Here is a 532016-nt window from a genome sequence, read left to right on the forward strand (position 1 = left end):
ATCCCTCGTAGCTGTATGAAATTCATGCATACATACGTCTGTCATTCAAATATCAGCCTTGCTACAATATCCGACTGTATACCACATACATTCATGTAGTATCGTTATTTTGTTCGGACACATGAAAATGGTGAGACACATGAAAGTGGTGAGAGCTAAAACTGGCATTATACATTTGATCATTTGTGGCTACGCTCATTTTTCCGTGACACATGTATCGAACATAGCACGAATGCAAGAATCAGACAACCTTCTGTCACATCCTTCATAAGGTCTATACGCATGCAGCTCTTAAGATAAATTGCCAGAGTATATTCTGATATCGATCGCAATTCTACACTTAACGTTGCAATTATAGGAAAAGTGTAGGTGGAAGTACCCAATGAATCTGAATGGTGGGGCAAGATTACAAACCTATTGACATCTACTGCTGACATGTGGTACCTGCAGCAATGCTGTCTGAAGCGACATCCTCCTAATGATGATGACGATGATGATGATGATGATAATTTTCAAACTCGTACATGGACCATATCGGCTGTATTGTTTTTGACGTTGGGTTCTTTACTGACAATAATTGCTAATTTATCGCACTCTACAACATCCAAAATAGATTTTGTCACACTAACATGTACTTATTCACCTTGATTGTGTATGGTACCATATGTGTTGGTTGAGTTGTTTGATTCATCAACAGTAATATTTACATCCGATATAATTCAGTTCTATAGCTCTTCAACTACAATATGGCTTATTAAATCTCGTTTTTGTACGGTAGTATCTTATGTGACTATTTTAATATAGTCATATTACTCGAAGGATACTTGTTTTGAAAGAAAACTACATTGAACTAGTATTGACATTATTTGTATCCAGTTGGTGCCAATTTAATGAGATCACGAAGAGGAGAAACAGAGAAATGCAGAATCTTATACGGAATGAATTAAATCTATTACGTCGTTTATTAGTACATTGTTTATGGTGTTTAAGCCTCTTGACCCAATGTGGGTATGTGAGAAAGCTTGCCAGTAGCTTCACGTGGTTCTCTGGTTCTTTCCGGGGTTTTCCCAGCTTCTTCCTCCGCCATTAATTCTAGCCGCCTTGCATAGTTTATCGTGTGCTGAACAATGGGGTTAAACACCACAACAACTAAAAGCCTCTTGCCTTTGTATCCGTCTGTGTTAAGTGCCAATACATAGACCAAATAAAAAGGAAATTTCTCTTTTCTATAACTTCATTGTTTTCAAAGTTAGTATAAATTCATTGAGCAATGTATAATACCAACCAGTCAACCGTCAATAAAAGAATGTCATAAATTAAGTTTAAAAATCAAGTCCGGTGACAACAACGCATACTTAACAGCTGAATACTTTAATGTTTCAGCGTCTTTCAAGGATTCAGAAGAAGAAACATTCTAGAATTGGGGCCTAAATTGAGCAAATTAATTAAACTGAACAGTACATTAACAATAAAATGTACATAAACCAAAGTGAATAAGGTCATATAATGTGCCAGAAGTTTATAATACTCGATACCATGGCCCACAAACGCTCCTTAAATCTGATATTATGTTACTAGACCAAACAATCAACCACGATCCCGTCGTAAGGATAGAAATGGAGACGCCTGTCTTGAACGGAGCGAATCGTTATGCACAGACACTCTTATATATGAGCTCACCATCGGTAATGTCCAGGACTCTAGGTTACGAACCATGTCAGACATACGATTCCCAAGCAAACAAGTGGTGGAAACAAGATCGCAGATACAAAAAAGCATACAGTCGTTACATACCTTGAAAGCGGCAGAAGGAGCGTCCGATATCTTCAACGAGGAATATTTAGCTGAGAAAGAACATGATGTTTCTATGAGCACAACTGCAGAGAAATCCTATCCGGCACCGTGAAGAATTGTAAGGGCAGGGATCCTCTAGATTTCTACCTGGAAAATTATTAATGTACAAGGAATAAACAAATTCAGATGCTACAAAGTTAGTACATCTAGTTGTTCCACATAAATTCAGGTCTTACCTGCTCAGTGTAGACATCGAGATTGAGACAGATATCTAAAGTCGTTTCTGGTCTCGAATCACGAGCTTCCTCAACAAAGTTTGGGTTCTCACCGCCTGAATTTTTATATGGAAGGACGGTTAGAGGTCAGAGGCTTATTCTGGGCGAACTATCCTCGAACGTGGTCGCGAACAAGGAGGTTGAAACAATTTACCAACACGTAGTTTACTTGCTAGAAAGATTAGGGAACACTTGTCGGATGACTCGCGAAGACTGGTTGCAATTACGTGAAGTATTGCAACCGAGGAACGCGGAATATCAACTTTGAAGGTAATCGAGTGTTGGTGCTTCACCCAATCAGTAAACACATCCTAATGGTCCAATGGAAAGTGTCATACGAAGTCAAAGAGGTGATGGACGAAATGGACTTATTGATTGACATGAAAGGTAGTTCAAAGATATTTCATGCCAATATGCTGAACCTTTACCATGAGAGATCTGACCAAACACTGAAAATGGGTCTTGAATGTAACATGTATTTCCGTCGTAGAAGATCATTCAAGCGACGAGTCGGATTTTCATTACAGTACTTAAATACCCCTCGAATACACCATCGGGATAGAAAAAGAGAGAACAGACGAGACCAGCATATACTCGGGATTAGCTTAAGGTCAACTTATACTAATCTTGGCGATTGTGTCGAAATATCCCGATGTGTTTACAAACTGGCGAGGATAAATTGGTTTTTTACAACACGAGATAAACTTAAGTACCTCAGAGCCGATCATAATTAAATCAATGTAATACCCTTTAATCCGACGATCGAGTAAGAAGTGGGAAAACCGTTTGATCTAGAGGTGATCTATAATTTCAGTTCCGCATATTCAGAAAGGATGATAGAATAAATCGTTTTGTTTTGGATTTTGCAACTCAACAAAACCATTGTGTTCAATGCGAAACCGATTCCAGAAACGTAGGCTAGTTTTCAAAATCAGCGGTGAAAAATACATTTTAAATTTAGCTCTTGAAAAAGGATACTGCCACCTGCTCATCGCCGATAATGTCAGCGCGTATATAGCATCCGCGAATCGCACAGGTCTTTACCAATATAAGGTCATAATTTTCGGTTTAGTCAACATTGACACACGACCTAGCCGCGGAGTGATCGGAAGATTGTCATCGTGTGCTAATGTACGGTTCTGAATGCTAAATGATAACATCAAGAACAGCACAAAAGCTTGGTATCACCTACAACAAGATTCTTAGCATCTTCTAGTCAAAAATGATATACAATGAATATCACCATCTAGGGATTGAATAAACGTATCTTCTCTAGATTGTGAAGAGAAGAAGATTGCGGTGCCTTGTGCATATTTGCTGAATGTCTCTGGATGAACCATCCAGTATAGCGCTCCGACGAAGATCGGTTTGGAGACGAAACAGAGGTCGAATCAAAGACATTTGGAACAGGAAAACAGAAAAAGAACATCATGATACGTAGGTTGCATTTCGCCGGCATTACCAATCTATGGTCGAAGCCTGACTGAACACCTAAAAACGGATGAGAGATGATGAGTAAGTATCTTTTCAAACCCTAGTCAGCGTTTAAAAACCGGTGTTATTAATTGCACGTCAAAGACACACGCAAGGATATATATGGACGAGATCTAGCATGTAATTGCTCGCACGTTGCATCTGCATTAAAACTATTTCGCATGAAGCGACAAGTTATTATTTATTGGTGTCAGATCCTAGCCTAGTACCGAATATATCTGTAAATGTGATCACTGGGCACCCATGTCGAATATGAATGCCACTAATTCCTTCAACGGAAGCTGCTAATATAAAAGCTTGAGATCTGCATCTATACCTAATATCTACGAAATCATTAAACACAACTGCCCACAAACTTTGTACTACGGCAAACGTGAAAGCCTGACAGGAATTCAGAAATGGTGGGCTAACTAGGTTCTGTTGAAATTTACAGCGGCGGAGAAAACATACAACCAGATGGAAGTCTGATCTGTTGGATTCGCAATAAAGTTAGACAAGGAATCTAGAAATACTTCTGGATGCTAAACATGCACAAGGTCACCTCTTCTCACCATCTTGACGACGACGTTAAAAACTAACTGCGCCAACCAATAGCATACTTGTTGTTAACCAAAGAATCTTGAGTTGCTGCAACCAGATAAGAATTTAAACGTTGGGAAACAGTTGGAATTTGTAGCAAGCGAATTGACGAATACATGCGGCGAGTGCAGCATAGCACAGTTAACTATGCGTTTTGTTCAGTACGGGAGACTGGCGATATCCTTAATTTGGAAATAGTGTATTATTATTAAGTTCTACAAAGGTAAGTACAGAAAGTGATACTGCTTTAATTACCACGGCATCACTCCACTGCTGGAATTTTATATATCACTGGTTGTATGAAAAATCAGGTTGATGTAATCAACAATAGTAGATCAGAAACTAAAGAAATTGAAAACCCTGCATATAAAGATAATCCTGTTTATTTCCAACAAATACAAGTTAATGATCCTAGTAGTTTTGCAAATAAAGACATCAGACCTTTTGAGCGAAGGTTCAAGTATTTACGAGAAATTTTCAATTTGCAAAAAGAGGAAATAAAAATTATCTTTGAGATAAATGACGTACAGTACAATTTCGAAGCAGACAATGTAAGATTACTACACAATGCACTCTGTTATGAAAAACGAAGAGTTGAAAATTTAAATAAGATGAGAAATTATATATTTTTGCACAGAACGTTATAGCAAGTACATCTGGTTATAATTTATTAATGGACATCAACTGCACAAAACTAGACATCCAGTAATCCTTTCTGTTGACGCGATGTATCAAGATTTCACTGTCGAGGATACACATCTCTAATTTTATCTTTCTGACGTAGAAACACGACATAATTATGTCTTGTTTCTTACTCCGTCAATTCATACTATTTATACTACATATCATACTCATCGTACTACAGTGGAATCATTGCTTGACATAACCAAAGACTGATTGCAAAGCATCGCAAATTATTTCCTAGAGTCACCTAAATATGTAGGATCAGCGTTACCATATATTATTGTTGGCGTAATAACATAGTTATTTAGAATTGCAGAACAGATTATTTACTTCCTTTATGAGCATGTTATCTTCCTAGTTTAACATTAGTATATTCGTTTATCACATTGATGATTATAATGTGTCAATGATACATCGACCATAATCAACGTTTGTAATCTATTTCAATCTATTTCAAAAAATAAACCATATCATCTTCGGAACCATTAGGATCATGTAAATTAATAACTTATTGTATGGTAGATATTTTGTTTTAATTCTGATACTAAATAAGTATTGCGTCCTTGTAACGTCTGAGTATCTGCTAGCATTTGCAAACATGACGCGATAAATACGGTCTTTATGAACTTCCGTCTCTTAAGTACTGTTGACCTCCACAATCATCTTTTCTTATGCCTACGGTATCTTGTTGTACTGTACCAGATTATTACAGATCTTTACTGTACCAATCATTTACCTCGGTGTTGACAGTAGAGTTTAGTGCCAGTGTAATCATGTCAACAACATTTTGATAATTGTTCTTCTAATTATCAGATGATATCAGCCACTTGTATACCCTTGATACAAAGAAACAAAAGATGCCGTCACCACCAGCAACATATTCCAATTTCAGCTTTAAATCTTCTATAATTAATACCTCTATCAACTTTTCAATAGTGTATAATATTACCAATAAAGACTGACAAAATGTCCTCTTTGGAATTTTGAACCTAACTATTTCCACACCGGTAAGTCGATTGCTTTCTTGTGTACGAAATGTATATCGACCGTGTACATTTTGTTTGACAAAATTGCATTATATCAAGTGACAATGTTTTGTAGTACTCAACTAAACCTATCCTATCTTTATAATTATCTCCGTAAACATCTAACGCAACTAGCGATGTAGGCATGATTTTCTGACCCATCTTCAACCAAGTATTTTAGTTGCCTTCGAGTAATCTCCTGACATGCCTTGGTAAAATTCTAAATTGGTTGAATATCAAATCAAATTATTTCATATCTGCTGTTGTTTTATTTGGATGTAGCCCTAAATGGTGAAGCTAATGTTACAAGCAATGGTATCACTACGAATCGAACACTGTATGGACCTGGCTTGATGCCGATTGCAATCAGCTATATCCATCGTCATCTAAAAGGATCTAAAAGTAAAAATTCTACAACTAATGTGACTCTACTCAACTAATGACGACACATCACGGTGCTTGCATTTAACATCTGCTGTACTACAAACATATAACAAGGATTTGTTAAGGCCATCATCCCATTACGCATCATTTAAGGTACCGTTTACACAAAGAAACGTATAAGCTTGCTAAAGGCTTGATAACGTTGGCACTCACATTTAAGAATCACAAAAATCGCAGGAAATGTCTACCTTTTCTTGTAAATTTCAATGAAAAATTGTAATAATAGATTCTTTCCCATAACTTAATTTCAGATTAAGAGCTTGAGATTAGGAACATTACATGTTCAATTTGATTTGCATTATGCATCCAGTACTGTGTTGATGTATCGATTAACTACATATACACCCACCTAACTACTAAAGCTGGCTATACATAAATAAAAGGGAATCAAAAATAGAATATTACAAAAAAATTAAGGTTCTTAAGATCTTCTTCCGAATCCATTATTATTGTCCATAGTAGAAGCTAAGGTTTTCTCGGTGAAAGTCAAAGACATGGAACAATCTTGGAATGACAGCCAGTAGCTCAAGTAATCAAACTTTCCTCGATTATCAACTAGATATGAGATCTCGCATAAAACATATCCACCATGCAGATCAAGAGTAATATACGCATGATTAAAGGAAGGATCTATCAGTGGCCATTAACGATACAAATTCTAGTGGAACCAACGAAAAGAAGGTCATGTAACAATAGCAGCATTACTTTATCTCACTTTGTCTGCCTGTCTCTCTGTCTCTCTCTCTTCATAATGCCACTTACCCATTGCCATTACACATTCCCATTAATGTCTGCTCCACTGAAGATTTTATCCGAAAAAATAACAGTTATCAGAAGGAACGGATAATGTGAAACTGATTGTTATTACCGTTTGCACTATATGCTTGCAGATGCTTTATTAGTCGCCAGAAACGAAAGTATAAAAAATTTCTAATATAATGTCTCCCTTAAGTTTCACATACCTGGTTCATTTGTCGATTCAAGAAATTAGCATATTGCGTACAGTTTCTACATACTATTTTGCAGTTGATATAATGCACAACATAGGACACAGTGTGTAAGTCACATACAATATATTGATTAATTTTAGAATGTCTAAAGTTCTCAAGACTTTTACATTTAGTCAGTTATTTTGCGGAGGACACAACCTAAAACCATTAGATCTACTGCTAAAACAACCGAGTGTTTCATCGGTTCTTATTGAGAATTTAAACTTATATCGACGTCCAGTTGCGACGTATAGATATATTGCAAATTAGTAAAATTGTATTTCGCACTGTTTGATGCAGAAAGTGAGTGTTCATTGAGAAAAGCAATGAACCGAACTGTTGCTTTGTTATCTCTGCTAGGATATACCGTCCTAATGCCTAAAGTTTCATTTTTGTTTTGAAATTTCTTTATCGCATTCTTGCCAAAAACTTTGAGCACCTGTTGTGAAAGTCTTGTTAACTGTTGGAAATTAGACCGAACAGCAGCGTTCAATGTGAGTTACTAAATGATCTTATATGTATGCTATGGATGAAATACAAATTCTATAGAAAATTAAACGTATCAGTTTATGAGGTTTAGTTTCTTTGCGAAATACACTTGTATCAATGATCCTGCCAGTTTACAAAGTGTTTATGTTTAGATATCGATACTTTCTAATCTCAATTTAGAATTAAATTTATCAAACGACTGCTGGTTATTCATTTATGTTCGAAACACGTTGTCGTCGTCCTTTTAACTGGTCCAAATCTTGAATTATCGTAAATAAAACTACCAGAGAAAAATGTTATAACTTGGGCCTCAGCAAAACTTTTGCATCTATTAATCATTGATACAAATGTTTATTAAAATAATTTTCTTCATTGAAATTAAAGTGCTTTTACAGCACAGAATAATGCAGTATTGCATTCCCTCCAGGATACAAACATTATTCACGAGGAGGATTCTTCCGTTTCTGATATTCAGCTATGAACTATAACAAATTATATATACCCATTCAACGTTTCTAAGATCTCCAGTGTCGGTAAAAATGTTAGACCTCTTGAAAGTAAAATGTGCACTACGGAAGTCAAAGCGTTACACTTGTAAATATTTACCACTCAAGATTCAAAAAGGGATTATAAATCTATACACATGTTTCTCAGCGCTGAGTTTAATCAGGCGAGGACTCATCTCTCAAAGGGAAAGTCTGCACACCATCCTACACATATCATATTTCGCGTTGTCAAGAACTAACGCGTTAATATTTTTGTACTCCTCTGACTGATTTGACAGATCTGGCACTTGCTATTTATTAGTGAAAGAATATCCCAAGGTGTTTCTGAATATGTGGTACATGTCAGGAGAAAATTATACACACCTATCTCCACATTTTTGGTACTGCCTCAAAATTATCATTCCGTTGTATTTTCGTGTCTTATCTCAATGTTGTGTTTTCCCTGCTCGAGCTATGGTGAGTGAGTGTAGTCTAGTGAAAGCTCGTCAGTTGACTGAAACTGGTACTCGGGAGAATACACAATGATTTGACAGATGCAGAGAGTTAGAATATCATTCGGTCCTAGGGGAAGTAACAACTACAGACAGGCCAACTTTAGTACATGGGCTCCGTCCACTTCACCTTCGAGTTTAGGTGTAAGAGATAGATGCCTTAGTTACAGGTTGTGACATGGCAGTTGTGAGTTAGGCCCGTTAGAGTAAATTGTGTACACTTATTTGTAATAATAGTTGGTAATTGGGATATCGTGCCTGTGTATGTGTGTGTACGTGGTAGAAATTTGTGAGGAACATGGATTGATGTTTAGATCGTCTTTGGATCAATGTCTGCCAGTAGAATTGAGTAGGAGATAATATTGCATTAATTGAACACTGACACTCAATTCTCCACAATTTAGTTAATTATAAAAAAATGTCACGTGACACTTCAGGCATGTATTTTTGAACCGAAATTGACCAATATTTTCCGCCTTTTCAACGCAGCAAGTTCGGTGTCACTGTGTCTGTGTGCTCACCAGGCAGAACGTAATCACAGAGGTGACGATCTCCAAATAAAATATAAAGTGGACAGCAATACGACTTAGTCAAGTCAGTTTGATATAGGGTTCCGGACATTTCGTAATATATCATCTTCTTCATGGTCTATGAGGATTCAGACCTACTATGGTTATGTGAATGTTCATGACTCGGGTCAAAAGAGAAACAATGAGAGAGAGAAAAAAAGAGTATATACGTAAGTTAGTAAGTTGGTAGGGAGAAAGAATAAGACATTAACGGTATAAATACAGATTATACTGGACATGTTGTTATAAAATCATTTGTCGTTGAACAAATATGAAAGGAAATACTTATTTTCAGTTACTTACATGTGAAAGCTAAACTGTGCCATATCTACAATTATTTATCCAAACTCTGTGAAATGCGTAACTTTGTAATTCATTTGCTTCCTTGCAGATGTCCCAGATTTCTCCGAAGAAGAGCTGGGTTGGGTGTTATCGCTTGTCAGTGACCTAAAGGTATGATATGTTATTTTGTAAGTGTGTATAATGATCTTAGTAAGAACGGTTTTTACATTACCACATCCGAACCCTTAAGATATATGGAATAAAGCGGAGAAAGAGTAAATAAACCAAGAAGAAGACCGAAGCAATTTTTCGATGTTGAATTTTACTTTTTAATTCTAATTTCTGACAATACAGCATAACATGACGGTAGAGAGATAAACGCGATTCCTTTGATAATTGCATTAATGAAAGCAAGCCTAAAGTGGTAGTCAATCCTTATATATTCCTTAATATAAATTGTTTATTAGTACAAAGTTGGCCTAGTAGAAGTGGATTAGTCTTAAACATTATTTATTTCAGGAAAATGATACTATACCGTATACAATGAACTTATCTAAATAGTATTGACAATCTAGTCAAAAACATAAAATATCATGTCCTTTTATCCATTGTAAGTTTAGTTACATTATTCTAATGAAAGTTGTGGGAAAATAGTATTTGCTTCAGTAGTCTGATGAAATTGTTTTAAGCCAGGTCTGGGAACAACGAATATCATCACCTCAACGTCCTGAAGCAATACCAGGTGGACCTCGTTCGCCTTTTGGACCTACAGGACCTGGAGGACCCCTTGAACCAGTGAGACCATTATCACCTTTCTGACCCTTTGCACCAAGAGAACCAGGTTGACCCTTCTCACCACTAGCACCTTGTAAACCTCGAGCACCTTTTGGACCAGGAGGGCCCGGCGGCCCTGCGCGACCTGGAATATAATAAGAAAGTCACATCCTATCAAACACGTGAAAGAGTCATTATGCCATCAGAGCAGCATTTATCCCGTGTTTGGTTTACATATACAAATCGTGCCAGTTACGGCACCTATTGCGTAACATTCTTGCTCCATTGCCCTAATTCGCACGACCATGAGCTCATCTTGAACAAAATAATAGAACAAGGCCGAATATAAATACTTAAGGTAGAAAAGAACTCGTTACCGTTCCAAATGCAGTTGATATATCTCAAATTATACATGTATGCCTATATAATAACAGACAGAAAGATACCTAACCTTTCTATGCCAAGTGTACGCGATACCAACAGTACGTGGCAGATCTTTCATTGGAACATATTAAAACTCTTGCCTGTTTGATGCTATAGGTGTAATTCTACAAACGCATATCACACACACACACACACACACACACACACACATACACACACTTCCATGTGTTTTATATACCCTTTTTGGTCGTTATCGTCGATGGTCAAAGTAATTTTTTTTTTGTTCTATTATGGGTTATGTTGACGTATTATCGCTGAAGAAATGGAGATAACATTATTGTGCCAGTGTGACAGTATATAGTTAGGTATCTTCATTGATTGGTCCATGAGTTAAAGCTATCTCTTTAGACCAAAGATTGTCAATAAGACACGAGATATGAATTTCATAACTTTTGATTAGGACTAGGTGTCATTCAATATCTAAATTAGGACTGGACAAGCAGTAGAAATATCAGTTATTCGGTAGACATATACAGACCTTTCTTATTTCATATTGATCATAGGCTTCTCACCAAAGCTACCTATTTTATCTGAGCGAAATGAACAACTAATTTATCCAGTTATTGATTTGCATTTGTTTGCCTTTCCTTGTCTTTGTCTTGTATTTTTCTTCTTACAAAGCTCTCACCGTTGTAAGCAAAAGCTTGGCCGAGAAAACAATCGGTACTGCATTTTACAGTCATATGCAAGCTGTGCATTAGTATGGAGATTATTGTTTTGTCATGTTGACTTTAAAAAAAGATCAGTGATTATCTTAAGTCATTAACCTCTAGGATACATAAAGATGAACAGGATGGAGTAATCCTGAGTGAAATGTACATTTCGGACATATCACCTATATATCTCACAACAACAACAACACGAAAAACAATAATAATAATAATAATAATAATAATAATAATAATAACATTAATAATAATACTTGCAATAATAATAACGACAATGCTATTCGTTGAAAGGTATTTGTTAAACAACATTTGAAAAGATGAACATGTGCACAAACTACACCTGCGGAAATTATTCCAGTTTTGTCATACCTTGTGGGTGTCCACAATAATTAACAGAAATTTGCAAATCCGTCTAACCGATGCCCAGGACAAGCTCAAATTCGGTTCCGTCGAGAGATACAACATAAATGAAATATTACTTTACTTGTGAGAGGTAATGTACGTATTTAGGCTAGTATTAAGTTTCTAATCTTTGATGATCTGCAAGCTTTATGACCTGTTATCTCGACAGTATATATCTATATCTATATCTATCTATCTATCTATCTATCTATCTATCTATCTATACACACACATATATATATATATATATATATATATATATATATATATATATATATATATATATATATATATATATATATATATATATATATATATATATATATATATAAAGCGTCCGCCCGCCTAGCATGCTCTCGCACAGAAAACTAGAAAATGAGAATATTCACTGTTTAAAGCTAGATATTGGACAAGTAAGAAATAAACATTTATATTTTTATTTATCAGTTACAGTGTAATCATATTACTTTACGCATGTCTCGTTTTCTATTGCGTTTAGGTGTAAAATGCAAAAAGTATAAATCTTGATATTTCTTTGATACGTAAGCGTTTGGATATAAATTGTACTCGTCTCTAACGATCAAATACCAAAGAGTGATCATGTTAGGAAAATATAGCATTGCTTGGCAAATAATTAAAATGAAGAAAATCATGTGTTGTCAAATTAGTCTTAAAAAAGCTGGATTCTCAAAGGAGCAGGATAAATTGTCCGAGGCCAGGGCATCTCATCTCATGAATCAATGCCACGTGAATGTCTCTATAGCTGACTTCAACTTATAAATATAGAGATGGATTTATATAAAAACAGACGGACAGGAAGGAAAAAGAGCATAATGCAAAACTTACAACTTGTTGCCATAATTAAACCAAGGACTGACACAAGAACAAGAAGAATGGCAAGTTTCTTCATTTTACTGATGTCTCTGTCTGAAAATAAAATTAAATCTTATTTTTGTAAATTATTTATAAACTATTAAGGAGTTTTAATGTTCATTAGCTATTTAAAGTGTCTAGTTCATTCTCATTAATCAAGACTAAGTGAGTTTGATGCTACATTTCCTCTAGAAACATAGACTCATTCAATGATACGAACATTTACAATTGATGATTGTTTGCTTCATTTCAGTTAATTTATTTATTTAATCTGGGAAATATACCATCATACTGCAATGTCCACTAACGCATCTTATGCTTAAGTAAGAAAGGTGAACATACTTACAGTGTGTTTTTAAGATATTAGAAAGTACTGGTCCAAAGACGGAAAATGGGAGCACCCTTTCAAATATTCATCAAATTGTTGTGACGGTGTGACGGTTTGCAATCTTCCACGATGAAGCCAATTTGTATTATTAGCTCTGCCTCGCAAATCTATTCGCTAGTTTGTTTGTTCGTTGTTGGCAAGGAAATCACCATATTGCTGACATAATGATTCAAAGAGAGAGAGAGAGAGAGAGAAAGAGAGAGATGGAGCGGGTGAGTGGAACGCAGGGTATGTGTCGATGCAGATCGCATGGTTTGAGATCGAAACATTAAGAGGGGTGGAGAAAGCGCGTGGGGTAGGTTGGTTGATATTTAATTTGTTATTGTCCTACATTGAATTTGATTTGCTGAAATTAATAATGATTTAGATCGAAAATAATCCAATCGAGTAGTTTTATTTTGAGGATAGGTAGTATTTGATATCAAACCACATAATGTAAGACATGCATTAAAATAGTGCAACGGCATTGTCAATGTTGAAGATACAAATACATATGAAAATATTTACATGCATAAAGTGTTAGAATCAGTCTTAGGATTGTGCCCTACGTAGACTTACCTTGTATTTACTTCAACCGCCAATAGTTAGGTTCGTAGGATCAGTTTAGGTAAACTGTTTGGGCAGTGGGGTTTTATATACTATGCCAATGTAACCAGCTGTGCTCCGTCAGTGAACTTTTGATACAGATGATGAAACAAATATGTCAATAAAATTGATTGTTTTAGTACACTGTCCGATCAAATATAGATGTATGACGCGAGCAACGTCTGATAAAGTAGATTGACCACGATATATGGCTGGCCATGAAATTAATATGTTGCGAATGTAGAATTATTAAACACAAATATGGGACACTGAAAAATATTTTGACCGCAAATGTTTTAACTTTCTTAAACCGATTTGGAAAAGTATACTAAATATCACAGGATTTGGTTGAAGCACAATCTTTCCCGATTTCTGAAGAAACCTTATTCAATAACACGTAGTTAATGGACATGTTGATATGTATTTCTTAACAGATCCCTGATTCCCGGTAAAGATAGAAATTGAAAAGTATAAGAGATTGGTATAATCCCTCTTCTTCTCAGGTTGAAACAGCTAGCTGTTAGTACAATTAAGTAGCTTCCAGCTGAAATCGTCTTTGATGATTGCGACAATAAGATCATCTATTCTAATCATAATAATAATAATAATAATATAGTACTTACAATAATAGACACTAAAATTAATAACACAAATGAAAACAAATAAATATCCCTCAACAACAGAGACGATGAAAATATTTATTTATCAGAAGAAGCGGCATTATAGCTACAACAAGAAAATAGACAGGAGAAAAAGAGAAGTTAACGCTGAGGAAGGAACTACCGATAGTAGAGGAGATAATGAAAATGATAAAGACAAAGACGAGGAGGGTTGGTGGAGAAAGAGAGGTGCAGTTGGATATATGCACTTCAGTCTTTTATGCTTATAACAGATTAATTGAAACAAAACTCAAAAGGCAGTTTTGTACATTTGTGTTGTTGACGTAAGGACAATGAATTCCTATCATTAAGGATGAAACGTAGGCAAAGGTTTGGAAAACCTATGAGTTTTCAGCTCAAATATGACGAAAACATTGTTAGATAAAAGAGTTCGGACTTGATGTAATTAACTTAGGATTTCTAAACTTAAATCAATCTGTGTTCTGTATATACAGGCTAATCTAATTTGGTGAAATATCTTCATTATGGATTTATAAGCTTCTGGAATAAATTAGATATAATATAAACCCATAAAACATTTTTATGTATTATTGTTCCAGTGACTTAGTCATGCTATAACGGACACAAAGTTTTTCAAAATTATCAGCCAATGAAAGGGCTTTCGTTTATACTGTGGGATCAAGCGGTGTCGGACATGATATTCGGATGTGAATATTGCATGTATAAAGTTGGGTTAGTGATGCATAAATGTTTCATACTATAAACCATCACTTACTTGTAAGGTCAAGTGAATGGTATTCTTACAATTAAATTCTCTCTTAATTGCGATTTACAACAATTATATTTGCCATTTAATTTTGCATTGTCTGGGTTCTTACCCATATGAAAGTAAAAAGATTGTGCAGTGTCCACCTGCACTAATTTAATGTCCATATAGTCAATGCATTGGATCAACCAACCTCAAACGTACGGTTTTTAAACAGAAATAAATACTGGACTTCTTTCAAGTACATGAGATATCTTTGATAATGGCACCGACATGTAAAATCTACTTTCAGTCAATAAATAAACATAGATTTCTTACATATCTTGATGTGAAGACATGACGGCAGAGTGCAAAATTAACAAATATGTACCTCTTATTACTTCAGACGTGTGCATTAATTTTATGAATTGTTATATTAGGAAGGTGAATGTGCTATTACATTTGTTCATAAAACCTGTCCTTTGCGCCTATGTCGTTTAGGGGGCCTCGTAAAGAGAGGTCACTCTCTGGCATAATGCGACATGCGTTACAATCGCATACTAGGAACAAACAAGATTATAAAGCTGCTTGGTTAGGATGAAACGGAATGAAAATGTATTGTCTGAGACTACTTTTTCCTTTCTTATCTTTTGTTTCACATATTTCTCATTGAATTTTCCATGGATTTGAATTAAGCTGTAACTAAAAATCAGCTGCATAAAACATTCGTTTGCCTTTTCAATGAAACTGTAGTTTCAATTGTACAAATATAGTCGACCACAACATAAAAAATTCAAGGCTGTCCTTTAATTCTTACAAACAAGCTACAATTAGCATTATTGGCAGGTCACATTCTTCGGCTTCCAAATAATAATGCTCCTAATACGAACACTGATGGTAATGGAACTATTTCTTTCACTGGCAACGAGAAACCAATATATTACTATCTTTACTACTACGACCTAAGTAAGACATTTGTGCTTATAAAACTAAACTCATGTAAAATCGTCACCAAATTTATATGTATCCTATAGCATTGATAAATCGATTGATTATCTTTAAATTTGTATGAACTCTCCCTGTGTCGCTTTAAATTCTGGTCTTCTTTTACACAGTTGTGCCTACGTTTTCAATGTTTTGTATTGTATCATTTATGTTGATGATTGTCGTCACATTTTCAGTACTGTTAAAGCTCACTTGTAATTATTTACTCTTTAACGTGTGCCTAGCAACAGTGATTACAACGTAAAATGTTTTGATGTTTTACAGACAGGAGATGCAATGCAAATGATTCTTTATCTGAGATCACTTTGCTGTAAACAAAAATGTAATACTAATTAAATTGTATGCTTACTCCCTATTTTGTATCATCGGCTGTAGAATATGTGTTCGGTACAATTCGACATGTTCAGATGCCGGATCAGCAATGAGTAGTCAGTATTTCGGCTGCTATTTTCCTAATGCAATAACTGATTACTGCGAGTCATATCGAGTCCATATCACTACCAAAATAGTACTATGTCGTGAGGTAGCGGTTACTAGAAAACCACTAAATGAAAATAAGAATCTATTTCATAGTTATAATAGTAATGGCAGTCAATGAATTTTCCTTAATCTTGTATTATCAGCAAGAAATATCATACGATAGCTTTAGTAAAACAATATGTGTCTATTAAATTCAATCAGATTAAATTCACTGGAAATGGTTCCAGTGTAATGAAAAAGTAATATTATAGAATAAATGATTGAGGCAATTTACTGGAATTTTCAACATACGTATAATGTTGGTCATCCTTTTTCTTCTAGATCTATCATCTTAGGGATATGAAGGCCAGCATACAGTAGACTCTGTATATATGATATACAACTATATATTCCTCTTCTGTCATATTTCGATTTTTTTAAAAATTTATGACAAAACTACACAAAGTAAGGTAAAAAGACTTGAACTGGAGCGGTACTGAAATCACTATTAAATTATTTAGATCAGGGATGGAATCAAGTTCTATAACGATGAATCCTGTACGTCATAGACTATGCAACTGGTCATAACCAAGATGACAACATGTATGGCTTCATTCAGTGGAAGTGAACACTGATTGTGCATGATCGAACGAACCAAATAGTATATCCACCGATCGCGTACAACTCCTGCCCACTTCCGATAATCATTGCTGTGAACGCACATCCTACACCGATAAGAGTTTTGTCGGTTGGTGGCAACACTGATTTTATTCATAACGATGAAAATAAACTTTCCAATGGAATTAAAGTTGGAAATGTAGCAAAATTCCGCTTCAAAGGATCGATAACCTCTCTTTGCACATCATAAGTCAATAAGGAAGATAGTTTTAAATGTTTTTGTTTTCTTGCTGTGCAGGACTTCCAAGGTATGCCTATTGTTAGAATTTTTTTATCACATACATATTATCTTTTGCACAATCAAACTATACTTATATTTCCAAATGTTTACCACCAAAAGATGACCTTGTTAGGTTTGTTCCTGTAATTTGTATGCCATCACGAATTGCGACGTCTGAGTAACAGCTATCCTTTGTAAACAGGACGCGGAGAATAATGTCTTCCTGATATTTCTTCTCTTACGTAATGATTACCTCCACAATCGTTTATTCTTACGTCTTCTGTATCATGTTGTACTGTACCAGAGTGTTACCGATCTTTACTGTACCGATTATTTTTACATCGATATTTTCGGTCGAGTTCAGCGCCAGTTTAAACTTGACAAAGACGTTTTGATAATTGTTCTAAGTATCTGACGATGTGATGTGATTTGATTTGATTTTTAACGTAGCTTTAACACTATCCATTTCTATACACATGTCACAAAGTAACACATGATGCAGTTACAACCTCCAACATATTCCAATTTCATCTTTGAGTCTTCTAGAATTAATACCTATTGTAAGCTTTCAACAGTATATAATATTACCAATACAGACTGACCAAATGTCTTATTTCGAGTTTTGAACATTACTATTTCCACACCGTTTATTCGATTGTATAACGACAGAGCACATTTTGTCTAACAAAGGTTCATTTTATCAGGTGATAATGTAGCGTAGTAGTCAATTAAATTTATCTTATCTTAATACAATACCTCCATACGCTGCTAACACAACTAGCGATGCTGGCTTGTATGTAATGCTCGGTGTGCATTTCTATGCTCGTCTGACTCATCGACAACACATCATTTTTGTTACCTTCGGGTTATCTCCTTACATGCTTTGGTGGAATTCTAAAATTGTTGCATGTCAAATCAAATTATTTCATGTCAATTCTACTGTTGTTTGATTTGAATGTAGCGATAAATGGTAAAGCTAATGTTACAAGCAAGGCTATCTCTACGAATCGAACACTGTATGAGTCTAGCTTGATACCGATTGCATTCACCTATATCCATCGTTAACTGAAAGGATCTAAACACGAATATACTACCACACTTCAACTCGCGTTCCACATTTGCAGTGCTTAAAAGCATATAGCAAAGATTTGTTTCGGCCAACATTCCAATACTCATCATTTCACGCATATACACATAAACGATGTACTATAATTATTTACACCTATCTAAGGACTGCAAATAAAGGGTTATCATTGTTAAGTCAATGACTTTGAAGTATAACCTATGTCTTGTATTCTGTAACCGTTTACACAATGAAACTCATAATGAAGCTAAAGACTTGATAAAGTTGGCACTCACATTTTAGAATCACAAAAATCTCAGGAAATGTCTACCTTTTCTTGCTAAATTTACATAGAAAATTGTAATGACATATTCTCACCCATAACTTAATTTGGGATTGATATTAGCAACATTCCATGTTCAATTTGCATTGGTTAGTCTTAAATTTGCATTATGCATCCGGTACTGTTCCGATATGTCTATGAACTACATATACACCAACCAACTAATATAGCAAGATGTAAAGACATGAAAGAGAAACAAAAATAAAATAATTTTCTGTGTTGTCAAAGTTTAGGTAAAATAACAAGTTTACAATAATTTAAATGTTCTTAAATTCTTCTTCCGAATCTATTAGTATCGTACAGACCTAGAAGCTAGAGTTTACTCGGTGAGAGGCAAAGACTTGGAACAATCTTGGAAAGAAATCCACTATGCACGAGCTTGCTCTAAATGTTTGCTCACGCCATAAACGTCAGTATAACAATTTGTTTTATAATTTCTCCTTTAATTTTCACATGCCTGATGTGTCTCTGCAGGAAAATATCATACTTGACACAGTTTCAGTTACATACTGTTTTTGTAGTTCATATAATTAATAGAGGACACAGTTTGTAAGTCACATACATATATTGATTAATTTTAGAATGTCTAACTTTCTCAAGACGTTTACTTTGTGTTTGTTAATTTGCGGAGGACACAAGCTCAAGCTATTAGATGTACGTTAAAAGACTCAAGAGTTTCATCTGCTCTTATTGCAATTTTAAACTGTTTTCAAAGTGTAGGTGCGACGTTTAGCTTTATTGCAAATGAGTAAAATTGTATTTGGCATGTTTTGATGCAGAATGTGAGTGTCCAGTGAGACAAGCAATGAACCGAACCATTGTTTTGTTATCTCTGTTAACATATACTGCCCTAATGCCTAAGTTTTCCTTTTCTCAAATTTCTTTCTCGCATTTTTGCGAAAAACTATAAACACATGCTGTGAATGTCTTGTTGACTTTTGGAAATTAGACCCAACGGCCGTATTGAATGTGAATTACTAATGTTGATCTCTTTGTCTGTTATGGATGATAATAAAAAGTCTATAGAAAATTAAACGTATCAGTTTATGAGTTTTAATTTACTTGCAAAATACACTTGCATCAATGTTCTAGCCAGATTACAAAGTGTTTAGATCTTAGAATTCGATAATGCTGGTTATTCATTTAAATAATAAACTCTTTTTAATCGTCCTTTAAAGTGGTTCAAATCTTTAAATATACTCTGTGGGTGGCCACAATAATTTACAGAGATTTGAAAATCCATTTACCGACGCCCAGGACAAGCTCAAACTAGGATCCGACAAGCTCAGACTCGAAAGACACTAACCCGAGGGCATTTCCAAAAAACTAATAGGGATAAAACATGCAATACGGTAACTTTGTGCGATGTAATGTACAGACTTGGACTGTATCAACTTCCTAATGTTTGATGATCAGCAAGCTTTATGACCTGCAATCTCGTCACGATACATTTAAGCGTTTATGTGATTCTTCTTCCGCATGCCTGACTACATTGTATATCATCTATTGCATGTGTCATTTCCATCATGAAATCGACTTTAATATCGGCCTCGCATTTTCTCAGACAGAAGACTCGAAAATGAGAATATTTACTATTTAAAGCTATTTTTAACAAGAAAGAAATAAACATTTATATTTTAATGTATCAGTTACGTGTTATCGTAATTTGACGCATGTCACGTTTTCTATGGCGTTTAATTGTTATATGCAAAAAGTAAATGTCGTGATATTTCTTTGAGATGTGAGCGTTTGGAAATAAATTGCATTCGTCTCTAAAGATCAGATACCAAAATAGTCTCGTTCAAAGAACGATCATATTAGGAAATGTTGCATTGTTTGGCACAGAATTAAATGAACAAAATCACGTGTTCGCAAATCAGCCTAAAAAATAATGTCGGATTCTCAAATATATTGATGCTGACAGTATATGTTACTAATGGCAAACATATATTAACAGTGCAATGTAAAAGGTATGAGAATGTATTGGCGACAAACGGGAAATGGGTGCACCTTCGAAGTATGTATTGAGTTAATGTCACGGCAAGATGGTTTGCAAACTTTCACGCAGATGCCAATGTTCGTTTAACCTTTATAGATTTGTTCTGATTTGTCACAAAGATAATTATATAAACATTGTTATATTTTCTAAATCAATGTTTTTATTCAGAAAACTCAATAAATTTGCAAAAAATTCACGGCATTACCCATTTGTGGTAAAATTCGTTTGGAGTTTCGCTATTGTGATCCAAGAAAATCTAAATAATTCACGCTATAACTAATCCCAAAGCCAATGTTAAATTAATGTGATGACAACTATTCCTTTTGTTCATAACTATGTTAAATCATTTTCATCTGACCATGTATCAGCCAAATCATCAAATTCAACATTTCTTATTCTAGTGGAGTCATATGCTGCGGACTAAAATAGTACTGATTGCAATCAGGGACTACGTGGTTCAGGAAAGAACAATCGCTTACTACAGATTGAAAACGTGCAATGTCTACATTTGATTATTGTATCTTAATTCAATTTAATACTCTCACTGAGGAAGAACAGGTTTTATTTGGTAAACAAATCATAATCTATTAGTGACAGTCGGGCAATGCCAGCACGTGTTCTGTGCTTGGTTTTGTTTACTCTGGTAAATTCTGAGTGGGCCATGTACAGTTTCATGTTGTATTCCGTGCGTATTGGAAATTGCCATAGCTGATTTACATGCTATCTCTTTCTGGCATACTAGTTGACATGACTTTAATGCACCTTTATGAAAAATAGTTAAACTATATTTCATTACAGCTTTAAATGAAAAAATAAATCTAATTTTTAAGTTTTCTATTGTTACCTTCTTGCCTTTGAGAGTCAAAGAGAGATGGGTATGTGGGAGTGGGTGTGTGGATGAATGGGTTGCGGACGGCATAGTTTTGAAATAGGAGAAGAAGAGGGGATTAGAGAAAGTGCATGGGTTGGTTGGTAGACATTTCTTTAACATTTTTATTTGCTTCCATTATTAATGCTTCATTTCAGATATACTGGTCGAGAATGTTCATTTCGAGATATCCGGTAATTGTTATCAAGCAACATTACTTTAGACATGACGGTTTTATACATCCATTAAACTAATAAGATTACAGTTTCAATGTTGAAGATAAAAATACGTATTATAAAATATCCATGCATAAAGAGAAGAGATCATTGCTATTATGGTACCCTCTGTAGACCTGTCTTGAATACATTTCAACTAAAAACAGTTCACCTACGTGGTATCAGTGAGGTAAACTGCTTGGGGATATAGTGTGTTAAATATTGTGCCCATATGGGAAGCTGTGCTTCGTTAATGAGCGTTTGATATACATCGTGAACAAAACATATCAGTAAAATTGATTGGATTATTACACTGCCCGAAACAAAATAGAAATGACATGAGTAACATCTGGTAAAGTAGTAAAACGCCGATGTACTGTTGGTCATGAACTCAATACGTGATGCATAATATAGAATTAAGAAACAACGTGGAATATGACAACCACTACCACAACTACTCCAGAGATGCTGCTACTGATGCTGACATTGCTTAGACTGTTACAGCTACTACTATAGCTAGCAATTATTTATAATAATGCTTCACATTTTCTGACGTTATCACACAAGCTTTTAAGTTTATATAAAATAAGGTTAAAGAAAGATTTGCATAAAGTATGATGCATTGATTGACATGGCATTTATTATTGAAGAATAACTGCAGACGGCTCTCTATAACATTTATTAAATACAAGACATCCGTACAGTTACGAAAAAAGTAAAGACTGCCATGGAAAATATTTTTCCGATGGAACAAAAACCATTGGGAATGTATATCATAGACCAGCTGTTGTTGTATATCAGTTCTTATCCAGTGTGGAGTATCTGATTAGTTTTGCTGTCAAGTGCTGTTTCAAAGCTACTAAAGATTAAGGCTTTCACTACACTGAGCATAGAGTGACGTTGGATATTGTTTTCATTCAGTAGATATTGCTTGACAGCATGTCCAGCAGCTGTTTTTCGTAAATATACCAGCGTTTGACAACCAGTTTAATGCACAAGATTTTATGACGTTAGTGGGTTTCAAGCAAATTAAATTTGCTCATTTGTATCATTAAATATTCTGATACGGCATCGGTCAGCCTTCTAAGACCTAATTGGAAATTTATAGAAAGTATCGTTGGATTTGGTTTAAGCAATATCGTGGAAGATTTTGTAATAAAAGTTACTGTAACTATGCAAAATGTCTTGCCTGTTTATATATTGTATTGACTTTAATGGATACATAGTTCAATTAATCTTTGTTAACTGATTGGCATATTTTGTTTACAAAACAGATACATTATGCACATTAACGGAATAAATTGAAAAGTACAACTGATCTTGATAAATCACTCTGCCGCTCCGGTTGGAAAAGCTGGTTACTGATACATCAAACATTTTCCATTGTAAAGTCATCAGTGATGATGGCGAAAAGAAAATCATTTCTAGATACAGCAGCAACAACACTAGCAACAATAACTACTACTACAACAACAACGAATAATAATAATAATAATAATAAAAACAAAGAAAAATGTTTCAAGGACAAAGAAAATGAAATATTTATAAATATAATTTGTATCATTACAGCGCCAAACAAAAAATATGCAGATGAAAAAATAATGGAAATACTAAGAAGAATATAACACTAGTCAAGTTGCTTAAAAGATGATAATTAAAATAATGAAGACAAAAATGAGGAGAGATTGGATAAGGAGGCGGGATGCAGCCAGGCATGTGCACTGACTGGGAATGTCGATGTTAGATCACTTTTTCATATCATTCTTTGAATCTCATATTTTGATATTCAAATGTGCTTAAAACAGATAAATGAATCAAGACACAAATGTTAGTTTAAAATGTTGTTCTTTCACTTTAAGGCTAATCAATTGATAACGTTAAGGATGAAACGCAGGCAAAATTCTGTCAGTTTTCAGCACATGGGTTCATGGGAAGTATACGATCTAAAAACTGCGTGAATGACAAGTACGTTTTATTTGCATCAAACCATTAAGTCCATACTGTTTATAAAATTATCAATCTGGGAAAGGACATGTGGTTTCACTGTGAGCATTACGTGATGTAACAATGCTCTCCAGACGTGATTAATGCATGTATAAATTTGAAGTGTCGTATATTAACATTGTATTCTATGAACTATCATTGACGTGTAAAGTCAAGAGAATTATATTCGTATACTTTTCTTTATTATAACTTTCCAAATATGTACCTTTAGACCTCATTCGTGGATTTTAATTTTTGATGACAATTTATATTAGACAGGTAGGCACGCGCGGAATTAAATTTGTGCATAAAAATGTGCCTTATACCCTTATCATAGACATAGCATTATAAAGGGATATCACTCTCTTGCACAAATAACACATCTTAAAATTTGCGTTACAATCACGTGATAGGAAACAAATACGAATATGAAGCGGCCTGATGGGTATTCAAAGGAATAAACATTTTGGGTTCGATGCACTTTTTCTGCCTACTCTTTTGTTTCCTTTTTTACTCTCTCTGCTTTTCCGTGGTTACAATAATAATAATAATAATAATAATAATAATTTTCATTTTTATTATTATTATTATTATTATTATTATTGCAGCATCTAAAACTCAATCATATCAAATATTCTCTTCTCTTTCAATGGCATGATAAAAAATTAAACAAATATAGTTGAGAGCTACATATGAATCAAAGAATGCACTTCAATGCTTACAAACAGTCTGAAATAGCATGGATTGGTAAGATATATTGTAAAACAATTCTAAATGAGAGTCACGTAATCTATATATGAACTATTCCAGGCACACATCATCCTTTAAAAGCCTTTACTCTTCATCTCGAGGGAATATTAATTCTGCCGATTTTGGCATGTTCTGCTCGCATTATTTGTTTATGTTTCACTACTCCAAATAATAATTCCACTGATGCCAACACTAATGGTAACACGACATTGACTACTATTAGTACAAATTGACAACGAGAAACCAATGTTTTACAAACATTAAAACTATTACCATTAACGAGACTAAATATGACAATTTTGCCTTTAAAATTAAATAAATTTATTCTGTGAAGAATGTATACTCGTCATTAAATTTCTAATTATATCATATCAAGACGCATTTCCTGTAGAATTCAGGAATATCATGTTTTCGTACTTTCTCTCTCTATATATAGATATATATATGATGGGTATGTATTACAATATATATATATATATATATATATATATATATATATATATATATATATATATATATATATATATATATATATATATATATATATATATATATATATATATATATATATATATATATATATATACCCATCACCTAAAGCAATGGATATTTAAATTCATAATTTGTAACAAAAATATAAGTTATTAGCATAAAGATGTATTGTCACTTGCAAGTCCTTCTTAAAAGTATTGTTATTATTATTATAAGGGGTAATTATTTTTAGTCCAGTTTCATCTTGAGGTAAATGAAATATTCACAATAGATGCATTTCGTTTGTAATGGCAGTGTATTCTAATTAAAAGAATTGGCTTCAGAAATAAAGTATGTGACAGGAACGTATGATGTGGACTCTATTGAATACATTTTATTTTACCCTTTTTTAAATCGACTGTTCTAAACAGATATTAAAGGTATTTTCATTTTCTTGAATAAAGACATCTACGCATTTTCTTCATTTATTATCTAACTTCCATTTATCTTATTTCAAATTTGTAGGAAACATCACTTGTTCATTGTAAATTTTGGCCTTCCTTGATACAAACATGCATGTTTTGTACATAAAATATTATATTCTTCTTTTCATCCTAGTCATTACATTTTAACTGCTGTAAAAGCTCACGGGTACCTGCTATCGTATGTCTAGCAACCGTGTTTGAGATTTAATATCATTGATGTTTGAGAGATAAGACATTCTCTAAAAATGTTTTCTTTTTTATAATATCCCTTGAGTGTTAACCGATAAGCAATGATAATTCAATTTTAGGACTCAATCTATATTTGTGTCACAGGCTGTATAATATCCGCTCACCAAAACTGGACCTATCAGGTGCCAGACAAAGCAATGTGCGGTCAGAATTATGACACACGACTAATTTCCGAAGAGTATACACAGGAGCGAAAATTGAATGACGATGGTGGCAGCGGGCAGTCCTAGAGTCAATGGTTACCTATCTCCACATATATATTACTCATTTGCGAGGCAGTTAATATTATACATACACCAAATGAGCATAACAATCTAATTCATAGTGATACCATTAATATCAGTCAATGAATTGTATTTATTTTTGTATTATTAATACGAAAACTAACACAATATCATTAGTACAATAATATGAGCCAAATTAATTTAATCGAATCCATTTCTACTGATCATGTCCTAATTCGAAAATTAGACTTTTACCATATATAATTGAGACAGCTATATATCTCACCTGACTAATACTTTAATGTATATTTATAACATCCGTACATTGTAGGCCAGGCATTTCTTGTTGAATTATCATCTTAGGGTTAAGAAGGCTATCATGCAGTGGTCTCTGCATACATGACATTTAAATATATATTGATATTTTAGTCTGCTTCTTTAATAAACGATTTATGATAATCATACACAATTATTCAATATATCAGAATATAAAGTATACCCACCCAGCGACACTTTTTAAAATCCACCATGCAGTATACACATATATCCTTTTCGTTTTATGCTTTGCAGCTCCCGTCCACTTCAGTATAAATTGCTGGTCAGTTTTCCGGTCAGTGGCGGAATTGTTTTTATTTCGTACTCATGACAATGAAAATAAAATTTACACAAGAATTCAAAGAAATTTATCAAAGAAAATTGGAAATTTGAAATGTAAGGATATTATCTTTTCAAAGATTAACATAAAACACAAAGCACAAATTTTGACAGGTCATATAAAAGTAAAGATAATATAAGAGATCAGATGAACAAAGTAAATATGTATCCTCATCTTGATAGATATTATTCAGTGGATAGCATATGCATTTATTGATGGACGTGTATTCAATTTGTAATTCGTTAACATAATGTAAAGGAAGGAAACTCAAACCGCATCTAAAATTTCTTTATTTTGTTCTGTTTGAAAGGACCCTCAATCTCTCTTTGTACATTATCTGTGACGAGATATGGTGCGTATCGTTCCATAATCCTTCATCAAAGACTTGTTTAATTGCACAATCAAACCATACTTATATTTCAAAATGTCTTGCACGAATACATTAGCTTGTGAGGTTACTTAAAGACTAAATATCGAGTTTATAAACAGTATCATTTTGTCATCGTCTATCATTAGTCTTGTATAGAAAACATACATTAACTATAAACATGTAACTAAATTTCTTCAGAGCAAATAATGTTTCCACCAATTACCCGTTGCACAAATTACCTTTTCCTGAAACATAATGTCAAACAATGTGCAAAACACATTTCTGGGAGACTTACTTAAAGTAATAACGTCGTATGTCTAGAAAAGAATTAACATGATTCAATTGATCTGAATGCTAATCTGACCGTCCAAAAACAAAATAATAATATTCTTTTTCAAGGCTGGACTTCATTCACGTCCACAGTAATTACGTTGGAGTACACTATTACTTTTGGAGTTGAGGTATAACTTTTGAAACTACCGCATACAATTACACCAGAGCGAGGAGGAATAAAAGTTTGCATGTGAAATTTTGAAAATGAAACTTCTACAGAGAAGCATCAGACGTTAATTTCCCTACTACATGTTAGCGTATACGCAGCTGCCTTTCACATAATTCAAAATATCATTTTAGTAAGACAAAGAGACACTTGCAGGAAAGGTCAATTTCGTAATGAAGTGCAGTGTCTCTACTAAATGCACATGGGGTTTCTATAAAGACTTAACTTTATGTCTCAACAGCACACATCACATTTTTCTAATATTATGCGAAAAAATATCACATTCAATTGAATAATCATTACAGATAGTTAATAACTTATCTTATGCTTTTACAATGGGGTCAATTATGCACATAGCATTTGTAAAGAGTAAACGATTTAGACAATCACCATTGGTGTAACAACCTATACACAATTTTACATAATGTCCCCTTTAGATCATCAATATATATTTTACAGATAAACGTGGGCAAGACTCATATTTGTATAATACCACTCGCTACTCCAGCAACACATGAATGACCTTTTCATTAACAAACAATCGATGATACTCATGATAATATCGAGAAACAAAATAGTATAAGGAAATTTCTCAACACAAATAATACGTAATAATAGCACCTCAACTTGGGATTGGTGAAGCGCCTTGGAAAAAAGGTGGTAAGATGCGTAGATCTGAAATAGGATTTGCCCTTTATATCGTTAGGAATGTCCGTACATAATCTTCATATTGAAATAAGAGCTTAAGATGACAGATCTTGCATGATAAGTGTTTTTGAAGCCTTCACCCTTTGGAAAATTGGAAACAAAGGACCAGCCTACAAACCTACATTCAAAGACTTGATAATTTGTACACTTTCTTCACCACTGGATACCTTTAACAGTCTCAAATTTAGCCTCCTTTATAAATATCTCACCCCTCACCAGCAAGCTTTTCAGCAGAATCAATGTCAAGAGGATCGCCTTTACAATTGATTACCTCGTATGAAACTACCGAGCTATTTTCAGCATAAGAAACGTCGCATTCACCAACGTTTCCCACTTCACCCAATAAAATAATAATCAACTAAATGGAATATAATCTTCTATATGACCATTAAGGACTTTTAAAAAGGCTGTCATCTGTCTACTCTGTGACTCCATGAAGAAAATAGTCCGATTCTATTGTATCCCAATGAGAATAGTAAACGTCATCATACTTCTGCACCAAGACTCACAGTGTAAAGACATCTAAGACAACCATCATCCCGCCGATTCCTTCTGCATCAACACAGGCGTTAAACAAGGCTGAATCATACGTTTCCTCTGTACCGTGCCATCCACTGGTTCAGAGAGGGAACTGAAATTGAACACCAAGAAAACCGAATGAATGAGGAAAACCATACAACCAGCGATCTGCTCAATGTGCATATCAATCCAAGGTAGGATAATTCAGATATCTTGTATAGAATGTGACCACAGACGGAAGTTCAGGGAGAGACAGAAATAGACAGAGACAGAGAGAGCGAGAGCGAGAGAGAAGCAAAACGAGAATTACCAAACCAAATCAAACTTTGGTTATTCTAAAACATATATGGAAGTCAATACAGCTTGGACGCAAAGTTATAATCATGATATTCTACAAAGGCAAGGGCAGAAAGACGGACTTTAGTCATTACTACTGCATTGCTTTTCTATGTGCTGTTTGACCGACATTGTCCTTTATCCTCCTAGTCAGAGCATCGGACAGATAACTCGAACTGCATAGGAAAGAAAAGAAACACTTCACACCAGTAAGGGCGACCTATATGTTCAACACATTCGAACAAACCAGCAAGGAATTAAATTTAACCACTGTAGATAGTCTACGTTTATCTAAGAGCTGCCTTTGACTCGGTTGACAGAGACGTCTTTTGGATTTTCTTAAAAGAACAGTACTTCTTGACAAGGTCGTCAACTTCATGAAAACAGTTTGTGTTGATACCATCACCTACGTTCTACTCGATGATGAATGTTCGCAGTGGCTATAAGAGCGTTCGACAAGGATATACGAATTTCAGGAAGGTTTCCTTGCCACCAATGGACTGAACTTTGAATCAAATGGCACAGAAGGGACAGCTGTGTACAACAATAGGCAACTAGCGACTTACCGAACTTTCTTATGGGGACGACATCATTTATGGGGACGACATTATTCTACTGTCTAAATTGCAACATATCGCAGTGCTCAACCTGGACATAATGCAGAAAGAATGAAAGATTTCAGTATCGTGATCAAGTGGAGTAAGATGACAGCAAAAATAATACCACAGTGGAACGAGGTTGAAGTACTTGACTCATTTATGAATCTGGGCTGTTTATTTCACAGCTGATATAGTATTGAGCCATATATCAGGCGCCATATATCAGGCGTAATAACGCGGCATGCATGTGTGACACCAAAGTTTAAGGCTGGGTTAAAAACGGAGTTTATTATTGTCTTGTTTTAGTTTATGTCCTTTTATTTATCACAGCAAAAAGTAATCCACTTGACGTCGTTGCAAAGAGACCATACGTGTTCTGAAGGAACACCAGGGCACATAATTTATAGTCTTGTCTGTCGTTGGTATACCTAACATGGATTGGCATCATATGATTGAGATCACTTAAAGTTGAACAAATATGCTAAAGCATTTCTGGTGTAGGGATACACTATGTCCAGGCCTCGCCGTTGAAATTTGGCGTTTTAGTTTTTGGTATTCGCACTTGGTTAGGTTTTCTATTTCTTTAATTTTTCATACAATACTAAACTATTTATAGAAATGGATGTTGACGAATATGTTAATGAATATTTGAGCAAAGAAATAAAATACTGAGACACAAGTTTATAAAACACATAAGGTTTAAAAACAATCTCAACTACAATCTTATAAACTACAATCTCCTAAATCACAATTTCTACTAATTGATATTAGGAATAAATTTACAACTAGTGGTTTAGATAGTATCACAAAATCAGAATACATAGACGAAGTAGATATTGCCCAACAGGAATATAACTAAACAGACAAGTAAGCAAAACCTAAATGTGTTGGAAAACAAAAGATAATTGGGTTAAAGATGCATATTCCATATATAATAATAAACTTGTTGAAGATGACGACACGAATTTTAATGAATTAAAAAAGATGTAAGACAAAGAGAATCTGGCACACATCCTGGTGCTTATGGAAGTGGTTTTATTGCTCTAAGAACTTGTCCTGACAGTGTTCTTTCCGATGTTGACCAATTAGAAATTCTGACAGGAAGAAAACGAGTTGGAAATAATTCTTGAGAAATAATTAAAGTAATATATGATTTTTGTTCAAGATTATTTACAGGCGGTGTAAAGGATATTAATGTTTATCGATCTATCATTAAAGAAATTGCTGGTGAATATTACAGTGATTGAGGCATCTGTCGTCTGAGGTTATCAATGAATCAGCTAAAAATAAAATAAAAATGATAATACATAATGCTCAACGTGGACCTGTAATAGGGTAGTAAATTTACAATTGTCAACGTACAAAGCGATTTACTTAGATGGACGTGGTGATGTTGTTATGGGCTTATTTGAAGAATGGCTCCAAAAGTAGTACCGATTGCAAAACAATTAGGAATGAAAGATATTGAAGATATTCGAGATAAAGCAATATTTGGTTGGTAATCTTGCTAGTAAAGCATTTTAATTAATCAAAGAAAGATTAGCTCGATTTGTAAGCAGAAAACCGCATCCAGTATAATTACCCAGCACTGAAGTTATGCCTGCATATATTAGTCAAATAATAAATCCAGCTGCAAATAAAAAAATTAGCAGAATTGGTGGTTACAAATGAAAATATAACGGTTCCTGAAAAGTTGATTACTGAAATTATTCTGGTAAACACAAACTTTATTTCAGGAATTGGAATTTTAATAAAACGTGGTCTTCGTGTTAGACGATAGCAATTAGAATAAAAATGTTTAGACGTATCCAGCATCTGATATGGACGCACCAATTCTTTAATATGAATCTGTACGCGATTATCAGTATTATTCATATGAAGCGCGTATCCCAAATCAGCGTGGACGAATTGAATTACATGTTCAAAATACAAGCAGATATTTTTTGCCTGCTGAAGCGTTTATTGAAGTAGAAGGAGAAATTATAACTGAATATTGAGCTTATGTCATATTTGGTTTTGTTAATAATGATATCATGGCGTTGTTTGAGAGTGCTATGTACATGATTGATGGAAGAAATATTAAAGCAATTCAAAAAGACGTTGATGTTACCACAACAAAATATTAAATCTAGCAAGATATTCACATGATTACACAATATAAGCTGAACCGTCAAAAATGTTTGTCAAGGATAACACTAATCATCCTGATGATAGTCCACAGCTTCAGGTACTAGTACCACACAATACTGCGGTTAATCCACATCCATATGGAATGCTTGTCAGACCCGTCGATGATTTTCTGATCTTAAATAGCATTATTCCCGGATATAAATTAATATTTGCTACACTTATATTTATGTTACAAGGTGTTCGTAGAAGATATTTATGCTCAATTCCACTATCACATATCTTTGGATTTTGTAGACATATCAGAAAAAATATCTTTGGAGCGAAGCGAAAAGTTGTACTTGTAAGAAAGGACAATGATAATGATGCTATTTGGAAATCGGCTGATGCTGCTGCTGTTGGTAAAGTAATATTATGTATGCTTTCACTGTGCATACTTGTAATGACTCAATTGCAGAAGAAGAAAAGTTAATTACTTTTATGAATTCAAGCGGAACATCATTATTATCATGGTTAACAATGACCACAGAGAGCATTCAAAGTAATATTGATGGTTTGTTTGCATCGCATACTGCATCGCAACAAGGAGTTTATGCACCAAGATATATATTTATTGCTTTACAAAATACTGAACGTCTAAATTTACAAGAACATATGATATTTTACACCTTTATTGTCAGTGATGTTTCCTTAAAGATAAACGGACATCAAGAACCTTTTGAATATATGTTGTTAAATTGTGATGAAAACAATGCAGCAGGTGCATATCATCGTTTAATGACGTTTACGGGACGTGATGAAATATAGATACTGGTTTGCAAATATCACAGTTAGATTTTATTATAAAAACTTATTTAAACAATCTGGTGTTGAGATTCATTTTTGAGCATGTGTAAACACAGGAGGTGGTGTTAATTACAGAGCAATTACTGTTATACTCACCGACAAAGCAATTCTACTCGACGGTACTGGTGGACAAATGAAAGTTACTGACGCTCCAATAAAAAACATGTAATTAAATCTCTAACGATATTTATAATGTCATATCATCATATTGGTGTCAGTATGACTTCTGCTCAGATTAGAAAGCTTTAATCAAATTCAGCAAACAATTTTGGAATAAAATTTCACTAGAGAAAGAACAGATCGCAGGTGGTCAAAATAAATTGTCATTGTCCGAACTCATGCATTTCAATGATGCCAAACAATCAAATACCGGTGTTAGACTCAATCTTTCCGCGAACGCCATTAATCAATACTGGTGGTATTTTTCCACTTATTGCTTCTATACCAGCTTCATTAGCCGCTGTTTATATCCTCAGCTGTTGCTAAAGCAGTTGCACTTGGTGCTGCTGGAGCTGCTGCTGGATTAGCAGCCAAACAAAATAACAAGAAAAGGAATTTTTATAAACAAAATAGCGACACGATCGAGGTCTAAGACTTCCAGGAACTCCTTATCGATATTGTTCCTATGTCAAAATTTGATTTACTTGGTGCTGCTGAAAAATTAAATATAAAACATTTCAGAGGTGGTTTTATGCGTGACCAATTACGAAAACAACCAATCAATATTGAAACCGGTATCATTAATTTCGATAAAAGCTCCAGTCCTGATACTCATTGGGTGGAATACGCAATTGATCAACGTGGAATTATTTATTTTGTTTCGTATGGACTGGTTTCACCAAAAGAGATTATAAATGACTTAAGCACATTAAAAACTCCAGTCTAGTGTACAACATTACCAACACAGACAATAACAGATATGCGGCGGTGAAGTAATTTCTGTACTCGACGCTGTACCATCATCAACATTATCACGTCATAAAGTCTTAAACCGATCTTAAAGTATAATGATTGATATTTACGGAAGATTTTCTTCTAACGAAAAACAAAACAACCGACAGAATAACCCATGAAATTGTGGGTAAACGGATTAGTGATGATATATCTAAATTATTAAATCTTGCAAATGCAAATCCAAACGAAGTGGTTGTAATACAAGATAAGCAAGGAAAATTAAAAACAAGAAATCTTTCATTGAAAGATGTTGTTAAAATTACTGGAGTAACTGAAAATAGCTTAGTTATGTGTGATAGTAATGGATAAATTAAACCTGGTGTTATTATGTCAAAGATATTACAACATATTTGTTGTCGAGTTCAAATATCCAGTGATACAATGACTGGTTCTCTCAATATGTCTAATAATGCAATTACTGATCATGGAGAACCAAAATAAGACAATGACGCTGTAACGAAGAAATGCATCGATTATAAGAACCTTCCAATGATGAACTCGTTAATTTCACTTAATAATAAAATGACCTCATTTAGACCTGATTATTATAATCATGTAAAAGTGTTTATGAGTTTTCGTTGAAACATAAATAGATCCCTTACTTAATTTATTCGAAGTCTACCAACCATCGATATTAAAACTCTCCCACATAACAAAATTACCGACACTGTAGTATATAGTGTAGCGTCTGGACTAGCATTATCGTCACCCCTCAATACATCTATTAAACATCGCGTGAGTTTCCGGTATATACAGGTTCTCAGTATTTGGCGTTACAAGATATCTACCACAATTTCACGGCGTTATCCACTGACTGGATCCTCTGGATATATGTTAGTGATGTTGGAGCAAAACGACGAGGAAACATTTTGTTGTGTACTCGATGTCTACTGTTATTGCAGGAACCGGCGTTTTATTGTCATCAATAACAATGACATCACCAGCAGTTGTAAAAATGTGTGGTTCAGCTGTAACAACACTTGCTGATCTTCTTAATGTCATCGCAAATATTATGTACATGCACAAATGCAAAATTGCATGAGTATATAATAAAATTGCACACAGCGAAGTTAGCATAATCGTAAATATCAAGCCTTAGTGACGGACAAATATCAGATAGTGAGTTCACTGAGATGATTAAAATTTACAAGAAAGTAATGACTGTGATTAAATCCACGTTTGATTTAGAAAATCAGGATTTAGACAATAATACTAATGATGATAATAATGTCATCTCCGAACGTGCTACCTACATCAAATTGGCATTAATACAACTCCGTCAAAAACACGCCGATATCAGTAAGCTCAACTAATTTTAAGTTTAGCATTAACATTCCAATTACATTTCCAGGGAAAGAAATAGCGCTAGCAGAATTACGTGTATATTACAGATGACAACATATCAGATCAAAATCATTTGCTGGATTACTTGAAAATAATTCACTTGTATTTGCATATAAAAATAAAAATGATATAACTCCTGATTGGCAAGTTGTTAGAATTCCTACGGTAATTATCAAATCTAACAAATCAACGACGAATTTCAGCTCAGAATTAAGCGACTCAAAAATAGCTATCACTGTTCATGATCCAACTTTATCAGCTTCCTTAGAAATATATTCGCAGGATTACGCTGCATATATGTATCAATCATCAGTCAGAAGAGCAAAAGGATAGCCAGAGATATCACCTGTTTACCAAGGACCAACTGAACCAAAAGATGCTGATTTTATTACAACTTAGAAAAAATTATAACATTTCGAGAATATTGAGGAAAAGCTCCATAGTTTAGTTATCTAGGAAAACCAGTAGCAGAATATCCTGGTTCTGGTTTTGGAAGAAAATCTACTATATTTCGGGATAATGAAATAAAGGGTTATTATTGTCTGATGGTATAAAACATAATAAATTATTAGTACCAATATATGCTCGAACTAATTCTTAGTATATCGTTGAACAAGTTATCAAAGCATTAAGCCTGAATAAACACGCGTAATTTATAATCTACACAATGTTTTGTCCAGTAGTATCCAACATTATAATAACGATGTAAAGCAGCACATCATTGAAACAATACAACATTTAAATCAGGTTATATCCTATCTGGAGTTGGTAGACTGGGCTATAACTGAAGAAGTATTATTAAACGAATTAATGGGAAGTGATAAAGTAACTGAATACAGTCTTTAAAAAAAACAACATTTCTTGAACATTGTAAATAAATGAAGCAGAATTATCAACGTTTGTAGTACCAGGATTTCAAACTGACGAACTAAAAAAAATCAGTCAACGACATCATCAATGAACATGTTCCTAAAATCATTGAATACAAGAGAAAACAAAGCCTGCCAGCAATAATTCTCAAATATAATAATACTCCCTATGGTGAAGGTCGACATATTTCACCAGCAATCATTAATATAACGTAAACACTAGCAGTTAATCATGTACGTGACGTAAATGATGGCAGCTAACAAATATATCTTGTAAAATCCAGTCAGGCATAGCCAGGATATATTTTATATACATTTACACATCAAGTACCACCTGGATATTTTATTGTAGAAGAACCCATTAATCCTGTTTATCTACGTAGACATAATCCGTTATTATCAAGAATATATTTCAAACTTATTGATCAGAACAGGCACCTTCTTGTTCTAAGACAAGAATTTCTGAGTGTAAATGCATATTAAGATCATAGATCTTCACGTTCGCGATTGATTTTCAATCAGGGGAAATAGACTATATTATAACACATTTCTTTACTGATATTCGTCCATATTTCAGGTAAGAGCTACTAAAAAAAATGAAAATCAGTCAGATTTTGAAATTTGATTGGGTAATATTTACTACAAACAATGAAAATCCCAACGAAATCAGAATTATTTGTAAATAGTAGTTCAATACAATAATCTGAATCCCTTGAAAAAGTCAGGAATAAATATTAACGTTTACTTTCAAAATCACTAGCCACGACAGGGACCCCAGTTGCCATAACTTCATTGTCTCAACTTTCACTTTCACAATCCCCCATGGTGACGTTGTCACTACAGTCACTGTCAGTACTTTCACTCTCACAATTACTTTCATTTTCACGACCTGACAAATTATTCTGCAGCTGCGCGTGTTAAAAATCTTTTTCGTTTCGGATTACGATTTAATTTTTTTCAATCGCGCGTGAGAGAGATATGAATCTTTTAAGTTATGTATCTTTGACCGTAGCCAAGTGTTGGAACAGATACTGCCGGATGAGCTTAAAGGAGACTAGAAATCAAACTTTTCCTTTTACGTATGTAATTCTCTACAGATTTTAATTCGACTGCAATGTTTATAAATTAAATATGGTAAGCGAGTAGTGATTATATTGCGTGGAAGATACCACGATTCCGTAAATTGCCGAGTTTTTCCGAGTTTTGATGAGACGACAGATCACGTGGTACCGTGACGCTATACTAGCCAGTCCTCGAATACAAACATAAACATTGGCGAGCGAGGCAGACAGGAGATCACATTTGGGTTGCACATTCAAAAGTCGAATCTGCAATCTGATATAATAGTTTATGTACTGTACTGGTAAGTGCTAAAAGAAATTTGTTAGGCACAGGCCCCGGGCTGGTAACTTAAATAAACTAAAGTCCTGAATGAAATTCCACAAGCCCGGACAGTTCATACCTGTCAACTCTCAAGCCGGGAGAAAAACCTCCCGATTTTGGGGGTATTTCCTCTTCTACCTCCCGATCTCGTAATATCTCTCAATTTTACGCAGCGAAGTCCCGATTATTACATTATGTCTGTCAATTTTCATTTGTCAGAAGAAAAAACCCCAACCCCAAACCATTTTTAAATATAACGTATGCAATCCACAGTCTAAACTGCCACACTGCAGACATCGTAGCAATATGACTGAAAAATTGTTCAAGCTACGTTAAAAATTCAAATCACATGCACACACGTCTAAACCGGCACTGGACGATATAATTAATATCATACAACAGTTTTCTTTCTTTTTTTCTTCTTCAGTAAATAGAACGTGAAGATTAAACATTATTCAAGTAAATTTCAGATTTTTTAAACGACTACAACAGTACTATAGTATTAAAAAATATTAAAAGAATAAAATTGTCACCAATTAGCTTAAATGAATGATCACTTTGAAATTTTCTCTGCAAACAAAATCGCATCTCCATTTCCGCCAAAGAAACTCGGCCAGTTAACACCTGACTACCGTATATGAAAAGTTTAATTATCATGAGCAGCAGAGGGGGCGAATCGGACATTTTGTCCAATCGTTATTTTGCTTAATTATTACTTTCTGCACTCAACGATCTAGTGTCGTCAGCGCCTGGTAAAAAAAAAACGACGTCGTCGTTGGGGGATCGTCCAAACGTCATTTGGTTTAATTAACACCTTCTGCGCGTCGATCCCCAGCGTCGTCAGCGTCCGGTAAGCACGTCGACGACCGCGTCGATGTCATTACCCCCTCTGCTGCTAAGTGGTTATTTACAATGAAAGTCTTTATGATCTTACAAACAGAGTGATCACTAACTCCTCCTCTTGTAGATCAATTAGGTTATTTGACTGATCGGTAATTCTAAAATTAATTCTCGTTAAAAACCGATCATGGCATCGCATATAGACCGGATTAATCGGACTCTCAACGATTAAAAATCCCGGAGGGGCTGTTGGTGAAAACGAATAAAGGATATATCCCTGTTGAGCCTGATTTGATTGCTTGGTATCTACCTGGTAACTTCCTTCGATAGCATCACACACTAGATTAATCGCTATCACCGATGCAATATTTACGTTGTATGGAGCAATATGCCTACCACCATCTCCGTTATCGTGTCTGAGGATAGTTGATGGGGGGGGTGTCCGCGGGTGGATTCTCAGGCCATCCTAGTATGGTTCTTATTGAACTGTTATAAATATCAACCATATACCCCGGTGTGCTTATTTCAATCGTCGACGATAACGTCGGTTCATGAACCGTAATAGCTATTTTTGATTCCTTTCCTGTGATTGATTTTATCCTGCGTTGAAATTCTTTATTGATTTGTTCTATTTGGTATGACCCAGTTGGTATTGTAACCTCCTCCCAGTCTGGGGTCCCATCGGGTTTATTTGTCCGTGCAAAAACCAGCGAGTTATTAGGTTGTTGTCCGTTAAATGCGTCCGCTCGGATATTAGGCCAACTGTGATATACTCGCAATTTTGCCAGCGCTATTTCCTTCACTGGAACCGGCGATGGGAAGTTCACACTAAATTCGGGTTTCGTTGATGTTATCGATATCATATTTGTTTGTACCGGAGTGGTGTTCTCCGCGATCCGCTGAAGTAATTGAGACCCTTCGGGGTTCAGCGACATTATTATTATTCGTTGTCTTTAGTGTCTAATTTCAGCAACCAGGTGGTTCCGGCTTCCAGTTGAAAATCCTCGATTTTTGACATCGCGGAGCTATACAACTGGACCATTGTGGAGAATTCAACATCGGATACGAACAAATTATCAATTGACAACGAGATCAACCCGGATAATTTCGAGTATGCGTCGGATACTATTTGATGTTTTACTGTATACTCGTTGAGTTTTTTTTGAAAACACGATGATATCTTCTTAGTGATTGCGTTGGCGACTCCAGCAACTGTTGTCATCGCGGAGACAGCGATTGGAACAGCGATCGGGGCTATCGTGGTCATCGTGGTCGCCGTGGATAAAATAACACCGGCGCCAGCTACTATACCCGATACCGAGTACACGACCGCGTCGATGGCGGTTATTTTTCTGCGGTATTTTTTTATTTTTATACGGTATTGTTCGGAAAGCGTTTTCAAATTCGCGGATAATTCTTTTGCGGTATCGAATCGATATTGATGCGACGTCGGTGATACCTCTGATTCAATTTCCTTGGTGGTCATTTTTATTTTAAAAGAGCTAGTGTTTTTAATTACTTAGATTCGCTACAAATTCCACATACCATGTAATGTTTGCCCTGGTTAAATTTCCATCAACGGCATAAATTGTAAACGGTTCAGTTGCGTCCTTGTCTATAATTGTTGATATTGTATTGTTAAACCCGGATGAACTCGACGATAATATATTAAACTGCATCATTGAAACCAGTGTCAGTCGATAAATGCCCTTAACAGTTGCGGTGATATTTACTGTATTCTGTGTAGGAGTCCAATCGAATGATCCATGCCGAATTGTGTATACTGTGTTGATGATGTTCTCATGAGGGGTTTTTATTTTTTCGAGTTGCTCTGCCATTCTCGGTAGTCTGTCTTTAATCGCTTCAACATCAATTATAACTATTCCTACTCCCCGCCAACTCGCGTCTATATTATTCTTGTTCGCTGCAACATTAGTTTTGATTATTTCTATTTCCCGTGTATTCTCGGTCATACTTTTTTTGTTCGCTGCAACATCAAGTTTGATTGTTTCTATTTCATATGTATGCACGTCTATACCTTTTTTGTTCGCTGCAACATCAGTTTTGATTAATCCTATTCCCCGCCAATACGCGTCTACATTTTTTTTGTTCGCTTCAACATCAGTTTTGATTGTTCCTATTTCCTGTGTATGCGCGTCCACACCCTTTTTGTTCGCTTCAATATCAGTTTTGATTGTTCCTATTTCCTGTGTATGCGCGCTCATATTATTTATGATCGTTGTAACATCAGTTTTGATTGTTTCTATTTTCCGTCCATGCGAGTCTACATTATTTATGATCGTTGCAACATTAGCGCCGATTATTCCTATTTCCCGTTCATGCACGTCTACACTCCTTTTGTTCGTTGCAACATCAGTTTTGATTGTTTCTATTCTCTGTCCATACGCAGTGATATCATTTATAGTTATTGTAATCTCATCCGGTTTGGTATTTTTTTTGCCAAGGAATTTATCAAAGTTGTCATCGATCCTGTTAACATTTTTTCGTAACGTGTAAAATTGGCCCGACAGCGTCGTAAACTCCAAAATAGTATTTTTTATTGTTGCAAGATTTGGTTCGAATACTATCGGGTACCCAAAAAATCTATCGATAGTTGTTTTCACATGCCCTTCGAGTTCGATTATTGATCTATTCAACCTTATACCACCGTCTCGGATTAATTCTATCATTCTCTCTATCTCCACTATATTTCGACCCGGTCTGAGTCGTCCGTCGCTGGTATACAGCGCGATATTGTTCTCGTCGGCATCACGCTGTCGTATTAAAACGTCATTCAGTGACACATTACCGGATTTCAATTTACCCTGGCGGTCTTGAAATACAACTATTTCGCCCGGGTCAACACTTGTTAGATTCAACATATCAGCGATTTCATCCTCAATTAGTTTTTTATGTCGGCGGCGGCCGTTTCCGTGGGCTTTTTCAGCGCCGAAACCGGTCGTCCCCAAATATCAATCATTATTATTGTAAATGTTATTCTCTAAAATCCGTTGAGCTTCTACGACCCCACTAGTGTATTCGTTTACAACCACATGAGGTGGTTTCCGCGATGATGAAATCGCCGCGAGTACGTTCAATACTTCACGGCCGCATATCGGCGGGTCGCTTAACTGCTGTGTTGGCAGCGTGGAATAAAAAACCCGGGCTGAACACGCCCGGGCTGAACACGCCCGGACATACCGCATAAACTCGTTCGGCGGGGCTAACCCGTATGAATCAAAATAGACGATCGCACGCGGATCGATCGCGTATGCAACCCAATGAGTTCCCGCTCCGGAGGACCCATCGAGGTTAATTATACCGGTTTCAATATTCCTTGGTGCCGCCGGTAATTGATCCCTCATAAAAACACCTCTGAAGTTTTTTATCGCTAGCGCGTTTGCGGCGTCTATTAAATCAAAATTAGACATTGGAGTCATTAACTCCCGAGTCAATAAACGGTTCCCGGTAGTCTTAGACCCTTTCCGGCCACGGGTCGTTTTTTTTTGTAGCCTTTCCCGGTTGCCTTCTTTAATGCCATTCCCGCCGCGGTACCAACGGCTCCTAACGCCGCCGCCTTAGCCACTGCTGGTGCGGCCGCGGCAATCAACGCTGGAATCGCAGCTAACAGCGGAAATATCCCACCGGTCTTTTCCATGTTTTTAATTGCTGCGGCTGAAAAATCTATTTGAACACCCTTTTTATTCTTCATCGCATTATTGAAATGTTTTATTTGACGCGCCGTCAACGATATCTTATGATTACCACCTGCCATCTGCGACGGCTTCAGCGTTATTGTGGTCCCGCATTGTTTAGCCGACTTTGATCGTAATTTCTTGACTTGACCATCAGTCAACTCTACACTGACGACACTATACGACATTTTATTGTAAACGCGTTTTGTGCTTTCAATTACATGTTTTCCACTGGCGCATCAACGATTCTCATTCGTCCACCAACACCTTCTAGCAGCATTGATTTATCGCTGAGAATGACAGCAATAGCTCTATAATCAGCAATAACGCCGCGAGTTACATTAGCTCGGAAGTGTATATCAACGACGGATTGTCTCGTTAAATCAAGATGTTCCAGCGAAAAGTAATAGATCGGATATAGTTCTCTGAAATCATATTGTGATATTTGCAAACCAGTGTCGACGTTTTGATCACGACTCATATACGACAGCAACCGATGGTACACGCGTGCAATATGGTTTTGACCGTAATTTAGCTGTATATCCTCGGATGGTTCCTGCTGACCGTTTATTCTCAGCGAGACGTCAGTAACGCCTAATCGATCAAATATCATATGGCTGGATAATTGATTATCAACTCTCGTCATATCCTGCAACGCGACAAATATATGACGTGGAGCCGAAATGCCTTGTTGTGATGCCAGGTTCCATGTGAATATACCATTGATATTTGATTGCTTAGTATCTGTTGTTGTTGTTAGCCAACTTAGTAATGATTTTCCTCCCTGCTCCATAAAGGATAGCAATCGTGCCTCTGTGGTAATGGATGGAGTTATTACTGGCATCCACAATAATATTTTAGTTAAAACGACTTTACCAGGGTCATTATTTGGATTTGCAAGATCCGCTGGAATTCTCCAAATTGCATTTCTATCATCACCTTTTCGCACAAGCACCACGGTATGCTTTGCTCCGTAGATAACTTTTCGCACGTTCCTACAAAATCCAAATATATGATGCAGTGGAATCGCGCATGAGAAAGATCTACGCGGTCCTGTTAACATTGATATGCGTGTTGCAGCTCCGAGGTTGAAATTAGGATCGCTGTTTATAATCATATTCTCAACATCAGCGTCATTGTTATTAGCATTATTTCTTGGTCGTCTTACCACAAATTGCGAGTTTCCAGCAGTGTTTTTATTATCCTTTGCAAACATCATAGATGGACCCGCTGATCTTGTATAATCGTCGGAATATCTTGCTAGCCCGATTATTGTTGTAGCAACATCAACATCGCGTTCTATAGACTCGATCTCTCGCCCGTCAATGAGATATTTTGCGCTCTCAAATAGCGCCATTACGCCGTTATTGACTAAGCCAACTTTGGTACCATCTGGATACGGTGCTGGTACAGCAGGAGTATCGGCCTCTGTTACAAGTTCTCCTTCGATTTCAATAAACGCTTCACACGGTAAAAAATATTTACTGGTATCATGGACTTGAAGTTCAATTCGCGATCGTATGTTGGGTTGTACTGCATGATAGGAATAAAATTGATAATTACGGACAGAATCATCCTTGTGCACTGGTGCGTCCATATCAAACGCCGGGTCAGCTGTTCGTTTAAACATTTTATTTAATAATACGCCGATGCATCTAAATCATCGTCGTGGTTTTAAACCACTTCCCGCTATTATGTTTGCGATGTCATCTTGATTATTGTTTACCAACGACGCTAGTTTTTCTTCCACGGCGTTATTTATTACTTTACTGACATTTGCAGGCATCACTGTCGTTGATGGCATCACCGGTGGTTTTTGTTTTTTTCTTGAAAATCCCCTAGATTTCACCAACGACATTAGTTTGTCCCGCGCGGCTGAAAGCGCCTTTCCGGCAACGTCTCCAATAGCACTAATACCCTTATCACGAATAACATCAATAGCCTTCATTCCTAATTGTTTGGCTAACGGCGCTACTTTTGGAGCCATTCTTGTAAATAACCCCGCAATGGTGCTACCGAGACCATCTCCATAGTACGCGCGGTAAACAGGCAATCGCGAGTTTACCACGTAGACGAGTACTGGTTTATCATGGTTGTAGTGTATGATCATCCTTATTAAAAACACCAGTTTTCCAATTAATCATCCACGAGCTCGTCTATGAGCGTTCGATATGCATTAATGTCCATAATACCGCCTGTAAATAACCGCTTGCAAATATCAGCGGCCTCATTGATTATTTCCGGAGAGTTATTTCCGGCTCGTTTTCCTCCAATTAGTACCTCTAGCCGTGATATATCACTGAGAACACTACCAGGGCAGGTAACGCCGTAGGATTCTTTACCAACAGAGTATCCTTTTCCTTTTTTTGGTGTTATACTCTTAACTTCCTTGTGGAATGCGTCGTAATCGGATTTACTACGATGTGGTAATGCATCTTTATGTTTACTTGCTAAATACACTATTCTTGCCCAGTCCTTTAACGACTTTATATTTTTCTCGTAACCGCTATTGATATGCTTCTTATCTCGTATGCTCTTAGCAAAATTGTTGGCAGCAAAATTAATTAATTCTTCCCTGTTGCTGAAGCCTCTAATTTGATCTATTGTGTTCTTCTTGAGTACAATACGGGGTATATTCCCCTCTTTTTCTTCCGGTATTTCTTCTTCCGGTATTTCTTCTTCTGGTATTTCTTCTTCTGGTTCTCTTGCGGTGGCGCCTAGTTCTTCTTCATCGGCCATTGTAACATAAGGTTCTTGTGGTTCGGTTATAGCGAGTGGTGGTGGCCTCCGTGTTGTAGCAGCCGCTATTTTCGCAGGGAGTGTTTCTAAAGACTTTTTTGTTTGTTTTGTCTCTGCCGCTATCTTTTCAAGCGCATCGAGGACGGGCACAGTTGCCGCCGTAACATCTTTGGTCGCTTTAGTTACCGGGGCAAAGAGTTGTTCGCTTCCAACAGCAAAATCAGTTTGCATTTGCTGCCGCGTTTGAAGTTGTTCTCGGACCCTGTCTCGTAACGGTATGAACTTTTTAAGCGCTGCTAGCCGCTCTCTGGCTAGCCGAGTAGTAAGTGATTCGCCTACCATTATTGCAATTGCGAAGCAATTTCTAATTTCCCGCCCAGTGCGTCATCGGAGGCTCCGTCTATAATCCTTCTAATGTTTTTGATCTTACTAGAAATCTCCCTGCGTCGTTCATAAACACGTCCAAGTTTTTTTCGTATTATTTCAACGGCAGTAAATAGTCCAATGAATGCATTTGCGTCATTGTGGTACAAGTTTTCATTAATCGTATGTTGTAATCGTTTTATAAAAAAATACTCGCGGGCCAGGGTAAAACGCCCCCGTTTCGATTGTTCGTTAATAATCTCATAATCGGATAATATTTTTTCACTGTCGAGACCATCAGATAATTCAATTCCTTGATTTTTTAATTTTGAAATCTCGGCTAATATATTATTGATGTCTTCGATATTCATTATTCTTATAGAACATCTTGTTTTTAAATAAAAAGAAAAATGAAACCCCGTGTATCAATTCCGAAGGTGTTTAATAATTCGTTAGACGTGACCTCGTCAGCGCCATAGGCGCCGGTGACTTCATCACTCGCTGATTTCTGTTATATATGAAAATCGAATTCTATGCCCGGTCTTTTTTGAGATTGCTGAATTCTGTATTCCTTCTGCAACAAATCGTATTGAGGCGATATAAATGTCAAAATATTTTCCTGCCTCATTCATCGACTGAAATATTTTTTCCTCGTGAGTTGTTGTATCAAATGACTTTACGGGTTTTGCTTTCTTTGGGTATTTACCGGTTTGGCCTTTTTTGGTATTCTGACTTTGCGAGATAGCTTGCAAGTTTGTAAGAGAATTATCAGTCTTATTATTATTAATATGATCAATCACAAGCCCATTTTCGATTAATCCGTTGAATGCTTCAAATACAATCCTGTGAACATAATAGTTTTTTCCTCCTGCAGTAAATTGCAAGTATCCGTGATTATTTACGGTACCAACCGGCTTCTTCAGTTTGCGGTTTCTAACAATGCCGTCGCGAGACGCCTCGTAACTGACGAGCACAGGATGCAGCTGAAATTCTTGGTCCATTTGTATAATAATACTACTTGTCTAATTTATTATTTGGTTTAATTATGAATCTTTCAACGTAGTCTTGGGGGGTTTTGATGACGAAGTCGGCGGTGGGGTCAATGACGGCGTTTTTAATTCGCTTGTCATAATAGCGTTTTAGTTCCCTGTATCGCTTTCCGCCACAATTAATACATAACTGCGATTTTCCTCTTACACCGACGTGGCAAACCAAGCACGGGAGGGGGCCAAGAGAACCATTACGAACGCTTTGTAAATGATACCCGCAGAATTCACCTCTACATGATTTATTGCACGGGGTTATCGACCCAATCATCAACCATTTGCAGTGATTCATTATACTATATTCTTTCATTTAAATACTTGTTTTAATTATATGGATGAGTTCGAGAGATTGGCAGCAATTAAACCCCGGAAAAATATTAAGTTCAATCTCGATAGAGTCCTCAAGGACGTACCAAAAGCGTTAATAAACGATAGAACCCTGTTGAATAAAATACGCGATTGTATCAATGAATTCAAACATGATGGTGCATCTCATAGTTGGTCAACATTTCGAATTGATGGTGTTGTTGATGCTACCATGAACGACAACCGCGCAGCAATGATAATATCACAACTTGACGGTAAAAGGTATTTCTTCAGAGTAAAATTCATTGTCCGGGTGGAATCAGGCGATTGGATCATGCGTGATAAATTTGAACCAGTTCTCAGCGACAAGAAAACAGTCACTGTCAGCCGCGACTCCAAGCCGGGGTTGTTAACCGGAATTGATAGACCATACTATGAACGAGCGTATCCTGAAACAGCAGTTGTTTATGGAATATACCCGTTAAATAAGAAACCTGATATCGGAAAACTGAAACCGATGAAACAGTCAACTGGGATAAATTGTGTAGCAGAACGAATAATAGAGCATTTTACAAATGCATGTCGAGGAAACAAATTGACTGATTTACGACGTAGCAAAATCAACCAGTGGGAACTAACCGTAAAAGAGCGTGGAGCAACCATCAGCGACATAGCGAGATTAGAAACGTCGTTGAGATTTCCAATAACCGTTACAACGATAACCGGTGAAGTATTATACGAATCGAAGTATAAATCGAAGGGAGCCCCAATCAAAATTATTGATCATAACGAACACGCATGGACGCCCGTGATCACAATATTTCCACGGGATAGAACAGTAAAGTATATACCCGAAGAATTCCTGGGAGAACAATTCTCCAGGGATGGTTTTCTCGCGGAGAGGAAACTATTTGATGCTATTGCCTACTTGTGTAAAAACGACCCTGTATCAGTGTGGTTACTTCGCAGCGCTGAAAACGATGCGGATACCTTTGATCAGTTTGTAAGACCAAACGGCGAATTATATCGCACTGAAGCATTTCACAACAGGATAAAAAAAACCGCCATGGAATTTGAAGAGCATGATGAACAACTGCTAACAAATTGTTTTACGATTCCATCGGTTGTAGCTCATGTTGCAGCAAAGAAAAATGCGTGGAGACCAACGCTCAAGGAATTTCTGCCGGATGTACAATCCAGTTGTTTGGAATACTATCACGGTGGACTATGGAACACTGAATACAACCGCGACGCTATGATCTCGGTTGATATGGTTGCCTGTTATCCAGCGAGTTTTCTCGGGTATGGATCCGCCGCTGAGTACTTTAGACGATTTGGACACCCCAGTCATGAAATGACTCGTGTTGCTATTAATGGACCACTGCCTGATTTTGATTTAACCGGATTCGCTCGCATAGTATCATTTGAATTCGCGGCAGGACTTCATCGCTGTTGCTATATTTGGATCGGTAGACACATGGCTGAAAAGAAGTGGCTGCCAATAGCGCTGCTACGGTATATGATTGATTGTAGCATGCTAGTTTCGTTGATTGTCAGTGACGCGATTATATCATACCGGGCACAGACTGAAGTCTGGTTACCAGAACCGGAGCGTCTAGATAGCATAATTGACGAGTCCAGAAAAAACATTGATGCCGACGAGGAATATATCATCGAATGGTCCAGGAGGATATTCAACCAACGAAACCACGAGGCAAAAGATCTCGGTAGAAGAATAATCGGTAAGTTTACACAAGGTGGAAAAAACTGCGATTACAAACGATATTGCTCACGGCTGATTATAGATGACGCAGAATATGATTTCGTAATCAAGGACGCAGTGGCGAAAAATAGATACGTGAACTGCAAAACAGCTTTCTTGTCCAATGGAACGAGGTTGGGTACAGTTGTTACCTACAGCGATGGAGACAGCCCGGCGTATCCACATTTGAGGGCGTCTATGCTGGGATATGCCGCTATCAATTTATTCTCGATGATAAATAGATTTCCCGATACCGCGGTTAGAGTAGCCGTTGATTCGTTTTATGTTGACGTAAAGTATAAGGGAAACGTAGCCGAGTTTACTAGTCCGGACGAGAGTTGGGGTACATGGAGAATTAAAAACGAAATACGACGCGATTATTCCCCGTCAGCAGATGTCACCGTTGAGAACAACTACTTACGCGGTGATAAATTGTCAGAATGGTCTGATGCACCACCGTGTTCTGATCCAATTTGTAGACACAAGACGGTTTATTTAAGCGGCTGTGGCGGGTCAGGAAAGACGACTCGGGCAATTGAATTATTTCGAACGCGGGCAAGTATAATCGTGCTTACACCGACCCATAGACTAGCGCGAGAGATAAAACAACGAAATGTTGACGCCGTTACTTATCACAGCTTTTTTCGATACAGCGGCGGTGAGTGGACTCCTGATCGAATGGGTGAAAAATTTATTCCCGATATTATCATCTGGGATGAGATATGTACTGTTTCGTTAGATACTTTACAAATGTTTCTTGAGTGGTTGTTGCGCGCGAATACAGCGGTGATCATGTGTGGGGATCATGGCCAACCACCACCATTTGTCGGCGAGGGTCCACATGATTGGTTAAGGGGTTTTGTGGACTATTATGAAGAAACCGATACTGATTACCGAGCACTTGATGAACAACTACGCGAGGTTAAAAAACTAATCAGATTACAGCCGGATAGAGTTCAGTGTGAAATAATCCGCGAGGTGATTCCGGAAACGCCGTTGAATGAATTCTGGGAAACATGGAGACCAAACGATTTGATTGTAGCGAGTAGAAAGATAGTCAGAGACACACTTCAGCGGAAGTTGTTTACGTTGCATAAGGAAAAGTTTCCAACGCGTCCAGTGCCGTTATGTTATAGACCCGCGGACACACGGCGGCAGAACATTGAAGTTGAAATTCCAGCCCCGACAGCGTCGGGGACAAAAAAACAAATTCTCGTGCTGAATGATATCGTGCTCGTTGATATCGGTGTCGTCGAGGACGCGCTACGTGCTGATAAATCCCCGTGGACGCTAGGATACGCAACAACAATACATTCCTCGCAGGGACTAACCATCACGGACACAATTGTTTGGATAGTTGATAATCGCATCGAATGGACGAATCTAGTCTATCTTGCAGTGTCCAGAGTACGAAGGATAAATCAACTTCGAAGAATTGTTATTGACGGAGTCAGTGACGGAGTCACCAACGACGAAGCCGGCGACAAAGTCACCATCGATGCAAGCGTCATTGATAGAAAACTCTCGGGTTACCGCCAACAGGATAAAAAAAAACAGCGGCGTTTTGATATTGATGCCGAATTAATAATCTCGCTACGACAACAACAGAATAATCACTGCGCGAGTTGCAATTGTATAATGAGTTGGCGTTATTCGGATAAAGACACTCGCCAATTTACCGTGGATAGGATCGATAACAGTCTCGGTCATGTCAAAAACAATGTGAGGTTGACCTGTCTTGAGTGCAATAGACGCAACGGCGCTAGTTAAGACCACGTGGGGGTAATTGAGTATCGTTAGGTATCACTTGTAGTTGCTCGCGTGTAAATCCGCGCTGAGGAGCAGTTGAATCCAGTCTATAGATCGGTGGTCTACCAGTTGATCGTGTTATCGTTGATATGTTATGTGTGGTAACACTCCAAATAGGATCAGTAGCTCTTTTTTTACCGCCTTCAAGCTCTCCTGGTTCATATAGATATCTAACGGTGACATCGCCAAGAATCGGCTTGGAAACGCTATTTATTTTTGATTTTCCGGGTATATACTCGTATTTAATCGCGTCGCTGGGTTTCATGTTGATTGCTCGGGTAATCTCGTTATTTAACGCTGCAATTACACCTGGCAACCTTTTAACCCATTCACGAGATCGTTTTTCTTGGATGAATTCCTTCGCGTATTGATATCCAAATAACCGTTCAGCGAGAGTCCGATTGAATCGTTCAACAATTGCCTGATCACGATGTAGCGCAGTATGACCTCGTCGTATCGCGACGCTATGATGTTTCAGCGTTGATAAAACAGCACCGCGAAATTCACTACCAGGATCAACTTGTAATAGATTTGGCCAGCGCAGAGGGCCTCTTCGATAAATTCTTTCAAACGCAGCGGCTACTTCAGTTGCCGACTTTGTTTTTAACGGCTCCGCTTGTTTGTATCGACTCGCAACATCAACTACGGTTAGCGCGTATTTGTAACCGTTGTCATGCGGCAAAAATAGTATATCAGCCTGATGAACTTCATTAGGTACGCTGACATCAAAGCGCGAGAAGTTGATTTGTTTAGGCGGTGGTAGATAGATTTGCCATATAGCCTGTTTGGATAACCAATTAGCCGCAGTGGTCTTTGTTACCTTTGCAGCGCTTGCAAGCTTACCAATTGCGGCCTTCCCCTTCCAGTATCCTCTCGGAGAATAATAGATGGATTCCATGTTGTTATTATAAACGCTATCGTTTTCAATTACCAGCGCCAGAAGCTCCGCTTCCAATCATTAATTTACCTTTCATAGCCGATTTTACCAACCATGAGGCCAATTTTTCTTTGACGGATTTATCAGGAATAGCATTTAATGCGTGAATTAATTTTACATCCGCGATATGACGCTGTTGCAGATCGCTACTTTTGTAAGCAACATCATGAGCATGACACGCCTTATCGATAGCGTTTATTGGATACTCACCGGGTTTGGGCTGATTTTGATCATCGAGTCTAATATCTAATCGTGTTCCGGGGCCACAGTAGTTATATCCTGGGAGGTGTTTTTCTCCTGGATACTTTGCCCACGGTGTTCCGGGGAGTTTTGCCAATTTGGCTGCGATGTCACCTCCTCGCTTTTTTTTAAAACATCTCCGGGTCTAATAGAAATAAATCTAAATTTCTTTGTACCGCATTGTACACACTTGCCAGTAAGGGCCGATCTGTTATTTCTTGTTGTAGCGGTTGTCATATCATTTGTGCCAGTACGTACTCTACACTTCACACAATATAGATCCATAATTTATGTATAGAGATATGAATATAATTGATTTTTCGGCGACTAAAACAAGAGAACCAGTTAAGCATGTTGCAGCGTTACCAAACTCGATCCGGATGATTATCATCGGACCATCTGGATCCGGCAAGACGCAATTGTTACTCAATTTAATAATGAGATGGATGAAGTGGGATAAGTTGTATTTGGTTGCTCCTAGCGTAGATGATCAACGATGCTACGAGGTGTTGAAAGATTTCAACGAGAATGCATCAGCGATCGCTAAAAAAAATGTTATTGAGTTTATTACGGATATCAATGATGCACCGGGTATTGATGATATTGATGGCGACGTTAACAATCTAGTCGTGTACGATGATGTTATGTTAGACAATCAAAAAAACCCAGCTAGGATATTTTCCAGAGGCAGGCATAAAAACACTGACGTGATATATGTCACTCAACGATACACTCAGATTCCAAAAGTAATTAGAGACAACTGTAATATTCTTGCTGTATTCAACGGCGTTGATACACACACGCTACGAAATATTTGGCAGACATGGTGCGGCGGTGACATGGACTTTAATGTTTTTCGAAACTTTTTTAGTCATGCTCAGTCGACCCCACATGGATTCGTAACGATAAATTTACATGATCCTCGGACACGATATCGTATCGGACTTGACCAAATATTCGGTTAGTTGTAAATAATTTTCATTGTAAGCAGCAGAGGGGGCAATGACATCGACGCGGTCGTCGACGTGCTTACCGGACGCTGACGACGCTGGGGATCGACGCGCAGAAGGTGTTAATTAAACCAAATGACGTTTGGACGATCCCCCAACGACGACGTCGTTTTTTTTTTACCAGGCGCTGACGACACTAGATCGTTGAGTGCAGAAAGTAATAATTAAGCAAAATAACGATTGGACAAAATGTCCGATTCGCCCCCTCTGCTGCTTCATGATTAAATTACAAGGAATAAAACAAAATATACCATGCAGTATATGTGGCCCGAAAGAACTAATTCTGAATAAATATTTTATTCAGCAAACAGTGTTACATGCATTAAGACTTAAACCTAAGGAAATAAGGTGGGGCATAAAACGTGAGACAAACAGTTGCCACAAGTACGGTAACTTGTGACTGCAGATTTGAACTGTTAAAATTAAGTCCATGGCATCCTAATTAACAACAAAATAGGCATCGTTTATTTGGTAATCAATTGCTGGTGCTTACGCATACACACACTGTCGAACATGGTTTCTTTGAAGTAAGCATGAAGGGCAGTCTTTTTCACAAGATCAATGCAAGGATAAGGATTATGTTCATTAGTCACACCGGCTTTATCGTTTGCGTACTTAAATCAAAACTTTAGCTATTTTGCAATTTAGCCAGAACTGACCAGAATATGAAAAAGGGGCTTGTCATGGGGGAATAATAAGGCGTATCACAGGGAGAAAAGGCACGTCAAATGGGCGGTCGCACATTGGGGCAAGGGGGGGTCAATAGTTCCCCCCCCCCCGTTCTATTGTCAGACAGTTAATGTGAAACTTTGACCTCTTTTGTTTTTTAATCACTGCTTTTTAAACTGCCCAAGGAATAGTTTTATATCAGTTCTAATTATTACAGATTACCGTTTATGCATAATACATGTATACAATGCATTTTTTATTTTTTTATTTTTATAAGATTACTGAAAATTGTGTTTTCTCGAAACACGACAGGTTTAGAATCTTATTTTTAGAAAAGTTTCCATTTGATTAAAATCAGATCTAAATTTCACCTAGGACAGTGGTGATTTGATTTAGATTGTGCCGTGTTAAGGCATGTATGTCAACATCTTGAAAATACATTTACTCATTTCACCAGCGCAATCAAAGTTTCCTCAGGCAAACAATTTTTGTTTCGACAAGCCTGACGGGCACCTCACTTTGAATACAGGATGGGCCGGAACTAAAACCAGAAGGGGCCCAGGGTGTCGGGCTATCAGATTTGTTTTAGCACTGCTGTTTTTAGATAAAAGATGTGTGGATTGATTGTTGCATTTTGTGGTCACTTTCTCGTCCTTCTGCCTGTTTTCGTAACTCACACATTTAACACTTTTCCCAGGATTTAAAATGTCCAAAGGTATGTCTGGAACAGCGCCAACTTTTAGTCTAGGCCTAGCATTTGCGTGTCTTTGAGCTGCTATTTTTTCATGATCCCTCTCGTAACATTCCTTTGACAAATGTAACGAGCACATAGTGCTGTATGGTGTTGCTTTGAAATCGGCTCGTTTGTAATAATGTACCCATTCTTTCATTATGCCTTGATCTTTCGGAAAAGAATTTTTTTTATGTCAACAGGCTTTTCTTAATGTTCTATTACACCCGTAAGCAACGCAAAACGGTATTGTCTTTTACTCTGGCAACTCCCACTTGGGCTGCTGGAGTCGCTACTATGACGTCACGTCCCGAAAGTAACCGAATAGGCGCGGAAATTTTGCATACGAGGTCACGGAAATTCAGCTCCTAGAAGATAGGCCAATATTTAAATATTGGCATTACGGTCGTAGATGATACTTCAGAATAAGGTTTTCTGCAATAGTACTTTTATTATTATTCTATATTTCCATTGGTTTCTGGTCTCCTTTAAGGAATCTATACTTTGCTGGTAGAATATGTTTCCTCGAATTTTCATGTTCGTAATGATTCAAAGTCACAAATAATCCTTCAGGATCAAGTTGAATTTTTATAGCGTCCTGTTCTAATTTTATAATTGCAGAATTAATAACATTAACATCTTGAAAGTTCATTTTAATATATATTATGGAAACTATGATCCGTTTGCACGACCTAATGGAGATATTTATCGCACAGAATCTCTCCACGAAGAAATTAAAAATCTTGCCGTCACAATACACCCCTGACAATAGCATGCATGAAAAGCTGCTCAGTACTTTTTTCACGATTCCATCAATCGCGGGTTATTTAGACAGAGATAAAAATTTGCGGAAGCCTATGACGTTTGATTTTCTAAATGATATAATATCGATTCGTGTCGAATACTAGTATGGTGGGTTATGGAATATTAGATACTATTATAATGATGTTATCCCGTTTTATATGGATGCATGTTATCCCAGAAGTTTTTTTGGAATGGGCGAGTAGTGTTTTAACTATTTTGAGCGATTTAGACATCCAACACACAAGATCACCAGAGTATCGATAAATGGACCATCACCAGATTTTGACCTGACTGGGTTCACTTGTATCGAATCATTTAAGTTTGCCGAACAGCTTCATCCGATGTGTTATGTCTGGTTTGGCAAACATTTTTCAAACACTTTTGCCGCCAACAGTATAGTTACTGTATATGCTCGATGTAGAACAATTAATATCGAAGATTGAAAGTGAAGCAATTACATAATATAGTTCGCAGAAACAAATTTCGTTACCACAACAAAAGAAATATTCGGATGATGAAAATCCTGATATGACTGATTTTGAGAATAAAATTGCAAAAGATCTGGGCAGAAAAATGATCGGTATATTCACCCAAGGAGGACCATATGAACACAAACGACATTGTACAAGATTAATTATAGATGACGCTGCATTCGATTTTATAATTTCTGATACAACTAATAGGAACACATTTTAAGTCGATGTATTATTAATTTTTTGAGATTAACGTTATTAGGTACATTTGAGGGATATCTTGATGGCGAGTCATCGAAGTTTAGTCATTTAAAATCTTCATTGCTCGTGTACGTTTCCTTAAATCTATTATTGATGATAAATAGAGATTCTGGGTTTGCTGTCAGAGTCGCTACAGATTCATTCTATATCAATGCAAAATACAGGACTGCTAGAACAGCAACACTTATGCATCATCGGGTGAAAGGAGAATAAAACAAGAAAGTATACTTATTTATACTGAATACGCCGACGTTAAAATTAAGGATATTTGTTACTCCCAAAAACTCAAATATTAAAATTGTCATCTGCGCCATCGGTATATGGTCCTGTGACCAGAAATATTACTATTCACCTCAATGGGCCTGGAAGTTCTGATAAAACAACTCGTAGGATTGAATTATTTCGGAATTTTTATATAGTTGCATTAATACGGACACACAGACTCGCAAGAGAAATGAAAGAAAGGAATATTAAATCATGCACTTATCACAAATTCTCTCGATTTAAGGGAGGTGAATGGACTCTTGAACGAATGGGCGAGAAATATATTCCAACGATTATTGTTTGGGATGAAATATGCACCGTTTCATTAGAAACGTTAAAAGTATTTCTTGATTGGTTACTGATAAAAACTACTGCTTTCATAATGTGTAGCGATCATGGTCAAGCACCACCTTTTGTTGGATTGTCTCTAAATAAATGGCTCCAAAACGGGTGGATCATTACGATGAAATAATGATGATCATAGAGCGCTTGACCCATAATTAAGAGACTTTAAGAAATTAATCAGACTACAACCGAATAAAGTTCAGTGTTAAATAATGCGCGAGATAATTTCTTCAGAAACTCCTATTAACAATTTTTGGCATTGATGGAGACCAGCTGATTCAATAATTACAAGTAGAAAGATTGTTCGTCATACACTTCAACGAGAATTATTTGTTTTACATAAAGAAATGTTTTCAAAAGTACCCGTACTTATGTGTTATCGACCAGCAGATACGCGACGACAAAATATTGAAGCTGATATACCAGGATCGTCAGAGAAACAAAATCTTGTATTAAAAGATATTGTTTTAGTTATTGTCAGTTTTGTTGAGAGCGCTTTCACTATGGACGCTAGACTACGCAATGACAATACATTCATCACACGGATTAACCATATCTGATACATATGTCTGGATAACCGATGGTCGGATCGAATTGTCAAACTTAGTTTATCTCGCAGTTTCTCGAGTCAGAAGAATATCTCAGCTGCGGTGGGTTATCCTAAATCTTATACCTTAGAAAGACGGTAATAACACAGTTGTTGATAATGATGTAGTAAGAAATAAATTAGTTATAAGCAGTGTGACAAAAAAATAAACGTGAATTTAATCTCGGTGTTGAATTTATCATGACCCTGAACCAACAGCAAAATAATCTTTGTGAAACCTGTAGCACAGTACTGTTGTGTCAGTATTCAAATAATAATGCAAGAAAATGTATCCTAAACAGAATTAATAGTAATATGATCATACACTCCAAAATGTGATGCTAAACTGTCCTGAATGTAATAGACGTTGAGATGCTAGTATATAAATGTGCATGAGGTGGTAATTGTGTATTTCCAGGAATTATTTGTAACCGTTCCACGTACAAATCCACGTTGAGGAGTAATTGAATCTAATCTGTAGATTGCAGATCTACCCGTAGACCTTACCACACTGGAAATTGTATGTGTCGTAATACTCCAAATAGGATAAGTCGCTTATTGTAACCACCTTCAAGTTCACCAGGTCCAGAAAAATATCTTACAGTCACATTACCTAGTACTGTCTGTTTTGAAAAGTCATGATATCTTTCTATTGGTATATGTCTTTTTTGTAATTGAATTAATGGGTCTCATAGAAATCGAACGAGTAATGTCATTATTTAACGCAGCAATCACACTTGGCAATCTTGTAACAGAATCGCGAGATCTCATATCTTTCTGAATTATTTCTTTTGCATATTGATATCCAAATAACCGCACGGCAAGTGTTCGAATACATCTTTCAAAAATTGCCTGTTCGCGATGAATTACGGTATGTCCTCGTCTAATTTTGAAATCATGGTTTTTCATCAGAGATGATACTGCATAAGCACTTCCTTGCCAGGATCAACCTGTAGCAACTGTGGCAATGGTAAGGTCCTCGTTGATAAACACGTTCAAAAGCAGATACAACTTCAGCTTCCTTTTTAGTTGATAGTGGTTATGCTTCTTTATATCTCCTTGCAACGTCAAAGACAGTCAACTCTTATTTGTATTCCGTGATTGACGTCTACTAATTTTAATAGTATCGTGTGGTAAAAATAAAATATCTGCTTGATGAAACTTCATTAAGAGTGCTGATTTCACAATGTGCATGCTGAATATTTTTAGGTGGTGGTAGTTAACATTTGCCATATTGCCTGTCGTGCTAACCGATTGGCAGTAACAAAACGTGCAACAGTTGCTGCATCAGCAAGTTTACTAATCGCTGCTCCACCCCTTCAATATCCTCGTGGGCTATAATAAATAGATTCCATTATTTTATAATAATCAGATGATTAATTACCGGCTCTTAATGCTAGTTTACCCTTCATTGCAGATCTTATCAATGGAATAGCACGCAAATCTCTGACAGATTTATTTTTAATGGAATTTAACGAGTGATTCAACTTCGCATCTGTAATATGTAGTTGTTGTTGACATTACTTTTAGAAGCTACATGAACAACGTGGCAAGCATGATCTATAGCATTTAATTTATACGCTCCAGCTCCTGATTGATCTTTCTCGTCAAGTCGGATATCAAGTCTGTTTCCAGGACCACAACTTTTATATCATGGAAGGTATTTTTCTCCAGAGTATTTAGCCCATGGAGCGCCTGGTGATTTTCCTAATGATGCAGCTATATCACCACCTGTCTTCATACGAGACGAAATAAATATACATTTATTTGTACCACATTTCACACACTTGCCTGTAAGTGCGCGATTTTTATATTTTGTTATTATTGTTGTGAATGCACTAGTGGGAACACTATATAAATCTATATTATTTATTTGTATAACATTTATGTCATTAACTTCTTAGCGACATGAAAGCAATAGACAATCAAACATGATCCAACTCTACCAGATTATATTAGAATATTTATGATTGGCCCAGCTGAGGCAGGTAAGACACAATTATTACTTAATCTGATAATGAGATGGCTCATATGGGATAAGTTGTATTTAGTAGCTCCGTCAGTTGATGATCAGACATGTTACAATGTACTTAATGATTTTAATGATAATGCAAAATTGTCGGACGAGGAGGGCAATGATATTATTAATTTTATCACCGATATTAATTAAGCTCCATCTGTTGATGACCTCGAAGGATTTATTGATAATCTCGTAGTATAAGATGATGTGATGCTGGACAAACAATCAAATCCAGCTATAATGTTTTCTGCAGGCAGCATAAAAATACCAATGTCATATATGTTACTCAGTGATATACACAAATATCTAAAGTGATCAGAGATAACTGCAATATTTTTGCTGTGCTTAATGGAGTTGATAGACATACTCTCTGTACCATTCATCAGACTTGGTTTTCAGGAGACATGGACATGATTAAGTTCAAAAACTTCTTTTCTAAAGCACAATCTACCATATGCGGATTTATAATAAAACGTTTACATGATCCACGACGCGATATCGACTAGGTGTTGATAACATGTTTGGTTGAGAGACTGATATAATAAAGATTTAATTACTCACATAATGCAGCAGCAGAGAGGGTGTGAAAACAAATGAGTGTCATGTTGGGTAAAATGAAAGATGCATTATAATTTTGAAAAACACGAACGATAAAGACAGAGTTACAAAATAAAGTAACCCAATTAGAGAAACAACTCTCGCTGCTTGTTAGCGGATTCAGTTTGAGCATAAAGACTGTTCCCTGCTCCCTTATTATTGACAGGTCCGCATAAAGGGTGGCGACTCATTGGCATGTCTGGCAAATGTTAAAATTTGCTCTATAACTGCGTGTTAAGAAACGAATCCGGCTTTCAAGCGGCATGGGTAGGAAGGAAGCAGTGTTTTGTTTCCTTTATTTCTCCTTCCGCTTTTCCATGAAAATTATTAGCATCATTTCAACATCAAATGTAAATCAAAATAATCTTTCAACAGCAATGAAAACTGTAGATTAAAATTGTACAAAATATAGTCCAGAGCTACATATAAATCAAACGTTGTGTTTCAGTCCTTACAAACGGCTTAAAAATGGATGGATATTTCACCTAAGCGGTAGCTTTGATTTATCGCCCTTTCAAAAACCTTCGGGCTACATGGGAGACACGTAGGCTATTTAGGGCACACGACATCCTACACGAACGTGTACTCCTCATTTCAGCGGAATTTAAATTCTGACGATATTCGCATATTCTTGTTGTATTATCGACAGATCACCTTGTTTGGTATCATTTCACTACTCCAAATAATTATACTACTGACTGTATAATCGTCATAAAATTTCCAAGTATTCTAGATGAAGACAAATCTTACAAATTATATTATCAAACATGTAGTATTATTTGTATCAAATATTATTTTTTGCTTATTGATAATTCTCTGTATCTCTGTCTGTATGTCTCTCTTTGTGCGTATATATATATATATATATATATATATATATATATATATATATATATATATATATATATATATATATATATATTAATACTGATCCCATCACCTTAAGCTACGTATATTTAAATTTATACTTCGAACCTAAAATATACGTTTATAACATCAAAAACGTATTGTACTTTGCAAGTATTCCTTATGGGTGCTGTAGTTATCACTGTTTGAAGAAAGTGAGCCTTGCACAGAGAAATACTGTTATACCAAATTAACCTTGTAGTAAATATAAATATTCACAATTGGTGCATTGTCTTAATGTCAGTGTATACTAATGAAATTAAATGGCTGCATAAAAAATAGTATGTGCCTTCAGAGTTAAATGTGGACACTGAGATATATATTTTATTTTACCGATTTTTTAAATGAACTGCTCTACTCAGAGTTATAAAAGGTATTTTCCTATATTTGAATAAAGACTTCTAGGCATCTTCTCTCATTTATTTATCTACCTTCCACCATTTATCTAATTTCAAATTGATATGAAATGTCCCTTGTTCGTTGTAAATTATGTCCTTTCTTAAACAATCATGTATGTTTTGAACATAAATACTTTATTCTTCATTTTGATCCTAGTCATTATACGTTCAATGTTGTAAAAGCTCACTGGGTCTTATTTACTAGGTTATATCCTGATACATTTCCTCTGCACCTTGTCCTCGACTCTCTATGAAAGAAACAAATGTGGACGGCAAATATATATGTATGTATGTATGTATGCATGCATGCATGCATGCATGCATGTATGTATGTATGTATGTATGTATGTATGTATGTATGTATGTAAAGAGAGGACTGTCAATGAACACCAAAAAACCAAGTTAATGAGGATAAAACCTTAAATCAACTATCCGATCACTGTGCATAACGATCCCATAGAAGTAGTAGAGGATTTCAGATACATTAGAAGACGGACATTCAGAGAGACAGACAGACAGAGAGTCGAGAACTAGCAAAGCAAATAAAACTGTCGTTATGCTGAAACACATATGGAGGTTGAACCAAGCTAGCTACGGATTGTTGGAAAGAACCGCATCGGAATGTTATTTTATAGCTCTGAATTCTACAAGTTAAGTTCAAGAATATCACTAAAAACTTGAAAGCTTCCAGAACAAGATTCTTAGCATTTTCACTGCGGGTTATATTTGTTGGTATCAAATCCTAGCCGAGGACCAAATGTATCTGTAAGGTGATCTTAGGATTACAAATTCCGATGCGAATGACACTAATTGAAAGCTGTTGATATAAGAGCTTGAGATCTGGATTTATGATTCACCTTTCCGGATTATCAAGCTACAACTGATCATAAATTTTATACTATGGTAGACTTGAAGGCCTGACATGAATTCCGAGACGGTCGTTAAACTATTTGCTGGTGAAATAGTCAGCGGGATGGGTGGAGAAAAATCCTTCAACCCGATGGAAGTTTTCGCCGCTGGAAGTCTTCGCCGCTGGATACGAGTTAGACAAGGAAATTTGTCAAGAGGGCAAGTGATGTGTAATATACACAAAAGCGGTTATCATCGAATCATCTGATTGCTGGGCGAACTGCTAGTAGAGCCGGAACAGAAGCGACAGTGATAGATTTGTTTCGTCAAAGATAAAATAGTCCATGCGGCGCTAAACAGTGGACTACGTTGTCAACAGTGACAACAGTGAAAACACGAAACAACCGAAGGCAAAGACTTGCCGAGGTGGTCGTAGCTTTCTCGCAAAAGGCATTTATAGCATCTGTTAACGTTCTAAAACAGATTTGAAAATTATACGAAATATCGTTTGATATGGTTTCAGCAATATCTTGTAGGATTTCTGAAGAAGCGTTAATATAAGTGTGAAAAGATGTGTTTTTTGTACACTGAACACGGACTTAATTTTGTATCCTTATCGGATACGTTATTCAGTCGAGAGTTCTGTTAACTTACACGCTGATATTTCTTACATAACATACACATAATGCACATCAAAGAAATAAATTAATTTAAAGCACAAGAGATTTTGGTAATTCCCTCTGCCGCTCTGGTTACAGCAGCTAGCTGCCGATACAATTAAATAATTTCCTATCTAACGTCGACAGTGATGATTGCGACAACAAGAGCTCATGGAAATAATAATAATAATAATAATAATAATAATAATAACACAAAGGAAAACAATGAAAACATGCTTCAAAGACAGAGACGATGAAAATATTTATAAATCAGAGGAAGTGGTATTTTAGCAACAAACTAAAAAAGAGGCAGAAGAAAACGAGAAAGGAAACACTGAGGAAGAAATCATCAGTATTCTAGATGATGAAGAAGATAATAAAAACGATGAAGACAAAAGCTGAGAGGGGTTAGAGGAATAGGAGGGATTCAACTGGAAATATGCATTAACTGGGAATGTCGACGTTAGGTCGCTTTTTCAGATTATTCTTTGAACAGAGTATTTTACATTCTAGTGTGCTTAAAACATATTAATCAAAGCACTACTCAAAAGGCAATTTTGAACTTGTGTGTAGTTTACTTAATCACAATGACGTTTAGAATTAGAATGAAACGTAGGCAAAATGCTTTAAAAACCTATGAGTGTTCAGAACAAATATGTCGACTGAAAATGTTAGGCGCAAAGCTCGTCCACTGCCAAGACATTAATAGAGATCGTACTTGATTTGATAAACAATCAACATGGGATTTCAACCATGAAATAATTTTGTTTTCTATCTGTCCTTTATAACGTTATTTGGAGAGGTATCGTCATGTTGGATATATAAGTTTCGTGGATAAATGAGGTATAATATAAAACTATAAAACGTTTTCTTTATTTATGATTTGTATGTACTTAGCGACTTACAGATTTTAATCTGATGGTACATTTGGGTTTAGCACAAAGGTAAAACTGTATCTCTATTTAGGTGGCATAAGGCAGTTTCTTAAACCGGCCCCTAGAAAATGTCTTATCTTAACCCTATGATTAACTTTTTGAGCTATTCTTATTTAATAATTAAAGATATCGATATATTTGTGAATCAGGCGTTTCATGCTTCGGTTGGTCTTGAGACTGATTATTATTATTATTATTATTATTATTATTATTATTATTTATCGTGTACAGTGCGAGCCAACCATTTACCAACACAATCATCAGCAAGGTGCAGAGCCTGCAGTCCACCAAGGAACTTTGTCAGGGGGCAGTTGTTTACAATGTGTGACATGGTCTGCAGAGCTCCACAGCTGCAGAAAGAGTCAGTGGCCTGGCCCTATCGTACAAGATTGACTGCACAACGCCCCTGTCCTATCCGGAAACGGTTCAGCGTAATCCACATATGTCTTGGAAGGTTGAAGCCAAAAAAGCAGACAGATGGCTCAGCTTCGGGGGAGTGGTTACAATATATGTTAAAGACAACTCATCAATCAATGTCGAAATAGCTGCCACATCCTCCGATAACGGCGCTAACCAGATTGGACGTCTCAAAGCTAAGCGGACTGCTTAATGTGAAGTGACGTCCAAGTACAGTGGAAATTTTTCACTGGCATTGACCTTAGCCAGCAATTTTGTAGTTGCTTCCTAGCGTCAGAGATGTGGAGGAGGAATGTTGCTGCGTACTGGCAGCCATGGTAAACGAGTAGGAGATAGTGAGACATATACACCTTCCATAGTCTCTTTGCATTATATTTCTAATTCCATATCTGCATTCGAATAGTGTTCTCGATGTCTCCATCTGCAGACACAATTGTTCCTGCGGCCATCATGGTCAATACTAAATTACATTTGCAGTTCATTGTACTACATTCGTCTAGTTTCGCATCTGAATGAACTGACTCTTGTTCGCTGTAAATTCTGGTCTTCTTTTATAAAAAGTATGCATATGTTTTGAACATTAAATATTACATTCTTTATTTTGATGACTGTCATTATAGTTTCATTACTGTAAGAGCTAACTGGTAATTTTTTATCTTTAAACGTCTGCCTAACTCTTGAAAACGTTGAGGGGATTTTTCACGAATAGACTAAACAGTATTCCTACCCACTGACACCCACCCCACGAATTTTTAAACCTCCACTTGTATGTATGTTTCTTTGGGATGGGGGAGGTGGTTTTGGTCCGGACAAATTTCTGAGGATGCCTATGATACATCGATAAGAGATTTGTTAGTGGCAATACTGCTTTCATTCCGGACTCATAGCGATGAAAAGAAGCTTTGCCAACGGAATTGAAATATGTGATTTAACAAAATTCAAAATTGTAAATATAGTGAAATAGTCTATTCGAATATTGACAGAAGCACCAACAGATACATGTTCTCGTGCCATAACAGTCACGTTATACAAGACATCAGGTGAACAGTAACTCTGTGTTCTAATAATGATATATATATTATTTACTGGATAACATATGAATTATTTTATGAACTCGCATATTAATTGTAATGCATGAAATCCTTGTAATATTATGGTAACGCAAACCACATTTAAAGTTTTCGCATTCTATTCGATGTCACAAGATATGTCATGAGATCATTTTCAAAGTAGAACGTTTTCATTGCTGTTATGTCCATGCTGTGTAACAATGCCAAACAATGCGTATTGTTCCACAATTTTTGATCACATAAAAAAATTCATTTGCACAATCAAGCCATGCTAATATTTCGAAATGTCTACCAACAAAAGATAACCATGTTAGGTGAGTTCATGTAATTTGTGCTCCATCAGTCATGGTCAAAATTGGAAACTATGTATCGAGTTTGCCATCACGATCATTTTTTCACCAATGCTATGCTACTTTCTATCGTAAGCCATCTACAAAGACGATGTAGTGATGATAATGCTGTAAATGAATTTTTCAATCTCTGTCAAAGTTTTCCGCTAATTAAGCATTGTTCAAATTACCGTTTGCTAGAACATAATGTCGAAGACTGTAAAGAACACTCCTAACAGGCTTACAATATGTGATTAAGTCATATATTCAAAGGGAGCTAACATGATTCTATTGGTTTGAATGTTAACCTGACCATCTAAAACAAAATAATTATACATTTTTAGGGCATCAACACATTTGATTTAAAAGACTGTGCCTTGTTGAACACTGCCTAATTTAAGACCAATTAATATGTTCTTTTTTACATCAAGCCATATACGATGAACTTTGTAATATAGATATTCGTCAAAGAAATATTGTGTAGCTTATGCACAACTTGTCATTCATTGAAAACTTTCTGAATAAACCATCCTTGCAAGGCCTTCTATAATGAATGAGATTTTTCATTGCTGAGTTGAATAGCTTTTCTGGACCCCTTTCTTCACTTTTTGCACAGAACCAAAACTCACTGCTTGTTCATCATGGGAGAATCAAGCTTACGAATTGTTAACGCTGCAATAGCTGAAATCTCGGTGATCCTTCCTTGTGACAGAAAGTAATTCCATTTCTGTACTGATTATTACCCGCTGCACAATTAATTCAGAACTAAATGTATGGTACAATAGAAAAATATTATAAAATCGTTATCCATGACTTCCTCTTCTAAAAACTCCAGGTTCTTGTTATGCATACTTTCGAAAAAAGATGGGATACAATAATTTATAGCTTTCTCGCTATCTCTGTCTACATGGATTATTTAACAACCTAGACAGATTGTTGCAGCAGACAGATTTTTGCATATACACTGTTATGTAGTGTGTGTTATCTGATGTCCATGATTATATGCTGTGCATGTGTCACGAAATTATTTTATTTCTTGAATACATGTACTTGGGTTTCGTGTTTTGTGTACAACGATACAAGAGGGTGATTTATGTATGTTGAACCGTATTTCGAAATAGTGAGTTCGGTTCATCCCAAGCCGCATGTGCAAATTGCTCTTGATTGGACGAACCGAATGCCTACAATGCACAAACTATGTCTGTGTATAAATACCTCACCGTACGTACATTTCTTTACAATACGGATAAGTCTTGTCAGCCAGCAGTCTCCTTTAAGGACTTGCATATCTTCAGCTGTAGAGATGTCTAGTGTCCCGATGGACTAATATCTAGTGTCCGGAGTGTCTAATGTCCGGTGTGTTCGGAATGTTCGGAGTGTTCCGAGTGTTCGAAGTATTCCGAGTGTCCGGAGTGTGTAGAGCTTTCTGGAGTGTCCAGGGTATCTAGGGTGCCTAGAGTGTCTAGAGTGACCAGAGTGACCCGAGCGTTCAAAGTTATTAGTGATCGGGGTCGACGTGGTGCAAAGTGTAAAGCCAGCCACAGAAATTAACCGTAGCAGCTGTAAAGTTGAACTGTAGCAGCCGTAGAGATGAAATAAAGTGTGCTGATGACGGAGTGTATCTCCTTACATATAATTCTTTAGCCGTGGGCTAATTTTGGGGCTCGTAAAACCCACTGTATCTTTCGGAACTGTAAAGATAAGTTGTATATCTGTCCCTTTTTATCTCTATAATTTCACTACCTGACTGAATTCATTTTGCAACAGGAGCACAATTTTACATTGTTTACTACCCGAGTAAACTATATCCATCGTTTCATTGTCAAATCGTTGTGAACCATTCACCCCTTGTCTTTGTATTTGCTAAATACATTTATCTGTATTTTCCATCATTAAGTCTGTGCATTCTTATGTTAATTAAATCCAATATTTGGATTATATATATACACGCACATATTCATAATTAATTGCTCATTCAAGTCATCCATTATTAAACATTGTATTTATATCATCGTCAAAAGTGTTATGTTGTGAATCCGAAAATCCCACTCGGTTATCATGTTACAGCATGTTTAATTTATATTTTGTTATTAAAGTTTGACCATAATTGAAGGTTGAAGTCGGACCTAGCTCAATAATGTCATTTTCATATGCAACATATTGCATGACTAATTTTTGTTTATGATTTTAAATTCTGTTTGAAGACCATTATTACTTGGAGTTAAACCGGTTTACAGTTGTACAGTTCCAGGTAAAGTTTTTTTCCGAAATTTAAACTGTTCTAAAAGAAAGTTGTTTAAGAATTTGTTTCTATCATTATTGTCAAATGAATCTCAAATAGTTCTTAAATTTCTATCCCAACTCTTACAAAATAAAGTATTCCGAATAGATACCAGTAGTGTTGAATGAATTACAGTCTTCAAAGTCTTGATAGATAGACTAATAGCCTGAACAAGTGATGATGTACTAACAGTCATGATGCATAACAATGATATAATCCAAGAAGTCTTTGAATGAATTCGTAATATCCAAAAAATAATGATTTAGTCCGAAATTAAAACGAGCGCTTTGTAATTCCAAAGAAAAATATCAGTAAACAATGATCTCGAATATTAACTGAAATATAACTTATACGGATTCTCCTAAGGCTGATGTCAACATATGGAATGAATGATTCTGAAGTAAACACCATTTATTTAAAACACTAAGACATAATGATAGAAAAATATTCTTAAGATCATATTGTAATCGCAACAATATCCGGCCAAACAGTTAGCGTTGGATGAACAAATTTGAACTGATAGCAAAGTAAGTAATGTTAAAGGAGGCCAAAAAATGTAAAAAGGGACATATTTGCTTAATTCAGGTATCTCAGTAAGTCGTTTTCTGGATCATTATTGAGCCCTATTGAAGATTATGTGGACTTTATGTGACAGTAGACACTAGAGCGATGCTGAGCTGCTAAACGGGCCTACCTCCACTAAGCTTATACAATGGAAGAGGCCGTCAAAATCTAGCCAAAACCACCCATATCATAATAGATGGTCAACCAACGAAGATATGGGTGGCTGTAGCACTTATAAAATGAAAAACTGAGAAAGCAACCGGAATTTGTGGTGAGCAAGTTGATGAAATCAGCAGAAGAAGGCTGCATATCTTGGTTAACTAGGTAGTATTTAATCTGCTTGGGAGACTGTCAACATTACCCCTGACGCTTGGAAAAGGTTATCATTATGTCCTTATCTAAAAGGGGAAAAAGGGGGACTGCATTAGTTACTGCAGAATTACACTGCTATTTGTTCCTTGAAAGACCTTAGCCACTATCCTCCAAACGTAAAATTTGGACTGTTCACTATAAATGCGGTTGAAAAAAGAGTAACTTTGCAACAGGAAGGTCGACCTACATGTTCAACACATTGGAATAAACCCGCAAGTAATTCAATTCAACCATGCTATATAGCCTAATTTAATTTAAAGCTGCCTTCAACTCGGTTCACTGAGCCGTCTTCTAGTGTTTAATAAGAGCTTAGGACTCCTTGACAAGGTCGTTAATTTAATGAACGCAATTTGTGCTGATGAACCCGTTTTCATTCGACTTGCTGGTGAATGTTTGATGAGGTGTTAGCAATGTTCGACAGTGATAGGTCATTGCCCCCAACATTTGTCTGCAGCCAATGAATTGGACGCTGGGACAAAGGGCACGAAAATGACTGGTTACAACCATAGGTAATCATGTTTCTGAAGACTTTTATCATGCCGATGACGTCATTCTACGGTTGAAATGTAATTGATCAACGTGCTCCGCCTATACGTCATGTAGAAAGAAGCACATCAATTGGTCACTCATAGCTGCATAAAAACAATGGAGAATTTGACACTCAAATATCAGCCTTGTTACCAAGATCCGGCTGGATAACGCCTACTTTCGTCTAGTCGTGATGTGCGTTGCTTACACATAATCATGAGTGATATCTAAAAAGCTTGATTCATTCGATCAGTTGTGCCAACGAGTCATCCAACGTGACTCAGACAACCACTTGTCACAGTTACTATTAGATCTAGATGCATACAGCTTTTTGGACATAACCTACAAGCACCTTCTAATATCAATCACCATCGTGCGCTTAAAGCTGTAATTGAAGGACCAGTGCGGGTTGCAGAATCAAAAAGAAGACAGAGGAGAACATGGATCTCAAAAGAAGAGCAGGATTACACACCGACTCACATCTACTGGTACCACTTGGTATCTGCAAAAACACTGCCTTGAGCGAGATGATGATGATGATGATGATGATGATGATGATACATTTCATATATGATCCATATCAGGTGCACTATTTTAATTACAGGTTCTTTACTGAAAACCTTTGCTTAAGTATTGTACTCGATAACATCCTAATTAAATTTAGCCACACTATATTCCAGTCATAAATGCATTCTTCATCTTCAATATGCATGGCTTTATCTCCGCTGGTTGAGTTGTTTGATTTATCAACAGCAACATTTGTATCAGATTTAACTTGGTGGTATGATTCAAGAGTAGTTTTATCCTTCACCTTTACCATACGACTTATTAAATCTTGTACATGCACGGTAATATATTTCGGCGATTATTTTAAAGTTTTAATACAATGCCGCAGGTCACTAATTATTTGACAATTTAATGACGATGAACTAATATTAACGAGATCACAAGGAAAGAGGCGTAGCGGTGGTACAGAAACTTATATATGTTTATCAAGCACCTGCACATAAAGCAAATAAATGGACAGTACCTTTTCTATTTTTTCATTATTGTCGAAGTCAGGACATAACTTACAAGTAAAATCAGTTGCAGTAGTGTCCAGCACGTGGAAAACATTGCAGAGCAGCTCATTAGCAAAAACAGTCCTTGTGTCAACATTTTCCTCAGTCTTAGCTTTAGCAGACTGAATGTGTGACCCAAGTGCGGCCGCTGTGGAAAGAAGAACGAGAGGCACAACACTGTTAAAACTTAACTCTTCCATCTTGTTTTGCAAGTTTGAATATCTGCGCTTATATGACTCACGGTACTAATTCAGTTTCCGTAGTAAACCTATGCAAACACCATGATATTAAAAATTCAATGACATCAACTTTTTGTGTGCTCATGATAAAACCTATATTTATCAGTATAGGTGAAACCTGGATGTCAGCTTCTGTGTTGATGAAAGGATATGAGCCGCGGAATTTTCTGGATCTGCATGTGTTTGAAACATTGCTTTCAATTCTGCACCAAAGAGTCAGGTGCTAATTTTAGCAATGAGTGTTCCAAACTCAAGACTATTAAATGACTGAAATTCCATCAATAAAACAATATCTCAATTTTTTTTCACTTACAACTAGGATAAGCTCTCAAAAGATTCTTTTTCCTAAAACATAACTTACATTATTAACCAATCCTGGTCAGCCAAACCCATATATGCTCTATTTTATGTGCACCCATTTCCAGGCTGGTTCTCATTTTTCCATATCATTAGTACAGTGTGTCCTTTCGAAAGGAATTTTAAAATATCAACACGTAGATTACAGATTGCATCACTTAAATTTGTAGTCATTTTATCTCATTTTTTCAAGAATTAAAAAGACACAAAGGTGACTTTTTGCAATGTTTACCTTAGCGTATATCTATATTTGGTATTTCAAAAGGAATCTCCAGATGTTCAGCATTACTTGAATGCCTGATCTAGGATGCAAACATTTATGCAATTTGTATCAGCATCGAGTCAACGGTTTAATAAACTCATATCATAATTAAACTTAAATATCAACTCCAGTGACTACAATGCATACTTCACAATGGTATAAATTCATTCTCCAGCAACTTTTAGAAGCTTAATACAAAAGAGGTCCTATCGTTGAGGCTGTATTAAAGGAATATAAATACATTTTACAGTTTCTTTAACAATAAATTTTCCGTAAAGATAGTGATTAAAGTCTTAAGAAGCACGAAAAGTTCACATTAATCTATATTTCCCCTCAAAGACGCAAGGGTGATGACACAAACGCTGCCAAGCTGTTCGTTACTGCTATTTACTGGGTAACAATTTTGTCAGGTAAAAGTTGCGTTTATAACGAGTAGTCAATGCTGAGCTAATTAAGTGTAACTGACACGATTAACATACAAGCTACAAAGATTGTTATTTGTAAACCAATAATAAATTTCAATTGTTTCAAATGTACTTTGTAGCAAACGGTAAAATGAAAATCCTTCATTTTGCATTGTCACTTTAATTTGTTTGATTCTCCTTTGCTTAATCCAATGGTTTATACACTGATGTTCAAGGATCAGACAAGATAAAAGATTATGCTGTCAACGTTTGTTTTATCTTCCGAACATATTCTGATTTCACCCTCCTGTGAGTTTATTCCTTACACGTTCTGCTTTTAATTTTCTAATTGTATTCGACGTTCAACTCTTCTTGGATCTTCTTAGGTTTTCAGAAGTTTCCTTTTCAGCTAATATGCTAACCTTGTTTTCATCTTCGTTTTTAATTGTTCACCTTCTATTTATTTGGCAAGTTACTTTTATCACATACAGTAACATAAACCTTAATTTAGAAAAAGGTGAATGGCAAGATGACTCATAATGTTGCGAGTAATTTTAAAATAATTTAGAATCTAAACATATATTCTGTGTGTGGAGAAGTTGAAACCATGTATAAAATGTTATTAGACCGGTGCTTCCTGAATGAATGTCATCATAACTGTTTCGGAAATCAACCTAATGAGATAAGTATATCCATGCAATCTTTATTTCCGTACTAATTTTCCGTACTATTTGTGTTGATGTTGTTTCCATGAATGCTAGCTTTAAGTGGACTCGTGTCTTTAGGTGCGAGATGCACGTTATTTTATCCTTCAGTTAGCCTTTTACAAAACGTCATCATATTTCTTCTTTCGTTTAAGTTAAAAACCTCTACATAATATTCAGCATTTGGTTAAACCCTTCCACCTGTACACCCCTAAATGTATATATGCTTCTTGCCTAAGATGTAGCTCATTATGAAACGTTGGTCATTATCAAACGTTTGTCCTTCGCGATCTAACCACCAAATCAATATGTGCTTTCCTGGTCTCATATTCAAGCTATCTTCAAAATTCAGCGAAGTGAATTAGGTGACCAGTTACAATCTTTAATGGTTTAGTTTAAAAATTAAATATGATACAACCTTTGTTGTGCTTCTTTAAGGTAGACAAGCTGCTGCAATCATAGTTAGGGAGCTAAAGAAATAAGTTAAATCACATCGAAACATATGTTTACAGAATATAACACAGGGGAGTGACCAAGGTAATCTGCACAGCCAAATTAGAGCGCAGTCAAAGGTTAGAAGTGTTGCTTGATGTACTGTGTGATGATAAGATCGATATGGCAAAATAGAGACGAATCGCACAATTAAGTATTACGAGAAACAGCACGAGTCAATCTTGAAAGCATTTCAGACTTCTGTAACTGAAGCAGATAGTTCCGCTATTTTCTCTGAACGTTTTATCTTGGACATAAGTTCATGCAACAAAACTGGCACAGAGCCCATTCCCTTGAACTTCCGCAAGATTGGCTGAGACGTATTTTGGAAGAGGTTATTGATGGAATTTCTTTATTTTTTTTTTATCTGGCATCAAATTTCAGAAGATAAAAATGGAATTGTACACAATAATTTTGTAATTATCAAGGCCGAGATATCTTAATATGTTTCGATAATTTAACGTAGAAATGCATTCCAACTCTGCTTTTATCAAGTCTAACGACATGGCATATGGCATGCTTATCTAGGTTACCATTTTCGATATAATTGGTTTTGACTGACTCTTCTGAAATTGGGCATATTTACCTAGAAAGCATTCGTTTCTTATTGAGATATATATGTTATTGTGTGTCCATCCCAACACGCTTAATGTCTCCACATTGAAACAGGAGAATATGAAACAAGTATCTGTCGATGAACTGTGCATCCTACCAGATATAATCGATATAAACACCGAGAATGTAAAAAAAAAATGGAGACTGTGTAGTCAACTGCTTCCCAAACCCTTGGTCCAGACGTTAACATCAATATTGATTTGAAGAGAATGAATTTACCAATGGGAGAATTATGTTAGGTTAGAGAAGGCCTGTTTAAAAGACAATTATGTGGCATCTATGAAAGCAGCCATCGGCAGCATCAAAATAAATTTAGAATGCAAATTCATGACTGAGCAATATGGAACTTCTATGAAGACAGGAATGGCATGATGGTCTTCTGTGATTCTGTGAAGACCATCTACGGCACAGTCATCAGAAACATCTACAGTACTTATTCCTGGCTGTACCACACTGCTCAACGCTAAAGAAAATATACTACAAAGATGGACAGCACACTTCAACAAGATCCTCAGACAACATTTATATATCAATGAGGATGAAAATGATCGACTACCCCAAGTGGAAATCAACATATCAACTATTTATCCTCTAATGCTGATTGAAACTGTGAAAGCAGTCAACCTGTTGTCAAAGATCAAAGCACCTGAAGCAGATTCAATATCAGCAAAAATCTGCAAAAAGGAGGCTCACACATAACACAGATACCGGACTGAACCTAAGCTCTTCAATCTACAGGCAAATACGATTAAGCAACTGTTCTTGATCTGCTATTTGCATATGACTGTTCCCTGAATGCAAACTATGAGTGCGACATGCAATACAGTATGGACCATTGCTCTTCAGCTTGTGACAAAATCACCCCCACTATCAGCATCCAAAATACATGTAATGCACCAGCCTGCACCAGGAAATTCTTACTAGAGTCTACCATCACAGATGATTCCAAGCGCTCATGTCAGTGAACAGTTTCACCTATCTTGGCAGCACACTGTCACACGCAGTCCACATATACGATGAAACCAATGTCAAAATTTATAAACCAAGTATGGCTAATGGCAGATTAAGCACAAGTGTTTTGGAGTGCAGAGGCACCTATCTACAAACAAAACTGTAGTCTACAACGTTATTGTGTTGCTGACGTTGCTCTTTGTTTATCAAACCTGGATTGCATACATATGACATGCCAAGTCTCTAAACCATTTTTACTTGGACTGATGAGGAAATTGATGAGGACAAGACAGCTGGACAGGTAAAAGGCACTGAGGTTCTCACATGGGAAGGCTTTCCAAGCATCCACACTCAGCTGATGAAAGTACATTTGTGGCGGACAGGCTGTCAGGGTGTCAGGAGAGAAAATAACAAAAAAAGATTTTCTGCGGCGAGCTGAAGAATGGAAAACGATCACAGGGCGGTCAGAAAAATAAACTTTCAAAGATAGCTTTAAGTCATACTTGAAACAATCTAATATTGACCATGATTCTTGGATGATCCCGCACAGTATAGCTTCACCTGGCGCTGTCTAATTCATGCTGGAGCTGCAGACTTTCAACAGAATAGAAATACAGAGGCAGTGCATGGGCCCCAAAGCAGCATACATTTTCGAACTGCAGCACAGTCTATATTAATCAAACAAACCCCATGTGGCATCTCGTGTCAAGTGTAACAAAGACACTTCATATGACAAATTGACCTGATCAGCCAATTACTTACTCTAACAAACCAAACCAGTTAGTGATAACATGGTCATCTTCAGACTTCAAGGACGAAAAACAACTCAACATGGGTCATTGTTATTCCTCAAATGCAAATGGGACCATTATACTACATTTTAGGTGAAATATGGTATACATTTATGAATCTCCTGATATATGTTCGTCTCGAAACCTTTAAAAAGAGGCAGAATTATTTCGTTTCTCTATGTACGCGTAAACATTTTTGCATTCAATGTCTTGCGCTGGAAAATGATGAGCCAGTATGTTAAGATATCTTGATAGTCTGCACTTTAGGCTTTAACATATTTCGTTTCTTGTGAAAATAATTTACTATGTTTCGTTTAATTTCTATGAAGTTTTTTTTACAATAAACTTCAAGAGCGATTTCATTTACTGTATAAATTTACAGAAGGAAATACAATTGTAAACATTAAAATCAACAGACGCGATTATTTCGTCGCTATCAATAAATGAGTAATTGCGCAAATGTATTAGATTATGCCTTTAATATGGGTGTAGTCAATTGTTCCACCTTTATACAATTCCGCCAATTTGTAGCCACGAAGAAGGATATTTGACTTGCTCAGTGTTTCCTTCCCTGCAGCAAGTTTTATTTAAAATAAGAGAGTACAAGGCATGCGCAGCAAACGCTTAAAATGCAGAAGCTTCCGTAGCTACATCCATCGAACACATTTCTACTGACAGAAATGTATGATGTATAGTATGCATTTTTAAAAGATAATTGTAAGCAACGATACGGGCCATGCAGAGTAGTAATTGTCTCAAGTGGGCATGACATAAACCCGCACGTTCTATAGCAAAATATATGTTCTCGTTTCAGATCATTAGCATGATTCGCGACAAATGAAAATGATTTACACGAAAGCAAAATCTGGGACTAGTTAACATCCTTGACAAGCTTTCCATTTTAATTTGCATACACACAAACATTTTGTTTCACTTAGCAGAGACGTGTATATAGCAGCCGTTAGTAGCTCTATTAGTAGCTTAGGATATTTGCCGATATTACATTCAGACCACTCTGGTTATTTAAGAAAGTAAGATGGACCCAGAAGAGGCTAATAAATAGAAATATTCTTTTCAATCGTAATGTCTCAGTCAATTTACAGCCAGTCTAATCGTATAGCCGAGGTGCTGGGAATATATTGGAGATTCTTTTTTGCGGATAACTTTTTGGCTAAAACCTGTACGATTTTTCTGTAAACTACTACGCCAGCATACAGCCGAGACATATTCTTAAGTCACAGAAATAGTCGAGAGCATTCCGATTGTAGTTGGTCTAAACCACAGAACGAATTGGAACACATCATGGCTTTTATACACAAATCCTGGTGTCCTTACGATGATTTACCGTAATGTGCTCCGATGCAACAATACTTTTAGGTGTAACTGGACAATCTTGTAGAAAATTATCATCGAAAGATGCCAGATTGCAGAAAAATAAGAATATTTCTACATTAAAGATGCAAAAAGAAATTAATCAATGATTTTTTTTCTGTATGCCTTACTTACAAGACTTTTGAAGGTATTGATGTTAATTCCTTGTAGAACTGTTAGCTTTTATACTTAACCAGCACCATCCCAACCCTCCTTTAATAGTGTCCATTTCCGACAGTCAAGAGCTATTGTTAATATTTTTTCTCTGACAATACTGATAGGCAAACAGTATAGACCTTTATGCACATTTAAATTTCCTAACAAATTGGTATCTTGCGATGAACACTTAAACAATCTCGATTTTGAGATATTTATATCTGTAGCAGACATTCACAAACAGTGAGTTCATTTTAAGCCCAAGTAACGCTTCTGACCTAATGGGTCTGTATAACTGTGAATGGCAGTAAGCAAACAAGCCAATCCATTTTAACCTTGGTTCGAAGTAAATGTAAACCAAAATGCACATTTAAGTTCTAACTGAATTTTTAAACATAATTTCTCCTCCTTATTAGGTCCATGCTCTGTACCGTTACAATTAGATGTATTACAATATCAAAGTATCTAATTAAACCTTTTAGAGGTAATTATAAATCTCAAGAGGACTCCGGTCACAATTATTACTTCCAGTGCAGTACACACTAATGCAGTTCCAGTATATTTAAGAGCATTTGTTCCTTTCTCATTTTGGTGGTAATGCACAATTTAAAGTTGGGCATTGGACATAAGCATTATATTTCTGCGTGTAATTGGACGACAGTGCACATTGAGTAATGACGCATTGTTCTGGTCAGGAAGTGAAACCTGTGACCCACTGCACGTTGTTTTGTTTACAACCCAGCCTCACAACAAAATGCCGGTTAACCTATTACACAAACGTCGCCGTGTTTGAATCGTTGTAGATACTTTATATTAGCATGTTGTTCATTAGGATTTGGACACACTGTAAAGATCAGAACTGACAAATGTAGGGACTATATAGGAGCAACAGTTGGGATCTGAGTCCATGAGCACGGCCGTTCCGACTGGCAGTTAACAATATTTAGATAGCACGGGAAAGTTTTGTAAACTAGTCCCTGTCATACGTTGTAACTTAAGGTTATGCTGTGACTTTTCAGCTATTGTTGTTTAATAATTAAAGCATTTGGATATATTTGGGAATTAGGTATTTCGGACTTATATTACTCTTGAAATTGACGTTAGGCATGTAAACTTACCATATTTATTTCACACTATCTAGTGAGTGAAATGAAAATAATAGGCTCGGAAGCAGAGCTATCCATTCATAGAAGTAGAGACGTTAGGCCTTTATGACAATTATTTTAAATATCATCAAGCTGGTAAAACACTATGATTTCATAAATATCACATTATCCCCCAGGGACTGGGCTTGCATGTGCATTGTGAGCATTGCACGATGCGAAAAAATGCCCATCGGATAAAAAGTATTTGTGAATTTGACTCATGGGTAGATAAACTTCTTTTGTAATAGGCGCTCATTGATCTGTCAAGACAAATGAATTATTTTATTATAGTTTGGGTATTATGTTTTGATTTATTATATTATTATTATCCAAATGTTGACCTTTTTGACCTCACTGATGTTCTTTACGACGTTTGTTTTCATTAGGCATGTTGATGCGATGTCAAGTTCGTGCACACAAATCGTCCCTTGCACCATCATCCCGTAAGGCTTACAGCATGTTCCGATGTCGCTGGATGTTCGAGAGGAATAAGCATTCCTATAATCCAGGCAGTTAACAATTTTAATCCCTTGAGGCCAACATTGTATAACACACATTAGAAACGTACACATTGTTAAGGTCCGAAGGCAAATTTAGCCTCGATGGCTATAACAATATGGCACAAATTCTGGATACTACAGGACTTCTAGGTTCTTCCCTACTGCTATCTGGACATACTAAAACTGAAGAAAGCAATATATTTAGAGCTGGATACTTTCCACTTTACCTGTTTACAGTATCAATCACTTTACTTTTGACGTATGACTGTTTTACTCTGACGAATTCATTTTTGCAAACAAGCTACGGCTCTAGAGTGTACTTTAACATGCAGGTGATAGCTTTATCTCGAAATAAAGAAAGAACATCAACCATACGGAATTCTTCTATACGTCATCCAAAACTTAAAACCGTCATAACGAGCCTGACCTTAGAAAAACACTATGGTTTTGATGTCGTTCTAAGATTAAAAGGAGTAGATTGGTATAGAAAGACGGAGTCTGCTTATGCCTTATTAACCATCTCAAAAAGTTTTAGACTTTCTGATTCAATAGGCGACGATCATATTTGTTGAACTTGACGGTACAATAAAATTAATTACAAAAAGATTTAAGTCGGAGATACAATGCTCCAAGGACGTTTTCGCTTGGTAAATAATGCATTTCATGTTGTAATGTTATTATTTCATCATCAAATATGTACAATTTATTCGTCAGTCATCCATAGCCAATGGACATTTCTACAACTAAAAACAACGGTGATAATGCTGAGTTTTGATAGCTCATAAAAAAAGATTTGCTAATTCCACGTGGAACACCATGTATGCTGTTGGTCACTAGTTACAGAATGTTGTGGTTTTCGAAATTAGACTTAATATCAGTGGTTATACTTGTATTCATGACAGTCAAGAAACACGTGAGCATTTTAATAGAGACTGTTTTCATGAATATTTGTTCTCTTTACCATGATGACCATCGTCACTGTTTTCAGTTTGCTATTCGTCGAAATAAAAGATTAGGGTGGAATTTGTATAACTATTATCTCTCTCTACCTATATATAAATGTGAATAGATTATCCGTTATACAAATAGTTGTCTGTTTCATATCAGATGAGCAAAATATTTGTTTGCAACGAAACATGTGTAAATGACACCATACAAATGAAGAGTATCGTTTGAAACAGCTTGACTGAAAACCTTTCCTTTCTAAATGCATAATTATTTTAGAGGAAGGGATTTGCGGTTTTCAAATGTGGTAAAATTCTATACGCAGAACGTGATACCAAACTTTGTATCATAGCTACATTTTCACGAACATTGTTATTGTAAATCCGTGAAAATATCACTTTAAAATCTCTTACTGAAATATGATTTCAAAATCTGCTAAAGATCCCACAAACATTTCTTGGGGATGATTGTAAATGATCTTGTTTTATATGTATCATACCACAAAGATGGTATTTAATATTGCTGTAAACAATCTGTTAAAAGAGGAAATACGTACGTGTTAACACAGATATAAATCGATACTCGATGTTGTGGATATATAACATTTTTAAATTCCATTCGCTTAATAAAGTTATTTCCAATTCCTTAAGCCCTCATTGCAATGAAACGTTGAATTAAATGTTGGTTATACGTGGTTCTAAGGAGAATGGAAAATGCGTTCTTTAGCTTAGGAAATAATCATAGATTCTAATATCTTTATAGTATGAAGCATTATTGCTGTTCGTTTGCTTTCCACCCTATTAGAGAGATGGCTTATACACTGTCAGTGTTTCAATTTTCAGGAACCGTTTGCAGAGTTAGATGGGCTTTCTATTTTTAGAGTCCATTTATAATTCAGTAAGGACTTTCACCCTTTACTGATCATGTTATTCATCGCAATATAAAAGTGGTAGCGAAAAATATGCCTTTGAAATTAAATTAACAGTAAAATAAATATTCAAAATGTCTGTATGCTACTAATTTTATGTGTTGTATTATCGAGTTTCAGGTACCATGCCTCGCAATTGTATAAAGTCCACAAGGAAGCCAAACAGCCCTTACTCGTATTAGCGTAACCGTCCATGGCATCCTCATCTCCATTATCCTCTTCTCTTTCCGATTGCAACTATCTGTTGTGGGAAAGCAATACGTGGAACAAATTGTTCCACAATTGGCTCAACCCCTGATGGCACAAAACATACATATTATTTCTCATATATACTCATACACAAAAATAGCATTGCTTTTAAAGTGTTGGTATAAAGCAATAAAGCAATTCAATATACCAATACTACTGGAATATCAAATTGTGATCGGCCCATGGCGCAATACTACGCAAATATAGACATTATTTCAACTGCCCCCTTGCAACTGTGTGCTGTTCACTGATTAATCAGTAGTGACGCATTTACATAACAACAAAATGTATCAATAATCCCTGTTTTCTAAATGGATTTAATATAGTACATAATTTCATCGTAATTCTTTGTGCTTTACGTTCCCCCTCCACTCGCATGCATAAGGGACACAAAACGCAGAAATCTGGAGTAAGAGCAAAAAGAATTTCTGCTGGATGAAAACCTTGAACATGAATTTACACCAAGCAACCTACAAGAATATGGTTTATCGTATCGGTATGTGTGCACTTTCCTTGAGATTTATATACAGTGTTTATATACTCAACGATACAAAGTTGAAACACTGTCAACATTATACGGTAAATTTCTCCGTTACGTTGTATACATATTATGATGTGTTTAATGTTTTTATTACTGTTTCATAAACCTATTTCAATGTTCTAAAAATCGATTATTATTAATTAAATATGAAAATATCCAAAGGCCGCCTATCTCCACGCTGTCTCTAGATTTTTGAATCATGGCAAAAGTTAAGTAAAACCGAACAAAGTATATGAGAGAGAAAGAGATATAGAATTTTATAGTCAAACCGACCAAGAGAGAGAAAGAGAGAGATTATTGGTAGTACTATTATTAAAGCAAAATCATGACTTAGATCAACCATAAATAAATTAAACAATTTTAATTACTTCTTGTTAGGTCGTCATTTCGATTACACTCTATTCCATACTAATTTCCATGCGCCAGTACGTGAATGGCCGAGCGCTCATGTTAATGGCGTAGCTAAACATGTATTTGTGGTGTTCTAATTTCTTCATTAAAACTATCTTACATGTTTAAATCATAAGCGTCTTATATTGATTTAATCAATGTGAATATAAATTTAAACTAAAAAAAGGAATGATTTTTTAAAACTGAAACAAGAAGCCAGCAGCTATCTTCCTGGTGCCAGACTCCCGGAGACCAAAAGCAATTCAAAGAGAAATACTTGAAGAAGGAAGGCATTACTTTAGATCACAAAAAGAAAAACGAAGGAATGCGCTCGTTTGCCAAAGTGGTGTTAAACTGCTTGTGGGGCAAATTGGCACAACGACCGTGTTTACCCTAGACAGAGTTTTTGACAGAATCTTCCCGCTACTTCCAAATGATTCACGACAAAACCAAATACATGAAACACGTGGAAGTCCTTCGTGAAGACTTGATCCTGGTCAATTACGAAGAATTGGACTTTGTACTAGCCAATGAATTTGGAAATGTGATCATTGCAGATTACGTGACAGCCCATGCTCGCTTAAATTGTACGAAGCTTTAGAACTGTTAGGTATTGTGTCCTGTACTTTGACACGTAGAGTTGCATCTACATCGATCGCCCGGGTCAACGTCACCCTGACATAGAAGGAGACCGTTTAGGATCTTGGACAGTCGAACACCCCGATGACAAGATTTTAAGTTTCGCTAGTGGCGGTCCCACAAATTACGGCTACGAATACCGGGACAAACAAGAAGTGCACACGGAGTGTAAATGAAAGGACTGGCTCTCAATTATCGCAAGAGTCGAGTGGTGAACTTTGGCGTATTGAAAGAAGCCTTGCAGTCTAGACAGGATGGAAACTTTATGGTAACCACCTATGAACCGCACAAAATTGTACGTTGACCCACTCACCAAATTGGCAGTCGACCGTTGGAAACACTGTATCAAATTTTGTACCAGAAGCGAGTGCGGCTTCCCAATCACTTCACTTTGCCGTATGGACACGTCGATATTGGTCAGCATATAAAAAGGGACAACGTCCAAGACCGATAGTTTATTGTAACTACCAAGACCAAGCGAGAAAGATGAATCCTTTTAAACAGACATCATTCAAGTTCGCTGATTCTCAAGGTGAGTGCGATGTTGTGCCATGCGATGAGAGCGGTGCCGTACCCTGTGACCTCAGCGATGCAATAAAGTAACATGGGAAATTTGCTATAACTACTACTGCTACCACTACACATACCATCGGAAGGTATGATGTGCGTGTCAAACCGGATGGATATAAAAGCGATGCCACTCGTTATCATGAACTCTTTACTGGTTTTCATTTTCAATGTCAACCTTCACGCGAGACCATGCGTCTACCAGCCAACGGATGTCATCCAAAACTGAGCAAACTCCTGTCGATTTCACCCTGCCCTCATCGAAATGAAGACGTGAAAGACGAATATTCGTTAGATGTGCCTTTGCCTGAATACTGCGACTTTGAACATCATTTTCAAACGTTCCAAGGAAAATGGACAAAATATCTGGGACGACCTACCCATGAATAATTAGCCAGAGCCGGATTTTTCTACGTGGGCGAAGGGGATAAAGCCAAGTGCTTGCGGTGTACCACTTCACCAGTGGGAGCAGAAAGGTTCGGCTTACCTGGAACATGCTCGATGGTCTCCGAATTGTAATTACCTACCTTTAGTGGGACCCTAGTCATTAAAGTGGCATACCATGTCGTTTAAGAACCCAGTTTGGCTAGGAGTCAAACGCTGTACAACACCGAGACCAGTATTTAAACCCCATTTAAAAAATATATTCAATGATTACCAAACGAACTGCAAGAGGAGATCTACAAGAAAGTTTGGCAGGGATTTGCCAGAGGAAATTCTCAATTGGTGACTGTAGAACTTTCGTGTCGAGTAATTCACAACAGGAAAGTGAAAAAAGTATTTAAAAAACAAGTCTCTGGATCAAGTGTGCGTTCATCCTATTATTCCGCTTTAGACCGTTTACATCAGAAGATTTTATTTACATTTTTGACTGTTACTCTGAATGGCAGTGGTCAGAAACTACTCACTATGTTCATTACTTTCGCTCTAGGAGAAGATTTTAAATAAAATAATACTGACTGACATGATCATGGATACTTTACAAGATAACATTTGTGGTTTGCCTGTGGAGTTGAGAGAACGCATTTACCGAGAGCTGGTCAAAATACAAGTGAAACGCAAAGAACAATTGCATCCCTTACGTCACCGATGTTTGAACCACTGGTACATGATTGCTATAAGAGGACTGATTCAGATGAAAGTGATCCCATGGTCAGACATTGTTAAAATGGACGTCGGCAAGAAGGATCGGTTTGTTGCGACTCGTTCTTTTTACTACAAGGAATACTTACTGCAACGAATTCCAAAGGAAGAGTTAGAGGGTTACGAAAATCTTGAACACAACGTAAACTTAGTTCAAGAGTAAACTTCTGAACGGTGTCTTGTGATGTGCAAGTTAGTGACTAAACCATTTAAATTCGCCACTGGAGTAAAACCATCTCTTTGAAGAAAGTACACTTACTGCCATCCGAGAAAAAGCGGTATAAAAACAGGCTGCCATACCACGGCCTTTATCAGAAGTGATACAACAGATTCCATGGAAGGAAATCAATGAGAATATTAAAACAGTGGAAGATTACCAACACTTATTACGAGAACTATCTCCACTGAATTGGGGTTGATGTGTGGTGCGTCTTAGTGACTTTTTTTCTGAGATTTCCTTTACCAGCCGATTCTTTGTGGACTCTTTACGAACAGTACCTACCACCAAATAAAACATGAAAGTGGTCCCTTTAAATGTCCACGAGACTCATTTTGTTCAAAGCCTTGCGTTTTCATATGGATACTTCTCAACATCTACGGGAAATTCGTCAACTTTTAGGTACCGAAGATGTGTATGATGATGTGTGTGCAGCTTGTGACTTATACCGTCATTGGACAGATGTACGTGACTGGAAAAATCGGGGTTTTGAGGCTTGGACCAAAGAAGTGGCCAAGAGTTGTGGTTCTCAATACAAGCGTTCAGGGAAAAACGTAACTTTTAAACCTGTGTTAGTGACAGTGCTAGATGAACCCGTCACTGAAGACAGCCAAAACCTTCAGGACAGGACTGTCATGGACATTCCCGAAAAACCATTCCGGGAGGACGCCTGTGTGACTATACCCAATGCAGTGACTGGAAGAACATTACACACTGTCCCCAGGACACCTTGGCTACCAAAATCATGTTGTACAGTGACTTGTTTATATTCCACTTGGATTGTTTTTATGTGTATTTTATCGTTGTACTTAACCATTTGGCCTTTATGTATGTTTATCTTTGTGTTGCTCCATTTTAACTTAAAATATACGTGTACTGCAAAAGTATACAAACTTTTGTATTGTCTGTCTTCGTGTCAAAAGTGACATTCCTTGCACTATGGTTACCTCTGCTCCCTCTTCCTAACTTTTCAATGTCATTGACAAAAGATTAGATGTGTCAGTTGGGAGGCATTATATCTTAGCTATCCCTTTAACATGTTAATTGCTGGACCTAGCGGTTCAGGCAAAACCGAATTTGTCAAACGTTTGATCGAACAATAACATCATTTGATCGATCGTCCACTTCAACGGATTGTGTGGTGTTACAAAGAGTGGCAATCGGCGTACATCCTCTTGCAAGAAAGTCAAGGCGATCCCATTGTGTTTGTGGAAGGCATTCCTAGCGAAGACGAAGGAATCATGTCTGACCCCAGTCAAAACTATCTGGTCATTTTCTACATGTTAGGAGAAGACGAAGAAGAAATTAAACTGTGGTTTACACGCAAAGGGCATCATCGCAATGCTGGTGTCATTTACATTACTTAAAATTTGTTTCAACAAAGTAAAGCCCATCGCACCATCAGTCTCAATGCTCATTACGTGGTCTTCTTTAAAAGCCCTAGAGATAAATCGCAAATGCAAGTCTTAGCCAAACAGCTAGGAACGCCTTGGCTGACTCGTGCGTAAGACGATCCACTCAAACCCACACGCATATCTACTCGTCGATTTAAAACCCAAGATTTCGTACTCATTTGTTTCACCACTGGTGTCAAGATGGAGGGCCTGTCCAGTATACGTCCCCGTCGTCGATTTAACAAAACAAAGCTATAAAAAACCTCGGACACTTTGGGTCTGTCTCACACAGCGTCAACATGACGTCCCTTCGGTTATCATCTTCCCGTCAAATTGATTCATGCCTTGTACGGTATCAGTCTCAAAACAATCCACAAATACGTGCTCGTGTCTTAGACGCCAGTCTCAAATAAGTTTTATGATCGTTTACGGTGATAACACGTCAATTACTGCAAGGCATCATTCACATTCCTCATCAAACCAAACGCATTTTTGACGCAACTGTCTGATCGCCGCATCGACACTCAAACTGAAAAGCAAATCATTTTGAAACTTGCAGGGAGCGGTTTTCTAGGAGGTGTCATCATTCTTTCTCTCTTAAAATGGGATCCTAATGCCCCCAAAGTTCACCCCAAGAAAACAAAAACTCCAAAAAGCCAAACAAAGCACAAAGAAGAAAAAGAGAAACGTTGTCAAGACCATGTCAGAGCCCCAGAAAAAGACAAGCCCACAGAAAAAAGTCCTCAGAAAAAGAAAAGCCCTCAGAACACAGCTTCTACATACAAGAGAGGTACTTCGACCAGGATGCAACCGTACGTTCGCAAACCATGACCTGCAGAAACGGTGACCACGTATCCAGTAGCTTCAGGTTCCGCTTCTCCTTTGTTGGGGATGCCTGCCAAACCCAATTTGACACCTGTTCTTCTTCAGTTGATGCAACAATGGAAACCCACCTTCTCCAAGAACTTCTCCTCCAGTGGTGACACCCTCCTCCTCTTTAGCTGCAGTGGCAGCTGCTCACAAAGTACCTGCTCCCAAAATCAAAGTCCAACAGAGATCGGGCATGTTACAGAGTTTACTGGATTTGTCCAAGCAAGAACGGTCCCGATTTAGTCTATTGCGAACCCCTCCACGACGCGTGATACCTTTCATCAAGTTGATATGACGTAAAGACAATCAGTGGCGAAGAGTTTTAGTATAAAAATAGGTCTGAAGCAAAGAATTGGAATCAGTGTTTTTGTGCTAGTAAACACCCAAAGATGTCACCCTCCTGCAGTCATCCCTCTTCTAAACCCAAAGAAAGAAAAGGAAAGGACTGCCTCCTCGTTTAGTCAAACATGGGGACTTTTTGTCTGCCATGTCCAAAGCTTCTCCACCCATACGACAAAAAAACCTCATTCAAACCGCCTCTAAAGATGTCATCGATACCGTGTGCATGTTGTTTGAACGTCTTGAAAGGCACGATACCTTTGTTTAAACACCAGAAAAATAGCTTAGCCAAACATCGTCATGTTCTTCGCCAAACGGTTTAAAAGAAAAATGGAAGTCTTTTCTAAATTCGCCTGGGTTGTGCCATTGACTTCCAAATCGAGCAGTTTGTTAGTGTGAGCCCTGCAACTAGTGTTGAAACAAAGCGGTTGTAACCCTTTTCGATGGCAAACTGACAAAGTCATCAAATTTCTGAACTTTCCAAAAATAATTAAAGAAACGTGACATTCATTTTTTCACCGCTGAGAATCCCGAAACCAAAGTCAACATCATGGAACGTTTTCAAAGCACATCAAAAGAACGTTTATGTGCAACTATTTTACGATTCAACACACTCTCAAGTACATCCACGTCTTACCACACTTGGTTCAAGTGTACAACCAATCTTATCATTGGAGCATCGGACGTACCTCCCAAGAAGTGACTCCCGACAACGAAGTGACTGTTTTTGAGTGCTTGTTTTGTACATCCCTGACGGGTGGCTGTCCCCATGAAAGGTGGAGTGTTGACAGCAGGAGATTGGGTGCACATTGGCAAAACCAAACGCACTTTCGACAAATGTTACTTATCCAAATGGACCATCAAATTATTTCGTGTCACTGGACGACTGCGTGGTCATCATCCTGCCATCTATAAATTGGAAGACTTGAACGGGAAAGTGTTAACAGGAACATTTTACTTGCCCAAGTTCCAACACGTAACAAAAAGAGAAGACGAAGTTTACGACATCGAAAACATTCTCGAACGAAGAACCTGTAAAGTGGGAAAACGACGTGACAAAGAAGTCAATGTACGTTGGAAAGGATATCCTCCCAGTTTTGATTCTTGGATCAACGTCTCGCAAGCCATCGACTATAAAAAGAAGTGACAATCACAAAAACAACCCTTGTGGGTGTGGTGTGGAGAAGGTGTGCCTAAAATGCAAATCGTCTTTTTCTGCCAAATCTTTATAGTGTATTGTGTCATTGGTGCAGCCATTGCCAATTTGAGTTTGTAACAAGAAGACAAACAATTGTGGACCATTTTATTGAGCAGTTACATTGGTTACCTTCTTCCCAATACTTCCCTGAAATACTCCTCGAACAAAAACAACGGGAGTGTTGCGTCCAATGTCAGTCTCCATCCCAACAGCAACAACATTTTGAGCGGAGTCACTCCTCTGACTTCGAGTGACCCCTCGGACAGCATAACTACAACAACCAATTTTACTTAACGTTAGAGAATGACAGTTCCACGAAGGTGTTTCCCCACAACACTTTGTGTTGTTGCACAGCCAAATTACCTCAGGCCATCCAATTACACCATGAAGCCCACTGAGAAGTGGCTTTGGTGTAAATCATTCAGCCGACACAAGTCCTCAATGTCCTTCCAAATCAATTTTTTTGTGGTCGAAGTTTATGACAAGCAAATGCAAAAGTACTTGAATACCCATGTAGATTACAAAATGAAAATACATAACTTACAAACTCAAAAGTGGACCTATATCTTAATAATTCCCCCAGGCTATTATTTTATCACTCAACATTTGGTGAGCACAACTGCTACCAGGTTTAATGCCGTGTTTCTTAAAGCTTTGGAGTGTCAGAAAAAGATCACCATTGAGTACCATAAAGTAGCTCGTCACCTTATGAATTTCCGGAGGGTAAAGTGTTGTCTATTTTATTTTGTCCTGAATTGTTTGACATTTTGTGTGGGGACTTGGAGATGAGGATGGCATTGCTCAGGAAAAATGAATTACCAGTCATTTCCGACAACAATTCTTTTGCCAAGTCGTTTTGCTCCTCGGTAGAAATGTGATGTGATGTGTGATTTCAATTTTTAACGTAGCTTTAACAACCGGTAGAAATGAACCAAGGACTGAATTTGATATTGTGTTCTCCGATGTGGTGGAGTACAATGTGATGGGACACACCTCCATGCCGTTACTGCATGTCATTCCTTTCAAAGTGGATTCTGCTACAAAGGCTGACGAGGAAAGTGGAAACACCTATCACATTCACCGCGATTTTATACATACTCAATATTTACCCGTCAGCAATTCGTATTTTGACACTGTCAACATTGCTATAAAAGACGATTCTCTAACGAAACTTAAGTCATGTATCCCGTGTACCGAAGAGTGGCTCGACAGCGAGGACATAGTTTAGGAGATATGTTGAAATCAGCCTTTCGTTCAGTGGTCCCGGTGTTGAAACTGATGGTGACACGAGGATTTCACGCTTTGAAAGATGTGGGATTGACTCAAGGCAAAGAATTTCTCCAAAAGGTCATCAGCGACAAATAAAACCCTAAAGAAGCTTTCTTGAGAGCAGGCAATAATGTCTTGTTTCAAACGGGCAAAGACATTTTGGGCCAACGAGAAACTCATATAAATGCCCTGTAGAGTGTCGAGTCAGGCATTCCTGCTTCTCTGACGCCACAGCAAGGGCAAGGCAGAAAGAGACGAAGAAGAAAACATCCCTTCAGAAACCGTCATATTCATAAAGCTAGAAAGACTAAGAAAAGAAGAACCGTCCGAGACTTAGACGTTTTGATTATTACAACAAAACAAAATTGAGAAAGAAAGAAAATGATGCATCAAGAGTCTTGTGCCTGTTCCAAGTCCGAACTGGATCTGGGTCGAATTTTATCCTGTCTCCTCTTTGACAGATTCCGCTTCCTTCGAGTTTGAAATCAAAGGGCAACCCAAAGATTACTTCGATCTGAATAGCAGTTACTTGTACTTGAAAGTCAAAGTAACTGAAGCAGATGGTGACAATCTAGTTGATGCATTCAGATAAGCTCCCGTCAACAATTTCATGCATTCCTTGTTCCGTGGAGTGGATTTGTATTTGAACAACAAACTGGTCAGCAGCAGCATGGATATTTACCCTTACCGAGCCTACTTGGAAAATCTCTTGACATACAGAAAAGAGGCCATGAATACTCACTTGGATGCTTGTGTGGTATGGAAACCTGACGTAATAGGTCTCAAGTTCGACAGCACAAAGGCTGATGGGGATAATCAAAATTTATCCCGATTTCTAGAACACTGAAAGAAAATTGCTGGAAGCCGTAGATTAGAACTGATGGACTGCTTGCATTTAGACATGTGGTTACAAGAGAAGTATTTGCTGAATGGGATGGATGTCCACCTGAGACTGAAACGTAGCAGTGTCGGTTTCCATTTGATGGCTAATGCTGCTGAGTAAAAGACCATCATCCAAGAAGCCAGACTTTACGTGCGACGTGTAGAAGTGTTACCTAAAGTGGGAAACGACACAAGTCACACATTGAGCAGAATAACCGATGCGTGGAAGTGAAAACTTTTACCTAAATTTGCCCAGAAGAATTACTTCAGATCGTACTTTCCTTGTACGAAGCTGGCTCGACAGTTAGGAACCAACACCAGTCAAGGCATTACATACAAAGATTAAGCAGGAGGCTATGCTTTGTGGGCTTTTGATTTCACTCCAGACCAAGGCAGCAATGAGGGACATTTTCACCCTATTCATGTGGAAATTCAGTTTGCAAACTGAGATCCTAATGTAACAGTGAACGTCATCCTGCATACTGAATTTGATAATACGATATAAATCAACAGCCTGAGAGAAGTCATCCTAGACTATTAGAAACTATGGAAGCATGTAATCCATCTTTGAATGTTGGAGAATCTATGGAAATCAAATGGGAGGATACCGTGGAAGTAGAATCCCAAGACAAAGATGAAAAGGACATAGTGATGAATTCAGATGGCCAGACGAACAACATTTAGTCTCCTGTTTGCCAAAAATCTGGCAGAACAAATTAAGGAATTGATCAAGAAAGATTGCTATGGATGTCAAAACGATCATCCCAGTCAAATTCAACACGATAAATGTCTGATGCTGAGTCAAGAAGAAAAATTGGAAGAAGCCGTACTGCATCAGTGGTATAAAGACTTGTGTAATAATTCTACTCCTCCATTGATGACTCTAGAGATCCATCACATCAAAGCTCTCTTGGCTCAGAGTGCTGAGACGTAACTAAGAAATGGTTACTTGTCAGAGATTTTTGAAAAATGTCAGAATTTAATTGATAACTTATTACAAGTGATGAAAAAACAGCTAGAAAAATAACACAAAAATTGGATACCTGGGAACCTAATCACATTTTGAACCACAGTTTGGAATCCTGTCATGTGTGCTCAAGATGAACTGCCTCATCACAAACCTCAAGACCATCAAGCTTATGCTATCAACACGGACAAAAGTCATCTTCCAGGAACCCACTGGGTAGCTGTCTACTTTCCTAAAGAAGGTTGTGTGAAGTATTTTGATTTGTATGGATTGCCACCTTTGGAAGACGACATCATCGACTTTATGAGAAGAAATGCCCAGACAACTCGATTCAATAATGTGTAATTACAAGGCACAGATTCTTTGGTGTGTGGACAATATTGTGTTTAGTTTCTTCATCAGCACAGTCTTGGATATTCTTTAGAACATTTAGTGACTTATTTTGATCGTCACTCATCTAGAAATGATGACAAAGTAGATCGATAGTTCTGTGAACATTATGGTTATCTTTTGTCTTTAGCTAGGAAAGGCATACATTTTATGTATCTTTCATGATGCTGAATGAACCATATATTGTAATGAGGAAATCATGGACTCAGAAACTGTCATGACTCAAATGGTATCATGTTTCTAATGAAAATGTCAAAGGTCTCTGGTCTACAACAAACAATGGATGATTTGATTTGATTTTTGGGGTTTAATACCATTTTTATAGCACATGATAGGCCATACATGACAGCAAGATGACCCATGGGAAGCTAATGACAAGCTTACTCATAAATATTTGTTGAGCTAAGACTCAAACCAATCAGATAGGTGAGACGTGAGTAATCTGTAAAGATGAGCGCCTCTGATCACTTGTTTATCCAGTGCCCTTGCATAAAATGAATCAAAAGAAATTTGTTTACATGCACATCTAATCTATAAGGACAATATAACAAAGTCAGCGTATGACGTATAACAATACGATAGACATGATCCTTGCTTTTTATTGGTCCAGGAACAAATTATATTCACTGTGAGAATTCTTATACCCACAATACAATAATCATATCTAGCATTATTCATGGCTACATTTTACAAGTCGAGTCCACAGCTGATCTGCTGGCAGATTAGGGTTTATGTTTTTTGTTCCACTCATTACTCCTAATAAGCTGCATAGGTTCATTGTGTGGCAGGTGATTTGGGTCTGTGTAGTTTGCAGTTGGACCGGACTTACCAATTCAACACTATTTCATACATGTCTCAAGCTAATGGAAGATTAGTTGTTATTGTTGTTGTTGTGGAGTTTAATGCCATATTTCAGCACACGATTGGCTATGCATGGCGGCCAGTATTAATGGTGGAGGAAGAACCCAGGAAAACCCACGGAAGAACCAGTGACCCACAAGAAGCTATTGGCGAGCTTTCTCACATACCCATGTTAGCTGATTCCTAGACTCGAACCCACGCAGAAAGAGGTTTGATGGCAGTGATCTGTAATGGAGAGCACTTTAGACCACTTGGCCACTCGGGGCCCCTCTAATGAAAGACAAATGAAATCTACAATAACAAAGTTAACACAATAGCTCGAGTCATTTATGTATTTAAACAGGCAACACAGGTTGATTAACAAGAAACCGGCATAATGAATTTCAGATAATTCATGCAAACATTATCCTCGATGTCGAGTAACGACCAAAACAGGCAGGTGAGATTCCTTCCAGCCATACCTCAAGACTTTAATCTTCAATAATTGTCTTCTTCATTATTAATAATATATAATCTACTCTCCTTAAGCTGAATCAAGTCATCCTGTTATTATAATATTTCCATCAACTGTTTATACTTTTCTCAGACAACTTATAAATAAAACATGTTGTGTTTGTGTTTTTTGATGTAGCTTTAACAATTCAAGTCATATTGCTATGATGTCTACAGTGCATCACTTTATAGAGATGTTTAGCACTGGGGCATCATGCTGCATACATGTGGCATCATGTCCCACCCAGACACATTATCCTGACACCAGGCTGACCAGTTCTAATGCTAACCTCTTAATGGCTGGTGCCAAGCGACGAAGCTGCTAGTACCAGTTTTATAAGTATTTGGTATCACTCAGCTAGGGTTCTAATCCATTTCCTTCTTCATCCAAGACAGATGCTCTAACCACTTAGGCAACCAAAACAGTCAACAACAAAAACATGCATAGGGACATAGTGTCATGAGAAAAAGAACTCCCATATTTAAAAGTAATTGGGCTTAAATTGACGTTATGACTTATGAAATTATGGTCTGTTGATAAAAAGACAAGTTACTTGAATGTTGACCAAAACAAAAATAAAAATGGGTATACTGAGGATAATTTTCTGAAATCAATTTATTCCATTTTCCCTCCACTACCTGAAAACAAGATACCAAACATGCAATACATCTCCTAGTGATAATATACAAATACATGTATATAAGTCTTCGTTCACTTATCTTAAACAGCTCTTAAGTTAAAAAACAGAGGACACATGTGACTGAAACTTATAATACTGGCCTGTGACCTTGAAGCCTTGCTATGGTTCAACAATGGCTTCTTGGCCTGTGACCTTGAAGCCTTGCTATGGTTCAACAATGGCTTCTTGGCCTGTGACCTTGAAGCCTTGTTATTGTTCAAAAATGGCTTCTAAAAGTAATATATATATATATATATATATATATATATATATATATATATATATATATAAAAGCTTATAGATCTTCATCCCTTGATCTCAAAGGAAGGAAAAATAAAACTGAGAACTTAAAGTACCAAGTAATAACAATGACCAATGACCTTCAATGACAGAACCCCAATGACCCCAGTGTGTGGTACATATATGAAGTTACATGCCTTAATTTTAAATGTCTCTTAAAGATGTGATGGAAAATTAAAATACTTTGCCATGACTTTGACCATGAAGATAGGAATCCTAAGACACACCTTCTAGCAATAATGTACAGGTATACCAAGTTCCAAAGGTAAACAATGACACACCTTAGATATTTAGTTTAATTACTCAATAAGGTATGTGACACAAAATGATAATTTACGTGGACACATAGTTTCATTCTTCAATGAGGTATGTGGCGCAACTTCTAGTGATAATTTACTGGGATACAAAGTTTCATTCTTCAATGAGGTATGTGACACAACTTCTAGTGATAATTTACATGGACACATAGTTTCATTCTTCAATGAGGTATGTGACACAACTTCTAGTGATAATTTACTGGGATACAAAGTTTCATTCTTCAATCACATGTGGCTTAAAAGTTATGGAGCAAAGAGAAAGTGTGATGAACTATGACCTTGATCATGAAGCTATGACACACATTTTATAGTTGATCCACAACTGTTAATTTCAAACATCTTTGTTGAGTGAATGGGAACTGGTAACAGAAAACTAAATTACTGAGCTATGGCAAAGATTAGACCACCAATATGGTATAAACTGTCTAGTGATAACCTGCAAGTATACCAAATTACCTCATTCCTTCAGTGCAATCAAATTTTGTTTCAAACACTTATCTAGAACAGAAAAATTCACTTGTCCCAACTGCATTTTCACTTGTCCCACAATTTCAATTTCATGTTATTAATCAATGGAAAAAACAAGCAAATAATGTGCAACAGATTTGTTTCTTCAAAAGGCTTCATTTTTAAGATCTTTTGTTATCAATATATATATATGCCATTTCTTGCTCCGATATTCTGGCATCTGCAAGAATGTAAAGGAATTTACTGGAATTCAGACTTTCTCTAATTTCGTGTCTCAAGACTCAATCAACTGACAGTCTTTTACCTGGAGTCTGTTCTTATAATTAGCCCAAAAAGCAGTCAAAGCAGTAATAAAACGTGCACATACAACAGTTTTCAATGACAACCTACTTTCGTACCACATGATGTGAATGAATAAATGGATACGTAGATTCAAGCATTCAGTATGCCTGTCAGAAAAAAGCAGCTCCAGTGATGATCTGATAAAAAAATGAATGATTGTGCTTGTCCAAACAGTTTAAAATATTATAAAATCAAATGTAGTGGAAAAGCACCTTTATAAGTTTACTTGTGTGACTTCAAAAATGAATTTTCTGAGATGACAGCCTATGAGACCTGATTAGTCCTGTCCATAATCTCAATAACAGCCTTGGCATTATAGAAAGGATGGGACTGGGTGATGGAAAACTTAAAGTATTGAACAGTGACATCAGCCATGACTTCAAATGTGTCATGTGTTAACTCATTCGGCCCCAGAGGTTTTTGTCATTTTTGCCTGAAATGTACGTAGGAACAAGATTTGGGGTGCTATTTCTGAATACATTGTAATACAGCAGTTTTCAACAGATTATCCATGAGAATAATGCCTAGTTGTATTAGAAACATCAATTTCCATTGGTTATTTTGCTTGCACATGAGCAGAAGGGTAAAAGTTGGAGTCCTTTTCTTTTTTTTTTTTTTTGCTTAATAGACCCATCATTTTCATATAGAGACCGCAATTTATTCCAAATGCCCACCTTATCCTAGTTTTTGCAAAGGTTCACCTGTCTGTGTTCAGTTAAGACCGGTATGCCTTAGATCTGAGGCCAAAAGGTCTAAAATCTGGACACAAAATCACACTCCGATCTCGAGCGAATTTTGGGTGAAAAAAACTGGGTCCAAAAAATGAGCTTTTTCTCTCTGTATTTTGTAGTGCAACTAGAACTTCCAGATTATTTGATACCATTTTAGAGCTATATCTGTCTGCTTTTTTTTAATACCACCCACGTTGGTCTATCTTAAATGGCCTCGATGCTGCAGGGCTTTGAAGTAGGATACAGCCTCATCAGCCTACAGATGGGATCGGGGCCGAATTGGTTAAACATTCTAATGATGATGTTTAAGTATATCAAGTTTCATTATTTACTCACAAATGATTTTACTGTTAATGAGCAGGAGGGAAAGTGTGATGAAAGGACAGAAATACAGACATGTCTCCACCTTCCTATGAAAAGATGGGAGACAATAAAACATTACGTGTGAATGTTTAATCAAGCAATTATTCTGTATTACAAAGTGGAATAAAATAGTAATGTACCACCACAGTATAACTAAAGCACCATCCTTAAACTATTCAAACAAAATCAACAGATTTTCAAAGATGTGAAAAATGTAATTTGAAGGATTGGAAACAATGAGATCTCAAACACAGTAAATCCTATTTATGACATGAACATTTACCCTTCTAATTTCTGCTAAGTGAGTGATAAACTTATTAAAAGAATACACAGCTTATGTACAAAGCTTAATCTGTCAACAGTTTCTGCTGCTACACCATGCCCACATGCCGTTCCTTGCGGTCATGTTTGTACTCCGGATCCAATCAACCTGACCAGACATTGAATACAATAGACTTGTAATGTTACTCAACAACTCAACTGACTAGCCTTCAAAGGAATGCATTTGCAATTTTATACCAATCACATTGGATTGCTGTTCCTGAATGAATATACATAAACGAGCCAATGCTGAAATCACTTAAATGGTGAAAATAAAGGTATAAGGACCATTTCATGTTTACTATTCATTGATCTAAATAAATCCTCATGCCATATATACTGACCCAAGTTTTCAGCATAATGCAGCCCAACATAGGGTTATAAATTTAATTAATCTAGCATAATTTACAAATAAACAGAGATACATCTCAATACCTTTTTGTGCACGTTCTGGTCCAAAATAGGATCCAACATTTGAAATTTTACGGTGTTGAAAATGTATGACCTGTTAGCTTAGTTGGTATGTTGTGGTTGATGTTGAAAACATATGAGCCGTTAATTTGGTTGCATGTTCTTGATAGTTTTGTAAACATATGAGCTTTTAGCTTGGTTGTAGGCTGGTGTTGAAAATGTAGTTAACTTGGAAAGCTGACATTTTTCTGACTTATTAAACAATGGCAAAAATATAGTGAACATAATAATACCTGCACATGGCCAATTATTGCACACACGACACACACACACACACCCCTTTGGTAAAATAAAAGCTATGACTATCACACAAGACTATCCCTGAATGTCATAAGGAAACACAGCAGCTCTTAAACCTATCGAGAATACTGCTCTTTCCTTAAGACAAGCTGCCATGCAAATTTGATCATTATAGTTTAACTCGTAAGGTCAAATCAATCTCAAAAATGAATGCATGATGCCTTTTATTGATTATGTTGAAAGATAAACTACACCATCTCCAAACAGAAGAGCTCACAACTTAGCCAAAGGGAGATAACAATATTCACATACACCTTTTGACACATCAATATGCACATAGATCTGACAGAATCACAACTTTTGACACATTCGGTATGCACTTATCATGAGCTTTGAATGCACAAAATTAACCTAAGAAATAATCTTTAAAGTGCACAGTGTGTCTATTAAGTCAGATGCAGCATAATAAAATGACATCCGTTTTCCATGTTGTTATTGGCACTGACAGAATTAACAAGCATCAAATTATACAAGTTTTCCATTTTATGATTCTTGCACACAGAGTAAGCAAGCATCACTATATACAAGTCGTTCATTTTCTGATAGCACTGACAAAATAAACAGGCATCAATATAATCACATTTTCCATTTTGTGATTGGCACTGACAGAATAAAGAAAGTATTATTATGTACACGTTTTCCATTTTGTGATTGGCACTGACAGAACAAACAAGAAACAATATATACAAGTTATCCATTTTGTGATTGGCACTGACAGAACAAACAAGTATCAATATATACAAGTTTTCCATTTTGTGATTGGCACTGACAGAATAAACAAGTATCAATACAGTAGTCCCCCTCTTATAAGGCCATCTCTAATGCAGCAGGGAAGTGGCCTTATAATGCGGGTGGCCTTTCTAGAGGGGGATGACAATTGCGAATAGTAAATACCTATGAAGAAAGTCACAAGTACATTTAATTTTAAATATTTCATATTTTAATTAAAAAATCACGTGCATGATGTGAAATAAATGTAAAACAAACTGTGTCATCATTTTCAAAAGAATGCTATGAATAACCATTGATATAGTTTTAAAACTGTCTCTATAATTATGTTACAGTTCACATCATCTGTCACTTTGTTGGTAACAGTCTAAAAAACAAACCAGTCTCGTCACATTAAAAATATCCTTGCTGTCATATCTCCTGCATATATCGTTTAGCCTTTTGTTCCAATCTTCGACAACTTCATTATTAACATCAGCTGATTCTCCACTAATGACAGAACACTTGATATTGTGTCGGACTTGAAATCTGTGCAACCATCTGTTACTTGCGGTAAAGTCGTCATATCCCAATTCAACTGACAAAATTGTTGCTTTTTCTTGTCATTCAAATCAGGATACAAACATCTCCTGGCTCAAACAATCTTCCTTTCTCTGTCCATTTCACCTTCCCACTTCTGCAGAATTGTTTCATTATCTTTCACGATATTGTTTATCTCTGTCTTCCCGACATTAGTTTTCTGCAAGGATCCTTGACGACAGCCCCCACCCCCCGTCAGCTGAATGACTTTCATGTTCTCCTCTAAACTGAGAATTTTTATTTTCCTCGATGACATGTTGATCTTTTTGCAGTAAGTTATTCATGTTGCCAACTACAATACTGATAAAACAATTCTGTATGCATCTAAACAAATTGCCATGTTTTTAAAGGAAGTGATCTTGTCATGTGATTCGTTAGTCGCAGTCTGGTACCCTATTGTTTTTATACATTATTTTACACTAAGTGAGAGAAGCCAAAATGGCTTCGATATGTACCATTAACATCACGCAGATTTGACCTCGCGGCCGTTAGGATTCGTAATTTTGACAATTATTGTCAGTAGTAATAGCCACTGATTATCAAAGTGAACAAGCTCAACATCTTACTAAGGGAAGCCATAAAGGCTACCAAACCATTTTCCTGCTGACTTGGGTATTGTACATCGATACTGCCACTTCTCAGCTGTTACTACTGTTCAATAATTGTAATTTTAACAATTATCAGAGTGACTAAACCGGACATCTTATGATAACACAGCAGTAAGACTAATTAGTTTACATGTACGTACCCTTTTGTATGGATTAAAATTTCAGTCTTTCTCGGTTTTTATGGAATAAATTTGGCTTCTTGTGAGGCGTAAATGATATAATATTAACCTTAGTGGTAAATGTACTTTACTCAACACTTCTTTCAGTAACGAAAACCTGACATCGGGGAAACAGAAATCAGATTACTTAACACACGTTATGAATAAAATACTGGTTCTGGATACATATTCAAATAAAATGCGGCCACTTGTGAGGGGTAAATTTTATATTATTGCACTAATATGCTGGCCGCTGGTCGCATTAGCCGGGTGGCCTTTCGCGAGGGGTACTTTTGAGCACAAACTCGTCGGTGCCAACAGATTCTGGCCATAAGGAGCGGGTGGCCGCTGGTCAGGGGGGATGTTCAAGAGGGGGACTACTGTATATACAAGTTTTCCATTTTGTGATTGGCACTGACAGAATAAACAAGTATCAATATATACAAGTTTCCATGTCATGACTGGCACTGACAGAATAAAGAAAGTATCACTGTGTACAAGTTTTCCATTTTGTGACTAGCACTGACAGAACAAATAAATATCAATATATAAGAATTTTCCATCCTGTTTGACATTGATACACTGCATCATTTGTGATTGGCAATGAATTCAATCAAACCAACACTGCAGAGGCAAAACCTTTCAGCCATTTTGTTTACATGTTTGGCATTTAATGGCACATCAACATATTAAAGGCTAAATCTGCTGAGGCAACTGGAGTAAAGTTCATTAAATAATTTCTAAATAAATCCACGGTTTGGATTTTTAGGCTGTTACCTGTTACTTGACCTTAATCACTCTATTAGCGATCACTGTATTCATTTTAAGTTAGCTGCCCTTTTAAAAAACTGACATGCATTTCAGTTTTCGAAGTGCCAATGTTTGATGTGTCAGCTTTCAGAGATTGTCATCTACCATTTCCCATGTGATAAAAATGATAACTATATGACTACATGCAAAGTCCTATATTCTTGATGGATTTTGTTTATTCATCAGCCTACACAATGTACTAAAAACAATTCCATCTAAGTTTCCTGTCACCATACCATCATGACAATACATATCTAACCAGCTGTTGTATAATATGGGCAAAGGATTATCCTAGCTTTATATGAAGAAAAATTAACATCTATTTCTATTTTGCATTAAAGTGGTTTGGGTGGTTACTGTCAATCACTCCAGGGTGTTAAGTTTCTGTGTAAAGAGCATCATGACAGAAATGAAATATTACCAAATTTCCAGTCAGCCATAATAATCGTTACAGCAAAGGAACCAACGTCATGCTAAGATGCCCCACACTGAATAAGGTTTGAAACAAATCACTTTCATTTTTCATATTTCAACACTGTTAAATACAAGACAAAATAAAATGAAAATATTTTGTTACTTCATGTTTCATAAATTTTGAAAAGAAACATTATCTGCATTGACCCAATTTTATTCGTGCACAGCCAGCACATATCCAGGTACATTTGTCTCCTAGGATCAACAATGGTGGGAAGCTGTGTCAGGGTTTTATGAACCTGATATGATGTTGCCTCAAAATACAATGTCATTCATCAGATGTACTCTTGTTCAACATCTTGTTCCAAAGGTATATAACATTGTTAAAGGGTACTTTGTTGGCAGCATTATTAGTAAATCATGCATAGACGCTGTTTAATGTCAGCATTGCCTGTGTTTCAAATGGATGCATTGTGTAATGTCAACATTAATAGTCAATCAAAATGATGAATTGTGTAATGTCAGCATCATCGGTAAATCAACCTGATACATTTTGGGTAATGTCAGCATTATCGGTAAATCAACCTGATACAATGTGTAATGTCAGCATTATCGGTAAATCAACCTGATACATTTTGTGTAATGTCAGCATTATCGGTAAATCAACCTGATACATTTTGTGTAATGTCAGCATTACCGGTAAATCAACTTGATACATTTTGTGTAATGTCAGCATTATCGGTAAATCAACCTGATACAATGTATAATGTACATTGCTCCAATTTCTCATCTACTTCAGCATCTTCTGAGTGATACCCCATCTGGTTGTTGTTGTTGTTGTTGTAGGGTTTAACACTATTTTTCAGCACATGATAGGCTATACATGGTGGCCAGTATTAATGGTGGAGGAAGAACCCGGGAAAACCCCCGGAAAGAACCACCAACCCACAAGAAGCTACTGGCAAGCCTTCTCACACACCCACATTGTCTGAATCCAAGACTCGAACCCACGCAGACAGAGGTGAGATGGCAGTGATCTGTAACGGAAAGCGCTTTAGACCACTTGGCCACTCGGGGCCACTACCCCATCTAGATACAAGAAAACTCACCGAAGGTGATCCAAACGTTCATATGTCAATTCATTCTAACTATAACTGCAAATCTGACATTTGAACGTTTCAGGCAAATCAAGAATAACCACTAGTAGCATAATATTCTCAAGACTGTACAAGGAATGCAATTATTTTTTACACAATTGAGTTGCAAAAATGCTTCTATTAATAGGAAAAACTTACATTTTAACTTTGTTTAAAGACTAAGTTTTACGAGAAATGAAAAACTGTAAAAGAGAGAAATTATAAAAAAGAAAAATTATAAAACAAAAGAGAAATAATAAAAACAAGAGAATACAGGTAGATAATGGGTAGTGACTAAATGATAGCAACATCTGGAACAAGACTTTTATGGTACAGTGAAAATATCAAACAGTTGGGGAAAAAGTTTGGCAACTGCTCATTATTACCCTTTCATACACCATGTTACATGAGCATGTGACTTGTCATTAGGATCTGACATACACACCCCCTCCACCAACACACACATATATATACATATGTAGGTTGCTTCACAAGTGATTGAAACGTTACATAAATGAAAGCAAAGTATATTTTTACAGGTACCATTTCTAAACATTAAACGTTGAAGTTTAGAACATTCTTTCATCTACTTTTTGAAGCAATTCAAATTCTCTATCTTCTTGAAAGAGGACCTACAACTAAGACAGGAGGTCTCCAACATATGTGGTAGTTGAAGAATCATGGGTAGCATGAGGAAGAGGGGACAGTAAATCTTTTCTCTGCCATTAAATCCTGTCACAGGTACCCAATGTAAAAATGATACTATAATGGGTCAAAATCATGAACATGGTATGTTTAAAGTTGGGACAGTGGGTTTAAAACCCTTCTAATGCATGACCCTTTGGATAAATATGCCAAACAAAATCAAGGTTTATAACTCCAGAAATTTCAGTTTCCCATCAAGATATCAACTTCATTAATATTGATGTCGATTTCTATTTCAACAAGCTGTCATGCATATTTACAACTTAGACCTATGAGAAGATCAGAGTCAAAGATGTCAAAAATTTTCAATTTTTCATCTGGTTGGACTGCGTTAAGCTTAGCAAAGGACATTGGTATGTTACTCTAAAAATGTTATTCTGCAAAACCCATTTTTCATTTTGAGCCACAATGAATGTAACCTTTGACCTTTTGATCCCAAATTAATTTATCTCCTCCTTATGTTATGTGCAAAACCACCATAAAATATGATCAAGGCATGTGGTCCATAATCATTATGCAAGAACAATTTTTCTTCTTTCAGTCACTCTGACTTTAAACACTGACCCCAAAACTGATTGTCTTTTTTCTCTTCCCAAATGGAAGCCATCCACAAAGTTTGGTCCAGACCTGTGATATAGAACTGATGTTCTTTCTATGTAAATTTTATGTCGTCTTTCAGCCAATGACCTTGACCTTTGATGTCAAAATCATTTTACTTTTTCCTTACTCCGAGTGTAAGCCACCCAAAAAGTGTGGTCCAGACCTGTGATATAGAACTGATGTTCTTTCGATGTAAATTTTATGTCGTCTTTCAGCCAATGACCTTGACCTTTGATGTCAAAATCATTTTACTTTTTCCTTACTCCGAGTGTAAGCCACCCACAAAGTGTGGTCCAGAACTGAGAAGTAGAACTAATGTTAAATCAAGTTTCTTCTCTCAGTTACAGTAACCTTGTCATTTGACCCCAAAATCATCAGGCTTCTTTCTTACCTCTGGTGTAAGCCATATACAAAGTTTGTTTACCTAGATGGTGAAGAATTAGAGATAATACGAAGAAATGAAATTGATAACAATCAAACAGACAGATAGGCAGACAACATCATAATATTCTACACAATATGGCAGGTGCATCTAAAAAGAAAAATAACAAAAAGTGACCATGTTTTCTCATTAGCATATGCACTCAAACTTGTGTCTACTTGTCACCATGGAGATCAGTCAAAATGGCCTTTATATACAGGTCCCCTTCATACAGAAGTTCAACTGCTGTACTAAGATAATTCACACAAAAATGAAAAGCAAAGATCAACATGAAAAAATTAAGCAATATGAAGAATTATAATTTAAGAATATATACCTAAACCAATAAAGTAAACTCTGAACCTAGAATATTTAAACATAACAGATTTATGTCCAGCTGACTGTTATATACCAAAACCATAATGTAATTGATTTTAGTGTGACCACTATGAAACGATGGCAATATGGGCACTTATAAAGCCAATTATGCATCCAATCTTTACACGGAGGTAACCACTAGTATAGATCAGCCTACACAGCAAGACATTGAACACGATATCTCTCCCTGATGGTTGATGCTTCTTTCATATTTCTGTATAGAACTGTGCCCCTGATAATTCTGGTTGCATTGGGAACATCACAAGATGTGTTGTGAATCTTTTGTTCTCACATGAAGGAACCTCACTGTGTATATAAAGAAGCTGCAAACACAATATCTCTCTTTATCATGGTAGAACCTTCATCTATCTTTCTGTAAAGAACTGGGTCACCAATAATTCTGGCAGCATTACGAACGTCTCGCAGTGTCTCATGTAGCCTATGTATCGATCTCACAATTATCCCTTCCTGTACATCAGTCAGTTTTGTGATTTCGGAGAAAGGCTTAAAAACGAATGATAACAGTACAGAATCTTACATGGGTATTCAATTGACAAGAAATATATGAAATGAGTTGAATAATATTATATGCCATAAGGTTGTTAAATTGCATGTGAAATTAGCAAAAATATTGTATTTATCACATAATGTCAGTTAGTTTGCATTATTCAATGATGTTGCTATAATGTTATGTGTTACAGTGCAGTGTGGAAAATTATTCTGATGATATGACATCATGACACTGATTATGGTATTTCAAAAAATTTCAAAATTAATATGGAACATGATGAATTGTCTGTTGCCTGTAAGCTATCCTATGTATGGATTACGACTTTCGAAGTTGGAAATGTATCTATATAAAACAGTTGCTCCACCAATATACTGGAAAAAATTCCAAGTCAATAATGGGGCAATAACTTCAGGAAAATATCAGAATAATATATTGAGATCTGAAACAAGTTTTAAAATATTATCAGTTCTTTTTTACCATATGATTTTGAATATATACACTATACAGCAGGAAATGAAATTTTCTCTAAATTTCATTATTTGTGTTTATTTCAAATATCTTGTGCTGCAGCAAAAATTCTATCTGTAAAAATTAAATACTCAGAAAAATATTTCTAACGAACTTCTCAGCCCCTTCAGAATTAATGCAATGCAATGTTTTTCTGTTTCTTTTCAGATAATGCCTTTTTCCAGACACCAAAATAATTTGCCAAAATAATGTGCACTGAAATTCTTTTGTCCTTTGTTTTAAAAGAATTTTGTTTATGCACTTACATTTTTGGACACACCTGGGAATTAAAAACTATTTTAACAATACCTAAGATATACAAGATCTTTTTTTTTCAATAACCAGGATAACTGTTAGGAAAACATGTGAAATTCTTTTTCTGTAAACATCAAACCCTATGCAAAGTATGAAACTTTAGAGCAGAACCTATAAGAAAGTTCATGAGGAATGTATGCTGAAAACCCCAGAAAAACAAAAGATGGTTCCTAAAAGAAATAGAATTGAAGCAGAAAGGTGAGAACAGACTAAAACTAGATTATGTAGGTGAACAAGCAGCACATATGCAAACCATTTCAGTGGTTTCTTTTTGAAGTGGTAGTGGCTCAAATAACAGACGTTCTACATTAAGTAGTGCAGATGGTCCCATTGTTTTCTGAGATCCATAAGTGGAAATACTCAAATATTTCCCTAGCAAATGGGCAAAATTTATTAACATTCTGCACTTTAAAGAAAAATCTGCAGATGTGGCCAGACTGTGAATCGGACTTACCATTCCCCTTGCCCACTCAAATACAACCTCCATCAGGCCAAAATGAAATTCCTCTTCATACTCGCCTGCCAACTGCATTCCAGCTGATCGCTGTAGACGGCTGATGTTACGTGCAATCTCTTTTATCCTTTCCATACCCTATGAAGAAAATGCATTCAATTAACTAGGACTGAAAAACATTGAATTCATTCACTGCATACAGTCTTAATATATTCATTCAATGCATAAAGTTTTATTTTATTCATTCAATGCATAAAGTTTTATTTAATTCATTTAAAGCATATAGTTTTATTTTATTCATTCAATACATATAGTTTTATTTTATTCATTCAATGCATATAGTTTTATTTTATTCATTCAATGCATATAGTTTTATTTTATTCATTCAATGCATACAGTCTTATTTTATTTGTTCAATGCATACAGTCTTATTTTATTTGTTCAATGCAGTCTTATTTTATTCGTTCAATGCATAGTTTTATTTTATTCATTCAATGCATACAGTCTTATTTTATTCATTCAATGCATATAGTTTTATTTTATTCATTCAATGCATATAGTTTTATTTTATTCATTCAATGCATATAATTTTATTTTATTCATTCAATGCATACAGTTTTTTTTTTGTTCAATGCATACAGTCTTATTTTATTTGTTCAATGCATACAGTCTTATTTTATTTGTTCAATGCATAGTCTTATTTTATTCATTCAATGCATAGTCTTATTTTATTCATTCAATGCATACAGTCTTATTTTATTTGTTCAATGCATACAGATTTATTTTATTCGTTCAATGCATAGTCTTATTTATTTGTTCAATGCATACAGTTTTATTTTATTCGTTCAATGCATACAGTCTTATTTTATTTGTTCAATGCATAGTCTTATTTTATTCATTCAATGCATATAGTTTTATTTTATTCATTCAATGCATAGTTTTATTTTATTCATTCAATGCATATAGTTTTATTTTATTCATTCAATGCATATAGTTTTATTTTATTCGTTCAATGCATATAGTTTTATTTTATTCATTCAATGCATATAGTCTTATTTTATTCATTCAATGCATAGACTTATTTTATTCGTTCAATGCATAGTTTTATTTTATTCATTCAATGCATGGTTTTATTTTATTCATTCAATGCATAGTTTTATTTTATTCATTCAATGCATATAGTTTTATTTTATTCATTCAATGCATATAGTTTTATTTTATTCATTCAATGCATATAGTTTTATTTTATTCATTCAATGCATATAGTTTTATTTTATTCATTCAATGCATAGTTTTATTTTATTCATTCAATGCATATAGTTTTATTTTATTCGTTCAATGCATATAGTTTTATTTTATTCATTCAATGCATATAGTTTTATTTTATTCATTCAATGCATATAGTTTTATTTTATTCATTCAATGCATATAGTTTTATTTTATTCATTCAATGCATATAGTTTTATTTTATTCATTCAATGCATATAGTTTTATTTTATTCATTCAAAGCATAGTCTTATTTTATTCATTCAATGCATAGTCTTATTTTATTCATTCAATGCAGTCTTATTTTATTCATTCAATGCATATAGTTTTATTTTATTCATTCAATGCATATAGTTTTATTTTATTCATTCAATGCATATAGTTTTATTTTATTCATTCAATGCATATAGTTTTATTTTATTCATTCAAAGCATAGTCTTATTTTATTCATTCAATGCATACAGTCTTATTTTATTCATTCAATGCATATAGTTTTATTTTATTCATTCAATGCATATAGTTTTATTTTATTCATTCAATGCATATAGTTTTATTTTATTCGTTCAATGCATAGTCTTATTTATTTGTTCAATGCATATAGTTTTATTTTATTCATTCAATGCATACAGTCTTATTTTATTCATTCAATGCATAGTCTTATTTTATTCATTCAATGCATATAGTTTTATTTTATTCATTCAATGCATATAGTTTTATTTTATTCATTCAATGCATATAGTTTTATTTTATTCATTCAATGCATGCAGTCTTACTTTATTCATTCAATGCATGCAGTCTTATTTTATTCATTCAATGCATATAGTTTTATTTTATTCATTCAATGCATATAGTTTTATTTTATTCATTCAATGCATATAGTTTTATTTTATTCATTCAATGCATATAGTTTTATTTTATTCATTCAATGCATACAGTCTTACTTTATTCATTCAATGCATGCAGTCTTATTTTATTCATTCAATGCATATAGTTTTATTTTATTCATTCAATGCATATAGTTTTATTTTATTCATTCAATGCAGTCTTATTTTATTCATTCAATGCATGCAGTCTTATTTTATTCATTCAATGCAGTCTTATTTTATTTGTTCAATGCATACAGCCTTATTTTATTTGTTCAATGCATACAGTCTTATTTTATTCATTCAATGCATACAGTCTTATTTTATTTGTTCAATGCATAGTCTTATTTTATTTGTTCAATGCATACAGTCTTATTTTATTCATTCAATACATACAGTCTTATTTTATTTGTTCAATACATACAGTCTTATTTTATTTGTTCAATGCATATAGTTTTATTTTATTCATTCAATGCATACAGTCTTATTTTATTTGTTCAATGCCTATTCTTATTTTATTTGTTCAATGCATACAGTCTTATTTTATTCATTCAATACATACAGTCTTATTTTATTTGTTCAATACATATAGTTTTATTTTATTTGTTCAATGCATATAGTCTTATTTTATTCATTCAATGCATACAGTCTTATTTTATTCATTCAATGCATATAGTTTTATTTTATTTGTTCATTACATACAGTCTTATTTTATTTGTTCAATGCATACAGTCTTATTTTATTTGTTCAATGCATATAGTCTTATGTGATCTGTGTAACATTGTCCCAATAGTTGACTGAAGGAGTAGTAGACCATGTTGTCAGGGTATCATTGGTCAAATAGTTGAATGAAGGAGTACAAGACCATGTGATTTGGGTAACATTGACCTAACAGTTGATTGAAGAAGTAGTAGACCATGTGATCTGGGTAACATTGGTTAAATAGGTGACTGAAGGAGTAGAAACCCATGTGATCTGGTTACCATCAGTTCAATAATTGGATGAAGGAATAGTAAGCTATGTGATCTGGGTAACATTGGCCCAATAGTTAACTGAAGGAGTAGTAGACCATGTGATCTGGGTATTCTAAGATGCTTTCTGTACAAGTATGGTCATATTATGTTTGACAGACACTAAGAAAAACAAAAGGTTCTGACAGGGGTGTACTTTTGGGCTTTGAAGGTATACAAGCATCATTTGAGAAATCCAGAAACACCTTGACGCCAAGATGTTTTCAGTCAAACGTGATCATAATCACATTGAGTCAAGCAAATTCTGGGAATGTGCCGATTAATGTGTATTATTCTGTCAAGTATGTTCTGGGAATAAGTTAATTAAGGTATTAAGTGGGTGGCTAAAAACATACCTTATTTCTTGATACCAACAAGAAAATGAATGCCAACTACACTGTACTACAGAAAAATAATCACATCATGATTCAAAATTGACAGAAACTGGTCTATCCATTTTAAATACATAAAGCCTTCTTAATGAATGATTTGAAATTTGATGTCAACTTCTGAACACTGATATTACTGTAATTTTGTTCATAGTTTTGTTTTAAATGATTGTGAGCATGACAACCCAAAGACTTTTCTTGGAAAATGTGTCACCATTTTTACCAATTGTAAAGACATTATTAAGATATCTCTCGACATGCCATAATAAAACTACCTTTACTGTAACTGGTGGTGTGTCAAAGCACACAGTAAATACTTTGCACCTTTAATCTTAAATTCTTGACACTGATCTCAAACATTATTTCTACCCTATTACATGCAGTTTATTTTATCAAAAATCTGCCAACAGAGTAAATTATGTTAAAAAATGACATCCTTTTAAACGAAATTCTGTTGGAAAATGATTCTGAAGCAATTAACTTTGATTTTCATAAAATCTGATGATTCACTTATTTAAGTACTAATATATGATCCACCACTGCAGCAAAATTCATTGATGTATAACCTTTAAGGTACAATTCAACTTTCATTCAAAACACAGACATGACTGATATTAGATTAACGTCACATATGACCATTTGGCCATGTGCAACAAGTTAACAGTCTTATAGTGTACCAATTAATTATTCCAATGTCTATCAAAAAATTTAGTTGAAATGTAAAACATGACTATATAATCAACATTAGACTTGTTTACTATTCTGAACTTGGTGCATTGTTTGAAACAGGAAATGAGTCTTTAAAATAATACTATGATGTGGTATTACGAGTAAACATCACAGTATAAAACACAGAGACAAATATACACCTAGGGGGGTGCATGGAAGGGAAAAACTTGAATAACCCACGTTATATTCAGCAAATAATGGTAGTCTTCGTGTTCTTTAAATCTACTTTCCCATTCCATCATCTTTACAGTCTTCGCGTTCTTTAAATCTATCTTCTCATTCCGTCAACAATGCATAGTCTTCGTGTTCTTTAAATCTACATTCATATTCCCTGCAGTTTACTTTCCTGGATGATCAGTGTATGTATAAATTACAAAATAATATGATTTTAAACAAGAAATTAATGATAGATTTATTAGAAGACTATTTTCTTGCCTGCAAAGGTTCCAAATGTGGCCACTCATTGCCCTTAAGAAAGACCAGATATGAGGGCCTTACTTGTACTTCTAGACTTCTACAAGGCATTTCATGTTGTATTAACATCACATTGATAAATCTTAAGGTTCTCAACTAGTAGATGCCCTCAGTAATCTTTGTCACAAGGAACTGGCTGATAAAGTTAGATAGTGGGCATGTTTCCAGGCAGGGCATTTTGTGCTGTTGCATAGCAATTAACCATACACAATCTTACACTGTGTTCAGACAAATTCTTACACATATAATTCAGATCCATTTATAATTTTCCTGGGCAATGCAGTGGCACTACACTTGCTTTGTACTTCTGCAGTCTCAGGTTTAATCTGTAGTTTTAGGCATATGTCAGGCCAACAGGTCTCCCTACAAAGGTTGGATTATTCTTGTCCAATGATATCATTACCCATTGACTGGTGTTTAATGGCAAAGAGTACATGAATGACTTTATAGTGACGATGCAAAGGATGCGGCGTGTTTTGCTTAAGGCGTAATGCACCTTGTTCAGAGACAGATCTTGAGGTGGTATATCCAGGATTTGAACCATTAACCCACCAATTTTTGACTTAACATGCTAACCACTGAGCCATCACAGCTCCCCAAATCTACACCTGGAAGACAATCTCATGCCAAAATCTGAAACCTGTTGAATATGCAGTTGAAGTTGTTAAACCTTGCTGATAAACTTACCCCTGACCCCTCAGTACAAGGGAGAAACCAACACCTACTTATCAATACTGATACATCTGTGTAAAATTCATGTTTTCCTTTCTGAAAATATTTCCAGTGATTGGATCATGACTAAAACGTAAACTTTGCCAATTTTTTGAAAACTTGATGAAAATTGTCATAATCATAAAGACTTGAAATTGTATAGTAAATTCCATACAGATGTCCAACTCAGATGGTCAAACTCTTGATCAGCCTCAAAACTGTAATGATTCACATCTAGACAGCTATTTAATTGGTGTGCAGGTTCAGTGGAATCTCTGCAATGTGATAACTGATTGGTAATGGCACTGATAGATGAGGGTTCAATTAAGTTGTAAAACAAAAGTTTAAATTCCAACCTTTTCCAGTGTATCTATCAGTTTAGGTTCACTGCATTTTTTCTGTTCAAATACAACACACGACAGGAGGGCTGCTATCTCTGTGGGATGAAGTTCCGTCAAAGCATTTTCAAACACAAGTTCTGTGATCATCAATTCATGGTTACTAATTTCACATGCAACTCGCCCCTTTAGCTGGACAGTATTATTAGCATCACAGTACCCAACATTCTTCAACACCTGAAGAAAAAAAGAAAATTAGAACTGACAAAATGTCAAGGATGCTAGTTATGACTCTACGGTCTCAAACTAAGTAACCAAAAAAGTGAAAACCAACAAGTTTTGAAAAATTCAACAAATAATTTATTTCCATAGAATACAAAGTGAAAATTTAAAAAGAACTTAGAGCATTGTGAATTAAATCCCAAACAGTCATAAAAGTTCTATCAAAAGTCCAAAAGTATAGAGTATTCCAAATGAATTCCAGTGGTGTTCCAAATTCTGATCTTGAAAGTGCTGATGTGCCAGTAGCTTGGAATATAGTGATGTATCAGCAGTCTTGATATATCACAATGATATAATCCAAAATATCCTTGAATGAATTAACAATAATCTCAAAATAGTGATCTAGTCCAAAAAGTATTAATGAGTACTTTGTAATTCTAGTGGATAATTTAAATAAATCCTTACAAATTGAAACAGAACACAACTAAAACTGATTCATTAACGACAAATGTTAATATAGGAATGAGATATAGGAATGAGCCATTCTGAAATAAACAACATTCATATAAAAGCTAAGACACAATAACAGAACCTGGATCAAAACCAATTTCCCATCAAATTCATAATCAAACTGCTTCTAGAACATTCTTACTTTCTATAAAAAGCATATACCTTGAATTCAGCATCTATAAACATGTTTATTTCCAAGTACTAATGATCTTAAAATATAATAAAAACTTACAGACAGGTATTTGCTATGTAATATGTTGTTTACACATATAAAAAACATTAGTCAAATAGGCCCAACTCCTACCCTCAATTATGAACAATGGTCAATTACACAATAAAAATTAAATGTGCATAGCATATAATTATGAAAAAATGCCAACACAAAATGCAAATTAAATATACATAACATACCCTTACCAGCATTATGCAGAACTGTCAAAATGTCAATAATGCCTTTACCAGCATGATGCAGAAATGTCAATGCCCTTACCAGCATGATGCAGACATGTAGCATGATGTCCCACCCAGTCACATTATCCTGACACCAGGCTGACCAGTCCTAACACTAACCTCTTAATGCTGAGTGCCAATCGAGGCAGGTATTAGTACCATTTTTATAAGCCTTGGTATGACTCAGCCAGGGATTGAATCCATGACCTCCTGCATCTGATGTGGATGCTCTAACCACTAGGCCACCGGAGTCAAACAGGGTTCACAACTCTATAAGCTGTGAAGACTGAACTTAACCTTTCATTATACTCACTCACTTATAAATCAACTTCAACTGCAAACAATATAGACCATGATATGCTGTCACATAAGGCACCTGCAGATCAGGGTCTATGCTGTTTGTTCTACCAATTATTCCTAACATACTGTGCAGACACCAGATCTGTTTGTGCATTATGCAATGGCAGATCTAGGTCTGTGCAGTTTGCATCTTAACTCTACTTGTAAGGGAGTATATACGGTAGCTCTTCTTAATGTAAAACACCACAACACTTATGATTTCAATCCATTCAGTTCCTACAAAAGTCACCGAGTGGAAACAAAATTTATGATGGAAGGGATGGGATGTGATGGCGTGTGATGTACTGTGAAAGAACATTACACAACAGATGAACATGAATACAAGCCAGTGCCTCCAGCTCTAAAAGAGGGCTTATACAAAAAAGGGCAGAACCAATGTACTAAAAAATCCAATGCGAATCACTGACATTAATAAGTACAAGTCAGACACACTGTGAAATGCCTTGCTCATGCTTACAGTACCAAATTTGTTTATGTGTGAAGTGTAAGCACTATATTTTATGCTAGTACTTTGGAGAATTTATGTGTGAAGTGAAAGCATAATTACTTGGGTGATTTGAAGGGTTAATGTGTGAAGTGCAAGCACTTTAAATTAGTGGTCTGGAGGATTATGTGTGAAGTGTAAGCATTATTATGCTAGTGAAGAGTTTATGTGTGAAGTGTAAGCACCATAAGCTAGAGGTCTGAACATTTTATGTGTGAAGTGTACACATCATAAGCTAGTGGTCTAAACATTTTGTGGGTAATGTAAGCATCATAAGCTAGAGGTCTTAAGGGTTTATGTGTGAAGTGTACACAGCAAAAGCTAGTGGTCTGAGGGGTTTATGTGTGAAGTGTAAGCACTACAAATTAGTGGTCTGGAGGATTATGTGTGAAGTGTAAGCATTATTATGCTAGTGAAGAGTTTATGTGTGAAGTATAAGCATCATAAGCTAGTGGTCTTAACATTTTATGTGTGAAGTGTAAGCATCATAAGCTAGTGGTCTTACAGATTTATGTGTGAAGTATAAGCATCATAAGCTAGTGGTCTTACAGATTTATGTGTGAAGTGTAAGCATCATAAGCTAGTGGTCTTACAGATTTATGTGTGAAGTGTAAGCACCATAAGCTAGTGGTCTTACAGATTTATGTGTGAAGTATAAGCACCATAAGCTAGTGGTCTTACAGATTTATGTGTGAAGTATAAGCATCATAAGCTAGTGGTCTTACAGATTTATGTGTGAAGTATAAGCATCATAAGCTAGTGGTCTTACAGATTTATGTGTGAAGTGTAAGCACCATAAGCTAGTGGTCTTACGGATCTATGTGTGAAGTGTAAGCACCATAAGTTAGTGGTCTGAAGGGTTTATGTGTAAAGTATAAGCACTGCAATTGTGTATAAACTTTGGAAGAATGTCAATTATTGCATGCAGAGTCCACAAAATGTTCAGAATTAATTTCTTTCATTCAAAAACAAAGATTCTGGAACATCTTAATGTTCGTTAAACTAAGACTGGGAGAAGACTGTGAAGATCAATGGACATTTGGGATTTGGGGTAAAGGTGCACTAATCTCATCTACATCAGAAGTCAGCAGTCTCACTGCCAGGGCTTCAAACTCCTTGAGTATTTTGAAGTTTCAGCAAAAAAATTTCAACATTTTTTCTTACTGTCAATATTTCATGCTTTTTATGCTTTTCATTATTGCATTCAGACACTTCAGACAACTTTCCTTCACTGATCTAGCTGTGGTTGCTGTAGCTCTGTAAGGTCCTAGTTGTCTAATTCCTGCAATCTAACATTCTCTGATAGCTCTATGGAATTTCTGCAATAATTTAACTGAACAAAACAAGACTGTATTTTATAATTATGTTTCTACTCATTTTAAGCAATTTTACATGCACCTGGGCCTGAAACATACCATTCTGAGACTATTTTCAACAATGCCCGAAGCAAAAGTAATGTCCCCACCATCAATAAAACTTAGGACAAACATAACTAAAGAAACCTCTCAGCACATTATTTGTCTCTTGACCTTACACATGTATACTGTGTGTATAGCACTTGTGGGAATTTGGTTTGAAGATATGCTTTACATTGCCAAGTACCTGACTTATGTGTTTTCAGCCTAAGCGGCCCAATCATCACAGCATCAACTGATGTTACAACATACAATGGTTGCTATCCCACAAAAGGTTAAGTTATTAACAAACAAATAAGTGACCCAACCGGAAGTCTTAGTGAATATGTAAGCAAACCAACATGAAAGTAAAATTCATGGAAGTCTGAGTTTCTAACTATTTTAACATATCTTCTATTTGTATTTCTTGATACGCATATAAGCAAATGAATGTTTCTCAAATAAAAAAGTCTGTCTCAAAACTCTAGAACGTTTCTAGAATACCAATCTTTTTAGAGCTGACCTCAAATTCAAGTATCTTTCAAGGTAACCACTAAATTTCAACCACCTTTTTCCAAAAACAGTGCAAACCCTAATTAATAGGAAAGCCACCAAGAAAAGGAAATCCCAATCTTGGATTCCATTATCTGTCAACTTCTCAGCAAAGCCCCAATGAAAAGAAACAACATAACCACTCAACTTGGATTTCTGAGTCTCATACTAACCCCAACAGAGATTCTGTCTGGTTATGGTGAGACAAAATGAATCCTACCGATTATGGTGGGACAAAATGGGCACTAGGAATCCTACCTAGTTATGGTGAGACAAAATAGGCAATATGAATCCTACCTGGTTATGGTGAGACAAAATAGGCAATATGAATCCTACCTGGTTATGGTGAGACAAAATGGACACTATGAATCCTACCTGGTTATGGTGAGACAAAATAGGTAATATGAATCCTACCTGGTTATGGTGAGACAAAATGAGCACTGTGAATCCTACCTGGTTATGGTGAGACAAAATAGGCAATGTGGTCCTACCTGGTTATGGTGAGACAAAATAGGCACTATGAATCCTACCTGGTTACGGTGAGACAAAATGGGCATTATGAATCCTAGATGGTTATGGTGAGACAAAATGGGCATTATGAATCCTACCTGGTTATGGTGAGACAAAATGGGCAATATGAATCCTACCTGGTTATGGTGAGACAAAATGGGCATTATGAATCCTACCTGGTTATGGTGAGAAAAATAGGCAATATGAATCCTACCCGGTTATGGTAAAACAAAATGGGCACAGTAAATCCTACCTGGCTATGGTAAGACAAAATAGGCAATATGAATCCTACCTGGTTATGGTGAGACAAAATGGGCACTATGAATCCTACCTGGTTATGGTGAGACAAAATAGGCACTATGAATCCTACCTGGTTATGGTGAGACAAAATAGGCATTATGAATCCTACCTGGTTATGGTGAGACAAAATGGACATCATGAATCCTACCTGGTTATGGTGAGACAAAATAGGCATTATGAATCCTACCTGGTTATGGTGAGACAAAATAGGCAATATGGTCCTACCTGGTTATGGTGAGACAAAATAGGCACTATGAATCCTACCTGGTTATGGTGAGACAAAATGGGCATTATGAATCCTACCTGGTTATGGTGAGACAAAATGGGCAATATGAATCCTACCTGGTTATGTTGAGACAAAATGGGCATATGAATCCTACCTGGTTATGGTGAGAAAAATAGGCAATATGAATCCTACCCGGTTATGGTAAAACAAAATGGGCACAGTAAATCCTACCTGGCTATGGTAAGACAAAATGGCCAATATGAATCCTATCTGGTTATGGTGAGACAAAATGGACACTATGAATCCTACCTGATTATGGTGAGACCAAATAGGCACTATGAATCCTACCTGGCTATGGTAAGACAAAATGGGCATTATGAATCCTACCTGAATCCTCTGTTGGTACTCTGGTAACAGTGTCAAGCTCTCATCAGACAGCAGGAATTTCAGTCTCTTATATTCCTCTTTCAACTTCATATTCCTGTTAATCTGTTTAAACTACAATCAGAATAAAATTAATAATGACATCGCTCACCACTATGAAGTTTCTAGTAGTCTCCTGTAACCACTGTAAACATTAATCATGCAGGAAACAAATTCAAACTAAAGTGATCTTGACCTATGAAATATTGGTCACTGTGATAAGGCAAAACAGACATAAAACAAAATGTAAGAAAATTCTTTTATATGATATCAAAACAGAGGTACTATGCTCAGTTGATATTAATCAGTTTTATTTAATTTTTTTTTTTCCTCAATTCTTTCTTCATAAAATCCACTTTCAATCCATGTTCACCACTAGAAAACAGATTTTAATGGATGAAGTCACAAGCTTTAAGTAATAATGGAGTGACTGCCTGTTTAACTACAATTACAAGCACAGTTAATACGGTAATTATTGACTATGCTCTGCCCACTTGCACAAGAACCAAACAACTGAACCTGCTCTGGCAAGCAAGTTGGTATCTAGACAATTAAGACTGCAGCATTACATATGATATACCAGGTATAATATATTGTACTATTTTAGTAATAAATTCCAAGGTCGATAAATGTAGTAAACATCACATGATCCAAGGAGGACATTTGTACTGCTAAGAGTTCAGACTAACCTAGTTCCTGATTAGCTAGAACTGGAACAGCTTGTTGACTGCAAACGAGTTACTTGAAATTAAAAATGATCTACTGTAAGCCTGGACTCACATTCTAGAAACTGCATATTAGCTATTGCATTGTTAGCTTAATATATCTTTCTATATAAGCAAAAAGGAATGCACAATCACACATTCTTAAAGTTGATATTTGTCATAAAAGACTATCAAGAGGCTTGATTTATTTATTTAATTTTATATCATTCACTGGACCTACAGTTCTTCACATTTATTCAAAGACTCTGACATATTAATATCTTTTCGATTTATAATGAAACATTCAAAGACATTTTGGACTTAATATTCTGGATTTACCATGAGACATTCTGAACTTAATATCTTTTGAATAACTATGAATTCAATTCCAGGATATATGGATTTAAAAATTGATTCTTCTGTGGTGTTAGCACATGAAGACACTGCAGTTTTCATTTTAAATACCTTTGGGATGTATATGGATTACCTGGAATTGATATAACAGTTTAGAAATTTTAGAAATTCATTAACCACTTTAAGTTATTTTTAATTCTTTAACTTTGTATTTCAGGGAAATAAATTTATATTTTTAATCATACAAAACTTGTTAGTTGTTGTTCTTTCTTGTTACGTAGTTTAAGCCCCTAGGCTGTAACAGAATGCAATTAAACTGTGAATTCGGTTTTTTACACTTGACTGTACAAGAATATTTCCTTGATGTTTATAAGTCTATCTATCCAAGTCTGATAATCAGTCCCCATATCTGCACTACTATTGATGGGTGCTTTTAATTTTATCTCACCTATTCTTAATACACTGAAATTACTGCAGATATATCTGTCCACAATACATCAGTGCACATATGGAGATATATCTGTCCACAATGCATCAGTGCACATATGGACCATTTTATACATCAATATTCCTCACAGTTCATTAGTTACAGTTAGTCAACTTGTACAGCAAATTTTCACATCAACTCCTATGTTTAACAACTTGTAAATCCATGTGGAATAACAACCATACCTCATGTTGCATGATCAACTGTTCAGTCAATATCAATGAACCCGAAGCAACTTCCCTCATTCTAAATGGTCATTTTGATATCTCTGTAGATCTGACATATGATTACCATTTGATGATTACCTTGTCATGTGACCATTATCAATGTTCAAACCTTGTCATGTGACCATTATCAATGTTCAAACCTTGTCATATGACCATTATCAATGTTCAACAATGCTTCAAATTCAAAATGAATGGATTAAGTGATACTGCTATAAGCAATTAATGTTTTAATATAAGACTGATGTACAGATCAGGACCATTTTTACATAGACCCATTGAGACTTAAAAGAAGTCTTTTGGTGAAAACCCCAAGCTGGTACGACAATCCATTCTAGATGAGAAGCAATATTAAGATTTCCAAGATGGCCACCATGCAGTATTGGGAGTCATACTGTACCATTTTTCTTTAGGACCAACTAAAGTCTGTTGATGAAAACCTCATTTCGATATGACTTTCTACAATGATTACAAGATTTTCAAGATGGCTGCTATGGTGTACTTTTGGAGGTCAGACTGGTCCAACACAACATCACAAAAAGTCTTTTAGTGCCTGAATGTATCTGAAATCATGGAGACTTTGATAGTATCTTTGTAAATGGGGCCACCAAATTTTTCTAAAAACAAAACAAAAGAATTAACCAGTTGCTGGATTCAGACACTCCACCGGACAATGCTGGTGACATTGTCATGTCTTCATTTCTGGAAGGTTAATGTGAAAAGGTAAATCTTCTGGCCTCACTGGTGAAGCTGGGAAACTGGTGAGCTCCCCAACCATATGAATTGGCCTCCATGGAGATCATAAGTTCTCGTTTGGGATTTTCCAGAGGAATCTGTGCCAAGAGATATCATCTGTTGTACCAGTGATGCAGGAAAGATTCTATTTCATTTGAGATGATATCTTTTTCATTGATCCGACTAGAAAAAGATCACCATTGGACCAGAATGGCCATATGCAAAAGGCACATAAACAGGCAGCTGAGAAGATCAAATCTGACCCTGCTCTAAGCATTTTAAATGCATGACTTCAAACTAATTTTCATGAATTCTCACACATTGTTGTTCTCCAAGTGTGCAAATTTACACAAATTTTGCATCATTCCTGCATTTACACATTCATACTTAAGTATGTGGAGAGACAACCATAAACTATATGCCCTTCCATATTTATGGTGGAGCATGAAAATCACAAAGCTTTCTAACTATACATACATGTTCCATGAATGTTGGGCAATGTATACACTGATACATATCAAATTTGTCCTTCATAAACTGTAGAGCTCTGAACTGCTCAACAAGCTCAATATCTCTCAGATTTAGGTCAAATTCTGGCAAGCCCTTTGGATTTGCTTCAGCCAATCGCAGGAGCTCTTGGGTTGTGACGGATATTGCCTGACCAGGTGGGTCATCTCTGTAAATTAATAAAGATGAAATAGTTTTTATTTTCTCAATCCAGCTTCATCTTACCAGACTACATCCTCTACAGGAGGGCAAGATATGTAATTTTATTCTAACATGTATGTTATTCCAATACTGTAAAATTGCATTCATTCATATATTCATTTCTTTTTTTACTGAACTTGCACAAATAACCTATCTACAAAATTAAAGGCTATTTGATTTAAATTTACCTGGAAGAGGAGAAAAACCTCATTTCTGGGGAGTACCACTGATGGAAAAGATTTAAAATTACACAGACAAATAAAACCAAACATCTCTCGAAATGAGTGACACTCTAATAGCTGAAAAAACATCAGAAATATAGGATAACGTCATTTCTTCCTTTAAATGCTGAGTAATGAGATCATTCAGAACTTGACATCATTAGAGATCTTTTGACAGAAACCATATGTCAATATGACTGTCCATTCAGAAGGAGAAGCAATAACATTTTCTAGATGCCCAACAGGGAATCCAACCTGGATGTTAAGACTGGTATCATTTTCATTTAAGACCAGCTAGATATCATAATAAATCTTTTGATTAAACCCTATACTGATTTAGCCAGCCATTCACAAGGAGTGGCTATAACAAGATTTTCAAGATGGCTGCAACTGTGGCCATACTGGCTGTCAGATCAGCATCATTTTTTCATTTGCTGAAAACCCCATTTTACTGAATTGTGAAATAGAGTCACAGTGACCTACTTCTGAACAGAAACTGACATATACACAAAACTAACTCCAAGTTACTGAAACACAAAATGTAGGCCACAGTGACTAAAGTTTGGCATAGCTTTGTTGTACTTATAAAGATGTATCTACATACCTTCGTAGCTGATAATGGCCAAGTTATTTACAGAAATGCAAAATAGAACCAAAGTACTAGAAGTGTGAAATAATGTGACAGTGACCTATTTTTGGTAGATGATGTCTGACCAAAATGCAAGCACATACCAAGCTGCATCACTCTGAGACCAATGCCTTAGAAACCGGCCTAAATGCAAAAATTGAAGTCAGCAAAGTCCTAAATGTAGGTCAAAATGACCTAGTTTTGGTTAAGGTGTTACTGTACTCATCCAAGATGCACATACATACCAAGCCGTATGTCTATGGGGAAACAAATAAGCCAGAGAAAAGGAACTAAATTCAAAACTTAATTAAAGTTACAGGAGCATAAAATTAAATCATGGTGACCAACTGATTGGTTGATTTACAATGTACTCAACAAAACACATCTACATATAAATTTCAAAATGGGGGCAAACAAAATGCAGTGTGTGTGACAATTTCAAGGCTCATTTTAAAAAAATAAAAGAAATAGATACAAAGAGTCAAAGGCATGCAAACAGTGAAATCTGTCTACAAAGGACCACAACAATTCATCCTCTATGAACAAGTGTTCTTTAGATACAATGTGACTATGCATCTGAAATTGGAAAATAAAATTACTAAATGCTGTCCATTATGAATTGGTGTTCTTTATATCCAGGGTGACTATTTAAAACTGGGGTACAAAATTCCTAAAGAATACCCTATGCAAAACAGATGTCCTTTATATCCAGGGTCACTATTTAAAACTGGGGTACAAAATTCCTAAAAGATGTCCTATGTAAACAGGTGTCCTTTATCTTCAAACTGACTATTTAAAACTGGGGGTACAAAATTCCTAAAAGATGTCCTATGTAAACAGATGTCCTTTATATTCAAGGTAACTGTATTTTAAATTAGGGAATACAATTCCTGAATGTCATTCTTCATGAACATGTGTCTTTAATATGCAGGGGTACTATATATTTGAATTTACATTTAGGAATTTTGTACGATTTCTGAACAGGTATACTTAATATGCTGGGTGACTATGTACTTGAAATTAGGGACAAGAATTCATAAATGTCAATTCTTTATGAACATGTATCCTTTTTATCAAGATAACTATATATTTTAAATTAGAAAACAAAATATATCATGTCGCTCTCTACATACATAAATCCTTATTATATACAATGTTTCTGCCAGGATTAACAAAATTTGGTCCAATTGGCACTCTTCATGTGATAAAGCAGGCCATTGGTTGTTGTTGTTGTTATAGGATTTAACACCATTTTTCAGCAAAAGATAGGCTATACATTGCAGCCAGTATAAATGGTGGAGGAATAACCAGGGAAAACCCCAGAAATAACCAACGACCCATGAGAAGCTAATGGCAAGCTTTCTCACATACCCACATTGGCCGAGCCTGTGACTCAAGTCCATGGAGACAGGTGAGATAGCAGTGATCTGCAATGTTGAGTGCTCTAGACCACTCAGCCACTCGGGGTCTCTGCAGGCCATTGGTGTAATCATAATGCACCAACTGCATAATGTAAATGCAACTGAAAAAGATCACTTGATGGATTTCATTCATTTTCACAAAAACAAATATTGATAACTTCTGACACTGCTTGATCTGCATCAGATTAAAGATTTTTCAATAATGCCTTTTTCGCTTCGGTTGATCCATGATTGGCACATTAAATCTCTTTTCTTGTGTGACTTTGTCATTATACATGCAAATCCCGCAAGGGCACATCCTGGCTGAAACTCTATTTACAGGGTGATTTTGTATTTGAAAATTAGGAAATAAAATTTGTAAATGTCATGATTTATTAACAAGTGTCCTTCGTATAAAGATGTCTGTTAAGCCAGATTTATTTTTTAGGTTCTATGCAAGAGTAACTGTTTGCCCATCTAATGTAAATAGTCTCTACCCTGGGCCTCTGGTTTACTCCTTAAGACCACTTGATACCAAAATCAGAGCTGCTGAGGGTACTGTGAATTCATTTTAAATACGTCTTTTTAGAATTATCTCATGGTTTTGCAACAATTTTGTTAAAAGCAAAAGTATACAGTGCATGTAATATATGGAGTTTGGTTAAAATATGTAGTGTAGATTTTCCTTTTTTTATTACTGTCACATTAACCTTTGACCTACTGAACCCAAAATCAATTGGTGTCTCTCTTGCCTCAGGTGCAAGCCATCCACAAAGTCTGAAAAAGGTAGATGGTGCAAAACTAAAGTTATTGTTTTAAAATGAAAAAGGTAACAGATGGACGGATGGGCATCATAACATTATACACTCTATATTTCAGAATGTGTATTAACCAAAAATAAATAAACTTTCACAGTTACTTAAACTTGTGTCTGGAAAAATGGAATATATTGTCTGCACAGATGGATTATCGGGTTTCAGACATAAAATACTGTTGTGGATAGCAATCTTGAAATCCCCCCCCAAAAAAAAAGTTTACCCAAAATGAAATATATTTCATGGCACATTAGACTAATACAACTTGTGCAGAATATACCGAATTGATCTTTAATACATACAGATCACTGATTACTCACTTGAACCTTGGTTGACTTCTCTTCTTGAAATCATTTATAATTTTATCAACTTCGACTTTTATTGTCTTTGTGGTAATGACACTAATCTGGTCACCACTGAGATCAACAACATCATGCCAGCAAGGGCCTTCCGGAATAAATAACCCCACGTTAGTCATTGGCTGAACATCATTGCTGAAGTTAATTTTGCCTTTGTCTTCATCAACATTTTCCTTGGTGTTTTCTTTAACGTTTTTATCACATATCACAAGACAGGTGAAAAGTTTTTCATTTTTCAGTCCTAAGAAGAACTTCAAAACAACACCAAGGGCATTTCTGTGAGAATCATTATTAACAACCACCACTCGACCAGGTGACAAGGCCTTCAAAGCTGTTGGATGAGTAATGACCACACTCTGAAAAGGAAAATTGACATTTGTAAATAATTAATTATTTAATCATTAATTACTTACATGTACAGTAAAACCTGTCTTAAGCAACCTCTGCTTTAAGGAACCACCTGTCATTTACAACCATAATCAAAATGCACAAATCAATTTTATTATATTATGCCTATCATGAGAATCCACCTGAGGAATGGTACCAGTGACCATGAATTTAAGGAAAAATATGCAATTCAACAGTGCTATCCTTGACCAAATCACAGACCACTAACCCTGATTTAATCCTTTGTAAACATGGCTACTTAGGAGAGTCCTCCAACCATATGCAGAGTATTCTAAACAACAGTGCTAAGAATATCTGTATAGAAAAAAACAGACAAATACCACTGAACTTTATTTAATCCTTTGTAACCACAACAGCTTAAAAAGTAAAGAAAGTTTAAAACAAAAACAAAATGAGGCTGTCTACCAGTTTCCTAAATTTGGCAGGACATGCAGGTAAGTGTCATTTCTTACAGACTGTAAACTAGGCTTCAGCACATGTCACTAACTATCAGTGTAGTGTTGAGGTCATGTGACCAGTTCAGATTAACCATTCTTCCTTTAATGGAAAAAGTCCTGGAAGAATTGAGTCAGTTCAGATGTTTGTATTGTTTCTTTAATATTTATGAAAATGCAATATACACCAATAATTTCATTATAAGAAATCTTTCTAAAATACTTCAATGTGGCAGTACAGAATATAATTTATCTTTAGAGATAATCCATAATGCAAGGGGTGAGTTCTTTGTCTACATCATTAATACTAGTTTGGGAGATTCGTTGTCCTGATTTTATTTGTCACTGTTAAAGGGTTGTGTTCTTTGTCTCATTTACAGTAATTACAAACAAAGCTTAGAACTGTGTCTGGGCAGATGATGCGCGAGTCAGACTGGGTCTGTGATCTTATGTTTGAGATCTTACAAACTGAGATCTAAGACAAATCATTTGTGATAATCACATAAACAGGTGAACCAAGATAATGAGATCCACAGTGAGGAAACCCAACAGGAGAAGGAATTAACACACTGAGGTATGATTTTCTGAAAGGATTAAAGGCATCACTGAGGTCGTTTTGGAAAACATTTGTGGCAGGGCATAATAATACATTAAATGTCATTTCTTATTCTTAAATATACTACCGGTACTCAGGGACCTACTCTGTCTAATTACCCGAGGCTGAGAAATTTTATATAATGAAATAAGCCGCCCTCCAAACCCAATTTGGCCTTAAATAACCGTTCAGATTATTTTCTCCAGTCAATCATGTATAAAAAGATCATATTATGTAAACTGCTTGTGTTGCTATGGATACAAAATTATTGGTATACTGAATTATTATAACAAGAGGCCCAGGTGGTCCTGAAATTGCTCACTTAGCTGACATGTGCCTAATAACCAAGTGCAAAAAACAGCATTAGCAAAGAGATCTATGGCAATAGGATGCTTTTCGTAGAACTTTTTTATAACATTACTGATTGCATCTAATGATAATAACTATTTCAAGATTTCTCTAGATTTTATATAGTCACACGTACTTAACTGCACAGCAGCATCATTTGACTAATACTATAAGGCCTCTGTACCAGAATGCTATCAAAGTTAGTCAACTCTGTTCCACACCATTACGATCAAGTTCTTTATGTTTCTCAATTTTCAGCAAAGGTGACCATATTTGATGGTGGATCAGCATCATTTGTATAAATATGAAGGGCTTTCAAGTTAAGATGCTTTCTCCAAAATTCTGTTAAGTGCTTTTTTCAGATATTTTTTAAAAAGTCTATTTTTCCTAACAGCAAATTTTGTATGGCAGCTTGGCATCATTTTGCACAAATTTATAAGCCATTTATGCCAAGATGCTTTCCATTAAATCTAGTCAAATTCTCTGATATAGTTTTTGAAATGTTACTTATTACCACTCCAGTGGCCTAATGGCTAGAGCATCATCGGATACAGAAGGTCGCGGGTTTGAACCCCGGCCAAGTTATACCAAAGACTTATAAGAATGGTCCTAGCAGCTGCCTTGCTTGGTGCTCAGCATTAAGAGGTTAGCATTAGGACTGGTCAGCCTGATGTCAGGATAATGTGTCTGGGTGGGACATCATGCTACATATCTCTGGCATGATGCTCCAGTGTTAGACATCACTATAAACTGTCACACAAAACACACACACACACTGAAATGTTATTTAAAGATACTGTATTTTTAGTAATGACTGCCATATTTTGTTGGCAAACTGACTTCAAATGCACAAAATTATTTCTCATATCTGGTCTAACTCTGCTGAGAAGTTTCTGAAAGTCATTTAAGGTTTTTAATTTTTTTTAGTAATTGTTGCTCTATCTGATGTTGGACTGACTTCATTTGCATAAATCTGAATGAATAGCCTTTGCATCCGGATGAAATCCTATTTGGTCAAAAAAGGTTTTTGAAAAGAAGTCATTAAAAATATGTTTCTATTTCTAATTTAAGTAAAGGTGGTCATGTCTGATCGTACATCTGCATGATTTTATTTAGAAATTTAAAACCATCTATGCCAGGATACTTTAGTCTCACTTGGTCAGATTCTATTAAGTGGTTTGTGGTTTTTCTATTTTAGTAATGAGGCCATATTGAATGATTGATCATCATCCACTGAAGAAATATGAAAGGCTTAAATGCCATGCTCACTCTAAAATCATACACAAATCAGTCATGGATTTTTTGGACCAGAATATTTAAACAGGATGACAGACAAAGCATGCTGGATGATGCAAAAAGGACCATTCATTAGCTCACTTGGTCTTAGAACCCGGTGAGCTAAAAAGGAGAGCAATTCTGATTTGACATCATTGTGACCTGCTAAATTTTTGCAAGTTCAACCCACTCCTGAAGAAGGATTGAAGGAAAGAATGATGAAAAAATATAAAAGATTTATCATATTTACCATATATACTCACATATAAGCCCATATGCGTATAAGCCGACCCCCCAAAACTGAACAGGTATAGACATTAAAAAGTGCATGACCCACGTATAAACCGACCCACAACTTTGAGACATCTCAATATGCATGAGGTAAGTTCTAAATGCGTTTATTTAAGCAAACTTATATTTAATAAAAATTACATGTATACTTAAGTAATTTATTTAATTTTCTGTTTTCTTATTGTTTCTGCATAATTTATAGTTGTGTATAATCTGATCGAACGATGACAAGAATTTAGCAATCACGAGTTGCTGTAACACTACCTTTCCCTTTTGACTTGATTATTTTTTGTTTATGCATTATTGCATTGGACATTTTATATCAGTGCACCAGTAATTACATTTTGCTTTGCTTTGAAATTGTAAATATCTAACTCATTAAAATGTAATCCCAGTTTGACAACAAAATGAACGACAATACGGTTCAATTCAACACTTGCAATTCGGTTACTGTACGCATTTATATAATGGTGCCACCGCATGTACATTGTAGGTCTGATTGCGTGCTGAATTAAGCACATCCCATGGAGTCAAATCATGGGTACCATTGTGCTAAATTTTAATGATATTTCCAAAACACAATAATGAAGTTTCATAAATAATGCTTCGAAAATTATGCTAATACTGTAAAAGATGTGTTTTACTTTGCTTTGATGTAAGCAACCTTACATCGTACCTGTCAACTTTCACGCCAGGAAGGAGAAAAAAACCTCCCAAATTTTGGGGTCGCTCCACGCCTACCTCCTGATTTCACATCCTCCGATTTTTGCAAAGATCTCTCGATTATTACATTATGTCTTCGATTTTTATTTCTTCTAAACAAGAAAAGTCCTACATGTTCTGCTGTATTACCTGTGAATTATTGTTGTGACAAAATAATTACTTTACTAGAAAGAATTCACTTCTTCACTAACAGAATGTTAAGTTTAAACAGTATTCAAGTAAATTAATGATTTTTTTTATTCTACAACAATAAAAAAATTTAAAAAAACAACAAAAAAAAGTCATCCACAATTAATTTCAATCCCAATAGTGATCACTATGAATGCTAAAACTCCATATGCTATAGCACCATTCCCATGAAAGAAACTTACACGAGTGAACACCTGGCATTTTTATACTGTATATAACAATGTTAACTACCACGGTTAAATTAAAAGATGGAATGAAAATGCATACCACTCAGCAAATGTGTCATCAAAAAACTAATTCATAATACATATTTTATAATAAACAATACTAAATGCTTTACAAGTTGATAATAAAGGAATAAGGCTTGATATACTAAGAGGGGAAAATAGTTGCCACATGTAAGGTACCATGAAGCTGTCTATTTTGGTACCTTTAGTTCAACAATAGTGTAGAACATGGTTTCTTTGAATTATGACGGAGGGCCATTCATTTTCACAATGTAGTTGCATCATTAAGGATTAACTTTTAATTAGTCACGCTAGCTTTCTTGCTTGTTTAAGACTAATCTTTAGCTATTGTGCAGTTTGACCACAGCTGACCAGAATATGAAACTAGGGCAGGACCTGGGAGAAAATATGTCACATCACAGGGAGAAACGGTGAGTATTTTTGCAAATTTCACGCATATTGGACCAGGATCATCGATCAATATAAAGTGAAAACAAAGCTTTAAAAATGCCACAAAAAAGACTCCCGATTTTAGGTCCCAATCTCTTTTTTGTAATATTCTGTCTCCCTACTTGGCTTTTGAAAAGTTCATAGGTATGCCTTACACCCCGTTTTACAAAATTACGGTAATCGTGCTAATATTATGGAGTAAAAGGCAATTACACATCAGTGTATTGGTATAGTTGCCAGTCAAAATTCCCTCTTAACACAAGCCAGTTTCAGGGTTTTAATGATTAACTGGCCTGTACTGCTGTCGCAAAATGAAAGACAAATTTGCCGATTATCAACAAAAGAGACGCCGAAACATCAAGCTTTCCATTGTGTGGAAAGTTATGATGTCTGTTCAGTCAAAGCACCAAACTAAAATTGACTGATGTTGATCTTAGTTGATCTCTATGAGAATTTTAGCCTTTATTATTACCACTCCTCCTGAACATGTAAATTATGCTGGTTATGTGCCTTGTACAATTAAACATGCATACCTTTTTAAAATATTACCTCAATTTGTTGTTGTTGTTGTTGTTGTTGTTGGGTTTAACGCCATTTTTCAGCACACGATAGGCTATATATGGCGGCCAGTATTAATGGTGGAGGAAGAACCCGGGAAAACCCCAGAAAGAACCACCGACCCACGAGAAGCTACTGGCATGCTTTCTCACATACCTACATTGACCTCAATTTGTAGGATCGCTTATATCATTGAAAATGAGTAACTCGTGAGCACGTGATTCAACGTAAATGAAACAGCTATTAAGGACTAGCTGAAATATTATATGGAAGAATTCAATTTGGGTGAAGTAATGAATAAAGCAAAATCTGCATCTGATATGATTAGGAATAAATAAGGATTTAACCCTTTATCTCATAGAGCATAGAGGCAAAGTGCAGCTCGCTATAAATAGAACACGTTACCTAGTCGACCGCATACTCATAGCTTGCCTGTGAAATATTAAGCAATGTAGTGTATGTTACGTTTAACAGCAATTATAACCATTTTACATTTTTGGTACACATCTATTATATGTGGAACAATTTAAGAGCAAAGTCCGATTGTTATAGCTGTGTAATTATTTATCATGGAAGAATTTGTTATGTGCTTTAAAATCTGGAGAGAACTCGCTCACCGTCATGTCAGTGAGGCCGTGTGACCAACTGTTGCTGCCATTTCTCATACTCGAAATTTACAAGTTTTTCGTCTGTGTCTACATCACTAAGTCATCTAAATTTGATAATTTATAAAAACTAATTGCAGCCTATATCAGTATCAGAGCCTTTACCTAGAATATTGAATCTTTCATAGTTGTGATTCTAATCATGAAAACTTCGTAAGTATTGAATGAAATCTGCAACCGCCATTTTGGAGAGTGGAGATTGCGACCCAGTTACTTTAAATAGCAGATATCGACCAGTACATAAACAGTGACCACGTGATCTGACGTAATTGTCATTCGCTGAGATGAATGTAGTATCTAATAAGGGGTTTTCCCTGAAGGTGGCACTACGAAAACCGGCTTAAAATGACTGATGTTTACAGCCGATGTCAAAAGGCACTTCCATGGGACTTTTGTAGAAGTGTCAAAAGTCGCTTCGATGCGACTTTTGTAGAGGCGTCCAAAGACGGTTGTATGAGGTAAAGGGTTAAGTGATGCTATGCATGCTTTGCAAAGTGTAAGTACTGTACATTATAGTTCAGCCTGGTCTCCCGCGCAAATTATGAAGTCTATATTTACCTTTATTTAATTTCATCTTGGAGAAAAAAGAAAATATGCACGGGCAAAATAATAACAAAACCAATGATAGTACTTTATAAAAGTTTAATAAATGTTGGGTTACCGAAATTTTTTTTTTTTTACATGCCTATATCTTAGGACACGGAACAAATTACTGTTTCTTGTCCCAAGATTTATATCCGTTACAGTAGTCAACAAAAAGATCTAAAAACTCAAGTTTAGACATTGACCCGCAGATAAGCCAACCCCTTCTTCCAGGCCTTTAATTTTTCGTAAATTATTTGGCTTATACGCGAGTATATACGGTATCCAATTTCTCTCTAACTGATGGGGGACAACAATATAATACATTTACCTGCAGGTGCTCCTTCAAATGTTTGTAATCTCTACATGCTTCCCAATAAGCTTCAAGATCAATGGCACACATGTAACACTCTATGTCTTGCATGTCTTTCAGCTTTATCTGCAGTTCATCTAATGCCTGCTTGTTCTTGGACATGTCCTTCTGACTGTGGTATTCAGAGAAGCTCCTCTTGATCATATCCTCAACTCGGAGTTTCTCCACTCGAAGTAAGTTCAGAATCATGGAATATGTCAGTCGGAACTGTGACTCCAACTTGGTAGGCTTGCCCTTAAACAGGGAACAAATTATAATCCACTACTATCATTGCAAATATCCATTTGTGTGAAGATCCTGTTTCTATGGAGAAAACCCCCCAATGAGAATGATTTCTTGCAGGTCATTCCATCTTTAAACAATTTACCATATAAATTATATTCATTTATTATAAATTTACAAGCTTATAAACTAAAACTGTTGTTCAAAACTGCCAAACTGGTCAGTTCATTTATAGACCCTCCAGTACATATTTTTGTTTGCAAAATAGGTTTCTATAATATCATCTTTGTATGATACATAACATCCATCCATATACAATCAGCTAGCTGTACCTTTGTTCTTTCTAAGTTATTTTATACATGTCTAATTAGTTTTTCTAATATAATTTAACCTAATTTGGCACAAAAAAACTATATGTAGTTCTCAGCAATTTTCTGAAAATGAGTAAACAAAACCAGAAAATTTTATAAGGTTTTTTGTGTGTGCTCAACTCCTCATCCCCCAACCCCGATCTTCGTAAGTCAAAATGTATGGAAAAGAATCTTCACTTATATGGGTAATATAAGGGTGATTACATGCAGTACCTAAAAATGATGTTAACCTGTTAACATGCCTGGAAATGGATTTCTGAAATGACCATAATGGCAGCATATTGGATTTAGGAACAAACAGACATCATAATAAATCTTTCAGTGAAAATCCAATGTCAATATCATCATCCATTTAGGAATAGCAGCAATAAATATTGAAATGACAGCCATGGTGGGCATATTGACTATCTGTAGGGAACCATTTTCACTTTCAACTAACTACTGTATTTTACAGAGTCAACTATTTTATAAAGAGGGTGAAGTTTTAAAAAATATAAATCAAATAAAAAAGAAGTTGCTTTTTATGTATGTTTCTAAGTCCGTAAAAGAAAGTTTTATAATTAAAAACAACACATGATTAAGACATTTAAGATAATTTCAATGGATTCAATTGAGAATTAAGGCAGCTATCAATATGTGCCAAAGTGAAGTCGGCTTCACAGATATCTCACTAGCTGTTAAAACAAAGGTAAGAACTTTTACCAGCATCATTTTATGCAGATCAGCCATTTCTGGGATATCCCCCTTACACAAAATAATGACTGTGCCAGTAGTGTCAAGACCACGCCTTCCTGCTCTGCCTGCCATCTGGACATATTCCCCGGGAACAAGGTTGCGGAAATTAGATCCATCATGTTTTCTGATGGAATCAAACACAACAGTCTTAGCGGGCATGTTCACACCCATGGCAAATGTCTCAGTGGCAAACAGAATCTGAAACAATGAATTGAAGAATGCTGTAATGTTCATATCTGTAAATCAAATATGAACAGACCTATACCATAATACAGCTTTCCCTTGTTATAATGCACTGTATTATAATGCAGGTGTGGACAATAATGCAGTTCTCCCTTGCTGTAATGCTCTGTCTTATAACAAGGATGGACCATAATACATCTCTCCCTTGTTTTAATGCCCTTTATGATAATATAGGCATAGTCTATAATACAGTTCATTTTTGTTATAACAGGTGGTGACCATAGTATGGCTCTCTCTTGTTACATTTTTGATATAACACAGGTATCAACTATAGTATGGCTCTCCCTTGTCATAATTCCTGTTGTTATAACATATTTGTTGACCATAGTACAGCTCTCCCTTGTTATAATTCATTTTTGTTACAACAAAGGTGTTGACCATAGCATAGATCTCCCTTGTTATAATTCATTTTTGTTATATCATATGTGTTGATCATAGTACAGCTCTCCCTTGTTACAATTCTCCCATACTTGTCTTGAAAAACATCATCATCTGTCGAATATTGGAAAGCCTTTATGACATGACGCTGTCAAACTTTGTCAAATTTTAACTGGTATTTCTTTTAAAGTTGTTAAATACGTTTCTATTCTAGCAATGGTGGCCATATTTGATGGCCGATTGGCATCATTAGCATAAATCTGAAAAGCCTTCAAGATAGGGCACTTTGTGTAAAATTTGGTCAAATTGTGTTCAATAGTCTGTGAGAAGTTCTTGAGAAAACATTAGCAAGTTGTTATAGGATTTTCAAGCTGTAAAAAAACTGGCCACATAATGAGAAATTTAAACCATTTGCAAAAAAAAATGAAAGCCCATCGTTTCAGAATGCTTTCTACCAAATTTGATCAAATTCTGCTCAGTAGTTTCTAAAAAAAAAAGGCAATTCATAAGTTTTTCTATAAATAGTAATGGTGGCTATATCTGATGCCTGATTAGCATCATTTCTACAAAACTGAAATCCCCTCATGATGTCTTCTGTCAAATTCTGTTCTGTGGTTTCAAGAACAAGTCATTTAATGAATTTTATATTTTGGTAATCATGGCAATTTTTATAGTTGGATTGACATCTTTTCTTTTAAAGCCTTTCAAACTTGGATGTTTTCCATCAAATTTGGTCAAATTCTGTTGAATACTTAAGAAATGCTGTTCCAAGATTTTCCTATTTTCATAATTGTGGCCATATTTGATTGTAGATCAGTATTATTTATAAAAACATAAAAGACCTATATGGAAGGATGGTTTAATTTGGTGAAATTCTGTCAACAGTTTTTAAGATGAAGTCATATGAAGATCTTTCTAATTTTATAAATGGTGGTCATATTTGATTATGGATTAGCATCACTTATACAAATTCAAAAGCCCTTCATGCCAGGTTTGGCCTGATATGGTACAGTTGATTCTGAGAGGACTGAAAATATCAAATGTTAAATGATACATCACAGACAGAATCATACCACAGGCTTATTTAGCATTACGCCCAGGTGAGCTAATGATATAAAAATATAATGTTCTTTCTTTTATGTATGTAAAAGTGACAATACTTTCACAACAGTTTGTTACATCATCTACAAGTTAATATATGATAGACGAAAACCAATGTACATTTCAGAAGACAAAAATACTGAATTTGATACAACACCACGTTTGAATTAATCACATAATTGCTGAACTGTATTGTTGTAACTAGAATAAACTCAAACAAAGAAACAGTTGGTATTTGTTTAACCCATTCCAGTGTATTAGGAACTGATAAAGTTTTAAACAGACTTGACACTACTGCAGGTTACAAAGCAACAAAATAGAGATTTAAATATAATATGCTCCTACCATGTCAAAATGACTTGTGATAAAATGTGTTAACTAAATTAGAACTGACTATATTAGAAACAGAATTTACTGTAACAAGTCCTCTCTGAAGGAGAATTTACCTTAACAAGTCCCCTCTGAAAGAGAAGCTCCACAACCTCCTTGAGAATGGGGAGGATGCCACTGTGGTGTGCACCCAGTCCTCGTTTCAAAATGTCCTCCATCTGAGTCACCTGGTAATCAAAATGATGTCTTGTAAATCCAGGAATTGATCCATTAAAAGGTAGATATATAAAGCAAGGTCATCAATCAATATACAGGACACTGTGATGGATGTATAAAGCAAGATCATCAATCAATATACAGAACAGTGTGATGGATGTATAAAGCAAGGTCATCAATCAATATACAGGACACTGTGATGGATCTATAAACAAGGTAATCAATCAATATACAGAACAGTGTGGTAGATGTATAAAGCAAGGTCATCAATCAATATACAGGACACTGTGATGGATCTATAAACAAGGTAATCAATCAATATACAGGACACTGTGATGGATGTATAAAGCAAGGTCATCAATCAATATACAGGACACTGTGATGGATGTATAAAGCAAGGTCATCAATCATTATACAGAACAATGTGATGGATGTATAAACAAGGTAATCAATCAATATACAGAACAGTGTGGTAGATGTATAAAGCAAGGTCATCAATCAATATACAGAACAGTGATGTGATGTGATGTATAATGCAAGGTCATCAATCAATATACAGGACACTGTGATGGATGTATAAACAAGGTAATCAATCAATATACAGAACAGTGTGGTAGATGTACAAAGCAAGGTCATCAATCAATATACAGGACACTGTGATGGATGTATAAAGCAAGGTCATCAATCAATATACAGAACACTGTGGTAGATGTATAAAGCAAGGTCATCAATCAATATACAGGACAATGTGGTAGATGTATAAAGCAAGGTCATCAATCAATATACAGAACAGTGTGATGGATGTATAAAGCAAGGTCATCAATCAATATACAGGATACTGTGATGAATGTTAAAGCAGGGTCATCAATCAATATATAAGACACCGATGAATCTGTGAATAATCAGGACACTGATAGCTGCATAAAGCAAGGTTGTCAATCAATATACAGGATAGTGTGACAAATATATAAAGCAGGGTCATCAATCAATATAGAGGACACTGATGAATCTATAAAGCAATGTCATCTGTGAATAATCAGGACACTGATAGTTGCATAAAGCAAGGTTGTCAATCAATATACAGGATAGTGTGACAAATATATAAAGCAGGGTCATCAATCAATATAGAGGACTCTGATGGATGTATAAAGCAAGGTCATCAATCAATATAGAGGACACTGATGGATGTATAAAGCAAGGTCATCAATCAATATACAGGACACTGATGGATGCATCAAGCAAGGTCATCATTCAATATACAGAACAGTGTGGTAGATGTATAAGGCAAGGTCATCAATCAATATGCAGGACACTGAGGGATATATAAAACAAAGGTCAAACACACTACAAGAAACACATAGTAACGGTACTCATGCTCACATAGGATTGACCAGCGACCTCTGAACTTGGTAGCATATCGCACACTCAGTCATTCGTTTAAAAGTCTTCAGTGAAAATCTCATGTCAATATGACTTTCTGTTCATGTGATGTAGCGATAACAAGATTTTCAAAAGGCTGCTGTCACAGTGACAGCCTTTTATTATTTGTTTCTTAATGAGTAATTCAACATGATAACAAGTCTTTCAGTGAAAACCCCCTATTTAAATGACCATCTATTCAGAAGGAGTAGCAATAACTAGATTTCCAATATGGCCACTATGGTGGCCATATTGGAAGACCAAGAAACCCATTTTCAATTAAGACCAACAAGAGATCATATGAATTCTGGTCAAAAAGCCCATGTAGATAATAATTTTAATTCAAGAGGCATAAATGTGAACCTTCCAGACAGGAGGGCTTTCCTTCCAAGATGAAGGATTTCTAGTGTCCCTCCCAGCACTCACTGAATTCTTCCATGTAAGAAAAATTATAATTGAATTTTTTTTTCTTTCACACCTCTCCTCCAGTATAATATATGTACAGTAATATTGCCTGTGATGACATGAATGTGAACTGGCTTAAGCACAGCAAGATGATTTAGTTGCTAATTTCAAGCAGCATAAAATAATTAACACCCCATTGATTCTTTCAGCATGGTTGGCTGGCTTCAGCATTTTAAGTTTGTCAACATGGATTATACTATCTGTGATCATAAGTAATACTGAAAGGATTAAAGAGATTGACTGATTAAGGTTGGATTACTAAAGAACTCAATCCGCGTAAAACAGGGTCTGTTTGGCTTCAGTGTTTAAAGTTTGTCTTTTGAAACCAACAGTCTGAATGATATTTTGAAAATCGCATGATTTGTCAAACTGATTTCTCTGTTCTCTCAAGCAGAAGAATAGGAGTAATGAAGACTATTTTCAGAATAACAGGCTGTGGCAGCCATAATGGGCATCATGGTTAGTCAGAACCAAATAGACAACATAAGAAGTCTTTTAATGAAAATTCCATGCTGACATAACTACCCGTTCAGGTAACAAGATTTTCAAGATGGCTGCTGTATTGGCCATATTGGATGTCTGAGCAGCACCATTTTCATTCATGAGCAACAACACCATGGGACGAATATGTGTATAAAGAAAGTTTCATGGCAATCCACCAAGAAGTTTAAGGGGAGTCGTGATAACAAACTTTCTTACTTGTGGAAGTTCCTTGTCAGATCCCTTCAGCCGACTGATGGATTTGTGGAAGAAAATGTGAATCTCACTTTTCTCAGTGGCTGTTGTTAGATCCAGTGTATTCAAATTCCCAACTAACTCATCGATTCTCTTTTTTGAGAAAACAAATGCCACTACAGGTAACTTTTCCTTCTTTTTAAGCATGTCTACCAAGGATAACCAAATATTCTTTTCCTGAAAGAAAAAATACAAAAATAATATACTCGTTGTGTCAGATACAGTAAATAATGATGAAATAGCTTTCTCATTTTACATCGATATATTTTTTAACGTGACTAACATTACAGTCTATATATAGTGAAAATACAAAACTTCACATCTTGGCCTTTTATGCTTCATTTTGTGTGACTAGAGAATTATTACTGAGCAAGAAAAACAGTATCTTGTGATGTAAAGCAATAAATGGAAACTGCTTTACCATCCAGAGATGGAAATTATTTTTTGTCTAAGGCATGTATCTCACCACCATTTGCTTCTTTATGAAGTTACACCTCCTGTCACACCTCATCAACAAAAGCTGCAATCTCAGTATGAGCATTGCTCTATCTCAATTGTTTTATAGTTGAAGAAGATTAAATAGCTAACAAAATATAATTTATTTTTTGCAATAGAATACTTCATTCCATGCTACTATTCTTGTATTTAATCAGTGATATTATTTATGATCAATATGAGAAATCCAAGGTGAAAAGGGGCTGGGGGATGTTTAAAAGGTGCTTTAACCTTCTAAATTTTGATTGAGGAGCAATTCTGATCTATCATAAAAAGAATACTTTTTTTCCTGGATAATCTCATCTTATGGTACCAAAAAAAATGTCACTTTCACTAATACCTCATTTGTTTGTAATACAGAATGAATTACATCCTGTATTCACACATGAACTGAAAATATCCCCTAAATATAATGAATAAAACAATAACAACCTGGAAAGTAACGTGATTACTTAAAATTGACTTTTCTTTCTTCAAAATATATATTTTATTATTTCTGGGCTGCTAAAACATATGATTTCAAGTCACCAGCATATTGTACTCTTCAAAATTTCTCCAGTGATAAAAAGGCATGAATATACAACTTTCACTTCCTTAAAACAAAATAAGCATAACTATTTATAACCCAGGCAATGAAAGCAAAGCAAACGTTGCTAAATCTATTGATAAATCCACAAGAAATCAACAACAAGGTCAAAAGACTTGTCCTCAACTATAAATTTACCAGAAAATGATCGAAATGCAAAACCTGTTCATGATCACTGGACCGTGAAAATAAGTCACAGTGACCTCTTATGCTGGTAAATTACTCTGTAAAATCAGAGGTATCCCTGCAAAAACTAACCTAAACACAAAAAAGTACATGATCACTGAAGCATGAAAACTACGTAACAGTAACCTACAAGTGAATTTTCATTACTGTAAAGGCAATTGGATCTGCATGTGTATAGCAGAAGTTCTCCTGCACTTCATCTTCGCAGGCTAATAAATGGCATAACCTTACTGTTCACATAGGGAACAACGTGTCGCAAATGTGTCCCATTCAAAGGAAGCTGGAAGATATTTACTGACTAATGGTACAAACCTGACTAAAGTTGCCTCCCTTTTGTCCTTTGGTCACACTCTTGCTGCCCTTTTCTTGTTTTGCTTCAAGTGCCTTGCTGTACCTGATAAAATAAACATTTCATGTAAAACAATTTTCACTATTGTAGGAAAGAATCATAAATATCAACAAAAATTTATAATGGTGGTGGTGGAGGTGGTACTGTGTTGCTGTTGATGATGAATGAAACACATGGTAATATCATTGGTGTGCATGTGTGATTTGAATTTTAACAGAGCTGTAACAATTTTTCAGTCATATCACTACGATGTTTGCATTGTGACAGCTTACAGTGATGTCTAGCATTGGGGCATCATGCCACAGACATTTAGCATCAAGTCCCACCCAATCACATTATCCTGACACCAGACCAAACAATACTAACAGTGACCTCTTAATGCTGAGCACCTATCAAGGCAGCTGTTAGTACCATTTTTAAAAGTCTTGGGCACCACTCAGCCAGGGTTCGAATCTGCAGCCTCCGGCATCCAACACGGATGCTCTAACCACTAGGCCACTGGAGTTGTAAGTAACATCATTGGGCTAATGATTATCAGGGTCATAACAAAAGCTGTGAAAATTTCCAAAGTTAACTGACTGCCATTCAAAGAGATTATTTATTCAAAATGCTTTCATCTGGCAACTGAAGCCACAGTGGATCATTTGCTAAATGCATTGGACTTGTGACTGAAGTGTGTGGGTTGAAACTCGCACCACTGGATCAATCCAGACTGACTACCATGAGGTGTCTTTAGGCAAGACACCATGAGGTGTCTTTGGGCAAGACACCATGAGTTGTTTTTAAGATTACAAGTAATTACATCATTTAAAACTATTGCCTTTACACAGTATTAAGGGTAACCATAAAAAAAAATTGAAAAAAAGGCAGAGGTGGTGAGGACATGGAGGCTTCTGCCCATCTCCATTAGTAAACTACAGCTATTAGCTATGGGTGTATCACAATGGGCCCTGCTAACTACAGTTAACTCTAGGGTCTTAAACTGAAAATTGTTTGAGAAACCAAAGTTTGGAACAGATGGGCATTCAGGAGTCATGACCATTAAAAGATGGTGTAGAAATCCAACGTCTTCATGGTTTCATCAATACAAGCAACAGTCCATGTGAAGCTCTGAAGTTGACTGACAAGGGCAATAACTCACTCCAAAATGGAGTAGACAAGAGAGAACTCATACAAGGGGGCTACATCAAGATCTATCATACAATGTTCACAACAATTTTGTATCAGAATAGGTTGAATGGTTCTTGAGCTATACTGATTAGTAACAGTCAAAGTAAAGATATGAAGTTGACTGACAGGGGCTATAACTGTCAAAAATGGTATAGAGAATACAAAACCCACAAACAGTACATCTTTATCTGAGAGACAAGATTCTTAACAAATTCCATCAGAAAATGTTCATTGGTTCTTGAACTATGCTAACTACAAGACACATTCCAAGTTTCAATCTGAAGATAAAAATCAATTCAACTTGGGGCATAACTCTATCCAAAACCCATAAAGGGCACATATAAGTCTATAAGACAATATTTACACTAAATTGCATCAGAATATGTTAAATGGTTCTTGAGCTGTGCTGGGTTACAGGCAACAAAATGCTGTTAAAATATAGCTGTCAAGGGCCATAACTCTAACCAAAATGGAGTTGACAAAACAAAACCCATTACTGCCAAATCTAGGTATATGCAACAATGTTTATACCAAAGTGCATCAGAATATGTTTCAATGGTTCTAATGATGTGCCAGTTACAAGCAATATCCCATATAAAGCTATCAAGTTAATTTTCAAGGGCCATAACTCTAACAAAAATGGAGCTGACAATGAACAAATCTTAAGAGGCATATCTTGGTCAATGAAAAATGTGTGCATGAAATTGCAACGTAATATAACCGAATCCAAAATGGAGATGGCAAGACAAAATTATAAAAGGCAAATCTATGTCAATAAGAGAATGTACACACCAAACTGTATCCGAAACTTGTAAGTTGAAAGCTTATTTTAAATCCTTTTGCTTTGTATGTTAAAAGTTTAGACAATAAATATGATTAAACAAATGATTATTGAGCTATGCTGGCTACAAAGATGTAGATATAACACTGACGGAATAGGCAATGACTCCATCAAAATTAAATTTGAAAAGATAAAGCAATGGCAAATCTACATGTAATGGGCAATTCACTTTTGTGTAAGGGCTGCAGAGCCTAATTGGTTACAAGGGTGAATGGACAAACAGATGGAAGACAAAAAAGGTGTTTACGTGAGATCTTCTATTACAATGTGGGGTTCTAAAAATAGAGATAACACCTTCCTAAATTGAATAGAATAAACACAATTTGAATTGAAGTGAAAAATTAAATTTAATTACATTATATGAAACTAACTGAAAATTATAGCACCTTTTTCTTCCATGGTTTTGGATCTTTAACAGAGCACAGTGAAATGCAGAAGTATTCAAGGTCAAGGTTGCGGGTACTGAAATTGCAATTTTCAACTCACACACACAAAACACATACACACACACACACATCTGAATAGCATGAGATCTTTCCATTTCATGGAGGGTCAAAAGTCAAAATTCTTGGTGGCTGGAGCTCAAATTTTCATATAGTTTATGCATAACAATATCACATGCAATTGTTAAAATTCAGAGTCATCCGAGGTAAAATTATGACAGTTCTAATAGCTATGTTCATTCTGATGGCTATATTTTTTATATACACAGTGATCCAGATAAAACATTTCATACAATGGCTAATGACAAGTAGCTTTTGATATAAAACTCGCCCGATGTAAGAGTTTCGATGTCCTCTCTACCAATCATCATTACCCATGGGCAAGTATATCTCGTGGGACAAGAATACTTGGTAAGATTCAGACAGGCCTTGGACAGAGGGCTATTGTATTTTGGTATCACTACAAAGTAAGATAATGACTAAAAGTCTGATTGCAATCACAAAACACCAACATATCAGTCTTTCTGCTCTCATGAAATGTACAGTATTTAATCTTGCATGTAGATGCATGGCCTAATCATTCTTGAAATACAAGCTGAATAACAAATAAATAACAAAAATTATCTTCTTTTTATTAAATGATGAAAATGCACAAATCTATTTCATGGCAGCTGTACTGAAAGTGACTAGTAAACACATCAAGCTTTCTCTACATAAATACTTGCTTTTGTTGTAAATGTTTCTGTATTACAAGTAGCCATTACAAATTGTATTTTAATGAGAATCTAGAGTACTCTCACCCTTGTGTCAAGAAATTCCCCTTCTCATCCACAATCTTGAAGAGTTCATTGCTTGTTTTTCCACCACTGCCAGTAAAAAGGTAATGTTCCAGTGGTACTGGCCTTTTTGGTGTACTAATCACATAGATCTTCTTGCGTTTTGTTCTCCTGGAAAACCCAATTATAACACAATTAAATAACATGCAATTGTCACAGGATGATCCCATCTCTACATATATTAAATTATAGAGACTTTTTTTCAGATAACATTTATTTAATGATAAGCCAAAGCCCTACTTTCTAAAACAGTGTTCAAGGAAGCTGTCTAGATAAGGATGTGTATGTTTTTTTTAGTAGATACAAGGGAATATTTCTTGAGCAAAGTGGGGAACATTATATTGTCCTTAGACAATATAAAATATTCCCACAAGTAAAATATTTCCTTATATCTACTAAAAAACATTAATTTTCTTTTTCTTACATACTTTCTAGAGCAAAAATCATCAATCTGCATGGATTATTTTATACATTCCATACTAACATGATAAATGGCAGCATTACTAAACTGATAAAAAGAAGTTTTAAAATTTATAATAATTTTAGGAGAACAACCTTTATCTTATACAAGGTGATGCTTAAATTATCTATTTTGTCAAACTGATGACTCTTCAAAAATGAAAAGAGATTTTTATTTTCTTTAACATATTTCCAGCTCAGAATGATACAGCAAACATTGTTGGGGTAGGTTTCCTGTAGAAACATCGCAGTGTGGTCGCATCTGACAGATTTCAGAGAATAACATCTTTAAAGAGAGAGAGAGAGAAATATGGAAATATATAGATTTTAATAATATACATAAGGGCAGATATAATTCCTAAATGGGAAAAGAAAATAGTTTCAAAGTGAGAACACTGATGTGGCAATAAAAGTGGTATTACTACATCTGCAATATAATTTTTCTCGTACTAATGTATTTCAATATCTCATTATGAATTATGAAGTAAATATTGCATACGGTTTAACCCTAATATTTAACATCTGTGAATCTGCATAAATACGACTTCACCACACTCGCAACATAAGATGTTAGTGAGTAATTTGACTGGCAATCTTATTCAATTCATAATTTTGCATATGTTTTTTTAACTCATTCAGCCTCAGCACTGTTATCAGTATCACTGCTGCTATGCCCCAGCAGCACTAAGCTGTGTCTAGCTGCTTGTGCCACAGAGTTTTTACCTGTTTGGAAAATTCTATAATATCATGCACATGCATTCACTCTTACCTTAATTTCTCTTCTTATATCCAATAAAAATCCACAAAATTTTCACCAATTATTCCAAATGAATTTGTCTACAGAGTGATATATTTTTTTTCTTCCTATTTATCCTTTTTCTCCCTATCTGTCCAGTTGTTGGTTCAGATCCAACTTTGTTCAGTGAACACATTTTGCAGGTTGTTTCTTTAGCATGACCACTGGCCAATGTTGACCTTACTGAAGCAGGGGTTGAACTTCTCTTTTCCTTTTACCTACAAATCCTCCAAGTAGTTGATGAGAAAGATTCTTTCTAAACTCCAACTGGGTTCTAGCTCTTTCCCTGTTGTTTTTGGTGATGATATTATGGTTCCGCAATTCTTTCATCAGCAAATATGAATTTACTATTGAAATGTTGAAAAGGAAAAAAAAAAAGCAGATACTTCCACCATTTCAAGGACTTTCTACCAGTGCTGTAAGTTGCTCACATTTGATCCGCATGGTCTAATCCAATCATGTACATGTAATTTCACTGGGAGTGGAAATGTAATATCCTTGATGGATAACCATTATAGTTGGTACACAGTATAGTGATATTCTTCTTGTCATGCCAAACTGTAACTCTCATGTCTCCTTTCTGTTTAATTATGCTTTGGCCTTGCTCCTTCAGCTTTACTTTGTGTAATCCAGATGGAAGACCCTTTTGATTTCAATGAACTGTTCCGCAGCCATACATACCTTTTTGTTGAAGCTGAAGAAATAGGTCTGGAGATGTAAAAAAAAGCTCTCGGTGTAGACATGGCATCCAAGATGAAACAAATGTTCCATTAAATCAAGAACAACCCTCTGTCCAAGATTCAATTCTGGATTGTTGTCAGTCCTTCCAGTATAAACCTGAAAGTCCCCAACATATCCATTATGAGGATCCGCTCAAACCCATACTTTGATGCCTCACTTAATCAGTTTTAAAGAAACATACTGCGTAAAGCCCAGTCGTCCTGAAATTTAAATCACTGCTTCGTCAATGGACACATTACGATGTGGGTCATATTCTCCAGTGCGAATACACTCCAATATTGGTCGAATGTGGGCCAGTTTGTCGTGACCAGGTGTTCTTCGAGGTGGGTTGTTGCTGGAGTCAGTCACATGAAAATATTTATGTAGATTTTCAAATCTTGCATTACTAAACTTCAGTTCAATGCAGGAAAGATGGAAAAGTTTGTCCTCACACCAATATATATCTTGGGCTGGTGCTGGAAGGACTCCCATAACAACATGAGCCCCAATCAGAGGGTTTATCTCATCCTGGTGTTGTTGGATACCACGTTTTGTTTGGTGATACCGATATGCATTTTTGGGCATATGCATTGGTTTTGTTTGCAATGTCCGAGTACAGTTCCTCTGGAAATAAATGAAAAAAATCAATATCTCTTTTTACCTTGTCCATGTTTGTTGTAGGTTCTGGATTTGGTCCACTAAAATCATCGATTTGGACAGGCCAAAGATGATTGCTCCAATCTGCCAGATCCACAAGAACTCTATCATCATCGCTATAAGCATCCTCTTCTTCTGATGATTCAATCTCAGAAACTTCTATGTCTTAATCTAAATCTTACAAAATATCCAACTGCCGCACATCTTTCCTCTGCTTGCTCAATATTTTCTAGATCAAACCCTAGAAACTCCTCATTTTTGCTCTCATTGTCATCAAAAATCACTCTTATGTCCGCCATCATTTATGATTTTTCATGAACAGAACACATGTAGTAAAACTGCTCTCAATTAGTAACCTTGGCTTCTGAACATTTCAGATTTGCACAAACGAAAGTAAAATCATTTCTGATTGGTTTAATATTGGTCTGATTCTTGGAAAAAAAACATTTGTAACCAATCAGAGATGTTGTATCTAACACACATTCACCACAACTGGAGACGGGATTGGACACTGAATGGTGTAAACAAACCATGACTACAGGCGGGATCAGCTACTGAATGCAGAAACCAGATCACACATATAGATGGGATCGGGTGCCAAGTGAGTTAAGCTAGTTTCTTCTAAAATATACAAAAAAATCTGTGCTCACTAAAATTTAGTTTTACAAATTTTAACATCTAGAAAGATTAGAAAATATAGATTGTGTCTTGAAAACCACAAAAACTGACAACCATCAAAATAAATGAATTCACAGTACATGAAATGACTCAAACATTCAAGATGGGTGGTCTCTGAGATACACATAACTGTGGTCTTTGGGGTACACATAACTGTGGTCTTTGGGGTACACAGAACTGTGGTCTTTGAGGTACACATAACTGTGGTCTTTGGGGTACACATAACTGTGGTCTTTGAGGTACACATAACTGTGGTCTTTGGGGTACACATAACTGTGGTCTTTGGGGTACACATAACTGTGGTCTTTGAGGTACACATAACTGTGGTCTTTGGGGTACACATAACTGTGGTCTTTGGGGTACACATAACTGTGGTCTTTGAGGTACACATAACTGTGGTCTTTGGGGTACACATAACTGTGGTCTTTGGGGTACACATAACTGTGGTCTTTGAGGTACACATAACTGTGGTCTTTGGGGTACACATAACTGTGGTCTTTGGGGTACACAGAACTGTTTACCCTGGCAGATGTCAATCAGAAGTTTGCAAAAGTCTTCTATATAAATGTCTATAGTTTCTGAACCTAACATTAAAATCTGACATAATATTAATAGTAACATTTCAGAAAATATCACAAAACTTTGCATGTGTCTATTTCTAGTGTATCTTATCATCTGCCAACTGATGACCCCACCGTACCCCTTCTACCATGAAATAAAGTTATACAGGTCTAAAATTCCTTACGCATATGTTAATTTTTTAGGACCATCTCATTATTTATTCCAAGAGATAATAAATCCTATGATGCTTTTTGGAAAACCATTTTGCATTTTGTCAATTATCTGTCACAATATCAAATGGCTTTCACACATAATGACCTCACTTATAATCAAGCAGATACTATACTTTTGTACAATAAAGCTTTATCAAATGCTTCAATGATAAAGAATTGAATGCCAAATAAATATACTGTACCCTCACATGCTGCATCTTTTGCTGGTAAAGACTAGCCATAAACATGAAGCCCATATTTTTTCCCTAATTTTCCATATAAACTACTGGGAAACCATAGCAGGAAATAGCTCAATTGGTGAAAAACCTGGTGAAAACCACAACATTTATACTACTTGCACACACTGGAGGTGGGAATAAAACTCAGAACCATGGAGAATCACTACATTTACATGTACAATGTAATTCCAACCTACCCTATCCAAGAAGCAAATTCCAATGGATTTGGAACAGTGGCACTCAGAAGAATGATGTTCACAAGTTCAGGCAACATGATCAAAACCTCTTCCCATACAACTCCTCTCTGGAAACAAAAAAAAAGCAATTTACTTAATATCAATTAGCAAATTCAAACCCTCCTCCCATACTACTCCTCTCTGGAAATGCATAAAGCAATTTACTTAACATCAATTAGCAAATCAAAACCTCCTCCCATCCAACTCCTCTCTGGAAATGCATAAAGCAATTTACTTAATAACAATTAGTAAATCAAAACTTCCTCCCATACTACTCCTCTCTGGAAATGCATAAAGCAATTTACTTAACATCAATTAGCAAAATCAAAACCTCCTCCCCACACTACTCCTCTCTGGAAATACATAAAGCAATTTATTTTTACTCCTCTCTGGAAATGCATAAAGCAATTTACTTAATATTGTCACAGAATAAGGCAAGAAATAACTTGGTTTTGGCTTAGAACGATTTGATCATTTTTTGTTGTCCATGCGTACAACATTATCTAGGGTGGATAATTTTGTTATTTTAGTTAACTGACTGTACTAGCATGTATCTTGTCATAGATTGCTTGCAACGAGAGACACAAAAAGCATGGTATGCATGGTTATTTTACCCTTACTAATACTCATTCTCCTGTAGATTTAAAGCAAGTTTCTTTTCTAACTGACACATTGATGTTTTGGGATCTTGTCAAGGAGTGTACATTCTCCATTTTGTTCAGCAGCCACAGAGGTAAGTGTTATATTTTTATTTTATTTGATATGTGAATCATATAAAGTTTTAATGTCGTGCGTGAAATGTTGCCTTTACCACTATGTGGATTTGAAACATCATGAACTTTTGAACTGTTACAAGTTGCTATTAAGAGTTTAATTTAGTAGCTAGTGTTTATAGATTTTAATTCCATGCCTGTCATTATGACCAGTTTGGTTTTATTTTAGCTGTCTGTATGTGTGTGCAGGTATATCAGGCTGTCGGTCTGGCTGGCTATATGTCTGTATGGGGATAGAAGTAGGTACGACCATCAAGACCATACAAGGATGGAAGTGCTGATCTGTTGACTTGGGCACATGGTACATCCATGAAGGGAGGGTGTGGCCATTACAAGTATGGGCCAACCCAAGAATTCAGGAGAACTGTGTGATTTAACAATGGACATATGAAGCAGATCAAAATGTATCATTTGCAAGTTTATACAAGTATTTATATGAGTCATACGTGGTTATGAATCAAACAGACTGTACAAATGACTATGAGTCACGAGTCATATATTTGGTACAAATATCATGTTGATTACGTTTGTTTCAATTGTTTACGAATCTTGCTTTCATTACATGAGATTATATGAATCTCACTTTCATTACACGAGATTATATGAATCTAACTTTCGTTACATGAAATTATATCAATCTTACCTTCATTACATAAGAATACATGAATCACATTTTTGTTTTCCCATTTGTGAATGTTTGTGTAAAGTAACTGAATGAGTTGTGTGCTTAGAGCTTGAAAGAATCACACTGTATTTGTAGAGAATATACATATTTTTATTAATTCATTTCATAAACTTACATCTTTCATCACACTGTGTTGTGTTGTCATTTAATCCAAGCATCCATTCAGGTCAAATCCTGGTACAAATATCAATTAGCAAAATCAAACCCTCCTCCCATACTAAACATCTCTGGAAATGCATAAAGCAGTTTAATATCAATTAATAAACGATAAAACTCCACCTTACTGCCATATCAGGCATGCTGTATCTGATCTGCTGACTAATCTCATCACATAATCACATATGGAATGCTAGGTTTACCTAAGCATGGAGCAAGAGATACTTAAGTGTAACTATGAAATATATAAAAATTTATATTGCAATACCAAATCTCTCATGCGAGTTTCATTGAGCTGAAATTTCAACAACAAATACTGAATTGTTGTATAATACATGGCAATATGCAGAAAGGAAAATTAGCTGGATGCACATCAAAGGGCCCTGCTAACTACAATTTGCTAAGAAGGTCTTAAACGGAGAAGAAAAATTATGAGAATGACATCCAAAGTCTATGTCCAAATAAATACATAAATGTAGGCAATCTAACTCATTCAGGGTATAATAAAGCTACCAAATTTTACAATCCTTAGTAAAGTTATGTTGCAGATACCAAACTCAGGAGGATTGGCAGTCAAGGGCCATAACTCTTCAGAATTATAATGATAAATGCTGGAATTTACATTCACTGAAGGTCTCATCAATAAAAAGATGATGTGGTTGATACGTTAGCAGTGTTCTGCTGAAGGCATGCCTCTGCACCCCAGACATGTAAATACAATACATGGTGCATTAAAATTCCTGTAGGTGGGTCATCGGGTGCATACACATTTGGCAGTGAATGAATTAGCAATCAGAGCAAACAACTTTGAATTCAAATAGTGCATCAGTTTGGTTACTGATAAACACCTGTGCTGTCTGGGTTTGTGTTCAGAGACAATCCCATGCTGTTAAACTACCAATGTAAAGCTCATAGGTTTGCACTTATTACATCTCAGCAGATGAGGTCCCTTTCATATTTGAATGTTCTGACAGGAATATTCTACCTTTTCAAAGCCTTGTCCAACTGTACTACAAGAATATCAGACAAGCCAGACTTTATTTGATGAACCAACTCTGAAAATCAAGGAAGTTCATGAAGTGTACTGACTGTCTGTTTTTCTTGCTGTTTAGACAGTGCACAAGAATTGGACACTCTCATCACATTCTTTACTGACAATGATACTAAGTCAAAAGAGTATGGCAAAAAACTGATTCTGTATGACTTTATTGCAACAACTTGCCTGCTTATGGATGTCCTGTCAACAGTGTCTGAATTGTGTCTTGTATTTCTGGAGTCTCACCTTGATGTGAGCATGGTTTGTGTTGAACATTGTAAAAAGGTCTTGATCAAACTTAAATCTGGAGAAATGGGTCTGGTGCAAAATGATCTTTTGTGTTACTAAAGGCAAATATGATTTCAAAGGCAACCATACCATACTAATACAGGGAAAGCAAAACAATGACTATTAAAAAGAAATTTATACATGCCATCCTGGAGAAACCTGATGACACATTTACAGTGAGTGACAGTAATGTCATACATGCATTGGGTGTGCTGGGTATGAGACCTATATCGTTCTGTTCTTAGAAAGATTTGCAAACATGGGATGATGAAAAACTTGAAGTCTTGATCAAGCACATGGCTAAGTAAAATACCTACCCCTGAGCAGCCTGAGGTGGCAAGTGAATCCATAATTGATGCAACAGCCACCAGAAAAGAATGGCCACTGGTGAAACCCTTTGTTGTGAATGCTGGCTATCCAACAGACAACATGAGTGCTCTTTGGGGTTTGATTAACAAACACCACAAAAACCAGTTTCCAAACTTTCTAACACTAGCAGCACTGGGTCTTACTGCACCGATTCACATGGCAAACTGTGAACATGGGTTTAGTCTCAAAATAATATGAAAAACTGACTGTCTTCTGAGAGGCTGATGACCAACTGATGATTAAACTAGAAGGTTGTAATACTGAACAGTTTGACTATAGTGATGCTTTGGAGCACTGGAGAAATTCCAAGGGGAGGAAGCTTTTTGCTTTAAAGAAAAACTATAATTGTTTTGGACAGATTAAAGTTCAAGCTGATTTACAGTTGCAGTTAGTGCCTGGTACTGACACAACTGAATATCATTAGATGTGTGTTTAATAAATTATATAGAAGTTTAGACAAATCTGAACCATCCACCATTGCTGTGTATTTTGCTTGCTTAAATTAAGTTGCAGCTAATTTCTGATACTGAAAGAAGTTCAAGATCATTGTCATTTTTATATATATATATATATATATATATATATATATATATATATATATATATATATATATTTAAGTTGACTTTATATTTGATCTTTAAAATATATGCGGTGTCTGCTGAATGATGATTGATGATAATCAAGTAAAGCAGGCTGTGAGAATCATCCATCGTTTAGTACAGTGTACAGATTAAAGGTAAAGATATTAAATGAAAACTAACATAGTATACAGGTATATAACCTTAATTTTTGTTGGTATCACATGTACTTGAAAAGATAAAAATATATGCAAAAATGATAGTTGGGGGGGGGGAATTCTCCAGACATTGCAAACAGCTGTCTTTGGATAATCCATCTCTATATGCTTTCACTTTACCGCATTGTCAGAGTAACTTCCCTTTAGAGTTTCCCAAACACTTCAAAAACAGACTCTTCAAGTTTCCCCCGAGAATGACAGATAACAATTTAGAATTACGAATACTGATTGCTTTCAGGTGGCCATGAAATCAAGGTGTTTATATTTAGGTAGATAAAACTAATACATTCTGTGCAAAATGAAAAAAACGTTTTACCTCAGAGTCATTAATGTAGTGAACTTCATCGAAGATGACCCATTCAAGATCACGTATAACATCAGAACCATTGTACAGCATGGACCTAAAATTAAACGATAATCGATCAAAGTTATACATGTGAAAAACCAAGTTTTGAAGGAAAACGTGTCTTTGATAATACTTATCTGATCACAATGTTAGGAGAATATCCACTGCCTTGCAAATCCAGCCATAAAGGCATGATTAAAGCATTAAATATGCCTTAAAATTTGCTAAAATCACCATCTGCTTATAAAGATGAAATTCAAACTAGAGTGGACTCACCTTGTATAGAGAGAATGGTAACAAATCCAATTATCCATCAATTACTACTACTGTGGAGGGTTTGTGGGATTGGTTAACCGGTATCAAAAGAGAAAATTTCACTTAAAAAACTGACTTTTTATTCAAATATAAAACCCCATTCATACTACCTTAGGTGAATAGATATGAGGTAAAGGGAGTTACTAACTCTTATTCCTGAGTTAAGTTAGCCCTCATTTTTGTCTCCTAATGTATGAATAGCAGCTTCATGTCCTGTGTGATGGTCACTGGCTTGCATGAGCCGAAATCAATGATGACACGTGCTTTTATAGTTTTAAAAAAATCAGCTCAAGTTGAGTAACCTGTTTTGCTACGAAGTTTTCACAATTAGAATCACAACTATGAAAGCTTCAATAACTTAGGTAAATGCTCTGATATTGATATGGGCAGCAATAAGTTTTTATAGATTGTCAAATTCAGAGTATGAGAAATGGCAGCTACGGTTGGTCACACGGCTTCACTGACTTGACAGTGAACGAGTTCTCTCAAGATTTTAAAGCACATAAAAATTCTTCCGTTAAAAATAATTACACAGCTATAACCATCGGAGTTTACTCTTAAATTTTTCCACACATAATAGATGTGTACCAAAAATGTAAAATGGTTAAAATTGCTGTTAAACGTAACATACACTACATTGCTTAACAATTAACAGGCAAGCCTATGTGTATGGAGTCGAATAGGTAACAGGTGTTCTATTTATAGTGCACTGCACTGGGTAACTTTGCTCTATGAGGTAAAGGGTTAAAAATATAATTTTAATGTCAAAGTGTCAGGAATGTATAACAGATTTCGGATATTTCTGATGCCAAAATGACAGCAATGCCTCTATAACAGACATTTTTAACACCAAAGTGTCAGCAACAGCCTGTTAAACAGATATTTCTAACACAAAATCCACCATTTGTTGTTCCAAAACCTTGAAGAAAAGACTGTCAACTCCTCCCCCACTTTTGACACATTTTAGACAATATTCTTCATGAGAAAAAGATACAAACATCTGTGACACTGTCAAACTAAATTCCATCCTGTCACAAAGGTTTACTGTATATACTCATTTATCAGTCAAGTCCATCTGCAAACAAGACAATGATCTGCTGTTGCAGAATGCATTGGCAGATCAGGATCTCTGTTGTTTGTTTTACTGATTGCTATTAACAAATGGCATAGACCCAGAACTGTCAGTGCATTACATGATGGCAGATCTGGGTTTGTGCATCATGCAGATGGGCTCGACTCATAAGCAAGTGCAGATGGTAACATGTCTGACAGTTAATGATGGATATTGTCATAACAGATTTTGACATTTTAGGCATCTCCAGATTATCAGAATGTAGGCTGGTCTCACCTCAAGATCTCTGTTGTCATGATTAGACATGCAGCCATCTGATTTATCTGTACATCTCCAGTTATTAGACCCACGTCCTCAAATGTTTTCTTGAAATCTCGATACTTCTGATTTGATAGTGCTTTGATTGGAGAGGTGTAAATAGTCCTGTCATGTAAAAAAATTTACACGATGTTATATATTCTCTGCAAACAAAAATTACATTTCTTTCTACATAACTTCACTAAAGGGTAATGGAAAATATTCATTTGCAAATAACAGCATTTGGACAGCAAAGCTTATCATTGATTTATTACATAATAACAATACTATATTTTAACCACTGTTTACAAATACTCTCCAAGTACACAAGAAGGGTGAAAGAATACATTAAGTAGTTGCTTTCTGGTGTTATGAACTAATAAATTTAAGTTTTATGCATCACATAACAGAACTGTAATCAATCTAAAAGGTTGTTACATAGGTTTGGTAACGGTTTGAATTTGTTCATGTTATATAGTAAAACTGTAGAAGGTAACTGTTCATACATCCACTAACCACCTGAGAAATTTGATAAGCTTAGTACTCCAAATGTTATTATGTAATAAATCAATAAGTTTAGCACTCCATATACTTTTATGTAATAAATCAACAAATTTAGCACTCAATATGCTGGTATATAATGTAATTAAACAATGATAAGTATAAAACTCAGATGCTATTATGTAATAAACCAAGGATAAACTTAACATTCAAGCAGGGCCAACTGGTTGGGGGAGTGCATAGTAAAGTGGCCCATGCCAAACAACATGTTTTAATTTTATAAAAGAAAATTTTTGCTTGAACAAGAAATAGGAGAGGACTCGTGTTCCTTACCCCAGGGCCCGTGATCACTCTCTATGGCCCTGCATCCAATATGATATTATATAAGAAAGCAATGGTAAGCTAAGAACTCCAGTTTAGCATTCTTGATTCTGTTAAGTAATAAATGAAAGAAAAACTTTGCTCTCTAAATGATATTGTGTAATAAATCAAAGACAAACTTAACACTCCATATGCCATTATGTAATAAATTAAGAATCAACTTAACACTCCATATGCTATTACGTAATATATCAAAGAAAAGCTTTGCTCTCCAGAAGCTATTATGTAATAAATCAATGAAAACCTTTGCCCTCCAGATACAATTATGTAATAAATCAATGAAAAGCTTACCACTCCATATGCTATTATATATAAATCAAGGATAAGATTAGCACTCTATATGCTATTATGAAATAAATCAATGACAAGCTTACCACTCCATATGCTATTATGTATAAATCAAGGACAAGGTTAGCACTCTATATGCTATTATGTATAAATCAAGGATAAGGTTAGCACTCTATATGCTATTATGTATAAATCAAGGATATGGTTAGCACTCTATATGCTATTATGTAATAAATCAATGACAAGCTTACCACTCCATATGCTATTGTGTAATAAATCAAGGATATGGTTAGCACTCTATATGCTATTATGTATAAATCAAGGATATGGTTAGCACTCTATATGCTATTATAAAATAAATCAATGACAAGCTTACCACTCTATATGCTATTATGTATAAATCAAGGATATGGTTAGCACTCCATAAGCTATTATGTAATAAATCAAGGATAAGCTTAGCACTCCAGATGATATCATATTTTAAATCAATGAGATACTGGTTAAAAGATGGGCAGTGTCTACTGGAATGTTAAATAAACAGTTTTTATCAGTTTGCGATATTTTACATAGAGCTTGCAGATTAGCCAGTCAAAAGGCCAAAGGGCAAATATGAGACAAGAATATCTCATGGCAATGATAAGCCTCTCTATTTTTATTCTACTAAAGGACTACATGGGCAAATGGGGACAAGTCCTGCATACCTGGTCATACGTTTAAGGGATAATGCAATTGCATATTCTGCCACTACGGTCTTGCCGGCTGATGTATGGGCAGCGACAAACACACTGTCATGATTTTCCAAATGAAGAATAGCCTGCTTCTGGAACACATCTAGTTCAAATTGCCACTAAAGAATAGAAAAACATATATAAATTATTAGTGTTGGAAATCAAGTAAAATTTAATGATTGGTCACCAGTTTTATCAACCTAGATTAATCACAGAAATAATTATTAATTGACTGGTCATTTTCCTGAATGTGACCAATCCTTGAACAAACTGATTAATCAGAAAAGCCTTAGAATAATGATTAAACAGGCATTTCACACAATACAAGAAATCCATTTTTATCAGGCATCCATTTTATTAGGTTATAAAGTATAAAGTGAACATTGAGCTTAATCTAAGAAATGCTGACCATGCATGAACATTTATGCTAAAGTCATCACTATATCAACCTTCTTCCAAAGTTAGCTTGAAAAATTAGTCCCCTTATTATATGGCTCCTGTCAAGGGAGGCCAGTCTTGATAACTGGCCACCTCATACTGCATTAAAATGCCATGGATCGAACAAAGTTTACTTTATGCAAATGTTTAGTGGAAGATGTCAACCGAAGAACCTGAGCATGAGAGGTCAACAAGCACAAATAATGGATATATCAGTTATTATCCTCTCGCAATTGAAAAATTCTTTACTATAATTATAGGTTACTGCATCTGTATGTGAAAATATGAACGAGTTTTTCGGATGGAAATAATGCACGACCTTGCAGTATATCCATCTGACAAAACGAGTTCATATTTTCCCATACAAATGCAGTAACCTTTTTATTATATGCTCATTTTCTTATTCTACCTAAGGCTTAATTATGTAAACAAAAATACACTACACTGTACACTATATAAAGTAACTGAATGTATGCCGTATTCCAAACTAAATACACAAGCACAGATTCATCTTTACACAACAACAACAGCATTAATGTGCACATAACTCCACCCAGATAAATTTGAATTTAGTTGCATGCTAGACATAACTTTCAAAAGAAAATGGCATTTTGGTCTACTTAAAATTGAAATTTGGAGTCATATTGTGAATGAATGTGCATTGCAACAACTTTTCCATTTGATCTGGAATGAATAGAGTTTGGTAGTTTTGTCGTTTCTATGAAATTTCATGATTATAGACTGGATTTATGTACCAATTCTACATGAAGTACATTAGATTTCAGTGGTGACAGAGCAGTATGTTGACATCTGCAAGCGTGTTTCTGTTCTGCCACTGAATGTTTGAAATCATAATGTGGGAAAAAATATGAAGAATTTCAATTGCAATTATCAAAAAGATGCCATGGAATATGTTTATTTCATTTTGAGTGCAGTAAGGAGATGTAATTGCACTTGGAATATAGTCAAAATTACAGTACAATTTCGAAATGTGTAATCAAGCTTGAGAACCCATGACATGGTTCATGTAATTCGGATTTGAAGAACTAAGAAAGTTCATTTTGAGGAAATTCAGGATGTAAATCTGCAAGTATATTTGTTGCCATTCATATTACCAGCTAAACAAGACAGTTTATGCCTTGTCACTTGCATATTAATTGCAAGGACCCTGTCTGGCATCTATACTGTAGTAGCTAGCCTAAATCTGAAACATTGTACCAAAAAAAGTTAACACGGAAAGTGCCAAAGCAGCTGGTATGTGGCAGTCCACGAAACATCAGCTTTAGTTCATTCAGTTGGTTTAATTCATCCACAGACAAACAAAATAAATCAAAAGTGCCGGCATCTGCATCCATTGTTTGTTTACAATAGAAAGTAGTTCCTTTATTCACGCGAGTTCAATGTGAATGAATTGCACGCGAGTTCAATGTCATAAAATAATCAGTATCATTTAAAAGATATTTATCAGATCCAAACAAAACATCTCTCTCATGGGTTCAGAGACTTTCTTGAGTGCTCCAGCAAATGTTATGCACCCAGAAAACCATATATGATTGATATTTTTGCATGACTACTAATTATGATTCTGGATAGCCATTAAATCAGCTGTTATATTGTGATAATCATTGGAAAACAAGTTGCCTTCTTTCAAAAACCAGGACCTTGCCAAAAAGACATGCATAGGAACTGCATAAAGCTACTGTAATTGCTTTCCCTCCAGAAAGTATAAAGGCCGTTAGAAGCAGTGAGTTTTTCTTTACACATTAACCTGAATTTCATCAATGTGATCCCTCATTAAGTACATGAATAATGGAAAAATAACTAAAAAAGGATTTTTTTTAATGAAGTAAGGCTTCTTCTCAAGCAAAATGTTTTGAGGACTGCTGATATCACTAAAAACACACACACATCAGACCAACAAAAGCCAGCCAAGTAATGTAAGAATTATTGATTATAATGCTTGATATACAGGCTGTGACAATTAGATGTTCTTGACTTTTGTTTTTAGTAACAATGGTGGACTGTAAAGCCTTCATAATAAGATGCTTTCTGTCAAACTTGGTAACATTTGGTCAAATTTTGGTAAAAATCTGAAAGGACTTTACATTTGTCCTTCAAATATGGTCAGATTCTGATCACTGGTATAAGGAAACAAGTGACTTAAAGGTTTTTCTATTTTAGAAAACAGCAGCCATGCCTGATGATGGATCCGAATCACTGTCTTCATGCCAGGATGCTTTGGGTCATATCTCGTCTTCTCAGTTCATGAGAAGTTATTCAAAAGATTTAAAATGGATTAGCATAATTTATAACAAACTGAATGGCCTTCAGTCCAGGATGCTCTCTGCCAAGTTTACTTCAAAGTGATCAACTTGATTTAAAAAATGTGAAAACTGGATTTGCTGATAGATGTCACATGACAGAGGGCACATGCCAGATGTAGGAGCTTACCATGTGCACACCTGGCCCAATGGCCAGAAGAGGAAAATAACTTTTTTCAAAAGGAGTGAAACTGTGCAGAAGTGAAATGTGAACAATTATTATCTAATAATTCTGAAGTATTTCATTATTTTTTCCTAGTCAAGTCATCGTAAATTAACATTTTAAAATTTTAGTTCAAATTCTGTCCTGAAGAGATTTTTCCTAGCAACAGTTGCTGGTTTGTCAAAGTTAAGAAAATTTTCTTAATGTAACTGCATGCTGTTTAGTTATTATGCAGCTGTATATTGTAGAATAACCCCATATGGAACATATGTGTATTACCTATATGGACAAAAACCAAGTTGTGAGTACAGGGTTCATACAGGTAAAATATGACAAAATTCAAGGCCTTTTCAAGGACTTTATTTTGATTTTCAGGAAGTCTTATATCTGAACTCACTATTGATATCTACATTTGGATTAACATTGAGGCTGACTTCTGGCTCATGTAACTGCATTTTCCTCTCTCAATAAAGTTCACTAACATAGGTATAATAAACAAAAAGTCAAACTAACAAAAGGTTTATTAACAAGTTCTTCTTCTGTACTTAATTTCTCTTCAACTCCTTGATCTTAGCATCCAGCTTATGGCAAAGACCTTCATGAATTCCAAGTTTCTCCTCAGCTCCTTTTCTATTAGATTTGGCCTGTGCGAAAAGTTGCCACTTTAGTGTCTTTTCTGCTTTTTAAGACATCTCCTTTCTTCACAAGTATTTCATAATCTAATCTGGCCTGCTTTTTTCTTCTTTTCAAATCTTCAATGTCATCAAGAACATGCTTTCTTTTCCTCTGCCCAGATTCAGACTGCTTCTTTTCCATCTCCTTCTCTAAATAAGTCTTATACTTCTGTCTTGCTGAAGCTGCACTTACAAGAAGCTGATTGGTGACTGGAACATACAGTACACCTCCCACATTTCTTACATAATCACATATGATCCTCTGTGCAACCACACTTTGCCCCTTCAAAGTTTCATACTCTACTTCCTTGTTCATAGAAAAGCCACACTCTACTGTTGCTTGTCCATGGGAGAGGGTCAACAGGAGCATAGCAATCTCCAGCAGCTTCCCATACCTACCATCTGACATGTGATCCACAAAAAATTTGTCCAGTCTGTCCTTGTATGGATCAAAGCCTGTAAACTTATCAGTACCAATAACTATTATACCGTCAAGAAAGTCATTATATTGTTGCAGGATGACTTCACCATCAAGCACAATGATTCTTTTTGTTGCAATAAACAACTTCATAACTTTCTTAAATTTGTCCCTGCTGAGATTTTGTATGTCTGGCCATTTCCCTTGGACACAAAGATACCATATTATCTGACCAAAGAATAAGTGATAGGGTATTTCACAGTAATCTTTTTCAACACTTCAATCATAAATGCCATACATTCCATTCTGAATTCCTAAACTTCCTTTTCACTCATGGTTGCACTTCTCAACTTTTCTTCAGCTAGTAAACCGATGTCCACCTCCTTGTATGTCAAAAGACTGGTCTTCTCTAAATCTACCCATAGCAACTGTTCTGGTGTGGTTGCCTGGTCCAAAACTTCAGACTTGACAACTGTGCGCATTAAGCATTTGACGACTGTAGTCAAGTCATCCACCATAAAAGGCATCATGGGCTTATCTGTTTGGTAGTTAGCCAGGAAAGGCTGCAATACAGTTGCACTGAAACAAAAAAACTCTAGCTTTGCTCTGATTAGCTTGTCCTTCACTGCTTGACTTAATACATCAAATGATCTGTTGGTAGGTTTAGGTAACTGTTTTGACTGAACCTTCTTGACATAAAGTTCAACTGAATCCCACACCTACAATGCTCATTGGGAAATGGGTAGGTTTTCTAACCATCTATGGTCTACAAATTTTAGTGGCACGATTGTATTACCAGCCAATTTCTGGTAATCTCTCCTGGCAGATGAATGTTTACAAAGATAGTATAGACTGCGCAGAAGTGAAGTGATTTCTCCATTCTGTAACATGTGCACCTGCCTTAAATGCATTATGCAAAATATGCAGTCGACATGAGCCAATATTAATTAAATCATGGCCATTGTCTGTATTTATCTGGCTTTGGATAAGGTCTAAAACTTTCAAATTCACATCGGGCCCATCCATAATTGTCTGCAACATGTTGTGGATATTCAAGTGGTTCATTATTTCTTCTCTGATATGATCAACTATGTCATCAGCCATAGCATGGCCTGCAATCAGAGAGGATAAATACATATATAAATCTTCACCAGTTGCCTGGGTCCATGCTAAGTAATAATTAATGTATAAAGTGTCAATTTACTTATTTTAAGTTCATGCACTTTATTATATATGTATGTATGATTTATGTTCATTTTGTTTACTTTTTATTATTCACCTATCTTTAGTAATTCCAAGGAATATGTGAATGCAATCAATACTTATAAAGTTGACAGCTGATGAAAAAAATTAAAAGAAACTAAAAATAAAAACAAAATAAAAATCACAATAATAAACATAATACTTACCTAAAAACTGTGATTCCAAGTATCTGGTCACAACCTGGTTTGTCCCACCATCCCAGAATCTGACATGTATGTCCATCTGCTTATCTTGCATTTTCTTGTTAAAGGATTCATCAAACAGAATCACAAACATACCACTGACACTTGGTAGGATTAATTTTTTAAGGTGTGCCAAAAACACACAAGTAAGATGTTTTCCTTTCTTCACACAAAAACTTTGCAGCCAGAGCACTGTCTTGGAAACATAGCATGAAAAACGTCAGCAATATGTTCATTTGATTTGTAGGATGCATGTGTGACCACAGTATGCAATGTCCTTAAACTTTCTGACTTCAGAACATTGTTCTTGGAAAGAAAGTTGGAAATATTTGCAAATGTTGACTGTGTGGTTGAAGCTGCATCAGATGGGGGTGGGAGTAACATCAATCCCATCATTAGTTTATCAAAATGAGACTCTTAGATATAATGTCAAAAAATAAGCACTTTTCATCCAGCAGTTGAATGTTCAAGTACTTTTCAAATCTGTGCAAACCCTGTGGTAAAATGTGGTGTCCTGTTTGTGATCAGTATTTTGACAAAACACCTGCAATCTGGTACATGTAGAAAAATGACACATTTGTCTCTCACTGCTTATGCAAGCATAACACATATATAGTACAGAAAGAACTACTTCTTACTTTGTAAGCCATATCTGGTATTTTCTTGTAGAAATCACTGACAGGTGTGTTGATATCCACCACAAATGCCCACTCCTCTATTGGCTCTGGTGATGAAACAGCTTTGAGTTTTGTTTCCTGGCTCTCAGCTTTCTCTTCAACCTTAGAATGGATAAAAGGAAAAATAATAATAAGCAAAGTTAATGTTAACTGAAACGTTGAAAGTTCTATTACATTTGACTCATGAAAACTGAGACAATGACTAGGTTTGTAGGTATATAGGATGGAGGGCAAATAGGATGATAGATTAGGTAGAAAGGTAGACAGCTAGATAGGTAGATAGGTTAAGTAGATAGGTACACAGGTAGACAGATTACATAGATAGGTAAACAGGTTAAGTAGATAGGTAGACAGATAGATAGGTAGACAGCTAGATAGGTAGACACTAGATAGACAGACAGATAGGTAGATAGGCAGACAGATTAAGTAGGTAGGTAGATAGCTAGATAGGTAGATAGAAGCTATAGCTAGATAGGTAGACATATTAGGTAGATAGGTAGACAGTTTAAGTTGATAGATAAACAGGTAGTCAGATCAGATAGACATATAGCTGGATAGGCAGAGAGATAGGTAGATAGGTAGACAGCTAGGTAGATAGCTAGACAGATTAAGCAGATAGGTAGACAGCTAGATTGGTAGAAAGTTAAATAGGTAGATAGATAACTATAGCTAGAGAGATAGACCGATTAGGTAGATAGGTAGACAGATTAAGTAGATAGATAACCAGGTAGACATATTAGATAGACAGATAGCTAAATAAGTAGACAGCTAGATAGGCCGACAGATAGGTAGATAGGTAGACATAAAGGTAGATAGGTAGGCTGGTTGACAGATAAGGTAGACAAGTAGACAATTAGGTAGACAGATAGCTAGATAGGTAGACAGATCAGGTAGACAGATAAACAGGTTGACAGATAGCTAGATAGGTAGACAGATTATGTAGATAGGAAGACATGAAGATAGGTAGACAGATTAGGTAGATAGATAGCTAGATATATAGACAGAAAAAGAGACAGATACCAAGATATGTAAACAGATTAGGTAGAAAGACATATTAGATAGAGAAGTAGACCGATTAGGTAGATAGGGGGACAGTATGGATAACCATAAAATGAAAATTAGTAAATTGGTGTAAATTAGTGCAAAAACAAAACCTTTACTTAACCTCATTAACTTGAACAATAGCATGCTCCTACTCACATACTAGCTGTCTCTTTAATTCAGACTGTCTTTTAAGGTTTATGTGACCATTTTGGTCATTATACTATATAGTCTAGCCACATGACTTCAAATGACCACAGTGGAAACTATAAATTGTTATTAATTGCAACTGAACAGGAGTATACAGATTACATTATTGTAATTACACTCACTCATGTTTCTTATCAGTGGCTCTCTGAAACTAGGATCCCACTGTGGAAAAGGGCTTGGAGGTGGGTTTTCCAATATGGCATGCCTAAGCAGGATCCTTCAAATTTCTATGATCTCTTACAAATTGAGAACTTCTCTAGATTACTGGGTTTGTGGACCACTCCAGTGGTCTAAGTCGTTCAAGTCATACCAAAGACTTGTAAAAAATGATGCTAGTGCTGCCTCACTTGGCATTCAGCATTAAGAGGTTAGAACTGGTTGGTCTGGTGTCAGGATAATGTGACTGGGTGGGACATGATGCCCAGGTGCTAAACACCACTATAAACTGCCACACTGCAGACATTGTAGCAATATGACTGAAAAACTATTAAAGCTATGTTAATGATCCAAATCACACACACACACAGACATACACAAATGCATACACATACACACACACACATATATACACAAACACATACACATACACACACACACACACACAAACACTGGGCCTGTGAAAGGTTTAACTCTTAGCCATCCTGTTTCCTAACTTCTATATGGTCATCAAATGGAGGTTAGAACATAATAGTTGCAACATAGGGATGACCATGTGATGGCATTTTAGCACCATGGACATAAATAAGAATGCAAATCTTTCACCAAGCTGGACTTAATGAATGCAGCTGTGGTACTGGTGAGTAAGCACTGAACTGGCCTGTTGAATACAGAAGTCATATGTGTGACTCACTCCCAGTCATGTCTGTGATCTGCGTTCTCCAAGAAGTCAAGGCTGTGCTGACACATGGCTTAAATATATCCATCAAGATCCCATCAGACATAGAACCTATCATTATTAGAATGTAAATGAGCCGCTGCATGTCAAGAAAGAACTTTTGATCCAGTTTTACCAAGGATTGTGTGAGAAACACATCACAGCCAAGATTGCTGGATCTTTTTCCTGTCTCCAGTGACTCATTAATGAGCTGACAGGCACTGTTCACAGCATTGTCCATCATCAGAAAGACAGCATGATGTAATACACTATAGATATGGACACCTCTTCGTTGTATAAGACAATGGTGATATCAGGAAAATAATGCCAATTTAGCAATACAAATGCAAGGCTGGCAAAGCACATTTATTATGAAGAAAATCCAAAACAAGAGAAATGACAGACAATACAAAATGCTGGCTAAGCCCAAAAAGCTGACAAAGGTGGCACTCTTACTGTTTTGCATAGGGTTAGATTTTCAAGAAAAGAATTTTCCCCCTTTTCTTCACTGATTATACTGGCTATTTAAAGAAGACAATGTTTATCTTAAGTACTGTTAAAAGAACTTTTAATTCCCTTTATTGTGGTGTATAATTGAATAATATAAAGAAAACTGCTTGCACTGCTAGGTCAGTTTCACTTACTGGACTTCTGAGATAAATTGAAAAAAAAAATTACCTGATAATTTTATTTTTTTACATTTTACACATTTGCTAATTTATTCATTGCATGTTCATAACCTGGTATTGTCTAGCATGGCAAAATTCATTTTCATTATTTTAAAAACTGCTAAAGACAGTGTACTTTAGAATAATTCAGGTTGAGGTTTTGAGCACATTTTGGTTAGCTGTGTGCTCAGATCATGTACAATGTCCACAAATACAATATCCAAAGAAATTCCAGCCAAGTACATGAAAGCAGCATATAGTATGCCAACATTTTTTCCACTGTGCATATTGCAAATGCAGACTTCACCTTACACCTATCACTCTCTCTCAGAAGTTCATAATATCTGTAGAACGCCCCCAAAACAAAATTATTGGTAAAGTCACATCGAAAATGCAACTGGAGTACTTATTTTTGCCAAATATATTTTACTCTGAAGATCATCACTTAGTTAAATAGTTACTAATGTGAATATTTTGATGATATCATCATATATACATAAAATATTTACTTGTGACTTAGGGTAATGTGCATGCCTGTCATGTGTATGTGTGTGATTAGGATTTTTAACATAGCTTTAACAATATTTCAGTCAGATCGCTACAATGTCTGCAGTGTGGCAGTTTATAGTGATGTCTAGCACTGGGGCATCATGCCGCAGACATGTAGCACGATGTCTCACCCACTCACATTATCCTGACACCAGGTCAACCAATCCTAAAACTAACCTCTTAATGCTGAGTGCCAAGCATGGCACCTGTTAGTACCATTTTTGTAAGTCTTAGGTATGACTCGGCCGGGATTCGAACCCACGACCTCCCGCTTCCCAAGTGGACGCTCTAATCAATATGCCACCGGAGCAATCTGCATGCCTGTCGTTGCATCTGACATGACATTTTTTCTTCAGAATGCAACATTTTTTCTTTTCAAAGTTAAGTTCAATCTTACATTGGATTTTTAACATAGCTTTAACAATTTTTCTACGATGTCTGCAGTTTGGCAGTTTATAATGATGTCTAGCGCTTCGGCATCATGCCACAGACATGTAGCACAATGTCCCAGACAATTATTCTGACACCAGGCAGACCAATCCTAACACTGCACTGTTAGTCCCATTTGTGTAAGTCTTTGGTATAAATCAGCCAGGATTTGAACCCAAGACCTCCCACTTCTGAGGCAGACACTCTAACCACTATGCCACCGGAGCAGTCTGCATGTGATGTGACATTTATTTTCTGAATGCAAACTTTTTTCTTTTCATAGTTGCTAAGTTCTGTCTTACATTAGCTAGTTACAATTCTGTTTTTTTATTATTTGCAGAAATTCTTTTACCTATCCCAGCCATTCAGATAAAGATTTTCTATTCTATCCGCCCTCACTCCTTCATTTTCAGCCTTCAAATGTAGTGTTCTTTCTTTTACAAGACGAAAAGAAGCACTCTGGTGAGATATGACTGTAACAACACCATTAGAAACATTTAGATCAATCGTTTATTCGACTAATACACTGTGACTGCCATGAATTGACGAAAAACATAATGTAAAGTAATATCTAGATCTATGTAATTTGTTAGAAGAAACAATTAAAACATTAAAATCCTAATCTGTCAGCAGAACTGATTAGCTTATTGTAAAACGGAATGGCAAAATAGTTGTATGCATTGAAGATAAACTGAGTTTTAGTCAAAATCTTCATGGAATTAAGAAAACTCAGAAGAATAACTGAAACTGATAAAAAACCTTAGAGTGCTGTCCAGGCTTGAGTGAGTAGTACTAGATGGCAATCAAAGGGATTTGGCAACAGATACTCTTTCCAAAAGGAGACCACTCTTCTCTGACTTCTGTCTTAGCAAATGGCAACATTTTAGCACTTTGCTGTTAAAATGAGCTAAAAGACGTGCTGAATGCCTTACGTAGATGGGAAAGGAAAGAACTGGTTTGTGTACTACTGATGTATTATGATACGGTAATGTTTTTGAAGATATTTGAAGAAATGAGGATGTAGATGGATGATGAGACGAGCAGGTAAAATAATTTAAATCCTCAAAATCATTGAAACTAAAGAATGTGAATATAACAAGGAAACCTGAACCACTAATCGAATATGTGTACCAAAGTTCATAATGATATCTTGAATGAATTTGGAATTACACTACAGAATGAATGTACAGCTAAAAATATGCCAAGGAAATATATACAAATTCCAGATGAACTAAATTAGAAATATTAAACAAAAAAAAAAATGGTACCATAAAAGTGTGTGAGAAATGTTAAAGACTAGTTTGTAGTCATTTACTTTGTTGTTGCATACGATTACCTAAGAACAGCAACTGATAGTTTTATTTTTCAAAATTGATTTTGGTCATTTTCAAGGATGAGAATATGCAAGAATGCAAAATTACCCAAACAGATCTTGATAGAAAATAAATCCATCATGTGTTTGTTTAAATCCATTATGTGTTTTGCAAAGAAGAAAAACTGCTGTATATTTCACTTCTTATGCTTCACAATATTGTTCTAGGCCATAATTTAAATACCTGTGTAACACAGCATTGATAGATTACAAACGGTGTAGTCTGCAGATGCACTTCTTTTTGAGACCCAGTATGAGATGTAGTTTTTTCATCAGCCAATCAAAATTACTTTTCAAAAGCTCAGTCCTCTCTGATTAGCTGACCCCAAATCTGAAGCTCAGGCTCAAACATTTTATGACCTCCATGCCTGTAAACTTGAGTTTGGATATGAGACAGCATTTCCAATATCAGCCAATCAGAAATGACCTTTCAAAATCAATAACACAGTGATTTGTTGATGAAAAAGAACAACACCTCAAACTAAGGTCAAGAGTTTTATACTCTCCTGCATATCACTTTATATTGGCAACTTACCTTAACCAAATTCTCCAGGCTTTCACTCCTTTGGAGTTCAATGTTTTCTTGAGCACCTTCCTGCAAAAATATGATGGACTAAATTTACAGAAAATATGATTGACCAAATTCTGTCGAAAAATCTCAAAACAAAATAATGAATATCATTGCCTTTGTTATTTTAAATGATGAACTATTGATGCTGTAAAAATTATTATTATTATTATTATTATTTATTATTATTATTATTATTACTATTATTATTATATTAAAACAATAAGTACAAAGACAGATACAATACATTTATCATACAGTCAAATTTGCATTAATGTGAAGTGTACCATTTGAACAGTCAAATTTGCATCAATGTGAAGTGTATCATCTGTACAAATTTACATCAATGTGAAGTGTATCATCTGTACAGTCAAATCTGCATCCATGTGAAGTGTACCATATGTAGTCAAATTTGCATCAATGTGAAGTGTATCATCTGTACAGTCAAATTTACATCAATGTGATGTGTACCATCTGTACAATCAAATTTGTATCTATGTGAAGTGTACCATTTGTAGTCAAATTTGCATTAATGTGAAGTGTACCATTTGTACAGTCAAATTTGCAGCAATGTGAAGTGTATCATCTGTACAGTCAAATTTACATCAATGTGAAGTGTACCATCTGTACAGTCAAATCTGTATCTATGTGAAGTGTACCATTTGTAGTCAAATTTGCATTAATGTGAAGTGTACCATCTGTACAGTCAAATTTGCATCAATGTGAAGTGTACCATCTGTACAGTCAAATTTGCTTCAATGTGAAGTGTAATACATATTATATGTATATAATACATTATGTATACAATTATGTCAGAGATGTTCATTTCGGACATATTTTACTGTCACTGTTGTTTTTGTTGTTCATCATCATTCTGATCTACAGTCATCACTTACCAGAATAAGACAAGTATGTCCCCAAACAGCCCTTCATATCACACAGTCATACCTGTTTTTGTTTAATGACCTGCTCTTCTTCCTCATCAGACTCTCCAAGGTCAAAAAATTCATCTTCTGCTAACAAGTCTGTAATGTTCAGCAACCCCATGACTTTAGTAATTCCACCAGTCTTCCTGCTTTTAGCATCTCCGGAGCCAATTGTCTCCCTTTTGAATGTCATGCCAGTTGTCAGACCAGGGGCAACCATTAATAAATCTGAGTAAGTACATAATTTCATGAGAGCTTATGATTCATCTTCAGTCAGTTTTTACCATTAATGTCGGGACAAATGTTCTTCAACCCATAATTCCTTAGCAAAGACTTCTCAATTCTTTAGCAAAGACTTTTTAATTACTTTACTAAGCAAAGCCTCCTTAATTCCTTATCAAAGATTTTTTAATTACTTAGCAATGACTTCTTCATTCCTTAGCAAAAGCTTATTAACTCATTAGCGAAGACTTCTCAATTAATTAACACAGATTTCATAAGTTAAGCTGTTTCCCTTTTTTTCCTAAACTCTCACCAACAAACCAAAAAATCTCTAAAGCTAGTTAACATAAAGTAGTTCTAAACAAATATATCAGTGTTGTAAACCAATCAAGGATACAAAATATAAATTTATTAGTGCTGTAAACCAGACAAGGCTATAAAACACAAATTTAATAGTGTTGTAAACTAATCAAGGATATAAAACACAAATCTCTCAGTTCTGTAAACCAGTCAAGGATATCAGATACAAAATATTCAAAAATAGTGGTCATTTAAGTTTTCATAACCTTTATTTAAGATTTAAAAATAAAAAATTCAAACAAAACGTGTAGAGATTAAAAAAAGAACAACAAAAAATACCTTTTTCAAAATTAACATCATTTTCTGTCTTCTGCTTAAACAATGTGTCCAGTTCTGGTTCATCTAATCCTCCTGTGGACAAAAAGTTGCAACAGTTATCTATTATAATTGACTTCCTGTGTATATGCAATGCCTGAAGGCTGTTCCAGTAAAACATACCTGGGATCCAGGGAAGGTACTTTTAATGTGTGCTACTCACCCATAAATGTAGACAAGATCTAGCAATCAAGATTAAAGAATGTGTCCCGCTCTAGTTCTGACAACTAGTTATTTATGTACAGTTCAGTATTAAAAATAATTAGAACCATATTTCTCTTCAAACATTTACTTTAAATTGGTGAAAAGCAATTATTATCACAGTACTGCAAGCTTGACTGCTATATCATGTCGAGCTGTCAGCATCAGAAAATCCAGACTATTACAAGATGGAAAGTGTTAAGTCATGATCCAGATTTTCTGAAGCTGACAAGACATGATCTAGCAATCAAGGTCAAAGTACTACGATAATGTTTTTGTTATATACCTATCAATTTTCAAATAAATTAATAAACTCCCAAAATAAAACTGAAAAAAGAAATATCAACCTTTCTGATACAAATTTCATCTTAACTCATAAACTGAACATTCATTTTCTTGAACAGCTGATATGCATATGAATATCAGTTTTATGAACAGTTGATATGTAAATGTATATCAGTTTTATGAACAGCTGATATGTAAATGAATATCAGTTTTTTGAACAGCTGATATGCATATGAATATCAGTTTTATGAACAGCTGATATGAATATGAATATCAGTTTTATGAACAGCTGATATGTAAATGAATATCAGTTTTTTGAGCAGCTGATATGCATATGAATATCAATTTTATGAATGAAATGTGTGTAACAACAGCCACTCATTTTCACTACTATCACCGTTAATAGCATGTTCTTCAACACATGGGGTCGGCAAACCTATATGTGATGTGCAGCTATTGTGCAGCTGTAGTCTAATTTTTGGGGGTAAGGCAAACTGTATATAAACCGTGTACAAATTAATAAATTATTAATAGATCCTCAGTGGATAGAAACTGATTAATTCTCATTAAATTTTAACCCACTGTAAAAATTAGGCATACATATATTTCACTGTATCACATAAGAACTATGTATTCTATATGTGTTCTGAAAAATAGTTTCTCACTCTATTCCACTTTATCATACTTTTAATATCAAGGAGTTTCTCACTGACTCCACTTTATCATACTTTAATTGCCAGGGAGTTTCTCACTGAATTCCACTTTATCCCACATTTATTGCCAAGGAGTTTCTCACTGTATTCCACTTTATCATACTTTTATTGCCAAGGAGTTACTGTATTCCACTTTATCATACTTTTATTGCCTAGGAGTTTCTCACTGCATTCCACTTTATCATACTTTTATTGCCAAGGAGTTACTGTATTCCACTTTATCATACTTTTATTGCCTAGGAGTTTCTCACTGCATTCCACTTTATCCCACTTTTATTGCCAAGGAGTTTCTCACTGAATTCCACTTTATCCCACTTTTATTGCCAAAGAGTTTCTCACTGTATTCCACTTCATTATACTTTTATTGCCAAGGAGTTTCTCACTGCATTCCACTTTATCATACTTTTATTGCCAAGGAGTTACTGTATTTCACTTTATCATACTTTTATTGCCAAGGAGTTTCTCACTGTATTCCACTTTATCCCACTTTTATTGCCAAGGAGTTTCTCACTGTATTCCACTTTATCCCACTTTTATTGCCAAAGAATTTCTCACTGTATTCCACTTTATCCCACTTTTATTGCCAAAGAGTTTCTCACTGTATTCCACTTTATCATACTTTTATTGCCAAGGAGTTACTGTATTCCAATTTATCATACTTTTATTGCCAAGGAGTTTCTCACTGTATTCCACTTTATCATGCTTTTATTGCCAAGGAGTTTCTCACTGTATTCCACTTTATCCCACTTTTATTGCCAAAGAGTTTCTCACTGTATTCCACTTTATCATACTTTTATTGCCAAGGAGTTTCTCACTGTATTCCACTTTATCCCACTTTTATTGCCAAGGAGTTTCTCACTGTATTCCACTTTATCCCACTTTTATTGCCAAGGAGTTTCTCACTGTATTCCACTTTATCCCACTTTTATTGCCAAAGAGTTTCTCACTGTATTCCACTTTATCATACTTTTATTGCCAGGGAGTTTCTCACTGCATTCCACTTTATCATACTTTTATTGCCAAGGAGCTTCTCACTGTATTCTACTTTATCATACTTTTATTGTCAAAGAGTTTCTCACTGCATTCCACTTTATCATTCTTTTATTGCCAAGGCATTTCTCACTGTATTCCATTTATCATTTCCCTATTGCCTGGGAGTTTCTCTCTGTATTTCACTTTATCATTCTCTTTTTTACAGTGAGTTTCTCCCCGTACTCCACTTTATCATTCTTTTATTGCCAGGAGTTTCTCACTGTTTTCCACTTCACCGTTCTTTTATTGCCAGGGATTTTCCCACTGTATTCCACTTTATCATTCTTTTATCTCCAGGGAGTTCTTCTCTGTATTCCAAATTTATCATTCTTTTACTGCCAGAGAGTTTCTCACTTAGTCCACTTTATTATTTTATTGCTTCCCATTGTATTCCACTTTATCATTCTATTATTGACAGTGATGGGGGCCCCGAGTGGACAAGTGGTCTAAAGTGCTCACCATTCTGGATTACTGCCATGTCACCTCTGTCTGCATGGGTTTGAGTCTCAGGCTCGGCTGATGTGGGTACATGAGAAAGCTTGCCAGTAGCTTCTCATGGGTAGGTGGTTCTTCCCGGGTTTTCCAGGGTTCTTCCTCCACCAGCTATACTGGCTGCCATGTATTGCCTATGTTGTGCTGACAAATGGTGTTAAACCCTACAACAACAACATTGACGGTGACATTCTCGCTGCATTCCACATTATCATTCTTTTCTTGCCAGTGAGTTTCTCACTGAATTCCACTTCATCATTATAGTATGCCAGGAGTCTTTTTTAACTGACGTCCACTTTATCATTCTAGTATTGCCAAGAAACTGAAGTAGCTCAGTTAGTAGAAATGTCAGAACTCATTATCCAAGGATCATAGAGGGATCATAATCCAAGGGTCACAGATTTGATACCCAGCTGACCAGCCTGGGTTGAATGCCTCAGTTTGTCCTTGAGAAAGGCACTTACCTCCCATTTCCTTGGCATGATATTGCCAACGTGTTAAAAAATGCCTTTAAAAACCAACAAACAATCATCTATTATTGGGTTCTTCTATGGAAACCGTTTTTACTATAGTGCTTTTCTTGTTGACATAACGCCTAAGCCAAAGGCAAGGACACTAAATCCCGCTAGACAATAGTGAAGGTGGAAAGATCCAATAGGAGAAGTCAATAATAGATTTTGCATTTTATATGATACAATGTGACATCATATGATGCTGACATATGGCAACATTACCCACTGGAACTGGTGTAATGACCACAGTCGGGTATATCAGCCCGGAGCCATCTCAATAGTCAGCCATTAAGAATTTATCACGAAAATACTTAACCTGCATTTGCAAATGTGTTACTGTTTTTTGTAATGAACATATCTGCAATGTTTTTTGGAGCATTACCTTATCTGAATGTTTACTAAACTCTACATGTCTCTTATTTTAATGAAGCAAAGTGTTAAATTTTGATTCTATTTGCATTTTCTTCCAATGTGGCAAACAGTATACACCTGACAATATTGACAGTAATAGAAATTTGACTCCATACATTTTTTATTTACCTGGCCAAAATGGAATGTTCAGGCTACTTCCACGCACATCTTGACTTTGGGGATCAGGAGGCCGATTTAGTGATAAAGAGTTTCTAGATGTGCTTCCTGTGTCTGGTATGAACTCCTGTAAAAAGAAACGTTTACCCAATTTTTAAATCAAACACAAGTAAACTTCAAACCCAGTATTTGATGGTTTGATTGAAGAAACATCATAAAATACATGCAAACTCCTGGGGAAATTAATATATGATGGGCTGCCATCAACTACTTTGGTTGTTGCACAAAGTCGGAGAGTACTTTAAAGCATAAATTTTATGCCAAAATTGTTTTTTTTTTTAAAGTATGAAAACATTATTAATATGCATTTTTAAATGTATATGTCTTTCATGTATAGTGTTTAGCGGTATATCTACATAAGCCTGGCTATATAGTGCCATGTAAAAGTGAGGCAGAAACAGGATGCCCATATGTTCCTGGTATCACTCACCTGGCACATATAACAGTTAACCATTTCAAAAAGCTGGCTAACATAACAACTCAATCAAAGTCATCCAAGAGCTTTAATACTTAAGTTTACATATGATACTTTAATTTGTGGTCTACAGAGTCAAATAACTTTGACCTGAACTTAAATTATAATTGAAAGGGGGGGAGGGGGGTTAAGGCCATGGGTATCCTTACTCTTTGTAATTGAATCTGGAAGTATTTCTGGAGAAAAGCATATAATGTAATGTTGTATTCGTTTTTTATTTAAAGCTAAACAAAACAAATATTTTAAACAATATGTGAGCAATGGCAATGAATATATCAAATAAAAACTAAAGCACATAAGATGACATAAATGACAAATGTTTCAGGTACTTTAACATGGCACACACAGCAACTGTCAAAGACCACCAAATATATCAAAACTGCTTCCAAATACTTAAGAATTTCAAATTAGATAATTATCTGCAAATTAATTTATAAGAAATTTAAAAGAAATATGTTCTAATTTTTCAGCACAATCAATATTAAAAAAAGTTACTGTCAAGGAAATATCTATAACTGTAAAATGAAATTTCTTATCATTTATTACAATGCTGTACAAAGTTTATGCTAGAATGCAATTGTACAGTCACAAACCTACCGTACCTAATGCAAGGGTATCAAACTCAAACCACCCTGAGGGCCACATGAGGGCATTTTTTATGGCTCAAGGGCCGCACCACCTTTGTTATCTCACACAACATCTTGTGACACCGATCACTTTGTAGGCCACGGCATGTGGGTTGCAGGCTGTGTGTTTGAGACCCCTGATCTAATGTAATGTTTCCCCGATTTCTGTCTTTTCATTTACTCAGAGCACATTATAATTGTGGCTCAATGTGTAATGATTCATTGGTTTTAAAAAACAATCTTATGGCCATTTCAATCAGATACAAGATCATGCCATGAATATGAATAGCTCCAGCTAATAATTGCACAGATTTGTGATCTTGATCATCATAGCCTATTTATCAATGATCCCAATCGGAAACATATATACAATCTCTGGATTGGTAACAAGCATAGTCTGTCAGATGCAAGATCACCTCATTAATATGAATAGCTCTCATTCAATATCAAACTCCTCCATGACCTTGATCATCTACCCCTATATTCCAAGACTGATCCAAGACTGATCTAAGTCACATCAAAAATATGGCCTCCAGGATAATAAAATTTTCTATCAAGCAGATGCAAGTTTGCCTCATTATTAAGTGTGGATTTCACTCATTATTGATCTCATCTTAGATCTTACTTATATAAGCATAAATTCCAAATTTTCAATTAAAAAAATGGCTTCAAGAATAGCAAAAAGCAGTTAAACAAGATCACCTCATTAATACTTATCATGCACATTATCATTTAAGCCCACATTCCAATTTTGATCAAAACTGGATCAGAAATATAAACTACAAAGTGGTAACAAGCTCAGCCAATCAGATAAGAAATATGTCTGGGTGTCGCTCATTACTGAACTCATCCAAGATTTTGATGATGTAAGCCCACATTCTAAGTTTGATCAAAAATGGATCAGACATATAGACAGCAGAATAGTAACAAGCAATTGATGATGAACAGACAATAGACAACACAATTTTTTAGAATTGCTACAAACCATGAATTTAATAACTCACTTAACAGTGATGTTGCTGTGTGAATATTAGAACTATTTTACCACAATCAAAATTAAGTGTGTGTGTGTGTGTGTGTTCACGCATCGCCTACATTAGGAGGAAAACCCCATGTTTTCCACCAACATTAGGAGGACCACCGACATTAGGAGGATATCCTCCTAAAGCTTCCTCCTAATGTATGTGGAGTAACATGTGAAAAAATTTTAATATTGGAATTTGTGTGATTTGTTAAGTTAGATCGTAATAAATTTTCGTCAATTGGGTGGGTCGAAATATTGGATGGATATGATAATAGGTAAAGAAAGTGTGTAAAACAATATTTCCCTATGTTATCTGACATACCTTGGGAGGACCTGTTTGAAATGTGTACCAATTGTCACTTAAACAATTTGCTAAAGATATCCCTAATAGCAAAAAATATGTTTTAATTCATTTTCTAAGATTAATACTAATCGCTTTAAAAATAAGAGAATACAGTCCTGATTTTTGCAGTCCTCTCAACATTGGCGTGTAAACATGTCGCATGAAAAGTCCTCGCAATGTTTGTGTGTAAACAAATTAACTATTGAAATATCTCGTGTTGATGTTAATAGCAATAATACGATCTCTCAACGTTGTTGTGTAGTCAGTTCAGCACGTTATATCTGATACATATAGCCAGTAGTGTGCTGATGTTCTGTTAAATCCTACACACACACGCATACATACATACATACATACGTACATACACACGCGTGCATGCATGCATACATACATACATACATACATACATGCTGGTATGTAATAGTTATGGGTGTTATCTACCTTTAATAACGTGTGAAGTTACAGGTTACAAGTTTGAGTTCACAGGTTCATATATTTAATTATGCAGATGGTGTTTAAAATGTTTCGAAAGTCTTTATCAATGTTTCGGAAGCTTATGGACCTGCGCAAGATTGACTGATGTAATCTTAAATATGGTTAGAGTTTGTGATAATAGGCCGACCAGCCCAATAATGCCAGCTTTTTGATGACGAATATAATTTGCTTACCAAGTGCAAAATAACCATAATAAGTGTCTGTTATTTCATTAACAGACAGCATGGATACTTTTTTCAAGAAGGAGAGTGGCAGTAGAATTATTGGCAAAATAACGTAATTTCAAGAAAAACAATTCTTCAATATGCTGACCACACCGCTACGCAAACCGATGCAAACTGAACAATTAAATGCACCATAACTGCCTTGTTACTCGGTTTTATTGCAATTAGATTGTTTTGTAGAATAATAATCAGGCTTGTCTTCACAGATATCCAGAGTAAACCTGATTACGTAGAAGAATCCATTTCATTGCAAAATTCCAACCTGTTCTAATTAGAACCATAGATAAAATATATTCTTTCATGTAAATAATAATGATATTGTAGGTCATCCTTTATATACATGTTCATATTTTGAACCAATACTTGGCCAAACAGCATCTAATCTTGGCATGAATTTGATTTTTAAATGTAAGCAACAATCACATTCTTTGTGTCTTTAGGCTTTATGATAGTTTCGATGACAGTAGGTATTAACAGAAGCAAGTACATATGATTGTGATGATAGTGACACGCGCACACAGTTCATTTAAATGTTATAGTAGCACCACTCCTACACGTCACTTTAAGTAACATAAACATGTTAAGGCTAGCGCTGAAACATTGTCGTCACAAAAACATTTTCATTTCTTTGGCAACATTATGGGCATTTATTTTGTATCAAAAGGATAACTGAACGAGTTACCTTAAGGTACATCGAGTTCATACAATCATATGCAACTACATTCGTGGTGAGAAACTGTACACATGCTGTAAATGAGGCCTAACATAACAAGAATCTACCTTAAAGGTCACTACCATTATGCAAGTACCTTTCTTCAAAAGTTACATGTATAAGAATTTTGCATCAAACAAGTAGAAGAAATTAACCTCTTTAAGATGAAAAATTGTTTCCAGAGGCTACTTGTTTAACTTGCCAGAGGCAGTTGTTTAAAAGGGTTGTACAGTATTCAAAACTAGTATGGAAACAAACTTATTTATTTTATACAGTATAAATAAAGTTTAGACTATGTGTAAATTAAACACATTACTGATTTCTGTGCAGCCAATGAAGGCCAAGCAAATATATACCTGGCATACGTCGATTTATTAACTAAAAAGAACCTAAATCATATTGCGGAAATATCTCATGTATTAGCTGACAACCTATTTCGCACTGCAATTTTTCACTATAGATTTGTATTTTAAAAAAAATTGTGCAGATCACTTTTTACCCAATTTTAATATTGAGTGCATTATTTTAAGGTATTTAATTTGGAAGCCTCTGTATATATTAAATTATTCTTCATCACATCAGAAATGACCTCGATATTATATAAAAGGTTTTATAAATCTTGTGTTTTATATTACCCGCATTTCTTGAACAAATATCATTTTCACCATGCCAAGAAAACAAATATTCTTGAGTTCCTGGATATATCGTGTTATTATGCCCCTTCTAATATAGCACGAGAAGAGCATATTGTTTTGTTGCAAACCATGAAATCTGCAACTGTATTACCTGTAAGTCATGAATAGATGACATTTTCCATTTTCAGACAATTACAGCAATGTATAATTAAACATTTTTAAAATTTTGGTTTTACATTCATGGGAAAATATTAGTTATGCATCGTAAAATACACTGTTGGATTAACTTGACTGATATTCAGAACTGAACTACTTTGTTATTATTATTATTATTATTATTATTATTATTATTATTGCCATGGGGTTGGATCCCTTAATAAATTCGTCCTTGTTAAATCTCGATTTAAACACTCATCGGAGAGAGCTTCAGTTGAGTTCATGAAAACCAATTAGACTCTTTGTTACAACTAAATTAACCCTTCAATTCTCTGATTATGTAAGTTAAATTTTATTTACATTATTTACAGATATGGTTTCAAAAAGATCAGATGCTGCACCTATTGACTGTATCCAAAGCAAATCAAAGTAAATGTAACACATCATTTTTTTTAAAACCTTTAAAATTAAAATTTCACATATGCGGCATATACAAATCAGTAAAAGGCATTTCGCATGCATTACATTACATACCCTTACAATCAGGATCAAGTCAGTTATTTAACAATAGTCCCAGGTGGGACTGAGTGGTCTTTTCTGACTGAAACACTACATCAAAAAACCAAATGCCATGGTATTTCGCAGTGCAAATTATGTCAGAATGATCTTTTATGACATTTAATGTTTCAATATCTCATGCAATGGTAGCCATACTCGATGGCAGGTTTAGCATCATTTCTACAATCTTCAAATTGTAATGAAACCAGTCACTGAAATAAACATTGATCTTACAGGATGTTTGAGCCTGGTCTATATCATTACTTGTGCTAACACTGCACATGGAATGCCTTGGCTGAAACAATTTCATTAGTAAGTGACAAAATGTAATCCTGTTTGGTCAAAATTTTGATTTACTTGAAAGATGAAAAGCTTATATAAATTCTAACATCAAAATATTTTCATGTGTTACTCCACATACAGTAGGAGGAAGCATTAGGAGGATATCCTCCTACTGTCAGAGGTCCTCCTAATGCTGGTGTGTAAACATAGGGTTGTCTTCCTAATGTAGGTAATGTGTATAATATGTTATCTTCTTCCATTAAACGAGTCAAAGCAATTTCACGATCAGTTTCGAGTATGCAATCAACATTATTTTGAAGGCAACCATATTTTAGAAATAAAAAATGTATTTTATGAGGATAAATCTCTCGATAGATGTGCATATGAAAACTGATATAAAAGAGGTATTCTTGCATAGATAATATTTCAAACAAATTTGGTCTGCTGTGATTTTAAACTCACCCATTCATACAATCTTCAGTTTAAACCTCTCTCACGTTACTTGGAAGAATCGTACTGCCGTAAATTATCTCAATGCCCCCAGTTTTGTCTAGGATAAACCATTTTAATGTGAAATGAAATTTTCATAAATGTACGTGTATACCTTGATGTTGTAATTTGTTTTATTTAATGAATCTAAATAAGGAATGAATTAATGTTTCAGTTCTGTTCTTATTTACATTTCCAAGAACCTATGACGATTATATTTTGCAATATACCCCACTGGATTGACCTTACTATTCTATTTAACATATCTCAGTGCTTATTCGTGTATGCAACCACTTGAGTTTTACTAGCCAATCATAAATAACTCCAAAATTGTAAATATGTTGATTATTAGAAACTTGACAATGCCTATTTACAGGTCCTATGGAATCTACGTGACATAATTTAAACCAAAAAGTAGATACAGCCATTCTCCAAAAGTAAAAAGAAAGTATATATACATAACATCTCCCCAAATAACGGAAAAGAATGATGCCTCAAGAATGACACAAAATATATAAAACAAAACACTATAGTACAAAGCTAGGTGAAAGTGAATATGTAATCAGATTCCCATCGCCTCTGATGTGCCTAATTCAAAAATTATATTACTTCAAGAGCAGACCTTAACTTTAACAGGTAAATATTGACCATATTCTGCATTATTTCCTACAAATTGAACACAAGCTCGGTGAAAACTCACTTTTAGTCCAATTAATTGTTAAATTTGTCTCATGCAATATAAGAAAGAATTTCCGGAGATTTTGCAGGTGGTCTTTCAAGACGTCACTGTGTATAATGATGCCTTCGATGTTTGCATCAATGCCATCTACATGAGATTACCATATTCATTAAACGCTTGAATTCTGAGAGAATCTGTCATACTGCAAGGCATCACTTTTACTAGTTCGTGTGGGAACATCTGATCATAAGTGCACATATTCACAAATCAGTTGTTTTGACCCATACCTTTCTTATATATGTACATGCGAATGCGTAAGGTATAGATTATTTCAAATATCGGAATTCCGAAGACTGGTTACGCCAAAGTCACTACAGTCTTATTGCAAGAACTGCCAGAATAATGCGGATGAATTCCCAAATAGTCCTAATAGCATTATGGCAAGTTCCAATGTATGATGTTCCAACTGAATTCTAGTGGCATTCGAAATAATTTCTAATATTGAATACGTTCATGCGCATGTAATCTAAAATATGCTAATAGGCCAGTGGTCTGTAATGTGACAATGTGCTAACAGTGTTTTTATGTATCATAGTAATATAATCCAAAAGTCTTCTTGTCTGAATTCCCCAAATTTACAAATTAATATTCCAGTCCTAGAATATTATTAATGAACACTTTGCAATTCTGGTGAATAATAAATTGCATTAATAATTCTGTCCAAATGAAATACTGAACACAACAATAATACATAGTTTGCATCAGATATTAAATGGAAAAATGCGTAATTTCTCAAGCAAACAAGTTTATAATTTTAAAAAATTAGACAAAATAGTACCCGGATGAGGGTCAAAAGTTCATTTCTAGAAGATTTTTAAGTTGTCAACAAGATAAGGTCGATTACTAAATTATAATAAAGAACATGGGAAACATCAGGTAGACCAGGTTTTTATGTGGGAATTCCAATTTCATAGACCCAGAAAGAAAAAAATATATGTTTACTTAATAATTACCTGACTAATTAATCCACAATCATAGGAAAAAGATTGGTTATTTATTATGTAGTTTACAAAATAAATGTGACTTAACATCATAGCATATGCAGGCCTCAGTATTGGTTTTTTCCCTTTAGCATATTCCATCTCCATGATATTAAATCCTTTCAGAACGTTATACGTGGCATTTTATTTTTCTTATATGGTTTACAAATATTATCTGTGGCAAGTTAGTTCAATAATAAAGATGTAAAATACACTGTTGGATTAACTTGACTGATATTCAGAACTGAACTACTCTGTTATTATTATTCTCATTATTATTATTATTATTATTACTATTATCATTATTATTGCTATAATTAGTACCATGGGTTGGGATCTCTTAATAAACTCCTCCTTGTTAGACTTGCTCCAAACATACATGATTTGGTTTGGTTTGATGGTTTACATCACAGCAACACAAACAGACTATTTTGTACTGAGGCAACTGGAGTTACCTGAGGACACATTATGGCAGCCATCCTGTGCTGATGTAATGGCAGGATTCTAACCTGCACAGCTGTACTTATAAACTCATGTATAGTTTCATATGTTACCGTTGTATATTTAGTGGTAGTAAAACTGATTTTAGAAATAAAATGAATATTAGCTTCAAAATCTACGAGGTACAGAGAAATAACTCGATTTAAACATAAATCATAGCTTCTGTTGAGTTCATGAAAACCCATTGTACTGTTTTGTTAAAATTTAATTAAGCCTTCAATTCTCTGATTATGTATTTAAGCTTCATTCGCATTTAATTGCAGATTTGGTTTCAGAAGGATCAGATGCTATACCTATTGATTGTATCCAATGTAAAAAAAAATTTTTTAAAATGTCCTTAAAATTGAAAGTACACCTGTGCATGCCGCACATACAAATCAGTAAAAGGCATTGCGCATGCATTATGTTCCATTCATTTAACCGAAGAATACATGAATGGGTAAGTTCAAAATCACAGTAGACCAAATGTGTATAAAATATTATCTATGCAAGAATGCCTTTCTTACATCAGTTGCATATGCAAAATGTTAGAGATGTTTATCCTCACGAAATTCGTTTTTGTTTCTTAAATATGGTTGTCTTCAAAACAATATTGATTACATAATCAAAACTGATCATGAAATTGCTTTGACTCATTTAATGGAAGATGGTAACAGATTATACACATTACCTACATTAGGAGGACAACCCCATGTTTACACACCAACATTAGGAGGACCTCTGACATTAGGAGGATATCCTCATAATACTATTCTCTTAATGTTTGTGGAGTAACATGTGAAAAATATATAGATCTTAGAATTTATATAAGCTTTTCCTCTTTCAACTAAATCAAAATGTTGACCAAACAGGATTCTATTGTGCCGCTTGCAAACGTAACAAAATAATTCAAAACCATTGGCTCCATTATGTAGTTAGTTGTAATGACTTGCTGAAGTCAATCTACTGCATGTATAGATCGTAATTTGAACCAGACAAATTCTTCGTCAAAACGTGTTAACATATGTTTTTGCACAGCGTAAAATTGTCCATGCTCACAGGACCACTTCCGTTGTTTGATAGTCATTTTCGGAGATTGTGTGCATGTTGTCAAGCTCCGCAATCAAATAATGCCTAAGTTGATGTGATCGGCTTTGAAAACCACCAAAACTTAGGACATTCCCGTTAGAAGCTAGACGTGACCATGATGGCACCAAATTAATATAAAAGTGCTATATGATGCCCGGGAAAATGGAGATAAGTGCCAATGGACACATAAAGGCAGTCAATCACGGCTGCCTAAGCAAGTATCCAACCCGTGACCTTTGGATTACTAGTCTGATTCACAACCAGCCATGCTAAAACAAATAATGACAATAATCGAAAAACATGGTTTATCGGAGATAAACTCAGTTTTACACATTTTAAAAGCCAAGTTTTTTGTCTTCCTAAAAAGTACAGGATTACCTTAAAAAATGCAAAACGGACATTAACAAAAAAATCCAGAATTTTGCATTTCTGTGCGTTATCTATTTGTCCCTAATAGTCAAATCATTTTGGTGTATATTTTGAGTCAGTGATACTGTACGGATGTTCTAAGATTGATTAGGACATTTGGATATCCTTTTATATCTGGAAATTCCATCATGTATTTTGTCTTTTTCTATAGCTATCACGCATATTTCATGTACAACCGATATAAATATTCACTTTGATGGAAATGAGAAATAATACATAAATGTGTGTCTTTATGTTGCTAAGTACTTCCAAGATCTTGTTTTTCATCAATAATCCATTTTCTTGTCTCCTTACTCTTAACACATTTTAATAATAATAATAATAATAATAATAATGTCATTGATTATACAATACATGCGATTCATATATTTGATAATTACACACAACACCCTTGACAACAAAGTTAATATTGGGATAAATTTTATTCTACCCCAAGCGATGCAAGTGTTCAGCGCTGAACCACTTGGCATGTTTAATTTAATGCTAATGCTGAGAACTGAGACAATTATTTGTCAAAAAATAATCTATATGATCCTCGCGCGATAGTTTCATTCATTTAAATCTTTTCCTAATATTTCTTTCTTGGAGAATAATTATCTTAAATTTGACTTCATAGTTGACTATCTGCCATCTATCAGCTCTTATAATTAACTTCTACAAATTCTAACATATATTATACACAAAAACGCCATTGTCTCAGATAACAGCTGACTTATTTGAAATCTTAAAATCTAATGCACAGTTGACTGACACTAATAACGACAGTCATGGTCAGTTTAGTTACACATACGTGGACCAGACTTCGCTAAGTCTCGAGACAAAAAAGTCTTTAATACGACCAAAATGGCAATTTGTTACCTAAAGACACCAGATTAGGACACACTAATTATGCCAGTGTAGCATATAATATCTATTAAATATTGACTTGCAACCGGTAAATTGTCTTACAATTAAATGTACTGTATATAACATGCCTCGTGGAATAGAGGTATAACAGGGCTACTTTCTTACTCTAAGGAATGTCCCAATTCATTTTCCCAATGGATGTCTGTAGTCTCATTATCCTAACGATGGTCATCAGATGATGAATTTGGCTCTTGTTCGCTTTTGACGCTGATGTTGCTGGTGGCGATCCTCCCTGGCCCAGGCACTTATACCAAATTTACGGTAAGTTAACTTTGATTTCTGGCATTACCTATTCCCTCTAATAATTTAGTCGCTAAGACTCTGATTTATGTTCAAATTTTCGGACCTGGGGGCAAACCAAAATGGGCGGAGAGGTGTGTGTAGCTTACATATTTCAATCTTTTCATGATTTAGTAATTTTGCAAATCAATATGAAAATGATTATAATTTATCTCAGATAGTGAAAACTTCAATGACTGTTTTAACTAGATTCCTCTTACATTTCCATGCCCTGTATGCATACAGATAAAATGTGAAGCGTCTTAAATTGTAACATTTTGAAGCACAGCTTATCTCCCAATTATTTTTTTTTCGATCAAGGAAACCTGCATATACCTTAACCAATTAATTTTTCCTTTCCACAAATTTCGTAATGTAGCCAGAGTTTCTTTGTTAATCTGTATTACCTTAGACCTTGGGATCAAATTTTCAAGCTGCTTATTAAAACTAGATATTAGTTTAGAGGACGGTTGAACATTAAATTCTATACCGGATCATTCTACAATGCAAATTATTGCTACTTACTTTTAGTTCGTTGCTGTAAAGTTTTCAGGCATTACTAATATAAAGTAATGTACAAATATTATAACCAGGGTAATGACGTTAGCAGAAACACTGTTTCGATAAGCTGCTTTCAATAGGCCATTTTCTTATCATTATATATGGGCCCCATGGGAGTACCGCTAAATTATCTGAAGATCACTGGGACAATAATCAAACTAATCTGTTTGTAATTGCTCCTTTTTCAGCCTTCAGAGCTCAAATTGTGAGCTTTTGCCAGGTATTTATTGCTAGGTAATATTAATTATGGAAATCTGATAATTTCGTTATGTTAGAAATAATTTAAAATATTATATCCGCAGGAAAATTCCAATTTACATCTTTAAACATAATACTTGTGAAATTCCCAAAACCAAACACCAATGGTGTGAAGAGCTATGCCTGTGAAACGTAAACTGTGCTCAGCAGGTTACTTGTTAGCGCTGAGAGTCTTATCTGACCTGTCATAGAGAAAATGTCCAGTTAGATTTTCTTTTTTTCGCCTCAGTTACAAATAGGCTGACAGATGTTAAGTATTATGAATGACCTGTACATATAAATACAGACATGTACACGCATAGATATCCATACATAGCTTATTTATCTCTAAGAATTTATATCTAAACTCCATTCCCTTAATACTTTCCGAACATACCATATGTTACATTTTAATAAAGAAACTGAATACATGAATTAAAGATCTGTTATATGTTTGTTTCAGTTGCGTTTATACTTAAAAACAATTATATAGCATCACCAAAATATTCCAAATTAAATCATGACTATTGTGATAAACCAATTACAAACATTTCTGCTTTAATATATATATATATATATATATATATATATATATATATATATATATATATATATATATTATCTTTCCAGAGGAAAAGGAAACCAAGAAAGAAATGGACGAAAGAAGAAAAAGATGCACTATTAGCTGCATTTCAAACGTGTTTCCTACCAGAGAGAGTGCCTCGAAAGAAAGAGTGCCAGGATGCTATGATACAATTTCCTATATTGGCTGGTAGAAGCTTGTTTTTCAAGTGAAGAATATGCTTGTAACAAAGAAACTTAAAAATACAGCATTTGTAACAAAATTAACCTAGTTTTTGTCTTGTGAAGCTGTGTTTTTCAGCACTGTATCTAATATACTAGATGTGAACTTAACGAAACAAGCATGAAACGGCAGACCATATGAATACATGCCCAAATGTATCCAAAACAGATACAGTTTTATATCATTGCATCAAAATATATTCAAATATCTGCATACAAATGCACCTGGAACATATCATGTCTTTTCATTTTTGAATTTTATTCGTCAGTAAATTACTGAGTTTTGTAGACTGGTCGGCGTTTTATCACGAACTCTATTCATATTTAGATTATTTCACTCCATACTGCACATATCCACTAGGCTCCCGATACATGTTACAGCATGTTCGAAACATTGTAAACACCATCTGCAAAATTAAATATATGAACTTGCAATGTCAAACATGTAATTTCATACTTGTTATAGGTATTTTGATATCCACACATGATACATACCTGCAGGCTGGTATGTATTTATTTGTAGGTGTATGAAGGTTTTAACAGCACATCAGCGCACTACTGGCTATATGTGTACAATATAACTTGCAGACCTAGGTATCCTCCAGCACTGTGTAAACGTAAACATTATGATATTTCAATACTTAATTTGCTGACACATCACTATTGCGAGGTTTTATGTGACATGTATACACATTAACATTGCGAGGTCTTATCGGGTGACATGTTTACACACCAACGTTGAGAGGATTGCACAAATCAGGTGTGTATTCGCTCATTTATAAAGCAATTAGTGTTAATCTTAGAATACTAATCAATATATAGTTTTTGATATTAGGGATATCTTTAACAAGTCCTTCCAGCAACGACTTTAACATGTTTCAATCAGTTCCTCCTACTGTATGTCTTACAACATATAAAATATTGACTGACCATTGCACAATATGATGAAGTGTATTTTCAGATCAACTTACACTGTAAGAATGAGTAAGTCCTCTCAGTGCAAGTGCAGTTCAGTGTGTCGTATCCAATTTGTTGAACCCACTCAATAGGGTCTTGAAACTCTTGAAACTCAATCGAAAAATTATGTTTAATCTCTATTTTGGACATTCATCAGTCTGTCCTGAAAATGTGGACAATTTTGAAATCATCTAGAAATGAAATCAGCTAGAAATGTTAACAATTATTTATCATGTACTAAAAGAGTAATATCGGCATTTAAAGTCATTTAATGTTAAAACAGACCAAGGCATTCACATGAATCATGTCCGTGTTTCCCGTGATAACACATTTTTAAAAAATTGTTTAACCTCACTTGTAGGCAAAGATAAATATTTTATTATATTGCCGAAAAGCCGTATTAGAAATGATAATTACATGTAAGTGCGAGTCCTTTCCATGTCTATATATATATATATATATATATATATATATATATATATATATATATATATATATATATATATATATAACGTTTGCTCTATTTAAAACGAAGTTGGTTTTGGCTGCCACTTATGCTTTATGATTATTTTGCCAATCTTAAAATTCAACTGAATGTACCAAGCAACAATTCGTCAACTAGAATGAATTATTACCATACTTATACGGTTAAATTGGACATATTACAAAGTCGACTCCATACATGAAGACAATATTAGTAATCAACACTTCTAAGTATCAGTACCTATAAACATCAAGGGAATTTTAATAAAACAAATGTATGGTACACAGGGTTTCTAAAATATGTTTTATTATTGTATTCGCATTACAATTATGGAAGATGGATCTGCTATGAATGCGAGGTGCGCCTCTGGGCAAGATATTATCAAGATCAAAATGTACAATATAGTAATATACCTTAACTCAGACACTGCTCGTTAGTTTTTTTAAAAGTTTTTTTTAAGCTGTAGATCAAAGAGTATGCGTACTATTGAGCCTCAACTATATATATATATATATATATATATATATATATATATATATATATATATATATATATATATATATATATGCTTAGATAAAGTTTAGAAATGCGCTGAAGAAAATTGACTTAAACCGTACAGAAGAAGGAAAACTAAATATTGCAAAATTTTGGAAAATTATGTAAACCAAATCACCGTTGTGGCTATAAAAGAATCCTCAATTTGATTTTATCAAATATTTTGCAACAGTCTACTCGTTCTTCAGAATAAGTTCAATTAAGTCAAAACATCAAACTCGTGTCTATGCGCCCCTAGCATACAGACAGTTCTAAAGCAGGTAACAAGTGCGAAAACCCCAGGTAGCATCTCAAATTTGTTACTATGTAAAGCCTTAATTTTCCAGCCATACTAGACCTTTAATGTACATTGAAATCTTTTGAGAAAAATATATATTCTGTATATCTTTGCAAACAGAGAGCCTTGCAAACGCTACACTTTGGCAAGCCTGTAATATCCAAAATCTTTCAGAAACATGATTGAAGCTACTACATTATCAAAGGTGAATGGCTTATGAATTCCAAATTGATTAAACTTATTTCCTACTCAGAAAAGCAGTAATTAACTGTTTTAGTAATCACATTTTAAAATGATAAGGCCTTTTGTGTGACTGATCATATTAAACAAGCAACTAATAATATAGATTACGTATATTATATACATTTTGCAGACAAAATACAAGCTAGTGATGTCAGAAATAATAATAATAAAAATAATAATACATGTGCTAGTCTCGTCATTCACAAAGCGTTTATACGAGTGTCTCCTCACAGTTGGATCGTGGTTTTGTTAACTTAGATCATAGGTCTCATTCTGTTTTACACTGTAATACTTCAATAGCTGGACTGCAGCCATTATAGACGTTCTAACAATACAACGAAAAGTCGCTTCTATAAGCTGCATCAATGTAAGTGCCCAAGACCCTTCAATTTCAGTACAGGTCAAGGGTAATGTGTATGAAAAAAGGTCGGATATGTGTAATACTTCAATAGCTGGACTGTAGTCGCTTCCAGAGACTGCAGCAACATGAGCGTGTAATGCTACTCAATGACAATATAGATCAAGGGTACTGTGTGTGTTAAAGTTTAATGTGTATGATGAAATATCAGATATATGTAGCGATTCAGCAATTCAAGGTTTTACTGCAGTCATAATGGACGTTCTAACAAAACCACGAACATTCACTTCTAACGGAGATTATTATTATTATTATTATTATTATTATTATTATTTGCTGTTGTTGTTGTTATTGTTGTATTATCAAAAGACAGCCTCAATAACAACTACTAATATCACTACTGCCCCTATCATTTTTACCACTACTAATACTCTTACAATTATTACTAATTTTCAACACGATATCTAACTCATTTTCTAAAATCTAAACAATTAGGTATCAGTGAAATAAGGACAATTTACTAAAAAGTAATAGTGACAGAAGTTTTGAGCATTGAATATATTTTTAACCGAACGATATAGGCAGAAAACCTAAATAGTTCACGTACATTGTATTCTAAATGTGATAACTATCACCAGAATCAATTTAATGCAGACATTTCAGTGAAAATCTACAAAATTATTATCTACATTGTTAGGAGATAAATATTACAATTATTAAATATAGGTTGTAAGAAATGGTTTAATTAAAAAGAAATTTTCTTGAACTGGGACAAAACGAAGGAACTTCTAGAACCAGATGGCAAAGCTCCAATGAAAGTATTATATTACAGACTTTCAACTCACATCACCATAGCAACACAGCCATCTGCTGTAGCTAATCAGTCGTGTTATACAAAACTAACGGTTAAGTATAGGTCAAGGCGGCATCGAAGATAACATTTTCCTAGCCTTATGTTTTAAGCTTATTTAGATGCTACTGTTCCATATACTGATAAAATAAAATTTGGCACTTAATTAAAAAGTACGTTTTAAGTAATGTTATGTATTTACCGTTTATGAGGCTTTAAATGAGTATATTTTAACTTTCAAAATTTTATACACATTTTTAATGGGGTTGCACCAAATTAGTTGAAGTTTGTGGCAGATGAATAACTATATGAATGCAATCTGATCAACTCCAGTTATTGTTTATGATGACATTCCAAAAGGAATATTCTTTCTTTATCAGGGGGAGAACCTAAATAAAACTTTACAAGTTTAAAAGAATGCAGAATTATTATTCTTCTCGTTAGAACGATTTTATCACAGCGCATAAGCAAAACCTATTTGTTGTTGTTAGGTTTTAACGCCATTTTTCAGCACACGATTGGTTATACATGGCGGCCAGTATTAATGGTGGAGGAAGAACCTGGGAAAAACCTGGAAAGAACCACCGACCCACGAGAAGCTACCAACAAGCTTTCTCACATACCCACATTGGCTGAATCCGAGACTCGAACTGGCGAAGACAGAGGTGAGTGGCAGTGATCTGTAACAGAGAGCGCATTAGACCATTCGGCCACTCGGGACCCCCATTAACTATTTACATAAGCACATAGTTGTGCTGTGAAGAGGGAAACTATATGCATTAACATGGGTTTTTACAATTTACTCCCAAAATAAGATTTTATTAAACTCAGTACTTAAGATTTCACTGAAAATAAAGTTTAATATTCACTAAACCATTATTAGATCTTTCACCCAACAAATACAAAAGTTTACAAGACATCTATACTTGACGCTTACGGTAAGTAATACACAGATTTCAATGCGAATCTTAGTATTCATTAAATGCTTATTAAATCATAGATGTCACATTTGCAAACGCTTACAAATGATTCATATTCTTCAAACTTAATTTTTCATACAGTTAAAAACATGATTTGGCATCTGCTTAATATTTATATCGGGAAAAACTCTTATAAATATTTGAAACTATAGGCAACTATGTACTTATAATTAATATTAAATCTATACATGTTACTGACAAACGTTTGACCTTATCATCATAGTCAATCTGGCCCAAAGACAATTCGACCCAACTCAAAAGACAATTCGGTCCTACTTAACAATAGTTGGAACAAGTTCTCTTTCTTCAAACAACAAGTATATACTATGTAAGATAGGTTTTAGGAATAGGTTTTAAGGAAAACAACTAACTTTAAACAACCCAAATTATCTCGATATTCTTTAAAAGAAAATAATTAATCATACTTCGTAACATATATATATATGAGAGAAAACATAAACTGACACATCTTGCTCGTTCTAGTTAAAATATTTATATACATTTTTTTTTAATGCTAATAAAACATATGCAACTGCACAAAGACACTCTCAATTTAAGTCTTCCGATGAAAGTATTGCTATTTATAAGGTAATATTATATAGATTACTTATACATGTTTATAAGGGTAGCGTAATGAGATATTTAATTTTAGGCTTCAGGTTGTAACACTGCTGCATATAATACACACTCTATTACACGAGAGAGAGAGAGAGAGAGAGAGAGAGAGAGAGAGAGAGAAAGAAATGTTCAGCCTTTTATCAGTTTATAGTTGCTGCAATATGAAGTTCTTACTAGTTAAATTTATTGTTTGTTTTTATTTTTCAAGTTGTCTTAGAGTGTACGTGGTGTAAATTGAAAGATTGTCCTTACTAGTCAATATCGTCGATCATGTTTGCTTCGTTATTCCATACAAATAAGAAAGGATCTAAGTTTGTGTTGAATTTGTGCATCCCTTCCCCCCCCCGGGCAGGATACAATAAAATTGATAAAACAAACATGTGTTTGAAAATAAAATGAAAGTAACTAACCTTGCATTGCTATCATGTATTCCTTCTTGTTTCATCATGCAAAAATTACTGAACAAAATATGTCCACGAACTCCGTATATGTAGCAGATGCTGGCTTGCGCATCCAACCTTTCTGTAATGTGTATCACTCACGTCAGATAACAAAATCGCAAAAGAGGCGAAAATATCATCTGATTGCTTGAAGGCACCTGCCATTCACGCATGATAATTTACAAGGTCCAAACTGACCAAGATTGTATTGTATCCAGGTTAACTATTCGACAATATCTCGCAAATAAAAAATTATTATTTTAAAATAAATTCAATGTGAGTGCAAATGATAATCTTTTCGCTAGCATGGGTTACGAAAGTGTTATTAAAGCAAGTATTTGCCCTGCAAACATCAATTATGATTACATATGGCAAACAAATACATGCCCGGGTGATGAATAAACAGAACTGGCCGCGAGCAATAAACTCCTTGCTTAAACATACCTACAGGATATCAAGTACAAAGGTTATTTTATTACAAAACAAACCGACCCAGGAAACTGTCTTTTGTATCTTTTAAGTGTACAGATGTTTGCTTATGATGTCTGCCGACATAAGAAAGCCAAGTTTGGTTTCTTTCAATTTTTTTAAGTGTGCCGATTTGTTGTTTTTTTTTAAAATAAAGTTAGCCGACATAAGGAAACCAGCAATGATTCCTTTTTACCTGTATTAACGGGATTTTTTAAAATAAATTGAAACAATGGAACAGTTTTGAAAGCGGCACAATCTAGTGCGTCGGGTATATCAATATAAGGCTAAACAGTAAATTAGTTTTCAGTAGTTTCATCTAAATGTCCCCTACCCATAGTTTATAGTGTTTTATTTTCCAACAATAAGAAGCATGTACTTCGTCTTGCAGGGATAAATGTACACCATGTCCTGCTGACGTCCTCTATAGGTGGAAAATAGTAGCTAAGGGGAAGTAACAGCGTTGTATACTTCTATTTCAAGCACTTAAATTATTATTCCTTCTTTACACTTGATATTTTTTGTTCTTTTTGTGAGAGTATAACTACTTTTAATCATGTTATGCAAATTTAATGTAAAAAGAAAATGTTGGAATATGGTCGGTAACCTTTAACGTCCTGCAACGGAATTTAAATTCCGCGCATGCGCATTTTGTGTGGGGGCAATAATAAAAACACACAAAACAAGCAAGTGAATTCAAATATCTACTAAAACGAGCCATTAAGTGAAACTTTGCATGGAAAGAGCAAATATAGGTACTATAAAATGTTGTCTAGTCCTAGTCTTGGATTCAGCAGTCCTGAGTTATTTAAGCTGATTAAATATTTTCCAGTAGAATTCTTTTTCTACAGTTTAAATACCTAATGTTAATGTTTATAAACATACCTGTTCAAATGTACTGAACACATATAACAATATCGTCGAAATATTAACTAATACCATGCTGGATTTATAATAGAACGTTTTAATAATCATACAACTAAAGGTGTCATTAATTATAACCAATATATTTATTTTACAATAACCAGATAATGAGATCAGAACATTGACCAAAATAGCACTCAGAGCCATTGATTATCGATTAGTTCATTTTGGAAACCCGACTGATGTAATTTATTGCAAGGGGTGAATGGTACCGTATTGAAATGGAACCCTATTGAAAGAAGTGTTAGGATAAATGATACCGTTGTTAAAGAATATCCTAACCAACTGAGATCTCAACATTGTACAACATACTGGCTGAAAACAGTGCAAGCAAGTATACATATTTGCATTATGCTCACACAAGAAATATTGTAATAAATCAAAGGGGTTTATTGACCGAGCGATGTCAAACCCTGGAGCAAATCCCGCTACCAGTCATAACTTTCCCCTAATTCCAAGGATTCCTATAAAACTACTTCTGTAAACTGTAAAGTTCAACGTGTCCATTCATTTGGCTTAGACTTACATGACAAAACATTACAAGTAGCAGATACTTGTACGATAATGAGAAAGACTTATTTCTTCATTTTGTATGATCTAGTTGGGAGTCCCGAATGGCCGAGTGGTCTAAAGCGCTCTTCGTTACGGATCACTGCCATCTCACCTCTGTCTGTGGCAGTTCGAGTCTCGGATTCAGCCAATGTGGGTATGTGAGAAAGCTTGCCAGTAGCTTCTCGTGGGTCGGTGGTTCTTTCCAGGATTTTCCCGGGTTCTTCCTCCACCATTAATACTGGCCGCCATGCATAGCCTATCATGTGCTGAAAAATGCCGTTAAACCCCACAACAACAACAGCAACAAGTATGATCTAGTTTGTTTGTTGGGTGTAGTGTTGTAGTGTTTTATCATATAAGGCTAAGCCACATACCCGAATACCTGAGAAGGCATGGCTAAGGCAGTACAATCAGTGGTTAAACATTCAATTTTGATATACTTGAGCCTAACGTATTATGTCGTGCTGGTTGCACTAAGCCCTTTTAGCACAGCTTGTACTGTTTAATTTCGTTGTACTAATACTTATTTAGTTACTCTGGGGATCTGTACTAATGAGTTAAAGGCATTATATTAGAAATACCAAGTTAATACATAACTGGGAATAAATCAATTTTACTATAAATCCTTGAATAAAAGCCTAACATCCAATGATGTTAATAAGCAAATGATAGCCAACTTTCGCAACTTTAAGTTTAACTGTTCTGCTAAGCTGCATCGTCACCATGAAAAAGGTACCAACACACTACAGTGAGAAAACTGTTGAAGCAGATAAAAATCCAATGAGATGATCTAAATGAGCACATACATTAACACGTGAAATTTCATCTATGCTTTCCCGACCAGTTTTTAACACAAAATGCAAGTCCATACAAATATAAGGTGAACAGATGCAGTAATCGTTTAGAAGTTTAACATGTCAGACAGGTCATCTATTGGTCCTTAAATATTTAACCTATTACATGTATATTTATTTCTTTAGTTGGAATGGTTATTGTATTGCATAATCGTGATAACACATTAACCCCTAGCGATGAGTTAACGTGGCAGGATGTAGTAGCCTACTGCCGAGCTCTGTAGTGTCATGGTCATGCATGATAGACTAAAGTGGGTGGTATTATAGAAAGGTAGACAGGTGTAGCTCTACAATGATACCAAATAATCTGGAAATTTAAGTTGCATCACAAAATACAATGGGGAAAATCTCATGTATTTGGACCCGATTTCTTTGTACCCAAAATTCGCCCGTGGTCGGAATCCCATTTTGTGTCTGGATTTTAGACTTTTTGGTCTTAGCTCTAAGGCAAACCGGTATGAACTGCAAACAGATAGATGAACCTTCGCAAAAAGTAACATACGATGGACATTTGGAATAAAGAGTGGTCTTGATACAAAAATAATGGCTCCGTTTAGTATAAAAAATAAAATTAAAAAAATTAATTAAAAAAGATATACTTTTACCCATTTGCTCATGAGCGAGCCAAATAGCCAATGAAAAACGATGTTTCTAACACAACTAGGCAATATTTTATTGAACGATCACCTGGGATTTGGTGTTTTCTGATCTATTCAGAAATAGCTTTCAAAATGTGTTTTCTACTCAAATTTCAGGCAAAAACGACAAAAACCTCCAGGGGTTAATGTGTTAATAATCTTAGGACAGTCGGAAAGGCAGACCAAAGAAAATAATATCACACATCAGTATAACAGAAAGGAGGGTATTTCTATGTGTCATCATTAAAAAACAAAGCAAATTTTTTGAAAAGTTAGTCCTTCCAGCTAAATATCTTTCCTGAATGACCTCAACATGAAAATCTGTCTGGTTTGTTATGTCAAGATACCTGGCTTCACCGTCTTCGTGATAAACTGAGCTGATCGGACTGATACGAGACTCTGTTTTGTTTCATTTATTTGACGTGCACCTTTACTGTCACTTGTTCTAGATTCTTAAATCCTCTCACAAATCTTATGGACCTTTCATGAAACATGCTGTATTGTTGCTCTCCATGATTGTTGTGATAAGTCAATGTATCTCATGATGCGTTGGACACAATGCAACACCTCCGCACCCATCACACACACACACACACACACACACATGCACACTAACATTTAAGACCTATATATGTAGTTTCAGCCATTCGAAAGTGTATTGTGTTTCCATAGCGATTATACAATCTTTGGTATTATTTTTGGAAAGGTCAGTTTTCAAATACAAATCTCTGATTAACGTGTATGAACAGTTTTTAACCAGTAGAATGTTTGCTGCATTTCAATAGCGATTCAGTGACCTTCAGCAAAATATACGGAAACCTTATCTGTTTCTTCTTTCATAGTCAATCTATTTTGTGTCTAGTTAGCTTCTCTAACGGTCACTGGACACCATACTGGTCTAATTATTTTGTATACTTTTTCATAATCAAGACCGAAATAGTGAGAAATGAAAAGTTTACTTTGCATTTCTTGAAAGTGCTTTGATACTGTATCCACTGAATAACACTCTAAAAATACATATGACCTATGATGTTGCCTTTAATTTTAAATCAAACTCAAAAAAACTATAAAAATGTGTTATTTAAATCCCCAATAAATCTGAAACCTTGCAGCAAAAATATAATATTTTCGTAATTCCTTACAACGCCATGAAAACAAATGCCTTTCCCCGATCAATATAGTATAAATTTACGATATATTTTTTAATTACAACTACTTCTTTGGGGCGTCATGTGTGACCAGTTTTTATTAGTATTGTGTTAAAAAATTATTGCGACAAACCAAAGTAAAGAAAACAGTCACTTTAATCAATTAGTCCATATCGTTTTGCAAATGATACTGTATAACTGAATTCAGAAGAACCCAGAAGAATGTATTCCTGTAAGCACATCACGATTGCGGTGTTTATACATTATTTTTATATAACGTGTGATCATTATACATGCAAAGTATACATTTACAAATTAATACTCCAAATGAGATAACACATACATACATATGAATTATAATTGTGAGATAGCAAAGGCTGGTTTATATTTTGAGAGGTAACAAATACACCACCAAAATTAGAGTCTATGAGTACACTTGATTTCCATCTTAGCCATAATACAAATTGTTTCCAAATATGAAACTTAAAGATTTCAACACATTTAAACATATTCCGACCATGAAGGAAACAAAATAGTGAATTTAATTTATTAGTTTAGTGTAAATTGTAAAATAGTTCTATATATTTGGTATGGGGTCTGAATAAAGAAGTATCTTTCTCAAATTTGCTAACTGCCACACTGTCGTTATATAATGATATACCTACTTGCTGTACCCTGGCTGTATATATATGTCACATGTTTGTGTAGGGGAATGCGTACATCACAATCACACTCATAAATTGTAGTCAATACCATCTCAGGTATGGTTACGAGTAAATTTGTACAGTGTTTTAATCACGAGCATCCGGTTCGGGGGCGCCAGTACAGCACGAGTGCATGTGCACTTTTTTAATGATACCATCTCGTGTGAGGCACAGAAGGTACAATAAAAACGCACATAGAATATTTTGATAATTAACACATTACGATCTTTACTTGCATAATATATGAACATAATCTCCCTAGAACAGATACGTACTCTTGGTGGTGAAACGAGACGAGGATAGACGGTACAACAGAACGATATCTGAATGTCTGCCAGGTCAAGCTAACTTCAACAGAAAATCAATAAAATCAGTAAAATACACAGCAATAGAATATAGCTTCTTAAAGGTCACGCATTTTTCTTGAAATGAGTGTGTGCAATGTGGGGTTTTAACGTAGCTTTAACAATATTTCAGCTAGTTATATATATATATATATATATATATATATATATATATATATATATATATATATATATATATATATATGCTGTCTGCATTGTGGCATTTTATAGTGGTCTAGCACTGGGGGATCATACCACAGACATGTAGCATCATGTCCCACCCATTCACATTATCCTGACAACAGCCCAACCAGTCCTTACATTAACCTCTTAGTGCTGAGCGCATGGTGAGACAGTTGTTAGTACTATTTTTTATAAGTCTTTGGTATGACTCGATCGGGGTTCGAACCTGCGACCTCCCGCATCCAAAGCGGATGCTATAACAACTTGGCCACTGGAGCTGTATTTCTAGAACTGTAACAGTTATAGGTCCTATGTTAATAATTAATAAGTTTCTACGGTATAAATCATTTTCAAACATGTAAACACAAGGAAGAAAGAAAAAACAAAATCATACTGAGATATGAATTTTAGCACTGTTTTATACACATGCAATAACATACTTTCTATCCTTCTATAATATATTTTAAAATGACAAAATATACCACAACAAAGACAGACAGACAGCAGAAAACTGGGTTCATCAAAGACTTATATCGTCTGTGTTGTGGGCTGATTTCTGAGCAAAAGTACGGTTGTTCGAATCTCAGCAGGCATGATTGTCAAACAAATTTGGACTGACCTAAATACATGAATACTTATTTCATATGGGAGCATTGTATCACCATATTAAAGATATTTAAAGTTAATTTACCATATGGAATAAGGTTTGGAACATTACATGGCCTTGTTCTAGGTAATTTTCGCAAGAGAAAAATATGTGTTGAATACTTTCTTCAATTAAACATCAATATAGAGGTGATCCAATTAAATATTTTTTTAAAAACTTGTTCATTACTTGAGACGGGGCCCCGAGTGGCCGAGAGGTCTAAAGCACTATCCATTACGGATCACTGCCAGATCATCTCTGTCTGTGTGGGTTCGAGTCTAGGATTCGGCCAATGTGGGTATGTAAGAAAGCTTGCCAGTAGATTCTCGTTGGTCGGTGGTTCTTCCCGGGGTTTTCTTGGGTTCTTCCTCCACCATTAATACTGGCCGCCATGCAAAGCATATCGTGTGCTGAAAAATGGCATTAAATCCCACAACAACAACAACATTACTTGAGACGAAATTTTTATTAGGTCGAGGAGGAAAAAAAATGATATTTCATTCTACCCAATAACAGTGTCTAGGAACATGATTGTCACAACTGTTAAATGACCTTTTTATTAATGGAATCGCTTTAACGAATCTTGAGAGATAATGTGTTTCTCTGTCGGATGGCTAAAGGAAGAAAATGTTGTAGTAAAGCTTGCATTGATTGGAAGCTATTTACGTCATAAGCTTTGTCACTAATAACTGGTGCAATCGGAGATATTATAATTAAGGAAGCCTTGGGCCAGTTGCCATTCTGCACAGAAATGTAAGTTGGTATTTTTGTACTCTTGATCCATGATTATCCAGCCTTATTTTTCTTGACATAAAACTTCAATAGTTACCAAATCTTTTGTATTGTTTACGATTCTAACTGTCTTATTTTTAACATTTTTGATTTCCCTTTCTCAAGTAATGCATACTCTTAAATTGACAAATTTGCAAAATATGCTACTGCCAAAATAATTTATTGATGTGTAATCGCATGTTTTTATTGTCTTATTTGGATCCATAAAATCCCTAAAATTTTAAATTGTCTCATAAAATTGTAAAACGACAAGTGATATTTAACTCTTACTGGGTCGTTTGTAGTCATCGGAATGGCTTATACTAAAGTAAAACAAATATAGGAATAATGTATATACTTATATATTGTTTTGTTTCTGCTTTTATTTTATACTACACAAAAAAAGGTTGAAAACATAGATCAATTAAATAAATAACATTTACGAAGCAAATGGAATTCTGAAATTTTCCCTTGGACAAGGAGGAGGTAATTCTGCGAAGTCCTCTTAAGTGTAGTGAACTACAGGTGTGTAAATCTGTCCCCGTAGTGTATGTCATTTAACACATGTGTGTCATCCCCCCAATGTACGTGGAAAACACACCATATCAATAAAATAAAAATGTAGTTTTTCAAAACATCTAGACCCCGAGATATGTTTTTGTTTATAAATGCTTTCCTTGAGGTGGACCTCCTAATGTATGTGGATTTACAAGGTCCTCCTAATGTAGGTAATGCTTGTGTGTGTGTGTGTGTGTGTGTGTGTGTGTGTGTGTTTGGTAGGATCCATGAAAACTAATACCAAAAACAATAAAAATTATTTCACAGAAAGCTCCTGAATAACTTATTAGCTGTACTGGAAAGTCTGGTTTGGTCTTTTATGGCACAGTAACACAAGGAGGTTATTTAGTGACAAGGCAACTGGAGCAAAGTTGCATTGCCCAAGGACACACTATGGTTGCCAACCCAAGCTGATCCAATGATAATATTTGAACCCAGCATGACTCTTCACAATTCCTAGCCCTGAAAAGACTTAAATAAACAGATATCAAAACTATCAACTACTGCTCCCCCTTGTTATAATGCTTCATTATAACATGTTTCCATATATAATGATACCTCTATGAACCCATAACCAAATCGACCGATGCATAACAAGCATGGGTCAAAAGAAAACAAGGTTATGGAAAACACACAAATTATATCTTTATTTCCTTTTTAAAACACCAATTTTGTCAGGTTCATTATACCATAGTTCAATATATTATGTTCTTCTAAATATATCATGGTTTTGTACATGTCACAGTTCTCAATATATTGCTGTTTCATATATACTGAGGTTTTCAATATAATGCACTTTGGTGGAACAAGGGACAGCTTACTAAAATTTTCAAGTACATTTACAACATATACTTGCTTACAAGTAGAGTCCAACTGCAAACTGCACAGACCCAGATCTACTGTCACAATATATACCTGGGTCTCTACAGTTTGTTAGGAGCAATCTGTAGAACAAACCAGTCAGTGCATTATAAAAAATCAGTAAAAGTGGAATCTAGGATGGATACAGATGTATATGTTGCAACATTGCATATTATTTTTTTTATCACAAATAGTTTTTATTTTGTTCACTTCAATAAAATGAGGCCAGATCAATACTTCGGATTGTGTTTTTCACTTCGTTCCACACAGCATCGCAAATTTTATCCTATCTGTACCTCAGTAACCTTTCCAGTCAGGATCATTAAATGTAACCGAAAGTGTCTAATTTGTTTCACACAAAGTATTTTAAATGTATTATGTACTTTTAGCTGCAAATAATGATGCTGACCCGAAAAGTTACTGAATTACAGAGAGGACAAAATTCGCAATGCTGAGTGGAATTAAATTATGATAACTTCTGGTTTCATAAATATTAAAAGTATGACTGTATGCTATTTCTGATTATCAGCAATAGGGAAAATGCATCATTAATACTATAATGCTTTATCCATTTTTTTTATGGGGGTAGTTTTGTGGGTGTGGAGAGAGATACAGAGAGAAGGATGCATATGTATACCATTACACTGTCTTCTTGCACCTCATGATCAAAATAAAATATGGTCTGATATATGAGAGAAAGAGAGAGAGAGAAAGTTCAGCTCTTTGTGGGTTTATTTTTTTTTTTTAATAACTTATTGCCTCCGTGTTACTGAAGCTTTTGTGGAAGAGAGAAAACATTAATAAATGAAACAGTAAACGTAAACTATGAAAATACATACCATACTCATTCAGTGTTTAAATATTTAAAATAGTTATATCCATATAGTCTTCATCAAGTTAAATCCCAAGAATGACCATCTTGCAGCCTCATTTACTATTGGCAGCCTCGCTAATCTGATCTGGTCTGCCGAATCTTGACCTCAAACAGGTGGTTAGCTTGGAATGACTGAATACACCCATAGCATATTTAATTAGCAAGTAACTACCACTACAAGGCCATTTGATATTTTTCATAATGGAAGTGGCAACAAAAACTAGAAGGAATTGCTTACCTAGTGGTATTAATTGATAATGGAATATGGTACTGCACTTGTACACAAGTAAGATCAGTAATCACATAAGTGAACAATATAGATTTACAATCATGAAGACGTATGTTTGTCTCTCTCTCTCTCTCTCTCTCTCTCTCTCTCTCTCTCTCTCAATGGAGCATATGTTTTATTCAATCATTAGGTGCAAGAAGAAAATTGTGATGGAATATGTCTTTGTCATGGTTATTCATCTTCTAACTTGTAAATTCTAATGCACATATATGTAATTAAACTTAAATAAAGTATATTACAAACAACGTACATTACTGGTGCATGCTGCTTTAACACAATTACATATGATCTATGTCAATTTTTAATACTGACAATCATGTAATTTTTAAAATACTCAATGAGGGATCCTATATTTTTTCATAAACAATCTCTTCCCCAAAATTAAATATTTTTTCATATTATTTTTCATACTCTTGGAGAATTGTTTTCCATACGAAAAATGCATTAAAGCTATTCGACTGACATAAGCCATATACAAATCGATTCAGAGTATAAGATGAAGATTTTCTGGTAAAAAGTATCATCTTAAAGGCTGGCAATAACAGATATGTAAGTTGACACTTTCAACTAAATATCTGATTCACACAGAGTAAGGAGCCACCTTATAAAAGTGACATACAAAAATTAGGATAAATCTAGAGGTGATGTTGGAAAATCTATATGTTTGCAATACAAATAAATTGAATTCAATTATTTTTACATTTTCATAACACTATTTCTATTCAGAAATGAATGCCTGTATGCACTGTGTTTATCCAAAAAGCTCAGTCTCTACATAACTAAATGCATGTGACAGTGAAGCCTAGGAAATGGAGTTGGATGATACTGATGATGACTAGACAATGAGACTTTTGTCTTTAGTTTTCCTATAACCTATATATCTATCCAGTCTGGCTTGTTTATTTTGACAAAGTGCAACTATGACTCACTAACTGCAAGCCTCCCCTTCAGACAGATCTAACCTGAAAAACAATATACCCTTCCTTACAGGATGGTTAATGAAAAGCTGGCTTTTGTAGCCCTAAAATAGGGGTGGGGTAAATTACAGTCAAGTTGACTTATAATCAAGTATTGTTACATACGAATGACTGGTAATAATAGTGGCACAATGCCTGACAAAGAGTTACTGTCCATATCCTCTTCAAAATTCTCGGTAAATTAACAAATACACACATGCACATGTAACATAAAATAAGCCCTGGTGTTGCATACCTCTTTGTATCCAAGCAGTTTTCCTGTGGTGGGATTTCTCTCGACTTGAATAGAGGTTTGTACTGGACACACATCAGTGTGGAACAGGGATCTGGGGTCTCTCTCACGTGGAAGAAACCTTTAAAATACATACATTAACAAAATATTACACACCTGAAAGATGTTACATTAACATACTATAAGGGCCCTGAGTGGCCAAGTGGTCTAAAGCGTTCACCATTACGGATCACTGCCATCTCACCTCTGTCTGCGTGGGTTCCAGTCACTGGTTTGGCCTATGTAGGTATTTGAGAAAGCTTGCCAATAGCTTCTCATAGGTTGGTGGTTCTTTCTGGGGTTTTTCCAGGTTCTTCCTCCACCATTAATACTGACCGCCAAGTATAGCCTATCTTGTGCTGAAAAATAGCGTTAAACCCACAACAATTAATATATGATAAATTAATATACACTAACTGCACGTAGGACCTTCTGTAAAGAACCTTTACAAGTTTGTCAAAATGGCCATTATGCATTGAGTTTGCAAATGAAAATGTGACTGGATATTGCAAAATGACCTAATTCCATTACTTTTCCAAAACTTTGAATGAGGTACGACAGAATGATCCAGTGAGATCAAACTACAGTTCCTTACTGCCTCTGTACAATTGCTTCCATAAGATCGATACTGATGCACATATGAGTGAGAAGATCCCCTGTCCTGAGGCCACTTAACATCGCTTCACACTGGTTGGGGTTGAGTGGTCCCAAATGCCCCAGCAGTGAGATGGAGGGTCAGTTCCTGAGCTGCCTGATTCCGAACTTCTATTCTTCCTCCAAATCAACTGTGACTTAAACAGGGTCATCAGGAAAGGAAAGGTATGACAAGATTGGAGAGACATGGGTCGCAGACATGCAACATATCAGGAGTAAACTGGCTAAACCTGTCAAAGTATTGGCTAAATGATGGTGAGCAGTGCTGGTCAATGACCCTAGCAATCCTGGCCGTCACCTCATAAGTGTGACTATTGCCAGGTGTCTCTGTCTAGTCTTAATGGTGCCAATAAGGCCAAATCCAACAGTGAAGAAGATGCAATGACATCCCAATCCAGCTCTGACAGATATGGAGCACACTTATTTGCCTTATAAAACAGATGAGCAGACATATAAACAGCTGCTGTATTCTTGTCAAGTGCCGGGAGATCAGTACTGAAGGCATCTATCACCTTAAGTCTACCCTACTGTGGAAGAAACCAGAAGGATGGTGTCTCTTCCTCTTTGTCGAGATCTAAATATTCTTTTGAGTAATGGTAGGAGATAGCAGGCATTCTTAAGTAGCCAACATCCTATAAATGTCCTTGATGGCAGATTGAAAACTAAACTTCAATCTGTTCCATGGACAGAGGGGGTAAAGGAATGAAATTACCACAATTCGTTATGTATCTAGCACTTAAATATCCATCTCTATTTTTTCCTGTTCCACTCTATTAAAACCAAAGTTCTTCTCAAAGGACCCAACTAGTATATGCATTATTTTTTTTTTTTTTTAGTTTAGTCCACTGTATGAAGGTCCATACCTAGTTTGGCTAAAAATTTCATCAAATCCATCCTATGACATTTTAAAAATATCTTCCTCCATTCTGTGAGAAACTCCACCAAATCTTTCAGTTTCCTCATGCAGCCATTTACTCTGGACAATCCTGCCACCATGGACTTGAAAGTAAAAATAAATCAGTAGCTTTCTGCCCACCCATGCATGACTACAATTTACTATACCACCCAACAGGAAATGGACCAAAATTAGTGCATACACAAATGAGAGGAAAGAACGTCAATTGTGGAACTCCATTAGGACAATTGTGTTTCTGTTATAAACAAGTGAAACTTCCAAGCATCCTTTTGTATTAACCTAGATCTTTGTACTTTGGTATTTTGATCAATTAAGTGTTGCTACCTTTTCTGTTTTGGATTCTCATTTTTTTCAGTTTATCTTAGCATTCACATACAAATACTACTGATTGCAGAGAGTGTATTTTTATATTCAAGACTTCAAACTAATTTGCACAAGTCTCACACAGCTTTTCTGCAACTCCAAAAAGTCTTAAAACTCTGCATGATTGGCACACACTTGCACATTGGCAGCATCTCTATAACACTATATGCCCAGATCAATGTTATGGCACGGCATAAAAACTGACTTGTCGCTCTAAACTAAACTCTTGCCAACGGGCATCTGTCTGACCAGAATATGCGGAAAGTTCTAGGCATAGGTCGACCTCATTTTCAAACAACCGTCTTGGTTAAACAGAAGATGATATTGAAAATACATTGACTGACATAATAATTTTTTTTAACCTAGCTTAATCAAACAAGAATGCCATCACTGAATTTCTTACCTCTGAGCCCATTTAAAGTCATGAATAGGTAAAACCTCAGGAGAAGTAAGGCATTTCTCTATTTCTTCCTCTAAAGGAGGTAGGACAGGTGGCACTCCAAATGGTAGCTACATTTAAAACAAACAAAATTTCATGGAATAATTCTAATTTTATATATATATATATATATATATATATATATATATATATATATATATATATATATATATATATATATATATATAAAACATAAATACACCACATAATTAAAAATAACATGGCATTTAAAGTGCCGGTATAAAGCAAATTAATATACCAATACTAATGGAATATCAAATTGTGATCCGCTCATGATGAAATAATATGCATATATAAACATTCTCGCAACCGTTTGCTATTGATTCTAGATCAATGATGAAATATGAAAATAACAAAAAAAGTGTTAATAATCTCCATTTTCTAAATGAACTGAATATGGTACACAATTTCAGCACAATCGTTTCTGCTTTTTGTTCCCCCCTACTTTCTCATGCATAATTAAAAAAACTACACAGAAATCTGAGAGAGAAAAAGAATTTGTGGTGGATGAAAACCTTGAAAAGTGAACTTATACCAAGTAGCCTACAAGAATATCATGGTTCGTTGTAATGGTATGTTATACTTGGGATTTATCTAAAGTGTTTATATAATCAATGATTCAAAGACGCAAACCTGTCAACATTATACGGCAAATTTCTCGGTTACGTGGAACACATACTGTGATGAATTTAATGTTTTGTTTTTGTTGTTATTGCTTCTTAAACCTGTTATAATGTTCTAATAAACAGTTAATTAATCAGTTTTAAAGTCAAACTGACTACAGAGAGAGAAAGAGGGAGTTTTATGGTCTGCAGTACTGTTATTAAAGCAGAATAAGGACTTAGATCAACTGTACATATATTAAACTATTTTAATTACCTCTTGTTGGTTCGTCATTTCGCTTGGCTTCTATTCCACATTAATTTCCATGCAACAATACGTGAATGGCTGAATGTTCATTGTTAATGGCATAGTTAACTATTCGTTTATAGTTCTCTACTTTCTTCATTAAAACCATCTTTCATGTTTAAACCATAAGTGTGTATTATATTGATTTAATCAATGTGAAGAAAAATAGAAACTCAAAAAGGAAAACAATCAACTTATCAATATGCAAAGGTGATTGTGAATAGCCACAAAAGGAATAGAACTACATTTTGTAGCGGACACATTCGGCAGTAATGTGAGGAGTTAATTCACTCGGTCAATACACAGCTGCCTGTAGTAAATCTGAACTCTGTTCAAAGGGCAAATATATGTATTTGTATGTGATATAAATAAAAAATATATATAGTATGAAGGCTGTATCAATGATATACCACTCATTATAAATAATATTCATTAAAAGGAAACTTGGCAAGCCTCATTTCCTTTTAATGAAAAATTTATACATCTCGTGGCATATCACTGATACAGGGCATGTGTTGGTGTTGTGTGGTTTAACGCCATTTTTCAGCACATGATAGGCTATACATGGCGGCCAGTATTAATGGCGGAGGAAGAACCTGGGAAAACCCCGGAAAGAACCACCGACCCATGAGAAGCTACTGGCAAGCTTTCTCACATACCCACTTTAGCCGAATCCGAGACTTGAACCCACACAGACAGAGGTGAGATGGCAATGTTCCATAATGAAGAGCGCTTTAGATCACTCGACCACTCCGGGCCCCATTACAGGGTATGTACTATATATATATATATGGCTTTTAAAGTGTTGGTATAAAGCAATTTGATATACCAATACAATACCCATGGCACATTAGTTTATATTTCAACAGTAAGCTATTGCTTCTATAATATCTAACTCTATGGTGAACTTCCAATGAATAATCATCAGCACTGTAATAAAATAATAATAAAAATATTAATGACCACCATCTTCTAAATGAATTAAATATGGTACAGAAGAACCTGAGACGTAGTAACGGTTACATGTACATGTTCTGTGGGACTTAATACAGTGTTTGCAATACCAATGATACAAAATTGCAACAGGCTCTCACGACTTTATAGTACGCTTTTGGCTAGGAGGAAGACACATATTGTAATCGGTTTAATGCAGGGATCGGCAACCTATTTTACATAGTGTGCCACTTTTCCCGGATCAATTACAAAATGAACGAGCGCACGCCACCAGTAAGAAAGTAACACTGTAAAAATTACAATATTTGGCTGCCATCTGCATGCCAGACAAAACTTCTTGATGTGCCACCTTAAAACATTGAAATGTTTGAATTACCTCTTGCTGGTTCCTTATATCACTTAGTTTATATTTCCCACTTGTTTTAATGTTGTGTGTTCACTGTTCAAATACTTAACTATGCTGTGTTTGTAGTTCTCTACTATCTTCATTTAAACCATATTTCATGTTTAAATCATAACTGTGGATTATATTTATTTAGTCAACATGAATGTAAACAGAAGTTCCAGAAATAAAAGATGCAACTTATCATTTGCAAAGGAGATTGCGATCACTTGCAAAAGGCAAAGGACTACATTTTGTGGCAGACATACTGGAAAGGGTTGTGCAGAGTTCATTCATTCTATTCATTCCATCAATACACAGTTGCTTGCAGTAAATCTTTCCATTTGAAATGCAAGTATGTGTATTTATATGTGATATAAGTAAAATATATGCATAGTATGTACGCTGTATACCACAGGATCTTTAAATTTGTCTTTAAAAGAAAACAAGACTTAATTAACTTTATAAAAATGTTTTGAGACGGTGTATTGTATCATAATGAAAATACAGATAATCTTGACACATATCCCCACATCACGACATATTTAAATGCTGTTTGGGTTAATTCACTACTGCATGATATAAAAGCCTACAAGGGTCATTAGAGCAATAGTCACTGTGTATAAGCCAATGTGACCTATCTTTTTATTGAATGTGAATACTCTTGAATAGCTAAATCAATTCCTATATTCAATGTCATGACTAGAGTTATAAGTGTCAAAGAAATGGAATGCTCTTTCAGAAGTGATTAGTAAAACTAAAGATGACAGCAACTACAACAACAACTGTCAATAGTTCAAGTGCCAATGCTTCAAATGCATGAACAAAAATATCAAATATACACTGATGCAATACACTATAAGAAAAGTCAATCCAAATTTGCATTTTTAATATATCCCTTTCCTGTCGGTTTGTAAATGTCTATGATGGAATGATTAGACACGAGCATTTGCTAACATGCCTCTGTATGCTTCTCTACATGGCAAATTCCTCTCTATGTGGCAAATTCCTGGATGAATGTCAAACTGCCTTTCTGCAATATGCATCTCTGCATGTCAATATGCCTCTCTGAATGCCAATATGCCTCTCTGAATGCCAATATGCCTCTCTGGATGCCAACATGCCACTCTACATGGCAAAATGCCTCCTGACATGCCAGTATGCCTCTGCATGCCAATATTCTTCTCTATATGCCAATATGCCACTCTATATGCTGGTAAGTTTCTCTGCATGCCAGTATGCCTCTCAACATGCCAGAATGCCTCCCTGCATGCTAATATGCCTCTCCACATGCAAAAATGCCTTCCTACATGCCAATATGCCTCTCTACATGCCAGAATGCCTCCCTGCATGCCAATATGCCTCTCCACATGCAAAAATGCCTTCCTGCAGGTCCTGTAAAGTCAGCAAGATGACAAGTTTCTATAACCCTGATATACAGTCATTCAGTTGGACTGGTGAACATACAGCTTTGCAAAAAGGTTGGCAACATAACAATTTTCTATACCCTGAGATACAGTCATTCAGTTGGACTGGTGAACATACAGACTTTGCAATAAGGTTGGCAACATGACAATCTTATATACCCTGAGATACAGTCATTCAGTTGGACTGGTGAACATACAGACTTTGCAATAAGGTTGGCAACATGACAATTTTCTATACCCTGATATGCAGTCATTCAGTTGGACTGGTGAACATACAGACTTTGCAATAAGGTTGGCAACATGACAATTTTCTATACCCTGATATGCAGTCATTCAGTTGGACTGGTGAACATACAGACTTTGCAAAAAGGTTGGCAACATGACAATTATCTATACCCTGAGACAGTCATTCAGTTGGACTGGTGAACATACAGACTTTGCAATAAGGTTGGCAACATGACAATTTTCTATACCCTGATACAGTGGAACCTGTCTTGAAAGACCACCCCTTCTGCCAAAACATAATGGTCTCTCATGACAGGTGGTCTCTCATAACAGGTTATAACACTATATAATCTCTAAATCTGTACATGGAGAACCTGGTCTCTCAAGACAGACGGTCTCTCATAGCAGTGGTCTCTCAAGACAGGTTTTACTGTATACAGTCATTCACCTGGACTGGTGAAACTTCAGACTGTGCAATAAGGATGGCAATATGACAATTTTCTATACCCTGAGATACAGTCATTCAGTTGGACTGGTGAACATACAGACTTTGCAATAAGGTTGGCAACATGACAATTTTCTATACCCTGATATACAGTCATTCAGTTGGACTGGTGAAACTTCAGACTGTGCAATAAGGATGGCAATATGACAATTTTCTATACCCTGAGATACAGTCATTCAGTCATTCAGTTGGACTGGTGAACATACAGACTTTACAATAAGGATGGCAACATGACAATTTTCCATAACCCCTGTATATAGAGTCAATCGGTCCAAATGGTAAACATGTACACTTTCCATGTGATAAGTCTGTGACTGTTCCTTTCACCTGTGATTTAAAAAAAATTCACCCAAGATGAAAATTGACTTAAACAACCAAAATGTCTTATTATCTTCAAAACAATTACTAGGATTCATGTCTTGTGATAGAAAGGCACATGCATTTACTTCTTGATGTACTAACAATAAAGAAAGTAACCATCCCAACACAGCTTCTTATGCTTTACATGTACATCCAAGCTGGCAAAGCAAAATAAAAAAATGACACCAACATCCTTTGTCGACACTCAGATTTTAGCAACCAACCCCAGTGATAAATTTTCCAACCTAGGGGCATGCAGATTTATTAATATATTGAGGAACTGTGGTGTGGATCCTTCCCAGGTAAATGCTTCTCACTGATAATAAATGCATCATGCTGAACTGAAAAGATCTGAGATTTTCATCCTTATTTTACTTGTTTTGAACATTGTCAATTAACAGTTTCTTGTTGAATTAATTAATAACAATTAACTGGACTTCATTTCAAATATTCTATCAAATCTAACTGTACAAATTCACAATCCATAGGCAATTATTTCACAGCGATAAGCAGTGCAAGAATGCACACTGCATAGCCAATTCCTTCTGTGAAAAACAATGCAAGAATTTATATCTACATACTGCACAGATAATTACTTCACAGCGGCAAGCAATGTAAGAATTCATACTGCACTGACAATTACTTCCCCATGACAATTATTTCAGTGACAAGCAACATAAGAATTCAAACTGCACAGACAATTACTTCCCATGATAATTAGTTCACAGTGACAAGCGATGTAAGAATTCATACTGCATAGACAATTACTTTAGAAACAAGCAATGTAAGAATTCATACTACATAGACAATTACTTCACAGTGACATGCAATGTAAGAATTCATACTGCATAGACAATTATGTCAGTGACAAGCAATGTCAGAATTCATACTGTATAGGCAATCACTTAACAGTGACAAGCAATAAAAGAATTCATACTGCAAAGACAATTACTTCACAACGGCAATCAATACAGAATTCATACTGCACAGACAATTACTTCACAATGGCAAGTAATAAAAGAATTCATACTGCATAGACAATTATGTCAATGACAAGCAATGTAAGAATTCATACTGCATAGACAATTGCTTCATAATGGCAAGCAATAAAAGAATTCATACTGCATAGACAATTATGTCAGGAATTCATACTGCATAGGCAATTGCTTCACAGTGACAAACAATACATGAACTCATACTGCACAAATAGTTTTACAGTAAAACCAACAAAAAGAATTTCTTTTACAGAGACAATTATTTTACAGTAACAAGCAATACAAGCGACTAGTCATACCATATTCTATAGCTTGAACAAACTGCATCCAAAAATGAATTCTTTAAAAAAGACATCTCTATGGATAATACACAAAAGGAGATTCTATAAAAATTAAATTTATATGAACTTATTTTACTTTTTGTTCGCTCTTTAATATTATTTCACATTTTTTCAGATTTTCCTGATATCTTGAAATATATATTACAATACTGTCCTATATAGCAGTATATTGCAGTACACATTACAATACACTGTACTGTATGACAATATGCTGCAATACATATTATAATTCACTGTCCTGTATGGCAATTGCTGCAATACATATTATAAGTCACTGTCCTGTATGGCAATTGCTGCAATACATATTATAATTCACTGTCCTGTATGGCAATTGCTGCAATACATATTACAATGCACTATCCTGTATGGCAATATGCTGCTATACATCTAACAATACACTGTTATGTCCTGTATAGTAAAATATTGCAATATGAATTAAAACAGGCTGTCTTGTAAAGCACTATATTGTCATACATATTGCAATACACTGTCCTGCATGGCAATATATTATATTACATATTAAAACACACTGTCATGTATAGAAATATGCTGCAATATATATTACAATACACTGTCCTGTATGGCAATATAATGCAATACATACTATAATACACTGTCATGTATAGCAATAAACTGCAATACATATTATAATACACTGTCATGTATAGCAGTACACTGCAATACATACTACAATACAATGTCACATATAGCATTATACTGCAATATATATTACAATACATTGTACTGTATAGCTTTATATTGTAATACATATTACAATACACTGTACTGTATAGCTTTATAATCTAATACATATTACAATACAGTCATTTAGAGCTTTTTATATTGTAATACATATTACATTACACTGTACTGTATAGCTTTATATTGCAATACATATTACAATACACTGACATGTAAAGCTTTATATTGTAATACATATTACATTACACTGTACTGTATAGCTTTATACTGTAATACATATTACAATACACTGTAATGTATAGCTTTATATTGTAATACATATTACAATACACTGTCATGTATAGCTTTACGTTGTAATACATATTGCAATACACTGTTCTGTATAGCTTTATATTGTAATACATATTACAATACACTGTTTTGTATAGCTTTATATTGTAATACATATTGCAATACACTGTACTGTATAGCTTTATACTGTAATATATATTACAATACACTGTTCTGTATAGCAATATACAGCAACACAAACATTCTGACAACACTCCTCCTTACTCAAATTAATGTCCCATACATGATGTCATTTAAACAATCACATTTATCATTCCTCTTTCCTTCAAAGCACAAACTATATTCATCCACTTAGATTATGGTAAATCTGATCACCTGAAATGCCCTGTAAGACATATGAAATGCCCTGTAAGACATCTGAAATGCCCTGCAAGATATATCAAATGCCCTGTAAGAGATTGAAATGCCCATCAAGACATATGAAATGCCCTGTAAGATATATGAAATGCCCTGTAAGACATCTGAAATGCCCTACAAGACATGAAATGCCCTGTAAGACATCTGAAATGCCCTGCAAGATATATGAAATGCCCTGTAAGACATCTGAAATGCCCTACAAGACATATAAAATGCCCTGTAAGACATCTGAAATGCACTGTAAGACATATGAAATGCCCTGTAAGACATTGAAATGCCCATCAAGACATATGAAATGCACTGTAAGACATCTGAAATGCCCTGCAAGACATATGAAATGCCTTGTAAGACATATGAAATGCCCTGCAAGACCAATTAAATGCCCTGTAAGACATCTGAAATGCCCTGCAAGACAAATGAAATGCTCTGTAAGATAACTGAAGTAAAAACTAAAAAGACAAGCAAACAAAAAAACATATCAATTTCAATTACCAATGGAAATGTGACATTTTATAGACACACACACACCCTATGATACCACCCCCTGGGGCTGCATCCAAGATATGAAATTGTTACTGACATCAGTTATATACCCTAGGCATGGTATGGTGGGTTATATGCATTTCTGTATCTGTTCACTATATTAGCAAGTCTTAATCCAGTTAATATCACTCCACCAATGGTATATAAGGAAATCCTAATGATAAACAAAATGATAGACGATAGGATGTACTGGATCATTTCTTACAAGTAAAAACAAAAAGTGAGAAAAATATTTACAGTTTTGAGAGGCAGGCAAACTTTCTCCGAGACTCTGTCCCTTGAAGGTACAACTTCTGTCTGCCCACTGCAACCGATCTCAACCAGATCAAATGCAAAGTTTATTTCAGTAAAAGCCATCTTTCAAAAATCTGGAATAAGTATCACATATTAGTTAAAATGCAATGGATTTTTTTTAGGACTTTGCTTTTCCCGATAAAGATTGTACGTAAACATTATCTGGGAACTGTTACAGTATAGCAGACATGTTCAAATTACATCAATTTATAAATAAAACTAATGTTTTCCTTGTTTTTTTGTGCAAATATTCCCCCCCCATGACATTTACGTGAAGAATATACCAAGCACTTCATCAAATTATTTAACATTAACTACTTTACAATAAAAGAAAAGGTAAAATAATCTCAAAGTTCTGAACATTCTTCTTGATGCAATGTGAAAACAATCAGAACCTATTCTGCATTTGCAATGTTCCCGTATATATTTGAAAACAGGGAACTGAAAATTTCAGGAGAACTTCCCGTATCGATTTTAAAATGAGGGAATTTTTCTGAACATGAAGGAGGTACATAACAAGTGAACAAGGCAAGGTTTGCAAAAGTGATGCACAATTTTCACCCAATTTCATGAATTTTGTAGACAATGTTTTAGAAGCTATCCTCAATCACACAATCAAGCATTCTGGAATTAGACCCACAACACTTATCCCAATATTTCATTAAAAAATGTACAAACAGAGAACACCTCCAAATACAAAAAGTCCATTAAAAAGTTAAATTTATCAATGCTCCCTATATTGTAAAGCAGATGCTAGTCAATGCTCGAAACTTGAACTTTTGATTTTATTTCTGTATACAGGTTCTTTGAAAACCAGATCAACTCTTAATGAAAATTGTACGATCCAAGACCAAGTCATCTTCAAAACAAAGTTAAACTGTGCATTATGAAACTATGAAGAGATCAGTTATCCAAAAATATCCAAATAAACTCACATAAATCCAAACACACTCAAATAAATCCAAATATTTAATAACAGGTACTATAAAACATACACCCAAAGCAGCCCAAATGTACCTAAACATTTCAAATATGCATGAATATGATACACAGAAGTACACCCAATGTATCTGATACAGTTGACCCCACAAACATGGAGCAATTGCAAGGGAAAGATACAAGTCAAAGAATAGCTATAACTCAGTAACAATGTATAGAAAACAATAAAAATTAAATGTGACCTTGACCTTCTTAATATAAATCCTCATACCAAATTTGTTCCCATTACACAAAGTCCTTCAAGCATAACAGTGGGGAAACTGAAGGACAGATTCCAAGTCAATTATGGAATATAACCCCATACAAATTTCCAGAAAGCAGTGCAAATAAACTCAATCTAGTTTTCTTAATGTAAATCATCATATTAAATTTTACTTCAATCCATGAAGTCTCTCAAAATTTACTGAGTAGAAACAAAATTGAAAGACAAAATCAACAGTCTCGAGATTTAAGATTTTACTCTTACAAGATATTCAGTCCAGCAGTTCTTGGTCTTTACTGGTTCAACTGATGTGTTGCAAGACTGAACTCACAAAAAGCAGAGTACATAAGTATGAGAACCAGACAAATTATGCTGATTTGGTCAATTCATTAGCATCCAACCAATGTTAGGTTGGCTTATTACCAAATGTCATTAAGTTCAGAATGAAGTTTACATGGATGGTAAAAATACCTATAATTGATTATTAAAACAATTTCATGTTTTACTCAAAAATTATGCATCAGTCATTTGATCTGCCTGCTAATTTTTTCTGTAATTACCCAAGCTCTAGTCCAAGGGAATAGCCCAGGACATGCACTGGATATACCAGTGCATTTATCTCCCTTTGCCCATAAAATCTATACAAAGTTATATATGTAATCTAAACAGATTTTAAGTTATAACCAAGGGGTATGTCCCCCACCCCAGGGTCTGTATTTGGTATTTGTCTTATTTGGTCACTTCATATTCTTTAAGTCTATACATCATTACAGGAAGGAAATCTAAAAAGACAAATACAGTTTCCTATTTATCAGCTAGGGGCATGTTCCAAACCCAATGGGCATGATCCAAGGTCTCTATTAGATATGTCTGATTCTATCTCCAAGTATACTTCAATCATGTATGTGGTCATAGTTGTAAGACAGGGATCTCAACCGTTTCCAAGCTATGACCAAAAGATAACAATTGCCCCAAACTAGGATCATTCTTTATGATGTAATTTGAAACCTGCTAAACGTGTTATTCTCCTGGCTTTGATGCTGATACAAGCCACCTTTCCAAGTCTATACATACAATATCTATGAAACTGTTTGACACTCTTCAGACCACTTCCAGTTACACTGTATATCCCCCCAAAGGTTTAAGTCTCTATCTCAAACTGTGTAGGAGACATTCATCATGGACTGAAATGATGGAATTATGAACTGGAAGGACAATTCCCTCAATTTATGTTTTTTATAAAGCTCAGGAATAACAACTAATATGCAAGAATTCTTAGTTTTGGAGTATACTTTTTCTAACACATGATGAAATAGGTCTGGTATTTATGCAGGAAAAGAAAATATCCTCTATCTACTATATAACCACTTAGGTATGAGAGACGAGATTTGTAACTCAATTTTTTTTAGAAATTTCATTAATCAAGGATTCTATGTTTGACACTTTAAGGTAAACTCAGTGACATATTAATGCGGAGAGCATCAGACATATGGTAAGTTAAGAAACAGAAAATGAAAACAAATTTTTTTTAAGTCAAAGAGTTAGGTTCACCCCAGGTCAAAAGTCACAGGTATTTTCAAGAATGTACTTAATATATACTTCCAGCCAAAGTGAAAGTACCAGCAAAGATTTCTATAAGTGTGATTACTTTTCGCACGAAAAATGCAGCCAACTTACATCTGACAAAATTTGAAAGTGTTTCACAATTTTCACCAACTTTTGTACAAAGTAATCCATTTTAGTCAACTCCCATTTCTAGACAACTCTATGGCACCTATCAATGGAAAGATTCTTGATGGGCCAAAAGAGTTGTAAGATTATTACATCATGATCCAAAAAATATTATGACCAATCATCTGTTGTCTCAATATTATGTGCTTCATAGATTACAATGGCATACATTATGTGAAAGTTGATGAGAACTGGCAGAGAAGTTTGAAATATTTCTTTTAAATGTAAGTTAGCAATATTTTTCTTGTTCAAAGTAGACACATACATATCTGCTGGCATCTTTATTCTGCCAGAAAAGATATAAATAAAGTCGCAACAGTGACCTAGGGCAACAAAACTGTCAGACCAGATGAAAAATTACAGAAATTTGAAATTCTTGTGTTTATAACTAGTCACAGATCTAATTCATTAAAAAGAAAACTTTCTCCATGTCGGAATAACACCCAGTTTATTAAAGTGTCACTGCAAATGTGAAATCTTTTTGTAAACCATGACATTACTAAGGTTTTACCCAAGCTGTCACAATCATTCAACAGAGACAGGTTTTACCAACAAATCAGTTTGCCAATAAAACACAGGTTACCATTTCACGCAAAATTCATCTCTATGTATGGAGAACTGGTGAAGAAGCTGACAAACACGAGTACCTAGAACAAATGGAAATTAATATCTTGGTATATGCGATAAGTTGGGTCTGCATTATGTATCAAGGAGTGGGTAATTTGGATGAAACTGAGTGAAATATTAATAACTAAAAGTAAATTAACTCTTAAATTTTAAATATCACCAGTCATTGCAAAACGTTAGCAAATTCACAATTAATATATCAAGATGAAAATGCAACTTGCCACGAATCTGCATTTTGGTTCCTAGAAAATGTTAATACTGACAATGAGTTATTATTTACCTGACCACAGATACCTGAAAATGTGCTACATATTCTCAAAATCGGACTCAGAAGAGCCTGCATAAAAATCTTGCCAAGATCTGGTAATACAGTTTTGTTTCTTAATGTGCATTTGGCACCATTTTCAGTCTGAGGGGCAATACACAGCAGCCAGTATATTTGGTGGAGGATGTTTGTTGTTGTTATAGGGTTTAACGCCATTTTTCAGCACAAGATAGGCTATACAAGGCGGCCAGTATTAATGGTGGAGGAAGAACCCAGAGAAAAACCCCGGAAAGAACCACTGACCCACAAGAAGCTACAGGCAAGTATTTGGTGGAGGAAGAACCACTCACCCACAGTAAGCTAATGGCAAAGTTATTCACATACCCGGACTGGCCGAGTCTGAGACTCACTAGGACAGAAGTAAGACCAAAATGAAGGAAGTGCTGGCTATTTATTTGGTCTCTAGAGACTATAATATCAATGCTTAATACAACACCATTCAAAGGAGACTCAAAGAAGTTATAAAGTCCAGTGATCATTTGAAAAATTGTGAACCCCAGGCAAGTGCCATTTCAAGTTAAAGTGCTATTTCAAGTTTCTGAATTATTCTGTTTGAATGTTGTTCAGGATGACCATGTCCTCTGTGGCAAGTCACTGTAAATGTACCATATGCTGTGTCACACATACCGTTCACCAACATGATGTTCGTGGTCGTTCTTTGTTTGTTTGTTTGTTGTGTTTTAGTTAGTTTGTTTAAATTGATCTGCCATGGTCACCATTCTGGCCGTGGCGGATAAATACTTTCAACAAAAAGAGGCAATGAGCATCTCTTTAGTCTATCTCACCGAAGACTTCACTGTCGTGACAATGGGCGTCCGCAAGATTGGCGGGGGGACCAACCAAAAGGAGATATTTAAATTAGTACTGCACAATTAATTTGGTTGTGACAACAATAAATGTTACGAAATATTTACCATCTCTTCCATTCGATTGCTTTTACTTCTGGCAGAAATTTTTAGGGTTTGGTTTTTATAAATCTTTTCAGCTAACTGGGAATTTTTTAATTTTTTTTATACATATCTCAAGCACTAGATTGAGGAACAATTTCATTTTCAACAAGTTACCGTGCTGCCTTTGCGTGCTTTAAAGGAACACGCGCCAAAATGGTCACCCTTTGTAAGCCATGTACGCGAGATTTGGTTAACTCCGGTTCGAGATTGTTTTCAACAGCTAAACCCAAATATGGCTTAAAAGGAAAACCTTTCTCTTGATTTCGTTGCACAAAAGCATGTCATCTGCAATTTCTAATAGTAACAAGAGGTACACCGATTTTTATCTTTTTTATTATTATTAATTTTTTAGCAGGAAAGACGACGAATAGCAGGAAATTCATGAACACGAAGAACAAAAAATATATGAAAATATTAGCTGCTTTTATAATCCTTCACACAATCAAATTTAAAATATATACGGCATTATTATTTTGAATTATATACTGTTTTACACTGTTATATACAGATAGGATCTCAAATGGGTAATAATTTTATATTGTATATATGAAACTCGTTTAAAAATGTCCAGCTTTTGCTCGTCAAGGCTCGCAAAAGCTGGACATTATTCAACGAGTTTCAATAATTTAATATTAAATCATTACAAATTTGAGGTTCTTTTTATCACATAGTGTTTATTTCAGTGGAAATTAATGAGATAGAAAGAAGAACGAATAATTTAATTCATTCTGACAGAAGTTTCTCCTTTCATTTGCTGTGCGAAAAATATAGTCCCAACCAAAGTTGAACTAGCATTGTCGTTTAAAACTAGATTATAATTTTCTTACAGCTATAAATCAAAGAACATGAGTCCTTCCGAATAAACAGAACATTTTACACAGACAAAATCATTTTTCAACTCAGAATGTCCAATGTGTCTAATGTCGCATTGTTTGATGCACTACCTTTACAGTTGACGATCCATGTTTATCTTCAAGTGCCACTTTCAGAACTAAACATGACATTGATATTGCGATATTCGTGTGAAAGAAGTTTTACTGGATACAAAAAAAAAAAAATCCCATATTTACTGTAATGTATTTGTGACCGGATATTTGCAGTGTTTGATTTGGAACAGGAGACTACAGAATATACAAACAAATTTAATTTTACCGCGTAAATATGCAGTGGTTGGATAAACTTCTGTCAGTTTGGAGACCGGTTTATGTTCACATTCTCCTGTGAACAGAGGTGCGTTTAATTACTTCTGAAAGTTATTATTTAAACAACGCTTGTATGTAGGGTGGTTTCAATGCTACAGATATAGCGCCTCCCTCAACCCCCACCCCTCACAAGCAATACGCATAGTTTTACTTGTTGTTATTATTGTTTTTGTTTTGTGATTTTAGCCATTTTTTATGTTATGATATGTGTTATGTATATTTGATTTAATTATATCTGATTTAATATATATTTATATAAATTTAATAGCTTGTCAATTTTAAATTTTTAATTTTTTTATTTTTCATCACAAGATATTGTAAGGTACATTTATTCACTAGAGATGTTACTTTTTTTCAGAAAATAGTTTGACCTTGACTGTTAGTTTATAAACACCAGGTGTTGTTCTAAATCCTGACCTTGTTTCAAAATTTTGCAACCATCGTAAACAAGTTCTATTTTATTTTAAAATTATTGGTTTTCGTCAGGGTCACGCTGGGTGTACGTGACCTATAACAGGTACTTGCTTTCTATAAGCGTCCAGAAGATGATCACGTGACCCCTTGTTTACGTTTAGAATACGATTTAACCCGTATTTTGGAGTATTAATCTCAGTAGAAGCTGGGCTGTTAAACTGTTAGATGTATGTTGTGCTGTTTGGAGTTATTTCAAATTACTTGGTTTAGAGTTATTTCAAATTACTTGGATTCAAAAGGATTAATTGTGTTATTTTTCCTGAAAATACGTGTGCTCATGTAATATTGTGGAGCAAGGACAGTTGTTTATAAAAATTGTATTCATCTATCAGAAACCGGAGTGATAATTCTTGTTTCTACAAATAACTTCAACACTACGGATTGCAGCATACGTCGTCGTCTTCCATTTTGGATTTTTCGTCGGGATTCGAACGTGAAATCAGTAGAACATTTTGTTATTAGGACTACTAAAATTTTATTCTTGGATTATTTTTGGATTATTTTTTGGATTTGATTCTATCAAACCGTAAGTTCATTATTTTTTTACACAATTTTTCCAGGGAAATAAATTATTGTATTTTTAAAGGCTTGTTGTTTTCACTCTTTCTTGTGTTACTGTTTATTCGAGCCTAAACAAGTGACATAAGATATGTTATACATGACATAACAAACCTCTGTGAGGGTAAATTAGCCATATATAAGCAGATGACACCATTTTTCCCCAATTCTTTTTTCGCGAGTCAATTCGAAAAATGGCGGCCAAAAATGTTCCTTGAAAACAAAAATGCCAGAAGGCGGAGTTAAAAAAAGTTTTCCCACGATTTCAGTCAATCAGTAAACTGAATACTGCGCAATAATTTCATGGGCTTATTTGGACCAATTAGAATCAAATAAAGTGATATTTTAACTTGTGGTAATACCAAAAATATAAAACTGCACATTCTATAGGAAAACTGTGCCTACAGTGTGATAACATAGTTATTATATGGAATTCTACAGTAGCGTTATATGCATGGACACGGTTTACTGCGTTTATACAAAATAGAATGATACTGTTTGCTTCGGTTAGAAATCTGGTTTACCACGGTTTATGATACGGTTTACTGCAGTTTTTGAAACAGTTTACAGTGGCTGATATAATAAGTTTACTGTGTATTCGTACTGCCACCGTGTGTCGACTTTTGAAAGAACTATTCGCACGGCCGTGCGACCAGAACAATAAAGACTTTGCGCAATGCGCCAAAAGAGTAACTGCATTAGAAACTAATCCGAATTATTCCGATTGTTGCTTCCAAATTATATTTTTAAAAATAATTAAAAAATATCCGCTATAGAGGGAAAGCTCGGCCATTCCATCCCCATGAAACTTATTAATAAAGGGCCTCGGTGTTGTTGTATGCGACAATTATGACAGAAGAACATCATATTGATTAGTTATGTATAGTTATATTCCTCATTGTTATGATTAAACAGTACTGAAGCTACTTTCACTTCCAAAACCAATAGCAAAACCAACTGACGAGTATTTCTTGTAGTTCATTGTTATTTAATACTATTGTTCCACACAAATCATTATTGTAGGTGTAAGACATAAGAATATGGAGATTATATGCTCTATTGTGCACTTTGCTTTTCCAACCATCCAGTTAGGACGAACGGGCTGTTGTTCACATGCATTGTGGGTAATTTTTCAAATGAGATTATGGATCTGGTAATAAAATCGTTTGTGTTAATGCAAAAGATGAAGCAGTGAGAGTATAATATTGTACCAGTTTTGCCTACAATCACTTGTAAAAACAAATGAAAGATCAGCTACACGGCAGACATACGAACGGCTGTTTTAAGTAAATTATGCAAAGGGGCGGCCGTGTGAATACATACATACATATATATATATATATATATATATATATATATATATATATATATATATATATATATATATATATAGTACATCTTCATCAATCCAGCAGTATAAAGAATGATTCAAATTATATAGAAATATAGAGAATTAAGAAGGTCCACTTTGGACTGAATTAATAAATTCGTTATTCTTGTTTTTCAATCCATCTGTGCCTGTCAAAACTTCGATTAGTATACTTTTCCTCCGATATATGCATGTTTCTGATGTTGGCAAGTGGAAAAGTGAACTCACATCTGATAGGGAAGTGCAACAGATTCACTCCCAGAGCCAATTTCGAAATCTGAACAATATTTATAGAGGTCGGTTAAAGCAATCATATAGAAAACTAGCCCCATTATTAGCGATACATGTGAAAGTTTCCTCTGGAACTGGATGCATTCTACCATTTAAGATATGTACAGAGTATGTTCTACACATTTCAGTCAGTACGATACCTAATACCTAACAGAATCTTTTGATTTTATTTCCATATTAAACCCATCTGATTTCATTGAAAGTATCTTCTCCTAACATAAAATTAGCAAGATCATTTCTAAAAGCTCATGAAGATGACTAATTCTACTGTTGAGGTCCCCAGCCAAAAGGGAAATGCATCAGGATAAGAAGTTACTATTTTTGACAGAACTCTTTCGCTTCATTGTAAATCCAACCGCGCCGGTGGCCTAATGATTAGAGCGTCCGCCTCGGATGCGGGAGGTCGTGAGTTCGATCCCCGGCCGAGTCATACCAAAGACTTATAAAAATGGTACTAACAGCTTTCCCGGTCACGTCGATCTCCAACACAAAAAGAAGAAAATTCCAAGACAGAAAGATCATTGTACGAACAAATGGTGACCCACAAAGATAAATTCCACACAGTAACTGAGGGAAGAACCCACCGCGGACTTTAAGTCCAATTAATTCGAGTGCGAGGCTGTGACTTGCAAATAGAACGATGCACTACTCTGCGACATCAGCGATGCAGCACAACCTTTTGGTTTTACTGACGAAAACGATGCAGGACTACTTTTTCCTTTCACAAGGTAAAGCTATGCTGTTTTTGCACTTGCCTATGACCCTCATTAATGCACTCACAAATCAATCTGGAAACCACTAGATCATCGCATTTTACAAATAAAAAAGAATACACGTTTCTTTGGGTTTCGCTTGGCCTTGTGACATTGAAAGTCGATTAACTTAACATTGGTCTCGATGTGTAACACACTACCAAAAACTATAGCCAGAACCGGATTTTTCTACATTGGGCGAGGAGATCAAGTGCAGTATTTCAGTTGAGGTGTGAAGATCCAAAAATAAAGATTCAGCTTTCATTGAATATGCTAGATCATCTCCGAGCTGACACTGCCTTCCGTTTGGTTTGTCATGATTATTATACTCATGGATACCTTAGAAGAGAGAATTCGTTATTTACCTTTGCTTCTGAATGAACGAATTTACAGAGACTTTCTGTATAGAATCAAGTGTAAAGGCAAAGAATAATTGCATCATTTACAACATAGACATTTTAACTACTGTTATCTGAATGTTATAAAAGGCTGATTAATTTGAAGATTTTCAAATGATCAGACGTTTGTCAAAGACTACCAACCTTGTATAAGATTTTGGATGTCACGACGCCTACCTACAATGTTTCAAGCAATGCCAGTGGTAGATTCTAAATGTGTGCTCTTCAAAACTGTACATTTATATGATTGTCTTTTATGATGCAATATTCCCACGTTAGGCAGATTGAATCTCCTGGTAAAGCATATTGAAGAAATTCAGTCATTATTGTCTCACCACATTTCTCACTTCATGAAGGTGTTTCGTCTTGAGGTGGCACTTCTTTTAAAAGATTTTTTGGGGGGTGGGGTGTATTCATGTAAGTTTTTAACCTTTTCTTGGACTTCATTCCATGGCTTTCTGAGCATCACTACATGCATTTACGGAAAGTTTGCCATGATTCAGGTGAAAAACAAAGAACAATTTGCATTCGCAATGGTATACACGTTTGATTCATTGGTATATGTAGTCTATAAAAAGACCGATTATTTTGCAAATTTTCAAGTAGTCAGACATTAGTCAACTGCAAAAACACTATAAGAATAACCATGGCAGGACATTCTGTTTTCAGTGCTGCACTAAATTCTGTGGACGGACGTCAGTGGCAATATTCGGGACTTAGTGGATTACCTACTAAAACCGATTCCACTAAACGACTCGATCGCATTGAAAATTTTAGACGACAAATTTGTTTATCTTAGCGATTACTTTTCTTAGATTTCGTTTACCTGCAAATTCGCTGTGGACATTTATGAAGAATACATGTAAAGATATGATGACCCAAACATCGTCTGCTCGTGAAAACTTATTGTGGTAAAAGTGTTGCGAATAATGATGAAAATTAGTTGCGATGAAGAAGAGCTTCACCGTACTGTATCAACTTTTGATACTTATCAAGTTGTCCTTATAGCCAGTTACACCAACAAATTTAAGACTGCACGGATGTACGTGACTGAAAAAGTCATGGATTTGATTCTTGGACTTCAGACGTGGAAGACCAGTTACACCAACAAATTTAAGACTGCACGGATGTACGTGACTGAAAAAGTCATGGATTTGATTCTTGGACTTCAGACGTGGAAGACTATGCCAAAGACATTGTGTCTGACTGATCACAGAAACGAATTTAACTTAGAGCCAGTGTGATAAAACCCAAAATTGAAAGTGGAATTAAAGTCGATTTCCGTGAAGGAACATAAATAATTTTTGTTATAGAGCCTATAAAGAAAGTTGACATAGAATCAGTGGGAGAAGAACCAAAGTCGATGTTGAAATAATACGAACAGAGGAGAGTATTACTGTACAGATAAAAAGAGAATGAGATTGCATCACTGGAGAGATTTATTTGAGATTAACTAAACAGAATAGTACCCCAAGGCGTTTGACACAGATTGAATATTACACAGGTAGACCAATAATTGTGTGATCTTATTTATATTGAGCTTTGGTGATTTTAATTTGGGCTTGATTTCTTTTCGTGTTTTCATTTTTATACTGACTATGACAAAGACATTGTGTGTCACTGATTAAGACAAAATGACAAACATGATCTTTGAGTATTTCTGAAATGTAAATTATACTTTTGTTGCAACTACGATGCAAACGAAAACAATATACTTGTATAAAATGTATAAAATTCCTTGTGTCGTGGATGGAAGCTCAGAATTATACCCATAACTGTATAGCTCCATCCTCTGTTCTTAAAGTGATTCACGAAAAACTAGATTGTCAAAGTTGGGAGGCACTGTATCTTTGCCATCTCTTTGCCATGTTGGTTGCTGGACCAAGTGGTTAAGCTTGTGATCAAACGCAAATAAAAATAGTTTGGTCGTCCTCCACAGCGTATCGTGTGCTATTAGACCGAGTGGCGATCGGCTTTCATTTTACCCCACGAAAGTCAAGGGGTATCCGTTTTGTTTGCAGAAGGAATTCCTCGCGATGACGATGGGGTTATGTCTAACTTTAGTCAAAAGCACATCGATGATATGCCAGGAGAGGACGAAGAATAAATTAAACTTTAGTTTGCACGAGAAAAACATGATCGACATGCCAGTACTATTTACATTGTTCAAAATTTTTCAACAAGTAAAAACGCATCGTATCATCAGTCTCAATGAACATTATGTACAGTAATTCAAAAGTCCAACCGATAATTCCCTAGTCCATTTCCTATACGAAAATGCATTAAATCTTAGACTTTATGAAGCTATTTAGCTAAGTCGATTTCAGAAGTTATTGCTTCATGACAGTTTGATTCCTTCTGAAATATGGAAAGTAGGAAAAAATATACCAGGATCTCTCGAGTCATGTCGGCTCGCTGTCAGTATTGTCACAAAACTTTTTTTCATCTCTGGAAGAAGCTGAGTGTACTGGTTGTCAAATAGTCTGCACCTCAATGGCTAATCGTTTTCTATCCGTCTGCAGTTTTCTTATACAAGACCGTGAAAGCTTTTGGCGTGATATTATTGATAAATCTGGGGTGAGTGCACTTAGTTTCAATTTCTGATATTGATTTCGGTGAATACTTTCTTATGAATGGTGATCCGTGATCATTAATTCATAAAAGTAATGAACAACTGATGTACTACCATCTCATATGTATTTTAACTGTTGCTTCCATGTGGAGATAATATACAACAAATGTTTCACGGTACCGATGCTGATCGCAATAGATAATCATTTCAATACTCTTTTGAAAAGGAAGCAATAACTCCGTTTAATAATGAGTTTTGTTCATAAGTATAATTTATTTACCTCTAAAGCTACCTTGCAACCATGACAGCTGTGTACGCGTATATAGTAATCCCGCTGTCATAATGTGTAGGAAAACATGTTGCAAAGGAACTATGTTCACCTTTAATGCATTTATTTATCTAAGACTGTTTTTAAATGTGTGTTATTTCTCACTTTTAATTACTGTACTTTATACTTTTGCTATATTGTCTGTACTTATTAATTGTACTCTTCGTAATATACACACGAAGGAAATAAAGACATCAATCAATAAATCGTCGCACGGACATCGTTACGCAAGAATACATTTTATACAGTTTCACCCTTGATGTGATCCCGAGTGACCTGCTTTTGGTCGTGCCAACCAACGCCGGTAATTTGCCATGCAGCAATAACACATCGCTGCGGCTGAGTTTTGTCGTTGGAGGAACAAGATAGATATCTGCTTGATCTGCTGAGTAAGACACTTACGGTAAATCTGTACAACTGCACCAATTATTCATCCACACAAGAAACAAATTCATATGACGATCACTATGTAGCACTGCCCGTGCGAGTAATGATTTCGTGCACGCAAGTACACAGCACCGTTTATGGAAATGGTCTTGGCGACCTTGACGTGGGTTTGATCAATAGAATGGCTCCAGAAGCGTTCCCAACTTCTAAACAATGTGGCATGAAAGCCATCGACGTGGTTAAGAATTAAGCGCTTGCAACGCTTAGCGATATAGCCGGAAACGTAATTTGATCGAATCAAGAACGGTTGGCCAGCTTAGTTAGCCTATGAAACGCATTCGCGCCCACACTGTACCGGTGGCAAAAAATAGTAATGTAGCACTGCAGTAATTTCAGGCGCTCGTGGCTTGCGATCCAGTGTCCGCCAAGTTCGCGTGCTGGAAACAGAATCTCCAGAGTTAGACAAACGCACCAATATGTATAAAAAGGTTAAAACGTACATCTGATCATGCATTTGACATGGACGAGCCAGTGCTCAAAGACGAGTCGGTGCATGATATTTCATATTATTCCTACGATGCTCGCCCCAGGTGCAAGAAACAAGCAGATGCTTTTTTCCTCGCCAAAGCTTTCAATGAAGTAGAAGAGTGACTCGCAGCCGCGGCTTTTGTGTCGATGCTAGGATTGCTTTTGTCAACAATGACATAATGTCTCTTTTCAACAATGACAGATATCTCATCGATGGAAAAGAAATCGAAGCATGCATGGAGAAATTTTTTTTGGATTGGGATGATGCATCAATGATTATAATTGTAGTGCAGGCCTGTCGACGATGTTTGCCATATACTCCACAAATGATGTCAGCGTGAACTACAGCATAGGATTTGCCAAACGTCAAACAAAACTTAACGCCGCACGTGAATTTGCATGCGCGATTCCACTGTTGCACATTTTGGGGCTTTTGCAGGGGCGTCAGAAAAGTTATTTCTGGCGCTAGAAATACAGTCAATACGACTCGACTCGGTAATGACAATGAAATAATCTCACGTGACGCTACGGAAGCTGAAGCACGGGTTATTTTACAAAGACTCTCGCTGTTGAAACCCCACTGATACCGTTGCTTGCGGAATAACAACGGTAACTGTCATTTATATCATCGGGAGGACAATCTATTGTTATATGTGTTTAATTTGCATTATTCGTTGGCTATTCTGAAAGATACATTTGTATTTAGAACTTGACCGTGACTAAAATCAACTTCGCTATGTACCTGAATAGGGGCATTTATTTTATAAACAACATAATACATAGTTAATATTTCTTTGAGTGTAATTAAATGTTCAAATCATTATTAATGTAAACATGTTTACCTGAATTTGAGCCTTGCTTCTGACCTCAGAATGTTCAAGGATGGAAAATTCCATTAAGTGGCAGGGTATCTTCAGAAAATTGTAATTGCGACCTAGGTCAAGTAGAAGGCTATATAATATATAATATTGTTTATCTAAAACTTACTCATTCTTGCCTAAATATCTTGAAGCAGAACCAGTCTTACTGTTGTGTTCAGTTTTTCATTGGGTGGAGTTGTCTCCTCAGATTATTCTTCGTTGGAAATACAAAGCTCGTATCAATAATATTCTTCAACTGGAACATTAATTTGGAAGTTTAGTGAATTTAGACAAGAACAGTTTTGGATTTTATTATGCGACTTCCGGCTATATCTGACCAGATCAATGATTGCGTAGATTTCACTGCAGTAACGAATTCGTTTTATGTATCTTTAAAATGACTTAACATTCATCACACAAAAGGAAACAAGCTGTGCTGTAGACAGTATTTCTTTGAGACTAGGTGTGAAGGTGTTTGAAGCTGTTGCACGTATTTTCTTACGCTCAACTGACGTGTGTTCCAGTCAGTGTTATTAAAGGCGCTGTGAATTTGCAACCCCAAATGAACTCCTAAGATTCCAAATACCATCTAGAAGGCTTAGAGTTTCTTTCAGACATGACTACTTCTCAAAGAATTATGCGTGCCTAGTAAGTAATTAACAAGATGGTCAACGTCAAATTTGATTTTCATATCTTGTGCAACCAAACTGAGCTTGACAGTCTCCTCCAGTAAGAAGGAAAAACAGTTTGACCACGTGCATGATTCGATTCTGAAGTGTCCCGATCAACACTGTTGTGCAGAACTGTAACCAGTCAGGCCAGAGGTACACTTATACGCGTAAAAAAGAACTCATATATAAAGTTAACCATGATAGCTTGATAATATATAATACACTACAACACCGTGCTAACATTAACATGATTCTATATTATCGATCAGCGTTTTTGTTGTTGTTGTTGAGTTTAATTATAGTGGCGTGCACACAATTGTGCATGTGCCACTTTTTTCTGACTGCACCGCAGCCTACTAGTTGTTCCTGGGAAAGGGAATGGTGCCACCTCCCCCAGGCTTTTAGGGGTTCAAGGAACCCTGATAGTTTGGCCTCAATCTGTGGGTCCATAAAGTTCCCTTACAGTTGAATGGTTGGCTGCCATTAGTGGGAAGGAGAGCTCGGGAACGGTCCTGGTTGCTTCACATCGCTGATTTCTTGTTGCATTTGCCTGTTGTTGTTTTTTTTTTGTTTCTTTTTTTTTTTTTTTTTTGTGTCAAAATGTTCTAAAAAGTGTGTGTGTGTTCTATGCTGTTTATAGAGATTGTTAGTAGAAATCATGTATGAAGAGAGATTTTCAAGGTTATTATGGAATTCCTAGTCGAGGTGTTATGGTGTGCTTCCTACGTTATGTTATTTATAAGTTTTTAGATATTGCCTCTTTAAGTTATTTATTTATCAATGTTTTTAGAGATTGAATGTTATTTATGCTTTATTTAGCAAGAGACCGGAGTCCTAGCCGATTACACGGTTCGTTAAGGACATCTAGTACCGGAGTCCTAGCTGATTACTCGGTTCGTTAAGGACATCTAGGACATCCGATTTTGCGGTTTCCTTAGTTTTTGATAGGTGCTTCGTAAGTGAATTATTTATTAATATTTTTATAAAAATTGAATGATATGTTATGGGTTTTATGTGGGGGCTTCTAAATGTATTTAGCTAGTTACTGGGTCTTTTGGTTTTTTGAGGATAGTAATTATATTTTGTTCCCCAAGTCCTGCTGAGTCTGTGAATTTATTTATATTTGAATATGCTGATTGTTTATTTTTATTAGAGTCCATAAGTAACTCTGGGTATGTGTGTGGTGATCCAATCTCTTTTTGGTTTTTGATAAATATTTTCCTAGTGGGTTGATATTTTGGGCATATATTGAATACGTGGTGTAGATCTTCGGTGGTGTGGCAGTTAAAGCAGTTAATGGTAGCTGGTTTGGGTCCTATAAACCTTCCAAAACTGCTTGCTAGTTTAGTTTTTCCAGTTATTATCCTGCTTATGGTTCTCTGTTCTGTATAGGTACCCTTAGGTAGCTGTATGTTCCTATCTACGTTTTTTGAGGGGTTTCATGGTGCTTTTTACCTTTTGTGGAGGAGTTCCAAAAATCTTCCCATTTTTGGTCTATATATGTTCGTGAGAAGCTTAGTGCTTCTGTAGAGCTATATTTAAGCTTGATAGAGTTTTTTTGATCTCCTAGTTTGGTTTGTGCAACTTTGTCTGCTGTTTCGTTGCCAGAGATTCCAATGTGCGACGGTATCCACATGAGCTCGACTAATTGATGTGCTGTGGTGATATCATTGATTAATTGGCATGCTCTGTCGAGGAATTGTTCACTAGAGTGTGTATTGAGATTTTGGATCGATTTGATAACGCTTAGGGAATCGCTTATAATGACTGCTTTAGGTATTTGGTTGTCCTTGATCCATTGTAGTGATTCAGGTATAGCCCAGAATTCAGTGGTGTAAATGGAGCAATAGTCAGGTAATCTGGATCCCGTTTGTATATTGAATGCAGGGATGACTATTGCTGCTGCTGTTCTTGGTGGGTTGTTTGTTTTTGATCCATCGGTATATATTTTAACATAGTCCGGGTATTTTTGGTTGATTTCGTTTACCAGTACAGGTTTTAGTAAGTTTTCTTGTCCTTCTTTATTGCTTAATTTGGTAGCTTCAGTGTTGATCCTTGGTGGTTTTTGTAACCATGGTGATTTGTTCTGGTCTGTACTGTTTGTTACCTGTTTTTTTAGTAGAGGTGTCTTTCTCTTAGTTCAAGGATTACTTTGCCACTTGGTGTGGTGGGTATGATTTTGGGTTTGAAGACAACTTTACACTTGTTTATAGCTATTTTGGTGGGATGGTTGTCTAGGTGGGTATCTAATCGAATGGAGTATCGGAGGAGCAGTTCTTGCCTACGTAATTTTAAGGGTAGTTCTCCTGTTAGTGTTTGTAGTTCTTCTAATGATGTTGAGGGGAGTGTTCCTGTGCATAATAGTAAGACTTTTCTCTGGATAGTGTCAAGTTTTTGTAGCACAGGTTGCTTAACCGAGTTATACGCTTGGCAACCGTAATCCAGTTTTGATCTAATTAGGGTTTTATATATCGTGAGGAGGGTTTCCTGGTTGGATCCGCAATCAGTCACTGTGATGTTTCTGAGTAAATTGAGATCTTTGTTACAGTTCTAGGTGACTTGTTCAATGTGCTGTTTCCATGTGAGGTGGTTGTCAAAGAACATGCCTAGGATTTTTACTACTGTTACGTATTTGATTAATTGATTTTATATATAGAAGTTTGGATAGACTAGGTTGTTATTTCGTTTGGGAGTGAATATAATTGCCACAGTTTTTTCATGAGATATTTTGAAACCCCATTTGTCCGCCCATCTCCCTATGTTGTCTAGGCTCTGCTGAATTTCTTTAACTATTGTTTTATTGGCAGGATTTCCATTCCTCCATATGCCACTGTCATCTGCAAATTGTGACAAGTTTATTTTTGTGGAGGCTGCATTGAGGTCAAGGTCGTTTCCCATTAGGTTAAATAATAGGGGACTTATTACACTGCCTTGCGGTGTTCCATTTTCAAGTGAAAATTCTTCCAAATGGGTGTTGCCTATTCTTGTGGTAATTTTCAGGCTTGTGAGGAAATCGCCAATCCAGTTGAACAAGCGTCCAGTTATTCCAAATTGGTTTAATTTGGCCATTAGTCCATTGGTCCATACTAGGTCGAACGCTTTTTCTAGGTCTAGAAAACCCGCTATGAGGTTGTGATCGGTTTTCCTATGTGCGTTAAAAGAGAGTTTGATGTCTGTTTCCAATCTGAGAAGTTGGTTAGTGGTGGACCGTTTGTTCCGAAAGCCACATTGATTTATGGAGAGTAGGTTGTTGGTTTCTAGGTGGTGTTTTAACCTATTTGCGATTATTGTCTCCATTATTTTGAAAATATTGTTTGTAAGGGAGATGGGTCGGTACGAATTTATGTTGTTGGGATCTTTACCTAGCTTGGGGATTGGTATTACTATGGCCTGTTTCCATTTGGTTGGTAGTTGGCCTTTATCCCATATCCTATTAAAGAGTTTGATTATGGCTATTGTTATATTGATAGGTAGTTTTTTTACAGATAATGTAACCTAACTGATCCTTACCAGGGGATGTTTCGTTTTTGGAACGTAGGGCTATCTCCCATTCATGTACTGTGATGTCGCTATTTAGGTGAGATTCTTTTGTTCCTTGGTCTTGAAATATTTGAGGTTGGGTTTCCTCCATTAGTTTTTTGTGTTCTTGAAAGTTTCTTGTGTGCTTATTGTTGCTACTCATGTTCGAAAAATTCTTCGCTAGGAGGTCTGCCTTATCTTTATTTGTTATGGCATTTTTAATTCTTGGGGCTGAGGTAGTTGCTTTCCCTTTTATGGCTTTTATCTTGTCCCATATTTGCTTTGAGTTTGATTTTAGACTCAATTTAGAGCAAAAGGTTTGCCATAGATTAATTTTAGCAGTTTTTATAGTTTGTTTTAGTGCTTTTTCTTTATCTTTATATTGCTGGAAGTAGATAGAATGTTTGGTGCGTTTATATTTATTTAAGGCCCTTTTTTGTCTTTATGTGCTATAGTGCACTGTTTAGTCCACCATGGTACAGGGTTTTTATTTTGGATATTAGTTGTCTTTGGGATGCATCGGTTAGCTGCCTCTATAATTGTGTCTGTTATGTTATCATAATACATGTCGATATTTGGGCTTTCTAAGTTATCTGGATTTACTCTAGCTAGTAATAATTGGAATTGGTCCCAGTCTGCCTGTTGATACCTCCATTTAGGTGGGGTTTCGTTTGGAATGTGTTGAGTTTTTGTTTGAATATTGATTGTGAGGTGGAAATGGTCACTTCCTAACATATCTTCTTGATCCACCCACCAATTTGTGATTTGAGCCAATTTTGGGGTAGTGATTGTTAGGTCTATGGCTAAGAGAGTGCCATCCTCAGGGTTTAATCTAGAGTTCGACCCGTTATTTTAAGATGATCAGATTGTTCTCAGTTATCCATTTTTCAACCATTTTTCCTCTTTGATCTTTCTTTTTACCTCCCCATAATTCACTGTGTGCGTTGAAGTCGCCACAGATAATTAGATTGTAGTTGTTATTAGTGATTGCCCTTAGTGAGATTAGGTTGGTAGGGCAGAAGGTACCCCCTGGGTCGTATGCATTTATTATCTGAATGTTTGCGGTTCCTATATGTATCATTACTGACATTATTTCGATGCTATTATTGATGTTTAGGTTAGGGGGTATTTCTATTATTTCATAGTAGATTAGTGTATCTATCAAAAAAATTGCTAGTCCACCCACTTTCTGCCCCTTTGGTCTGTTTTTAAAGATTCTCTGGGTATAACCTTGTAGTTTGGGCAGGCGTTTGTTTTCTTGTGTTATGAGGGTTTCCTGAAGGCAGATTACGTCTGGTTTTACGGCCGTATTATTCAGTTTGTTCTGCAGTTCTGATAGGTTTTTAAACATTTCTCTGCAGTTCCATTGCCAGATGGTGATTTTATTATTTTTTGTACTATCCATTTTTGACGTTGTCTTTATCTGTTAGTCTTGTGGTCCAATCAGCTAGTATGGTGAACATGGTTTTGAGGGTTCTCATTATGCTCTTGAGATCTTGTATTAGGGTTCCTGTTGTTAGGTTCATTACTTCATGTATTAATTCTGTGTTGAGGTGTTTGTTAGGTTTGGGGATGTTTGGGGTGACAGTTTTGTTTGTATCTGGAGTGTTATCAGGGTGGTCTTGGTTTGTTACAATGTGGGTTGTAGTTTTTGGTTCTTTTATTTCCTGATTCGAGGGTATGTTTTGTGGTGCAATGTTTTCCCTTCTGATTCTGTGTGGAGAGTTTTGGTGCTCATTGATTGTTTCAGAGGTAGATTTTGGTGTGTTGGGGTTGTTTTTACAGATAATGTTTTTGGCAGAATGGTAGGTGAGGTGTTTGTTTCTCTTTTATTGCAAATCTGCATTCTGCCGATCTAGGATAATGGTTTTCTTTACATTTAGCACATTTTTGTTTTGCTGTGTGGCATTCTCCTTTGTGTGGACCTCCGCAGTACTTACATCTTGGTTTGAATCTACATCTGAGGGCATAGTGTCCCCAGTGCAGGCATTTGGTGCAAAATCTTGGCCTATTTATGTAGTTTTCCAGCTTATGGTACACTCCTGACTGTCCTAGTTGTATTATTGAGAGTATTGGCTAGGTAGCCTTTATAACTGCTTTGTTTGTTTCTTGTCCCTTGTGATTTTTAAGACGATAGACTTTGGTGGTCTGTGTTCCATTTGCTGTGAGTTTATGAAGTAGGAGTTCATTGCTTATGTCGTTGTTGTATCCGTTTAGTGCCATTACTTTTTTAAAGATAGTGGTTTTAGTGGGTTCAGCCAGATTAGTTGTGGTTTCACTGTGTTTGGAGTTGAAGTGACTCGTGTTTTCCTTTGACTGTTATGGTGTCTCTCTACTTTGATCTTTATTGGGCCTATAGTTTCAATTTGGATGAATTTTTCCACCTGTTGAATTGTGCTGCATTGGATAATCAGGTAGTTTCGCCTTGGTCTTATCAGTTTGAATTGTCCAGTGTGAATTTTGGCCAGTGCTGTCATAATACTATTGGTACTTAGACTAGTAATTATGTTGCACCTGCTGCTTATGTATATGGTGTGTTCGATGGAATGATAATTGTGAATTTTGTTTTGGGGGTTCTGTTCTTGTTTTATTTTCTGTTTTGAGTTAACCTTACTTGTGGTGGTTTTTTTTTTGGTTGTTTTGGGGTTTTAGCGGGCCCTTGCCTTTCCTAGGTATGTGTTTTTGGGGTTTGGGGTTGTTTGGGGTCTTTGGGTTGCCTTATTAGTGATGCTGCTGGGTAGTTTGGTAGTGTCTAATTCATTGGATTTGTTCCCATAGGTTGGTGGTTCCCTTGGTGTTATTATCCCAGATGGTCCAGGAGTTTGGCTTGAGTGTATAGTTTCTTTCCTAATGTTTTGATTTATTGTTTTTTGCTTGATTTCCTGTTGTTGGTTTGTTTGCATGTTTCTAGGATTGGTTTTTTCATTTTTGGTGAATTTTGGGGTGCTGGTTATGGTTATGTGGTCTAATTGTGGGGAGTTTAAGGTAAGCAGGTTACTGTCGAATTCATTTGTTAGGTTTGGAATAGTGGTGTCTATATCTTCATTTGTGTGTGGTTTTTCCGCTTCCTTGAAGAGGATTGGCGATAGTATTGGCATTGTATTTATATTGTTCCCTGGAGTATAGTTTTGTATTTCTAGTAGTTTCTGTTGGTGGGGTGGGGGTGGGGGGTGTTAGTTATGTCTGCTGGTTTGTGGTTTGTTTGGTCTGTGTTTGTGAGCAGAATTTGGGGTCCCAGTGTAATGTTGGTTGAATTGGAGTTTGCTATGGTTGGTACGACTTGCGGTAATCTTGCTTGTTTTACATGCTTTATTGGTGCTGTTTGGAGTTGTGATACATCCATTATTTTACTGATTTGTTGATAGGGTTGTTTGGTGGCTTGTGTGTTTGCTTTTTTTTGGGGGGGGGGGCACCAGACAGATGCCCCCCCCCACTTGTCAAAAAAAAAAGGAAAGTGTTTATATGTATGTGTTTTCCCCCAGAGGTGTTGTATGTTTTTTTTTAAGAAAAGAATTCCGATCAAAAATTTATTTTGAAATAATTTTTGACGGGGTATTTGTTGGATTTCCTAGTATTTTCTACAGTGTAGTTCTTTCGAGTTGGCTTCTATCACCTTACTCGAAGTCCCATTCCTGATTTTCTAGTTGACCTTAGCTAGAGGTCACCTATATCCCGTGTGTGCTATGTATATATTGCTATATGTATGTGTGCTATATATAGTTTTCTTTGTAGGGATAGCCAGTTATTTCAAATTTTATCCCAGTTGTCTTACAATCTTATATTTTATTAATGGTTATATTTATTTCAAATTTGGAATTTGGCGAAGAAACGGTGGACTATTGATTTTGAAAGAAAAAAGAAGCTATTGTTTTATGCGTGTGTTGGTCTGTGTCGTTCTTCGCTTAAATTAATATGATTAGGTCGGTTGGGCTCGAGCAGGGGTCCACACTTTCTTTATTTACTGTATTTCTTCGTGCTCGAGTTAGTCCGCCTTTATTTATTTAAGATTATGTTCCAAAAAAAACCAAAAGGTAATTTTTATATTTACTTCCCGCTAAATGGGGATATATACGCAGTACGGGAGCTGTGTAACAGAGACAGAGTGAATTAGGTCGAGAGTATATACGAGTAGTTATTTCTTTGTGTTGTACGCCCGAGTTTCCCACCTGGGGATATTTCCAAAACTCTTTCACGGGCCTGTTCACTTCGCGTAGCGCCATGTGACGTAGCCCCGTGACTTCATTACATCGTACTTCCCCCATTAGGGATCCCTGTCCCTCCCTGTTTTTCTCATTTCCTATACCCATTAAGAATGAGAGAATGATGAAGAAAAAAAAATTCTTTAGGTTTAGGAAGTTATATGACTGGAAGATCTGAGAGTCACAATAACAATTTATGTGTGGGATATTTCTACAAATATTCAGTTTTAGGAAGTTATATGACTGGGAGATTTTTATATTTACTTGTTAAATGTTTGAAATTTACATTGCGATTTAAATAAAAAATTGAATTTTTTTTTTTTTTTTTAATATTTTATTTTCCTATCACTATAATCTGGCCACAGGCTTTCATTGTGTCTACAATATAGTCAGTTATTTTATATAGTGTTTCTTTGTCAAATCTCCCATCTAAGTATACTAAGTTTTCTTTTCTATATCTGTCGTTCTTACTAATGTTCTCTATAACTCTTGGTCTTTCTACTTTTCTTTTCTCGCACTGAGTGATAACATGATATTTGCTAAAAATAGTTTTTTTTTACACAGTGGACAATTTGGCGGTACTCGGACCATATGCCGTCGCACTGCAACCTCTCCCGTCAACCATGCATCATGCATGTATTTGAAGCAGAGGCTTTGTATTTTAAGGGAGCCTAGTTTAACCCAGTGCCCCCATGCTCTTTCCCATTTAATATACAGCTTATCTTCTTCTACTTTATTTTTATACTTTTTTGTAGCTATTTCCCTTATCCATTTGTATATAAGTTTATCATCTAGTTCCCATAGCTCTTTATTATCTCTATACATCTGTAGTAGTTCTTTAATATATCTAAATCTTCTAGGTACTTCTAGTTTTTTTTACAAGTTTATTATTTTGATAGATGTCTCTTCTATTACTCATATAAATAAAACCAATACACATATATCCCTTCCCACGGGTATTCTGGCTCTGTTTGTATTTTTTTAAATCTATTTAGAATATTACCAGTTTTTTGCAATGTTGTACTATTAATGTCGTTTGACTTTAGCATATAATTAATATTTGTATATATGTATGTTTTGGCCACTTGGGCCCGTTCCATGAGGCAGAGTGGCGTAAGTGCCCAGATGTTCACATGTTTGTCTATTTTTACTCTCATTTCCTTACAGTTTGCTTGCTCTTCTCCTTTTCCAAAATATATACCTAGTGCTTTGATTTTCTCCTTGATCGGGGGGTGGGGGTGGGGGCAATCCAGAGTGATTTCCCCTCCAGTTTCCTATCTTTAGTATTTCCATTTTTTTCATGGTTGATTTTTGACCCCGAGACTTTTCCAAATTTTTCAAATTCCTGTATCAAGTATTTATAAGAATTAGGGTCTTTTATGAAGTTTGTATAATCATCGGCGTGTTGTAACATCTTTATTTCCTCTTTTATGTTTGGAACTTTTATACCTTCAATCCTTGTATTTAGTTTTATTTTTATACTTAGTATTTCTATTGCTATTACATATAATAGCATAAATAGTGGGCATCCTTGCCGCACTGATCTTTGGATTTCAAATTGCTCAGTACTAGCTCCGTTGACCTGCACTTTTGAAGTTATTTTGTTGTACAGGATTTTGGTCCATTTTTGGAAATTGTTTCCAAAACCAAATTTTTCTAGCGCTTTTTGTATGTAGTTATGCTCTAATCTGTCGAAAGCTTTTTCCTGGTCAAAAAGTACCATGGCACCTTTCTGACCACATTCATTTAAATAATCTATAGTTGTTCTTATACTTAAGATATTGTATCCCCTTTTTAAGTCTTTCTGCTAGATGTTTACTTAGTATTTTATAGTCAGTGTTTAGGAGAGAGATGGGTCTCCAGTTTTTTTTAGGTCTTCTCTATCTCCCTTCCCTTTATATATTAATTTAATTATTCCTTCCCTCATACTTTTTGTTATGGTTTCATTTCTTAGTAAAATGTTGTTGAACAACCATTCAAGTATGGGCGACAACTCACCGCTGAATTTTTGATAGAATTTCGCGGTGAGTCCATCTCCACCTGGGGATTTCCTTTTGGTTAGCGTCTTGATTGTATTTAAAATTTCTTCCGTCGAGGTGAGTTCGTCACACAAGTCTTTGTGTTCTGACGATATCACCTCGCATTCAATTTCTTGCAAATAATCATCAATTGATTTATCTTCTATTTCTTCTGTTTTGTATAAACTAGTGTAGTAGTTTTTAAGGTGGTTCAAGATTTTACCTTTGTCTGTCGCTATCTCATTATTATTTATTTTCAAACTTTCAATACAATCCCCCCCCCCCCTTTTAATTCTTCTCTTCTATACAGTCCGTCTGCTTTTTTGTATACATTTGTAAATTTTCCTGCTCTGATATCTCTACCTTTTCCTTCTTCTTCCAGTATCACATTTAGTCTTTTTTGTAGTTTTTGCAGCACTTCTGCTGTGTTTCTTTTTCCAAGTTGTCTATTTATTTATTCTTTTTCCATTTTAATTTTCTCTTTCCTTATTTTTCCAAATTGTATTGCTTTCTTTTCAAATATTTTTTTAAGTTGGTCCCATTTATTTAAAATATCATAATTTCCCCTTTCTATAAACTTTTTAATTTCTTCTCTTATCTCTTGAATAAAATCTACTTCTTCCAGTATTTTATTATTAAATTTCCAGCTCCCTTTCCCCCATTGATTTCTGGATTTTACTTCTATATCTACGTATATTAATTTATGGTCAGAATATTTAAAGTTCATGATGCCTGTCTCTTTGTATATTTTTTTATCATAATTTGTACATAGAAATTTGTCCAATCTGCTACCCTTATCTGTTTTATATTCATATATAAAATCTCTTTTTAAAATATTCAGTCTTCTATATACATCTGTTAGTTTGTGTCTTGTGAAGAAATTTTCCATTTCTGGTTTAAATCTTAGATCATTAGTTGTCAGTTTATCTGTTCTGTCTATATTGTCCCCCACCCAATTAAAGTCGCCCCCCTTCCCATATTAAATTTTCCATTGTATATTTTTCGAGATATTTTGAGAGTCTGTCTAAAAATTGTTGCTTTTGGTATTTATTTGCTGGTAGGTATATATTAACGAAATGTATGTTCTCCATAACTATGTGTAGTAATCTCCCTTTTAAAAAGTCCCCTTCATCCTTTCTTTCCCATTTAACACCTTTTTTATTTTTAATTATTGTTGCAACGCCCCCTCTTAAGTCTCTTCCTGTGTAATTATTTAGTATTACTATTCCATTCAGTTTTTCCTCACATAAATATATAAGCTCCTTGGTGAAGCCATTGTGAGTTTCTTGTAAAAATTAAAACATCGTAAATTAAGTCGTTATTAAGTTTTAGTATTTTTTCTTTATTTATCCCATTAGCATTTATTGACAATAAACGGAAGTTTGTTCCTCCCATTTTTGTCATTTCGCCAGGTTGTCGCACGGTTGTTCTCACTGTTATATAATTTAATTTTAGACAAAAAGTGTAATGTTTACTTTATAGTTAGATTAGATTTATGGGTCTATTTGTGGGGGCACTGTTCACCCCCTAGTGTACTGTTAATTGGAGTTTCTGCCGTGTTTTCATCAGTAGCATTGGTCTTGTCAGTTGTATTTGCTTGTGTGTTTGCGTGCTTGGATTGAATAGAGCCATTTGTTTGGACCTAGTTTGCATTTTTCTACTTAAATTGCGTCTAGCATTGAATGATGACTTATCTTTTGTTTTTGTCCTAACGCCCAGTCTGCTCCTCCGCTCCAAGTCTCTCCTATGTTTCTTTGTTTTCTGTTACGTGTTCCTATCGTTCCTTTGTTTGAGAGTTCCTTTGTTCTGTGCACTTCTTTTGTTCACGGCTTGGCGGGTTGCTAATCGTTTCCTCTTCTTAGTATTATTTCTTTGTTCTTGTTTTCCTGTTCCTTTCTTCTATGTTAATTGGTGATGGTGGTGGCCGCACTCAGTAGAACTTTTAAAATTATACACCAAGCCGGTTTTACACAGCAAACAAATCAAGCAAATCTATCAGCGTGCTAACCAACACTTATATAGATTCATTTTTATGTTGTTGGTATTAAATTTGGCTATTGTTGCGGCACCTCAGTTCAACAAATTATATTCCCTCTTTTTGACTCAAAAAGGCACACGGAAATGTCTTTGTTGAACTGAGGTGTGTGCCACTCAGCATGCGCCAGTCTAGTATGTTATTTGCTGACCAATTTGGAATAAAGTTGTGATCGATAATATGCCTCTTCGGTTGGGGGAGGAGTGGATAGCATAATTACTGGCTGTTTTTTGTTGTTGTTTTTTTCTTCTTCAGTGGAGCTGTATATTTTTTACGTCGCAGATTTTATCAAGTACATCTTTATATTCTATCCGCTCATGCTTATTTATTGCAGTGATATCCACATTTTTATGTGATCATGACCAGCGACATATTTCTCGGTTTCGTAAACAAGGTTTATTACACGATGTCTATGGTCTCGTAATGAGTTCCATTTAACAAGGTTAAGTTCATGAATACATTCCTGGCAATAATTGATTACGTTGTTTTATTTGCCAGATACGATATTTTCTCTCGGATTCTTTCATTTTCACCATAGGACAATATACTTCACTGCTCGCACGCAAAATAGTGGAGTCACTTTCCATGCTGTAAATTGAGACTGTGAGCCACCATGGTACGGGTGCAACCGCCTCACATGTAATAAAATGGGGTGGTCATCCTTATGTGCTGATTCAGGAGCAAGAACATAATAGCAAATCAAAATGACACACTTTTAGTTGGCTTTTATTACAATCCTTCTTATACTGTTAGCTATAAAAAGGTCAAATTTTTACGTCTGCAGTAGGGCCAACAATGGTTACAAGAACGTACAGATTACACCAAACCCATTCGACGAAACATTTCCAGAAGTCAAGCAAAGGTGGTATGCATCAATCAGCAATGGCAAGTCGATCTTACAGAGTCTCTCATTTAGAGCCTCGTACAAATGCAAGGTCTGTGCTAGCTTTAAAACTTGTCCTAAAAATAGGTGTCGACATCCTCTGTGATGACAATCAGAAAAAGACATCTAGTTTCTGAACGAATTTTTTATACATAAAAGAATTGAAAAAAGACACGTTACTTTTTTCACCACTGAAAATCAAGAAATGAAAGCTAGTGTCATGAAATGATTTCAAAGAGAGGACGTATGTGTTATTATTTTACACATCAACAGACACTAAAATACAACGAAGTGTTATCACATCTAGTGAAAGCTTGCATAGCATCAGATTTGCTCTAGAAGAAGTCATCCCTGAAAAAGAAGTGATTGAGCGATTGCTTGGAACGTCAAAACCAGAAAAAGGCAAGAAATGTATATAAAAAAGACTCCCGTCGAAAATAGTGAGATATGAGCGAAGAAGTGTTAAAATGATTTTTTTTCTAATTAGTGATTAACAATGAATACCTGTACAATATTGAAAACATTCACGATTGAAGAACACGTAAAGTAGAAAAACATCAACTTAAATAATTCATAGTTCGTAGGAAAGGATATCCACGCAGTTTCGATTCTTGAATTGCTGCTTCGCCATTCATGGTCTATATAAAGACCAACATGACGTCAAACACACCTACATCTTCTCGGAGTTCCTCTGTCCAAGAACTACTATACAACCAAAGTGGGTGTGGTGTGAAGAACGTGTCCTTAAAGATTAAATCGTCTTCTTCTGCCAAATGTTTCTCAAATAATGTTTCATCAGAGCAGCCATTGGAAGTGAAAGTATTCAAAAAGGAGACAAACAAATTTGTACTATTACACTCAGCAAGTCTGTTGGTTGTCTTCTTCCCAGTCCGTCATTGCAATATAATGAAAGTATCAACAACGTAGATTTACCGACAACAACAGTAACAGCAACAACAACTCAACCAATCATAACAGAGTCTCCGTCTGGAACATTTGGAAATTACTTCTCCTTTGACAACGAGTGACAATTCGGAGACCAGAACCATCGAACTATGAATAACTAACTTTATTAAACATTACACACGGTAAGTTCTTTGAATGTGTTTCTCAGGAACACCTCATGTTCTTTCACGAACAAATTACGCCAAGCCATATAATTGGATCACGAAGCTAACAGAGAAGTAACTTTAGATATCTTTCATACTACACGAACCATCAATGTCACAACCCTTTCATCTTCAATATTCTCAACGAACAAGTTCAACAACCGTTGGACAAATTATGACACAAATCCAAAACAAACATAACTAACTAATCCTCATATGAAATCCTATAGCAATAGAACTTCTACTGCATATTATTTCAATGCTCGAAATCTCGGCGAAAAGATTTCAGCTTTTTTCAACGCTCAGTATGGCAAAGCCATGGAGAAAATTCGCCTAAATGCACTGCACGAGTATTATAATAATGATCATCGTCATAAAATATATATTTTGGACGGCAAAACGATAGCCAATTGGTTTTACTCGCCTTTATTTTCCTTTCTGGATGAATAGACCTCTCTAGATCCCATGAAAGGCAATCACAACAACGATCGATTCTTCAAGCATTTTCGATAATCACTGGATTGAACAAAAGACTGAGTTTGCTGCTTTTGTATTCTGATGTCGTCGAGTACAACCCGAACGCTGCCACTCCTTGCTGAGAGTCATTCCCTTCAAAGTGAATTCTGCCATAGCTGTTCGCGATGAAGGAGAGTACACGTATCGCGTTCATTGAGAATTTGTACATCAACACTATTTTCTTGTTAGTAAATCCTATGTTAATATTAGTAAAAAAGGAGATCTTGAAGAGAATAAAAGAAATGTCAACGTAAAACTAAGTTTTCGAAAACGATTTTCCAGTGTAAATGATGTATATATATGTATAAAAATGCTCAGCAACATTGTCTGCTATGCGGCCCTGGATAGCAATCCTTTCGAGTTCCAACACTTCAACGCACTTCAATGTGCCCAAGATAGAAGTCGCCCGACATTGCCAGACATTGTGTACCAGACTATTGAACCGAACGTTGCCCAAATTATTTGATATATTACTTGACACTGTTTGAAGTCATAGGACAGTTATGTACCAACAGCAGTCACGGCGTTTCGTACAACGATTATATAGGCTAAAAGAATATCAGGCCTAACCCGAGAACGTATTTATGGGTGTCAAATCGATCATCCTAGTAGAAACAACATGACAAATGGTTGATGGTGTGTCCAGAAGACAAGTTATAAAAATATATGCACGATGCATGGACTCTCCTCTCAGAAATGAAGATTGTGAAAATGTGGCATAAAGATTTACCTGACAATTCCTTGCCTCAGTCAACTTACCTCGAGACAAAATACATGTAAGTTCACATGCAACAGTCTGTCAAGTCTTTCCGTTCGTCCACTTACCTAACATATCTTTTCAAGAATAAAGTAATGTGTGAACCGATGACTAATTACTGCCTGTGAGAAGAATGAATACCCTAACCTAACCCTAAACCCTAACCCTCATAACCCTAACCATAGCTCCTAACTTTAATCTATTTCTAACTCTAACCCTAAACCCAAGCCCCTAACCCTAACCCTCTAAACTCTAACACTAATCCTAACCTTCTGACTCACAGTCCATACACAGCTTCTTGGAATCCCAAAGTGTGTGCAGAGATGAACATCGAAAACTAAAGACATTCAAACCTGTCTGATAACACAGACAACCGTCATCGTCCAGGACCCCATGGGGTAACTGTCTACTTTCCGAACGACCACAGCGTAGAAAATTGTGATTCCTATCAGTTACCTACACTAGATGCCCTAATGTGTCATTGGTACGGGAGGACCTATGAAAGATTGATCTTCACATCCTGCTCAACATCTTCATATTTATAACAGACATGTTTTAACATAACAAAGCAGGTAATTATTACAAATTGAACTGGTAAATATGCACACACAAAAAAGATATATCATTTTTCCACAATGTAAAACTGGTATGGACGGTGTCCTGTCCATCCAATATAATAATTCTTTAATTGATTCATTAATTAGTTAGTCCGTGTGTTGTTTGATACTGCTTAGTCGAGACCGTTTGAGTTATGCATTAAGGGAGTGAATATATATATATATATATATATATATATATATATATATATATATATATATATATATATACACACACACACACACACACACACACACACCATGAATTTTGTTTCTAAGAAAATCATGCCCAAGACTGTAGCGAATAATAAAATGGACTACAAGATATTACATACCGCTGGCAGATGACGTCTGGAAGACATCCATCCACCCGTCTAAGCGAGAAGGTCAAAATCGGGGAACACGTCGCCATGTAGAATGTAAAATCTGCAAACCAATGGGAAGGATATCAAATTTGGATGACCCTCACCAACTACAGCAAATAAAATAATGGACACCCTCCCTTCATTTTTTAACCCCGTTGGCTTTTGCGGGTAATACTTACCAACATATTGAAATAACTCCGATGAAGATCTTGAAACGGAAATCAGTGTTTTGGAGAAGTCCTGCTCAATAATTTCCATTTTCTTTATTTCTTTCAGTAGACAATTTTCGACGTTCAAAACATGAAATTATTACAAAGGGAACTGGTAAGTATGTAAACATGAAATAGATTTCTTCCACTATGTTAAACTGAAAGGGATTAAACCATGCAATCAGATTCTTTAATTTATTCACTAATTAGTTAGTCCTTGCGTTTCGGTCTAATCGAGATAGGCTCCGACCATTATTGAACATTTCTCGGTCGCTATCGTTTAAGATTTGTGCTTCAATTAGTCAAATTTTAAAAGTGGAAAAATAATTTTCCCCAACCTTTTGTATACTGTACTGGTTTATGTTAAATGCACGTATTTATTGTAATATGCATGAAATATTAGATGTATCAACCTACATTTTCATCACAAATGTTTATTTGTTTAATATAATTTTTGATTCCCCTTTCATGATTTTGTTTGAGTTTCTACCGGATTGACCTTGCGATGAAACTAAGGCGATTCTATCTTAAATTTGATTGTGAGCAATAGAAGGGTATTTGTTTTCCATAAAAGCACTTGCGGAGGTTGAAAGTGCCGGTGAAATGACTTAGAGTCAAACATTGTGGCTTCTTTATTAACCTAAAATATAATAAACAGAATAAAATAAAATAAACCCTATCATAACTGAGTTAATTGTGTCTCGCGTTCCAGTTTACTCTGGGTGATGGTTAGCGAAATGATTCGGACCTGGTTATGAAAATGTGATCGTCTTAGCTACACAGATCTAGGTGAACCTAAAAACTGTTCGACTGGTTACATGTTCTCAAGCAAATACATTACAAAAATGGTTTGAAGGTTGGGGTTACAGAGTGTTGTGACGTTTTCCGGCGAATGTAGAAGAGCAATATATTTAGAACAGTTTGATAAAGATGCAGCGAACTTTCACGCTTGCTTTTGGGTTCTAAGGCTCCAAACAGTGTGAATAAGTTTTACGCTTTTGTCTCAGTTTGCTATGGGTTGTGCTAAAATGCTTATTAATCTGCTGGAATGACGGTTATGCTTTGTTTCCCAATAATCCGTCTGTAACACTTCTTACAATACAAAAAATACTTTTTAATCGAACGTTATTAGACTGGGTACATTGTTATATAGAACCAATTGGCTATAAATGAGCTTCTTTCTTTTGTACCGACGCAACATAAAACAATTGCGACCCCCCCCCCCCCCGAACATGCTGAATTTTAGGCTCGGGACCATTTGGTATTAATATTAGTACCCTGCGTGGTGGACGGGTTCCTAACATGAGCCTATATGTATCATTAGAACAGCCAGGTGTGATTCACACCTGGCGCATTTTCAGCATTCTGTTAAAAAGTTTGAAGGTATTCCATACACATACAGAAAGAAATGTAACCTTTTTTAAGTACCAGAATTGCAGTTACTAGAAACACCGAAATGCACTGAAAAACCGAAATACACCGAAATACACATGCATTTACATATTCTCTCTGTATATATCGGTTTCAACACACAAATTATTATTTGTTTTTGTTTAAATTATAATGTAAAGCAAAATGAAATATAATTTATGTGATTTTGATACGAATTATTTACTTTTTCCTTGTTATGGCACGCGTGAATTGGTCGTACGTTATTGGACAGGTTGATCGTTCCAGAACGGAGGTGGTATGATGACGATTGATCGTTCCAAAACGAATTTAAGTCTGTCGAATCGAGTACGAGCGAGTGACATCATTACATGAATAGTGTTATAAGTAGGAAAAAATTAAATAATTCGTATCAAAATCACATAAATCGTATTTTATTTTGCTTTATATTATTATTCAAACAAAAGCAATTAATAATTTTTGTGTGGAAACCGATATATACAAAGAGAACAGGTAAATACATGTGTATTTCGGTGCGTATTTCGGTGTATTTCGGTTTTTCAGTGTATTTCGGTGTTTCTAGTAACCCCCAGAATTGCAGTAAGATAGTGTTTACCTTGTTCATACAATATTTTCTTTTTGATCATCTGTCACCTAATTTCAATTTGAGCCTCTCTTTTTCATGTGCCGTATAAGGACATTGCATCATTATTTGGAAATGAAAACAGATCATAGTAAATGGCATGCATTGAATAAGGTATTATATATCCAGATATGATAAACCAAGCCTTATTTAGAAAATGAGGTACAGGAAGAATCTTATGTCAACTGTCATGGCGGTCAGTTAGTGTAAACATACTAATATATTTTATGTTGTATTGGCCTAATAATTGTATAAGCCCAGCATCCTTCAGAATATGATTACTGTTTAATAAATTTATTTGTAATGACCTTTGTATGCAGGCAGTAAGTATAATAATCCATCTTCTTTTGAACCAAGGCATTAAATTCCTTAGTTCCCAGTGATATAGGTTTTGCGGTAAGGCTACAACAAGTTCCAGTACAAATTCACTGATGTGTTCTAGTGTAAAATATGTTTTGGGTTAAATTATTGGCAAAACACACACAATTTATGGGGTGAAAAGCTCAGAAATACATTGGCATTTAATCAATGAATTATTAGTTTGAAGACAGAATAATTCAGCACTTGATAGAAGTTGACAATAATGTAAGTGGAAGGTAAAGATGATGGTGAGTGCAGACAGTGGAGTAAGGCTGTCACCTTTACAAAAATTAAAACATTTACATGCCATTTATGAAGCAACACAGTACTCTTTACATATGACATTACATGGTCATATAGTAGACCATAATACAATTGTTCTTCTCGATCAAAAAAGTTGATGATAAATTAGTCTTGAAGTGGAAGAATTGTGACATTTGCTACTGTATACAAGTATTTTGTTATTTTTAAAAAAAAAGTATAAGTTGATTTTGTTTTTGCCTTAAATGTTAGTCATCAGCAGTCTTCAGATCCATGACAATGGCAGTTGAATATACATTACTACATAAATTTTCTCTTGGCATCTAGTCAGCTGTTGTCTAAGCAGTTTATCATTACAGTTATTTTGGTTACAAGACTAAATTTCTCATTTATCCTAAACTAATTTCTACTCTAGATTTAAAACATAATAGGCCAATTTCTCAGTTGACATATATACAACATGATGGAAGTACACTTGATCATGATGTAGATTAAACCATGTCACATCAGGCAGCTGCTCAATAGCAGCAGTGGGCCATTTTAAAAGAAGTTAGTGTAAAACAGTTGTGAAAAATTGAAAAAAATTGGGGATGAATCAACCTTACTTCAAGGGTCAAGGTCCCACATTCAGTACCAATGCTTCAGTCATGGGCTGGATATGCAGGCCTTTGCTTTCTATTTTGGATCTTTCACAATGATGAATGGAAAGTTCATCTTATACAACATTTTCTGATAGTGAAACAAAATTTGTTGTATGGTTTTGACTTGCCTGTATGCATATTTGCTTTTATTACATACCTACTTTGGGGGAAGGGTATGAGCATTCATAATATTTGAACTCAGTGGAGCAAGTGTCTTAATTGAGACCAGGAGTGGCAGAATCATTCTGAATATGTGCCACTTGTATGTCCATTTAAAAAGGTACAAACTGTTATGATTCTATGGTATTAAAACAAGTAATAGGAAAGAATGAGAAGCAACAAGCTTTGTCAAATTCAGCAAATAATTTATTTCCCTAGAATACAAAGTGAAAATGTTGAAAAAAGGAACTTACAGTATTGTGAATTAAATCCCAGATTATCCTAGAATTACAGACACAAGTCTTAATGAACAAAATTGATAAGAAACTTTATTGGAAATCGAAATTAAATCCAAAACTGGAAGTGTTAATGTGTATGTGGTGGCCATGTATTGGTGATGTGCCAATAGTTTTTTTATTGGATCACAGTGATATAATCCAAGAATATTATTTTTGAAGACCACTTTTTATTTCCATTGAATAAATAATTTGAATAAATAAAATTCCAGCCCAAATGAATTACTGGAAACAACAATAGTACAATTGATTCTGCCAAGGTCTTAAAGTACAAATGACTTATTTTCAAACAAACACGATAGATTTATATTTTAAATTAAGATGTAAAAAGAGACTCCGGATAAGGGTCAAATGTACATTGTTCGAGAAGGGCCTTAGTAGAAGGTCCATCACCAAAATCGCAATAAAGCAGGTGATAATCATCACGTAGTCTAGCTATGAATAAAATACGATGTCATTGATTAAGCTTAAGATAATGATTGTCATTCAGAATTAAAAAAAAGCTGTTTATGAAATTGTCACTGACTTTGGACAAGGTCAGCTTCTAGATACAGTGTTATGTTACCTGCATAATACATGTATAATGAAATAATTGTTTTTTAAAAACTAGCTAACAAACAATGTAAATAAAATATACATAACACAAACAAAACATGAAATTGGTAAAATCATTTGGAGGAAACATGGCTTTCTGTCAGATATTCTTTGATACATTTAGCATATTCTTCATAGACCTTAAGATCATGTGTGCATTTTTTACAAAGTCCCCCCCCCTTGCAGTGGAAATCATTGAATATTGTAAAGAATATTGATATTTTTTATGCTTTTCTCCATCAGCTTGGCTGTTGTGATATATGATCTAAAGACCTGACACCAAAACATGGTCAATGTGACTTAAATGTAGCAACTTAAATATAGTTTTGTCATTGGTAGGTTGCACACCTCTATATTAATGCACCCATCAAGTCCCTTGACTGATTATAAGACAGATTTTGACTGAAGAAATAAAGTGTTGTGCAAACAATTTAACATTATCACTGGTACATCAAAAGTAGTTCACTGTGACTACATGTGGTTTGGATGAATGGGTTAGTGGACTCGGTAGGATGAATTACCAAATGAAGTTTCATAACTCTGTGTCAAATGTTTCTGTTTAAATTAGGTTAGTAGATTGACATAAATATGGACTGTTGTAATGAAGCTATATTATAGTGAATGATTACATTACGAAAACCTCTAAATCTAAAAATAGATGCACTCACGTCTGTGTTGATTCTATAGGAAAGAAGGGACTGCAACTTTTGATGGTGGGACTCCTATTTTTACCAAAATGGGAGTCCTGGACTCCTAGTTTTAAAATCCTAGCAAGACCTCAGGGTTAGTAGATTGACATAAATATATACAACCTTGAGGGGGCCATAAGATGTTAGTATGCCTCACATAAAGACAACCAATGATATTATAAAAATTCATTTATGTTTAAGAGCCCTTTTTTATAGTTTGATAATGATAAAAATTCAAGTTTACCAGTATTTCATACACCTACATCTTGTGCCTTTATTAATATATACTTTCCGTCATGGTCCTTAGCTTTGCATGTTTATTATAGATATTTAGATGAAAGATTGAGATTGATTTTTAAACAATGTTTGTTCATTGTGTCATGATTTTTAAACAATGTTTGTTCATTGTGTTATTGTCATCTTTTAACATTGACAGCAATAGGTGATGTCAGAAGCATGGTGAAGTTCACAGTAAGATGGCCATGTGACAAACAAAGCAGGACTAAATTGATGAAGAGTGCAGATCATTGTTGCAGAAAAGGAATCACAAGACTGGTAATTTCTAGAATTTTTCATTATATCTGCACTTTGAAATATATTTTGGTCAGCCTTGGGTCATCATACATCGACTATCAATCCATCTGTCCATCCATCCATCCATGTACAATACATAACCTGCACTCAACCTACACTAATCAAGAGAGGTTTGGTTTGGCGATTTATGGCACAGCAACACAGGAAGGTTATTTAATGTTGAGGCAAGTGGAGTGGAGTGCCATACCCAGGGACTCGCTAAGGTAGCCTACCCAAGCTGATCTAATCGAAGGATTCAAATCCTCATCCTCCTGGTCATGTGTTTTTGTGCTAACCAGTTAGCACAGAGAGGTACTGATGATAATTCTTAATGATGTTTTATGGGGATGAATTTATGGAAAGAAAGGTTTTGAATTATGGGTGTGAGTGGGATATTCATATCCAGTTGTCTTTTAAACACTATTATTTACATTTGTATCTTACTTAAATCAAACTCTTTGTAAAGCTTGTCTGTACAACCATACATGTGATACTTCCCAAGAGGAGGACCACTTTTCCATGATTAGAAATGCCTCCTATTCACACTTTCACTGTTTGAAAACTCCATTAAAAGAGATAATAAATCTCTGATTGAATGGTATAAAATCTCAATCCATACCAGTAATTCAAAATCACAGCTTAGTTATTAATATGATTTTGATCAAGCCAATACCTTCATACTACATATACTGTATTTCAAATATTTTTTTGTACCCTTTAATTTTTCGTACACAATCCAGTTATCAAACTAATAATTATTTAAATGTATCATAATTTTTCATACATATCAATTTGTATTTTTCGAAAAATCCATTAAATTATCGGACATAAAATTTCTACTAAGAAGATTTACGTTTGCAAAAAAGATCAAAAATACCATATTGCCATTTTCTTTTTACAAAAATTGATAATTAATTCTTGGTGAGAAAATGCAATGATTTATGCATAAGCTCTTTTATTGTCCTCACAATATCTACTGGTGTTTATTAACAAATGGACAAAGGACTTCACAGACCATACCTTTAAATATTATCGTTAATTAGTTCTCCATATTGTATGCGGCGGTTCGAGTCTAAGATTCAGCCAATGTGGGCATGTGAGAAAGCTTGCCAGTAGCTTCACGTGGGTCGGTGGTTCTTTCCGGGGTTTTCCGGGTTCTTCCTCCACCATTAATACTGGCCGCCATGTATAGCCTATCGTGCTGAAAAATGGCGTTAAACCCCACAACAACAAAAGTTCTCCTTATTAAGTCTCTCACCGTAACAAAACACTATGTACATTTTAAAATGAGTTCGGAGACCTTTTAATGTTTTCTTATCCAACAAAAATTATATTTCAGTATATGCTAAAGTGAAGACCACAGACCATTGGTTAACTAGTCTTATTGTTTCATTATAGTCATACAAACATAAAATATAAAAACCTTGTCATTTTCTATTGTAAATTTGAAAGTCACAGACTCCATTAAATCAATTCATATATATACATATACTATCTTTTAAGTGCTTGTTCTGTTTTGACTTGGATATAATTGACATTTTACTGTAAATCTATTCAACAATATAACCCTCTATTATCTTTATTGGTGAGTTTGAGTAATTTAATGCGTATGATCGCTTGTCATAAATCTGCTGTATGGACAATGGTTTCAATAGCACATTGACAGATTTTCATTTCCCTAAAGAGAGCCTCATTTCCCTACTGGCAGCCTCACTGATTTGACCTTTTCTGTCGATTCTTGCCCTCAATCTGGTTTGAACTGGAATAACCAAAGGGCTAAGCAAGTTTGATTACTGTGTAAATAGCACTACATAGCCATGTAGTTGTTGTGACAATGTACATCATAATTAAATAAGAATGAATTGTTGATTTAGCAGTGTTTATTGATAATGGAATATATTAGGGCCGTAATGCATGAGGATTTTTACAGTCGTCAGGTAACTGAAAATAGTCTTTTTTCTCTTTGTAAAAGCTACAAATAAAAACTGCTCTGAATAAATACGGTGTTGTATGCTGACAACATTTTCGTTTCATCTCTCTTTTGCGCATGCACACATGTGCTCACGCTCACGCGCATTAACTAAAACATGATTTGAGATTCTTTATTTTATTGCAGTTTGATGATGTGATTATTGTTGCTGTAAAAATACAAGTTGCACTTAATTTCTTGACAATGTGGACTCATATTGTTGCGTACCAATAAATAATGCCCATAACTAATACATGTTCAAACCATCTTAATCATTTTGCCAACATTACACAACATAACAGCTACATATGCTCTAAATGCAGACAAGCTTGCACACTGAGACATAATCCTCTCTCTCTCTCTCTCTTGTTCACTAATAATAACAAAAATCTTTTTGAGTACTTTTATTTTTATTGTAGTTAGATTCTTGAGTTGAGAGCAGAATGAGACCAAAAATATATGTTTACTTTGTACGTTTGTACCATTAGGTTGTTGAGTAGCATGTGTTCCTTAGAACTTGTTTACATATGATCCCTTTATTTTTCATACATGGTCAGTAACACAAAATGATAACTATTTTACATATACTTTTTCATTGTTGTTGTTGTTGTTGTAGTGTTTAACGCCATTTTTCAGCACATGATAGGCTATACATGGCGGCCAGTATTAATGGTGGAGGAAGAACCCAGGAATACCCTGGAAAGAACTACCGACCCAAGAGAAGCTACTGGTAAACTTTCTCACATACCCACATTGGCCGAATCCGAGACTTGAACCCACGCAGACAGAGGTGAGATGGCAGCGATCCGTAATGGAGAGCGCTTTAGACCACTCTGCCACTCGTACATTGAAATTAATAATTATTTTTTCGTGTATGAAAAATTACATGAAATACGGTAGGATGTGGAGAAAAAATGCATGTGCAAGATTCTTCATTGGCAAGATTATTCATTTATTACTTTACAACTTTCCAGATGTAGAAGACAGAAAAAAGTCAAGGCATGTATGATGAATAGCTGCTTACAGGGTAAATTGATAACACAAATGACATTTCAATGTAAAATTTTTGACAAAGTGGCAGTCAGTGATGTGCCTTGCACCAGCTATGTGTATTTTAGAAAAATGAGATTCTACTTAAAAGTGTTTACCCGTACTAATACTGTAACAGTTGAACCTGTCTTGAACAACCACCTTTTCTGCCAAAAGAATGTTTTGTCTGTCAGTACAGGTGGTGAAGACAGACCACTGCATTATATAATGTTACATAATACATCTGTGCATGGAGAGCCAGGTCTCTAATGAAACATGGTCTCAAATAGGTTTCTTTCAAGACAGGCTTTACTGTATCACAAGCTATTGTTATACATGTAGGTACTAATATCTGAAACTGTTGATACATGTACTTGTATCAGTAATTATTATATATGTTAATAATATCAGTAACTGTTGTTCTATGTATTAATATCAGTAACTTTTATATGTACTAATATTAGTTGCTATTGTTACATGTACCAGTATCAATGACTATTGTTTTATGTCATTGTTTAGCTAATTCCAAATCTGGCAGTATCTTAAAACTCACGTTAGCTTGCAATGTAGAATTTTTTTTCAAAACAATCAGCATAGTTTATCAGGATTATTTTACGTAACTTATTGATTTACTTTATTTTATAACATTGTTTCAGCCATTAAGTCCTTTTTATGCTTTATGTTCTAGGGCTTCATATTATCAACTGTCATAAAACTTAATAATTTTAAGAACGGAAGTCGAGTATGTGTATGTACTGACCCAGTCCCAAAAATGTGAGTTATGCGTACATGCCAACAACCTCTCCAGTGGCCTAGTGATTAGAGTGTCTGCCTCAGATGAGAGAGGTCGCGGGTTTGAACCCAGGCTGAGTCATACCAAAGATTTGTAAAAATGGTACTTGCAGCTGCCTTGCTTGGCGCTCAGTATTAAGAGGTTAGTGCTTGAACTGGTTGGCCTGGTGTCAGTATAATGTGACTGGGTGGGACATTATGCTAAATGTTTGCAGTTTGATGCCCATTGCTAGACATCACTTTCAGCTGCCACACTGCAGACATCAGAGTGACATGACTTAAAAAATTTTAAAACTAGGTTAAAAATCTACATCACATATGCACACATATACATGTCAGCCACCATTTGTTTTGCATAATCCTTAGCATTTTTTCACCGAATTGTCTTTTGCTCACCTTAATGTGGATTACGCTTTTCCAGTACTTAAAAAATAAAATAAAAATAAAGCACTAAAAAGTGTTGTTTGTCGTTTATCATCTCTTTATTTCAGCTCATAAAAATTTGAGAATATTCTAAACAGAAAGAATGCCACATAAGAATAGCATAAGAGCTTATTTGTCCATCTAATATTTACATGTACTTTTCTAACTTTCTATTTGTAGCAGCTGTATATGATCCATTACCAAGAAAACTCTTTAATTTGAAACTTTGCCTCACAGATTCATTATATTGATAATCAAGTTAGATAGCGGACCAGTCATTACTTTTAAAGAAAATGGCAAATGGGCTTTTATGGTTTGATGATGAACATTTTTAGAGCACATGGTTCTTTTTAAACTTCAAAACATGTCTGATCAGAAAAAGGAAAAATCTACAACGCAGTACGAATTTGTAAAGAAGAATATGAGAGCAGTGTAGCATTCAGATTGAGCACTTCATCATGCTGATTGCAGAATGTGTGGACTTCACAATCTTTCAGGAAATGTTAGACATGTAGACTAGTTAAAGTGGTTGTCGAATATAAATAATTCCTCTGTTTGTTTTATGTTGATATTCCGGTTCTAATCCACGTTGATTTTGCCCATTTTTGCCAAGTATTTTGACCCGCAGATCCAGGTTAATAGTAAAAATAAATGTTCACACAGTGTACTGTAATTATGGCATGTAATTTATTACCTATGAAGTCATAGGGGTACTAATATTAGTACTAGTAATATAGATTACACTTTTTATACTCAGATTACACTTTTTGCCACTTATATGAGCAAAAATTATGCTTGTACCTCACGTGGGGTTGGCATATATGGTTATGGGGTATGAACAAATAGTTTCTTAATGCTTTCTGGGAGGATAGCACCCTGAAATTGGATAATAGAAATTTATTGTAAAAAAAGTGCTGTTAAAATTTACATAGCTTTTGTTTCTGTATCTCTCCATGTATAGGTGTCAGTTGCTCACATTTCTAATAATTTTCCACGTGTCCCATTTTATGTTTTAAAGACTAACTAAGCAGATGTAAAGTGCATTCTGTGTCTGTCTGTACAATGCTATTGTATGTGATCTACTGACCATAGGGGAGCTCACAGTATCAAAATGTTATATTTTCTCTCAAACTCTTACCAAAGAGTTGACTTAGGCAATTGAGATATAATATTTTCTGTTTTTATTACCTTGACTACCTGGATCATACCAATTCTATTTTAGCAGTAAAAAATTTAATTAATTGACGTGCTAATATAAAAATGTTGGAAGCTGATCACTTTCACATAGGAATATATTAATAAATGAAATTTCTGCCTACACTGCTATATAATGGACACCTTATAAAGGACAAGTTTAAAACACTCTTTCTTACATGTCCTTTGCATTCATGTAACCTTTATATAAAGGATCCTTGTGTATAATGGATATTGCAATGCTACTCAAATCTAGCCAGCTTTTATAATCTGTTGTTCATGTCAACTGAATACAAGTAGCGGATATTTCAGTTTTTAACGATGTGTAGGATCTCTCAGTGTCTAAATAAGAGTAGTTTAGTCTTTTCTGCTGCTATTAGTTTTCAGAAAGGGACAAATGCATCATATGATTATGCATGTTGTAACAGTAGGTGCGAGAACCCCATTTCATGGACCCAACTTTATTCCATATTGCATATCTTACTTAAATTGCCTGATGACAGGACTATCAATTACTGCATACCAATGAGAACTAATTTATCATATTTGTCAAACTTGGAAATATTTTGGACATCTTGTAACCCACAACAACATGACTGCCAAAGTTGTGCCTTGATGACTTGTGTAGTTTGTTCTACTGATTACTGCTAACATACTGCATAGACCCAGATCTACTGGAGCATTATGCGATGGCAGATCTGGGTCAGTGCATTTTGCAGTTGGACTTGACTTATAAGTAAGTATAAATGTTTCCTTATATAATAGAGGGCAAGCACAAAATCTAAAGTGCCACACTCTCAGGATATATGATCTTACAAGAAAAATTAAGTGAAAAAGCCACTGTAATGATGAAGTCAATTGTTTGATCAATGATACAATAGAATATCGATTTTTTTTGTTCATTAGTGATCTGATTATTGGTGGTTCATAAATAAGGGAATCTTGTTTCATGAGGTTGGATTTATGAAAAGGTATACAAAATTTGGGGGTAATATTTTTCAGTATCCGGTTTTGAAAACATATAAGCTGCAAAAAAAAGTTGAATCATAGAATGTAATGTGCCAAATTCAGATTCTTGAAGACTACTAGCAAATCTGAAAGAGAAATAGGTACAGTAGAACCTGTCTTGAAAGACCACCCTTTCTGCCATAAAATTACGGTCTTTCAAGACAGGTGGTCTCATAACAGGTCACAATACTATATTATATGATCAATAAATTTGTGCATTGAGAATATGGTCTCTCCAGACAGGTGGTCTCACATAGCAGTGGTCTTTCAAGACAGGTTTTACTGTACCTTGTTATATTTGGGTGCCATGACATTGCAGTTCTGTTATCTTCAAGTGTTCTGTATAGATAGGTTTTGCAGTATGTTTAATATGTTTGTTAATTTGCAGCAATCTTTTGTTGTCTTTCAGTACTACAGTCTGTGTGAGAATGAAATGGTCAGATTTACCTGCATCATCTTCACCCTGGGTTGCTGCTGCTGTGCTTTCCTGCTATGGCTATTCATACGAGACCCTTGTTCCAAGTATAGCATAACAAAAGCATTGGTAATGTACTTTATTTTGCCCAGTATAACATGCACTCATGCAGTGTACACCCAAAAATAACATCCATCACATGGTAGAAAATCATTTTATTTGTATCAGGCATATGATGTGTCCAGCATTTCAGAACCTGCTTGATTACCCCCAGGATTTAGTATGCGTAGTGTGGAATATTGTCATACCCTCCATCTGTATCCATCTCTCCATCTGAAGGTAGCCATATCTTGCAGGCTTTGGGATGTAGAATAGGTCCAATTCACCCTCCAACATATTGTAAGGGTGAGTAGTGGAGGCTAGCTTTTTGGCCAGGGATTCACCTCATGACATTGTTCTAACTGAGGTCTTTTAGCATTTTTTAAGAGTGCATTTTATATAACAAATTTGAATTTGTATTTTAAGGATGTTTACATTTTGTCTTTTTGGGGATGCTTAAACGTATGGAGCATTGTGCAGTCCGGATTGTGCTAATGTGCCATTAAATCAATGACATTATATACATATTCTTTTCGTGGCCATTCCTCCTACACTACTAGGATGAAATTCACCAAAACTTTGTACATCTGTTGCCCATGTTATGACCATCTGTGAGAGGGGTATAGTTGTTGGGCCTCTCCTCTGGGGTCCCTTCAAAGGGTCATAGGTCAAATATACCAAAATTGTCAACTGCACTGTCATTTGTAAATATTTTTATTCCTCTGCCATATCTTCTGAAGGGGCATATAGTTTGGATATCATCTGCCCATCCTGTTCCATCATAGATTTCATTTCTGCTGAGGGAATTCATGGATTGAACTAAAATTTTGTATGCTGTCTCTGTTTTTACTTTGAACTTATGCCTGTTTGTTTCCACTTGGTCACTTTTGAAGGATTGAATCCAAACTTTGTATGAGGTTTTAAATTAAGAAGGATAGGGTCGAGGTTCCATTTTGACAGTGTTCTATCAAGGTTTTTTCAAGTTACAGACTCAGACCTACAACTTTGCCCTTTAGATTTGTTTTTGCTCAGTAACTTTTGAAGAACTTAATGGCTTAACTTTAAATATTGGCTTTAAAAAATTTTAAAAAAAAGAAAACATGTATGAGTCCAGTTATGAGCATGACCTATGCAGATTCATAAGCTCTACAACTGGTAGATGACAAATTCTTCCATCCCTTTTGCCATCTGCCCTCAGTTTCATCTCATGAAGATTTATTTCAGACCATAAATCTGTAAAAATTGGGATCCATCATGACATCATGAAACTGAATCATTAATTTTCATGTTATGATCCTATTACACAAAGCAAACAAAAGCACTTTTGTGCTTCTTAGAGTTGTCTTGAGTTCCTAACAGACTACTTTTTTATAGCATTTTTTAATTGAACTTGGTAAATAGGCTTATGTCATCAAGTCCTTGGTTGAGTGAAATTGATGCATATCAATGAATTTACTTGTCATGACATAATAATGTTGTAATCTTGAATCTGCCAGAGCTTTTACTTTACTAGAAACTGTTATTCTTAACTGATTTCAGTAAAGCTTGGTTGATAGTTTTATATAATTAAGATTATGGATTGTGATCTAGAGCTGTATATGAAATTATGATTTAATATTTGAATTTTTTTTTACAGACTAGTAAAATGGGTAAAATCAACATAATATAATGGTTTGGACATTGTTTACATGGGGTTATGTTCTTATGGAAACCTCCTTGGTGAAATGGTCACTGTTAAGTCATGTAAGCTAAGTGAATAATATCAGGCCTACTTGAGGGCCTTGTTCCTGAATGGCCTTACATTTAAAGAAAAACAGGTAACACTGACATAAACTACAGGGATAAAGCTAGGCTTGAATTTTGTTTTAGGGAGAAGTGACTTCTTACAGACAGAACAGGGAGACATGAGAGCTAAACAGTGGAAGCAAAGCAAGAATAAAAATTATCCTATTCATATGCAGTGTATTTTGGCCATATGACTTCAAAGGAAGACAATACAAGCTTTACATGGTCATAAATTTTAACTGAGTAAATAGATTACAGTATTGAAATTGCAAGTTAGTAAAAATGCTTAATGAATTACCTGTAATCAAGAAATATTTTTACTTTCTCAAAGTTTCCAATAAAATGCCACTTGAATAGATTTCTAAACCTTTGTACCATGTACATGAGAGCAGATGCAAACTTGTCTTCAGATAATACTGTCCGTTCTAATTTCTTTGTTGCCTGTAAAACATTACTGTCATTATTCATAGACAATACATTGAAGCATTAAAGTTGGTATATGAATGAACTAAACCCTTTTCGTTACAACTGAATGGACACATGAATGCGTCTGGCTTTAAAAAGAATGGTTCTTAATGTAACTACTCACCTTATAGCTTTGTTACAGATGTCAGTTGATAGGATTCCGAATGTAAGCTTTTATTATTAATCTGCATACTTGTAGTGATGTAAGGCATTAGTTAAATAGTATTTGCTTTGCTGTTTTTTCTTCATATTTTCATAAAATTATTTAAGTTGGAAAGGAACTTTGACTGTACAGTGCTTCTCAGATTCCACAACATAGTATTCCAAACATTTCTAAAGCTAAATCTTCAATAACATAATATTTAGACTTTTTCTATGCATTGTATATTTTTCTGAATATATTTACCTGATGGTTTACAAAAGAACCCAGAGAATCTAATAAAGATGTACTTCCTAGACACAGCAGTCTGCCATTATGCCCCCATGACAGATTCATTTTGGTTTCAAACTGACTTTCTGGGGCCCCGAGTGGCCGAGTGGTCTAAAGCGCTCTCATTACAGATCGCTGCCATCTCACCTCTGTCTGCATGGGTTCAAGTCTAGGATGCGGACAATGTGGGTATGTGAGAAAGCATGCCAGTAGCTTCTTGTGGGTCGGTGGTTCTTCCCGGGGGTTTTCCTGGTTCTTCCTCCGCCATTAATACTGGCCGCCATGCATAGCCTATCATTTGCTGAAAAATGGCGTTAAACCCCACAACAACAACAACAACATCACACTGACTTTATAAAGGAAATAATGTAAACATGGCAGTTAAAATATACATTTGACCAATTGTTTTTTAAAACACAAATTGCTATTTACATACTTTTTTTAAGTTTCAAAACGCAAATTTGTAAGTTTTTATCATCAGAGGATAACTTGTGGAGGTTGGACAGTGATAATTGCTAACTTACTCTGGAAATGGTTAATGGTCAATCAGCTATTAAAAAACATGCATGTAAATTTGCAAGAGTTTGTTGGCACAGTTGTTATCAACACCAACAGTTTGATGGCTTGACACCTATATTTTGCCTTGAGCTACAACACAAAACTAAAACTAACCTGGCTAAGGCAAGGGAGCATCTCAAAAGCTACAGTTACTCAGAGGACCTCTAAAAACATCACAGGACAAAGTTGTTTTCGCTTTCATAACAAGAAAGCAAAGTGTGCTGGCTAGGTGTTATATCACTGCAACAAATATAGGTGTATCTATATCGTGGCATGAAATTGTTTGCATTCCCATCTCTGTCTTGAAAACTGTTGGATGAAACTTAATGGACGTGCTTATCTTAAAATGCTGCATTCACTATGCTGAAAAGTAGGTCACATTGACCTACTTTTCATACTCCATTGATTACATTTTTTCTATCTTGTCATGCACCAATGAAGCAGGCAAGACTGTGTTCTGAGATAAGATTTTTTTATGACATCAATAAATGTTAGACATTTTGGTAATTGTTTTTTTTTGTGTTTTACAGTGTCAGGAGTATAAGGCTGGGTTAGCTGCAGGCAGAATGTGTTACGACTTGTGCTATGAAGAAACAGTATACCTCTCTTGTCTTGCTGAAGATGAAGAAACATCTGTAAGGCCCTTAGAAATATGAGATTACAGTTTCATCTGCATATTACTGACCTACAGAGACTGACGCATGATACTAACACAAATACTTTATAATTATTCCTGCACAGTTTAAACGAGTACATGGATATTGTGATATAGTCATCTGTATGTATGTAGATGTATTCAGATAGATGTGTAATGTCCTTGGACTCCAGAGTAATATGTCTTACATGTAATTGAGTCATCATACATGATTAGTGACAATACATGTAAGAGAGGGGGCTCTGGGTGATGACCTGAAACTATTGAGGTCTCTACTCTCTAACCTTATATCCATTTTCTGGGTATGAAATGACAAATTCGTATATGTAGCTGTCATTGACTCTATGTCCATCCTAACCCTCAGAAACCTACCCGTGAAATTCAAATTTTCATAATACATTTGGAGAACATCCACTACATTGCAAATCCAACTTGAACAAGCTAACAAAAACCCAGCACCACTCTTTTGGATTGTTTTAGTAATAGAAATGCTAAAATGTAATCTGCTTGCCAAGATACAAGTGAGACAGGAGTAGTCTCCCCATGAACAGAAGATATGGCACAAATTTTCATCATTCAGCAGTTACTACTTCCACCCTGACTTGTCAGTGTGCTTTTTCAAGATGCATTACAAATATCTTCCATGTTGTGCCTTTTCACCAGTTTTAATGATCCTTACGAGTTTTATCAGAGTAATATACTCCATCTGTTTTCCTCCTGAAATTTGTTCAAACAGCATTGTATATTTATTTGTGCACTTCTTTTGTCTTTACCATCTTAATTGCCTTTTTCTAATTGTCAGATACTTTAGTTTTCCTCAGCAAACATCCTCTTTTGCAAGTAATATCAAGTAAATGATCATTTATACTGCGACGTAAATTGATTTTAGTCATTAGCTCACCTTTATGCTGTCAAGATGTTTGTACAACACCCATCAGCAGGACCAATGTCAGCGCTCACACCTAAAAAAATCATATACATATGTACAGCTGTACAGCTCATTGCATTTCAACCAGTCTTTCGTCCTAAGGCTTTTGGCATCATTGTGGATTGGTGTTGACAACACCTACCCCTGGAGAGTGGGTTAATAGGTCTAACATTAATTGTACAAGTTGTACAGGTCTTGATGAGTGCTACACTGTCATTACCAAAATATGTCACTGTAACTCATATTCCCAGTGTTTCAGCCTGGACACTCCAACATCTGCAAACAAGAAGACTGAATATGCCAAATATAGCACAATAAATCTAACCAAGAATGCATTTGCTGCAAATTGGATACAGATGCACCAACCAATCATAATGCATTATGCTGTAGCTTCTAAATGATTGCTTTTATAAAACAAAATTATCAAATGATCATCCCAATTGCACCAGTCACCATGCCACCTGCCTACTCCCTCCACCCATCCCATTCTCATAATCCCATACATCGCAAAACCGAGAATTTTTTCAGAAATAATCAAATATCAATATATACCATGATATTTTTTATTGAGAATAAACTTGTCATAAGCCTCAAGGAAAATATTAGACTAATTCTACTAATGTACAGAGTTAACTTCCACCCCACCCCAACCCTGTTTTACTAGTAAACTAAATTTGTACTCTCTGCTCTTTGCACGAGTCACATGCTTCCAAGCACATGATATGACCCTGATGTTGTACCATTTACATTTGCCAAAGTAGCAAAATATTAGATTAATATCAGACGTCTTTTTAAGCTTTTCTTAAAAATTATCTCTGATCATTGGGGAGCTTATTTAGCAATAAATTATTTGCGACAGGCTTTCAGATATATTTTGAATCTGATGTACTTATGCCTTTCTGTGAAGAATTAATACCTCAGAAGTAATTATTTACTTTCATACTTAAATTTATAGCACAGTGATCCGAATAAGAACCAGGTGGGCTTGTAAGAGAAGAATCAAATAATGGTAACGTTGATTACATAATATATAATCAACTACTCATGTTTAGGGACAAGAAGGGTTCCTGACCCCCCAAGAAGTTTTGTCTTCTACAAGGACATGGCTTGGAGATCATTTCAGAGGTTTATTCTGCTTGCTTGTAGAGTCAAATTTAAGCCCAGGATTTTCTGTACCTAATCGGTCTTCTTGGAGTGGCCACATATTTTGTTTTGGGTCACTTGTTTGTGAGCCAACAGCACTTGACCCTTCTATTCCAGTGGCAGCCAAATTTTATCTACTACACCAGATGATAAAAGTTTTAGACTACATGTGGTACCATCTCAGTAAATGGGAGGATCTCTCTTGGCCAACATCCAACATAACAGTGCATGGTCATCCACTTGATATCACTATCTGCACAGATGTGGCATGAGTGGCTGGATTGCCTATCTCCTGATTTCAAGATTTCATTTGGGTTTTGTTTCATTAGGAGTGCACAATGTATTAGTCATATCTTTTTGAATGTCGGTAATGGCATAAAGACCACAACTAATTCAAGGTATGTAAATTATATGGCTTTATTTGAGTGAGTGTTTTTATGGTGATTAAGTACTATCATTTCAAATGTGAATGGAACATCTAGAACTTTTTAGTGATTGACTGTTATCTTATGCCAGATTATTTATTGCCTGATAGCATGAACAAAGCTTTTCATAAAACCCATATAAAATTGTATATAAAATTGTCTATACTTCTTATGTAATATCACACTCTGTCATAAGAAATAAATGAAAAGTCTGACATATTTGAAGTCATATGATCAAACTGGTTAGCATTTTTATGAGCCAGAATGTATTTTCTTTTCATTTTATGAATAGATTTAATCATTGGTGCTCCAAGTTATAATATTTCTGCCATAAAGTAAATAATTTCAGCCTTTTGTCACAATTAGCAAAATGTAAAATGTGCATTTTCTTTTTCTTAAAAACAGCTTTTTTTATAACTTTAATTGTACTTAAGTAAAATACTATATCTAAGACGTTTTCTGAGTTGCTAAGATTAAGATAAAACATTTACATTCTCAGACGTCTCAATGGCAAATGATTACAACACACAAGACATATTCAAAATATAATCTCATTTGCCATTGTATTACTACAACAGAGGGGAGATGTAGTGGCTCATTGGCTAGCATGCTGAACTCACGACGAAAAGATGCTGGTTTGAATCATCAATCAGCCTGGGTCAGCTACTGGATTGTGTCCTTGGGCAAGGCACTTTACTCCAGTTGCTTCGGTTGGGACCCAGATGGCCAAGTGGTCTAAAGTGCTCACTTTTACCTATCAATGCCATATCACCACAGTCTGTGTGGGTTTGAGTCTTGGGCTAGGCCAATGTGGGTGTGTGAGAAAGATTGCATCAGGAATATTAGCCTGCTACCAATCCAGCCTACTAAAGATGACAAATTGTCTTTTCCTGTCTATTTCAAATAGACAAAGGGCAATAACTCTTGCCAATTACCTCTACTTGGCACTGTTAGGTGTCGCTAGTTTTTAGCTTCACTGCTGTACTGGGCATACCATACAGCTTCTTCTCTAACAGACAATCCAAGCTGTTTTTGAATTCTAATTGGCCCATCCAGCATTCTTTTTGGATCTACTGTGAGGATTTATAACTCTACTGCAGGTTGTATTCATTATTTTTTTTCTGCCAAATTTGAGTGATTTTGTCAACTTTAGGAACTTTTTCTTTTCAAAACCCCATCCCATCACACTATCATTGACATTCTGCAAGGTAATTTAAATTATGAGTTAGTGTGACTTTGACTCATTTTTTTGTTGCTTACTCTGTTCGTATATTATATATTATATTAGCAAGTTCTAAGGTGATACATTGATCATTTATGCTTGGTTTCTTCTTATTTTACACTGTTTTGATAGAATTTTGTTAGACTTATTAAACTATGCATTTTGCATATGTTCATAGCATGGTCATATGTTTCTAAAATGACACTCTTCACTATTCACTTATGAAAGTGATTTAGCGAGTTAGTAATTTCAGATACATTACTAGTTTCTGCATTAATCTTCTTTTCTTGCGTCATTTCATTGGAATATCATCCAAGTGCTTAAAGTGCAAAAAATTTAAGGCAAGGGATGATAACCATGACTCCTGCATTTTCTGTATAAAATGTACATCATCATCACGATGCAACATATGTAACACTTGGTCATAAAACACCCGGGCCGTAGTGATTGAAAAGGCAGCAATGGGGAAAGAATGAAAGACTTATTCCATTCTGAGCCTTCATCCCAAATACACCTTCATTGCAAATCTTGTGTAGGACACTGGATCCCCCTTCCTCTAAAGTATGTCAGATGCAAACAATGGTCATATTTACATCAGCAGCTGGTGGGGAAGAAGATGCGGTAAGGGTACAGATGCGTTGTCTGGTACAGGAGATGTAACTCCTGACGTCAGGGCACATTTTACTCTTTTTTGTTTCCTTGCTTGCTCCTGTACCTTTTTCTGACTTTTTGGAGTGGGTATTCCCCTAATTTTAGGCAGCCCAGTGGGCGTAAGTCTACCTGCAGGTCCGAGCATGTCCTTCAGGGCGGTAAGTCAGGGCGCATGGTGTTCGTGCTGGATCTGTTGGATCCAATTCTTAATACTGCCGCACTGTTACTTATTATCCAGGCGACACCAACTGTCCCAACATCACCAGCTGTACAGCCATTCCAGCATGGAGACATTTTTGTGGAATTGGTCTGGCCAGATAGATCATACAGGGATCTTAGTGACAAGTTATGGGTGTTTGATCTACTCAATCTAGTGAAAGATCTGCCCATGAAGGTCCCAGCCATCCCAAAACTTCTCCTGTAACCACGGTCATGAGTATTCAATCTCTGCCCAGACTGTCTTCCTCTGCATGCATGGCTCTTGTCAGGATATCCTTGCAAGACAATTTAAACCTTAAATTGTGAAGAGAATCTCGAGAGCAAGAAGACCCTCCACTCTGAAGGCCTATGAGGGAAAATGACATATTTTCAGGGACTGGTGCCAAAACAGTAACATCCTCCCTGTGAGTGCGTAAATCCCTCTGGGTGACTTTTTTCTCTGGCTCTTTGAGGAGAAACAGTTGGCTCCACATTCCAGCATCATGGCAGACATGATATTGGGCATGATAAGGACCTTTCAGATCTTTTAGCCAATTTTGATCTCATTCAACCAAAATCCCTTGCTGTTTCCAAAATGGAACCTGTCACTGGTTTTCAAATGGCTCAATTCGAGTAATTTAGAGTCTCTATCCCACACTTTGCTAAAGTTACAATCATACAAAAGATGTTTCCAGATAGCCTAAGTTTCTGTATGCAGGGTTAGCGGCTATATGCCCTTTCTATTAACCCACACTATCTTCATCTCAAATCACACTGTTCAGTGGTCCTCTTGACACAACGAGGCTTTATAGCCAAAAACAGGTTACTGTCCATCGGTAACCAAAGGGTCATCAATTGCTCACTCTCATCTATAGACAGGTTGAGAGCAGCAGCCATGCACGATAATGTTCACGCTCTCAAGCACTACTTGAAACACACAGAGACAAGTTGTGGCAAGCGCAAATGCCTCTTCCTCCCTGTGAAAGCCAGGAAACAGGATATAGTGCCTCAAGCCCTTACAGTGTGCCCCACTATAGCACGCTCCGTTATAACACAAAATTTCATATACACATATTTTTCTTGTACATGGGTATGAATAATACAAAACAATTGTGGTGTGGCTTCTGAAATTTTTAATTGTATTTTTCTTGTACATGAAAAAATAGTGTTTTCTTCTCAAAAGTACGAAAAATAACTTACAAAGTTTATTCAGGGATCGCACAGGGCTTCAGCAATGCCGCATATTGTGATTTTTTTTCCCTTATTGGCGGCAAAATATACCATCTAGCAACTATATTTTATTGGCTGTTTAAACTTGTATATACAACCATTGGTTTGGAGTGGAGAAATTCAGAGGCCCCATGAAAGGAAGCTGCAAAGTTTATATAAAGTGCACTGAAATTTATCTATTGTTACATACACAATTTTTTTGTCCATATTGACAAACCATCTTAACAGTGCATTGTTAATCATAATTTGCTTATGTTGACATCTAGCATGTGTACAGTATGTTTTGAGATATCACCTTTTTTAAAATTTACATTTCTGGTAGCAGAGATCAACTGTACAAGGCATTATCTCATAATCTATCTTTTGTCAGATTTTCGGCCACTCGCTAGTAATTAATATATTTACATAGACTGACATTTGTATGTAGATGGTAAGTAAAATTCCTCTTCTCTTCACTCAGAATTAAATCCTTCACATTTTCTGTAGTAATCCTTGTCATCAGACCAGATCACCTGCATCTCTATCATCGATTGACCCTTTCTTTAAATTTCTGACACATGCATGGAAAGCAGCATCACTCCACTACCACAAATGTAAAAAAATTACAAAATAAGAAAAAACCCAACAAGATCTTGTCTATTTAATAGGCAGGGAAGAACAGTAAATACAGTTGACCATACGATGGCTAATTCATTTTTTTTTAAATGTACCCAGATAAAATAGTTTGCTGAGATTTTAAAGAAAACATTACCTTTGAAGCTCTGATTGTTATGAAAACGTACTGAGCAGATGGGAAAAAAATCAGTCTCAATCATGCAATAAAATTATTTGATGTTGCCGCCACAACAGCACAATGGGCATTTGTTTGGTTCTCTAAAGCTGTCCTTTAGCGGTGACTTCAATAACACATGCACCCTTCATAAAAAAAAGCTGACTACAATCTTCTCTAAAAACAAAGAACCTTTCTTCAAAAGAAATCGGGACCTAAATTTAAAAGAAGCAATGGAATCTGACAGATTGTTTCATTTTCCAACATGACTGGAACACTTTTACTGTGCCATGAAAGTTTCCTTTTTACAGGAAAGCTACCGATGGCAGCTTAAAACGCAAACTTTTACCGACTTAGGACATACTGAAAAGTAAATATGTTTTATTATGTGGTTGTGCTATGTTTCTCCACTGAATTCAGACCTCTATGACCTGTGACAAAATTATTGAATATTTTAAATCTGTGTGTACATATTTTCAGTGGAATTAGTCTATTGTGGATTCAATGTATGTGACAAGATTTGCAGGTGAGTACACAGTATTGATACTCTACTCATGCTATACATTAAATATGTATATATAAACATTATACATGTATATGAACCAATATGTGGTTCTCTGAATAAGTAAAATATTATATATGTCTTCTTTGTTATCACTACAGGTGTATTTCTCATTTAATATGCATCAATTTAAGATGATAACTGTGCCAATGAAGCACATATTTTGTGCCTGCATTTATTACCTAAACCCAACCCCAACCCCATTTTTTGGGGCACATGCATCATTTTCTTCAGCTAACTGACCTGGTTGCTTATAACAAGGTTCAGTCTTTAACATAGTTGGGTTCTATGGCTCCCAACTACCATGTTATAGCGGGGTCACACTACTGCGTGGCTGAAGTTGGTTATATGCTCGGCATAGTCTGAGGTCTCAAAGATCAGAGTCGCTAAATGAAGATTAATGCTCGTGAGATTAAAGCCATCTCTGTGAGCCTTGCATTTGAACATAACTTTTCGATCTTAGATATAATAGAAGCTGTTGACTGGCATGCAGAGTCAACCTTCTCAAGCTTTCATCTCAGAGATTTAGTTTCAGTCAACTCAGCCTGTTAGCTTTGCTTGATTTGCCAGTGAAATTGTGTAAGACGATTTCAGTCTTCATCTTCTTAACCATAGATAAGGGTCACAGTTCTTGTGACCCAAAAGCTTTATTGCTTGCTTAATTAGGAGAACTGGTGAATCCAGCTAATCATCCCTAGAAGGATACATGAGGTAGATGTCAGATGCTCAGCATTCTCTCCTCACTTATTCTCCAAGTGTCCTGTAATTGTGGTATATATTCGAAGGAGAAAGCAAATTTTTAAGTAAATATTATGTTTCTCTTAAGAAAATTTACCCAGTCACACTACTTAAAACCCCTCCCAACCACCTCACCATGTGAGCATCTTTGATGGTATCTCGCTCAGCTAAAAACTAGCAGTGCCATGTGGAAATAATGGGCAAGAGTTATTGCCTTTGTCTATTTGAAACAGACAGGAAAAGACAATTTTTTGTCTTTTAGCAGGGCTGGGTTCGCTTGTAGCATGCAAATATTCCTACGGTAATGTGATTGGGTAGGTATTCTTGAAGAAACATAACTTACTTAAAAATTTGCTTTTCCGTTATACTGGCCACCATGTATAGCCTACTGTCACTGAAAAATGGCATTAAACCCAAAACAACAACAGCAACAGCCAATTGCCTCTCCAATTTTGGGGTATTTTCTAATTTTAAACAAAATGAGATTTACCCCATGTTATAAGAGGGTGTGCGAGTTATTGATGGAGAGTTTAACTTAGCATATTCTTTAAAAACAAATTTTTTCAAGTATAGATATATGGGTATTGTTCTTTTCTTTTATAATTAGACTTTTCGCTGGAAGGACACAATAGTCAAAGCTTCAAAACAGACAAAGAAATTCAACGACCACACAGAACCATCTTCCAGTGAAGTATGGGAAGGTATGACATTGGAGGACTTTGTGAAGAAATTGGAAGACTTCTTTACTGTACAACTTGGTCCAGGTGATCACAGTATGTTGATTGACCGAGTGTTGAATTTTGCTGATTTCAATGGAGATGCTGAGGTAGTTACAGTGTTTATCTTCTCTTTGTAAATTTTTTAAAATGTTTTCCATCTAGCCTTCCATTACCACATCACCTAAATGACTCAGATTAAGTTTACCTATTCCATATGGAACCTCCTGCAAGAGAACTAAATAATTTTTGGTGTCAGACATTGCAAGTCCAGGAGAATACTTTCTGGCAGCACTGACAGAAGTGGGGTTCTCAGATTGCGTTCAGTTTTTCTAGATCTGTGCACAGTACCATACATAAATCATAGGGTTCTCAGCAATGTTTAAAGATTGTGTTCAGTTTTACTAGATCTGTGCACAGTACCATACATACATCATGGGGTTCTCAGCAGTGTTGAAAGATTGTGTTCAGTTTTCCTAGATCTGTGCACAGTACCATACATACATGCATCATAGGATTCTCAGCAAAGTTAAATGAATTTTTAGTTTTTCTACATCTGTGTACAGTACCATACATACATGATAAGAGTCTTGCATGAAAGACAATTTCTTCTTAAAAGACATTACCCGATCATAATACCTTAGAAGAACTAGTACTACCTTGCGGATCCAGCCTTCCCAAGTTAAATTTTTTGGATAAGAAGCCAATAGTTACCAGCATACATAGGTGGCAGTTAGAATGATCTCCTATTGATACAGGGAAATCCCGTGTATATTCCAGATACTGCTCGTGGGGAACCCCAGTGGCTGAGTGGTCTAAAAACACCTTTACCTAACACTGCCATCTCACCTCTGTCCGTATGGGTTGAGGTCTCAGGTGCAATCAGTGTTGGTATGTGAGAAAGCTTGCTAGTATTTTCCCATGGATCAGTAGTTCTTACTGGGGTTTTCACTGTTTGTTCCTCCTCCACTTATACTGGCTGCCATGTATAGCCTATCTTGCACTGAGAAATGGTGTTAAACCCAAAATAGAGTAGTGTGCTGTCTTCAGACAGAAGCTTTGCAATCCACACACATGTATTTTGAAAGTTTTCCTTAAGCGAGATGGAAGAATGGTCTCTTTGAAAGGAAGTGTGTTCCAATTTTTCAGCTTTCTTAAGTCTTTCTTTTGATAACAAAGTTCTCTGACTTTTCTCTGAATTATAACTTTGCTGTCTTAACACACATGGTATGTAACTGCATGGGTCACTAGTGCATCCCCTCACATTACTGTAGCTTTATTCTGGTATGTGTGTGCTCTAGAAAACTCTGATATATTGCTGTATAGTTTCCACTGCAGTTGGATATATAAAGGTAAGTTTTCTATAAATAGTCTAGTATAGCATCTATTTCATAAGCACTATAAGCAATGCTTCAATGATTTTACCTTTCCAATGGATCACTTTTATTAAAATTGATATTAGCATCCACTTCATGAGTATCAATACTGATGCTCCATACTCGTATTGGCTGCCAGATTATCCCTTTTAGGGTAGATTTTCATAATGTGTAGCTCTGTACATATACACTCTGATTTCTTAAAGCAGGATGCATGCACCTATATATATATATATATATATATATATATATATATATATATATATATATATATATATATATATATTGTCTGTGCTGTTGTGTCTTACATGGGAGACCATGGGCAAGACCATATATAAGCTTCGTAAACATTGCAAACACAGGACTGACAACCACCCTACATGTGTAGCTTGCTCTGGTTGCCAGTCTACACATATATATCAGACTTGCACTTCGTGGACTGAAAGTCAGCAGGCTGTGGTAGGGGCACAAAAGAGGAAGACAAAAAAGCACACCTTGAAGGACGATGATGTCATCAGTATACATGCTGATGTCATGGCGGTGAATGACTTGCTTCTTGATGCATATCACACTTCACACAGTTCAGCAACCAAAGATTCAAGCTCTGAAAAATTCAGCTCTGTCTCCTGTCTCAGAGCCACATCAGGAAAAACTTTTTTAGGAGAACCAGTAGGCCACTTACCACTTGGGTTTGACTTTTCGGTCACCATTTTCTTTTTCTTCTGCCATTGATTGAGATCGAGCTTACAACAAACCATCTCAGTTACTGTCTCACACTTAAGATGTATGGATTAGTAACTTGGATCAGATATTCCATACTCCATCCTAATTTACTGAGCTGGACACAACCATGCCAACTAAGATGGCTCTGTTCGACCATTACTGGACTCTGCCATATGGCTCTGATTGGAACAGGTCTCCACTCCAATTGACCATACAGATGAAAGATCTTTGTCCAGTTTACCACACCTATGTCATACAAGTACTTTCATGGATCGACCTAGCACACAGTTTGCTACTGGTCACTCAATGCACCATATCCCCAGCTTAGTGCTACAGTGCATAAAGAAGGTTGATTTACATGGTTCTCAAGCCTTTGCTACTCAGCTGGGAAAATTATTTCTTTACTGTCAAGATATAACAGTATCACAATCAGGATGTTCATCAAGCATGGAGAATCACAAACACCCCAGACTCTTTTCACCAGCTCCTTCGCAGATAGCAAAGGATACATCAGTATCACAACCTTCACACAGAGACAATGAAACCTTGCAAGTGCCCTCACCTTCGTTAGATCTCACTATGTCAAGAGAGTAGCTATGCCTTCCTAAGAGGTCTTATTTGAGGTCTTCCAGCTGCTACCATCAGAGTTTTTTCTGCCTCCTGATCCATCAACAGCATGGTCTAAAGTTCCAGCATCTGTTGACATATTGTTCAAGAAGGACAAACAGGCATTCAAATTGCTTCCCCAGTCTGGTAGAGTTGCTGACCTTTTGGACTGCCTACATCAACAATACAGATCCAAGTGTCAGCTGACTTTTCTCCCCACAACAATGCCTTGCATCAAACTTTAGTTGGAGGTTCAATAAGACCCACTCTTCAGTTTTTCACCTCATCAATCTACCAAGACACTGCAGCATTGGGATGACAAAACCATACTCTTTACATATAGATTAGAAGGGATTCAGTAACACACTGCAGCTGGTACAGAATCTTGTGGCAATGCGTTCTACGCTGGACTTGGTATCGATGGCTGTATTCCAACAAGCTGAAGAACTCTGGGTACTTATTCAGTTACTATAGTAAACCTATGCAGACACCATGATATAAAAAATTCAATAACTTTAAATTTCTGAGTGCCCATGATCAACCCTATATTTACCAGCATAGATGCATCCTGGATGACAGCTTCTTTGTAGAGACAGGGATATAAACCACAGATTTTTCTGGACCTACATGTTTGAAACATGTGCTTTGAATTCCACACCATAGAGTCAGGTGCTAATTTTAGCAATGAGTGTTCCAAACTCAAGACTGTTAAAAGGCTGAAATTCCATCAATAAAACAATGTCTGTTTTGTTCAGTTACAACTAGGATAAGCTCTCAAATTCTTTTTACTAAAATATTAACTTTCATTATCAACCAATCCTGGCCAGCCAAACCCATATATACTCTATTTTATCTTCACCCATTTCCAGACTGGCTCCCATTTTTCCATACAGTTAGTACTTTGCGTCCTGAACACAGTTTTATCATCTCCCAGAGGAATCAAATAATACAATGGAATGGCTGCATCATCCCTCAGTTTTCACTCGCATATGACAGAATGGGGCAGTGTCGCTCACGACTGTCCCAGCTTTCATTGCCAAGAACAGGCTCCGTTCATAGCAAATCATACATTTGTGGTGCAGCCTCAGTCTGCTTTGGGCACCTTATCTTAAGGTCATCTACGGGACCCAGTGAGAGCTCTGAAGAGGTACCTGAAAAGATCAGAGCAGTGCATTGAGGGAGATCCCGCATCTTACCTCTCAAGGAGGGCAAACTCTTGTCCTAGATAAAATGGGCCATCTGCTTCACATATTGGACATCCTCAAATCAAATGAAGTTGCTACGCATCTCAGCTCACGATGTTCGTGCAGTTACAACAATCATTGCATTTGAGTGAAACTCTTCCTTAGCTGACATTATACTTGCCATGGGATGTAGAAAAAAGTCAACATTCTTTAGCTTTTACTTCCGAGATCTTTCATCCCAAAAGGCTATATTTCCACTGTGCAACAGTTTACTAAGGTTCCTAAGTGCACTGCTTCCCGACTTCCCCTAGATTCGAGGGAGATTCTTTTCCTTACAGAAACCGTTCTGGCATACGGAGTCTATATTCCAGCTGGGTTATCTATCAAGAAGCTTCCTCAAATACTTTAGGATACGACAGATAGCCTCTCCTGGGGAAGGGGGTGTAACTCCCTCCACCTCTGACCTACATTCCTATGGTTTTATGATTAAGTGACATATTTGGAGAAGGAACCAAAATTTAATAGTAAAATGTTTCTTAAATAACACTTACTTGATCATAGTACACATTCACCCTCCAAGTTTTACATATATACAGAAAGTGTGCACTATACTTCAGTATTAATTGAAGTATTCACAAGCTTTGTCACAACTTCTTGTAGCAAGGGGAGATCACTCTAACTGTCATCTATGTGTGCAGGTAACTTCTAGCTTCTTAGCTAAAATGTTTAACCTGGTAGGGCTGGAATTGTAAGGTAATAGTAGTTTTTCTAAGGTATTATGATAGAGCAAGTATTATTGAGGAAACACAATTTACTAGGAAAAATTCTATTAAACTATTGCTTATGTGTATGCAAGAGAGCTTGGATAAACTTGACCACTTGAGATAAGGGCCATAATGAACTAATGTTTTTTTGGGAAACACAAGATGCATACATAAAGGTTAAAAGAGATGAAGTAATTATATTCTTCTTATTTTCTAAAAATATTACTTTACCAGACTAGGAATAGTCAGAGGTAAATAAATTTGCATGCCTTACCACAAATCTCCACATATACTCATGCCACAGTGAACTCACAATCTCCAACCTGGACAGTGGCCTAGAGACCAGAACCTAAAGTCTATTACATACAAGATATGTGTCCCTATGATGACTTCATATGCAAAAGGTACAAATTCACATATTACAGCTGGATCAGTCAAAGTCAACTGCTGCATCCTTGGGAAGGGCATATTATACTCCAGTTGCCATGGCATCAAATAACCTACTTTCATCATAAGAAACCAAAGTAAACTCTTCAGACCTTCTACACAGAGTATGTTAAAAAATTCTTTAAATCTGCCGTATCTCTGTTCTACACCTTTGTCAGTTTTCCAGACTAAAATTTATTCCGTGCTATGCTAAAGAACCATCAAAAGCTTTTGATTAAAACCATGATGATATGCTTTGCTAATGACCTTTTTGACCCTAATTACTTCCAACTTCATGACTCTTGGTGCCAAATAAAAGTCATCACATTATGTTATCCTGAGATATTTAAAAGCTGTACCCAAACAAAAATAAACGACTTCATGCACAGAGAAGAAAGACCAGATATATATTTTTTGACTCCATCATCATGGAAGCTTTGAGTAGGATGACTGTAGTGAAACTGGAGTTGCATTGAAAGTTTGGAAAAAATTACATCCAGTCTACATACAATAGGGATGTCATTGACAGTTAGAATTCTGTATACTGAACAGTAAGAAAGTATTTGAAATACAAGGATCTCAGAAGTTTTGAATTTAATATCCACAACATGTTTTAATGACATTCTGTGTTTTGGCTGTTTGACTGCTATGCAGGGGTCAGAGGATAAAAATCTATTTTATGCTAAAATACTTGTAAATCTTTGATTGATCACCCCGAGCAACATGTCTTGGTAATGTCTTATAATTTGACTCCATTATCTCCCTTGGACACCCCCTTATACCCATGAGACCAGTTGTGTACAACATTTTTGTATCATACATATTGAGTAACTTACAAACTGTACCAAAATGAAGCATAATTAACAGAATAGAAAGAGCATTTAGTGCATATTTTTCTTAGCTTAAACCCTGGCCTGGTCCCCTGAGGTCGCAGGTAGATTTGGAACCCTTACTGCAAAAAAATCTTTACTTCATTGATAATTCACCAGTTAAGTTTGATAACTGGAGTTTGAATAGTACAAAAGTTTTGCATTTACAGAGTGTGGCATAGATACCTTGCTGTCCCAAGGAACCGCATTTATCTCCCATTTACTCTGCATAATATATACAACAATATATTAAAAGTACTGTTAAACCTACCAACATAGGTATGGACAGACACAGACAAATCTAATATACCCACTTTGCCAACAAAGTAGGTCTAAATAATGATTAATGACCTTGACAACATAAGACTTCATTTATTTTAGGGAGGTAATTTTTTTAAAGTTGTGGTTGGAAGTGTCATTTGAAGATGACATCCAGCACATCAGATATTCTAAACTTACCCACTCATTGACCTGGTCACATATTTGGACTCAAAAAGGGTCAGAGTGCCTTGCAAAAGAATTACCCACAATACCTTGCCAAAACTGCTCAAATTTGTCCTGGAAATTCTAATAATACTAACCAGACCTCTGTATATTAAGCGACCTGTATAAAAAATGCCAAAGGTTGAGTACCAGCAATGTTTGGGGATATTTTTACAATGTTATTGTTACAGGGTGAAGCTGGATTTGGGATTGGATAAAATGAAGACACTAAAACAAATTTCATGAACGAGATGTTTATTTATAGTGTAAATTGAATGATGAATTAATCTGTTTCCATAAACATTCACATCAAGTCCACCAAGGATGTAACAGAATGATAGACACAGGGTCCTGCAATGGACATAAGAAAATGATATCATTCATAATACTATCCTCTGAGCCAACCACATTGTCCAGGTTACATGAAACCCCGCCAGAGTTCTCCAACTCCACTTGAATTGGTTCTACAGCCGAAGCTTGCTTCTGTAAAATGGACAGTGTTCATACAAAACTCATATTGTGATTATACAGAGAAAGTCTTGGGTTGTAAGTACCCTGGTTGTAGTCATATCTGTGATCAGAGAACTCAAAGTTAATTGAGTTTCTCACTGCAGGCACTTTTTGGGGTCAATAATGGGTATTTTGAAATACCTGCAGCTAAAAATAAACAACCCTCAGGTAATGCTGTATGTGTCAACAAAACTGGAGTACATTATCATTCATATATAATGGGTAAAGATTTTACAACTACTCAAAATTCCAAGACAGTTATAAAGGTCACTAATTATTAATTCAATAATAATAATAATGTGGATTCATTATGTCACCTAATCTTTATAAGCTCTGAGCTTTTTACAGTTTTAGATAACACATAAAAACATATACAGCGACAAGGTTACATAAACAAACACCATGAAATTACAAAACAAAAGCATGCTGACAGTAATTAAGGAAGTAAACATTAGGTTTTTAAGTCTTTAATTTTACCTTAAAGAAATATTATTTTCTAAAAATCTGGAGTTACCTACTTCACCAGTTTGAGATTGTGTATGCAACTTGCTTTCTCAGAATAAAATTAGTTACTTTGACCCATATTACAAGTGGTCATATTTTCCAATATCTTTTGCATGGATGGACCATTTTGCCATTCTCTAACATGTCATAAAATGTGTGGACGTCATGATAAATTATGGAATTTTGCTGAAATCCCAGTAAAATTCATTTACTAATTTGTGTACTTTCTCTTACAGTTTGCATTTGGTGAAATTAACTCTATGTGGAAGTTGCTGCACAAACCAGAGTTCTTGACTATTCTCATATTCAGCAAGCATCCAGTATTTCCATACCTAAATGATACCTGCAGTGATATGTATGCCTATGAGCACATCAAGACTCAAGTCCTGTATGACAAGTCTCACACCTCATGGTTCAACAGAATTTTTTCTGACTCCTATCGCTGGAATTTCCCACCATGGTTACGACGAGTACAGATCAGCATGGGCCTTCTCGAGTTCATATCAGTAGCGCTTGAGGAAGCTAACACGCGATTTTATATGTGCAATCTTAGTCCAACAAAGTTTGGATTCACCAATACTTTTCAGATGAAAGTGACAAGTTTACATGGTATTACGTCAGAGGAAAAACTAAAGGTTGCTCTAAGTCAGAAAAAATGTTTAACTGATTCTGACTGTGTCATTGGTCAGATTTGTCATTCTAATTGTGATATTAACAGACAAGTATGTTCTGAGAATATTTTGTCACTGGATATTGTTGAAGTTTGCCGAATATTAGTTGATTATATATTTTTTGATGCTCCATCAAAAATGAAGGCAATGTTGAAGATTTTCGTCTCTAAATGTTCTTCTTTACACTATGGCCACAATAGTTACAATAATAGCCAAGTAGATATTAATCACAATTTACTGATAGATGATTTAATTACCATCCTGTGGGACCAAATCAAGGACCAGTCATCAAAGTGGTTTAAAAATGAGCCAATCAAAACGCTTTAAAGAGTAATATAAGACAAAACAGTATTTCTATGTTCCTCTTTCAGTATTCTTGTGTTCCTCTTTCAGTATTCAAGCTCACAGAATAATTTCTTTCTAGCACACAACAGACGTGTCAGATAATCCTGGGTTATTAATAAATCTGGTCTTTTTCTGAGGGTAGACAAGTTGAAATGCAAATTGATGTCATTTTTAGCATATGTCCCATATTTAAGTAAAATCTTTCTTGAGAGACCACTGTTATGATAGACCACCTGTATTGAGAGATCGGGATCTCCATGCACAGATTGATTGATAGTGTTATGACCTGTTATGAGAGACCACCTGTCTTGAGAGACCATTTTTGGCTGAAGGGGTGGTTGTTCAAGGTGAGTTCTACTGTTCTTGCAAAAGATAAGTTCTTGAACCAGTTGGTGTCAGTTATATCAGTGCACAATGTGTCCAACTTGCAAGTCAGTTTTATAAAGTGCTTTCTTTTGCATAGAAACATTTATTCTTGTTGAAATGATAGTGGCTGGAGCAGGTTAGAAAAAGAATCTATTACATATTTATAGATTCAGCTATGCCGGATTATCACTGGTTTGGGATTTCCAGTCCTAGCAACACAGGTCAGAAAGATTCTTTTAAACTTACCCTTATTGTCTGGTGATATTAACTGATATTGTCTATACATATCTTTGTTATGAATGTTATTGTTTTATATGTGGGATATGCATGTACATCTATATATTCTGTTCAGCCCTAAGCTGTAATCAGCTGCAACAGGAATATTGCTTCTTTTTTTTTTGCCATGTAGTGTGTACAGAGTAGCTAGAAATGGTCTCGTTATATTTAAGTAATGAAGTAACTGGGCAAAATAATCATGAAATGTACCTGTATAAATACATCAACTCACTACAAATGTATACCTTGAGTAATTGTATTTCTTTGGGACAGAATAAAATGAAGTCAGTTTTTCATGGCAACTGTTTTACAGTTACTTTTGGTTGCATGTTACTGATCTCAGTCAACTTTATGTCTGATATTATGGTATTACATGCATTTTAATAATGTAGATACATATTTTGCTCCTGTCTTGTATTGCTTAAGAAGTGGTAAGGTATATGTGTTAATATTCTATAGCTTATCAACATAAGATGTAACATTTCATGTCACTCATTATGGAGTTATAATTATTGAGATTGTGTCTATTACATGTACATGAAGTTATCATATTCTGCTCCTGTTGTATGGTGCTAAAAGTAGTAATGAATACACATGAATGTTTGTGTAGCTTATCAGTGTAAGCTATTAGATTTCATATTGTTCACTATTCAGTTACAGTTATTCTAAACTTGTTTGTTACATATAAGTGCAGGCATATCAGCCTGGCAAGGCAGAATGCTAATTGTTTCTGTAAGATTGTTTTATAGTCTTTTTATGGGAAGAATACCAGGGTCTATTCAGGGCTGGCACTACCATATAGGCAAACTAGGCAGCCGCCTAGGGCGCTGATTTCAGGGGGCACATTTTAAAAAAAAATATATCGTCTATAAATTTTGAAATTGATATTTTCCTGGTGGTGGGGGGAAGGGTGCCAGAATCTAACCTTGCCTAGGGTGCCAGATAGTCTGGCCGGGTCTGGCGCTGGCCCTGGGTCTATTCTATGATGCATAGGCAGTGGGCTTAGAGATATAGAATAGGTCAGATGTGTCATCATGCATCTAGGGAGAGGAGACTTATGTGGGCAGTTCTTTGAATATAGAGGTGCCACATGATGATCTTCCAGTTGAGAAGGTCCTAAACATTTTAAAAGTACACAATTTAAATAAAAATTGATTTTTTTACTTCAGGGATTTTTTAATTTTGTGTCATTATTTTTCTATGCCTATTTTGGAGACCCAGTGTATAGCCAGATTTGTGCTGATGTGCCATTAAACTCTATATAGACATCCATGACACTGATTCAAAAAATGATGTACCAGAAATCTAACTGAATGCATGAAAAGTTTGCATAATTTTTTCACTGTGACAAAAAAATCCCTCATATTTAAAAGATCCCCAATTTGTTTATAATTGTCATTTTTAGAATAGACTCTGGAATGTGCTCAAAAAACTCCCACCTAGATGCTCAGTACAGATTTGTGATCTTTTTAATAAAAATGTATAACGGGTGAGGATGGGTGGATGACAGTGTAGTACCAAGGGATGTGCTTGTATTAGTGCATACAGTTTTGTATTCCCACAACTCCTCTTACACTTTTCAAAATAAAGTAAATTGGGGGCTGATGAGGTAATGGTGGCTGTGGACTGAGTTTATGAGATGAACAGTGGTACTTTATTATTATTTCGGTGGGTAAACTGTATCTAGAACATTTTGGTATTGGTTGATATGGTAACTCATCTCTCCCATCTGTGGCTGCATGTTACAAGATAGAGACTGCTATAGTGTTTGTGATATAAAATATCAAATATGGAGCAGCAAGAGAGTTGAAAACAGTGAAAAACACTTTTCTTATGATCTCTTTTTTGTAATATCTGTAATCATTATGTGTTCAAATGATTTATGACAATTAAATTTGTGTCTCTTTTAATAGATACTTGCAGGATATGTTGATGGATGCATTTCTTCGTTAAATAAATTCTATAGAAAATTTTCATTTCTTTGTCCTCCAACAGTTTGTTTTTTTTCTTCTAGAGAATTGTTCCCAATTTCCATTCTGCACAGTAAATGGAGTTATTATAAACGCTCATTTTTTTCTCCATTAACAGAATTGTGCAGTATTTTTCCAGACTGCACGGCATGTCTTAAAATAGTATCGTGTTAGAAACTATTTTTTAATTGTAAACAGCAGCAGCTGCCATAGCTGTTAATTTATTAGATTTGTTTGTGGATGAGCTAAACAAGCTGTTTCATCCGTTTGAAAGTAGAGATGATAATGTTAACAATCTGGATGAGTTCAGTGAGTCTCAAACGAAATATTCATCCAAGCAAATGAATGAATGTGGTATTTTCAGTGTCCACAACAAATGTAAAATGTGCAGTATTCTGATCATTTAAACAGTTAATTAGGAGAAATGTTCATAACTGTTGGCAAATCAAATGACCCACGCTCTCAAGGGTGTATAAAAATAGAATACAAAAGCATATTATAGCCATGGCTATTGCATCTCCCTCTGACGTTCCATTTTACAAGTCAGTCAAAACATTAAATTTTTAAAAAATGCAAGTGAAGAAGGTGCGTATTGGTAACAAACCAAAAACCTCTGAGCCAATAATCCAAGACAATGAAGAAGACTTATTTCTGCTGGCAAAATGGACTGTCACACCACAGCAGTTTTGCAGTCTTCCCCATAAAACGTTTTGGATGCAATGTTTGGATATATAGAAGCAATATAAGTCATGCAGCTCAATGACATGTAAATAGCTGGGTTCCTTCCAACAAAGAGCAGGAAAGAGACGGTGCATAAACAATGGAAATATACTTACCTTTTCTCATATTGAATTTTCTCAAAATGTACTTTATTTCTGCAAATGAATTACATGGCTTCCAAAAAATTGATCCAAACAGCAAAATTGTCTTTTAATTTCAACTACATTTCCAGTGGAAATCACATTTTCCTTACTGCACTCAAAACGAAATGTATATTCCATACAAATAATATTTAATCCTGCTTCTTTATGAGAAATTTTAAATCCAAACAGTCAAGGACAGAATAGAAACATGCAGTTGCATCAAGACCAGTCCATCCACTACTCTAGTGATACGTACATCATGCAGAACTGACCCAGCTAATATATCCAGCCCATCACAAATAGAAAAGCAGAATTTAGTTGGATCTACAGAAAAATAAACTCCATCCATTCCAGACCAACTAGAAACTAGGTCTCAATGTACACTCATTCCCAATATGACTCAAAATTCAATTTTAAGCAGCCCAAAACAAGAATTATTTTGGAAACAAATGCAACACGTTCAAAAGGTCATTGGGTGGTACTATCTGCACATTAATATCGTTACTGTGTATTGACAAACCTTAAGCTGTGTATTTACTTTCTAATCCAGCATCAATTCAATTACTTTGTTTCTTGTAGTGTGCTGTGTATTAATCAGCCTCGAGTAGAAAAGCAAAATTTAGCAACCTATAAATCTCTGCCATAAACTACTCTCAGACTTTGTAAGTAGCTTGCATTTGAGGCCTAGTGATTTTTGGCCACAAATGTTACAGGGACTGAAAGAAGAAACGTTATTTCCACACAATATTTTTATATGCTCTGAGTATGGGAAATTACTGATGATCATAACTTCAGTTTTGTTTGAAATCATCAAATACCTTATAAATAAGATCACATGTACTATACCACCATACCAAATATAGTTCACTGGCTTAATTTTAATGCTCCAGTAGGACATAAAATAGTCTGTCACTCACCTTTACAGATCACTAATATCTCCGCTCAGTCTGCATAAGTTCGAGTCTCGGGCTTGGCCAACATGGGTATTTGAGAAAACCTCCCAGTAGCCAAAATATTAATATTTTTAAGATTTCTACATTTTTGACCATATTTACAGTCAGTTTGAATCATATTTATTTAGTACCAACCAGGCACCATAAGAACTCTTCTGATGAAAATTCCATGTGAAAGTATAGTAACATTTACCAATAACAAGATTTTAAAGATGGTCACCATATGTCTACACTGGACATCAGCTCAGCACCATTTTAATTCAAAACCAACATGAAGTTATATGAAGTCTTCAGGTGCTCATATTGGATAAAAGAGCTGCACCATTTCCATTTAGGACCAGGCAGACATCATAAGAGGTCTTTTGGTGAAAGCTCAATATTGAAATGGTCAGCTACCAAGGGGAGAGTTAGCATGTTAAGATTTTCAAGAAAGCCACTGTGGAAGTCATATTGGAGGTCTGCTTGGCATCATTTTCATTTAGGACCAATTAGACATCACAAGAAGTCTTCTAGTGAAAACCTTAAATCAATGTCACTTTCCATTCATCAGAAGTAGTGATAACATTTTCAAGATGGCAGCTGTATTGGACATCAGATCAGCATCATTTTCATTTAGGATCAATTAAATATATGAAGTTTTTCTGGCAAAATATGACTTTCCACTCACAGGAATAGCAATAGCAAAACAGCAACATATCAATCAGCACCATATTGATAGAGGATCAACTAGATATCATAAGAAGACTTCGCAAAAACCCCCATGTTGATATCACCATCTATAGAAGGGGTGTAGCAATAACAAAATTTTCAAGATGGCCTTTGTGGTGGTCATAATTGATATCAGATTGACACTATTTTCTTAGAGGCCCTTGAGTGGCCGAGTGTTCTAAAGCACTCACCATTAAGGATCACTGCCAATGGCACCTCTGTCTGCACGGGTTCAAGTCTCAGGTTCGGCTAGTGTGTGTACATGAGAAAGCTTGCCAGAAGCTTCTTGTGGGTCGGTGGTTCTTTCGGAGTTTTCCCTGGTTTTTCCTCCACTATTTATACTGGCTGCCATGTATAGCCTATCTTGTGCTGAAAAATGGTGTTAAGCACTATAACAACAACAACAACAACACTATTTTCATTTAGGACAAGCTCAAGTTTATAAGAAGTATTTTTAGTGAAAATCCCATGTTGATATGATCAGCCTTTCAGGAGGAGTGTTAAGATTTTCAAGATGGCTGCTGTGGTGGCAATATTGGACATCACGAATGCACCATTTTATATATATACAACCATCTGGACATCATAAGAAGTCTTTTAGTGAAATCCTATGCCGATACAATAATCCATTTAGGAGGAATAGTGATAAGATGGCCACTGTTGTGGCCATAAGGGATGTCTGAGCAGCACCGTCTTCATTTAGGTCTAACTAGACATCACACAAAGTCTTGTCATGAATGTGTGTATAAAGCAATTCTCCCAGTAGTCCAGTAGTTTAGGAGAAGTAGTAATGACAAATGTGCTAACGGATGGATGATAGACAGTGGAAGATGGGAAAAAGACCATTGTAAAAGTTTTTCTGGTCTATGACCAAGAAATCTAAAAAAATTACCTCCAATGATCTTAAACTTTAAGCTCTCTGCTTCAGAATGATTAAGGACCTGCCCATTACAAAGTGCAGTCTACCTTTGAAATTAAGTTGAAATTAGGACATGGAAACCTGACTTATGCAAATAGGAAAATTACACATTTTCAACTCCAGAGACGTTAACTTTCGTACTGGCAATGTCAAATTCAATTCAATTCTGCCTCTTCCCATAGGTAAGCCAGATATGAAGTTTGAGAAAAAGAGACTACAGCAAATTAAAGTTATTTTCCAGTAACCACCTTGTCTATGAATTTATGGATGAAAAAACAAATGGACATTGATATTACCATATCCCCTTGCTCCTCTGGTCAGGGGGATAAAAGAGACCTGTATCAACCACTTGGTTAATCTTCCATCATATACTGACAACTTCAAATATTGACAAATATAAAACTCTTTCTGAATAAATATATGTGAAGCTTAGCCATCTTTAAACAGCTTCATTTCTTGTTTTATGTTTTCTGTATTACTGTGACAGTACAAAGTGGCCTGGCATCACCGTTTATGACTCAAATCTTAACTGTAGTACATGCCTTCATCCACTAATTGTGGCCTTTGACATCAGATCAGGTTAAATTCAATCAGAAAAGTTAGTTTTTGTTTTAATTACCTTGCAGTGATGAAGCATATGATTTATATATTTTCTACCAATACATGTCTAACACATATGAACTCGTGTTCATCCACAGTCTAACATATTTGCAAATTTAAAATGCTGTCTTTTGGTTATCAGAAAATGTTGTTGTTGTTGTCGTTGTGGGGTTTAACACCATATTTCAGCACACGATAGGCTATGCATGGCGGCCAGTATTAATGGTGGAGGAAGAACCCGGAAAGAATCACCGACCCACTGGCGAGCTTTCTCACATACCCACATTAGCCGAATCCTATCAGAAAATGAATGTGAAGTCTGACTGATATGAAAATGTAATAGACTTTAATTAGTCATATGAAAATGCAATGGGTGGTCCAATTAGTCGTATGAAAATACAATGTAGTGTGATTTGTCATATGGACATGCATCATGTGTAGTGTGACTACTCATGAATATTCAATGGGCTGTCTGACTGGTCATATGAAAATGCAATGTGCTGCCTCAATGCTCACTGGACATGTGAAGTGTCAACATCAGTGCCTCATACTGCAAGAAAAATTCAATTTCATTTTATTTTTTTTAAACAAAACTTTCCCAAGTGTGATAAAAGTGGACATGATCAATAGTCTTGTACTTTGGATCTGAGGAGACAATATTAACAGTGGTTACACTGTTACAAATATCTGTTCTATGGGTCCTTCATTGTTCATTCTTCATCTATTGTATAAAGTTTGTGTTTTATACCAAATTCAAAGTGTTGGGCTATATTAATTTTAGCAGCAAAGCTCAATAATTTTCAATTAGTTCATACATTTCCTTTTGCTTTTTTTAAAACTGTCCAGCCACTGCAGTGGTTGGGTAATAGAATATAACCCTTGTTCATCCAACTGTCCACTCATCTGTCACACCATGGTTTGGTTTTTGTGTAAAGGTCAGTTTTCTGGCACTGGTACAGCATCTGTTTCCTAAAATCATTTCTAGTTCTTTCTTTCAACAGCCAAAATTATTATATGAATGGTGAGCATAACATTTACACAGATTCAGGGTGATCTGCTGAAAGCTGAATAGCTGTGTTCACAAGATCTGGTCATACATGACATTAGGAGCCAAGTAAAAAAGGGCAATAACTCTAAAAACAGCTCATAAGATTTGACACTATACACATCTTCAGATGATCATAACATTTCCCAAGTTTCATTGTGATCGCTTTCAGGAGATCATCATATGCTTCATTCAGTTACAAGCAAAGAAGGGGCAATAACTCTTATTAAAACTGCATGAAAAAAGTTTTTTGATAATGTGCTTTTTAAGGTAAAGAAAATAATATTTAAAGTTTCATGTCAGTCCATCATGAACTGGAGGAATACCATTAGGTGTGGTAATATGACTGTGATACACTGCATTAAACTAAAAGATTAAAAAGGCAGCAACTTTAAAGGCAATAGATTAAGAACTATTAGCTAATGAGATCGTGTCTTACACTGCTATGAAACATAAAGGGTAATAACTCTAACAAATATTTCCAGAGCGGTGATTTACTGACATATACATATTCAATTGATGACCGTAATATTTATCGTGCTTCATGGCAATCAATCACTAGCTAACAAGATTGTGAACTGGATGGAATGAAGGGTGGATGGATGGATGGACACAAGGATTATCCTATAAATTTGCCTAGAGGGCAGGCATATACAAAACTTTCTAGTCAAGAGTGGTTCATTTTTATTTCCATGTTCTTTCAATGATTAATAGGTCAGCATGTTAATAAAGGTTTTCAGCTATGACATATTCCATATAATTTTTTCTAAACTACATTCAAGTACTTGTTTTCTACTAAGAAAATAATTAATGACAATATTTTACCATTCATCATTTATTGTACTAAATTTACATACACCTTTGCATCTAACGTAGAAAAGAACACTGCAATCATAACGCATCAAAGCTACATGAATGATAATCTAACAGATGTGATATAACCATGAAAGAATACTTAAAAGCAGCAAGAAATTCAATCTCTAGCAAAACACAATGTATATTGTCTTCAGAGATATCTTGTATTCATGTTCATAATGAGAACAAATAAACCAGTGAATGATAAAATATGGCTGTCTAGGATAGTCACTTGGACCAAGAGAATGTAAAGCCTGTACAATTTCAAACCCTTTAAAATAATTATTGTTAACTGTTTGGGGATTTCTACAATTTGAACTATGCTCTGTCAAAGGTTCAACTATTCAAAATGGTACTTCCTGAGTCATTTTCTAAGCTCATTCAAGCATAAGATGGTTTTTGTCCATCAGTCCAAGAAATTTCAAATTTACAGAGATCCTCATGTTTTAAAATAAATACTCAAAAGTATCAACTACATTTTACCAGTACATCATCTACAAAATTAGGCAACTGAATACACTTTATTACAAATGTGCACACAAACTATCATTAACAAAATGGAAACCTAATCAATGAATGGAGAGGTAACCTAACTTTATTATATTCCTATTTATTCTTATATGAATGATCTAGCATATGATACTGTGTTCAATCTGTATTTAATTATCACATACCCAAAACTAAACTATTTAGGCATTTTCAAAAACATCCATCATGTATCAATATTCTCAGATGTACTGAATCTAACTTTTCTATAGATATATTCCAATTTGTTTTGAATTCCTCACATATAGCTAAAAGTAACTGGAAAGTAATCAAATGGGTATGTAATAAAAACAAAACCATATTCAGGCTTCCTTCCGAGTCTGTGGGAAAGAACTCAACTGATATGGTAAATGATTCAGTCTCAGCCTGACAGCCTTGACATATCCCTATGCCTCATCAAACTCATTGTTTCTGCAGTCATGTAGTTTTGTGTAGTCCTTAGTGATATTTAATACAGTATACATTCTGCTGACATTGTTAAAAAGCTATCAACTTCCATTTAGCATTCATAAGTCAATGGTGCTAATCAGTGCTGTCCCCAGAGAACTAGTCGGGACAATGTTGTGGTTGGGGCATTTTAAGTGGTTGAAAAAAGTCTCTTCTACAGAAATCAAATGGTAAAGGGGGGGGTTAAATTATGCAAAGTGGATGACCAAAATGCACATTTATGATGAATAACATACAGTGGTTGAAATGCTTTTAAGATTTATATCAGGGCAGCCCCTAAGGAATGCTGTATGCACCCTGGAAAGGGCAGGGTGCAACGGACTCCCGAAGGAGGCTAGGGACAACATTTGTGACAATTTTTTCAAATAACAAATTACAATCCTGAGCACAAGACCCAGCATTTCAATTTTAAATATTTCTGTTTGATAAATGATAAAACATAATTAAATTAAATATAAAATTATATTTTATAAGCGTTCAAACTTTTACAGGCTTTACCTTATCATTAGTTACCTCCGTTGTCCTTGGGGAAAAAAGTTAAACAAGTACGTAACACATCGAAAATAACAAAAAACATGTCCATGAAATTTCAACAATGTAAAGAACTGACTGCAAAATATCTACTGTATTGATAAACTACATAACCAAGGAATGTTGAATATTAATTCCACATATGTAAACTATCTCTTAGCATAAATCTATCTCTTACAATGTGCTCTATATTATACAATCTGAAACATCCATAACAAATGTGAACTTAGCGATAAAAACATTTTAGTCCATATTTTTTTGTAACAATAAACTGTATTTTATGGCACAGTTGCCCACATACGGTTTTCAAAAATTCAAATGTATCAGTACTTGTGCCTAATTTGATCATATTCACTGAACCAGCTAAAAAAAAACTACCAAACAGCAGTCCATTAATCTGACATCCAAACATAAACTGAAATACATTTTTTTGTATATTTGTTATAATATTTCAAAACATAAATTTTTTGTCTCTTACGTGAGCAATGGCACTTTATTTCATCTCACTTAAGACTTGGCTTTACAGCTTGTATTCAACTAATTTGACAGATACATAAGTTTCATTTGTGAAAATAAATGTATTGAAATGATAATGTTGTACATGAGTTTAAAAATCAATTACAAAAAAATGGTTCACATAAATTAATGATAGATCACAAAGATAACAAGAAACAAGTATATCTGAAGTGAAACAACTAACTTGGAGTGATACTTAGCATTCTTAACAATGCCCTAACCCAAAAAATGAAATTTTCCAGGATATATCCGACAAAGTGTTTTTAATGACAACATTATGAATAAGTATCTGGAATTAATTAATGGCTGCTGATAACAGTTATAAATTTCTGATCTTCTGATATTACAAGCAAAAATGAAAATGTATTCTTCATAAAAGCAAAATGACAAAGAAACAAATGAATTTACAAACGAAATGATGTACATGACAATACTTTCCAAATACAACATCTATTATTCTCTGAAATCATCAATACAATAAAATATTTACAGAAAGCAAAATATAAATTTCTAGCCATTACAACTTCCAAATTACTATGAATACAAGATCCACACTCTTATGTTCCCATCACAATTGGATTTATCTCCCCTTCTGGTGTCTGCCATCAATTTTTCAAAGGCTTCTTATTTTAGGACACATCAATTTGTATAGTATTTCTAAACCAGACAATATAAATAACATGTGCAAAGCAAATGACTTATTACTCTAGCAAAGTATAAAATGATACTGAACACAACCTTACATGTATATCAGGTATCTGGATGAAAGTCACACAGTGCCACCTCTCCTTCATATATATATTACACAAAATTATCACACAATGTTCATTTTCTTACAGTAGCACCAGAGCTGTGGCATAACACATGACAAAGTGTTCAATGTTGTGTGTAATATATAGCTCTCAAACTTGTCTTCATTTCACAGGACATTTACAAAACTCGTGGAATCATACCAGAATCTGCAAGCATACCACTGTATGTAATACTTGTTTCATAAATTTCATATAAAACTTTGAATAAGATCCTCAATATAGTGTTCCCTCAACATGAAGTACCCCAGTAAAGTGTAGTTCCTTCTGTCAATGCATGCAGCTCATTGCATATATTGACCTTGTTTCATACATTTCACATGAAAGGAAAGATCCTCTACAATAATCTCTCACAATAAAGCACATCAGTAGAGTGCATTCCCTCATTTAGCATCTTCGAGGATCTCATTTTGGAAAGGAACCTAGTTTTGATAGTAAATCTCCAAAGGGTGGTCGTTCATCCACTTTTTCACTGGACAGTCCAGTTTTCAGTTGGTCCATGTCCTTATCTTGATCCTGTCTGCTTGTATGCTGAGTGTTTTGTTGAGCTGCGTCAGTAACCACCCTAAACCTACCTCAGTTTCAAAGCAATTCCACTTAAATAGTGAGTTATATAACAATGGCTCCCTTTAAAAGCACAGTAATGAGGAACCATTGTGTATCATCTCTTATTGTGTTATCTGGATATATACATCAAGAGACTTTTATGGATGTTTTCATTACTGTCACATTTGTAACATGTCATAACAATAGCCTGTTTCTAATCTATTACACTTAGGATTCATAATGGATATAATCCTCTTATCAAGGATGATCGCTGGTCAAATCCTGGAGTATTAACCTTTTTGGTTTGGTTTGGTGCTTTATGGCACAGCAACACAAGTAGGTTATTTAATGCCGAGGCAATTGGAGTAAAGTACATTGCCCAAGGACACACCATGGTAGTTGATCCAGCTAGTTTGATAATTAGATTTATATCCACACCCTTTCAGTATTGAGTCTGGCAGGTTAACCACTAAGGCACCATGGTTCCTTACCAGCTTGAAAAATTGATATCTGTAAATACTGTATATACTTGCTTACAAGCTGAATCCAACTGCATACTGCACAGGCACAGATTCAGCACCACATAATGCATTGGCAAATATGGGTCTATGCAGTTTGTTATAACTTAGGAGTAATAAGCACCACATAATGCATTGGCAAATCTGGGTCTATGCAGTTTGTTATAACTTAGGAGTAATAATTGGAAGAAGCAAGAGACCCTAATTTTCCAGTGCATTTTATGATGGCAGACAACGGAATATGTTGTTTGCAGTTGAACTTGATTTATATGCAAATATATATGATATCTAAGGGTATAAGGAAAATAACCCCCCAAAAAATGCATCAGCTGGTGTGCATATTTTACACCACTCTTGGTTTATTATCTATACATAAGTAAAGGTCATTACATAGGTAGGTATGAGAAAAAAGTACCCTGTCACTAATTGTCCAAAAATACATAGCTGAATAATCATTTAAAGTGTCAGAACATTTGTTGTTGTTGTTGTTATTATTGTAGGGTTTAATGCCATTTTTCAGCTCAAGATAAGCCATACATGGCGGCCAGTATTAATGGTGGAGGAAGAACCCAGGAAAACCCCAGAAAGAATCACCGACCCACAAGAAGTCTGAACATTTGTAGAGGTTGAAGATTTTAAATTCTGATCAAATACATAAAGAAAAATGTATGCTGATGAGCAAATATATTTGGTACAATGAAATCACATCATTTTCTGCAATTTATGGCAGGTTTTAAATCATTCATGATTTCTAGAAGTCTTGTACACAGTATGTTGACGTTGTCATATTCTTTCACACAGACTGTTATTGCATTCATCAAACTCTTTTGCATAAAAATTTGTCTTCTCCATTATTGAACAAGACAGAAATTGCATCCACGTAATTTTTTATGCAATTTATCCTTGAGTTCATGGCTCTATGACACACCAAGGTAAACGTGACATCATAGTGATGACATTCTAATGTAATGATAACTGTGCAGTAAACATTTTTACAAACGCAGACTACCTTAAAATACATTTTCTAAACAAATTTTTTCCTGTTAATCAATCAGTTTGTCACAAATCTTAACACACATTTCATACAACAGAATAATGAATAATTTTTCTGACAGTTACATCTATAAATCTTACTGAATATAAATAAGTTATAAAACATCACACAGAAAGCTTATTGCAGCAAAAGTGGTGTAGTTATTAACAACTTCCTTTTGCACATAAAAAATGTGCAGTATATCTCCTATAATAACTATGGACCCATCCTGTACATCTGTTTAATAATGATGGGTTGAGCCTTCCTAAGAAAACAAATTGCTTAAGTGTTGTACAAGTTCAGGAGTCCTAAATAACATAAGGCTTATCAAGGTAGAAGTTGTGGAGGCCTTACCCAGCATACAGCTTGTCAAGGTAACAGTTGAGGCCATACCAAGAATAAGGTTTATCAAAGTAGTAGGTGAAGAGGCCTTACAAATCATACAGCTCATAAAAGTTAAAAGGTGGGGCCTTATCAAGTATATGGCTTATCAAGGCAGAAGGTGGGGAGGCCTTACCTAGCATAAGGCTTACAAAGGAAAAATTACTGTAATCTTTTATCTGAGAAGTGGTTTTGAAGAACAAATCTGATTGCTATTGTCTACCTATCCTAATATCAAACATGTTATTGCTGCTTTCATACTATAATTATACTCTGAACATTCATACTCTTATACCAATCTGCATATTTTTATTGTAACTGTACTATGATATTATTCCTACTGGCAGAGTTGATACTGTAAAGTAATTTCAAGGGATATAACTCCTTAGAAATTAATCTTTTTAACCTTTGATATCTATTAAAGTGTACAGCAAAGATGTTAGTTGAGTTATTTTATTCAATTTACATACAGTATCCATGCTTAAAGAATAATTCCTTCTTAACAAACAAGTTTATCTTAAAAGCTACTACCTTGTAAATACCTGAAAATAATGTAAAAAAAAATATTGATGAAAAAATGAATTATTTTATACCATATTTTTTCCAACATACTATGCCTGCTATCTTAAACAGTATGTCTGTCTACCAGATGGTCTTCATTGATGCAGCATTAGATCTTTATATCAACTTCATTGGAATTACATTCCTTTGATAAGATAGAACCACGTATACCAAATACTTTGATGTAAATCCACTTCTATTAATAGCCCTCATTGCTCCAGGTTACATGTTCATAATCCTTATATTTCCTTTGCAAAATGGCAGCAGTAATTTTATGATCTGCCTGACCATATGCCTGAAAAAAAAGAGAAGAAAACTGCAAAAAAAATTAACATTTTATTTTATACAAAAGAAAATATTATGTGGGATTGCACATCACAGTTTTGTTGAAAACCACTGATAACATTAAATCTTCTGCTTAGCCAGCAGAAAATACAAATATAAAACCAAATACACACACATATGCACATATATATCCTTCTAAGTCAGGTCCAATTGCAAACAACATAGACCCTGATCTGCAACACAAAATGTGCTGTAAGATTAGGTTCTATAATGTATGTTCTACCAACTGTTTGGAACAAAACTGTAAAGACCCACATCTGCCTGCACAGTATGCAACAAAAGATCTGGGCCTGTGCAGTTTTGCAGCTGGATTCGACTTATAGGCAAGCATATGTGATATATGTAATAAGTATTTGTGTGCGTGCGTGTGAGATCTTAATCCTGATGTTTTTATACGTTTAGCTTTGCAAGATGTTTTTGTAATACACTGCTCCTTCCATTACCCATCCAGTTTCATACATGCACAAAAATGGTGGCTCAAGTGTGGCAAGTGTGGCAGATTATAGTGGTTCATTTAACTGGTAGCTATGGGCAAATTCAACCTATCATTTAAAAAAAATTGCATACATAATCAAATCAATTTTAATTAAATAAAGCTTCACATACTGAAAAGAAAATATTTAAGTAACAAGAAATTTGATCAGGTAAGTATTCTCAGAGAAAAATAATTTACATAAAAATTTGCTTCTCCTTCAAATACATTCCCAATCGCATTAACATTAGGAGAATAGGTAACAGAAGAAGTGAATACTGAATATACTGCCTATACCCTGGGTATCTTTCTAAGGAAAGACGTGGAGTTCCCTATAAAAATCAGCTCTCCTAACTTGAAAGCAACATAGCCTATGGTCATGTCACCTGTAACCCCTATATCCTGTTAAGAAGATGATAACAGAATTCTTCTTACCATCAACATTTCGCGGGCAAATCCAGTGATGCAAAGGGGCTGTGTTGGCTATGACTGCATCTGGTGGCCATATGGGCTGCTGCCACAGGACCCACTAATTCCAGAGTTTGTCTCTTCAAAGCTAAATCTCTGAGGTAAATGCTCAAGAAAGGCTGACTTTACATAACAGTCAACAGCTTCTATTTTTTTCTAAGATCAAAACATTATATTCAATAGCAAGACACGCAGAGATCACTCTAATTTCATGACCTAAAAGCCCCATGAGGCGACTCAGATCTTTTGAGACTTCTGAGTAGACCAAGCATATTACCCATTTCACCATGAAGATGCTGCTGTACTGGAAGTGTCTATCGAAGAGGGAGCATACAACTCTGATTGCCCAACAACAAACCTATTTTTGGCCATATAGCCCATACATGCCAACCCTCTAAGATGTAAAAGCTTAACTACTGCTATTATAAGTGGCAAAAAAATCATTCATTTGAGCACAAAATGTGTAATCTATACATTACATGCCAAAATTACAGCACGTTTGAAAAGATACATCAATTTTTTATACTAATCAGGTTCTACAGTCAAAATTCTTATCACAAAGTGAAAATCCATGTGGATTAGTACCAGAATACAAACACAAACCATACTGACAACTTATTTACATTCAGCACTAACTTTTACATGTATAACTTTTGATGAATGAATGAGAACTGGAATTCTGCCATAAGCATGATCACGTGTTCAGTTTAGTTTGAATAAAAAAAACAACATGTGTTTTAAACTTTTCTGTCAAATAAGATTCATAACTCACACTGTAAAGTGTTTTGCTTAACATCTGGCACCGTTTTCTTTAAAAAAAATACAGATTGATCCATGACCTAACTAGCTTACCAAGTTACCAATATAATGAATCCATAAGGAATAAGTTCATTTTGAAGAAACCTGTCTGTTTTCTTGGAAATGGGTCATATACATTTGCAATAGCAAATAAATTACTCTTATGTTATTCTTATGCAGCAGTCAACTTTTTGAAAAATATCTCAAATTTACATGAATGGAATTAAAGAGATAATAAAAATGAGAAAAACAACATTTTATTGCTTTATTTTTATTTTATTATTTAATGTAGCAAAGAAGCGTAATCCATATACAGGACAACATCCAATGTCATCATCATCAATCCCTTAACCCAAGAGGTCGTTGGGGCACCACAGACGACTTTACAACCAATTCTCTCCATCTTTCCGTGTTCTCTACTGCCCTTTGGGAATCTCCAAATCCCATGCCTGTCTGCTCCTTATTGTTGTCTTCCCACCTCTTTTCTGTCTGCCTCTTCTGCCCCCTCACACTGTGCCTTACAAGATTGTTTCTGCCAGTCCAGACGATCTTGAGACATGACCACACCACCTCAGTTTACACTTTTTTGCAGTGGTCTTCATAGGATCCAATGGTTCATTGGATCCTGTTGTGGACTTCTTAGTTGGTTACATGGTCAATGTATGAGATGTCCAAGATCTTGTGGTAGCATCTCATTTTGAAGGTTGGAATCCTTCTTTGTAGATCTGAGTGTCCATGTTTCACAAGCATACAGAAAGATGGATATGAAAATCGAGTGCATCAGCCTCATTTTTGAACCAAAACAATGTTGGTATCTTTCCATATTGGTCTCAACCTTGTTATTGCTGCTGTTGTCTGGGCAATCCTGCAAAGTAGTTTTGGTTTGGAGCCCTCATCTGTGATAATTGATCCCAAGTACATGAAGCTTATGACTCTCTCCAGCTTCTGTCCACTGACTTTTATTCTGCACTAATGCCATTTGTGTTGTTTGTCATCAGTTTGGTTTTTTCAGCACTAATCTCCAAACCGTATGCTTTGGAGGTTGTGTCAAGGCGTTCAACCAAGTCAGCCAGTTCTATTTCATCTCCTGCTAAATCCTCAATATCATCTGCGAAGCGAAGGCTCGTGATTGTTCTTCTTCCTATGATGACAGTGCTGTTGTGGTCATACAAGGCATCCTCCATGAATTTTTCCAAGAAAATGTTGACAGTTTAGGTGACACTATACATCCCTGTCTGACTCCAACTGTTGTTCGAAACCAATCTCCTCTGCTGCCACTGACGAGGACAGCACTGATGGCTTTGTCATAGAGGTGCTCAACAACCTGCACCATGTTTGAGCTGATGTTTTACTTCAACATAGCTGCCCATAAGGCTGCATGCCATACCCTAACAAAGACCTTTTTGAAATCTATAAAGATGTGGTATAGATTCTGCTGATGCTGAAGGTATTTCTTGCAAAGGAGTTTGAGATGTAAGATTTGTTCTTTGGTGCTCCTTCCTGCTCAGAAGCCTGCCTGCTCTTCAGAAATAATTTTCTCTGCTTGAGGCTTTAGTCTGTTGAGAATTATCTTCAGCATGACTATGCTATGGTGACTGATCATATGATACCGATAGTTCTGTAGTTTTGGCATAGATGTATGACTATCTCTTCTCCTGCTTGAATGAGCTCTGTTGGTATCTTGTCAATGCCAGCTGACATTCCTTTCTTTAGTGACCTAACTGCAATTTCTACTTCTTTACGAAGAATGGGGTTGTCATTAATTTCTTCTGCCTGAGGGCAATTCAGTACTGCTGGATCTCCTTGGGTCTTATTATTGTACAATTCTGAGCAGTATTCTGTTCATTGCTTGAGGATCTCTTGATCTTCTGTGAGGCATTTTCCTGACTTGTCTTGGATGGTGGTCAAAGTTTTCCCTTGTTTATGGGTTATGAGGTCTTTCACAAGTTTATATGCCATTTTTCAATTTTGCAGTACTGTCTTTTTATCCAGGATTCCTTTGCCTTTTTCATGCTTTCCTGATCATGTTGTTGATCTCTCTGTATTTTCTAGCTCCTTCATGATCTCTTTTTCCCTATTTCAGTTCTCTCAATCTTTTGTCACATAGTTTAAGGATCCATCTGTTGTGACCCAAGGTTTCTTTGTTCGACGATATTTGCCAGTGATCTCACTAGCTGTGTAGTCAAAGCTCTGTTGAATATGGCTGTTAAGAACTCGTGGTTGGTGTCTTGGCTGCCCAGGGTTATCAAAAGTGCAAATTTATCATGGAAATTTTCTGCGACTTTTGGATTTTTCAATTTTTCAAGGTCAAATCTGATTCTTGGTTGGTTAGGCTTTTTGATCATTTTTCAGGTGGAGGCTAAACGTTGTCATTAATAAATCATGGTCACTTCCAATATCTGGAAAACTTCATGTTCTGGTGATATTCAGTCCTGTGCAGAATTGTTTTTTCGCCAAGATGTAGTCAATCTGGTTGTGATGTTGTCCATCTGGACTGTGCGTCCTCATCTTCTAGATGCTTTGTGAGGGCTGAATGTGTTGGCTAGCACAAGACTGTTGTAGGCAGCAAACTCCAAGAGCCTGAGTCCTCTTTCATTTGTTTCTACATTGCAGAAGGGTCCACATGTACTTTGCCAGTTTGTTCAATTATATCCAATGTAATTTAGTGAAAAAAAATGTAATGATTATGCCTAAAGCATATTCGTTGGTATGTATGCATAGTCAAGTTGCATCATGAGAACCAATGAACCAGTGAATCTGAAATGAAGAGTTCACATCGACTGACAAGACATGTAACTTTCTCGCGCTGCATGCCAAAGCTAAGACATAAAGGAAATATATCTGAATTGAACCATGTTAAAACCCAGGGCAGATTACATTTTGGAAACAGGGTGTGAGATTTGGGTCAATTCAAATCAAAATTGGCTAGTAAGTCTGAAAGATCTTTATCAGGGCCAGTATCTCATCTGCCATGATGCTTGATGTGACAGATGTAATGGAGCAGTCACCTTTGGTGATAACTGGGGCTAACTCTTCCACTCAAAGAGCCTGAGGAAAAACTCAGCCAGTTGAGGGATCAGGCATTTTAAGGGACGATGTGATTGATTCTGCACTAGTCCTTGAAAACATGCCCCATTATAAGCCTTCTTGCTCTCAAGACTCTCTCCACAATCAAAGGTCTAAATCTTTTGCAAGGATGTCCTGGCAAAAGTTCGGCATGAATTAGAACACCGTCCAGGCAGGGGTAGAAGACCTGTGACCATGGTTGTTTGAGAAGATCTGGCTTGGCCATAATCTTCCTGGGCAGATCTATCACTAGATGAAGTAGATCACTGACCCTGAACTTTATGTCTGACCCCTCAACTTCTGTATTATTTTTGGTGCCAAGACAATGGGTGGGTAGGCAATGGGACTCAAAATCCCTCACAACTAATTGACATTGTGTTCATGGCCCATGCATCTTGGTCCTGAACAGGAAACACAAAGGTGGGCAACCTACAATTCCACCAAGATCAATCACCCGACATCCCAAACATGAGCAAAACTGCTGGTTGTTGTTGTTGTTGTAGGGTATAACACCATTTGTCAGCACATTATAGGCTATACATGGCAGCCAGTGGAGGAAGAACCCAGGAAATCCCCGGAAAGAACCATCGACCCATGAGAAGCTACTGGCAAGCTTTCTCACATACCCACATTGGCCAAATCCGAGACTTGAACCCATGCAAACAGGTGAGATGGCAGTGATCCGTAATGGAAAGCACTTTAGACCACTTGGCCACTCAGGGCCCCTTGCAAAACTGGTAAAGGATTTAATGATTGGATATACCATTCTGTATGAATGACTTCAATTCCACCAAGATCAATCATCAGATGTCCCAAACACATGCAAAACTGGTGAAGGACTTAATGATTGGAGATACCATTCTGCACAAATGACTTGGCCCTTTTTGGATTGTGTTGGCCAGGACACTGAATCTGCCAGGAATATGAATACCCGTTTTTGAAATATACCTCGACTCACTTGTGTTATATATAGTATATTTTTATGTCTCCCATAAACAGCATTACAATATGAAGCCTTCTCCTATTAACTATATATTCTGATACACAAGTCATGACAAACTGCAAGCGTAACATGTACCTCGATCTGTCATCGCATAATACACTGACAAATCTGGATCTATTATGTTTGTTGTACAACAGATCCAGATCTGCCAGTGCATTATGTGACAGTAAATCAGGGTCTATGTCTGCTTGCAGTTGGATCTGACTTGCAGACAAGTAAATATGGCAAATCAGTGTCCTCTTCAAATGTACAAACATTAACTTCTGAATGTTTGATAAACTGAAAGATATCAATGATAATTTTATTTTAAAATCGACACTGAATTTACCGAATGGCTACTGGTGCCTGTGTCAATGCTACCAGCAAATCAATTTTCATTTACTTCTCAGTCTCAATGTTCTTGCTACTTGGCAAGATATCAATAGGAATATCTCTGTCTTTACAGCATTAATTGAAAAGTGATCCGATATCTAGCCCAACTAATTAACTGATACTAAACTACTGTCTGGGTATTCAACTTTATTCCTGCCTTATTTCTTGGCAACTGCCAATGGATCATGAGAAAGACTTCAACCACATGCTTGCCATTTTGTTCACCATCTAGTATACCCCATTTGTAACATACAATATAAAAATTCAGTTCCAGCAACAAAAAAAGTCCTAATTAATCGATTAATTCATTCATTAGGTTAATTATAATCTGAGTCTATTTCAGTCTGAAACAAAATTAAATGGATAAATTTTAGGAATTTCAAACAGTTTGCTACAACACAGTTTTATGCATAATGAAGCCCTGAACATGAAGTTTAGTTGTCAGCACGTCAGGGTCCTTATCCACCCAGGCCTCAGTGTGTCCTTGAGAAAAACACTTAGCTCCCATTGCCTTAGAATGTTATAGTCAATAATGTTTCAAAACTGCCAGTAAAATCGACAAAAACAAAGAAGAAATCTGCATAGTCTGCCTGTCTTAAGGTCTTTTATCATCTAGGACAATTTGAAATGGGACCTGGATCTATCTATCATTATGCACCTAACAGATATATTTCAGGAATAAATTGCTAAACATAATTCTGCATGATTATGACAACGTTTTCATGTGTGCCCCTGTGGATGATTGAGATATCCGATAATTACCTATATTAAAGAGCCACATTTTCAAAGTCTCATGAGATTACTGTAAAAATAAACCTTCAATTAGCAACCACTTTTTCACAAGCAGTTCATGAAGCTTCCCAGTGCTAGTCACTTACATGTACAACGGTTCAAACTGTGGTTTGACTTTTTTGTGGAAGACTTAATTAATAGTGACATTTTTGCATACAATCAGCAGCTCAAATGAAACAGTAGGAATTGGATAAAAGGTCGCCCAATATGAGAGGAAGTCACCAGACCACAGGTGAAATGACAAAAGGAGCACCATTTCTGTTACTTATTGTGATGTCAAACTAAATTTTTAAAAAAAGACTTCTGGCACTAAAGTGGCTGGATGATATTTCTGACCCTTCACTTCATCTGGTCTGCAAGTAGTTTGATACTGAATGACAATTATGTAAATATCTCCAAGTGAGTAAAGCCTTTATAGACTGGTGAATTAATGAGAAAACAAATTTTCAGCTCGAAATTGTTTTCTGTGCTACAGGGCATTTATGCAAAGACAAAAAAACATTCTCCAGACAAAACATATTTGTGCTACAGGGCAGTTATGCTAAAAAATGAACTGTCCAGACACATTTTTGTGCTGTTACACCTGTTTACCATATACTGGCATAAAGTCAGCAGTCAAATTTATTGTTCTAGTCAGATCAATGTACAAGTTCAGTACAAATAAGTATACTGAACATGAACTTGTTTCATTAGGGCCAAGTTCAATGAAGCTGGTGAAGCCCTACAATTTGTGCTTTAGTCAGTCTCTCCATCCATCTGTTCATTTGTTAAAATACTGGTTATCACCAGATAATGAATTGTTAGATTATAAATCATATTCTGTCTGCCAGTTTATAGTATTGATGGCTTTGAGGCATATGCACAATGACCGTAACTCTACACTTCCGTTTTCTCAACATAATGCTATGATGGACTTGTGGCATGCGGCTTTGGAATGATAAAACCTTACACAAGTTTGATTTCCTGCAATCCAGTGCATCATTTACAGGAGTAATGTTCCCTGATTGCCCAAAATGTTAACAATGGTTTCCACTGCATCATTTACATTAGCAATGTTCCCTCTTTGTCCATAAAGTTAACAATGGTTTCTACTGCATCATATAAGAGTAATGGTCCCTGATTGCCCATAATGCTAACAATGGTTTCCACAGGATCATTTACATTAGTAATGGTCCCTGATTGTCCATAAAGCTAACAATGTTTTCCACAGTAACATTTACATGATTAATGGTCCTGAGTGTCCATAAAGCTAACAATGGTTTCCATAGCATAACTTTACTAAGGATTGTTTGACTTTTAAATGTGGAATGCAGTTTTACACTGATGAGACAATGAAAAAGTTTCCTTTTCAGCATTCTTAGCATCATTTTAAAGGGGTTACAGATCTGAATCTTGGCCCCATACTTTAGGTTCATTTTACTAAAAAAAAGGCTGGATTAGCTAGTGATATTTTGCAGAAGGCCTTATATCAGGATTCTTTTTGTGAAATTTGGTCATTTTCTGTTCACTGGTTTTTCAGAATGTCAGTTAACGGTTTTCATATTTTTAGTTACAACAGTTATACTGGAAAGTGGAAAAGCATAATTTGTGCCCAAATGAAAGGCCTTCATACTGGAATATTTGATGCCAAAATGAAAGGCCTTCATGCTGGAATGCTTGATGCCAAAATGAAACACCTTCATGCTGGAATAATTAATATATTCCAAAATAAAAGGCCTTCATACTTGAATGCTTAGTGACAAAATAAAAGGCCTTCAACTCGGAATGCTTAATGCCAAACCAAAAGGCCTTCATGCTGGGCTGCTTGATGACAAAATAAAAGGCCTTCATACTGGAATGCTTAATGTCAAATTTTGTCAGATTCTGTTGAGTAGTTGTCAATAAGTCATTTCAAGGCTGTTGGTTCTTTTAAATTAATTTGGCCAAATTAGACATCAGATCAACTTCACATGTAAAAATTTACAACCTCTTCTCTAATGGATTTTTTTTTTTTTACAGCAGGTTCATTATGAAAGCTTCCAGTTTGAATTCATGAATCTCTACCTGAAAACCCCTTATTCACTCTTATTAGAAATTCTATTAATTATTTACAAACAGTTGCACTGGAAAACATTACCATCTCAAAAAGTTGACACAGGTATTACATGCTACTCACATATATGCAAATGTGGTGTGATAGTTATACTAGAAAAATACAAGACAACATAGAGATTATACTGTATGGAATTTGAGACCTATTATAGTGTAGGGAATGTTGTGAATGATTATTGTGTAGGGAATTTGTGCTTGGTTATAGTGTAGGGAATTTGTGATTGTTTATAGTGTTGGGAATCTGTGATTGGTTATAGTGTCAGGAATTTTTTATTGGTGATAAAATGAAGTGATCCTGTTGAAATTTAAGAAACTGAAATGACTATTGCTATACTTACTTTCAATATTATAGTCACTGACAGACTGATAGGAAAAAAGGATAACAAATGCCATTATTGGAAAGAATTAAGAAAATAATTTTCATTCAACACAAAAGCCATGGAGAAAAAGAATCAGTTCCTTTTCTTAGTCAAAATTCTCAACAAAAGCTCATTGAAAACAAGGTGAATTTCTTTAAAGTGGTAGATGGGGAAACCCCACCCCCCATAATTTAACTCCCTATTTTCTAACATAATATAATTTTGCCATGTTCTGTAGTTTTGCTTCATATTTACTGCTCTTATTTCTCCACCATAAATCTATAGAGCAAAGGTTTAATGAAGATATGTGTTTGAATTTCAATGTCTGTATAACAAGAAAAGGGACGGCTTATTTTTCAATATTCATAATTTATGCTTCTACTCTCTCTTGCTTGCTTACTCCCTATTTGACCCTAATGACAGCCCAAATGGTATGGCTGAATATTCTGTGTCATATTTGTTCAGCGGTTCTTGACAAGTCATGTAAAGGTTTTACTGCTTTTAGTAAGAGTAGCCATATTTGATGACAGATTGGCATTTTTTGTGAAAACTAAAATGAAATTTATGCCCAAGTAAAATATACCAAAATTCTGAAAAAGTTTGAAAAGTGGATGTTGAAAAGGAGTTTGGGTTGATTTGAGTAACAGCGGCCACATTACAAGGCAGATTTGGCATTTTGTACATGTTTGAAGCACCTTTATAAAAGAATGTTTTCTCTCAAATTTTATCAAATCGTGTTCAGGTGCTTTTGACAAAAATGAAACATTGAGTGCTTTTCTGTTTAGGTAATGGCATCAATGGTTTTCTGTGGATCATCATCCTTTTTTTAAAATTAAAAGACTTTAAAACCCAGATATTTATCAGCAAATTTGGTCAAACTCTGTTTAACAATTTGCTTTCAGAAACTGGCATAAAATGGAAATCTGAATATCTGTCATGTCTGGGTCCTGATGACAATTTATGTCACATTTGGCAAAATTCTTTTCGGCAGTCTTACAATGGTCATTTTTAGGTTTTTCTATTTTAAGTAGTTGTGAGGACAAAAAATGAAAGGGCAAACCTGCCAACCCTAACAAGCCTGTCTCTTTAAGGCAGTTCATTTTTTCCATAAGCTTGACCAGTTTTCAGTAAGGTGTAAGAAGACATCATATACTGCTTTTGTAAAGTTGGAAAACATAATTTATAATGTTCTGTATTTAAAACTAATGCAGCGACAGTAAACATTATGCTACTGAAATTTTTTTAAAGTTCATGTAGATCTTATTTACCTCAGTTCCAAACCGTATGCAGTTCAATGGCTTGTTGCCATCTTTCTACTTGGATTTTTTTAATTAATTTAACATGATGATGGCAATCATATCTCCCACCATGAGACATACTCAAAATGATGTGATGTCCAATAAATGTAATTGTGTCCCTTCCTGCTTTTAGTCAGAACAATCTGAATATTCCTTTTGATTCTTCTGTGCTGATTATTAACACTTTTTAAGAGGCTTAATTCCCATTTGTCTTCAAAATATATTGCTTTTTGGATGCCATATTTTATAAATTCTATAATCAACAGTTTGATCATGAAGATGCTTTGCATGAACAGATGTGTGCAGTTTAAAGTATCTGAGGTACTACGGTAAAGTTAGTCTGGTTCCTTGATTAACTTAACTAAATCTAATATGAAATCCAGATCCAAAACATAGATCAGCTGGATTTTTTACCATAACTACTTTATTTCTGAGTTTTTACTTTTATTCCGAAAGTCCATATTTTATGGGTCATTTTCATAAGACCTTGAGGAGTATGGGCTGGCAGGTGTGAAATAGTTATATCCTGGATGCACTGTGCCAAGTTTAGTTGAAACTGGTCCAGCAGTTTTTAAGACGCTGAAAAAGCAATCATTAACAGACAGTGGATGTATGAAGAGTGCACAACAGATGACAGACCACACCACAAGTTCACATGGCCTTGCAGCTAGGTGAGCAAATAAAATCAACAAAAACCCAAAATTTGTCATAATCAGGATTCACTCCAAGTCCACATTTGTTATTAACAATACCCAAGCAATCTGCCTGCGTAACCTTTTTACCAATACAAGTTATGAAATTTGGTTGGCTGTGCAGGTTCATTTTGACTGGAAGCAGAATTAATCACAGGAAGAAAAAAAAATCTTCCTGAGAAAGATGACTTGGGCAATGGACAGGTAACAAATGTTAAACACTAGCACAGCATAATCAACAGCATTAAAAGAGAGTGTTCCATATGATCATACATTATTCTGTACAGATCTGTTCAACTACTTTACGCAAAATACACAAACTATGTAAAGTTACAAAGCACAGCACAGACAGCACATGCATTTGATTATTAGTTTGTCAAGACCAGCATGACAGCAAAAAGAATTCATCATCAGCATGCACTGGCAAGCACACAAAAAACCCAATAAAAAGCAGATACATTTTTCATTAGCATGCCCAGGTCAGCACACACAAAATACATTCATTCCTAAATCAACAAGAAAAAAAAAGCTGAGGCATTCACCATATACATGCCATAGGGAACATGAAAAACTGCATATAAATGACACGCCCTGGTGAGCACAAAAAAAGTAAATGCATTCATCATTAGGATGCCCAAGTCAGCATGAAAAACTTAAGCACATGCAGTGATCATTAGTATGCCCAGGTACATGTAATTGCATGAAAAAAAACAAGAAAGAAAAAACAGCAGCACATGCTTTCATGATTTGAATGCCAATGTAAGCTCACAAAAAAAAACACAAATGAATGCCTTCAGCAGTGGCATGCCCAGGTAAACAAAAGACCAAGAGTGCATGCCTTCATCACTGGCATGCCCAGGTAATCACAAAAAACCAACATGTGCAACAAAAAATCAGCAGCAAACACCTTCAGCATTAGCATGCCCAAGTAAGCAAACAGCTAACATATTTCTCTAATTACAATTGCATGCAATAGTCACAATACAGTTAAGTCAAAATAAAAAAATATTTAAAAAAATGGAATTACTCTATAGGAAATCTTGACAAGCGTAAAACAAACCATGTATTTTTGGTACAAGAGGCAGTCAAACCAAGACCGCACCATGACAACATTTTGTTTTCGAGTTAATGCAAACACATTCTTGTTTTTATTTGCAAAGCAAATTAGCTTATATGATTTACAAAACAAATAAGCATGATATACACGTGCATTGTATAATATAGGCCGTATTTACAAACAAGATCTAAAAATGGGTGCTTGTGTAGCAACACTATGAGCTGTAATTTCATACTAAATGTACTGACGTTTAAAGTTCCTGTACAAGAAATATTTGTAAAATTGATACTTTTTAAACAAAAATTCTGTTTTACTGTTTCAATGGTTCTCACACTCACTGTTCCATTAGATTTGAATATAATATATATTAAGAACATTCCCTCCTCAGACACCCTTTAATTTCCACTTCATGAAAGAAACAAGAAATACCTAGCCATTAAGACAACAATTCTACTGGTCTGTGACACATTATCAATTTCTCCAAACCTAATAAAAAGACTAGTGGTTGGTATACTGCCAAGGGCTGCTCCCAGAATTTCAGAATCCTGATGGAAAGGGTGTGTGTACATGTTTGCTTTCTGGCTGAAGGTCAAGGAAACTAACTGAAGGTGTTTAACCTCAAATGGAATGTGGAAGCCTAGTAAGACAAGGAACATTACAACTGTACCATACTGACACAAAACAGCAAACCTGTCTTAGAAAGAAACCCAAAAATACAGATACCTATTTGTTTTACTGTAGCTAATCTACAGCCTAATCATGAGCAAGCACTAATTAAAATACAAACATGCCACAAAGTAAGAAAGAAACATGCATAAATATATGCATGCCACAAATATACATACATAGTGTACAATCATACATACACACATACATACATACAACATAAAATGTCTAAAGTTCATTTGATTTCAAGAGTGCAATATGATCATTAACTATCTCTAATTTTTTAGTTATAAAATATGTCGCTCAATCATTAAACTGACAGACAGACAGACAGACATGCATGTGTGTATCTAGTATTAAATTCTTGCAGTATGGTTCAATGCTATTATTTTAAATATCAATACTATTTCCTCTAAACCTCTGTTACATACCAACAAGTATTAACCAAACTAATGCACGGCACTGTATCATAAGCAATGGTAAGCAATAAAAATGTATAAACCAGATACAAATACAAAACCAGCGGAATCTAAAGCACTTCTGGGATGAGACAATCAGACTAAGCAACTTGTAACTCCAGTCAAAGACATAAAATATAAGTATAGACCTATGCCAGCTCTGAAAGACCTACATGAGAGTGATCCAAATGTTGTTCTTGCCAACCATGTTCAAGGGAACCAGATTCTATTGTATTTTGCTCATTTATGAACATGACATGCACTCTGTCAAGTTATGGGAGAAAGTAAAGTATCCTCGAGCTCTTTACAGGTGAAAATGGAACCCAAGCCTGCTACCATACTTGTGCATGCAACTGTGCTCTGAAGAGGGAGTATTTCAAAGACAAAGACAGAGATCTGAAGTTTAGATTTTGGAACTTCATAGTGAAAGTTTTCTTCTGACTGATGCAAATTTTTATTTCAAATGATGTTTGGTTGATTGTGTTTAAAGGGACATTAATACATGAAAGAATATAACATGCCAGGACAAAATGTCTTGCCCAGTGCCTTGCCTTTGTGGTTTGCCCATCCTGGTGAGGACAGGAACCTGTACCCTTTTGGCCAAAATCCCTGGATGGTAATGACTTAGCTAACATGGCTACCGTAGCTCACCTATAAATTGAGTCAAACTGCAAACTGCACTTACCCAGATCTGCCATCACATAATGTGCTGGCAGATCTCAGTCTGTACAGTTTGTTAGAGTAATCCATAGAACAAACAACATATACTCTGGACTACAGATTCATTATGGTGAGGATGAGGATCTCTGACGTAGGCAGTTTCACTTGACTTATAAGCAAGTATAGACAGTACTTTTAAATGATGGCCTAATCATGGTAGAACCAAAGTGGAAGATGCGCCTACCGTTATCTGGAGTTCCATTAATACCGACATTAATAGTTCATACGTTTGCTAATAAATACCACACTCAACCATGAAGATCTGCCAACACACCATCTGCTGGCAGATCATTGTCAGCATACTGTTTCATCAAATGAAAGCAGAGCGGACATTACAAACCCTGATCTGCTGGCAAAGTATGCAAACTTGGTTTATCCCTACTAGTAAAATATACAAGTAGAAACATGGTATACAGGATACACTCTACTAGTACATATAAATTATACATTGTGCCAGATCTTCTCACTCATGATGGCTATAAATTAACCGTTCTGATGATTAAGTTTATACATTTTTCACAGTCTGTCCTGTGGAGCAGATGCAGATTCTCTGGTATTGAGCCATTTTGAGATTCTGTTAATCCTCTGGAATAAAACTAGGCAGGATGTACTTAACTATCTATAAATACCATGTATACAATTTCCTCACGCAGGAGTCTATAAATCAAACCATACGATTATGAATTTTGACATGATGTAATGTGGTGAAGAAGTAGATGTGGGTACCATATTTGTTCTAATAATAAATGTTTATGCTTTACTTTCCCTGGTTTCATCAACCCTGATGGTCACTAACTAATATCACAACCCAATATCCGCATGTATTCATCCTCCCCAATTCGAAAGAGAATAGACCCTGATATGCCCTTATATGATGAAACAGTAAATCAAGGTCAGTACTGTTAGTTATACATTTAATTTCATACGTATGGACGAACTAGAGTTTAATGACACATGAACACAACACCGGATACATGGTATTGATTAAAATTTAAGTTTTACAAATGTACGGCTGTCCCTTATTGTTATAAAGCAGTTGTTGGTGTCCATAACTACTGATGGCAAGATTAGCAAGAATGCATATTTTTCCATATAGAAAATTTCAACTTGCAAAATACTATTTCTACTGGCAATATTTTATTTACCAGTTAATTTAATTAATCGATACTGTAAGCAATGGGTTTGGAGCAAGATGTACTCTACATTTATTTCAATATAATTTTTAAATTTAAAAGAAATCATGTACAGCTTATCTGTTTGTTTCTTTTTGAAGTCTGGTTTTTATTGGACACAATAATGGGTAATGTGATTCCAACCAAACAATTTCAAAGCAAATGATAAGAAACAAGAGCCACCAAAAGAGTCTGATGCTCCAGGCAAAACAATTTACAGGAATTCATGATTCGATTTTTTTTTCCCTTTTAAATGATGATTGTTGAAACCATCTGAATTCTTCAACAATAACAAGATTTTCAAATTAGATGCTGTGGTGGACATATTTGATATCAGATTGGCATAATTTTCATTTAGGACAAAGCAGACATCGTTAGAACTCTTTCTGTCAAAACCCGATGTCATAATGACATCTATTAATGACAAGTAGTGACAACAAAATTTTCATAACAGCCATCATGGCAACCTTACTGGATGTACGACTGGCACAAATTCATTTAGGACTGACTTGGTATTGTAAGAAGTTGAATGGTGAAAACCCCATGTTTATATAGCCATCCATTTGGGAGTAGAGATAACAATGTTTTCATTATAGTCACCATGGTGGCAATATTGAAGGTTAGACATTTTCATTTAGGACCAATTGGATACCATAAGAATCTTTCTGATGAAAAAGATTTTCAAGATGGCCACATATTGGATGTGAGATCAGCACCATTTTAATTTAAGATAAACAAAGCATTACAAGTCTTTAGTGATGTGTGCGTGATTTGGATTTTTAACATAGTTTTAACAATTTTGCAGTCATATCGTATGATGAGTAGCGGGGGCACCGAGTGGCTGAGTGGTCTAAAGCACTCACTGATTAAGGATCACTGCCATCTCACCTCTGTCTGCGTGGTTTGAGTCTCGGATTCAGCCAATGTGGATATGTGAGAAAGCTTGGGAGTAACTTCTCATGGGACTGTGGTTCGTTCTGGGCTTTTCCTGGGTTCTTCCTCCACAATTTATACTGGCCGCCATGTATAACCTATCTAGTGCTGAAAATGGCATGAAACCCTACAACAACAACAATGATGAGTAGCGATAAAAAGATTTTCTAGATAGATTCTGTGGCAGCCATATTTTTATGTCATCTCAGCATCATTATTATTTAGGACCAACTATATATATCATAAGAAGTCTTTTTGTCAAAATCTCATGCTGACAAAACAATCCATTCATGAGGAGTAGCGATAACATTTTCAGGATGGCCACTGTCTTGTACCCAGATCTACTAGCTATGACCAGTAGAGCTAAACATTATCATTATCCAAACCAGCACTAGACCATCTGAAACTTTAATTTATCTTAAGTGAACCTGTAAAATGAACATATTGTTCTGCTTAATTCTTAAAATGTTTGTTAAGAGCCATAACAGTGCACTGACACAACCTTCAGTCAAGTGTTCAAGAGTGAAAAACTGGTGTTATAACATCACAGAAAATCAGAAAATTTAGAAACTAATCTGAAGAAAACCAATCTAAGCTTGATGTCTCAATCAAGTTGTTGTCTTTCCATGGCCACACCTAAATCCAAGCTCACTGGTTTTAATGAATGTTCTAAATATGTTTACGTCCTTATTTGTCTATGAGCCAAAATCATGCAAAATTCCTCTGCAACTACTGTACTACCTGTTGCATTTTAAGATGGAGAAACATTCCAGGTAAACACGTTTTTAATTAATATCGTTATGAGATGGAACCAAAACTAATCAAGATCACACACATCCAAGTTCATATCTTTGGACCATGAGAAATATGACAGGTCATAAATAATCAGCTTCAACAGCATGAACAAGAACTTCTTAAGAATAACCATTCCAGTTTTAGGGGAATGTCAGTTGACAAAAATCTGTAACTGGCTGTCCTTTAAGCGATATTAGCAAAGCAAGTCACCAGAGGAGAAACAGTAACAGATTTGACCTAAATAAAGATATTACTGGAGAAATAGTTCCATACAGATGAACAAAATGGTTGGATGTGACAGTGATATCCTACATAAACTTGAAAATATAACAAAATTATAATGGATGTGCTCCAGTCCACTATCTATTGTCAGTAGATACCTGTATGTCCACAGTATTAAGCTAGATGCTTGACAACTTATCTTGAAGTAAAATAATCTGTGCCAAAGTAAATGTCACTCTACATTTTGGAATTATGTACATGTATGCTTCATAACCACAAAACTATAATGTTTTCTTATAAGTTGAGCCAAACTTAAAAAACTGCACAGACCCTGATCTACAATTGCAAAAGCTGGCAGATCTGAGTTTATGCAATTTCTTAGCAGTAATCAGTAGAGAGAACATAGACCTAGCCTGGGTACATGTGAACATGTTTCTTCTGCTTTACTGTCAGATTCAATGGGCTAATTTCACATTTGATAACTCTACATCAATATGTCTTTACTACTAAAAATACAGATAGTATCCTCATTGCCTTGTTTTGAACTGATTGCCATATCTGTGTCCCCGATGGTGAACATTAGAGAAAAAGTCCCTTACAATAGCTTTTACCATGGAATCAAATGCAACAAAAGATTTTGACAGATAATTATCGGCTGTGTTTGAGAAGCCTGGTATGTATCAAGGGATCCTTGCCTCATTTCTAATAAGGTAAATGTCAAGTGCTAATTGACTATTAATAGGATATATCATCACGGAAAACACCTTGCATGAATTTTAATAGGGTGCCATTAATTAGTTATTTTAATCTGATTAACTGCTTGGGAATTATAAAAGAAAAGAATACATTAGCAAAACAAAACATATATTGATGACTTTACATAGACTCTGATCTGCTGGCACATTACCAGGGTTCATACAGAAGTATGAACGATAAATCCAAAGACTTTCCCAAACTTTCAAAGACCACAAATGTAGATTTCCAAGGCCTATTTTTGCTGACATTATGTATACAAGTTATGTTACATGAGAAAACAATGTATGCAAAATATTACAATATTGTTTAATGATGAAATGAAACTGAACGGGTCATCAAAAAAAAAGAAACCAGGAAAACTCAACTACATCCGAATCTAACAACCTTGGACAATTTTATGTGTGATTATGGAAAGAAATTAAAATGTTTGGGCTTATTTCAATTTTCAAAGACTTTTAAAGACTTCAGGGTAATCTGCTCGATTTTCCCAAACTTTCAAGGCCTTGAAAATGCTACCTCATTTTTCCCAAACTGTCAAAGACCTTCAAAGACCGTATGAACCTTGATTATTTAACAGAAGAACGGGACGAATACAGATATAAGGTAAATGAATTGACAGTACTATACTTCATATGAAGTGTTAGATCTTTTAATTTGACCTAGAAACCTATAGCAACTCCAATGTTTAGCCATCACCACACTGACTACTTCATTTTCCAACCTATCCACTACTTTCCTCACTCACTCTTAAACAGAAAGTGACACAGGAGACATAATGCAAATCAATCACATAGATAATGCATCTTCCTGCTACATATTGGTCAGAAAATTTTTGCTGGTTAGGAAAATTACCCTTGGGATCGGAATTATGCTTGAGACACTTGATAAAGTAGTGTCAAATATGATGCCAAATTGTGATCCTCTGTTGGAGTTTTCCTATCCTGCAACAATGCATACTGAGTATGATATTAATCCACAACAAACACTCTTAAAAATTGGCAATAATATATACACACACACACACACACACACACACACACACACACACACTTAATTCATTTTGGCTGATCCTTCAGTAGAAATGTTTACAATATCTGAAACAACAATATTAGCAACAACAATGATGATAACATTATAAAAGTTAGTAATCGTGATATTATTTGATTTTTCAGAAATAATAACAATAATAGTGTTTATTTGTAATATAGGTCAATGGCACATGATACATATCCATACATCATGCATGTAAAGTGTCGAATTTTGAATGAGTATTGAACCCTAAAGTTGAATGCACTGAGCATTAAAATTTTATCACATTTAAGCCAGAAAAGTCTTTGTCAGCGTCAAACTTGAAAGGCCAACATTTATGACTCATTGAGATTTGATCGAGGCATCGCAACGCTGTCCTGAGAAAGTAAACATTTGAGCTACCAACCATAATCGCTTGATAGGAACCCATGTCAAATAGTCATTTTCAAAGGCAAGTTGATATGCAATGTAGTTCAGAGATTCTAGGCTGTCCAAAATCTTATGAAAGAAATGATTATCTTCGAGAAAAAAATTAGGAACCACTGCGTATGACTGATCAGATTAAATTAAGGCATACTCTGGAAGTAATGTGAATTTAAAGTGACAACCTTGGTCAAAATTCTTTGGTCTGAAATCCCTGAGAGGAGAAGTTTGGCTTTGAAGAAGCCTAAAAAGAATAATGCATTCCTCATTAAACAAGAAAAGGGGACCAGGTGGCTGTCTTGCAAGAAAAGACAGGTTTTAGTGCTAGGATGCACAATTTCTGAAAGAGAACAGCAGTAAGGTAAGCAATTTTAATTTTTCACCTAATTTTCTATTTGTGATTGTTTGTTTTATGCAAATGTGATTGATATGACTAGGATCTATATTACGTTTCATTTATTCAACTTCATGGAAATCTGTTTTTATGCAATTTATCTCTTTAATTTTACACTTGCTAATTCACTGATAGAACTGACGGACTGCATGTGATCCAAATTTTCATGTGTAGGATTTCATAGGGTTATATGAAATAATTTCCTTTGTTAGGATGATACTGATTATCGTGATGATCTATCGAATTAGGTCAGAATTTATGCAGTATTGGATAACGTAAGTGAAGGAATTTTATGTACATATAGGAAGTGATACATATAGAGATTTAGGGGTAATTAAAATTGTCCTTTAAGGAAACAGCTTTCTGGGACAGTCCAAAGTCAGAAGTCTGGAAATAGATGACGTGTTCAGAATAAAGGACTAGGAGATCCAGGAAGAGATGAAGCTTTCAGAAGAGGAAGACTAGAGAAAAGAAAGTGATACACTGGTCACAAGAGGAAGATGATGCCATGTCATGGACATTGTGCTCTTTTCACCACTCATTATTATGATGAAATAAATCCAAATTAGACACTACTATCAAATTCTGTTGACATAACTTAGGTTGAATTGGAGTTGCCAAGAATAATTGTTATTGATTAAATTTTGTTATTTTTCTTGTCTAAGGGGGCCTGTTTTGCATTATTTCTTCCCAATAGTCTTGCTCAGTTCTCTGTTGATGTTCTATCTATCCACTCCCACCAGGCTATAAAACTGAGGGAGGTCATTCCCTAGATAATGCCAGCCAAATCTAATTAACCACCCCTCTTACTAAGAGGGTGACGTTAAAATACAGTACAAAAAGATGTTATAGTGCGTAACAAAAGAACATCATATTTATAAGAAGTAATATATATGAAAGTAATAATTATTGAGTTTTTTCAGATATAGGTGAGATACAAGTATATACTGCACAGTAATCAAACAAAGAGATGTATGGGTAACCCTAAAATTTGTAAGGAGCAAGATTTGTGATATTGATCTAAAGTCTTATGTAGCAGGGGTCCTTGATAAAACGGTTTCTTTAATCTTTACAGCTTTTATAGCAAACAATGCTAAATTAGTCAACAGAATTTTACTAGTATCATTGTGTATAAGTAATAACAACAATAACAACAGTCATAATGATGAGAATATAAAGGTAATCATAATCAGCTGATTCAAGTGAAAATATTTTAATAATAATAATAATAATAATAATAATAATAAAAATAATATTAATAATGTCATTATTATCATTATTATTATTGAAAAGATCTATGGAGAAAAATAAATAATGACTTATGGATGGACTGACATTGTATGAAACTATAAATGCTTATGGAACATGGATGTCCCTTAACAGTGCCCAAAAAGTGACCTAACACAAAACAGATTAATGAAAAAACAAGAGAACAGACAGCCAAGAATGGGTCACACTACATGTCCTTATATTTTTGAAAACAGAAATTATCAAAAAGTGCAGTCAATATGCTAAGTTGTACTTCTTATGAGATGTATATGGTAAATGTTCAGTTTACCTGTGAGTAACCATAGACCTGAATAGTCCTCTTGGCAGGATCATGCATTATTCTTCCTCCTCCAAGACACTCACAGTCTAACCCATTAGTCTCAATCTCTGGTACTATCTTATCGTAGATATCAGCTGGAAACATTAAACAAAAATTTATATTTAAGCCATGTGAATTCCTTTCAATCACAAATTTTCTTGTAAATAATCTTACACTCGCTACAATTACAAAAGCCATTGTGCTTCAAAGCAGTAATATGACTCTTGGATACAGAAAGCCTGAAAATTCAAGAAGCACAAGGTCTGGTACACCATAAAACCAAGCTTGAAATGTATAAATTTCCATGGATATATGTTCTGCAATACAATCTTAATCTAGAAATACTGTAAATACTTGTTTATTAAAAGGAAATCAGATTTTATTTGTTTCATTTTTAATTGTCAATTATGTTGTCTGTGTAATACAGTTCAAACATTGTCTTTTGAAACTGCTTCTAGGATATGACAAAACAAACCTATGAAGATGGGTTGCTGGTTAATAGAGGTTAATTTCTTCAATATTTTGTGTGTGATTTGGATTTTTAACGTAGCTTTAACAATTTTTCAGTCATATCACTATGATGTCTGCAGTGTGACAGTTTATACTGATGTCTAGCACTGGGGCATAATGCCACAGACACGTAGCATGATGTCCCACCCAGTCACATTACCCTGACACCTGACCAACCAGTCCTAACACTAACCTGTTATTGCTGAGCACCAAGCAAGGCAGCTGATAGTATCATTTTTATAAGTCCTTGGCATGACTCAGCCAGGATTTGAACCTGTGATCTCCCACATCTGAGGCAGAAACGCTAACCACTAGGCCACCAAATCAGTCTTCAATATTTTGTATTAACTGGATTATGAAAATGTGGCTGTGAAAAAAAGATATTGCTCAATAGGGGCAATCATTATGGCAAGCTCCAATACACTCATAAAATACAAGTTCATTGAATATTATGAATGGTTCATTATAAAACTGAACCGTTAGACGGGAAATCTAACTATAACAAGAATTGAATGAGGAATGAAAGGTAACCCTTGTAAATATGCAGTTCAATTCTCATGTGTTTGGTTGAATTTTTCACCATGATCGTTTAGAAATTGGGCACCATGAATCCCATGACTGTGCAACCAAGGACAGATTCTAATTATGAAAACAAACTAAACAGAATCTGAGCAAAATTTAAAAACCATAGATTTTTTAAAGAAACATTATTTTTCAGGCCTAGGTTACAGTTTTTGATGTTAGAATGAACTTATTTGCCACTACTGTACAACTCAGTGCTGAATTCATCATCTCTAGGCATCCTGGGATGCAAAACACGTGTGGTTTCAACAGGTCTGACTTTTAAAATTGGTTTAACAGCTTAAAAAGAGTTATTTAGTCATGTTTCACAAAATGCTTTGCCCAAGGAAATACCAGAATGTTTGATCTGAGCTACCATGCACTGTAATTAGTCCAGTGTGCTATATAATTAATATAATGTCATGAGTTTGTTCTATAGTTTCACAAAACATACCTGAAAAAAAGATTTGATAAAAAAATACTTGTACCTTGTTTATTATTAATAACAAAACATACTTAACAACAATACACATAGTACAAAAAGAGTCCTGAAACGACAAATTTCACATTCAAGTACCTTGTTCGACATCCATGGGCACTGAAGCTATTCCACTTTCAAGTGCCCTACATGCCATTTATGAGCACCAAAGATAATGATTTAATATTCAAGTGTCTCATTTACCATCTACTGGCATTCCCGCTAACAATGTTATATTTGAGTGCAATGCAGTGTACTTAGGTTAACATGGCTAGTTGAGTGCAGAGTCAACTTTGACTATTTTTTAACAGTGGTGTTTCCATTTTGCTAAATCAGCAATAGTACAAAATATATTTTAATAACCTGAAAAGTAACATGTTACACATGTTGAGCTGGCAGTGAAAACAATAAAATACACATTACCATTTGACTCCATCATCACAGGCTGATCACATGACTACGTTAGTGCAATGATTGAACCAGCATCAAAGGTCACGCACTGACAGTCAAGTGACTCAAGTCAATCCATACACAATCAGTACTGGCCAAATAAATGGTTAACTAAAGTTGATTATATAATTGCACACCCAAAGAAAAGGTTTCATCTGAGTGATAGAGCTTGGTATTAGGTAACAGAATGGGTTTTTGTCTTAACAGAATAATTTCTAAATGTTAGCAGGAAACATTAAAGCATATCAGTATCTGTGAATAATATATTGGCTGATTCAAAAGCATCTCAGACTAAAGTGAAGCATGACAGATCAGCTGATAGAACATTGGACTTGTAACCAATGGCTGCAGGTTCAATACCTGCCTGGGTAGACTACCTCAGTTTATCCTTGGGAAAGACACATACCTGGAGCTGGAATCTGTTTGGCATTACACAGTATATACTGTTTTAAGTATGCCATTACTCACTCCCCAAAAAAATCACAGACTAAAATGACGCATTGGGTTATGATGGTAAACGGTCTTGTTTGCCATTTATGGACACTAAAGCTAACAATTTAATGTTCAAGTGCCTTGTTTGCCATCTATGGTTATCGAAGTTTTCAATTTTATAGTCAGGCCCCTAATTTGCCATTTATGAATGCTGAAGCTTCTAGCTACATTTGTTATGTGCCCTTTGTCATATAAAGGCACTGAAGCAAGCAATTTCATATTCAAGTGACCTGTTTGCCATCTAAAGGCACTTACTTAAGCAATTTCATATTCAAGTGACCTGTCTGACATCTAAAGGCACTTACTTAAGCAAAGCAATTTCATATTCAAGTGACCTGTCTGACATCTAAAGGCACTTTAACAAGCAATTTCATATTCAATATCCTTGTCTGACATCTAAAGGCACTTAAGCAAGCAATTTCATATTCAAGTGACCTGTTTGCCATCATAAGGCACTTACTTAAGCAAAGCAATTTCATATTCAAGTGACCTGTCTGACATCTAAAGGCACTTTAACAAGCAATTTCATATTCAATATCCTTGTCTGACATCTAAAGGCACTTAAGCAAGCAATTTCATATTCAAGTGACCTGTTTGCCATCTAAAGGCACTTACTTAAGCAAAGCAATTTCATATTCAAGTGACCTGTTTGCCATCTAAAGGCACTTACTTAAGCAAAGCAATTTCATATTCAATATCCTTGTCTGACATTTAAAGGCACTGAAGCAAGCAATTTCATATTCAAGTGACCTGTTTGCCATCTAAAGGCATTTACTTAAGCAAAGCAATTTCATATTCAAGTGACCTGTCTGACATCTAAAGGCACTTTAACAAGCAATTTCATATTCAATATCCTTGTCTGACATCTAAAGGCACTTAAGCAAGCAATTTCATATTCAAGTGACCTGTTTGCCATCTAAAGGCACTTACTTAAGCAAAGCAATTTCATATTCAAGTGACCTGTTTGCCATCTAAAGGCACTTACTTAAGCAAAGCAATTTCATATTCAATATCCTTGTCTGACATTTAAAGGCACTGAAGCAAGCAATTTCATATTCAAGTGACCTGTTTGCCATCTAAAGGCATTTACTTAAGCAAAGCAATTTCATATTCAAGTGACCTGTCTGACATCTAAAGGCACTTTAACAAGCAATTTCATATTCAATATCCTTGTCTGACATCAAAAGGCTCTTAAGCAAGCAATTTCATATTCAAATGACCTATACCTGTCTGCCTTCTAAAGGCACGGAAGCAAGCAATTTCATATTCAAGTGCCTTGACTGCAGTCTAAAGGCACTGAAGCAAGCAACTTTATATTCAGTATCCTTGTCTGACATCTAAAGGCACTGAAGCAAGCAATTTCATATTCAATTTCCTATTATGCCATCTCTGGGTGACTGAGCTGCAAGGTACTTCTGGTATCCCAGTGAGCTACCATTTGATTTTGAAATCTGCTAGAATGATCAGCACTTAAGACTAGTCAAAACTTCAGATGACTAATGACTAGCAAGTTCTAGAGATACAAGAGTGGTGAGGTGGGGGCAGAACTTATTGACATTACTCTGATGCAATCTGGCTGTAGTCTAGCAACAACAGATCTGGACCTATGCTGTTTGTTGCTGGCTCTGGATGCATCCTATATGTCAGTAACTATGGTACATAAGAACTGCAAGTAGCCAAATGGTAAATAGTCCAAGGAAATGCTGATAATGTCCATACAGCAGCATATTTTGTATCTTGCTAGATACATGTATTTAAATGACATTTCTCACCTGTACTATGTACTTCCCATATTGTACAACACTCACCAAACTGCAGAACAAACAGAATACATAATTTAACAGATCTAAGTCAATGCCATACTTCTATCGATGCATCATTCCCTCATTATAATGCCCTTCATAATAAAACTGGTGCTGTTATAAGGTGAGTATTGTCATGGACCACATTTCATGAAAAGGCATCATGTACTTCTTTATCAGACAGTCTCACTAAAGACAGTATACTCTGTGGTCCCCATGGATAATACTACATTGAGGGAATACACTGTATATTGTGTATTTCATTACAGGGAAGTGAGAACATAATAGTATCCTCTATATCTACCATCACTAATGTCATACTGAGGAAGTACTATTGTACATTTAGATTAACTGATTGGTTAACTCAATAACCTCTGGAGGATTTTGTTACTTTCGCCTGAACTGTGAGTCAGAAACACATTTTGGGGGCTATTTCTGAATTCATGCTAATACATCGACTTCCAAGAGTTTTCCCATTAACTTAATGCCTAGTTGTGTTAGAAACCATTTTTCATTGGCTAATTCGCTCGCACAGGAGTAGAAGGGTAAAAGTTGGAGTTCTTTCTTTTTCTGCTTAACGGACTCATCATTTTCATATCAGGACCACGCTTTATTCCAAATGTCCATATTATCTTACTTTTTGCAAAGGTTCACCTGTCTGTGTTTAGTTCAGACCAGTCTGCCTTAGATCTGGGGCCAAAAGGTCTAAAATCCAGACACAAAATCGTATTACAACCATGGGCAAAATTTGGGTCCAAAAAATTAGGTTTTCCCTCTGTATTTTGTAGTTCAACTAGAACGTCCAGATTACTTGGTATCATTGTAGAGCTATATCTTCTACCTTTCTATAATACCACCCACTTTAGTGGATCATACATGACCTTGAAGCTACAGAGCTTGGCAGTAGGCTACTCCCTCCTGACACATAAACATGGCGCCAGGGGTTAACTCATTAACTACATATCAACACACGAAATAATCATTATTATCATGCACAGGAAATAGGAATAAGCTGCTCATAGCAGCCAAGCTGGCCTAGTCTGGGTTGGATTCAAACTCAGACCCCCTGGTTGCAAATCCAGCATATGAACTACTGAACTATGGCAGCTTTAACAAGAAAACTACGCCTGATTGTGAATATAATGCACAAACATATAAAGGAAATTGTTTGGCTATACATGTATAATATTATATTTCTGTACTGCAGATGAGCAAATTGTGATAAGTTATATAATGTCCCATGTATGACAATCTGATTAAAATCAATATCTGACAGGATGCAAATCTGACACCTTATTTATGTTCAGTGGTACCTTTGGCAGTCTTATTTTAATTTGTATACACTGAGGGGTGGGCAGTCTACTTTACATTGTGTGTCACTTTTTTGGATTAATTACAAAATGAACGAGCATGTGCCACCAGTAACAATGTAACACTGTTAAAATCGAGATTTCTGGATGCCCTTCATGTCCTACAGAAAATCTCTTCATGTTGCCGACACCTGCGATAAACTCTGATAAAACACTGTACTTTAAGTAAAAGAGAGCCTAACATACAACACTTATTGAATGTGATTATATCATTAATTTTCGTGTAGGATTTGACAACGATCACATCAGATCAGTCAGAGTATTCCTGTATATATGTGAGGTTAAGTCGAGTCCAATGGCAAATTGCGCATATACCATCACAAATATGGGAGATATGTGATGTCAGATCAGGGTCTATGTTGTTTGCAGTTAAATTCAAGTTATAAGTTAGTTTATATGGTGTTGTTGTTGTTGTTGGGTTTAATGCCATTTTTCAGCACAAGATAGGCATTACATGGCGGCCAGTATTAATGGTGGAGGAAAAACCCAGGAAACCCCCGGAAAGAACCACCGACCCACGAGAAGCTACTGGCAAGCTTTCTCACATAACCACATTAGTCCAATCAGAGACACGAACTCAGCAGACAGAGGTGAGATGGCATTGAACCGTAATGGTGAGCACTTTAGACCACTCGGCCACCTGTTTATATGGTGTACATGGCAACATAAACTGGTCTGTACACAGGTTGCAAGTGTGCTTAATTTATACAGGCTATTGTTACATTCCCATTTAATCTTACAGAATTGATCTAGCATTGAATCGCACACATATCCTGGAACTATTTTGGTGTTTTCTCTTATGTCCACTTGTTGATAGTCTTAATCACATCAAATCAAACTTTTACAAATTCCAAACTGCTTTCAAATAAAATTCATGCCACTTAGCAAAATAATTTATGGAAAGGGTACAGTGGAGGGAATGCAATAAATAGAAAACCACATTCATGTTTTGTTTCAAGTTTGTGGAAAGAACTTGTTTGATATGGCAAGTCTTGGCATTACAACCTTGACCATATGCATGTGCTATATCATGATTTCACACCTTTTCTTTCCCACTGATTGAGAACAAAACATATACAGTTGTTTATACATACGGTATATCATTCCTGATCCCTTTACCATTCTATATACTTAATGATTTGGTAAACTGTGTTTTTTTAATGAATCAGACACTATTCCTTATAACCCTCTCTGGGGAAATTTGGAGTCTTGAGTAGAAACAGAGCATTATTTAAGATACAGTAACAAGATACACCTGTGGCTGTCTCAAATTAAGCACCCTATATAATGGTATACAAGGTCCTGGTACATTAATGATGATGATGATAATGATGATGATGATGATGATGATGATGATGATGATAATGAAGAAGAAGAAGAGGAAGAAGAACAAGAACAAGAAGATAATTACAAAGCTCTTAACAGTGATCACTTCCATCTTTCAAGCCCAATCAACTGATACAAGTTTTTCAAAATTAACACTGCTGTTTTGTGTACATTAGACCCCTTAGTGTTCAGAGAAATCTGTGAACTTATGTTGTTTTCAAAGCTAAGATTCTGAACAGGCAGCTGCTTGGAATGTATAGGTGGAGGAAATGAAAACAATTTGCATGTAAGAAATAGACTGGAAATCAAAGTATTGAGAATACTGATTGATTGGAGGGTTGGAGTAATAAGGTAAATCAAACACGATGAAAGGGTTGAATATAAATTGTGAAATACTGATAATCATGTTTCAATTTATCACAAGCAAACACTAATTCCCCTCTTTAACATGCTGTCCAAATTTTAAATAGTACTTCAATTTTATATGGTTTGTAATTTTTCTCTTTACCTTTAATCAATTACCTGCAATTAATGGGCCCCTGGGTGGCCTAGTGTTCTAAAGTGCTAGTCTTTACTGATCACTAACAATACACATATGTCTGTGTGAGCTTGAGTCTTGGTCTTGGCCAATGTAGGTACGTGAGAAAGCTTACCAGTATCTTCCCATGCAAAGGTGGTTCTAAACTGGGTATTACAGTTATACTGGCTGCCATGAATAGTCAGTCTATCATCTCTGTTCATGTTGGTTTTCAGTCTCAGCTTAGCCACCATGGTATAATTATGCCAGTAACTTTCTGTTGGGCAGTGGTTCTTCCTGAGGTCTTCCCAGGCTCTTTTCCATGAAACAAATATTGACTGCCATGTATAGCCTATCATGTGCTGAAAAACTCTGTGTTAAACCCAAAAATAAACCAATCAAATACATGGTTTATTATATCAACCATGCACATGAAATCCACATAAACCGGTTCTCTCCCACTGACCAATAATGAATTAGAGTATACAGCAAAGAATGAATAAGTAAATTAATTGAAGGCTAAATGGAAATATTTGCTTCAAATCTAGTTTCAAGCCTTGGCAGAGGATGGGAAAACTAAATATTTAGAGGCAATAACCATTGCAAATTTAGGTAAGAGTGGGTTCAGAGACTTATCTTTGATATTTTTATTCTTATGAAGGCAAGGATTGCTTAACTAATAAGATTTACAAATTAATTGCTGTGGTGGAAAGTTTTTGTCAGACTGGTACCATTTTCATTTAGGACCAAGTAAACACCATTGGAAATATTTTGGCAAATAATCCATGACAATATGACCATTATGGGGAAGTAGTGTCCACAATATTTTCAAGATAGTTGTCATGGCAGCCATAACAGTTGTACAACTGGTACTAATGGTAATTTCAATAGTACAGGTCTCAAAAGAATTTATTAATGAAAACCCATTGTTGATATACTGTAGCCATCAATTTGAGAGTAAAGATAATATTTTCAAGATGACCACCAAGGTGAAAATATTGAGGGTCAAATTGCATTATTTCATTTAGGATGAATTCTACACCACAAAGACACTGTTCAAGAAAACACTATGCAAAGATTACTTTACTTTTGAAAGAAATAGCTTTAACAAGATTTTTTGGATGGACAACAGATCAGCACCATTTAAGACAAACTTCATACTGCACAAAGTCTTCTGGTGAAAATCCATGTTGGTATAACATTCCCATTTTTGGAGGAGCTACAATAACAACATTTTTTCATATGGCTGTCTTGGAGGCCACAATGGACATCAAATTTGCAGCTTTTACATTTAGAGCCAATTAAACACCATAAGAAGTCGTCGGGTGAAATTAAAGAAGACAGTCTTACCAGCCATCTATGAGAAGTACACTTTTCGTTTTGAACAAACAAGAGATCATAAGACATTTGGTGAAAACTATATGCTGAAGTTAAAATCGATTCAGGAAGAGTAGCGATTATAATATTTTCAAGATGGTCACAGTGATGGCAAAATCGGCTGTCTTAGTACCACAATTTTCATTTGGTATCAATAAGACCATGGGATGAATGTGTCTATAAAGATTCATGGCAATCTTCCACGTAGTTTAGGTTGAGTAGTTATAACAAATCTAACCATATTATTAACTCTTCTTGTCTATAACAAGCAGAATTAAAAACTCTGCTAGGGATGGGGTGCTATTTTATGTGGGGGATTTCTCTTCTTCTTCTTAACCACCCTTATCCTCCCTCAAGGGGCCCGAGTGGCCGAGTGGTCTAAAGTGCTCACCGTTCCGGATCACTGCCATCTCACCTCTGTCTGCGTGGGTTCGAGTCCAAGGCTCGGCTAGCGTGGGTATGTGGGAAAGCCTGCCAGTAGCTTCTCGTGGGTCGGTGGTTCTTCCCTGGGTTTTCCAGGGTTCCTCCTCCACCAGTTATACTGGCCGCCATGTATAGCCTATCTTGTGCTGAAAAATGGCGTTAAACCCTACAACAACAACATTATCCTCCCCAACAAACCCTCTCCAAAAAATTGAATGGTACCCTGAAACAGCATAAACAAATTTTGTTGCAGACAAAAGGTACATGACTATCTTCATTCCAACCATCAGCTTAATCATTGCACTGTACCTCAAGCTGACAGTAAAGGTTGTACAAGAATGATGGGTATCTCAATACTGTGCCAGACAGGCTGAGAAAAACAAGCAAGACACAAAGCCTATTACCAGCTTATTAACAAATACACCTGAACTCTAACAGTATTCTGTACATGCATTCCCAAGAAATGTGTGCCACTCTGCCAAGTATGCTTCATTTACCTGTTTGTCATAATGGTAAAAAAAAATACATACACACCCTCCAGTACATGGAAACTTAGTTTATGTCTGCTGTTTAAACGCTGCACATGACGTAGATGCAGTAGTTGTATCTGTATATACCAAGTATTCCGCTGGTTCGATGGAGAACAAAAATGAGAAATTTCTAACATCACAGTCTTGATATACCAATTGGCCATCAACTGCAACCCCATCATTACTTAGTCTCTCATAATCAAACTTCTCTATGATTGCAGGTGAAGTAAGCTAAGATGCCAAGTTTGATCAATTCATCACACTGGTCTTAATAGGGTAGGTCATTGTATATTACAATAACTGAACGGTTAAGCAATGTCCAATGCTAACAAACATGATGTGATACAATCACACAAATCAAGTTACTGATCTTGTGCTTATATTTCATAATAAAAAGATGTTTTGGCGTTATGTTATTTTAATTCCAACCTGTATATATTGTGTCTAAATGTATGCCTGTTTTTGTGACACTTACTGCCAATAAGGAATCTCAATCTGCACCACATGCACATTTAATAAAAGGACATGGATCAACAATGGGGGGGGGGGGGAGTAAGTAATGTATTCATCTCCAGCCTAGTAATGTGATTTGCAAATTTAGAATAAACCCAAGACAATCACTTAATCTTATGAATTCAGCAAAACAGGAAATTGGTCAAAATTGTAAGATTCATTGACTGACCTAGCTTGTTTTGATTTCGTATCAATTATCTTTAACATATATCATATTGCTGGTTTTGGTAACGAATTACACTTTGAAATCAGATGGTTACAAAGCAAATAATAAGGTGGCACTTACAAATAATATGATGACAAAGCAGAATTCATGTATATACAGCACTCCCTCACCATAAGGCACCTACGTACAACACAGTTCCTGTTATAAGGCAAAGACAATCATGGAGGTCATTTCATTAAAATTATGTTATCATATACTTCATTACAAGGCTCTGTGTCTCCTGTGGACAGCATATCATGACGGAATAATATATCTTGAAATCTGTAACCACATACAACCCTAGTAATTAATGGACCAAGGATACTGGGCAATACCATTAGATTACCAATGATCTCTGGCTGAGTCAAGACTGAGGAACAAATCTCCATCCCATTGAGTGTTTGGCAGTTACATGTAAACTGCTGGGTTAGATTTAAGGTTTTTGTCCAAAATACAAGTTAGATATCGGAAACAAGGCATTTAACCCTACAAGTGGGATCTGCAGGCTAAACTGAATAATGCATATGCCTTATTCTCTCTGTTTTGTATGGCGATCAGTCAACAAATGTAATAATGTATCCACTATACCTACCAACTGACCTATTGGTGGGAAATATCACAGTAATGTAAGAGTCTCAGCACACTCAGGTAATGGTCACCTAATTCCAAGTTGGTTTGAGCAACAAAATGGCAGGGGCTGAAGAACATTTACTGGAGACCACTGTTAACATCTAAGATTTCACCTATATCTAAGCATTTCCAAGATCAGACAATATATCAATTTATCAAAGAATAACAGTGCACCTATAAAGAACATTCAGATTTCTGTGAAATGACATGACTGAAATATCTGGCTATTATTTGTTTTGAAAATACAGATAGAGGCCTCAATGTGCAAGAAGAATAAATGTTTGACATAGATTATTGTCTATGACCTCTTGATTTCAGTTACAAACTTTTTCTAGCCTAAAGTGACCAGAAATAAATTTCCAGTTCTTGCTATGTATGCATAAATGATAGGTGAAACACAAAGCTCAACTTGGAGTTAACCAGGTTGGCCACACCCTGTTTTATATTACCCAAAGACAGTGCATTGGTCCAATTAAGGCTAGAGTGGTCGTGGTTGTTGCAATATTTTCAACTTCAGAAAAATAATTATTGTTTTAAATAATAGATGATTTATGATAGTCAAGATGGATTTTAATTGAACTTTGTACATATTTTCCTTGTTGATAATCTAATGGGTATATATAATTTATGCATCTGTTTTATTTTTTACAATAAGAACAGATTTAATACACACATAAGGCGAGCCTGTGTCAGATGCCTGTGTGTCCTTGAGAAAGGTACTAAGCTACCATTCCCTTGGCATGATATAGCCAACAGTGAATTAAAAGTGCAGTTAAAACAAGCAAAAAACAAATCTACAGTGACAAACAACCACGTCAATTCTCTTGAAGAGTCATCCACATCATCAGTACTGACTCAGACGATTGCTTTTTTTGTTTGCCTTTAACCAATGCCAGAAAATTCACCATCAACCTAACAAAGCATAAGCCTGCTGTGTACATACAAGCTTTTTATTATTATGTTCTTGAATTTGGTTAAAATAAAGTTTATACTGAAAATTAACTTTGATCTCAGTATTGTTTGTTTCTATACATATTAGGGACATTTTTTCTTCTTAATCTGAGCACTCACAAGAGAACCCATTGTATTAAATAACCCAAGGGATCCAGGATTTTTTAACATTATAATGCATTACTTAAGTCACTGTATATAAATCATTTTTAATAGTCATTGTAAATAAAGCATTTTTAATACGGGGTGGCCGAGTGGTCTAAAGCGCTCTCCGTTACGGATCACTGCCATCTCACCTCTGTCTGCGTGGGTTCGAGTCTGGGATTCAGCCAATGTGGGTATGTGAGAAAGCTTGCCAGTAGCTTCTCGTGGGTCAGTGGTTCTTTCTGGGGTTTTCCCGGGTTCTTCCTCCACCATTAATACTGGCCGCCATGTATAGCCTATCGTGTGCTGAAAAATGGCGTTAAACCCTACAACAACAACAACAACATTTTTAATACAGCCAAGCATTGAGAACTGGGTCTTTCACAACAGGAGGTTTCTAATGGCAGTGATCTTATATGACACGTTTTATTTGAACACCTCTCTCTCTCTCCTCTCTCTCCAAGCATGTGTATGAGAGAAATATTACAAATTATATGACATACGTGTGGGGAGAAAAATTTATTTTAGAGTAAAACACTATCTAATGCACACAGATATTAAAAAATGCAGTATGGGTTATTTTTCGCTAACTGTTTAACTATCCCCACAGGAATCATGCATTAGTGATTGGATGTGAACATCTGCAAATGCTTATTATTCTTTCTTTACCAGTCAATCAGTACTTAAAATGTATACCAAAATATTACTATCTACTGGCAGAATGCAATATGCACTGAAACAACTATATTTAGGCTCAACGTGAAGATGTGAAATTCCAATAACTGAGTCTAGCCAACATGATGAAACACCTTTAACAACCATGAATCATCTCATATGACCCAGGAGATGCATCAATTTTCAATAATCAGGGACTTAATGAAGAAATAAAGGACAGGCTTGAAAACATTATGTGAGATTTTCCTAGAGTAGACCCTGTCTTGATAACACAAGCTTTTGTGGTAGGGTTATTCCACAGTATTTGAGATAGCAATGTACATGCCAGTATTCACGAAAGCATGCAATAATTACCACAAAATAAATTACAGGTACACCTGGTAGTCTGAAAACTAGGTACTGATACACCCAGCTTGCCATTACTGTATGGTGCTAACTGTTACGTAATCCCCTTGCAGACAAAAAAAACCCACCTTTTTATTTTCCAAAAATCTTTATCTTACATTCAGAAACGGTTTTCTGATATTAAAATTCATCATTTTGTATATCTAATAATGCCTAAAGATCCATATTTTTAGTAACTGAAAGTTATTTTCAAATATTAGATAATCTGCACAAATTTTACACTCAAACCTGTCCAATACTCATTCTATATAAAAACAAATAAAGAGCTGATTATCAGCTCTTCCACATTAATTCTCCATAGGACTCACGGTACTAATTCAACTCCAATGGTAAACATATGGAAACACTGTCATATTCAAAATTCAATAACTTAAAATTTATGGGTGCTGATAATGACACCTATAATTTTTCGTGCACATCTAACCTTGGTGCAAGCTTATGTGTGGAGAACACCATATGACCCGCGGCAATTTGTTTACATACATGTGCATGAAACACGTGTTATTGATTCTGCACCAAATGAATCAGGTGCTACTTTCAGTATTGAGTACTCCTGAGTCAAGCCTGTAAAAATGCTAAAATTGCATCAGTAGAAATTTGTCAATATTTTTTTTACATTACATATAGGACAAGCTCTCAAAAGATATTTTTCCTAAAATTTTAATTTTCATTATTAACCAATTATGGACCACCAAACCTGTAAATACTCTATCATTTCTTCACCCATTTCTAGACTGGTTCACAGTTCTTCCGTATAATTAGTACCGTGTGTCCTATAACCAGATTTAATTTTTTTTGAAAAAGTTGTATTTTACTCCTTGATATTAGAGCATAATTGTAAGAAAGAATTGGCCATGCTTGTGCATGGATAATAGTGCAATAGCATTTTATGTGATACCAATATCTATAGTTAAATTGCATCCGCATCACATGTTGCTGTGTTGTATTGTACTTATTAATGGCTTATTCTTGTTATTAAAATAATTGTTTTCTGCCTTTGTATCTTCATGTTATCTTTCTATGGCATGCATGCTACACAAAAGAAACACAAGCATGCTGACATCAGCAAGTATGACATCACAGGGTATCAAATTACATGACGCATTGTTTTTTCATCTCTCACTGGCTATAAGACAAGTTTTAAATGTTTTAAATTTCAAAATTGCATTTCTTTTCTTGCTGACTCTCACAGAAATAAGATACAGTGCATCCCTATTCACATCAATCAAACAAAACAAATAAGTGTGCCACATGACAGGTCAAAATGATAAGAGGCCATTGCCCTTTTGTGACTAAAACATATACACACACCCATGAAGCATCAAGAGATGCTAACATTCCAAACTTATTTAAACTATCATCACATGTGATTCATAACCCCCAAATGTTAATAAAAAGTTATAAAAGCCAAGGAAGAGTTCCATAAGCTTTATTATACTGAATAATTAAATAACATAGTGCTACTTTTTAGTATAAAACTATGGGGAAGGGTGAATAAGCAAAGAATAGACAGAGTAATTTCTTCAAGCCTGGTAATGTTCCCCACAACGGGGGTGGGGGGAATGTGTATCAACCCAAATAACACATCAGCATGAGGTATGTTACATAAGGACAGCAAGAGACAAATTTGAAAAAGCTATCCAAAGTTCCTATAATGCTGACATTGATGTTGGAGACAGAAAGTGTATGCACAAACTGTTATGACTCAAGCTATTAAGTATGCTGGAGGTGGAGAAATGTGTGAAAAACTTTGCTATGCCAAGACAAGTTCATGTCTCTATGCAATATGCAGACACTGATAAAAATTGTCACTGAATACACTACTTGTTAAATTTAAGTAATAGAATTGAATTGCATATTGAAGTTGTCTAATACATAAACATATACCTACATTTACCCAAAGCTCATAAAAAGTTAAGAAAAAGTCTCAAAATCATTACTGTGGCTACTTTCCACTATAAGCAGTGTTAAATTACTTACTTTTTAATATAAAGCTGAAAAAATGCATACATTATTGAACAAAAGAGAAACAAAGCAAACATTGCAATCACTCAATTACAGTCAAAGGGGAGGTAATACACCTTGAATTGGCAAACCAAATAGCAAGCTCTAATTTACAGCTAAATGATTCCTTACTATTACTTGATGGTAAGAACAGAGCAATGTAGGTTTAATAAATAGCTTTTGTTTCAAATATGAAACCATATTTCTGACATGAAGCTTGTTTTCATTTATTCACAACAACATATATGGTGAAGAAAACCCATATCACTTAGTGCACGCAGTAATCAAATGCTGAGATTTGGAATAATGTGTTCTGAGACCACAAGTTGCAACACCCTGAGTATAAAGGTTTTCTATCATGGGACTTGGTACATGAAGAAAAAAGAGATCTGGTTTGGTGGGAGAGAGCAGTATGTTCACCATGCAGTTATACATCAAGAATGTTTCAACTGTATGAAGGGAGGTTGGGGAAGAAAAACTGCCTGTGTAAAGAATGCAATACAGATAGGACTTTTGCAGACTTATATTGGGAATGAAGGGTTGAAAACTATTATTTTAAGTGAAAATGTCCCTCCCTGCTCCCTCAACAAAAGGAATGCAGAAAAGTTCCAATACTGTTTGCCCAAAAATGTAATGTACCAATATGAGAAACATGCTGAACATAGAATAGGTGTCAAGGAGTTTAATTCTAGGATAAGAAATAAGACCGGTATAATTGATATTCAATGTGACTCGACATATAATAATTCAATTTACAGGTTGAGGCAATGCAGCATGTGCAGTTTTGTGCACAGTCCTTATTTTTACAATGTTCTCTGCTTTGATCTGCTGAGTGTGTCTCTAAAGTTAAATGATCAGTACTGATACATAAGTGATTGTGACATAAGTGGCTTACATACAAAATCTACCCCACCCCACCCCATTTTGGGGAATTATTGCATGTGTTAAATTGTATTTAACCATACAGGCCAATCTATGGGTACCATCATATGAAATTCTGCCATCAGGCCATACTGTGCTCTTTTCCCTATGGCCTGAGCTATATACTTCCACTCTCCAGTGTATAAAACCATCCCCATCTGTCTTTTGTATAGAATTTTTCTCCAAAATCACATGCAAACCATGATAAAAAGACTCCATTATCACTGTCATATGTAAAAACCACCAAATTGATACCCTGGATGCACGTGGTAACCATGGAAACAACAAACTCCTATTATGGTATAGGTCGCATATAGGACTCACGGTACTAATTCAACTCCAATGGTAAACATATGGAAACACTGTCATATTCAAAATTCAATAACTTAAAATTTATGGGTGCTGATAATGACACCTATAATTTTTCGTGCACATCTAACCTTGGTGCAAGCTTATGTGTGGAGAACACCATATGACCCGCGGCAATTTGTTTACATACATGTGCATGAAACACGTGTTATTGATTCTGCACCAAATGAATCAGGTGCTACTTTCAGTATTGAGTACTCCTGAGTCAAGCCTGTAAAAATGCTAAAATTGCATCAGTAGAAATTTGTCAATATTTTTTTTACATTACATATAGGACAAGCTCTCAAAAGATATTTTTCCTAAAATTTTAATTTTCATTATTAACCAATTATGGACCACCAAACCTGTAAATACTCTATCATTTCTTCACCCATTTCTAGACTGGTTCACAGTTCTTCCGTATAATTAGTACCGTGTGTCCTCCAAACACCTAAGAATCTGGAAATTCTTTTTCACTGACACGTTTGGAGGTTCTTTTGCTTTCATGAGCTTTAAGGTTCTTTTGTACTGACAAGTCTGAAGGTTCATTTGTATAGATATGTTTCATTTGTATGGATGAGTTTCAAAGTTCTTTTGTACTGACCGAGTTTTGTTGGTTATTTGTTTAAGGTTCTTTGGTATAAAACTAACAAAACTGCAAACAGGCCTCTAACAGCATGGAATTTCTAATCTAAACAATAACTAATTAAGTAGTGTGCATAAAATTCTCTTGCCTGTATATATATTTATTTTGAAATTTATCTGCTGCCTGCCTCTGTTAATGAATCACACAAGGCTCTGCAAGCTGACTTGCACTCCATGATGAGATAACTATTTGGTGCTGTTTGCTCATAAATTTAGACAATTATCCATCCCAGTGAATCTGGTGCCATTATAGAGGAAAGGATGGTGTTTCTATTTACCATCTGTACTCACTTATAAGTCGAGTCAAACTGCAACAAAGATCCTGATCTGCCATAGCAGAATGTGTCTGCAGATTGGCATCTGTGTCGTTTGTTATATCGATTACTCCTCTCAAACCACACAGACCCAGATCTGGTGGCACATTATGTGCTGGCAGATATGGGTCTGTGCAGTCTGTAGTTGGATTTGTCTTTTAAGTTAGTACATATGGTACCTATAGTAAGCACATGCAAATGCTAACAGCACAATTAACCTATAGCAACCATATGCCACTGAAACTCAAATATGCCATTACCTTAACAACAATGAGCAACACTATCACTGGGTATATCTGTATAACATTAAACAACATGTCAGCACAACCATGGCTAAATAGTGATAAATAAGTTTAAGCATCCCCATAAAAACCTTGCAAAACACAAATCATGGCAAAAATAAAGTAAAATCCTTCTAATACCAAGTCCAATATTTTATACAACCAAACTTTTTAAAAAGTCAAAGACAGATATCAACATGTGAGACATAGTGTAATTATAGGCAAAATGAAAATTTGTCAGACATTAAGGTCTGATATCAGTCACAAAGCAGGCTGTCACTTTATATATCATATTCAAATTCAAAACATTGTCTCTATGTATAACATTCCCAGGTTGTCAGTATATATCATTTTCCCAGGCTGTCACTATATCACATTCCCAGACTGTCACTATATCACATTCCCAGACTGTCAGTATATATCATCTTCCCAGGATGTCACTAAATCACATTCCCAGGTTGTCACTAGATCACATTCCCAGGCTGTCAGTATGTATCATATTCAAATTCAAAACATTGTCTCTATGTATCACATTCCCAGGCTGTCAGTATATATCATTTTCCCAGGCTGTTACTAAATCACATTCCTATGCTGTCAGTATATATCATTTTCCCAGGCTGTCACTAGATCACATTGCCAGGCTGTCAGCATATATCATTTTCCCAGGCTGTCACTATATCATTTTTACAGGCTGTCAGTATATATCTTATTCACAGGCTTTCACTATATCATATTCCCAGGCTAACACTGTATATACATGTAATTTTCCCAAGCTGACACTATATCATATTCCCTGGCTAAGACTATATCATATTCCCATGATAACAATGTACATCATTCCCAGGTTATCACTATATCATAATCATAGGATGACACTGTACATCATTGTCCTAGGCTGACACTATACCATATTCCCAGGCTGACAGTATTTATCATTTTCCCAGGCTGAAACTATATCATTTTCCCATGCTAACAATGTATATCATATTTCCAGGTTGACACTGTATATCATATTCACAGGGTGTCACTATGCATCAGCTGACACAGTATATCATACTGAAATTCAAAACCTGATTATAACTTGAACCATTTTTCATAACATTTTCACTATACTTGTATATTACAAATTAAAATTTATGGGGAGGGGGTAAATGTCACAATGCATAATAAGAAATACTGCTTTCATATGGCATGCTATGTTGAGCAGATTTGTTATCTCTGCCATGGTTTCTGGTCGATTACTTGTTTATGTACCTGTATTAGCAGAAAGCCAGATATGTATTACTCTGGTGTCAGGTCAATTACTTGTTTCTGTAAATTGCATTAGCAGACAACCGGACATCTGTATTCTTCTGGTATCATGGTAATTACTTGTTTCTTTACCCACATTAACAGACAGCCTGGAATGTGTATTACTCTAATGTCAGGTCAATTACTTGTTTCTCCACCTGCAACAGCAGACAGCCTGACATGAATTTAGTGGCATGAGCCGAGTGTAGGCAAAAGTTGTCACAATGGTGCAGTGATTAAGGCACTGAATTTGTGACAATAAGCCTAGAAGGGTGGAAGTTTGGTTTCCAACACTAAAACATTTTGAAAGTTGTATGCCAAATTAAGGTCTATTCTATACTAAGTGATTGTGGGATTCACTCTTATTTCTTAAATACATGTAAATATCAAACTAACAATCAACCAGATGCAAGAAAATTGAACATCTTACTTGCAAGCTCTACATTTTGTTTGTTACAAAATCCATCCTATATTTTGGAAATTCACACACACACATGCACACTTTTTTCAAATGGAAGGGGGAATTTCCCCATACATTTTGAATTATAGAATAGACCCTGCTTGCCACTACATATCATAACAGTGTAGGTGGGAGTGAATCAGTCAAAGCCAATGACATTGTAAATAATTCAGTAAGAAACAAACTCAATCATTTTAAGGAAAATGAACCACCCCTTCCAGGGCCTCAGAGTGGCCAAGTGGATCATTGCCATCTCACCTCTGTCTGAGTGGGTTCGAGTCTCAGGTTTGGCCAATGTGGGTATGGAAGCAAGCTTGTCAGTAGCTTATCGTGGGTCAGTGGTTCTTTGCAGGGTTTTTCCTGGTTCTGCCTCCACCATTTATACTGGCTGCCATGTATAGCCTATCTTATGCTGAAAAATGGCATTAAACCCTACAACAACAAACACCCCTTCCATAAAGCAAATCCTCCTATCAGAAATCCCATGATCTACACAGCTGTACATTCAAGTCTGTTTACTGTAACAATGACTGCACATAAAACTGAAAACATCTTCAAAGCCAAGAACAAATCTGGAAATTTAGAAACTGGAGTTGAAATGAGTATAAAATTTGGAAATGTGAATTCAAAATGTTTAATTTTAAAGTTTACAAACATTGTTCCTTAGTTGTATCTTTAATTTTGTATGCATCTAATACAAATGATTGAAAAAACGGAAGCAACTGCAAAAAGAAAAAGAAAACCACTAGAATTACCAGACATATTAACTGTGTATTTTTCTGAGGGCAAATTGGTGTAATCTCATCACTTGTGACAGGTTACCCTCTGCTCAGTGTAGCAACCAATCATATACTGTCCTACTGCTGTTAATTCAAATGAGTAAAACTGTGTGGTAATTCTTGCAAAGTGCTTGTCGATGAAATAGAAGCCACAAATTTTCACAACACCTTAAACAACAGTCCCTTGATGGTACTGACAATCTACTGGCTGAAAAGAAAAGACAAGATCACTGAGGGGTGGGAGATCCAATAATGAAAAGACAATGTCTAGCCCAATATACAACAAAAAACAAACTTCTTGCTCAGACTTTATTCTATCCATCATTTTAGTTGGGTATAAAATGTATCATGTAATAAAAAAGAAATAATCTGGTTACAAATTTTAGAAACTGGGTAGTTTCCAAGTAGAAATGATATTTGCTTGCTTGAATGACCTTATCTACCACATGCTTATTCCTCAGTGCAAGAATGGAATATCTCACCTCACCCTGCAATGAAATGGACACAACCCAAATGATGCTGAGGCAAGCAGTCTCGCTGGATTTAACACGAATATCTATACAGTATGGCAAGCAAGGTACGGATAGTCCATATGCAATTGTTATATTATTTTCTTTTTGCTACTGCTCATTGTTTGATCAATAGTTATAGATGACTAAATATCTTGTACTGCTCCATTTTGAGCATAGTCATAATTCACTTGGATTATGGAAAATCATGGATGTTATTGCAATAGATTCCAGTCTCAACCATTTGATTGAGTGTGTGTGTGTGTGATTTGGATTTTAACGTAGCTTTAACAATTCTTCAGTCATATTGCTACAATGTCTGCAGTTTTCAGTGATGTCTAACACTGCGGCGTCATGCCGCAGACATGTAGTATGATGTCCCACCCAGTCACATTATCCTGACACCAGGTCGACCAGTCCTAACACTAACCTCTTAATGCTAAGCACCAAGCAAGGCAGCTGTTAGTACCATTTTTTAAGTCTTTGGTACAACTCGGCCAGGGATCAAATCCACGACTTCCCGCATCCAAGGCAGATTATCTAACCACCAGGCCGCCATTTGATTGAAATGACATTTCAATTTGTTATGAAACTGTTTCTCCTTAATTATGGTCTGGCTTTTTTAAAAGTCTAGCCTGTGTTTTTTTCTGAAGTACAGTCGTAATGTACACATCTGTGCTAATAATTAGGATTCTGGCATAAACAGCATGATTTTGCAACTGAAAATGTCACCCAATCTCCTGTTTTGAAGCTCACTGGTTTTGATGCAGTGTCATGAACTTGGTTTTATTTCAAGACAGATACCATGGTGACCATATTGGTCATTAGAGAAGCACCATTTTCACTGACTCTGCAAGAATTCTTCCTGTGAAAGTCCAATGTTGATAAAACTTTGAAAGTCATGAGCAGTGGTGTGATGACCATCTCGGTCTAACATGGACAAGATGAGTTTACTTGGACATCTGATAACTGTTGACCAAGTGTAGAATTTTCATTGCAGCATCAATACATGTCATCTGATTGCAACACATTTTATATACTGTAAAAGCTGATAAAATTATATGGATTGGGCATGTTTTCTTTTTATATTTGACGCTATATTAATGGAATTGTTACTTTATAATCATCATATGTCTATATGACTTTCCATTCAGGAAAAGCATCAAAAACAAGCTTTTCAAGATGGTCACTATTGCAGCCACGTCGGATGTCAAAGAGGACTTATTTCCATTCTTGACCAACTTGACATCAGAACAAATCTAGCAGTGAAGCTCTTGACATTGTCATTTTCATTCTGGACCAACTTGACATCAGAACAAATCTAGCAGTGAAGCTCTTGACATTGTCATTTTCATTCTTGACCAACTTGACATCAGAACAAATCTAGCAGTGAAGCTCTTGACACTGTCATTTTCATTCTTGACCAACTTGACATCAGAACAAATCTAGCAGTGAAACTCTTGACATTGTCATTTTCATTAAGGATTAGCAAATAACAAAACTGTCTAGACTGGCAATGTGACAGCCATGCTGGATGTCTGAGCAGTGCCATTTTTATTTGGGACCAGCTAGATCATAGTTGTCCCATGTCTGCTGTCTGATAAAGGCTAGACATTCACTTTTAACTCATTAACCCCTGGGTTTTTGTCATTTTCACCTGAACTGCGAGTAGGAAATACATTTTGGGGGCTATTTCTGAACACATCCTAATACATCAAGTTCCAAAAGATTTCCGGTCAATCTAATGCCTAGTTGTGTTAGAAACACCATTTTTCATTGGCTATTCCGCTCGCACATTAGCAGCAGGGTAAAAGTTGCAGTTTTTTTTCTTCTATTTTCTTTTTAAGGGACCCATCATTTTCACAGCCAGACCACTTTTTATTCCCAATGCCCATCTTATCCTACTGTCTGTAAAGGTTTGCATGTCTGTGTGCAGTTCAGGCTGGTCCGCCTTAGATCTGAGGCCAAAAAGTCTAAAATCTGGACACAAAATCAATTCCGACGATGGGCAAATTTTCTGTGGAGAAAAAAAATTGGGTCCAAAAAATCTGGCTTTTCCCTCTGTATTTTGTAGTGAAACTAGAGTCCAGATTATTTGGTATCACTGTAGAGCAACATTTGTCTACCTTTCTATAATACTACCCACTTTAGTGTATCTTAAATGATACCTTGACACTACAAAGCTTGGAAGTAGGCTACTACCTCCTATGTGTAAACAAGGTACCAGGGGTTAATGAGTTAATACTTAATTGTCAACTGTGTTAAAACCATTGCCTACAGGTACTATCCTCCTGTAAAGGACCTAATTGCTTTTGGCACAAATGAACATGAACTCATTGAGTAAATTACCTGGAGTATGATTCTTGTCAAAATAGTCTTTGCCCATGTAAAACTAGCATGGTTTGCTGCCACCAAGCAAATTTTTATTTTATTACTGATGATAACAAGAGGTACACTCCACATGGTATCAGACTAAACAAGACCAACACAGGAAATGATCACATTCATGGACTCCACAAATAATCTAGAATTATACCAAATTAAATATTCAATAAACTGTGTTGTTGTTGTTGTTGATGTAGGGTTTAATGCCATTTTTCAGCACACGATAGGCTATACATGGCGGCCAGTATTAATGGCGGAGGAAAAACCCAGGAAGAACCACTGACCCACGAGAAGCTACTGGCAGGCTTTCTCACATACACACATTAGCCGAATCTGAGACTCAAACCCACACAGACAGAGGTGAGATGGCAGTGATCCGTAACAGAGAGCGTTTTAGACCACTTGGGGCCCCCATTTTGCAAGCTTCATATCTGCCAATGAAATGGCTGAAATTGGATCATAACAGAACGCACAATAAAAAATATGACCAAAAGAAGAATAAAGATACTGATAAAGTACCTGAAATCCATGGTAAATAAATATAAATGGTTGATATATGATTCTGGAAAGGCTGTGATGAGTAATTTCAGCAGAAAAATTCAAAAGTGCACAGGGTACATCATTCACTGATGGGTGTAAACCGCTCTAAAAATTACAAAATTCAAGCTTCCAACACACAATGGATCCAGTTAATCAAAACAGTAAATTGGTTCCTCATAAACAGAACAAATTTGTGGCATCTTCAAACAAAAATGTTCTTGAGGAGCTTAAACATTAACTTCAGCTTTTATTTGTCTTGCTGGTAAAATACAGTTGTTGTTCTTCTGAGTTAATGCTAATGAATTATAAATATTCAAGCAGAAACTGGACTGGATTCTGTTTGATTCTAGTAGAATTAGTGAAATTTAGGTTACATCAGTGAACAAATGTACAGGGATCAAGTGGGTTGCTTAAAAAATATCCTATTAACAAGCCCTGAGAGTGTACATGAAACTTGCATACCCACAGGAACAGATGTTAGACCATACAGAGGGAGCAGCCATATTTGCATTACCATGGTATTTATTTATGAGGACAAAATGTCTTGCCCATCCAAGAACACAATACTTCTAGATTCCACCAGTCCAACCCCTGCTGCTCACTAATTATGGAAGAACTTTAATTGACTTTCTGGTTACTGGCCCTGTACCAGGCACAGATTCTCAGAAGGAGGGTGAGGCATTATCCCAAATAACCTCCACATCTTGAAAAGGGGGGGCTACATGTATCTGGTTACAAGCCAAAGTAACCAACTGTACAAAACCAATTAAGTACACTAGAATTTATCATTCACTTACAATCTGAATAAACAATTTGCAACCATTTCCTCTCCACTCCTACCAGCAAATATGGAAGTGATAATTTTCACTTTTCAGAAATCAGATTTTTCAAATCACATGCCAATGGAACCAGTGAGCTGTAACGGTTACTTGTTCTTGTTTTCACCTTACATGACACAGTACTCTTCTCCACTACACTGTTTACTTTTTTGCTCAAATGAAAACTACAGGTGTCCGTGTCCGACACAAGCTTATGAAAATATTAACGTATGTCTACTGTAAATATAACAAGTATAAAATTAGCATAAAACATTTTCACATAGATCAATAGAGGAAACTGAAGGTCTGAGGCCTTGAATTTAACAAATTTCTTTGTAGCCAAGACTAAAATCTTGGAAGTCAATAATTTCTAACCTGAATGTTCTCCCTAACACTGTTAACTTGTTGGCATTTCAAACCAACAGACTGCCCAATGTCCTTTTCTGGTTTTCATGCATTTTTATATCCTTGATGCCAGTAAGGGGTACAAACAAATGGGACAGAGCGTGAATACAATAGTACTGTTATAAATGCTGATTTTGAGCCCTGGTTTGTTACTCGATAAGTTGCAGTTGTACAACTAGCTCTTGATTTCTCAATAGTATTTGCATTTTTAAGAGACACAGTCCAGGGATTTACAAATCCACTTGCCCAACTCATGGTACAAGTTCAAATTTGGTTTGGATAAGCTCAAATTTGCAAGGCACTAGCCCGCAGGCTTGTCCACAAAACTGAGAGAAAGAGAAAGGAGAGAGTCTGAGATAAAAGAAATTTGACTGAATTTCAGTGGTCTGAGTCAAATGTATTAAATGTGCAAGCTAATTTACTGCCAAGGGGGAGTGTTTAGTTCCTAATGATTTATGTTCTGCAAATTTTTATACCATGCAATCTCATCATATACTACATTCCTGACTATAGTTTCAGGTACTGTACATGTCATTGCCATTTTGTAGTCGATGTCAATCTTGAATTTTCTCAGACATGATAATAATGTAATAATTATTACATTTTACTATTATCTGTTTATCTTTTATGACAGTCAAGTTTGTTCATTCATTTGTCTGTTCATTTTAAATTCCTTCATTTTATTCATATTTCTATTCTTTTGCTTAATAACTTTTACATAATAACCTGTTTGTTCATTGTGGATTTCTTTCAATAATACTACTGGCTGGTGAAATTGAAAACTAAACAAATCAGATTAATAAATGCAGCCTCAATGCAAATTATTTAAAAGGAATTAAGCATGAGAAAAACCTTAAAAGGTTCGTAGCTAGAATCCTTAAGATTTTTTTTAAAGTTGTAAATAGAGTGAGAAAAAACTCGTGATTCAAATATTTTCATGCATCGGGGCCCCGAGTGGCCGAGTGGTCTAAAGCGTTCTCCGTTACGGATCACTGCCATCTCACCTCTGTCTGCGCCGGTTCGAGTCTCAGATTCAGCCAATGTAGGTATGTGAGAAAGCATGCCAGTAGCTTCTCGTGGGTCGGTGGTTCTTTCTGGGGTTTTCCCGGGTTCTTCCTCCACCATTAATACTGGCCGCCATATATAGGCTATCGTGTGCTGAAAAATGGCGTTAAACCCCACAACAACAACATTTTCATGCATCAACTTCTTCAGATATTAAGTTTGTATATGTCAAAACTGGAATGAAAAGGTAAACTAGCCAACAAGATCAATGTATTTTAAAGACTAAAAAGTCAATAAAGAATGTCATGATATATCTAACTAGGGGATAACCTTTAACAATTTTTGTTTTTTTCTACATTTTTATGTTATAAACATAAATTTAATATAGAGGCTGGTAGATATGAATATGACATTGCTTCCAAAAGATTATTTTTAAAACTTCTGTTCCAGAAATAATTCAAGGCAAACATTGCATTTTTTTTTTACATTTTTGTTAACCAAGACATTTGGAGGAAAAAAAATAATGCATGCAGGTTGACGTGACTTATATGTGAGTATGTATGGCACATGTACATAAGAAAAGACAAAAGTCAACTTCCTGTGCAAAACTTTTAGATTGCCAAAGTAATGGGTAACTGACGTATGCTAGAAATTAAGCAATGTTTAGCTTTGGCAATTGTAAATGGCAGAAAATGAACACTGATTCATTGTCAAGATGCAGTCCTTTACCTATCTACTTGGCAGAAACAAGTGCCTAATAAATTCTTATTTTCCCAGTCATTGTTTTTTAACCTGATCAGGATGAGCTGTTATCCTGAAGACTAACCTTAACATTATGGAAACTCGGAAAATCCTGAAATGCAAGTCGTCCATGTTATGAAAGTACAACCAACCATAGTTGTCATTTTGTAACATTCAGTTACAGTGTAGATGTACCTTTAGGCCTATATAGTGATTGTTCAGATTATCTATTGCTCATCATTTAATATTCCCTGAAAGATCACTGGATAACCACCCCCAGGAAATACATACAACATCACTAGTGATGACTGGACCCAACCTCCTCTTTCCTTGACATAGCTTAGTGGCATGTGACTTTTGCAAAGGTAAATAACAATCTATAGCTTTTGTTGGGAGCCAGAGTAACTCAGGCGGCAAAATGTTGGACTTGTAATAAAAGATTCATGGATGTTTCATGCCTGTTCATGCCACCCTAAGTCTGCTACCTCACTGTTCCTTGGGAAAGGAATATAGCTCTTATTTCCTCTACATGATACTGTCAATAACATGTCAGACCGCTCCGGTGGCCCGTGGTTAGAGCTGGGGTTGACAACCAACGGTACAGGTGTCATAAGGTGACACGTCAAGAGGTTTTGTGGCATGCAAAGGGCAGCCAAAAATCTAGATTTTAACAGTGTTACTATTACTGGTGGCATGCACTCCTTCATCTTGTAATAATTCCATAAAAAAGTGGCAGCACGCTACATAAAATAGGTTGCCAACCCCTGGGTTGGAGCATCTGCCTCGGATGTGGGAGGTTGCGGGTTTGAACCCAAGCCAAGCCATAAAAAAGTCTTGTAAAAATGGTATTAGCTGCTGCCTCACTTGGTGCACAGCATTAAGAGGTTAGTGTTAGGATTGGTCAACATGGTGTCAGGATAATGTGACTGAGTGGGACATGATGCCAAATGTCTGTGGCATAATGCCCCAGTGCTACACGTCACCATAAACTACCATACTGCAGACATCGTAGCGATACAATTGAAAAATTGTTAATGCTACAATAAAAATCTAAATCACACACACACACAACAACATGTTAAAAAGGCCATAAAAACTCTGATTTTAGTTTGGAACCATTGTGATGACAACCAACATGCTTATTACTTAATAGTACTGAATAAACATTTTAGTATTCAATTTTAGAATAATAAATATTTTACTTAATATTAATCCAATCAACTACATACATGTCCACATGGATGAACACTTTAACCCCAAATTTACAAGCATACTGCACGTATTAATGGGGAAAAGCGGTGATTGATATAGTTATCTATGCAAAATATCATTATAATTTAATTGGGAAATGTGAGAAGTCACTCATACATGGGTATTAAACCAGTACTGAACTATACAGTGAGAAACTGTCCCGATGGCATGGGTATATGAAATGGTTGCAAACAGTAGACAATTACCTAGAGATAAAAAAAAGTGACTGCATCATAAGCATTCTAATGGATTAGGGATGTTTCGCCCCATGTCGTTTCAGCCCAGGACATTTCGCCCCACTTCAATGGACATTTCAGCCAATGGCCTCACATTATATGGTTAACTGGATTTGACCCACTTTACTGGATGTTTTGGACCATGACATTGTGCATCTTCGGACATAATCTGATAAACATTAATGTTTAAATTCAACTAAATTATTTTTATGTTTATTAATTTCAAAACATATGTGCTAATACTGGATAATCATGTTTGTTTAAAACGGTGTTTGCTTGAAATTATAACATTTTTTTAACAAGTCTTGGAGAGAATGCATCTTTTCCTTTCCTCTTTTTTTCTTCTTCATGTATTGTCATGCTCAAGTGAATGGACCTAACACCTGCATCTGGTTGATGAAGAGTACAGAAAAGAAGAGATAGTAAAACAAATAATCATCTTATCAGAAGGAAAGAAAAGGAAGAATAGGCTTATACTTAGACAATTAGATTTGCTTCAGCAACAGATGGTTGTAGGCTACTAATGGTTGTTGTTGTTGTTGTTGTGGGGTTTAACGCCATTTTTCAGCACACGACAGGCTATGCATGGCGGCCAGTGTTAATGGTGGAGGAAGAACCCCGGGAAGAACCACCAACCCACCTGAAGCTACTGGCAACCTTTCTCACATACCCACATTGGTCGAATCCTGGTTACTAATGGTGGTAAATTTCTATAAAAACGGAGAGATGGGCTTATGAGGTACGAATGAAATCTGAATGGTAAAGTAAAATGGGTACAATAATGTAATGGTGATCCATTTCTATAAATGTCCGAAAGATCCATTAAGTATGGCGAAATGTTCGGGAACCTAATGAATGATGGAAGGAAGAAATGAATGAACAAACTAACTCGTGTACTTACCATGAAAACCACAGTCCCCATAACCTCTTACAATATGCTTGAATTCTCTCTCCTTATCGGGGTCATGCACCTTGATTAAAATGTATTTAAACTTTCCACTTTTATCAATGTCCACATCCGAGACAGCTTTTAATTTCGGATTATCCTTGGCCCCAGGCGAGGCTATGGTGGTTGCTGCAACTGCCATTTGTCGAGTGGTGAAGGTAAGCCGAGGGTGAAATGCTACAGTCCTTGTTAACACTTCTTGCAACTTGTGTGAACTTTGCCGAGTGCAATTAGAGAAACAAGTAATACCTGTTGGTACGAATTTTACAAACTGTACCAGTGCAGCCAGACTGTAATACGCGCTGTATAGCCTTGCACGGTACAGTGCCAGGAAGTATTTAACGCTCTGTGCAGAGAGTTTCGGTATATATCCACAGACCACTTGGTTTTATAATATATCCGAGAAAACCGTGAACAGCAAAATAGCTCACACAACTAATCTATATACGTTTAGCGATATGCAGAACTAGGGCCCTATCGAACGAAGTTTGGAGTCAATCTCGCTCACATACATCCGCGCGTGACTTGCAGGTATGATGGGGGGGGGGGGGGGTACCCTTACACACACATCTGATTGGTTGGTATGAAGAGTTTCCCTTCCCATCTTCCGGAAACTATTTTAAGACCCAGGGAAATGTGGCACAACATTTATTCATCAGGTTCTCTATGCTGAATTCTATGTACAATATATTCCAAAACAGGTATGTATGTATGTGTGTGTGTGTGTGTGTGTGTGTGTAAGAATGGTAATAATGATACGGATAGAAGATTAATAGACTTACTCCCGATTAGTGAATTATGGATTAAACAAAGACAAATACGTGTCACCATAAATTATTTTCAATATACTGTATGTGTGTTAGTATGAAGGCAGGGCTTTTAGACTCCCCCCCCCCCTTGTCATAGCCTCTACCCCCATTACATACTTAGCCCAATTTATTACGCCGTATGTTTAACAATTTTAATTTTGTACACACACAAAATGGTCACAGATCATTGACGGACACAATCCATTTATTTTGCCACACTGAACATTAACTGGACAAGTCCACTTTTGTTTAGTCTACAAACCATTCCACCTTTTAGAATAGCGGAGAACTCGCCCCATGGAGAACTCACCCTGGGAGAACTCACCCCATGGAGAACTCGCCCTGGGAGAACTCGTCCCAGGTGTCAGGAGAAGTCACCCCATGGTGGTCGGAGAAGTCGCCCCAATAATCATATATAGTAATTCTGAGATGTCGTCACATGGTTGTTAACGCTTTATTTATTGTTGTTTTTCTTCAGCTTAATAACTTATTAAATCTATAAAATTTGCAATTTTTCAACTTTTCATGTGTAGGATAATTTCTATTTTGTAAATATGTTTGTAATTTATTCAACGAAATTTGTAATTGACATTCATCTGAAATAATGCGTCGGTATCTTTTGGACTGGCTATATGTTGTACAGTTTGTACATGACATGGGATGACATGAAGAATATTCCACATATTGGTGGATATTAGTTTCCTTGATATGAATATTTGTAGAGATAGTGTTATCAATATTTTTTAAATTACATTTACATCTAACAATGAAACATGTGCACTAGATGCAGTATAAGTAAATTTAATCGTCGGGTGAAAATGATTTAGGCGATCAATACATTTGTTTTTCAGTTCTTCAGTTGAATGCTTCCAGATGATAAATGTGTCATTTAAAAATCTGAACCAAAGAGATGGATTAAACTTTTCGTTTTGAAGAAAATCCTATTCTAATTTACCCATGAAAGGGAAGAGTATGAAGGACCCATATTAATACTCACTGACGTACCCATTATTTGTATGTAATTCCTATTATTAAATTGAAAATAATTATTTTCCAAGATAAGTTTTATTATTTTACAAATATCTTCACCAGATAGTATGCTATTATTAGGATTGTTATCAATAAAATATTTACACGATTCAATACCATCTGCATGCGCAATGTTGGTATATAGTGATGTTACATCTAATGATACCAGGATTGAAATTATCAGATAGCTGTGGAATAGGCTTCAACTTTTTAATGAAAGTAGTTGTATCTTTAATTCTTTAATGTATGAAGGAAGTGATTTCAGTAAAGGTTGTAAAACACTATCAATAAATTTGGATAGGTTTTCGGTATATGAATTACAACCTGGAAAGTTTAAAGGTAAATTACGGTCAAGATTTTTATGAGTTTTAGGTAATATGTAGAATTGAGGTGTACGTATGTTAAGAGGGAAAGTATCAAATTCCTCATATACGGAATTATTATGTTTAGCGATCTCATTAATGCATGTTGAATTTTTGTTTTTTAATTTCTATTGACGGGTCATCGATAATATGTTTGTAGTATTTTTCATCTTTTAATTGACGTTCGCCTTCTTTAACATAATCATCTTGATTCATAATAATAACAGTGTTTGACTTATCATCCTTTTTAATCACTATACTGTCGTCATTCATTAGATTATATAAAGACTTACTTTCTTCCTTAGAAATATTACTATGATATTGCTTTTTATGATTACCAGTTAATATCTCTTTTATGATCGCGTATATATAAAAATTTAAGTATGAATCACGTAAAAGATGATTTAATTCTGTTATAAAATGGTTATCTGGGTGACAAGTTTTGGGGTGACTTCTCCAACCAATTTGGGAGACTTCGCCAACCACTCTGGGGCGACTTCTCCAGATACGTTGGGGCGAGTTTTCCCAGGGCGAGTTCTCCATGGGTCGAGTTCTCCGCATACCCACTTTTTATATTATTGAACATAGACGGATCAGTTCTACTTTTGCTTGTTCGCGACCAGTGCACATGTGTCTTCCTTTAGTTTGTCACTTAACATTGACGGCCAGAGCTCACGTTTATTTTTTGCTCTTGCTTGTCCGCGAATCAAATGACGGACAGGCTCGACTTTTTATTTTACTCTTGTTCACAAATCAATAATGGGTCAGTCCACTTTTATTCCAAAAATCACATTGCCGGGAGAGGGGTGGGAAGTCACAGTCAAAGACGGACTTACCCACCACTGATCTAACGGATCAGTCAGGGACAATTTCTTCAGCGGGACCGATTTGCCAACGGACTTGTCAACCAGTCACTGATCATTTTGTTTGTCACTGGTCATGAATAGATTCATTGACCATTTTTTGTTTTTTCTAATCTTTGATCGCGGGGTCCGCTGACTGGACTTGTTGACTCTAGTTTTGTCCCATGAATCATTGACGTAAATGTTCACTTTTGTTTGTCACTGAAAATTTATGGACAAGTCCATCCACTTTTGTTTTTATTTACTTTTGTTTGATTCGCCATTAATGACACTTTTTCTGCGGATTATCATACGGACCAGTCAATGATCATAACACTTGTTTATACTTTTGTTCAGCAGATCAGTCACAGACCATTACTTAGCGGGTCACTGACGGATTTGTCCACGAATTATCAGCGAATCATTACCCGACTTAATGATGAATGACTTACAGACTTTGTCCATTAAACATTTACGGATCAGTGACGGACCCAGTTCATCTGCCGATTGATCACACGGACCAGTATATTTTTGTTTAACACTAAACTTTGATGGACAAGTCCATCCACTTTTGTCCATTAACTGATCATGAAGGGGCTTGTGATTCATTGACCATTCAATATCAGATTCTTCTATTATTCAATGACGGGCTTGACCATGCACGGATCATTAACGGATCATTATACTTTTGTTTCATTTTTGTTCTGTCATTGGATTTGTCCGTGGCACATTGACTGACTTGTCCACGGATCAATTCTACTTTTGTTTGTTTCCCTTTTTTCCCCCATTTCTTGTTATTGTTTTGTTTTGTTGTTGTTTTGTTTGGGGGTTTTATGCTCAGATTGATTTGTGATCCGCGAATCATTGATGTACAAAATCATTAATGGGACATTGATTGGTGTATTTTACAAAAATAATCTCGATTTGTCCACTTTGTTTTGACTTTTCTTTGTCCACGGATCATTGACAGACTGGTCCACGGATTATCCACTGACTTATTAACGGACTTTGATTCAGCGGATCATTGATGAACTTATCCTTTGATCATTAACACGTTTGTTTGTTCACGGACCAGTCACAAACATTAACGCACATGTCCACTTATGTTTCTATTTTTATTTTTGTTACTCAAGTGGATCCGTTACTGATTAATTTCTGTTCACTTTTGTTCGTTTTTGATCACTGACTGACTTGTCCGTTCACGGATTCACCAACCAATCACTAACGGATAATTTTATTAATCTTCGCGGATCAATGGTCACATGTTATTGACTCAAGTTGATTGGTGACTTGATCGGCGATTTATTTTAACGGATTCATCGACCAAACATAAACGAATTTACCAGCGAATCACTGACGGGTTCATCAACCAATCATTGACTGACTTTTCAACCGAATATTGATGAACTTGTCCACGGATCATAGATGGATTTGTCCATCCGCGAATCAGTCTACTATTGTTTGTCCACTGACCTTTGGAGGGACCAAAAACTTTTGTTGTTTACTAACGAATCTTCTGACAAATCTAATTTTGTTGTTCACTGACCAATTTACTTTCGTTGTTCACGGACCAGTCACGGACCAATCCATTTTTTGTTTTTATTTATGTTTTTGACTCATGCTCATCCGTGACTGATCCGCCATCGTTTTAACAGGCTCATCAACCAATCATCGAGTGAGTTTTGAAAGAAAAGTCTACTGACCAATCTACTTTTAGTTGTTTGTGTTTTTTGGTCACGAACTACTGACGGACAAGTCCACTGATCATTGATTGAAAAGTTAATACGCGGATGATGACACGGACAAGTCCACTATCGCCTTTCACGGACCAATCACGGACCAATGAACTGACCAATCCACTTTTGTTGCACATTATGCTGTGACAGATGAGGGTTTAAGTTGTTTGTTATTGGTATCAAAAACACAAAATTGAATTACTTGTCTGCATTCGTCTAATTTCACACGTTTTATTTTCTTATTTCTCTTTTTGCTTGTTTTACGGGGATTTGTTAAATCATCATCATCATCATCATCATCATCATCATCTCGCCTCTTTTTAAACATAGTATGTGGCGTTTCATGCCAGACCGAAAGTTATTAAGAAGTAGATATACACAATACGTCGAGATGGAAATTTGCATTGTCGATGCATTTAGTTTGTTTCCTTGTAGTTTGGTTTTGTTGTTGATTTTCTTTCTTGCTTTCTTTCTTTTACAAGTATTTTTTTTTAATTGGAAGGTGCATTTCTTGTCAAGTAGATATAAGCAAGATCAAATCTAAGTTTAAATAAATTGAACAAGGGTCCAACAATCAATCAGTCAATCAATCAATCAGTTAATCTGGTTGTTATAATGATCCTCAACGAGGAAAGATAACAGAAGTAGCTGTTTAATGACGATGATATAATTAAATGTATATTTCAGAAAGTATCTCATGTCAGTAGCAACTTGTATTAAAAGAATATTTTCGTTTGATAAGGATACCTCACATATTGTATTGGTATGCAGATTAGTCGCCTGAAATATGCTTGACAGATATAACAGAGTTTTAATAATGTATATGGATAGATAGACCGAATTACCTGTTTTCATACACACATTGAGAGAGACTGAATTGGGGCCCCGAGTGGCCGAGTGGTCTAAAGCACTCTCCGTTACGGATCACTGCCATCTCACCTCTGTCTGCGTGGGTCCGAGTCTAGGATTCGGCTAATGTGGGTATGTGAGAAAGCTAGCCAGTAGCTTCTCGTGGGTCGGTGGTTCTTCCCGAGGTTTTCCCGGGTTCTTCCTCCACCATTAATACTGGCCGCCATGCATAGCCTATCGTGTGCTGAAAAATGGCGTTAAACCCCACAACAACAACAACAACAGAGACTGAATTACCTGTTTTCATACATGCACTGAAAGAGACTCAATTAACTGTTTTCATAATACATTGAAAGAGACTGAATTACCTGTTTTCATACATACCCTGAGAGAGATTGAATTACCTGCTTCCAGGCATACATTGAGATAGATTGAATTACCTGTTTTGATATATTTCTTGAAAGAGACTGAATTAGGAGACATCCATTTAGTACGTACGCAAAAATCTGGCAAAGCTTGACCCCCCCCCCCCCGTACACATGTATACTTTTTTACACCCCTCACCTGCGTACGTACGCTTGAGGACACCCCTCCCCAATTTTATAGAACAGCCAGTCGAACAGGTTACGTATTAGACAAATTTTTATCGAGTTTTCACCCCACCCCACCCCATTTCCTATGCGTACGTACATTATCAGTAGACCCCCTCCCATACGCAAGCGTATGCATTTGGGTTACCCCACCCCCACCCTCCATGCGTAAGTACTAAATGGACGGCTCCTTACCTGTTTTCATACATGTATTGAGAGAAACTGAATTACATGTTTTCATGATACCTTGAGATAGACTGAATTACCTGTTCTCATACATCTTTGGAGAGAGATTGAATTATACGTTTCCATACATTCCTTGAGAGAGATTGAATTACCTGTTTTCATACATATCTTGAGACAGACTGACTTAACTGTTTTCATACATACCTTGAGATATAGTGAATTACCTGTTTTCATATATACCTTGAGCGAGACTGAATTACCTGTTTTCATACGTACTTTGAGACAGACTGAATTAACTGTTTTCATACATACCTTGAGATATAGTGAATTACCTGTTTTCATATATACCTTGAGCGAGACTGAATTAACTGTTTTCATACATACCTTGAGATATAGTGAATTACCTGTTTTCATATATACCTTGAGCGAGACTGAATTAACTGTTTTCATACATACCTTGAGATATAGTGAATTACCTGTTTTCATATATACCTTGAGCGAGACTGAATTACCTGTTTTCATATATACCTTGAGATAGATTGAATTACACGTTTTCATATATACCTTGAGCGAGACTGAATTACCTGTTTTCATACGTACTTTGAGAGATGATGAATACTAGCAGTAGTAATGGAAGGCGATTGGGGGTCTAATATTACCCCATAGGTTTACAAATGGGGACTCTAACTGCTAACTAGTTACTGCTTTTCGATTACTGCCGCATCGCACACTCCTACATTCATATGAAAGTGATAGATGTGTTTATGCATACGTTATACTTACATATATTCAAAATTACTATCACTCAAGAAGAGGGAGTAGGATGAAAGAAAGAAAGGAGATGAAATAGACACACTTTCACAGACAAACATACAAACTTATTATGGTATTACACAAGGATATGAAGTATTTATAGAGACACTACTTTACCCTCTCACACATTCAAACACAAGATAAGGGGTAAGGTTTTTTAAAAGTTTTAGTTGTAAAGATAGACATGCAAAAAAATCATACACAAACACATGCATACACAAATATTTGGTAATGATCATTATCTCTCTTTCAAGAGATCTGCGAGATCATGAAACCGTTTACCTCTGTGTTAGCCCGGGAGTGTTAACATAAGTGGCGTCTCTTTGCTGGTCTTCTTCTTCCTCTCAAACTTCATCTCAAGGCGAGTCCTTAGCATAAGACCCGCTTCAGACACCCAAGCCTCTGCGAATAAATGTTTGTTTTCCTTATCTCTCTGTCTGCGATCCTGGAAATGGCCCACTCTGCCCTCGCATACATGAGGTAGGATGAATTAAAGAGCATATTTGAACCAATAGTTGACAACTCCATCCTTGTCCACATCTTGATGGGTTTGTCTTGAGAATAGAAGATACCATATGAAAATGCACCTGTATACATAGTCAAGGATAGGACCGAAACAGATTGAAATGTTCCACCAATCAAAACGTGTGTTAAAATATTCATTTGGAGCGTAGTCTATGTTCCAATCAGAAGAGCGCGCACGCATGATGTCACGTTAAATATATATGCGCACGAGAGTTCTGACGATTTACCAAATAGTTGGAGTTCAATACCTATGACTGACAAAATAACGAAGACAATATATTGTGGCATCCCTACTGTGGATACATCGTGTACTCGGAACTATAATACTCTGATTACGGGAATTACTAATGTCGCAGCCAGTATTCTTCCAAAAGAGGATGGGTGATTTCCTATCATATCCGTAAAAATGTTTTTGACTACGACGGTAGTATTACCTTCTCCTCCTTCTCCACCATTCACACTGATTAATGATTTCAGATAGAAACACAAGGACATGTTTTTGCGTTGTCAGAAGGAAGAAGAACAAACATTTGTTATTTTTTTTTTTTTAAAAAAAAAAAACAAGAAGAGGAAAAAATAAAGCGAGAAGAAGAAGAGACGAAGAAAACTTTTCGTTATGAATGACAGAAGGAAGGGAGTGAAACTGAAATGTTGGGTTTGTTACAAGTCATTTTGGAGTTGTTGAAATACCTAAAAGAAATATATCCGTCTCTTGTGGCTCAAAACAATAGAAAAAGACCATCACATGTCGACATTTCTAAACCTTCTGTGATTATATGTACCCTCGCAGCTACTAAGACTCCTGCAGCAACAGCAGTTACTACTACCACTACTAAGGCAGTTACAGTAGCATGAGGAGGTTTAAGACTGGACCATGACAAAGGATTAGGACAATAACGGCTAATGATCTCAAGTTCGCTTTTTGCGTTTTAAAATTAAAACAATCACAATGAAAGTTCATAACACATCACAAAATTCTATTTTCTTCTTTTTTTCTTCTTTCGTTCGTTGTTACTTTATTTTTTTTTTCTATTTCTTTCTCTCCCTGCCTGTCCCATTTTTATTTCCTTTACCGTTATGGGTTCTTCCACTTCGCGTTATTTTAGCGGCCTTGCTTATTAACTTATTGACGGGTATCGGTTGTTCTTTTCTTTCTGAAGAACGCTCCTCCTCCTTCTTCTCGTTGTTTATTTTGTCCTAGGATACTCCGAAGACCAATGTCCCTTTTCCCTGACATTGTTAACAGGTATCTTTATTTGTCGATGTTTGAATCAAAATTTAACGAACATTAATGACGCAAAACTGACCTAGAAAATTTAGAACGACAGTGTACAGGTTTCATTACATATTGTTATGTATATTTGATTTAATTTATATTTGAATTAATGTAATTGTTTGTTTGTAAGTTTAATTTATTTTTATTCCTTTACTTGCTATTGTAATGTAACTTTATTTACTGGAATAGAGTTCAGTTCTGACTGATTTCTTTATTTTTGACATAAACAACTTTATAGAAACATTGTATCTAATGCTGACCTAGTTCCTAACCTTTATTCAGAACCAGTGATAGTTTGTAATAAACAATGTTTTTTTAAATTCTTTCTCAGAGTAAGATTGATCAAGTAGAATCAAGGCCATAATTGGACTACACGTTAAATAACATGTATCAGTTAGGTTTTTCCAGAGAATTGACCCATATCCGGGCATCTGTTTTGTGTTGTAGCTAGATTTATTGTTGATGTTTTGAGAAATATTTATTGTTGATGTTTTGAGAAATATTAGTCATTCTTGTCTTAACACTTAAGAAGTTAAAATGTTTTATGTTGTTTCCAGTTTTGGGCTAATTCTTTTGTTTTCTTCAACTTATTTGGATTTCAAGTTTGTTTTCCCTGGAAATACTATTACTCTAAAATTAATTCTTGGACAAGGACATTTATCGAAATTTACACAGAATTAGAAAACTGGAATATTATCTTCTGTGATTCAACAAAGAACTGTTGACACATCAGTACGACGCTGACCACAGCTCATTTCATCGTCTTCCATTTTGGATTTCGTCGGGTCTCGAACTCAGCTTCATTAGGACTTTTTATTAGTAGGACTTCTATGTTTTAATTCTTGGATTATTTTTTAGATTTGATTCGTAAAACTGTAAGTTATTTTTCTCATTTTTACCTTGTTTTCTTTTCTAGGGAAATAAATTATTTGTTAAATTTTACAAATCTTGTCGTCTTCACTTTTTTCTTGTTACGTTTTGTAAGAGCCTAAACACGTAACAAAGAAAATAAAGTGCTAAGCTTCAGGACTTTGCATTCCTAAAGGAAAAGAAAGGAGTTCCTGTTCGACTAGCAAGATAACTTTTAGTAGTCCATCTTGCTACGAACAACCTCGTATGAAAGCTCAACAGCAGAAAAGTGCTTGCGAATTATTGATTTTGTTCTACTTGCGGACAACATATGTATGTGAACAACCAAAATCACATACGTTTATTCTGGGAAAAATTGCCGTTTTATGACCAAAATCGTGAACTTTGAATGTTGCATCGAAAGCTATGACAAGGAACATAAAGAATTATTCAAGAAGATCTAAACAAGAACAAAAAAAAACCAAATGGATTTTACATTTTTTTCTACTTTGAATGTACACGAGAGTCGAAAAATTCACATCCCTTATTTTTGGGTAGCTCATTGTGCTTGTGAGAAGTAGATACAAGAATCTGTATTTTTTCCATTGCCCCGGTTATAGTAAGATTCCAGGAGGACGTGAAACAAGTCTTAAATGGACCCCACACTCTTACAGATTTTGCCGAACGGATTTTACACCCTACAGACGACATCCTGCGTTATTAGAACTGTCGTTAATATGCCACAGAGATGACGCACAATTCCACGGATGCGATGGGGAATTGTAGTTTAAACATTTTTCAGAACAAGGTACCATAAGGTTCCACAGTTGTCATGAATGGAGTCAAACTCATTTACATGAAGGTGGTCAGGTACAGTTTAAAGTTGCAGATCCCAGCCTCAAGTCGCAACCAAATCCAGGGTCCTGGGGATCCTATGTAGGATCGCGAAGGGTCGTCAGAAGAAACGTTTCAAATCATATCATAAGCTTAATGATCGAAAGGTCCTTTTCGTGTTCAATTTAGGGTCGCAACCTAAAAAGACCCTTTTTAAAGATCCCCTGAGTTATATTAGCTATGCCTTTGAGTAGAATGCATAAAACATTTGGAATGACAGAAACGGCAGAAGGTTTTTTTGCACACTTGTTCAATACCGAAGCTACTCAATACGTTGTGCTCTAGCCTTTGCATGACATACTACTACTACTACTACTAGTACTTCGACGACGACGTGGTCGGTGTTGAACCTTTGAATCCACGCGATAGTTTGTTTGGAGGACGAACCAATACAACATGCTTTGCTATACAACGTGAACGAATCCCAAGGGGAGCAAATCGGAAGTAGTAAGGTGGGCCACTATACGTACAATGGAAATTAGCATTACGGAGACCCCTGGGTGAATATACGTACAATGGAAATTTAACATGGCGAAAAATCGTGGGTTAATATACGTACAAGGGGAATTAACATGGAAAAAAAATTGTGGGCCGATATACGTACAAGGGGAATTTAACATGGGGAATAGAGTTTGGGGGTTGTTTAGGGACAAAGGGGAATTGAATATGGGATTTTTTTTTTTAAATTTTTTTTTAAAAAAGGGGTAGGCAATGGAAAGGCTATCTCTTTTCGAGAAATATGGCTGGCCCTGAAAAGGGCCTTTGGGTTTATGTTAATATTAATATTAACATAGATGGCATCTGTCACATCTTCTTCTTCTTCTTCTTAAACTCCTTCTAACTGCCGGTCCATACACAAGTACCCTCTTGAGACATCCTTGTCTTTCTATGTAAACTCTCCTCATCCATTGACTAGTATCTGTCCTATCAACAACAGTCCACTTGGACCTGACATACATGAGCATGTCCGTCCTAAACATCATGGAAGACACAAGGGTGGATGACTCAATGAGCGGGTACAAACACAAACACACAAACACAAACACACAAACACAAACACACAAACACATAGGCTAAGAAACAATAAACAAATCCATAATCTACTATCCACACAATCGTACGTGACCGGTTACAAAACCCAAACTATACTCTCCACATACGCTAAGAAACAATAAACAAATCCATAATCTACTATTCACACAATCGTACGTGAGCGGGTACAAACACAAACACACAAACACATAGGCTAAGAAACAATAAACAAATCCATAATCTACTATCCACACAATCGTACGTGACCGGTTACAAAACCCAAACTATACTCTCCACATACGCTAAGAAACAATAAACAAATCCATAATCTACTATTCACACAATCGTACGTGAGCGGGTACAAACACAAACACACAAACACAAACACACAAACACATAGGCTAAGAAACAATAAACAAATCCATAATCTACTATCCACACAATCGTACGTGACCGGTTACAAAACCCAAACTATACTCTCCACATACGCTAAGAAACAATAAACAAATCCATAATCTACTATTCACACAATCGTACGTGAGCGGGTACAAACACAAACACACAAACACAAACACACAAACACATAGGCTAAGAAACAATAAACAAATCCATAATCTACTATCCACACAATCGTACGTGACCGGTTACAAAACCCAAACTATACTCTCCACATACGCTAAGAACAATAAACAAATCCATAATCTACTATTCACACAATCGTACGTGAGCGGGTACAAACACAAACACACAAACACATACCCTCACACTATCTTAAAAAAGAGTTAGTGTTTATTTTCATACTACTCTACCTACACACACATTGGCAAATCGATAGTTATTTCTTTTCTAGATTATTGGGTAGCCCTGAAAAGGGCTGTTTTTTTTTGTTTGCTATGGCATTCTTTTTAGTTTCTAAGAATGCGATGTCCTCTGAGGATAGACTTTCTGGCGATAGGTCTGCTTCTTCGGAAAGAGAAGAAGAACTCTTTGGTGTCGATACGACAATCGACAAAGCCTCTGTCAGCTTCAGGTTGCTGCTGCTGCTCTTGTTGTTGTTGTTGTTGCTGCTGTCTCTGAAGTCTGTACTTCTCTGTCCATTCTTCTTTTTCCCTGTTCATTTCTTCTCTGAAGAGCTTTTCTATCAGGTCTTCAGTGATTTTTAACATTCTCACATTCTCTATTTCTTCTGGCTTCGGTATCAGACTGTGTCTGACCCTATGCAAATTCACGTAGGCTTCGTTGAGTTTAGCTAGTTTGGAGCACATCTTCTTAGAAGGATGAGTCGACAATGGATGGTTAGACTGGAAACAACCCGGTTCTTAAAGTCAAAGCGCGGACGTGAAGGAAAACATCCCCCACACGGTTTTTCAGTCGCAACGTTTAGTGAGTGTCATGAGAGGGATAGTAAGAAATGAAAGAGCATCAATCCAACATTCTTATAGCTAAACAAAAGACAAAGGCATTTTTTTCAAAACACAACATTTTTTATTCAAAAATCACTTAACACTAAACAACAACTCTAACATTTTTAACAATAATCCAACAATATAACATCAAACAATTTTTTCAAAACACAACATTTTTTATTCAAAAATCACTTAACACTAAACAACAACAACTCTAACATTTTTTAACAATAATCCAACACTAAAAGTTTCTCCACTAGGTAAAGATGGATAACAGTCTTCCATGGTTTCTAGTAATCTAGGATGACTTCTCTCAAACTGTTGATTTCTATGGTATTATCGAATTCTGCATACAGGATGACGTTCACCGTTTCATCAGGGTCTCGGTCTTTAAACTGAATTTCCACACGAATCTGGCCGGATTTTATAGGGTGGAAATGTCCCTCGTCGCTGCCTTGGTCTGGAGTGAAATCGAAAGCCCACAAAGCGTAGCCTCCAACATAATCCTCGTACGTAATACCGTGACTGGTATTGGTTCCTAACTGTCCGGTGGCTTCGTACAGGGACAAGTACGATCTCAAGTAATTCTTCTTGGTAAAGTCAGGTTCGAAAGGTCGGGTACACAAGGTCTTGCCATCGCGACTGACTTCGATTTTGGACACGCCAAAGTGTTGAAAGTAGAAAGGATTTTTTTCGGCAGCTCCGTTGAAGGCTGTATTCTCGACGATACCAACGATCAAACGTTTGGGTAGCTGTCCTTGGAACAGATGATCTTCGATCATGGATCGCTGTCCCTTGGGAATGGTGAAGGTTTTCACTTCCACGCGTCGTATGGGATACTTGGCAGTCGTTCTGCTCAACGTCTGACTGATGTCGTTTCCCACTTTAGGTAACACTTCCACACGGCGTACGTAGAGTCTGGCTTCTAGGATTTTGGTTTTGTAACCGTCACTATCAGCCATCAAATGGAAAGCGGCACTGCTACGATTCAGTCTCAGGCGGACATCCACCCCGTTCAGCAAATACTTTTCTTGCAACCACATGTCCAAATGCAAACGATCCATCAGTTCTAAACTTGTGTCGGCTCCAGTGATTCTCTTTCTTCGTTCTACAAATCCATCATTGTTGTCTTTCTTTTCATCAGTTTCCAATATTTCAAACTTGGTAGGTTCGTCAGCTTCCCATACCACACAGGCATTGAGATGAGTGTTCTTGGCATCTATTCCGTACGTCAAGAGATTTTCCAGGTAGGCACGATAAGGGTAAGTATCCATGCTGCTACTGACCAGTTTGTTATTCAAGTACAAGTCCACTCCACTGAACAAGGAATGCATGAAATTGTTGACGGGAGCTACTGCTTCATCGTCTATAGCACCTCCAGTCTTATCTAGAATTTTGACTTTCAGGTACAAGTAACTGCTATTCAGATCGATGTAATCTTCGGGCTGTCCTTTGATTTCAAACTCGATGGGAGCGGAATCGGTCAATGAGGAGACGGGGTGAAATTTCACCCACTGGGATTCTTGCATCGTCATCATCGTGGGGGGCATGGCAAACAGATCCAGTTCCGTCTTGGAACAAGCGCAAGATTCTCGGTGCATCATTTTTTTGTCTCTTTTCTCAATAATCGAAAACGTCTAAGTCTCGAACGGTTCTTCTTTTCTTGGCCTTTCTCGCTTGAAGTCTGGTGAAAGGGTGTTTTCTTCGTCGTCTCTTTCTGCCTTGTCCTTGCTGAATGCCTGACTCGGTAGCGTGCAGGGCATTTATAGGTGTTTCTCGGTGACCCAAAATGTCTTTGCCCGTTTGCAGCAAGACATTTTTGCCTGCCCTCATGAAGGCTTCTTTAGGGTTTTGTTTGTCGATGATGACATTTTGGAGAAATTCTTTGCCTTGCGTCAGTGCCGCATCTTTCAAGGCGTGCAATCCGCGTGTCACCATCGGTTTCAACACCGGGGCCACCGAACGAAAGGCCGATTTTAACATATCTCCTAAACCGTGTCCTCGCTGTCGAGTAACCCCTCGGTACACTGGATACATGACTTACGAATCGTGAGAAAACCGTTTTCGAAAATGGAGTTTCACCGTGACTTTTCCTTTGGTGAATGGAATATTTTGTCCCAAATCTCCTTTTATAGTAATGTTGACCGTGTCCAAATACGACTTACTGACAGGCAAATAGTGAGGATGTACAAATTCGCGGTGGACGTGGTAAGTGTTTCCACCTTCCTCGTCAGTGTTCGTGGCAGAATCCACTTTGAAAGGAATGACACGCAGTAACGGTACGGAGGTGTGTCCCACCACGTTATACTCCACCACATCGGAGTACACAAACATCAAATTCAGTCCTTGGTTCAGTTCTACCGGGGCACGAAATAACTTGCTAAAAGACTCGTTGTCGTAAACGATGGGTAATTCGCTTTTCTTCATCATGCTCATTCTCAGGTTCATGTCTCCGCCCAACATGTCATACAATTCAGGACAAAATAAAATGGACAGGATTTTACTCCGTTCAAATTTCATCAAGAAGCGACGAGCTGTTTTGTGGTACTCCAGGGTGACACTTTTGTTAACATGCTCCAAAGCTTTCAGAAACACGGCATTAAACCTGGAGGCTATGGTGCTGACCAAATGTTGACCACTAAAATAATAGCCTGGGGAAATGAACAAGTGATAGGTGGTGTACTTTTGTGTACGGGTTTTCTTGTCATATTTGACATTGCTATCCATCCACTGTTGCAATTGTTCGTCATGAACTTCCACATCAAAAAAATTTTGATTGGGAAGGACATTGAGGACTTGGGTCGGGTGAATCATTTCTACTAAAGCCACTTCCCAATGGGCTTCGTGATCTAAGGGGATGGCTTGAGGTAATTTGGCCGTGTAACAGCACAACGTGTTCTTGGGAAACACCTCCATGGAACTGTCACTGGGTAAGGTTAAGTAAAATTGGTTTTGGTGACTCATAATTCCAGAGTTCTGTGGCTGTCCGAGGGGTTAGTGGACGTCAGAGGCGTGTCTCCGCTCAAAATGGGGTTCTGGTTGTGGTTGGAGTGGTGACTGGCACTGGCACTGGACACAAGGTTCCCGTGGTTCCCGTTGGAGGTGAATTTCAGGGAGGGATTAGGAAGCAGGTAACCGATGCAACTGCTCAATAAAATGGTCCACAATTGTTTGTCTCCTTGTTGCAAACTCAAATGGGCGATGGCTGCCCCGATGACACAATACACCACGAAGATTTGGCAGAAAAAGACGATTTGCGTTTTAGGCACACGTTCTCCACACCACACCCACAAGGGTTGTTTTTGTAAATCTTGCACAGAAGAACTGGGTGAAGGAGGAGTGGTCGACGTAGCTGCGTCTGTGTGAAAAGGCATGATGGTCACTTCTTTTTATAGTCGATGACTTGCGAAGCGTCGATCCAAGAATCAAAACTGGGTGGATATCCTTTCCAACGTACTTTGACTTCTTTGACACGTCGTTTGCCCACTTTACGGGTTCTGCGTTCGAGAATGCTTTCGATGTCGTACACGTCGTCTTCTTTTTTGGTGACACGTTGTAACTCGGGCAAATAAAACGTTCCTTTGAGCACTTCTCCGTTCATGTCTTCCAATTTATAGACGGCAGGATGACGGCCATGCACTCGTCCAGTGACGCGAAACAATTCGGTCGTCCAGTTAGGTAAGTAACCTTTGTCGAAAGTGCGTTTGGTTTTGCCAATGCGCACCCAATCTCCTACGGCCAACATTCCACTTTTCTCGGGGACAGCCCTCGTCGGGGACGTACCAAACAGACGCTCAAACACCAACACTTCGTTGTCGGGAGTCACGTCTTGCGGGGCACGTCCGATGCTTCGATGGTAAGATTGGTTGTACGCTTGCACCAGGTGCGGTAAGATGTCGATGTACTTCAGAGTGTGGTGATGCGTAAAATATTTCCACATGCGTTCTTTCAAAGTGCGTTGAAAACGTTCCACGATGCTGGCTTTGGTTTCGGGATTCTCGGTGGTAAAAAAATGAATGTCACGTTTCTTTAATTCTTTTTGGAAAGCTTGGTTTAGAAATTCGGTGCCTTTGTCCGTTTGCCATCGAAGAGGGTGACGACCGCTTTGTTTCAACACCCGTTGCAGGGCTCGCACTAACTCGCTGCTCGATTTGGAAGTCAAGGGCATGACACAGGCAAATTTGGAAAAGACGTCGATGACACAAAGCAAATATTTGTAGCCACGATTGTAGCTGGCCAAATGAGAGACATCGGCTAAATCGGCTTGCCATTGATTTTCGATGCCTTCCACTCGGGTGCGACTTCTGGCAAACTTGCGTCGAATGGGTTTGTGTAAAGTGTAGGTAGCTTGTTCTTGTAACCATCGTTGCACTTGAGGTAAACGGAGACTTTTCAGTCGCGTTTTGGCAGCACGATACAATTTTTGAACTCCTGCGTAACCTGCAGGATGGGAGGGATCGTAGTAAATGCTGGCTAAGACTTTTTCCATTTTTTGTGTTGGTTGGTGTGTTAATAAGACACCCACTCTTGGAGGATGCTACTCTTTTTCTCTTGGGGTATTTTCTTGGATTGCAATGCTTTGCGTGTGCGGCCAGCAATAGGTGTCGAAGAGGAGAAGGATGTCTGAGCGGGGGATATCGGTTCTTGTTTCACTTCTGTCTTCACTTCTGTCTTCACTTTCTTTTTCTCTTGTGAGGAAGAAGGGGTGGCCATCATCTTTTTAATCCATCCAATTCTGGAGGTATGTGGTGTTGTTAACTTGCGTACTTTTTCTGGTGGAGTTTGAAACCCTTCCTCTTCTTCTCCTTTTTCTGTCTTGGTCACGGGTACTGGTGGTACTGGTACTGGTACTGGTGATGGTGCTGGACTTTTCATCAAGGTCTTAAAATCTTTCAGAGTGGGTAGAGCTGTTTCGTCTAAAGCTTTCTGGTGAAAGAGTTGCAGTCGTTGCAAGAGTTGACCGTACTTTTGCGATTTTTCTGTTTCGGACAAATCTTGGCGATCCATCAAGGACTGCAATTCGTGTTGTAACTGGGACATCTCGCTCAAATGGGGATTGGGAGGTAAATGCGGGGTGTGTTGTTCTTGCCACCGATGGTATTCCATCCATCGTTTGTAAGGCACTAAAGCTAGTTTTCATCCTTCCATGGGGTTGTCAGGGGTCGATTCTGAGATCTTGAAACTTCCGAGGCCTTTTTATCTTGCTCCCACCAGTCCTCCCAACATGGTTCCCAAGACTCCTTTCAGTATGGGGCCTAACAAGAGAGGTAAAATACCTCCACGTTGCACTAACATCTTCTTTTTTTGACGAATGGGAATTTTCTTTTGAACCATTTGGCGAAGAACGTGACGATGTTTGCCTAAGCATTGTTTCTGGTGTTTGGACAAAGGGATCGTGCCTTTCAAAACGTTCAAACAACATTCGCACACGGTATCGATGACCTCTTTGGAGGCTGTTTGAATGAGTTTTTTTCGTAGAGGTGGAGAAGCTTTGGACAGGACAGATAACATGTCCCCATGTTTGGCTAAACGTGGTTGCAGTCCTTTCCTTTTCTTTCCTTGGGGTTTTCTGGAGGGTGACATCTTTGAGTCTTCAGGAGCACCAAAAAACACTGATACCCGACTTGGTCACAGTCCTTTTTTATACTGGAACGCGTCGCCACTGATTGTCTTTACGTCGTATTAGTTTGAGGACAGGCATGACACGTCGTGCAGGGGTACGTAACGGACTAAATCGACCCAGTTCTTGCTTGGACAAATCCAGTAAACTTTGTAACATGACCGATCTTTCTTGAACTTTGATTTTGGGAGAAGGTACTTTGTGAGCAGCAGCCACTGCCACTAAATTGGAAGGTCCTGCCACTGGGGAAGTTCTTTTGGGGGTCATCAACGGAGAAGTTCTTGGTGTGATCAACGTCTCCAAGTACTCTTCAGTTCTGGGTGTCATTAACGGAGAAGTGGACAAACGTGAGGCTGCCGGAGACGCAGTCACCGCCGTGGCAGGTCGCGGTTTGCGAGTGTAAGGTTGCGTCCTGGCCGAAGTGCCTCTCTTGCGACTAGTTTTCTGTGGACTTTTCTTTTTCTGGGGGCTTCTTTTCTTTTTCCGGGGTGGTGGTGGTGGTGTCTGGTCAGAGGAGGGTCCTGCCACTGGAGAAGTTCTCCTTGGGGACCTGGTCTTTTTCTTCTTGGGGCTTCGTTGGACTTTTGTCTTGGGTATAACTTTGGGGGCATTAGGATCCCATCTTAAGAGTGAGCGAATGATGACCCCTCCTAGAGTACCGCTCCCTCCAGGTTTCAAAATGATTTGTTTTTTGGTTTGAGTGTCGATGCGGGGATCGGCCAGTTGGACCAAAGCGACTTTGTTTCGATCGAAAAAGCGTTTGGTTTGATGAGGAATCTGAATGATTCCTTGGAGTAATTGACGTGCCGTCACCGTGAACCATCGTAAGACTTCTTTGAGACTAGCTTCTAAGACACGAGCTCGTGTTTGTGGATCTTTTTCTCGACTGATGCCATACAAGGCACGAATCAATTTGACGGGAAGATGCGACTGAAGGGACGTCATGTTCGCACTGGAGTGAGACAGACGAAAAAGGGTCTGAGGTTTTTATAGATTTTTTTATGGGGAGTGAAATGAAGACGTGTACAGGACAGGCCCTCCGTCTTGGCACCAGTGGTGAAACAAGTGGGTACGAAATCGCAAATCCTCGGGGGTCGTAGGTTTCAAATCGACGAGTAAATAGGCGTGTGGAGTTTGAGTGGCATCGTCGTACACCTGAGTCAGCCAAGGCGTTCCTAACTGTTTGGCTAAGACTTGCACTTGCGATTTATCTCGAGGGCTTTTAAACAAGACCACGTAATGCGCATTGAGACTGATGGTGCGATGGGCTTTACTTTGTTGAAACAAATTTTGAGTGATGTAAACGACACTGGCATTACGGTGATGCCCTTTGCGCGTGAACCACAGTTTAATTTCTTCTTCGTCTTCTCCTAACATGTCGTCGAAAATGACCAAATGGGTTAGACGGGAGTCAGAGACGATGCCATCGTCTTCTTTAGGAATGCCTTCCACAAACACGATGGAATCGCTTTGACTTTCTCGCAAGAGGCTGTACGCCGATTGCCACTCTTTGTAACACCACACGATTCGTTGAGGGGGTCGATCGATCAAATGATGTTTATGTTCGATCAAACGTTTGACGAATTCGGTTTTGCCTGAACCGCTAGGTCCAGCAATGAGCATGTTAAAGGGATGGCGAAGATACAAAGCCTCCCAACTGGCACGATCTAAGTGTTCGTCGATGACTTTGACAGTAGAGGAAGAGGGAGTAGAGACAGCAGAGGTAGCCATGGTGTGAGAAATGTCACTTGTGACACGAAAAACAAACAAGACAAGAGTTTATATACTTTTTCAGAACACGTTTATTGAATGTTTCAAACATGAATACGAAAGACAAAAATACATAAAAGCCAAAGGCTTAAGTACAAGAATAAAAGGCACATGATAACCATGAACGTGGAATAAACACAAGTGTCTGTACAACATGTTTTGGGTAAAGTTCTAACCAGTTCTATAGTAGGGGGTAAGGTCACACAAGTGTCCTCCCGAAAGGGTCTTTCAGGCCTGTCCACGACAGTCCCGTCCTGGGTGACGGGTTCTTCTGGCACCGTCACTAACACAGGTTGAAAAGTAACTTTTTTCCTTGAATAACTCTCGTGCATACTGGGCCACCTCTTGTGTCCAAGCCTCAAAACCCTGGTCTCGGTGATGTCCAACATTTGACTCCTAACCAGTCTGGTTTCTTCTTCGTTAACGACATGGTAAGTTACTTCAATGAACAATGAACTATCGATCTTGCCTAGGGTTCCTTTTCATATACAGACCAATACCGACGTGACCGTACGGTAAGGTGAAGTGATTGGGAAGTCGCACTCGCTTCTGGTATACAATTTGATAGACTTTTTCCAAGGGTCGACTGACGATGTGGTGAGTGGGTAAACGTACAATCTTATTCGGTTGATAAGTGGTCACTTTAAAGTTTCCATCCTCTCCCGATTGCAAGGCTTCTTTCAATACCCCAAAGTTGACCACTCGACTGGTACGATGATTCAGAGTCAGTCCTTTCACTTTGCACGTCGTGTGCACTTCTCCTTGTTTGTCCCGGTATTCGTAGCCGTAATTTTTGGGACCACCACTGACGAAACTTAGAATCTTGTCGTCGGGATGCTCGTCTGTCCAGGCTCCTAAACGGTCTCCTTCGATGTCAGGGTGCTGTTGAATTGGGTGATGGATGTAAATGCAACTGTCCGTGTCAAAGTACAGGACGCGTTCTTCTAACAGTTCTAAAGCTTCGTACAATTTTAAGCGAGCATGAGCTGTCACGTAAGCCGCAATGATGACATTTCCAAAAGGGTCGTCTTGTACAAAGTCCAGATCTTCTTCGTAATTGACCAAGATCAAATCCTCTCGAACGACGTCCACGTGTTTCATGTATTTGGTTTTGTCGTGAATCATCTGGAAGTAGCGAGAAGGTTCTGTCAAATATTCCGTCTTGGGTAAACACGGTCGTTGTGCCATTTTACCCCACAAGCAATTTAACATCACTTTGGCAAACGATCGCCTGCCTTCGTTTTTTTTCGATGTGGTCTAAAGAGATGCCTTCTTGTGCATAGTATTTCTCTTTGAATTGTATTTGGTCTTCGGGAGTGTGACACCAGGAAGGATAGCCGCTGGCTTCTTGTTTCAGTTTCAAAAAGGCATCCACGTAGTCGGCGAAAATGCCTTTCTGAGTAGGGTCACCCTTGTGGTACTGTTGTGTCTTGGGAAAGTGGCAAATTTCGTACACTTCTAACAGTTGGTATCCCATGTCCAGAGCTTTGAACAATTCCACGCTGACCCAGGTTCCCGTCAAGGCACGTTCTTCCTGGCTGTGATGGCAAGGTTGGTCCTGGTTGCACGTTTCGGCACAAGTACGGCACAAGGAAAACATCAGTTTGCCTTGACAATGGTGAGGTAAGACGGGATGGTATAGGTTCGTGGGAGGCAAAACTTTACACTTGATCAAGCCTTCGTATTGTCGAATGTTTTTCAGGTCGATGTGTTCCGTCAACAATTGCGGGTGCCCTACAGGAAAGCGACAATATTTGCACACGTAGGGATACAGCGAACACACGTCCAAGTATTTGATTTCTTCTCCTTTCTCTTCGTCGGCTTGGTACAGCAAACAGGTGGCATTGGTCCTTCCTCCGTACAAACTATCCCTCTGGTTCAGCGGGTCCATGAACTGGTAACTTTCCACGAGGCGTTTAAACTCGGGATCGGTTTTCAAACGGTGATCGTACTCGTGTTCCCACATTTCCACCACTTGGTATCCTTGCTGTTCTAACTTTAGGCGTCGCTGACAAGTGTCCTGGTACAAGTCTTCCATGGTTCGTTGCAAAAACTGATTTTTAGTGTCACGGTCAGGGTAACAGACGGGACATCCGTGAAATAAGCAACCGTTAAACTCGCACACGATCTTGGGGTTTTCCATGTCCCAGCCATCTACCGAATACGTTCCGATGGTCTTTTCGCCTCCTCCGTTGCGGGCATGCTGAATCCATTTGTCTTCCTTGTCGCACAAGTAATGTAACCAACGTAGGACTTTGACCGAGTATTGACGTTTGACAAAGTGGGTCGTTTGAGGACTGATGACAGCCACGGTGTTTTCAGGCATGAATCGTTGGCGGTACACTAAGGAACACGCTTTGGCAATGGTGCAAGCTTCTTTCAAAGGATCGACCCCTCCGTGTTCCATGAACAGTTCTCGAAATTTTCCACAGCAACGTCGTAAAATGTCCACGTCGGAACGACAATACTTTAACATTTCTTCCTGAAAGTCGAAGGGGTCAGAGGCATGAGCCTGGTACCAAGCGTAGAAAGCTTCTCGTTGTTCGGTACGCATGTTGTCGGGATCGTAATAGTGAGCCTCAGGTAAATGGGGTAGAACGGCGTGTTGATTGGCTTCCGTATTGAAAAAGTGTGGAAAGTACCCTTTAGCCATTTCTGTCATTCCAAACGTTTTAGGCATTCGACTCAAAGGCATGGCCAAGTAACTCATCGAATCTTTAAACTGTACTTGTCCCACTTGCATGAAAATGATTTTGGCTCCGTTCAAAGTGACTTTAGGACGTTCGGTGCCTTGTTCCGTATAGTATCTGAGAAGAAACTGTCCATCGTATCCGGAGAAATTGTGAGCCATCACCGTGGCATGACGATGACAATCTCCGTAACGTTCGATGTCCTCTTGGCTCCACGTCTTGTCGATGGGGTCTAAGACCCATTGGGCAAAATCGGCTAACGTGTTCGGTCCCCGAAAGATTTTTTCACGTCCTCCAGGAATCTTGCTGCAGTGAGGGCAATGACTGAAGATAGGTTCTTGAATGCACTTCTCGCACGCTCGATGAGCCACGCAGAAATTAGGAATGTGAATGCCGGTCTCTTGCATGCATTCGAAATCGAAAAAGATGAAATTACCTTTCTTCTTGTGACCGTCCTCTTTCTCTGGTGGGGGTTGGTATTTTTGCACGTAACATTGGTGTTCCAAGTCCACGATGTGGTGACAAATGTGACATTTTTTCTTTCCTCGACATACGTGTGCCTTGGCATTGTTGGTACGTATGCCTTGTCTACACGTAGGGCACAATCTCAGGAGTTGACAAGCACATTTCTTCTGTGAACCTTGTGTTTTCAAATGTTGTTGGTAACAGGTAGGGCTGACAAACGTGCGCAGACAAGTCGAACAAGGCACTGGTTCTTCGCTCAGACAGGGTGGAGAGGCCAAACATCCTGGGCATTTCCATCCACAATGCTTGTGTTGCTCTCGATTATTATAACCATAGTCACATTTCTCACAGTAATAGCTGTATCCCAGGAATCCGGTGATACTGGTAATGGTATCGAAATGGTCATCGTGATGATAAACATGAATGTATTTTCCGTCCTTAAAGTCTTGGCCTCGAAACAACAGAGACCCGCGCATTTCTTGAGGGTGCACTTTCAAGGTGTAGCGTGGAGCTAGGGCATCTTGCAATTTTTGCATCTCATGAATGCCACAGGGTGTGTCTTTGGACAGGCCAGCTTGTTGCAACAGGAGTTCTGCTTCGTTTCGTTGTTTGGCTCTATCGGATCGTTGAATAGTGTTCCAGGTTCTTTTCCATTCTTTCGTGTCGTTCTTGTGGGCATAGGTTCGTCCCACCACGATGGCACGGGCTAAACACATCTGGTCATGAGGATTGTGAATTTGGACAAGACTACGCTTAATGCTGCGAAGCTCGTTCACCAATAACATCTTTTTGCGTCCTGTCCCTTGAGGAAGAGAGACGTGGGCCATTTTCAGTGTGGCTTTACCATCGGTGATGTCAAATTGGTCATTAGATTGTTGTACGTGTTGAATCTTGTCCATGATTTTGGAAGGGGTTAGTTCTACAGGTCTGCTAAACTCGATCCAAACAGGGGATTTCAAACCGTCGTGATCTATGGATAGTATCAAGCGATCGTCTTCTTTGGGTTGACATTGTCGCTTGAGTGCGGTGAGCAAAGAATCCCACATCTCGGTGATGAACCCTTCTGCTTTCTCCAAGGGTACGTCGGCCTTGAAATCTTTAAACTTCACCGTGTAGGTGTAAGCCGTGGTTCTAAATTTTCTAGAGGAGCGCTTTTCCGTCTCTCGAATGGAATAGTATTTTTCAGGGTTGACTAAGGGTGACGAACTTGGTTTAGAGGTTTCAAATTCTGGTTCACTCATGTCCTCTTCAAAATCACTGGCATGAATTTGTGCCAAGATTTCAGCCCTGGTACGAGGCGATAGATCACGTTTCTGCCTCTTACTTTCTTCTTCTTCTTTCTTCTCGAATGAATGGGATCGTTTCATCTTGAGTACAAAACGTCAAATGACTCAAGTTTAAACACCATAGACTAATTTATAGTCTTGGCAAACCAGCGTATATAAAAAGGGTGTGTGTCTTGTCCTTTCACTATTCATTTCACTCTCAAGCCGAGCACAACGATGGAAGAGACTATCCAGATGGAACGTTTCGTCAGAGCTTTGCGAGGGGTCATTAGAAAATTCTCTTCAGACCAGCCGACGGACTACTCTCCTTCCTTTCGAGATAAAAGTCAAGATACTTGCTATATCTGTCAGAAGAAAGGGCATTGGTCTTCAGAGTGTCCAGACCGTCAAAAAAGAACAAAAACAGGGACTAAAAGAGACAAAAGTCAAGATACCTGTTATTATTGTAAAGAAAAAGGACATTGGTCTCCAGATTGCCCAAAAAAGAAACAAGAGGAGTCAGAAGAAAAGAAGGATTCTTCAGAAGAAGAGAGGGATTCTTCGGAAGAAGAGAGGGATTCTTCAGAGGAAGAAGAGGAAGAAAGAAGACAATTCTATTTAAAAGAAGCAAAGAAACAGGTGAAGAAAAGAAGGGAAGAAAATGAGGAAAAAACGGTGAAGAAATTCAAAAAACAGAGAGACTAAACAAGGAGAAAGAAGAAGTCAATGAACTTTTAATTAAAGTGTTCTGTGGTGAATTGTGAATTGGATTGTAAAAAAATGGATAAAAGAATACATGAATGATATAAGGTAAGTGTCTTTGAGTTTTGATTTTAAAATAAGAAGCTACACTCACGCACTCATACACAGACACGTACTATAAGGGTAAAATGGGTGGGGTTTATTTTTGAGTTATTGGCAAATTGAAATTGTATTTCTTTTCGAGAAATGTGGGTGGCCCTGAAAAGGGCCTTTTTGTTTTGGTGTAGGGGTGAGTTTAACCAATCAACTTTAACTGCATTAAGCCTTTGCCACGGCCAAGGCCTACTTCTGATGATTGGGTTGAAATCACTAAGGGTGGTACGACAGGCTTAGTCACAGGGTTGGCGTGTTTAGCTCGGGAAGGTCGGATTCTCTTCGGTCGTGATAAAGAAGTCTGATACATTTGTTTCAGACTTCTTAACTCCGCTAAAATGTCCAACAGTACCGTAGCCGTTTGATTTTCACCCTCTTGTTTCTTTGCTGCTACTTCTTCTTGCTGTTGTTGCTGTTGATTTTTTCTTACCTCTTCTTGTTGCTGTTGCTGTTGCTGTAGGAGAAAAGCTTGTTCCGCTTCCTTTTGTCGTTGCATAAATTTCTCCAATTCTTCTTTCTGTCTCTGTCTAAAATTCTCCACTTGCGGTAATGAAGAAGGTAACGAAGGTTCCGGAACAAATTCTTGCGAGGTACGAAAATCCACAAAATCCCAATGTACCTCTTCTGAAAGTAAGTCCGGGTTCCTTTGGGCAGTCTCCCCTGCTGGTGCACCCCAATGGATCGTTTTCTGAGTTTCCGTCATGTTGAATCACTGTCGCATAGATTGACTGCACACAAGCGCTAACGAATCTATATAGACCACGTGACGTCACAGACTGCTCTCTTCGGATTGGATGCGAGCTGACTGAATTTTGTAACGCGTGTTCGGATTGGTGAATGAATTCAATCCGTTTCAATCCTTCCTGTACCTATAAATAAGCGCAGTTCACTGCATTGATTCACTTGTTCTCGTCGCTTCAAGATGTGGACCGATGTGCAGTCTTCTACGCTTGTGTCTTCCATGATGTTCCGGACGGACATGCTCATGTATGTCCGATCGAAGTGGACCGTTGTCCACAGGACAAACACCAGCCTGTGGATACGTAGGATCTACGTTGAAAGACAAGGATGCCTGAAAAGAGTGCTGATTTACGGACCAACAGTGAGACGTAGCCTAAGGACAAGAAGAAGACCAATGCGGTACCATTTATGTTAATGAATACATTAACATAAACCCAAAGGCTCTTTTCAGGGCCAGCCATATTTCTCGAAAAGAAATAGCCTTTCCATTGCCTACCCCTTTTTTTAAAAAAAAATTTAAAAAAAAAAAAATCCCATATTCAATTCCCCTTTGTCCCTAAACAACCCCCAAACTCTATTCCCCATGTTAAATTCCCCTTGTACGTATATCGGCCCACAATTTTTTTCCATGTTAATTCCCCTTGTACGTATATTAACCCACGATTTTTCGCCATGTTAAATTTCCATTGTACGTATATTCACCCAGGGGTCTCCGTAATGCTAATTTCCATTGTACGTATAGTGGCCCACCTTACTACTATCAGATACATTAGTGTGTATTCCCTGTATCCTTTGGTGCTCAAATATGCTCCGTTTCCTACCGGTCCCCCTGAAATGTTGACAGAGCACTTTGGCGTGGAACACATTCGACAAAACGAAGGTTTGCAAAGTGTTATCCTCGACGAACGTACACCATCTAGTGTTGCCGCATCATTGCCAAGGACAACGTGTGTTTTCTTTATGTCATATATGTGTGCTAAAAATTGTAATCAAGACCAATCTTGTCGCTTGACAGGAACTTGGGTGAGTGTCGAATTGTTTCATGCTCTCGATCATGGTTGCCAGCTGTTAAAAGTATTCTAAATCGGACACTTTCCCGCCACAGAGAAATATCGAAAGGGCGACTGCTCGAGTCCAGGATTTTTCTCAGTTTTCGTGAATGAATTTGAAAATGTGAAAACAAGAAGCTTGAAGCTATTAACTAGATCAGCTACCTACAACGGAGAAGAATTTCGATGCCACGACTTCTACTTACAATATGACAGTGATACACAATATTTCCGAGACAAATGCATTAGAGGATTACAATGTTTGATGGAAGCATCTCCCCAAGAGGATACTTCTTCAAGATGTGTGGCGTATGAGTTGCTGACTAATATGATTCTATACAATTTACCTTCCAGATACCGACTGGAAAATGCACGACTATTTGCTCAGAATGTTCATCCCTGTGAACGACTAATATAAAAGCTTACCATGCCAGACTTTTGTCCTCTTTTGTTGCAACAAATGATGCAGAAGAAAGTCAATGACAGTGTTCAGTACTTAGAAGATTACCGTACAAATTTACAAAAATTGTTTCCATATACCATATAATTGAAGGCTGGACGACGTGTCGAGTGTGTATTTGTGACCACTTTTTCAGATTTCGTTTACCAGCAAATTCGTTGTCAATAATTTATTAACAGTACAACAGTACATACAGCAACCGCCAAAACTGTATCTGTGCTCGAGAGACTCATTCAGTTAAAAGTGTTGCTATTTCTGACCAATTCCTCTCTACCTCTATGTGAAGAAAACATTCGTCACGCTTTATCCAGGTTTCATGCCTCCCAAGAAGAGAGTGTTTGTCTTGTTATGTACACATGCAGATTCACGACTGGAAAGATGTACCTGACTAGAAAAGTCTTGGCTTCAGTGCTTGAAGAGGTGAATACGACAAAGACTTGTCTAGCTAATCAAGAAGAACAAAAAATACATATATAGTCCGTGAAAGACAAGTTAGAAGTGAAAATTTAATTAGAAGCAATTTTAGATACAGTGGTAGAAGAATAAGAACCCAAAACAGAGGAAAAAGTCCGACAAGTCTTCCAAAGTACTAGTAGCACTTGCAGTATATATATATATATATATATATATATATATATATATATATATATATATATATATATATATATATATAGGAAGAAAGAAACAACATTTCCTGTGATATTAGGGAGAATCATTTCCATAAAGATTAGAACAAAACTAGAGTGCGTAAGTAGAGTCAGTATGATACGAATAGATCTAGAATGGTGTACACTTTCTTTTTTGTATACAGCTGCAGTAATTTAAAGTTGTGTCTATTAAAGTATGTATTCATTTATGCCTGATGGGTATTTTGTGTTTAAATTCTTGTACACTGAAATGTAAATAAGTTCTTTTTTTGTGGATGTTGTTGTTTCACTTTCCATGACAACTGGTAAACATTAAACTCCTATAAAGTTGTGGATGAAAATCTCGATATCATGGTTATGGCTGCATCCTCATCGGTACTCAAAGTGAAGACGATGGAAAAGGAGAATAAATTTTGCTTCTGAGCAAACATCATGTTGTACAATACGGGCTTTTAATGTACTCTTTGACGGATATCAAAGCCATTTTCGATGAAGTTTATGGAGCTAATTCTCTGGCACATCCTACAATGTTGAGGTGGTTTTACTGTTTTATAGATGATCGCGAATCCATTGAAGATGACTATTGTCTGTGAATTGGGTTGAAGTTAGTCGCGAAATATAAAAATAGTGACAATAAACGCTAGATCGAGATCGTCACAAGTGATAAAACATTATAAAGCCTCGATCGAACAAAAAACGAGAAGAGAACAGAAATAGTTCGAGGTAGTCAGACAGTCTAGATACGCATTTTTTTTTCTAGCATGAGCATGTCTTGTCTACAAGTGTTGCCAAAAGATGTGCAACACTAAGCACCGGCTTATACATTCGCGGTCGTGACAAACTTCCTGAAGCAGCACAACATGCAAACTTTGCCAAATGCTCCATACATCATTGGTTTCGATTCATTTACGTTTTGGCTGATCCCATCGTCAGTGATCCGCTGAACCGCTGACGATCTTAAAACCACCATACGGTTGCTCCATGGAATCGGTTTGTTCTTGTTGACAATGGCATTGATGATGATGTCGTCATTATTAATATTATGATGACGATGATTCACATAATTAGTTTGTATTTGTAGTAGCTCGATACGTGTTTTTTTTTCTTCTTCCTTGTTGTATTTTATATTTATATTTGTTTAAAAATCCTGTATATGAATTATAGAACAGAAAACAGCAACGTTAGAATCACCAGACCAGCCTAAGATGCTTCTGAAAATCATTAGAATAACTTGACAACGCTGCAATCAGTTACACTGTAGTCTTCAAGAATTTGGTTCTGGCTCATCGCCAGACTGGTTGCCGAGGAATTTCATTCATAAGTAACATTAATGATATAATAAATATTTCGGAATGCAGCAAGGCATTATTTCACTAAATAAATAATTTACTATTTACTAAATTCTGAACCATTAGCCATACTGTATAATTGTCTTAGATTCGAATGTAGTCACAAATACCGTACCAAATATTTCTTTCGTGAAATAAATATTTACTGTAGATTATGATATGATCCATTAGCAAAAGTGTAAAATTTATGTAAATTTTAATGCAGTTGCATATAGTTTTGCATTACCTGTTAATGTTAGTCTCTACTAGTTCAAAAATAAACTGCAGTCAAAAACAAGAAAGGATTATTCATTATTATTATTATTATTATTATTATTATTATTCATTTTATATTATTATTATTATTATTATTATTATTATTATTATTATTATTAAATTCTTACTAAAAAAAATGATACAATTGCGTTGTTTTTAGAAAGCAAATCTGGCTGACCACAAACATGTATACGATACTAAAACTTACCCCATCTGGACAAACCTTGTTGTCGCTTTGTGCAAGTAACTTTTTCACAGTGTGTGTAAGCTAAGCCAAACTTCTGACATGATCCTCTTGCCTGAGTAGGGCGCTTTTCTTTTTTCCTTTTTTTTTTTTTCTTCTATATAATTTGGGTACACATGCGCTCTCAAGCTAATTCTTTGTAGTATGTTTAAGAATGGATTAGTTTGATTAGTTTGAGTTTTTGGATTATGACATCAAATTGGTACCAAGGCTATGAGGTGACCTTCGGATTACATGACATATTAAACTATGATCCAATTCAAATCTCTGGAGAAAATGTTCACTGGGCTTACAGGTTGAAGCGCCTCTAGCTTTATATACTCTGGAATCCGTATTAGATACACAAAGTGATCATTAATATATAGACCATCAAAATGTCATTTATATAAATGCAGCCATTGTTTATACGATGTCCTGTAAACGGTGCTGATGTTATACAAAAGAAAAATGAAAATTAATTTAACATATCTGTACATTGTGTGAATTATTTACAGAGGACGATATCAGTGTGAAGACTAAAGGAGAGAGTATAATTCGTGTTGACATGTTATTTTCTTCATGATGTTGAACCCTAAATACAAAAGACTGGATGTGCAACTATTTTGAAACACAATACTTTTAAATAGCTGTTGTCATGGATAAACAATAATCATATATATATATATATATATATATATATATATATATATATATATATATATATATATATATATATATATATATATATATATATATATATATACTACAATGTTGATAATTCGATGTACACAATGCTTTACGATGCTTCTGTTGTAAAGTACAACTAATATCAAATACAAAATTCCGTATGCTGTTTATTGCGAATGTAAATCATTATTGTGCTATATTCCAAATGTGAACCCGAAACAAACACACAGCAGAATAGTTGTGCTAAGAGCAGAAATTGATTCGTGCCAGAGACTAAGTGCACATCTGGTGCAGTGCCAAGGCCGTGCTTATTAAAAACTGCTGATGCTTCATTCTGTAAGACAAGAATTCTAATGTTATTTAGTTCATTAAAGAAGAAAAAATAGCAGCTAAAATGACAATTAGGTTTTTGAATAGCTATACATTCGTAAGACAGCTTATGGAACAGGTGATATAAAATTTAAGTAAAGCTCTCAGAAACACTTAAATAGTTTAAGAATTTGTAATCCAAATGTTTGCGAAAAGACATCCATCAATATAAATATATCGATACCTTTTAAATATTTAATGTAACAGTTAAGTGAGCAGTTTTGCTCGTGACTTAGTGATCCAATCAAATTACACGGCGTTAACCAGCATGTTAATGATGTCATGGGACATTTCAACATAAACATGTTTGGAGATTTAAGTGACTATAATGTAAAAATGATACATTAAATATTTGTGATATGTTTAGGAGTTAAGAAATGTCTTTGTGAAAAATTACAAATTTTTTTCAATATTAGAGTTTTCGTGGATTAGGACATGACGGATGTTTAAAGATATCGGGTGCATAATTAGAACTGTTGACAAGTCATGACATGTCCGAATGATTAAGAGTGAAATAGGAGATGGAATTAACATGATAAAGCATATATACACTGAAGCCAAACATGCACACCACTTGACAAATTTCATAGGATAACAATGATGGCAAGTACGAACGTCGTGGTCAAGGTAATTCATTAAGTACCTTGATATTATCGGTCTCTATGCGTCGAATATGCGCAAATACATGCCGGTAAAATAATGGTTCCAGGTAGAGAGTTTTGTGGGTGGAGGTCAAACTTGATTCATACAGATAGGATCAGTTTCAAAAGAAAGTTTGTACACAAATGAAAATAAATGCTTGATTAAAAAATAAATGAAAATTCGTGATGTCAAGGATAGGGTATTTAATTACAATGGTTGTTCCCTGAAAATGAATTTACTAAGATAGTACAATTTAGAGTTGCATATAACATCGACATAAAAAGTGTGAATATCATGACGAGAGTGTTTTGGTTGATACTGTATCTTAAAGACACGTAACACGCCGTATTCAAAAGGAATTCAAGTCTGTTAGTAGTCAAAGTAAGTACGATTACTCTGTCCATCATCTGTGATGAGATCATTTTTAGTAAATATAGTTTCCACTGCTTTTGTCTCCTTGATGTTGACGAGCACTAAAACATTAACATCGTTTCAGAAATGTTTGATTACTGGGTGGTTATTTTGTACGATCAACCATTCTGTATTTTTAAAATCCTTTCCACTGAAAGCCAGTTTCGTTGTATTAGTTGTTGCATCGTCAGGATTTCCTGGTTGCTACAATCATTGCTTCCTTTGTATGCATCGACCAGTACCTCGATCCACTTATCTAAGTTTTTCTCAGGGTCTGTCGCTATCACATTTTCATCTTTGTGTAACCATATTTTGTCGAAAGGATTGCTGTACAGACATGTACACGTCAGGTAGCTTAAGACCGGTTCCCTGCAATCTAGCATTACGTGCACTTCTCACATCATGCCATATCTAATGGTTATCAATGTAAAAGGTTTCAAAGCTTATGCTATTAATTGTTGTATCTTTATTGTCCACAAAGGAAATAACTCGTTTCTTGTGTAAGCTGTTTCAAATGAAATAAGCCGTATTTGACACGCCTTCCTTTAGTAACTGGTATCATTTTTTCAATTCTTTAGTGTCCATACTTTTCTGGATAACTTTCTTTACTCTTTTTGCATCAGATCCTGCTTGCTTGGATATGAGAATCGACCCGAATGCACTCTGCTGCATGTCGTAAGTGGCAACTAACGGGTGCAAGAGCTGAGGTCGCTCGTTGATAATAATAATAATAATAATGAGGACTTTGTAAAGCGCCAAAATCTTCAGAAGCTCTAAACGCTTTACAACATTAGACAACACTTATAACATTAAGAAACCCATATATAATGATATTATTACAAACAACAAACACCATGAAATTAAAAAAACATAAAAGACATGCTGAAAATATTTAAGGTAGGGAACATTATTAGGTCTTTAAGTTTGTTCTTGCAGTCGAAATAAGAGAGTTTTAAGGGCACTATTGAATGGGATCACTGTGTCCTTCTGTCTAAGTTCAGTGGGCAATTCATTCCACGTTGTTGGGCCCTGGTATGCAAAAGAACGTTGTCCATATGACTGTTTTTGTACTGTGAATAATGAATATACGATTGTCAGAAGAGGAGCGTAAGTATCTTGCTGGTGTGTACACATGGGTGAGGTCGGATAGGTATGTTGGACTGGAGTCCGTCAGTGAAACCTAGCACAAAGAACATATTTTGTGTTTGATTCTGGATCGAATGGTAGCTAGTGTAGGGCAAAGAGCAACGGGAAGGTGGTACTTAAGTATGATCCGAGCAGCTGTTTTGAACTTTTTGAAGTTTCTGAAGTAGATATTGAAATGAACCAGACAAAATTGAGTTACAATAATCCAGTCTTGAAAAGTACTAATAAACAAACAAGTGTTTTAGTGGCATCAACTGAAAGATATTTGCGAATTGAGCTGATGCGTCTCAGCTCAAGATATGCAGCCTTGCATATGTTCATGACATGTTGGTGCAACGTGAGAGTACTGTTCAGATTGACACCTAGGTTTCGTACTGATTGTGTGAATTTAATGTTGGTGTTACTGATATTTATTGTTTGAGGTAAAGGATGTGACTGAGAAAGTCTTTGTGTTGTGATCAGAATGGCCTCAGTATTATCATCATTCATCTGTAGCTTGTTACTTGTCATCCATGATTTCACATCAGAATTGCACCTCTCTACACCTTGGATGGTAGCATCAACTTCAGTTGGGTGGCTATATTTGTATATTTGGGTGTCGTCAGCGTACAATTGGTGAGACACTGGATGATGATCTATGACACTTGAGAGCGGCTGAGTGTTCAGAATTAAGAGAACAGGACCGAGAACAGACCCTTGTGGACCACCGACACAGATTAACTGGGCTGGAGTGTATTCCATTTGCAATAACAATTTCCGTCCTGTTGACCACAGTAAGGCTGTATCATGAATGCCAAATATTTGCTGGAGACGGTGATTTTTTATATGAATGGGAGATTAGAAACTGGGCGGTAGTTCTTTAAATCGTTATGGTCGAGTGTTGGTGTCTTCAGCAGAGGCTTTACAATGGCAGTTTTAAAAAAATGATGGGAATTCCCCGGATAAGAGAGAGATATTAATAACATCAGTTAGTGAAGGCAATACTCGATCTAAGCACTCAAGCAGCAGCAATGTTGGAATTGGATCAAGTTCACATGACTTTGGTGCACTCTTCATCACGATTGTACGTACTAAATCCATAGAGACAGGTTTAAATGCTGCTAATGGTTGCCGCTGAAATTCTGAATCCGAACTGTATGGTGACGACGGGTCAGTTGAAATTGTGTTGCTTATCTCTAATGGTTTGTACTTTGTCACCGAAGAAATTTGCAAACAGGTCCGGAAGGTCGACTAGAGAGAAGGAAGGTGTACATTTGTTCCTTGACATTAGCTTGTTAGTAATCTCGAAGAGCTCTTTGCGGCTGAAACTTTCCATGATCTTAGTACTGTAGTGGGCTGATTTCGCTGCATGGACTATGTTTGTGACGTTCTTCTTAGCGGCTTGATAGATTTGCTGATGAATAGTGAGTCTGGTGGAAAGCCAAAGCCTCTCAGCTTTAAGGCGGTCTCTTTTAGCAGTGCGAAGCTTGTCCCTAACACTGCTATACCATGGAGAACACTTTTGAATTGATACTCTGCACTTGGTGGCTGGGACATGTTTGTCAAGCAATGAAAGCAGGCAGTTATGTAGTTGTTCTGCTTTAGGAGGTAGACAAGTTGTTATGTTTCCTCGGATGTCATGCATTCAATCAATCAATCCTCTGCGCCGTCTGGTGCTTGAGGCGACAGCAAGGGAGCACCATTTTGGTCTGTCGGCTGCTGTTATGGGGGTGGTCTGCAGAGTGTCATGCATTAGTTTGGTTCTATTTATCATACGGAGGTTTCTCTTAGTAACAAATAAAGGTGGAAGGTTAGGGACTGATACGTTAAGATGGCATCTAATGCAGAAGTGATCTGATGCAAGTTCGTGGGATACCAGAGAGGAACGTAGAATACGATCATCAGGTCTATGAAGAATCCATTCGAAAATGTGACCATGTTTACGGGTGTTTTTTAAAACTGACTTTGAGGTTGAAAACATTAAAGGAATCTAGGAGTTTTGATGTGTTTGGGTTTCCGGGACAGTCAAAGTGAAAGTTGAAATCTCCGAGAATAACCAGATTGCCACCTATCGAATTTCCATACTCCAGGAGATTCGGAAACTGCTCCAAAAAGAGATATTCAGTCAGCTTGTTTTTCTTCTATGAGGAGGGCAGTATAGGCAGAACAAAATGGACTGACCTTTGTTCCAGTGTAAGTGTGGTTTGGACTAGTTCAAACGATGTGTAGTAGAAATTGAGCGATAACAATTTAAATAATATTTCGAAGCTGTGGTGTGGTTAAGATGTTTGATCATAGAGTTCTTTGTGATGACAGCAATTCCACCTCTGCGAGACTGGCGGTGAACGACTTGATGGAGTAACCGGTGGGTGTTAGATCCGCGCACTTGGGCTCATCGCTTGAAGTTTTTAGCAGTGTTTCTGTCAGGAAAAAAGACGTCAATATTCTGATTGTTGAAAAAGTTAACTTTTTCTGTGCGCTTTTCCGCTGGTCCTACTGACTGGGCATTGAATAATGCAATACGCAGAGGTATCTCTTGGATAGTTGACACAAAGATTGACGATTTAATAGGGATTTGAATTAGGTTATTTAAATTAACGGTTGAATTTAAAATTGTTGAGCCGGAAACGGCATAAGGGAGATAACTGGAATTCTTCGTCCTGTACTATGCCGGCCAGCTTTGAAACAACTTTTTTTCTCTCTTCCGTTTTCTGTTTCCGTTTAAGTAATGATGAATGTTGTCCCAGTTCGTTCAGTCTAGAGCACAATGTAGTGTGGAGAGCCAAGGAGTGGTCATTTAAAGCAATTAATGAGGGTCCATCATAGCATAAACGGGTTGACTGGCGAGTATCACTTGATGGTGGTTTGTTCAACAACAAAGAAAGTTGTAGAAGTGGAGCAAGGCAGCTGAGAAAAAGTCTAATTGTTCTCGTTTCCAAAACAAGGAGATGAAGAAACACATACGAACTGAACAGCCAATGCATGATGAACACAATAACATAGACGAAGACAGGCAACAAGCACATATATCATGAAAAAGGCAAAAAAAATCCCAAAAAATCCAGAACAGCAGCTTCAAGCCGGTTAAGCGATAGCGGCCATCTTGTACAATCGAATGCCGCACTCGTGACAGAAAGGTGCTGCTTTGAGAAGTCCTGTGCTGGATACAGGATACCGTTGTGTATCCTTGGGTTTATTTTGAGGGATTTCCATTCTTCATTTTGTTTAATTATTATATTTCATATTTTTCAATTTACTAAGGAATTATAGGACTTACAAACCTTAAATACATTGCTATCTTGTTATGAATTAAATTCTTCCATAGAGATTCTCTCCAAATCGGTTATCGGCCACTCTTGAAAATGTCAAATCACTTTAGTGTAATCGTGACGTACGAAAATGTGATGTCATAGTTTGATCGGGATTTTATAGCGCTTCTTGCCCAATGTCATAAGGTCGGGTATGATTTTGAACTAACTTCCCCTTTTTTTCCTTCAAGAAATTATGACGTTATGTATGCCGTCATGAAGCGTTTTTACACGTGTTACATATATACAAATTATGATATGGGTATATTAACATAAATAACACTGTAGTCGAATGATTAGTGTTAGTCAATCAGTTATCACTATTTGACCTTAGATTTGAAACCTGACTTAGAACTGTTGTCGACTGTTTTGAATATGGGACTGATACTAAAAAAACGTTACTCTGATTGCAACAGTTTCATAGAGGATCTCTACGTTTTTCGAGCAGATATTCGGAAACACTTCACGAATGAAGTGGAAACATTGTATTGCAGTGAGTGGCGAAGACATGAGTGACAATACAAAGTGTTTCCACTTCACGAGTGATATATTCCAGAATATCTACTTATAAAACATACCTTTTCTTTTAATTGTGTATGTTTTAAAGAAAATACAGCCCATTTGCATGAGTTTTCTCCATTCTGTGCCAATATGATTAGCAGCTGTATTACTATATCGGTAAAAGGACGTTACAAAATTTTACAATAATTTTAGGACATCAACGGTTGACAAAATTGGCTTGTACATGTTGTAATTCAAACTGTGTATTTTGTGAAAATAATGATTGTATTCGTACGAAAATGAAGATATTTTTTATTTTTGTCAACACGTTTCTTGTGAGGATTGATAGTGTCGGGGTGGAGTAACTAGAGACATCACAGCAGGTGTAATCTAACAGACTTCAGAGCGTAACTTCTTTAAACAACAAAATGTAATGATTGCTCGTTTACTTTAATGGATGTACGTTCTTTGCTTAGTTTATTCAACTTTCAAACCTATTTTTTTATTTGTGTGTGGGATTAAAGCACATATGCAGTCTAGCTTGGTAGCAGGCGCAGTATCCCGTTTTCGATTGTCACTTAACTTCGGCATGCAATCAACACTAATCAACTCCCGATTTAACCATCGGTATCAAACACGTATGTGATGCGAGTTAAAATTCCTAAAGATTGTATTACTTGAAATAATCACGTTTTTACTTACTTATATATGTGACCTGTTTGCCGTGGTGTCTTGCAGGTAAATATTAATGTATGGTGAAACAAAGCAAAAAGTCATCTACGTTGAATCATAGGCAGTTTTCATGGTGTGTGTAGCACACTAATTATGATACAGTTAATATATGAAATCAGCCTTTGCAGTTTGAAGTTTGTCTTTACGCATTTCATGACGCCACCTCATCGACTGCATTGATGTTTACCATCGGATCAACAGTTTACATATTTTAAAATCTGTACACCCTGATGTGTAGAGTGAGAGAGAGGTACAGGTGCGAGAGAAGTGGCAGGAGAAAACGAAAAGCGAAATATTGTTTAAATTGTTATTGCCCAATGACTAATCATTAGAGCATCAACTCGTGTTTGTAAAAAAAAAATTAGTTACTGTATCACATTTGTGTGCTGGATTACAGTTATTGTTAGCGTAACTCGATGTTAATTGTCTGGCATATTGTTCCATCTTTCTCCTCTGTCCTCTCGAAATTTTAGATATAATACAAATTCAATAATACCTCTTGCAGATGCATCCGTATCTACATTTTATTTATTAAAGAGTGGAGCACTTGCAGGCATAACCATATAATTATTTATATAACATTCAAGCATATTTTATAGGCATTCAAAGAAAATCACTTTCTTATTTTTATTTATTATACTCATATTCAACATGTCTATGATATACTTCTGCAGTTGTGTGAGATGTCCATTAACACTGACTGAACAAAGTTGTTGTGAAAGAAGTTCTTAATGGGCATATACTCAAGTAAACACGAATTCAGGTAATTCTCGATTTACACTACTGGTGCCTTTCTAAGGTGATAGTGTAAATCAAAAGTAGTGTAAATGCACGTAAGTGAACTGCGCGCGAAAAACGGCACACGGTACCAGCGATGGCACAGAAATGAGGACAGTGCCGTATATTGAATGTTATTTCTTCATTATAGATAGCGCTAAAATGAAAGCACGTTAATTGAACTGGTGTAAATCAAGCGCCACCTTTAATGACTATTAGATTAATTTCAGGTTTTATTGATTTGATATAGATATTTGTATAACATTTTGACGTTTCAAACCCGCAAACAGTATCGGATTCTTTTATTCTATATAAATCCAGGGCTGTTGAATCCTTGCAATTCTGATTCATTGTTCGTTTCTTATATTGTTTAATTCTTACTAAGAGTCATTTTGACTCTTGAGTTGTGTTTGAAGCAATCAAGCTCAAGGCTTTCTTCATTTTCACCATTTATATTGGTTCCCCCATTCGCCGTTTGAGTTCCAGGTTGTAAATCAATCATGAATTTCAGACATTCTGTGCTTCATTCTTAGAATTGATGGAATAGAAGATCATGCTCTGCATAGTTTGACCGGAATATTGTAGGAACCAATAACAACAAAAAGGATTGTCGTCGGAATATAGTTGGTTTTCTATTCAGTATCCAATTGGATTTGTAAATTTGATTTCTTCTGATGGAATGAGTATTGAAGTAAACATTATTTGATTATAATATGCTAGATTTCTTCTGATGGAATGAGTATTGAAGTATAATTCACGATTTGCGTAGACATTATTTCATCGCAATATGCTTAAACATTTTTATTTTGAACCTGTGTCGTGACGTCTGCTGGACACTCCATGTCCGTGAGCTAAAAACCAATTTTCCTTTCCTTTAAGCTTCTCTGTTACCTCTTTCACTTTCTTTTATTTTCTTTCTTTCATTTAAAAAAAAATATGTTCAATTCCTCTATGTGTACCTTCGTTGAGTCTCTGAAGTTGATGGCTTTCCGTGTTCTTTATTTTCTTTCTGGTTGCGTTTTTGTATCTCTCTGTTCTGTTACACTCGTTGATGATCAAAATAAACGCTTCATTGATGATTTAATTTTCAGTGATCGGTTTCATTGTGATGTCGTTGATACTACTGAACGTTCTGATTAATGATTTTACTATTTCGTCGTCTTCTTAAACATCTTGTTACCATTGGTTTTCATTGACAGTTTTTTTGCAACAAATCTTTCTAATGGTTTCACACCCCGCTACAAGTGAACGAAAACATTTTTAGTTTATATAATTACGTCAGGTAGTGTGGTAGCATACAATGCTATTTTTTATTCTACTTGAAGTTTCTAACATTTTCCATATTCTCTTCTAAACAGCTCAACAATAGAGGGTTAAAGATCCGTTAGATGATCAAGTACTAGAATCATAAAATGTCTACAACGGTTACCACTTGAGAAATCAAAGCTGAAAACTTTCACCTGCACTAAACTAACTATTTACCAAACACGAAGGAGAAATAAGGATGTATGTGAATTCTGTGAAAGTTGTCGATTTGAAAACTTCGAAGGCGAAATCTGAGGCTACAATGTTTGAGAAACGGATTGAGAACATTTGAAATGTACGAGAAAGGGGATGTAACCAAACAGGTTCAAGGGCGTCTGGAAAATGCTCAATGTACATTAGCTTATTTTTATGAGACATCCAATACATAGAGAAAAAGTTGAGACAATATAGAAATATTAGTGAAGATGTTAGAGAACAATTACCATTAGGTGAAAAATTGAAAGGATTGGTAGAAAAGAGGTGTTTAACAAATGTTACTATAGCTACAGGGAGAAGCAGGACAAATTTTTAATTTTATTTAAAGGCTTTTTCATACTTCCCCGCACGCCAATCTCCTACTCCTTTTCTACATTCTAAACGCCTTCTCCACCTTCTCGTTTATTGCACATTTGTCACATTCTAAAACTTATTATTTTTTAAAAATCCGAGTCTTCATTCTCCTTAATACAGATGTGAATGAAATCCCTTCAGTCAATTCCGAGGGAGACGTGTATTTAGTTACATCGTTTATTTAATAGCATAATATGTTTAGCTAGTTACCAACTGTTGAATGATATACTTTCCATTTCACGATTAAATACTTGCTACAATTCATCCATTCTGATTTTTGTTAAACTTTGCATATATCATCTTTGTTATCCTCTCATCATCGAAGTAATCTATAAATCTGTAATCTGGGAATCAGCATCTTTTCTAAAGTAATGCTGCATATCGTTTCTATATTTTAAAATGCAAAAAGTATCTTATATGTTACTTTCTAAAATAACTAGCTTGGATTAAAAATCGTTTCCATTCAGACTTGTAAAGAAATTCACAATATATCTGGATACCAACATGGATTCTTTGATGTTAAGCTCATGAAATATTCCATTACTCTCTGAAAAAATGTTGAAATCAATACAATGTATTCATGTGCCATTACATATGTTGTGTAAAATTTGAGACTTGAGTATTGTGTTACATAGCATTACTTATCTTCACTGTCTGACTGGTCCCGTAATTTTAATCGCTGGCGTCAGTACCTGGGGTCAAGTTCTGGGCAGAATCATTGGAGCGAGTTTGATGCCACTCAACTGTCCATAATATAGCGTCAAATTCGACTATTTCTTCCAACAAAAAATGTCACTGCATGTCGTCTGCTGTAGTTCCTAAAGTGCATACTTCTATCAGATGTGAGAATTGGTTATTATATGAGAATCACCACTTGCGGTGAAATAGGACAAAATAGAATAACACTTGATCTTTAGGTACAGCATTCTTGACGAGAGCATGCGTTACTTGCCATTTTTGTTTACCTGCGGCTACGAAGGAATTAAGGATCATGGATTAACTTTCTGACAGGATCTTTCTTATTACCATTAAGAAAATTTTGATTCCTTTAGAATAAATCATATTTCGCAATGGGACATTCCTTGCTATCTATGTATAGTAACAACAAAAACATTCATTTAAGTTATACTTTCTTAATATGTTCTTTATTTTCTTTTAAGAAACAATAACAACCCTACCCACCCACCCAAAACTAAATATACACTTATTAACCAGGACCGAATTAAGATTATGAAGCTAATAAAGCTAAATGGCGGGACGGACCTAAGTATGTATTAAATATTGGAATGCAGGGCCTGAAGAAGGGCTTTCAAAATATGTTGTCCAAAGGCAATAGCCTTAATAACCTACGGGTTAATTCGGCCCTGTTGTTAACCCACCCACCCATCCTATTCAGTCATCAAGAACACTTCCAAGTGACGACAGTAATAATAAAGGCAATTTTATGTACTTGTAACATCTTTGCATTTTTCTTTCTTATTATTCAAGACAGAGAGACAGACAGACAGAGTGATTTTGTAAGCACGTTTGCTGACTGCTCTATCTGATGATGGTATAATGAACGAAAGAAAATGTCATGGAGTGTTGCAATGAAATCAGTTTTTAAACAAAGCGAGGTAACTCGAGGCGGCGTGATGTCCGACCACCTAGTTCACATTCTGTCAAGCCTTAGTGTTCTTTTCTTTTTGTGTGACCTCTTTGGGGAATATTGTAAAACTAAAACGACTGTAATCTGTAATTACATAAAATAGTTGACCTTGTCATAGGTCACACCAGATACGACCTCTTGTCATAGGTCACACCAGATACGACCTGAGAACCTTTAAATTTACAAAATTAAATATGGTCGCGAAGCAATATTGTTGCTGCAATAATTCAACTCAACATTAGACTGTCAAGATAAAAACACTCAATGACTTTTAGATAAGTCCATACTTTTGAAGACATCTATAAGTAAATCTTATACCAATGACGTATTTTCAGTGGAATTCCCTCCCTTCCTAAACATGTAAAATCAGTAAGCCTGTAGTGTTTAAGCCATGCAATAGAAAATTGTTAGCAATTCAAACCATGCATGTATAGTTGTTCTTAATGTTATCTTAACCTATTATCTAAACCATTATATGTTACTATAACATGTTATCTTAACCTGTCCATGCCATAATCAAATATTATCTTAACCTTGTAAATCTTTAAAACGAAGACCGCTCCGGTGGACTAGAGGTTAGAGCATCCGCCTCGGATGCGGGAGGTCTCGGGTTGGAACCCCGGCCGAGTTATACTAGAGACTTCTAAAAATGGTACTTACAACTGCCTCGCTAGGCGCCCAGCATTAAGAGGTTAGTATTAGAACTGGTCGTCCTGGTGTCAGGATAAAAATGTGACTGGATGGGACATGATGCTACATGTCTGCGGCATGATGCCTAAGTGCAAGGTATCAATACGATTTGCCATACTGTCGACATCTTAACGATATGACTGAAAAAATTGTTAAAGCTACGTTAAAAATCCAAATCACACACTTTAAACAGAAAGAATTTAACATCTTTCAAATTTTCATTCTCTTAAACAGATCTCAAATTGTCTATTTAATGTTTATTTTATACAGTGAGATATTGAAATATTTCAGTGGAAGAAAAGTTATGTCACTACAGTGGCGATAACACATTTGGAACTACTTTCTGTTCCCATTTATGAAAAATATATGCCCTGGTGTATGCTATCAAAAGATATATTTCCATATGCAGGCATATTTAATCTCTCTCTCTCTCCCACGATGTACCGACCTTAAATCTGTGTTATTTGTAGACCATCTAGTACATATTTACGCAATATATGCAATCATGAGTGTCTAAACTCCAAACAGCAAAAAGTAGACTTCAGGTACTAGCTTTTTATTATTAGTTTTCTACATCAATCATGGAGGCTGTCTGTGACTGAACTTATATGACCTGTTGATATGTATCACCCATATAGTATTGTTTACATGCAGTAGTCTACAAAAAACGGTACACATTTTGTAAGGAAAAAACGTCGTGATTAAATGTGGTAAAAAAATCTTTTAAAGAGCAGTTTCAACTCTCATCACGATCATGTTTGATGGACAAATCAAGCCCGGATAAATGATTTAAAACCGAATTAAAATGACTGTATGCATTATTAGCCACAGACATCGACTGCAAGCTTGCCAAGGCCATTCAGAAATTCATGTTTGAATGTAGAAATACACAAGACGAAGAAATCCTTACATGTTAACTTTCAGTCATTATTGTGGTTGTGTTGAGTTTTTCTATCGAGGCGGTATTGTAACATAAAAAAGCATATATTTGCGACGAATATCATAGGAGCTGGAGTGTTCAAAGTCATTCCCGTGTGCGCCGGCATTATGCTCCCATGATAATCCGCACACAAGACGTTCGTAGCATCATGAGAGTACAAGACATCAGGCTGGGCAACTCGACTGATAATGCATTTTTGTCCGAAGCATTCCCCATTTTCTCTTCTCCCAAGCATGATTACACTGGAGAACTTTCTTTTACTCAAATTGTGTACAAAAATTCCATAAAGGTATACTAATGCATTCTTTGGAATTGTACTTTTTATTTCGTCTTTTGGCGTGTGACTTAATTATCTGCCATTGTGTCCCCAATTTTATTCTGTATCATTCCAGTGAAGTATTTCTGAATGGCCTGAGTAGGTGGTTCCTTAATGGTGCAATGAACTAATAATTCCTGTTTTCTGAGTCACGTGATGTGACTTTAACCACACTAAATGCTTGTTATAGTCTGCGTGACATGTTTTAATTATTCTTGCATGACCAGGCACCATAGTCAAAAACTTCTTCAACTTCAGTTCAGATTCAAAGTCAGATATTGTTTCATCAGATTTAATTATATCTATTGATTTTACATAAAATTACTGACTGTATATAATAGAAAGCGTAACTTTGGTAAATTCGATTAAAAAGTACATTCTTATCAGAGTGTCAAACAATGAGTTGAGGCGTTTCGTGAATACGGGGACAGGACATCTTTAGAATTGTTTTATGTGTGTGATTTATAAAGCTAGCTGTATCGAAGCATAACATTTTTCACGTGTTGCTTATGTAGTCGCTCCTCCCCCGGTCACAGAATGTTGCTCAACATTTCGATCAATAACTTTGACTCTAGACTAGGAATTCTTACTCAAAATCAGGAAATGCAGCCCTTGATTGGACAGAATATTTTCAAGTAAGCTATAGAATCTGGTACTGTTTTATGAAGAAGAGAACAGGAACCTCCATAGTGTACCTTTACACAGTATTTCCAGTAAATGACTTATTCCATATTTTTAAATATTACTCAAAATGTACAAATATAGCCTTTGATTGGTCAGAGTATTTTCGAGTAAAATTCAGAGTCAAGTAAAGGTTTTCGAAGGACGGGGCATATTTTTTCGTGCATTTCGTTTATATTAATCTTTTTGTGGGGGTGGCAGTGCAGGGTTTAAAGATTGTTTGCTATTTGATGGAGAAATAATTCTGAGTATTAAATAAATGATCCTGAAAGAACATCGATTATACATGATGTGCTAAGTTCAAACCGTTTTCTGTCTCATAACAGTCAAGAAAGTTTTTTAACGATCGCGTTTCAACATTTGCAAACAGAAAACCATGTACGATCCCTTTATCAGTATGAAAACAAACTTTAAATTCTGTCAAAACCAATATCCAAACTTAATGTGAGTCAAGAGGAAAGCAATGAAAATGCTATATATTTTTCAGACAGACATTTTCAAAGTAAATAATAACTCTTCTCATTCTTTATTTTCATATATATAGACTGAATTTTAATGACACAGCCAGTTAAAACTAATAACTCTTACTGAAATTTTTAATTCAATTCTCCTTCTTTATTTCTTCCACTTCCCCATCTCTTTGTCTCTCCTTCTTTACCGTAAATGTAATATGTGTAGATGGTATGAAGCACTCATTCATGTACATAATATTTGCGCAGATTTAATGCTTTAATCTGTATACAGTTCGTGTAATTAGACGTTAAAATTAACATGTAGGTCCCGGGATATGAGTGCATGTACGTTCTTAAAACGCATGTCAAGTTTTCTTTATGATAGTCAGGCTAACAGACCGTATCTAACAAATGAAGATCTCATTAACTCGCACGACAGGTCGGCATTGTCATTTTTTGTTTCGCCAAAGAACCGGACTACCATCATGAAAGGAATTATCTTGACGTTGGTAAGTAGCTTGATGGGGTTTCAAACACACACACACACACACACACACACACACACACACACTAATTACGATTTCCAAGGCTTGTTGTTGGCAGATTTAACATTCTAAATATTTGAATTTTGAGATGAGTACATTTCTGTAAAATATTCTTGAACAAAATTGTGGCCTGGAGGCAAAGAGTTCGGCAGTATCTTCTGCAGAATAATAAGGAAGCAAGCAGGCAAACAATTAAGCAAATTTACAAGAAACATGGATAGTCACAACAACCGTATACAAAATGAAAACTATTTCAGAAGTTCCCACTGTCTTTTCCATATAATACAAACATAACTATACTCATAGTTTTTTAACTTCCTTCTGTATTTTTCGCAGAACGCGTTTTTTTATACTTCCGGTTACACTGAAAGTGATTTACAGGTTACATAAAGGTGAAAACGGATAATGTTAATACAGGTTACATAAAAGTGAAAACTGATAATGTTAATACAGGTTACGTAAAGGTGAAAACGGATAATGTTAATACAAGTTTAAATGGATGCATAGCAGAGCTTTATTAAGTTCACTCTAATATTATCTGTATTCTCTCGGTATCAAGTTATAACACAGTTATACATATTTAAAATACTGTTCAATAGGAAACTCCTCCGTTAACCAAACAGAATGTAAAGTAACTAATTTGATACATAATTAAAATTATAAATGTGCATACAAATCAGATTCGTTATGGCTTGTGAAAAGATACCCAGGTCTTTTAGTCTATATTCTCAAGAAAATTCAGCTGTGTGTTCTTACAGCTGTGTGTACTTATGTATCTGGAAGTTAATAAAAATCAGTACATCAGGAAATAGGGACGAATAAGAAGAGCAAATCGTGTAATCAGTTTTCCAAAACTGCGCTTGCTTTCGTGAATAAATTACAACTAGTACATATTTAAATGAGATGGATAACGAATGTACAGCATTAAGAAAAATAGCCTCATGACGAACCTTATGCACCTCGCGTGCTTTTCGCTGATGAGTTTAGAGGGAGTAAATTTTTGTATTACGTAAGAAGCTGTCATTCCACCTTAGGACAAAATTCATTACAATTATTCTATGCATTGGTATATTTTAACATCCATCTTTCTGGACAAGATATTTACCGATGTAGGAATATAAATATGACTATTCAAAAGTGAGATATTTGTATATATTTAGTCAATAAAATGGTCCTATTATTAGTTTTTGAATATAATAAATATTAAATGTAATATTATATTATTAATGTTGTATGATGAAGATAATGCTTATGCATTCACACAACATTACATTACATGTATTAAATACTACATATAAAGTTTGTATATATGATGGCCACGAGACAAGGGAAAAATGCATAAAAGGTTGAATTTGTCTCTGGCACTATTAAAAAGACAAGGAACCACAACTGCATTTCATTCGAAAGCAGCTGGTTTTTATAAGGAAATAGAAATGTAGCTCACAAGGAAACAAACTTGTGCTTCATAAGGAAACACAACTGTACTTGATAAGAAAACAAAACAGTTGCGCTTCATAAGGAAACACAGCTGTACTTCATAAAGAAACAGCTGTACTTCATAAGGAAACAGCTGAACTTCATAAGGAAACACAGCTGTACTTAATAAATGTATTTACCACTTGTGACACAAAAAGATCACGCACTATTATCATTAATTGTCCTAAACTGTCTCGTCTCTTGCTAAGTCATCTGTGATTGAAATATTGCCAGTTCAAATTTGAATGTGTTGAGTGTTCTTTATTGTTTTCTTCAAGACTTTTATTATCTTGATTCTTTTCATTCCCAACACATGCCAGGTTTTGATTTAATTTTAAGAAGCGGAGATGCCTCAGTAGTTAGCGTGTTAGGTTAGTGACCAGAAGGGTGCGGGTTCGAATCAGGCTGAACCTGGTTATGACAGCAACAGTTCGGGTTTTCAATCGACAACCTTGCACATGCCATATCTGGGATTAGTACCCGGGAAGACAGGTGTGGAAAGCGAGCGCGTTTTGAGTGCATCTTAGTTTTAGGTCTGAGTGACCTTTAATGCATGGTCAAATTATATGAATATTCGAAGGTAATGTCCTAATCCGATAAAGCAACCCTGATCCCCCCCCCAAAAAAAAAAAACAAAAAAACAAACAAAACAAAACACTGGTTGACACTGGTGGACGATTTGAAAGTCAGATGTTCTTAAAATGTGCAATTTTGATGCATATGGATTGGTACGGAACACGCCATATTACTGTTTAGACTAAATTTAAAATGGCCACAGTACATACTGTTGTGTTGTTCCACGTGGATTTTCAAGTTCTCAGACAAAGGATTTGATCCGGAAATATTCTTGTACATATCACCAAATGGACCCTTCAACCGACGGTAGCTCAAGAGTTGCAACAAATATCTTTAATTGTATACAATGTACACCGATGTGTTGAGAGAGATTTGTCTGCAAACATTCCTCTATTTTACTAATAGGTGTAACCTGACCCTCAAATCAGCCATCAGTATGAAAACAGCTTTAGGGTGGGGGAAAATTTAACGGCCTGGTGTGAAATCTACTTTAAGCAGTTGAACAGAGCGAGTGGAATCATGCATAGCTTACCAGAAATTGATATTAGAACAACAGTGATCTGCCTTGAATGCGTATATTAGGGACATATACAATTAATTAGTGCATAGTAAAGTTAATTATTGCAGAGAAATTGGATGCAACTTACTCTGAAAACTTAAAACTGTTCTAAAGATGCATAAAGAAACCATCGTATAATGTAAAATGCCGAATTACTGAGCTATTTGCACATCTAATAATTAGTTTTCAATTAAAATTAGGTAACGTTTCAAGAACCTGTTACACATTAAATTAACATCTCATTCCATCCTTTGGACGGAATAATTTTGCTGTGGCTTTAAATGACACGAGAGATTGTCCAGAAAAACATTAGCTGCACAAATTATAATGTTAGACAAGAATATTTTTGTATGTTTACGGTACAGGGATACCTATCAGATGAGATATTTATGTCAAAACGTGCCACTGATGAATATGATCGTGCATATATGTTTGCCTAATTAATGTCATTAACTAGAAATTTATGAATAGTAATTTTTATATATCCTTAGAAAAGTTTTAACTTTTCGAGAGCCTTATATCCACTTACTGTCCAAAATCTATGGCCGTGCCTATGGATAGGTCTTCTTAAGTAAATTATAAATCCACGTGTTTCCTAATCGTTACGCCATTTTGTGTTTAGTTCCAGAAGCGTACCTATTGATTTTGGTTTTATATACAATGATCAGATTACTTTTGCTGTGACTGCAGTTTGTAGGGTAATCTTGGCAAAATCAGATATTTTATCACGTCACTAACGTGTTATTTAGATTAACATATTTGTCACTAGGAGAAAAAGTTCTCGAAAACGCTTAAATAAATAGTGGCCATTTTGAGTTGCCCCTTTGCCTGTTGTTCTTATTTCGTAATAATCACATCATGTCATCACAACAACTCGATGACGTGTCAACACTAGTAGCAAATTATTCAGCAATTTGAGGCTATGAAAACTGAATGATTTCTCTGAATCCATTATTTTATTTCTTTGTTAAGATTGAAGAAATACATTAAAAATTCAAAGTGCAATTATTTCATTGGTGGTTCAAATGTTGCGAAATGTTATTGTCAAACTCTCTGTCTCACATATGGATCTATTCTTCTCGCCTTATCATAGCCCGACAAAATCTTACCATAGTCCTCACAGGGGCTGCCTCCCTTCAAACGACCAATGCCTCTGCCACAACGAGGTAAAACTATGGTGGTAAAATGCAACCTGGAGAAGACCGTATGCTTTGATAACTGCAGCACCCTCAATGCGTATTGCGTTTTCTGCGATCTTTTCTAAAGAGCAACGATAAAAGGTAGCGTGCGGCAGACGCCATAATATACCCACATCGTCATAATGAAACGTGTATGAACCGCCTTGCATAGTATGCGCTAAAATGACGTATCTTGACTTTGATGTCCGTGGTTTTTAAAACAGACTTCAAGCAGCGATATATTCTGAAAGAGTATGATATGTGAAGAGCGTGAAAAAAACCATCTTCACTAGCTAAGGTTCCGATAAGATGATTTATCTACACCTTGGCGGAACGAACAGATATATTTGTGCTTTGTCCTAGGATTTTATGAGTTATCTCCCTTAGTATATAATGCTAACTAACAGATGGCGCATTCTACATCGGCCGAAAGTGGCAGAGGCAATTGACCTAAAATGGATATTTTGTAAGTATGACTATGTACCACAGGGAAGCCATTACAGGTCTATTTGAGTGAGAGGTATTTGAGCAAACAGGGACCGGTAGTTGAAAAATGCTTGTTTATCAGTCGTTCAAGTTGTTTGATCCTTGCCGCATCCAGTGAAATTCACAGACGCGAAGCACAAACATATTTGCTCTATGCGCAAGGTGTAGATAGGTTTATCACATCTGAACCTTGCCTAGCGAAGATGCGTGAAAACATACAAATTTAAGCAAAATAACAAATACCACATCCTGGTTTCTTTCTGAGAGTCAACGTTATTCTATGTCAAGGTCAATTCACTAAGCTATTCTACGGTTTTGTCAAATGGTACCATAACTATTGTTATGTAATAAAAATATAATCTTGTATCTTTTATTCATTTTAAATAAACTTGTCCAATAATTTTATCTATTTGCTCTATAAGGTACGCCAAAGATCGCAGTTATTGGATTTATATTTTAATTAATTTTCTTATATAAATTGAATACTGGTGTAAGATCCCAATTTAAGCATTCTTAAGGAATATTAAATGAACACAGATGTAAGATCATAATTTAAACATTGCTATGATATTTAATTTGCATTGTTTGCTATTTTTTTAATATTTTTTATTTCATTATGTGCTATTGATAATGTAACATTGTACGTTGGACTTTACCTTGTCCAAAATCAAGTTCATTTTCTACCTGACCTGAATCATTGATTTTGGTTTTGTACACAACATGTTTATCTCAATCTAAGTCAAGAGCTTTGGAAATTCCCCGTGAAATGCCAGGTCTACCTGTTGTTTATTCCACATTTTATATGATAATTTTAGCAATATGCTTCTAATTATAACCCAGATTTTATTTTGCAAACATTATGAACGTTCTTGATGGTTATTTTCCATTAGGTAATGTGTTTTTTTTTAAAGAAAGTGCCAGTTGTGACCTGAGGTCAAGTAGATGACTATATAATCTAGTTTTTCTAGAAAATAATTATTCGTGTTGCAAGATCTTGAGGCAGAATTAGTTGTACTATTGTTGCATCCAGAAGTTAAATTGGGCTAGAATTTTATTTATTTAAATTATTTATTTAATGGAAATACAAAGTGATCTTCGAAATAGCATTCTTAGAAATAGAGACTTGAATTTATACTGAAATTGCAAATACGAATATATATAATTGCAATATTGTGATTCAACAAAAGACTTTGGCAAATCATCACTGCATGGGCTTCCACAGTCACATCAACGATTTCAGCGTTGTAATTAATTTGAATTTCCACTAAAGTTTATTCTGAACTTTAATCATTAGGACATGTGTCTGTAATTTGAGGATTAATTTGGATTTAATTAGCAATGCCGTACGTTTCTTTTTTAAATTTTCACTCTGAATTCTAGAAAAACAAATTATTTATTTAGAGTCGTAAATTCCTAATTTGTATCAAACTCAAACTAATGTAAGATCCTCATTTAGACATTCTAAAGGTATATCAAATGGATATACATGTGAGATCCTCATCTAAACATTCTAAATTAATATCAAATGGACATTCATGTAATATTCCCATTCAAACATTCTAAAGTTATATTAAACGAACACTCATGTAAGATCCTCATTTAGACATTCTAAAGGTATATCAAAAGGACATTCATGTGAGATCCTCATCTAAACATTCTAAATATATATCAAATGGACATTCGTGTAAGATCCCCATTCACACATTCTAAAGTTATATTAAACGAACACTCATGTAAGATCCTCATTTAGACATTCTAAAGGTATATCAAATGGACATTCATGTGAGATCATCATCTAAACATTCTAAATATATACCAAACGGCCACTGATGTAAGATCCTCGTGTAGACATTCTAAAGATGTATCAAATGGACACTCATAAGCGATCCTTGTGTTATTTGAAATATAGATTCAGAGGGACACATTTATATATAAACCCTTAGTAGTTTGTAGTTGGTTAATTAGGACATTACTCTTGTATGAACATTACAGTAAGAGGTTTAAGTATCGCCCAAAGCACGGCCGAAGGGGCGTTTCCGTTTCGATACTAAGAACCTGTCTGCTACCATATAAATATAGTTTTGCTTCATACCAGTCCTTACCTTTATATCAGCTTATGTTTAATAAATTTATTTTGAGGATGCAAATGACTGTCTCAAAACAGATATGGAGTTAAAGAACTCAAGAAATACAAGTATAAACACTTTGGAGAGTGTTAAAATGTATTGATATCAAAAGCCGCGTAAAGGTTTATGATTTCTGCATGAGGACATTCGACAAGGATTTATATTTATTCACATTGAAATGGCTGTACACTATATATTTTTCTCTGTATTGTTAGAGAAGATTTCATTATATATATATATATATATATATATATATATATATATATATATATATATATATATATATAACATAGTAAACTTTACATGCAGTGCAGTTTAATATTTCTGATATGACAACATATCAACATATCACTTATGTTATTCTAGTTGATCGCTTTACTGATTTGCTTCTATTTTGTTCTCAATCAAATCACTGGCCTTATTATCCACTACCACTACTACTATAAAAGCTACAACAACAGGAATACTGCAACTGCTAACAGTAATAATAATAATAATAATAATAATAATAGTAATAATAATAATAATGATATCAACAATAATACTGTTGTTTCCGTTATACTTTAATAACGAGGGAAGCTTCCAAAAAATATCTCCTAATTTAGGTTTGCATAATAAAGGAGAGAGGAACTCTCTTGGTCTGAATTTTGTATGTAAATCCTCGCTCAACGTGACAAAGGTAATTGTCCGACACCTATACCGTGCAAAAGACGTCATTGATTTATCAACTATGGCAACAGTAAAGATAAGATCTGCCCACGTGATCAGACATACCTCTTCATGTGCGTTTGCAAGTAGAACATTTACTTTCTGTTCGTTTTATTAAGAAAAGCAGGATTGCTCATTAGCGGATATGGCGATAAGCTTAATCGTTAATCAACTATATTGGAGCAGATAGCAAGCAGGCGCCGGCTTCTCTGTGACTCTTTTAAATTTATTTTACACGCAACTAATGTTAACGCCAGAGCAGGAAGTGCATACATTGAGTTAGACTGAAAATTATAACTGTTGTGCATATTTGGATATTTATTTACTGTCTGACAATACTGTGTTTCAAAGATGGCAGAAGGAAGCATTTGTGAAAGTCCTGGAGACCAAGACTGTCCTATTTGCCTGAAGACGTTAAACGTTCCGCGGATTCTACCCTGTCAACACAGCTTTTGTCACAAATGTCTGACGGACTTTATTGTGAATTCGGGATCCAAAGAAGGGAGTAAACCAACCTTCAGCTGCCCTGTATGCCGTGCACAGATATATCCGAGTACTGTGGATCAATCACATCGAGAATGGGCGTATTTATTTCCGCAAAATACCCGTGTCCTTGATTGTTCTGCATTATCGAAAGCGAAAGTAGAATATGCCTGTGATTCATGTCTAGAGAAAGCGAGATGCAATTTTAAGAAAGCCAGTGGATTCTGTATGGATTGCAAAGAACATGTTTGTGAGAATTGTATTGAAGTACATAAGAAATTTGATATCCTGACGACACACAAAATTTTGACAATGAAAGAACTTCCTCCAAATATTTCCATCATGATCAAAGCGGGCTTTTATGACAATTGTGAAATTCATAAAGGGAAAAATATCGAATGCTACTGCACCGATCATGACGCTCTGTGCTGCGTAAAATGTATTTTAACAGAGCACAAAAGCTGCAAAAATGTCACTAACCTATCTGACTCTCAGCTGGTTTTGGGGGAAAATCCGCAAAATATACTAGATGGATTGAAGCGTATTGAGAGCCACCTAATGATTTACGTTGAGAAGAACGAGTCCAATATAACAAGACTGGAAGATGAGACAAAAAGATTGACGTTGATGATAAAGGAAGCTAAAGATACTGTCATACGTTTATTCGATGATTTGGAAAAAGAAGTGGAACAGGATGGAATGCAAATATACAAGGGAAATTTCGTAAAAATTTCAGAAGACAACCGTCAATGCCGTTCTCTTCTTTCTGCTGTCCGGCGTTCGTATCAGCTTCTTGACGTAGTCGTTCAACTGGGGAAAAAGACCCAGGGTTTTATCACTACACGGCAGGTAAAGGGGCAGCTGATCAACTATAGGAACCAAGTGGTTAAGATGTACAGAAAGCTTGAATCCAAGGAGGTCAGTATTTCTCTCCATGACAGTCTAAAGAACTTGTTGTCTGTCAAAGATACTAAGTTGTTCACAGTGGATACCATAACCAAAACGGAAGAGTTGCCTCTGACAGGAATTATAAAATCACCATCACTCGAGGTATCAATTAGAGAAGCTTCGTGTCCAGGTAATTTCATCCAGTCTGATTACAAAGGAGCAGCATATTTACCTGATGGCAATGTCGTGCTTATCGATGGTGTTAATAACACATGCTGCCTTTTTGACCCAGAATTTCAGCACATATCTGACCACGAATTTTGTTCATCTCCGTGGGATGTGTGTGTGGTTGATGAAAATGAGATGGCAGTATCTTTTCCAGTGGAAAAGAAGATCCAGTTTCTGACATTCAAAACTCCGATTCAACCAACAAGGAGCATCAGCACAAGGTATCAATGCAGCGGACTGGATGTCCTCAGCAGGGATAAGCTGGTTGTCTCGGGGTGCAGTGATACCGATAAAGAGAACTGTTATTGGAGTATACTGACCGCATCCGGGGAGGAGGAGGTTTACCATGAGGTCGAACAGGGAAAAGGATCATGGAGCTATCTAGCTCTCGACAAGTCCAAAACACGTTTATATATGTCATGTCCTAGTATTGGCTCTGTGTACTGCTTTGGTCTTGATGGACATATTTACTTCACATACAATAATGCAGGACTGATCGGGCCAATGGGAATAGGAGTTAACACAGATGGAAATATCTATGTCGCTGGAAATTGTTCCGGAAACATTCACCAACTTTCACCAGATGGCTCACTTCTACAGATTATAGAGTCTAATGGCATGACGGATCCTTTGAAGATTGCCTTTGATGGAACAGGTTCAACGTTTCTTGTTACTGATTCTGGAAATGAGAACTGTTATATTTTTCAATTGAACTAAGAAGCAAACTATATCGTAAGGAATGTAATACCAATACATGAATAATATCATTTATCCTTACCACACATTTTGAAAGCAGATAGAACTGAGTCCATTTTAATCAGATGTACAGCGGAATTATATACATTTTTAAAGTAATTATCAAGCAATTTTTCATTTTAATTTCGTACGTAAAGTGTTTTCATTAAGATCAAGTCATTCTTTTGTTGGATGAATTTTCTGAAAAGAGTTGCGAGTGGAGCGTAGAGGCGTAAATATGTAAGTCCCTTCTACAACTTTTAGAAATATATATGTCATTCTATGTTCAATGAATCTAAACCATTCGAAAATCGATAACCTCTTCAAATTGTTCCTTTAAACTGTAAACAGTAGTACGTTCACTCAGAATGGTTAAAGTTTAAAAAGAGATTTACTATATCTCATCCTAAGGGCTATTCCATTTAAACATACCCGAGGGGGTGGGGGAGGGGGAAGGCACATTCAAAAATGAGTGACCACCCATAGAAGTGATTTTTACCCATACCACCACCAGTCGTAGAAGTGAATTTTGGACACCCATGCCCATGCATAGAAGCGAAGTTTAGAAATTCATGACAGTGCATACAAATTATTTTTTATAGAAGTGAATTATATATTGATTAATTTTTATTATTGGTAGCTTGAAAAGAAGTATTAAGCTTAAAAGTCAGAAATAAAATGTAATGGCTCTGATTAATATTAATAATTAAGTATAATATCATAAATATAAAACATTTTGTGAACAGTAATAAAAAAAAGAGTTGTTCATTTTTGATGAACCAGGTATTTGTGGTTTTCAAACTTAACAATTAAACATTCTTGTCTCGACAATTTATTTTGATTAAAATCCCAATACTTCCGTGGTTTACGATCAATGCGTACAAAACACCTAAATAATAGTACCCAGACATTATATATGAAATTTTATAGCACGGCCATACATGAAAGTTTTAAAAATTGTTTTCAAGTTAGACAAGGTAATATGTACTTTATATGAAGGGATTAAAGAAATATTAAAAATACAAGATGCCTCAATTACTTTTAATTTCAGTAAACATGGAAAATATTCCTCAACAGACTGTGAACATGCAGCTTTATCTGTATTATATAAAGATGACACATGTCTCATATCACACCTTTTACACACATTATCATTGAATACTCTGTCAATCCATTTGACGTTTTTACGTGTTTATATTTTCAAACAAGCATCACAAAACAAAATCATTACCATACTCTGCAATTTTCAACCACACAGAACTCATTGGATCCGCAGATGCATGTAGTTTAGTTACCAAAAACAATTTCACAAAACAGTTTTCCTATGACAATTTTGAAATACGTTAGTTTTTCACGTGGTCGACATATTTGTAGAACCATAAAAACCATTATTTTCACAGTGATTTGTGAATAATTTGTCCAATTTTCAATAATTTATCATTTCAAATCTAAACTTTTAACTCATGTGAAACATTTAGACACCACATACTGTCTTCAAATCAGTGAGAATGCAGAGATATCGTCGTTTTAGAGGAAATATATCAAAACTTGTGACTTTTCTATGAATGTTTACATAATTAATTTTTTGACCGGAATTGGTCTGTTATCTTAAAACTCACAGCAGATTCAAGCAACAGTTAATTATTTATGGAGATTACCAAACTGTGTTTGGCCAGCCAGTGGCAAACCCAAGTAGTGAATGGGGCCAACCTAGCTACAAGGGGACTTTAATTTTAAAAAGGGGTATATCCACTCTGGCGACAATGGGAATTTAACATGGGAGCACGGGATATCCACTCTGGCGACAAGGGGTATTTAACATGGGGAGCACAGGATAGGCATTATAGCGACAAGGGAAATGGAACATGGGAAATACAGGACCGGCACTATAGCGACAAGGGGAATTTAACATGGGGAAATTGAACATGCGAGATGGATAGAACACAGACAATAGAAAACAGATATTTAAATTAAAAAAATTAGGCATGAAAGTTAATTTCTTTCCGAGGCATATGAATGGCCCTGAAAAGGGCCTTTGGGTTTATGTTAACCTTATTCCATGTTAACATAGAGGGAATAGCTTAGGTCTCCTTCTTTTCCTTAAACTTTGTCTTTATTTTTGGTCCGTAAATCAAAACCATCTTTAAACAGCCTTGTCTTTCTACGTAGATTCTTCTTTTCCATACACATGTATCCGTCATCTCGACAATGGTCCACGATGATCAGACATACATGGGTAAGTCCGTTCTAAACATCATTAAAGAGACGAGACTACAGGATTGTACGTCGGTCCACATCTTGTGATGAGAACAGGTGAAGGAATGCAGCGAACTGCGGTTATTTATATGGGAAGGGAGGATCGAAACGGATTGAGTTCATTGACAAATCCAAACACGCGTTACAAAATTCAGTCACCATTCCTCCAATCCGATGAAAGCAGTCTGTGACTTCACATTCCCTATATAGAGGCACTAGCGTCTGTGCGCAGTCAATCCATGCGACAGTTTTCAATCATGGCGGAAACTCTGAAGACGATGAATTGGGGTGCACCGGCGGTGGAAACCAAAAACGATGGAATAGCATCGATGACACAAGTGAACCCCGACTTACTTCCAGAAGAGGTGAATTTAAATTGGGATGTTGTTGACTTTCTTTCACAAGAATTTGTTCCGGAACCAGTACCTTCGCCACCCTCTCCTTCTTTACCACACGTGGAGAATTTTAAACAGAGACAGAAAGAAGAATTGAAGAAATTTATACAACAGCAAAAGGAAGCAGAACAAGCTTTTCTCCTACAACAGCAAGAAGAAGAGGTAAGAAGGAAACAACAAGAAGAAGCAGCAAAGAAACAAGGGTGTGAAAGTCAAACGGTCACGATACTGTTAGATATTTTAGCGGAGTTAAGAAGTCTGAAACAAATGTATCAGACTTCTTTATTACGACCGAAGAGAAAAAGGCCTTCCCGAGCTAAACAACCCAACCCTGTGACAACACCTACCATACCACCCTTAGCGATTTCTACCAAATCATCATCGACAGTACGTAGTCCAGAAGTAGGCCTAAGGCTTAAGACACTTAAAGTTGATTGCTTCCTAAGTTTGTTGTTTTAACCAACAAATACCCAAAAGGCCTTTTTCCAGGGCCACCCATTTCTCTAGAAAAGAGACAGTATTTCAATTGCCAACATCAATTAAAACTCAAAAAGCCCTTTTTTTACCATTATGGTACGTGTGAATGCGTGAGTGTAGATTCTTATTCTAAAAATCAAAACCAAGAGACACTTACTTTTTATAGACTGTCTATTCTGGTACTAAATTTTTACAATTCAACTCACAACGTAACACATTAAAAAGTTCATAGGCTTCTTCTGTCTCTGTTTTCACTCTCCGTTTTTTAAATTTCTTCACTTTCAAAGTATTTTCCTCCATTTCTTCCTCACTTTCTCCCCTTCTTCTTTTCTTGTCCTGTTTCTCTTTCTGCACATGTCTGAGTTCTTCCTTGGGGGAGGCTACCTCTTCTTCTTCCTCTTCATAATTCATCTCTTCGTCTTCTTGCTCCTGTTGTTTCTTAGGGCAATCTGGAGACCAATGTCCTTTTTCTTGACAATGATAACATGTATCTTGACTTTTGTCTCTTCTAGTCCCTGTTTTACTTTTTTGACGGTCTGGACACTCTGAAGACTAATGCCCTTTCTTCTTACAGATATAGCAAGTATCTTGACTTTTATCTCGAAAAGAGGGTGAATAGTCCGTCAGCTTGTCTGAAGAAACTTTTCTGATGACCCCTCGCAAAGCTCTGATCAAAAGTTCGATCTGTGTAGGTTATTCCATCGTTCTGCTCAGTTTGAGAGTGAAATGAATAGTGGAAGGCAAGTCACACACCCTTTATATATACGTTGGTCTGTCATAAAGTGACCCATAGTGTTTGCAGTCAAGATGAAACTATCGAATCAATTTGAGAAGAAAGAAGAAAGTAAGAGGCAGAAACGTGATCTATCGCCTCGTACCATCGCTGAAAGGAGTCTTGGGAAGCATGTTGGAAGGACTCGTGAGAGCAAGATGAAAAGGACCTCTGAAGTCTCAAGATCTCAGACGTAACCCTTGACATTGAATGGAAGGACGAAAACTAGCTTTAGTGCCTTACAAACGATGGATGGAATACCATTGTTGGCAAGAACAGCGGACCCCGCATTTGCCTTCCAATCCCAATTTGACCGAGATGTTTCAGTTACAACACGAATTGCAAACCTTGATGGATCGCCAAGATTTGTCCGAAACAGAAAAATCGCAAAAGTACGGTCAAATCTTGCAACGACTGCAACTCTTTCACCAGAAAGGTTCAGACGAAACACCTTTACCCACTAAGAAAGATTTTAAGACCTTGATGAAAAGTCCAACACCATCACCACAACCACCACTACTACTGCCAGTGGCCAATACAGAAAAAGGAGAAGAAGAAGAAGAAGAAGAAGAAGAAGGGTTTCAAACTCCACTAAAAAAAGTACGCAAGTTAACAACACCACCTACCTCCAGAATTGGATGGATTAAAAGGATGATGACCACGCCTTCTTCATCAGAAGAGAAAAAGACGCTGAAGACAGAAGTGAAACAAGAATCGATGTTCCCTGTTCAGACATCCTCCTCTTCGACACTTATCGCTGGTCGCACACGAAAAGCATTACAAACCAAGAAAATACCCCACGAGAAAAAGAGTAGCATCCTCAAAGAGTGGGTGCCTTATTAACAAACAAAATGGAAAAGGTGTTAGCCAACATTTACTACGATCCATCCCATCCTGCAGGTTACGAGAAGTTCAAAAATTGTATCGTGCTGCCAAAACTCGACTGAAAAGTCTCCGCTTACCTCTAGTGCAACGATGGTTACAAGAACAAGCTACCTACACTTTACACAAACCCATTCGACGCAAGTTTTCCAGAAGTCGCACCCAAGTGGAAGGCATCGATCATCAATTGCAAGCCGATTTAGCTGATGTCTCTCATTTGGCCAGCTACAATCGTGGCTACAAATATTTGTTTTGTGTCATCGACGTCTTTTCCAAATTTGCTTGGGTCGTGCCATTGACTTCCAAATCGAGCAACGAGTTAGTGCGAGCCCTGCAACGGGTGTTGAAACAAAGTGGTCGTCAACCTCTTCGATGACAAACGGACAAAGGCACCGAATTTCTGAACCAAGCTTTCCAAAAAGAATTAAAGAAACGTGACATTCATATTTTAACCACCGAGAATCCTGAAACCAAAGCCAGCATCGTGGAACGTTTTCAACGCACTTTGAAAGAACGCATGTGGAAATATTTTACGCATCACCACACTCTGAAGTACATCGACATCTTACCGCACCTGATGCAAGTGCACAACCAATCTTACCATCGAATCATTGGACGTGCTCCGCAAGAGGTGACTCCCGACAACGATGTGCTGGTTTCTGATCGCCTGTTTGGTACGTCTCCGGCGAGAGCTGTCCCCAAGAAAAGCGAAGTGTTGGCCGTAGGAGATTGGGTGCGCATTGGCAAAACCAAACGCACTTTCGACAAAGGTTACTTACCTAGCTGGACCACCGAATTGTTTCGTGTCACTGAACGAGTGCATGGTCGTCATCCTGCTGTCTATAAATTGGAAGACATGAACGGAAAAGTGTTCAAAGGAACGTTTAATTTGCCCAAGTTTCAACGTATCACCAGAAAAAAAAAAGACGATGTGTACGACATCATGTCAAAGAAGTCAAAGTACGTTGGAAAGGATATCCACCCAGTTTTGATTCTTGGATCGACGCTTCGCAAGTCATCGACTATACAAAGAAGTGACCATCACGCCCTTTCACACAGACTCAGCTCCTGCTACCACTCCTTCACCCAGTTCTTCTCTGCAAGATTTACAGAAACAAGCCTTGTGGGTGTGGTGTGGAGAACGTGTGCCTAAAACGCAAATCGTCTTTTTCTGCCAAATCTTTGTGGTGTATTGTGTCATCGGTGCAACCATTGCCAATTTGAGTTTGCAACAAGGAGACAAACAATTGTGGACTATTTTATTAAGCAGTTGCATCAGTTACCTGCTTCCGAATCCCTCCCTGAAATTCACCTCGAACGGGAACAACGGGAACATTGTGTCCAGTGCCAGTGTCAGTCACCACTCCAACAACAGCAACAACAACAACCCTATTTTGGGCGGAGACACTCCTCTGACTTTCAGTAACCCCTCGGACAGCCACAGAACTATGGAATTATGAGTCACCCTAACCAATTTTACTTAACCTTACCCATTGACAGTTCCATGGAAGTGTTTCCAAACAACACTTTGTGCTGTTACACGGCCTAATTACCTCAGGCCATCCAATAGATCACGAAGCCCATTGGGAAGTGGCTTTGGTAGAAATGATTTACCCAACACAAATCAAAAACATCACTGAAACTCAAAACACTTTTGACGTCGAAATTCTAGACCAAAAAGTGCAACCACCCATGATTACCACTAATCAACATAAATCACTTCCGAAAGTCAAGCCATTATCTTAGTGGTCAACATCTGGTGGAGGCAATCGCTGACAAATTCCATGCAGCATTTGACAAAGTTCTGACCACACTAAAAGAACGTGTCACCACTGAGTACCATAAAGTGTCTCATCGTCTACTGATCAAATTTGAAAGTGAGGAAAAAGTATACGTATTAAATTTTGCCCTGAATTGTATGACATTTTGGGTGGAGACCTCAACATGGTCACGGATAAGCAGACCAAAAGGATTAACACAGTAGACATTGACAACAACTGGCATCTTGCGAGGTATTTTCGTTTCCCGGTAGAACTGAACCAATGACTGAATTTGATCTTTGTGTACTCCGATGTGGTGGAGTACAGCGTGGTGGGACACACCTCCGTACCGTTACTGCCTGTCATTCCTTTCAAAGTGGATTCTGCCACGACCAATGACCAGGAAGGTGGAAACACTTATCACGTTTACCGCGAATTTGTTCATCCCCATTATTTACCCGTCAGCAAGTCTTATTTGGACACGGTCAACATTGCTATAAAAGAAGATCTGGGACAAAATATGCCATTCACCAAAGGGAAGCTCCATTTTCGAAAACGGCTCTCTAACGACTCGTAAGTCATGTATCCAGTGTACCGAGGCGTTGCTCGACAGCGAGGACACGGCTTAGGAGGTATGTTGAAATCGGCCTTTCATTATGTGGCCCCCGTATTGAAACCAATGGTGACACGAGGATTGCACGCCTTGAAAGATGCCACGTTGACGCATGGCAAAGAATTTCTCCAAAATGTCATCATTGACAAACAAAATCCCAAAGAAGCTTTCTTGAGAGCAGGCAAAAATGTCTTGCTGCAAACGGGCAAAGACCTTTTGGGTCGACGAGAAACAACTATAAATGCCATGAACGCTACCGGGTCAGGCATTCCCGCTTCCCTGAAGCCACAGCAAGGACAAGACAGAAAAAGACGACGAAAAAAACACCCTTTCACCAGACTTCACACTTCTAGAGCTAGAAAGACTAAGAAAAGAAGAACCGTCTGAGACTTAGACGTTGTTGATTATTAAATTATTGAGAAACAGAAAATGATGCACCGAGAGTCATGCGCCTGTTCCAAGGCGGAACTGGATCTGTTTTCCATGCCACCTACCATGATGACGATGCAAGAATCCCAATGGGTGGAATTTCATCCCGTCTCCTCATTGACAGATTCCGCTCCCATCGAGTTTGAAATCAAAGGACAGCCTGAAGATTACATCGATCTGAATAGCAGTTACTTGTACTTGAAAGTCAAAATTGTAGATAGGGAGGAGATACTATAGTAGACGAGAAAGTAGCTCCCGTCAACAATTTTATGCATTCCTTGTTCAGCTCAGTGGACTTGTACTTGAATAACAAACTAGTCAGTAGCAGTATGGATACTTACCCTTACCGTGCCTACCTGGAAAATCTCTAGACGTACGGAATAGACGCTAAGAACACCCATCTCAATGCCTGCGTGCTATGGGAACCAGATGATGCGGGCCAGTTTAACAAAACCGAAACGGATTCATCCACAAAACACAATACGGAATTTGTAGGACGAAGAGAGAAAATATTAAATGGACAGAGTCTAGAACTGATGGATCGTTTGCATTTGGTAAGAGAAATATTTGCTGAACGGTGTAAATGTCCGCTTGAGACTGAATCTCAGCAGTACCGCTTTCCATTTGTTGGCTGATAGTGCTGTCGTCAATCCCAAAAGCAAAATCGAGGAGGCCAAACTCTACGTACGACTCGTGGAAGTGTTACCTAAAGTGGGAAATGACATCAGTCATCTTTGAGCAGAACGACCAATACGACGTGTGGAAGTGAAAACGTTCACCATTCCCGCTAGTCATCATTCCATGATCGAAGATCATCTGTTCCAAGGACAGTTACCCAAGCGTTTAATCCTTGGTATGGTCGAGAATTCGGCCTTCAACGGAGCATTCACTGAAAATCCTTTCAACTTTCAACACTTCAAGGTGAACAAAATCGAAGTCAGTCGCAATGGCAAGACCTTGTATACCAGACCTTTCGAACCTGACCTTGAGAAGATGAATTACTTGAGATCGTACTTGTCCCTGTACGAAGCCACCGGCCAGTTAGGAACCAACACCAGTCACGGTATTACGTACGAAGATTACGCAGGAGGCTATGCTTTGTGGGCTTTTGATTTCACCCCTGACCATGGCTGTGACGAGGGACATTTCCACCCTATAAAATCTGGCCAGATTCGTGTGGAAATTCAGTTTGCAAAAGAGCTGCCAGAGACAGTAAACGTCATCCTGTATGCAGAATTCGATAATAGCATAGAAATCAACAGTTTGAGAGAAGTCATTCTAGACTATCAGAAGCTATGGAAGACTGTTATCCCTCTTTACCTAGTGGAGAAACTTTGGACATGGAATGTGAGGAGACCGTGGAAGAAGAATCCCAAGACAAAGACGAAGAAGTCATCATGATAAAGTCCCGATGGCCAGAACAAGAAGCACATTTAGTCTCCTCTTTTGCCACAGTACTGGGAGGTAAAATGAAGGAACTGATCATGAAAGATTGCTATGGATGTCAAAACGATCATCCCAGTCAAATTCAACACGATAAATGCCTGATGCTGAGTCAAGAAGAAAAATTGGACGAGTATCTGGAAAAATCTTGGAATCTCATCGAGATAGAAGACGTGTTTCAGCAGTGGTATACAGGTTTGCGTGCACATTCTTGTCCTCCATTAACGTCTCTGGAGATCCGTCGCATAGAAACTCTCGTGAACCAGGGTACGAAGTCGGAGCTCGTACCCATTTACTTGTCAGACATTTTCCAAGAGAAAATCCGGATCGAATTGATCACTTATCATTACCTGTGAAGACAAAACGCACACAAACATGGATACCTGGGAACTTTATTATCTTTTGAACCACAGTTCGTATACTGCTTCTTGGAATCCTGTCGTATGTGCTGAAGATGAACTTCCTCATCGCAAACCACAAGACCATCAAGCTTATGTGATCAACATTGACGACAGTCATCTCCCAGGAACCCACTGGGTAGCCGTCTACGTTCCTCACGAAGGATGTGTGGAGTATTTTGATTCGTATGGATTACCCCCTTTGGAAGACGATATCATTGACTTGATGAGAAGAAATTATCAGACCGCACGATTCAATAATGTGAAATTACAAGGCACATATTCCTTGGTGTGTGGACAATATTGTGTGTATTTTCTGTATCATCGCAGTCTGTAATATTCTTTAGAACATTTAGTGACTTATTTTGATCGTCATTCTTCTAGAAACGATGAGAAAGTAGATCGATGGTTTTGTGACCATTATGCTTATCTTTAGTCTTTAGCTAGGTAACGTAGTGTCCATCAATGGCCCAATGACTTCCAACAGCGGAAATCACAATTTCATTCACAACGTTGTCAGCCCTGTCCAAAAAATTGTTAGTTATTTGAGAAAAAATGTTTGCCATTTGAAAAAATGTTTAATGTTATATTGAATGGTTAATGTTAAAATGTTATTGTTACCTGTTAGTGTTAAGTGATTTGAATAAAAATGTTGTGTTCTGAAGAAAAAATGCCTTTGTCTTTTGTTTTGCTGTAGGTATCATGATTCGTGCTCTTTGACTTCTCTTTATCCCTCACATCACACTATTTGAACGTTCCGATTCGAAAACCGTGTAGGGATATTTTCCTTCACGTCCGCGCTTTGACCATAAAAACCGGGAAGTCTCCCGTCTGACCATTCATTGTTGACTCATCCTCCAACGAAGATGTGCTCAAGATTAGCTAAGCTGAACGAAGCCTACGCGAATTTGCATCGTGTCAGACAAAGTCTGATACCGAAGCCTGAAGAGATAGAGAATGTTAGAATGCTAAAAGTCACTGAAGACCTGATAGAAGAGCTCTTCAGAGAAGAAACTAACAGAGAGAAAGAAGAATGGACAGAGAAGTACAGACTTCAGAAACAGCAGAGAGAACAAAGAGAGAGAGCAGCAACAGCAACATCAGCAGCAGCAGCAGCAGGAACCTGAACCTGACAGAGGCTTTGTCGACTGTTGTGTCGACACCAAAGAGTTATTCTTCTCTTTCCGAAGAAGCAGACCTTATCCTGTGAGAAAGCCTGTCGTCAGAGGATTTCGCAATCTTAGAACCTAAAAGATTGCCATAGCTTCAAGTTCACACAAAAAACAGCCCTTTTCAGGGCTACCCCATACTCTAGAAAAGAAATAACAATCCATTGCCTATGATATGTTAGAAAAAAAGAGAAGTGGCTCTATAAGCATATGACTTGTTTAACTTGGTTAGAACGTGTGTGTATAAGCATTTTCTTTAAGTGGTTAATGAATTTTTTTTAAAAATAGTGATGGGTAGTAAAAAAGTGAGAGTTTCTTTTAGGTCCGAGCATTTTTAGGCAATGATCTAGGTAATATAAGTTTTGGGCCTTACGGGGTATTTTCATTCACGTCCGTGCTTTTCATATAAATACGAAACCGCTCGGCGGTGTAGCTACCCTTGGTGATTGATGAAGAAGGAAAAAATGAGCAGCAGACTAGCAATACTGTTAGAAATCCAGATACACCTGGAATATGCCAGGCGCCTACTGGATGAGCTGGCAGCGGAGGCCATTGTTGAAGAAGGCAGAATGAAAGAGGAGGAGGAACAGAAGGAAGAAAGAAGAGGAAGAAAAAAGAGAGGGATCAGGTCTCACATAATGATGAGCCCTGTGTGCAAGGTAACACCTGAGGCAAGGACGCCTCCACAGTCAATAGCAGCACCACAGCCTGTAGCTGCACCACAGCCACAACCACAACAGGAGGTAAGGATGCCAATTCATCCTAGAGTTAGAAATAGGAGAAGAGAAAGGGCAGTCTTCACTCTCCCCGAGACAGAAGATTCGAATAGTGAAGGGTGAATTGGCAAGGAGACTAGAGTAGGAGATGCATGTGCGGTGCCACACCTGGAAGGTGCCAGCATTAGATCGACGCATCTGGAGTTCTAAAAAAACAGCCCTTTTCAGGGCTAACCAAAACTCTAGAAAAGAGATAGTACTCATTTTGCCATTATTAGAATGTGGAGTAGTGTGAATATAAACACTCACTCCTTTCCTGATATGATTGTGTGTGTGTGTGTGTGTGTGTGTGTGTGTGTGTGTGTGTGCTTGTGTTAGTAAGCTAACAAGTACGTTTGTGTGATTGGCAGATTATTGCTTTTTGTAAATGCTAATGTACGTTTGTGTTGATAGTAGATTATGGTTATGTTTTTGTTGCTTCCCGTGTGTGGATAGTATATTTGGGTTATGTTATTGCTGCTTACCGTATGTAGATAATAGATTATTGGGTTTTGTAAGCGCTCGCGTAGGTTTGGGTGGATAGTAGAGTGTGTGGTTATTTAACCTTCCCTTCTGTGTGGATGGTAGATTTTGGGTTTAAGTTTGCTGCTTAGTGTGTTTGGATGGTATATTTTGGGGTTTGATTTGGCATCTCTGCGTGTGTGGATAGTAGATTATGGGGTTTGTTATGGCTTCTCCCCGTGTGTGGATAGTATATTTTGAGTTTGATTTTGCTGCTTCCCGTGTGTGGATAGCAGATTTTGGTTATGTTTATGCTGTCTCATTACGTTAGTGTGGATAGTACATAATATGAGAAGAGAAAAATTGGGGATGTTTTCCTTCACGTCCGCGCTTTACATATAAGGATCCACAGCGTTCGTCGTTCGCGTCATTCTACGGAATAGCCGATACAAAATGGCGCACGTGTCTGCTTTATTCAATCTATTGAGGGACATCTATTTCTGGATGATGGATGTAGAATATGTGATAGAAAGGACAGAAAAGGAATGGAGGAATGGAGATACTAAAGACTTGGTAACCAGTCAAGTTAAAGGTCAAAAGGTAGCCAGTAATCTGATAGCAGGGATGATAGAAGAAGAAGTCAATAAGTCAAGAGGATTCATTGACCCACCTTATGTCAGAGTAGGAAGGTTCAAGGAAGCACTGGATCATGTCATCCAAGTCAGGTGCTTCCTAGAAAACATATTGTATTGGACGGAGTGGCGGAACGTAAAATGGGGGTTGGACAAGCTGAAGAAAGCGGAAGATCTTGTGAGAAAAGTGATGGAGGAAGAAGTCAAGAAGATCAAAGAGAAATGGAGTAAAGAAAGAAAGGATAAGGAAAACTTAAAGAAACAGGAAGAGTTTGAGAGGTTGAATAATAACTGGATCAAGATACAGGAGAAGTTCAGGTCTATGGGTCATCCTGACTGGTTACCAGAAAATGAAAAGAGGAAGAAGAAAGGAATTTTTGGAAAGGACTTGGGATGGATGAAGAAATGGAAAAAATAGAAGAAGAAGAAGCAGAAGAAGAACCCAAAGGCCCTTTTCAGGGCCATTCATAGGTCTCGAAAAGAAATAAACTTTCATGCCTAATTTCTTTTTAAAGAAATGTCTGTTGTCTGTGTCCCATCATGTTAAATTTCCCCATGTTCAATTCCCCTTGTCGCTATAGTGCCGGTCCTGTATTTCCCATGTTCCATTTCCCTTGTCGTTATAATGCCTATCCTGTGCTCCCCATGTTAAATACCCCTTGTCGCCAGAGTGGATATCCTGTGCTCCCCATGTTAAATTCCCATTGTCGCCAGAGTGGATATACCCCTTTTTCACATTAAAGTCCCATTGTCGCTAGGGTGGCCCCATACACTACTAACTCACATTGAGTAATAAGATAAGAACAAGTCCATTTCCAGCTTACATAGAAAAGTGTGAGTTTTTAAATAGTTCCTCTAAAATGACAATATCTTGGAGTTCTGACAGTAAATGGTGTCTAAATTAAATGTTCATTTTCAGTTAAAGTTTAGATGTCAAATTATTAGTTATTGTAAATTTGGCAATTATTTACAAGTCACTGTGAAACTCGTGTTTTTTTTTTTCTTTTTCTTTTCTATAAAAGTTATTGACCTTGTCAATAGCGACGAGAAAAGACTGTTTTCAAGATATTTATTTTTGCCACATGAAAACTGTTCTTAAATTAATGCATCTGTGGATCACACCTCCCTGGCTTAATGCACTGTCTTCTGCAGTGTGTACTCGTTCAACACTGGTATTTTGAAACACCTTCTGCCAAGTTCTGACATTTATATTTATCAAGGCTTAATAGATACCTAATCAAAACAGAGAAGAATTGGGCTATTTTATATATTGGTTTCTCATCACCTCCTCCATCCACAGTGACTAGAATCTGAGACACTAACTTATTGTGTTCATCTACGAAATGGTGTTTATACTTGTCCATTGACAGTAGGTGTAACTTTTATTCATATGTCTGAATGTAGTTATGTGTTTAAAGAAATGAATTTAGACAACGAGGCCCCACTTCCACTTAAACATATTTCTGAGACACCAATAGTCCCAATTCCTGACTGCAGATGACGTTCCAAGTCAACTTTTGCAACTTTCCCAAACTGGTAAGTTGTAATAGAAAGTGCTCTGTTTCAATCTTTCTCCCAATCATGATCACCGTACTGTACTCTGATCCACGATTTAGATGGGTGTTGGACGACTTCACCATCTGTGTGTACCAGTACTTTGTCATCTCTTGGTAAGATGCAATATTGTTGCATTCATCTGAGTGAATATTGCAAATCTGCCATGTCATAATGAATATGGACGAGCAGTAATATCTCTAGTAGCTTTCCGTAGAGAGATCTCTAGATTAATGCGCTTCCCTTCATGATGTCATTTGGTCTGTAAAGATTTAGACTTGAAGTTTTCAATGTAGATATATGCTGTTGATAAGGCTACAGGAATGCTGAAAACCTGATTCAAAATATGGATGGCTCTTGGCATACCAAGCCAGGACTTTTCTCCAGTAAACAATGTCTCACAAATTTATCTTGGATATGACTTATGTCCTACACGTGTGCTATCACATAATGATAACAAACATGATATCAGCTTTGGATATTCTTCTACAATGGATTGTCGTCCCGACCCAGGCAATTTAGTTGGCATTTCACGTTTGTGCTTTTAAGCCTGATATGCAGTATCTGAACTTTGAGTGATCTCTTCAGTTAGTTTAATTTTGCTGAGTTCTTGATAATGTTGTGCTGCAAAGCCCTCTTGTCAGATTTTAGTTCACTAAGCTTTGAAAGATACGAAGCACTAATAATAATAGTTAATACAAATTTCAGTCTACTATGCTTTGAAACGTACGAAGCAATAGTAATAATAGTAAGCAATATAAATAATAGCTAATACAAATTTCAGTTCACTGTGCTTTGAAAGATACGAAGCACTAGTAATAATAGTTAATACAAATTTCAGTCCACTGTGCTTTGAAAGATACGAAGCAACAGTAATAATAGTTAATACAAATTTCATTCCACTATGCTTTGAAAGATACGAAGCACTAGTAATAATAGTAAGCAATATAAATAATAGTTAATACAAATTTCATTTCACTGTGCTTTGAAAGATACGAAGCACTAGTAATAATAGCAAGCAATATAAATAATAGTTAATGAAAATTTCAGTTGACTATGCTTTGAAAGATACGAAGCAACAGAAATAACAGTTAATACAAATTTCATTCCACTATGCTTTGAAAGATACGAAGCACTAGTAATAATAGTAAGCAATATAAATAATAGTTAATACAAATTTCATTCCACTATGCTTTGAAAGATACGAAGCACTAGTAATAATAGTTAATACAAATTTCATTCCACTATGCTTTGAAAGATACGAAGCACTAGTAATAATAGTTAATACAAATTTGAAAAGGAGTCTATCATTTTTTGTGGTTGCAAACATAGGAGCTAGCTTAGTGAAATGCTGAACACGTTTCACGATTTCTTCAATGTATCCTTAGACGGCCATTGAAGTTCACTGATGAAGCGTCCACATTCTACACCAGATAGTTGTTTTGGTAAGTGTGCCTGTTGTCCATGTTTACTCGGTTTGTAGACAACGATAAAAGATAGATTACAAAGAAACAAATCTCTTGCATCAGTACTTTTATATACATATGATGGAGCTGTACATTTTAAATCAATGTATTCACTTCTGCAGTACTTAGCACAGAGGTCCCAAGCTTCATGGACAGAAACGACCAACTTTTCTATTACAAAATCTGCTACTTTCATTAGCCGATATGATTTAATACGACATGAAAAAGCATTTTTTGTTATTGTTAGTTTCAGTTTTCCAATGATGTAAAGCCTCTTTCCATGTGTTGTGGTTGCCTGAAGTATTCAAATCGTACCACATACTGTTGTTTATACATTTTGCTCTTCTTTCAGATCTTGCCAAATTCAAAATTTTGTTTTTCCTCTTTAATAGCTGGAGTTCATTTCCATTATAACTGTTTAATTGTGGTGTTCCAAAGGTGTGTGATATAGATCGTTCAGTTTGTTGGAATTATTTGAGTAATTCTCCATAAAATGAAATGGAGTTTATTATAGCAGGGTAGTCTTCAACTAACCACTGTTGTGAAGTACAGATGGCAAAAAGGCAATGGCAGCTCCTGTGCCAGGATTCACGCGTGTTTCGTGATAAGTTAGGTTTGCACCGGAATAGTGCAGATGAGAGTCTAGCAAGAGCTTATCGCCCTTCTCATTTATTAGCACAACAAATGTTTGGTTTGGCTTCAAGGTAAATACCGTTGCCTAACACTTATTCTTTTTCATGCTGTTTAAGTGAAACTCTGTAACAAGCTGAATAGGAGATTTGGGAACATCTACAAGGGTAGTTGACTACCATGTTTCAGCTGCAATCTCAAGTAGTGTGTCCATCTTAAGCTTTGTAATTGCTTCATGTACTGTAAGGGACCCCGTTCCATTTTTTCCCACAAGTTACAAGCTTTCTGGATTATACCAATGAACACGGGAAGAACATCTTTGACCATTTTGAAATCTGGAAATGATTTTTTACATTTACATCATCATCATCAATGCAATACCCATACAAGCACTACTTCCTTCCTCCGAGTGTTGTCTTACCCCACAGTTAGACTGTGACGCATTCATAACTTCAGCTTCCACAATTATTAATGTACCAGGAATTGGTGCAGACCAGCTTGCAACAAAAGATTTTACAGTTTTAACATATTTGGTCATCACTGAAACAAATCCTTGGCCATTCATAGGTTCCTCTGATTTAATCAGAGGTTACAGTTTCGAGTTGAGCAAAAGGATTTCATCCAGATTCACAGTGCATACAAAGCCAGCAAGGCAAACCAGATTACCATAGGCTATAAGGATTCCATTTTGAATAATTCCGATTTGTTTTGATATATGTGACATACTTACATCTTCAAAAGAATTAGTGCTATAAAGTTCTGAAACACAATTTAGTTTGTCCTCATCGAATATCACATGTTTATCAACAAGACAGTTTCCCTGTTTGTCTACACCAGTAGATGTTTTAATACAACATTACACTGTTTGTCTACAACATCTTTACACTGTTCATCAACACCATAACACTGTGTATCACCATCTTTATACTGTTTGCCTACAACATAATTACACTGTCAATATCATCATTACACTGTTTGTTAATATCATCACAACCCTGTTTATCTTCAACATCACTACAATGGTTGTCTTCAACATCATTGTCACCTTGAGTATGACATAGTTTGTGTACACCATCATGAGGCTGTGTGTCTATAACATCACTGTCAGCACCACTATGACAGGGTGTGCATATCACAGCATTACACTTTGTGTCAGCATCATTACAATGTGTGTCTACATCATTACACTGCGTGTCTAGAACATCGTATTTGTCTGCAACATCACGGACCTTTTCATCAATGATAATCTGTTCATGTCCGTCAAAATCAACTGTCATCTAAATCAACATCAATCTGATCATCAAAACAAATTGGTTCTTCCTCAAAGTGTTTGTCAACACGAATCGGCTCCTTTGTATCTTCCCGTCTTTCGGTTCTTCTACATTTTAATTCAGATGCAGTTTTAAACACAACAGAACTTGTGGTTTTTCTGCCTATTTTCATAGGCGGTCCACATCGTTCCCATTTTATACTGCTACTTCCCTGTGTTTGGCAATACTATCAATTACACACATCAGTTCATTGCGCTTTACCTTTAAATTAGTTATGAGTTCACGAAATATGTTCTTGCCTTTTTGGCCTATGATGCCTTTTTTATTTGTTCAAATAACTCATTTTATTTCTTGTATTTTCTCATCAAGTTCCAAAATTTCTGTTTGCGCTTTTGTGTAGTCATTCTTTTATTTCTCAAATCTGTCTCCAATTTCTTCTGGTTGACGTTTGTTAATTTCTGCCATCACAACATTTTTCCTTTGTTTGAACCTCCATCTAATATTTACCAGCCCATCAATTTGATATTTTGGAGTACCAATACTTAATAGCCTTAAAGCTTCATCCATACTAAAGTGAATATACTCTCTTTTTATCACTGGATGCTTTTACTAAAAATTCATCATCATGCACTTCATTGATGTTAACTCTCAGCTAGTGGTACCTGAAGAAAAACACAAAAAAATCCCAATTATAATCACAGGAAGTGATGGTTCATGAAAGAATTTGAGAAGTCGTATTAGTGTTGTTGTTCTTTTGATAGTACCAATGACCTAATTTGCGTCGGCTCAGAACAAATTCAACAAAATTTTAAAGGTCAATAGCAAGATGCTACAGACGAAGTAATATCGAAATCACACTGTCATTTCATGAGAAGTCTCTATAATTTTTTCTGTATTTTAAGTATTAAACCGTGACCAAGTTTTTTTAATGGATCAGCACAATTTTAACAAACATTTTAAAGAAATCATGAAATGATAGTTCAATCCCACTGTAGCTTTCTGAGAAGAAAGTACTTAAATCTAGGAACCTGGGAGTTATGTGCGAAACATAGTTTAAATAAAATAATATCAACAGTGTCATATTTAACCTTTCCATAATATAATTATTGTGCATAATTCTGCAGGGCATCCCTTGGAAATATTTTTCTTTGCGCCTTGAAATTCGCCAAATGTAAAAATCTGGAGCCACTTTTCAGCCATAGGAAAAATCTGATGCCATGATACAGGGACTTAAATATATGGGCAATATTATATCGGCGCTATATTTAATCTGCATAAACATGACAATAAAACAGTTTTTACATGTTTTTATTACATGTCAAAGAACAATAATAATCATTAATAAATATAAAAATACCATTATATACATGTGAAGTTCAATGTATAGCAAATGAAAAGCAAGAATGAATAAGAATGTTTCGTTATAACTGCTAATACAAATTACTGCTTAGTCTTTATGAACAATGTCACTGACACTTCATCAATATCCGCCTTATTTTTTCCCCCAGACCATTTCTTAAATGCCTTCCTCAAGTGAATATTCTCAACAATGGGCCAATCAACAGAAGCTCTCAATAATCTTTTCGCAATAGATATACCCATAGAATTTAGTAAGTTTGTTTTGATGACAGATTCTGGCGACTGACCTCCCTCCCCCGCAGGAGAAATAGAGACAACAAGTAGCCTGGTAGCTGCCTCAGATGCAGAGGGATATATAAATCTTTGTTTTTCAAAGCTAGATCAGCCGTATTCGTTATGCTTGATACAGCCTTGTTAAAGTAAACTTTTAATTTTTCATTGATATAAGCGACTGAGGCCTTTATATTCGATGACTGGCATCCTTGTAACGGCATCCTGTGTTACTCATTTAAGTTCAGACCATAAAAACATGTTATTAAAGTAAATAATCCCTAAAACACTAAGCAGTCCCAAGTGTGTTTAACACCTAGTTTGCAATAAACATAAATTAACAACGACCGCTCCGGTGGCTCAGTAGTTAGATCGTCCGCCTTGAAAGCGAGAGTTCGTGGGTTCGACCCCCGGCCGAGTCATACCCAAGACTTACAAAAATGGTACTAACAGCTGCCTCACTTGGCGTTCAGCATTAAGAGTTTATATTAGGACTGGTCGGCCTGGTGTCAGGATAGTGTGACTGGGTGGGACATCATGTTACATGTCTGCGGCATGATGCCCCAGTGCTAGACATCACTATAACCTGCCACACTACCACATTGCAGACATCGTAGCGATATGACTGACAAATTGTTAAAGCTACGTAAAAATCATAATCACACACACACACACACATTAACAATACGTGCAAATTACGCCGAATCTTTTTGCTGACCTGTTTAACAATAGAGTTTATCCCCCCCCCCCCGGTCATTCCTTATTTCCTACTAATCACATTTAATTGCTCCTCAAAACCGACTGACAGCTTAAAGTTAGATGCATTCACATTCGAAGAACGTCTTATTCAATCATCTACTGACGGCCAAAGATAGTATTAAGTGGCGCGAGTCGCTTATATCAATGAAATATAACAAATATACTTTAGGTGGCGCTCACCAGATAATATGTACTTTTGAGAGAGTGACGTATGTAAGGTGAAGTAGTTCGCATTTAAAACATGCACAGTGGAGAGAACGTTTGCATACCTCTATGCTACATTAATGTAATGTGGATGATATTTCTTTTGGATATTGTACTTTTGGAAATTTTACATGATTTAAGCACACTGCTAACTAAAATGACTGCTCCCTTGTGTTAAAAAATCAGTCTGAATTAGTCTAAAGTACACAATACATAGCAGCTATTAAAATAGGGAAAATGAATTTTGCCAGACTAGACAATACCAGCTTCTGAAAGTGCAATGAATGAATTACCAAATATATAAAATGTAAAAAAAGTTATCGGCTTTTTTTTATACAATTGACCTCTGAAGTTCAGGAAGTGAAAATGACCAAGTAGAGCTAGCACTTTTTTGAAAGGTGCACATTTGAAGTAAGGCCAAGCTGTATACTTTATAACCCATAGTACACCCATCAATCATACACCAAAATAAAGGGAATTAAAGGTTCTTTGCATTATACCTAAGATATACAAGGTCTTTTTTAAATAGCCAGTATAACCAGTGAGGAAAGCCGGGGACATTCTTTTTCTTTAAATTCCTAACCTATGCAAAATTCGAAACTGTATAGCGCCACCTTATAAAAAATTTGTCGCCAGCAACTTTCGGCAATCGGTAAAAAAGCGCCACTTTCAAAATTCTGTCACATTTGGCGACAGATACGAAGCCTAGCGGAGGCCCTGATTCTGGTTGATGTGGCAGCCATATTGAAAATCGGACAACAAAAAAATTACAATACAGGCAAACGCAAGGAACATGTACATGGAATTTAGGCACAAAGATTCTAGAGTAAGCCTCTCTCAGATTTGTATTTTGGGTTTTAAATATTTTCCTATAATTGGACCTATTTTTGGTCAGGGCAGCCATCTTGGATGATAGCTAGAACAAAAAGAAACAAAAATCGTAGAGGATCTTACCCAAGGAACTTGTTCCTCCATTTTCAATAAAATACAATAAGGGATTTCAGAGATATTATTTTTAACATTTCTGTTTATAACTCCATTAAATAAATCTCGTAGCTGTTGAGGGCATATTGAATATTTGACAAATAAAAAGAAAAAGGTTGATAGAGGCTAACCAAGAAACATGCAGATACTATTTCACCAGAGTGGAATCGGTGGTTTTGGATTTGATGTTTGAAATTTTTGTCAGTTTGACTCAGTTTTTCAATGGTGGCCATTTTGTATAATTGGTGGCAACAAAAATCACAACTCTGAGAAAGCCCCATCCAAGGAACATTGTGACCAAGATTCATCAAAATCATTCAAGCAGTTTCAGATATGCCGATTTAATGCCATTACCATCAGTTGTAAAAACGGATTCCGTAGTCATTATGGCCTATGGCCAGTTGATCTAAATATGGCCAAACACTAAATGTTGCTTACACAAGAATGGACAACGGACATGGTACTATTGCATCAACCCTTCTGGCCTATAGCCCGTGTCGCTATAAAAAACACTGATGAAATCTAGTCCATATTTAGCATACAGAAGTTGCGATGTTCACTGAAATTATTCTAGTAAACACACGCATGGTTGAAAGGACATCAGATTTGATTGCTAAATCAAGCTGTCTGCAAGAATGTAGATTCTACTATTAAATATTACCTGTCTTTCATTTTTTTGTGGTCCCTTCCATGTTTAGTGATCTCTGAACAGTCATTTTTCGGTTTTGCCCAAAGAGTGCTTTCTGTTCACTATGTTCAGATGATTTCTGAACTGGTGTTGCTGTTTATAAAATTATGCAGTGTTTAGTGAAGCTTGTGTGCTGTTCAGTCGAGCTGGTGAGCTGTTCAGCGAATCTCTTGTGCTGTCCAATGGAGCTTGTGAACTGTTCAGCAGAGCTCATGTGCTGTTCAGTGGAGCTTGTGAGCTGTTCAGTGGAGCTTGAGAGCTGTTCCCTACTGAGCTGTTCAGTGGAGCTTGCGAGTTGCTCAGTAGAGCTTCTGAGTGTTAAAAGAAACAAAAGTATATCTTTGGCTCAGTTGAGCTAAAAAGTGTTTCAAGATAAAGTTTAATAGCGTGTTGTGGTGGGATTTTTTAAAATTTATTTTAAGCACTTTGATGCACTTTTAATGTGCAAAATTCCTGTTTTCCTGCAAAGTGATTCAATCCCAACGAAAGGGTCCCAGCCCTAATCCCGGCAAAAGTGTGGGTGAGGATCCTGTAGTAGATTTATTTCTATCAGTTGAAAGAATGTTAAATTTTGGCTGACACCAAACACCAGTGATGAGTGCCCTAGTTCTCGCCAATGCAAACCTAGACTGATTCCCTGTCTCAGCACTGGACATGAAAGGGTATTTTGGATGCACACGTAAGACATATGGGTTTAACCCCCGTTTCCTTCCACGGATAAAAGACCACATGGACACTTACATCTGTTCCAGTTTGAGCAGTAGGTAATGAAGAGAACATCTTCATGTACTGTTTATACAAGACAAAAAATGGGGATTCAGTAGAAACCTGGAAGCTTGTTGGAAAATGTTTATCCTATGACACAGACATTTTATCAATGTATAATTATCTACTGACTTAATGTAGACAGGTCATATACAAATATAGATAAATTCATGATCAATTCTAGTATATGTAATTATTTTAGAGGTCATCTAATGATAAAAAGATGAAATACATATGTGTGGTTGTGATATGTGTAATGATTTGGAAGATATTTTGATAATTTTATGAAGGTTTGCATAGTGTTCTATAGTGGCATAATAATTTCATCAGAGAACATCCATTGCCAGACGGTAATGTCTGAAATGTAAGGAGGTACTGTAATGTGAAGAGAACAGTGTCTTGGAGTTGCATATTTTTGACATTATATTAGAAAGTGTTCAGCTGTTTCTACTCGTACAGTATCTATTGAGAGAAACACAACTGAGAAATAAATCAATACTTCTGATGTTGGATTTGTTTCTAAATCGCATATGCTGAACTTGATCCACTCAATCACCAACATAACACTACGAATGAATTTTATATTTATCCCGGTTCAGTAAGTGTTAAGATTTTGAATAGATGGGTTACTTATTGCTTCAGTTTAAAACGTGTTGAACAGTTGAATTGTGGTTGGCAGAAATGCTTTTTGATACAGTGTAGTTCTACACAATGGTGGACGAATATTATTCAATGATCGAGTGGTGTTGGTACAACTTTTAACAACAAAAGTTTGAATTGCATCTTGTAAATACTTCGGAGCAAAACCATGGTACTTTTTAAACAATTGAATCATTTTATGCTTATAACTTCGAAAAATTCAGGCTATCCTATCTGATTTCTTCATGTAACATTATTCGAGCCACTCTTTTGGTAGCGCATACTAGTATTCTCATAGCGTCCAAATTGATTTGTTTTAAATGATTCTCTTTCTGGCGTAGTATTGTTATGTCAGATACAATCAGCATAGTAAAAAAGGGATGTTTATAAGATTTATACATTGTTTCGAAAGACAAGCGATCCAATGTAAATGTCAAGGATTTTCAGACAAATGTGTGACATGCGCATGTTAAAAGGCATCACCTGACAATACGATATTTAAGTGCTTATGTTGGAATACTGCATACATATATTTGCTTGACATCTGCAATACATGACGGTTATTTGAATTACGTTTTCATGTATGAAAACAGTGACTCTATCTTGTCTGGGTTGAAGGTCACTAACCTGTGACCGGACCAGTCATGTAATTTTTGAACGTTCGACTTTAGAATTCGATCAACCTCATTTGTATTTTAAACGATTATGTACAGTATTTGTATCATCAGCGAACAGTCTAAGTGATAATTGTGTATCGCTTACGATACCATTTAAGTATACTAAAATAATAATGGTCCATGGGTCTTTCCTTTAGGAACTCGTACATTGGTAGTTTAAAAATGCCAGAATCTGGAATTCAAGACAACTTTATTATGCTTGTTTAACGATAAATAATGTTTTAACCACAAAGGCAAACTGCACTGAATGCCGATCTTTGTAAGACTGTCAAGTAATCCGGAATGCCAAGCACGAGAAAACGCGTTACTTATACGTAAGAAAACAGTTCTAACTTCCTTTACACAGTCGAGTGCAAAACAAATCGTATTATATATTTTTTATAAATGATTTAAAGCCTGACTGATTAGGTGCAATCAAATTATGTTAAGCAATATAATTGTGCAAATACTTAGAAGCACTCTTTTCAAAGACCTTATACAAAACAGACCTTTTCTATTACGTCCCCACTTATCTCGATGTATTTCTTAATATTTCCGTTGCTACCGGAATCTTTGTCACTTATTCTATTATTGCGCTAAGCGTCTTTCAACTAAGGTTGCATATCTTTTAATTCTAGAACTAATTTGCATCAATCGAGGATTAAACGTTTATCCACTTTCAGAATGTGTATATCTGTAACCCTTGTTTCCATAATGCCGTTAATTTGATTTCATAATAGTACTGCCCTTTTTGGTTGGTGTGCTGTGCGGTTTATAGTCTGTCTTTATATTTTTACCTTGATACCACTTAATTTTCGTCTGTTGTCATGTCTCGTGGTCTACATGCGAGGGTTGGAGTTATATAGTTATCTTTGTGTTTGCTCATTCATCCATCATATTGTACATTTTCCATGTGTCATAGTTGTGCATGACTGATGCATTAGTCTTACCAAAGCTACTTATGTCATACACGGTGCCTTACCATATTTTCTCAGAAGAAAATGTTATTTGTGTACTCGTTCCTTGAAGGACTGCAGCTGTTTATTCTCCCGCCAGGTGGTGCTGTGTTGCACTATTTTTGGCCCAGTGCTTGCAAGATAAATCTAACGCCAACTCCTAGTCCTTAAGATTATCCCGCAAAAAAGACCATGTGAAATGTGGGAGCAAAATTATTGCGAAACTAAGATAAAGATAACATTGTGTAGTAATCGCTTGGAAAAAGAGTACCCTTCAGGCCTTAACAACACCCCTTGTCTTGCCATTTTAAAACTTATCATCATCCACGTGACACTTGAGGTGTGTGTGTGTGTGTGTGTGTGTGTGTGTGTGTGCGCGCGCGCGCGTGTGAGAGAGAGAGAGAGATTTGGATTTTTCACGTAGCTTTAACAAATTTTCAGTCATATCTCTACGATGTCTGAAGTGTGACAGTTTATAGTGATGTCTAGCACTGGGGCATTATGCCGCAGACACGTAGCACGATGTCCCACCCAGCCACATTATCCTGATACCGGGCTGACCAGTCCTAACACTAACCTCTTAATGCTGAGCGCCTAGCGAGGTAGCTCTTAGTACAATTTTTATAAATCTTTGGTATGACTCGGCCGGGGTTCGAACCCGTTACTCCCTGCATCAGAGATAGACGCTTTAAACACTAGGCCACCGAAGCGGTCGTGACACTTGAGGGATAAATTTAAACTCGTCCAAATATCAACTGTATAAACCAACATTGAGATGAATACTTTAACAGTATTTTGGATAGAAATGTGCTGTACATGATCTCCAAAAGGTATGGGGGCCCCGAGTGGCCGAGTGGTCTAAAGCGCTCTCCGTTACGGATCACTGCCATCTCACATCTGTCTGTGTGGGTTCGAGTCTCGGATTCGGCTAATGTGGTTATGTGAGAAAGCTTGCCAGTAGCTTCTCGTGGGTCGGTGGTTCTTTCTGGGGTTTTCCGGGTTCTTCCTCCACCATCAATACTGGCCGCCATGTATAGCCTATCGTGTGCTGAAAAATGGCGTTAAACCCTACAACAACAACAACCAAAAGGTATGCATGCATGTATCGTGTAATCGCATGTACGTATTATTTCTATTGTAGCTTACAACTTCTGAAACTTGCTCACCGTTGAATATCGATTCTTATGTTATTATATCTCCGTCAAGGCAGAAGTGCAATTGTCTAATCTTGCCCCAAGAGTGAAATTAGGGTCAAATCGGGACTTTCAGATGATAAAGATCAGAATGATCAATACCAGAACCAGTCTAGGCGGAAACTTCCATAATGATTTAATGGCGTGAATATAAACGGATGGACATTCTCGTATACTATTTATATCAGCCCCCTCTAGAAACCAGCATGTAGATTTTTAAATAAAACAATGATTTACATGGATGTACATGGGTAGGAGATCCATCCCATACTAGTTGTACGAAAAAGTAACATAGCTAACACACACACACACATATATAGTGTTATTGCTGAGAGAGAAAAGAAAGGGAGAGAGATTTATCATTACCATTTTGCACCGAATGGAAACTATCATACCGTAGTTGACGATCTAAATATAACTTATCGTTTCTCACTATCAATAAATCCAAATTCGTTTCTTCCCTTTTCTCTTTAAAGAAATTAATCCCGTCTTTCCTATCCTATCAACAATTAATAATGTGTTTTCATTCTTTATTTTCCCTCAATATTTATTTGTATGTAATATTTAAATGTAATTTGACTATAGGGAGTATCTCAAATTTCCCTTGTCGTAAAAAGTTGCTTGAACGTCATGTGCAATTAATTATCGTCTAAATTATTAATATTTGTATAATTTTTTCTGAAGTCTAAAATATTAATATTTATATCATTCTTCTGAATTCTAACATATTAATATTTATATCATTTTCTCGGTTGCATAAAATAATATTATTTTGTCATTTTTATGTAGCCTAAAATATTAAAATTATATCATTTTCTCTGAAGTCTAAAATATTAATATTGATATAATTTTTATCTATACTATGTGCATATGATAAATATCCACAGATTTCATTCATTAAATAAATATATCTGCACCAAACATTTGTTTTCCTTTATAAGTATACTTTTCCTATCGACTTTGATCTGAACACTGAACCATACAGTCGGTGATTTATTATCCAAATATTCTAAATTAAAAGGAAGCCAAACTTTAAGTGAAAGGAAAAACATAGTGCGATTCATGCAAATTCATGCTAACACAATTCACGAAAACATCCACACATATTTGTAAACAAGGTGCCCCGAGTGGCCGAGTGGTCTAAAGCGCTCACCGTTACGGATCACTGCCATCTCACCTCTGTCTGCGTGGGTTCGAGTCCAATGCTCGGCTAGCGTGGGCATGTGGGAAAGCCTGCCAGTAGCTTCTCGTGGGTCGGTGGTTCTTCCCTGGGTTTTCCAGGGTTCTTCGTCCACCAGTTATACTGGTCGCCATGTATAGCCTATCTTGTGCTGAAAATGGCGTTAAACCCTAGAACAACAAGATTTGTAAACTAAAAGAAGGCTGAAGACAGAAGGTCTAGAAGTTCACCCATCTTTGCTTTTCAGAATTTACAAGTATTTTGATTAATGCGATTGTTTTCAGAATCAAAGTGATAAGGATATGTGAGAACTGTGAGAACTGAGCCTAAGAAACCAGATTAATCCAATGTAAATCAGACAGTCGTATTTTTTATACCACCAGCTCTTGTAAGAAAATTGAAAAATCAATATTAGAGAATTACAAGACCAGCCAGATTCAGTAATATGTCATAAAATGACAAAATAAAATTACTGAACCACAAACCAATGACTAAACTGCAAATAAATTCAAAATTTCTAAACAGGACAAACTATGACGACAATTAGTGGTTATGACTTTGAATTTTTTTTCTTGCACAATAAATGATCACGGCGCAGATAAATGTATGTGTGCTGCTTATGGTATCACGGTACCAATTGTTTTTACATAGACCTGAATGCTAATGTTTTGTGAAACAAATATACTTTCTATCCTACATCAGCATTCATGTCACACACTGTCACAGAGAACATTGTTATATTTTCAATTTGACATGGACAAAACAAGGTACTCCATTGCATTTGAGAGAGATAACTCTGCTGGAACTCGACAGGGGTAAGAGTTATCTACTCACAAGAGGCACATTTTCAGCCATGTGTACCACATTTTTAAAAATCATAAAAAAATACAAAATATGATCTTGATATGAATTAACATAATCTCATATGTTGCCAAGAGGCTCACCTTTTTTAAAAGCCTAACTTGAAATACATCCCTTACATACATAATGTTCCAATCATAGCTGGTGTTGTTGTTTATTTTTGCACCTCTGTCTGCGTGGGTTCGAGTCTCGGATTCAGCCAATGTTGGTATGTGAGAAATCTTGCCAGTAGCTTCTCGTGGGTCGGTGGTTCTTTCCGGGGGTTTTGCCGGGTTCTTCCTCCACCATTAATACTGGCCGCCATGTATAGCCTATCGTGTGCTGCAAAATGGCGTTAAACCCTACAACAACAACAACAAAAAAATGTTTATTTTGTATACAATGTTCCCTACACCTTATTCTCCGCCCACCTGGGGTTGTACATTTGGTACCGTTATGCCTATAAGCTACTATAAGTTACTGTCCCTGTTTGTAGCATAATTATTTAAATAAGTATTTAGCACCATAACTTATAGTAGAGGATTCAAATACTTGAAATTTATCATCTCTCAACACGTTCTGCAACTCGTTTAAATAATGTTCATGTCCGTTTAAGATCATCTTTAACTAAAGTATAGTCCTTTAAATGGTCGACCAAGTGTAATAGAATGTCTGAATGCACTTGCAAACTATTGTGATAATCTTCTGGTATTTTAAAGAAATTGTATTCTATCCACCTAATGTGTTCATTGTTTGCTCCCTTGTCGTCTGCTTGAAGTTCAAGTTCTACGCCCGATATATTCAAATTGCACCATGCAACAGTGCTGGTATATTACAATCCTGATCAGGGTCAAGTTTATACTTTTTGATACTGACTTGTAAAAAAAATTTGGACATCATCTGTTTGCCTTTGTGACGAACCTTTCATGTATTTGAAAGTGTTTGAAAGTAAAATGCTCCATGCGTTCATTTACATACGAGTAGTCGTCATATGATATGCTCATTGCGTTCATTTACATACGAGTAGTCGTCACATGATATGCTCCATGCGTTCATTTACATGCGAGTAGTCGTCATATGATATGCTCCATGCGTTCATTCCCATAGGAGTAGTCGACATATGATATGCTTCAATCATTAAGTGATGAGTAAAAGTACTAGTATTAGTGATTTAACTGGTTCATGAAACAATTTAAGGTTACCCAACTATTAGTATGGGTAAGTGTCTCTTCTCAAGTATTTTATGTCAGGACTTTGAAACGTATCAGTTTTTCTCACAAGTTTTCATGACTTAAACTTATAGACAGCCATGTTATATAATTGTCTCATGAACTAAAACATAGTTGTCCTTCCAAATACTATTTCCTTTTTTATTAATGTAAGTATTATTTAAAATAATAAAAAATTGCTCACTGAAATAGATTTGTCATCGTTGCTATATACACCCCTGTAAAATACTGATTTATATCTTTTTGGAATTGAGATGAAGTACAAAGAAAAACGTTGATGGAATTTGCTTGGATTGTTATATTGTCCGATATATTTTATCATTAAAGGCATTATTCCGTTATCATATCTTGCCTTCAGCTCTCCGCACCTCTTCGGTGCACCAAAGAAACATCGTCATTATTACTTTAACAAGTTTGTGCTTCCGACACGATGATGCATTATAAATCATAATAAATAAAATCCGGACTTTGTTGTTGTTGGGTTTAACGCCATTTTTCAGCACACGATAGGCTATGTATGGCGGCCAGTATTAATGGTGGAGGAAGAACCCGGGAAAACCCCAGAAAGAACCACCGACCTACGATAAGCTCCTGGCAAGCTTTCTCACATACCCACATTGGCTGAATCTTAGACTCGAACCCTCGCAGACAGAGGTGAGATGGCAGTGATCCGTAACGGAGAGCGCTTTAGACCACTCGGCCACTCCCGATTTTGTTTCAGACGTTGATAGTTTGGGAATTTTACTACATAAACCACCTCAAATATGCAGTAAATTATATATATGTTTAATGTCCTCTATATTCACCGGATATTGTTTAAATCGATTTCGATTTCTATCTAAATTGTACTTTGAAGATATATTTCTGATTCATAAGTGTATTTATTACAGATTCCTCAGCATAAAAAAATCGTTTGGGTTCAAAATATTTTTGACGTTGACATAGACCGTTTTCTTCTTTAAATGCTTTTATAAAAATATATTTATGTGATTTCCCTGAGGCTTTGTAGTTACTCTAATATGCTAATAATAAATATTTAATTCTATCAAACATCCATCTTGTACATTTGCTTATTTCCTATCAAAATTGAAATGTAGAATAAGCATGTAGAATAAACATTGTCTGTACTCATCTTGCTCTACCACCTAGATGGGTGTCTTCATACGTCCTATTGTACTTTCAATGAACCAAATTACAATGCACTCAAGCTTATGATTATTTAAAAAAAAAAAGGAATACAATTTGCTAAGAATATTTTTACTATCAAAACTGTTCGTTAGTTTGTTTAGAAAATTAGCAAAAGCATGTTTGACATGAAATAAACAAAAACAAGAACAAAAAAAAAAAAAAACGTCAGGAGTGAGTTTAGAATATGCATGCTTCTAAAATTGAAGTAACACTCAATATCACAGTCAATAAACTGTAAAATTGTTATCCCCTCGCAATATTTTGTGTTATGTTCACCAATGGTCAATTTAATCTCCACTAATTATCTTCTTAGTTTGGCTGGTATTTAAATATGTTACAACCAACAAATTAGTCTGTTTTACAGTAATGTTTTAACAACTGTGATGTAGCATGCTCAAGTCTAGCTATTCAAATGACTTTTTAACTTTGATGATTTAATGTTCTCATACCCATGATGGTACAGCAAAATATGTCTGTCTGGTTTTGTTTGGTATAATCTGACTGGCCCAACTCCGTTACAATCTTAACTAATAATCTACCAGTGAGTATATATTTTCTGTTATCAATGTCCTTCTCGTTGTAACTTTTTAAATATAATCAGTTTGTCGGATTTCCAATTACAGACCAGGAATAGATTACATAACTACATGATGAATTTTCAGTGTGTCAGAAAACGTCCAGTTTTCGACAATACAGTAGGTTGCCGTAAAATATACCCATAGTTAACATCCTGTTATCAATTGTTTACAAAGGTTACCTTTCCAATGGCTAAACGCAGTATACCACTGGGTGTAGAGTTATTTGCACTGTAGTAACCCCTTCCCCTGAATAAATAAATAAATAAATAAATAAATACATTGCTCGAGATCGATACCGGAACTTTATTTCATTTAGAAGTAATTACCTTGGACCACTATGCTACTTATATTAGGTTATGTTATTTTTGTTCTTATTCTAGTTGCTCTTCCTCTTTCTTCTTCTTCTTCTCCTTCTTCTGCTGTTATTATTATTATTATCATTATTATTATTATTATTATTATTATTATTATTATTATTTACTACCAATAGTATAAAAAATTGAAGTAATTACCTTGGACCATTATGCTGCTTATATAGGTTATGTTATTTTTGTTCTTATTCTAGTTGCTCTTCTTCTTTCTTCTTCTTCTTCTTCTTCTACTACTTCTTCTGTTATTATTATTATTATTATTATTATTATTATTATTATTATTATTATTATTTTGTGCTACTACTGCTATAGAAATTTTGAAGTAATTAAACTTGAAGGCGCCCAGCAAAAATATGTAAATCTCCCCAGTACAATGGAGTTTTGTCATTTGTCAGATTTATCGCCTTGGCACAGTTGACGTGTTCACATTTACATTAATTAACATACCTTTGCGAAGCAGACCGATAAATTATTCCGGCTATCATGATCCCATATAAAGTTCACATTCCATATCTCTATCAAATTGTTCATTATAATATTGTCCAAAAATAACTTCAATAACATTGTCATGAGTCCAGAAGGGACATTATTGGAATCTTGTAGTGAACATTTATGTTAATTTCTTTTCTTGTCATAGGTTATCTTGTGCTGGTTGCTAATAATAAATGTGCACGGTCAGATCCCAGGCTGGTCCTTACCAAATGTACCCGATAGCCCTAACGCAGCATGGTCGAGTTCCCAGGTTGGTGGCCGAGGCCATGCTGATCGTGCCACGTCAATTATATTGGGTGCTGTCTCACGCGGGCAAGTTCAACAGCAACAACAACACCAACAACAACCACATCAGCAATTTTGGACAGACCAAACTGGAACACAGGACACATTTAGTGTACTTGGTGGAGGTCCATTAGATTTTGGAAACACTCCACATCAGGGGCAGTCAGTGGTTGGGTCAGTGCATATTAGAGATCAGCAGACCAGAGCTTCTCAACGAGCACTGCCACAAGACCAATTCATCATTCATTCACCATCAGTTATTTCCTTACAAAGTTTGGCACCTGATTGGAATCTCGACTGGTGGTACCAGCCGGAGTCAAATATTGCACCCTCACTGGATCAGCGTTTGCCAGAATTAACCCAACATACTTCGTCTTCTCAGCACAGAGTAGACCCAGTTGCCCCAGTATTGCAAGTTTCTGTGGGACAGCCATCACAGCAACAATCTGCTTGGAACCCAGCAACCACACAAACAGCAATTGCTTCTCATTTTCAGCAATCACAGTCAAGAATAATAGCACATTCACCACCACAACCACCTTCACAACCAGTGCCACAACAACCACCTTCACAACCAGTGCCACCACAACCACCTTCACAGCCAGTGCCACCACAACTACCTTCACAACCAGTGCCACCACCACCACCGTCGCATCATGTGCCTCCCACTTTCCATGCGCAAACAGCCCTGCACACTTCAGATTTATCACAGAACGTGCCTCAATCACCAGTGGTACAGAATCTTCAGCCTATTCAACCTCTTCAGCCATTGTTTCCAGTGTCATCTGTTCAGCAGCATCAGACGTGGGGTCAGCCTAGAACCTGGTCCGGACTTTCTCCTCAGCATCCTCAGACATGGACACATCCTGTCGTACCACAAGCTGCTGTATCGTGGACAGAAGAACCTCCAGTTCAGGAGCCACTATCCCCAGCATGGGAGGTTGGGACCCAACACCTTGCCCCACCGATACCTCCACAACCGCTCTCAGCATTGCCGGTTAATTCTCCATCACAAGCAAATATGGGACCCCCTCCACTGCCTCCCCAATCGCTCCCAGCATTGCCGGTTAATCCTCCATCACATGCAAATATGGGACCCCCTCCGCTGCCTCCCCAATCGCTCCCAGCATTGCCGGTTAATCCTCCATCACAAGCAAATATGGGACCCCCTCCAGCGCCTCCACAATCGCTCCCAGCATTGCCGGTTAATCCTCCATCACAAGCAAATATGGGACCCCCTCCAGTGCCTCCACAACCGCTCCCAGCACTGCCAGTTAATTCTCCGTCACAAGTAAATATGGGATCACCTCCACCAGCGCCCGCATGGAGTCTCACTCAAACAAGTCACGTAGTACCAGATAATCAACAGAAAATTCCTGCAAATTATGTCCTACTTGGCCATCCAGATGGTGGTAACAGGACTTCTTTTCGGCTAAATTCATTACCGCCAACAGGAGGAGAGATACCACACTTTACTGGGCAATTTCAACAACTTCCTTCCAAATCAATATCGTCACCATCCGCCATTCCATCAGTACAACTTACCTCCGAAGCAATACCACCACCTGCCGCAATTCCATTGACACAGTTTGCCACCGAAACAGAACCACCACCTGCCGCCGTTCCATTATTACAACTTGCCCCCGAAGTAATACCACCACCTGTCACCGTTAAACAGGATGCGATACTGCAAGCGGAAACAACAGCACAGTCTGTCACTGGAAGGGAAAACATGCACGATAATTCTCAGCTACCCGCAGGCACAAGAATGCCCCCTGTGAATTTAGGCCAACCTAGTAATTCTCAAAGCCAACTCAATTTTCTGTATACGACACCGTCACAGGTGGGATTTCTGCCGTCTACCAATTTTTTTCCTCAGACTTCTTGGGACGCTGCTTGGGAACACTATTATCATGATCCTGCCCAGTTCTCTAATTCTGGTTCACCTAACCAAGGAAACGCATGGGGACAGCAAGCATCGCAATCCGTGCAAAATCAATTGATTTCACAAAGCCAACTTCAACATCATCCATCTGCCTTGACGCAACCTCCGTCATCAGATCAAGCGCAGAGGGTGTTATCACAGTCTCCACCACAACAAGGTCAATTGGTACAGGAACAGAGCTTTTCCCGACAACTGAGTGGACAACAAGGAACTTCTTCGTCTCAGTGGAATCCACAGCCACCAGGTTTATCACAACAGCAAACAGACTCAACAAATCAATGGGCATCGCAATCTGAGCCACAATCCGTACCTCAGCAAACAAGCTGGCAACAAACATCGCAACAGTTATTACAGCAAAGTAGTTGGCAAACTCAACCACAACCACCACCACAGCCTATCCAGCAGCAACCACAATGGCAACACCAACCAGCACAGCCTCAACCGGCACAACAACAAAGTGTATGGCAACATGGTCAACCACAACAACCCCAAGAACAACATGGACAGCAGCATGGATTACAACAGCAGCAACACTGGCAACAACCGCAGCCTGCCCAACCGGAGCCTCCAGCCGAAATTGGTACTGCACAAGGGCAGGGATGGACAGCAGTAATCAGCAGCAGACCTGCTCAGGTGTGTATCTATGGTGTTCATTTATAATCCGTTACATTAAATATCACTGACTTGTTGGACATTAAATCGCCTTTACTGAAGCCCATTAATGCAATAACTGACAAAGAAACAAGCATCATAAGGCACTTGAATACTTGCTTCTGGTGGATGAGAGAATTAAAGATACACTCTCATTATTTTCTGAAGTCATTTAACATGGATTTAGTAATGCAGATTAGGATAGGAAATTTCATCTTTATCAAGCCTTCGCAACAATCTTTTATTTTGGTCATCTCCAATATTGTTAAAGTTTTCTAATGACAGCATCAATCCATCCATCCATCCATCCATCCATCCATCCATCTATCTATCTATCTATCTATCTATCTATCTATCTATCTATCTATCTATCTATCTATCTATCTATCTATCTATCTTAAAACATATCAAACCAACATCCTTTCTATCAATTGGCGCTCCAACACACACACACACACACACACACACACACACAGATCATTTTTGCATTTTGCTGTATCATGAGATGATCTTGGAAAGCTGCATAGCTGCTCAAGTCCTGTACCATTAAACTTTTTTACTGGTTTAATCCTTTTCTTAGTCAGACCGTTCTGTTTCCAATTAAATTCTTGTATCGCATATACTATAGCATTTCTTCACCACTCCTATTTTTAAACAAAACTCCCTGGACGATAATATGCAATGGTGGTGTCTTTGACGTTGAATTTTAGAGATATATTGACATTGAATGCTAGATATATATTGAAGGTGAAACCCATTGACACTGTATTTCAGAGACATAAATACACTGAATTTTAGAGGTTTTTAAGCTTTGGCTACTAGCATAATAAACAGCTGGAGAGCACATTTATGGTTTATACTTAATAATGACGGATTAAATGCTTATGTTTGTTATGAAAAGTTAAAAAATCTGTCTTTTAAATTATAAATGTAGGTTAAGCTGCAGTCCAAACATGTTATATTATGTGTTATTGTTTCTTTTTTAAAATATACTTCACATAGACAAAAATGTACACGCAATAATGAGGTAACTTGTTTGCAATCTTGCTAAAATAAATCGTTCAGCTGTGGTTTTAAAACAATTTGCACAGAAGATCTAATGACATAGATATTTCCGACTATAGCACGTCCGAACTCACGTTATTTTTTCTGTCTTTTTTCCAAAACTGTATTAACGAATGAGAAAATGTAAAATGGAATATACTAAAAACTGCGTTCAGTTTTATTTTTCTTTATGTACAAGAAGCTTGAAAGAGGGATTGTATGCTTATAAAGATATATATATATATAAATATAAACTGCACATTTAAAAGAACCATACAATAATGAAAAATTAATGGTGCCAGGAATAGTACACAAGCAAATTAGCATCATTAATAATTGAACGTACCTATATAGTCCAGTCAGTCCATTTGTTCAAGTGTGACAGTGGATTGGGTTCATAGGTGCTCAATAAAGGGGAGTATGACATAAGATTGCTTCTAAAGGACTTGAGTTGATCTTGCATTCGGTTATATGTCATTTATGTGTCATCACGTTTCATGCGCACCTTACATCTCTATAGAACAGCTTCACATTATCTGTACAATTAAAGTGATTGAGCGACATCGCATCTAATTTACAAAAAAAAAAAGAAACTGCGCAACAGCTCTCCTAATTCACTATACGAAAGAACAATGAATACTGTTCTTCAGGGTTACCAGGTGCACTCGACGGTTGGCAGGCCAACTGTGCAAATAGGCGTTACCCAATATGCGTGAAAAGGGTTAAATATTTAATTACACATGCAAAATAGTGAAATATATTTTGAAATAATTATAATTAAAAAGAACTGCATAATATTACATGACCAGTTATATTCGAAAGTCGACGTTTTAAATATATTAAGGACTAATTTGCATGCAGTTGAACTTATTGGTTGCATCGAACAATGCGCGTCATGGGAACAGATTTGGGCAAGATTGCAGTTGACTCCGTTGGTATCATGACAACGCCCTACTCAACAAACACTATAAAAGAGCTACATTTATACATTGGTAGAATTGAATCATAAATACCAACGCATAACGGACGTGATGCAAGACATGCTGCAACACAATGACTAACAAAACCCCCAAACCCAAAGCAACACCCCCACCAATATATATATATATATATATATATATATATATATATATATATATATATATATATATATATATATATACACGGAATTATTTTTCTCGGTTAGCAAACCACATATAATTAAAAAGTCTACCGTGATATCTGACAGCGATGTATATTTCTTCCATATATATCTTAGGCGGTATCCTGATCTTGCAAACGACTTGTTTTTGAAGCCACGCCCTGTATGAAACCTTTGAATGCTTAAACTGTTTAACAGTGTTTCTTGCAAAAACCATTTTGTTATAATCTCCTTTATTTGACATTTAAATAGGAGAAAAAAATGTTGGGCCGAAGAATTTATAAAATTGGAGAGATTCATAGTTGTGTTCATGTTGAACAGGCTTTGCAGTTAGACTTTTGACTATTGCACTTTTTCGTTATGCTCGGCCTATAAAACTGATGAGTTTTTTGCAGCTTGGAGTGTGTTGCATTTATCTCTTAAGTATGTTTGATTTTGACATGTTTGTGAGAACAAGAAGGACAATGCTTATGTGTATGAGTTTGGGGAAAAAGGTAGTACAATATTCTGATTCAGCTTTAAAAAATTTCTCTAATTAATTGTTACTCAATTGTGATCGAGAGTAACTATTTTCCGCTAAATCTGTTTTTTTTTTTCTTCTTCTGTTGTGCCAGTTGTTACCGTGCTAGTGAAATCGTGCAGATCGCAGTCGCCTTATCACGTTTATCTGTATATCATTTTATTGTTTACTGATGTTGCTTTTTTGATGTATTTCTCTGGTTTGATGATAAAAACAAATCGAATGATGTGTATGATTAAACATCTTCGTATTTTTCATACATCTATTTCATTTTAGAAACTCATCCACCTTCGAAATTCGAAGTTTTTATGCTTCGTAATACGATTATTTATGTAATTGTTTGACGTCCGTTTCCGATGGAAGTGTTGTAGTTTTTAAATCCATGCAGATTAACAGACCAAAAAATTTCAAATCCTAAGTCTGACTGGTCCGGTGATTTATTTTATTTATCTATATATATATATATATATATATATACATATATATATATATATATATATATATATATATATATATATATATATATATATATATATATATATATATATATATATATATATATATATATATATATATATATATATATATATATATATATATATATATATATATATATATATTTATTTATTTATTTATTTATTTCTCACTCCTTTTTATATGCGTGCGAATATTTAACCCTTAACATTTATCATAAGTTTTAGCATAAGCCTGTTAGCATAATTTGGTCTGTCATTGCCAGAGTGTAACTATCGGTGGAATTCACTTGCACCTTGACGGCAACAGGGACATAATTCATCGTCCTTACTTATCACGATATAACTGGTGGTTGCCACAGTTGTCTCACGTCAAATCAGCCGGGACATGATTTTTATTGTTGTACCGAATACCTGCTTATACCTCACATGAGCATTTGGTCTGTCATTCACAGGTGACATTTATGAATTTCCTCGCTAGGTTAGTAGCCCAAACTAAAATTAGTATGGTATATGCCTGTTGTTGTTGTTGTAGTAGTGTTTAACGCCATTTTTCAGCACACGATAGGCTAGACATGGCGGCCAGTATTAATGGTGGAGGAAGAACCCTGAAAAACCCAGGGAAGAACCACCGACCCACGAGAAGCTACTGGCAGGCTTTCCCACGTACCCACGCTAGCCGAGCCTTGGACTCGAACCCACGCAGACAGAGGTGAGATGACAGTGATCCGTAGCGGAGAGCGCTTTAGACCACTCGGCCACTCGGGGCCCCGGTATATGCCTGTAAGATTCTAACATGAGGCATTGTATTTAATGATTTTACATATTTTAATATTCTTTTCTCATAATTTGGGGTATTGTGAAGAAACATCGTGAAGCAATCGGGGTTTTATAATGCACAAAGGCAATAATAAGCACAGTTGAATAGCTTTGCATGCCAGTATCAGATACAAAACCAATATACAGCATGGTCAAATGGCGTTGGTATTTTTGTCTTAGAAGTAAGAGTGGCTCGGCATGTCAGTGTAAAAGAGATCACCAAAGTATACAATTATCAAGGGACTTATGGGTAATTTTATGAAAGAAAACAAATCAACATAAACAACATGAGCGGTGCATAAATATTATCACAGAAATGTATGAGATTTTAAATGACACAATACACTATCTTGCTAAAATCGGATGAAACCGATTTAAATTGGTCAAGTGATCCAAAATAAGAAAATCTCTACCACTTCTGACTTTTATATCCACCTGTTTATATTAAGGAAGAAGAGATTATAATTCTAGATAGACCAGAAAAGGCAATTCATACATAAAGGAACAGATTTCCTCATGAATAACATATTTAAAGTAAGAAATGAAACGTGTGACCAAATTTCTCTGACAATTTCTTTCCTTCTGTACCCGTAGTAGCCCTTTCTTGCCCTCTGTACCCGTACTAGCCCCTTTGATTATGAGTGATGTTGTATTCAAATTCTATATGTTGTAAACTGATTTGCACTAATTCTGAAAAATCATTTTACTTACTTTCAATGGTCTGCATACTTGCTGATCGTAATCAATCAGTAAGAAAAATCAAATAAAAAAAACAACAGGAGATCGTGGACATTTGATTCATTAATATCAATAAATTAATTAATGGTGATTCAAATGTTCATTAACACTAGGATACTGGAGATTAAGATTTCGGTATCCAAATATTTGTGGCTAATGGGGATTTAAATGCTCAATGTTCAGATATGTATGTGGATACTGGGGATTCAGATGTTCAATATCCAAATAAATATGTGGATATTGTGGATTCAAATGTTCAATGTCCATATATATATGTGGATATTGGGGATACAAATATTCAACGTCCAAGCATGTAGACATCTATCCTTCAAATCTCCAAAGTTCATGTTGGGGATTCAGATGTTCAATATCCAAATAAATATGTGGATATTGGGGATTCAGATGTTCAATATCCAACTATATATGTGGATATTGTGGATTCAAATGTTCAATGTCCATATATGTATGTGGATACTGGGGATACAGATATTCAATATCCAAGCATGTAGATATTTATCCTTCAAATCTCCAAAGTTCATGTTGGGGATTCAAATGGTCAATGTCCAAATATGTATGGGGATATTGGGGAATCAAATATTCAAAGTCCAAATATGTAGACATCTATCTTTCAAATATCCAAAGACCAAATACTGTGCACCACTAATTAATAATGTTAACTGTATGTGCTCGCTTATAAGTCGGATCCAACTGCAAAAAACTTAGATCTGATGTCGGATAATGTGTTGGTATTTCAGGGTCTAAGGTATGTTGGTCGATTTACTGATTAATCCTAACAAACTGCATATACCTGGATATGTCGATGCTTTATGCGACCTGGGTCTGTGAAGTTTGAAGTTAGACCTGACTTATAAGCACGTAATATCGCACGGTGAATATCGGTACTAATAATGTTTTATCTAGCTTCAGTATGGAGTGACGCTTGTAGATGGAACTTCCTACACAGAAGAGTACAGCCTGCCGATGTCCAGAGTCCAGCAAATAGTTGTCAAAGATCTGTTTGATCGTGTCGTGACTTCCTTAACCGTTGATAGAAACTCAGTAAGAATTATTTTGATTTTATGTACCATGAAGTATTCCATATTGGCCCACAAAGGTAAGATGTTGGTGTAACCTCGGACTGGTATTAAAATCCTAATTCACTAGAAATAATTGGCTTGCAGTCTATGCGAAAAATGGACGAAGTATACAGTATGCTTGAAGCTCACACACACACACACACACAGTATGAACAACGTGATGTCTATTTTAAAGGTGGACCAGTCCTTATTAGAAACATTTCACACAAAACCCAATTCCTGATAGGTTTTATGAAGTTAAATATACTTATGTTCATTGCAATATGCAAGTAATATTCGATCATTAGAAATTCACTCTCGCGCGCCCGTGCGTGCGCGCGCGCGCGTGTGTGTGTGTGACAGAGAGTTTACATTGTGTTATGAAATATGTAAAATTTGTAAGTTTATTTGGACAAAATCCTTCAAAAGACAATTTAAAAAAGTACAATTAGATTGCCATTATGGAAAATAAGTCTAAGGTGTACAAGTTTTCGCCTTGATGGAATTTCATTAGATAGAATAGAAAGTAAAATTGTTTTGCGTAACTTTTGTTCTAATATATGTATGTATGTATGTATGTATGTATGTATGTATGTATGTATGTATGTATGTGATTCTAAGATATTTGGTTGTAAAACACTGCTCTATTCAGGGTGAAAATAAACAATAAGAAATATAACACACGGAGTAATGAGAATGTTATGTATTGATCTTCGACAATGTGTTAGATGCTTTTTTTAATAACAAATACATTTTGCAAAGTTCGTTTATTTTGAGGATATGTCAAAGTCGAGAAAATATTGTAGAACGTAATATCTTTTGATAATATTTCAAATATTCATTACGGAAACTGTTATACTTTTTCAAAGTTCCTAAAAAATAATTAAAATTTAATTTGTCTGAAAAGCACAAAACCTTAAACATAAGATATTCCTAATTTGTACAATACACGTTGTCCATGTGATAGTTGTTGCTTATATTTTTTCTGAAAAGTTGATTGACTCGGTATTTATCTTTACGGTTCCTTGCTAAGTGAATGATCCATAAACAGTGATGTTTGTTGTGTTTGGGTTTATTGTAATATAACAATTGTATGATGCATATAGCTAAATCATTTATTCCCACGACTTTCTGAACTTTTATTAAAAATAATACGAAATTATTGAATTGAGAATTTTAATACAAGACTGTGGATATGTTCAGAGTAAAACAAATGTTTTTACCCAAGGAAAAGAGGGCTAGCAGCGTGTGGTGAAAATGTGGATTGGTAATTTCTTGAAGCAAAACAGTTTTCTCAATTGCGCAAAACACCAGCAAATTGAAAAAAAAAATGTTCACCGCGGATGAATAAATATATTTCAATTGATTCAATATTTTCTTTATGCTTGATGCCTCATTGCTCATCGATTTGAACTTTAGGGAACATTTTCGCTGCGATCAAAGCGAGGTATAAACCTGTGTTACGTGGGAATGATAGACGATGATGTGTTGAACAATATGAATGGAGTATCGGATAGCATAAGAACATCAACGGTAATTAAAAAATCTCTCTTTCTGTCTGTCTGTCTGTCTGTCTGTCTGTCTCTCTCTCTCTCTCTCTCTCTCTCTCTCTCTCTCTCTCTATATATATATATATATATATATATATATATATATATATATATATATATATATATGTGTGTGTGTGTGTGTGTGTGTGTGTGTGTGTAAATCGATGCACTGTTATCTACACGTTTACACGTTTTGAATGCAGGAGTAATGACTTCAGCAAACATCATATGTTCTAATCTGCCGGCGAACTATGCAAGGGCAGATAAGGGTCTATGTTATTACCAGCTGTACTCGACGTATTGATTGATAGGCAAATATATACAGTAACACTTCAGTGGCAATGCTGATTTCCAGCCCACCCACCCCCCATTGGTATACACATGCCACATTCTAAACGCGATGCAATTCCATATATCACTATTTCAACCATATTTTAAAGTCACTTTAAAATCAAACCAATTACAGTTTTCCAGCTTCCGGCCAAATAGTTTTCTAGTTTCCGGCCAAATACGGTTTTCCAGCTTCCTGTCAAATACTGTTTGCCAATTTCCGGCCAAATACAGTTTTCTAGTTTCCGACCAACTACTGTTTTCCAGTTTCCGGCCAAATACAGTTTTCTCGTTTCCGTAAAAAAAGGCTTGAACTTGATGAACTTGAATGTCTTACATTTACTTTCAAATCTTTAAAAAAATTAAGTTACACCTGACCGGCAACAAAACAGACGCGTTAGAACTATTTCAAACGCTTATGAACAACTCTTTTTGGAGCGTGTAGTTCGGCGTTAAGGTTTACAACATGGAACAGGAAGATGGTTAGAACTGAATCAGTCTGGTACTGACCTATACCTTGCTGATCATGTCATCCATGTCTCTTCAGAGACTGAGATAGGTTAGGGACACTTCGAGTGTTTTAGGCCCTCATCCCCTGGTGATATCGAAATTTGGAAATGAATGCCATAAGAAGCTTATAATTCACTGTATAAAGATTTAAAAGACAACTAAGTAGGCAGCGAATTATTTTCAGAATTGCGTATTTAAAAAAAAACGCTTTTCCAGACCACTGAAGGGTTGCGGCTCTGGCCATATTCCTCCCCCGTCCTCATCCCCTCTGTTTGGGCCTGATATAACCTACAAAAGATGTACCCACCATGAGATCAGTGATATCGAAACTATGGGGATTTAAATATCTAAGCAGCACTTTAAACCCTTAATTGTATGTACAATATTACGGCCTGCCAACACTTCTTTCTCTTGGACTGATGTATTTTGAAGCCGAACTTGGTCTTCTCACTAGTATAAATATGGGTATAACACTGTTATGTATATTTAATTTGCATTGTTTGTTAGTTTTCTTTTATTTAATTAATTCCATACTTTGGATAATTTTATTTTGTACTTGACCTTTGTTTCAAAATCAAGTTCATTGTGTTCCTGACAAAAGACACGGATGATGTGTTTGCTTTAGTAAACAAATTATACATAGCTAATATTTTTCCTATGAATGTGGACATAATATTAGGATTATTATCAATAAAAGCAAATATATTTATTAGGGTCTTGGTCGTGATTATTGGAGTTTACCAATAAAACTACCTAGTCCACCTGATGTTTACCACATTCTTCATTATAATTTTAGTAACAGGTTGTTCTAGAATATAAATTTCCCTTATGACATACTATTTCCGGAAAATGCTACTTGAGACCTCAGTAGTGCTGTAAGATATTGGAGCAGAATTATTCTTATAGTCGTGTATTTGATTTGGGATAGAATTCTTTATCCATATAAATTATTCACTGGAAATACAAAATGCTCATCATTAATATTTTTGGACAGAGACTTTAACTTGGAATTATAGTGGATTCAAACAAAGACACCTTGGATTATTTTTTGTAATTCACCAAAAGACTAATGGCACATCATCACACTTCAAGCCATTAGTACACTTGTACATTCGATATTTCAAGTACGTCAACACCTTCAGCGTTGAGTCTAATTTCGAACACCACTGGAAGTTAATTAAAACCTTATTCATTAGGAATGGTGATAAAACGTTTTGAACTATTTCGGATTAAACTCGCATAACTATAAGTTCTTATTAAATTTTCACTTTGTATTCTAAGGAAATAAATTATTTGTTGAATTTTGCAAAACTTGTTTGATTTCGCTCTTTTCTATTACTTAGTTTAAGACCATGACACTTATAGTAGATATCATCATAAATTACACAGAAATGTACTAATAAAGACAGTCTAATCTCAAGCTTATGTCTCAACTGCACCAGCTTGTCGTCTCTAACACAGATTACACCTGCTTCTATCCTTACGATATATCACATGTATGTCTCCGATCCAGCAAGTTTGACTCATTAATTGTTATCCAATTTTCTCAATATCTTACAAGGGGGGGGGGGACTTCGTCTAAAGCTAACAACAAACATACACATAACCTTTACTAACCACACTGTCGCCAGATTTGATGTAATGGATTTTCTGAACTTGCGACTGCTATGTCTACTCTTCCTCCTTTCAATTATAGGGACTCATGTCTTGCAAACTTTCACTCTGCATTTCAACATGTCTTAAACACATATAATTTTGTCACAACGACACGTGTGAAATAGCTAAGACATCCTGAGTGGTTTCATCCCAAAGTAAATAAGCCCAGAAAATTTAGAGACAAGTTTCATCATTCAAGAGACATGTAAAACTGTTAGTGTGAGTGTGATTTGGATTTTAACATAGCTTTAAAAAAATTTCAGTCATATCAATACGACGTCTGCAGTGAGACAGTATATAGTGATGTCAAGCACTGGGGCATCATGTCACAGACATGTAGCATCATGTCCCACACAGTCACATTATCCTGACAACATACCTGCCAGTCCTAACACTTGACTTTTAATGATGAGCGTCTAGCGAGGCAGATGCTAGTACCCTTTTTAAGTCTTTGGTATGACTCGGCCAGGGTTCGAACCTGCTTCCTCCCGCATCCGAGGTGGACGCTCTAATCACTAGGCCACCGGAGCGGTCAGTAAAACTATTAATACTTTGGAAATAGATCGTAACTCCTCACTCTATATCTAGAGATCTTACACTGCTCTGAATCATTTCCCTAGCCTTAACAACACTAACATGCCCTGAGGCCAACTTCTGTCTACAATTAAGGTCTAAATTGTATCCTCTAAGACCTGGATCTGTCTACCATTAGTATCAAAAGGGTATCATCAAATATATGCTTCTGTCTACAACTAAGGTCTAAATTGTATCCTCTAAGACCTTGATAGGTCTACTATAAGTATCTAGAGGATACCCTTTAAATACCTACTTCTGTCTACCAATGATAACTAAAGAGTACTCGTTGAATACCTGGATCTGTCTACCATTAGTATCCTAAGGGTATCATCCAATACATACATCTGTCTACCATTATTTCCCAAAGGATACTCTTATAATACCTGGATCTATCTACCATTAGTATCCAAAAGGTATCCTCTAACTACTTATGTCTCCTATAAATATCCAAATTTATCTTCTGATACCTACTTATGCACACAATTAATATTTATAGGGTTCCCTCTAGTACCTATTTTGCTTATCATTAGTATCCAAGAGTATTCTTTGTACAGATTTATGTTATATAAATACAATGAGATCTTCAAGGTAGACTGCCTTATTGCCCAATGCATATACTATATGACATAATATATAAATAAAACATGCATATATTCATACGCTTTCTGTATGAATTTATATCGCTCCATATAAAATAACCTTTACTTCGGATAACATTTTGAAGATTTAAAAGCTCATGTTTTACCAAAATTGTACATTGACAAAATCTGAATTTTCAGAGTGATGTATTTGTAATATTATTTGGACTTTTATTCATACACCTTTCATACTTCTGTCTGGGTGAATAAAATCGTTGCTACTACTACTACTACTACTACTATTACTACTACTACTACTACGAATAATAATAATAATAACTACATCATCATCGTCATTATTATCATCACCACAATAACTTTTCTTTAATAATTTTCATCCTTTTTCAGCATCCGTATATACATCAAATAAATGAGCTCTTTGTATACAGAGAGGCCGAGCAGTTATTCCCGCGTGATGTAAGAGCGGTAGCCGGGGATTTCTTAGCACGCACCTGTGGACACGAACCGATTATTTTTCGAATCGTGAAGGCACAGAATTCAGGTAAAATCAAACACATTAAAACATTGACATTTATATCTCCGATACATACATACATACATACATACATACATACATACATACATATATATATATATATATATATATATATATATATATATATATATATATATATATATATATATATATATATATATATATATATATATATATATATATATATATATATATATATATATATATATATATATATATTATGTACGATGTATCAATGAGATAGCATGAAATGTAAAAACATTTCATTAAAATGAAACGAGGCCTCGTTTCCGTTCAATGAAAAATGTATACAACGAGTGGTACATCATTGATACTGTGTGCATACTAAACATATATTTTATTTACATCACATACAAATACATTTATTTGCCATCTGAACAGAGTTAGATTGACGAGAGGCAGCTGTGCATTGACTGGGTGAATGACCTCACACTTTTCTTATTGATAAGTTGATTGTTTTCATTTTTGTGTTTCTATTTTTATTTACATTGATTAAATCAATATAAGTTACACTTATGAGTTATGCATGAAAGATGGTTTTAATGAAGAAAGTAGAGCACTAGGCCTACATACACATTGATTCTTGAATACTGAACTCTCATCAATGCATTGACGTACAGGCGCAAGGAAATTAGCGTGGAATAGAATCTAAGGAACGAACAAGAGGTAATTAAAATATTGTTATATTCTTAATGTTGATCTAAGTCATTATTCTGCTTTAATTAACGTTACTACCGACCATAAATATGTTCTCTCTCTCTCTCTCTCTCTCTCTCTCTCTCTCTCTCTCTCTTTGGTCGGTTTGACTTAACATTTTCCATCATTCTTTATAGAGATGTTGTGGTATTATATAAACGAAAATAATCTATTCTCGTCTTTTCGTGGATTTTCGCCCTTATCTTGATACGATGGTCAACAGGTCAACACAGAGAGAGAGAGAGAGAGAGAGAGAGAGAGAGAAGGGGCGGCCTTTGAATATTTTTATATTTAATTAATAAAAATAAAAAAAATTTAGTACCTTATAATAGGTTTAAGAAAGAATAACAACATCAAGAAAGCATTAAATACATTACATACGTGTGACCGTAACCAAGACGTCTATCTTACTGTGCCGACAGACAATTGCAACTTTGTATTATTGATTATATAAACACTTTAGATAGGTCCTAAGGGAAGTGTAAACATACCGTTATGAAGAACGATATTGTAATTTACCTGGTGCAATTTCAGTTTCTACCTTTTTTATCCAGCCCAATTTCGTTTTCTCTCTCACTCAAGATTTCTGGATATTTTGTCCCTCGTGCATGAGAGGGGAGGGGAAAACGGAAAGAGAAGGTATTGAGAGTAAATTGTGTACCATGTTTAATTCATTTAGAAAACGGGGATTATTATTACCTTTCATCGTTATTTTCATCCCTCACTAATAACTAATGAGCGGAAATTCATCATTGCTGTATAGGAATAGACCCAACATCACACGGGTCCAAGAATGTTTTTGTATGCGTATTATTGCGCCGTACGCGGATCACTATTTGATATACCAGTATTGGTATATCAAACTGCTTTATACCAACACTTTAAAAGCCATGTTTTTTTAATATATATATATATATATATATATATATATATATATATATATATATATATATATATATATATATATATATGTGTGTGTGTGTGTGTGTGTGTGTGTTCATTCGTCCATTTCAGACTATGTTTCTTAAGGCAGAAATAATTTGCTCTTTTGAGCGTTCCGATAGATTAGAGAAAGAAACCAATTTGAAGCTGAAATACTTATTGGTCTTGACAGCTCTATTGCTGAAACTGATTGGCAAACTCTTGCACAAAGAGAGTAAGCATATTGTATTTTGATTAAAAACACTGAAGTACATAACTAAAGCGATCATCGTCTACAAAGGAATAAAGAACTTAGGGTAATGTATATGCACAGCTTTTTCGAATTAAGCAGTAACTCGGAGAATCGTGATAGTCGCGGTATCACTCGTAATTAAAGAGGGTCGCGTGTTCCATACGCTCACAGACCAGTTCATCTTTACTGGAAAAGGCATTTGCCTCATATTAGCTCAGTATGATATGGTCAATCCTGTGTTTCAAGTGCCGTAAACAAATCTGCCACGCAACCATCGGATAATCGTAATTGGTGTATGGAAGTACGTGGCGCTGAAGCCGTTGCAATAACTTCATTGAGGAAGCAGCCAATAAATTGGAGATGGGGAAGGAACGAGGCAATTGCAAATTATATGGCAAAAAATTTCTCCCATTTGACCGTAATCGTATTTACTTTGGATAGGCTTAAATTTCATACTCGAGGTGATCTACATCGATGTGCATGGCACTTGTTCTTCAGAATGTGGTGGAATTTGCAGAACAACAACAACGAAACATGAAAATACCTTGCACACCAGTGCTCAACCCATCAAGCTATATGTACAATATATTAGTGTATCGTGTTTGACATTTGGATTGCACACTATGAAATGTCTTGCTGTATGATTACATCTGACATTTATTGTTTTTGAATTGCTAATTAGATATTTGTATTAAATTTTACGGCATTAGAAAGTCCACATGTCAGCTGAATAACTCATGACATGATGATCATTTCTGCTAAGAGAAAGATTTACAGATTAATAAAATAAGGGTGAGGGCAGTTTTGACAATGAACAATTGTAATAATTCAGTCCTGCAGACAGTATTTATCTCTATTTACCATAATGTTGCTGGTTAACAGAAATTGATAATAATAATGATAATAATAATAATAATAATAATAATAATAATGAAAATAAGGGTGAGGGCAGGTTTAACTCTTCATAACTTTAATAATTCATCCCACATTATTTATCTACAGTTACCATAATATTGCTGGTTTAAAATATTAACAATAATAATAATAATAATAATAATAATAATAATAATATTATTATTATTATTATTATTATTATTATTATTATTATTATACGGCCAGCGTATTGAGGAGGCACGCATTCTTTCATGATGATGTATATCACCAGGCACGGAAGTCATTAAATTTGCTTCAATCAATTATTTTCATAACGCACTGGTTTTATTGTCAAAGCAAACATTTTAATTTCAGTTTATATGATAGCTAAACATGGATAATTATGGTTTAATATCATCTGCAAAAAGAACTATATTTATCCATGTAAAGCGTTCAGATCTTGGTTCTTGGTAATGTCTGCCTTCACTCGTCTCATTTTCGACCTCTATCTTTAACACCAGTTTTTCTTCTTTGTTTTACAAGTTTAGTTTAAATATGTTCTGTTGCCAAGAAGATCGCATGTATGGATACAGGGAAAAAGGATTGGAAACAAGTTTATCAACTAATAAATTTCTCACCATTATAAATATAAATAATTAATTAACAAGCATGCAAGCAAGAGTTCTTGAAAAAGTCAAGAAAGGCTACGTTCATTCACATGAAATGAGAGGGATGTAAGAAGGATAGGAGCGAAGAGATAGTGTTTGGTGCTGTACATACAGATTTAACTATAGTAATAATGGAATAAAACATATTCATATATTTTTGATCTTTTTGTTTCAGTAATAAATTTCTGCATTTCTTTGGATAGCAAAATGCCTGTTTCTGGTGGTAAGGTTTCTTCCCAAATAAAAGTGTACCGGCATCAATTTTAATACTCATTGCTGATTATCTGCGATAAAGCATTTTTTTTTGACTCATTATATAGCGTGCATTCCAAGAAAAAAATGATGGTCGTTTTCCATTGGAAATCCACAAGAACAGAAATGATTGGTGATGTGATGTGATGTGTGATGTGATTTGGATTTTTAACGTAACTTTAAAAAAATTTCAGTCATATCGCTACGATGTCTGCAGTGTGGCAGTTTATAGTGATGTCTAGCACTGGGGCATCATGCCGCAGACATGTAGCATGATGTCCCACCCAGTCACATTATCCTGACACCAGGCCGACCAGTCCTAACACTAACCTCTTAATGCTGAGCGCCTAGCGAGGCAGCTGTTAGTACCATTTTTGTAAGTCTTTGTTATGACTCGGCCGGGGATCGAACCCACAACCTCCCGCGTCCGAGGCGGACGCTCTAACCACTAGGCCACCGGGGCGGTAAATGATTGGTGATAAGATTATTCATAAATAAATCATAATTCAGCGAACTGCGTTTGTGTTTTAACCTGGTTGATATCTTGCCTATTACCAAATGCTTGGAACAGAATGCTCGCGAAAAGAGTGGGATTAAATCGGTTATATAATCCGTAGCCTCATTGTTGATAATATTTTTTAAACTGCAGATTTTGTATTCTTTGCTTTTCTGCAAGAGTACGCCACCCAGTCTTAGAATAACTCATTTTCCATGTACATAATCTATAATGTTTTAGTTTATGCCAAAGAAAGGTGTCATTATTGTTGTCAAAGGTTTTCGTTATTTCACGATCTACCATTCCCCACCAACATGCCATTCTTGAATTTGTTTATGAAGTTAATCGGTGGAACTCCTTGAAGCTAGATTGGACGGAAGAGAAGGGACGACTGTTTGTGAAATAAATGTAGAACAGAGAATGAAAGAATTCACCTTCAGCTTTTGAAAGCTGTGGCAGAACATATACTGGGCGATGTTTACCTGGATCTCATTTGCCTAGATTTGAGTTACAATCTTTTTTTTATTTATAAATAGCTGAAAGGCTTGCATTTTCCCACAATTTTGAAATTGTAACTATTCTTGATGATAGATTAATAATGTGTAGAATAATTAATAACTTCATCGCCAGATCTTCTGATGACGCTCATTGGCAAGACTTGTCTCAAGTTATTTCTTTAAAGACACATAATGTGGCAGGAAGGAAGGGAAGTAAATCTTACAGAGATAAATTTAATATTGTAAATCAATTAAAATTAAGCTTACATTTAAATTTTAAAAAAAAGAAACAGTTGAGAATAAGTTAAGTCTTGGCGGATATGATGTGATATTTTGTTTACACATATACAATCAAACTTTGATACACACACCTGACTCATTAGGCTTATCCAATGGATGATAAAAAGCGAGACACAGTCTACAGAAGATGGCAGACATACACGGTATAACGTAATGTACATACTGCGACGTAAGGACATTTGTTTCAATACTACACGTGCGTGTTGCAAGGAACGTTTCGTTCAGTCAGGATATTAAAAAAAATCTTTGCGTAAGTGTCTCGCTTTTCGAAGCTAAGCCGCTTTCCATTGATAGGTTGTAAAATCATGTCTTTTCTTTGCGAATCAAAGCATATCAGTATTTCGGAAATTTTGGGTAATGTCGGTTACGTTTTGAGTGAGGACGGCAGCTGGACCTTCTTTCGATCGGACAGTGTTGAGAACCAACGTTTTGCAATCATAAATTCATATTTTTTGATAATTTTAAAAGATCGTACTTTCCCTGCCCATTTTGTACCCATTGCTTGGTATATTTAAAATCCAGATATGAAGGATCCGGTTTGTATTTAATAAATCTTGAAAACCCCATTTTCTCTGCTTTCATTCTTTTTTCTTCTCTTCATTGTTTACTAATTACTGAGTTTATAAAAGAGAGAAACACAAAAGTTGACACTGGTATTAAATGCACCAGGTACGTATGCGGATGTCTTTTAAGATTAAAGGAACGACCTTGCTAGCGTCGTTAATCCAACTCTTTATTGATTATAGCAGCAATGTAAGAAAATTGGTGAGATTATATGAATTACATTTATTGTACGTACAAAAGTATGAACAATGTATTTTGTTAAAGATTTTCTTCCTACTGTTTTACCTTAATGTCTGAGTTTACATTTACATTTCCAACACTCTCATGATCGACTATCCCGGATTTTGTTCTGACTTTATCGTACGAAACAAAACAAAAATGGGCTGAACCCAACACGGTGGCAATCTGCTCCGTAAGCATCCGCTAGCCTGCTGCCAGAGATTTTCTGTAAATAAGTTGATTTCTGATTTTGGTGCAGACATAACAAAAAGTTTTTAGTTCAAATTTAATAAACGCAAATAGAGTGGAAAAAATGCATTGTGGTTTTTCATTCAAAATACGTACGACTACCTTGCAGTCTATATTTCAATACATGTACTCTCTTCAGTTTGAAATAATGTTAAACAATCCGACACTCAATCCACTCAATAATTCAAAATGAAAATTTATAGATCTAGAAACTTTTGATGACTTGATATCTTTAGATGCATATTTTTCTGTAGTACTGTTTCAAAACACTCATATATATATATATATATATATATATATATATATATATATATATATATATATATATATATATATAACACCAGGATGCAAAGTCCTGAGCATTTGTTTTCTTATTTGGTCACTTTGTGAAAGAGTCTTTAAAATAATCATCATACTTGCTACTTGCCTACTTACCCAACTACATACACAGCAGACCGACGAGCCCATTATCCACCTATGTAACTAACAAATTAACTAACCTACCTATCTACTTATGGACTGACAGACTCACTCACGAATGAACCAAATGACTAACGAACTGACTGAATGACTAACGCGTTGATTAAATAAAAAATTATTATAATAAGAAGGTTAGAGAAATAGCGGAAGGTAAGTTATTTTGTCATTAATATGTCGTTTCAGTTATCGTTAATGGCAACCTTACATTGCCTGGCGAAACATGCCCGTTCGGACCTCCCTTAAGGTCAGGATTCAACCTGTATACCTGTGGAAGTGCTGGATACTGTCCTTTGTTATACACGTGCAATTTACAATATGGATTATGTTGCCCAGAAAGTAAGTTTAAAGATACCATTTCTTAATAATATTGGTCTTCTTCACCGTAGTGTTTACTTGATCTCATCTTTCGACTACAAGAACAGACTTAAAGACTTAATAATGTTTACTTAGTCAACATGTTTTTGTTTTCTAATTTCATAGTGTTTGTTTTTGTGATCTTCCCATTGTATAAATTTTAATGTGTTATCTAATATTGTAAACCACTTAGAGCTTCTAAAGATTAGGTACTCTACTAAGTCCACATTATTATTATTATTATTATTATTATTATTATTATTATTATTATTATTATTAAGCCCATATAACAATAATAATAATAATAATAATAATAATAATAATAATAATAATTATTATTATTATTATTATTATTATTATTATTATTATTATTCCACATTAGTAGAAGTAGTAGTAGGGGTAGATGATACATAAATATATAATGAAAGCAATACAAAGAATAAAGCTCGAATTATTGCAACCCACAAGGAGACAATAGCGAGTTGTTTGTGACTTGAGGCTTACGTATTCGTGACATTTATTTGCTAATTTAAATATGTTCATCTTAATATATGTCGGTCATGCCTGCCTCCAAAATTGCAACGATATTGTCTAACCTCAATAACTAAATTTAACTAAACCACTCATTCTTTAAAGATTTATATAAAACTTCCAAAATATCAGTGTTACTATATAAATTTGTTTAGTTTTCGTAATCTAGGACTAATAATCTCATATAACTTATTTATTTTTCTTTTCAGTGCCAAGGTCAACCAACTGTATCTCCCTATCAATTGGACAAATATGTGTGACGTATATGCCAAATAGACCAATCATTGACTAGCACATTTTGAAGTGGTTGGAGATGCAGACTTTTAATTCTCTGGTTTTTTATTAATTCTGCGGAATTCATAATCTTTGGACCCGTGACACAGTCTGTAGTTATGTGACAGGATACATGAACTAATAGATAATTAAAAAGAGACAATATTAATTATGTGACACAAAAAATAGAAGAAAAAAGATTTACTAGCTAAATATATACAAATTTCATTATGGGTCAAGTCTGAACGAAGACGGTTAAAAAAAAATCAAAGAAAGAGTTACAGTTCATTTCTTGTAGCATAGTGGAACAACATTTTATGATGTAGTCACAAATAACTCTTTGCTTTTGCTATAGACGTAATACATGCATAACTGGGCGTGCCAATCTTGAGAATCTTGCAAATTTTATTTATTGTTCTATCTTTAATATATCTGAATAAAAGATAAGACTCACAATCAAGACTTACAAGAAAAACGTGACAGTAATTATAAAAAATAAATAATAATGTATTCAAGAAAGAAGAGGACTCTAGATACACTGCGTAATGTGTGTCTAGGCAGACCAAAAAGTTTACCTAATTACAATGTTTGTTACTAGTTATATATAATATATGCATTACCCGCTAAAGACTGACGCACGCATGCACACACACACACGCACGCACAACACATACAAACACACACATACACAAACAACTATAAATATGATGGCTCAAAATTTTGATAACTGCACGTGGAAAATATCAGTTTCTCTACGCTTCGACCCTTAGGGAAGATCTCCCCTAGGGAAAAATAAGGAACATGAAGCAACAGACATACAGACACAGTCACGCACAATTAGTAACACGAGTAGAGAAGTACGTATTACATATTATTATTTACATTTTGGCACATGGAAAAAAATATTCAAAATAATGGCGAGAAATATAACAAATTAAAAGAAGAACGTACCACACGTCTATGATCTAATTATCTATGAATAAGGTGAACACGTTTGGCTGCAAGCTAGCAGCTCTTTGGCGTGACCTAATTATCTATTAATAAGGCGCGCACGTTTGGTTGCAAGCTTGCAGCTGATTGGCGTGATCTAGTTATCCATGAATTAGACGAACGCGTGGGGTTCTAAGTTTGCAGCTGATTGGCTTGAGCTAGTCATCATTGTATTAGACATAGGCGTTAGGATACATGGTAGCACCTGCTTGGCGTGATCTAGTTATCTCCATCATTGCCAGAAAATCGTATTTCATAGGGCGTCATCTGTAGCTATCTAAGATATTTATTTCATAGCTTTTGCATTCCAGACATTATTTTCATTATGAGAAACAAATATATAAACGAATTTACATCGTAAGGGAAGGTAGCGGAGACACTGAGAAATAAATGGATCACTTTAACAGTATGGAACATTTGCTGTTGAATATGTTTGCTTTTCATTTTGTTGAAAATTCTCGACAAAAACTGTTAATTTGTTTTATTCTTTTAAGTTAGCACCAAACCTTTGCAAACTTCAAAACTATTTAATCAATTATGAGGCGGCGAAAAGCTACATCTTCGAATATTAGCATATTTGTTTAGAAACTAAACTAATAGTGACTATATGACCTCTGCTGTCAATTTCATGTAGGTTACGAGAGTTGTATAGTCATGTGACTCGGAATGCAAATAGCCAGATCCAGGTCAAATTTCAGCAACGAAGTACTTTCGTCTCGTCTGTCAGCGGATCAAAGACATGACGAATGCTATGCTCATGATTTTTGAGAAAATAAATCATATTCCTATCGATTTCATGCAGGTATATTTCGATGAACCTACACCCGAACATAAATGTCCAAATGTCAAAAATGGGGTGGCAAGGGTCAGAGGAAACTCGGACTACTAAACTAGCAACGGCCCTAGAAGTTTTGCTATTGCCGTTGCAGTTATCAACGATCGAAATTTCCGGAATCTGAGACTGAGATTTACTTTTGCTCTATAAAACAGAAAGGTTTGATAACACATGAACAGTCTTTGAGGTGGTGAAAACTAGCTAAACCTGGCAAAACAAAAACTTACAACAACGATCTTAGGATGAGCAAACACTTACCCTCGTACGCGCCAGAAACGGAAATACAAGTAGATTATTTGGTATCGAGGCAATTGAAGTAATGTCCTTTGTCCAAGGACATTGTAGCCGAAATATTAGGTTCATTATATTTAAAGAGGTGGATGAAAATACATAAAACTGTACAAAAATGAGACAAATATTCTAGCGAAGTTTTAAGAGCCAGAGCTTACAGATTAGAGATTTTATAGACAAACATAAATTGTACACACTCTTTGTAGTACCTGCGGCCACGTCACTACTTCAAAAACTGAGTTATTTTATAATTGAATTCCCGTAGCTGAGAAGTTCTGTACGCAGACGAGAAGCCCTGTATCTGTTTGCAGTGGTCATAGGTCTTAATCCCCACCACGATGTGTATTATTAGTGTTAGCACAACTATGCTAAAGAATGATTTGCGACTTATCGACTACATAACCTAATAATGTTTAGTGTTGTTTCTTAATTTGGATTGATAATGCCTTAAGTGAAAAAAATTACAGCGTTTTGGCCAAAATAACTTCATGTATGCAATCTCCATCCCCTGCCAAAAAAGCAACTGGTATCAAACAATTATATATATATATATATATATATATATATATATATATATATATATATATATATATATATATATATATATATATAAAACTGTAAATATACACCAGACACAACGGAAACGAGGGATTATGGGCTCGTGTGTGTAGGCAAGGCGATGGGTGCCGTTTACGTTTACCCGCGGACCTGGGTTTGAATCTCCGTAGAGTACAAATTTAAAAAAAATTCTCTAACCTGTATATATATTAATAGCTTAGCGTTTCTACTACTAGTAGTTTTTGATAATTGTAAAAGTTAGTCCTCAAAGCTAACTGTATCGTGTAAATAAGTCGGAATAGGCGGTAAAAGTAATATCAGAAGGATAGAAGAGGAAGACGACATGAACAACCCTAGCTCCAAGTACCAGTTCTACTAGCAGCAACTACAACAGTAGTATAATCACCATCATAGCAAATAATAATAATAATGATAATAATAATGTGCATTTGTTCATACAATTTTTCTTGCTCTCTAAATAATATGCTCTGACAATTTACAAAACGAATATTTCAATGCTGACATGTGGTTTTATTTATACCATACCTTACCAATACGTTATGCTACATATTCATGGTAAAGCTATAGGATATGAACCTGATTCAAGTAATTTTGTGATAATTATAATCATATCACTTATCATTGTGTATAAAGTGACTGACGATGTCGATGGGGATTGGAAATATGATAGTAGAGTTTTTCTCGGCTGATATTGTGCTGAGTGTCTGCAAGTATCGAAGTTGTAATGCCGCTTTGGATTGGGTCATGATTTCTGCAGCTTCTTTGAGAGCCTTGGCGGCCTTCTGTTCTCCTTCTGCTGCGATTACCTGAAGAAAAAAATGTCATTGAGAAAGAAAAATAAATGCTACTACTATTCTGAAACAAAAAGAATAACGATGAAAACAACAACAACTACTACTACTACGATGAAGACAACAAAAGGAACAGTAACAACTACTGCTATTATTCCTACTACAACCACTATCACTACTCGTAAAATTAAAAATCTAGAATTTTTCAAATTTTACAATCCCCCAATTCAATAACGAAAAATCCTTAGCTACACCACTACCAACTGGATTGCACATCGTTATCACTAACATTCAATTACGAACATAAACATTCCAACTGATGGTTCAACATTTATTTCATAATTTTACATTTACAATATATGTAGTACTAAATATTTCAATACCAGATTACCTTAGCTCGAGCCTCTCTGGATGCCTCAGCCTCGGCCGCCATTGCTCTTTGAAGCTGAACAGGAAGCCGGACATCTTTGCTGCCGGAAGAAAGTACTAACCTTAATGGTTTCATATCAAAAATATAAGGAGATGTCTCACAGCGACAAAAGAACTGTAAAATCTACACGATATAGTCTAATTCGTTCAAAATCGAAATATTTACTACAAGCAATTCTCCGATTTAAATTTTATAATAATGGTGCTTCGTTAATGGAAGTACTGTTATTTTTAATTTTGGTCTTTCTGTAATTGAGATCTTTGCTTAAGAATATTCTTTTGAAGTTAGGACGCGATTCTCGTGATCATAGCGTTATTATTGACTGACACAATATCGTATGATTTACTATAATCATGATGATGCATTTTCGTGACGTTATGATGTTTTCCTTGCCGTCATTTTCTTGAAATTACATTTTCAGCATCCTGAAAATAATCAGAACTTTACGTATAACCATGTAATAAAATAATTATACAGCTTTAATGAGGTGAGTCGCATAAACCATTAGACATATTATGATGATCTCCACTTAGCTTAGGTCAGTATGAAATTTACAACTTTATACAATTTGTTTTCACCTTATCAGTGTCAATAATTCTATAGCATTTTCATTCCAATCATTCTATTTAAATGTTGTAAGATCTGAAGAAAAATAAAAATAAAATAAAGAAACATGTTTCCTGAAATTTTCACGCGGTCTACAATTTCCTTATATCCACTAAAAAGGTAATTCTCCCTCTCTCTCTCTTATATATATATATATATATATATATATATATATATATATATATATATATATATATATATATATATAGCCAGACAGCCATAAATCCATCCATCCATGCATTGGCAACTGGGCGAAATCTTAAGATAACGCGCATCATCTTTACAGTCGTCCAGTTGATAAAACATTTTGTTTCCATTTATATGTTTCCCCTATCTCACATATTTACTTATTTAACGAGATGGAACAACAACAAAAACAACAAAATACTAGTGTGCAATCCAAGAATGGGCTTGTTTCCATTTGCAAAACATTTTCATGACGTCGCGAGATACTGACGATGTTTTTGTACAGTAGACTCCTCCAAGGTATGGATAATGGACAAGTCAGTACACATACCAGACTGTGCACATTTGAGCGAAGCTGCGTTCGTTTCGTAGGCCTTTCCTATTTCATTTTCATACATATACAGATATTCTACAGTGCATGTTATGAAAAATTCTATTCAACCAGAAGTTTGTATGAAAATCCAAGCTGAGTTTCGGAGAAAAGCAGAAGACACTGAATGAATTAGACTGATCCAGTCCTCACTTTCCTACAAAGCAGTTTTGTTACCAATGTGGTACATACACATCAGTGAAACAAAATCTATTTGGTCTAGCGCGTTGTCAGCCAGCTCATGCGTATGCCTGACGTCACAATAATTTTAGTCCAAACATATTTTATAGCCAAGAAGATTACAAATGATTCGAAACAAGTTTTTCAACTTACTCATTCCTTTCCGTCAAAAACATAATTATCTAATTAATGAGCATGTATGCAAGAGTCTTGGGGAAAAGAGTCAAGATAGATGACGCACACACATGTAATGAAATGAGAATGAAGTAAAGAAAAGAGCCGAGGGATATTGTTTAGTGTGATTTGGCAGGTAAAACTTGTACTGCAGCAGACCTAAAGTAACAAAAGTGATTATATTTGTGTGAATCTTTTAGTATAAATTACAAATTTCTGGATTTCTTTTTGTAGCAAAATGTTTTCTTCTGCTCTGCAAAGTTCGATGAAAAAGTATATCAGAATCAATATTAATATTTTATTTACTGATGATCTGTGGAGGAAACGCCATTCTTGAGTTAACAAATAGTCCCCATTCACAATGGTCGCTTTCTATTTGAGAACCTCAAAAACATTAACGATCAGAGAGATACGCTTATTTCTAAAAAAAGCCGTAACTGAGAGAACACTATTTGTGTCTTATATGACTTAACATCAAAGAGATTCACCTATTATTAAATGTTAAATAACTGGGAGAAAAACGTTTGCACTCTGAGCAGCAGAGGGGGCGAATCGGACATTTTGTCCAATCGTCATTTGGCTTAATTAATACCTTCTGCACTCAGCGGATCCAGCGTCGTCAGCGCCTGGTAAAAAAAAAACGACGTCGTCGTCGGGGGGGGGGGGGGGGGGGGGGTAAATCGAACGTCATTTGGTTTAATATACCTTCTGCACTCAGCGATCCCAGCGTTGTCAGCGTCGGGTAAACATAACGACGACCGCGTCGATGTCATCGCCCCCTCTGCTGCTAAGAGGCTATTTACAATGAAGATCTTTATGATCTTACAATTTAACCGAATATTTGGTCAAGTCCGATACGATATCGTGTCCGAGGATCATGTAAATTTATCGTTACAAATCCATGTGGGGTCGACTGAGCATGACTAAAAAAGTTTCGAAAAACGTTAAAGTCCATGTCACCGCCGCACCATGTCTGCCAAATATTTCGTAGCGTGTGTGTATCAACGCCGTTGAATACAGCAAGAATATTACAGTTGTCTCTGATTACTTTTGGAATCTGAGTGTATCGTTGAGTGACATATATCACGTCAGTGTTTTTATGCCTGCCTCTGGAAAATATCCTAGCTGGGTTTTTTTGATTGTCTAACATAACATCATCGTACACGACTAGATTGTTAACGTCGCCATCAATATCATCGATGCCTGGTGCATCATTGATATCTGTAATAAACTCAATAACATTTTTTTCAGCGATCGCTGATGCATTCTCGTTGAAATCTTTCAACACCTCGTAGCATCGTTGATCATCTACGCTAGGAGCAACCAAATACAACTTATCCCACTTCATCCATCTTATTATTAAATTAAGTAACAATTGCGTCTTGCCGGATCCAGATGGTCCGATGATAATCATCCGGATCGAGTTTGGTAACGCTGCAACATGCTTAACTGGTTCTCTTGTTTTAGTCGCCGAAAAATCAATTATATTCATATCTCTATACATAAATTATGGATCTATATTGTGTGAAGTGCAGAGTGCGTACTGGCACAAATGATATGACAACCGTTACAACAAGAAATAATAGATCGGCGCTTACTGGTAAGTGTGTACAATGCGGTGTAAAGAAATTTAGATTTATTTCTATTAGACCCGGAGATGTTTTAAAAAAAAGCGAGGAGGTGATATTGCAGCCAAGTTATCAAAACTCCCCGGAACCCCGTGGGCAAAGTATCCAGGAGAAAAACACCTCCCAGGATATAGCTACTGTGGCCCCGGAACGCGATTAGATATCAGACTCGATGATCAAAATCAGCCCAAACCCGGTGAGTATCCAATAAACGCTATCGATAAGGCGTGTCATGCTCATGATGTTGCTTACTACAAAAGTAGCGATCTGCAACAGCGTCATATCGCGGACGTAAAATTAATTCACGCGCTAAATGCTATTCCTGATAAATCCTTCAAAGAAAAATTGGCTTCATGGTTGGTAAAATCGGCTATGAAAGGTAAATTAATGATTGGAAGCGGAGCTTCTCGCGCTGGTAATTGAAAACGCTAGCGTTTATAATAACAACATGGAATCCATCTATTATTCTCCGAGAGGATACTGGAACGGGAAGGCCGCAATTGGTAAGCTTGCAAGCGCTGCAAAAGTAACGAGGGCCGTTGCGGCTAATTGGTTATCCAAACAGGCTATATGGCAAATCTATCTACCACCGCCTAAACAAATCAACTTTTCGCGCTTTGATGTCATCGTACCTAATGAAGTTCATCAGGCTGATATACTATTTCTGCCGCATGACAAAGGTTACAAATACGCGCTAACCGTAGTTGATGTTGCGAGTCGATACAAACAAGCGGAGCCGTTGAAAACAAAGTCAGCAACTGAAGTGGCCAATGCGTTTGAGCGGATTTATCGAAGAGGTCCTCTGCGCTGGCCAAATCTATTACAAGTTGATCCTGGTAGTGAATTTCGCGGCGCTGTTTTTTCAACGCTGAAACATCATAGCGTCGCGGTACGACGAGGTCATACTGCGCTACATCGTGATCAGGCAATTGTTGAACGATTCAATCGGACTCTTGCTGAACGGTTATTTGGGTATCAATACGCGAAGGAATTTATCCAAGAAAAACGATCTTGTGAATGGGTCAAAAGGTTGCCAGGCGTAATTGCAGCGTTAAATAACGAGATTACCCGAGCAATCAACATGAAGCCCAGCGACGCGATTAAATACGAGTATATACCCGGAAGATCAAAAATAGATAGCGTTTCCAAGCCGATTCTCGGCGATGTCACTGTTAGATATCTGTATGAACCAGGAGAGCTTGAAGGCGGTAAAAAAAGAGCTACTGATCCTATCTGGAGTGTTACCACACATAACATATCAACGATAACACGATCAACTAATAGACCACCGATTTATAGACTGGATTCAACTGCCCCACAGCGGGGGTTTACACGCGAGCAACTACAAGTGATACCTGACGATACTCAATTGCCCCCGCGTGGTCTTAACTAGCGCCGTTGCGTCTATTGCACTCAAGACAGGTCAATCTCACATTGTTTTTGACATGACCGAGACTGTTATCGATCCTGTCCACGGTAAATTGGCGAGCGTCTTTATCCGAATAACGCCAACGCATTACACAATTACAACTCGCGCAGTGATTATTCTGTTGTTGTCGTAACGCAATTATTAATTCGGCATCAATATCAAAACGCCGCTGTTTTTTTTATCCTGTTGGCGGTAACCCGAGAGTTTTCTGTCAATGACGCTTGCATCGATGGTGACTCCGTCACTGACTCCGTCACAGGCTTCGTCACTGACTCCGTCAACAACAATTCTTCGAAGCTGATTTATTCTCCGTACTCGGGACACCGCAAGATAAACTAGATTTGACCATTCGATGCGATTATCAACCATCCAAACAATTGTGTCCGTGATGGTTAGTCCCTGCGAGGAATGTATTGTCGTTGCGTATCCTAGCGTCCACGGGGATTTATCAGCACGTAGCGCGTCCTCGACGACGCTGATATCAACGAGCACGATATCATTTAGCACGAGAATTTGTTTTTTTGTCCCTGACGCTGTCGGGGCCGGGATTTCAACTTCAATGTTCTGCCGCCGTGTATCCACGGGTCTATAACATAACGGCACTGGACGCGTTGGAAACTTTTCCTTATGCAACGTAAACAACTTCCGCTGAAGTGTGTCTCTGACTATCTTTCTACTCGCTACAATCAAATCATTTGGTCTCCATGTTTCCCAGAATTCATTTAAAGGCGTTTCCGGAATCACCTCGCGGATTATTTCACACTGAATTCTATCCGGCTGTAATCTGATTAATTTTTTAACCTCGCGCAGTTGTTCATCAAGTGCTCGGTAATCAGTATCGGTTTCTTCATAATAGTCCACAAAGCCCTTTAACCAATCATGTGGACCCTCGCCGACAAATGGTGGTGGTTGGCCATGGTCGCCACACATTATCACCGCTGTATTCGCGCGCAGCAACCACTCAAGAAACATTTGTAAAACATCTAACGAAACAGTACATATCTCATCCCAGATGATAACCTCAGGAATAAATTTTTCCCCCATTCGATCAGGAGTCCACTCACCGCCGCTGTATCGAAAAAAGCTGTGATAAGTAACGGCGTCAACATTTCGTTGTTTTATCTCTCGCGCTAGTCTATGGGTCGGTGTAAGCACGATTATACTTGCCCGCGTTCGAAATAATTCAATTGCCCGAGTCGTCTTTCCTGACCCGCCACAGCCGCTTAAATAAACTGTTTTATATCTACAAATTGGATCAGAACACGGTGGTGCATTAGACCATTCTGATAGATCATTACCGCGTAGGTAATTGTTTTCAACGGTGACATCTGCTGACGGGGAATAATCGCGTCGTATTTCATTTTTAATTCTCCATGTGCCCCAACTCTCGTCCGGACTAGTAAACTCGGCTATGTTTTCCTTATACTTTACGTCAATATAAAATGAATCAACGGCTACTCTAACCGTGGTGTCAGGAAATCTATTTATCATCGAGAATAAATTTATGCAAGCATAACCCAGCATAGACGCCCTCAAATGCGGGTATGCTGGGCTGTCTCCGTCGCTGTAGGTAACAACTGTACCCAACCTTGTTCCATTGGACAAGAAAGCTGTTTCACAGTTCACGTATCTATTTTTCGCCACTGCGTCTTTGATTACGAAATCATATTCTGCGTCATCTATAATCAGCCGTGAGCAATATCGTTTGTAGTCGCAGTTTTTTCCACCTTGTGTGAACTTACCAATTATTCTTCTACCGAGATCTTTTGCCTCGCGGTTTCGTTGGTTGAATATCCTCCTGGACCATTCGATGATATATTCCTCGTCGGCATCAATCTGTTTTCTGGATTCGTCAATTATACTATCTAGACGCTCCGGTTCTGGTAACCAGACTTCAGTCTGTGCCCGGTATGATATAATCGCGTCACTGACAATCAACGATACAAGCATGCTAGAATCAATCATATACCGTAGCAGCGCTATTGGCAGCCACTTCTTTTCAGACATGTGTCTACCGATCCAAATATAGCAACAGCGATGAAGTCCTGCCGCGAATTCAAATGATACTATGCGAGCGAATCCGGTTAAATCAAAATCAGGCAGTGGTCCATTAATAGCAACACGAGTCATTTCATGTCTGGGGTGTCCAAATCGTTTGAAATACTCAGCGGCGGATCCATACCCGAGAAAACTCGCTGGATAACAGGCAACCATATCAACGGAAATCATAGCGTCGCGGCTGTATTCAGTGTTCCATAGTCCACCGTGATAATATTCCAAACAACTGGATTGTACATTTGGTAGAAATTCCTTGCGTGTTGGACTCCACGCATTTTTCCTTGCTGCAACATGAGCCGCAACCGATAGAATCGTGAAACAATTTGTTAGCAGTTGTTCATCATGCTCTTCAAATTCCATGGCGGTTTTTTTCATCTTGTTGTGAAACGCTTCAGTGCGGTATAATTCACCGTTTGGTCTTACAAACTGATCAAAGGTATCCGTATCGTTTTCAGCGCTGCGAAGTAACCACACTGATACAGGGTCGTTTTTACACAAATAAGCGATAGCATCAAATAGTTTCCTCTCCGCGAGAAAACCATCTTGTATAAATTCCCCCGGGATATACTTTACCGTTCTATCCCGTGGAAACACTGTGATCGCGGGCGTCCACGCGTGTTCGTTATGATCAATAATTTTGATTGGGGCTCCCTTTGATTTATACTTTGATTCGTGTAATACTTCACCGGTTATCGTTGTAACGGTTATTGGAAATCTCAGCGACGTTTCTAATCTCGCTATGTCGCTGATGGTTGCTCCACGCTCGCGCACTGTCTCCTCCCACCGGTTGATTTTGCTACGTCGTAAATCAGTCAACTTGTTTCCTCGACATGCATTTGTAAAATGCTCTATTATTCGTTCTGCTACACAATTTATCCCCGTTGACTGTTTCATCGGCGCTAGTTTTCCGATATCAGGTTTCTTATTTAACGGGTATATTCCATAAACAACTGCTGTTTCAGGATACGCTCGTTCATAGTATGGTCTGTCAATTCCGGTTAACAGCCCCGGCTTGGAGTCGCGGCTAACAATGACTGTTTTCTTGTCGCTGAGAACTGGTTCAAATTTATCACGTATGATCCAATTACCTGATTCCACCCGGACAATGAATTTTACTCTAAAGAAATACTTGCTGGAGCCAAGTTGTGATATTATCGTTGCTGCGCGGTTGTCGTTCATGGTAGCATCAACAACACCATCAATTCAAAATGTTGACCAACTATGAGATGCACCATCACGCTTGAATTCATCGATACAATCGCGTATTTTATTCAACAGGGTTTTATCGTTTATTAACGCTTTTGGTGTGTCCTTGAGGACTCTATCGAGATTGAATTTAATATTTTTCCAGGGCTTAATTGCTGCTAATCTCTCGAACTCATCCATATAATTAAAACAAGTATTTAAATAAAAGAATATAGTATAATGAATCACTGCAAATGGTTAATGATTGGGTCGATAACCCCGTGCAATAAATCATGTAGAGGTGAATTCTGCGGGTATCATTTACAAAGCGTTCGTAATGGTTCTCTTGGCCCCCTCCCGTGCTTGGTTTGTTACGTTGGTGTAAGAGGAAAATCGCAGTTGTGTATCAATTGTGGCGGAAAGCGATACAGAGAGTTAAAACGTTATTACGACAAGCGAATTAAAAACGCCGTCATTGACCCCACCGCCGACTTCGTCATCAAAACCCCCCAAGACTACGTTGAAAGGTTCATAATTAAACCAAATAATGAATTAGACAAGTAGTATTATTATACAAATGGACCAAGAATTTCAGCCGCATCCTGTGCTCGTTAATTACGAGACATCTCGCGACGGCGTTGTTCGAAACCGCAGACTGAAGAAGCCGGTTGGTACCGTAAATAATCAGGGGTATTTGATGTTTGGTGCCGGAAAGAAGAAGTATTATGTTCATAGGATGGTATTTGAAGTATTCAACGGATTAATCGAGAATGGACTTGTGATTGATCATATTAATAATAATAAGACTGATAATTCTCTTATAAACTTGCAAGCTATCTCGCAAAGTCAGAATACCAAAAAAGGCAAAACTGGTAAATACTCAAACAAAGCAAAACCCGTAAAGTCATTTGATACAACAACTCACGAAGAAAAAACTTTTCAGTCGATGAATGAAGCCAGTAGATACTTTGACATTTGTATCGCCTCAATACGAAAAGTAGCAGAACGAGTATATCAAACAGCAATCTCAAAAAAGACCGGGCATAGAATTCGATTTTCATATGTAAATATCAGCGAGTGACGAAGTCACCGGCGCCTATGGCGCTGACGAAGTCGCCATGACAATAAATTGTCCATTCCGGAAGAAAACGAATGTTAACACACTGCGCAGAGTTCATTTTTTTTTATTTAAAAACAAGATGTTTTATAAGAATAATGAATATCGAAGACATCAATAATATATTAGCCGAGATTTCAAAATTAAAAAATCAAGGAATTGAATTATCTGATGGTCTCGACAGCGAAAAAATATTATCCGATTATGAGATTATTAACGAACAATCGAAACGGGGGCGTTTTACCCTGGCCCGCGAGTACTTTTTTATAAAACGATTACAACATACGATTAATGAAAACTTGTACCACAATGACGCAAATGCATTCATTGGACTATTCACTGCTGTTGAAATAATACGAAAAAAACTCGGACGTGTTTATGAACGACGCCGGGAGATTTCTAGTAAGATCAAAAACATTAGAAGGATTATAGACGAAAACTCCGTGGAGCCCCCGATGGTACACTCGGCGGGAAATTAGAAATTGCGGAGCAATTTGCAATAATGGTAGGCGAATCACTTACTACTCGGCTAGCCAGAGAGCGGCTAGCGGCGCTTAAAAAGTTCATACCGTTACGAGACAGGGTCCGAGAACAACTTCAAACGCGGCAGCAACTACAAACCGATTATACTGTTGGAAGCGAACAACTCTTTGCTCCGATAACGAGTGCAACCAAAGACGTGAAAACAGCGATATACGGGGATATTCCCGACGAAGAAAGAAAGAAAAAGGCGTCACTGCTTGGCGTACTTGAAAAGATAGCGGCTCAGACCGAACAAACGAAGAGGTCTTTGAGGCCACCACCACTCGCTATAATGGACCCACAAGAACCTTATGTTACAATGGCCGACGAAGAAGAACTAGGTGCTACCGCAAGAGAACCAGAAGAAGAAATACCGGAAGAAATACCGGAAGAAATACCGGAAGAAAAAGAGAAAGGGGGGAATATACCCCGTAATGTACTCAAGAAGAGCACAATAGATCAAATTAGAGGCTTCAGCAGCAGGGAAGAATTAGTTAATTTTACTGCCTCTAATTTTGCTAAGAGCATACGAGATAAGGAGCATATCAATAGCGGTTACGAGAAAAATATAAAGACATTAAAGGATTGGACAAGAATAGTGTATTTAGCGAGTAAACACGAGAATGCATTACCACATCGTGGTGATCCCGATTACGACGCATTCCACAAGGAAGTTGAAAAAAGGGTAAAACTAAAAAAAGGAAAAGGATACTCTGTTGGTAAAGAATCCTACGGCGTTACCTGTCCTAATAGTGTTCTCAGTGATATATCACGGCTAGAGGTACTAATCGGAGGAAAACGAGCCGGAAATAACTCTCCGGAAATAATCAATGAGGCCGCTGATATTTGCAAGCGGTTATTTACGGGCGGTATCATGGACATTAGTGCGTATCGAACGCTCATAGACGAGTTAGTGGATGATTAAAAAAATTATAAAATTGTCGTTTTTGTTAATTTTTGTTAATTTTTGGTCGTTTTTGGTCGTTTTTTGGTCGTTTTTGGTCGTTTTTTTGTCGCTTTTGGTCGGTTTTTACGGGCGAAAACCCCAGGAAATCATTTAGAGAAAATCGATGTTTTTTACCAAAAACCGGCAAAAACCAACCAAAAACGACCAAAAATCGACAAAAAAAGACAAAAATTGACAAAAATTGACAAAAAACGCGGATTTTTACCGCCGATGAAAACCCCAGGAAATCATTTAGAGAAAATCGATGTTTTTGACAAAATTTATAATTCGGTGGTGGGGGGGGGGTGATCAATCACTAATTGGAAAACTGGTGTTTTTATAATAAAGATGATCATACACTACAACCATGATAAACCAGTACTCGTCTACGTGGTAAACTCGCGATTGCCTGTTTACCGCGCGTACTATGGAGATGGTCTCGGTAGCACCATTGCGGGGTTATTCACAAGAATGGCTCCAAAAGTAGCGCCGTTAGCCAAACAATTAGGAATGAAGGCTATTGATGTTATTCGTGATAGGGGTATTAGTGCTATTGGAGATGTTGCCGGAAAGGCGCTTTCAGCCGCGCGGGACAAACTAATGTCGTTGGTGAGAAAACGAAAACAGAAACCACCGGTGATGCCATCAACGACAGTGATGCCTGCAAATGTCAGTAAAGTAATAAATAACGCCGTGGAAGAAAAACTAGAGTCGTTGGCGGCTCAGTCATTGATGACGACTCCGTCGTTGGCGGCTCAGTCATCCGCCGATGCGGCAACGAACGCGCTCATGAACGCGATAGCGGGAAGTGGTCTACGACGAAAAAATCGCAATTGAAAACACCGACATGAATAATAATAGAAATGTTTGCGCGAACCGCTGACCCCGCGTTTGATATGGACGCCCCAGTGCGCAGGGATGATTCTGTCCGTGATTATCAATATTATTCTTAATATGCAGCGCAACCTGACCTACGATCGCGAATTGAACTTCAAGTCCAAGATACCAGTAAATATTTTTTGCCGTGTGAAGCGTTTATCGAAATCGAGGGAGAACTCGTGACAAATGCTGCCGATAATGCACCGTACGCAGACGACGATCGTGTTCGAGTTGGTTTTGTCAACAACGGTATCATGGCGTTATTTGAGAGTGCCAGATATCTTATTGACGGGCGAGAAATTGAATCAATAGAACGCGAGGTTGATGTTGCAACAACGATAATTGGGTTAGCGAGATACTCGGATGATTATACAAGATCGGCGGGCCCATCTATGATGTTCGCAAAGGACACCACTAATAACGCTGATCATCTTCAGTACGTCAACGTGCTGGTGGAAAGAGATACCGCAGTTGACCCACAGGCTGAAGCAAATAACCCAGACCGCAGAGCAAGACCAGGCGCTAATTTCAATATTATAAAAAGTCTTAACGATAATTACAATCTAGGATTCGCAACACGAGTAGGAATGTTGCAAAGACCACGCCGGCAGTTTTCATGCGCGATTCCACTCCATCACATATTTGGATTCTGCAGAAATGTTAGAAAAGTCATCTATGGGGCTAAGCATACAATCGCGCTGACGCGAAGGGGCGATGATAACAATGCAATATGGCGTGCTGCTGGCGTCGCTGCCGGTAAAGTCATTTTAACTAAAATGGCATTGTGGATGCCGGTGCTGACTCCATCAGTTACCACGGAAGCACGATTGTTAGCATTTATGGAACAGGAAGGAAAATCGTTGTTGAGTTGGCTAGCGGTAACAACTGATGCTAAAGAGGATAACGTCGCCGATACGTTTACATGGCACCTGGCATCAAGACAGGGTGTTTCAGCCCCGCGTCATATATTCATAGCGCTACAGAATAGGGAACGATTGGGCAGTCAAGAACGCAGCCATATGATATTTGATCAACTAGGAGTCAGGGATGTTTCGCTGAGAATAAACGGACAACAGGAACCATCCGAGGATATACAGCTTAATTACGGCGACAACCATATCGCACGTGTGTACCATCGATTGCTGTCATATATGGGTCGTGATCAAAACGTCGACACTGGTTTGCAAATATCACAATTTGATTTTAAAAACCTGTATCCGATTTATTATTTTTCGCTGGAACATCTTGATTTAACGAGACAATCCGTCGTTGATATACACTTCCGAGCTCGTATAGCCCCGGGTGGTGCCAATTATAGAGCGGTTGCTGTCATTCTCAGCGATAAATCAATGCTGCTAGAAGGTGTTGGTGGACGAATGAGAATCGTTGATGCGCCAGTAGAAACCATGTAATTGAAAACACAAACTCGTTTACAATAAAATGTCGTATAGTGTTGTCAGTGTAGAGTTGACTGATGGTCAAGTCAAGAAATTACGATCAAAGTCGGCTAAACAATGCGGGACCACAATAACGCTGAAGCCGTCACAGATGGCAGGTGGTAATCATAAGATATCGTTGACGGCGCGTCAAATAAAACATTTCAATAATGCGATGAAGAATAAAAAGGGTGTTCAAATAGATTTTTCAGCCGCAGCGATTAAAAACATGGAAAAGACCGGTGGGATATATCCGCTGTTAGCTGCGATTCCAGCGTTGATTGCCGCGGCCGCACCAGCGGTGGCTAAGGCGGCGGCGTTGGGGGCCGTTGGTACCGCGGCGGGAATGGCATTGAAAAAGGCAACCGGGAAAGGCTATAAAAAAAAAACGACCCGTAGCCGGAAAGGGTCTAAGACTACCGGGGACCCCGTATTCATGGTACTCGGGAAAGGGTCTAAGACTACCGGGAACCGTTTATTAACTCCTATGTCTAATTTTGATTTAATAGACGCCGCAAACGCGCTAGCGATAAAAAACTTCAGAGGTGTTTTTATGAGGGATCAATTACCGGCGGCACCAAGGAATATTGAAACCGGCATAATTAACCTCGATGGGTCCTCCGGAGCGGGAACTCATTGGGTTGCGTACGCGATTGATCCGCGTGCGATCGTCTATTTTGATTCATACGGGTTAGCTCCGCCGAAAGAGTTCATGCGGTATATCCGGGTGTGTTCAGCCCGGGTTTTTTATTCCACGCTGCCAACACAGCGATTAAGTGACCCACCGATATGTGGCCGTGAGGTATTGAACGTACTCGCGGAGATTTCATCATCGCGGAAACCACCTCATGTGGTTGTAAACGAATACACTAGTGGGGTCGTAGAGGCACGGCGGGTTAATTAAAAACACCGTTTTTTTTACAATAACGATGATTGATATTTGGGGACGACCTATCTCGGCGCTGAAAGAGTCCACGAAAACGCCCGCCACCGATGACATAAAAAAACTAATCGAGGATGAAATCGCCGATAAGTTGAATTTAACAAGTGTTGACCCGGGCGAAATAGTTGTATTTCAAGACCGCCAGGGTAAATTGAAATCCAGTAATGTGTCGCTGGATGACGTTTTAACACGACGGCGTGATGCCGCCGAGAACACTATCGCGTTGTATACCAGCGACGGACGACTCAAACCGGGTGAACATCTGTCGACGGTGACGGATAGGGTAACATTAGTCCAAGACGGTTTTATAAGGTTGAATGGATTGGTGATCGAACTCGACGCGCAGGTGAAAAAATCTGTCACCGAGGTGAAAAAATCTGTCACCGATATACAACTCACTACCGCTAGTTTTTTTGGGACCCCGACGGTAACCGAACCGAATCTTGCGGGGATAAAAACTACTATTTCGGAGTTTACAACGCTGTCGGGCCAATTTTACACGTTACGAAAAAATGTTAACAGGATCGATGACAACTTTGATAAATTCTTTGGTAAAAAAAATACCAAACCGGATGAGATTACAATAACTATAAATGATATCACTGCGTATAGACAGGAAATAGAAACAATCAAAACTGATGTTGCAACGAACAAAAGGAGTGTAGACGTGCATGAACGGGAAATAGAAATAATCGGCGCTAATGTTGCAACGATCATAAATAATGTAGACTCGCATGGACGGAAAATAGAAACAATCAAAACTGATGTTACAACGATCATAAATAATGTGGACGCGCACACACAGGACATAATAACAATCAGAGCTGATATTGAAGCGAACAAAAAGGGTGTAGACGCGCATACACAGGAAATAGGAACAATCAAAACTGATATTGAAGCGAACAAAAAAAATGTAGACGCGTATTGGCGGGGAATAGGAATAATCAAAACTGATGTTGCAGCGAACAAAAAAGGCATAGACGTGCATACATATGAAATAGGAACAATCAAACTTGATGTTGCAGCGAACAAAAAAAGTATGACCGAGAATACACGGGAAATAGAAACAATCAAAACTAATGTTGCAGCGAACAAGAATAATATAGACGCGCATACAGGGGAAATAATAACGCTCAGAACTGATGTTGCAGCGGTCAAAACTAGTGTAGACGCGTATGGAGGGGAAATAATAACGCTCAAAACTTATGTTGAAGCGAACGAAAGAGGTATGAGCGGGCATTGGAGGGAAATAGTTAAACTCGCTGCTAATAATGCAGCGATCAGAACTAGTATGACCGAAAATACACAGGAAATAGGAACGATCAAACTTGATGTTGCAGCGAACAAAAAAAATATAACAGAGCAACTCGAAAAAATAAAAATCCCTCATGAGAACGCCATCAACACAGTATACACGATTCGGCATGGATCATTCACTTGGACTCCTACACAGAATATAGTAAATATTACCGCGACTGTTAAGGGCATTTATTGATTGACACTGGTTTCAATGATGCAGTTTAATATATTATCGTCGAGTTCATCCGGGTTTAACAATACAATATCAACAATTATAGACAAGGACGCAACTGAACCGTTTACAATTTATGCCGTTGATAGAAGTTTAACCAAGGCAAACATTACATGGTATGTGGAATTTGTAGCGAATCTAAGTAATTAAAAACACTAGCTCTTTTAAAATAAAATGACCACCAGGGTAATTGAATCAGAGGTATCACCGACGTCACATCAATATCGATTCGATACCGCAAAAGAATTCTCCGCGAACTTGAAAACGCTTTCCGAACAATACCGCGCAAAAATAAAAAAATACCGCCGAAAAATAACCGCCATCGACGCGGTCGTGTACTCGGTGTCGGGTATAGTAGCCGGTACCGGTGTTATTTTATCCACGGTGACCACGATAGCCCCGATCGCTGTTCCAATCGCTATCTCCGCAATGACAACAATTGCTGGAGTTGCCAACGCAATCACTAGGAAAATATCATCGTGTTTTTAGAAAAAACTCAACGAGTATACAGTAAAACATCAAATAGTATCCGACGCGTACTCGAAATTATCCGGGTTGATCTCGTTGTCGATTGATAATTTGTTCATATCCGATGTTGAATTCTCCACGATGGTCCAGTTGTATAGCTCCGCGATGTCAAAAATCGAGGATTTTCAACTGGAAGCCGGAACCACTTCAATGACCTAAAAACAAGCAGGTTGTTAATATTCGGTGTCAAAATTAAACACTAAAAACAACGAATAATAATAATGTCGCTGAACCCCGAAGGGTTTCAATTACTTCAGCGGATCGCGGAGAACACCACTCCGGTACAAACAAATATGATATCGATAACGTCAACGAAACCCGAATTCAGTGTGAACTTCCCATCACCGGTTCCAGTGAAGGAAATAGCGCTGGCAAAATTGCGAGTATATCACAGTTGGCCTAATATTCGAGCGGACGCATTTAACGGACAACAACCTAATAACTCGCTGGTTTTTGCATGGACAAGTAAACCCGATGGAACCCCAGACTGGAAGGAGGTTACAATACCAACTGGGTCATACCAAATAGAACAAATCAATAAAGAATTTCAACGCAGGATAAAATCGATCACAGGAAAAGAGTCAAAAATCGCTATTACGGTTCATGAACCGACGTTATCGTCGACGATTGAAATAAGCACACCGGGGTATATGGTTGATATCTATAACAGTTCAATAAGAACCATACTATGATGGCCTAAGAATCCACCTCATGAAATCGCCGCGGACCCCCCCACGAATGCGCAATCGTATCATGAGATTACCCCCCGGTATCAAGATAATTTGTCTATTATGAAAAGCACGTTATTGCCCAGTTGGTTTATATTTCAAAACAGAAATACCATGCAATGGTATTTTCAGCATGAGGAAACTTCTGAATCATCCGTCGTGATCACAGTTAGTTTAAATGATATCATTGATATGTTTGCCGAGATTAATCGTATTTGCCAATCACAACTAGAACAGCTACGGAAAACAAAAGCACAAAAACACGTTGAGGTGTTAAATCAACTTATATCAGACATGGAATATATTAATAAACGAATCGTTGAGACAATATCTGCTAACAGCGATGATAATAAGCAAAAATTCCTAACCGAGTATAATATCACAGAAGCCGAGTTACCCGATTTCAAGTTTCCAGAATACAACGTGCCAGAACTAAGAAAGTCTCTTAATGATTTTTTCGCCCCATCAACTATCCTCAGACACGATAACGGAGATGATGGTAGGCATATTGCCCCGTACAACGTAAATATCGCATCGGTGATAGCAATCAATCTAGTGTGCGATGTTATCGAAGGGAGTTACCAGGTGGATACCAAGCAATCAAATCAGGCTCAACAGGGGTATATCCTTTATTCATTTTCACCAACAGCCCCTCCGGGATTCTTAATCGTTGAGAGTCCGATTAATCCGGTCTATATGAGATGCCATAATCGGTTTTTAACGAGAATTAATTTTAGACTTACCGATCAGTCAAATAGCCTAATTGATCTACAAGAGGAGGAGTTAGTGATCACTCTGTTTGTAAAATCATAGCAGCAGGGGGGGGGGCGATGACATCGACGCGGTCGTCGCTGTGTTTACCGGACGCTGACGACGCTGGGGATCGGCGCGCAGAAGGTATTAATTAAACCAAATGACGATTGGACGATCCCCGACGACGACGTCGTCTTTTTTTTTACCGGGCGCTGACGACACCGGATCCGCTGAGTGCAGAAAGTATTAATTAAGCCAAATGACGTTTGGACAAAATGTCCGATTCGCCCCCCCTGCTGTTCTCTGTAATTAATTTTCTGAGGTTAGTATCAGTGAATGGTTTATTGTGGGTTATGGTAGATCGTTCCAAGAGTCGACAAATGTTGGTATATACGACTTTTCCAATAGCGATTCTACATCAGTTGTGAATGATTTCGTTTAAGTGAACAGGGTGGGAAGAGATAAGTTATATAATCCGGAAACGCATTGTTGATAATTTTATAAAATCTACAAGATATTTTTTTTTATATTTCACATTTCTACGAGAGTAGACCATCGACTTTCAAAATAAGCTCCTTCTCTGCTTGCAAATTTGGAAGTTCAAAGACTATTCCGGCTGCTTTATGATAAGACATTTCAAGTCTTACGGAATCAGAGCCAGGATTGGAAAAACGTATAAAATGCATACGTAGATTAATTAAACTGTTATCAGACTATGTTTTCATAACACATAATTAAACTTTTTCGGATGTGCAATGCGCATCGATCCTGAATGAATTATAGATAAAATATAGTTGCTCTAAGAACGATTGGGTGGTAAAATAATTAGCCACATTTGGTCCCTGTTATGATTGTAGCTAAGTGAGAGGAAATGCGCTGTTGAAGAAAACAATTTATTACCTTTCCTCCATGTCTTTACACAAATTAAAGAATTCATTCCAAACATTACCAATTAATGTACTGAACAGTTCATAATTGCATCTTTCCTTTTTTTTATATAAAGCCAAACATTTCCCTTGAATAAATGTATTTTGGGATAATCTAATTTTATACTAACAAATATAGGTTTGTGATAACTAATACGTTCTTGTGCAGGCATTGTACCAGATTCGACTATGTGGAAGTCTGCTAATGCGATAATCCGATCAAGCAGGTTTGCTGAGTGTGTGGAGAAGTGACCTGGTTGATTTACCGTCTTAATGAGATCGATATTCATTCATAGATCGTTAGTTTATTATTCAAAGGCTTACGAAGGTCGGCAGTAAGATCGTCCTTATAGAAACGTACACAATAAATCGCTCGCGGCATCAATAGTGGACGAAATGGTGTCCCGACATTCAATATCTGAGTTCGAAGTATACATATAAGTACAAAGCACAATGGAAACGAATTTCGTCTATATTATTTAGGCGTTACTTGTAGAGAAATAATTATTTTAAAAACAATTAAATATTAAGAATAATTCTCATATTGATTAAAAATTGGTAATTAGTGTGACCACGTACAATAAGTGATTCAGCTGTACTTGCTATCCTTTAGGCTTTGCCTATTTACTATTATGTTCAAATCTTAAAATGAAATAATCTTTATATAATTGCAATGCCAGTAGCTGGTAAAGGAACGTAGCATTTCCATTGGTCAGAATGTTACCACGTGATCAAAATGAATTACGTTTATTTCGTATGAACTATAAGAAGAACTACTTTTCTAAGAATACCCACTTCTATAAATAGAGTCACTTGTACAGCATAAGATAAACACTGCCAGTTAAGCCATACACTTAGTAAGCATTAAAGGAAAAAAACAAACATTCTAACAGTTAAAAAAAATGAATACATTTGGTTTTCATTGGTTGAAGGACTGGTATTATGATGACCTTATTACGACAGAGCAAGACAATCCCAAGTGCTATGAATAACTACGTAACAGAAAACCCCAAACATGTATTACTACGCTCAATTAAGATTAATGTTTTTTAATGATGCAAACAAAATAACATAACGAATAATTGAAATTTCAATTATAAGAGTTTAACGTTGTTTTTCCTGAGTTTATCGTGGTATAAACTGTCAGTTGCCGACTCACACAGCTTACATAACGCACTTCGGGCGTTATTTGCTGTGTGAGTTGGCAACTGACAGTTTATACCAAGATAAACTCAGAAAAAAACAACGCTAAACTCTTAAATATCTGAATGTAGATTTCTATTCAAATCCATTAAATCGTGTTGAATACACCTGGGTAAGTAGTGCACATGGTGGCAAAATGAAACACCAACAACAAGAAAATTTCTTACATTTCTACTCTTTCAACTTGTATTCCCCATCTCTCCGTGGCGTCATCCAAAACAGACTGAAATGTTAGAATATTCAATGGTATAAAGTTAAACGAGGAATCACGTAAAATAGATTGTGGAATTAACATTGCATGCTGAACAATTGTACAATTAAACAGATGCACGAAGACTGAGGCAGAAGAGTAAAACTAAGATCAAAATAATTCTTCACTCAATGCACGGTAGCATTATTCACTGTTTTCAGCGAAATACTTCTCCGGATATCAAAATGTCGATCGGAAGATCCTAAAAAGTCTGGTCACATTCTAAGTATACCAGATTTTCGTCTGGATTTCTGAAATGTATTGTAGAGAATGGTTAAGGCCTCATATATTGTGGTCACTCTGTCCTATTTGTAAATAATAATAATAATAATAATAATTATTATTATTATTATTATTATTATTATTGCTTACTTGTACGCCCTGACTGATCCCTTCCCTGTCTGATAAGATTTCTGTCAAATTCTTCAGGCCCAGAATGTTCCTGAGTGTTGTCTGGGCCAGTAGTCTTGCAGAGTGGTGAGCGTTCTCCACGTTGGCTACAGATATTGTTGGCTTGGACACACGGTAATACACTACTGCGTCCACACAGACTGTGACACTGTCCTTAGTTAGTACCTGTAAAAAAATAAAGGTAAGGAAGAGGTATCTCATTGTTAACAAATATGTTGAAATTTCGCAGTACATGCACTTTCTCAGCTGATGCTCCCGTTATTTTCCGATTAAAGATACGTTAATCAGACGGACCAGTCCTGAGTTTTTGTTTTGTTGTTTGCCTGTGTGTGTGTGTGTGTGTGTGTGTGTGTGTGCGTGCGGGTGGTGGGTGTGCGTGATCGCGAATAATTTATCCTCAAAACCGTTATTGACATTTATGTAGGAAATACCGTCACAAAACTATTGACAGGCAATGCCTTTCAGATTTGGGTTTTAAAATTTAAATTCAGTAGCTATGTCAACATATGACGAAATTTATTAGGACTATTGATATTTCGTAATAATAAAATATAACACATCACGCCCCAATATTGTGATTATACTTAACAGCACGAGACAATGATGCATTATGATAAATTCACTGACACTTGAAACTGTAATATTTTTTAAGATTTGTTTTCTTATACTGAATGATTTTTTAAAATCACAATACGGTTAGTTTGATAATTAAATATACCTTGCATACATTACCATCTTTGAATTTAAATTACAATGACAAAGAGAAGCTTGTTATATTTTCTTTACATGATATTTGTATCGCCACACATATTGTATCGGGACTCATGTATTATGATACAGTATCGTACCACTATATCGTTTGTGACAAACACATATAAAAATAAGTTATTCAGAAATACACCATGGCTGGAACAAAATAACCTGTTTTTTTTTATTGCATCCTTTATTTGAAAATTGGCATGACTCTAGTCCTCTTACCAAACTATATAAAATGGAATCGGCCCGTCTTGTGCGCTTAATTATGAAAGAAATTTTAGTTGATTTTATGCACAAACAAATTGCATGGACACCACTTATCTAGTAGCAAATATATCAAAATTTGTCTTGGTGAAAAGATTATACCCCAGGCTATTTCGGTCGAGCGATACTGACATACTGACAGTTTGTTGTCAGTTACAATTTGTATATGTATTAGAAATGGTTCTATTTAGGTTTCCTGAGAGGAAGCAAGCTTGTAATTGAACTACGTCATTTAACATCACCTGTATATTATTTGCCAATATTTTTGTTTCATTCAGAAAAGGCAGACCTGATTTAAGTAATCTAACTAATTCACTGGTTGCGATTAAAAAAGTATAATGGAAAGTGAGTCAGGTGGTCGCTAAAAACGATCTATGTTAAAAAAAAAGAATCCTGTTTGTAGCGCTTGAATAGACTTATGAACGGTGTTTTGGGATTTAATCTTGTATTAGAATTAAAATAAACAATTCGTAGCCATTTGCACTGATATAGCTTGAAAGAAATAAAAAGTACTGACTGATGCAATATTCTGGATGTTTGTAAATTAAGAAAGGGAATCGTCATCAATGTCTGATTGTTTGTAAATTAAGAAAGGGAATCGTCATCAATGCATCTTTAAATTAATAAATCCTCGTATTTTAGTTCCCTTTGATCTTGGTCTTCCGTGTGTCTTCTCTGCATTTTTAGGTCGGTAGCATTCTAAGTAGTAAGGTGGGCCACTTTAGCGACAATGGGAATTAGCATTTAAAACATCCCTGGGCCACTTTGGCGACAATGGGAAATTTAACATTACGAAAACCTCTGGGCAACTTTAGCGACAAGGGGAAATTAACATGGGGAATAGAGTTTGGGTCTGTTGAGCGACAAGGGAAATTAACATGGGGAATAAATCGTGGGTCTGTTGAGCGACAAAGGAAATTTAACATGGGAGAAAAAAAGCAATTCTAGGGACAAGGGGAAGTGAACATGGGATTTTTTTTTTGTTTTTTTTTAAAAACAAATAAAAAAAAGGGGGGTAGGCAATTGAAATCGATCTCTTTTCGAGAAATGTGGGTGGCCCTGAAAAGGGCCTTTGGGTTTCTTCTTCTAACTCCTCCACTTCTTCCACCATCCCCTTATCTTTCCCAAAATTCCTTTCTTCTTCCTCTTCTTCTCCTCCTCTGTTATCCAGTCAGGATGGCCCATCTCTCTAAATTTCTGTTGGATCTTCATCCAGTTGTTATTTAATCTTTCAAACTCTAATTTCTTCTTCGTATTCTCTTCTTCCTTTCTCTCTTTGCTCCATTTTTCTTTTATCTTCATCACTTCTACTTTCATTACCTCTCTAATTAGTTCTTCTGCTTTTATCAACTGGTTACAACCCCACTTTACGTACCACCAGTAAGTCCAATGAAAGCTATTTTCTAGGAAGCTCCTGACTTCTATGATATGATCCAAGGCTTCCTTTAAAGTACCTACTCTCACGTAAGGTGGGTCAATGAATCCTCTGATTCTTTCTACTTCTTCCTCAATCATTCCAACTATTTGATCTTTTGCTACTCCAAGACCCTTCACATTGTTCAGGCTACCTTCAAATCTTCCTTCCTTATTCAATCTTTCTACTACATAAGTCCCATCCATGATCCAAAAATAGCTATGTCTCAAATCGTTAAATAATTTTGTCACCTCCATCTTCTTTGTTTATTCCTTAGAATGGTGCGAACGACTAATACTGTGGGTTCTTATAGTGAAAGCGCGGACGTGATGGAAAACATCCCCCTAAAACAAAATTGATATTACCTAGATCATAACCAAACAACGCGCGGACGTGAAGGAAAACATCCCCTACTTTTCTCATTTCATATGATCTACTATCCACATACGTGAATCAGCAATAAACAAACCCCGAATCTACTATCCACACACGCAAAGCATTAAAATGAAACCCTAATCTACTATTCACACAAACCAACTTAAGCTCTTACATAACCCAATAATCTACTATCCACACAAACGTACGTGAGCGCTTACAAACACACACACACACACACACACACACACACACACACACATAAAAACACACACTCACACAAATAAAAAGAGTCAGTGTTTATATTCACACTACTCTACATACACACATTGGCAAATCGATTACTATTTCTTTTCTAAAGGTTTGGGTAGCCCTGAAAAGGGCTGTTTGTTTTTGAACTCCAGTGACACCTGGTTAATGATGGCACCTTCCAGGCCTGGCACCACACACACATCTTCTTCCTCAGTCTCTTTTCACTCTTTTTTGGGGGAGAGCAGAGGCGGGATAAGTGGCTTCAGAACCCCAATCTTCTGTCTCTGGGATTCTGAAATTTCCTCTCTCCTTTTCTTCCTCTTCTTTGTTTCTTCTCTCCTCCTCTTCTTTGTTTCTTCTCTCCTCTTTCATCCTTCCCTCTTCTACGATGGCCTCTGCAGCCAGCTCATTCACTATACGCCTGGCATATTCCAGGTGTACATGAAGTTCAAGCAGTTTAACTAGTCTGGTGTTCATTCTGGTGGTGTTGATCAATCAACAAGGGTAGCTAGACTGCCGAACGATCTTTAATTTATACTGAAAGCGCGGACGTGATGGAAAACATCCCCTAAAACAAAATTGATCTTACCTAGATCATAACCAAACAACGCGCGGACCTAAAAGAAACACTCACTCACTTTTTATACTACCCATCACTATTCTAAAAAATTTTATTAAACCAATAATGTACTATCCACATACGCAAAGCAATCCAATCAAACCCCAAATCTACTCTCCCCACACCTCAAACAGCAAAAAACATCATCATAATCTACTATCCACACAAACGTACGTGAGTACTTACAAACACACAATCATATACACAAACACATACACTCACACTATAAAAAAGTCAGTGTTTATATTCATACTATTCTACCTACACACATTGGCAAATGGATTACTATTTCTTTTCTAGAGTATTGGGTAGCCCTGAAAAGGGCTGTTTTTTTGTTTGCTATGGCAATCTTTTAGTTTCTAAGAATGCGATGTCCTCTGACGATAGACTTTCTGACGATAGGTCTGCTTCTTCGGAAAGAGAAGAAGAACTCTTTGGTGTCGATACGACAATCGACAAAGCCTCTGTCAGGTTCAGGTTGCTGCTGCTGTTGCTGCTGTTGCCGCTCTCTCTGCTGTTTCTGAAGTCTGTACTTCTCTGTCCATTCTTCTTTCTCCCTGTTCACTTCTTCTCTGAAGAGTTCTTCTATCAGGTCTTCAGTGACTTTTAGCATTCTCACATTCTCTATCTCTTCTGGCTTCGGTATCAGACTGTGTCTGACCCTATGCAAATTCACGTAGGCTTCGTTTAGCTTAGCTAGTTTGGAGCACATCTTCGTAGGAGGATGAGTCGGCAATGGATGCTTAGACTGGAAACTGCCCCGGTTTTTAAGTCAAAGCGCGGACGCGAAGGAAAACATCCCTCCACGGTTTTCGAACCGGAACGTTCAATGAGTGCCATGAGAGGGATAGTAAGAAGTCAAAGAGCATGACTCAAAATTCTTATAGCCAAACAAAAGACCAAGGCATTTTTTTCAAAACACAACATTTTTTATTCAAAATCACTTAACACTAACAAACAACTCTAACATTTTTAACAATAATCCAACAATATAACATCAAACATTTTGTTTCAAATGACAAACATTTTTTTTTCCAACTCACACATTATTTTGGACAAGGCTGACAACGTTGTGAATGAAATTGTGATTTCCACTGTTGGAAGTCATTAGGCCATTGATGGACACTACGTTTCCTAGCTTGAGACAAAAGATAAGCATAATGGTCACAAAACCATCGATCTACTTTCACATCGTTTCTAGAAGAAGAACGAGGATCAAAATGAGTCACTAAATGTTCTAAGGAATAGCCCAGGCTGCGATGATGCAGAAAATACACACAATATTGTCCACACACCAAGGAATCTGTGCCTTGTAATTTCACATTATTGAATCGGGTGGTCTGAGCATTTCTTCTCATAAAGTCAATGATATCGTCTTCCAAAGGGGGCAATCCATACGAATCGAAATATTCCACACATCCTTCTTGAGGAAAGTAGACGGCTACCCAGTGGGTTCCTGGGAGATGACTGTCATCCGTGTTGATCACGTAAGCTTGATGGTCTTTAGGTTTGCGATGAGGGAGTTCATCTTTAGCACAGACGACAGGATTCCAAGAAGCCGTGAACGAACTGTGGTTTAAAAGGTAATAAAGTTCCCAGGTATCCATGTTTTGTGTGTTTTTTTCTTCTTCACAGGTAATAATAAGTCGTCAATTCGATCCTGACTTTTTGCTTGAAAATGTCTGACAAATAACCGTTTCTTCGCTTCGTCTCCCCACTCTGATTCAGGAGAACTTCGATACGATGGATCTCTTGAGTGGTTAATGGTGGACAAGAATGTTCACGCAAGTCTTTATACCACTGATGCAACACGACTTCGTCCGAGATGAGACTCCAAGCTTTCTCCAGATACTCGTTCAATTTTTCTTTTTGACTCAGCATTAGGCATTTATCGTGTTGAATTTGACTGGGATGATCGTTTTGACATCCATAGCAATTTTCTTGATCAATTCCGTCATTTTTTCGACCAAGTGTTTGGCAAAACAGGAGACTAAATGGGCTTCTTGTTCTGGCCATCTTGACTTCATCATGATAACTTCTTCGTCTTTGTCTTGAGATTCTTCTTCCCCTGTCTCCTCACATTCCATCTTCAAAGTTTCTCCACTAGGCAAAGAGGGATAACAGTCTTCCATGGCTTCTAATAGTCTAGAATGACTTCTCTCAAACTGTTGATTTCTATGGTATTGTCAAATTCTGCATACAGGATGACGTTCACTGTGTGATCTGGAGGTGGATTTACAAACTGAAGTTCCACACGAATCTGACCCGATTTTATAGGGTGGAAATGTCCCTCGTCGCTGCCTTGGTCTGGAGTGAAATCAAAACCCCACAAAGCGTAGCCTCCTGCATAATCGTCGTACGAAATACCGTGACTGGTGTTGGTTCCTAACTGTCCGGTGGCTTCGTACAGGGACAAGTACGATCTCAAATAATTCTTCGCGACACCAACGTTGGGCTCAAAGGGTCGGGTACACAAGGTCTTGCCGTCGCGACTGACTTCGATCTTGGACACATTGTAATGTTGAAACTCAAAAGGATTTTGATCATGGGTTCCGCTGAAGGCTGAATTCCTGACGATACCAACAATCAAACTTTTGGGTAACTGTCCTTGGAACAGATGATCTTCGATCATAGATCGCTGTCCAGCGGGAATGGTGAACGTTTTCACTTCTACGCGTCGTATCGGATACTTGGCGGTCGTTCTGCTCAACGTCTGACTGACGTCGTTTCCCACTTTAGGTAACACTTCCACACGACGCACGTAAAGTCGAGCTTCTTGAATGATAGTTTTGTATTCATTGGCATGGGCCATCAAATGGAAAGCGGCACTGCTACGATTCAGTCGCAGACGGATATCCACCCCGTCCAGCAAATACTTTTCTTGTAACCACATGTCCAAATGCAAACGATCCATCAGTTCTAAATTTCGCCCTTGCAGAATTTTCTTACGACGGTCGTTAAACCCCACATTGTGAGGATTGTCATCTTCTGTCAGGTTTCCATACCACGCAAGCATCCAGATGAGTATTCTTGGCTTCTTTTCCGTACGTCAAGAGATTTTCCAGGTAGGCACGATATGGGTAAGTATCCATGCTGCTGCTGACCAGTTTGTTATTCAAGTACAAGTCCACTTCGCTGAACAAGGAATGCATGAAATTGTTGACAGGAGCTACTCTAGCATCGCCTCCTGGATTGGTGTTGTCCGTTTTGATCACTTTCACTTTCAAATACAGGTAACTGCTATTCAGATCGATGTAATCTTCGGGTTGTCCTTTGATTTCAAACTCGATGGGAGCGGAATCCGTCAAAGAGGAGACGGGATGAAATTCCACCCACTGGGATTCTTGCATGGTCATCATGGTGGGGGGCATGGCAAACAGATCCAGTTCCGACTTGGAACAGGCACAAGACTCTCGGTGCATCATTTTTTTCTCTTTCTCAATAATCGAAAACGTCTAAGTCTCGAACGGTTCTTCTTTTCTTTGCCTTTCTAGCTTTAGACGTGTGAAGTCTGGTGAAAGGGTGTTTTCTTCGTCGTCTCTTTCTGCCTTGTCCTTGCTGAATGCTTGACTCGGTAGCGTGCAGGGCATTTATAGGTGTGTCTCGTCGGCCCAAAAGGTCTTTGCCCGTTTTCAGCAAGACATTTTTGCCTGCCCTCATGAAGGCTTCTTTAAGATTTTGTTTGTCGATGATGACATTTTGGAGAAATTCTTTGCCTTGTGTCAGTGCCGCATCTTTCAAGGCGTGCAATCCGCGTGTCACCATCGGTTTCAACACCGGGGCCACCGAACGAAAGGCCGATTTTAACATATCTCCTAAACTGTGTCCTCGCTGTCGAGCAACCCCTCGGTACACTGGATACATGACTTACGAGTCGTGAGAGAACCGTTTTCGAAAATGGAGTTTCACCGTGACTTTTCCTTTGGTGAATGAAATATTTTGTCCCAGTTCTCCTTTTATAGCAATGTTGACCGTGTCCAAATATGACTTGCTGACAGGCAAATAGTGAGGATGTACAAATTCGCGGTGAACGTGGTAAGTGTTTCCACCTTCCTCGTCAGTGACCGTGGCAGAATCCACTTTGAAAGGAATGACACGCAGCAACGGCACAGAGGTGTGTCCCACCACGTTATACTCCACCACATCGGAGTACACAAACATCAAATTCAGTCCTTGGTTCAGTTCTACCGGGGCACGAAATAACTTGCTAAAAGACTCGTTGTCGTAAATGACTGAAAATTCGTTTTTCTTCATCATGGCCTTTCTCATGTCCATGTCTCCGCCCAACATGTCAAACAATTCAGGACAAAATAAAATGGACACGATTTTACTCCCATCAAATTTCATCAAGAAGCGACGAGCTGCTTTGTGGTATTCCATGTTGACACTTTTTTTGACACTTTCCAAAGCTTTCAGAAACACCACATTAAACCTGGAGGCTATGGTGCTCACAAAATGTTGACCACTAAAATAATAGCCTGGGGGAACGAACAAGTGATAGGTGGTGTACTTTTGATTTTTTGTGCCAGGCGTTTTCTTGTCATATTTGCCATGGGTATCCAAGTACTGTTGCAATTGTTCGTCATGAACTTCCACATCAAAAAAATTTTGATTGGGAAGGACATTGAGGACTTGGGTCGGGTGAATAATTTCTACTAAAGCCACTTCCCAATGGGCTTCGTGATCTAATAGGATGGTCTGAGGTAATTTGGCCGTATAACAGCACAACGTGTTCTTGGGAAACACCTCCATGGAACTGTCAATGGGTAAGGTTAAGTAAAATTGGTTTTGGTGACTCATAATTCCAGAGTTCTGTGGCTCTCCAAGGGGTTAGTAAACGTCAGAGGCGTGTCTCCGCTCAAAATGGGGTTATTGTTGTTGTTGGAGTGGTGACTGGCACTGGCACTGGACACAAGGTTCCCGTGGTTCCCGTTGGAGGTGAATTTCAGGGAGGGATTGGGAAGCAGGTAACCGATGCAACTGCTTAATAAAATGGTCCACAATTGTTTGTCTCCTTGTTGCAAACTCAAATTGGCAATGGCTGCACCGATGACACAATACACCACGAAGATTTGGCAGAAAAAGACGATTTGCATTTTAGGCACACGTTCTCCACACCACACCCACAAAGGTTGTTTTTGTAAATCTTGCAGAGAAGAACTAGGTGAAGGAGTGGTCGACGTAGCTGCGTCTGTGTGAAAGGGCATGATGGTCACTTCTTTTTATAGTCGATGACTTGCGAAGCGTCGATCCAAGAATCAAAACTGGGTGGATATTCTTTCCAACGTACTTTCACTTCTTTGACACGTCGTTTGCCCACTTTACGTGTTCTGCGTTCGAGAATGCTTTCGATGTCGTACACGTCGTCTTCTTTTTTGGTGACACGTTGTAACTCGGGTAAGTAAAACGTTCCTTTGAGCACTTCTCCGTTCATGTCTTCCAATTTGTAGACGGCAGGATGACGGCCATGCACTCGTCCAGTGACACGAAACAATTCGGTCGTCCAGTTAGGTAAGTAACCTTTGTCGAAAGTGCGTTTGGTTTTGCCAATGCGTGCCCACTCTCCTACGGTCAACACTCCACTTTTCTTGGGGGCAGCCCTCGTCGGGGACGTACCAAACAGGCGCTCAAACACCAGCACTTCGTTTTCGGGAGTCACTTCTTGCGGGGCACGTCCGATGCTTCGATGGTAAGATTGGTTGTACGCTTGCACCAGGTGCGGTAAGATGTCGATGTACTTCAGAGTGTGGTGATGCGTAAAATATTTCCACATACGTTCTTTCAAAGTGCGTTGAAAACGTTCCAAGATGCTGGCTTTGGTTTCGGGATTCTCGGTGGTAAAAAAATGAATGCCACGTTCTTTAATTCTTTTTGGAAAGCTTGGTTCAGAAATTCGGTGCCTTTGTCCGTTTGCCATCGAAGAGGGTGACGACCGCTTTGTTTCAACACTCGTTGCAGGGCTCGCACTAACTCGCTGCTCGATTTGGAAGTCAAGGGTACGACCCAGGCAAATTTGGAAAAGACGTCGATGACACAAAACAAATATTTGTAGCCACGATTGTAGCTGGCCAAATGAGAGACATCGGCTAAATCGGCTTGCCATTGATGATCGATGCATTCCACTCGGGTGCGACTTCTGGAAAACTTGCGTCGAATGGGTTTGTGTAAAATGTAGGTAGCTTGTTCTTGTAGCCATCGTTGCACTTGAGGTAAACGGAGACTTTTCAGTCGCATTTCGGCAGCACGATACAATTTTTGAACTCCTGCGTAACCTGCAGGATGCGAGAGATCGTAGTAAATGCTGGCTAACACTTTTTCCATTTTGTGTTAGTGTGTTAATAAGGCACCCAATCTTGGAAGATGCTACTCTTTTTCTCTTGGGGTACTTTCTTGGATTGCAATGCTTTGCGTGTGCGACCAGCAATCGGTGTCGCAGAGGAGGATGTCGGAACAGGGGATATCGGTTCTTGTTTCACTTCTGTCTTTACTTCTGTCTTCACTTTCTTTTTGTCTTGTGATGAAGAAGGGGTGGTCATCATCTTTTTAATCCATCCAATTCTGGAGGTAGGTGGTGTTGTTAACTTGCGTACTTTTTCTGGTGGAGTTTGAAACTCTTCTTCTTATTCTTTTTCTGTCTTGGTCACTGGTAGTGGTGGTGGTGGTACTGGTTATGGTGCTGTACTTTTCATCAAGGTCTTAAAATCTTTCAGAGTGGGTAGAGCTGTTTCGTCTAAAGCTTTCTGGTGAAAGAGTTGTAGTCGTTGCAAGAGTTGACCGTACTTTTGCGATTTTTCTGTTTCGGACAAATCCTGGCGATCCATCAAGGACTGCAATTCGTGTTGTAACTGGGACATTTCGCTCAAATAGGGATTGGGAGGTAAATGCGGGGTGTGTTGTTCTTGCCAACGATGGTATTCCATCCATCGTTTGTAAGGCACTAAAGCTAGTTTTCGTCCTTCCATGGGGTTGTCAAGGGTCGATTCTGAGAACTTGGGACTTCAGAGGGCCTTTTTATCTTACTCCCACTAGTCCTCCCAACATGGTCCCCAAGACTCCTTTCAACAATGGGCCTAACAAGAGGGGTAAAATGCCTCCACGTTTTACCAACATCTTCTTATTTTGACGAAGGAGGATTTTCTTTTGAACCATTTGGCGAAGAACGTGACAATGTTTGCCTAAGCATTGTTTTTGGTGTTTGGACAAAGGGATCGTACCTTTCAAGACGTTCAAACAACATTCGCACACGGTATCGATGACCTCTTTGGAGGCTGTTTGAATGAGTTTTTTTTTCGTAGGGGCGGAGAAGCTTTGGACAGGACAGATAACATGTCCCCATGTTTGACTACACGTGGAGGCAGTCCTTTCCTTTTCTTTCCTTGGGGTTGTTTAGAAGAGGGATGTTTTCTGGAGGGTGACATCTTCAGGAGCACCAAAAACACTGATACCCCTACTTGGTCACAGACCTTTTTTATACTGGAACGCGTCGCCACTGATTGTCTTTACGTCGTATCAACTTCAGGACAGGCATGACACGTCGTGCAGGGGTACGCAACGGACTAAATCGAGCCAGTTCTTGCTTGGACAAATCCAGTAAACTTTGTAACATGCCCGATCTTTCTTGAACTTTGATTTTGGGAGAAGGTACTTTGTGAGCAGCAGCCACTGCCACTAAATTGGAGGATCCTGCCACTGGGGAAGTTCTTGGGGTCATCAACGGAGAAGTTCTTGGTGTGATCAACGTCTCCAAGTACTCTTCAGTTCTTGGTGTCATGAACGGAGAAGTGGATGAACTTGAGGCTGCCGGAGACGCGGTCACCGCCGTGGCAGGTCGTGGTTTGCGAGTGTAAGGTTGCGTCCTGGCCAAAGTGCCTCTCTTGCGACTAGTTTTCTTCTGTGGACTTTTCTTTTTCTGGGGACTTTTTCTCTGTTTCTTTTTCTGGGGGCTTCTTTTCTTTTTCCGGGGTGGTGTCTGGTAAGAGGAGGGTCCCGCCACTGGAGAAGTTCTCCTTGGGGACCTGGTCTTTTTCTTCTTCTTGGAGCTACGTTTGACTTTTTTCTTGGGGAGAACTTTGGGGGCATTAGGATCCCATCTTAAGAGAGAGCGAATGATGACCCCTCCTAGAGTACCGCTCCCTCCAGGCTTCAAAATGATTTGTTTTTTGGTTTGAGTGTCGATGCGGAGATCGGCCAGTTGGGTCAAAGCGACTTTATTTCGATCAAAAAAGCGTTTGGTTTGATGAGGAATCTGAATGATCCCTTGGAGTAATTGACGTGCCGTCACCGTGAACCATCGTAAGACTTCTTTGAGACTAGCTTCTAAGACACGAGCTCGTGTTTGTGGATTTTTTCTCGACTGATGCCATACAAGGTACGAATCATTTGACGGGAAGATGCGACTGAAGGGACGTCATGTTGACGTTGTGTGAGACAGACGAAAAGGGTCTGAGGATTTTATAGATTTTTTTGTGGAATGAAGTTAAGTCGAGGACGGAGACGTGTACAGGACAGGCCTTCCGTCTTGGCACCAGTGGTGAAACAAGTGGGTACGAAATCGCAAATCATCGGGGGTCGTAGGTTTCAAATCGACGAGTAAATAGGCGTGTGGCGTTTGAGTGGCATCGTCGTACGCCTGAGTCAGCCAAGGCGTTCCTAACTGTTTGGCTAAGACTTGCACTTGCGATTTATCTCGAGGGCTTTTAAACAAGACCACGTAGTGCGCATTGAGACTGATGGTGCGATGGGCTTTACTTTGTTGAAACAAATTTTGAGTGATGTAAACGACACTGGCATTACGATGATGCCCTTTGCGCGTGAACCACAGTTTAATTTCTTCTTCGTCTTCTCCTAACATGTCGTAGAAAATGACCAAATGGGTTTGACTGATTGCAAGGCTTCTTTCAATACCCCAAAGTTGACCACACAACTGGTACGATAATTCAGAGTCAATCCTTTCACTTTACACTTCGTGTTCACTTCTCCTTGTGGGTCCCGGTATTCGTAGCCGTAATTTTTTGGACCGCCACTGACGAAACTTAGAATCTTGTCGTCGAGATGCTCGTCTGTCCAGGCTCCTAAACGGTCTCCTTCGATGTCAGGGTGCTGTTGACTCTGGTGATGGATGTAAATGCAACTGTCCGTGTCAAAGTACAGGACGCGTTCCCTTAACAGTTCTAAAGCTTCGTACAATTTTAAGCGAGCATGAGCTGTCACGTAAGCCGCAATGATGACATTTCCAAAAGGGTCGTCTTGTACAAAGTCCAGATCTTCCTCGTAATTGACCAAGATCAAATCCTCACGAACGACGTCCACGTGTTTCATGAATTTGGTTTTGTCGTGAATCATCTGAAAGTAGCGGAAAGGTTCTGTCAAATACTCCGTCTTGGGTAAACACGGGCGTTGTGCCATTTTACCCCACAAGCAATTTAACATCACTTTGGCAAACGATCGCCTGCCTTCGTTTTTCTCGATGTGATCTAAAGAGATGCCTTCTTGTGCCCGGCATTTCTCTTTGAATTTTATTTGGTCTTCGGGAGTGTGACACCAGGAAGGATAGCCACTGGCTTCTTGCTTCAGTTTCAAAAAGGCATCCACGTAGTCGGCGAAAATGCCTTTCTGAGTGGGGTCACCCTTGTGATATTGTTGTTTCTTGGGAAAGTGACAAATTTCGTACACTTCTAACAGTTGATATTCCATGTCCAGAGCTTTGAACAATTCTACGCTGACCCAGGTTCCCGTGAAAGCCCGTTCTTCCTGGGTGTGCTGACAAGGCTGATCTTGGTTGCACGTTTCGGCACAAGGACGGCACAAAAGAAACATCAGTTTGCCTTGGCAATGGTGAGGTATGACGGAATGGTACAAGTCCGTGGGAGGCAAAACTTCGCACTCGATCAAGCCTTCGTATTGTCGAATGTTTTTCAGGTCGATGTGTTCCGTGAACAATTGTGGGTGCCCTGCAGGAAAGCGACAATATTTGCACACGTAGGGATACAGCGAACATACGTCCAAGTATTTGATTTCTTCTCCTTTCTCTTCGTCGGCTTGGTACAGCAAACAGGTGGCATTGGTCCTTCCTCCGTACAAACTATCCCTCGGGTGCAGGGGGTCCATGAACTGGTAACTTTCCACGAGGCGTTTAAATTCGGGATCAGTTTTCAAACGGTGATCGTATTCGTGTTCCCACATTTCCACCACTTGGTATCCTTCCTGTTCTAACTTTAGGCGTCGCTGACAAGTGGCCTGGTACAAGTCTTCCATGGTTCGTTGTAAAAACTGATTTTTAGTGTCACGGTCAGGATAACAGAGAGGACATCCGTGAAATAAGCAACCGTTAAATTCGTACACGATCTTGGGGTTCTCTAAGTCCCAGCCATCGACCGAATGCTTTCCAATGGTCTTTTCGCCCCCTCCGTTGCGGGCATGCTGAATCCATTTGTCTTCCTTGTCGCACAAGTAATGTAACCAGCGTAGGGCTTTGACCGAGTATTGACGTTTGACATAGTTGGTCGTTTGAGGACTGATGACAGCCACGGTGTTTTCAGGCATGAATCGTTGCCGGTACACTAAGGAACACGCTTTGGCAATGGTGCAAACTTCTTTCAAAGGATCGACCCCTCCGTGTTCCATGAACAGTTCTCGAAAATTTCCACAGCAAAATGTCCACGTCGGAACGACAATACTTTAACATTTCTTCCTGAAAGTCGAAAGGGTCCGAGGCGTGAGCTTGGTGCCAAGCGTAGAAAGCTTCTCGTTGTTCGGTACGCATGTTGTCAGGGTCGTAATAGTGAGCCTCAGGCAAATGGGGTAGAACGGCTTGTTGATTGGCTTCCGTATTGAAAAAGTGTGGAAAGTACCCTTTAGCCATTTCTGCCATTCCAAACGTTTTAGGCATTCGACTCAAAGGCATGGCCAAGTAACTCATCGAATTTTTAAACTGCACTTGTCCCACTTGCATGAAAATGATTTTGGCTCCGTTCAAAGTCACTTTAGGACGTTCGGTGCCTTGTTCCGTATAGTATCTCAAAAGAAACTGTCCATCGTATCCAGAGAAATTGTGAGCCATCACTGTGGCATGACGATGACAATCTCCGTAACGTTCGATGTCCTCTTTGCTCCACGTCTTGTCGATGGGGTATAAGACCCATTGGGCAAAATCGGCTAGCGTGTTCGGTCCCGGAAAGATTTTTTCACGCCCTCCGGGAATCTTGTTGCAGTGAGGGCAATGACTGAAGATAGGTTCTTGAATGCACTTCTCGCACGCTCGATGAGCCACGCATAAATTAGGAATGTGAATGCCGGTCTCTTGCATGCATTCGAAATCGAAAAAGATGAAATTGCCTTTCTTCTTGTGACCGTCCTCTTTCTCTGGTGGGGGTTGGTATTTTTGCACGTATCATTGGTGTTCCAAGTCCACGATGTGGTGACAAATGTGACATTTTTTCTTTCCTCGACATACGTGTGCCTTGGCATTATTGGTGCGTATGCCTTGTCCACACGTAGGGCACAATCTCAGGAGTTGACAAGTACATTTCTGCTGTGAACCTTGCGTCTTCAGATGTTGTTGGTAACAGGCAGGGCTGACAAACGTGCGCAGACAAGCTCGACAATGGACTCGTTCTTGCCCTTCGTTCAGACAGGGTGGAGAGGCCAAACATGCTGATCATTTCAATCCACAGTGCTTGTGTTGCTCTCGATTGTTATAACCATAGTCACATTTCTCACAGTAATATCTGTATCCCAGGAATCCGGTGATGGCGATAATGGTATCGAAATGGTCATCGTGATAATAGACATGAATGTATTTTCCGTCCTTAAAGTCTTTCCCTCGAAACAATAGAGGTCCGCGCACTTCTTGAGGGTGCACTTTCAAGGTGTAGCGTGGAGCTAGGACATCCTGCAAGGTTTGCATTTCAGGAATACCACAGGGTGTGTCTGTGGACAGGCCGGCTTGTTGCAACAGGAGTTCTGCTTCACTTCGTTGTTTGTCTCGGTCGGATCGTTGAATAGTTTTCCAGGCTCGTTTCCATTCTACCTTGTCATTCTTGTTAGCATAGGTTCGTCCCACCACGATGGCCCTGGCTAAACACATCTGGTCTTGAGGGTTGTGAATTCGGACGAGACTCTTTTTGGTGCTGCGAAGGTCGTTCACCAATAAGACTTTTTTGCGGCCAGTCCCTTGAGGAGGAGAGACGTGGGTCATGTCCAGTGTGGCTTTTCCATCGGTGATGTCAAACTGGTCATTGGATTGTTGTACGTGTTGAATCTTGTCCATTACTTTGGAAGCAGTCAATTCTGCAGGGCTGCTAAACTCGATCCAAACAGGGGATTTCAAACCGTCGTGTTGTATGGAAAGTCTCAAGCGATCGTCTTCTTTGGGTTGACATTGTCGCTTGAGTGTGGTGAGCAAAGAATCCCACACCCCGGTGATGAACCCTTCTGCTTTCTCTAACGGTACTTCAGCCTTGAAATCTTTAAACTTCACCGTGTATTTGTAAGCCGTGGTTCTAAATTTTCTAGAGGAGCGCTTTTCCGTCTCTCGAATGGAATATTATTTTTCGGGGTTGACTAAGGGTGGTGAACTTTGTTTAGAGGGTTTGGATTCTGGTTCACTCATGTTCTCTTCAAAATCACTGGCATGAATTTGTGCCAAGACTTCAGCTCTGGTACGAGGCGATTGATCACGTTTCTGCCTCTTACTTTCTTCTTCTTTCTTCTCAAATGAATAGGATCGTTTCATCTTGAGTGCAAAACGTCAAAATGACTCAAGTTTAAACACCATAGACTAATTTATAGTCATGGCAGACCAGCGTATATAAAAAGGTGTGTGTCTTGTCCTTTCACTATTCATTTCACTCTCTAACCGAGCACAACGATGGAAGAGACTAGCCAAATCGAACGTTTCATCAGAGCTTTGCGAGGGGTCATTAGAAAATTTTCTTCAGACCAGCCGACGGACTACTCTCCTTCCTTTCGAGATAAAAGTGAAGATACTTGCTATATCTGTCAAAAGAAAGGGCATTGGTCTTCAGAGTGTTCAGACCGTCAAAAAAAAAAAAGGGGGCTAGAAAAGACAAAAGTCAAGATACCTGTTATTATTGTCAAGAAAAAGGACATTGGTCTCCAGATTGCCCAAAAAAGAAACAAGAGGAGTCAGAAGAAGATAGGGATTCTTCAGAAGAAGAGAGGGATTCTTCAGAGGAAGAAAGCAGCCAGGTAAAGAAAAAGAAACAGGAGAAGAAAAGAAGAAGGGAAGAAAGTGAGGAGGAAGAGGAGGAAAAGACTGTGACGGTGAAGAAATGTAAAAAACAGAGAGACTAAACAGTGAGACAGAAGAAGTGAATGAACTTTTTAAAGTGCTCTGTTGTGAATTGTGAATTGGATTGTAACTATTGATAAAAGAATACATTAATTATATAAGGTAAGTGTCTTTGAGTTTTGATTTTAAATAAGAAGCTACACTCGCGCACTCATATACACGAACTATAGGGGTAAAATTTTTTTTTTTTTTTTTTTAGTTTTTTTTTTTTTTTGAGTTATTGGCAATTGAAAGTCGATCTCTTTTCGAGAGAAGTGGGTGGCCCTGAAAAGGGCCTTTGGTTTTTGGTGTAAGGGGTGAGTTTAAGCAATCAACTTTAACTGCCTTAAGCCTTTGCCACGGCCGAGGCCTACTTCTGATGATGATGATTGGGTTGAAATCACTAAGGGTGGTAATGGTTGGCTTAGTCACAGGGTTGGCGTGTTTAGCTCGGGAAGGTCGTATTCTCTTCGGTCGTGATAAAGAAGTCTGATACATTTGTTTCAGACTTCTTAACTCCGCTAAAATGTCTAACAGTACCGTGACCGTTTGATTTTCACCCTCTTGTTTCTTTGCTGCTGCTTCTTGTTGTTGTTGTTGTTTTTTTCTTATCTCTTCTTGCTGTTGTTACTGTAGGAGAAAAAACTTGTTCCGCTTCCTTTTGTCGTTGTATAAATTTCTCCAATTCTTCTTTCTGTCTCTGTCTAAAATTCTCCACGTGTCGTAATGAAGGTTCCGGAACAAATTCTTGCGAGGTAAGAAAATCCACAAAATCCCAATGTACCTCTTCTGAAAGTAAGTCCGGGTTCCCTTGTGTAGTCTCCACTGCTGGTACACCCCAATGGATCGTTTTCTGAGTTTCCGTCATGTTGAATAACTGTCGCATGGATTGACAGCGCACAGGCGCTAGCGAATCTATATAGACCACGTGACGTCACAGACTGCTCTCTTTGGATTGGATGCGGGCTGACTGAATTTTGTAACCGTGTTTGGATTGGTCAATGAACTCAATCCGTTTCAATCCTTCCTCTACCTATAAATAAGCACAGTTCACTGCATTGATTCACCTGTTCTCGGCGCCTCAAGATGTGGACCACAGTCGAATCATCAACCCTTGTGTCTTCGATGATGTTCAGGACGGACATACCGATGTATGTCCGATCCGAATGGACAGATGTCCATAGGACCGCCAGCAACCTATGGATACGTAGGATTTACGTGGAGAGGCAAGGATGTCTCAAAAGAGTCCTGATTTACGGTCCTACAGTGAGACGAAGCCTAAGGACAAGAAGTCACAGATGCCCTTTATGTTAAGGGCATATATAAACCCAAAGGCCCTTTTCAGGGCCACCCACATTTCTCGAAAAGAGATCGACTTTCAATTGCCTACCCCTTTTTTTATTTTTTTATTTTTTTAAAAAAAAACAAAAAAAATCCCATGTTCAATTCCCCTTGTCCCTAGAATTGCTTTTTTTCTCCCATGTTAAATTTCCCTTGTCGCTCAACAGACCCACGATTTATTCCCCATGTTAATTTCCCTTGTCGTTCAACAGACCCAAACTCTATTCCCCATGTTAATTTCCCCTTGTCGCTAAAGTGGCCCAGGGGTTTTCGTAATGTTAAATTTCCCATTGTCGCCAAAGTGGCCCAGGGGTGTTTTTAATGCTAATTCCCATTGTCGCTAAAGTGGCCCACCTTACTACTATTCTAACATCCACGTTCTTTAATTTGTTAGTTATTTTTTAAATTTTTAAAATATATTTTCAGCGCCAACAATATCATCATTTTGTGTGTTAAACATTTTTGACAGATCGTGTCCAATTTTTGAATATGTTTTGGGGTATTTGTCAATCAAGTTCTATTATTCCGCTTAATCTTTTCGGGTATTTGCTCAATTTTCAATCTTTTTAAACCTCTTAAGTATTCAAAAAAGCTGTCTATGTACATGATTTTCTCCATATATTTCCATCGATTCAATGTTCCAATATCATAACGAAACAATCATAAAAGGGAATTATCATAAAGTGTTTTATTTTTTCTTTTCCATGGAAATCGAAAGTATCTTCGATATAAAAGACCCAAAGGTTCTCCAGATAATTGACACGATGGTCTTTAACCAAATATCAGGCCTCTAGGGACAGAAGCCCATTTGTAAGTAAATAAAGCGTATCGATCAAACCATTAGACCGCCTAGTTCAGTATCACATACGATAACTGATCATAAAATAATCGTAAATAACGATGGTTTTATCATACCAAAAGCATCCGAAACATAGACTGCCCACGCACGCGCGTATGCAATAATTGGCAACGGCACAGTTATAAAACGATTCCCAACGTCTAAAGCTAATCCAGCTACTGGTTAGGAGAAAACCAGCCTACAAAAAAATAAAAAAATAAAGACGTAACACAAGAGACGAGAGAAATCCCGAACTATTTACGTGAATCGAATGAAAACTGTAGAAGATAACAACAAATTGGATGGCAAACATTATCAAAATGAACTAACTGTATGTCTATTTTGTGCTGAGGTGCGAACAACATACATTTATCAAAAATATTAAATAATTAGATAATCTGATTAGATGTGGGTTAAAAGTATGGTCAACAAATATTACTTACACCAAATTCCGGTTAAAGAAAGAGGACGGTAACCATGCACATGAATCAACGCCATCTAACCCAGAAACTAAAAATGTTTGAACTCGCGACCTCCCGAATCAGAGGCGAACGCTCTAACCACTGAGGCCACCGAAGCTGTCTGCAACGGTATACATAGCTAGATAATAATAATAATAATAATAATAATAATGAATAAATAATAATAATAATAATAATAATAATAATAATAATAATAATAATAATTTCATGTAAAGAATCAAAGATACATAGTAACAAGTAGCACCGTGCAACCTTGTTCGTTTTATATTTTTATAGTGTTTGTAATATGTACAGCCAAACATCACGCCGGTTATGTTAAGTAATTATGATTTTTTATTATCTGTTCTTGTCTTATCTGTGTAATTTGTGTCCTTTGTAATTTTGAAGCTAACAATAAAATCAGTAGATACGTCACTTTATTCAGCCAAAAGTCGTTCGCACTTTTGTTTAAGGGAAAACCTCCATTATCGGTGAAAATATATGTATGCAACCTTAAATACATTTTACACTATTGGCCTGTATATGACGATAGCTCTCAGGAATTTATATTATTTTTATTACGTCTTTTTGTTTTATCGGCCGGTTGAATCATCCAGCTTTCATTCACAATGTATACATACTACTAACATCAAATACAGACATGTCTACTTATAAGTCAAAACTTAATTAAAGAAAACGGGTTCAAATTTCTGAAATCTAACATCTTTTATATGCACGTTTGCCACCTGATCACGATGACCCCACATTCTAATTCATGATGACCCCAAATTCCAATTCATGATGACCCAAACTTTTAATTCATCAAGACTAATTCATCATGACCCCAAATTCTAATTACCGATGACCCAAACTTTTAATTCATCAAGTCTAATTCATCATGACCCCAAATTCTAATTACCGATGACCCAAACTTTTAATTCATCAAGTCTAATTCATCATGACTACAAATTCTAATTACCGATGACCCAAACTTTTAATTCATCAAGTCTAATTCATGATGACTCCAAATTCTTATTCATGATGACCCAAACGTTTAATTCATAAAGTCCTATTCATGATTATTCAAAACTTTGACTCATGTTTTTTTAAAAGTACATATATTTTTTTGTTTCCTTTCAATCAATATGATGCTGATTACTTGCAATTAAGGATACACGGAATAGAACTTCCAACAAAGTCTTAAATAAAAACAATCGTAAGTTGTTTTTCTGTAAGGCTAAATACATACCGTAAGTTCATAATATAAAGTAGGTACGATCCCTTCTGCGTAAGATTAAATATATACCGTGAGCTTTTTACATACTATACCTCTTGCGGTGGAACATCAAAGGAAACAGTTCTCAGGTCAATCTTGCTGTAAGTTTCTATACAAGGTATGATGAAAAATATACCTGCAAAAATGAAAAGTACAATAAATAAATAAAATACAGTTTGATGATAAACTAAATAAAGATGAGAAGGATGCTAGGAGTAAAGGGAACTTGTCTTAATACCGCTATCTGGGGACGTGCTGCAGGATTGGGTAAACTTCTCAGGTATGATTGGTTTTGTTAAGTTATTGCAGAACATAATGGAATGGTCTTGGTTAAAGTACATTTATCAGTCTTGGACTAGACATCCCTAAACACGAAAGAAAAAAGTACACGACAGACACACACATACGTGGGTGCGCGTATGTTATGTTGAATGGATAAAATGAGTTTGTGGCAGGCACTGACAGATGTTTAAGAAGGTCATGTCTTTAAATCACGTCCGGGTCATGGTGCGATGCCTTAAGCAAGGCACGTAACCGCATTTTTAAACCATCATTTGTTGTAAGGTTTACCTGCGATCAGCTGGTACTCTGTCCAGGGCCAGATCAAGGTCCTTGTAGGCCCTAGGCACATCTGTTCCGTAGGACATTTGGCAGATGCATTTTATACGACTCTGTGTCTTTGTGCATACACGTTTCAGTAACATGGTCATTAACATAATATATTTATTCAAAAAGATATCTTTGTTTCAGCTTTTATAATACAGAGGAAAACATAATGGCGAACGTATGGGGTGGGGGTGGGGTAACCGGTTAATAGCCCTGGCTCCATCCAGACCGAGTCCTGCATTCTTTTTAACTTCATGCCATGCAAAGAGGAATCAGCCAGGTGTGTAGTGTAGTGATACCTCACAGCAGACAATGGATAATATATTACCTGGTCCCTTAGCACCTCCTTTCATTAGTCGGCCCAAGCGGAAGATAACTGCTCTCTCATACTCCTGCACAACCTGATAGAAACAAGAGTTCAATGAAGATAATAGTTCCTCACATGAATGTATCTTTACAAATATTCAAGATGACATTTACAAGTATCACGTGCTTGCTATCTTTTCAACTATAAATATTTAAGTGAAAATACTTCACTATGATCTATTTGAAGATTTTGTGTCATTAAAACTTAATAACAATTTCAAAAGTGCAGAATTGTTGATGTAAAATTGTAACTGAAGCTCCTCATTTCAACTAAATTTTTATTCTGTAGTTTTGTTTGCTCAATCTTTCTTGCTTGCAAAAGGTTTATATTGCCGAACGATGTAAACATGGGGAGCTGTACAAACCTTTCAATTAGGATTCTTTTCAAGAGAGAGAGAGAGAGAGAGAGAGAGAGAGAGAGAGTACATCCTTGTTAAGGGAATACATATATATTTGCATTTAAAACGACAGTTAAACTTGCATAATCGGATAACTAAAGATATGATAAACGACGTAAGATGTCTTACAAAAACTGCATTTACCTTAATTGTAAATATAAGAGAAAGCGGCAAGGTGACTAAGATCAATAGTAGAGAGCACATCGTTAAGATCCAGCCACAGCATCCCAACCCATCTGTATTGTCCTCAGCTGAATAATAATAATAATAATAATAATATTAGTCATCATCATCATCATCATCATCATCATCTGCAACAAGATGACCCACCAAATGGACTCAATCTTCGCCCATCGTGATCCCCAAGAACGAAAACCTACAGCTATGCCAAAACTACCGAACCATTAGTCTGATCAGTCACCCATGCAAATTCATGCTGAAGATATTGCTCAAGAGACCAAAGCCTCAGGCAGAGGAAATTATTGCTGAAGAAAGCAGGCAGGCTTCTGAGCAAGAAATAGCACTACAGAATAAATCTTCAACCTCAGGCTCCTTTGCAAGAAATACCGTAAGCATCATCAAAATCTATACCATGTCATTATAGATTTCAAGAAGGACTTTGATAGGGTATGGCATGTGGCCTTATGGGAAACTCTGAGAAAGTACGGTGCAGGTTGTTGAGCACTTCTATGACAAAGCCACCAGTGCTATTCTCGTAAATGGCATCATAATAGATTGGTTCCGAACAACAGTTGGAGTCAGACATAGATGTATACTGTCACCTACAGTCTTCATCATTTTTGCGGGAAAGGATAATGGAGGATACATTGGAAGACCACGACGGCACTGGCAGCATCGGGGTAAGAACAATCACCAAACTTCCCTTCGCAGATGATATTGGTGGCTTAGCGGGAAAGGAAAAATAAATAGCTGACTTGTTGGAGTACCTCGACACAACCTCCACTGTATATGGTATGCAGAACAGTTGACAATTAACACCCGATGGCATCAGTGCAGAAATAAAGGTCAGTGGGCAGAAGCTGGAAACAGTCACAAGCTTCGAGAACATGGGATCTATTATTGCAGATGAGGGCTTCAAACCAGAATAACTTTGCAGGATTTCACAAAGAACAACAGCAATAACGAGGTTTAGACCAATAAGGGAGGGCACCAAAAGCTCTTGGTTCCAAAATAAAGCTGATGCGCTCTATTATCATATCTGTTTTTCTGTATTTTTGTGAAACATTGACGCTCACATCAGATCTATAAAGCAGGATTCAAACCTTCCAAATGAAATGCTGACGCAAAATCTTGGGCATCTCATGCATTGACCACTAAAACAACAAGGAAGCACTATATATGTTTCAACAAGCCAACGAACCATACACACTTGACACCTGTGAAAAACGGAAACTGAAGTGGTACGGTCATGTCTCAAAGTCATCTGGACTGACAAAAACAATCTTGCTAGGCACAGTGAGAGGGTGCAGAAGAAGAGGCAGTCAGAAAAAGAGTGGACATGAATGGGGTTTGAGATTCATAAGAACAGAGATAGACAGAGAGAACTGGTTGTGAAGTCATCTCTGGTGCCCCAACGATATCTTGGGTTAAGGGATTGAATAATAATAATAATAATAATAAATAGATAAATAGGTAAATTAATTAACATTTTATATTTACATAACGTTTAATCATATACATAAACTGCTTAAGTAGAATATGAACGAGAGAGTTAAAATACTAATTATTATAAAATAAACCGATTTCTTTGCTTTGCATTACAACAAAATACAATTTATTTTTAATTATTTAAAGTTAGTGATCGACATGGCTCTCATATATTACCTATTAACGACTCCCTGCTCCCAACGCAACACTTTCATTACTACTGCAGACAAACAACAAATACATCCCCCAGCAACTTAAACACTTCAATTACTACTGCATACAAACGGCCAGAACGTTACCCTCCACAGCTTAAACACTTCCATTACTACTGCATACAAACAAACAAAAAACCCGAAATATTCCCCCTACATACATTCATAGTTTGCACACATTCAGACACAAGTTCTAAGCCACTACTATACCTTTACTATTACATTTAAAACAGGACAGAAAGCATGATAGCCAAATGTAGAGAGAAATAAAATGCTGTTGAAAATCAACCATAAGAAACGACTGAGCTATGTCATGGGAGCAGATATCTATTCGTTCAGGAACTAATTAATTTAGGCAAATGTCCGACAGATTAATTCCGTTTTCATCCATTCCTATTTATTGACATAAAATGAGTACCTCTCTCTGTGTATTGTCGCTCTGCGGAAAGGTTTTTGACTTCTGGACAACGAAGCGGTAGCAATGTAGCATTAAGGATGACCCTGAAGGAATGATTCCTGACACTTCGTAATTAAACGACGGTAGATCAATATATATATATATATATATATATATATATATATATATATATATATATATATATATATATATATATATATATATATATATATATATATATATATATATATATATATCCAGTTAGTTTAGCTTTTACTTCAAACTCATATACATATCCAGTTATTTTAGCTTTCTCGTCAAACTCATCTTTTCCAGTTTGTCAATTATAACAACTAACGTAACGTTCTTTCCTTCTCCAAATTCTGCTATGAATGCATTTTTGTTGGCATTTGTTTCAGTGGTAAAGCTGCCAACATTGCCACTTCACCCCTAGTGTCTTTCTTGATTTAGTTTGAATGCACCAGTAACTATTGTAACCTTTTGTCCCAAATCAATTCGATCTTTTCTCACCTTCCTAATTCGTTTGTGTCTTGTATTACTGCAAAGTACTTGTTTGTCTCTCTTCTCTATCAACAAACACTTTGCGCTCGTTTTCAAATGTTCAAGTTCATTGAGTAATTTATTGCAAAATTCAGTGGATGAAAAATATTTTATTGTCTTGGTGTAATCATGCAAATCTGTGATGAATCGATTGTAGGTTGCCTTAATAGATGCACACATGCTCTCATTTACATTGATTTGGCATCGTATGTCATCTATTCTGTTTGTTATCTCAGTTTAATCTCCTTCTGTAAATCGCACAACGTATTAACATTAGCAGTAATTTTGCCGTTGAGGTCTGTAACTTTTGACACAATAATTCATTGCAGTTCCAATATATTTATCGTTTTGGTTTTATTTCTATACTCAAGTCTATCTGAAGTTCTCTCTTGTTGTGATTGTAGATTGGCATGCTTTTCCATATATATTTTGTGTTCTCCATGTAACTTTTTAGTGATTCTTTTTGGACCCTTTTTCCTCTCTTGCCGATTGGTTGCTAAGATGATATGATCTTTCTTTTACTGGCTAAAGGATCGAACGACGCTTGGTAGCGTATTAAATCTCTGCATGAGCACGTCTTGAGCCATTGACGCAAATTTCCGGTCTCATCAAGATTTTTCAAGCTCATTAATTGTCATTTTTGTTTAAATAAGTTAATTTATTGTCGGTTTGTTTCATCAAAGCCCTGATATCTTTCAAAACTGTTCTTACTAAATGTGTGTAATATCCATTTCTCAGCTCTTCTCAATTCAAGCCTTTTATTGACTGTATGGCTTATTTTGTCAATGTTACGTAAATAGTCTATACAGCTATTACTGAGATCTGAATAACTGTTAATCGTTGGACGTAAGTTTTGTATGTTTCCATCTAGGTTTGTTTCAATGTGTATATGTTCACTGGAACCTCGAATTGATACACATGTTCGTCCAAACCGTATATATCTAGTCTATTTACTTTAAGTGCCAAATACACATTACACCAACCCGTCGAAGTCTATTATTCTGCTATCTTCACCTCTTATACTAATACACAACCCCCCTTTAATTGTTTGTAATTCCCATGGACACTGTACTAAAGAAAATCTATGTGAAACACATTATTACGTATTAAAGACTCTAGTAACCACGAACAATGACCGACAGTGTAATGCTTTATGTTAATGATCCAGTCCAGGAAACAGTGTATATGTTTGGTTTCATAAGCTCTCATACTTTATCTGATTTAGCCGGTCCTTGCTTAGTTCTTTGACTGCAAAATACTAACGAGTAATATTGTAGTCGTTTATGAATTCTGTAGAATTTTACTTCAGAGTGATTTCATCATTTGAGTTGTATTTCAATTATTCAACATATGGTTTCATCGTTGCCACCATCTGCATTAATCCCGTATTTAACTCTTGTCGTTGATATTACGAGATTTCGATAGCCGTCTCAATTAAGATGGACCGGTTCTTTCTTATGACACATGTAGTTAAGTTGTTTGAGTTTATCCCGAATATAGGTGCTCAGAAAAGAATACACTGTCTGCAACAAAGTGGACAGTTTGTCATTTCTGTTATCGATTAAACTAATAAAATATATTTTGTTTTCAGGAAATGTCTCATTTGATCTGAGCTGTCAATTTATCTTGCTGTGTTTCTTCTCAATTTCATCGTAATTGCATTTTTCATCTCACTGTGTTTGTTGTACTCAGTGACGATACAATAAACTGCTTATGGATAATCACGTTATCAGCGATCGATTGGCCTGCTGGCAATGTTGTATGTTGGATTCAGATCTTAAATTTTACGGTGTCAACAATTTTGTCAGATTTAGTTAGTTTGGAACAGAATGGAAATGACATTATCAGCCTTTCAATTTCTTCAATGTCCATTGTTGATTATGGAACAATTGTAAATTGTAATACCTTTTCAAAACATCATGTATGCAATTGATAGAATCTATTTAAGTGCTGAGAGGTAAATTGTGTTCATGATTAGCTTTACTCCGATCGGCATGTTATTTATCTAGTGTAAACGTTAGACAACTGGGGAACAGTTACGTGACATTTCTGTCATTGTATGATGCGAATATTATTAGATTCTTTCCATTTACTTTGGTTGATTGACCATTTTTGTTTTCAAACTCTTGCATCAGTGTGTTTTGGAGAGTCTATGAACGAGCAACTTTACATTTCGACCCGATGAAAAAGATTCCCAAAATAGATACTCCACCTCATTCAAACATATATTGTGTTCTTTGAGCCATTTTCATTTAAATCGTGTTGTGTGATTTTAAGTGTTTTTTTTCACCATCTGGGTCCGTTCTTTTATAAACGTTCAGTATTTTTAGTTCAAATGCCCGTAGACGTTTCCAATGTTGCACACCAAGTTCAGCTTCACGTAGATCTTTTACCCTTTTATGACGTAATTTATCTGGTTCTTTTCTGACCTTGTTTTTATTACGCTTAGCTTCCATTTATTTAGCATGATAGATCCACACTATTTCAACATGAAAATAAGGGTATTAGGATGACGACTGTACAGATTTAAAATATGAAATAAAAGATGTTTTATTGAAAAGTATTTGGGCAAATAAAATCATAGATTTCAAAACATATTTAAGGGTTGAAATGGAAAAGAACACCAGTGGTTATTGTAAGCCTTATCTTAATGACGTTAAAGAAAGAAATCTAAAAAGTGGTGTAAAGAAAATAAAAATCAAGTGTTTAATGTAAACCTTATCTTAGTGAGTACTGAAGAAAGAAATCTAAAATGTTGGTACAAAGAAAATAAAACTCACAGTGGTTATCGTAAACCTTGTCTTAACGATTATTGCAAAAAGCAGTCTAAACAGTGGTACAAAGAAAATAAAACTCAGTAGTTATCGTAAACCTTGTCTTAACGAGTATTTCAAAAAGCAATCTAAACAGTGGTACAAAGAAAATAAAAAACACATATAATACTGCAATGAATACAACTAAAAGCACATGAAACAAAAAAGCATACGATACAAAAGGAAGATGAAATATAGACTGAGATTTCAGGTTGATTTATATGATACTTTGAAGTCGTTTACAAGCGTTATAATAAAACTTCAGTCTCATAAACTTTAAATACAATTTTACTTTTATGGGAACCGTCCACTTTGTGCAAAGCCAAAAGTTCATTGTTGTTTATGCGAGTGATGATGACCTTGACATTGACATCATCCCATGTGTCTAGCTTGGGCAGTTTGATCCAGATGGACGGAGCAAAAGCAAAATGTATGATCCGATTAATCTTCCTATTGATTATGTAGATCAAAATATTATAAGTGTTAATTCTGAACAACAAGATATAATAATAAATAATGTCAGAATGGAGTCACTATTGAGACAATATGGCCACACAGCAGATACAATCTTTGAAACTACGTGATAGAAAGCATACTAATACGTTGGTGATGCGTGGATAAAATCCAAGGACACGTTGGTGATGCGTGGATAAAATCCAAGGACACGTTGGTGATGCGTGGATAAAATCCAAGGACACGTTGGTGATGCGTGGATAAAATCCAAGGACACGTTGGTGATGCGTGGATAAAATCCAAGGACACGTTGGTGATGCGTGGATAAAATCCAAGGACACGTTGGTGATGCGTGGATAAAATCCAAGGACACGTTGGTGATGCGTGGATAAAATCCAAGGACACGTTGGTGATGCGTGGATAAAATCCAAGGACACGTTGGTGATGCGTGGATAAAATCCAAGGACAAATAAGGGGATCTAATTCATGATGCATACAAATGTCAAAAACTAGTAAAACAGAGTTAGAATCAGAAGAAACAGTTTTTGAAATAAAATTGGATGATTAGCGTATAACGACTAGATATTTTACCCCATCTGGCAAGTTTTTCCAATACCGAACAATACCTTTGCTCCAGTAATATATACGCTTGTAAGCGGCTAAGACGACAACAGAAATACTTTTCCCCAATACTGTGGTGTACAATTTTACTTTCTATGGCCGTTATCGATCAAATGTATTTTCTCTCCTTATTTTCGTCTATGCTGTGTTGTAATTTTTAAATGAGTGCATATGAAATTAAATTGTTTCAAATCTATATCGTTTTTATCTGAGTTTCGTTATCGCGCAGAGGCTCGATAATTAACCTTTTCATCAGGCAAGTTATTTCACATTCAAACAGAAGCGTTCTCATCTAGAAAAAAAGGACTTTATTTCCGAACTTTGCAAACTGTTGTATTATTTTGTCAATGAAACTCGGGTATGAAAGCCAGTAACCGGATGGTGACATTCATAACTCCCAGCAGGTAATATCAATTATAATACGTATTATGTCTTGGACGTTAATATAAATCTTTCAAAACTGTTCAGTGGTCTATATGCGAAAGTCGAGTTTCAGTGTTTTTAAATTTTATTTCACTAAATTTATTTGCTAAGTTAACATAGTTCAGATGATTTAATCATATGATTGCGTTAAATTGAATTGCAGGACCTGAATAAGTTACTGTACCAGTTAATTAAAAGATTGGAACTCCACTATTTAAAATCGAGACATTAGCGTTGAATTTTCACATGTATTTTTCTGTCTATTTCGTTCTCAGAATACATATGAAAACTAGATCTTCAAAATATGTATATCTGCTCACTGTGGAGTGCGTAAATTGAACACACTTCGTAAACAAATACACATTGTCTGTGTACACCTTGCCTGTTACATTTATATTAAACTCAATAAATATTTATGTCATGTACCTTAACACGTACGAGTTATCATGATGAAGCATTGCTGCATCATTTATGTCGTTGTGAGAATTTCAATTTATTTTGGATTGCGGATGTTATGTGCCTCTACTATAGCCTTTTGTCAATTCGATATAATTTAGTAGTAAGATTTTAATGTCATTATAGCATGGTAGTGTTCAAGGGGTGGTGTTATGCACGCAAAAAAAAAAACAATATCCAGCATGAAGAAAAGTACTTCAGTAATGTTCTAGTGAAAACGAGCATATAGTTGTGTGTCCATTAGAAATGGAGCTATGTCGATACTATTTTTTATTCAGTAAGGGAAATGTCATTTTATTATGTAGTAGTAATGTAAGAGGTTTACAACAGTATATAATATATAGGAGCACGAAAAGATTGAAACATGATTTATTGGTGATTCGTTTTTTTTTTTTATTTGTTGTACTTGTTTTACAACCTTTACCTTTTAAAAAATACTACATTATATAAATGCAACTAGTGTTTCAGCTCTCTCGCATATTACCTAAGTAAGGTATTATCATAGAGTGGATGCTGTAAAGTATATATCAAATTCGTAACAGCTATAACATCGCAATTTTGGCTGAAATAAATTTTGATACCTACAGAGATGAAATGTTTATTTCTTATTAAAATGTCCTCAACCAAAAACGTATCATGCGTAACACATTCAATCTTATGATGTCCACAGGGTACAAAAATATCATTTTGCAGTCTCCTTTTCGTTGGGAAGTGCCAGTTAGTAAAAATAAAATGGCTTTTTCAAAATTCAATATTACTATACCAAGCTAAAACGTTTGACATGTCAATTTAGTTTACACTCAATTGTATTGTTAGTTTTATTTACAGTTATAATTTCTAATAAAATGAACGAGGTTGGTGGTCATTAAGATATATGTATGACACATATACTATTTTCATGGTGTCTTAGACATATGTGGTCTATACATGTCTTATCGTTTCTCTAACAATTGTGGTTGTGTTAATCAAGTTTGTGAGTCAAATATGTTCATGAAGCATTTTCTGTTTATCATATTCCGGTCGTGTATCTATGTTAACATTTTCCATCATATGCACACATGATCTGATTTAGTTACACATGTTGAGGTACCATGGGGATTGGTGGACGATACACAGTTAAAATCAGATTTTACTTTGGCGTATTCCTTTTTCATATCTATTTTCATTTAAATCAACTATTGGATAGAAGATTTTCCCATTTTATGTATTTCATATTTGAAACAACGTCAAATGCTGCACCTCATGTGATGGTGGCTTTTAAAAAGAGGTTTGGTCATTTAAAATAGGTTGAAGTCAAAACCGGAATTTCAATTCAACAAAAATATTTGTGTATATTCTCTACATTCTTCCAATTACATGCACACGATGAAAACATTACTTGCTACAACAAACAATACACGTTCCTCAATGCTTTATAAGACCTTCTTGGTGATCCACTTCTTGTTAATAATCTAAGGATGGATCACGGTAAGTTAACATTTACTCTCTCTCTTTCTCTCACTCGATCTATCTTTCCGCCAGTTTAAATCTCAGCGCACACGCAAACACAAATGCTACGGAATGGTTGCAAATCCACAAGGAATAATCACAAAATAACCATATACTTGATAGCTTTGATCGATCGGTAATATTGTATGGCTATATCATTAGGCCCATCGATCGGTACTATTGTATGGTTATATTATCAGGCCCTTCAGTCGTAAATAATTTTGGAAGTTATATGACACACTAATGGTCTATCTAAACTGACATCTAGTTGATGTTAATTTATTAGTAACTTCCTAAGATATAAAACATTTCATAACATGTACCTTTGTGTAAATAATAATAATAATAATAATAATGGCTGGATGAATGAATGGACGGACGGACGGACGAACCGACAGATAGATAGATAGATAAACTTGGGTAGATAGAGGCGATTAAATCTATCCCAACAGTCCCGCGCAATTCTTAGAACAAAAAATAATAAATGATGAAGAAAAGGTTTGAAAGGACAAAACGACTTATTTTGTTCTTTTTCGGATTGTGTCCAGGCGAAGACAATAACACTAATAAACCTGACCATTTTTCTGGAGAATTTTGCTAAATATAAATTCCTTTTTTTCACGATAAAAATAGTAAATTTAACCTTTCCTCATCAGATCGATTTGGATATGGATCATCGCTGTTTATTGATAGAAAAGGGAAGATGGGCGAATTCGCCTAGATATGAAAAATTGTGAACGCTTTTCGTGCAGAACTGTGTGGGTGATGAATTTCATTATCTCCTTGAATGTAGCTATTTCAGAGGAAAAAGAAAGCAACCACTACCAAGCACTTCAATACGAGACTAAATGTACTTAAGAGAAACTTGATATTTTAAGAAATCTATCTGACTGATTGATATTATTTTATCGAAATTTCGTTAATTTCAAACCAACTTTACTCGATGTTTTTATTGCTCTTCCGTTTCTTCTGTTTGCTTTTTTATTTCTATTATTTTATATAAAAATTCATTGTTGTTTACATTCTTAATGAAGAGAAACGTACTGTAGATTCATCATTGTAAAGTATTTGCCAGAGATTCGTTTGTGTTCCATATTTAGTAGTTTACAACATGTCTTCCCAAACATACCAATATCTATGTAATTAAGTTTCAACATGATCTTATCTCATTTAAGTAATTACTGTAATTACGCCGTCAATCTGAGTTAAATTGCATTTACTGTGAGGAAATAAAGTTATATCGTCCATGGCTGATGTACACGTATGCAGAATGAGATAATACTATTTTCCCCATATGTTGCTATTGTAACCTGAGTGTAATATAGAGTTTGTCTTTTCTTGTCTTGTCGATTTGAATACCGATCATCAAGCATGCCAAACAATGATCACGCACGATGCTAGTTCAAAACAATCATCTGATGTAGCCAGAATACAGTTTTTAAGAGGTTTAATTTTACTAAGTTTTTCTTGGAAAAAACCCAACAAATTTGAATCTTTAACATATGAAAATTATTTCTGAACAGAATAGTTTGAATTGAATTCTATCCATGGGCAACCCGTTCCGGCTACCTTGAATCTGAAACACCGGACCTACGCGCCCGCCAAAACTTTCTATTGGTTTCTGAATTTTAGAAAGAAGATAAAAAATATATTGACCTTGAATTATTCGACCGCTCCTGTAGTCTAGTGGATAGAGCGTCCGCCTCAGATGCGGGTGGTCAAGGGTTCGAAACCCGGCCGAGTCATATCAAAGACTTATAAAAATGGTACTAACATCTGCCTCACAATGTGCTCAGCATTAAGAGGTTAGTATTAGGACTAGTCCGTCTGTTGTCAGGATAATGTGCCTGGGTGGGACATGATGCTACTTGTTTGCGGCATGATGCCCCAGTGGTAGACATCAATATAAACTGCCACACTGCAGACATCGTAGCGTTATGACTGACAAATTGTTAAAGCTACGTTAAAATTCCAAATCTCTCTCTCTCACACACACACACCCACCCACATCCACCCACATACACACCTCTTGACTTATTCGGAATTAAGATGTCTATGAAAACCACTATCACGTAACTTTCCAAATTCATATAATGAGAAACTGGCATTAAAAGAGTCTGGTAATATTCCATCATTTAATAGTCGCTCCGTTTCCAAAATTGTTCTGATCTCGGACCATGACAATGGTGGAATTCCTCCAGCTGCCTGCTTTCTTACCAAAGATTTACAACGACCTAATTTCTGATTTACTGAGGTCTGATTTATAAATAAAAACGTCACATATGAATTTCTCTCTAATGTCAGAAATGCCGTTCTGTATCTTTTCAGCTACTTAAGCACGATGCCAACTGAATTTGTTTCAAATTTAGATTAAATGGTTTCCTCAGTTCTTTCTTGAGTTGTCAAATATGTGAATGGAAACTTTACATAAAAACGATTTTGAAATTCTTTTTCAGCCTCATTCAGAGTATCTAAGTCCAACGCTTTAAAAAAAATTGACGCAGTCAATAATAGAGGACTTGATAATCACCGGGTAAATCAAATTGAAAGGACTTGTAAGCCACTGCGTAGTAAATCAGACTGAATATCCCACTTGATGATAGAAGACTTATAATTCACTGCGTAAATCAAATTGCATAACACAGTTCAGACTGATTTAGGGTCGCAGACAGAGAGAGAGAGAGAGAGAGAGAGTATCACATCACCGTTCTTTTACTTTTAAGATCCGGAAAGTAAAATCACTTCCGAAATAACATCCAATTATTTGTTCCAGGCGACTGCCAAACGCTTTTTATAATTGCAAAATCTTCTGTCTCTTGTGTCAAGACATTTGAACTTCTTACACACACGACCGGGATTAAAACCTTCATATGTTCTGAGGCTTGGTGAGGAAACTATTAAAATATTGTCTAATATTTCAGTAATTTTGCACGAGATAAACATAAATAAAGATCATGTTTATCTAATGATGACAAAGGCCGACATATTGTTCAACAAACTCCTCAAAATGACATGCAGTGATTAAAAATTACATTCTGACCCATCGGATATCACGATTGTACCGTATTTAACGCTAAAACAAGATATTATCAAATGCACTATGTTGCTATAAAATGGGCTAATCAAACATAATGTACAATGTTATTCAACAGACTTGAAAACAGGCAAAAGATTTATTTGGATTAAATAACCGTCAAGAATTTAAGCATATATGTGAACAAAACAAATTCTAAGCCGTTCTTAAAATGTAAGGAATGACCTTTTTTTAAATTAAGATTTAGAAAGCATAGCGTTAAACTTGTATTTGGATAAAGATATGAAAATGTGGTCTAAATTTGATTGAATGTTTCGATAGACATAGAATTAGTAATGATTCAGCGCAGTTCTCAATTTTTTTTAAAAAAAATTAAATTTTCCTTACGGGTCCTTCACACTTTCTTTCTATAGTAGTTATAGCGTGTTTGTACACCGTTGTATGAATTCTATACTTCCTAATACAAGCATAAACATAAAAAGTGTGAGCACACACTAACATTTATTTCACTGGTTTTCCGGTGTTAAATGGATTGTCATGTTTCTGCTGCTTAGTAGCAAGCCAGCAATTCCGCCTGTCAGCAGTTTTAGACCTAGACGAATTTCATTACCCAGCACCGCTAATTTCCGAACTGCGGTTGGTAAATACATCAACAATCTGCTAGCTTGGGGCCTTATGTCCCAGAACTTGATCATAATTAGTATTAGTGAATAACTAGAGAAGCATGCGTCGGTATGGGACTTGACTGAGTAAAATATGTGCTTACGCTGACGCAGTAGGAGTAATTACGTTTGAAATTACTGGTAATATGTGTTATCGTTATCTATGTTTTTCTATACATCTGCCATATTTTCAAGAATTTTAATGTACTCTTGTTATACAACCATTATGGTCATCATCATCACCGTTTGAAATGAATGCATTCTGTCCAGCCGTCTCGGGTTTAGTGTCAATCAAAAATAGGTGGAACGATCAGTCGATTTCGTTCATTAACTATGTCATTCAGATTGTCTGAAATTTTTGCACAGGGATGGGAGTTGAAAGAAAAGGTATTTCCTGATTTTCACCTCTGGTAATCCATATTAAACAAAGAAATGTTTATATCCAAAGGGATTATGGAACCCACAAGTTTCTTTATTTTGATCACTGAATGAATCAGTGGAGCTGGTTTGGGTTGGAGTGCACTCAGTTAAGCATTACTTACGATGTACATCTCATAGATTACTGGCTATGCGCAGATACGTTTCACTTCCCAAACTTCAAAGTAGATGATTGATATATATATATATATATATATATATATATATATATATATATATATATATATATATATATATATATATATATATATAAAGCCAACACACACATATATCTGATTAAAATTTAAAATCAGTTCTCCACTGTCCTACGTGAAGATCAGACAGCGACTGCTTAGGGGCCAATATCTGGAGACCTCTGTTATTATTATAATAGCTAATTGTATCAGCCAATCAAAGGAAGTCTTATATTTTCACCGTTTGGGAGTCTGAGCAGTATGGCTGAAGAGCATCAATGTATGACGAACGATTTGATTCACTTTCAGGTTTCGGATTTCCATTGGCCAATTCGAAGGTCAGCAGAACATGACCACTAGTAAGATCTTCACGTAGGACAGCGGAGTTCTGATTTTAATCCGATTGATATACACTGTGAATATTGAACATCAACCAACTTTGCCGTGTACCTTCGCCATTTTCAGCGGTGTTCCAAAATATTTAAGAGTAACTGTAGGCACCAAATATTGTTTTCTACTATTGCATATTGTCATTTTAGTGGTACAAATGAAAGAAAATGAAATCGCAACCATCTATTGCTTCTGAATAATTAACGTGTATTTCTTCCACAGAACAGTATTCATTAGTACAAATGCCTCGCAACCCCCGCTTCCCGCCCGTTCAATAAAATGTAAAAATCGTAGATACCATAAGTGAACAAATGTACATTTCACTTTCTCAACCTCAGATCGTACGTAGTCATACTTTCCATGTTAAACTTACAAAGTATCCTTTTTAGGTCAATTGCCTCTACCAGTTTCGACCGATGTACAATGCACCACTGTTACACGCTATTGGTTAGTTGGCATTACAAATTAAGTGAGGCAACACATGAAATCCGATAGATGTCGCTAGGACAAAGCACTAAAATATATGTCGATCCGCCAAGGTGCATATATTGTTATCATATCGGAACCTTGGCTAGCGAAAATGTCAAAAGATAACAAGATGCAAGTTTCCACAACTATTCCCGATATGTAATTGATAAATTCTACAAAGGTAAAACAAGTGATCTAATTCTTCGTCATTATACAAAAGCCTCTGCAGTTGCCTTTTCGTCCTTTGTTCCTTGAATTTAGTAGACACAAATTAAAATAACAATTATTGCTTCATTCTGTTTCCATTTTACACAGCAGGTTTAAACGACCTTAAGATCTTCGTTTCCTCGTAAGTCTACATTCAAACACAATACTGCCTTATGGCCTTTGTTTGAACCTTTCACACATATTCTGCCTCAAGTCAGAAGTATGTACATTTCACACACAATAATGTCATAAGTATGAATATTAAAAAAACAATACTGTCACAAGTTTGTATATTTCACTCAAAATACTGCCTAAATGTACATGTCTGTACATTTCGTACATACTATTGCTTAATGACGTAAGACTGCAAATTTCACACACAATACTTTCCCAACCGGTGATCCTTGTTAATAAAGGAAATGTGGATATCGTTTTGAACTGCCACCAAGAACATTGTTGTCTCGCCATAAAAGTTCTTAATGTCACAGTGAATAGATGAGATATCATCACTAGCAGCAACTCAAATAAATACTTTGGACAATTGGAACCACATTATTTCTTTCTTTTGTTTTCATTATAAAGTTGCAGGAGTACAACAAAATTAAATATGCAGATATTTGATTGATTGCTGAAGCGTTTCCAGTGTTGAATTCAAAATCTGTCACATTGTAAAATGCTATTCATCTCACATTTACCTGAATGTTCGTCCGCTAAACATTTATCAATTTGGGAAGTATCACTACGATGACCTTCCTGTCTTTTTTTTAGAGATTCGAAGGTTTTCGACTCGTATCGGAAAGAGACGAGAATGTTCTGAATGGATCACGTTGCTGTTAGTGATGACACGCCGTTTAGTCATTGTGACGACAATTAAATTATTACGACTTCAAATCAACCACGGGCTTGAGGACATTTGAAAATGGCCATTAATTACATCAGTGTTGTTGTTTTCTTCGAACATGTGATGAAGAAAACTGAGAACGTTCCGATTGGACATGTCTCCCGATCAGTAAGAATATACTTGCGCCTTATTGCTGATGACTGGAAAAATACATTAGAAATACTACAGTAGATATCATTGCATTCATAGAGGGCCACAAATGGATAATAATTTAACATTGTATTTATGAAACTCGTTGCATAATTTACATTATTAAACGAATTTAATAAATTTGATATTAAAGCATTACCCATTTGAGACTATGTTTATCACGAAGTTTCTATTTTAAAGGAAAAAGGAATGAAAGAAAAAGAAATAATAATGTCATTCATCCTGACTTAGGTGCGAGTAAAAATTAGTCCCTGGGTATTTTTGCGCTCTTCTATAAATAGTAAACTTAACTAGTTTTATTTCTACCAATTATCATTCAAAAAGAGCAAATGTCTTTCCGATTAAAAAAATCTTTGTCTCAAAGAGCACAACCTTTCAACACAGAATGTATATGCAAGTTCAGTAAGATGTCACGTACTTTTAGTTCGGTTACCGTTACTGGAATGTTGAACAGCGATAGTGCGTCACTATCAGTTTACTTTTAAGCAATCAGCTTCTTGGATATGTGAAGGGACGATTTCGGGTGTAGATGTTCCAGATTTACAATAATGCATTTGTGACCGGTTATTTCCATTATTCGATTTGCAACAGTAGACTATAGTAAATATAGACAAATTCGGAATTCTAACACAGGATGATAAGATTTATTTTACGGCTTAAACTTGTTGTGGTTGGGTAACGTTCTTTCAACGTTCAGCCAATCAGAAAAAGATAATACTACACAAGAATTTCTTCGGCATATGTTCATCAATCAGAATCGCATAAAGTGATATTTGATATGTTGTCATATCAAAAATATGAAACTGCACATTCTTTATGTTAAGTGTACCAACTATGTGATAAACGTATTTATGAAATGACGTTATGTGAACATAACTGAACTTAACTGAAATGTCTTATTCTTAGGCGAAACGTTCCCAGGTTTTGTGATTCAAGCATGAACTTATTGAAAACTATTCTTCTACTGAACTTTTCTAAATCGTTCCTTAAAATTATCATATCGCTTTTGACACGGTTCTATTTTACCAAGAGTCTTTAGCGAGTGAATGAGTTATCAGGCAATTTACGGAGATTATCCCCCCATTTTACCCATTATCACTCAATCGAAGTTTTTCTGAAATGGATTTTGGTAGAAAAACAACAAAATATTCCGAATGATTTCTGATGTGCATCTCGCTCTGCATGGACATTTTCACTTCACGAACTTCGCCAGAAATAAATTTTAAAACATTCGACAACTTGTTATAGCTAGTTTGACATTGTAACTTTTATAAGTTCACTTTCAGAAGTTAATAAAGAATATAATGTATTTTTTGCCTTTTAAGTACATTTCCCCAGAACAGAGATAGAATAAATTTTCATCGGTTGTCTTCTTTGGACAGCACATAGTTGTCATAATAGTAAAAAAAATGTCTTATAAGAGTATGCTAACTCGCTTTTGTAACTTGTACTTATTAACAAGCATATTGTTTTGCCAGGTGATTTCAGCGGTGCTCCAAAATTCCGGATTGGAACGTCTGACGAAATAACAATACATTTACAAGAGTTATTCTACCGCTTGAAAACACTACTATATCTTTATCCAAAAGCACGGAAAAGAAACGCAGCTGCAGACTGTCGTGTTCAAGAATATATCGAGTTACTATATTATGACCCACTTCCTTTGGCTAGCCTTTCACAAGGGAGCGACTTGATATCCAAATGTCGAGGGTTCGATAACCGCCCGGGTCGGCTGTATTGATGTGTTTTTGGAAAAGGCAATTAGCTACAATTTCTTTGGTAAGATAGGGGCCATAATGTATTAAAAGTGCCGAAAAATGACCAAAAACAAAAGATTTAAAAGCATCAACGAGCCTTCATATTGTATGCATATTGATTCTCACGTTAGCCTTTTTGAATCTACAAACTGCGTTGTCAATTCCTATTACAGGGGCGGATGTTGAACTGTTTCTTCCCGTTTTATACGATAAAGCAAAATGCTCTTCACATGTAGTGATAGGTTGGCAGTAGCAACCTATATACAGCCCCGAAAGTGTAGGCGTCTAGGAACATGAAGCACTTACTAACCAGCTGACCCGGTCCTTTTGATGTGTGTGTGTGTGTGTGTGTGTGTGTGTGTGCCTGACTGCGAGACAGACGAAGCGGGTTCGATAACTATTGTAATCCCACCTGTCGCTATCAGTCGTAGACCAGGCTCCTTGACAAACGCTCCCTACTTAACAGGTGCGCTCTGATAGCGTGTGTATGTGTGTGATTTAGATTTTTTTAACGTAGCTTTAACAATTTTTCAGTCATATCGCTACGATGTCTGCATTGTGGCAGTTTATAGTGAAGTCTAGCACCTGGGCATCATGCCGCACACATGTAGCATCATGTTCCACCCAGTCACATTATCCTGACACCAGGCGGACAAGTACTAACATTAATCTCTTAATGCTGAGCGCCTAGAGAGGCAGCTGCTAGTACCATCTTTATAAGTATTTGGTATGACTCGGCCGGGGTTCGAACCCGCGACCTCCTGCATCCGAGACGAACGTTCTAACCACTAGGTCCGCTGTGATGATATCATGTAGTTGTCAATTGAACGTTTGATAAAGTAACTGCTGTGCTCAATCCCAAATGACAGTATATTTCTGACATTCGGTGTGTCAATTATTAAAGAGGTCAGATAATTAAGGAATTATATGCCTTCCCTTTCAGTAAACGGAACATACGATAATCGCTATCTATTAATTGAAAATATGCTGTATCTCCTACATTTGTTGGAATCTTTCATTGAGATCACATCAGTATGTGATAATCTAGCCACGCATCTCATTATCTTCTTGTTACATTCAGTCTTACTAGTTCCAATCCTCATGGTGTATTTTCTGTCACGTCCGAGATAAAATGGCATTGACAGCTGATTTGAATGAATTGTAAAGTACTTATGGATTTGCATGAATGCGATAAATATCTTATATTTTATTAATATATGAACACATTTGTTTCACACAGTGTTTTTCTCCATTTTATATTCTTTATATTTGTTCAGCTATATATCTTGAGTGGACTCAGAAAGCTCCAGCTGTTGTAGCATCACGTAATTCCGGAAACGGTGCTTAGAACAGAAAGCCATAAGAAATTGCTCTCATGTTTGTTTGTTTGTTTTCCCCTTAAATTTCATGCTTTCATTTGGTGCAAGGGAAGACTGGCCTGTTATTGGGATAAACCCGTCAGTCTCATTCTATAAAAAAACGTGTCCAAGACAGTAGATCGAGAACCAAATATATTTTGTATATATTAAATTCATTGTCCTTTGTCTAAAAATGGTTTTGTGTCATTCATTGCACATGATTGCCTACCTTGTTATATGGGATATATGTGAAATGCGCATAAACAGGTTATCCACCTTTGCCACTTTAACATTTCAACAACGCCTGCATATTGGGGTTGTCTGATATAATGAATAATTTACTTTAAACACATTGATACATACAGTAACAGTCTCTAAATTTATTTGTCGAAAGTAAAGCAATCAACCCACTACTAATGTTATTGTCTGACAAACTTTGATGCCATACATTTACCACGTACACTACCTTATTTCAAAGATTCTCAGTTTTGTGCCTTTATTCTTTTTATAAACTTTGCAAAAAAATTCAGATCATTGCATTTTATCTTGCACCATATTGTCATAGGTATTTATTTTTATTCTGAAGGGATTCTTTTCCTAAAAATCTGTGTACGTTTGTTACTCTGGCCATTGTTCAAACGTTTACTCTGCACTGTATAGTCGTGACTGTTCTGATGTACTATTAAACACTAACTATATGTTTATATTTCCCTCTCTCCCTCATCACTACACCCATCGATCCATCCAAACATCCATCCATCTATTGATCCATACCTCCATATATACCTACCTACCTACCTGCGCACACACACACACACACAGTTACATACATACATACATACATAGATACATGCATACATACATACATACATACATACATACGCCTTCCAATCATGGCATGGCGCGGCTGATGAAATGTAAGAGTTGAAGAATTGTAACATTACAGAAAATATGCGACCGAATTTCTTGCCAACTGAAAATCTCCAAATAACGAAAGGTGCCAAGCTCTGATTTACCTAGGGTTTGCCATCATTGCTGGCGCAACTGACATAGCTCGACACTAAAGAAAAGATGATGCTCATAAACAACTCGGACATCGGCATCCTTCATCTTAAGAATACCACAGCCGTGAACGTGACGGTCTAGAGACTGGCGATACGGCCTCTGAAACAATAATATTGGATACAAACGACGGTGGTGAAGACAGAACTTGTGTCTACTTGGATTTTGTTTCAGCATTATCAGCGGCAAGAATGCTAGTGTAATCTCTGTCAGATGGGAACATAAATTGGTCGTTCATGGTACGAGGAGGAAATACCTTCGCAACATAGGGATCCACCCCGATATCCCACCCCACCCTCACCCCACCATAGTGTCGCCATTTTGTAGATTCTTACGCATCACTGTGTCGCAGTATACTTGTCCATAACTAGCAGTTAATTAATTAATTAATTAATTAATTAATTAATTAATTAATTAATAATGATAACAATAATAATAATAATAATAATAATAATAATAATAACACTCTATATTATTCATATTGTAGGCCACTTGGCCAAAAATACATACATTTTAGTATGCGGTACATCATTTCATGGTTTAAGTATGTACATGGTATAATATTACTAATTACATACATTGTTCACTTTATAGTTCATGACTATTTATACATGATGGAATGCCTAGATATAGTCTAAGCGCTGAGTCGGTTCTTACAGCTGTCAAGTTTAATACATACCTAGTTAGCTGACAAAATAGGGCATCCTAGTACTTCTGTAATTTTCAATGCTTTACAAATAAACGCTAAATTTGTCATTAAGAGATTTCAATTATTCATTACATTTCTGTAATATTCAAAAGGTATATACTTTCTCTTTTGTTCAGCATAAGCACGATATGTCATGATAAAGTGATTCCTGTTTCCTATTTCTACGTCACATATCAGACATATCCTATTTTCGAATGGAATTTTATTCATACCTTCCGCTATGATGCTTTAATTCGTAAATTTCCTGTTTTTAATCAATACATTAGGTTACCTAAATATGAATCCCCTTGGTCATCTAAATATGAATCCCCTTGGTCATCTAAATATGAATACCCTTGGTCATCTAAATATTTTGGCGGCGAGAAGTTACCTTTAGGGCACTTATACAAACGTCATCTATCCATTCCGTCAATAGCATTTGTCAGTGCTTACATGACACTATTTTTAAATCATGTCTAAAACAGTCGTTCGTAGTTACCCTCTGTCTTAACGAAACGCTATCAAATTCGTATTTTAGTAATATGGTAGTGTTGTTTTTTTTTCCACATCATTTGCCCAAAACTTACAGATTGCACCCCATGTCAATTAGAAATTGTAACATTGTCTTGGAATGCTGCTAATTGACATATCTGAAATCCGAAACCAATACTTACGAATTCAAATATATCGAACGTTTTCCGAGTACATTCTTCTAAATCCATGATATATTTTAAAATTTAATAAAAAACAGAAACCTATGATGTGTTTCTTGGCAGACCCAGTATAAGTTTACAAAATTTAATGTGCACTTTTTCTCTGTCAGGTACATTATGGAAGCCCCATATTTCGGATCAATAGTTGAAACAGGCAACATGTTTGTTTCAGACATGTAATGCACAGTAAGTAAAGGTAATTTACTAAATTTAGATCAACTATTTTGTCAGTGGATGTAAAGCGCTTGCTGCCTGACAGGCCAGACATTTCTCGTCGAAAAGTATTTTTTTATTCTGGGTAAAGCAGAAAGAGGTGAGATAGCAGTGATCCGTAACGGAGAGCGCTTTAGACCATTCGGCCACTGGGGCCGTTCAAATACTATATTGAACAGCGTAAGAAATTGGTCCACCATCTCTCTGTACCAGAGCCTAATAATAATTTGCTCTCCGATCATCTTACTTTACATGGAACGTTAATAACAGTTTATTTTAGTTGTCCCAAATATATATTTAATACACGAAACGCTTTACATAATTACGGAGTATTCACAATTTCGTTTCTCTGCGCAATAAATTTCAAGTAATTTTAATTTTAACAAATAAAGACATGATTATCTTAACTTTTAGCGCATAAACTACTCATTTGTGTTATGTACTTGTGCCAATTTCTACCACGATCATTAATTGATATTTACTTGACTAATGTTCTCTCTCTCTCTCTCTCTCTCTCTCTCTCTCTCATCGTGCCTGAATCATCATGTATCTTTTCTTATACTTGTATGAAATCATATTAATTTACTGCCGCTATCCATGCAAATTTCATATCGATTGTAGGGGATGGGCTAAGTCAAGTCGTAAGAGCTTGTAGCACGACACCATTTGCAGATACGTATGGCAATAAAATACTTTGACCAAAATTGCACTCTTCCAGACGTTAATACTACTTAATGGACCAGAGTACCCCTTCTCTCTCTCTCTCTCTCTCTCTCTCTCTCTCTCTCTCTCTCTCTCTCTATATATATATATATATATATATATATATCCTGTTTAATATTATTACCTGTCAGACTTGCATACGTTAATTATTTTCTTCTGTACTTCAGACAGTTTGCAGACAATCGTATATGCCCCACAAGGTAAATCGGTAATAAAGACGGATATGTTTCGCTGGCATAAGATGTATTGCTTATTATGTTCGAGAAGCATGTAAGGTTGCTAGTCTCAATTCGTACCCTGATGGTTCTCCGACTAAGTGACCATAGTAGTTTGACGTTAGATGATGTTAAAAGTTATCGGGATTGAACTATATACATCAAGCGTATCCAATCAGCTGCCTGCGGGCCGCACGCAGCCCAGTCCTTCATCTTGTGTGGCCCGCTTCCGTATAAGTAGCGCTTTTGAAAATATGCATTTTAATTAATACGCATAATTAGTGATAAGGGACTATTTTTGCTCACGAGGACCGCATTTGATTTGTTTTGCCACCGAGCCATAACAGGGTCTAAGGAATATAATAAACTCAAAGACTTCCGACGCCATCTTTGCTTCCCTTCGGTAAATTTTTAGTGGAAGATAATTCGTTATAAAAATTGTGGCTTTCGCATTTTAATGTTTAAATCCGACGATTATACTACATTCTGATAACTCCTGTACAAATTTATATTGTTAAATGCCAGTCTAAGAAACTCGCCTTTATAGTTCGCCCACATCTCACGTCTGTCCACTTGAGTTCAAGTGTCGGCTCAACCGTACGTTTGTAAGAAAGCCTGTCAGTAGCTTTCCAGTGGATCGCTGGTTCATCCCGGGTTCTTCCTCCACCATACATATTGACCACCATGTTTAGCCTATCGTGTGCTGAAAAATGGCTTTAAACCCAGGAAACTCCAGTCTCTTCATATCGTGATACGTATCTATTCAATACAAGGTGGAACTGAAGATTCCATATGCACGGGATTCGTCTCCTCTGACTGGTCTATAGTTGTACATACAATTAATGGGGCCCCGAGTGGCCGAGTGGTATAACGCGCTCTCCGTTACGGATCACTGTCATCTCACCTCTGTCTGCGTGGGTTCGAATCTCAGATTCAGCCAATGTGGGTATGTGAGAAAGCTTGCCAGTAGCTTCTCGTGGGTCGGTGGTTCTTTCTGGGGTTTTCTTGGGTTCTTCCTCCACCATTAATACTGGCCGCCATATATAGCCTATCGTGTGCTGAAAAATGGCGTTAAACCCTACAACAACAACAACAACATACAATTAATAACTTGTAATATACCAGTTAAATCATCGTAATTCGATGCAGATGTAAACTTCTGTTCTCTTGTCTGGATACATGTCACCGTATATCTGACGACAGTGTTAGAGACGGCCTGGCAACAATCAGGTTAGAAATTATAAATTGATAAATGAAATGCCAAATGTTTACACATTTTTGTTAACCGTGATGTTTGTCGTTGTTAAAATTGGTGGGTGGTACTGCCGGGAGAATGGGGGAGGGGGAAGGGGCACCGTAATACATTTGAAGACACAGGGTTACAATGTATTTCACCTCAGTTAGGAGAAGATACAATACACAACTAGAAATGTGTCCACAGAATATTAATTCCATGCCAGCTGATTCAAACATGATAAGAGTGGTGTGCTCACCAAGACACAAACTAAAATAAGTTGCATGACCATAGAACCGACTATGCACGGGAAACTGACCTGGACGCAAAGTTTACCAAAAACAGTAAAACTTGAAATATAGGTCATACGGACCTACTTTTGGTGTAAGAGCGTTGCACTCACTAAGAGGCATCCGCCTACAAAGTTGTATGACTCCACAGACAAAACTACATAAGAAACATACTTTATTGCGAAACCTGAGACATACTAACAAGGGTACTACCTGCCGGAGGATGAAAACAAATAAATGAATGATAAAATCTAAGTGGGGCACTCAGTCTTATTGAGATATAATATTACAAAAGAACAAAAGCAAACTCAAATATAACAGACGCAAAAGAAATCAGTTCGGGTTCAAATGTTAATGCACGTGTAACTCAAAATGAGCAATAACACATTGCTCTGAAACCAAAACAAAAGCTTTTGGCGTCTTGCATACTTGTTCGCAACAGAAGCATTGTTTTCAGTATTGTTGTGCCTTACCTCTCAACGGAGGCTTCGAGGATGAGAACTTGTCAATTGGCGCCCACGTTCTCAATTATACGAACTACATGTGTTAATCCTATAATTATAATGCACACACAATCCGAACTAGAAGACTGTGATGGGGTCGGTTTTCGGTAGAGGAAATAAAGTATTGATTTTCTTCGTTTATTTCTTAATTTTGTATGTGACTAAGATTGAAAATATGGGCTTATAGCCACTTTATCTATCGATGTCTTTTTGTCTGTATGTACTACGTGCAATGCATGCGTGGATGAATGGATGTGTAGGTGAATGTTAGAATGAATGGGTGGATGGGTGGATGAATAAAGGGATCAAAGTGTAGCTAGTTAGGCCATTCATCAGTTCAGGAAATATAAAAAGCTACATTATACAATAGCGAAATATATTTTACCTTTCACGTACCAGCCTTCTAATATTATATACTTCTCGTGGGTCGGTAGATCTTCCCTGGGTTTTCCAGGGTTCTTCCTCCACCCGTTATACTGGCCGCCATGTATAGCGTATTTTGTGCTGAAAATGGCGTTAAACCCTAGAACAACAATAATATTATATACAACTATGATTGCCTTATTGTGGGATTCCTATTTCCTATTTTACTGTTTCTTGTTTTTGTTTTGTTGCTTTTGTGCTTTTTTTTGTTGGTCTTTTGGGGGGTGGGGTGGGGTCTTGGAGGTGGGGTGGGGTTGTTGTTGCTGCTAAACAAGACTTTAAAGATTCAAAGAATAACAGCCTTCGGTACAGCCAACTGGCTTCATTTTCCATTCCTCCTGTGAAACTGCCATTTTTCGCAAAGCCGTTAAAATTGTAAAACAATATCAAATTAAATATAACCTAACAAAGAAATAAAACCGTTAACAATGTATGCTTGTATGTCCCATTTTGGTTCTTCAGTTATCCGGTATATTAATGTTTAGAGTCGATAAAATAGGACATGTGAGCTAATGTTTTTTTTTTTAATGACAAAACAGTTTTCACTCTAATTAACAGTTTTCTATGTCATTATATACCCACAAATATAAATGAAGCCACATTGTACATAAATAAGTTTGCAAAAGTGGTGTAAATTACAAAACATTATATGAATGAAATGTGACGGGAACATCTATATTTGAGCTGGTTGAACATGGGTTTCTTAACCCACTGGTTGCGGGATCTATACATGCTAAGTCTAACCCTTGTCAACTGCCTTAGTGTATCGAGAAATGTAATTTGCTCCAATTTCCATCAGCAATCCTTAACAAGTGCCATCAGAAACCATCCAACATGCGTGAAAGTAATTATTTTTAAAAAAAATAATGTAAATTAACCATATATTTGTAAATTGATGGTAGATACTGCGACATAACTAAAAGTTTCAGCTTTCAAACAAGCTTACTGTGTAACTATCTGACGAGTCTACTGTGTAACTTCTTGCAATATATACATCAAAAACACATTTCAACCTATGATGTATATTCTAAAGTTGCTAAATATCTGTTCGTACTGTATAATATTCGGATTCTTTCCCGTTTTATTACAATACCTTACCTCCAATAATTTTCTGTCGATCCGAAGACTGAGTATGGTGTACAACATTGTTCCTAGTTTCTTCCGCTTTGTAGTTCTTCATAGTAATTCTTAGCAACGTTTGTTCACCCCGGTATCAAAGTATTAGACAGCAGGCATCACTCCAAGCATATACTGATATATTTGAAGGGGGCTTGGCTGTAAGCCTACGTTGAAGATGTTATTGAACACAGGAGAGTAGCAAAGGCTTTCGAATAGCGGTCAATAATTTCTTAATCCATCGTTAAAAACCGTCGCGAGATAACGAAGACATCGGCGTTAAGCTTGCAAGGAAGGAGTTTACCATGCCCATCCTGGTTAATGCGTTTTGATGTATTAATCCGCCATTCTCCTGATGTTGCTTGGGATACTTATGTCAGCTCTTGCAAAGAGTGTTATCCATCTATGCTACAAAGGACTTCTTATGCTTAGCTTCCGATATTTGCTTAACAATTAGTCAAAGAAGCTAGCAATAAACAAAACGTCAAATGCATCTATCGTTGTACTCATGTACCAGCTTACCTGGCCACTTACGGACCTATCAAAATACGTGTCTTTTTACATGCAAGTGGACATAAATACAAACTAATTTTCGGAACACACACATATACACACATAAACACACACACACACACACACACACACACAAACACACATACACACACACACACACACAAAGATTAGATTAGGATGAGTTTAAACTGAAAGAAAGCTGCTTGGTTTTACACAAGATCATGTCTCTGGGGTCAACATTTTGTGACAGACTAAATTGATATTTGATTGCGTTGTGTGTTCTGCACATACATTGGGAGGATCACACACCTCTGTCACGTGACGTACATTTGGAGGACCACAGCACACACGTTTGGACACTTGTAGTACATTGACTTTGAAAGGACTTAGTAGACTCATCACCTGGCCAAATGTAAAATTTCAAATCTATTTTGTTGAAAATGTGGATTATTTTATTGATTTATATTTCAAAGGTTTCAAATGTGGATTATTTTATTGATTTATATTTCAAAGGTTTCCTGCTGTAGTACATACAGAAGCTAAAAAATATAAAACAAATATACAAGTATATTGACTTTTTGTGTTTTGCTATACTTTAGCATAAGCCATAGTGCCATAGTGCTAAGGAAATATACACATTTAAAAACATAATGATATAAATATTGTCTTTTGCTCTCACAATTTTCGATTTTTTAAATAATAATAATACTAATAACAAAACAATAATAATAATAATAATAATAATAGAGCAAGAAAGCAGTATACAATGTCAAAACAATATATTTCCGTAAATTCACATATCTGATTTAAATATCATAGACACCATATCATAGCTGCTTTCAAGTTAAATTATGTCATTTTTTATTTTTGTATAAAATCATCTGTTCCTAAACATTTTTTTCCCCTTATTTCCTCTTAAAGCACACAGCCAGTTATTTTCTCGGATTATTAGTAGTTATAAAAATTATTCTTAAGTAGATATCCAGTCTGGAAATGTTACAATGCAACCTAAACTTTACTTTAGGTTACAGCGGAAAGAGAAATTAAGCCCTGCATTCATTTTTTGTACCTTTGCAACATCTTATAAACTACTTTTCTGTGTCACGTCTGTCGATTTCTTTGACATGCATATTCTATTTCTTAATATGGTGTGGATATCCCAATCATTTTGTCCTGCAAAATGATGATTGAAGAAAGCACTTCAGGCACTTAAGGTGAATCCGCTATCAAGGGACGCAAGCATACGTTACACGTCAAATACGACATCCCCTTGTTTTGTACCTCTTTAGTTGTACAGGCTGACTGATATATATGCAAAGTTTCTACGTTATGTGGAGTTTTTGTCAGCTGAGGATATACGGACGGATAATGACAAAGTTCGAATTTGTTCTTAATTAAAATTTATGCACTGTTCAATCTCTCATTTCAGTCGCATTCCTGGCTTTGTTGCTTAAACGCGCTTTTCGAAATGTCAATTGTGTTTGAAAACATTGCGATCTGGTGCGATAATTTAAAGACAAATAAGATGAAAACGAGGGATATATTGATTTTCTGCGCCACTTCTACAGATTTATTTCACATACGTATTTTATTTCCTAAATGCCGATAAAAGCAAAGACGATCTGAAAAGCTACGAGGCAACTTTAATTTTTACACCTAATCCTTTAGTTTGAAGCGGAATGTGACCACGCCCTCTAACAAAAGCCCTAAATATAGGAGCTGAACAAGCACGCATATTAGTATAAAAGCAGATTTTGTGTGTGTGTGTGTGTATACAGACAGACAGAGACAGACAGAGAGAGGGGGTTCTGTGTTGTCGGACACGATATGTTTTGTCTTATTTTGAGCAAACGTTATAATGCAAAACTTGACAGTGGTTATTTGCATGCGTTTACAAGTGAGGGGGTAAACGTTCCAATATTCAAAGGAGGAATCATTCTGAATCCAGACAGTATCGAGGTATTACCCCAATGAGTTGAGTTTCAAATTTATTTATATGGGTATTTTCAATCCAAGGTTAGTGAATGGATAAATACATAGGATAAAATTAGTGATAGTCAGTTTGGATTTAAGAAATGATTAATATAATAACCATCCTCCGTATTGTTCTAAATATGTATATCAGCTGGAGGTCGCGGATTCGAACCCGGGCCAAGTCATACCAAAGATTTCAAAAAATGGTACTAACAACTGTCTGGCAACGTTCAGCATTAAGAGGTTAGTGTTAGAAGTGGTCGACCTTGTGTCAGGATAACGGGACTGGGTGGAACATGATACGACATGTTTGTGGCATGATGCCCCAGTGCTACACTTCACTATAAAATGCCACAATGCAGACATCATAGCGATATGACTGAAAAATTGTTAAAGCTACGCTAAAAATCCAACACACTTTGAAGACTTTGCAAAGGTTTGCTGATTGTTTTACAAATTGATTATTATATAAATTATACCTATCTGGAATGAGGGGGGATACATTGAACGTTTACACATATGTGGCCGATTCTGAAATGGGTGTCAAATTTAAAAAAAATAATAAAAGGATCCGATGATGGATTGATTAATAAACTTGTTTTCTTTAAAGCACGGATACCAGACGTTGTACGTACTTCGTAATCGGATTTCTGAAACACTTATAAAATTTCATAAATTAACAGCGATCTATTTTCTCAAACACTCGTAAAATTTACTCTGGGCCCGTACAGTCAAGCTTTTGATTGCTATTTTCAATCAACATTAAACAAAAGAAGGTGATTTTCTAAAGCAAGGAAAGAAACAGATCAAACGTATGAAACAACTCGACAGCTGTATGTCAGCTGGTACATTTTGGAGCTCCTAAATTATAAAATTGCCGAGCAGTCAGTATTTCAAAATGTAAAAGAATAATTTCAAATTGCTACCTTTGTAACGTTTTTAGAAGAAATATTCAAACTTAGGCAAATAATGCTAGGTAATTTGGTTGATTATGAACAGAAACCTTAATGGATATAATACCTCCGCAGGAAAACGTTATTACGTTAAAATAAATTATGTGTCAAAGTAATCGCTCCACTGTACATGATTGAGGAAGCAGTATGCACCGACAGCACCAAGAAGGAACATGAAACCTCTGAGTTTTTCAAACGTGAAGATTTATAGAATTTACAAATGTAAAACCCGCACATTAAAAGTGTTAAAAAAATGCATGAAATATAGATTTGTATTGCTAGCAAAAACAGAAGGAAAAAAGAAAGAACCTATAAAAACATCAAAGATAAACAAGAACATGGTCCACTTGAAACACTTGATAAGGTGTCTACCATGTACAAAATATCCAAATATTGTTTTAAAAAAAACCTGACATAACAAAAGGATGAAAAGAGATAACGTAAAAATATGAAGTTGGTCTGTGAGATTTTTAATGCAAAAGAGGTAAAAATCGCATAGATATTGATTCAATCCTGATTACATTTAATCTTTTTGTCTTTCAAATATGGTATTGCAGTACGCAAATATTCGAACTTTTGAACATTTCTCCTCAACAAATATGTATCATTATTTTAACTCATCCACACAACTTTCAGTGAAAATGAATTTGCACACCGATTGAATATGTTGTAAGCACAGATACAACTTTCTTTGTTTGTTTATATATATATATATATATATATATATATATATATATATATATATATATATATATATATATATATATATATATATATATGCAAACCATCAAGTTTGTAAAGTTCCTGAAAGAATTTATATCCCTAAAATACAAAGTGAAAATTTAAAAGAACTCAAATTTTTCGGAATTAAATCCCAATTAATCCTAAAATTTGTATCACAAGCTCAAATATAGAAAGTTCCAGCTGAACTTCAAATAAATTCCAATATTGAATGTGTTGATGTGCATGAAATCTCCAACATCCTAATGTGTCAACGGCCAAAGTATGATGACGTACTAACAGTCATTTGATATATCACAATAATATAATCCGTAAATGTTCTTTTTTGATTTCACTATAGTTCCAAATTAATGTTCCAGTCCAAGAATAGTATTGATAAGCACTTTATATTTCCAGTGAATGATAATTTGAATAAATAATTCCACCCAAATGAAAACTGAAAACAAATTGGGCAAGCTTTTGATATTGATATAGAATATTATGTTGCAAGAGTCGTTGATAAAACTGTGTCGCTAATCTTTAAGGCGTTTATAGCAAATATTGCTAAATTCGTCACCAGAATTTTACTAGTATCATTTTGTATAAAAGACCTAAATTGTTCTAAAGTTGGATTTTTTTTTATACAGAGGTGGGTAAATATTTTCTTCGTATTTCTCCATATAGCGGACAAGATTTAATAAAATAGAATTCATTTTCGATGTTAAGGTCACAAATTGGACACAATCTCTCCTCATTGCACATATTTTCATTTCTTACCGTGTTACCTCTGATTGACAAGTTCCCCGCTCTAAGCGTAGTTATTATATAACAAAAATCTCAATCTCACAACAATTCTATTTGCAATGACCTTTAGAAACGCATTCTTTCCATCGACCTAATCTCATCCTGCAACGTTTTCCTAAAGATATCTTCACATCTCTGGCTGAACAATCTAAGAAATGTATTTTCATCATTTACACCCTGAGTACACCAAACATTACCAAATCCGAATGTAAAACGAAGCTTTTTAACATTATTAGCACAACAGTCACAACTTTCCCCCATCTTGACTGTAAATTGTAGCATTGTTTGCGATATCTGTCTACCGACATTTTTAGAATTCTTAGCCAATATTTCAAAATACGTTTATATCTTATACACTGCATAATAATTCGTTATTTACGAATGCATTTGAAGTAGACTTAGATGTACCAAGAATATATTTACAAAATGACAAATGAGCTTCTTCAATGGCATCGTAAAACCCCCAAACATTAGCCCCATAGTTAAGGATGGGAGATATCCTCGCGTCAAACAGACGATGTAATCCAGTTACTGGTAATCGGCCAAGTTTTGAAAGACTTTGCTTTAAAATATGCATAGCCGTCAGCGCCTGATATATACAAACACACACACACAATTAGCAAGGACACAACTTTAATTTTTTTATTTTGTACCTTAGGGAAATATATAATGCTTTCAATTTTACAGAACTTGTTGTTGGGTGTTTAATTTCTTGTTATTTATTTTAAGACCACAGAGCCATAACAATGGTAGTAAAATGCTTTCCATATTGAAAAGGTTATCAAGGACAACACCTTGCCCATTCCATGCAACTCACTTTAAAGCCATAAACTGATTACCTCACCTTAACGGAGTCAACATATCAGATGACTATAGCTAGGTCAAAATTTGCTCGTTTGAAGCGGAAAAGCTTGTTTCGCATACGAACCATTCAACATTGTTAATAACAACACGTTAAACCCTGACATTGGTGGCTATGTGAAAATATATAGATCTTGTACCACATTTTGGCAGACTCAGCTAAACTGTATGTATGGATGGCAATATCTGGTTCAGGGATTTAATTCCTGCATTACCAGAACACACAATAGTCAGCCGAAAAATAGAACTTTACATCCAGGTTTTGTCTACATTAGCTGTTGTGTTAACTTCTTACAAAAGTAAATATACTTACTGACACCGTATTGCAATAGAGAACATAAACAGACTAGAGAAAAAATTAAAAGTAAACTAAATGTGAATGCTGAAGAACATTATTAGATAAGGTTTCATTGTATATACACTAGGCATGCAAGTTTCATATACCGTACTACTGCAATGGTTCCAAGGTGGCTTCGAGTTGATATCGCCACACCTGGATGGACCCGAGGTCGAGTTCTATAAAGGCCACTATCAAGGTTATATTTTAGTGTGGAGGAGGGTTGGTTAACGCCACTTTGAAACAGATATTCGTCGCCAAAAATATATAAGAGTTCACTCATTCCGAAAGCTTTCCATATGTTTGTGTCAGTGTAGCGTTGCAGCCTCAACTATGATTTAAATTAATCGATCGCTGATTGTTACATTCACGTAATGGTTCGTTGTAGCATCAACATCATTGCTGGTTTCTTGCATCCGATAAAGTGTCCTCTCATTTCGTCGTTGTTCTTTTTTAACCTTTTGATTTCTTATTTGCTCGAGGTCACATACACTCAGATTCTCAGGTTGCATCGTTCTCTGACATTTCGGCCAGGTTTTCGGGATGGCTCGTCGCGCTTTTGAAACGTTATCCTGAAAGTCAACACTGGACGTTTGCAGCTTTCCCGTTTGATTTAGGAAAATCACGTGTTTGTCCGGTTCGTCGTCAACAACAACCAGGCAGGTAAACTCAATCGAATACAATTAAGTGTACTTTATAAGTGATAATTCAAAATTAATTAGTTCTTGCGGGGTTGTTCTTCTCCTAGGTGAATGCAGTGCTTCAACAAGATGTCCACGTAATAGACTGTCCGTTCTAGTTGCAACCTAGGTATCAAATAAAACTGTTATGGTGAACTGATACCCAGGGACCCTCTGTGTAATTAATCATCAACTTCACGTGGCGATGCAAGTCCGTATGAGCGAAAGATACAAACGATATTGAGGCGCTATTGTGTATACAACCCAACGAGTTCCATGTCCAGATGTCGAATCCAGGTTAACAATACCGGTTTCCCACGTGCGGGGGATCATTGACCGAAGTTGATCACGCATTACGACATCTCGGACATGCTTGGCCGACTTTGACTTCGTCACATCTGACATCAGTGGGAAAAAAAACCAAATCACAAATGTATATATATATGTAATTAAAAAAAAGTCCGCACTGGGGAAAAGTCGTTGGGAATCGACAAGGGGTTTCGAGCCTGGGAACCGAAAACTGGTATGGCGGTCTTCAACTCAAATTGTCATTCTTCTCCTTTAGATGAATCCATTTTCAATATCCTTCATGTTAACAATTATAGTTTGTCGCAATTGTTTATACTCAACTTGAATATATTTATATAAGAAAAGCTTTGCTTTCTGAAATCAAATTGGGGGGTATGAAATGGCTATCGACTGCAAGCCGTATTGGAGAATCTATTGTTAAGCATACACTATCCAGAAGTTTGTTAATCTGTAAAGATTTGTGAATTATCTTTAAGGTTTAGACGCACCGTAGACTCGTATGTAGTTCAGTGGATCTCAACTCATACCATGCCAAACTGGGTCAAAACTTGTATCGTTGGACTGCAAGATTAAGCTGGTATTCAAAGTTAATAGAAATAACAAAAAATAATCTCGGAATGAGATGCGAACACTTAAAATCCCTCGTGCCCTCGAAAAACGAAAAGTTTTACCGCTAGTCCATGAGGAGAACTTGGAAAAATTTCATAATAAATGCTACATAAAGCAACGAAGCCGATTTAACGGAAGTGGAGGAAGTGGAAGAGCGAATGGCGTAGTCGAGGGACGGAAAGGGTACTGGAGTACCAGTCAAGGAAAAGGAAATAATACAGATGAGTAAAGTAGCAGGGAAAGGTGGAAACACTCTCACGTTGCACATCATATGATGAAATTGGCAGATTAAATAGGTCGACCGAGTGCAACAATTGTGGAAATTAAATTATTCTTCCTAACATTTTAGTTTTTATATATGTATATTTGCTGACTGGGGGCTCGGAGCTATATATCCATCTATTTAACAAATTTAAATTGTACGTCCTCGTACGAGATTAGCAATAATACCGTATGAGCTAACGTTAGACCAGGCTTCAAGACATTATAAAGCAAATTTCGGATTGCGACATTAAGTCCCGTCTTCAAATGATTTGGACAGAATTAGTACAAATGCTAATCTTTACTGCTGTTTAAACGTTTCGCTTTGAGGACAGACACAGGCTATGGTCTCATTCACTGTTTAAAAAGTAAAATTCAAGTGGTGTTAATTTAAACACTATACTGCAAATACATCAAGTTATTAAGGTGATATCAGAGTAGCTTCCATTGCATAATCTGGAATCTACATGGCGATTGTTTATCTATCGCTTCGCGCATTCTTCTGAATTATACTGGGAATTAAATGAGTTTGATAAAGTGAAAGAACCAACAATTATTTAATATCTTGAAGGTAAGTGTCTTTATCTACTAATTTGCCAATCGCTGACTTTAAGACCCGCCATACTATAGAACTCCGGGCTATCTCTGAGTCTTTTTCAGTCAGTCGAAGTGACTCACAATGGAAAGAGACGAAGATATTCTGTTATGTTTATTTGATTTAATTTATATTTGATTTAATTTATTTGTTTGTTTGTTTGTTTGTTTTAATTTTGTTATAATCCATTACATGCTATTGTAATGTAACTTTATTTACTGGATTTGACATTTTCCAGAAATTCATTTTCCAGAAATTCAGTTCAGTTTAACCTGGCTGTTTTTCGTAAACACTAATAATATAAACTTTGTATCTAATGCTGACCTACTTCCTGAACTTGATACAAAATCAGTAAGAGTTGAAGTAAACAACTTTTAATTATTTTTTTTTATTCGTTCTCACAGTAAGGTTCATAAAGTGAAATCGAGGCCATACTTTGAATACGTGCCAAATAACATGCATCAATTTGGTTTTTCTGGAGGATTGACCCGCCTCCGGACATCTGTTTTGCGCCATAGCCAGATTTATTATTGATGTTTTGAGAAAGAATAGCCATTCTCTGCCTTAACATTGGAGAATTGTAATTGTTGTATGTTTTAATCATTTTTTGGGTGTAACTATTTAGTTTACTTTAAATTATTTGGATTCCGAGATTATTTTTCCCTGGAAATATTTGTGCTCTGAATTAATTCTTGGATAAGGAGAGTTTTCGAAATTTATACGGAATTCAAACACTGGAATATTATTTTCTGCGATTCACAAAGAACTGTTGACACATCAGTACGACGCTGACCACAAGATACGTCATCGCCTTCCATTTTGGATTTCATCGGGATTCGAACTCAGTTTCATTAGGACTTTTTATTACTAGGACTTCTATTTTTAATTCTAGGATTATTCTTGGATTCTTTTTTTGGATTTGATTCGTAAAACCGTAAGTTCTTTTTCTCATTTTTATCTTGTTTTTCTAGGGAAATAAATACTTCTTAAATTTTA

At 36.4% G+C, this 532016-nt stretch overlaps 6 protein-coding genes across 9 annotated transcripts; 3 read left to right on the plus strand and 3 right to left on the minus strand.

Annotated features, from left to right (window-relative positions):
* Window positions 1–94750: 94750 nt before the first annotated feature.
* LOC149778538 (superkiller complex protein 2-like) lies at window positions 94751–215327 on the minus strand. Of its 4 annotated transcripts, none has more exons than XR_016415521.1 (26): window positions 215143–215327; window positions 210288–210418; window positions 201943–202049; window positions 199571–199688; window positions 170212–170326; window positions 166401–166472; window positions 165562–165767; window positions 164581–164640; window positions 158864–159004; window positions 152740–152885; window positions 150848–150994; window positions 149155–149239; window positions 144697–144803; window positions 140142–140288; window positions 136851–136932; window positions 135236–135448; window positions 132553–132663; window positions 130352–130582; window positions 129015–129290; window positions 121900–122294; window positions 118285–118483; window positions 115268–115378; window positions 109891–110109; window positions 104093–104230; window positions 99817–102809; window positions 94751–99732 (listed from the first exon to the last, which is right to left on the minus strand). XR_016415521.1 is itself a non-coding variant. In XM_089939436.1 (26 exons), the coding sequence occupies exons 3-26, from the start codon at window positions 210405–210407 to the stop codon at window positions 102609–102611; spliced, it is 3747 nt and encodes a 1248-aa protein (XP_089795562.1). In that variant the 5' UTR covers window positions 210408–210418; window positions 213860–213923; window positions 215143–215327; the 3' UTR covers window positions 94751–102608. The 4 variants fall into 4 exon arrangements, 3 of the variants coding, with proteins under 3 accessions (XP_089795562.1, XP_089795560.1, XP_089795563.1); XM_089939436.1 differs by adding an exon at window positions 213860–213923 and having other exon boundaries at window positions 94751–102809; XM_089939434.1 differs by having other exon boundaries at window positions 94751–102809.
* A 27755-nt stretch (window positions 215328–243082) lies between these two features.
* Window positions 243083–277862, plus strand: LOC149778539 (divergent protein kinase domain 1A-like). The gene is made up of 6 exons (XM_089939438.1): window positions 243083–243157; window positions 247243–247361; window positions 254204–254338; window positions 258077–258181; window positions 266675–266893; window positions 274465–277862. Exons 2-6 carry the CDS (start codon window positions 247263–247265, stop codon window positions 275224–275226), a joined length of 1320 nt encoding a protein of 439 aa, XP_089795564.1. The 5' UTR covers window positions 243083–243157; window positions 247243–247262; the 3' UTR covers window positions 275227–277862.
* A 5749-nt stretch (window positions 277863–283611) lies between these two features.
* On the minus strand, window positions 283612–341420 carry LOC149778540 (14 kDa phosphohistidine phosphatase-like). Its single transcript, XM_089939439.1, has 3 exons — window positions 340849–341420; window positions 311627–311751; window positions 283612–289982 (listed from the first exon to the last, which is right to left on the minus strand). The coding sequence occupies exons 1-3, from the start codon at window positions 341033–341035 to the stop codon at window positions 289887–289889; spliced, it is 408 nt and encodes a 135-aa protein (XP_089795565.1). The 5' UTR covers window positions 341036–341420; the 3' UTR covers window positions 283612–289886.
* Window positions 341421–387003: 45583 nt separating this feature from the next.
* Window positions 387004–450888, plus strand: LOC149778541 (uncharacterized). The gene is made up of 7 exons (XM_089939441.1): window positions 387004–387143; window positions 428483–431200; window positions 436875–437012; window positions 438449–438562; window positions 442638–442791; window positions 449458–449610; window positions 450369–450888. Exons 1-7 carry the CDS (start codon window positions 387120–387122, stop codon window positions 450449–450451), a joined length of 3384 nt encoding a protein of 1127 aa, XP_089795567.1. The 5' UTR covers window positions 387004–387119; the 3' UTR covers window positions 450452–450888.
* Window positions 394341–397657, plus strand: LOC149778542 (uncharacterized). Its single transcript, XM_089939440.1, has one exon. The coding sequence runs from the start codon at window positions 394640–394642 to the stop codon at window positions 396602–396604; it is 1965 nt and encodes a 654-aa protein (XP_089795566.1). The 5' UTR covers window positions 394341–394639; the 3' UTR covers window positions 396605–397657.
* Window positions 450889–453622: 2734 nt separating the features above from the next.
* On the minus strand, window positions 453623–522811 carry LOC149778543 (band 7 protein AGAP004871-like). Its single transcript, XM_089939442.1, has 8 exons — window positions 522387–522811; window positions 496739–496845; window positions 496159–496231; window positions 495278–495360; window positions 474299–474502; window positions 473844–473899; window positions 454310–454388; window positions 453623–453933 (listed from the first exon to the last, which is right to left on the minus strand). The coding sequence occupies exons 1-8, from the start codon at window positions 522466–522468 to the stop codon at window positions 453739–453741; spliced, it is 879 nt and encodes a 292-aa protein (XP_089795568.1). The 5' UTR covers window positions 522469–522811; the 3' UTR covers window positions 453623–453738.
* Window positions 522812–532016: the final 9205 nt, after the last annotated feature.

Source organism: Sinohyriopsis cumingii, chromosome 17 (assembly GCF_028554795.1).
Source record: "Sinohyriopsis cumingii isolate HCF-2022 chromosome 17, ASM2855479v2, whole genome shotgun sequence".
NCBI lineage: Eukaryota > Metazoa > Mollusca > Bivalvia > Unionida > Unionidae > Sinohyriopsis > Sinohyriopsis cumingii.

Bases quoted from the DNA above. Each gene is read 5' to 3' on its own strand.
- LOC149778541 (XM_089939441.1), top strand. From the start codon at position 387,120: ATGAAAGGAATTATCTTGACGTTG. The intron at 442,792-449,457 runs GTAAAATCAAAC...ATGTCGTTTCAG, and splicing joins CGTGAAGGCACAGAATTCAG to TTATCGTTAATGGCAACCTT. The intron at 449,611-450,368 runs GTAAGTTTAAAG...TTTTCTTTTCAG, and splicing joins TGGATTATGTTGCCCAGAAA to TGCCAAGGTCAACCAACTGT.
- LOC149778542 (XM_089939440.1), top strand. From the start codon at position 394,640: ATGGCAGAAGGAAGCATTTGTGAAAGTCCTGGAGACCAAGACTGTCCT.
- LOC149778538 (XM_089939434.1), bottom strand. From the start codon at position 210,407: ATGGCTTTTACTGAAATAAACTTTGCATTTGATCTGGTTGAGATCGGT. The intron at 152,886-158,863 runs GTAAGAAGTAGT...TCTATTCTTTAG, and splicing joins TACCAGATATGGCTTACAAA to TGGCAATTTGAACTAGATGT. The intron at 102,810-104,092 runs GTAAGTCCGATT...TTCGTTTTTAAG, and splicing joins TTGAGTGGGCAAGGGGAATG to CCTTTCTCCGAAATCACAAA.
- LOC149778540 (XM_089939439.1), bottom strand. From the start codon at position 341,035: ATGGCAGTTGCAGCAACCACCATAGCCTCGCCTGGGGCCAAGGATAAT. The intron at 311,752-340,848 runs GTAAGTACACGA...TAATGTTTCCAG, and splicing joins TGGGGACTGTGGTTTTCATG to CTGATATCTACGATAAGATA. The intron at 289,983-311,626 runs GTAAACTGAACA...CTTTTTTTTCAG, and splicing joins AGGTCTATGGTTACTCACAG to GCATATGGTCAGGCAGATCA.
- LOC149778539 (XM_089939438.1), top strand. From the start codon at position 247,263: ATGGTGAAGTTCACAGTAAGATGGCCATGTGACAAACAAAGCAGGACT. The intron at 258,182-266,674 runs GTAAGGCCCTTA...TTTTATAATTAG, and splicing joins CTGAAGATGAAGAAACATCT to ACTTTTCGCTGGAAGGACAC. The intron at 266,894-274,464 runs GTAGTTACAGTG...TTTCTCTTACAG, and splicing joins ATTTCAATGGAGATGCTGAG to TTTGCATTTGGTGAAATTAA.
- LOC149778543 (XM_089939442.1), bottom strand. From the start codon at position 522,468: ATGAAGAACTACAAAGCGGAAGAAACTAGGAACAATGTTGTACACCAT. The intron at 496,232-496,738 runs GTAAATGCAGTT...TGTTTCTATCAG, and splicing joins CTCTTATATTTACAATTAAG to GTTGTGCAGGAGTATGAGAG. The intron at 474,503-495,277 runs GTATAGTATGTA...ATTTTTTTACAG, and splicing joins TTGATGTTCCACCGCAAGAG to GTACTAACTAAGGACAGTGT.